The sequence below is a fragment of the Malania oleifera genome, chromosome 10 (assembly GCF_029873635.1).
Source record: "Malania oleifera isolate guangnan ecotype guangnan chromosome 10, ASM2987363v1, whole genome shotgun sequence".
NCBI lineage: Eukaryota > Viridiplantae > Streptophyta > Magnoliopsida > Santalales > Ximeniaceae > Malania > Malania oleifera.
The window spans coordinates 33,164,654-33,741,369 of record NC_080426.1 but is presented as its reverse complement, the minus strand read 5'-3'; the positions used below and the strand labels follow the sequence as shown (position 1 = coordinate 33,741,369).

Sequence of the window (576,716 nt, the reverse complement as noted above, 5' to 3'; positions counted from 1 at the left end):
GTTTTGAATTTTTGAATTTTATTTTTAGATTGGATGAATTTTTTAAATAAAATGTATATAAAATTAGATTCATTTTATTTAAATTTATACAAATCTAAATTCAAAATTCAAAATTTATGCGTCTGGTGGAAAAACAAACGTAAGAGAGGGTATAAGTGTCCCAATAATCAAATATCACAAGAGGTCTATGAGTTCTTTGAAACTTAAAGAGAAGTCCATGTCTTTTGTAGACTTTAAGAGTGAAATATGAAATAGGTTTGCTTCTTTTCCCAAATCTCAAGAAAGGTCAATGCTTTTATTTTATTTTTTTCAATTTATTTAATAATTAAACATAAAAACATGTGTTTCTTCACATTTTCCTCTTCTTTTTTTTAATTTAAAAAAAAAACCTGAGATTTTGAGAGTATCGTACTAGTAGAGTCTTGAGTTTCGTTTTAAAAGAATGACCTGTACTTGAGAGATTATGGAATTTAAGTGCTACCTTTGGATTTGTCTAAATTTAATAATATGTAATATAAAATTGTATTAATTTTTTTTCAAATTCAAATAAAATCAAACTCAAAACTCAAATTTTATGCAACCAAACACTGTATTAGCCAATATATATATGTTATGGCTGTTCTTAATCTTGTCTACATTGCAAAATATCACATACCCAAACAGGATAAAATGACAAAAGGATCAAAACAAGCTGGGCTGGGTCTTAAAAATGAAAAAGCTTGGTCTAGTGGGGTGAGGGCTGACCCTCCAGAGCTGGAGAGTAGGCCCATTGTCCCAGACTCTGCCTAAGATATCATACGCTGAGCCCACAGATCACTGCCAGCCCAAATTGACAGCAGACCAGACTCTGTATCATGGCCCACATATGAAACTGTGGCCCACACATGACCCAGCCCACTAAGGTGAGCCCCTCCACAGTGATCAGTTCTGTGCAGTTTCAAACCAGATGTGATTGAACTGGCCCAACCCCCAGCATGGTTGATGCAAATGGGCTGGCATTTTGTTCTGCTGGGTTGGGCCGAGCATCAAACTCAACCTCCAGACCTTTTTTTCTCATCTGTTAATTAGTTTTCATGGTTTTTAAGGTCCATCCGATGATGAATTTTATTTGGAAAAAAGAAAAAATAATTTTTAATATTTTCTTGTTATATTAAGTACCGTCAAAATTAATTTTTTCAAACATAATTAGAAATTAAGAAAAATATATTATATAGCAAGGCGAGTAAAATGGATAAGCAATTTTAGACGTGTTGTATGATCATAAAATATCTTCAAATTAAAATAAATTTGTTTATGACAACTATACGACCGACTTTGCTGCATAAATTTGAATGTTTAACAATCGAAAAATAATTTTCAAACTAAGAACAAGTGAAGTGGATGAGCAGCATGTTTAAAGATAAATTAAATAATGAATACATTCGTAGTAAGTTGGGATAGTATATCCATGCAAAATAATGTAAAGGAGGGGCAACTTAGGTAGTTTGGGCATTCAATATAAGCCAAATAGTGTACTCATGAGAAGAAATGAGGTTATGATTATTGGCACTAGAAAGCATAGATGTATACTTAGAATAACTTATAATGAGATAGTAAAAATTTAATAGTCTTTGAATCGCCAGATAAATTGTCAATTATCTTACAAATTGATAGAAAGAGAATTCATGTAATCAATCCTACATATTGAGGCTTAAACCTTAATTTGTTGTCATTGCAATTTTTTTTTTTTTTAAATATACACATAAAGGTAAAGGAACATGACCATAGCACTGCACCAAGAAAAAAAAAAAAAAACAATCAATAAAGTATTGATATTGTTGTGTTTTCACTTTCTTTGATAGTAAAATATAAGAAGTATAATTTTTTTTTGTATTTTCCTTAATGTTTTCTCTTTTTTTTTTTTGGTCTTGTTTGAATCTTAAATATATATATATATATATATATATATATAAAGAAATTCACTTTTTCATGTTTGCTTATCAAGAAAGTCAGAAGGGAAATAAAATACATTGCAAATCAATCAGTAATGTATGATTTTACACATGATTTACATTTTAATTAATTTTTCTTAATTTTTGAATAATGGTAAAACAAAATTTTACTATTTTTTAGAAAGAAAACATAACAAAAATTGAATTTTTTCTTATTTTCCTTTTATCAAACAAAAACTTCAATCCAAATAGCATATTGTTGACTAGAAACTCGGTTAAACTTGTCCAATATACAAGCATTAAATGTATTGTGTTATCAAATGAATTAATCATTATTTTTATGAACCAATCATACAAATATAGCTCAACTAAGACAACATAAATGCTTTTGAGAGGCCCTAAGTCACCTATAAAATCTATCTGATGTTCAAGTTTATGACAAAGACACTAATGTAAAGAGTGTACTTGAGCTAACTTAAGATTATTTGAAACCTTGTAATATAAACTAAACAATATTTTCGATTAGGATGGAAAATTAATTTAGCAGTTGTAGACGTAGTAGGAGGAGGAAAGGGTATCCCCAAAGTAGCTTGGATCAAAATATTAAGTGAGATTTTGATAATGTTTTAACTTATTAAGGATATTATCTTTCGTTGCATCAAATTGTAGAAATAATTCATCTAGTTGATCCCGAGTATAAGAAATTTGATGATTTTGGACTATGTATGAGTAGTAGTATTCTTTTATTTTAACATGTAGATATGTGACCTCCTCTTTTTTCATCTTATCATTTAGACATTGATTAGAAAAGAAACCTTACTTTTTATTTTTATTTTTTGATTACATAAGAACTTCAGCCACCAACAAGCCCTTCAGACCCCTTGGTGCGACACCAAACCTACGGATCAGCGTCTTACCCCTAGGTATCGCTGATTAGGTAAAGTACGGAATGTGGACATGACTTCCGTACATTAGTTGGACGTTCGGCCAATCTGACTCCCGGGACACATCTCTATTACCATCTATTGTCCCCGCTAGCTCACAGAAAACTCTCACCATCCACGGTCCCCACTTGCTCACAAAGCAAACTCTTACCATTTATGATCCCAATTGGCTCACAGAGTAAATTCTCACCATCTACAAGTACCACTGGTTCCGTGAGTGTATCTACTTGAAATTAAACCCCTGATGGCCCTTTTTGCATGCTGATGCCTTTCCACCGCACCATACTCGTGGGGGCAGAAAAGAAACCTTACTTGCGAATGTATTTGAATGACAGTGGTATGGACCAATATTTATATAGCTAATATGATAATTTAAGACTTTCTAAAAAAATTTGTTCAGTTGTACTTAAAGATTAGCTATTACTATTGTGATATATATTAATGAATTTGTAGGGTATAAGGTGTCCCTTTCATCATCATCGTAATAATAACGATAATAATAATTTGACAAAATTATAATTTATCACCTTCTATTGTCATTATTTATTATCACTGTAACTAAAATTTATTGGTTCATAATTTAATATCAGACTTTATGCACATGCTTTGAAGATTTAACCCATAATTTTTATTCAATGGAGGTTATATTATAACTGTCTCGACCCTTATGAAAAACATAAATGTATATGATTGAGATATTATTATAAACTAGATTAAATAGACATGATGCTATACAAGACTTATAATTTATGGCATAAAAATTAAATTAAAAATCTTAACACAAATTCTAATGTATGGTAGTATTATTCTCTAAAACAATATGTCCTAAATAAAAATATTTAATATGAAAAATGAAAATTTTTAATAAAAGTAATTTTATTATCATTGTTTCCCTTGTTTGAACAATACTCTTTCCTTTGTTGAATTTTCTTTTATCTTACAAAATATTAAATATCAAAATAACAAAATTTTGGATACAAACAAAATAATTAATATCCTTGCATTTCTATAAAATACACACCATTAGGTAATTTGAAATGCTATAGATAACATCTAATGCATACGTATATAAAGCTTATTACAATAATGTGTTTTAAAAAGCTAAACAAAAATGCAATGTATTATTTTCACATTTTTAAATGATAGATCCCTCATGTTAAAGAAAAAAAAGATTGCTAATAACCTCACTGGGATATCGCTATAATTTGAAGGATTTTATTTGTGAAGATGTAAAAAGGATATTGAGTTATTTGGTAATCAGGCTATAATATTTGTCAAGGGGAAAAAAAAAAAAATTATTATAAAATAGGTTGTTCAAATTGGACCTCTCATTACAGGACGACGCGAACCGACAAAAGAAGCCCGTGACGATCACGGGCTCGCGATCATTTTTTATTTTTATTTTTTGTTTTTCCTTCCCTCCTCTTCCACTTCCCTGACTTGAGAGTTCCGCTACGCTACTCACGGCAGGACGCAAATGCAAAATGTCGCGCTGTTAAAAGTCTCTAACCGACGCTCTCCCTTTTCTTCTCGTTCATTGTCAGAACAATAATACCCAACTACTATCGCTGAGTCCACCGGTTTTGAACTCCAAACTAGATCTCTCTCTCTCTCTCTCTCCCTCTCTCTATGTGTGCCATGGCGGTGGCCTCCCGAAGCGCAGAGAAGATCGAGCCGTCGCAGAGCACCGAGCCCTCCGATGCTGCATCTGAATCATTTGATCGCAATGACTCTTCTAATTCTTCCCCAAACTTCGCCCGAGATTTCGATCTTCAGGTGTAATTCATACTCCATTTATGTTTGAGTCCTTGTTGAGATTTTGTTTTGAGGCAATTGATTGTCGGTCTTGCGCGTTTTGTGAACACTCTCGGTTTAGTTCTCAACAATTCTGTGGCGCTTTGTCGCAGTCTCCGGCGTCTTTGAGGAGTGAAGAGTATCGGCAACTGTTTCGACTTCCTCCCGATGAAGTGAGTGAGTTGAGGCAGTTTATAGTAAATATTTGGAAATCTTGATCATTTATCCGGCTTGCGTGTGGCTGCTTTCCTAACTTCATTTCCAGTATGAAAATGCCCGACTCTAATTTGTGAAGACCTTAAGAGGATCATTTTGTTATAGTATATTTTTAGTATTTTGTTAGGACATTATTAGGACTTTTGTTTGGATGTACTTGAAGTTATTAGGATATAATAATTTTAGATAAGGATCACACTTTTTCAAAATTAAGATTTTAGAGAACTCTATAGGCTGAAGCTCTTTTGAGCAAGAACCAAAAAACAAGGGGCAGAACAAAAAGAAAGTAGTAAAATAGTAAAGGACGCCCAAGGAAATGGGGGTCTGAGCCACAGTCATGCAGAAGAAAAACAACAAACCAGTCAAGTGGATAACACTGTAATCTGAAGAACTGGAGGGAGGTAAATATGCCTTCCTTGCCATGGGTAAATGAGCAAAAAGAAAGAAGGAAATTTAGCTTACTCATTTGCTTTTAACTCTCACACATGATATCTACTTTTAACCAATGAAATCAAAATCAGTTTTTCCCCATTTAAACAAGTTTAATGCTGTGAACCCAAGCATTCATTTTAATTTTACTCATGATTGTGGAAGAATATGCCTTTATAAAGAGATGCATCGTACGACAAGATCACAATCTCTAGTGATGCCTTTAATACCTATTTGCCCTTACGTTGTTTGGGTTGCTGTGTCACAAGCAATCCTTGGACTAAAGGGTAAAACAAAAGAAAAAATATCATAAATCTAAGAGTCTCATTTTGGTCTTTTCAGGATTGAAATAGTGCTATATTTTACCGTTATATAGACGATGTTCTTTGTTTTTCCAAACTTTCTTCAAGAATTGTAAATAAAAATAGATGTTAGGGTCTTAAAGTTTTGTGACCCTGACACATGGTTTTGGTATATGATTCTGAATTGGAGAAAGACCAATTAACTTGGATGCAACCATGCAAATGTTATGGAGATGGTTCCAATATAACGCTATGGCGTTGTGGTTGGTCTAGATAGTACTGATGGTGGTGTTTTCGAATCTAAGATGTATGATCATTAAATCCCTGGTGGTTACTTGTACGTAAATGGGAATACCTTGGAGACTTGTCTTTTAGGGGAACAACAAGTGAGGGACCTACCTCCCTTGGTGTCTTATTGGGTAGTGAGCACCCTGAGTATTGAGGGGTGGGCTCTTGACATCTTCAAGGGGTGTCTTGGGTTTCCATGTGGGATTGGGAGCCCCATGGACAATCCATTTGGGAATAAGATTGCACAGTACTCTTAGCCCGGAGGTTTGATGTCTGTGTTTTGGCTATCCTGTTGGGCGGAGTCATTCTAGATCTGATTGGACTATCGTTGGGTGTAAATCCTTCGTGTGTCTTGCTCAAGTCATGCATGGTCTCACTTCCTCTAGTCCCAGGTAGTGGGTCGCAAGTGATAGGTATGCTGACATGAGGTTGTGCTGTGGGGATGTGAGTTACTCTCAGTGCTGGTGGAATATGAGTTTATCTCCTTTACAGTTCGAGTTTGGGTTCCTCTATCACAATCTCAGTTGGATCAAGGGCTATTGAGCCATAAGACTTGATCACTGGGTTAGACATTTGAGTATTTCCTTGCATAAAGATGAGTGTAGGTGGGATGGACTTGGTGTAGTTTAGCCGCAACACTAGCATGACTCCTTGACACTTTGGCAGATCTTGACAATGGTGATTCCTCTTGGTCATTCAGATCTCCACATCCATGACAAGGTCATATCAGAGTGGATCTCTTGATCTTGAATGAAAATGAGATGGATACTATTGCCATCAACTTGATTGTGGTAATTCGGTTTGCGGGGTAAAGAGCAAGTTATCTTTGAGTAGGTCCTTGTCTCATGCTCACCTTTGGTCATGTGACTTGTTATGGTTAATGAAGCTAAAGTTGGCCTTCATTGAATATATGGTGAACATCAGGATAGTTGATGGGGCCATGTACCCTTGAGAAGGGATGAGGTTTAACTGAGGGGGACTAATATTAGTATACGTTGTGCCGTTGAGGTGAATACGGTAACTACGCTTTGGGAGTTGTCCTATTGTGGTTGGCATTGGAGCTCGGATGGTTGTTCGTTGAGTCTTCATGGTGTCCTCGTTCCACAAATAGGGGTGATACTCTTAGATTTGGTAGAAATGGATGGTTGGAGGAGTTTGCCCATGGGTGTAACTATGGGGAAGAATGAGTTGTGAGCACCCTGGACAGGTAATCCTCGAGCCACTAATGCGACTTTGTGTTGGTCACGGTGGTGATGTTTACCCAATGGATAGGGACTTAAAGGGAACCACGAATGTTGCTCATTGGACTTCATTGGAACCCAAAGATGCTTTTATAATTTGAGTTTCGGTGGGAATGTGGTTGGAGACCTCAATTATGGAATTGACAAGAGTGCTTTTGTGCCACTGGCATTTTGGCCTTGTTGCTGACTCGTGCTAGAAGGATTGGAATAAGTTTTGTCGAAGGACATTTGAGCCATGTTGCCAGCGCGCATGTGACCTGTATTGGCTAGAGGGCCTTCCTATTTTTTGTTGTTGTGTAGGTTCGTGCAACACAATCAAGCTAGAGGACCGCCTTTCAGACGAAAGCTTGAATATGCCAGAGTGCAGTGGTATAAGAATGTTAACCAAGATGGATTGTTGCTGAGATCGGTTTGTTAGAGGAGAGAAGATTAGGAATCTTGAGCTTTGGTTTGGTTTAAGACTTGGATATGGAAGATTGGTAACGATTTTGAAGATTGGCACTTGAGGTGTGACTTGTGATTGTACCTTGAGGACTCAAGTAAGTTCTCGTGGTGATTGTGTGGTTGGATTTGAGCCTATTGGTTAACTTGGAATTGTGGGATGCAGGAACATGTTGGTTACCTTGTGAGGAATTGGGTTGTGAATCTTGGATGTTGAGATTGTTTGTGTTTTAGGAGTTTCCTTTGGTGTGGATTCATCATTGCAGTTGTGTTTCGTGAGACTCTCCAAGAGTGGGGACTCACCTTTGGAACGGTATGCCAGAAATGTGCTTGGTTGTCTTGTTGGGGATGGTAACCCCATGGTTTTGGATTGCTGATATTGGAAGAGACTTCATATGGCAGACTCATCTTTGGAGTTGTCTCTTGTTAGACTCTTAGGTGGGAACTCACTTTGGAAAAGGTATGTTGGTTTTGAGCTTTTGATGTACCACAAAGTGGTTCAGTGGTCAGACTTGGGGAAACCTTCGGGATGGGATATATCCTTTGAAGTATAAGGTTGGTATGGAACCTTGAGCTTGTACTCGAATGTCAAAATCTTTACAAGTTGTGAGAAGTAGAGAGGTCTTCAAATTGATTAGTGGTTAGTTAAGGGTTTCAAAATATGACCCTCCTACTATGAGAAGGGAGTTGTGTTATCTGTTAGAAGATGGTACTAGTACAAAGTATAAAAAATGGGGTTATGAGGACAACCATGACCAGAATAAGACTTTTGTGTTCGTTGCTCCTTAGATTGAATTGAGATGAGTTTCGGCTGGTTTTATATTGAGTTTGGATTTGCGTAGTGTCTTGCCTTAGTGAACATGTGGCGAATGATCTTTTGCACTCGATTAAGACTTTGAGCTTTGAGAGATCAGGTTGCAACATGGATTTGTATCAAAGATTGTGAGTTTGAGTTGTGGGAGAATGTTGCTATCTTCATAATTGTTAGTATGTTGGTTGGTGGTCAGCTTGCAGTTGAGCTACGTATTGAACATGAGAAGTCTTGAATTGAATCAAAGACTTGAGTGTGATTTAGGGGAAGCTACTTTCAGTTTTGAATTTGTGCTAGGTTGAAGACCTCATGTTCAGAAATATGTTCCTTGAGCGTCTTCAAATCAGATTGAGATCAAGGTCATAGTGGGATTTGAGACAAGTTTGGTTGCTGTGAAGAGCTTGGGATAGTAGTTGGTCTGAAGCCTCCTACTTTGTGGTTCTAGCCTCCTGGGAGTGTTAGTGGAAATCCGGTTGTGTATGTTTGTCAAAGAAGATGTTGATTAGATGTCTTAGAGTTTTGTGACCTTGACAAATGGTTATGGATATGACTTGAACTTGGAGCGAAGGTCTAACCTAGATGCACCTATGGATTGTTCCTCTATGTCATTGTGACATTGTGTTTGGTTTGGATAGTATTGATAGTGGTGTTCTCAAATCTAAGACATATGATCATTAGTTCCTTGGTGGTTACTTATACGTAAATGGGAATACTTCAGAGACTTGTATTTTGGGGGAACACCAGCTAAATGGCTTACCTCCCCCGCATACTATTGGGGACTAAGTGAGCACCTTGAGGAATGCTCAGGAGCGGGCTTTATGCTTCCTTGAGAGGTGTCATGGGCTTCTGTGTGGGATTAGGAGCCCTATGGATGATCCATTTGGAAATGAAAAAAAAAATAAAAACAATAGTCACCGAGTAGAGCATTCCCTAATATGACAATTTGAAATTTTGAACTCGATGAAATCTCTTTGTTTTTGCCCAGGATGAAGAGATCAGTCAAAAAAGAACTGAGTTTAGCACTCCCCCTCCTCCCCACCTCCTAGCATGTACTAGTTTAGATACTCGATGGATCTCTATCATTCTACTAATCTTTTAGACATGCTCTTTTTATTTTTTATTTTTATTTTTCCTTGCACGTCCTTAACCAAGATTTTAACTGTGCATTTTGGATGTGCTCGTATATTTCCTTTTTTTCACTTTTCCTTCACAGGTATTTTAGATGTGCTTATTTATTTATTTTTTTTCTATTATCCTTTGCAGGTCCTTGTTCAAGATTTTAACTGTGCATTCCAGGAGAGTATTCTTCTTCAGGTAATAATAATTATCGATTACATTGGTTCCTTGCCAGCATAGTTTTCCTTTGTGAGTTCTTGTTGACTAGGATTTACATGTTTTTTCCCCCTTTCTAATTTCATTTCATTGCTATTTATGGTTGCAGGGGCATATGTATATGTTTGTTCATTATATTTGCTTCTATTCTAACATCTTTGGGTTCGAGACAAAGGTATGATATCCTGAATTATTTAAAACTGGGTTCTACATTGGGAAAAACTGGAATATCCACTTCATTTATTGTCTGAACTCTTATTAACTCCTTGAAGGCAGTTAGAGAAACAAATGAGAGTGATAGCATGCCTTACATGAATTTATCTACATCTCTACAATTTCCCTAATCTTATTCAACATGCGCAGCGACTCACAACAAAGCATTGAATCGGTTCTAGTGGAAATTAGCTCAAACTAGTACTTTAGTTCACTAACCAAAATAGATAGAGAGTACTCTTATAATGCATGTGACTTGCATGCATGAAACTTCCCTAACATATTCACACTCCCCCCACCCAATAAGACAAAGTCTAGAAGCTTGATTTCTTCCGCAATTTCCCATGTGGCATTGGATGGTGAGAGTCTCAGCCAGCGAATTGTGTAGCCAAACTTTCACCTAGATAACTTTACAATACTTACAAGATAGACGATCCCCGTTTCTAGTTAAGAAGAAATCTATTTGACTTTATTATGCCCACTCTTGAAAGTTATTAAGTGTTCTTCTCTTTTAATAAAACAAATATTTAATACAACCAAATCGTAAGACATGGCAAAATCTAAAATTGTATGACCAGCCTCATTTTTATCTCCATATTTGTGACCTCCATGTATCCCCTCATGGCCTATATTATCTTTTCCAATGCGTCCACTCTAATCGGCTCCTATGAATGTCTTTTTAGATGTTGACATCCCTTGTAACATGCTATCCATATCTTCCAAAAATTGTCTTTAAGATATTCTACTAGCCTATTTGGGGAGCATAGATGCTAATGATATTTTTGTCTACAATAATTCCCACAATTTTTATGTTTCTCTTTTCTAGTTTACCGAAGTGTAAATCCTGATTTTTCAATTTCTCAAGTTTTCTCCCCTACCCATTCATCTCTTGAAGGCTAATTAAGTTAATTTTCCTTCTAAATGTTATTTCCACTATTTCCATATGTTTGCCTGTATGAGTCCCTATATTCCAAGTTGCTAATCTAATACTAGTTTCTTGTGCTAACTTCTTGGCCATCTCCCTTCTATATTGATCCAGTCTATTCCCTTGACCTAAGTGGATTTGGTAAGAATTCATGATATAAAGATTTGAAAAAGATTTATGTTGGCTGTCAGATACCTAATACAACCTTGTTCCTTTATCCAGACTTGGGACTGACTGTGTGTACAAAGATAATTTGTATTACATAGGCGAAGTACAAGTTTGATTTTTTTTTTTTTCAAATGCAAATTTATTTCACATAGACAATTTTCTAAATCACTCTTTGCAACTAGTGGAAACCACACAAACAACACCATGAATTTAAAAATTTAAAGTATACAATTTCAGCATGTGAATCCAACCTAGATTAAAATTTAGAAAATTTGATGCTGCAAGCCTGCAAATGCAAATGAAATTTGGCGGAAAATAATTCATGTAGCCAACCCCACCAAGTAGCATTTAAGGATTCTTGTTGTAACGAAAAATCAATTGAAGAATATTAAAGCAATAAGGGATTGCAAGAATTTCTCAATCCAAATTCAAGATTGGCAATGGAGTTGAGTAGTCAATGGCGTCGACATAACCCCTCATTGGACTTACGCCCCCTCACAAATTCAAGAATGGATGTTCTTTTCTGGCACAATCTTGAGATAAAATGTGCAATCTTGCATATTTTCAATCGAAATTCTATTGGCCCAATCCTTTGGAAGAATTCTGAATTTGGCGTTTCAGATTAGACAAGTTGGATGAAGAAGAAAAGAAGAGGAGAGAGAGGCTCCGCAAGATGAAGAAACTCGTACAAGAGACCATTGTATAGAACACCATGACGACGACAAGAGAGGGAAGAGCAACGGAGGGCGGCGAGTGAAGGCCAAGATGTCAATTTCTTTACTACTACTGTGAGTGATGGATGAATCCAAACAAAAACCGGTACAAGAAGATTGGGTGAAGCATCAATTGAAATCAAGAAATTGGAAATTGCTGCTGAAAATAATCATCTCCTTATTTATTTATTTATTTTTATTTTTTATTTTCTGGGTACAAGATGAGATTTCAAGAAACTCATTGCGGACAAAACTTCCCAAGAATTCTTCCTGCTTTGTTCTTTGCTGATAATAAGCTAAAAGGAATTCAACAATAAATGTAGCAGATTTGAAGGCAAACAGGGCTATTTACTTCTTCACTAAACAGTGCCTTTGGTATGCAATGATCCAACTGGCAGGGACTGTCTACCATCAAGCGAGACAAGAATGGGTAACAAAACAAGAATACGACAAAAACTTTGTGGGGGCGCTGGGACTACATTAGTTATTTTTGAACTATCTTAGAACTGTTCAATTTGAAGGCCCATTATGGGGTTATTGAGAAAGAAAATGAAAACAGGGAAATCTTTTTATAGAAATCCTAATGACAGGGAGGCAATAGATCTTGTTTCTTTGCTTGACACACTAGATAGTTGTCACCTTTCTTGGGCTTTGGAGAGAATAATTTGGTCCTTGGATAATTCTGGTATTTTTCCTTATAAACACTTTTCAAATTTTATTTATTCCAAATTTCTAATTGAAATCATTTCTGTTTGTCTGATAATAGTTGCAAGGCTAAAGTAAGGCTTCTGTGTGGCGGTCTCTAATATAATTGAAACCAATGCTTATTGCAGATTCCTAGATCTAATAGGGTTTTATTTCCTGATGTTTTTTTTCTTATTTTTAAGAATGAGATGACTAGCCATCTCTATGGAATATCTGGAATTGTCTTTTTTAGTATTTTTGGGGATCTTTGGGTTTACCTAGGAATCTACAAGGTTATTTTAGGGCTTTAGGATAGAGAAGAATTGTAAGATCTTTTGGAGGTGTGTTTTGATGCTAGTGGGCTGGTGTAATTGGATGGTGGGTAATGCTAGAATTTTAAAAGATTAAAGTCCGGACATGCAATTAATTGGATTGGGAGATGTCTAATTCTCCTCTTTGTAAATTCTTCTCTTATTAATGAAGTCTTGTATTTTGCTATAAAAATAATTTTTTTTTTTTTTGGATAGGGATTAGGGAGGTTTTCTTGGTTTCTCTGTGGTCTTCAGCTTTGGAGCGTTTAGAGGATTTTCTTTTGGCTGATATTCAGAGGGACTGGAAGGCTGTATTGTTTTAGTATCTCTGATGTTTTTTGCTTCTCTCTGTTTTTGTCTCCTCATTTTTCCTCTACTTTTTAGGAGGTTGCCTTGTTCTTCTGTAGAACTTTTCTCTCTTTTCTATTTGCTTCTTGTGTGTGTGTGTGTGTGTTTTATTTTTTTGGAATTATTTACAATTAGAAGTCTCGACAACTTTGTTAGAAAGATTTCTTTCAGTATTTTAATGAGTTTTGGATTTTTCCTCAATCCTGATTTATTGAGTGTTAAAACCATTTGTAGAATAATTTTAGCGGGGTGCCTAATGTGTTTTCTTAGTTGTCATTCTTTGTGTCGATTGTCTTTTGAAAATCTTACCAACTTTATGCTTCAGAAAATAATTCCATTCCATGAAGTTACATGTGTACGAAAAGCGAAAACAGCTGGGATATTCCCTAATGCGATAGAAATTTTGGCCGGTAGTAGAAAGGTACACAGTAAGCTGGATTTTAACTCTTACTATTTTGCACTTTGAGGAAGTGTTTATTTTCCTTTTACTGCTCAGCTTCAATGTGTTATTCCATTGTATTGCAGTACTTTTTTGCATCATTTCTATCTCGTGATGAAGCCTTCAAGCTTATAAATGATGGATTGTTGCAGCATGGTACTATTGCTAAAGCAATCACAGATCAACAGGTGTTTCATGTCTCATGTCATTTTAAAGTAAATTTTTTATTATTGTATTCCTAATTAGCTGTTTAGTTATTACTTTATTTACACCTGGGATATTTGTATATTGGATTATTGAACAATTAAAACATAATACCCATTTCATTGTAGTAGTTTTTATGTTTTTTATTTAATATATATTTCCCATATTCACATTCATGAACTAAAACTTATCTGATGTGAAAATTTCATATATGAAAACTGGAAATTTAATATTTGATGCGTTTGACTGCGGAAGGTGGATGGTAGGCATACTTTTCCCCATTTCTGGAGTGGCTTATTCCTAGATTTGAGCCTGCACAATGTGATATATTTTTGTTTGAAGAACTTTGGTTTTATATTTTAGCTTTCATATATGAAGACTGGGAAATTCAATATTTGATCCGCCTGACTTTATTGACCAGACTTTTTTATCATTAACTGCATAGTTAGTCTGCATGAATGGTTGCTCTGTGTGAGGCTGTTCCTCATAGGACAGTCTTGGGAAGGTGGGTGGTAGGTGTACTTTTCCCGATTTCTGGAGAGGTTGATTCCTAGAGTTAATCCTCTACCATGTGATATATTTTTGTTTGAAGAACATTGGTTTTATTTTTTAGCATTATATTTGTTAGAAGAGCTTATGTGACAGAGAACCACTTACATCTTTATGCTGCCCATTTGGCTCAGGTGTAGATTCAGGAAATTATGTTTGTATTAAACATTTCTTTGCATTGTGTAGTTTCCTGTTTTGTTGGGTTATTTAATGTATATTTGTGCTTTAGTCAGTTGTAGGTACATAAATACCTGGCCTGTAAGTTGTTTGGGATGGTTATAAGATTTGAATCTAGATTTCCCATTCAGTTTCCCTCTCTTTCTCATGCATACTCTCCCTCTCCTTTCTTCGTCCTTCTTCTCCTTCTGTCTCTATTCTGTCCCTTTAACTCTCTTCTTCTCTGTTCTGATCTGTTTTGTTCCCTGCTGTCCAGCTGCCTCTTGCCCTCTCTCTCCTCCTCCTCCTCTCTTCTTCATTCTTTATTTCTCTGTCTCTGTCTCTGTCTCTCTCTGATTTTCTATTTCTTTCCTACATCTATTTGGTATCAAAACCCAACCCTGATCACCATGCCCAAACCACAATTACTTAGGTTACTCCTAAGTATGTATTTTGTTCTTGAATTGCCTAGAACTGCTGGGGATAAAACAACAACAAAACCAAGCCTTAGTCCCACTAAGTGGGGTCGGCTATATGAATCCTTTTCCGCCAATTTATGCGATCATGGACCATTTCTTTTGATAGATTCAAAGATATTAAATCCTTACTCACTATTTCCTCCCAAGTTATTTTAGGTCTACCCCTACCCCTTCTACTGCCCCCCACAGTAACTAAGTCACTCTTCCTCACAGGTGCATTATAAGGCCTACGTTGCAAGTGTCCATACCATCTGAGTCGTCCTTCCCTTATCTTATCTTCTATAGGAGCTACACCTAACTTACCACGAATATTTTCATTCCTTAATTTATCTTTCAATGTTATACCACTCATCCATCTAAGCATCCTCATCTCGCCAACTTTTACTTTTTGGATATTATGTTTCTTCGTTGCCCGACATTCTGATCCATATAGCATAGCTGGTCTTATAACTGTCCTATAAAACTTCCTTAGAACTGCTGGGGATATGATTCCATATTTGTTGTTGTTTGAGTTTTAGGGGATACTAAATCTCAGGCTTAAAGTGCGTTTGTTGGGGGAAGACAGATTTGGATGCTATTTGGTGGCAAATAAAGTAGTAGAAGAGAGCATAGGAGGAAAATGAAGGGGTTCATATTTAAATTGGATTTTGAAAAGGCCTATGATCAGGTTAATTGAAATTTTTTGGACATCTTTGCTAGAAAAAGTTATGGGGAGGGGTGGCATGATGGGATGACGGGGGTGTTTGTGTAGTGCTTTCTACTTCGTCATTATTGAGGGTGAACCTGAGGAGTAGTTTAGGGCTTCAAGAGGGGCTAGGCGAGGAGTCCTCTTTCTTATTTTCTATCTCCTGCTGTTGATACTTTGAGTAGACTAATAGACAGGGAAGGGATAGAGATAATGTAAGAGGATTACAGCCTCTTTTTCAGTTTTGCAGATAATACTATATTTTTATTATATCATCATAGAGAGTGGTTTTTGCATGTTCTCCCAATTCTTCAACCTTTTGAGAAGGTTTCAGGTTTAAACATAATTTTAGGAAAGAGTGGGATTGCTACCTTTAACCTTAGTGATGCTAGATCTTTGGAATTAGCCTCCTTAGTGTGGTATGCTAGAGTGGCCATTAACTTATTCAGTACTCCCTTTTGGGGGGATATCCTAGGTCTGTTGCATTCTGGGATCTAGTGGTGGAGAGGTTGTCTAGGCATTTGAATAATTGAAAGGGTGCTTTGTTTTCTTAGGTGGCCATATCACTCCTATTCAGGCTTGTCTTTCTAGTATCCCTCACTATTATTTGTCCATTTTAAGAATTTCTGTAGGGGTAGCTAGTAAAATGGACAAAGTAATGGGAGATTTTCTTTGGTCGGGGTTTGGGGAGAAGGGGGTTTGGGTCTCTTGTGAAATTGGTCTAAAATCGCTGCCTCATTGAGACAAGGGCTGTGGAGGTTTCCCTTTGAGGAAAGTCTCTTTGGCATGAAGTTATAAAAAGTAAAATTGGTTTGGTTTCAAATGGGTGGATACTAATTTGGGTTTAAGATGTTCTGTTGGGTGATGGTTCTCAGATCCATTTTGCGAAGACACCTGGGTTGGGAAGGGAATTGGCACTTTTCTTATCTTTTCCTTGTTTGTATCGTCTCTCCTTGGTGTATAATAAGGTCATTGCTTCCTTTCTTTCTTCAAATGGGTCTACTACTTTGTATGGTTTCCACTTTTGTAGGCCACTGTACAGAGGTGGAGAAACGCTCTTCATTGTTGGTATTGTTGGAGGGTGGTCATCTCTCAAGTGCGAGAGAGAGTTGGGTTTGGGATTTCATTCTTCTACATCTTTCTTTGAGCATGTGACCAGAACCTTGCAAGTCTTTTCCCCTCCGTCATTTGCGAGCTAAAGTCCCACCTAAGACAAGGGATTTTATTTCATTGGTTGTTGTTAATTGAGTTAACACCAACAATTTGTTGCAGAGTAGGAGGCCTTTGAAGTCGTTATCTCTGGATGTCTGTTTCTACTTTCTAGTGTTTTGATTGCTCAGGATCTGCATCGCAACTACTTTTGCACTGCCCTTTCTCTTAGGGGTTTTGGAGTAATAAGTTGTTTGGCATTTTTGGGAGGGGTTTGTTCAGGTTTGGTGGAGGAGTTATTATATATTCCCTTAATAGGATTTGTGAAGAATCGAGGTGGCTTGTTTTGTGGACTTGTGGGATCTTTGCAGTTTTATGGGGAACTTGGATGGAAAGGATTGCTCATATTTTCTGAGGGAAGAAGAATTCTGGTTGTGATATGGAAAAGGATTTCGTAGCTGGCTTCTTTATGGTCTTCTGTAGTATGCTGTTTGAGAGGGATGCCCTTTTTGGATCTTCAGCGAGATTGGAATGTGGTTTTATTTTGATTGTTTTCTTATCTTTTTTGGTTTCTTTTTCTCTTAGGAGGATGTTTTATTCTCCTCTTTCTACATGCTTTTTTCTATAATGAAATATCTCTTTTTTTTTTCTCTCTATAAAAGAATTGGTGAAATTCATATACCATTTGCCAGTTGGAGTAAATATCCTTTGTTGCTTCCTTGTTTTCCTTATGTGTCAATGGCCCAGGATTCAAAATCTGAGTCTGGTAGCCAAGACAATGGAATAATTGATAATGAACAGGTCAACAGTTCCAGCCCAGTCAATGGATTGGATTCAATTGAAAGGTATTCTCCTGAGTAATGCAACTATACAAATCTCTATCAGTTCTGTACTATTAATATTGAATTAGGGTACTGCTATGTGAATCAGGAATGAGGATACCCCTGTTTTCCAAGATTCTAAGCTTCTACTCAATGGTGAGGATGTTATAGTTTCAGAAACACTTTCAGAAGTGCAAGATTATATAGAAGAGGATACTGAAGCCGCTTTTAATACTGCTACTTTATCTTCATCTTTTGGAAAGACTTTGTGGAAGCAGGAGGATTCTGAAGCCCCCAAGGGTTAGTTAGTTCTTCACTTTCTTTGAACATTTTTGTGTTTCTCTTATATGCTGACTTTTCGCGTGTTCTTTAAACATTTTACTTTTGTATGCCATATAATTTGTTGAGGTTGAGCATGCATGATGAAATAGTGTTTTAATTTGTGGTTTTATTACTGTTAATTTGTTTCTACGTTATAATTCATCCCACTAGCAAATCTAACTTTAGAGACTGAATGCAGTTTCATTTTATCCAGTTCTATGACCCTCTCACTGCTCAAGGTCTAGTTAATATGTTGTTCTACAACCATTCATACAACATAAACATGGGTGTGCACTTGTGCTTTCTTTTGGAGAAAATAAACAATTCTAGTTGAGTTTGAAAAACCTATATTCTATGATGTTATTATCTTTCATGTTTGATTACCTCCTTTTGTACTTCTGTTGCATTCTTATTTTGCAATTTCATCTTTTTTGGTTATGTTGAATTAGCTGTTTCTGATTTGCAGTACCTGAATATTACACAAAGGTTGCAGAGTCAAAGTTCCCGGTAATATTAACATTTTTCTGAATGGTCATCTTGCCTTAATAAATTTAAATTTGTGCACACACGTACACATCTGCTTGTGCACATGTCTTTTTTAATTTTTTGATGTTTATATCTATTTTTTTCTTGAATTCAGTTAGTTTTGGTGTACATGAGAAAATTTGTTGAGTTAAATTTTCAGTTTGTCAACTGCAGATAAAGGCAGAGGAATTTTTTACTCTCTTTTTTTCGGATGATGCTGTTGATTTTGTTGAATCATATCATGGAATATGTGGAGATAAAGGTAGCATCTCTCTATTATTTTTGGAATTGCCATACACCTTCCTTAAAAATTTACCTTTGACTTTATTGCTCAAGTTGTGTTTTATGTAATTCTCAGATTTTAGGTGCACTTCATGGTGCCCTCATGAAAAATTTGGACATGTTCGCGATGTGTCATTTCGACATCCCATTAAAATATATTTTGGTATGCATGTCTTCCTTCCCCCCCCTTTTGCAAAAAAAAAAGCAGATAGGTTTATGAATTTTGAGACTGGTTTATTTTAAATTAAAATCGATGGGTTTCTGTGGTCTTCATAGTACATTCATTTTCTCGGTTTAGGTGCAAGATTTGGCAGCTGTGAGGAGGTTCAGAAATTTCGTGTTTACCGAAACAGGTTGCCGATATGCACTCTTATGGCAATTGTTTAGTAATGCTTATTGTTTTTGTTATTGTTCCAAACTGTTTTGAATAATGTTCATGAGATGATTTTTACTTTCCAATAATTATTTGATACCTTCTTCATGCTGGTGTCCATGAGTTGGCCACCCTTGCCTCCCTCCCTGGTGGGCAGGATGCACAGTGTGCTAGTGAATATTTACACTTGTCCAAAAAAAAATAAATTGGTTGCTTCTTTGTCATTATTGTATTTCATGTCTTGAAGAATTTGAAATTCAATCTAATCAAATTGAAGTTTAAATTCAACTTAATCAGATAAAAATTGGAATACTCTGGATGCTTTTTGTGCAGTGTATTGTTGGTTTCTATCGATACTTTAGATTGTTATTGTTAATATTGTTGTTATTACTTGAAATGTCTTATTCTCCTGGTTGTACATTCTTAATCTATTAATAAAATTCTTCTTTTGCTATAAAAAAAAAATAAATCTTTTTTTACTGATTTACTATTCCTATTCCTGTTCCTATTACTAATACTAGCACTACCAGTTTTGTAGAAATTAAGTTTTACTGACAAATTTGAATTTTTGCAAATATCCCTCAGCCTGTTCTCTTCGGAAGACAACAGTATTTTAAAAATATTATAAATGTGAAACACTATAATTTTCCTACTAAAAGAGATAAATTAGTCTTCCATTGTGTTGGATAGGACTTGGCTTACTTACAGATTAATGGTCTGAAGAATTGCCCACATGAGTTTTGCATAACATGCATAGCGCTGTAGTCCTAAATTCCTTTTTAACACCCATAATTTGCTCTTTGTTCTATAAGACGGCTATAATGCCTGCCATGCATTATGGATTAGAATGTTGGGCAACCATGAAACAACATGTACAGAAAGTAAAGTTGCTGAAATGAGAATTTTAAGGTAGATGAGTGGTATAACATTAAAAGATAAATTATGGAATGGATATATACACAATAAACTAAGCATAACTCTTGTCAAAGACAAGATGAAGGAGGGGCGGCTATTGCTTGAATGGTTTGTGCGTTTGAAATGTAGGCCTAGTAGAACACCTGTGAGGAGTGAGTTACGTATTGTTTTTAGTATTAAAAAGGGTAGGGATAGACCTAAAATAACCTGAAATGACATGCTGATGAAGGATTTAATAGCTCTTAAGTTGGAGGAGGAAAATGCTCTCGATCGTGAATCGGCGGAAAAGGATTCATGTAGTCGACCCCACCTAGTGGGACTTGAGGTTTGTTGTTGTTGTTGTTGTGATATGCTCTTTAGTCGTGTGAATTTTTCCTTCATTTTACGTTTCTCAATTATTGTTTAATTTTTTTGCTCCTTTTCTAAACAAGAACAGACAGAGGGGGGGGGGTCTTAATCAGCAAACCAGATTTCAGGTTGGAACTTTGTGCTCTCTCTCTCTCTCTCTCTCTCTCTCTCTCTCTCTCTCTCTCTCTCTCTCTCTCGTTCCTAAGATGTAGGAATAGAAAAGATAAGGTAAACAAGGGGTGATAATTTATAGCAGCCTCAATGGCACTGTTTAGTTACATAGGTGCAGCAATGACAGCAGTGCTACTGTGCAGTGTTCAGTGACGGATTTGTCATTGTTGTTGTGGTATATGTCCTTGTCATTGTTGTTGTCGTCACTGTCATCATCACCACCACCACCACCACCACCACCATCATCATCATCGTCATCGTCATCATTTTTCTTCTTCTTCTTCTTCTTCTCAATCTAATCCTACTAATTAATCCATGGCATACCATCATTTCCCAACACCTCATACCATCATTCCCCAACACCCCATAATTATCTTCCTGTTCCCTAACTCATACACCTAGTGGGATCTGTCATTTAGAAAAGTGCACAAGCATGGCGTTACTCTTCAGTTGAATCAATGACATTCATTTCTTCTTCAACTTAATCTTGTGAAGATCACGGATTGAACTGGTTCTGATTATGGCTGGCACGTTAAAAGCAGTAATGAGACATTCTTTTTTAATTTATTTTTACAAGAAAAAAATTGGGCAATGACTCGTATTCATTTTATTTGGGCGGGAGATGTTTCCATTTGGTGCAGGGAACTAGGTTTCAGTGGAGGCTGCTAATCTTGCAGAGGCAGCCAGGGTTGCGATAGGGAACGATGAGGTTACGAAGTCTGGGCTTGGATGTCTGGTACTTATCTTGCATTTGGGCCAGGTTTGTGTGAAAAGTGGTTCTTTTTTAACGAAGTTGGGCCATTTAATAGAACAGGCCCAATGTTTTGACAAGAATGCTATGATCCTTTTCTCTGGATTCTAAAGAAGGCTCTTATAAAGAGAGGCTTTCACAGATGGGCCTTGTATCTAAAAAGGCTAGTGCAAGAATATGGGTGATCAGGCCCTTCCCTTGCATGACCCTTTTACTGAAAAAGCCCACTATCCTAGCCAAAATTTACATATGGGAGAGGTGGGTATTCAGCAAGATGTTAATGAAATACATAATCTCTCTACTACTCTCCAAAATAAGCATAGAATGGATCAACATTCAGAGTGTAATCAGGATGATTTTAGTTCAGTTTTGAAAACAGTTCATGATGAAAATGATGATAATAATGTAAGTATCAGATTTGGCTGTTGATTCTGGTTTTTTGCAGAGGGATTAGAGGCTGGTGTCCAAGATTAATAAAAAAGAAGAAGCTGGATAGGGCAGGAAATCTGGTGTTTCAGGATTTAGTTCTGAAAAATCTAAGGGTCCTCAGGTGTATGCTCATCAGAAGGCTGCAACAATGCGTGTGGAGATAAGGAAATTATATGAAGCAAAGAGAGAGCAGTCTGGTGAGATAAGGCCAAAGATTAGAAGGAGAGATCTTGAAGCAGAGTTGAGCATCGTGGAAGATACACTTGCTAAAATGAAGGATTTTGTAAGTGGTGGAGTTAGCAAAGGAAATGAGGCTCAGAAATGAGGAGATTCTTCAGATAATGATAGTGATGACATTGATGAGATTGGCTGTGATGGTGGTTTGCTGTTGGATGAGATTCGGGAACAATATGGATATGTTTCTAATTCTTGTGATGTTCCTGGGGACCTATCATATGTACATCTTGCCCCGATGGAAGGATTGGAGGAGGTTCCTATTTTTGAGAATAATGAGTTGGATAATAAACTGCATTGCAATAATAGAATTTTAGCTACACCAGTGGAGGTGGTTTCCAGGAAGGATTTAGAAGCCCAAGATATAATGGATAAACTGGATTTAAAAATGTGTGATGTGTGTGGAATTGAAGTGCGCTTTGATGGGGGTAAGTACAAAGCTAAGAATGGTCAAAGGGAGCCATCAAATTTAAAGTGCTCTGTGAATTACGATGGAAAGGGATTGAAAAGGGTTTTCCTGGTTAGGTGTACTATTAGTTATTTCAATTTTATTTTTAAATTTTTAATTATTATTTTTTGTTTTGTTTTTTTTTTTGGGGTGGACTTCTTGTCCCCTTAAGTTGTAGCTTCTCTTTCTCAATCTAATATACCTTCTTTTATTATCTAAAAAAAATTTGGGTGGGTGATGTTTTTTGTTTTATTCTTTTTCCTTGTCTCTGTTGTCTTTCCATGCTTCATAATGCTTCCATTTCCTCTTTTATATTAATTGATGGCGATCCTAGTTCTTGGAGTTCTCCTTTTTATAGGAATCTAAATGATTGAGAGTCTAAAGATCACTTATCATGGCTTTCTTTGTTGGACTCTTGTTGTTATTCTTATAATGGGGATGTTCTGGCATTGGGTGTTGATGCATCGGGGGTCTTTTCTTGTCAATTTCATTTTTTTTGGGGAGGATTATTTGATTTGTTCTTCAATATGCTTTCCTCTTTATTGTAGCATTTGGAAGGCAAAAGTTCCCTCTAAGATTAAAGTGTTCATTTGGTTAGTAATTCTTGGTAAACACTTGCAATCAGTTTTCCTCTTCCGTATATCATTAAATGATATAGGGAGATGGGAGAGCTATCCTCTTTTCTAGTCCTGTTGAATAACAGTCGCTTTTCTTTAGAGGAGGATAGGCGGTCTTGGTCTCAGGATCATTCAGGGGTTTCTTCACGCAAATCTTTTTGTGATTTTTTTGAATAGGTTGAATTTTTATTTTCCTCTCTATAGTTCCATTTGGGAGACCACAATACCCTTTAAAATTAAGGTTTTTTATCTGGTTGGTTACGCTTGATAGAATTAATACCAATAACTTGCTGTAGGGTTGGAGATCTTTGAAGTCTATATCTCTAGACGTTTGCGTTCTCTGCTTTAATTGTTCGGAATCATCATCGTATTTGTTCATTGATTGTGATTATGCTTGGAGTGTTTGGAATAAGTTATTTTGTATTTTAGGCGAATGTTGGGTGAGTTCTAAGCAAGTGGAAGATTTTTTGGCAGTTACTTTTGCTAGATTTGGCAGGAAAAAGGATAGGGCAGTGTTTTGGAAATGTGCTTTTAGTTTTTTTCAGTTTTTTGGGGGTCGTGGTTGTGGATGGAGCGTAATGCGCGCATTTTTCTAGGGGAGAAGTCGGCTCAGTTGCTGGTTTGGGAAGAGATACATTATTTGGCTTCTCTTTGGTGTGTGTGGGGCAAGGATATTTAAAGGGGTGAGCTTTTCTGATATTCAGCGTGATTGGTATTATGTGTCGGAGTGTTAGTTCGTGATGGTTTTTTTTGTTCTTCTGTTCTTTAGTCTGTAGGTTGTTCCTATGTGTTTTTTATCCGGACTTTCCAGAATTTGTCAAGGAGATGTCTAATTCTCCTAGCTGTATATTCTTATTCTATTAATGAATGCTTCTTTTATTATAAAAAAAAATTTGCAATCAGTTGCAGAGTAGGTGGTCCTATAAGGCATTAGCTCTGGACATGTGTTCTTTATGTTTCAAGAATTCTGAGATTGATTCCTCTCTTTTTTGGTCCCACAGTTTAGTTGCTTGGGGTTTGTTATATTGTTAGATTGTGTGGCATGAGTTGGATTCGTCCAGAGTTGGTTGAAGATTTTCTGTTTACGACATATATTATTATCACAATAATGTCTTAACAACTACTCCCACAGTTAAGTTGTGGGATAGAGCTGTTTTCTTGGCCTCACTTTGGGCCATTCTTTTGGGTTTTTTAGGGGGTTTCCACTGCCCAGTCTTGTTAGGGATTCGCAGGCAGCACTTATGTAATTATCTTTGGGTATTTCATTTCTTCTTGGGAGGACTTCTTGTTCTCCTTTCATTGTACATTTTTGTTCATTGTTAATAAAATTTGTTTCTCTTGTAAAAAAATGTTGTATATTAAAATCATTCATTTTAAAAAACCATCTTTTTAAATAGTTAAAAAATCAAGTTCATTTTCCACTTCCTTGCCCATATAATTATCCATGTATTAGACCACCTTAGTCAACAATGTTATGATCCTTCCATTGCGGACTTGCAAGTCTGCATAGGTGGTTCACAGTTCACTGACCACATGATTGGACACTGAAGCAAGATGTCTTATGCATCTGCAATGCACCAAACTTTCCCAAAAGGCTAGCTCATCTCCTGCACACATTTGCCCAAACTCAATGAAATTTGTTTAATCTTTGCACTTCCCCCCCTCTCTCTCTTGCAAAAGGAGAGATCCTCTGTGGGGTTCCAATGGAAATGTAATTAAGTTCATGATTTTCACTTAATTTCTGCCAATTCTGTGGCTGTGGTGATGTGGTAATGGACTTAGTGTAAATCCCAATTCTGTACAAAAATCTGAAGCAAACTGAAGTGCAATTGATGGGTCTGGACGAAGCTCACCCCCATTATCCTTTCTTATTCGTCAATGATTTTTCTCTGGAATGATCAAGCACTCATCCCCAGGAAATGGTCATCTTAGGTTTAGGACTCCGATTTGCCATTTGTCGTCAATTATTTACGGAGAGGGCCACTCGATTCGATCTCAACTGTCTGCCTCTGCCGAAGTAGCTGGTTCTGGTGAATTTTTCAGCCCAACTATCATAGATTTGACATTTGTCCTCTGTTGTCAATTCCTCAAGCTGATGATGTAGGAAATTTAAATGGGTTGATATGTCATGAGGGTGAACCCATTTCTACCCCTTTATTTTTTGGGTCTGAGTCACTCATTTATGGCCCATGTAATTATATGGGTTTATCCTAACCCATTTACTTGTAATGGGTGTGGGTGGGGTGATGGGTGTGGGTTATAATTGCCACACTCAGCTACTGACATGTTGATAGTAGCAACATGGGATTGGGATGTAGGGCAGGAACTTAGCAGCATAGGGTCAAGGGTTTGTTGGGTCCTAAACCTAAATTGCCAACATTTTGCTGCTGCTATTGTGGTCATCATCCTTGTTGTATGTCTGCTTCTCTGCAATTAGTCATCTTGTGATCAATCTAATATCTTGTACTTAGGGTGAAAGTTTATGATCCCCTTTCTCCATGATGTACATTAAATATATATGATGTTCTCCATTAAGTTGTATGTGTGGCTAGTTATTTTGATAAAAAGGGAAGATATATTGAGAGAGAAAGAGTATACAAGCAAAAGTGGACAAGGAGTCCTCAAAAAAGAAAACTGAAAATAAAGAAAGTGAGGACAACCACAAAGCATAACTGCCCACCAACCCAAATACCTAACAAGCACTACCGAAGAATGCCCTCTTTTAGGCCTTCCTAGCAATGTAAATGGGGCGGATTTGGAGCAGGAGGGGCAGAACCCAAATCCCCCCTGGCAAGAATTACCTGCCCCATTTGCTGCCCCGAATCCCACCTTGGGGCATTATTTTTATCCCCATCCCCGCCTTATTAGAGGATTTGCCTCCTGCTGGAAGCTAAATCCACCCTGTCAATTGAAAAAAATAAAATAAAATAAAAAGCTCTGAAAAAAAAGTTCATGTCTTTATGGTATTAAAATTACGTGACTTACCATACTTTTAATATAATTATACTAACATAACCTTTTTAGTAGAATAAAATAAAATAAAATAAAAATGATTTAGTTAGAAGCTATAAATAATTTGTTGAAAATACTATATTTACACACACACGCACACATACACGCATATATACTTGTTTATTTATTTTATACTTGTGACAGATTCAGGGCAGCTTTTGGTTAGGGGGGGGGGGGGGGTATTCGGGGTGGGGCAGATTCTGGGCAGGAAAATACATTTCGCACTTATTGCCTTGAAGCTGGCTTGAGTCACGAAATTGATCCCAACTACTGCCTCAAATCCATTTATAAACTACCAAATCTGTGCCTATAGGGGCGGATCGTGGGTGGGATATCCACCAACTCGAATCCATTTACATCCCTAGGCCTTTCCATCATAGTTAATAAAGTACTGCAAATTGCCATTTCCCTTTTGTCCTTTTTAGCCTCACTTTTACCATTGTCCAAATGGACTTCCTTTCCATCTGAATTAGCTTGCCAGAAACCCATTTGATCCTGCAAATGTTGGAAATGAGAGCCAGGATCAGTCTTAGTCTGCTCATCCTCACCTATTCCATCCATCTCTGAACTAGAACCTCCCTCTGAAACTCCAATGAAGATGGAGGCTTGAAGGAAAGTTCACCTGAACCATCAGAAGGATGATTCAGATCCTAGTTGTTCACGAACCTTGTCTATATCCCATCATAGTCAAAGTCGCTATCCAGCTCACCCTCCTTGTCTGAAACATCCTCCTATTTCTTCTATTCAATAGAATTACCCACCTAATGCTTTTTGATTTATCAATTTTTGACGCTGTCAAAGGTTCCTCGATGTAAAAATTGGCATCAGTGTCTTTTTCTAAAACTTTACTTTCCTCACATCTGTAATGTAATATTTCTCGGCTTAGGAATCCCTTCTCTCCGTTCTCTTCCGCCCCTTCGCTATTAAACCTAAGGTATTACTGAATTTTTTATGATTTTAGATCTTGTCTCTTCATCCATCCCCACCTTGTTATCACTTGAACACACACTACCTCGATTCCCAGTATGACCTGCATTCATATTTTCCTCTGTCTGAACATTGGGACCTTTGTCCTCCCTAGAAACCCATCTGGAGGATCTGTCATCTTTCAAAAGTTCCTTTCCTTTGTTCTCTGCCCACCAGAAGATGGTATACGCTTTTTACTCACTCAAACCCCTCCCGCAGGGGAGGATTTTCTTTACTTGTACACTGGGCTTCATTCTGGGACGGCGATATCTCTTGTGTAGTAGAGATCTCAAAAACCTTTTAAAGCTCCCTTAAGAGCCCACAAAATGTAATTGGACTGAATCTCTTTTAAATCCCCTGACTTATTTCTCAGTAATTGGTTCATTTTGATTGTGATGTTAAGGATACTTAGCCCAGCCCATTCGAGGCCCACTCAACCCTCTGATTCCTTTGTGAATGTTCCTTTCCCTTGCAAACCCTAGTTCCCCTGAAAACTCCTGGACCACCATTGGCCAGCATTCTTGGAGGCCTTTTAAGGCTGTTGCAGAGCAGGAGGCCTTTTAAAGCTTTATCTCTGGATGTTTGTTCTTTGTGTTTTGCAAGTTCAGAATCTACTTTGCACCTGTTCCTTTATTGTTCGTTGTCTTGAAGGATTTGGATCAAATTATTTAGAGTATTTGGAGAGAGTAGAGTTTGTCAGGAGTCCGTGGAGGATTTGTTAACTATCTCATTTAAAGGTTTTGGAAGGAGTAGAGATGGTTCCGCTTTGTGGAGGTGCAGGTTTTTGGTCTTGTTGCGTATTTGTTTGGAGATAAATGCTCATATTTTCTTAGCTAAGAGTATGTTTAGTAGCTCTATGCTCTGGGATAGGATTCAGTGTTTGGCATCTTTGTGCACTTTCACAGCTGGTTGTTTTGAAGGGTTGTCTTTTTTCTAATCTTCAGCATGATTGATTGGCAGTTCTGTTTTGATGTTATCTTTGTGTTTTTTTTTTTTGGATTTCATTTCTTCTAAGGAGGTTTTTTAATGCTTGTTTCGTTTTCTCCTCTTCAATAAAATTTATCTTTTTCTATAAAAAATAATAATAATGAACACAAAGGTGCTGCTTTGTCTTACTTTGATGAATGGTAGGAATATTTTTGTTCCACTAGGTTGGATTCTCATGAAAATCCAAATTACCTATGGGAGAGGTGAGTTTTCAAACTCTTGCATTTCTAGTGAATCAAAATTCCTGCCATGCTGGATTCATTGGGTCTGAAACATGGGCATCCAACATTTCTGAAGCACTATTCTCAGGATTCCTTGATGATAACCCAAGCTAAATGCCCCTTGATTGTAAAGAAGGGAATGCAATGTTGTCTTGCATAGAATATGATGAAATAAATAAAAAAGTCTTGAAATTTGTAAATGTTAGAATTTGGTGAATTTTTTTTGACTATTTCTTGAAATTCATTTGAAATATAATTTGTACTAATTCATTTGTAGATGTTATCAATTTCTAAGTATGTAGCACCCAGCCTCTGTGTCTGTTGGAGCTAAACTAGTAACTAATAAGTGGTGGTAGGTCATGATGTATAAAGTTTGAAAGTTGAGAAGCTGTAATGCTTTGTATATGTTTGATTTAGGACAATATCCATTTCGTTTTGCATCTTGCTTTGGTTGATATGGATGAATAATGTGTGGTTTCTTTATCATCTGTTAATTTTGATTAAAAGCTTGGACTCTTATTGTTAATGGTTATTTTGGCGGTTTAGTATTGTTAGTGTGTGCTAGTGTTATGTTAGTAAGTGTGACTTAGTAAAAGTATTATTGTCATTGGTATGTATTTGACCTATATAATAAATAAAGGGAGAGACGTATTTTGGTTATTAGGGCTTCTGTTTTATCAATACTTCAACATGGTATCAGAGCAAGATCTGACTTAAACACTACCAACAAACCAAACCCTAAACATGATTGTTCCTATGCTGATCTGTGATTATAGGAGGATCATCTGTTCCTTTAGAGATCAGTAACAAGTCTAGAGGTCACCGAAAAAACACAGGTTGCCAAAATCTTCATGGACAATGCTGCCCTTTTCAAAATCTTAAAAACCTTCCATATTCTGCAAAACCAACAACATACCCAGCCGCCCAGTCGCGGAACCCTTTGATCTGTAAGTGTGTAAAATTTCATCGCCCAAGGAGGCCCCATGCAACCCCATGCACTGGCCAACTGCTGGCAGGTCTATCTTCATTTCGATCCATTTGATCCATAATGACTTAAATCCTTTCATAGACCATAATATCAAGTTTTTGGTCATGTATTTTGTTCAAAGATCCAACCTTGTTTGATTTTCTGCTCATGGCGATTCATGAGTTGTTCTGTACTATTAACGTCATCTTTTGGTCCTTTTAGGCAGCGGCAGTGCTTGTATGTTAATTTTTTGGGGACGTGGCAGTGTTGTGTCAGGTTGTTAGTGACCCAGTCATGGTTGTTTTAGTGGTTCACTTATTTTTGGTTGTTCTAGTTGTTACGACTGTTCACCTTGTTTGTCATTTGCCTCGTTTGTGAGTGTTGGGATGGAGTCCATGAATCCCAAAAGCATGTTCCATTCATCACTGCCACAGATAATTGCTGAACAATTGGATGGAAAGAATTTATGTTTAACAGCCTAAGGCTATTAAGATCTAATTGACAGGCTTAGGTAAATTTTAACAATTGTTCTAATCCTGGCCCTTTGATGATAGGAAAAAAGTGTGGTTTCAGGAAGATGCATTGTTTATCTCCCTCATGTGGAACCCGATGGAACCCCAGATTGCATGGATGTGCATGCATTTGGATGTATGCAAGGAGATTTTGGATTATGTCAAGCTTCTATATTCATTCTAGGAACGTTACGCGTATACATGTTCTATCCTTGGAGTACTTTTCATTACAACAGGGTGATAGGGGTGTCCTAGAGTACTTTGCAGAGATGAAGTGTATCTATGAGGAACTTATCGTCGTGCAACCCATAACTGCTGATGTTTGTGAGATGCAGAGGCAGAGGGAGCAGATGACACTTTGTTGGATTCTAGCGAGTTTGGAAACCATGCTTTGAGGCAGTTCAATCCTAGATTTGTGATAGTGCATAGTTGCCATCCTTCGCTGATGTTTATTCTCATGTTCTTCATGCTTCCTCCAACACACATTCCCCAGCCCTTGCATCTAGTGTTTCAATTCTCAGTTTTGAGAGAACTGCATTTGTTATACAGAGTGATTTTAGTTTCAACCAAGTAGTCACAAAAGTTCTCAGGGTGGTTCAAATGGTTGCGGTGGAACAAATGGCAAGGTAGAGATCTCTTCCAAGAGCACTCATTGTAAATGAGGAGGTTAATACGATTAAGAAGTGTTGGGATCTTCATTGTAAATCACCTTGCATCGCCAATGCAGCCACCACATATTTCACACTTTTAGGCTCGAGTGGTAGCAAGTACCTATGTTAGAGGAAAAGTATTCCAAATTCTGATAGTATCAAGTATCCAAGTGAGCTTCCCTCCCCATTGCATCTCATGCTTAGACAGGTAACCCTACAACTTGCCTGTCCTCTAGTATTTCTCAGCCTTGTACATGGGTTATAGATTCAGCCTCCATCGATCATATAACAGGTGTACGTAATTTCTTTTCTACTCTCCAATATTTGAAAGCCTACCTCCTGTCGCCCTTGCTGACAATTCCATTACTGTAGATAAGGGAATAAGGACAGTAAAAATCCACTACCTCTATTTCTCTTTATTTTGTTTTCTATATTCCCGAGTTCCCTTTCAATCATATGACAGTTAGCAAGATTACCAAATCAACGAATTGTTCAGTTACATTATTTCTTGATTCTTTGGTCATTTAGGATTTGAAGACAAGGAAGATGATTGGAGGGGGAGATGTTGGTGGAATTTACCACCTTTAGTCACTCTCTTCTTCTATCGCATGATGCATCTACATCACTCCAAATCCACTGTCGCCTTGGTGATTCTTCATTGGAAAAGTCAAAACAATTAGTTCCTACTTTGAGTTTTGTGTCTGGTCTTGAGCGTGAGTCTTGTTAATTTGGAAAGCATCATCATGTTTCATTTGCTTCTCGAGTCAATAAACAGGCAGCAAGCCCTTTTGTGTTAGTCCATAATGATGCTTGGGGTCCTAGTTGGGTTGTGTCCAAGTTGGTTTCCGATATAACTTTTGTTGATAATTATTTAAGGATGACTTGACTTTATTTAATAAAAGGCCGTTTTGAGTTATTTCATATCTTTTTTGCCTTTTGTTTTGAAGTAGGGACTCAATTTGGTTTGCTTGTTTGGATACTTTGGAGTAATAATGCTAAAGAGTACTTCAGTACCTAACTCACTACTTAGATGACTCAGTTTGGTATTGTTCATTTGTGCCCACACTCCATAGCAAAATGGGGTTGAGAGGAAAATATATATATCCTTGAAGTCACTTTTACCTCTCTTGACCAGATGCATGTTTGGAAAGTGTTTCAAAGTGATGCTTTGTTCATTACTATCTACTATTTTGTCAGTAGAATGCCATCTTTTGTTCTTAGGTGGTAAAACTCCCTACTCCGTTCTCTTCCCGAATGTTTCTTGTTCTCTTTACCTCCTTGTCTATTCAAGTGTATGTCCTTTATTCATCAATTAACCCTTGGGGTGGATAAGGTGGATCCCCGTGTTATAAAATGCACTCAAAAGGGAAATCATTGTTATAGACTTTGCACCACTTGTTTTCTTGCTCATGTTACCTTCTTTGAGTCAATACCATACTATTCTTAGTCCTTGAGTTCTTTTGACTTCAGTGTGTCTCTTCTCTGCCTAATCTTCCAAATTCTAGTTTATTATCTTTGCCTAATCATCCACATATGTCTCCTTATAGTTTGAATCTTTCTTGTTGCCTTGGCCATCCTAATTTGCTGGTGTATTCATGATGGTGGCTCGAGGGAGGAGAGCCCCTCCCAGCTTCTATTGCTATGCCTTTGGCTTCCTTGTCTCTAATCCTATTTCCATGATGTTTATCCTCCCATTGTTGCTCAGAAAGGTAAATGCACTTGTACACAACATCGTATCTCTGACTTTGTTTTCTATGACTTTTTTTTTCATTCTTAGTACTTTATCTTCTTTTGCTCTTCCTAAATATGTTTCTGAAGCTTAGCTTACTTTGGATAGGGGGATGCAATGGTTGAAGAGATGCATGTATTATAGGAAAATGATACTTGGGAATTGGAATCTCTTCTTCTTGATAAATGTATGATTGGTTGTCGTTGGGTATTTTCATAGAGGAGGTATGTTCTTGATCTTTTAGATGAGATTGGGCTATTGGAATCCATACTTGTTGATACACGAATAGATCCTAAAAGTAAGTTAGTGCTAGAGGATGGTACGGGAGGCTTCTTGGAAATTTGAATTAGCTCACACTCACTCGACCAAATATATCTATCACAACAAGTGTTGTGGGTCAGATTCTTGATTCGCCAAAACAAGTTGGTGGGATGTAGTAATTTGCATTTTGAGATATCTCAAAGGTGCACTGGGGAGAAGTCTCTTATATTAGGATCCATGTCACACTTATATTCAAGGATATATAATGCATATAGGGTGGGGTGCATGAGTCACCTTAAGGCCCACAATCAAGCACTGTACCTTTGTTGGTGGTAATTTGGTTTCCTAGAAGAGTAAGAAAAAGAGTAAAATACAAATTGTGGTGGCCAAGTCAAGTGCTGAGTTAGAGAATAGGGCCATAGCTCACACTACATGTAAATGGCTTGGTTGAAGAACATATTGGAAGAAATAGGTTTTCCACATTCTTGGTCTATGGAGTTAATGTGTGATAATCAAGTTGCCATACCAATTCGATTTTCCATGAGCAGATAAAACACATTGAAGTTTATTGCCACATTGTTCAGTAGAAACTTGTACAGAAGCTTATTACAACCACTCTTGTGAAGTCTGATTTGCAGCTTGCTGATTTATTCACTAAAATCTTGGGGAATGCCTGTGTTAAATTCATTTGTTACAAGCTAGGAGCATATGTTATCTAAGCTCCAGCTTGAGGGGGATTGTTAATGGTTAGTTTGGTTATTAGCATTGTTAGTGTGAGCTAGTGTTATGTTAGTAAGCATGAGTTAGTATGACATATATTTATATATTATAAATTGAGGGAAAGACCTGTTGTGGTGATTAGATCTTCTGTTTTACACAATAATTCAGCACTTATATTTCTGTGACATACATAAGCTTGGACTATTAGAGTATTAGTCGACATTTTATATCAAGTGGTTCTTTTGTCCTTTATGCATATTTCCAAGTTAATGCACTATTAAAGGATTAAAAAAGTCTTATTTAATGATTTCTAATATTGCTAGTTTTTGCATTCTTTGGTTTTCTACCACCCTACTAAGAAAGTTTCCTATTGTTTATTTGCTTTGTCTTATTTATTGGGTAGACAATTGTTAGGTTTTTTGACATTTTTAAAATTTACTTTTTCCCAGTCATTTGGTTATTGAGACTTCACAAGAAATCAGTGATGCACCTTATAGCGATTATTTCCGTGTTGAGGTACAAAGAATACTTGAGCCTTATTTACATGGTCAGTTTCCAATTAAATTGCATGTGTTTTTTACTGGTACTAATATTCTTGATGTGCCAATTTATTTATTGTATAATCAGGTACAAGTAGAAGAGATGATATATGTGATATATGTCTTTTTGATTCAAAAAGAAGATATTTCATTAAAGAAGAAAAATGTACAAAAAATATATAAGAAATCCTCCTATGAGGGAATGAAAATTTTTGGAGGGAAAACTACTGTAAAAAAGAAATTACTTGCCAATCTCACTTCAGACTTGAAAAATACACACCTTTAAATTAACCAGCTGCAACATACTGACGCAAGCCCATATAATGAATCCTATCCCTAAGCGAAGAATGTCATCTTCCCATAAAGATGTGTGCTATAGGATTTTAGTTTTGTTTTTGAACTTCATGGAATATTGAATTGCTGTGTTATCAAAGGTAGAAAGGAGGTATACCTTGGCCCTTCTAGATTACTATTGAGCTGGTAAGTTAGAAAGAATGGTATAGCCTTATAGCACCATAACATGTTTATATTTTGTTACCCTAAAGGGATATTGCTTTAGATGATAGATTCACCTTACAGATTTGCATGAGGTGTGGATGCTGGCATTGGAGAGTTTTTATTGCACGGACAATAAAAAGCTGTGTGACTCATGTTTGTAGAATATTATGGCAGAAGTGGTTTATATTAAGCTGGAAAGTATAATAAAACACATCTATGTTTTGTTTTCCTGGTGAAAATACTGTTGTGGATAATGTCACCGTTTAGAATTGTATGAGGTTGAAGCTATTATTAATGTTAGGGTGGAGAGTGTTTCTAGAGTAATATGGTGGAGAGTGTTTTTTCCCGCCTAGTACTTCAATTTACAGCGTAACAGTATTTTAATAAGTGAGATGGTTATGATGAATTGCTGCCTGATTTCTTACTTTTCAAATGCGTGAGAAATATGATTGGGTTACACAGAATTGGAGTTAGCTATGGGGACATTCTTGCCATATTAGTGCTGTGGCACTGTTTTCTGCTTTTATGACAGGTGCCCTGTTCGACAAGGATGCCCCTCCTGTTTCACCATGACTTTGATCTTGTCCCCATTAAACAGTGGGGATGCTTGTTTTCAGTTATGTATAGAGTTCTTTGGCTGAGATCAGCATTTAGAAAGGTATTACATGTATGGGATTGTCTCGTAAGTGTTGTCAATGTGGTAGAGAGAGAGGCAGAGGATTGGTTGTATTAACTGGTATGTTAACACTGGAAATGTTATGGGCTTGGAATGGATTGGATAGGGCATTTTAAATATTAATTCGCATATGGGCCAGTTTGGATATTCAGGAAGTTTCTACCATGGACAATAGGCATGCTTCTGTTAGCCCGGGGCATGCAGCCGAAGTACATATGGTTCATTATATCTCATTATAATCAGCTCCAAAATATGAGTATTGTGCTGAATCAAAATCTGTAGACAATTGAAAGATGTAGTCTACCTAGTAGGGTGGCATTTCGAGCTTTGCTGATGAAGGGCAATTCTAATCTTCCTAAAGGGTTGATCTGCAATCGGAGGAGTTGGCTACATCTTCTTTGAATGCTAATGGATCTGTGGGTTTGGTAGGGAGGTTTTGGTAAAGTCAGGAATTGCTCAGGAAACTCTGGGAATTAAGATGATGATTCTGCTTCCTTTGTGGTGATTTTTAGGTTATGTTTGATGTTGTGGGTGTACAAGGTAGTGATGAGCAAGGTCTTAAATTTTGAAGCTCCAAAAATATGGAATTTTCGATGTCAGTTTCAATTTCAATTTGAAAAAAACAATGGAAATTAGTAGTATAACATGGAATTCATTTGTGAAACTTTAGAAATGGTTAATAGACATAATAATGTAAGTTTTAGGACTAATATATTACAAATTAAATGCATCTATGTTGTGTATGTGGTGCAATAGTTGTAATATATTATGTGTTTTAAACATATTCGTTATATAATGTGTATTTTAACATATTCAGCTAATACAAATGAAATTCATGAATCAATATGATTGATTATACAATTAAAGATAATTTAGACATGAATGATTAAATAGAATGTTGTGGCAAGTTTAATTTTTTCATATAAATTCAAAAACCCTTGTAATAATCTTTTGTTCAATGATTATACAAATAAAGATAATTTAGACATGAATGATAAAATAAAATGTTGTGGTAAGTTTAATTTTTTCATTAATTTCAGAAACCCTCATAATAATCTTTTGTTCAACAAAAAAAAGAGAAGAAGATGAATTTACATTGAAGTTTCACTTGGCGTTTAAATCTTACATTTGAATTCTAAGGAAATTTCATTCTATCATTAAAATCTTGGCAAGTTTTGCTAAAATTTTAAGATTTTGATAAAGTTCGGATATTCGTTGAAATTTTGATGGGAATCAACTGTCATTTCGAATTCGATGGTAATGGAATTTCATGGAAATTTTTGAGGGAATCAGCTGTGAAGCAGGGGCAGTTAGGTTTATTCCTGTTGGGCAGCGAGTTCAGCTGGATGTTAATGTCAAAAGAGGGATTTAATGACATGGTTTAAAATTCCACAAGTTGTAAATTTTTGCTTTCCATCATACTTGACACTATCATCTGCATTAAACTCTCTAGCTCTACGATGCACATCTGCAGTAAGCTTATAATCCATATTACTCATAGCAAGTTTTCAGCCAACTGCATGCAATTCATGAATATGATGGACAAAAGAATTAGCAGGCTTAGAAATGTGGGCATCTAGTGGCAAAGGAACATGATCAATGGGTGCATGGGGTTTCTAGTGGAATACACACTCAAAAGGACTCTTCCCCTTAAACCTATTCACATAACTATTATAAGAAAACTCAACAGTTGGTAGCACCAAGTCCCAATTCCCTGTTTTCCTCCCGCAAGGGCCACAGCACACCTAAGTAGGTCACCAAGACTAAGATTCACAACCTCAGTTTGACCATCAATTTGGTGGTGGCATGTGAGTCACACGCATTTTCCAAAGTGTCTTCCTAAAGTAGCTGGTGAACTTGATATCGGTATCAGACACTTTGGAGGTTGGCAACCTATGCAATTTGACATCTCCAAAGAATATTTTAGCCACATGAGACGCATTAGAAGTATTATTACATAGAATGAAATGAGCCATCATGTAGAATCTGGAAATAACAACAAATATGGAATCATGTCCTCATGTTGTTTTGGGGAGTCCAAGAGCAGAATGCATAGTTAGATCTCTCCAACGCATGTGTGGCAATGGTAGGGGGTATAAAAGCTAGTGTTATGTCTCTTGATTTGGCTAATTGATAGGTGCGACACTGAGACACTATCTTAGCAACATCCCTCTTTAAGGAAGGCCAATAAAACCTATGCTTAACTAAGGAAATGGTTTTATCCCTCCCTAGATGATAAGTTAACACTCTGGTTGCAGTTCCCAAACTAAAAGACCCTTAAAGGAAGTACGAGAATGGATAACCTAGTACCTCTAAACAAGTATCCCTCTTGGATGATGAAATCTATAAAATCTCTACAGTGGCTCTCACTCACCTCTCGAAAGATAATCCCAAAATTAGGACAAGTGGAGTACTCGTCCTTTAGACTATCAAACCCAATGGCCTTGGCTCTAAAGATATGGAGAATAACTGCTACCTTACTAAGGCTATCAACCACTTTGTTTTCAACAATGGAACGATGCTTTAGAACAAAAGTGCACTCGTTGGGGAGCTTTGCCCAATCAACATGCTTCGCACTCAACTTCTTTTGCGAGCTCAGATATCACAAAGCAAGGTTGTTAGAGAAGAGTACAAACTTTTGGGGTAACAAGTAGTATGTCCAATGTTGGAGAGATCTCACTACACCATAAAACTCTTTATCATATGTGCTATATATCTACTTAGCATCTGAGAGTTTTTCACTGAAAAATGCTATAGGATGTCCCTCCTGACTAAGGACCCCACATACCTATCCTAGAGGCATCACAAGCCACCTAAAAAAAACTCCAGTAAAAGTTTGGATGCCTAAATACAGGTGCTTCAGTCATCTTTTGTTTGACCTCTCTAAAAGCTATAGTAGCTGATGCTTAGGCCACTCTCTAATGGCTCTAACTTTTTTGAATCAGTGGATATTCCCTATACAGAGATCACAAAACCAAAAAGAGCATTCTAGACTGTAAAAAGCTGCACTTTGAGTTAGCAAATAACTTTGCTTCCCTTAAGGTGGCAAAGGCCTCATGAATAGGGGTGAGCTTAATTTGGTTAAAATCGAATTAATCGAGTAAATTCGGCCGGTTCGGTTCGGTTTGATTAAAAATTTATTTGGTTACGTTTGGTTTTCATTTTTGTTGAATTTTGATTTTCAATTTTTGGTTTGGTAACCAAATAATAAATAATTATATATATTTTATATATTATATATATATATATTATAATTATATATATTTTTATATATTATATATATTATTTACATTTTATGTATATTAAAATATTAAATCGGTTTAAATCGGCTAACTGAAATTTGGTTTGGTCGGTTTTGAGTTTAGTTAATATGGGATTTCGGTTTGGTTCGGTTAATGAGATTTTTTAACTGAAAATTTTCGGTTAATTAACCGAACCGACCAAATGCTCACCCCTACTCATGAAGATGTATCAAGTGCTTTTAGAACTTTCCTTTGAACGGCTGCAGGACATGTGTTATAACCCTCATGAAAGCCCTATGATCAAACAAGTGAATGTTTCTTTGAACTGGGACTTGACGAGCTACCTTGTTCCTCAACTTAGGATCTTTGGGAGTGGGCTTGGTAGGGGTCAATATGATATTCTCATTTTTGTGCCTAAACACATAAGTGTTTTCCCTATCATGATTGGTTACGTCATGATCAAATAACCATGGTTGCCCTAACAAGACATCTACCACATCCATTGGTAGTACATCACAGTAGACCCTATCCTTATAATCTCCCATTTGGATGGGTACAAGACACCTCTTGGTAACTTGTGGATGTGTTATGTTTACCCACTTCACCTTGAAAGGTTAAGGGTTGGCTCTCCTTTAAGTTTCAACCCTCCTAGAGCAGCCTTCGAGATCACTTTCATGCTGCCACCCCCATCAATAACTAGATTACATGTCTTGTCTCTACAACGAAAGAAAGTATGGAAAATAGTTGCCTATTTCCACTTCTCACTGTCCATGGTAGTGGATAAGACACCTAACCAAACTAACATGGCGGTCATCCTTCTCAAAATCATCTACAAACTCATCCTTATCTCCCGAGTATTCAACAATATCTACAACCTGATCCACCATCAGGCACATCATTAGTCTCACGCTCTAGAACTAAGGCTCGTTGGGGACGATAGCCAACAATATGACTTCTAGCGTGGCAACGATGAAATTGCAGATTATGCCTGAGGAATACTAGGTCCACTATAGCAAACAACACAATGTGAGTCATGTGACTCTATTTGCTTCGTAGAACTCTCTCTAGGGGTAGACTGAGGGATGGTCAGCCTAGGTTAAGGAAAGGATTTGAAATGACGTGACTTACTCACTTGAGATGAAGACCTACGAGAGCTCTTGAGGTACTTTTCAATGGCAAGAGCTTTCTGATAAGCTGTCTCTAAATACTCTAGAGAGAATAACTCAACCTCTCGCCTGACATCCTCATTAGGACTATTCACAGACCTAGCCATAGTGTGAGGTGTGACCTCAACAATATCACTCCTAATCATCGGCTCCTTGAATCGATCAATGTAGCTAGCTACAGTAGTGGTTTGTTTATGGTTCAAAAGCTCACTAAACAATTAACTCTAAGAGGAAAAAGGGATGTACTTTTCTTTCAATCGTTGTCTTATGGCTTCCCACCTGGTAACAGGAGGTTCAACCAACCATTCTAGGGTTTGTTGCACAATTCACCAATATTTCTTTGCTGGTCCTACAAGTTTCATCTTGGCAAACTCAACTTTGTCCTCACCCCGTATATAGGAATGCCTAGTCTAAAATGGAGCTGGGGTCTAGTTCCCATCGTAAGCATGCACATCCACCTTGACCTTTTTTGTAACATCTCCATAGTCCTCCCAACCTTGACTAGGGGATGTGGAGCATGCCTAGGGTTAGGTTGGTACCTTACATCATTAAACTCATTAAGATTACCTTCCTCAAACCTAGACTCTTGATTGAATTGAGGCTGGAGGATCTGAATTGGTCTACTGATCTGTTTTGGAGCCTGTTTCATATTGTTAGGTGCTAGAGGAACCCCTAGAGTAGGAAGGATACCCTAGGCTGACCCTACTAAATATGGGGACTTGTTAAGGTGCCTAATGGATGGCTCTATGCCTTCCACAACAGGGTGTTTACCTAACATCTTCAAGACTTGGTCTAATTGTTGTGTGAGGTGCTCAAACTTTTTGGTCCACGGACTCCTAAAATGTGTCTAGTTGGATAGACAAGGATTGGGTGCCATTTGGTGCAAATTTAGTGGGATTGGGGTCAATATTTTTGTTGGTAACCATGGTTAATGCAATATGGTGCAATGATGCTGAGGAAGACTAAACTTGACTATGAATGATATGATTCTAAAATTACTACAACAGACACACATGAAGCTAGAGAACATAATGCATATGAATGGATATGGTCTCACATGACATGGCAACAAGGAATGGCTATGTATGGGTATGAGCAAGGATGCAATGATGAGTTAACTAGGGGAATTTACAAGACAGCAATTTAAAAAAAAAAAAGGGTAATAAGAATCTTGGAATTATGCAATTACAAATTTTCCCTAGTCATACAAATGTTAGTCAAGAAAATGTGAGAATTTGATTACCTCACCAAAGAATTTGAGCACAAATTGAGTTTACCATCGAATTCCAATGTAGTCCAGCAATTTCTCCAAGTCCCTATTCTCAGATCCTCAAGAAATAGCCTTCAAAAAGAGCTGGAACTCAATCTGAATGCTGGCAAGGCTTCAAAACTCTGAAATTTGCTCATGCAGCCCAAGATTAGGCTGTAATATCAGGGTAAAATCCAAATTCTTGGAGCTGGAAGCAATTTCTTGCGAATCTGGGAAAAAGAGGGGAAGACTGGTCACTTACCCACACACGTGGCTGGTGCGTGGAGTGTGTGAGCCACCGTCTGGGGGCCTCCGGCATAATTTTCTGGCTGGAGGCAGATCAGGGGCTGTGTAGTTCAGTGGGGTTGGCGGTGTATCAAGGAAGCTTCAGGAAATTGGGGATTTAAAAGGGGGGGGGGGGTTTCAGCTGGGAAATTTTTAGCTGGAGTGTGAGGCTTCTCTGGTGATCAGACGGTGATGATACTTCAGGTGGGGGTGTTTTGGGGGGTGTCTGATTTTGGTGGTAAGGGAGGTGTTCAGTTTTGGTTGGTGGAAGTTAGGGTTTCATGTTCAGGGGCATGAATGCAATTTTCTGGGAAGTTGCAGATGAACTGTCTTCATTTCTCTGCAATTTTGGATGGCTGCATGGTGATCGTGGTTTGCTTTCTGATGTCAATTTGATGTAGGAAAAATATGGAAATTTATAAATAGAAGAAGAAGAAGAAGAAGAAGAAGAAGTACTAAAAGAAGTCACTAAAAAAGTACACAGGGGTCCTCCATACACCTATTTCTCCTCCATACACATATTTCCTAAACCTTCTTAAGCCTACCACCTAAATACATGTGCTGAATGAGCGGCCCTGCAACTATTGCGCCTCAAACACAACATATATGTAGATAATTTGTAATGTATTAGTCATAAAACTTACATTATTATGTCTATTAACCATTTCTAAAGTTTCATAAAAGAATTCCATGCTTTACTACTAGTTTCCATCGTTTTTCCAATTTAAATATAAATTTCCATCGAAATTTCTGTATTTTTGGAGCTTAGAAATTTTAATAGAAATTGAAATTTAAGACTGGGGGGAGTTATGCAAGACCTTGGCTTCTCTTGGGAGACTTCAACTGCATAATGTCCTCTGAGGAAAAGGAGAATGGTCTGCCAGTTTCTATATATGAAACAAAAGACATCTGCGAATGCTTTTTAACTGCAGGACTCACTGATCTGAATTCCTCAGGTTGTCGTTTAACCTGGACAAATGGAAGAGTGTGGTGTAAACTTGATCAAGTGGTTGTCAATCAAAGATGGCATCAGAATGGGTTTAATGCTCACACTGACTTTCAGTTCCCTGGTAGTATATCTGACCACTCTGTCTGCATTGTATCACTGTTTATGGAGGAACCTTTGGGAAGGAAGCCTTTTAAGTTCTTTAATATGTGGAGTACCCACCATAGATTTCAGGAAGTAATTAAGGAGGGTTGGAATGTGCAGATATGGGGCTGTGCTCAGTTCAATTTTGTGAAGAAACTGAAATTATTAAAGAGGCCATTAAAGACTATGAATGCTACTCACTTCTCGCATATATCTTCCAGAACTGAGAGAGCTGAATCTGATCTGTTGGAGTTGCAGAAGAAACTTCATGACTCTCCCTCAGATAATGATCTTCAAATGGAACTTAAGGACAAGAAACTGGAAGCTCTTAGGCTTGCTGAGGCAAATTGAATGTTTTGTTCTCAGTTGGCAAAGTTTAAATTCCTAAGGGAAGGTGATAGAGGCTCTTCATACTTTCATGGTTTACTGAGAAGGAACTTATGCAGGAACCATATTTCAACTATAACTAAAGGCAATGGGGAACAGACAAATTCCATATCACAGGTGGTTGATGAATTCCTGGAATTTTATACTAAGCTCCTGGGAACTGATTCTGTGAGGTCTGATATTAAAGATGATGTCATTACTTGCGATGCCCTACTGAAGGACTCCCATAAGCAGAATATGATCTCTCCCATATCTGATGAAGAGGTGAAGAGGGGCTCTTTTTGATATTGGAGATGATAAATCACCAGGGCCGGATGGTTAAACTGCAGGTTTCTTTAAGAAGTCATGGAATATTGTCAGCAAAGATTTCATTAATGCAGTGAAGGAATTTTTTGCTACTGGCGAACTACTGAAACAGCTAAACCACACAGTGATTGCATTGATCCCAAAATCCAGTCATGCATCAACTGTTGGGGATTATAGACCCATATCCTGTTGTAATGTTCTGTACAAAGTAATAGCCAAGATTATTGCTTCGAGAATTAAGCCTGGCCTTAATGAGATTATCAGTCCAGCTCAATCAGCATTTGTGGAGAATAGAAGTATGGTTGAAATATATATTTGGTACAAGAGTTAGCGAGGAAGTATGCAAGAAAGAGAGTATCCCCGAGATGTATTTTGAAAGTTGACCTGAAAAAAGCTTATGATTCTATATCATGGAGCTTCTTGAGACAAATGCTGGCGAAGTTAAATTTTCCAGATTTAATGATAAATTGGATCATGGAATGTGTCACCACGACCTCATATTCCATTCATTAAATGGAAGGTTTCATGGGTTCTTCAAAGGTAGAAAGGGTTTGCGTCAGGGTGATCCTCTCTCTCCAATGCTGTTAGTAATCTAGCTAGAATACTTATCAAGGATGTTAAAGAGGTTGGAGACTAACTCAGATTTTAAGTTTCATCCTAGATGTGAAGCCCTCAAAATTACCCACTTGGCCTTTGCTGATGATCTTATCCTTTTCTCATGAGGGGATTGTAAATCAGTAGGGCTGCCTTATGGAGTGTTTAAAGGAAGTCTCGAAATGCTCTGGACTGATTGCTAATTGCCTCAAGTCAAATCTATACCATGCTGGAGTAAAGGAGTTGGAGCTGGAAGGAATTTTGCAGATCACAGGGTTCAGAGTTGGGGACTTTCCACTTCGATACCTGGGAATACCGTTAGCTGCCTCCAGATTGAATTCTAGCCATTATTCCCCTCTGATCAACAGAATTGCAAAATCTGTTTAAGAGTTGGCCTGGGCACACATTATCTTATGCAGGTAAGCTGGAGATCATTAATTCCATTATCCAGGGTAGTGAATGTTTCTGGCTTGCGATACTCCCCATACCAAATAATGTCCTGGAGCACATAGTTAAGATGTGTAGAGCATTCCTTTGGGGTGGTAGAAGAAAACCTTTAGTGGCTTGGAAGGAGTTATGCTTACCAAAAGAGGAAGGTGGCCTAGGGGTCCTTGATCTAAAAGCTTGGAACATGACACTTCTTACTAAAGCCATGTGGAATGTTCAAGCTAAAAAAGATTCCTTATGGCCGAGATGGATCCACCATGTGTATTTGAGAGGTGCTAACTTGTGGGACTCTTCTTCTAATCATGAAGACTCCCCACTCTTTAAGAAAATGATAGTTATCAAGGATCATATCTTGATGAAATGTGGTAATCAGGTTGGTATGGCAGAAAGGATGATAGAAGGATGGGAATTGGAATGCAAAAGCTCGGCACAATGTTGCAATTTCTAGAGTGCTAAAGCAGATAGGGTGCTGTGGTATAATGTGGTGTGGAAAGCTGGAAGTACCCCTAAACACACTTTCACTTTGTGGCTTGGTATTAAAGGAAAGCTTCCCACTTGTGACAACTTAGTGGGGTTCGTTGAACATTGCCACCGCTTTTATCTCCTTACCCTTTTTAAACCCTTAAAAAAGTTAGAGTAAAACTCTTCCATTGTGGAAGGGCAAACCCAATTATCTCCAAGAACTCTAAAACAATTTGTTCCAAAGGGACTAAGAGAAGTGACAATGTAAGAACAAGTGAGAGCAAGTCTCTTCGCTTTTGAAGCAATGTACATGCATGTCATGGAAAGAGTCTTGTAAGGTCTATGTTTCTTGGAGCAAGTTTTTGGTATTTAATTTTTCCAAGATCGTCCACAAAAAGGCCTTAACCTTCAAGGGAGCTTTAGTTTTCCCAAATGAGGGAGCAAGGGGCAAAAGGAGAAGCATTAGGGGCATGCCAAATGATAAAAGAAAGAATTACAAGAAAAAAAACCCCAAAATAATCTTAACCCCAAACTCTTTTGTCACTCCAAGCACATTGATCAAAAAGGGCAAGCTTGTTAATCTCTCTCATTAAGGTTCCTTGCAAAATGAAAATCCTATGGAATTCCACTTTTGCAAGCGGAAGAAAGAAGAGATAGGAGAGCCATTAAAAGACGATAAACAAAACAGATGAGGATACGTGACAGCCAAAGGAGCCTCCCTAATCCAATGATCCTCCTAGAATTGGATTCTCCCCCTATGACCAACATTAAAACAAACATGAAGGAAAAACGAATGGTGAATCTAGGGCACGAACTTCCAAGTACTTAAGTTATGAGTGATATTGACCTCAGTTTTAGCATCCCACCCATTTTGAAGAAGTCCATATTTTTAGTGAATAACCTTATGGCAAAGAGAGAGAGGTTCTAAAGGGAAGCGCCGCAACCACTTCCCCACCACAGAGAAATGTTTTTGGACACCAAGTTACCAAGACCCAGACCTCCTTCCTTTTTGACCTACTCATAGTCCCCCAACTGATAAGATGGTCTCTATGCTCACCTATCCCCAACCACAAGAAGTCTCTCATCAATTTATCTAACCTATTAACCACTCATGGAATCTTGAAAAGAGAAAGGTAATACAAGGGAATGGAGGACAAACAAGCATGAGTAAGAGTGGTGCTCCCCTTCTAGAGTGAAGAAACCACCTTTCCATCCATCCAACCTCTTGAAAACTCTCTCAAAACCAAGTTCCTAAATGATTTTGCAATAGGATTACCACTTATGGGAAGACCTAAGTAGGTGATAAGCCAACTTAGAGTACCACAACTAACTAGCCTAGTGAAGGGACTTGTATTGATCCCAATACCCACGATCCCACTCCTAGAGAAGTTGATTATAAGAACAAACACTTTTTTTTTTGGAAAAATGGTGAATAACATATTGGAAAACCTCCCATATAATTTGAAAGAAAGAGAATATTGTCATGTGGAAATTTCAAATGTGATATAGGTAAGGTCCCACGTTAAATCTTTCGTCCAAGCCTCAATCAAGCCCTCTATCTATCATTCTTCTCAAATTGTCAGCCATGATTGTGAAATTAAAGGGGAGATAGGATTTCCCTGCTTTAGATCGCTATAGGCTTTGAACTATGGTTTAGCCTCCCCTTTCTCTAGAACAGACAAGGCCATAGACACATTTCCGAATCCATGTCCTCCTCCTGGCTCCAAAATCTTTTTGCCCAACATTCTATCCAAGAATGAAGAAACTCAAACTAATATGATCATAGGATTTTTTAAAATCCAATTTCAAAACCAAACCCCTTTCTTTCTTGTCATGGCATCTTTAACAACCTCATTAGCTATCAAATTAGTGCCAAAAATTTGTCTATCCCCAATGAACACACTCGGACTATGGGAAAGAGTATACACCAAGAAACTAGCCAATCTCCTAGATAGCATTTTGGTTACCGAATTGATTGGTCGGAAAGCTTTGACTCTAGGAGCAATATCTTTTTTGGGGACCAAGGTAATAAAAGTGGAATTAATCCTCCTACCACAATCCCATTGTGAAAAAACTCTTTTTTTTTTTTTTTTTTTGAGAAAATCATCCTTCAAAAAGTTCCACCCATCTTGAAAGAAAGCCAAAGTCCCACCATTAGGCCTGGGAGCCCTCCTTCTATCTAGATTGAACACAGCCTGTCTTGTCTCTTCCTCCTCAAAAGGCCTCTATTCACTTAGCTTTCTTATTGGGAATAGGGCACCAATCGAACCCTTCGATCATAGCGCTACCTACATCCTCTATATAAAAAAAAAGAACTTTTGTGAAAATCATTAATCATTCTAGCAATGCAGTCAAGATCCCTTGAAATCATGTCCCTTTCACCTCCAATTCTTTAGTACAATTCCTCCTCCCACTTGCCACTCGATGAAAGAATCTTGTGTTGCAGCCTTTCCTTTTTTTTTTTTTAATGACCAAATATACTTAAATGTTTGATAAGAGGGTTTTTTTTTTTTTTTTGCTGAGCAAAAAGGTGGGTAGGGGGTGACCAACGTTGCAACCCCCCCTAGGCGTTACCATAAGGGCTCCCCCTTGCTATTGAATGTCTATGTTGAGCCATAGCTACCTAGAAAGAAGACTGGGACCATTACCATAGCATCATTGAAGCGCTAGAGGTCTAGAGTCCCTCAGTATGTTCCAAGGTCAAGCTATACTTTCGTAAGTGGTTTCAAATTACGTTTGACTTGAACCCATGACCTTGGAGATGTGGAATATCAGCCTATACCACTAGGCTACCACCTTGGTGGTGGAGAGGAATTCATATCCTACACCATAACACATTTGAAAATGAGAGTTTGAAGATTGAGTACTTGATATTTGTTGTTGCTAGGGAACCCCTTTGGAGGTTAGAGGTACTACCTATGAGGTGTCTCTTGCCATAGGAGATTTGTCCATCTTGGAGGCTGTTCCACACTGGCTTTCTAGTGAGTTACCAGCCATTAATGATATAGCATGCTAGGGATTTGATTCTTGGATCTTGTTACCTAATCTTCCTTATTATAGGTTGAACCCTAAGGAGCGTGATGAGTTGAATAAGGCAGCAGGAGAGCTTTCAGAGATGAGTCATAGCCTTAGTCCTTGTGCTATGCCAACCCTTTTAACCCCCATGAATGATGTATTTTTGAGAAAATGCATAGATTATCATTGAGTGTAGGTTCTAGACCTAGATTTAAGGACATGCTTGATATGTTAGCGGGCGTATTTAATACACCCAGATTGATTTGCACAATGTATACTGCCAAATTACAATTAGGCTAGGGGATGAGTGGAAAATTGCATTTTAGAATTAAGACCTAGGATGGCTTATTTGTGCTATGGGCCCTTTTAACCCCTAAAAAAGATGTGTCTTTGAGAAAACACAAACATTATCATTGAGTATAGGTTCAATACCTTGACTTGAGGACATGCTTGATATGTTAGTAGGTTGTAGTTAGTACTCCATTGATTTATGCAATGCATATTGCCATATTACAATTAGGCTAGGGGATAAGCAGAAAATTGCATTTAAGTCCCAAAATGGTTTATTTGAGTGTTCAAGTCTTGTCCTTTAGAATTTCTAAAGGCCCTAACTCTCTTATTGGTGATATGGCTCATGTATTATGGCCATTGGAATCCACTAGTTGTCTTTTTTGGTTCATATTGATCTATAGTAGAACTAGGGAAGAGCACTTAGTTAATCTCTATTAGGTTTTTGTTACTCTGAGAGAAGCTCAATTGCATGCTTACCCCAAGAAGTGCACCTTTGTGCAACCTAGTCCTTTCTTGGTTTTGTGGGGTTTTATGCAGCTAATCTTGATAAGATTAGAGCCTTTAGGAAGTGGACTGTGCCTAGTACTATTTTGAAGTTTGTGGCTTTCATGGCTTAGGTACTTTTTAAGTTTTTATAGGCAACTCATCAGGGGTTTTGACACCCTTATGGATCCTATCATTGGTTGCCTTATGAAAGAAGAGTTTCAATTGAATGCCAAATGTTTTAGAGAGTTTAAGCAAAAAAATGACTTAAAACATAGTGGTTGGGTACTCTTGACTTAATAAAGTCTTAATTATTTCTATTCATACCTCAAATGTAGGTGTATGTGGAGTTTTGAGTCATGAGGAACACCTTAGAGCATTTTTCAGTGATAATCTATCCAAGGAAAAACAAAAAAATAAAACGTATTGTTAAGATATAGATAAAACAGAATACCTCATCAATCACAATGATAAGTCTCTCCCTCTATTCATAATATATGTAAAGTAAATTCCAATGACTATAATACCCTTACTAACTCATACTTATTAACATAACACTAATACACTAATGATGCTAAATGACTAAAATAACCATTAACACACCCCCTCGAGCTGGAGCGTAGATATCATATGCTCCTAGCTTGTTACAAATGATTTTAACATGAGCACCCTCGAAAGCTTTAGTAAACAAGTCAGCAAACTGAACATCAGACTTCACATAAGTGGTTGTAATGAGCTTCTACGTAAGTTTATCCAAGACAAAGTGACAATGAACTTCAATGTGTTTTGTTTGCTCATGGAAGACTGGGTTGGAGGCAATATGAATAGTAGCTTGATTTCCACACATATACTCCATAGACCAAGAATATGGAAAATATAGTTCTTTCAACATGTTTTTCAACCAAACAAGTTTACATGTAATGTGAGCCATGGCCTTATACTCTAACTCAACGCTTGACTTCGCCACTACACTTTGTTTCTTACTCTTCGAGGAAACCAAATTACCACCAACAAAGATATAGTACCGGATTGTGGATCCTCTGTCTGAAAGTGATTCGACCGAATTTACACCTGGATATCCCTGAAAATAAGTGTGACCTTGATCTCGATATCAGGGACCTCTCTTAGGTGCACCGTTGTGATATCTTGAGATGAAAATTACTGCAGTCCAATGGACTGTCCTTGGAGAATCCAGAAACTAACTCATTACACTTGTTGCAAAGATGTATCCGGTTGAGTGACTTTGAGATAATTCAACTTCCCAACAAGTCTTCGGTACCGTTTTGCATTAGGTAACAAAGCACCCATATTCAACACTTGTTAGGATCCATGGGTGTATCAATATGTTTGGATCCCAACAGTCTAGTCTCATCCAAAAGATTGGGAATATACTTCCTTTTGAAAAAATGGTTCCATTATGAGATTTGGATACTTCTATATCAAGAAGTACTTCAATGGTCCCAAAATATTTTGCTTGAAACTTAGTTTGTAGAAAAAATTATAGGTCTTGAATGCCTTCATCATCATCACCGATAATCACAATATTATCCACATGCACAATAAGTAGAATCCTACCAATGGAGCATAACGATAAAACACTCAGTGATCCATTGGCTTCATTAAGTAAAACTCAAGCACTACAACATTGAATTGACAAATCCATGCTTTAGGAGATTTTGAACCATATAAGGACTTCTTGAGTTGACAAGTTAAACCTGATGACTCTTGAGCAACAAACATAGGTGGTTGCTCCATGTAGACCTCCTCAAGCAGGAAGGCATTCTTCACATCTAACTAATGTAGAGGTCAGTGACAAGTGGTGCCAAGGAGATGAATAAATGTACTAAGGTAAGTTTTGCGACTAAAGAGAATGTGTTTGAATAATCCTACCTGAGTATATCTGCTAGCAACAAGACGTGCCTTTAGAGGAGCCACAAAACCTTTTGGGTTGATTTACACAGTATAGAACCAATGACAACTAACCACATATTTATTAGGAGGAAGACATACCATTTCTTAAGTATCATGTTCCTATAATGCACTCATCTCTTCAACCATTGCATTCCTCCACCCAGAATGGGCTCGGGCTTCACAAATAGGTTTATGAAGAGCAATAGAGGATAAAGTAGTTACAAAATAATAATAGGAGGCGAAAAGAAGTCATACTAAACAAATTTGGAGATGGAATGTTGTGTGTGTGTGCATTTACCTTTTTGGTTAGCAATGGGAGGATCAACATCGTGGGAAATATGATCATTAGCCGAGGAAATCAAAGGCATAGCAATAGAAGTTGGAGGGGATTCTTTTCCTTGGAGCTGTCATCGTGAATACACCTACAAATTAGAACGATCAAGTTGTTGAGGACTCAAACTACATGGTGACACATATGGATGACTGGGTAAAGACGACAAATTAGAATCTTGAAGATTAGATAGAGGAAGAGACTCATTAAGGTTAGAAGCACTCAAGGACTGAGAGTAGTATGGCGTAGACTCAAAGAAGGCAACATTGATGAAGAAAAAAAACCAATGCATAGTAGGACTATAACAATGGTTTCCCTTTTGAATACATGATTAGCTCGGAAAGACACATTTTATAGCATGAGGATCCAATTTATCCACCTCGGGAGTTAGATGATGAATAAAGGACATGCTCATGAGGAGGTAAAGAGAATAGAGGAGCATTAAGAAAGAATGGAATAGGACATTTTACCACCAAGAACAGCAGTCTTCTTTCGTCAAACAGGGAATTTTACCAACCAGCCTTGATATTATGTTATGTTATCATTTTACCTAAAAGCTTAAGCTGTTAGGTTGTGGGACAACAATGTATATCAAACTTTAACACTCTCCAACAAGTGTAGCCCGACAACACGTGGAGAGATAAATGATCAATAAATAACATCCATTAAATTGAATAAAATAATTTTTAAACACCACACAATGAATGTAGGCAACAACTAGAACCCATGACCTCATGGTAACCAACTTTGATACCATGTTAAGATGTTAGGTAAAATGGAAGACCTTATCACAATGATAGGTCTCTCCCTTTATTTATAATCTATGTCAAGTACATTCTAATGACCATAATACCCTTACTAACTCACACTTACTAACATACACTAACACACTGATAAAGCTAAATGACTAAAATAACCATTAATGCATATGACGAAGCATTTTGTGATATGGTGTGATCCCTCCATCGTAGAAATATTACCTTCTTGGGGAATTTGTACTCTATTTTGACTTCCTTTGGATATTTGAATTCATGAAAAAATTGAGCGTTTATTATGTTTGTTGGGTAGAGTTCCATAATAATTACACCTTTGTTCTCAAAAATTGTTTCGATGTTGACAGTAAGGCAGCTGATGGCCCAAGTAAAGTTGTCATTCTTCATTTCGCAAGTGCACATGCTATTCAATTTGAGCGCTTGTAGGATGATGGTTCTACATGTCTTAATTTTGGTCTCATTTTTTATGAGGTGAATGAGGTTAATCATAGAGTATGTTGGTTTTTTACCAACGGGGTTTACCTATTCAAGGGCACACTAAGTTATGCATCCTCGCATTTAAGAATTTCCTAGTTTGTGGGAGTTATATGCAGGTGGATTAGATGGTCACAGGAGCTGATTTTGCCCTTCATTGAAGAGGGATATAGCTAGGTAGTCTCTCATTGACCCCTTAGCTTAGCTAAATAGTCAATCTAGGAATGAGAACACTACCTATGCTGCACATTGGAGATACCTGAATATGGATTTTGTTTTTGGATTCTCTTTGAATCAGTCCGTGGACATGATTCCATCTTTGTTCATTGTTTTTTCAAAATTCTACATTTTGTCTCATGTAGTAATACTTCAGTTGCATCACATGTGGCTAGGTGGTTAACACTTCTTGCTGTTGTCTTCTTGTACTTTTGCATGTTCTGCAGTCCCTAGGTACCACTCATTTCTATGCCACAGAGATGCTAGTCTGTACGATGAGTTTGTTGGTCAACTTGGTCCTTTTCTGATGTTTTTTGGTGCGTTAAATTGAAAAACTTAGCTTTTTCTATAAGTAGAAGAAAAACTTTATTTTGCATGTTTAGTTATTTAGTGGTTAATGTGTACTCTTAGGGTGTATAGATATTGGGTATTGGTGTTGTGGGACTTAAGTTGACTATTTGAAATCAATCCAAACTTCCCTTAAGTGTGTCTTTCTCTCGACTGTCTACATATTCATCTTTTCTTCTTTCCCCTTTATTGTTGTTTCTTCTTCTTCTTCTCCTCTCTCTCTCTCTCTCTCTCCACACACACACACACACACACACACACACACAGCTGTACTGCATCACTAGCTCTTCTAACATATGTTTCAAACAAATCCACTCATGAACATCATGCACTGTGCTTCTTTACTTTGACTAGGGAAGACAATTATCCTTGTTTTCCTTGGTCCACCCTAGGCCCTACTCTGAATGAGGAAATCTTGGGGAATTTAAATGGGGATTGGGGTAGAGATGGGGGACAAAATCCCCACAACCATGAATAGGGCGGTGAAGGTGACAACTCTCCCTTTTTCACCCCTCCACCATGCGCACACAAGCAGGTGCTTTCAGCTAAAAACTGGAAGAAACAGAAAATTAGCAATGTGTTCTCGTCATTATCGCCTATTTATTCACTCCATTGCAATGAAAACAGTAAATACAAAATAATAATAACAATAATTATAATGATAATGATAATAATAATACCAAACCACCCCTTGATTGCTGCAAAGGTGTTTGGTGAACATCCTTATGCTTATCTATTTGGATACAGAACACCCAACAGTTTAGTATTGCATGTGTCATAGACATACTAGAAGCATTTTAAAAAAGGGACGATACATGTTGGATTTTATTTTTTTGATTGTTGAAGAAATATATTAAGAAAGAGAATTGAGAGAAGTACAACCTAGGAGAGGACAAGTGATCCTCGTAGCAGGAAAAAAAAAAAAAAAAGAAAAGAAAGAAAGAGAAAATTTTTTTTTAAAGGGGAAATATAAACAAGATAAAACTAGCAAACTCTAATTAAGAAAACACCTCGTTAAACCCTTCCCTTCGGAATTAACAGAGTTCTTGAATAGTAGTATCATAATGTTTCTCAAATACTTTTGTTTTTGTTCATCTTCCTGTTTTTTTAATCCCTTTTAGGGAAACTGTTCTTTTTACCAGAATGTTGCTCAAGACTGAAACTAAACATGCAGTTTACATTTTCCTTCTTGATATAGGGCCTGTGGGATGTGGAGAAAGATGGAGCAGAATCAACAGACTGCTGCATTTTGAGGGTGTATGTGAATGTGGCATTTTGCAAGAAAACCATCTGGAGAGGTGTGCCTATGCAATTCCTTTTTGTGTTTTGTTTTTTTTTGTGTTTTATCTCGTCACTTGACTCATCTGCTTTCTTTTGGCATCGTGCTTGTATGACATTTTGTTAGATATATTGTGCAATTCATGCAATAGTGTTTGCTTGTGGGATGTTTAAAAAATTGTTGGAAAAAATACTACTGCCTGCCACAATCAGTTCCACCCCTGCCCCCCCCCCGCCCCTTTTTTTTTAAAGAAAAAATTATTGTTCTCGAAGTATCTTTAAAATCATGAACTTTCGCTACTTTTTGATATGCTGCATATGCACTTTGGGTTTAAATAATTAACTTTGTTTATGTTTCTGCTCAAGTCGCAGAAACAGCCTCTTGGGAAAATGCAAAGTGAGGCTGCGTATTATAGGCCCATTGTGGTGTGCCCCCTCCCTGAACCCCACATATGTGAGAGCTTTGTGCACCGAGCTGACTTTTTTTTTTTTTTTTAAGTGTTTCTACTTGAGTGCACTAGAGTTAAATTTGTTAAGAAGTTGAGAAAGATGTTCAGTAATTTTGGATGGATAATGATTCAGATGACAGGGTTTAGATAGGATTATGTTCATGTGCATAATGGCCTGTGAGTCAGATGGTAAGTTTTACTTTTATGAACTGTAAGCGTGGGGAAAATTCTATCTTTTTGAGGCCATTTTTGGTTAGCTCTATCTTTTTAAAAAAACATGTGAAAGTCTTCAGGTGTTTTTTCATAGTTTTCTCAAGAGGATTGTAATTGCATTTATCATATTTATATTGCTTGTGAATTTTGATATCTAGTACTCATATTATATCTGTTAATAGTTATAGATAATATTTTTAGCTTGGCTTATTATTAATCAAATATTATTGTGGTTTCAATTTAAAATTAATAGATAGAACAAGTCAGTGTGTCAAAATACATTGTTTTAAATAACATGTAATCTTGTTATTCTAATTCTGCAAATTCTGCACCAGGCTAGCTTGCTAATTTGTTAACCTAAAACAAATATCAGGTTGGTTTAATTAGCTTTCATGGTATGGCTAATTTGTATGATGACAGGCTACCAGTTTTTTTTTTCATTAAATAAATTGATTGCTTAGTTTATGTAACAGTAGAAGGTTGTCTATTTAAGGCTAGAAGGGTGGCATACATTACATGCATGCACTCCCCCAACCCCCTCTCTGCCCCCCCCCCCCCCCCCCCCCCCACCAAAAAAAAAAAGAAAAAAGAGCGAGAGAGAGAGAGAAATTGGCTGTAACATGTGTGCACTTCACTACATGTTTGTCTCTCCTCTATTCTGTTGTGTTAGTTATTGATTTTTAAAATTCTTGTGAGTGCGGCATGGAGATTAGATAAATTGGTGAGGGACTTCTTTTGGTCAAGAGTTGGTGAAAGGGGTAGTGATATTGTAGGGTAGGAGCTTGTTAGTACTGGGTAGATAGAATATGGGGGGAGGTTTGGTTCTAGGTAATTTGGCATCCAAAAAAATTTCCTTGGTGGAAACCCTTTGCTTTATGAATGGGGACACTTGCTCTTATTTGTTCTTACATTGCCCTTTTTCTTGGAAGCTTTGGACAATTTGCTTGGCATTTTGATGAGAATTGGGTCTGCCCTCATCTCGGAAGATTTTTGTGCTATTGTTTTTAAGGGTTTTGGGAGGGGTAAAGCTTTGTGGGATGCACCGTTCTTGCTACATTTGATGTGTTTGGTTGGAAGGGAATGCCAGAATTTTTAAGTGTATTGTCACATCTCTTAACTTGGTCCAGAGTAGGGTGGTGTTTCTTGCATCGTTTTGGTGCCTAAAGAATGGCTTGTATAGGAGTGTTTCCTGCAGCACTTGTAAGTTGTAACATGATTGATTGGATTTCTTTGTTTCATTAGAGTTGTTTTATTTTTGTTTTTTCCCTTCATTTTATTTTGTCGTTTTCTTTTTGTTACTGGAGATACCTTTTCTCCTAGGTTTGCCAGTTTTTGGAATCCTGTTGTGTAAAGGATTTCTAAGAGATTGGATGAGTGGAAAGGTGCTCTTTTTTCTCTTGGTGGTAGAATTACTCTTATTCAAGCCTGCCTTTCTAGTATCCCTTTATATTTCCTTTCGATTTTTAAGATTCCAGCGGTGATATCTCTCAAGAGTTATTCCCTATATTAAACTCCTGGTGGGTAGAGGTAGTAATATCCACTTTTGGAAAGATCCTTGGTTGGGAATGTAGTTTTCTCCACCTCTTTTCCACGCCTTTCGCCTAAGCTCAGGGCAGGATGAGTCCATCTCTTCTTTTGTTGTTGATTTAGGTGGTCCTTTGCCTTTTTGGGATTTCCCCTTCCACAGTGTTTAATGATAGGGAGATGGGAGAGCTATCCTCTTTGCTAATCTTGTTGAATAACTGTCATTTTTCTTTAGAGGAGGATAGGTGGTGTTGGTCTTTGGATCCTTTGGGGTTTATTCGTGTGAATTTTTTTGATTTTTTGAATAGGTCAAAAATTTCTTTTCCACTCTGTAATTCCATTTGGAAGGCCAAAGTCCCCTTTAGAATTAAGGCTTTTATCTGGTTGGTTGTGCTTGATAGAATTAATACACCAATAAGTTGCTGCAGGTTAGGAGACCTTTGAAGGCTATATCTTCAGACATGTGCGTTCTTTGCTTTAATTGTTCATAATTATCATTGCATTTGTTCATTCATTGTGATTATTCTTGGAGTGTTTGGAATAAGCCATTTGGTATTTTTGGCGAATGTTGGGTGAGTTCTAAGGCAGTGGAGGATTTTTTGGCTGTGACTTTTGCTGGATTTGGCAGGAAAAAAGAAAGGTCAGTGCTTTGGAAATGTGTGTGTGTTTTTGTTTTAGTTTTAGTTTTTTTTTTTTGCAGTTTTTTAGGGATTGTGTATGAAGCGTAATGCACACATTTTTCTAGGGAAGAAGTTGGCTCAGGTGCTGGTTTGGGTAAAGATACATTATTTGGCTTCTTTTTGGTTTGTGGGACAAGAATTTTAAGGGGGTGAACTTTTTTGATATTCAGAGCGATAGGCATTATGTGTTGGAGTGTTAGTTCATGATGGTTTTTTTTTTTTTGTCTTTTGTTCTTATGTCTGTAGGTTTCTTTGTGTTTTTTTTTTTTTCTGGATTTTCCAGACTTTGTTCAGGAGATGTCCTATTCTCCTCGATGTATATTCTTATTCTATTAATGAATTCTTATTTTATTATAAAAAAAAATAAAAGTTGGCTAGTTCAACAAATCCCTTCTCCTGCGAGAATTCCTTCTGCGTTAACTCACTCATCTACGTTCCTACTTCTCCAAAGAAAAAAAAAAGATGTAAAATTGCTATGTCCAATTACTAGAGATGTTTTCACTTCAATTTTAGCCATAGACGTTGAAAAAGCATTTGCAGAAATTTATCCTTTCTTATGGCTAGGCATGGACCACCATATGAAGTGCGCACATTCTAAATTTCTGATTCCTTAAATGGTTAATGAACTAAAGTGCCAATTTAGCATAAGATAATCTTTTAGATGCATTTTTGGCTCAACTTAAATGTATGTGCTCTTTTTTTTTTTTTTTTTTTTAAATTATTTTTGTAAACTCTCTGGGATGTGACCCATGAAAACAATTATCCATTGGTATGTTCTTTTGTTCAAGCTTCAGTATGTAGGCCTCCATTTAGAACAACTTAAAAATTAAGTACTTATTACGAAAAGTACTTAAATTAAGTACTTAACTACTTAAGTCAATAAGTATTGTTTGGTGTACATTAAAATAAGTACTTATTTCAGAAATTACTTTACCAAACTATTTTTTTTTTTTTGGAGGAAAATAAGTACTTTTTGAGAAGTAGTCTAGGTTACTTATTATAAGTACGTTTTCAAATTAGTACTTTGAGAATGTATTTTTTTAGGTAAGTTCTTTTTTCAGAAAAGTACTTAAAAATTGGTTCCAAACGATCCTGAACGTTTGCATTAATGATTTATAAATTATATTTTTTATTGTTTGAATCTCAATTTTATTGTCAATATGCTAATTTTTTAATATTTCAAAAATATTTGCAGCCGATATTTATATTTTTTGATAAAAAATTAATTCAAAAAAAGCTTAAACTAACGCTTTGAGGCTCTTACACCTTGGCTCATTGGAGGAGCAAATGCCTCACCTTGCCCCTATGCCTTTTAAAACATTGTAATATTAAACTATTAAGGCTTGATGTGCTTTGTTGGGGCACAACCTAATAGTTTAAGATGTTACATCGAGTGGTAACTGAAGGACTTGACTGATGCCTTTTGATGTAGCATAATTGTTGGCTTGTTGCAGGGAAGATTGAGCAGGCTACAGCAGAAGAATGTCGAGAGGCTTTTGCCATTTGGATAAACAATGTATATTTTTCTTCTAGTTTTTCTCAGATATGTTGAGTTTACAGTTGATCAGAGCTTTATGGTCTATTCAAGAATTTCTATGCAACTTTCCTTTCAGGCACATGAATTGTTGAAGCAGAGGGAGCTTGAAAAACAGGAAGGTATGGTTGTTGAGATGTCAAGTTTGTGCATTGAGTTATTACAATGCAGAAGCCTTTGTGTTTTGGGCTACAAAGATGACAAAGTTACTAATTTGAATTTATTACATCTTGTCCTTCATGGTAATATGTATAAATCAGAAGAAAGCCCAAAGGCTAACATGATTCAGAATGGTCAAGTTCATGGGGAAATGCAAAGAGAATCAGGGGAACTCTCAGAAAGGTTACCTGAAGCACATGACCATTTAAGAATCCCACAAACTGTATCTGGTTTCAGGGATGCCAACCAAGGAGTAGGCAATTCAACACAAGGAAATTTGATTGAGGCTAATTCCACAGGTTCTTTGTTTAGAAAATTTATGGCAAGACTATGTTCATCTATGAAAACTCAAAACCAAATTTCAGTGGTCTTGGTAATCACCTTCGCCATGATCCTTCTTTTAATGCAGGTAACACACTTTCCCATCTGCTGTTAAAATTTTGACTTGGCAGCTATTGTGCCTGTCAATTAATTTACATTTATGCATACACAATCACGTTCTTCTTTTAGCATTACTTTTGTCTGGAAATATGAGTTGCTATCCATTTTCAATATCCTTCTTCGTGCATTAAGCCTTGTTAATGGTAAAGTGTGTATATATTTGCATTTCTGATGCCAAGTTGATACAAAGTTTCTTTGACCTTATCATCATATAGGCATCATGGACTTTCGAGTGTGTTATCCCATTTTCTTTTTGTCCTTCCTCATGTACTTTTGACCTTTCTTGAGTCTCATTGTTCCTCCTTTGTACAAGTGGCCATTGGCCTTTGTTAAACTTGACCTACCCTACTAAATGGCTTTCTTCATATTGTTCTAAATTGCTGCTTCCTGGACCATCTTATGGAACTTAGGAACACTCAATTTAATTGAGATAAATAACATTGCTTTATGGGCAAAAGATTTCAATTTGAAGTAACAAGATGTCTAGAAGGTGACTATAGAATTCAAAACAAACATAATGTTTAACATTGCATCAAATTCATGAGATATCCAACAAAATATCCCATCCATAAAACATTAAAAAAAAGAGAAGTTAAAGACTCCAAATGTGCCTCTGCCATCATTCTATACCACATATTCTTTCAAGCTTCAAAATCTTGAGTTTTAATATTCTTACAGGTTATATTTTTCACCCAAACATCTATCAACCTCTGATTTGGTTCTTATTTTGTTCTACTCCCTCCACGTGCCAACTAAATTGACTAGCAAATAATAACATTGGGCATTTTAATGGGGCTTGCATTTTGATCTCTTGTTTGGAACTTCATTTTGTGCAACATAATGTTCCCAAAAACAAACAGAAGCATGCTTCACATTCACTGCATTTTCAACTGCCAAGTCAAGGTGATACAAGGAAAAACCTCAACTGACAGAACTTCAATTTCTTGTGAGGATCAACTATCACCACCATGTACAGCAACAAATTACAATTTTTTTTTTTTCATGACTCCAATATTGATCAAACATTTATTTCATACTTGTGGGCACTGTATTCAAGTTAGAATTTTCATTCTTACACAAGTGGAGCATCTCGGGTCGAATTAGAAAAAAAGCTCATCCATAAAGGCATTGAATTGACAGACAATGATCCAAAAAAGATATTAAGTTGCTTTTAAAATTTTTTTAAAAACTTAACAAATAACCAACTTTTTGCCAATCCTCGTCATGTAGTAGATCCAATTGATTATCCTCAATCGTACTAGGATGGAAAATTGAATCTTCTTCTAGTTGCTCAAATGCTTTTTGAAATTTCTCAGCCACATCGAGCGTCAAATAGATTGAGTTCCACCTTGTTGGCACATCTAAATTATAAAGAGCTTTTACATTCAATTTTATTTTCCTCAATTTATTGCTGCTAAAAAATAATACCATCACTTAAGTCCACTGGTGGGTGAGTAACAACCTTGGGGATGAGCGAAGAGTGTATAATTGTCAGCTGAAACATCGTCTCAATCATCACTTGTGACCAGGAACTCGTCAATCAAAAGGACTTTTTCAAACTTGAACATACTCATCAGCTCATCCTCCAACACCTCAAGCCTGCTTGGACATATTCATACATTGGATTGAAGAAATTTGCCTTCATGATACTGTTTTTTTCCTTGAGAATCCTTTAATACATTGAATAAATTTCAGAAAACCCTTCAAACAGGAATCTTGGCTTGGCAAACTCAGAGCTGTTGTTAACAATTTCAGCATCTTTTCCATCTATTGTCTCAATTGCACAATTACAGACAGCGTGCCTCCTCCTCATCAATCTTGTGTTCCTCTTCACTTCTGATGGAGTTTTGATCTCGTCTTCCATATCCTACATCTTTTTGTATTCTTTGCTGCAACTGGCTGTCGCATCTGTTCTTTTTCTCCAAACTGCTCTCTCTGCATTGTGAGCCTAGTTGAAAAGGCTCAAGAGGATTAGAGGACATGGGTTGTACGCATCCAGTAATATGGCCCCTTTTAACTGAACCCTTCTGCACCTATTTTTCCTCAATTGCAGGCTTTGCAGCTTTTCTACAAATCTATTAGGCCCAAAGGATGTATCAATCCTCGGCCAATTATTATTTTTCCCAAACAGATATGAAATTCAAAGTTGGGTGACAACTAATATTCTTGCAGAGCCAAGAATTCTGCCTGTGAATATTTGTTTTTTCTTTCTGTTAACCCATCATCAGTTAGGATTAGGGGTGTAGTCAATTTTATATGGTTCAGTTATAGGCTGAACCAATTACTGATTCTCTAAAATTACAAACCAAAACTGAACCGATAACCGTCGCATAGAAAAATTCCAATTTGTCGGTTACCGTTGGTTTAATGGGCCTGTTCAGTTAATTTAGGGTTCTCAAAATTTTGACTTAAAAAACAACTTGCTGCTGTGCAGCTATAGAAGTAAGCCGCAGCCATGGCCCAAAGTTGCAGCCAGGTATTTATAGGGAAGGGAAGAAGTTCCCTTCTTCTGCTCAGGTGATGTGGGACAAGAGAATGCAAGGAGTGTGCTGCAGGCTACAGCAACAAAGTAAATAAAAGTCAGACTCCTCACTCAGTCCTCCCATGTTAAAATATTGAAGAATAGTGAGGACTCTCCACATCAATAAAACCCCCATCCAGCCATCCTTTTGCTTGAAACGTGGGCTGCACAAGAAATGTTTTAAATTCAAATTAATAATTAAATTGGAATTTTAATGATTAAGGTTTAAGTAAATTATTATAGTGTGAATATACGTAAAAAATTAATATATTGTTATACTTCGTATTATGTATAAAATGAATATATTTTATTATTTTATTTGGTTTTCGGTTATTCCTGCTGTGGAAGTCTCTGAAAGTCACTGACATGCCCTCGATCCTTCTCTCTGACTCCAGCATTTTCCCTAACCCATGCAATGTTGGTCAACTCTTGCTTATAAAAGTTGCAAACCTTCTTATCTTTCTTAAAAGCATGGAGAAACTCCATTTGCACTACTGCTAAATCATCATTCACTGAAATGCCACAACCAAAACTCAATTCCTTTTTATGAATGACCTGCATAATACTAGCTAGTCTTTTGTGTCTCGATAATTTTTTTGTATGTTTTTCTTTGTCCTTTTAACTAAGTGTTCTCCCCTGACCTACCGTGTATGCCAAAAATTAAACTGAATGGAGATTGAGAGCATATGCCATCCATTTTAAGCTTCAAATTACAGTCCTATATATATATATATATATTTTATTGAATAAAATTGAATTTGTATCATAGATTGGATATTTTGTATTCATGATGGGCACAAAAGGTGTATGTAGTCCAATGGTTTTGGCTTAATGATATGTTGATCATTGTAAAATATGCTAGTTTAACATTTGCCGCAGTTTGAACATCTCTGTCAAACTTCTATGTAGGATGATTCTATCTGACTTTTAGGGTCCTAGAAATTACTTGATGTAGTTTTAAATGTTTGGATTATACTGTCTCTTGTCGAAAAAAAGATATGGAAGATTGTGAAGAGGAAGAAAAAGAGAAGGAAACTAGATCTTATTTTAATTTACGCTGTGTTTGGGAGTATGAATTTTGGACCTTGGATTTGGATTTGGGTGGATTTGAACAAAATTTAATACAATTTTGTATTACATCTTATCCAAATCCAAGGTCTCTCCAAACGCTAGTGTTATTCAATTTATGCGAATTTTATTTTATTTGATTCTTGGTAATTGTACCTCGAAATTCACGTAAATATTTTCTTATAGATTTTGGTATTTTGTAGAAGGTAATTTTATGTGATTTTATGCTACTCTGGGTCTTATCATGATTAGGTACTAGGTTAGGAGTCTTTTAGAGTCTTTAGACCTAAGAAATAAATCTAATAAGAACTCATGTCAGGCTGTAATGGGTGATGAATTTTGAAAGAATGAAATTATTGAAGAGCCTTTTGCACTGATTTTCTCTTTTTTTCCTCTGTCTAGTTTGTTTTTCTTGTTATTCTTTGTCTCCTACAGGCAAGGGCTTTTATTCTTGTATCTTTCTTCTGCCCCTTTCAGTGGCACTTCTCCAGCAGTGATTGGCTTTCTCAATTTAGATAAAATGACACCACACCCACTAATCTTAAGAGTTAAAACCCCCCTGCAACTTTGCTAAAAATGAGTAGACATTATTAGTAAATGCCATTTAGCAAAAGAACACTAAAATGGGCATTCATGGTGCTCTGTTCTCCTGTAACACTACTCCATTCATTGTTTTTTTTTTTCTCATTCATTTGTTCTTAGATAAATGTGATCTTTTGAGAGGCAAGCTGATTGTTAGTTTATCAGAGTCCATATATTTGGCATTACTTTCCTGACCTAGTGTTTAGGAACTTGGGGTTCAGAGCTTAGATTTGGATTTGTGTGGATTTTAGCAAAACGTAATACGACATTGAGTTTGCACAAATCCACAGACGATCCAAATCCAGGGCCTGAAATCCAAGCTATAAAACACAACCATGAGTATATTTAGAACTTCCAATAGAACTTCCAAGTATGGTTGATCTGGGTTTCTTGCTGCAGCTGAGCATAGTCGTGTTACTAAGTAGACCGCAGCAAGTCCACGTGATTCAAGCGGATTACATGAGCACCGTAGGCAGTGGAGCAGGAGATAGAGTTCCGGATACAGCGGCCTGGCTGGAGCGGCAGATTCTTCACCTCAAGGATGAGATGCTCATGGTCGAAAGTCGTCTTGAGAAGATGCGGCAGGAGCACTCAATGTTGAAAGCACAACTGAAAGACCTAGAGAAGCTTAGGAAGCAAAGATGGTAACCAACTGTATATTTTTACACGATTCCACCTGGGTAAATATATTCATTTCCATTTCTCTTTTTAAATTTTCTTCTGTTGAAAAATTTTCTCAGCCTGTAAATGGTGTCCAATTTGGTTCCTAAGTGAGTAAAATATAGGGAAAACTTGTTGCCATCCAATAATCACAAAATATGGCAGCATTGAGGTGGTGTTTCCTTTGACCCTATTAAGATGCTTATGGATAAATATATCTGTTAAGAAGCTTCCATTAATTTCCCTACAAATTGTGTAATCTAGCTCTCCATGAACTCTCAAATGCCATTACTTATCCATGTATTCAGTTAAAACACACGAACATTAAAATAAGGACTTTTTCTTTCCCTCCTGCATGTGTGCCACTCAGTCCCCTCGCCCTCGTGGCGACAAATATTTGCCCCGACTCTAATTTTTTAGTTAGCTATCAAGTTTGTTTTTGTTTTAATGGCGCTTGCTGAATTCTGTCTTTAGTTTGCCTTTGTTTTTTTTTTTTTTCCCTCACTACTAAGTAGGTGTGTAGATAGGTTGGGTCTGGGTCTTGTTTATTTTTGAGGGGTAGAGCTGAGAAAGCTGGAATCACTTAATTTCCTCTCATGGAAAAGGATTTGTAAGTCTAATCATAGGAGCAGGGGTTTAATGTGTTAGGCTGCAACGACTATGGGTAGGCATGTAGTATTCTTATTAATAATTTTTAAAGAGTCTGAAGGCCCTTTTCTCTCGCCCACACCAAATTAGGTGCGGTACAGAAAGCAATTCTCAAGGCCAAGTGACGGCGTGCATGAAATCGAATGTTTCTCAATCCAAACACGCACACACACACACACACACACACACACCTCTCTGCCTCCCTCAATTTTGGGTTTTAACATTTCAATTATTTTAATGAAACTTGGGAGTATCTTATAACCAAATTTTGATTTACGAAAGTTGAATCCTTTTTTCGTATTTTTTGGAAAGGTGTGAAATTCAAAATTAAAATTTACTTTTTATTAATTTTTTTTAAAGAAAATTAGTTGTCAGATTTTTAGAGCATAATTTTTTTTAAAAAAATATTTTATTTTTTTTATTTAAAAAATATAATTTATACATTTTTCTAGAAAGTGTTTCTCAAGATATTTGTATTTATTTTAATTTTTAATAAATTTACATAGCCATTTTTTATTTAAAAAATGTACGTGCATAGATTTATAACAGAAATATTTACAATTTCACAATGCTCATTATTTTTAACATTCACGTAATGACAATATATATATATATATATGTATATTACAACTTCCAATTAAAATTTTGAGCCTTATCCACCTTTAGAAAGTTACCATAGAAATCAAATATAAGTTTAGGAGTGAACAAACGGTCAACTTGATCAAATTTAGTTAATTAATCAAATTAATCAAAATTTTCAGATAAACAAGACCCCTAATTGAACCGATCGAACTAACTATGCAAATCAAACTGTATTGATTGAATCAATTTTTTGGGTATTTTGGTTAATTGAATTTAATTGAATAACATTAAAATTAATTATTAAAAACAAAAAAAATGATTGTTGCATGGAGCATGAACTGCAAATTAAAATATTCCATAAAATCTGAAAATCAGTTTAGCCACAGTTCTTGCAATACTTGAGGGACGGAAGGTGGAACCGTGGAAGCCGAAGTCCGAACTCTAAAGGGGAAGATTGGATCTAAAATAAAACTCGTCGAGTTGCCGACTGTCTGCTAAGGGATGAGTCGAAGACTCAAGAACTTGAAGAGCGAAGGGAAGAGGCCAAGCGGGAATGCAGGGAAGATGGAAGAGCCGAAGACTTGATCCGTCACTCACTCAAACTCTGGAAGAAGGAACACGGAAGGGAAGAGCCGAAGAGGCCAAGAGCAAGAGGGAAGAGGTAAAGGGGACTGCCGTGACGCCATGAGCCGTGTGCTGATGCCGAACTGGAACTCCAGTAGTCGAATGCCCGAACAGCTAAGTGCCGAGTGCGAAGACGCTGAATTTGGCCTTTAGAAACCCTAGCCTTCTGCCTTCCTATTTCCTATACACAGGAAAGAGTAAGCAACTAAACATATTACATTAATTTACATATATATAATTTATATTAATATTTAATTATTAATTAGACTTTTGGAGAATTCGGTTAATCGAATTAAAATTTTTCATACTTTAATAAAAAATCGAATATCTGAAAGATTCGTATTTAGAAACTGAACCAATCCATATATTAATTGAACCAAACTGATCAAATTTGATGGATTAATTCAATGAACCCCGTATTATGCTCACCCTTATATAAATTAAGTGTTCAAATTGCATGGTGAACTTGATCTTCTATACTATTTGTGTATTTGGTTTATAGAAGTTAAACATCTCATAAATTAATCATACATTTTCTCTTTAATATTAATAAATATAGAATAATATTTATTATATATTTAATATTTAAAAAATAGAGACGCAGACTTATGGATGAGGACACTTGCTATTGGACAGACACCATGATTCATGACCGTCGTATGCATCACGTCACTCCGTGGTGCGTGGAGGACTGGACTGGAGCGTGTCCCCATCTCATTCTGTGGAGCGATGAAGGTCGGTGCATGTATATCTTTGGGTTAGGTGCTAAACCATGAATGATAATCATTTCATCCGATGCGGAAAGGTGTTCTAATTCAACTGCAAAAACGGCTGTTTATGTGATGGGTCAAAATTCTAATTATGATGGAATGATTAATCCATCAGTGGACACGTGGAAGCATCTATTTTAGCTTTTATATATGGACTACTGGACCCGACCCTACCCACTCGCCCCACAATAAAAAAAGTTCACATTTTTTTTTAGGTAACGTCCAACTAATTTCATGCCAGGAACAACTAGTTCATCATATTTTTAGGTGTAAACGTGGATGTGTATCGTAGTGGTCGGTTTTGAACTCGTGTCCTTACTCGGTTGTAAACTCGTGTCCTTACTTCTTAAGATGCCAACACTAAGATCGCTCTTGCCACGGTAACATATGTCGAAAGCAAAAAAGGAAAAGAAAAAAAGAGGTTACATTTGAGAGAGAGAGAGAGAGAGAGAGGATGGAAGTTGGAATGGGGCGGGTGGGCGCAAAGGGCACAGGAGCAGCCCACACACAAAATGACAAATCTGATCTCTCCGACCAAAGAGAGCATGGTGCCACGTGCGTTTCATGGGGCATTGCAGACCCTTTCAATCAAAACAGATCTTGACAATTCTCCCTCAGTATTTTTTGTCCCATTATATTCTTAAGAAGTTATTTTTCATTAGCATGTTGAATAATTAGTGGAGCTAAGGATTTAATATTTTTAAATTTATCAAAAGAAATGATCTATGATCATATAAATTGACGAAAAAAAGGATTCATATAGTTAACCTCACTTAGTGGGATTAAGGTTTGATTTTGTTATTTTGTTTATATTGAATAATTAATTAAATATTTTTTATAAAAATAGTGCATAATTAAATTATTTAAAAGATAAATATTAAAAAAAACAAATCAGTGATGGCTTGAAATTATTCGCTCATATTTTGAAGATTAAAATTATTCATATCCATCCATTTTTTAATTTTAAGATTTAATTAATAATGTGTAATTGTACAAAAATATCATATACTAACAGAAATGTTTACTTCAAGTTTGAAATTTTAGATGTAGGGTAGTGAATTTTGATAAATTGTATTATGTAATTATTCTAACTTTGGTTAAAATTTCGAAACTCAAATTTAAAGTTTGAAATTCATGTTTTGAAATAAATTTTTGTTCCATATTTTAGAGTTTGAAATTTAAACCTACTAATGAACCTGTGTTAATAAGGATACAATATAATACAAATTATAGCAATTTTTATTCATAGGCAGAAATAATACCACTTATTGTAGGAACCCGAACCAAGAAAAGAAAAAAAAAGGAAAAGAAGAAAAAAAGTTTCGCACAAGACAAAATCGTCAACAGTTTCAGGAGCTCAGGAAAATCATTGACAGTTTCAACAACCAAGAGTTTTTATATAAGAAACCAGGAAAATTGGTTTGGTAAGTGACCAAATCGTCAACGGTTTCTCTCAGGCTGAGCTTAAGTGGGAAGTAAGCTTAAAATTTTATAATTTTCATATTTCTCTCTCTCTCTCTCTCTCTCTCTCTCTCTCTCTCTCTCTCTCTCTCTCTCTCTCTCCAAATTAGGATTTCACTCTCTCACTCTCTCACTCTCTCTCTAGCCCAGGATCTCTCCACACGTACTCTTCGAACCTCTCCCTCTCCTCTCGGCTTACCGGTCCTCGCTCCTCGGCCAGGTTAAGAAGCTAGGATTTTTTCCAAACGTTGTAGGCAGATTTTCAAGAAAAGGTAAGGGGATTAGATTATGTCAGTTATTTTTGAAATGTGAACCGATTAAACTGAGGTATACGGTTATAAGAATACTATGTATGATTTTTTGATTGAAACAAACAAATGAAAATGAGGGTTTTGGTATTATATACATATTTGGGGAAAAGTAAAGTGAGTGGGGTGGTCATTTCCTTTTCTTGAAAAACATACGCATTGAGTTAAACTAAACACTATAGATGATCATACCTTTATTTTCAGTAAAATATATTTTCCCAAGGCAATTTATTATATTATGAAATATCACTCAAATCGTGTGGCATGAGAATGTATATGGTTATTGCATAATTAAACCTGATGGTTTCATGGTATTATACAGTGAAAGATACATTTTTTATACCGAGTTATGATATGATCAGTTTTATACAGAATTATGAATATGACAGTTTTATACCGAGTTATGATATGCCGATTTTTATACCGAGTTATGATATGACAGGTTCTATACAGAATTATGAACATGACAGTTTTATACCGAGATATGACATGACAATTTTATATTGAGTACGATATGACAGGTTTCATACAGATTCATGAACATGACAGTTTTATATAGAGTTATGAAAATGAGATCATGTTACTGTTTTTACTATGTAAATTATATAAATGGTTTATGAACCATGAGGGACTAGATCTTATGGAAGCTTGGTACCATAACTCATGATATTATTAGTGCAACCACATTGTTAAGAGAGTGTTGGTATTAGATAGTCGATTTGGCCTAAGAAGAATAGGACACCCTCCTGGGTTTGGACCAGGTTGAGGTAGACAAATCGTACTTTAGAGCATGTTATGTTGACCTAGCAGTGGTCGGCCGGCCAGATTACTAGGACCAGTATTCGGACCGCACAACTTGATCATGGGGGTTATTCGTGATGTTATATGATGATCCAATATGGAAGGTTCTCTATACATATATGTTATTTACGAAAATGGGCTATATTGAGCCGAAACTATGTTATGAAGGAAAATATATGTATTTTCAATGATACAGGTGTGAGTTCAGTTTTCAAATGCCATTTCATGTTAAAGTTAAATATATGAATGTTTTATGATCACACTAAAACTCATATTAGCCACACACTGATGATAATCTAATATGTCTTATTGAAAAGTGTCTCACCCCAATATCCAACTCATTTTTTAGGTCATATAGGGAATCGAGACTAGCGTGCTACGAGATTGGGTTTAGATTTTGGTAGTTACTGTAAGTGTAAGCGAGACACTTGTATATTATGTTTTAGCTTATTTTGTAATGTAATATATAGAACAAGGAGATAAATATGTGTAATAGGGATGATTTAGAACTCTGGTAAGGTGTCTTGAGGTTTAATTATCTTTCGCTGCATGTTTATATTGAGCTATGGACAAGGGACACCTGGGACCCCTGTTTGAGTTTGGGTCGTTATAATTATGGTATCTAAGATATATGTGTAGGAAATGGCACTTTAGGCCCCACCGGGTTTGGGTTGCTACACTTATGGTATTATTGACTTATAACATATAAGTGGTCCAATAAAGGAGTTTTTAGGTGAGATCACCTTGCATATGTTTGTAACCTTTTATATTATATCATAAGATGTCATTAATGTGTTCACATATTTTGATAATTTGCAAGATCAACAATGAAAAGGCGCTTGTTTTTTTTTTTTAAAATTATTAATGTCTTCAAAACATTCATATATATTTTGTATATGTATATATGTATGCTATGTATATTTTTGTTAGTGTCACTTAATAAATTAATTAAGTGCAATTAACATTGATGGGAAAGTGACTCCTTCATTTTGGCTCAATATTGTTGGCTTTTTGAGTCCGATCTTTGTTTTGATGTTGACAAACACAAGTGTCTCATGTGTGTATCTAGTATTTTGAATAGGTTCATTATTTGGAATGCACACACAAAAGAGGAAGATGAAGGCCAGAAAGGACTTAAAGCTCATATCATCCTAGCTGTTCCATGCAAACCTGAAGAGTAGAAGAAGAAGACATAACAGTTCTATTTGTATTGCATTTAATTTTTATCTTTAGTCTATAGTAATGCATGCATCTGCATGATATGGATTGATTGCTCAGACGACCTTAGATTGACCTTAGGGACCAATACTTTTCACAGAAGAACTTTTTCTTAAATAACTAATTGGTTAGGGTCAAAGATTAGAGTTAAAATGAACGACCGACGCCAGATTTTTAGGCTTAATTAAAAATGTAGGCCATAGTCTGACCTTAGGTTCCCAAACATTTCATGAAAAATTCCTTGAACTAAAATGTCATACCTATATGAGTAAGGGAAATTTTTAGTCAAAATTTGGACCTAAATTTACTTTGAAAGAGCTTCGGGCGACTGAACCTAGGAGGTTATAAGTGCCTTGGTTGACCGAACTAGTAAGAAGTCAATAAGTTGACTAAGACTCGGGCGACCGAACCATATTTGAACCAACCATTCACGGTTTACTGAACCTTAAAGTTAAAATTTCCCACTATCCCAGGGCGAACGAACTTGTAGTTCAAAATAGGCCCGGGCGACTGAATAGTGAAGTTCGACAACCTGAACCATGGACCAGGCGCCTAAAGTCACGAACGAATGGAAAATCACCCTAAGTTCAGCCACCCGAACTTGCATTCAGTCACCCGAACCCAAGAACAAACTTGTGTTTGTTCAGGCAACCGACCCTAAGGACCGGGCGACTGAACCTCTCGGGCTAACTTGTTTTAACAGCGATAATTAGGGTAAAAATTTAATTAAATAATTTCAAAATTCCATAATATGTCCCTAACGGTCATAACTCTCAGAAAATATATAAATATCCCCTCATAACCTCAAATTAGCAACTTTGATTAACTCCCAAATCCTCTCAAATTATTTTGTTAATCAAAGTTTTCTCAAAACATTTTTAATGCAAAATCTTTTTCTTTGGGGCAAAATGCTTTAATCTCTCATACTCTCTTTCACTCTCTATTTTTGAAAAACAATTTTTGAAAGAGAGCACTTATCTTTTTTGGGAATTCATATTGTTAATCCATAACTTTTACTCTCACTTAGGTTTATCTTGAAAATTATTTTTTGAGAGTAGCTTTAAGATTTTTTCTGGTTAATTTTTCTTGATAAACATTTTTGGAAGAAATCCTTTATTGCACAAATATTTTCTTTGAGCCTAAACTCTAAATTATCCAAACATTTTTATTAGCAAAAATTTTTGTTGGAGAACATAATAATCATTTTGATATTTTCATATGTTTATGTGTGCAATAATTATTTAAATCAACACTCTTCCTCTATTGAGCATAAAGCATATCATTAGAGAGTGCATGTATTTGAACTTTTAATGTATACATCTATGCTTGTATTTAGAAGCGTTTTAATATGTAAAAAAAAAACTTTTTATTATACCGGTTGGGTTCATCCCATTAATTGAACTGGGGAGTCTTAGCCCCATAAGTGAGACTGGTTGGGTTCAGACCGAAAATTGAATTGGGGAATATCAGCCCCGTAAGTGAGACAAGTTGGGCTCAGCCTTGTAATTGAGTTGGAATTTACCTTGTCCCGTAAAGAAAGGTTGTAACGGTTTCTGCTCCGCCCATTTAAGTGAGTAGGGATAGTGTAATCTTTGAGGGGTATGCCCAAGGCTGGGGCGTAGGCTGGTTTGGCCGAACCTCGATAACAAATCTTGTATCGCTCTCTCTCTTTCTCATTTAATTACTGTACTTTAATTTCCGCACGTGTATGCTTGTTTATTCATAGTTCTAATTATTTGTATGCACTCCTTTATTTAAATGAGATATGCTGCATGTGTATGTTCACACTTATAACTTAATCATTTTACATATACAAGCATAATTAAAATGGGATATGATATGTGGTGAATCGGCAAAACGTTTAAATTAGCCGAAATATTTTTAAAACCCAATTCACCTCCCCTCTTGGGATCACACAAATTCTAACAATTGGTAACAGAGCGAGGTTGCAATAAGCTTAACTGCTATTCACATAAAGATTGCAACGACTCATTTTTTCGGTGTATTCCATTTTGAGGGTTAACCCTTTGCAAATCCTCCACTGTTTTCATTGTCTAGATTTTACTATTTGATTATTGAAAATTATTTTTGTAAAATCAAATGATTGGAGGATTTGGAAAGAGTTTATCGAAATTTTTCATATCCTATTGAAAATGATTTTAAATGCAAAGTTTCTCAAACCTAAAAAAGATTTGAAAAAGCATGTCACCATTTTAATGCATATCATTTGAGCGCATGTTTTTCTGTGCCTTAGTTACTAATGCTTTACACAATTTATGATCTTTGAGTGCTAAGGATTTTGGGAACCAGTTGAGGTATGAAAAAACCAAGAGAGAGATGAACACAACTCCGAGCTTAAATGACTAAGGAGTAAAATGTATAGGTATATCTATCCTCCTTCTATCCTACTGAATATTTCATACAACGATTCATACTATATATTTTGTGTTATATTTTTTATGAATCATGTGTATTTTGTGTTGATTGCATACCATCTTATGAGAAGTCATAAAGGAATATTTTTTTATACTCATAAGATGCTTGGGTAAAACATATGAGGGGTCATAATACTTTAAACGCTCAAATAGTGTTTGCGCTTGGAATTCTTGAATTTTAGTATACACTATTATTATTCTTTGTTTTTCTGAAAATCTAGCCAATACTAAGTTTTAGTGATCATATCCAATCTTAGCTTAATATATACATATCATTTTGATTGGTGAACATTTGAAGATATTGGCTATCCCCTTTGAATGGACAAAATGTTTTTTAATTGTTATAAGATTCGTGATTGCTATATATGCCTAAATTTTAAAATTCTTAAATATAGCATATTTTCTTCATCATGCTAAGATTTGTGATTTAGGGAATTTATCATAGTACTATATATCATATAACCTTGAACTCATAATGCTTTTCAATGTTTAAATCATATTTAAATTCATTTAGAAGATAAAAAATAAGCAAAATATGTTCATATTCTTAGAAAGAAATTTTTGATCAATTCAGTTAAGTACTATAAAGACAAAGTCATGTTTATTAAACATTTAAAACCCTTGGCTAAAATCTTAATGATTTGGCTACATAATTGAGGGGGAGCAGCCTTGCTTAAAATTCGTCCAATAAACATCTTAAATTTGTGCTTATACTTTTTGGATGATTTATTGTTGAGCTAAATGCAAATATCCATTTGTGCTAAATGAATATACTTTATGATGGATAGATATTTTTGATCTATTTTGAGCTGAATGCCACTATCTATTCTTGCAAAATGATTATATTCTTTGATGGATAGTTTAGTTTTTTTTTTTATAAACTGTTGAATCTACTAAATGCATGCTTTATCTGGAACACCAACTACATGGTTGATGCAGTGATGTGAATTGCATGCTGGTAGTGGATATAGGTTTTCGAATGCTTAAACTGAATAGCACATGCATGATGTAGATTATTGTGAATTACTTGCTTGAATCTATTAGGTTTAGTGCATAAAATTTTGGAAAATGTCCTATTTACAGACGACATGCTGCCGAAATTTCGTTAAACTTTCCCAACATAATCAAAGACCATGAATCATGCACTAAGATCATTGAAATAAAATGCATGCTACGAAATTTTTGAAAGGATGATTGAATCATGAAAGAATAATTAATTCTCATCACTTAGTTGAAAATGAATGCAAAATAACCAAATAGTTTTGTACATGTAAAATCCAAACCACTATATATTTTGAAGACATGCACACATTTTTTTTGTATCTTAGGATGAACTTAGTTCATGGACACCATTGGGTTCAAATCCTTGGGTTATGTACTCTCACTCGGGACCTAAATGGTAAAACATCATCCTTGTAATTAAATGTCTCATATCTTGATGATGGTCCATTGACTAGGGAAAATTGCATGAGTTAGGGGGAGATTTCATATTGCACACACTTATTGTACATTGAGTTGTGTTCTTCTTGAACCCCTATTGCATTTCCTTTGAGTATATCCTTAATTGGCTATCATGTTTTTAAATTGAAATGAAATATGTCATGCATATGTGCTGAACGACTAATATTTGCTGCGTGCTAAAATCTTTTGATAGGATGAATATATAAGGAATGATTTTAAATGACTATCATCTTTGGACTTAATGCAAGTATATATGCACGCAAATATATAGGGGAGTTTAAGCTCCTTCCTTAATACAAATGAATAAGTGCTTAACGCCTATAGTCTCTTGCATACTGAGTTTTGTCATAAAGGATTGAAAGTCAAGGTGTTATCCCAAGGAGGGGGGGGGGGGTGAATTGGGTTTATAAATATTCTTTTAATTTTTTTTTTGAATTTTCAATCTTTTGACAAACTTAAGAAAATACACAAAAATGACTTAATGTTAAATCAATCACAATCTAAACACAAACCAAATACCAATCACAAACCAAACAATAAACAATTACCCAATCACATTAACCAAATTGTGAAAACTTGCAACACTTTCTTATTTTAGCGTTTGCCAATTTTCATTTTGTAACCTTGTATGGATGATTTTTAAGCGCTCCTTTTAATCAAGATTTCCACAAGCGGTTAATCAACGTACTCCCTTTAAGGTTTCAGTAAAATATTAACCAATGTACTTTCTTAGATTAAAAGGTCTTCTCAATCTCAGTTTTTCAGCAATCTTGCACTTTGAAAACACAATTGAATATGCTGGAATTTAAATAGAAAAGGGTAAAGAGAGTGAGACCGAGATTCTTACGAGGTTCGACTTATCCCCAACATACGTCCTCACCCTAGGTAAGACCACCTAAGGATTCCACTAACTCGTTCTTTTTCGGGCAGAACAAAATGTTTAAAACCCACCTTCAGGGTTGAGGCTTCTCTTTAAGCAATACCTCACACTCAGTTACAACGATCCAATCACCTGAACCGTTAAGAAAAAAGAAACAAGAAACAAATTTATTTTGTATAAAGAATGCTCTCAAATAGACCTGGTTAGTACAATTGAAATCGCTGTATACTTCAATAACAAATAAAAAAAGAACTAGAGCTAAAGTTCAGTTACAATTTCATTGGAATACTTCTCTAGATGGAAATCAACAATTCATATTGTAGAGCTCAGAGAAGAATGATTAGCAGTGTAACGACCCGAAAATTCATATCATTTTTTTTTTTATATTTACTATATATGCTATGATATCATATTAATCTGATACCCCTGTAAAAGTCTACTAAAAACATCTCGGTCCCTAAATGGGTACCAAGGAAATTCCTATTCATAAGATAACACACCTATGCAGTGGAAAACATAAAATCATAATACCATAAAATACAATACTAGAATTTCAGTATTTCACCCCAAAATATACATACACATCACTCCAAAGGCTTCCACCAGACCTCCTAAGATCTACTCAAAAATACATCTCCTTGAAACACTTACCCTACAGATAGAACAGTACAAACGTCCCCTCTATCTCCGAGTTTGATCTGCTCGTCTACTTGGGTCACTTGAAATGTGTTAAATTACTGGGATGAGACAACTCTCAGTAAGATGAAATATGCTATTACTAGTGTGTGGCAGCTGAGTTTACATGAATAATATACTGTTAAATAACTGAAACTGAAATAGCATGTAAATAATATACAGTATAACACACACCTATGTAGCTTAAAATACAATTGTTTTTGAACTTTATATTTTAATCATACTTTTAGTAATTATAAATATATCTCCTATTTTTCTGTATATATATACATAATTGTGAAAACTTCCCTAGATGACTGTATGTCATGATTTAACCCCTCATGACAGGGCGGTGCGATCTGTAGGAGGGACTTAACACTAGTTGGCCTACTAGGATAAGTCAACTAAAATCTTTGTCGTCAGGCTGGCCGCCTCAATCTAGACTACTAGGGAGCCAGCAATCTCTCCCAAGGCACGGTCGACTACTCATAAAATCCACACACTATTTGAGATATGTGGTTGCACTTTGATTTGAATAGCTACGGTACCGTGCTCTGAAATCTGAACTGATCCATCAGGATCTGATACTGTATAATACTAATTTATATTTATTTTACCATTTTACCATGATTTTGTTCAACTTTAATAACCATAACATTGTAAAAGCTGATTTGAATAAACTGAAATATCTGAATGTTATGGTTCTATAATCTGCATATCATGGTACACTATAAATGCTGTAAAAAACATCTTTCTATTATATATACTGTAAATCATAATTTTGTAAATTCTAAAGATCATCTTTCTGTATATATATACTGTAAATCATGATACTTTGGAAGCTATGTAAATTTTGTACTGAACTAACATTTCCTCATGCCACACAATTAAATAAATAAGAAGCCTATGAATTATAATCTGCATTTTTTGGTAATAACAGTAATATATTAACTGTAGAGTTTTCTATGATAACACATAATTTCATATCCCAAAATACATATGTTTTAATGATAAAATTTCTAAAATTACTAGCATAGCATATTTCCCTTACCTGACTTATTGGAAGACCTAACTCTGACTCTATCCTCACGCCCACAGCGTACCAAACACAAAATCCTGAATCATATATATATATATATATATATCCAAACTCATCATTCCAAATTCAAAATAATAACTATATTCACCTTTCCTAGGCCAACATATTTCTTTATCCATAAAATTCTAAACTACTAATTATTTATCAATATTACCCGAGTTTTTGAGAAAATACCCGTTGAGATCTTCAGCCCATGCTTGTGGTCTTTGGAAACCCAAACCCCAAAATTGCAACACCCTAGTTTAATTAACTCAAACACCAGTATATTTCCTTCTTATACAAAATCTAAGTTCAGAAAAGGCTGATAATTACAAAAACCCTAAAATGACCTACTTACCTTGATATTGGGATGGAGCCTAAACTTCTCAAACCAAAATTCTGCTCAAGCTAAGTTGTAGAGAATCTCCACGGGATCATCGTGGTAGCTTTTGATTGTCGAATCGGGGAAAAACGAGGTTGGAATCTTAGAGAGAAGTGAGAGAAACCGTAGGTAGAGAGAGAAGTGGTTTTTTTGTCGAAAATGTGATTTTTGCACTTATATAGATGGATAGCCACGTCGCTTCGTCGATGAGACACGTCAACTCGTCGAAGAACCGAAGAAGGTAGTTCGTCGACGAAGGTGAAGAGCTTGTCGATGAACTAATGGGTCTGAATTACCCCCTCTTGGTATCTCTTCATCGACGAGACACTGAAACTTGTCGATGAATACTACATGGGAGTTCGTCGATGAAACCAAGGCATTCGTCGATGAACCCTACTTCGTCCCTTTTAATTTTCCTTTCTTTCTATTATTTAATTATTATAATTTCTAGGTCTCTAGATTCTCCTCTCCTTATAAAATTTCGTCCTCAAAATTTGCTACCTATGTTATGCTCCATCCTTTGAGAAAAACTTGTTACTTATTTAATTAATTACCCTGACTTATGGCGGAGGAATACCGTGGTTACAATTATGATTCTAGGAGATTACAAATATACACATAAAAGAAAAGTTTCCCAAAACCAAAATTAGTACCTATTCTATAATTTAAAGTACAACTTATACATACATTATCCTGCTCTACATATAATAAAACCAAACTATATTTACTTTACCTAAATTATTACCATTCCTATTCTATCTAATGCTAGTTCCCACTAAAAAAATGTGGGTATTTCTACTGTATCTCCTCCTCTAGCTCCCACGAGGCCACCTCCACTACATGATTCCTCCACAGGACTTTTACTAATGGAATTTTCTTGGTGCACAACTCCTGTTCTTTTCTATCCAGAATCTGTATTGGTGTTTCCTCATATGTTAGAGTATCTCTAAACTCTATCTCCTCATAATTGATCACGTGGGAAGGATCTAGGACATACTTCCACAACATAGAGACATGAAATATGTCATGAATCCTGGATAAAGCTGGTGGTAAGGCTAACTTATAGGTGACTGGACCCACTCTCTCAAGTATCTCGAATGGGCCAATAAACTTAGGGCTCAGCTTACCCTTCTTCCCAAACCTCATAGCCCCTATCAGCAGTGCTAATCTCAGAAATACCTGATCTTCCACGTTAAACTACAACTTCCGAAGGCGAGTATCTACGTAGATTTTCTACTGACTCTAAGCTGCACTGATTCTGTCTTTAATTAGTCGGACTTTGTCGTACGCCTGCTGCACTAACTCTGGTCCTAAAACTCACCTCTCACCCATTTCTTCCCAGTATAGTGGAGAACGACACCTCCTACCATATAATGCCTTGTAAGGTGCCATCTCGATATTGGCCTGGTAACTGCTATTATACGTGAACTCTACCAGTGACATATATTGGATCTAACTACCTTCAAAATCTAGCACACATGCTTGAAGCATATCCTCAAGTGTTTGGATCATCCTTTCTGTCTGCTCATCAGTTCGAGGATGGAAAGCTGTGCTAAATGATAATTGAGACCCCAAAGCCTCTTGCAAACTTCTCCAGAATCGCAATGTAAATCATAAGTCTTGGTCTGAAACTATAGATATTGGCACACCATGGGATCGAACTATCTCCTGTATGTATAACTCTACTAATCTATTCATAGAGTAGTTGATTTTAATAGGGAGAAAATGAGCGGTCTTCGTCAATCGATCCACAACCACCCAAATAATGTTCTACCCATGCAACGCCGACGGTAGCCCTGTGACGAAGTCTATAGATATATGATCCCACTTCCACTTCAGGATGTGGAGTGGCTACAACTGTCTCGCCAGTCTCTGGTGCTCAGCCTTTACCTGCTGGCACGTCAAATACTGCTCCACAAATTTTGCTATTTCCCTCTTCATACTACTCCACCAGAAAGATTCTCGGAGGTCCCGATACGTCTTAGTACTTCCTGGATGCACCGTGTAAAGGGATCTATGAGGTTCTTCTAGGATAGTCTTCCTAATCTCAGCATTTGTAGGTACGCACAGTTTGGTATGAAATCTCAGAGCTCCATCATCTGAAATACTAAACTCCTCCTCCTGTCTGTTCTACACTTTATCTATCAATTCTACCAATTTTGTATCATCCCTTTGAGTAGCTTTGATCCTTTCCTGCAAGGTAGGCTATAACACGAGGTTGGCAATAAATGCTTAATGATCATCCTCTACTAGCTCCACACCGAGCCTCTCTAAATCCATCTGAATTGGATGCCGAATCTCCACTGCTGACAATGTTGCTTCCAACGATTTTTGGCTTAAAGCATTAGTTACCATGTTTGTTTTCCCTGGGTGGTAGCCGATGATACAATTATAATTTTTAATGAGTTCTAGCCATCTTCTTTGCCTCATATTTAGTTATTTTCGAGTGAAGAAATATTTCAAACTTTTATTATAAAGACTCAAAAAATTTTGATTATTTAAAATAATAAGAAAGATAACAAAAGGAAAAGGGGAAATAGAAGAAAGGGGAAAAGAAATTTTAAAAGGGTAGCAAGCAGGTGCTTGTCGACAAACTGGATTTTCTCGTCAACGAGCATTCTTTTGAGCCTTGTTGTCGAGTATGCATGTCTCGTCGATGAGAGTTTACCGATAGAGGTTCTCACATTTCTAAATTTCATTGACGAGCTCTCGGTTTCGTCCACGAGCGGTGTTCTTAGGGTCGTCAATGAGTTCAGATGTCTCGTCGATAAGGCCACGCGGCAAGTTGCCTATGAATAGGAAAAAAAATTAGATTTTCAGTGGAAGAATCCATTTTCCCTTTTGTTTCTCTCTCTAAACACGGTTCCTCTACCTTCTCTCTTCGATTACGGGTTGGATTTGATGGTTTGATGATCCGGAACCACCACGAGGTTCATAGGATCGTTCTTTACAAAACTACGGGAGCTGATTGTTGATTTGGGGTTTTGGGGAAACATCCCAAAATCAGGGTAAGTGAGTTATTTTGGAGTTTTCTTAACAAATATTGTTATTTGGAGCTTAGGATGTACTAAATGGGTATTTTTCTAAGATTTGAGTAAGTTGTAATTTTTGGAATATAGGGTCTCGTTTTGTTTGGTTTAGGTAGGAACCTTGAGGAGTAGGTAAGGAAAATATTTTATAACAACATTTTTATTAATTTTAAGCCAGCTAATTTTGGGTATAAATTCTACATATTTAGGTATAATTTTCTGAATCGTGCAGGTATTGTAAATATTGTTTTTAATTATATATTATATTGGAAAAAATCGTGTGGCTTGAAACCATTTTTTCTTATTAAATGATTGTGAGTACTATGGAATGATGAATCATTATGATTGCGAATATTGTTGGGTTGCAAACTCTGTTTGGTTGAAAATACTGTCTGGTTGTGTATACTATGGTAGATGTGTGTTGTGATTGAGTGGTTATTGATTGTGCTGTGGTTCATGTAAATTGCGATATAACATTGACAGTGGTATGAGAAGGTCATTATATCGTACCTGATATAACCATCATATAACATTGGCAGTGGTATGAGGAGGTCGTTATATGGACATTTATATTAGGAGGTAAACATTGACAGTGGTATGAGGAGTTTGTTTACCTATTTACGATGAACATGGTGTTTGTGTTGTAATTTATGTGATAGTTAGTCTTGTGTGGACCATGTAACTCTTGTGTGGTTTGATTAGTCCTGTGTGGACCAGTCCTGTGTGGACATGTATATTGTATGTATGATAGTCCTGTGTAGACCAGTCCTGTGTGGACATGTATTTTCTATATGGATGAGAGTCCTGTGTGGACGTTGTATTCTGTGTGTTTATGGACCCTGTGTGGGTATAATTGAAGACCATGTGGATTATCTTGTGTGGTTTGATTGTGGTATGCATATATGTGTGGAATTCGGTGAAATGATTGGCATTGATTGTAAGTAACTTTAATTAAGTATTTACGGTAAAGTAGATTACTCCACCCAAGGGCTTGTTGAGGAAGGCAAGTCGCAATAACCCGAAAAAATATATTAAAAAATTAATTAATTAGAAAAATTAAAATTAAGAGTAATTATTGATTAGTTAATAAATAAATTAATTAAATAAACAAATAAAAGGAATAAAAAAAATTAAATTAAAATTATTTATCTTAAATCAATTAATTAATTATTATATCTTCTTAAAGTAAGTAAAGGAAAAAAAAGAAAGAAAGAAAGGGATAAAGAAGCTTACCTAAAGCTTCTACAATTGCAGAGAGAGCTTCTACGCTCTCTCTCGTCTTGTTCTCTGTCTCCGTCTCTCTCTCTCCCCTCATTTTTTGATGGATATTCGACTGATCGAGAAGTGAAAGGTGCTATTGGATTCCTAACTCCGCCACCGACATTTCTATTTGAGCGGATTTGTCGTGGGAGCATAAGCACCAATTTTTGGGATAAGGCAATTTTTTCCTAATTTCTTAATTTCTCGTTAAATCTACTGTTAAATCGATGATTAGGCACCACCACGGGGTCCTAGTCGTGATCGTCATCATTTTGACATGAGTAAATTACCAATTGGGGTTTTCTAAGCCCCACTTCAAAGTGAGAGTGGGATTTGAAAAATTTGACAAATTGGTTATATTTGAGGGTATAATTGTTTATTTGGTATTTAAGGGCTTAGGAAATACTAAAATAGTATTTTATTTAGAATTAATTTAATGAAATTAGGATTTTTGATTCAGAGTCTGGGTGAGTGCTGCAGGTATTTTTCGGGGTCCCTGTTGGCGTAGTTCAAGAAATCAGGTTAGGGGAAAAATATATATTAAACCAGATTTTTTATGAATTTAAAGAAAAATAAATTGTGTTATATATACGTGTATATGTTTCGATATGAGTTTAAAATGCCAACTATTTAAATTATGTTTTTCCAAGTTTAGGGTTGTTTATTAGATACGTATATGCGAAAATGAACTGATGAAAGTGGAAAATATTTTCAGGATAATTTTGTAAGAAATGAAAGATATATTTTCAACATATAAACGTTAAATGTAGGTTGACTTATTTTACAAGAAATATATGTATGAATTTTGTTACTAAATTGTGTGGCATGAGCAAAATAGAATTTTTTATGGAACTATGTTATATATATGATTTGCAAGATATACTAGAAAATGAACTAAGTATGAAAATGATATATGAAATATACTGCATGTGAGTGTTAATGCAATCATGGAACTAACCACAGCTGAAAAGATGCCGACCACGGCTGAAAGGATGCTGAAGCTAACCAATCACGACTGAAAAGATGCCGACCATGGCTAAAAGGATGCTGAAGCTAACCAACTATAGCTGAAAATATGCCGACCATGGCTGAAAGGATGCCGAAGCTAACCAACTAAGGCTGAAAAGATGCCGAACAACTACGACTGAAAAGATGCCGAACAACCACGGCTGAAAAGATGCCGAACAACCACGACTAAAAAGATGCCGAGACTAACCAACAATGGCCAAAAAAGTGCCGTGAATGTTATGAAATGAAATGAAAATGAAATGGAAAAGAACGAAATGGAAATGAAATGTGATATATGAACAATGCAAAATGGGAAAAGTCATATAAAGTGAAACGCTATGAAATGTCAAAGCTGAGAACATGAACAGATGTATTATGGTATTATTAGTATTTATACTAGTAGAACATGTTACGTTTGGGCGGGGCGTACTTTTTGCCCGAGGGCTTGTTGAGAAATGTGAGTGCCCTGGTTGTATCAGGTGTAGTAGTAGTCTGCATAAAGTGCTAGGGCAGAGGGAAACTACTTGTATGGGCGGGTAGATTTCCCCATTCTTAGGAGCCTTCGCCGGTAAACTTTTGGTATGAACTGTGTGAGTACGAGATTAATTTATCACCTAAGGGCTTACTGAGTAAGGTGAGTGCCCTGATATGCTTTAGCTGTGACCTTTGGGTTTCCTAATGTATCAGAGCAGAGGGTTGCTACTTGTATGGGTGGGTAATTACCCCTATCCTTAGGTAATCTCGTGTGTAAAATATTTTGCATGTGATTGATTAGGTTCAAAGAATGATTTCAGAAATTATGTTAATGATTTTTAAATGTTAAATAATATGTTGTTATATAAACTCATGTTAGCCACACACTGTTTTAATATATTTTTTCTTCCCTTACTGAGATGTGTCTCACCCGAATATAAATGTATCTTTTTTAGGTCTTCCACGTGATCGAGCTTAGAGAGCTCGAGGTCATTATAACATTTTTTTGAGTTATAGAAATAAAGGGTATAATGTTGATAATATTTTGGGATGTATAAAATTTATATTTTATGTTTTATGTTTTAAGTCTTCTAGATTTTATGAATGGTTGTGAAACATATTGGTGTTGTGAATACTGGAAGTGTAGGTTATGTTTTTGGAGATATGTATATATTTGAATATAAGTGGATGATTAATTTATTATGGTTGGTAGATAGATTTAGTAAACTATGGTATTATATAATTGGAGATTATATTTATGTTTTTCGCTGCGTACATGATATTAGAATGTGGATTATCAGGTAAATGAATGGATTAGTAGCACTCCGGCCCACATAGAGGGTTGGGGCGTTACACGAGTACTCTGGTAAATATTTGTGGATACCAGAGTAGAGGGAAGCCACTTGTATGGGCGGGTGACCTTCCCTATTCTTAGAGACTTTATCTGGGTACATAACCCGAGAGCTTACTGAGAAAGGTGAGTGCTCTAGTGTTAGCACTAGAGCAGGGAGAATCTACTGATATGGGCGGGTAGACTTCCTTATTCTCGGGAATTATCAGTAATAATTATGTATGTGCGTAAGTGATTGGGTGACAGAGAAGTTGACGATGGTGTGTTTATGAATGTAGTTACTTGGATGCTATGTGTAATAACCCGGATAATTATTGGAATTAAATAATAAAAAAAGGGAGGGAAAAAGAAAGTCTTATTAGGCTTGTTGACGGACGCGTGTCTCGTCGAAGAGAGTTTACCGAGGGGCTATTTTCGGGGGCCTGAAATTCGTCGATGAGGGTTAGGTGCTTGTCGACGAACTTTCTTCTTGAACTCGTCGATGAGGTGACGTGGCTCGTCGACGAGGCCATATGGCGAAAGGTCTATAAATAGTATAAAATCGGGTTTTAGTGAGAGAAAATCATTTCTCTCTTTTATTTCTCTCTCTAACTCGGTTCTCTCTCCTTCTCTCTACAATTCTTGCCCCAATTCTCCTCGTTTTGACGATCAGAAACCGTCACGTTGATCCTGGGGAGATTCTCTACAAGTCTACCGGAATAGATTGTTGGTTTGGCCAACTTAGGCACCATCCCAGAATCAAGGAAAGTAGATTATTTGGACATTTTTAGTTTTATTAGACTTATTTGAGTTTAAATTTTAAATAATATGGGAATATACTAGAATTTTGTGAAATAAATCAAGATATTATATTTTCAGGAATATAGTGTTTTGGGACCCAGCAGACATGGGTTGGGGACCTTAGTGAATATTTTCAGGAGTCCAGGTAAATTATAATTCAGAAAATTTATGAGTATGTAGGTTCGGGGAAATATAGTTGATTTATTGGAAATATGCATATGTGTATTATTTCAGGATTTTGGGGATAGTACGTCGTCAGTGTGAGAATTAAGTTGGAGGCGAGCCTCCCAGCCAGTTAGGTAAGGGAAATATGCTATGTTAGGAAATTCAGAAATATTATTAGAAAAATTATAGTATTTGTTTATTAAGGTACAGAGTATAAAATTATAAAGTTTTACAGATTTCAGAACATGAGTTATATTAATTGTGTGGCCTGAGTAGATATTTGCTTGATACAGAATTTATGTAGCTTTTCAAAAAATCATGATTTACAGTGCATATATAGACAAATATATTTACCAGACATATATTTTATAGATATTATACAAACCAATATTTTCAGTAATTACATAATGCCATGCTTTCCAAAACCATAACACTCATATATTACAGATTATTCAGTTAGATATTACAGTCAGATATCACAGTTATTTTAGTCAGATATTATAGTATTTTCAGATCAAATTTATAGTGTTATGATTATTTTGGAATCATGATGAAAACAGTAGGATATATATGGAAATAGTATATATAGTATCAGACTCTAATGAATCAAGTTATGTTCAGTTAGCAGAACATGGTATCGTTGCTATTATCAGATCAGAGTGCAACCACATAACTTAGATAGTATGTGGATTCCGTCACCCATGCCTATGGAGAGATTGCAGTCTCCCCAGTATACTGGGTTAAGGAGGCCGATTTGATGAGGTAGTTATCAGTTCCGAGCTTAGGAGAGGTTGTAGTTTGGCTGGATTGAGGATTGGTAGAGTATAATTGACTTACCTGGTAGGCCAACCAGGATTAAGTCCAGCCTACGGGCCGCACAACCTTGTCATGAGGGGTTAAATCATGATGTACAGTTTTTTAGGGTAAAATCTTAGTTATGTATATGTATACAGATTTACAGAATATCAGCGCTATAGTATGATACTAGAAGTATGAAAAGTAGAAAACTCAGATATTACAGTTATACTTTAAACTACGATAAATGCGAGTTATACTATATATTGATTTACTAGTTTATACAATTTCAGATATTAACATTATTATATTTATGAAACTCAGTCGCCACACACTAGTAATAGCAAATTTCCTCTTATTGAGCATTGTCTCATCCTAGTGGTTTAACATTTTTCAGGTGATCCAGTTAGGCGAGCAGATTAGGCTCGCAAATAGAGAGATCTTTTGTACTGCCCTATTTTATAGGGTAAGTTTATTCAAGGGATTATATTTTTAAGCAAATAATACTGGGGTGATGTGTAATATGTATACATCGTTTAGAAACATTGAATTTTGGTATTGTAAATATGGATGTATGACTTTATGTTTTCCGCTGCATAGGTGTGTCAATTTAAGTACAGGGAATACCTCAGTGCCATTTGGGCCTTGAGATGTTATAACAGGTATTACAGGGGTATCAGAGTAAATTATATTTTATATGAAAAAAAATGGTGTAATTTTTGGGTCGCTACACTATGGATAGTGGAATACAATTGTGTGTATATTTTAATTATATATTAAACACTTTAGCCACACACTGTTGTAAATTATTTCTTCCTTACTGAGAGGTGTCTCATCCCATCGATTTAACAATCTTTTCAGGTCTTCCAGGTGATCGAGCTTAGATAGCTCCAGGGTGGGGTTAGTTTTTGTGAGTAGACATCAAAATGGATATATATTTAGTTTTATGTTTAATATATATTTTGTGAGTAGACATCAAAATGGATATATATTTAGTTTTATGTTTAATATATTTTATTCAGGTTTTGTAATATGGAGAATGTGGTTGTACTTTAAGTGTTTGTTTATGTGAATATAGAATTCTAGTATTTTGTTTGAGGTTATTTAAATTATTTTTGCTGCGTGAATGGTATCAGAGACGCGTGTTGGTCTCATAACACTCCGGGCCCCACGTGGTGGGTCTGGGGTGTTACATTTATGGTTGGTGAAGATCTTATATCCCCCAACATAAAGATAATGCCTCTAGATCTTTAGAGCATATACCACTGTAGCTAACTCTAAATCATGTACTGGATAGTTCTTCCCATACTCTTTAAGCTACCACGAAGCGTAAGCAATAACCTTCCCATGCTGCATCAACACGCACCTGAGTCTCTTCTGGGACGCGTCACTATATATAACAAATCCATCCTCCCCAGATGGAATAGATAATACCGGTGCACTGACCAGCCATTGCTTCAATTCCTAGAAGCTCTGTTCACACTTGTCAGTCCATTCAAATCTCATATTTTTCCTCGTAAGCCGCGTCAGTGGACCCAATAATCTGGAAAAGCCATCCACAAAACGCCTGTAGTATCTTGCTAGACCTAGGAAACTCTTGACCTCCTGAACGTTCCTCGGTCTCCCCCAACTTACCATTGCTTCTATTTTACTCAGATCTACTAATATGCCATCCCTGGAGATTACATGCCCAAGGAAAGTAACCTGCCTCATCCAAAATTCACATTTCTTGAATTTAGCATATAACTTCTTTTCTCTTAATACCTGCAATACTAGCCTCAGATGATCCTTGTGCTCCTCAAAACTCTTCGAGTATACCAGTATATCATCAATAAATACCACAAAAAACTGGTCTGAATACTGATGGAACATCCGATTCATTAGGTCCATAAATACTGTGGGTGCGTTAGTCAGACCGAAAAACATTACCAAGAACTCGTAATGCCAGTATCTGGTTCAAAAAATTGTCTTTGAAACGTCCTCTGCTTTTACTTTCACCTTGTGATATCTCGACTAAAGGTTAATTTTGGAGTAGACCTGGGTCCCCTAGAGCTGATTAAATAAATCATCAAATCTGGGAAGAGGATATTTATTCTTGACTGTCACTTTATTTATCTCTCTATAATCAATGCACATCCTCATAGTCCTGTTTTTCTTCTTTACAAACAGAACTAGTGCTCCCCAAGGCAACACACTAGGCTTGATAAACCCTTTATCGAATAACTCCTGCAACTGGTCTTTCAATTCTTTCAATTCAACTGAAGCATCTTGTAGGGTACTTTAGATATCGGTGTTGACAATGGTAGTAAATCCACGGCAAATTTAATCTCTCAATTTGGGGGTAAACTAGGTAACTCCTCTAGAAAAACATCTAGAAATTCTCTTACTATTGGAATATCACCCCATTTCAATTCTTCCTTTGACATCTCCTTTATATAAGCTATATACCCCTGACAACCACCCTGAAGTAGCCCCCTCACCTAAATGGTCAACACTAACTGTGGCAAGGCGTGTATACGTTTTCCCATGAACCTGAATTCCTGCTCACCTAGGGGTCTGAAAATTACTTCTTTTCGATGGCAATCAATGCTGGCATAATTAGCTGCTAGCCAGTCCATACCCAATATCACATCAAACCCCTGCCTATCTAACACCATGAGATCGGCTGGTAATACCTTCTCTTGAATGCCCATTGGATAATTTTTAAGTACCTTCCTACACCTCACTACTGATCCAGTTGGCCTGGCTACTGGAAATTCAACATCTAATAGTTGTGCCTCAACCCTAGATAATTTAACATATCTCGACAACATAAAAAATGGGTGGCACCTGAATCAAATAAAACATCAGATTTATAAGGTAAAGTAAGAATACTCGTAGCAACGTCTTTGGCAGCCTCAACATCTCCCGACGTCAGCGTATAGACCCTCGTTAGAGCTGTATTCCTTTGCTGGCCTCCACAGGGTGCCTGATAACCTCCCTTGAAAGGTTTGTGAATTGGTGCATGGGTTGGCAATCCCTGACATGATCGTGCCATATGATCGGGTCTCCCACACCGATAGCAGACGTTCTCTCCCATCCTACACTCACCCATATGCCTCCGGCCACATTTGGGACAGATGGGATAAGTCTGCTCACCCTGAAAACCATAGTATCCTGTCATCTGTCTCTGGCCTCCACTTTACCGGTCTCCACTCCCGGAGCCCCGGCTGGGACCCACTTGAAAACCCAGAGGCATGGGCCTATTTCTCTAGATTGGTGCTCTCACATCTCTTTGTTTGCCCTCTTCTGCTACTGTGGCCCTATGAACCAGTTCAGAGAAGTCTTGCATTTTTAAAACTGCTACTTGTTTATAGATTTCTGGCCTCAAGCCCCCTTCAAACATCCTCGCCTTTTTAATCTCATCTGAGATAACATAGGGGGCAAAGCATGATAACTTGATGAAATTCGCCACATACTGCTGAACCATGAGATTTCCCTAAGTCAAATTCAGAAATTCTACCACCTTAGCCTCTCTGACACTGGCGGAAAAATATCTATAAAGAAATACCTCCTTGAATTAGCTCCAGGTCATAGCCATTGGTATGGGCCTTTACTCCTCCAATAACTTAATAGCTGTCCACCATATCTTGGCCTCACCTATTAACTTATGCGTGGCGTAGAGAACCCTTTGCTTATCGGTATAGTGAAGCACCGTCAGTACTTTCTCGATCTTCTACATCCAGTTCTTAGAAACTGCAAGATTAGCTCCTCCTGAAAATGCTGGAGGGTTCATCTTGGTAAACTTCTCTATTTACACCCCTAGGCAGTAGATGGGCCTCCCTGCTCCTTGGAGTTCTGTGAAATCTCAGCCATAACCTGCTGAGCCACGCTGCGCAAAACAATATTTGAATCCCCGCCACCCATACTAGAAGGCTTTGCACCATCATTGTCGCTAGCGTGAGCACTACTACCTCCAGGGTCCATCTTGCAATAATACCGAATTATTCTGAGAATCTAAACCTCGTATTACTATCCTTACATTAATATAACTAAAATATTCTCATACACCTATTACTAATTTAAGGTCTAGTCCTACCATATGGAAATAGAAACCGACGATAGTTTTCTATGGTTTTCCTGAAATCGTCACCCTAAGGAAAACACAGAAACCACCTCGAAATTCCCACTTCCAGACTGCAGAACAGAACCTTAAATTTTCATTCTAATTCCTAACAACTCACTGAAATTCTATTCTATCCCAATTCCTATCCTTATCAAAATTCTATCATATATTCTGATATTGTTTTTTGCTATATTCTGGTATTGTTTTCCATTATACACTAATAGTATTAGTGACGAATTTATAAGTATTAGTGACAGATTTAATTCTTCACTAATACCCTGATTTTTTGTAGTGTGTATATATATATATATATCCAAACTCATCATTCCAAATTCAGAATAATAACTATATTCGCCTTTCCTAGGCCAACATATTTCTTTATCCATAAAATTCTAAACTACTAATTATTTATCAATATTATTTGAGTTTTTGAGAAAACACCCGCTGGAATCTTCAACCCATGTCTGTGGTGTTTAGAAACCCAAACCCTGAAATCGCAACACCCTAATTTAATCAACTCAAACACCAGTATATTTCCTTCTTATACAAAATCTAAGTTCAGAAAAGCTTGATAACTACAAAAACCCTAAAATAACCTACTTACCTTGATTTTGGGATGATTTCTCCGGCTAAGTTGTAGAGAATCTCCCCGAGATCATCGTGGTAGCTTTTGATCATTGAAACGGGGAAAAACGAGGCCAAAATCTTAGAGAGAAGTGAGAGAAACCGTAGATAGAGAGAGGAAGTAGAGAAAGAAGTGGTTTTCTCACTGAAAATGTGATTTTTGCACTTATATAGATGGATGGCCACGTGGCTTCGTCGACGAGACACGTCAACTCGTTGACGAACTGAAGAAGGTAGTTCATCGACGAAGGTGAAGAGCTCGTTGATGAGCCAATGGGTCCAAATTCCCCCCTCTCGGTATCTCTTCATTGATGAGACACTAAAACTTGTCGATGAATACTACATAGGAATTTGTCGACGAAACCAGGGCGTTCGTCGACGAACCCTGCTTCGTCCCTTTTAATTTTCCTTTCTCTCTATTATTTAATTATTATAATTTTTGGGTCTCTACAAGCAGCTCAGAATTTCAGTAATTCTCAGATTGCAAGAGTGAGCAAGAGAGAGCTTTGAGAGAACAAGAAAGCTTTCAACTTAAGAGCAGATTTTCAATTGCTTGGTGTTAGTTTTATTTATGAAAACATGTATTTATAGGCTCAAAAAGGTTAATTTGTGGTTCCCAAGTTTACTTGGAGTATTTCCCAAGTTTTTACAAAATTTGGGGCATAAGAAACTTAATTTTGAATTTTAAAATTTTTTAAAAATATAGCCATTAAAAGTGTTTAGGCGCCTGAAGTTTCGGGGTCAGTCGCCTGAGCTTCTTTAAAATAGTGAAATTTTAACTCAAAATAGGGTCAGACACCTAAGGTGACAAGGGTTAGTTGCTTGAGCCTACACTGCCTCTTCAGAAACTCATTAGGAAAATATTCAGGCGCCTGAGCTTATTCTTCAGTTGCCTAAGGAAAATCTTCAGGCGCTTGAGCTTATACTTCAGTCACTTGAATAGACACAATTTTTGTTTTTTAGTTCAGTTTTCAAAAACACCTAGCTCTCTTGCTTTGTTACTTATAAAAACATTTTCTAGGGTTTTTAAAACTAATGAGCTTCAAATCATTTCAACATGATATTCACTAAGAAGTATTTACATAATTCAACATAAAACCTTGAAAAACTCTAAGCTTGAAGTCTTCATGGTGTCTTTGCTTTGAATCCTCTTAGACTTGAGCTTGAGTTAGCTTTAGGTTTCCACATGCTTTTGATCATTTTGGTTCATTGAGCTTCCTTTGGATCACTTTGAAAATGAGTGTGGCTTTATGGTCCTTGGTGATCTTGAACTTGCATTTCCTTTGATATTTTGAACTTTGTCAATTAAGCATTCTTGAAATTTCATCACTTAACAACACATGTTAAATCAACCTTCATTTGTTATCATCAAAACGAGATTCGAAAGCTATGTTAGGTCAACAATGAACATATGTTAAATGTGCTTAAATGAAAATTCATCCTTGCCTTTAAATGCATTTATGTGTGCTTGAGATTATACTGGGGGAGTTTAAGCCCCATCCTTGAAAAAGGATTAGAATCACCTAACCCATGGACTCACATTATTTCTATTGTTTCTACTTTTTGAGTTCGAAGCCTTTCTAAATACCTTGAACATCATATTGTGTCTCTACTGAATATCTTTAATATGGATTGTTCTGCGTACACATGAACACCATGCTTGACTTATTGTTTGACTTTTAGCGCATGTGTGTTTAGGGACATTTTACTGGTGAGATTTATTGGTCTAATATATATTTAGTAAAATCTGAAAAGAGTACTTATACTGTTTAAACTCTTAAACTTTTAAAATTTGTTTCAGTATAAGTTGCTAACAGATTCTAAACACATATTCAAAATTGATAGGAGGAGCATTTTTTTTTTTTTGTTAAATCTCTATCTTTTGTGCTCACCTAAGCTTCTTACTTAGATCTATTTTGAAGTCATCTTGTGGCATGTGCTTAAATGTAAAAATGTTGTTATTGGAAACCTTAATTTGAAAATTTTTTTTCCACAGGTTCTTTGAGTATGCCATATGATCCCTATCTCTGGATTTATATGGTTGCATTTTTTTGGTCATATATTGTGTTGTGCTTAAATGCTTAGCCAGGAAAATGATACTTGTTTGAACTTTCTATTAAATTCTCTTTTTCAGCAAGCCTTGCCCCCAGTTTTCATTGAAAATCATAAGAGGATATATATTTTATACATATATTTATTTATATACATATTTCAACGCAAGAAATGAACCTTCATAGAATACATCTTGTTTCTTGCTTGTGTGTTTTTAATGCCTTCATGACTTATGCTTTCTTTGTATTAAAATTTTATGTCATGAAATCTTTTAAGGGTGTTGCATTGCATAACTGGTTCATGGATTTTACATGAAATGCATGTGAACTAGTTAGACCAATCCTTTACTCAAACCTTCACTTGCTTTCATATGCCGCATGCTTTGCATTCATATATTTTTTTTTGACAAGTCTTATGAAATGTTTAAATTGCAATCGTTTGTGTATATTTCTGGCCTGACTTTGTTCTTCATGTCATTTTTATTTTGAATGACCAAGTATTGTTTTATGAAAAATAAATGGCAAAAACAAAAAAGGGAGAGTATTTTCTGAACAAATTGAAAATTTTTTCAAAAAGGGGAGTTCTCTTTGCTAAGTATGTTTTAAATACTCAAAATGTTTTCTACTTAACTTAGCCCTTTTGCTTATGACAAAATGGGGAGAATTTTATGAGTAAAATGTTTATGACCAAAAGAGGAAGTTTTTTTTTTAGGGGCAAATCATATAGGGGCAAATATCTGAGCTTGTGCTTGAATGCTAAAATTAAATGCATGATCATTTGCAATATCTTCTTTCATGAATATGCCTGAACTTTACTATTTATATCTTCTATGCATATTGTTGGGGGGGGGGGGGGGGAGCCTTTTCAGGCTGTACCCATTTTACTCTTATGTGTTTATCATCATCAATAGAGGGACATTATTGGCCTTTTGAGTCCGATCTATGTTTTGATGTTGACAAACACAAGTGTCTCATGTGTGTGTCTAGTATTTTGATCAGGTTCATTATTTGGAATGCACACACAAATGAGGAAGATGGAAGTCAGAAAGAATTTAAAACTCACATCATCCTGGCTGTTCCATGCAAACCTGAAGAGTAGAAGAAGAAGACATAACAGTTCTATTTTTATTGCATTTAATTTTTATCTTTGGTCTGTAATAATGCATGCATCTACATGCTATGAATTGATTGCTCAGACGACCTTAGATTGACCCTAGGGACCAACACTTTTCACATAAGAACTTTTTCTTAAATAACTAATTGGTTAGGGTCAAAGATAGAGCTAAAATGAATGATCGATGCTGGATTTTTGGGCTTAATTAAAAAGGCTAGGCCATAGTATGACCTTAGGTTCCTAAGCATTTCATGAAAAATCCCTTGAACTAAAATGCCATACCTATATGAACAAAGGAAACTTTTAATCAAAATCTGGACCTAAATTTACTTTGAAAGAGCTTCGGGTGACCGAACCTAGGAGGTTATAAATGTCTTGGTCAACCAAACTAGTAAGAAGTCAACAAGTTTGTTGAATCAGGTGTAATATCAAGAGGGGGGGGGGTGAATTGGGTATTTAAAAATTCTAAGGCACTTAGTTACCTCTTAAACTCTTCTTATAAATTTGCCAACAATTTCCTATTACTCAATTATGTATGTGTATGGCTATTCAATCTATGCATGCATTGTACACAATTTAAATGCAATACTGAAAATAAGGAGTAAAGGGAAGAGAGAAGACAAACGCAGTTTTACGAGGTTCAGCCGTCTTGGCCTACATCCTCGCCTTGAGCAACCACTCAAGGATTCACTAAAACCCTGCTCCTTAAAGTGGGACAGAGCTTCCCTTACAATCCGTTACTTACAAGAGATACAATTTCCTCCTATTTCACTGCTTACAAGAGGTACAACTTCCTTCTCACACCTGGTTCACAACTCGAACCGTGTTTACAATGAAATTTGAAAATAACACTCAAAACAATGCTTCTAACAAAAGCTTGTGAGTACAATTCAATTTCCTAGCACATTAACATATGATATAACTTGAAGGTCAAGAATGCATGAAAAACGAAACAATCGTTTGATGTATGATATGCTTCAACACACAAATTCTTATTTAATCAAAAACTCCCAAGTAAAGTGATATTTGAAATGCCTTGAAGTCAACTAGGGTTTTTGATTCACTTTGTAAAGATACACAAGTATGTTTGAAGTGAGCTATTTAACAAAACTTTGACTTGAATACAACTCAACAAAAATCACAAAGTTTTCCTTCAAGTTCCAATATTTTAATCAAAGTAGGTTTTTCAATAAGAAGCCTTATGAACAATATATATATATATATATATATATATATATATATGTATTTATATACTTCTTGAATCACAAATCAATCAACCAAGTTAACAAGTTTTTCTTAAGACATGATCTTTTCAAAAATCAGTTTTTATATGTGAATACACACTCAAGATCAAAATCTCTTTCTAATGATAAACACGTAAAGAGATGAGAGGTTCTTGAAAAGTAATAACTTGAAAGATCAAACATTAATACTGGATTGAAGTTTAGTTGGATGAATGAATGCCCTTTGATTTCTGTAAAGATTTGCCTAAAGAAGATGGAAGAAGATTGAAGTGTAGACAATCAGCTCTAGGGTTTTCTCAAATCTTGCAATGAGATGTGTTCTTTTCTTGTTGTGTGTCTTAGCTTACTTCTAGGGTTTATACATTTAGTATATATAGTAAATGACCCTTAGGATTGATCTCAACTATTGGATCAATCAGATGGCTCGCTAGTTCACTTAATAAAAATTTGGTTTTTAGTAGCCCCGCGACTTCAGGCGCCTGAGGGTAAAGGTCCAGGCGACTGAAGTTCCTTAAGCCTTGAAAAATCACATTGGAATACAGGGTCAGGCGACCGAAGTAATGACTTCAGGCTCCTGAAGTGACTTTAGGCGCCTGAGGTTCCAAGGTCAGGAGATCGAAGAGCCTCAGCCAGGTTCTGTCTTCTCCATGCTACTAAACTTAATCTTCAACCAACTGAAGAAATTCTTCAGGTGCCAGAGGTTTGAGTTTAGGCGACCGAAGTCCCCATTTTCTCAAATTTTCATTTCTAATTAAAAATCTGCTTAGCTCCTTTTCTTGAGTCTTTCATAAAACATATTTTTCATGATTTTGAAAACATTTCAAGGTCCATGAGAGTTTCCTAATGATGTACATGAAATGCATGAATCCTAAAACCATTCTAAGTTATAATGAGCCTCAAATTAAATCATACGAAAATGTAAGTACATGAGTTCTAAATACCCTTTCCCAAGATATTCTTGAACTTTGCCGCTTGCATCTTGATTCTCGTACTCTTTGAGTTCCATGGATCTTGCCAAGATTTGTTAACTTTCCGTGCATGCTAAGTGTAAGTCTTGTTCACAAACTCAATGCACAGATCAAATATCAAGTGATTTGTTATTATCAAAACAAGATTGGACTCGTAGAGTCAACAAAGTTGACTTAGGCTTGGGCGACCAAACCATATTTGAACTAACAGTCCATGATCGACCGAACCTTAAAGTTAACTTTTCCCATTATCCCCGAGCGACTAAACTTGTAGTTCAAAATAAGCTCGGGCGACCGAATAGTGAAGTTCAGCAACCCAAACCATGGACTAGGCGCTTGAAGTCATGAATGAATGGAAAATCGCCCTAGGTTCAGTCACTCGAACTTGCATTCAATCACTCGAACCCAAGAACATACTTGTGTCTGTTCGGGCGACCGATCCTAAGGACCAGATGACCGAACCTAAGGACCGGATGACCGAACCTAAGGACCGGATGACCGAACCTCTCGGGTTAACTTGTTTTAGCCATGATAATTAGGGTAAAAGCTTAATTAAATAATTTTAAAAATCCCTAATATGTTCCTAATGGTCATAATTCTCAGAAAATCTATAAATACCCCATCATAACCTCAAATTAGCAACTTTGATTAACTCCTAAATCCTATTAAATTATTTTGTTAATCAAAGTTCTCCCAAACCATTTTTAATGCAAAATCTTTTTCTTTGGGCATTCATATTGTTAATCCATAGCTTTTACTCTAACTTAGGTTTTATCTTGAAAATCATTTTTTGAGAGTAGTTTTAAGATTTCTTCCTGTTATTTTTTCTTGATAAATTTTTTTTGGAAGAAATCCTTTAGTGCACAAATATTTTCTTTGAGCCTAGACTCCAAATTCTCCAAACATTTATATTAGCAAAAATTTTCGTTGGAGAACATAATAATCATTTTGATATTTTCATATGTTTATGTGTGCAATAATTATTTAGATCAACACTCTTCCTCTACTGAGTGCGCGAAAATTGAACTGGAGAGTCTCAGCCCCGTAAATGAGACAAGTTGGGCTTAGCCTTGTAATTGAGCTAGGGTTTGCCTTACCTCGTAAGGAAAGGTTGTAACGACTTCTGCTTCATTTTTTTAAGTGAGCAGGGATAGTATAATCCTTTGGGGGGGGGGGGGTATGCCCAAGGTGGGGACGTAGGTTGGTTTGGCCGAACCTCGATAACAAATCTTGTGTCGCTCTCTCTTAATCTCATTTAATTACTATAATTTAATTTCCACACGTGTATGCTTGTTTATTCATAGTTCCAATTATTTGTATGCACACCTTTATTTAAATGAGATATGCTGCATGTGTATGTTCACAATTATAGCTTAGTCATTTTACATATACAACCATAATTAAAATGAGACATGATCTGTGGTGAATCGGTGAAATGTTTAGATTATTCGAAATATTTTTAAAACCCAATCCCCCCCCCTCTTGGGATCACACAAATTCCAACAAATGTTAATGAGCTTGTCCATTTGCTTTCCTTCTATATGAAATGACAGTAACATGGTTTACAACAAGGCATGACATGATTGACATAACCAAGTGTATTCAATAAAACCATATATATAGCATTTTGTATATGCCAATGATATGTTAATGCCCTAAATAACCCCCACTTAAACCCTAATAAGTTAATTTGTCTCACCACAGTCCAAATTAAAGTGCCTATGTAATGCACGTGTGCAACGACCTGTTTTATCATGCCATTTTTTACTATCTATATATAGCTATAAAATCTCACAGCTCTGATACCTTCTAATATAAACCAATCCATCCTCATAGTCCAGATAGAGCCTGTGGAATCTAGAACTCAATAAACTACCTATGCAGCGAAAATCAGAATACATACAACCATGCCAATATATACAATACCAGAGTTTCAGAATTTTTCCCAAAATATACATACATAACCATTCCTAAAATACCCTCACCTGGACTTAGGGGCTACTAAAAAATGAATTCCCAAAAGCACTCACCCTACAGATAGGGCAGTACTGTAGTCCCCTCTACATGCGAGCCCGATCTGCTCGCCTAGTCGAATCACCTGAAAAATGTTAAATTACTGGGACAAGACAATGCTCAGTAAGACTAAATATGCTATTGCTAGTGTGTGGCAGATGAGTTTACATAATTGTAAAATTTGATTTAGAATTACTACAAATAACTAAGTCTGAGAAAACATATATAAATAATACACAGTATAACTCATACCTATGTTGCTTAAACATAAATTATTTTCTGAATTTTCGATTCATAATACTTCTAATACTCATAGGTATGACTATGTTTTTTGTAAATCTGGATATATATAATAACTGAGAAAACTTCCCTGCATGGATAACTGAAAGTAATGATTTAACCCCTCATGACAATGTTGTACGACCCGTAGGCGGGACCTATCACTGGCTGGCTAACTAGGATAAGTCAACTAAATTCCGATAGTTAGATCGGCCTTCTCAACCCTAACTAACGGGGAGCCTATCCACAACATAGGCACGATCGACTGTTGAAAATCCACATACTATCTAAGTTATATGGTTGCACTCTGAAATAATAATTGCTATGGCACCGTGCTTTGTTGACTGAATCTGGTCCATTAGGGTCTGATACTATATATATAACTGATATTTCTATATTACCGTTTTATCATGATTTTGAAATAAACATAACACTGTAAAACTGATCTGAATAATTTGAAAATCTGAATAATTGACTGAATATTTAATATCTTTATATCTGAATATCAGAGTGTCTGGGTGTTATGGTTATGAAATCATGGTATTTTGGAAATGCCGAAAATATATGTTTCTGTACGTATACTGTAAATCATGGTGTCTTGAAAATACTGTAAATCATGTTTCTGAATATTCTATAAAATTTCTATTTGTACGTATATTGGAATTTCATCATTCTATAGAATATGTATATTTCATGTTATTTTCTACTGATATACTGTAAAACAAGGTATTTGTAAACTATATAAATACTGTACTAATTTGTTACGAGCTCATGCTACACAATTAAATAATTAAATTCACATGCTTTGAAATCTGTATTTTCTGATATACTAATATTTTATGATCTGAATGATAATTTGGTAAAACATATAATTTATACTGATAACCATACTAAATTTCCTAGCATAGCATATTTTTCTTACCTGATAATTTAGGCTCGGCTACCAACGTTCTAATTACACTTCTAGCATTTATAATTCCATAACCCTGAAAATATTATACATATATATCTTGTCAATCAACTAAATACCTAGAATATTCTTCATTTTTTCATCTTCTGAATTATAAACTATTTAGTATTTACCTGGGCTTCTAAAAAGATATCCACTAGGGTCCTCAACTCATTCTTGCAGGGTCCCCAAAACACCCTAACCTTGAGAATATAATACCCTGATTTTACTTCACAAAACTCTAGTATATTCTCATATAATACAAAATTTAGGCTCAAATAAAATTGGTAATAGTAAAAATGCCAAAAAAATCTACTTACCCTGGTTTTGGGATGATTCCCAAACTTCTCAAATCAACATTTCGCTCCGACTATGTTGTAATGAATCTCCCCAGGTTCACCGTGTTAGCTTCTGATTGTCGAACCAGGGAGAGACGAAGTTGGAAACTTAGAGATAAGTGAGAGAAACTCATTTCTAGAGAGAGAAAATGAGAGAGAGAAATTCTTTTGCTAAAAATCCGTTTTGAGGTTTATATAGAAAGCTTGTCCACGTGGACTGGTCGACGAGACACGTTGCCTCGTCGACGAGTCACTTAAGGGATCTCGTCGACGAACACCATCTCTTCGTCGACGAGTTTCAGACCCTATAACAAGCTTCTTGGTATGTTCTCGTCGATGAGACACATGTCCTCATCGACGATCCCAAGAGTCTGCTTGTCGACGAGCACTTCTGCACCCTCTTATAAAATTCTTTTTCTCCACTTTTTTTTAATTACTATAATTCTTTGGGTCTCTACATTCTCCCATCCTTATAAAAATTTCGTTCTCAAAATTTACTATTTGTATTGAATACCATTCTTAACATAAAACATGTTACTTATTTTATTACTAACCCTTACTTATGGCGGAATACTACCGTGGTTACATAAGCAGTTCTGGGAGATTACAAATATACTCATAAAAGAAAATCCTCCCAAAATAAAAACACTACTTGTCCTATATTCTAAATTACAATTATACATTCGTCACTCTGCAATGAATAAAATAAAACTGTCATTATTTGAACTTTACAGATCTTTATTGTACCCCACTAAATAGGTGTGGGTATTTCTGTCTGATTTTTTCCTCAAGCTCCTATGAAACTTCTTCCATGGCATGATTTTTTCACAAAACTTTTACTAACTGAATTTTCTTACTACACAATTCCTGTTCCTTCCTGTCTAAGATTTGTAATGGAGTTTTCTCATAAGTTAGAGCATCATCGAATTCCAATTCTACATAACTGATGACATGGGAAGGATCTGAGACGTATTTCCTTAACATAGAAACGTGAAATACGTCATGTATTCTGAGCAAAGCTGGTGGTAAAGTTAACCGATAGACAACTAACCTAACCTTCTCAAGTATCTCAAATGGGCTAATAAACCTAGGGCTCAGCTTACCCTTCCTCCCAAAGCTCACGACTCCCTTCAATGGTGTTATTTTCAAAAACACATGGTCACCCACTTTAAATTTCAATTCTCGGTGTCGAGTATCTGCGTAGTTTTTCTGCCGACTCTGAGCTGCATTGATTCTATCTCGAATAAGCCAGACTTTATCATATGTCTGTTACACTATTTTTGGCCCCAAAAGTCGTCTCTCACCCAACTCATCCCAGTATAGGGGAGAACGACACATCCTTCCATAAAACGCCTCGTAAGGTGCCATGCCGATGCTAGCTTGATAGCTGTTATTGTAGGCAAATTCAACCAACAGCAAATATTGGGTCCAACTACCCCCGAAATCCAGCACGCATGCTCGAAGCATATCCTCAAGTACCTAGATCCTCCTCTCTGTCTAACCATTTATCTGAGGATGAAAAATAGTGCTGAATGCTAACTGAAACCCCAAAGCCTCCTACAAGCTCTTCCAAAATCGTGATGTAAAGCGTGGGTCTCGGTCCGAGACTATAGATACTAGCACTCCATGGAGTCGAACAATCTCCTAAATATAGATCTCTACCAATATATTCATAGGGCAGCTAACTTTAATAGGTAGAAAGTGAGCTGTTTTCATCTGCCGATCAATAACTACCTCGATGACATTCTGAGCATGCGGTGCCAGCAGTAGTCCAATAATGAAATCCATGGATATGTGGTCCCACTTCCACTCAGGGATGTAAAGTTGTTGCAATTGCTGTGTTGGACTCTGGTGCTTAACCTTAACCTGCTGGCACATCAAGCACTGCTGCACAAATTTGACAATCTCCCTCTTCATGCCACTCCAGTAGAAATACTCTCGCAAATTCCTATACATTTTAGTACTGCTAGGATGAACCATGTATAGAGATCTATGAGCCTCCTCTAAAATCGTTCTCCTAATATCATCATCTATAGGCACACACAATCTGGTGCGAAACCTCAGAGCTCCATCATCTGAAATACTGAACTCCTCTCCCTGACCATCTTGTACTCTGGCTATTACCTTTGCTAATTCTAGGTCTTCTTTTTGAGTAGCTTTAATTCTTTCCTGTAATGTAGGCTACACCATTAAGTTGACAATAAATGCTTGAGGATCACTCTCCATCGACTCTACATCGAGTCTCTCCAGATCCATTAGGATCAGATCCTGAACCTCCATAGCTGCCAATGTTGGTCCACTGATTTCTTGCTTAGAGCATCAGCTACCACGTTTGCTTTCCCTGAGTGGTAACTGATAGTGCAGTCATAATATTTAATAAGATCCAACCACCTCCTCTATTTCATGTTCAGCTCCTTTTGAGTGAAAAAGTACTTCAAACTTTTGTGATTAGAGAATATCTCGCATCTCTCACCGTACAAGTAATGCCTCCAAATCTTTAACACATGTACCACTGCAGCCAATTCCAGATCATGGATAGGGTAGTTCTTTTCATAATCTTTCAACTATTGGGAGGGATAAGCTACAAACTTACCATGCTGCATCAACCTACAACCCAACCTTTTCAAAGATGCGTCATTGTAAATTACATAGCCATCACCTCCAGATGGAATCGTCAGTATTGGTGCAGTGACGAGCCGCTGTTTTGATTTCTGAAAACTTTGCTTGCATTCGTCATCCCATGCAAATATGGTATTCTTCCTGGTCAGTCACGTCAAAGGCCTTGATATCCTGAGAATCCCTCTACAAATTGACGGTAATATTCCACCAGTCCCAAGAAGGTCCTAATATCCTGAGCTTTCCTCGGCCTTTTCCAATTTACCACTGCTTCTATCTTTCTAAGATCCACTAAAACTCCATCCCCTAATATAACATGCCCCAAAAATGCAACTTTCTCTAACTAGAATTCACATTTACTAAACTTGGCATACAATTTCTTTTCCCTGAGCGTCTGAGCTACTAGTCATAAGTGTGCCTTACGCTCCTCAAAACTCCTCGAGTAGACCAGTATATCATCAATGAAAACCACAACGAACTGGTCTAGATATTGATGAAAAATTCTATTCATCAAGTCCATGAATACCGTAGGAGCATTCGTCAGACCAAATGGCATAACTAGAAATTCATAATGTGCATACCTGGTCCTGAAAGCTGTTTTAGAGATGTCTTCTCCTTTAACCTTCACCTGATGATAGCTTGATCTGAGATCAATCTTAGAATAAACCCGTGTACCCTGAAGTTGATCAAATAAGTCATCTATACGGGGTAGAGGATATCTATTCTTAATGGTTACCTTGTTTATCTCCCTGTAATCTATGCATATCCTCACAGACCCGTCTTTCTTCTTTACGAATAACATTGGCGCTCCCTAGGGCAATGCCTTAGGTCTGATAAACCCTTTATTCAATAGATCTTGCAACTGGTCTTTTAATTCTCCTAATTTAGCTGGAGCCATATGGTAAAGAGCCTTAGAAATCGACGCTGTCCTTGGAGGTAAGTCTATAGCAAAATCTACCTCGTGATTAGGAGGCAACCTGGGTAGCTCTTCTGGAAAAACATCTGGAAATTCCTTTACCACAAGTGTACTGTCAAGCTTCGATTCATTTTCTGACACTTCCTTTACAAAAGCCATGAACCCCTGACATCCATCTAAGAGCAGTCTCCTCACTTGCATAGCTGACACAAACTGAGGTGGGGAACACACCTGTGATCCCACAAATTTAAATTCTTGCTTGCCTGGTGGTCTAAATATCACCTCTTTCAGATGACAATCGATACTAGAAAAGTTAGTTTCCAACCAGTCCATACCCAGTATTACATCAAATCCATGCATATCTAGCACAATCAGGTCAGCTAGTAACACCCTCCCCTAAATTTTTATTGGATACCCCCTGAGCACTCTACGACACTTCATCATTAGACCCTGATGGTGTAGCTACAAACATTTCCACATCTAATAACTAGGTCTTGTTTCCAGACAATTTAACATAGGCCGCAGAGACAAACGAATGAGTAGCACCTAAATCAAATAAAACAATAACTTGATATGGTAAAGCTTGTCAACGTGGACTCGTTGATGAGACACGTCGCTTCATCAATGAGTCACTGAAGGGATCTCGTTGATGAACACAGTCTCCTTGTCGACGAGATTTATACCGTAGAACAGGCTTCTCGGTAAGTTCTTGTCAACGTGACGCACGTCCTCGTCGACGATCCTAAGAGTCTGCTGTTTGATGAGCGCTTCTGCACTCGTCGATGAGGCCTTGCTGCACCCTCTTATAAAATTCCCTTTCTCCCCTTTCTTTTATTTTTTAATTAATATAATTATTCGAGTCTCTACATTTTCTCCTTCTTATAAAAATTTTGTCCTTGAAATTTACTACTATCTGTATTGAATACCATTCTTAACATAAAATGGGCTACTTATTTTATTATTAACCCTCACTTATGGCAGAGGAATACTGTGGTTACATAAGCAATTCCGGGAGATTACAAATATACTTATAAAAGAAAATCCTCCCAAAATCAAAACGCTACCTAACCTATATTTTAAATTACAATTATACATTTGTCACTCTGCACTGAATAAAATAAAATTGTCATTATTTGAACTTTACAGATCTTTACTGTACCCCACTAAATAGGTGTGGGTATTCCTGTATGATTTTTTCCTCAAGCTCTCATGAAGCTTCTTCCATGGCATGATATCTCCATAAAACTTTTACGAATTGAATTTTCTTACTACGCAATTCCCATTCTTTCTTGTCTAAGATATGTATTGGAGTTTCCTCATAAGCCTGAGCATCATTGAATTCCAATTCTGCATAACTGATGACATGGGAAGGATCTGAGACGTATTTCCTTAACATAAAAACGTGAAATACGTCATGTATTTTGAGCAAAACTGATGGTAAAACTAGTCGATAGGCAACTGACCTAACCTTCTCAAGTATCTCAAATGGGCCAATAAATCTAGGGTTTATTACATCAAATCCTTGCATATCTAGCACAATCAAGTCATCTAGTAACACCCTCCCCTGAATTTTTATTGGATACCCCCTGAGCACTCTACGATACTTCATCACTGACCCTGATGGTGTAGCTACTAACAATTCCACATCTAATAACTGTGTCTCGTTTCTAGAAAATTTAACATAGGCCGTAGAGACAAAGGAATGAGTAGCACTTGAATCAAATAAAATAATAACTTAATATGGTAAAATAGTAAAGGTACCTATCACTACATCTACGACAGTCTTAGCGTTTCCTAGCGTCAGAGCATAAACCCTCGTCGAGGCTACATTCCTATACTAGCCTCCATGGGGCGCCTGATAACCTCGCCGGTAGAATTAAGGAGCTGGGATTTGGATCGGTGGTCCTAGGCATGCTTGTGCCTTGTGGCCGGGTCTCCCATAATGATAATAGACGTCTTTCCCAGCCCGACACTCTCCCAGATGTCTCCTCCTGCACATCTGACACACAGGGTGGGTCTGCGCACTCTGATTCTCACGAGGTCCCATCATCTGCCTCTAACCTCCCCTATAATGGTCTCCTCTCCATGGGCTCCAACTAGAACCCTCCTAAACACCCTAAGGTGTGAGCCTCTTCCTCTAACTCTGAGCTGCGACGCCTCTCTGCATGCCAGTCTCAATAACCGTAGCCTTATCCACGACCTCTGCGAATGTCTGAGCTTGGAAATCGATAATCTAGTCCAACAAGTTCTGCCTCAGACCCTCTTCAAACTTTCTCGCCCTTTTCTTCTCGTCTGGTGCCAAATATGGGGCAAACTGAAACAACTCAATAAATTGAGTTGGGTACTGTGATACTGTCATCTACCACTGAACTAAGTGCATGAATTCTGCTGCCTTTGCACTCCGAATGATAGTAGAAAAATATCGCTCAAAGAAAAATTCCTTAAATCGACTCCACGTCATTGGCACAGGATCCGGTCTCTATTCCTCAATCAATCTCGCTGATCTCCACCAGCATTTTGCCTCTCCTGTCAGTTTGAACATCGCGAATACTACCTTCTATTCATCTATACATAAAAGCACTGCCAACGTTTCCGCAATGTCTTGGACCTAATTTTCAGCCACAATTGGGCTAGCTCCTCCAGTAAAATATGGGGCTTCATCCGCATAAACTGCTCGATTATGTAGGTACACTCCCTCGAACTCCTGGCCATCTCAACCATCACCTGTTGGGTGACGCTGTGCAATACCGCCTCTGTATTTCCACTTCCCATACTGGAAAGTCTTGCTCTATCACCCCCAGCATTCATACCACTGCTCTTTGGGTCCATCCTAAAAAGACAAAGAACACAATTTAAGGACCCTATCTCTTGTACAAATCTAATTTATTTCATCTAATCAAATTCTTATATTCATGATTAACTATCCTCCTTGATCTTAATTCAAAATCAAATCCTATAACCTAGGCACACAACTAGACAATAATTTGCTATGACTTTCCTAAAATCGTCACTCTAGGAGAGACACAGAAATGACCACGAAAATCCTATACCCAGAATATAGAACAAAACCTCAAATCCTTTCCTATACTCTGGTATTGCTTCTACTGCACTCTAAAGTCTATAAAACCTAGCAATCTAGGCTTTGATACCAAACTGTAACGACCTGATTTATCATGCCACTTTTTTTAATCTATATATAACTGTAAAATCTCACTGCTCTGATACCTTCTAATATAAACCAATCCATCCTCATAGACCATATAGGGCTTGTGGAATCTAGAACTCAATAAACTACGTATACTGCGGAAAGTAGAATACATACAACCATGTCAATACATACAATACGAGAGTTTCAGAATTTTTCTAAAAATATACATACATAACCATTACCTAAATACTCTCATCTGGACCTAGGGACTACTCAAAAATGACTTCCCAAAGACACTCACCCTATAGATAGGGCAGTACTGTAGTCCCCTCTACCTGCGAGCCTGATCTGCTTGCCTAACCGGATCACCTGAAAAATGTTAAATCACTGGGATGAGATAATGCTCAGTAAAACGAAATATGTTATTGCTAGTGTGTGGCAGATAAATTTACATAATTGTAAAATCTGATTTAGAAGTACTGCAAATAACATAGTATGAGAAAACACATATAAATAATACACAGTATAGCTCATACCTATGTTGCTTAAACATAAACTGTTTTATGAATTTCTATTCATAATACTTCTAATACTCATAGGTATGACTATGTTTTCTGTAAATTTTTGATATATATATATATATATATATATATATATATAATAACTGAGAAAACTTCCCTAGATGGATAACTGAAAGTCATGATTTAACCCCTCATGACAGGGTTGTGTGGCCCGTAGGCGGGACCTATCATTGGCTGGCCGACCAGGATAAGTTAACTAAACTCCAAAAGTCAGATCGAACTCCTTAATCCTAACTGACGAGGAGCTTGTCCACAACATAGGCACGATCGACTCTTGAAAATCCACATACTATCTGAGTTATGTGGTTGCACTCTGAACTGATAATAGCTACGGTTTATCATGATTTTGAAATAACGATAACACTATAAAACTGATCTGAATAATCTGAAAATCTGAATTACTGGCTGAATATTTAATATCTGTATATCTGAATATTAGAGTATTTGGGTGTTATGGTTTTGAAATCAGGATATTCTGAAAATGCCAAAAATATATGTTTCTATACGTATATTGTAAATCATGGTGTCTTGAAAATACTGTAAATTATGTTTCTGAATATTCTGTAAAATTTCTATCTGTACGTATACTGGAAATTCATCATTCTATAGAATATGTATATTTCTTGTTATTTTCTGATAATAAACTATAAAACAAGGTATTTGTAAACTGTATAAATATTGCACTAATCTGCTACGAGCTCATGGCACACAATTAAATAATTAAATTCACATGCTCTGAAATCTGTATTTCCTGATATACTAATATTTTATGATCTGAATGATAATCTGGTAAAACATATAATTCATATTGATAACCATACTAAAATTTCCTAACATAACATATTTCCCTTACCCGATAATTTAGGCTTGCCTACCAACGTTCTAAATTACACTTCTGGCATTTATAATTCCATAACCCTATAAATATTATACATATATATCTTGTCAATCAACCAAATACCCAGAATATTCTTCATTTTTCCATCTTTTGAATTATAAACTATTCATTATTTGCCTGGACTTCTTAAAAGATATCTACTAGGGTCCTCAACTCATTCCTGCAGGGTCTCCAAAACACCCTAACCCTGAGAATATAATACTCTGATTTTACTTCACAAAATTTCAGTATATTCTCATATAATACAAAATCTAGGCTCAAATAAACTTGGTAATACTAAAAATGCCAAAAAAATCTACTTATCTTGGTTTTGGGATGGTTCCCAAACTTCTCAAATCAACATTTCGCTCAGGTTATGTTGTAGAGAATCCCCCCAGGATCACCGTGGTAGCTTATGATTGTCGAACCGGGGAGAGACGGAGCCGGAAACTTCGGGAGAAGTGAGAGAAACCTGTTTCTAGAGAGAGAAATTCTTTCGCTGAAAATCCGTTTTAAGGTTTATATAGAAAGCTTGTCCACGTGGAGTCGTTGACGAGACACGTCACCTTGTCGACGAGTCACTGAAGAGATCTCGTCGATGAAAACAGTCTCCTCGTCGGCGAGTTTCAGACCCTAAAATAGGCTTCTAGGTAAGTTCTCGTCGACGAGATGCACGTCCCGGTCGATGATCCAAAGAGTCTGCTCGTCAACAAGCACTTCTACACTCGTCAACGAGGCCCTATTGCACCCTATTATAAAATTCCTTTTCTCCCATTTCTTTTATTATTTAATTACTATAATTCTTTAGGACTCTACAATGTGCCCCCAAAAAATTTAACTTAGATATGTTACATCTGTTGGTTGGTAAAGCGTGCCCGTTCAAGGGAGGAATAATGAGGTATTATGAAATTTTTTTTTTTCACTCCAAGATTGATTGAGTCGATATCGGATGATTGTGTTGTTTTTGTATATCTCATGTCGAGCAGTTGCCCCCACCAAATGTCCCATAACTCATGTTCGAGAATTGCCCTATTATTTCTCTTGGATTGATGTTTGGATATTTGGATTCTTATAAGAATCACATATAGCATCCACTCTTGTATGGACCTTAAGGAACACATTTGATATAGTTATTGTCTCATTTAATATGAAACATTGATTTATTTTATCTAAGTGTGAAAGCTCAATAACATAACCTTATAGTGTAAATGTTTAAGAGATTTTTAAATTAATATGTTACTCTTAAGAAATATTTCAGTGATTAAAATTTAAAATTTTTATATTGAAGGTATTAGACTCAAATTATAAAAAGAAGGAAAAGAGATATGTAGTAGGAGATGACTTACCTATTATAATGTAATCCAAGTTCAGTTTGGACCTCCATTTGATATATATATATATATATATCATATTCGGGTTATTTGGGTTAATACATGAGCTTTTGGATTTTCATGCCAAATGCCATTGACAACTTGCAATAGTAGTTAATGTTATGCAACAATGGACAATAAGCAAATAATAATCATAATAATTTTGGCTCCTATATTTGGAAAAAGTATTGTACAAGAAAGTCCAATATTCAAGTGATGGTAAACAAAATATCTAAGGAAATCAATGGGTTTCTTAAAGCGTTACTTGAGCTATATAAAGGGGGGATGATAATAGATGTGTAACCTATGGTAGATTATAGGAAGTAATGAGAGATAACTCCCATAAATCCTTTTGAGTTAAGACATTTGGTATTAATGTCAAGAGAATTTTACCACTACAAAGGGACTTTAAGAAAAAGGTAAGACATCTAACAACTCTCAACATTATTACCCATTTTTCAAACTTTCTTGATCTTTACTTGAACATCGAGGAAGACCCCTAGAGATCCCTGGGTGTCTACAAATCTTTTGGTTGTAGGTGATTATCACATATTGGGGACAAAAAGATTAGGTTTGATTCTTTTGCATCAACCTATTTGGCTTTATCTATGGAAAATTTTGCTTCCTTTATGATGATTCTTGTGGAGAAAAAAAATAGAGGAAATTAGGGCACCTTAATCAAGCCCCTAAAATCAAAGAACAATTCAACCAAGAGTCCAACTAGGCAAGAAAAAAAAAAGAAAAAAAAAAAGAAGAGTGCCTAAACTCCAAGGCTCGAAGAGATCAATAAAAGCTTATGATTTAGTCCCAACAGGATGAGTTTCACATCACACATGTTTTTTAATTGCCCGAGCATATGATTGTGGAATTATGCATTTTGTTCGAATGGAGCTAGCTAGTTGCAAACTTCAAAAAAGATTTTGATTTTTTGATTATCTTCTATTTTTTGAGATTCCAACTCCACCTCTCCTTGGTCAAGGTGACCTTGAAATTTAAATTTGGTACATCTAGCCCCTTACACTCTTTAACTTGGTAGTTTTGAAATTGCAAATGCATTTTCAATGGTACATTCTATCACTTCACATTTCTTTACTTCAGTTGGTTTATAAATCTAAGATGATTTGCTCATATGAGAATAATAGTTGCTTTAGGATAATCCTATAAAAGTGGAGGAGTACATAACACAACCTTTTCCAATGCAATAAGGACATGTATGTGAATAAATAATTGATCAATACTTAAATAAATATTAGTTATTGTGCCTTTATAAGTGATGTTCATATCATATATTACACCTAAAATATTTTCATCACTATGATTCACATTCCCATCGTTTTGTATCATTTTTAAGATATATGTGCAAGATATAAATTTGAACATATGCTAGCCTCGTGGATGGCTTGGATTAGATGAGGCAGTTCAGCTAACTTTGGATGATTAGTAGCACTCTAATGACTTGAATCATGAGAAACACCGTTTTAATTAATTATCAAGTTGTCTAAAAAAATAGTAAGGGAGAAAAAAAGAATTTAGTATAAAATATGGTAAAAATGTAGAAATATAGAAAACTTTGAAAAGTATACAGGTGCAAGAAAATAAGTAAAAAAAAAGCTATTAGTGAAGCTAAAGACAACTTATGATAATTTATGTGCTAAACTAGACACAAAAGAGACTTTTATAAAATAATCAAAGTTAGAGAAGAAAGTTCGAAGATTTAGGGAATGTAAAATATATAAAGGATGAGAAGGATAAAGTCTTGGTAGAAGAAGAAGACTAAAAGAGAGGTGACAAAAAATGCTTTTATAAGTTATTTAATGAAAACCAAATTGAAAACTTAAACCTAAAATTGACACATTAGGAAAACTAAAAATCTTAGATTTATTTGCAAAATTTGAGTTACTAAAGTTGATATGGCTTTAAAAAAGATGAAAAATGAGAAATCTATACGAATAGATAGCATCCCAACTAAAGTTTGGAAATGCCTAGTGGAGAAAAGAATATTTGGTTAACTAATCTATTCAACACTACTATAAAAACCAAGAAACTGTCAAAGGAATGGAAAAGTAAGTTAATACCTATTTATGAAATATAAAATAATATTCGAAATTGTATAATTATTGCAGAATTAAACTTATGATTCATATGATGAAATATGGGGAAAAAGTTATTAAATAAAGAATAAGAATATAAACAATGATTTCAAAGAATTAATTTAGTTTTATGTTTGGGAATGGAAATTGACAATAGAAGTTATTTACTTACTAAGAAGATTAATGGATAAGCTTAGAGAAAAGCAAAGAGACTTGCATATGATTTTTGTTGACTTAGAGAATGCTTATGATAGAATGTTTAGGGAAAGTCTAGCTATGGTGGGTTTTAAAAAAAAAAAAAAAATGAAGTATGCAATAGATTTACTAATGTTATTAAGGATATGTGTAGAGTACCAACTAGAGTTAGGAATGCAAGAAGAGAGTTTAGAGAATTTTCAATCGCAATAAGTGTACACCAAGGTTCTTCTTTAAACCCTTATTTGCTCTAGTGATTGATGAACTTACTAAAAATATGCAAAATGAGATCTCATCGTATATGCTATTTTTAGATGATATTATTTTAACTGATATATAAAAGTAAAAGGAGATTAAAAATATCTAAGTTAGATCTTTGAAGAATGCTTTAGAGTTTAGAAATGTTAATATAAGTAGAAATAAGATTGAGTATATGAAATGTAATTTTCACCATGTAGGGAGGAATATTGAAGAAAGATTAGACTTAATAATAAACAAATCAATAGCACAAATATATTTTGATGTCTTGGATCTATCATGCAAGTGGGGGGAGAAATTGATGAGAATGTAGTACATAGAATTAAAGTAGCTTTGATTAAATGAAGGAGTGTCATTGTAGCATACCGTTAAAATTTAAAGAAAATTTCTATAGAATAGCTATACATAAGGCCAACCATGCTCCACGGTTTAAAATGTTGCGCAACTAGTAACAACACATTCAAAAAGTAAAAGTAGTTGAACTATGCATATTGTTAAGGTGGATGAATGGTATAACATTATATGATAAATTAAGAAATGAACATATTTGTAATGAGCTAGGCAAATAAGAAAGAATAAATGAGGGATGACTTACATAGTTTGGGCATTTGAAATGTAAACTGTTGACCTTATAGGTCACGCCCGGTTTTGATTATGACAAATACTCATTGTATCTAATGGGTGTTTGAGGTTATGTGTAGGAACTCAAATTGGCAGATCAAGATGCACATAGAGAAAGTGAAGAGTCAAGACCCAATCATTCTTTGTTATAATAATGTTTCTTTGATGTAAAGGGTCTGTAATAGTAATTAGGGCTTTTGACTTGTAATAATCACACAGCCCACATGCATATTTTAATACGTATGCTCAAAATGAAAATGACCTTAGAATGACCTTAGGGTTTAGGTCGACCGACACCGGATTCTTTCGTTGTCTTTATTTTGGACAAAAATGACCCTAGGACACACACCATTGCACCTATGATTGTTAGGCACTTGAATAGGGTTTGTGTGTTTCAAGACGGGACTGAAATGCACACATTGTGCACTTTCGGTCAGCCCCGGTCGATCGAAACAGGTCTGGGTCAATAGTTGACCAAGGTCCTGGTCGGCCGAACCAGAGTAGTTCAAAGTCCCTCGTCGACCGAAACCTCCTGAGGTCAACAAATTGACCATCTAGTCAATCGAGCCAAAAATGAATACCAACTACCTGGTCGACCAAGGGTCCTCGGGAGAAGTCCCAACTGTCTGGTCGACTGAACCATTTAGTTCAAAATGGCCTGGTCGACCGAACCTTGGTAAAATGGAAAATCGCCCACTTTCGGTCGACCGAGTCTTCAGTTCAAAAGTGTCCTGGTCGACCGAATCATATGAACTTTGGTCGACCAAAATGATTCTGGTCGACCGGACCTCTCGGGTTGTCCTGATTTTTACAGCGGTTAAACATTTTTTAAATAGGGTTAAAATATTTGAAATGTTATTAAAATTTCCTAATAATTCCTAATAGGTCCCCAACTGTCATAATTCATGGGGTGTCTATATATACCCATTCATTTGGAAATTAGTAGGATCATTAAGCAAAAAGTGAAAAATATCTCTCAAGCCAAAAATCTCTCTATTGTTCACATATTCTGAGAAACCATTCATTCTTACTTTTTACATCTCTCCAAATCCTTTGTAAGTGTATTGAGTGTTTTGTGCAAAGAGGTTTGCTCTCCCATTCGTGTTTGAGTGATTCATTTTTACGAGAGCAATACCTAAGTTCTCTTAAGGGGGTTTGCTAATAAGCCTATTCTAAGAAGACTTGTATTAAACTTCTGAGTGTTGCATTTTCGTTGCAATAACTTAGGAAGTTCTGTATTTTTTTTTGGGTTGCAAAATTGTTTTCAAAACCTACTCAAATATCTTGTGGTATTCATATTGACATATTTGTGAAAAGATATTTGTGTTTGTTATATTAATCTTTGTGACAATATTTATTTAAGTATGTATCATTTGCAGAATACAAAGATTGCATAACTTTTGCAAACCAAGTATATACACTATATTGGTGATTGACATATTTTGCTATTTGGAATATTTGAAACCTGAGTGATATCTTTGTTTGAGCACCTTGATTTAGAACATATTGAAATACAAAGATTGCTTGCTGACACTCTCACGTATGCATTAGACTGATAGAAAATACCTTTGAGAGTTGAACTATCTAGACCACACTGAACTTACATATTAAATCATATTGTGGTGTATGTAATTGTGCGTATTTAGGTACACATCTGCTTTACATGAAAGCATAATCACCGTACCATTTGATTATAATACACATCTGTTGTATTTTCAGGCACGGGCCTGAAGAGGGAAATTAGTCCTAGAATAGTCCTGGATTGGCTTAAACCCAATTAGGAAAGTTAGGTGCGTCATCCTGTTAAGGCGTGTAGGTTGATGTCAGTCCCGCTAATTGACCTGGTTAAGGTTGAGGTCAGCCCTGTGCTAATTAACCTGATTGTAATCGGTGCCGCTCCACCCTTAAGTGAGCTATTAGTGGAATCCTCGAACTTGCGAGCTTGAGGCGGGGACGTAGGCACAGTTGGTTGAACCCCGATAACATATCGTGTGCCTTGTTTATATTTCTGCACTTTATATTTACCGCACATGTATGTTATGGTGTGAATGATGCGTTTAATTTAATTTACACATCATATTTATCTACACATTTGGAAATTGCATAGACAGACCCTAGGTTATGTATATATTGCTGTTGGATAGATTAACCTAGGAGAAAAGTTTAAATTTCCAATTCACCCTCCTCTTGGGAATACACCAATTCTAACATAGACTAATTAAGTAATGCACCAATAAGAAGAGTGAGCTTTAACCATTATCAAAGTTATTAGAAGAGGAAGAGATAAACCTAAAATAAATTGGAATGAGGTAGTGAGGAAGGATTTAGTAGTTTCTAAGCTAGTCAAAGAAAATGCTCTCGATCATATGAATTTGCGAAAAATGATTCATATAGACAACCTCACATGTGAGACTTAAAACTTGTTATTGTTGTTGTTGCTTGATGTACAATCAGACACCTTGTCTATACAAATATCTAGAACTTCCATCCTCAAGCAGGGGAGCACCATGACTCCAAAACTTGAAGAGGCTAGGTAATCAAGAACCTTGATGTGGTAATATGGTCAACTCTAAAAGATAATATAAAAAGTTATTGATAAATGCACATCAAGTCACTTGATTATAATTTGATGAGAAATTTTTATTTAGTGATATTTGGATGCAGGGAAATATATTTCAAAGAATAGCCTAAAAAGGCTACAAGACTAGTTTAATAGGTCAAATGGGTCTATTCATACCAACAGATGAGCTATGCTCATAGATAGATGAGCACTATTTAGATTGACAAATGAGCCCTACCCATAAACAAATAAGTCCTTCCTGATATCTACAAATGAACACTGCTCATATTGATAGATAAGCGTTGCTCATAGACATACGAGTTGCTCATTAGACAACTAAACTCTACTCATATTGATAGATGAATTATGCTTATAAGACAAATGAGCCCTCACTTATAACATAGATAGGGTTGCAAATGAGTCGAGTTGTTCACAAACTACTCAGTTCTCAACTTGGTAGTAGCTCATTTGAACTCATTCGTTAAGAGAAATGGGCCAAACTCGAGCTTCGGTTTGAACTTAAAAGTAAACGAATCAAGTTTGAGTTAGGTGATACTCGACTCGCTAAGCTCGCAAGCTAACTTATTTAACTGCTCGCAACTTGAATTTTATAAAAACTCAAATAATAGACTTGTTTAATAGGTTTATGAGTTAACTAATAAAGTAAATTCATTGATTTTTAATATATAAAATTAGAAATAGACTTATCTATTTGCTTATTATGAAACTCATTAATTTATATATATTTAATTTAGAGTTTATTTTAAATTGAAATCATCTTGTACAAATATTTTTAAAAGTATTTTCAATTCCATCATCACTAATCACATAGCTTTTATCTTTTGAGATTTTTTTAAAAATGCATGCTACTATGACATTTTCTTCATCACATGTTTCACAAATCTTGAAACTGTGCACAAACTAAAGCCTAGATTGGCTTTATATATATGCCAAGTCCTAACCATCAAAAAGAAAAAAGAGAAGAAAAGGGGAAAGAAAAAAAAGTGGGCCAATCCCAGCAAGATTTTGGGCCAGTAGAACCTGTGAGCCACAGAAATCAAAAGAAAACGAATGGACATGGAATATGATGGAGGGCAGTCACACCACTCACTTATTCCCCTATATATATATATATATATATATATATATCATTAAAGATACATATACATGCCCACTAACTTAAAAAATTCCATATAAAACATTAGAACCTGCTTAGGATTTGTGCACTGTTATTCTGGCGGCTACGTGGTATGTTGCCTGCTTCCTCAATTCCCAGTGCCTCCAAAAGTTCCGAACCTTATGGACTGATGTCAATGATGATGAGGAAGGAAATGGGAATCTGATTTTCCAAGATCTTTTTGATTTCTCGGAAATGTAATTATCTAGCCAGGAGAATAGGATCATGGTTCTGGATTTCAGGAAAATGAAATCTAGCTAGGAAAGCTCCTTTTCCTAGCTAGCTAGTTCCAATTCAATGCCGTGATGGAGAGATATAGTTAATTGGTGGATGGGCACTTGTCAGAAACAATGATTCCTTGTGCATGCAAGATTTTTAGAACATGCAAATATGGGTGGGCTTTGGGTATGCAGAACATGGAACATCTGGAAAAAAAAATTTCCGAGAAAGATTATTCTTGAGAAACTGTGTATGTCATGCATATATGACCCACCATTGGATTGGATGCATGCACTGGCGCTTTGGACGGCTTTGTTTGTTTCCCCCATTCGCACCTTTCTGTTTTCTAGCTAGCTAGCTTTCCAGTGTATGGATATCAGCTGTGTAGCGTGGGAAATTGTTTTCTTCTGAAAGGAAATGGATGGGAAATGTAAGTAGGTCTCCCGTCTCCCATTAAAGTTAAAGTGGGTTAATGTTTGGTGGGGCAAGCCTCTCCTCACCTTTCACTAATATTAATGGTGGGATATATCCTACCAGATTGGTATTTTTAACATTTTAGTCATTTCTTGCATGAGTTAATTTGATCCATACAAAGCGTTTTGTTTGAACTTTGAAGAATATATATAGGATATTGTCAAGGGAATTGATAGATGGTAGGGGTGAGCATTGAGCCTGTTAGGTAGATTTGAAAATACAAAAGAATAACGTTTTTGGTGGGTTTATGAAGATAGATTTTAATTTCATGTTTTTAAAATTAATCTTTACACGTCTAGTTTTAGGTTATCGAGTTAATCCATCTAGAACGTAATAAACTATTGTGTAACACGATAAAACATTGATAAACAATATTTCAATCAATGCATAGGCATATGAACATAAAATTAAATAAGATTTACATAGTATACTAGACACCATCATATCGAATTATATGGAAGTCATTCTTTTAAAGGCTTAAAATTGTGCGTTGGTACACAACGCAGCAAACCAATTCTGCACTCTTCCATGAGTTTTGACTTGATGAGGAACCACAGACCATCACTGGCGAGGGTGAGGGTAGGATCTAGATCTCGTTGTGTTTGTATAGAGTCGCAGACCCTACTAATTATCAAGGATGCATGTACATTCACAAGAGCAACACTAACCTAATGCCATTGGTGCATAAATTCCCAATACCAAATATTATGATCACATATAATCATGAGAAATCACAATGAGGACCAGCTCCCTCCATGTTGTCCATGTGCTAGCTATCTTTTGGATGTGAAACACGTAATAAACAGGTCCCCCTTCTCGTATGTCAAATGCTAAGAAATGTGAAAACCATCATCGTATGTTTTACATCCAAAAGACAAGCACATGAACTGTAAAGACTCGGAAATTTAAAAAGATTAAAATAATTTAGAAAAAAAAAATAAATAAAATAACAAATAAATAAATAAAAGGAATGGTGTGGGAAAAAGAAAAAAAAATTAAAATAAAAAAAATTAAATTAAATTAACATAAATTAAATAATTAAATAAATGTTGTTAAATTAAATTTTATTGAATTGGATTTATAAAAAAAATAATAATTAAAATAATATATATATATATAAAGTACTGATAGAAGAGATAAGAAAGAAGAAGAAAGAAGAAGAAGAAGAAGAAGAAGAAGAAGAGTCAGTAGACGCCCCCCCCTCCGCAATTTCCTGTGTGCGCGCCAGCCGCTTTCGTCTTCGTCTCTCTTCTTCTCTCAATTACTCGGCGAATTGGTAGCGGATCGAAAAACGGAAGGTGCCGTTGGATTCCTGGTTCCGCTGCCGACATTTCTACTGGAATAAATTTTTCATGGGAACGGCTTAGGCACTGCTTCTGGGGAAAGATAGTTTTTCCCTATTTTCTCAATTTCGCCGTTAATATGTGGTTAAATCGACGAACGGACACCACCACGGGGTCCTAGTTGTCATCATCGTCATTTTGACGTATGTAATTTTCCAATTGGGGTTTTCTAGGCCCTATTCTAAAGCGAGAGTGAGATTTGGAAAATTTGGCAATTTGACTAAATTTAAGGGTATATTTATTTATTTATGAATTATGACCCTAGGAAATATTTAAATAATATTTTATTCAAGAATAATTTATTGAAATTAGGAATTTAATTACAGGGTCCGAGTGAGCGCCGCAAGTATTTTTCGGAGTCCCTGTTGGCGTAGTTCAAGAAATCAGGTAAGAGAAAAAATATATATTAAATCAGAATTTTTATGAATTTAATGGAAAAAATAAATTGTGTTATATGTACGTGTATATGTTTCGATATGGGTAAAATGCCAGCCATTTAAATTATATTTTTTTTCCAAGTTTAGAGTTGTTTATTAGATATGTATATGCGAAAATGAACTGATGAAAGTAAGAAATATTTTCAGGATAATTAATTAAGAAATGAAAGGTATTCTTAGTATATAAGCATTAAATGTTGGTTAGCTTATTTTACAGGTAATGTATGAATTTTACTATTAAATTGTGTGGCATGAGATTTTGTGCAAATATATGTTAAATGTATGAGATGCAGGTTAAGTAAGTAAAGCAATGAAAATAAAATATTATATGGACAATGTTGCCTGTGTATGTTAAATGCAACCATGTAAATGTAAGACAACTGAAAGAGAGCCATGTTAGCAGATCTAACACACTTTCTGTATAGACTAACTGATGACAGCTAAAAGGAGCTGTGTTAGTAGATTTAACACATTTCTACGTAGACTAACTGATGATGGCTAAAGACCAGTTGTAGTACGAAGTAATGAAATGAAATGTTATGCAATGAAATGACTGATGAAATGGCAATGAAATGAAATGACAAAGGCAAATGATGTAAATGGAAAAAAGTCACTTAAAGTGAAACAAAATACAAAGTTAAGTTATGAATAGGAATGAATGTGCATGAATGTATAATGACAGAACAGAATGATGTATTATGATATTAGAAGTACGTATGTACGTAGAACATGTTACGATTGGGCAAGGCGTACCTTTCGCTTGAGGGCTTGTTGAGTAAGGTGAGTGCACTAGTAGCTACAGATGTGGTAGTAGCCACATAACGTACTAGGGCAGAGGGAACCTACTTGTATGGGCGGGTAGAATTCCCTATCCTTAGGGCCTTTGCCGATAAACTATTGTTGAATGCGTGAGTACGAGATTAATTTATCACTTGAGGGCTTACTGAGTAAGGTGAGTGCCCTGGTATGCTTAAATTATGACCTTCGGGTTGCCAAATGTATCAGAGTAGAGGGGTGCTACTTGAATGGGTGGGTAATCACCCCTATCCTCAGGAAATCTCGTGGGTTAAACATTCGCATGTGTTTGATTAGGATCAGGGAATGATTTCGAAAATTATGTTAAGGATTTTCAAACATTAAATATTATGTCATTTATAAACTTATGTTGGCCACACACTGCTTTAATATATGGTTTCTTCTTTTACTGAGATGTGTCTCACCTGAATATAAATTTATTTTTTTTTCAGGATTTCATCGAGATCGAGCTTAGAGAGCTCGAGGTTCTATAATATTATTGGGAAATAGTAAAAGAAAAGGGTATATTTTTATGTTAATTCTGATATATATATTTTATGTTTTATATCTTTACGTTTTAACTTAGTTATGAAAGGATAGTTGTGAAACATACTGGTATTAGTGGATAATGTTTTGGAGACATGTATATAATTGAATACTGGTGGATGATTAATTTATTATGGTTGATAGTTAGAATTAGTAAACTCAGGTATTATGTTATATGAAGATTATGATCATGTTTTCCGCTACGTATGTTATGTTAATTATGGATTATTAGGTATAACGTGTCGAACCTCGGGTTTAAGGGTTCGGGGCGTTTCATGAACAACATGGAGAGGTAGGTATTTTTTATACTTTCTCATACCATCATGTTGAGAATTTCATTTGTGAGCTTGTCCCATATTGGAAAACTAGAGTGGATGAATGGTGCTTATATATATGGTTGGGCTCAGGACCCAATAAGCTTAAGCTTTTGGGTCAGTTTTCACCCATGTGTATCAAGCCCACCCATGGGCTCCTCCGCTCCTAACACATCATGACATTTTATTTTAATACTTCGAAAGATTTGCCATTGGTTTTATAAAACTAGGCTAAGCTAGTACATAAAATCACTAACATAGATAATATTCACTAAGATAATAATATTTGAGAGGGATATGATTTTATATGTATTATATTACACAACCTTGTGATAATATATAAATAAGTCCGAAATGATATCATGTTATTCAGTTATGTAAATAATCATATTTGAGAGGAATACTGAAATCCTTAATGTTAAAATACATACAACTTCATGATCATCATACACAATATGAGATGTATCGCAAAATGTAATCAACATGCATGTTTTCCAAAATGATCGAAGTATCAACCCAAAATGCTTAAGATTCAAAGAAGTTCATAGACACTAAGATATAAAATTTTAAAAAAATATCTTCAAGCATAACAAATTAAATAAGAGTGGGCAGGAAAATGTCAATTTATACACAAAAAAATGAATTTTGGTTCAAAATATTTCAATTCAACAGTTTATAATACTGCCATAAACAAATATGACAGTGCATTATACAACATATTACAATAAAATGATCAATCCATAATATTCTGGAAGATAGCATATCATCAAAACAAAGTTGCAACTATAATAATAATAATAATAATAATAATAATAATAATAATAATAATAGATTTCATAAAACTTATACAGGTTACATGTTTTAAAAAAATTTTGTAGTTAAATCGCTTAGGGGATTCACAACCATGTGCTATGTGTGGTGCCATCATCGAGCTCAAATCCTCCACCTTGATAAAGTCTCCACTTGCCTACTACTGAACCACCAAATTTACCTTAACTTGAAACATAAAGAAAACTCATATGACTTATCCTTCTATACTGATATAGAAAATACTATCACCTTTTTCCCTGTAATAATTCAAATAAAATAATAATAATAATAAAAAATAAAATTATATATATAGACACACAGACACACACATAGATATGGATGGGGATGGAGAGTTCAAATTCAATCTGTACTCTTCTTCTCTCCCCCCTTGCAATGCATTTAATGCAAGTCTAAATGCAAGTCCCCCCCGGCATGCATACGTTCCCCCCTTTCAGCATGCAATTACATGTCCCCCTTTGCATGCATCTCACGTGTTCCTGCAAAATTATAATTTCACCCCTCCCAATTGCATATAAATAGGATTAGTTCTCAACCTTCATTTACATAAACAATTTCCAGAAACAATTTCCAGGAGAAAGTGAAGGAAAAGTGTAAAAAAGATTTAGTGGTGAAAAGAGAATTTTTATACATTTAAAATTCTCATTTTCCCACTCTTTTCAAATTTATTTTAAAAATTCATCTTTAACCGTGTTAGAGGAATAGATCAGGGCAAGTAAGTTTGGTTATGTTAGATTTTTATTAAATATACCTGAGTTAAATTAAGTACGTAAATTTGATTATATCAGTTTTTTATTAAATATAGTTGAGTTAAATTAAAGTACGAGGATTTGATTATATCAGCTTTTTATTAAATATACCTGAGTTAAATTAAAGTATAAAGATTTGATTATATAAGCTTTTTATTAATATACTTGAGTTTATTTTGTTAAGAAATATTATAATTTTTCTTGGGTAATTCACAGCATTATAATATTATATTAAAACGCAGATCATGTGGTATGAGCTTATTTTTATTACATATTTTATAAATGAATAATGATGATATTTTTATGATGCTATTTTATTTTGTTGTAAATTGATCAAATATAGGAAGCACGGTGGAATAAGTAAAATGCAACAAGCAATCAAACACAACCAGTATATGAGAAACAACAAGAATAAAAACACAAGAATTTACGTGGTTCAGCAATGCCTAAATCCATGGAAACAATCAGCACAGCAATTTCACTAAGAAATTATAGAGTACACAATACATGTAACGACCCAAATTTTCTAACAATTTTTTTATCGTCAAGCTATATATCATAACTCTGATACCCCGTATATATGTATCTCTCATCATCACGGCCTAGAGTGGATGTCATGGTAACTCGTGCATTTCCATGTATATTACCTATGCAGTGGAAAAACATAAATATCCAAATCATATCCAAAATACACAATACTAGAGTACTACTGATCCACCTATAAATATATACACACATGTACACATTTCCCAAAAATCCCAAAATACTAAGGGCTCTACTACTCAACCCGAGACTCACCCTAAAACTATCCGAGAGTTACGCGGATGTGTGCCATCGGGAGTTGGAATTCGAGGTGGGGGTAAGATATTCCTAAGGATCATTCTCATGAAGGGAGTGCTAAGATTCAATAAGAAGGGCAAGCTGAACTCGCGGTATATCGAACCAATCGAGGTACTGGAGTGAGTGGGTCTGGTAGCCTATAAAATTGCACTACCCCCAGCGCTCTCTTGGATCCACGATGTATTCCACGTATCCATGTTGAGAAGGTACGTGCCGGATCCATCACATGTGATTAGTTATGAATCTTTAGAGATTGGGGATGCTTTGGTGTAAGAGGAGATACCCGTTCAGATTTTAGACCAAAAAGTTCAGAAGCTACGTACCAAGGAGATACCATTAGTGAAAGTGCTGTGGTGGAATCACGTGGTTGAGGAAGCGTCTTGGGAATTAGAGACAAAAATACGCCGAAAATATCCATAACTATTCTGAGGAGTGATGTTTACAAGAACGGTTTGGGTAAGTATGTGATGTATCTGTTAGTTAAAGTAATGTGTGGTTAGTCTCTGGGAGAGTTCTGTGATATTTTGAGCTCTCGAGACACTGTGTATGTAACCACAGTATTCTTTCGCCACAAGTGAGGGTATGATTTATATTTGGGATAGGGCTACTAAGTGGGTGGCCGCCGGCTCTTCCTAGAGTCAGGTATTCGTTTTGGTATATTGATGAGTTAGCGAGCGAGAGAGATTGCAAATTTTGATGATGAAATTTTTGTAAGGAGGGGAGGTTGTAAGAACCCAACCCGAGAAATGTGGATTAAATAAAAAAAAAGGGAGAAGGGAATTAAAAATGGAAAATCAGCAGGGCTCGTCGACGAGGCTCATTCTCTCATCGACAAAGTCTCTTCAGTAAATCATCGACGAAATTCAGAGCTCGTCGACTAAGAAATACCGAGGGATTTTGGGAAATTCTCAAATCTTAGGCTTATCGATGAGGCAACTCCATCGTCAACGAACACCCTTCTTTTGCTCGTCGACGAAGGCGCCGTGTCATCGACGAGGTTGGCTAGGTCAACCAAGTTATAAATGTCCTATTCATTGCTTAATTGCTTAGAAATCAAAGATTCTCTCTCTTTCTCTCTCTCTCTCTAGAATTTGAATGAGGCTCTGTCTCTCTCTCTCTCTCTCTCTCTAAGGTTTCGGGCCGTTTGTTCCCCAAACCTACGATCCGACGTTGCTACGAGGATCAGGAGGAGAATCTCTACAGTTATAGCGGATCAGATCTTCGTTTTGAGGATTTTCGAGTTTTGATCCAAAATCAAGGTAAGGGTCTGAATTCATTTTCGATTCAGTAGATCTATAGTAGGTAGGGTTGTATTAAAGTATTGTTTTTCAATTTTTAGGTTTTGGGAACTCGATTAGCTGTTTTGGAGCCGGTTAGTTCGTGTATAGATTTTCGGGGAAAGGTAAGGGGTTTCTGTTTATACCAGTTATTTTGTAATCTGAATTAGTAAAATTGTGGTTTACGATTATACAGATATTTTGGTTACTTATTTGGAAAAATCTATCGGGTGAAATTATGGGATTTTCGGGTTTACAGTTTTTGGGATAATTAGGGGTTTCGGGTATCATCTCCTTTTTTGTTGGAAAATTATATGTATGATTAAATTGTAATATAGAGATGACCGTACCTTTGATTATGTTAAACTGTATATATTTTCGAAGTATCTGATATGAGATTATTTGTTTACCCAAGTAAGTGTGGAATGAGCCGATGTATTGAACGATGTGTTATGTGAAAAAGCGTGCCGATTAACTACTGTAGGCTGTGAGTTGTTGAAATGAGATATAGGAATAGGAGTTCCAAATTGTTCCAGGTTTTGTGAAAATGCCGAGTCGGAATTAGCCCGAACGTCGAAGATAATCGAAGCGTGCCAGCTTATCCCTAAAGGCTGAGATGTGGAGGCAGGTTGGAATAATACCGTAGGCGGAGAGTGTGAAATATCACTTTCTATACTGATTGATCAACGAAGGGTGTGGGTTCAGCATGTTAGCGCTAGTACAACGCCATGGAAGCTTATGCTATGCCAGGTTACCAGGGGCGCCATGTAATGCTGTCGGTTTAGGCCGAAGAGTGTGACGATACTAAATAAATTGATTGTGTTTGTGAGATATACTAGAACCGTGTTGTGAAAATACTAGAATTGTGAAATGTTTATGTTTTAATGTTGAAATAACACTCATGTATCCACACACTGATATAACCTGTTTCTCCATTACTGAGAGGTGTCTCACCCCTATCATACAATTTTTTTTTCAGGTCCTTCGAGTAGCCGACACTAACGTCCTAACGTTTCAGGAGCGTGGTGGTTGGTTAGCTTGTCTAAGTACTTGTGTAAGTACTGATCTTTGGCTGGGTTGTCATTTTTGGATAATGTAGGCGCTTAGGGGCATGTGTTGTATTATGGGACTAGTTCCTGGTTTTGTAGACTCTGGTATGGCATCATGATTTATTAGGTTGAATTATTTCGCTGCGTATATCGTGTATGTGATTATGGATAAGGTATACGTGAACCTTACAACATCGGACCCTTATATTGTGTAGTATCATGAATGGCTATATGATACAAGAACATGTTAGGTTACTAAATCACACCCTGGGGTCCATTTTTGGGTTCGAGGGGTGACAGAGTGAGACTTTGCCTCACACTTAATAACTGATCACTAGGCCTTTCCACAACCGATGTGGGATAACTCAACAATCTCCCCCTCACACATCGAGGTCTCTTCCAATAGGGCAACCATCGGGGACTCCCCTGGCACGACACACTAGGGAGAGTGTTGGTGAACCAGACTCTGATAACAGTGTTGGGTGGTCTAAGGTCTTCTTAATCCCAAAAGTTAGCTTAAGGGGTGAGGCTTCCCCTTACACTTAATAACTGACCATCAGCCCTGTAGAAACCAGAACCTAGAAAATAAAATAAATAAATAAGAAAAAAAGAAAGGAATTTAAAAAGGGCAAAGTAGTAGAGTTCGTCGACGAATCCCCTATTTTTGTCGACGAATGCCCTTTTGTGTCTCATCGATGAAGAAATCATGAACGATAGAAGTTTCAGGCTTAGGGTTCGTCAACGAACCCCTTTTTTTGTCGATGAATGTCCTTCTGTAATTTGTTGATGAAGGCTCCATTTCATCAACGAATGTGACTGGGTCAACGACCTATAAATTGATTTTTAAGTTACTTCTTCATTAAGAAATCTGATATTTCTCTCTCTCTCTCTCTCTCTCTCTCTCTTTTTAAACTGCACCCCAAAGTTGACGTAAATGTAGAAATGAGCTATTTGTCTAATATATAATTAGTTAAATGGGGTTTATGGGCTTGGGGATGTTTAATGGTTGATAATTTGAGATTTGAGTTGATTAAACTAGGGAAATGTGTTGTCAGGGTTTTGGGCTCTATATCGCCGTAGAGTGGACTTTAGGAGCGTCGTAGGAACTCTCTTAGTATACAGATAAGGGCATTACGTTAAGTCAACTTTTTAATGAGTTTGAACCTATTGAAATGTTTTTTTTATAAGTATATTTATGTTCTCAGTCATTATTACGAAAACCAACTGTTCAATGGATTTTTCAAACCTAAGATATATGATATGGTATTTTGAGTAAAAATGAACGGTGGAAAGTTTGATTTGACCATATAAATTAAATATACTGTGTTTCTTCGTTACTTACGGGTTATGTTTAAAATACTGAAAGCGTGTGGCAGGTGAATGTTATGTTGGGGGTTATTGTATAACCGAGTTTATGAATGTTTGCGAAATACTGGAACTATTTGTGAAAAATATAGGGATTTGATATGATGGCTATAGGCCGAGTTTTATGTGATGGTCTCTGTGAGCCGAGTTTTATATGACGACTGAGGCCGGGATTTGTTTAGCGGCTGTGATCCAAGTTGTATATGATAGCCGAGGGCTGGGTTTTATAATATGACAGGTTTTATACGAAATGAGTTTGAACTACAATTTTTATTACTTAAATTGCTTGATATGCTTTAGGAATCCTGGGGACTAGTTGTATTATGAGTACGGTACCGTTGCTAGAGATTCAATAGTTGACCACATGCGCCCACACTGTTTTGGATAGAAGTGTATGGTGGTTTCAGCCGATTAGCCTCAGTAGAGGGTGTACCTTTCCTGAAAATCAAGACCAAGAAGTGATAAGGCAATCGGACTTGCAACTGGGTTGTGGATGCCTGCAGGTGTGTTAGCAGACGTATGATTTGACTTAGTCTGAGTTGATCCCTCAGGGCTAAGTCCAGCTTTGCACAGCCCATACCATTGGGGAAGTAAATGGTGTTTAGTCTGAGGGAGTGTCTTTTATGCATATCTGTAGATTTATGTAAATGATGTTACTTATTTATTGAACTGTTTATACTATGGAAACGAGATGGGTATTTTCAACTATGTAAAGTGAGTACAATGTAAAATAGTTATTTTTGGTTATATGGAGGATGGATGTTTCCTGTAAACACTAAATGCATGCTAACCATACACTAATGTTAATTTAATCTGCCTTATTGAGAAGTGTCTCACCCCAATATACAAATTATCTTTTTAGGACCATCTCGAGGTCAAGTTTAGCAAACTTCAGGGCGGGGTGATAGTCATTTAGTTTTGTGAGTGTCTGTAAGAATTCTACTGTAATTAAGTTATGTTTGAAGTCCCTGGATGTGTTCTAGGGTTGAATGACAAAGATGATTTTTGTATTATATTATGGCTTGTAATATGGATATTTGGAGACCTTTGTGTATAAAGGTAGTTTAGAACTCTAGTAATGGATTATGGAGAATATTTTATATATTTTCGCTGCAATTATATAATAATTATGGTATCAGGCAAACAGACGTTACTAAACTAGTACTTTGAGCCCACGTGGTGGGTCGGGGCGTTACAAGCCCCTTCCACAACCGATGTGGGATAACCCAATAATAACTTGTACAACTTAAGTGTTTGTGAGTGCACACGAACACAGACTCTTTAAATAATTCTGAAGACCGTGTGCATTGTGACTGTCTACTTCAAAAATCATTCTATGTAGAATCAAAATCAATTTTGAGAATAATAATGTCCCTACGCCTCTATTCCTTTACAACAACATTATAACTAGTTTAATTTAATTATTGTATTATTGAATCTTCATTTCTTACATACCCGAATAACAGAGATCCAAAAAGGTTGCAAAAACCTAGAAGGCCCACATATAAACAAGTGCAAAATAAAACCCTAGGAGGGATAAACCATTGCGGGCTTTGCTGCTCATGGTATCATAGCTGCGCAATTCTGTAGAGGCAATTGTTCCTCTTTTCCTTTTTCTATTTTTTTAATTGGTCTCTCCCAATTTTTGCTCATTGTCTCTATCTACATGAGCACACCAATCAAAATCTTAGGACTTCAATCATGGAGACACAACAATAATTATCCAATTTCTACACCCATTTGTTGAAAGATTTTAGACTTTCAGAAATTTATTTATTTTTTTGACTCATTTATTTAAAATTAAAATTTTTCTATGTTATCGTCATTTTTTATTGAAATTTTTAAACTTTATTTATTTTTGTTTGCCCATTGTACGCTTTGATAAAATTCTAGCATTCAAAAAATAAAAATAAATAATCAAGGTAGTTGTGAGTTCTCTTAATTCTCATATGAGAACTTGGTTTGAATTTCAAAAGGCTTGGGGTTTTGCATCGACTAGTCTCTCAGCCAACAATGTCTTTATAATTTTTTATCCTAGTATGGAAATCACCTCTATTGATAGGTACATAAACTTACTTCTATTTGTCAATAAACTCAACTAGTCATCCTTTACATTAACTAATATAATCTACAAAGTGTCTATAAATTTTTTTCCCTTATATAGTTAATGGAAAGCAATCTTAAGATCTCAATCACACAAAAATAACTTTAACGTAAAAATTCCATAATGAACTCATTTCACAATTAGCCCTAATTCAAAATAACACATCATATCGAATGGGGTGGACCCCCAATGAACCATTGACTTTTCATATTAGGTAAGTTTAATTTGCACAAGGACAAGAGAGCTCAAGTTAAATAGTTTCAATATTTAGACTCGCCCGTCACTAACTCTTAGTCAGCAACTATAGACAACTTAAGACAGCTAAGCTTTTCGAATTGCCTTGGCAAACCTTTCAATGTTTTTGTTTATGCTTTTCTAATGCATTAAAACAAATGTACCAACTTTGGGACCCTTCTGCATATTTTTTCTTCACTCTTTTTGCATGGTCTAACCATATAATGACTTTTTCGAACTATAACAACTAATCATCTTTCATTCATTTTCAGCAGCAATTATTATCTGTCACCGCCGCCACATATTTAGTTTCACAACAATTGTTATCTGTTACCGCTGCCACATATTTAGTTTCACACTGACCCATAAAAGTCTCAATTATTATTATTATTATTATTATTATTATTATTATTATGCATAAAGTTCCTTTTTCAAAATTAAGAAAAGGAGGGTATGGTGTTACTAAAATAAAGTAATCAACTTTTACATTTGTTGCATCTAGTACGAACACGTGGAGCTTGGCTTGGTTGCCCTAGTTCGGCTCCCTCCATCAATATTATATATATTCATTTCCATTAGATTTGCTTTTGGACTTTAACGCCATCATCCAAGCTAGAAATCCAAGTTTGGTAGTGAGTCCCTCTTCAAGTCCATTTAATAAATAAAATTGATGGTGGCAGCCGCAAAATGTCCCTGGTTTCTAGCTGGGAGGCAGCTGTGTTTTGCCTCTGCAAGCCCTGGCTCATTTGACTCAGATCTCCTTTCTACTAATTTCTTTGACTGAGATCTTGCAGCGTGGATCTCATGGATTTGTCTGTCACCTCTGCTAGCTTCTGCGCAAAGCCAGTTAGCTTCGCCTCTGATTCGGCACTTTGGAAGGTCTCCTCAAGGACCACCGACCACATGCCAAATAACACTTTTTAAAAAAAATAACACTTTTAGAATATCATATTATATATATATATATATTTTTTATTTTTTTATAAAAAATTATTAAAAAAAATTCTCTATAGCATAATTTTATTTAAAAAATAAAGCTTTTAATATAAATAAAATTTACTCATAATAAAATAATATTTTAAGGTGACGTTAATTTAATCAATTAAATTTAAAACTTCATTTGTATAATATCTTGAAAATTGTCTAAACAAATCAAAGATCTAATTGATGTTTTAATCAATCTGTCTAGTTGATCGAATTACTTTGAATCAATCAATTGACATCAATATAAAAAACCTCCCTTAGGTCTATTAATCGTAAGTTATGTTTATCCTCATGACTGAATTATGCGGCTTGAAGATTAAACTTAACTAGCTGGTCAGTCAAACTAAACCAATGTATATCATCATTAAGTGATATTTTCCTTATTAAGTCCTGACCCGGAATTAGGTGTGCACTCTGGAGAAATCCACTACCATATATAATCACTCTGTAAACAGTGTTTGTGCACTTTGATCATTTTAAACTTTAAGTTACGGTACTGAGCATTCGTAATTTTCTGTATCCTTTGAGCCATAAGGGGTTTTGAAAACATCTTATTATATAATTTATACAATTAAAATAATATCATGAATATCTTATTTTTACTCATATTTTTGTAAAATACATAACGTAAAAATAAACTCATGTCATCTTTTCTCATATTTTCGTGAAATATGCAACGTAGAAATAAACTCATGCCACATAATTTTCGTGTTAAAAATTTTCTTGAATAGAAATTAATGCTGTAATGTGACGCCCCAATTTTCATACCATTTTTTCCCCTCTTCAATAAATAATAAATATTATTCAAACATCGGCACGTTAAAAACTTTTATACCATTTAAACATAACATGACCCAAAGTTGGGTGCAAGGTAATCAGTTCACCATATACACACATTCCTAACATCGGAAGTCAATATTTACAAACCTTCTAGAATACAAATACATAGAGTTCTATATAACCATACCCATCCCAAAAACCTACAATATACACTAGGAATCATATATCCCAGCTCTCCTCTATCACGAAACTCTATCACTTGGTATGTCATGGTTTCCTGAAATATTAGATATTTGAGTGAGACACATCTCAATAAGACAGAATAAATTATTTACAGTGTGTGGTAGTATGAGTTTCGTTATATCATAATGTACTCATTTCAGTGATAATACAATATGAGAAAATATACAAATTCGTATTCATAGTCATATAGATATAAAACACAATTTTTTATAAGTTTTATTCCATTTCTCAAATTCATGCATATGCAACCCATATTTATCAGTGAAAGTTCCCGAGGATAGGGCAGATTACATGCCCATACATGTAACTCCCCTCTGCTTTGATATCATTTGTAACCTTACCCGAATAGTTCGGGTACGACTACAACTGATACTTATTAGGGCACTCACCTTACTCAGTAAACCCTCAAGTGGAGAGTTTTACTTCGCCTTCATTATTTTATGTAATTAAACGTATACTCTTTCATTTCTCATTTTCATTTCACAATCTAACTCATGAGTGTCCACTATGACCTATCTATGTGTTGTCTATAACTCATGGCTACCTTGAGGATATTCTCCACGCCATGCTTCCCCCCATGGTTAGGGTTGTCCGGCCTGAAGGCTGGATCTAAACCGCGATTAGCCTACCCAGTTAGATTAAAATAAGAAATCCATTAATTCGTCTGTAGTATGATTGGCCTGCCTATCCTTGGTCCGAACCAGGGGCAAAACTACCCTTCTCACTGGCTCAATCGACTGTCACACCATACTTTCCACAAGACCATGTAGTTGCACTTATCATCCCACTAGTAACGGTACCGTACTTTCATAAATACTCCTGTCCATCAGGGTTCTCATTTCCACATTTCCATTTTCACAATTCATTATTCATATTCTGTTATTCACATTGTAGTGTTCATATTACAATATTCACATTTCAGTGTTCACAACTCAGTATTCACATTGCAATATTCACATTGTAGTATTCACATTTCAGTATATATTTCATTTCAAATATTTCAACATTTCTTAATAAAATATATATCATCATTTCATATTTCCTCATTTATCATAGAAAACATTTCTATATTCATATTTCATATTCCATCACTTCTCAGTAAAATACACGTTGATATAACGTAATTCATCATTCTCAATAAAACTATTTTATTTACCACTTTTCATCATTTCCCATATTTCAAATCCCAAAACATCACAATTCAGTATAAATCATATACCACACAATTTTATCTGATATTCGTATCATAATAATTTCAGGAAAAATATCACATTCTCATTTTCACGTATTAATTTAATCAATAGTTCTCAAAATAACTGTGTTGGAATTGGTGTATTCCTAAGAGGGGGGTGAATTGAAATTTTAAAATTCTTCTCCAAGGTTAAATAAGATATCAATATTATTTTGCAACTTAGGGTCTTTTTATGCAATTCCAAATGTGCAGATGTGTATAATATGCGGAAATATAAATCAGTATATATTTCATTTCACATATTTCAACATTTCTCAATAAAATATATATCATCATTTCATATTTCCTCATTTATCATAGAAAACATTTCTATATTCATATTTCATATTCTATCACTTCTCAGTAAAATACACGTTGATATAACATAATTCATCATTTTCAATAAAACTATTTTATTTACCACTTTTTATCATTTCCCATATTTCAAATCCCAAAATATCACAATTCAGTATAAATCATATACCACACAATTTTATCTGATATTCGTATCATAATAATTTCAGGAAAAATATCACATTCTCATTTTCACGTATTAATTCAATCAATAGTTCTCAAAATAACTGTGTTGGAATTGGTGTATTCCTAAAAGGGGGGTGAATTGGAATTTTAAAATTTTTCTCCAAGGTTAAATAAGATATCAATATTATTTTGCAACCTAGGGTCTTTCTATGCAATTCCAAATGCGCAGATGTGTATAATATGCAGAAATATAAATCATGCGCAACATTCACAATGTAACATACACGTGCAGTAAATAAATTGCGGTAATGTAAACTGGACGCACGATATGTTATCGGGGTTCGGCCAATTGTGCCTACGTCCTCGCCTCTAGTTCGCAAGCCCAATGATTCCACTAATGCTCACTTAATGGGTGGAGCAGCACAGTTTACAACTAGGTCAATTAGCGTGAATGAACTCAACCTACACCTTACCAGGATGGTGCACCTAACTATCCTAACCGAATTTAAGCCAATCTGGGACTATTTAACAGGGCTAGCCTTCCTCTTCAGGCCCACGCCTGGAATACAAATGATATGAAAATTTAAGTACAAGTAAAGTGCTTCTTACACTAAGTATATTTGCACCAATATGCTCAATCAAATAATGCACTCACATATGATAGGATATTAAGCTCAAGTGATATTTTGTTAACCAAGTGTTAACTCTCAGTAGGATGTATATCAATATGCGTATGTGAGAGTGAGACTTTTGATGTCAAGCTAATATGCTTCTTGTGTGTACAATCAAATAGTCTCTATAACCCTAAACAAATATCACATAAATATTTCTCAAATATGAAGCACAATAGATAATAGGGTTTTTAAGCTTGATAAAGATGTTGTCGTCAAAGCACAAATTAAGCTTATGATACTTGTAATGAGGATGTAAGATCTTAAGCCACACAAGGGTTTTTCCCAATCAAATATTTATGAAAGAAATATTATGGGAAAAACCTTAGTTAGCTCTTCAAAAATCAACACATAATCAAATAAAAACTAGGGAGCTTTTAGCCTATGCAAATAGTATAAAGAATACTACATTCTTTCAAGATAAATAACTAGATGAGTATAGGAGGTAGATTTTTGCAATAGGATTGAAGAGATATGAAAATATAGAGATTTTGGACAAAAATATTTTTAGAGAAATTTTCCTAATTTCAAATCCTAATCATGCTTAACTTTTGCAAATGGAGGGCTATATATAGAATTTGGAAAAAAATATAGTTGTTGGGGTCACACTGGGTATTTTTGAAAAAGATTAAGTAATTTTAATTAAAGTTAACTCAGTTTAACTCTTGGTAAAAATTCAACAACCTGAGAGGGTCGGTCGACCATACTTAAGGTTCGGTTGAACAAGTGTTCTAGTTCGGTTGACTAGGTAAAAATTAACCTAAGGGAATGATCGACCATTTTGAGATTTGGAAGGCGATTTCCTAAATTCGAGCGATCCAGTCGACCATATCATTTTGAACTAGGAAGTTTAGTCGACCAGACGGTTAGGGCATCTCTCGAGGACGTTCAGTCGACCAAAGCGTTGAAGCTCATTTTGGGTCAGTAAGCCAAAAGGTCAACTTTTGACCCTGGGAGCTTTGGTCGACCAAACAATATTATCTTGGCCAGGTTCGGTCGACCATAGTGTGGTCAAATTGTTGACCATGGACCAGTTCGGTCGACCGAATGCTCCTCATGCATTCTGGTTTGATTGACTGAACATGTATTTTAGGTGCATTTAAGTCCTAATCCCTTTATATATAAACCCTATTCATATGATGATTAAATTTAAGAAGATAAGAGCATATTTTTATATAGTATAGGGGGTCCTATGGTCAGTCTAAGGTATTTGAGAATTAACCCCAAAAATCTAGCGTCGGTCGACCTTCGTGATCTCTAAGGTCCAGCCATGGTCATTGAGTTTATCTATCCTACCATGCAGGTAAGACATTAATTATTACAGACCCTTGAACTTAAATTATTACAAATCATTACAACAAATAAAAGGTCTGGGTCTTTATCTTCTTCAGGCCCATGTGCGTGCACCATATGATACTTCCAATTGATCATGTACACAAACTCATCAACCATTAAATACAAAGAATATTTGTCATTATCAAAACCGAGTATGACCCATAGGGTCAACAAACTGTTATAATTTATCCTCCTTACCTGACTTATTGAGGGGCCTACTAACAACCCTAAATTCACGCCCCACGGCGTTTGAAATTTGAAACCTTAAAATTCACATTTCCTCAATTAAATCAACTACATCCCAGAATTACAATTATTTTAACATTTTCTAGGCACACATACTCTCAATACTAATCAAACTTTAAAAATAATTAATGGATATAATTCCACTATCATATCTCAACCTAGGAGTTATGCCTAGGAAACCCAAATTAAAAATCATGGATTTGCTTTTATAATAATAATAATAATAATAATAATAATAATAATAATAATAATAATAATAAATGTTATATCATTTAATTAATATATTAATATATTACATTAATTAATTAATTAATTAATTAATTTTTTCACTTCCATGTATATTAATTTTCTGGGGCGTTACATGTAAAATACCCGAGGGGTTTAGAACATTTTTTAACTCAAAAATAACGCATACTAAAGATAAAATTGGTATAATTAAATATGCGTAAAAATAAACTCGAGAAAATTTTATAAAAAATAGTTAACATAATCAAAATTTACTTACTCTTACTTAATCTTGTGAGATGGTTACAACGAATATCTTTGAAAATGAGATCGGAAAAAGGGGGTGAGTGAGAATTTTAAGTATAACAAAAATTCTCCTTCCACCACTAATTCTTTCACTCACTAATCATTCTCTTCCTTTAAAAAAGTTTTGTGAAAAATGAAGGTTGAGTGTGATTCCCCGATTTTTTTACAAATTTTTTTTTCAATAATAAATAAATAATCACATGTCATCCATAACATTCACAAATCGGCCACGTCAACAATCCTACTATCATTTGTACGACTTGACCCGCATTGGGTACTGGGTAAAAAGTTATTTTATTATACAACCTAACAGCGGAAGACAATATATACATATAAGTCAGAATACAATACCTAGAGTATCAATATACACATATACACAATACTATCTTATACCTAAAAAAAATACAACCCTAATCCAAACTTACCCTGTATGTCAGGGTTCCAACTCTCTATTATCACGAAGCTCTATCACCCGGTCAGTCTTTATTCCCTGAAAAAATTTTAGATAAATTAGGTGAGACACATCTCAGTAAGAAGGAATAAATTATTTACAGTGTGTGGCCATATGAGTTCAATTATAATACAGTTTACTTTTCAAATCATTGTTTCATCTAAGAAAATATACTGATATACACATTCTCATAATCATATAGATATACAAACTAAGCTTTTATAAGTTTTAAAAATCATTTCTCAAATTCAATAATTTCCAACACATATTTACCGCAAAGTTCTTGAGAATAGGGAAGATTATCCGCCTATACAGGTAGCTTCCCTCTACCCTAACACATGCAACCACGTATGACCATATGTGATACCTATCAAGGCACTTACCTTACTCAGTAAGCCCTCAGGCGGAGAGTTTCACTTCGCCTCAAATATGTATATTATCAACTCACACGGTTCCATTTCTCAATTTTATCATTCTTTATTTCTCAATTTCCATTCTTTCTTCCATCTCTCATTTTAGCCGATTTTTTCATTTTTTTCACTTTCCATTATCATTTTACTTTCTGACTCATGAGTATCCTTGGTATCAAATACCAACATCACGTCTGTAACTCATGGCCACTCTAAGAATCTTTCTATCCACGTCATGCTTCCCCCCATGGTCAAGGTTGTGTGGCCTGAAGGCTGGATCTAACCACTGTTGGCCGAACCGGTTAGATCAAATATCATATCACATATCGCGTTTATAGTACGACTGGCTGGCCTATAACCCTGATCCGAACTCAGGGGGCCCAACAACCCTACACAATGACACAGTCAACTGTCACGCCACACGCTCCAAGAATCCGTGTGGTTGCACTAACACCACTAGCAACGGTACCGTCCTCAATATCATAACCATCCAACAGGATTTACTACCACATACCCGCAATCATTATGCGGTATTGGCCTTTCATTAATCATATTCCAGTATATCATAATTCAGTTTAATATAAATATTCTCATCTTTTTCTGTGCATATTTCATCATCTTGTAATATCATATATCATAATTTCATGTATTTTTCACATTTTTCCAAAATACTCATATCAACAATTTGTACAACTATTTCCAATGCAAATAATTTCCACTCACAAATAAATCTCACATTTCATTATTTTTTAATATCAGAAATTTACAAAATCTCATCTTTTAGGCAAAACATTTCTACTTTCATATAAATACCATATTTCATTATTTTTCACTAATCACATCAATAATTCTCATTTCAATATTTTTTTCTCAAAAATTACTCATCATTATATTTTACACTTCAAAATATCACAATTTAAAATTACTCAAATGCCACACAATTTATCTGATATATATATCATAAAAATTTTCAGACAAAATATCATATGCTCATTTTCACATATTAATTTGAATAATAATTCTACAAATGCTGCTATAATTTATTCCCCTTATCTGACTTACTGAGAGATTCGTTAACACTCAAATTTTACGCCCTTGGCGCTCGAAATTCAACTCCTTAAATTTACATTTTTCACAGATTAATTAATCTATTTCTCCAAAATAATACCCATCTAACCTTCCCTAAGTTCCATATACCTCAAATTAATATTTAAACTAACATTTAACAGTCCCACTTAATTTTTTAAATTTTACCTGCGAGTCCCAAAATTACACCTGCGGCGCTCACCCGGGCCCTAAATTTTAGAAATCTTACTTCAACTCCGAATGCTCAATATTTTAGCATTTCTAAATTAATCCTAATTAATTAAAAATAAGTCCCTTAATAACCCCCTAACCCCAAATTTGGAGTTTTGCCCACGACGACCTTACGAGAATTCCGTCCTGCTAGACTTGTAGAGAATCATCCCTAGATTCTCATGGTGGTGTCTGTTCGTCGATTGAGCTTATATTTTACAAGAAATTAATGAAAAAAAGGAAATTGAGTTACCCCAAGAGATATGTCTACGCCGCTCCTACCACCAATCCGCTCCGGTTGAATTGACAGCAGTAGAGAATGGAGTATTACGGTATCTTCCGATTTTCGATTGGGCGAAAATCCGCCATATAACTAAGGAGAGAGGGAGAGAGAATGAGAGGAGAGAGAGAGAGAGAGAGTGTGTGTGCAAAACTCACAGAGGGATGGCCGCCTGCTTCTCTACAAGATGAAGTTGCAGATGCTTCCTAAAGGAAATCCTTCAGGAAGCTTTGTGGGTTAATATAATATAATATATATTATATTATAATAATCTTATATTATATACTTATATATATTTTAATGTTATAATATAATATAATATTATATTATATTATTTTATTTTAATTAATAATTATTATTTAATTTTATTAATTAATTAATTATTATTTTAAATTTTAATTAATTAATTAATTTTTTCATTTTTCATTTTTTAAAAATTAATTTAATTTTTTTTTTTTGTTAAAAATCATCCCACTAATATTGTATAATCATTTTTGGGGTTATTACATTGAGAGCTTTCTATTTATAAGAAAATTTTGGGGTAGAAAATGAAATTTATAAAAGTGTGGGAAAAGCGGTGAAATTATAATTTTTTTTTAAAAAAAATGAAGGAATGGGCATATGATGAGCTTGGGATGGGCTTGGGATAGGAGGTATGTGATGGGGATGGGGATACACGTGGGGGAAACAAAAAAAAAAAATGGGAGTGCTTGTCAACACTCCCATTTAATTAGTTTTTAATTAATTTACATAATTAATTAATCAATTAGTTAATTAATTATTTTTGAAATCATTACATCATCTGCATTTGTTTTGTTTATCTTATGAAATTTCATTTTGACCAAGTCGACTTCTAGAGAGCGATTGAGTCGCAATGGTCTCTGAGCACTCGCTAAGACAAGATATTTCTTAGGCATCAAATATGGAATTAAGGATCCTACAGAAAAGTACCTCTATATTGATATTAACTTAATGACTATTTTTATTATTATTATTATTATTATTATTATTATTATTATTATTATTATTATTATTATTATTATTATATATACATTTTTTACGCCATCACATCTTTTCCTCATAAAAATTTTGTCCTCAAAAATTGCTAATTTAAGATGAGTATTGTATAATTGGTTGCATTCTTGGTTTGAAATGGTAATTTGATGAAGGGTTTGGCTAAGTCTTATGATAGATTGAGGGTCAATTTGGCGAAATATTTTATTTGGGGAATTGAAATGAAAATCGTTAGTTTATTAGGGGTGGATAAATTCAAAAAATACAAGAAAATCAAACATATATATATATATATATATATATATTATAAATAAATTACAAAAAAATTTGGCCCTTATCCCCTACCTTTAGCGGACAAGTGTGTGCTTAAGTTAGAGCCTTAACTCAACGTCAACATTTATTGAAGTGCTGACGGTGTCACCACTATCTCCCTGGGTTCTTTCTTAGTAGTGTTAAATTCTTGCAATGTCGTCGGCTTGGGTCGGAAGAAGTGAGAGAATGCCTGTATGTTTGGAAAGGGAGGAAGAGCTACCCTCTTCACCTTGTGACCTCAGGTGGGGATGCTCGTAACGGGTCATCGAGTGCCAAAATGTGTTTCTCAACATAAGTAAGACCTACTGGAAATAGGTGTATAGACCATCCTCTTCAAAAATATCCATTATGGTGACTACGATGATGAAATTGTAAGGATTAGGGCCTATTAGAGTGATGACAATGGTAAGCTTTATTGGCAGAGCATTGCCGATGGGGATGAGGGCACGAGTAGTCAAGGTAGTGGTAGGGATACTAGTCGGGGTGATGGTGGTAGGTGAGGGAAAATTGATGGCTGGTGGTGTGACGACCCGTAAATTGTACTATAAAAATACTTTGATACCATAATAATATCAACAAAGTCAACCCAAACCCAAAGTGAGGTACTAGGGATACACCTATCCACAAATACATCCTAACAAAGCAGCGGAAAACATAATGTACCGGAACCTCATATAATATACATATAAATGTAATGACCCAAGAAATTTTAACTATTTAAAATTTTAAGAAGGATAATAGGGAAAAAGAGGAAATAGGAGGAAAGGGAAAAGAAGTTGGAAAAGGAAATAAGCAGGCGCTTGTCGACGGGCTGGTTTTTTCTCATCGACGAGCAGTCTTTAAAGCCTCGTTGTTGATTATGCATGTTTCGTTGATGAGGGTTTACTGAGAGAGGATTTTGAATACCTGAATTTCATCGATGAGATCCCAGTCTAGTCCATAAGTGGTGTATTTGGGCTCCTTGAATTTCATCGACGAGATCCCAGTCTAGTCCATGAGTGGTGTATTTGGGCTCGTTGACGAGCCCACGTGGCAAGTTGCTTATAAATAGGGAGAAATCAGAATTTCAGTAAGAACTTTACTTTTTTCCTTTTATTTCTCTCTCCACCTATAGCCCCTCTACCTTCTCTCTTCGATTTCGGGCCGGATTTAGCTCGGTTCGACGATTGGAAGCTACCACGAGACTCTTGGGAAGATTCTTTGCAATATAGGCAGAGTGGATTTTTGATTTGAGAAGTTTGGGAAAACATCCCAAAATTAGGGTAAGTGAGATAATTTAAGATTTTATTATTATTTTGAGGTATTTGGAGCCTAGGGAGTATTATATGAGTATTTTTTTTTTTTGAGATTTGAGGAAGTTGGGATTTTTGGAATACATGGTCTCGTTTTGTTTGGATTTTGAGCAGAAATCTCGAGGAGAAGGTAAGGGGAAATATTTTATAATAATTTTTTAAAAGTTTTAAATGGCTAATTTCGAGTATAATTTCTACATATTTAGGTATAATTTTCTGAAACATGTTGGTATTGAAAATGCTAATTATATATATATATATATATATATATATATATATATATATATTATATTAGGAAAAATTGTGTGGTTGAAACCATTCTTGTTAATTAAATAATTGTGAGCATTGTGAAATGATGAATCATTGAGATTGCGAGTAATGTTGGCTGTGATTTCTGCCTGGTTGATTACATTGATTGATTGTAGATATTGATGTTGTTGTAGAACTATGGATGTGTTGAATGATTGGTTGTTGTTGACTTGTGTTGTGGTTTATGTAAATTACGATATAGCGTTGGCAGTGGTATGAGGAAGTCGTTATATCGTACCTAGTATAACCGTCATATAACGTTGGTAGTGGTATGAGGAGGTTGTTATATGGGCGTTTATATTGAGAGGTAAACATTGGCAGTGGTATAAGGAGGTTGTTTACCTATTTACCATGAACGAAGTGTTTATTTTGTAACCTGTGTGGTTTGGTTAGTCTTGTGTGGACATGTATGCTGTAATTGATAGTCCTGTGTGGACATGTATGAGGTATGTGTTAGAAGTCCTGTGTGGAAGAATACATATTGTGTGGATGTAGACCCTGTGTGGGTATAATTGAAGACTGTATGATTATCCTGGTTGGAATGTTTGTGATATGCATCTATGTGTGGGGTTATGTGAAACGAATGTTGTTGGCTACGTGTGACTTTAAATAATTAAGTATTTTCAGTAAAGTAGATTACTCCACCCGAGGGCTTGCTGAGGAAGGTGAGTACTCTAGTAATTATTTGTGGATACTAAAGTAGAGGGAAGCCACTTGTATGGGTGGGTGATCTTCCCTATTCTCAGTGACTTTACCTAGATACATAACCCAAGGGCTTATTGAGAAAGGTAAGTGTCCTGATATTAGCACTAGAGTAGGGGGAATCTACTTTTATAGGTGGGTAGACTTTCTTATTCTCAGGAATTATCAATAAAATATTTATGTATGTGGGCATATGATTGGATGACAAAGACATTGACCATAGTGTGCTTATGAGCGTGTTATTTTGGCTACTAGTGGATTGTGAACATTTGTATGGATATTTTAATTATATACTAAACACTTTAGCCACACACTATTATAAATTATTTCTTCCTTACCGAGAGGTGTCTCACCCTATCGATGATTTAATCTTTTCAGGTTATCCAGGTGATCGAGCTTAGATAGCTCCAAGGAGGGGTAATTTGTGAGTGGTACCAGAATGAACATGTTTTTAGTTTTTATGTTATATATATATATTCAGGTTTTGTAAAATGAAGAGTGAGGTTGTAATTATTGTGGATCTGCATGTATAAATATAGAACTTTGGTATATTTTGTTGAGCTTATATCATTATTTCCACTGCGTGAATGGTATCAGAGACACATGTTGGTCTCATAACACTCTGGGCCCCACATGGCAGGTCTGGGGCATTACAGTTGGTATCAGAGTATAACGGTTTTGCGGACTTTAGGAGGATTAATACCAGAGTATAGGTTTGAGTGAATAAGAGTAGGAATGGTTACATTAGGGTGTTGACATAAGTTTGAGTTTGTCTCATAGCTTGGAGGCAGAAATCCCTTGACAGACTTCTGTGATTTTTTGAATCATCGACGGTTTCAAAAAACCACGGTAAATCCATCGACGGTGATGTTTCCTAGTTGTGAGACTAAAATTTGGAATTTGAATTTGAAAGTTAAGATGATTGTGGATAAATGGATGTCAGATATTTAATTGAGGATTTGGATATTAAATTGATCACCTGTTTTGTGATTATGTTAGATATATTAAGATGTGGAGATTATGAATTGCCTCTATTTTATATTTATATTCAAGGATGGATCCTAGAGGCAAAGGCGTGGATGAAGGAGGAGGAAGCGAAATGGGAGCTTCCAACGGGGACGAGATTGACACCTCTTGACTGTTACGAGGGATTGCTCACTAGGTTAGGGAAGAAATGAGATGGGACTTCGGGGGATCATGCTATCCACTAGTGTACCAAGGTTGCACGATTGATAAATTTACTCATCTGAAACCATCGTATTTTGAGGGCGGAACTGACCCGATTAAGGCTGAGACTTGGATACAAGAAATGGAAAAGATACTGGTGGTATTGAACTGCACTGAGGAGCAGAAGGTTCTTTTTGCCACCTTCAACTGGTCAGAGAAGATGAACGGTGGTGGCATGCAATGAAGCCGTTGGAGGAATTGCGAGCAGTACCTATAGCGATGACCCAGGGTCGCTTCAAGTAGGTCTTCTACGACCGATATTTTCCTGCCACCATCAGAAATAAGAAGGCGGAGGAATTTTTCAGCTTGACTCAGGGGTGCCTCACTGTTCAACAGTATGCTGCTAAATTTCTGGAGCTATCTCGTTTTGCTCCTTCTATGGTTCCAGATGAATATCAGAAGGTGAGGTGGTTTGAAAGGGGCCTGAATTAGAGGATTCACGAGCATATGGCATGTTTGTAGATTCAGGATTTCACAGAGCTGGTGGAGAAAGCTAGTGTTGCAAAGACAAGTCTATTGAGAGGTACAGAGGCTTCAGAACAAAGGAAAAGGCCCGCGTCTCCTCATTCCCAAACAAATGTCAGACAAGGGTCATGGAGAGGAGACATAGATGTAGCTGGCCAGGGGTCAGAAAGGAATGGCCAGGGATGACAGGGCAATTCATCATGTCCCCACTGCCTTAGGTGTAATCAGTAGCATTGAGGAGAATACCAGAGTAGGAGTGTCATATGCTATAGATGCGGTAAACAGGGTCACATAGCTCGGGAATGTCGAGAACCGCTGAATAATGCACTAGATCTGAACTAGAACTAGAGAAACAACCTGGTGCCTCGTGACGATGGTGCCCCGGCACGTGTCTATGTGTTGGGTACACCAGAGAAGGGCAACACTAAAGGCCTAGGTAATATGTTTATGTTAGATGTGTGTTAATGTTGTTTGACTTTGCATTATATGATGTTACATATGTTTGAATTGTTTGAAATTCATGAATGTCATTAGTTAGCTTTTTGATGTCTAATGGGTGATTAACAAATTTCAAGGATGAAATTCTTATGAGAAGGGAGAATGTAATGACCTGGAAAATTTTAACTATTTAAAATTTTAAGAAGGATAATAAGGAAAAAAAGGAAATAGGAAGAAAGGGAAAATAAGTTGGAAAAGGAAATAAGCAGGCGCTCCTTGACGGGCTAGTTTTTTCTCATTGACGAGTAGTCTTTAAAGCCTCGTCGTCAAGTATGCATGCCTCGTCGACGAGGGTTTACCGAGAGAGGGTTTTGAATACCTGAATTTCATCGACAAGATCTCGTCTCATCCACAAGTGGTGTATTTGGGCTCATCGACAAGTCTAGATGTCTCGTCGACGAGGCCACGAGGCAAGTTGCTTATAAATAGGGAGAAATTATAATTTTAGAAAGAAATTTATTTTTTCCTTTTGTTTCTCTCTCTTCCTACGCCCCCCCTGCCTTCTCTCTTCGATTCCAGGCCAGATTTAGCTTGGTTCAACGATCAGAATTTGATGAAGTTGATGAAGTTGAGATTTTTGGAATACAGGGTCTTGTTTTGTTTGGATTTTGAGCAGGAATCCCGAGGAGCAAGTAAGGGGAAATATTTTATAATAGCTTTTTAAAAATTTTAACGGCTAATTTCAAGTATAATTTCTACATATTCAGATATAATTTCCCTAAACATACTGGTATTGAAAATACTGACCTTATATATATATATATATATATATATATATATATATATTATATTGAGAAAAATCATGTGGTTGAAACCATTCCACTTAATTAAATAATTGTGAGCATTGTGGATTGATGAATCATTAAGATTGCGAGTAATGTTGGTTGTGATTTCTACCTAGTTGATTACACTGATTGATTGCAGATACTGATGTTGTGTATACTATGTAGAACTGTGGATGTGTTGAATGATTGGTTGCTGTTGACTTGTGTTGTGGTTCATGTAAATTACGATATAGCATTGGCAATGGTATGAGGAGGTTGTTATATCGTACTTGGTATAACTATCATATAGCATTGTTAGTGGTATGAGGAGGTCGTTATATGGGCGTTTATACTGGGAGGTAAACATTGACAGTGGTATGAGGAGGTTGTTTACCTATTTACCATGAACGAAGTATTTTTTTTGTAACCTATGTGGTTTGATTAGTCCTGTGTGGACCAGTCTTGTGTGGACATATAAGTTGTGTGATGGGTTTGTCCTATGTGGACCGTGTAATCTGTGTGATTGGTTAGTACTGTGTGGATCAGTCCTATGTGGACATGTATATTGTAATTGATAGTCCTGTGTGGACCAGTCCTATGTGGACGTGTATGAGGTGTGTGTTAGAAGTCTTGTGTGGATGAATACACATTGTGTGGATGTACACATTGTGTGGGTATGATTGAAGATTGTATGATTATCTGTGTGGATTGTTTGTGATATGCATCTATGTGTGGGGTTATGTGAAACAAATGTTGTTGGCTATGTGACGACCTCAAAATTTACATCATTATATATATGTATTAACTGCTTTGATACCCTTTGCTATGGAACTCGAGCCTCGAAAGGCACCGAGGTAAATCTGAATATAAAATCATACCTATGCAGTGGAAACGTAATCCATACATCCATACACATCATACAATACCACGAATTTGTATTTCTAAATCATAACTATATAATACATCTCTCTCCAAAATATCTATCCCAAAATACAAAACCCTACACAAACGTACCCTCTAAACCAGGATAATCAATATACTCTCTATCCGCGAGCCTAATCTGCTCGCCCAGCTGGCTTACCGGAAAAATGTTAAAGTCATGGGATGAGTCGACGCTCAGTAAGTGGAAATATGCTATTACTAGTGTGTGGCAACTAAGTTAGGAATACTGTTTAAATAATAACTGAACTATAATACAATAGTAAATCTGTAAAGCATATATTTCTTTTCACAATTTAAAATATAACTATATCATTTGTATTTTCTACTTTTCATACTGCTAATATCATTTTATACTCATCATATACTGTAAAATTGTATACATATACATAACTGTACTTTATCCTTAGAACTCTGTATGTCATGATTTGACCCCTCATGATAGGGTTGTGCGGCCCGTAGACGGGACTTAATCTAGTCGGCCCTCCAGATAAGTCAATATACTCTACATTACCTCAGCCCAGTCAAACTGCATACTCTGTCTGTATACTCTGTATGTTATGGTAATAGGAAACATGGTAAACTATAAATACTGTATATACTGTTCTGAATAAAGTTGTAGTATACTGATCTGAATAAAGCTGTAATATACTATTCTAGATAAATATCTGTGATATACTGATCTATAAAAAACTATAACATACTGATCTAAGTAAAACTATAATATACTGTTCTGGATAAATATCTGTAATATACACTCTATATCTGTGTAGTAAGTATAGTATGATATACTGCAAAAACTATATAAGTTCTTCATCACATAAATATCTACTCAGGCCGCCCAAGCATTTAAAACTCATATTCTATAAAACTGGGTAATAAGCTGGTATATACATATGTGTAAAATCTCTGTTAACATTATAAAAATTCCTAGCATAAAATATTTCCCTTACCTTATCTTTGAAAAGCCCTTACTAAATTCTAGCCCTATACCCGCAAGGTTCCTAACTCAACATCCTGAAAACAATATTCCCCAGAACAAAACATCAGTATTTTCTTACCTACAATATTTCTTATAACTATAAGGAAGACATAATTTGAATAAAATACCTTACCCTGGAATTGTGATGAATTCCAAACCAACTTCTCCCACGATAAGCTTCAGCAGACTTGCAGAGAACTTCGCCAGGAGCATCGTGGTGGCCCCAGATCTTCAATTCGGCGAGAAATGGGCTCGAAATCGAAGAAAGAAGGAGGGAGGGGCGTAGAGAGAGAAAGAAGAAAAGATTTGTGCCAAATAATGCTGAAAGATCCGGGTTTTCACTATTTATAGGGTCGTATTCATCGACAAGACACGTCACCTCATCGATGAGTCCTTTAATTATTACGTCGATGAACTTCCTCCCTCGTCAACAAATTTTATACTGTCCCAAAAACCCCTCTCGGTATTTTCTCGTCAACGAAACCTGTCCTCGTCGACGAGCTTCTCTTATATCCTCGTCGATGAATCCCCTGTGTTCGTCGACGAGATGCAAAAAATTCTTCGGGTTATTATAGGCTATGTGTGACTTTAAATAATTAAGTATTTTGGGTAAAGTAGATTACTCCACCCGATGGTTTGTTAAGGATCGCGAGTACTCTGGTAATTATTTGTGGATACCAGAGTAGAGGGAAGCCACTTGTATGGGTGGGTAACATTCCCTATTCTCGGTGACTTTATCTAGATTCATAACCCGAGGGCTTATTGAGAATTGTGAGTGCCCTGGTGTTATCACTAGAGCAGAGGGAATCTACTTGTATAGGCGGGTAGACTTCCCTATTCTCGAGAATTATCAGTAAAATATTTATGTATGTGGGCATGTGATTGGATGACAAAGACATTGACAATGGTGTGCTTATGAGTGTGTTATTTTGGCTACTACTGGATTGTGAACATTTGCATGGATATTTTAATTACATATTAAACACTTCAGCCATACATTGTTATAAATTATTTCTTCCTTAGTGAGAGGTTTCTCACCCTTTCGATGATTTAATCTTTTTAGGTTATCTAGGTGATCGAGTTTAGATAGCTCCAGGGCGGGGTAGTTTGTGAGTGGTACCAAAACAAATATGTTCTTAGTTTTTATGTTTTATATATATTTTATTTAGGTTTTGTAAAATGAAGAGTTAGGTTGTAATTATTGTCGATCTGCATGTATAAATATAGAACTCTGGTATATTTTTTTGAGGTTATATTATTATGTCCGCTACGTGAATGGTATTAGAGACGCGTGTTGGTCTCACAACACTCCAGGCCCCACGTGATGAGTCTGGGGCTTTACATAAACCCCTAAAAATTCTCAAAATATCCCAAGGATTATACAAACATATCCCCAATCCCAAAAGCGCATACCATGAACTACAGTAACTGGGTCTCCTCTACCTTGGAGCTTACTCTGCTCGACTGCCTGGGTTTCCTGAAATGTTTAAAATTCTTGGGGTGAGACACCTCTCAATAAAAAAGAATAAATTATTGTCAGTGTGTGGCAACATGAGTTTTAATGTATCATAACACGTTCATTTATTAAATAATTTAACTGACTAATCATGAAAACTGTACTCATATATATATATATATATATATATATATATATATATATATATACACACACACATTTACAACCATATATTTTTTTCAAAATATGTACGTGCTCAATATGCTTCTCTGGGTTTGAAACCCAACATGTCTGTAAATGTAGATTTATCATGTATATAATGAGGAACCAACCTGAGTGGACATTCATATATCATCGTCATGTAATCACCCCACACGACCGGGTTGTGTGGCCCGAAGGCGAGACTGAGCCATAGTTGGCTTACTAGGTTAAGTCAAAACAATTCTCATCTGCAGTACGATTGGCGCACCACAGCCTGGTTTGGACCCAGGGGCGGTCAACATCTCTATGCAGGCCTAATCGACTTCCAATACCAACACTCTCCCCGAGAAGTGTGGTTGCACTGACTCATTCACCAACAACGGTATCGTGCTCTCATGTACATATTTGGTCCATTAGGATTCTCATTTCCACAATTCCACACTAATCTCAATATCAAAAATATCATGTGTAACACCCCGAACCCGCCAAGTGGGGCTCGAAGGTTACGTGTTTCAACCACTTGTTTCTGATACCATACACCACAATCATGCAGCAGAAATAAAATAAGCAACTTGAAATTAAATACTAGAGTCTATCTATAAACCCTTGAAAATAACAGCATTTATCTGTTTATATTACAACCAAGTATTTAAAAAAACATAAAATATACATAAACTGTTCTTATAGTCACCCCAAAAATTCACAAAAATGAAATACTACCCTGCCTAGAGCTCTAAGCTCGATCTCCTGATGGACTTGAAAATATAATCATCCACTAGGGTGAGACACATTTCAGTAAGGAAGAATAAATCATAGTAGTGTGTAACGACTCGAAAATCTATACCTTTTTTTTTTTTCAATTAAAGTTTACTATATACTGAAACTTAATTTACTATGATACCCTTAGATTATCTACTATAACATCTCAAGCCCTAATGAGTACTGAGGAAACCCTATTCATTTTGCACACTTATGCAGCTGGAAAACATAAAACTATACATCCATATTTACAATATCAGAATTCAATAATTCCCCAAAATATACATACACAAAGTCACATCTCCCAGTAATATCCACAAAAAACCCTAGAAAACTACCCAACAACACATTTCCCTGAAAACACTTACCCCACAACCAGGGCAGTGCAACAACCCCTTTATTGGTGAGCCTGATCTGCTCGTCTAGATGGATCACCAGAAAATTGTTAGATCACTTAGATGAGACAACAATCAGTAAGAGAAAATATGCTATTACTAGTGTGTGGAGACTGAGTTCCATAAATGCTATATTGATAAATATCTGAAACTGTAAAAGTTAGTAAAAAAATATACTATACAACTTGAAATACGTCGTGTATTCTGGATAATGCTGGTGGTAAAGCTAGCCTATAGGCTATTGGACCCACTCTCTCTAATATCTCAAATGGGCCAATGAACCTAGGGCTAAAGTTATCCTTCCTCCTAAATCTCACAGTTCCCTTCAATGGTGTTAATTTAAAAAATACTTGATCTTCAACATCAAACTCCAATTCCTAGCGGTGCATATCATCATAAATTTTCTGCCGACTCTGAGTTGCACTGATTCTATCTTTAATTAGTCAGACTTTATCGTACGCCTGCTGCACTAACTCTAGTTTCAAAACTCGCCTCTCACCCATTTCATCCCAGTGCAAAGGTGAACGAAATCTCCTACGATACAATGCCTTGAAAGGTGCCATGATGTTGGCCTGATAACTATTATTATAGGCAAACTCAACCAGCAGCATATACTGGGTCCAACTACCCCCAAAATCCAGAACGTATGCTCATAGCATATCCTCTAGTAACTAGATCGTTCTCTCTGTCTTCCCATCAGTTTGAGGATGATATGTCATGCTGAATGATAACCGAGACCCCAAAACCTCTTACAAACTCCCTTCAAAACCGTGATATAAAACGTGGGTCACAGTCTGAAACAATGGATACTGGCATTCCATGGGGTCGAACTATCTCTTGAATGTAGATCTTTGCCAGTCTATACATAGGGTAGCTATCTTTAATAGGTAGAAAGTGAGCTGTTTTTTTCAGTTGGTCAACAATCACCCAAATAGCATTCTGACTATGCAGTGCCAGCAGTAATCTAGTGACGAAATCCATGGATATGTGATCCCATTTCTACTCAGGGATGTGGAGTGGCTGCAACTGTCCTGCCGACCTTTGGTGCTTAGCCTTTATCTACTAGCACGTCAAACACTACTGCACAAATTCATCTATCTCCCTTTTCATTCCACTCCACCAAAAAGTTTTTCGAAGATCTCGATACATTTTAGTGCTACTAGGATGAACTGTGTATAGGGACTTGTGAGCCTTCTCTAATAAAGTCCTCTCGATATCAGCATCTGTAGGAACGCATAGTCTAGCACGGAACCTCAGGGCTCCATTCTTTGAAATATTGAACTTCTCTTCTTGTCCATCCCGCACTTTCTCTATCAACTCTGCGTCATTCTTCTATGCAACTTTAATTTTCTCCTGTATGGTAGGCTGTACCACCAAGTTGGTAATGAATGCCTGATGATCACCCTCTATTAGCTCCATGCCTAATCTCTCCAAATCCATCTGGATAGGGCGTTGAATCTTCACTACTGACACCACTACTCCTACTATTTTTCTGCTCAGTGCATCAGCCACCACGTTTGCTTTTCCTGGGTGGTAGCTAATGGTGCAATTATAATCCTTAATGAACTCCAACCATCTTTTTTATCGCATATTCAAATCTTTTTGGGTGAAGAAATACATTAAGCTTTTATGATCAGTGAAGAACTCGCATTTCCCACCATAAAAATAATGCCTCTATATTTTCAGAGCATACACTACCGCAGCTAACTCTAGATCGTGCACAAGGTAGTTCTTTTCATACTCTTTAAGTTGTTTAGATGCGTAGGCGATGACTCTCCCGTGCTGCATCAACACAGACCCGAGTCCCTTCTAAGACGCGTCACTATATATCACAAAACCATCTTCCTCTGATGGGATAGACAATACCGGTGCAGTGACCAGCGTCGCTTCAAATCCTAGAAGCTCTACTCACACTCATTGGTCCAATCAAATTTCAAATTCTTTCTTGTGAGTCATGTTAGTGGATCTGATAATCTGGAGAAGCCATCCACGAAACGCCGATAGTACCCTGCCATACCTAGGAAGCTTCTGACCTCCTGAACATTCACTGGTCTTACCCAACTCACTACTGCCTCTATTTTACTCGAATCAACTGATATACCGTCCTTAGAGATCATATGCCCGAGGAAAGTAACCTGCTTTAACCAGAATTCATATTTCTTGAATTTAGCATACATTTTCTTTTCCTTTAGCACCAGCAAAACCAGTCTCAAATGACCCATGTGCTCCTCAAGACTCTTCGAGTAGACCAGTATATCATCAATCAACACCACAACAAACTGGTCGAAGTACTTATGGAACACCCGATTCATTAAATCCATGAACACCGCTGGTGCGTTTGTCAATTCGAACGGCATTACTAGGAACTCGTAGTGCCCGTACCTGGTTCGGAATGCTGTCTTTAATACGTTCTTTGCTTTGACTTTCCCTAAATTATAAACTATTCATCATCTTACCTGGATTCCTAAAAACACCCTCTAGGTCCCCTAACCTGCCTGCTGTAAAAGCCCTAAAACCCTAAATTCACAACACCCACATAAATCATCCTAAACACCAATATAACAACATCTAATACACAATCTGAGTTTAGAAAAGCCTACTAACCAAATAAACTTTAAATAACTTACTTACCCTGATTTTGGGATGGTTCCCAAACTTCTCAAATCAAAATTCTACTCTGGCTAAGTTGTTGAGAATCTCCCCAAGATCATCGTGGTAGCTTTAGATCATCGAACCGGGGAGAAATGGGGTCGAAAATCTGGAGAGAAATCAAAGAATCTGAAACTAGAGAGAAAAAGGGAAGAAAAACTAATCTTCACGCTGAAATCCCGATTTTGCATATTTATAGGTGTCTTGACACGTGACTTCATTGATGAGGCATGTGGCTTCATTGACGAAGCGAAGAAGGTGGTTCGTTGATGGAAAGTAAAGAACTTGTCGATGAATCAATGGATCTGAAATACACCCTCTCGGTATCTTTTTTTTGACAAAATACTGAACTCGTCCACGAAACCTATAGGGTGTTCGTCGACAAAACTAGGGCATTTGTTGACGAACCCTGTTTGACCCTTTTGAAATTTTCCTTCCTCTCTTTTATTTAATTATTATTATTTTTTGAGTCTATACAAGTGTGTGGCAGAGAATTTATATAAATACAGAATATGTATTCATTTGTAATTCACTATCAATAGCAGCAGAGAAATCCCATCATTATTAACAACTCTGACATCTGATATCAAACACGCATACATTATTATTTTTAGTGATGATCCTCGAGAATAGGGAAGATTATCTACCCATACAAGTAGCTTCCCTCTACTCTAATACTAATATCATGGCACTCACCTTACTCAGTAAGCCCTTGGGCTATGTATATTGGCAAAATTTCCAAGAATAGGGAAGATTACCCGCCCATACAAGTAGCTTCCCTCTACTTTGGTACCAAACTGAAAATTACCAGGGCACTCACCTTTCTCAGTAAGCTCTTAGCAGAAAATTTTACTTTGCCATAAATATACATATAATTAAATTCTCATACCATTTATCTTATTAGATCACATTCCACATAAATTATTCACACAAAAGAACACCGTCCACACAGGACTCACATCCATACAGAATACATGATCCACTCCACACAGGACTCACATCCACACAGGATATATGGTCCACACAGGGTTGGTCCACACAAGACTTACATCCACACAGGATACAGGGTCCACACAATACTGGTCCACACAAGACTTACATCCACACAAGATGCATGGTCCACACAGGACTATCACATAGAATATAGTGTGGCCCACACAGGAACCTCTAACCACCAGCACCAGTCCCCATGAACTACCCGTAGTATATCAGTAGAACAACCTCTTTAGGCCTGCTAATTCTCTACCCCAATATATAATGACAATATATGAACTCCTCAGGCCTGCCAACGTATATCCTGATTACATTTAGGCAATATAATGAACTCCTCAGGCTTGCCAACGTTATATTGTGATACACAGGAATAGCCACACAAAATGACCTATACACACACATCACATTGTTCATCACATAGTAATCTTAAGCAGCCAGTATTCACAACCAATCTTTATTCACAAATAAATTGCACTCACAACTAACCAATGTTCACAATCTGACAGTATATTTCATTATTTAGCACTCACAACAGCCATATAAATTATGAAAGTTGTATTCCTACCATACAATTTTATCCTATATATATATATCAAAAGTCTTCATTTTTCAAAATGCCTAGCCATTCAGATAAATCATACCTAAATATATATATATATATATATATATATTTATTTATTTATTTATTGTATACTCTAATTAACATGTTTATAATTAATAAAAACCTACTATAATTAATTCCCCTTACCTAGTTTCCTGTGTTACGTCCGCAAAGACCCCAAATGATGTCCACGGCACTCACCCGAACCCTAATTCAAAAGCCCAAGTTTATCAACTCAAATATCAATAAAATGCTATTTTATCATTCCCTAGGCCTTGTATACTCCATATTAATAATAAAACTTAAAATACCCTGCTTACCTTGATTTTGGGATGGTACCCCGGAACCCCAACTTGAAAATCAGCTCCTCTTAGGTTGCATAGAATCTTCCCAGGAACCCTGTGGTGGTTCCTAATCGTCAATCCAAGCTTTATCATCGCCGTTTTTCTCTGACCCTCAGAAAACCGTCACCAGTTTTCTGTTTAACCAGCCAAGATTTACCATTTACCCATTATTGACCTGCAGTAAAACCCCAAAAACGTCACCGGTTTTTCTTCCTCTCTAGAAAACTGTTGCTGGTTTTTCTATTAACCAGCTTCCTTCTAAAACCGTCGCCGGTTTTCTGTTCCCTCCACAAAATAGTCGTCGATTTTCTCCCCTTACAGCCAAATCATTTTTATTATTTAATTTTTCCAAGTCTCTACATCATGTCTGTATAAATCACATTTCTCAGTATCTAAAATATCATGTCTGTATCTCAGTATAAAACCAGCATTTCACATATTTCACAAATTCACGGTAATTCCAGCATTTCCATAAAATTAGTACCATTTCACCATTTCACAATATAATACCATAAAAATATTCTAATTCAATTATGCAATAAAACATATTATTCTCATGCCACACGATTTAAATTATAACTTTGGAATACCGTAAACTACTCGGGAAAAATACATTTTTTAACGAAAATCAGGTCTGATCGCCTTTAAAATTTTATTTAACCACAAATATATTTTTTGAAAACAATGACGATCAACCTACACATTTTAGGCTTTTTCCAAATACATTTAATAATAAAAAACACTCATTTCATATGCCTGAATCATACAAAAAATTATATATAACATATACGAGATCATATAGTCAAATTTAATTGGCTTAATTTTCTAAAAATAAAAGCTTGACATAATCTATTCCCTTTACCCTAGTATTTGAGTGGTTGCTTAGGATCTCCAAATGACGATTCCACTCTAGTTAAAATGACGAGGATCAAAGCTAGGACCCCATAGTGGTGTCCGATCGTCGATTTGGCTGAAGATTTGAGAGAAATCAAGGAGACAGAAAGTTAGGCGGAGGGGGCGGGGGAGAGAGAGAGAGAAAGAGAGAGAGAGAGAGAGAGAGAGAGAGAGAGAGAGAGGTGGGGTATGATCCTCGCCTACTCCTACGGTTTAATAATTATTAATTAATTTAAATTTTTTTTTTGGAATCACTATAAGAGGGGTATGATCCTCGCCTATGCCTACAGTTTTCGAACCAAAAGTGTACATTCCTTGGCTCGATTAGACCATACCATCAGAGTCATGCTGCAAACAAGGTAGCCTCCATAAAGGGGAGTTCCCCTTCACTGCTGCGGAAGGCCTCCCCTAGAATCACCAACTGTCCCTTACTGGGTTTCCACCTTTGGATTGGCGATCTGGTGCTACTTTCAGCAACCTAGGAAGTTAGGTGATTTTCCATCATTTTCAATTAACTGGAATGAGTAATGAGGCAACCAAGAGGAAAGTTAGGAAGAGCTAATCTCTGCCGAAATGTGGTTGTTCAAGATGGAAGAAGGTTGTGATGCATGGAATTCGAGGAGGGTAGGCCTTTTTTATAGGGAAAAGTTGCGTGTCATGGAAATCGATAGAGAGCAATGTGTGCAGTGCGTTTTTGCAAAAATCGAGAAAAAGAGAGAAAGAGAGAGAGAGAGAGAGAGAGAGAGAGAGAGATGTGTGTCATGAGAATCAAGAGAGAGAGCGACACGTGCCGCAAGTGACAAGTTTTGCGAAAATCAAGGGATAGCGACGTGTGTCGCGAGAATCGAGGGAGAGTGATGCGTACCATGAGCGACGCATTTTACAAAAATTAGGGGAGAGCGATGTGTGTCATAAAAATCGAGAGAACGTGGCGCATGCCGCGAAAATCGAACGAGCGACGCGTATTGCGAAAATCACAGAATCAAGGTTCTATTCATGTTTCTACATCCGTATTGATGCTTTAACTATAATTAATCTCATCCTTAGGTCACCACTTGGGTGGGTGGCCTAATAGTAGGGGGCTGGTCGTGTCTCCACAAGGTCACGGATTCGAATCTTGGCCCCACCCATTTTGCCCAAGTGGTCTCATGCCCTGGTCTTGCTTTGGGGGTAAGTGAGCTACAACTGATGATTCCCACCCATGAGGCTATATTATTTATTTATTTATTTATTATTAAGTTACTTCGAGCCACCTATGCACATTTTTGTATAATGAGCTCTACTCTAATATATACTACTGTGGACAACTGTAGTAACCCAGAAAAAATAATAATAAAATAAATAAATAAATATTAATTAATTAATTAATTAATTAATTAAACATATTAAGGAAACTAATTAAATTAAGAAATCTGTGAGTTATGTGTGTGTGTCTATATATATATATATATATATATATGCTTAAATACATATAAGGATAAATTATTATTTTATATATATTTATATATATAAGTATAAAATAATATATAAGTATAAAATAAGGGATAAAGGAAAAAATAAGAAAAGGATAAAGAAGCTTAATGTTGAAGCTTCCTGGAAGCAAAAAAAAAATCTCTCTTAGGCTCTCATGCTCTCATGCTCTCCACTCCTTCTCTCTCTACGATTTCGCGGTGGATTCTTGCTTAATTGAAAATCCGAAAATATCACTGGACTCCATTCTCCGCCACCGACATTTCTACTAAAGTGGATTTATCGTAGAAGCAACGTAGGCATATCTCCTGGGATAAGGTAAATTCTCACTCTTACCTCAATTTTTATTAAATTTTAAGCCAAATTGATGATTAGACACTACCACGAGAATCTAGGAATGATTCTCTACAAGTCTAACGGAGCAAATTTCTTGTGGGGTCGTTGTAGACATAGCCCCAAAACTAGGATAAATGAGTTATTTAGATATTAATTGTATTTTTAATTATTGTAAATTAGGAAAGGTTAAAATAATATTTTATTGGGGTTGATTTGATTGAATCAGGGTTCGGGTGAATGTCGCGGGTACAATTTTGGGAACCTTGCAGGTGTGGTTCAGGAAATCAGGTATGAGAGAATAAAATTATATCAGTATTTTATCAAGGTGAACCGGTTATCTATGAGCATATGAAATTTATTATTTATCTATATGGGGGGTTTTTTTTTAGAACAACTTGAGTACTGGAAAATAATGATTTTGTTTAAAATTTATATTTGGGATAATTGCATATGATATTAAATTCGTGTGACATGAGAACAATTTTTCCTAATAAATTGAATATGAATTATTGTGGTATTTGGGTTTGCATGTGAGAATGTTTGGAATAACTATGACATGATGAATGAATTTTTATGTTTGACTCATGTGTGGAAATGTAGTGATTTGTTGGATTACTATGTGGGAATGTATTGATCTGTTGGATACTTATGTGGTAATGCATTGATGCGTCTGTGTGAACTAACTCGTGTGGTTATTCGTATGCATCTCAATATAATGTTGGCATGAAGAGGTTCTTATTTTTCCTAGATAAAAATCATAATATGATGTTGGTAGGTTGAGGAGCTCGTCATATTGTCATTTATATGGGGTAGGACATTGGCAGGTCGAGGAGCTAGTTCTATTGATGTACTACGGGTAAGTCATAGGGATTGGATATTGGTGAATAATGGTACCTATATGGGCCACGTGTCGCGGAAGCTGGAGTGGTGCTTGTGTGGGCCACATTATATCTTGTGTGGATAACGGCGCCTGTGTGGGCCATATTATGTATCATTTGTGGAGGGTAGCGCCTGTGTGGGCCATGTTACATACCTTGTGTGGGTAGTGGTGCCTGTGTGGGCCACGTGTAGATAATAAGTGCGTAAGTGCCTTTGTGGGCCATGTACTGATATGTACTCAATTGCTTTGTGTAGACCACGTACTGAGGATATTGGAAGATGAAGTGTAAGTTGCATGATTCCCGTGTAGATGTGTTGTGCATGTGAATTTAATTAAAACATAATAATAATGGTATAACATATTGTGAATGCATGTGTGTGCATGCGGTGAGGTAAACATACCGCCGAGTGCTTGATGAAAAAGGCGAGTGCTCTGATAAGTAGTTTCTTGGTATCAGTGCAAAAGGATGCTACTTGTATGGGTGTGTAGACATCTCGATTCCCATAAACCTTTGCCTTTAAAATAATAAAAATGTGTATATTGGCGTCGAGGTAATTCTTCACTTGAGGGCTTACTGAGTAAGGTGAGTACTCTGATAGGTGGTTTTTAGTACCAGAGCAGAGGGAAGCTACTTGTATGGGCGGGTAATCTTCCCTATCCTCGGTGCCTTTCTCCTGCATAAAAATTATGTACTTGTGCATATTGGATGTGTGTATGATATCAGATGTCAGAGATGTTATTAATGATACGTTTTCTCAGTTGTTATTGATATTATATGAGAAGTAGTTTATTTTGATATATAAATATTAAAACTCATTTGTCACAGACTATTATAATTTAATCCATCCTTACTGAGAAGTGTCTCACCCTAGTGGATTAACAACTTTTCAGGTTCTTCTGAAGATTGGGTTTGAAGGCCTAGGCTGGGACTGTTTTTGGTGGTTTATTTTTGGGGTATTGTGAGATACTGGTATATATACAGATATATTTGTACTAGGTTATGTTTTAAATGTAGGTTGTGGATACGAATATCTGGATGTTGTAGTATTCGTTTTTGGGTTGTTATATAGAACTCTGATATTTATTTGAGGTTATTTATTTATATTCTACTGCGTGCATGTTAATTATGGTATCAGATACAGGTGATTGGAACACGTGGCATCCGGGCCCCACTTGGCGGGTTTGGGGCGTCACATTGTGGTATCAGAGCATTAGGTTATAGATTTTGCAGACTTTATTATTGATTAATATCAGAGTATAGGTACGAATAAGGACAATGATAGGAATGGGTAGATTAGGATGTTGATACAAGATTTTGAGTTTTGTTTTGTAGCTTAGAGGTAGAAATCCCTTGATGGACTTTTGTGAGTTTTTGAATCAGGTCAATTTCAGAAAACCATGGTAAATCCATTGACAGTGATGTTTCTGAGCTTAGAGACTGGAACTCATAATTAGAACTTGAGGGTTAGGTTGATTTGGGGATAAGCTGGTTGTTTGATGTTTTAATTGAGGATTTAGATTTTAAACTGATTCATTGTTCTATAACTGTACCTAATGTGATATGAGGGTTCTAAATTCGCTTCTGTCTTGTCTACATAAAGGATTCTAGGGGAAAGGACGTTGATGCTAGAGAAGAGAATGATGTAGGAGCTACTAGTGTAGGAGAGATCGATACCTACACTCTACTCTGGGGTTTAGCTTGGCAGGTTTGGGAAGAAATTAGGTGAGACTCTGAAGGACAGAACTGCCCACCCGTAAACCAGGGCTATTCGATTGACCAATTTACTCACCTGAAACCTTCCGCATTTTCGAGCGGTGTTAACCCACTCGTAACAGAGAGCTGGTTGTAAGAAATGGAGAAAATGTTGGCAGTGTTATCTTGCACTAAGGCACAAAAGGTTCTCTTCGCTACCTTTAAGCTAACAAGGGAGGCTGAGCGATGGTGACGAGCAGTGAAGCTGTTAGAGGAATAGCGGGTAGTACCCACGGATATGACCTTGAGTCGATTTAAGGAGCTTTTCTACGATCGGTACTTCCTTGCCACCACCAAGGCTGCAAAGGTAGAGGAATTCTTCCACCTGAATCAAGGGCAACTTACTGTGCAGTAGTATGCTGCGAAGTTCATGGAGCTCTCCTATTTTTCACCTTTTATGGTTCCAGATGAATTCCAGAAGGAAAGGTGGTTTTAGAGGGGATTGAAACCGAGAATTCACGAACAAGTGGCAGTCCTAAAGGTACATAGCTTTTCATAGCTGGTGGATAGAGCCACTGTGGTAGAATTAAGTCTGCAAAGGAGTGTAGAGATGGCAGAGTAGAGGAAGAGGCCTATGCCTCCTAGTTTTTCTGATGATGCTAGACAGGGCTTGTGGAAGAGGGACAGATATGTTGGGGGGCAGAGATCTGATAGAGGTGATCAAGGACGTTAGATCAATTCGTCACCTCCCTATTGTGCTCGTTGTAAGTTGAGGCATTGGGGAGAATGCCTAACTAGGGACATTAAGTGTTATCGGTGCGGCAGATATGACCACATGGCCAGAGATTGTCGAAGACTGTCGAACAACGCACCCGCTATTGATTAGCACCAGAGGAATGAGCCATTGCCTCGGGGTGGTCCAGCGTGCGCATGTGTATACCATGGTTCCAACTGATAAAGATATTACTTGTGGTGCAAGAGCAGGTATGATTTTATATTAAAGATTGATTTGATTTTATATTCATATGCTTGCTTAAAATTGTGGAGTATATTGAATTTGTGGTATAATGATGATTAAGTAATTTTAGAGTTTTGTAAAATGATTGATTCACAAATTTCGAGGACATAATTCTTTTAAAGAGGGGAGAATGTAGTAACCCAGGAAAAATAATTAAAAATAATAAATAAATAAATAAATAAATAAATAAAAATTAATTAATTAAACATTATTAAGGAAACTAATTAAATTAAGAAATTTGTGGGTTATGTGTGTGTGTGTGTGTATATATAAGTATAAAATAAGGGATAAAGGAAAAAAGAAAGAAAGATAAAGAACCATAATGTTGAAGCTTCCTGGAAGCAAAAATAAGAAGAGAAAAAAAGAGAAAAAGAAAAAAACTTTCTTAGGCTCTCATGCTCTCGCGCTCTCCACTCCTTCTCTCTCTACGATTTCGCGGCGGATTCTCGCCCAATTGAAAATCCGAAAATACTATTGGACTTTATTCTCCGCCACCGACATTTCTACCGAAGTAGATTTGTCGTAGGAGTAACGTAGGCATATCTCCTAAGGTAAGGAAAATTCTTACTCTTACCTTAATTTTTCTTAAATTTTACATCAAATTGACGATTAGACACCATCACGAGAATCTAGGGATGATTCTTTACAAGTCTAGCAGAACTGATTTCTCGTGGGTTCATTATAGACATAGCCTCAAAACTAGGATAAATTATTTATTTAGAAATTAATTGTTATTTAATTATTGTAAATTAGGAAAAGTTAAAATAATATTTTATTGAGGTTGATTTGATTGAATCAGGGTTCGGGTGAATGCCACGGGTACAATTTTGGGAACCTTGTAGGCATGGTTCAGTAAATCAGGTAAGGGAGAATAAAATTATATCAATATTTTATCAAAATGAACAGGTTATTTATGAGCATATGAAATTTATTATTTATCTATATGAGTTTTTTTTAGAACAACTTGAGTACTGGAAAATGATGATTTTGTTTAAAATTTATATTTGAGATAATTGCATATGATATTAAATTCGTGTGACATGAGAACAATTTTTCCTAATAAATTGAATATAAATTACTATGGTATTCGAGTTTGCATGTGGGAATGTTTGGAATGATTATGACATGATGAATGAATTGTTATGTTTGACTAATGTATGGAAATGTAGTGATCTGTTGGATTATTGTGTGGGAATTTATTGATCTGTTGGATATTTGTGTGGTAATGCATTGATGCGTCCGTGTGAACTAACTGATGTGGTTATTCGTATGCATCTCAATATAATGTTAGCATGAGCAGGTTATATTGCCTAGATATAAATCATGATATGACGTTGGCAGGTCAAGGAGCTTGTCATATTGTCATTTATATAGGGTAGGACATTGGCAGGTCGAGGAGCTTGTTTTGTTGATGTACTACAGGTAAGTCATGGGGATTGGATACTGGTGAATAGTGGTGCCTATATGGGCTGGTAAATTTCCTTAACTATCTTAGAAGTAGAAGCCTAAAATAATTGAATGATGAACTTGAATTTTTATTCGAATTTAAATATAATATAGTAACGTTTGAATTATATTTAATTCCTCATAAACTAATATAAAATTAAAATTAAAGATTTCGTCAAAATCTATATTCCTAAATCAAGCTTTAATATTTTGATGAGAACTGAATATGTAATGTAAAAATACATATTTATATTCAACTTACACATGCAAAGGAATTTCGGGTAAAATTAGATTTCAGAATAGACCGTTTGTTCATATCTGTTTGTATGTATAGTGCCTCCAAACCTAGAAGGGTCTAAGGTGCTACTTCTTGTAAATATTTTAAATGAAAATAAAATAATAACAACGAAAATAAATAAACCTTGAATATCATTATATTATTATATTTATACATTTTGTTAGATTGCAAATATGAAATTTTAATTTATTGATGTAGCTAATTTAAAAATTAATTATGGATCATCAATATATGTGTACGTGTTTCGACAATAATATATTTAAACTAATTGACGTGTGCCCACAATGTTGAACAAATCGTATTTGATGGATCTAGATCGAATTTGATTGTTGATTAAATGAGAAACTGTAAAACTAGAGAAAGATTCATGGTCAATTCTTAGATCCATAACAATAGGCTAGGGAATTAAATCAAATTTGATGATTATAAAAATATTGGATTTAAGTAAATAACTGTTTAAATATGCATTAGTTTGCATTCAGGTTCAATCAATTTTATATAGCCTTAATCCTAGCCCATGCCATCTTTTAAAATTCCACACCTAGCTTGTCCTTTTCTTCGATTTGACTACATTCATAAGGAAGACATTCCAAGCTATTAGGCAATCATTTATTAAGAAAGATTCCCCAGCTTCACCAGATGGGCATTTTTACTTCCAAATATGATAATAATAATAATAATAATAATAATAATAATAATAATAATCGACTTACAAATAATAAATAAGCTAAAAATATATACCCTATATTATTCTTGCTTTTTTAAATTTAAATATAATATAGTAAAATTAATTTTTATAAATTTAGACAAAATTACAATTAAAAATTTTTTTAAAATTTGTACTCCTAAATCAAGTTTGGATACTTGATGGGAATTGAATATGTAATAAATTCATATTTAATTTGCACATGCTAAGGAATTTTTGGATAGAGTTAGAAATCAGAACAAACCGTTTGTTCATATTTATTTGTATGTGTAGCACCTCCAAACCTAGTAGGGTCTAAGGTGCTACTTCCTGTAAATATTTTAAACGAAAATAAAATAATTACAATGAAAATAAATAAACCTAGAATATTATTATATTATTATATTTATATATTACTAATATGAAAAAAAAATTTGTTGATGTACCTAAGTTAAAAATTAATTATGGATCATCGATATGTGTACGTGTTTCTACAAACATAATATATTTTAACTAATTGATGTATCTTCAATAATACTATCATTTTTTATAGAGAATACAAGATTGTTATCTGTCATTGAGAGTCTTTACGTTAATCTCATTTTCTTCAATGTTACTATTTTTAGGATCCATTCTTAAACATTGATCAAATTTTATTTTAAAATTATAAATTTATTGTTAATGCATAATAATATAATAGACTAAAAGAAATATCTTAAAACTACAAAATCCTACCCAAATCATGTTTTATGCCTAAACTCTGGTAAGAGTTATTTGTTAGAGTCTGCAGAATTTATATTCCAGGCTCTGATACCAATTGTAAGGACTCAAACCCGAGTTGGTTCTTAAATATAAATTTTTTAGTGGAAGCAAATAATTCTAAATTATTTTTATTACTAGAGCACTAATTAAGGTTATTACAAATATATATTTCAATTATTAAAATTAACCTCCTTAAAATTCTAAAATACACAAACATATTCTAAAATTGTATTATACTAAATTTTTATTCTAATATGATCTTTCTATTCTCGCTCATACACTTGCTACGCCAGATTTCTAGTATACTCTTTAGAATTATCTGAATTGTAAAATGATGATTGAGGTGAGACGATACTTAGTAAGTAAATAAGATTATTATTAGTGTGTGGTCAAAATAAATTTTCATAATATTATAATTTTGTAAAATAATATTTAATATTGAAATTTCAAGACTGTATTTAAAATAAATGTAAATTTAAAAATTTTTGTATAAAATTTTTAACATCAACTATAGCAGTAAAATTTTACAACTATACACTGCAACTATTAAATTGAACTTGTTAACTTTAAAACTGTAATTATAATACTTAATTATATATATGTACAAATTTTCTTATACGTTTCCTTCAGATCATCATTTAGGCACAAAAATTGGTCTTGTTCACGTAAACATATACTTTTCCTTTAAATTATCAATAGGTATGTACACGTAATTATATATGTATGTATATATACTGTAAAAACCTCCCTTATGCTTACCCCCATGATTGGGTTGTGCGATCCGAAAAGTAAACTTAGCTAGCTGGTCGGTCAAACTAAACCAATGTACATCATCATTAAGTAAGATTTTCTCTATGAAGTCCTGAACCAGAACCAAGTGTGTACTCAAGAGAAATCAACTACCATATATAATCACTTTGTAAACAGTGTGAGTGCATTTTGATCCGTTTAAACTTTAAACTACGATACCGAGCATTTGTAATTTTCTATATCCTTTGAATCATAAGGGTTTTTGATAACATTTTATTATATAATTTATGCAATTAAAATAATATCATGAAGATCTTATTTTTACTCATATTTTCATGAAATATGTAACGTAAAAATAAACCCTTGTCATCTTTATTCATATTTCTGTGAAATATGCAATATAGAAATAAACTCATGCCACACGATTTTCGTGTTAAAAATATATTATTGAATAGAAATTAACACTGTAAAATACCTGAGAGATTTAGAACATTTTTTAACTCAAAAATAACGCAAGTATATTAAAGATAAAACTGGTATATTTAAATATGTGTAAGAATAAACTTAGAAAATTTTATGAAAAATAGTCAAAATAATAAAAATTTACTTGCTCTTACGTAACCTTGTGAGACGGTCACAACGAATATATATGAAAATGATATCAGAAATAGTGGGTGAGTGAGAATTTTAAATATGACAAAAATTTTCTTTCCACCACTAATTTTTTTCACTCACTAATCATTCTCTTCTTTTGGAAATTTTTTTGTAAAAAATGAAAGTTGAGAGCTTTCTATTTATAAGAAAATTTGGAGAAAAATGAAATTTATAAAAGTGTGGGTAAAGGGGTGAAATTATAATTTTTTTAAAATGAATGAATGAGCATGTGATGGACTTGAGATGCGATGTATGGGATGGGGATGAGGATACATGTGGGGAAAACAAAAAAAAATGGAATGGGTGTGCTTGTAGATACTCTCATTTAATTAGTTTTTAATTAATTTAATTAATTAATTAATTACTTTTTTTCTTTTGAAATCATTACATCCTTTGCATCTATTTTTTTTATCTTAAGAAATTCCATTTTGATCAGACCGACCTCTAGTGAGCGACTGAACCGTAATGGTCTCTGAACACTCGCTAAGATAAAGTATTTTTTAGGTATCAAACATGAAATCAAGGATCCTACGAAAAAACACATCTGTATTGATATTAATTTAATGATCATTTTTATTTTTATTTTATTATTATTATTATTATTATTATGCTCTACTTGTATATACATTTTTGGTGTCATCACACGCTTTATTCAGTCAGTTTGATTAACAGTTCTTATTAACTAAAAATTTTGATTAATTAATCGAATTTGACCGAACTGACCGTTTGCTCACTCGTACTTCTAGGTAGCAAAATTATAATAATCTCTTAACTCTCACAATGAAAAGTTTCAAAAGAATCAAACTGTTCGTGAATAGGTTTATAGTTTTGCTCACAAAAGATTCGTTCACTTCATCTATTTGCATAAATGAACAAACTTGAGCAATTATATTCAAGTTGGTATCGGCCTTGGCCGTTGTTAAAATTCCAATAAATAAGCTTGGGTATAATAAGACTGGAATAGACACTTAATGCATTTGCAGTCCTATATATGAGTGGAAGTCTTGAGAGTTTAATTATGACAAAAATATTTTCGAACATTTTTAAAAGAGAAGGAGAGCTCGCTTATTACGTCATCACAATCGATGACATACTATATTATCATTTGCAAGCATAGTTTGAAATATATAAATCAAGTTCGACCCAACTTATAACAAGTGAAAATCGTGTTTAAATTTGTTATATTCGAGATTTTGAAATTTGAGTCTTAAAAGTTAATATAATTTATTTACCTTGTATTTTTTTTAAAATTTACAAAAATTAAAATCTAATAACAAAATTTGTCCAAATTTCCAAACAAAAGAGTAAATAATATTGTTGTGTGAATAGGTCAACCTCTGTTGCAGCGTGAAGAGCCAAAATTTGGTTGAGCATCGGACAGGAGGGAAGCGCATGCTGTCCGTACAAGGTAGTACGCTCGTGTCATGTATAGGCCGGCCTAGGCTCATGGCCCGTGCGTACGTGCTACTGTTTGACGTCGTATTGATTCAACCTCCGCCCATATGACGTCGTACGGCAATCGACCAATGGGAATAAGTTGGAGTTTTTTCCCGTTTTAACTTTTTTTTAAAAAAATATATAAAATAATACCTCATTCTGGGAAGTATTTCCCAGAATGACTCTGACGTAATCTCGCTAGTCCAAGTAGCGATTTTTAACCAAATCTCGCTACTCCAAGTAGCGAGATTTACACGTGTCACTGGGGTTTATTTTTCGTGCAGAACAAATCTCGCTACTTGGAGTAGCGAGATTTGGTTAAAAATCGCTACTCCAAGTAGCGAGATTACCACGTGTCAGTGCAGAATATTATTTGTAAAAGACAAATCTAATTATGTGTTGTAAAAAAATATTATTTAACATATATATTTTAAAAAATGAAAAAAAAAAAAAAAACTGGCTTCCTTGTACTGTAGTGTTTTTGACTCGTTGAATGGATTGTCTCAGGTGGACAGCCCCAAAAATGATAAATAAAGATGCAGTCATCGATTCTCCCGAGAGGCCGTGAGTAAATATTGATGACAAATGACGCATTTTTTATACTAATACTTGTACTTGCTCTGCTATTCAGCCCAAGCCTGGCTGAGGAAGAGTTACGAGACGTAAAACAAAAAAAATATGCAGATTGGCCCGTGCATACTATATTGAATATAATGATTCAATCATTCATGATAAGATCAATAATAAGATAAATAAGTGTTGGAATATTACTTCAAGAATTGAACAGTTGGAACTGAAATCCAAAGCTACGCAAGTTAAATTAGAAGAAGAGAAGATTAGCTAATTAGTTAGTTTTCTTTATTCTTGATTCTTATATTATATAAATACAAACATATACTCTGTATTTGAAGCAGATTATAAAGAAAAATTTTTCAACTTATGTAAAAACTTCACATCGTATCAGAGCACTTGCTTCCCTTCCGTAATTTTTTTTAATTTTCAAGAAACCACGAAAGCTCTGTTTTTAGCCAGACTGCGCCTCAAAATTCTGAGCAGTACGAATATTCAGAAAAATTCAGACGCTGATCAAGCGAAGCTGATAGATTAGTATTCTGTATCGGCATTATTCTAGTATCAAATTGCAAAGCCTCAAGTGAATTGCTTTTATCTTTGGTCTTTACAAAGAAAAATTCGTTGATCTGCAAATTTTTTATATTTCTTCGATAAATTCCATATATGACTTCTGCTGATAATTCTACCAGTTCTCAAAATTGTCATCGTATGATCAATCTTTCTGATGATTCATCCAGTCCATATTACTTACATCCAAGTGATAATCCTGGTGCATTACTGGTTTCTCAAATTTTTAGTGGTGATAATTACATTGCATGGAGTCGGTCAATCACCATTGCTCTAACAGTTAAAAATAAGGTAGCATTCATTGATGGCTCGATTCTTGCTCCTTCTATAAATCAGTGTTCTCACCATACTACATGGCTACGTGCAAACAATCTAGTTCTTTCATGAATATGTTTTCCATTTCCAAGAAAATAAGAAATAGTCTTCTCTATGTTACATCTGCTGTTGATATTTGGAATGAGCTGAAAACAAGATACTTACGAAGTGATGGTCGCAGAGTTTTTCATCTTGAAAAATCTCTTAGTTGTATTACTCGGGGTTGTTTATCAATTACTGAATATTTTAATTCATTCAAATCATTATGGGATGAATATATTAACTACCGACCATTCCCTACATGTAGCTGTGGTAAAATGGCAACTTGTACCTGCAACCTGTTTGATTTTTTTTTTGTTAGACAGCAATCTGATTATGTGTTGAAATTTTTGATTGGTCTAAATGAATTCTATGCTCCAATTCGAAGTAAATTGCTTATGATTTCGCCATTACCAAGTATGGCGAAAGTATTTTCTTTACTACTTCAAGAGGAAAGTCAAAGACAACTAAATAATGTTGTCAGCAGTGAAACTCATGCTTTGATTGCCAAACAAAAGATTCATCCATCTGGTTTTTTGAACTTCTCAAAGGATAAATAGAAGAGATTTTCTCTATACTGTACACATTTGTTGATACAATGGGCATACAATAGAAAAATGTTTTCATCTTCATGGTTTTCCTCCTAATTAGACTGGACCAAAAGGAAAAAGGAAGCCACCTACTGCACATGCTGCCATGACAACTCCTGAGCTTTCTCTTCAACAGAGTAATGAGGATCCAAAGTTTCTTTTACTTATGAGGAATTCAATAAATTTCTAGCACTTGCAAATTCTACTTCATCTCCAATATCTCATCAAACATCTTCTCCGGCTGTTAACATTGTTACTTCTCAATTTTCTTGTAACCGTTCAAATTTTTGTTATTTAGTTTCTTCATCTCTGCAGAATGTACATTCATGGATTCTAGATACAGGTGCAACAGATCACATGATATGTTCACCTTCATTATATTCTTCTCCACCTACACCAATCAACACTTCCATAAATTTGCCAAATGGAAACTCTTTTCCAGCTTCACATTGGCAGTATTTGCATTTCAAATATACTGTCTTCACATAATGTGTTGTGTGTTCCCAGTTTTTCATTCAATCTGTTGTCTGTTTCTAAACTAACAAAACAATCTAACATTTGTGTTTCTTTCTTTAACTCATATTGCCTTCTACAGTACCAATTAAGAAAGAAGATGATTGGGACCAATTAACTTATATTGCCTTCTATAACTCATATTGAGAAACATAGACTGTACCATTTGTCTCAAGTTCCTTCAAAGGCTTCTACTCACAATCAAGCGAAGTTTCATTCTTCATCTTTGGCTTCAACCATTACCCAAAATCAATTAGATACCTGACACTACAGACTTGGTCATGTTTCCAACTCAAGGTTACCTTATCTTAAACAGCTGGAGTCATCTATATCTTTTAATACCACACATGTTTGTGATGTATGTCATTTAGCAAAACAAATAAAACTCTCATTTCCTGTATCTTAGTCTAGTTCAAAGAACAGATTTGATTTGATCCATTGTGATATATGGGGACCATTCAATGTTGTTTCCTATTCTGGTTTCAAGTGTTTTCTTACTATAGTTGATGATCATACTCGTTGTACTTGGGTATACATGCTCAAGATGAAATCTGAACTTTCTTCTATCGTTAAAAATTTTTGCACAATGGTAGTAACCCAATTCAATGTTCCTGTTAAAATAGTGAGATCAGATAATGATCCTGAATTTCTTTTAACTCAATTCGACCAATGACCATGGCATTATACATCAAAGATGTTGTGTACAAACTCCACAACAAAATGGTGTCGTGAAAAGATAACACCAACATTTGTTCAACACTGTCAGGGCCTTATTGTTTCAAGCAAATCTGCCTTTACCTTTCTCGAGTGACTGTGTCTTAACTGCAGCTCACATTATAAACAGAATTCGAACTCGAATTTGATCAACACTTACAACCCATAGACATAAATCGTATTTGGTTGCCTTTGTTTTGCATCAACACTTACAACCCATAGACATAAATTTGATAAAAGATGTACCAAATGTTTATTCTTGGATTATCCTTCTAACATAAAAGGTTACAAATTAATGGACCTTAATACTAATAAATTTTTCATCTGAAGAAATGTAGTTTTTTCTGAAACTATTTTTCTTTTGAAGGTTTTTTCACCTAATCCTGAATCACATTCTTTGTTATTCCCTCCATCAACTTCTACATCTGATTTTTTTTATTCTTCTAATAAAACTCCTCCATCCTCATCACATTCAACCAACAATCACCTAACATCTTTGAACAATGTTCCCATCCCAGATATTATTTCACCACAACTCAGAAAATCTTAAAGAATTACACGACGACCAAGCTATTTGCATGATTTTTACTGTGGTACAGCTTCCAAGGTTTCACTTGCAACTTCTTCATCTTATATCGCTAATTGTTTTTCTAATAAAGGTATTATATATCCCATCTCTGATTATCTTTATGAAAAACAATTATCTCCTTCTCATAAAACTTTTCTAAAGAACCCATTTCAGCTTCTAAAGAACCCAAAACGTACAAATTAGCTACTCAAATACCTGAATGGCAAGCTGCAATGCAAAATGAATTAAATGGCTTGGAATTAAATAAAACTTGGGAACTTGTAACTCTTCCTCAACATAAATAGACTATTGGTTGTAAGTGGGTATTTCCAATTAAGGCAATGAGCTTTTGGAACTATTGAAAGGTACAAAGCTCGATTAGTAGCTAAAGGTTACACTCAACAAGTAGCCTAATTTTTTTAAAACATTCTTCCAATACAGTTGATACCAGTATGTTCACAACATTACATTCACGAGACTCGTATACATTAAACATATCAAAATAGTATACTAATTTCGGCAGAGTCCTGTTTAAAAATTGAGCATATCCATCCACGCACCTGTGCAAATATAACATTCTTCCAATACAGTTGATACCAGTATGTTCACAACATTACATTCACGAGACTCGTAGACATTAAACATACCAAAATAGTATACTAATTTCGGCAAAGTCCTGTTTAAAAATTGAGCATATCCATCCACGCACCTGTGCAAATATAACATTCTTCCAATACAGTTCATACCAGTATGTTCACAACATTACATTCACGAGACTCGTACACATTAAACATACCAAAATAGTATACTAATTTCGGCAGAGTCCTGTTTAAAAATTGAGCATATCCATCCACGCACCTGTGCAAATATAACATTATTCCAATACAGTTCATACCAGTATGTTCACAACATTACATTCACGAGACTCGTATACATTAAACATACCAAAATAGTATACTAATTTCGGCAGATTCCTGTTTAAAAATTGAGCATATCCATCCACGCACCTGTGCAAATATAACATTATTCCAATACAGTTCATACCAGTATGTTCACAACATTACATTCACGAGACTCGTACACATTAAACATACCAAAATAGTATACTAATTTCGGCAGAGTCCTGTTTAAAAATTGAGCATATCCATCCACGCACCTGTGCAAATATAACATTCTTCCAATACAGTTCATACCAGTATGTTCACAACATTACATTCACGAGACTCGTACACATTAAACATACCGAAATAGTATACTAATTTCGGCAGAGTCCTGTTTAAAAATTGAGCATATCCATCCACGCACCTGTGCAAATATAACATTCTTCCAATACAGTTCATACCAGTATGTTCACAACATTACATTCACGAGACTCGTACACATTAAACATACCGAAATAGTATACTAATTTCGGCAGAGTCCTGTTTAAAAATTGAGCATATCCATCCACGCACCTGTGCAAATATAACATTCTTCCAATACAGTTCATACCAGTATGTTCACAACATTACATTCACAAGACTCGTATACATTAAACATACCAAAATAGTACACTAAATTATACGTGCTTGTCACTTTACCTATTGCTGCTCTATAGATTCAGAATTAAGTAAATTACATTATGTACAAATGATACTCCAAACAATTACATTATGTACAAATAGATGCTGTACAAATGAAGTCATTAGTAAATGAATAATGAATAAATACGTTATATACAAATGAAGCCGTAAACATACATCTGATGTACAAATCAAATTATGAACTAATTCACAACTACATATATCGGCTACTCGGTACCGCATGGAGGTCGTCTCCGGTGTCGGGGTGGCTGCCGTCTGTGTCTGCCCTCACCTGGCTGCTCCTCCGCGTCTGGTGTCCGGTCACGTCGAGCGGCTACATGTCTGTCGTGTCCGCCCACACGTACTGGAGAATCCCTCTCTAGGTGAAGCTGACGAGGAGCTATGTCGTATGTAGTCTCTGGCCGACTCCGACCTGGCAAGCCGGGTGCGTCCACCTCCTCCTCATCGAGAGGGTCGTCCAGTAAGTACGACATCGACGGCGTCGCGGCAGAGTCAGATCGATAATCGGCCGGTCTACTGGAGGGTCCCGCAATATCAGCAGCGGATGGCCCAAACACATACTCCTCATGTACAATGGGTGGTGAGAAGGTCGGACTCGATGGACGGCTGGAGGTAGCTGCTCTACCCCCTCGTACTGGAGCTGCTCTACCCCCTCGTACTGGAGCTGCTCGACCACGCGTCAAATTCTGGTTCGCAGACAGTTACACGCGTCCAAACGTGGCTGACGGAGTGTTGCTTGTCCCAATTAAATCTCGCTACTCCAAGTAGCGAGATTTGCCACGCGTCAAATTCTGGTTCGTAGACAGTTAGACGCGTCCAAACGTGGCTGCCGGAGTGTTGCTTGTCCCAATTAAATCTCACTACTCCAAGTAGCGAGATTTGGTTAAAAATCGCTACTTGAACTAGCGAGATTACGTCAGAGTCATTCTGGGAAATACTTCCCAGAATGAGGTATTATTTTATATATATTTTTTTAAAAAAAGTTAAAACGGGAAAAAACTCGAATAAGTTGAACTCGTCCTTTCACAACCATACAATGCATCCGCATGGTCGACCGTCTACCGAAAATGTCCAAACTTTGCTTTCAATTTGGAGTTTTTTCCAATTTTATTATTATTTTAATAAAAATATTTTAAAATAATTTGGACTAAACTTTTTTTCCAGAATTAAAACTTTTTTTTTCCCGAATTAATGTGTTTCAAAAAAAGATGTCCACATTTATTAAACAAAAATGTTGAATGGGCTACCGTTTTTAAATTTCGATGAATCCCCTATCAGTTGACAAGTGTGTGGTTAAAAAACCAGCAGCATTTTTAAAATTAAACTGCAAACAAGTTATAAATCCTAACAAAAATATTTTCTAGCTTAACCACCAATATACCCTAAACATCAATGTAGGAAAAAATAAGAAGATGAATGTAGATACCCCATTTTGTTCGGGGCCAATATAACAAAATTGTAAATTTCATAAAATGAAGAAAATACAATAAAAATGGAAAAAAAAATGAAAAAAAAAATTACAAGGAGAGGAATTTTACATGGAAAATGAAAAAAAATAGAAAAATAAAATAAAATAAAATAAAGAGGTGGGGCAGTAATCTTCAAGCTTCCAATTTAGACCTGCAAGGAAAAATTAGTAAAATGAAATATGTGAAAAAAATGTACAAAAATCATAGATAAATTCTTATTGAGGAAATTAAGTGATGATTGATTAAATCAGCATTAACCTGATTGAATCTAAAAGCCTATAAATAGAAGGTTCTAAAAGTGAGAATGACACGCAATCATAGAGAGAAAAATTGTGTAAGCTATTGTGAGAATACTGATCGAGGGTGAGATATAGATCGTGAATTGAAGATACCGTGAAGGAGTAGGAGAAATTCAGAAAGTTGTTGAAGGAATCCAAGAGGATAGGGGCAATTGCAGAGTTGGAGGAACCGGAGGTTTGAAGAGGAATTCAGGAGATTTAGGCAAAAAGTTAGCAACAGAGAAGAATTGAGGGTAGACGAGAAGAGTGAAGGAGTTGAAAACTAATGTTAATTTTATTGTATTTTCGTGTTCTATTTTGTTTTAATGCTCAATTTTTAAAATTATACAAATCTAGTTATTTAAAAAAGCAAAAATTTTTGTTTGAAATTGCCCCGTTGGATTGGATCCGACCTGTTGACCCATAACCCATTACCTGTTATTGGGATTTGATCATAAGATTCAAGATCCAAGTCCAATTTGGACCTAAGTTCATTGACCGTTTACTCATGATAATGCAGTCCAATCTCGCTTAGACCCAAAGCTCAACTAAGGTTTAAGGGAGTTCAATCCATAGATTTAAGTTATTGGTAATTGGACTTTGGCACAAACAAAACCTTAATCTTCCAAGAAACTTAATTGGGGAGGAAGGGAAAAACCTCAAAGAATAATATATATATCTTTAGTGGGTGTTTATTTTGATTGGATTGCATGTGTTATTTGGGTTTGTGATCATAGAACTTCCACACGTGAATTACTAAAATCGTCCACCATGAAGTTCATAGTGTTTACATCTTCCATCACTATCTATTACCATCCAACATCCTCCTCCATATTCTAATCCGGCCCATCATCACCTACCATCAACCACCCCCATCGTCATTTATTACCATCCACCACCCTCCTCATCCTTCAATCCCATCATCACCATCATTGCAGCATTCTTGATCATTATCATTACCATCATCAACATTTTATCATCCTCATCATTTTCTTCTTCTTCTTCTTCTTTTTCTTTAAAAACAAATGTCAAAAATATCAAAAATTTAAGAAAAATTGGGAAGAATTTTAAATTCAATTTTTTTTTTCATAAAAATTCAAAAAAAAATGATAAAATTTGTGGAAAATAGTTATAAAAATATTTTAATTCTAGAAAAATCAAAGAAATTATGAAAAAAATTAAGAAATATTCAAAAAAATATTTTTAGCATTGGAAGATATATATATATATATATATTGGTATACTGTGATCTCTTGGCATTCGCTTGTTGCATATTTTAAATTTGTGCATATGTATGCATATGCATGAGTTCTCTCGTGAGGGCAAATTAGGTATCTAAAGTTATGTAACTCATTCAAATGTTGTGGAGTAGATTATTGCATGATATTTTAATTATTTTATCTGCTAAAACACCAATATATAGTTAATCTCGGGATGAAAAATTCAAGAGGGACAATGTTGTCTGTAGAGACCTGAACCCGTAAAATAAGAAAAAGGATAAAAGAGTAATTTTAGCAGGCTTCGTAAACGAAGCCAAGATTCTTGTCGACCTTACTAAGAAGTGTCTCACCCTAATATACAACCTTTCTTTCAGATCCTATAAGACGTCGGTCCTAGTTGTTAGAGTGATTCAGAGGGTCGTTTTGTTTTTAGCTTACGTAAGTGTTTGTATATGTAATAAACTCAGTTTAGAATATCTTTTGGAGATTTTAAGAACATGTTATGTTTTAAGTACGGTCGTATGTATTTGAGGATATAGTTACAGACTCTAGTTTTTGTCTATTAGATTCCATGTAAATGTTTATATTTTCCGCTGTGCAAGAGATTAGATATCAGTATGAAACACATGTATGTCCCTATTAAGGGCAGGTAGTATATGTATGCATATCAGAGATAGGCGTATTATATAGGTATAGTAGCACTCTGGGGCTGTATAACGGGCCGGGGCGTTACAGTTGGTATTAGAGCCTTAACTAGCCGAAAGTGTGATGTGAATTACACTCCCTGGTTATGGAAATGCTCAGAGCTTAAGTTGTTAGGTTTTATAAATTAGACTATACCAGAGTTTAGGATGGGAATAAGATCTTGAGTTTGGCTTTGTATACCTGGATACAAAAATTCATTGACAGACTTCTGTATTTTTCTAGATCAATTGAAAGGTTCAGAAAATCACGGCAATCTATCGACGGTTTTGTTTCCGAGTGGAAGGGCAAAAATTGAGTTAGAATGGGACTGTTAAATAATTGGAGTACGTCAGTATTAGGAATGTGGATTATGGAACTGAGTCTATAATATTTTAGTATTAGATGATACCTAGGTTATTAAGCTTCTAATCGATGCCACAATTGCTTTTGAGGATGGAATCCAAGGACACTACTGCTAACGTGGGAGGTAGTAGTAGTGAGGGTTTCGGCCATGAGGCTGGCAGTGACTCTACGAGTGTATTGCAAGATTTCGCACAGCAGCTTATGGCTAAGGTGGTGCGAACAAATAGAGGGCAGAATCATCCCACAACTGAGATGGGATGCTCCCTCGACCAGTTCACTAGACTGAAGCCTTCGATTTTCATAGGAAGTGCAGATCATATTCAAGTTGAGAATTGGATCTAGGAGATTGAGAAGATCCTGAATGTTCTGAACAACACAGAGAAGCAGAAGGTAACCTTTGCAATATTCAAGTTGTCAGGGGAGGCAGAGAAATTGTGGGTGTCAATAAAGAAAATGGAGGAGCACCGATTGATACTAGTCGTGATGACGTGGGCCCATTTTAGAGAATTATTTTTTGAACGGTAATTTTCGGCCACGGTTTGAAACGCGAAGATGGAGGAATTCATGAGCCTGACATAGGAGTCGCTAACAGTGCAACAGTATGCTGTCAGATTCTAGGAGCTATCTCGATTTGCTCTATTCATGATACCAGATGAGGCAATGAAGACCTGAAAGTTTTAAAGGGGTCTGAAGAAGGAGATCCGGAGGTAGACTGCGATTTTCCAATTGTAGGACTTTGCTACATTGGTAGACAAAGCCACAGTAGTAGAGGAGAGTCTGCTGGAGGACGCAGAGGTCCAAGTTCCGAAGAAGACGTCAATGCCTCCAATTCTTCTTCTGGTGCAAGGCAGGGAAATTGGAAGAAGAAAAATAGTGGTACATCCTAGAGCACCACACCCTATTATGGTTGCCCTATGTGTGGTAAGGGGCACTCTGGGCAATGTTGGAAGATGACAGGGGTTTGTTTACGACGTGGTAAGCAAGGACATCTGGAGAAATATTGTCGCATGAGGGGGAGCAGTGGAGCCCCACAATAGCCATATAAAGAAGATACGCAGGCACAACATGGTGGTTAATAGGGGGGTCCAGCCTAGGCTAGGGTGTATTCGCTGACTCCAGGCGACGTAGAGAATTCTGGTGACGTAGTCATAGGTACCATTTACATACTTTCTCATAAAGCTGTTATATTATTCAATTCCGGGGCAACACATTCCTTTATCTCCCGGAATTCATTAAACTGTGTGGCTTAGAGGTGCAACAGTTAGATTATGAACTGGTAGTGGCTATGCCATCTGGGTCTGTAGTCATATGTAGCAAAGTAGTCCATGATTTCTCAGTAGAAATTCAGGAGAGGTTACTACTAGTCAGCCTTATTGTGTTTGACATGCATGACTTCGATATCATTCTATGGATGAACTAGTTATCTACAAGTTATGCTAGTATCGATTGCTACAAGAGAGAGGTGGTGTTTAGACTTCCAGGAGAGCAGGAGTTAAAGTTCTTAGGATCGTGTGTGCGTTTTGCACCACGGATTCTTTCAGTTATGTAGGCTATGAGATTACTCCTGGAGGGATGCCAAGGGTACCTAGCATTTGTGAAAGACACGCCGGAAGAAGAACGTAGACTGGAATTCCTAGATGTGTTTCTAGAGGACTTTCCAGGATTACCTCTTGATCGCGAGGTGGAGTTTGTTATAGAGTTAGTACCAGGTACGGTGCCAATATCGAAAGCTCCATATCGTATGACTCTAGTAGAATTGAGAGAGTTGAAAGAACAGCTATAGGAGGTTCTAGAGAAGGGGTATATTTGACCAAGTGTTTCGCCCTGGGGAGCACCGGTGTTATTTGTAAATAAGAAGGATGGGTCGATGAGGATGTGCATCGACTACAGAGAGTTTAACAAGGTGACGGTAAAGAACAGATTCTCGCTACCTAAAATTGATGATCTATTTGACCAGCTACAGGACACACAGATTTTCTCTAAAATCGATCTACGATCTAGGTATCACCAGCTGAAGGTGAAAGCGGATGACGTACTAAAGACAACATTTCGAACCTGGTATGGCCATTATGAATTTATGATTATGCCTTTTGGTTTGATGAATGCTCCTACGGCATTTATGGATTTGATGAACAGGGTCTTTCACAAATACTTATACCAGTTTGTCGTAGTATTTATAGATGACATTCTAGTGTATTCTAGGAGTGCTACAAAACAGGAGGTTCATTTGAGATTGGTATTGCAAATGCTCAGGGAAAAGAGGTTATATGCCAAACTAAAGAAATGCAAGTTATGGCTGGAACATATTGGGTTTCTAGGGCATGTAGTGTCCAAGGAAGGGGTATCAGTGGACCCGAGTAAAATAGAAGCGATAGTGGACTGGCCTAGGCCAAAGAATGTTCAGGAGATCAGAAGTTTTTTGGGTCTTGCAAGTTATTACCGACGGTTTGTAGAAAGGTTCTCCAGTTTAGCAACTCCATTGATGCAACTCACAAGAAAGGGCGTGAAGTATGATTGGACGGATGGGTGTGAGCTAAGTTTCCAAGAGCTAGAACAACAGTTGGTTTCTGCTCCAGATTTGACCATTCCATTTGGAGATGGTGGATTAGTTATCTATAGTGACGCCTCTAAGAAAGGTCTTGGGACTGTTCTAATGTAGTAGGAAGGGTGATTGCTTATGCTTCTCGTCAACTCAAGGAGTACGAGAAAAACTACCCGACACATGATATGGAATTAGCAACGGTAGTGTTTGCATTGAAAATCTGGAGGCACTACCTATACGGTGAAAGGTGTGAGATTTTTACCGACCATAAAAGTCTTAAGTACATTTTCACTCAGAAAGAGCTGAATATAAGGCTGCGTAGATGGCTAGAGTTGATAAAATACTATGATTGTACCATTAGCTATCACCCAGGAAAAGCAAATGTGGTAGCTGATGTTGTGAGTCAGAAGTTTGTGGATGCGTCAGTCTCAGCAGTGGAAGTTTAGCATCAGATCTTTATGGACCTGGAAAGGTTGGGCTTAGAGGTTGTCGAAGGAAATCACCAAGCTCTTCTTGCTAGCTTAGTGGTACAGCTGACCTTATAGAAGAGGATCATAACAGCTTAGAAGGAGGATGAAGAGCTGGTAGAGGTTGTAGAAGAGGTTCATAGTGGTTTAAAGCCGGATTTCAATATCTATGATGATGTGATATTAAGACTCCACGGTAGGGTTTGTGTACCGAATGACGCCGAGATTAAACGGGTCATTCTAGAGGAGGCACACCGTTCGCTCTACACCATACATCTAGGAAGTACGAAGATGTATCGAAACCTAAGGGAATCTTTCTAGTGGTCGAACATGAAAAGAGAGATTGTCCGTTTCATAGAGCAGTGTCTGACATGTCAGTGGTTCAAGGCAGAGCACCCAATCTATACCCTTCAACATTGTGGAGGTATCAATATCCTCTTCACAGAAAGTCTCTAAATCATCCCTTCCTTCAGCCTCTGCATCCTCATCCCTAGGATCTATCATGAAAATAGAACAGAAAAGGGATAAGAATTTCATTATCATAATCCTATCAATACAATCATTAATCTAAATTCCAATATACACCCAACTTCTCAATTAAAGTCTTATAGCTCAAAAATGAAATCATCTAAGGTTTACCGTGAATTTTCTGAGGTCGTCGAATGTTTCAGATAAATCACAAGAAATCATCAACGTATTTTTGTCTCCAGGCTACAAAACAAAATCTTATACTTCTCAACACCTAACCTACCCATTTCCTATCATTATTATCACCTATTCCTATACTCTGGTATTAATCATTCTTAACTCTGCAGAATCCCAAAACCTAATGCTCTGATACCAAAATGTAATGCCTCGAACCCAAAACTAGGGTTCTAAGTGTTATTTGAAATACACCTTCGATACCACCTTGTGACGCCCCAAACCTGCCAAGTGGGCGCGGGTGCCACACATTCTATTTACCTGTACCTGGCTCTAAGTCAATTATGTAGCGGATATAATGACAATTCCTCCATAATATACAAGAGTTTCTATATATATACAACGTCAAAAGTATAAACCAACATCCAATATTCACAATCATTCACAACTCTAAAAACATAAATATATTACAACCCCAAAATTTATAAGCAAATTTTATACCCTCTCTTTCTTTCAAAAATGTTATACCAATCCCGAGCTCTCTAAGCTTGATTACGTGAAGATCCTGAAAAAGATAAAGTTCAACTATCAGGTGAGACACATATCTGTAAGGATAAAATACATTAAACCAGTGTGTGACAATCATGAGGTTTAAGTACAACATATATATATTCATTAATTTCAAATGAAACCAAAATTATGAAATCATTCTCTGTTCCTAGTCAAACATATGTAAGGTATTTTACCAATGAGAGTTCTCAAGGATAAGGGTGATTACCCGCCTACACAAGTAGCACCCCTCTGCTCTGATACCTTAAATAACCTACAGTCACAACTGAAGCATATCAGGGCACTTACCTTACTTAGTAAGCCCTCAGGTGGTTAGTTTATCTCGTACTCACGCATTCACGCAAAGGTTTACTGGTAGAAGTGCCCAAGAATAGGGAAGACTACCCGCCGATACAAGTAGCTACCCTTTTCTCTGATACGTTTTGCAACCTAATATAGCTACATCTGATACCTATTAGGGCACTTGCCTTTCTCAGCAAGCCTTCAGGCGAAGTGTATACTTCGCCTCAAATACATGTAATACTACTATATTTAATACTGATAATACTTTACTACATTACACTTCATGTTGTTATCTCCGCGTCATTCATTACGTTAACATTCATATTCTATATTTCTCATTTCTGTATTCATGTCTACTTTCACATATTCTACTTTCATGTCATTTCCGTCTGCTATTCTTATATCCATTGCTTCCATATCTGCTATTTCCATATCCGTTGTTCTCATATTATCCATGGTTAAACTTACAATAAGCATTTAGAACCCTTTATATCGGTGAAAAATCATAGTTCTGCTTCTACCCTATGACGGGTTGTGCGGCCCGAAGGCTGGACTTAACCTTGGTCGGCCCTTCAGAGTTAAATCAACCACATTCTACAGTCTATAGGTTCAATTGGCTGTTTCCACATTGGTTTAGACTACACTACCCTTCCCAGCACAATCGACCATCCCGTCTCCACACTCTATCTAAGAGGTGTGGGTGCACTAGTGCTACCATACATATTCGCAACAGTATTGTGCTCTTTTCTGGTCCACAGGAGTTCTCAAACCATACATTATGATTTAACATTACCAAACAAATGCAACATAAATCATATCATATTTAATTCTCAATATTTTTCCAGTATTTTATGCATCTCATACATATATCATAGTTCAACACGGAAACTTCATTTTACTCATGGCACATGATTTAACACCATATACTCATACATTTACTATAAAATAAGCCAACCCAAATTCATCGTTCATATATTGAAAATATACATTTAATTTCTTATACAATTAACAAGAAAATTTGCCATTTTAACCTTCTATTTCACAAATAATATCTAGTGACACAACCGTAGGCTCAAAAATTTACAATTCAAAAGGTTGGCTTTTCAAAACTCATGTGAAAATCATATACATATATACATAAAGTTTCCATTTTTCTCCAATTATTTTCTCAAAAATCATGATTTAATATATTCCCCTTACCTGGTTTCCTGAACTACCCCAGTAGGAACCCCAAAATAATGTCTGTGGCGCTCACCTGAACCTTGAATCAAAAATCCTAGTTTATTCAAATAAACCCCAAATAACCTACAATTTCAACATTTTATCAACCTATAACCCTCGAATAAACATTTAGAACCCCAAAAACTAAGAATCCTAACCCTTACCTCAAATTTGGAGCGATGCCTGGAAAGCCTAGTTTGGAAATCTGCTCTGCTAGATGTGTAGAGAATCTCCCTTAAAACATCGTAATGGTTCCCATTTGTTGATTTGGGCTGAATCCGGGCTAGAATCTTAGAGAGAGATGCATTTTAAAGAGAAAAAAAATGAAGGAAAAATGAATTCTTCATGGAGAAGCAACCGCAATTCAATTTATACAAGACGTTGCCACATGGCTTCGTCGACGAGAAGACAAGATTCGTCGATGAACCACATAAGGGAATTCGTCGACGAGAGGATGCATTTGTCAACGAAACTTAAAATATGAAATTCACACTCTCGGGATATCTTCATCAACGAGGAACTGAATTTCATCGATGATCCCTAAAAGAACACTCATCGACGAAGACAAGAGATTCGTCGACAAGGTCTGCTGTCTTTCCCCTTAAAATTTTCCCTTTTCCCTCTTATTATTTATTTATATATTCTATTTATTATCTTTCCTAATTATTTTAATAGTTATTTTTTTTCGGGTCTCTACATCTGCATCATTTCTCTGAGCCACTTTAATTCTTTCCTATAGAGTCGGTTGCAACACTAGATTGACAATAAATACTTCATGATCACCCTCTACAAGTTCTATCCTAAGTCTCTCCAAATTCATCTAGATCGGATGCTTAATCACCACTGTAGATACCGATGCACCCACTAATGTCTGGCACAAAGCATTAGCTACCACATTAGCCTTCCCCAGGTGGTAATTGATGCAGTCATAATCCTTTATCAGCTCCAACCACCTCCGATGCCTCATGTTCAATTCTTTGTATGTGAAAAAGTATTTTAAACTCTTATGGTGAGTGAAAAGTTCAAACCTACCCCCATTGAGATAATGCCTCCAAATATTTGGTGTGTATACCACTACTGCTAACTCCAGATCATGGGGGTAGGGTAATTCTTCTCATATTATTTCAACTGTCGTGAGGCGTATGCTATCACTTTCCCCTACTGCATCATAACACAGCCAAGTCCTTTATGTGACGCATCGCTATAAATCACGAAACCCTCTTCGCCTGAAGGAATCATCAACACTGGTTTAGTGATGAGTCGTTGCTTCAACTCTTGGAAGCTCTGCTCACTTTCATTAGTCCACTCGAATTTCACCCCTTTCCTGGTCAATCTTGCCAAAGGACCCGAAAATTTAGAAAAACCATCAACAAACCTACGGTAGTATCCAACCAATACTAGGAAGCTTTTGATTTCCTACACATTCTTTGGTCGCACCCAATATACTACCACCTCAATCTTGCTCGAATCCACTAAAATACCACCCCTGGATATCACGTGTCCAAGGAAGGCAACCTACTCTAGCCAGAACTCGCACTTCTTAAGTTTCGCATACAATCTTCTTTCTCTCAGCACCTGCAGCACTATCCTCAAATGTTCCTCATGCTCTTCTAGGCTCTTTGAATACACTAGTATGTCATCGATAAACACTACCACAAACTGATCTAAATACTGGTGGAATACTCGATTCATCAGATCCATAAACACTGCAGGAGCATTTGTTAGTCCAAACAACATAATCAAGAATTCATAGTGGCCATACTAAGTTCGGAATGCCGTCTTTGAAACATCCCCTGCTTTGACCTTTACCTGATGATATCCAAATCGTAAATCTATCTTTCAGAAAACCTGTGTCCCCTGTAGCAGATCAAACAAATCATCGATGCGGGGAAGCGGTACTTATTCTTGATAGTCACTTTGTTAATTTCCTGGTAATCGATGCACATTCTCATCGATCCATCTTTCTTTTTCACAAATAATACTGATGCTCCTCAGGGTGACACACTGGGTCTAATGAATCCCTTTTCTAATAGTTCCTACCATCAGTCCTTCAATTCTTTCAGCTCTGCCGGTGCCATTTTGTACAGCGCTTTTGAAATCGATGCTATCCTAAGAACTAAATCAATAGTAAACTCTGCCTCATGGTAAGGAGGTAGTCCCAGAAAATCCTCAGGGAAAACATCATAAAAATTCCTCACTATCTGGATATCCTCTTAGCTCAACTCCCCTTCTGACATCTCCTTTAAACAAGCCACATAACCCTGACAACCCTCCAGGAGCATCCGTCTCGCCTGAATGGTGGATAACGACTATGGTGGGGTGTGCACACAAGAGCCCACAAATCTGTACTCATGTCTCCCTAGAGGTCTGAACACCACCTCCCTTTGATAACATTCTATACTAGCATAATGAGCAGCTACTTAATCCATCCCCAGTATCATCTCAAACCCATGCATATCCAAAACCACCAAATCAGCTAATAAAATCCTCCCCTGAATGCATACTGGATAGTTACTAAGTACCTTATCACATATCCCCATAGGCCCTGTCAGCGTTGCAACAACCCGAGATTTTTTTTGCACAGGGTCTCGTCGACGAATACAGGGGATTCGTTGACAAGTGCATAAGGGACTTCGTTGACGAAGCCACATCTCATCGACTATAAAATACCAAGAGAGGCTTTGGGGCAATCTGTATATTGAAGAACTCGTTGACAAGGTCACGTGTCTTGTTGACGAATCTGGGCCTATAAATGGTGAAAAACTTGGATTTTTATCTAATTTCAGTGCTCCTCTCTCTCTCTTATACGGTCTCTTTTACTTCTCTCTTCATTTCCGGGCTCGTTTCTCGCCGGATCAAAGATCTGAAGCTACCACGATGCTCCTGGCGAAGTTCTCAACAAGTCTACCGGAGCTGATCATTGGAAAAGTTGGTTTGGATTTCGTCCCAATCTTAGGGTAAGACATTTTATTTGGTATTTGTTGTTGGCCTTACAAGGCTTAAAATCTTGTTATCTTGTTTTGATGCTAACATACAAGTGAAATTTAATGTATTTGTGTGAGTAATGATATTTCAGGGTTCATATATGTGAAAGTAAGGTCAAAGTGCCCACAAGGATCAGATATGATGGAAGTAAGGTCAAAGTGCTCACAAGGATCAAATGAAGCTTAAATGAGCCAAGACATGAATTACTTGTTGAAGAACATGAGGACATGAATAAGTTGTTGAAAGTCAAGGCATATTAAAGTCAAAAGATCCAAAGAAAGGCAAAGTAAGAAAGCTTAAAGAATATGGAAGCTTGAAGAAAAGATGGATTCAATCCAAGGACAAAGCATGAAGACTCAAGAACTTAGAATGTTAATATTTTAGAAGTCTCATGTAAGTGCTTTAATGTTTAAAATATCGTTTGAAATATTTTGAAGCTCTTAGGTTAACTTCTTAGACCTAGATACTTTTTAAAATACCTGAATAATATTTTTATAAGGTCAAAAATTATTTTAAAAAGGTTAGAATCATTTTTGGAATAAAGAGCACCAAAAAGAGTTTTTCCCAAATGCTGTCAGTTTTTATACAGCTGCATTGAGGTGAATTTTTGTTTATTAAAAACTCATTATTTTAAATAGTGATAAACATAAAAGTTGTATGATTTTCTCTTAGATTTCTTTTGATACCAAGAACACCTAATTTGGAGTTATAAAGAAAAAGTTATGGCCAAAACACTGAAATGGGGTTACTGCTGTCACACATTTAAACACTGTTCAACGGGCAAATTTTTAAAATTCTAATGTTTTAAATTATAGCCGTTTGAACCTTAAATATTCTAATAAATAGGGAAACTCTTTAAGGAAACTTTTTCAAGTTTGAAAGCCTATAAATACATGGTTTTGCAAAACAAAAAAATAACCCAAGAATTGAAAAATCTGTTTTGAGGAGCTGAAAGTACTCTTGTTCTTCCTAAGTTCTCTTGCTCACTCATTGAAAAATTCTTTTGCTGAGAACTCTGAAGTGCTGATCCTTCTTCCTTTGAATTCCTAATGCTAATCCTCTTCTAAGAATGATATTGGTGAATTCTACACTTGAGCTTCATTCTATTTTCTATTGATATTTTACATTGAAGTATATAGTGCTGAAATTGTACTAACTTGCTCTTTGAGAGAGTATACTTGTACGCAGATTTTATCTTGTGTTTCTTGTAGTTCATTGACGTTCAAAGGTGTTTGGATCGTTGGCTAAGCAAGGGGATATTGCTTAGAGAGGCGAACTCTAGCCTACGTAAGGAGTGACCGAATGAGGGAATATCGTTTGGAGAAGGTAGGCTCTAGCCTTAACCAAGGAATGTTGTAATCGGTTTTGTTCCACCTGTCAACGGAATAGGTTTAGTGAATCCTTTGGTGGTTTGCCAAAGGTGAGGACGTAGGCTAGGTATAAGCCGAACCTCGTAAAAATCTCTGTCTCACTCTCTCTTTCCTTATTTTTATTTTCAGTACATATTGAAAATTGTGTGGATGATTTAAATTGAAAATCAAATATACTACGCATATTTGAAAATCAAGTAAACTTAAAGATTAATTTTGATTTGGGTTGTGGAAACCGAAAGGGAGTACGTTGGTGAAACCATATCTTGCGAAAACCATACGGGAGTATGTTTCTTGGTTAAACACTCAAAGATAAATTAACTGAAAGTTTATTTGAATTTTGAATATTTGGAAAGGGTGATTGAATGTTGTATTGAACATCATATTAAGCAAATCCATATATACAGGGCTTGATAAATTTATATCTAGGGTTTACTACAAAAGCTTTATTGTGTTTGTGAAAGGATTGTTGAATATTAAACTACATTCTTCACAAGGTTTTCAAATTCATAATCACGGGGCTTATATAAACAAACAAACAATCTCAAGATTTTATATTACCAAAGTGCTAAAAACTTTATATCTTGGTTTGGTTGTTTGATGTTTAACTTGTATTTGGCAATTAAATTGATTGTTTGGTTTGAAGATTGTGTTTAATTGATTGGTTGTTTAATTGTGTTATTGATTGGACAAAAGAACTAAGTTTTTGTGTGATTGGTGAAATTAAACAAACAAGTTAAAGAATTGGTTAAGTGTTTAAAGAAGTTAAGGATTCTTAAAAGAAGTTAAAAGAAATTTTTAAAAAGCCAATTCACCCCCCCCCTATTGGGAAGCTATTCCTAATTTCATTTGTCTTTCCCTCAGTTATGAGAAATGTTGTAGGTAAGAAAATACTGATATTTTGTTCTGCTGGATTTTGTTTTCAGGATGTTGAGTTTGGAACCCTGTGGGTATAGAGTAAGAATTTTATAGGGGGATTTTCAAAGTTAAGGTAAGGGAAATATGCTATGCTAGAAGTTTAAGAATGATAACGGAGATTTCATAGACACACACACACACACACACACACACATATATATACCAGTTTATTATACTGTTTTTACATAATATGAGTTTAAATACTTGTGTGGTCTGAGTAGATTTTCATGTGATAAAGAACTTATATGGCTTTTATAATATATCATACTATATTGAATACACAGATATAGATAGTATATATAGTTTATATAGTTTTTCCTAGTATATGGAGTTATATAGAATATACAGACATAGATATATATTCACAGAGATTATACAGAGAAATATACATGCATATACAGTTTTTATATGAATAGTTTCATGAAACAGATATATACATATATATATATATATATATATGTACATGTATACAGCTTTACTTAGATCAGTATATGTTATAGTTTTATACAGAACAATATATATATATTTATAGCATGTCATGTTTCCTATTACCATAACATACAAAGTATACAGATAGAGTATATAGACAGAGTACACAGACAGATATACAGAGGTAGCATCAAGATGCTACAGATACAGTATACAGAGATTACAGTATTTACAGTATAGAAAGATAGTGTCATGGTAATTTTGGAAACATGATGAAAATAGTAAAAGAGTATATATGTATATATATGGTATCAGATCCCTGAGGAAAGAATACAGATAGATATAGATAAAGATTACAGAGCACGGTACCGTTGCTAGATATAGATAGAGTGCAACCACATATCTCAGATAGTGTGTGGGTACCGTCAGTCATGCTCAGAGAGTATGCAACTCCCCAGTTTACTAGATGGAGGGGGCCGATTTGACGAGGTAGCAGCTAGTCCCGAGGCTAGGAGTGGATGCAATTTGGCCGGGCTGAGGTAGTGTAGAGTATATTGATTTATCTAGAGGGCCGACCAGATGAAGTCCCGCCTACGAGCCGCACAACCCTGTCATGAGGGGTCAAATCATGACATACAGAGTCCCAGGGATAAAGCACAGTTATGTATATGTATGCAGTTTTACAGTATATGATGAGTATAGTATGATATTAGTAGTATGAAAAGTAGAAAATACAGATGATACATTTATATTTTAAATTGTGAAAAGTAAGATATGCTTTACAGATTGTTGATTGCATTACAGTTCAGTTGCTATTTAAAAAGTATTCTTAACTTAGTTGCCACGCACTAGTAATAGCATATTTCCACTTACTAAGCATCGACTCACCCCATTACTTTAACATTTTTTAGGTGAGCCAGTTAGGCGAGCATATCAGGCTTGCGGATAGAGAGTAGTTTGATTACCCTGGTTATAGGGTGAGTTTTTGACAGAGTTGTATATATTTTTGGGTGAATGATGCTGGAGGGGTTATTTTTGTATGGCTATGGTCTGTATATATTGGATTCTGGTATTGTATAGTATACATGTAAATAGTTGTATAATTTGTGTTTCCGCTGCTTAGGTATGGATGTAGATACATGGATATATATATATATATATATATATATATATAGATTTTTCTTTTAAAAATGGCAAGAGTTTTGAGGATGTTACAAGCATAGCCACTGACAAACTGACACCCAACAGATGTGTTTCTAACCCACAAAATTTAACAAACTCTCAAGCGATAAAAGAATGAGTCACCCCTGAATCAAATAAAGCAGTAGCTATAAATGATAGAATTGAAACTATACCTATCATAACATCTCCCGCTGCCTCTGCATCCCCCAGTGTCAGCGCGTAGACTCGTACTAGGGCAATATTCCTTTTCTATCCGCCTCGAGGTGCCTGATGAGCTCCTCGATATGGTCTAAAAGCATGCGCAGCAACTGGTGGTGCTCGGTAGTCTCTCGCTATATGCCCAGGCTGATAACACCAATAACATATCACCTCCCCGACCTGCATTCTCCCGGGTGTCTCCTATAGCATATGGGACAAGAAGGGGGTGTATGACTGCCCTGTACAACCCGATCTCTCACTACCTATCTTCGTCCTCCCCTGCTATCCTGCCTCCTCCAAGGCCCTCAATTGGACCCTACCTGAATATCTGGAGGCGCGGGCCTCTTTCCCTGACCTTGTGTTGTAGCCCCTCTCTGAAGACCACCCTCAATCACTGCAGCTCTATCCACTACCTTCACAAATGTCTGAGCCCAAAAGCCTATAACTTGCTCAAATAGACCTGTCTCAGACCCTCCTTGAACTTCCTCACTTTCCTTTCCTCATCTGGTACCAAATACGGAGCAAACAGAGACAACTCAATTAATCTGGTCATATACTACTATATTGTCATCAGTCCCTGCGTCAGATACAGAAACTCCGCTGCCTTTGCATTGTGGACAGTAGTGGGAAAATATCTCTCAAAAAAATCTCCCTGAAGCAGCTCCATGTGACGGCTACAAGGCTCGATCTCTGCTCCTCCAACATTTTTACTGATCTCCACCAGTGCTTTTCCTCCTCGGTCAGCTTAAATGTCGCAAATAAAACTTTTTGCCCATATGTACATGAAAGAACTGCCATCATATCCTCTATGTCCTACACCCAGTTCTCAGCCACTAGTGGGTCAACTTCTCTAGAATTTGATGGGGGTCTCATACGCGTAAACTACTCAATCGTGCAGCTCTGCTCCCATGAACCTCTAGCCATATTTGACATCACTTGTTGGGTGACACTACGTAGTACAACATCAAGATCTTTGCCACCTATACTAGAAGGCCCTGTATCATCACCTCCAGCCTGTGCACTACTACTCCCTGGATCCATCCTACAAATAGTATAAAACTGTTTTAGAACCCTATCATCATAGCTCATAACATACCTAGTATACTAAAACCCACAAAATATTCCAATACAAACATTTCTCTTATCATCCTTAATCCCCATTTAAGATTCAGTTCTACCATTTAGAAACACGATTCGGCGATAGTATCTATGGTTTTCTAGAAGTCGTCACCCTAGGAAAAACACAAAAACAACCACGGAACTCCTGCTTTTAGATCGCAAGACAAAAACCTAAATTCTAATCTCATCCTCTAACAACAACAGATTCATATCTTATCAATATCCATTCCTATACTCTGGTATTGTATTCTGTTGTTTACTAAAGTCTACAGAACCTACTAACCTAGGCTCTGATACTAAATTGTGACGCCCAATTTTTCATACCATTTTTTTTATAAATGAAATAAATCAATCACCACAGATCTACCACGTCAACACCTCTGATACTATTCAAACATAACTCGACCCGAAGTGGGTACCGGGTATACAAACATTCTCATGTACACAAACCTAACAGCGAAAGTCATTTCATATATGTTAACCTCATAGGTCATATCCCGTTTTAATTATGACAAATACTTTGATATTTAATGGTTAATGAGTTTGTGTGTAGGACCAATTGGAAGTATCATATGGTGCACACACATGGGCTTAAAGAAGACAAAGACTCAGAATGTTTATTCATTGTAATTTATATTTATCATTTTGGGTCTGTAATAGTGGTCTGTAATAATTAATGTCTTACCTGCATGATAGGATAGATAAGCTCAAGACCATAGATGGACCGGTCCACTGACGCCAAATTTTTAGGGTATATGCTCAAAGACCTAGAATGACCTTAGGTACCACATGCATGCATAAAAAAATGTGTTTATATGAATAGGGTTAATATATAAGGGGATTAGAATAGAAATGCATTTAAAATGCATGTTCAGTCGACCAAACTAGAATGTATAAAAGCATTTGGTCAACCGAACCAGTTAAAGGTCAACAGTTTGATCACAGCTTGGTCGACCGTACCTTACCAAGCTTAGATACCTTGGTTGACCGAACTCCCATTGGGTCAATGCTTGGACTCCTCGGTCGACCAACTAGAAATATATGAGCAACGCCCTAGTCGACCAAACCCCCACGTGGGAGAATCCAACTACCTGGTCGACTGAACTACCTAGTTCAAAATCACCTGGTCGACCAAATCGCGTGGAATTGGAAAAATAGCCCTTGAAACCCTCAGTACGATCGACCAAACTCTCAGTTCATTTTTTGCACAATCGACCAAATTTTGTCACTTGGTCAACCGTACCTCAAGTCCGGTCAACCGATGCTCTCAGGTTGGACAATTATTTTTACCGCGGTTAAATTTTTTAAACAGAGTTAATTGTGCTAGAACGCTTTAAAACAATCCTAATAATACCTTGTTAACCTAGTTAGGCTTACAAACTCTTAGTTTTGATGATAACAAAGTAAAGTTATTTAATGCATTTTCAAGTGATATGACTACTGGAAAAAATGATTTGCTCAAATTACATATACCTTGACATGAAAGCTTACAAGGATTAAGGAACAAGGAGAGTTTCATGAGAATACCAAAGATCCCCAATGAAAGCTCATAGAATACTGAAAGATTGAAGAAACTGCATTGAAAGGACTTGAAGCAAAGAAAGTGTCAAAATAAGCTTAGTACAAAGTCTTTGTAAGTACTTCTAAGTATATTCAAATATGAATCTTTCATTTTGAAGCTCATTAGGCAAAGAGACTTAGAACACATTTTTCAAAGTTAAACAAACTCATATTCCAAGATTAAATGAGCAAAAGAAGAGAGAATTCAAAAATATGTTGAAATGAGGAAAATATGTCTGACAGATGACTAGCAAATTTAGAGTAGTTTAACTGAAGACAGAAGCTTGACAGACAACTGCTAGTGCCAAGTGAGACATCTATAGGTGTTCAACCAAACGTCTACCACCCTACTGAGTTGTAATCAAAACTATATTATTCTAGTGACAAACCACTGCCAATCAAGTGACAGACGACTGCCACCTCTCTGCTTATGATTTTTATAGTTATAATATATGGACACACGATTGCCAAGACTTCATAGTCGTCTGGCTCGCGGCAGTTTTAAAATTTCCAACGGATATATTTTTTGAAATTTAAATTATTTGAAGCTTAAATAATTTTAAAACTTGGAAATAACTCCAAGTACACTTGGGGGAACAAGCAAGGAATTTTTCTATCTCTATAAATACCCTCAAGGACGATTGTTTTACACACCAAGAAATCAATTCAGCTCTCATTCTCTCTCAAAGCCTACTGAAATTCTAAAAGTGTGCTATTGCTCTCATTACTCACGAAATTCTCTGAAAACTTTGCAGAGTTTCTCACTGAGTTTGTGATTCTTTCATCCATTGAAAGATACCTATGGTGATAAGTTTCTACGAGCTTCATTCTGAAATTTATGGTCTGAATTTACTGAAGTACATAGTGCATCAATTTGTACTAATCATCTCATTGAGGAGCAAGTTCTTGTATGCCTTGTTTTATATCTTTGTAACAGGTTGAGTGACGGTTCGAGTGCCGAATCGTTGGACCAAACAAGGGGATATTGTTTGGAGAAGGCAGGCTCTAGCCTTACCCAAGGAGTGTTTGTAATTGGTATTGTTCTACCCGGTAAAGGAACAGTAATAGTGAATCCTTTGGTGGTTTTGCCAAGGGCGAGGACGTAGGTTGTGTTGAAGTCGAACCTTGTAAAAACCCTATGTTCTTCTCTCTCTACCCTACTTTTTATTTTTCAGCAAAATATATAATCTGTGTGATTGCTTTAAAATTCAATTCTGAATGATTGGTTGTTAAATAGACCGGAAGGTAATTTGTTTTGGATTGATCAACATTGATTGCAGAAACCAAAATGGACTACGTTGGTTGATCATCCTTGACTTATTAGTTTGAAAGTTTATTTAAAAGCTGAACATTAGGAAGAAGAATAACTGTGATACAGGGCTTATAACAAGTTCAACAAATTTTCACATTTATACAGGGCTATTGTTACAAAGATTGAGTGATTGATCTTATTGTGTTGATTGTGATTGTGTTTAAGTTTTGATTGTTGTCACAACTCAAAAGAACTAAGACTAAGGGGAATAAAATTTTTAAAACCCAATTCCCCCCCTCTCTTGGGAAGCTATTCCGATTTCATACCCTACATGTCTTGAATGACTATAATTTTGGGGAACTCTATATATACCCCCTCATTAGAAAAAATTAGGGAGAGATTAGAAATTATAATTGGCAAATATCCTCTCATTTTTAAAAAGCCAAATCTCATATTCAGGTCATATACTACTCCTTTTACTCATTCATATTACAAATACTTCTTTGTAAGAGTTTTCTTGTGTTAATCTCACTAAGCTTATGCTCTCTCTTGTTCTTGATTGATTGAGATTATTTTATTAGAGAGCAAAGCTTTAAGTTTCCTTAGGAGACTTTGTTAATAAGTCTTCCTTAGGAATACTTCATTGAACCTTTGAGTTTTGCATTATCATTGCACTACTCAAGGAGTTCACATTGGATTTTGATTGCTAAAATATTTTACAAATCATTTTCAAAATATTTCTTGTGCTTATATTTGAGAAATATATATTTTGAGATATTTGCTTGAGTGCTAAAAGATATTTGTTGTTATACCTTTTGATTGACATTATCATTTCAATACAAAGATCAAATAAATTTTTACAAACCATTTTTGAATTTCTCTTGTGGTTTATTTTGAGAAAAATACTTGTTGAGATATTTGAAGTGTGCTTGTGATATTTGTAGCTGCATTGTGATTGAAGACTATTATTTTGACACAAAGATCTTATCACTTACACTCTTACGTACTGATTGTCATATTTGCATTAAACTTTGAGAGTAGACATTAAGACTACACTTGTGGTGACCTGCTTAATTTCCACATTTTTTTTTCTATATTACAAAATCACAAAACTCAACTCAGCAGATTATAATCCACTTGGACCCATGGGTACTAGGGATACATCAAAACATATAACGGAAGCCTAAGCAGCAGGAAACATACAATCACAATATTATAAATACGAAAACATCCATCACATTACCATAAATACCATAGTCACTATATCCACTGTGTTTCAGTATATACATCCCAAAAACAAGATCTAGGGACATTTCCCACAAAATCCAATTGTCCTTACTAAAACTTACCCTTCAAAGAGGGCAGACAACAACAAAAGATCAGCGGGGCTTTTCCTGCTCTCCTATCTGAGGCTCCTGAAAAGTTTATAAAATTTTTGGGTGAGACACCTCTCAGTAAGGGAAATAAACTAATACTAGTGTGTAGCAACATGAGTATTTCGTGTTATGCATATACCATACAGAACATATTCAGTAACTGTTTTGTCAAATATGGGAAAACATATATATCATCAAACATGACATAATATACTGTATTTTCATAAACATATTTCATCTCATATAATAATAATACAAAAACATTCCTAGTAGGTTAGTTGGCTGTTGTCATGTATTACCCCACATGACTGGGTTGTCCGACCACTGCCAAGTCAAAAGTACAGTCTGTAAGTCTGATAGGTCTGCCAGACCTGGTCCGTACACTAGGGGCGCTCACACACTTCTTAAAAATCACATCGACCATCTAATCTCACACCACTCCGTACAGCGGCATTAACACAAATATCATGATCATGATGACCATGGACACATAGCAGCGGTACCGTGCAAGTGTTAGCCTAGACCAAGCCAACCAGGTTCTAATATTATATAACATATACTGAAACTATGATACATGGATATCTCATATCATTTTGCATATATACGTATATCATGAAAATCATCGACCCGTACGCCAGTATTTCACATTTTACCATAGCTCGGCCTGTACGCCGGCAAATCATAGCACAGCCCCGTACGGTGGCAAATCACATTCATAGCTCGGCCCATATGCCGAAAAATCATATCATAGCACAACCCATACACTGAAAAATCACATCCATAGCACGGCTCGTACGCCAGCAAAATATATCCATAACTCAGCCCATACGTTGACAAACCATACACATCGCACGGCCCGTACGCCGGCAAAACATATAAAAATCTCGACCCGTACGCTGATTTTCCATTATAAAAATTCGTGTCATTAACACATTCCCAGAAAATACTATTTCATAACAATTTCTACTCATGTCACACTAACATGTTTTTCATATATTTAGCCTATCATCACTTTTAATAACATTTTCTCAAATATAAATTATATATAAATATATTTATTTTCCTAAAATTGAATGCTATAACAATATACATATTTTTCATAAAATATTAACTTAGTTTATCCCCTTACCTAATTCTTGAAAAGCCCCTAAGAAAATCTGTCCTGCACTCGTAGGGTTCCTTACTCAACATCCTGAAAACAACATTCCTCAGAACTAAAGTTCAGTATTTCTATGCATATATCACTTCCTACAACATTTAATTAACCAAATACTAAGTAGAAAGCCTTACCCTGGATTTGGGATGGTTTCCAACTCAGCCCCACCGATGATCCGCTCTGGCAGACTTGCAGAGAACTTTCCTAGGAGCGTCGTGGTGGCTTCAGATCATCGAACCGGCGGAAATCCCGTCCAAAATCTTAGTAAGAAGGAGGAGAAACCATGTGAGGAGAGAGAGAGAGAGAGAGAGAGAGAGAGAGAGATTTGGCGTAGGAAAATGAAGTGAAAATCACGTTTAACCCGATTTATACTGCAGGATTCGTCAACGAGTCCTGTAGAAAGTTCATCGACGAACTTCAACCCTCGTCGACGAATTTTAAGCATCCAAAAATCCTCTCTCGGTATCTTCTCGTCGACGAATCCTATCCTTGTCGATGAGTTCCTGTTATACCCTCGTTGACGAGTCCCCTGTATTCGTCGACGAGGAGCTGAAAAATTTCCTCGGGATTATCCTTTCCAAAATGCAACGTCATCAACAAACGCAAAGCATTCGTCGATGAAGTCGACTGCCTCCTTCTGTTTTCAGTTTCCATTTCCCTTTCTTTTATTATTTAAATACCATTATTCTTCGGGTTGTAACATTCTCCCCTCCTTATAAAATTTCGTCCTTGAAATTTTCTGTTCACGTAATTCATCATCCCTTAACAGGAAAAAGGGTCTACTTATTTTATTACTTACCCTCACTTAGGGCGGAGGAATACCGTGGTTACATTCCGAGTCCTGGGAGATTACACATAAATAAAAGAAAATTTCTCCCAAAACTAAAATGCTACACTAATTAAACCATTACATGTACCTGCAAAAGAAATACAACCTAACTACTAACATTTTGCCTATTTAGACTCCTTGGAATAGATGCGGATACTTCTACTTCATCTAATCCTTGAATTTCCAAGAAGCCTCTTTAATTGCATGATTCATCCACAAAACTTTTACCTAAGGAATCTCCTTGTTATGTAATTCCTGTACTTTTCTATCAAGAAACTGTACTGGTATCTCCTCATACACCGATGAATCACTAAACTCTAATTCATCATAATTGATGATATGAGAAGGATCTGGAACACATTTCCTTAACATAGCAACATGGAATACGTCGTGGATCACAAACAACATAGGTGGCAAAGCTAGCCTGTAGGCTACCGATCTCACTTTATTTAAGAATCTCAAATGGACCGATAAACCTAGGACTAAGTTTACATTTCTTCCCAAATCGTATAAGCCCTTTCAACGGAGCTATCTTCAAAAATACACAATCACCCACATTGAACTCCAAATTCCTGCAGCGATTGTCAGCATAACTCTTATGTTGGCTCTGAGTTGCACTGATTTTATCCCTAATAAGTCGACCTTTATCACACGTTTGTTGCACAAGCTCTGGCCCCATTATTTGCCGCTCACCCACGTCATCCCAAAATAAAGGAGAACGACATCTCCTACTGTATAAAGCCTCAAATGGTGCCATGCCAATGTTGGTTTGATAACTTTTATTATACGCAAACTCTACTAGTGGCATGAATTGAGCCCAACTACCCCCAAAATCCAATACGCACGCACGGAGCATATCCTCTAATGTCTGTATCTTTCTCTCAGTCTGCCCATCTGAATGAGGATGGAATGTCATGCTAAATGACAATTGAGACCCTAGTGCTTCCTGTAGACTCTTCCAAAAATGTGACGTAAAACGTGGGTTTCGATCTGCCACAATCGATACTGGGACCCCATGAGAACGAACTTTCTCCTGAATGTAGATTTCTGCTAAATGGTTGAGTGAGTAGCTGATCTTGATAGGTATAAAGTGGGCGGTCTTAGTCAAACGATCAACAATCACTCAGATGACATTCTGGCCATGTAATGTCATCAGCAGTCCTGACACGAAGTCCATAGATATATGATCTCACTTCCACTCTAGGATAAATAATAGCTGCAATTGCCTTGCCAGCCTCTGGTGCTCAGCCTTTACCTGCTAGCACGTTAGACACTGCGCTACGTACACGACAATCTCTCTCTTCATACCACTCCACCAGTACGACTCTCGCAGATCCCTGTACATCTTTGTACTGCCATGATGAACTGTATACAAATATCTGTGAGCCTCCTCTAAAATAGTCTTCCTGATCTCAATATCGATAGGAACACATAATCTGGAACAGAACCGCAAAGCTCCGTCATTTGCAATACTGAATTCCTCCGCCTAACCACTCTATATTCTGTCTATCACCTCTTCTAATTCTGGGTCTTCCTTTGGGCGGCTTTATTTCTCTCATGTAGAATAGACTGCACCACTAAACTAGAATTGTGAGCCTGAGAACCACTCTGAACTAATTCAATGTCAAATCTCTCCAGATCCATTATAATCGGATAGTAGATCTCCATAGTCGCCAACGTTAATTCCGTGGACTTCCTGCTCAACGCATCAGCTACCACATTTGCTTTCCCCGGGTGATAACTGATGGTACAATCAAAATCTTTAATTAACTCTAACCACCTTCTCTGCCTCATATTTAGTTCCTTCTGCATGAAGAAATACTTTAAGCTCTTGTGGTCGGAGAAAATCTCACACTGCTCGTTGTATAGGTAATGCCTCCAAATTTTTAATGCGTGTACCACTGCAGCCAATTCAAGATCATATGTAGGGTAGTTATTTTCATATTCTTTCAACTTCTTGGACGCATACACCACTACCCTACCATGCTGCATCAATATACAACCAAGTCCCTTCAAGGACGCATTACTATAAATGACATACCCCTCACCCCCTGATGGGATAACCAATACTGGTGCTATGACTAATCTTTGCTTCAGTTCTTGAAAACTCTGTTCACAGCTTTCGTCCCACTCAAATCTGACATTCTTCCTCATTAGTCATGTCAAAGGTCCTGACAAAGCTGAGAATCCCTCAAGGAAACGGCGATAATAGCTAGCTAGCCCCAAGAAACTCTTGATCTCTTGGACATTTCTTGGTCTGGCCCAATTCACTACTACCTCAATCTTGCTAGGATCCATAGAAATACCGTTTCCAGATACAACATGCCCCAAGAACATGACCTTCTCAAGCCAGAATTCACATTTACTGAACTTGGCGTACAACTTCTTTTCCCGAAGTGTCTGCAAAATCTACCTCAAGTGCGTCTCATGCTCCTCATAGCTCCTCGAATAGACCAGTACATCATCAATAAAAACAACAACAAACTGGTCTAGGTATTGGTGGAAGACTTTATTCATCAAGTCCATAAATATCGTAGGAGCATTTGTTAAACCAAATGGCATAACAAGAAACTTGTAATGCCTATACCTGGTCCTGAAGTCCATCTTCGAGATGTCTTCTGCTTTCACTTTTACTTGATGGTAGTCGGATCTGAGGTCAATCTTCGAATACACCCGTGTACCCTGGAGTTGGTCAAACAAATCATTGATACGGGGTAGAGGATACTTGTTCTTGATTGTAACTTTATTAATCTCCCTATAGCCTATACGCATCCTCATAGTCCCGTCTTTTTTCTTCACAAATAAAATTGAAGCTTCCCACGGAGATACACTAAGTCGTATAAAGCCCTTATCAAGCAGAACTTGCAACTGATTCTTCAATTCTGCCAATTCTGCTAGCACCATCCGGTAAGGTACTTTAAAAATCGGCGTTGTACCGGAAGGTAGATCAATAAGGAGATCTACCTCACGATCGGGTGGCAAGCCTAGTAATTCATCTAGGAAAACATCTGTAAACTCTTTTACTACAGACTTGCTAGCAAGTTTCAATTCATTCTCTAACGTCTCCTTCACAACAACCACAAACCCCTAACAACCACTCAGCAATAGTCTTCTAGCCTGAATAGCTGAAACTAGCTGAGGCAGGGATTGCACTCGTGACCTTATGAACTTGAATTCTGCTTTCCCTAGAGATTTGAATATCACTTCTCATGCTCGGCAATCTATGCTGGTAAAATTAGCTGCTAGCCAATCCATGCCAAATATAACATCAAATCCATGCATATCTAGCACTATCAGATCAGCAGACAAAGTCTTTCCTTGAATATCATCTGGACAATCTCGGAGCACCCTACTACACCTCACTGCTGACCTAGTCGGTGTAGATACCAACAATTCAACATCTAATGATTGTGTTTCAGCCCCACATAATTTAACACACCCTGAAGACACGAACGAGTGTGTAGCTCCTGAATCAAACAATGCAATAACTTTAAAAGAAAGCACAATAACCATACCTATGACCATATCACCTGCCATCTCAGCCTCACCCAGCGTTAGAGTAAACACCCTGGCTTGAGCCGTATTCCTCTACTGGCCCTCACGTGGCACTTGATAACCTCCCGGGTATGGTCTGGGAGCTAGAACTGCATTTGGTGGGGTAGGGAAGTCTCGCACCATGTGCCTCGATCTACCGCAGCGATAGAACACCACACCACCAACTCGACACTCTCCCTAGTGCCTCCTACCATAGGTCTGACAGACTGGAGGACCCTGTCTTACCTGCACCTCGCGTCCTCCTGTCTCCTGCCTCCGCCCTCTACAATAGTTTCCTCTCCTCCACTGACCCAGTCAATGACCCTGCTAGTAGCCAATAGATGCAGATCTCTTCCTCTATCCCTGCTCCTTTGCATCAGGACGCTCACCAATCTCTACCAAGGCTGCCCTGTCGACTAACTCAGCAAAGTCCTGGATCCACAGCACCACCACCTGCTTGAATATACTCCACCTCAAGCCTCTCTAAAACTTCCTCGCCTTCTTCACTTCATTAGGAACAATGTACGGGGCGAAACGAGAGAGCTCGATGAAATTTGCCGCATACTGCTGGACGGATAGCTGTCCCTGCTTCAAATTCATGAACTCTTCTACTTTAGCCTCCCTGACGATAGTTGGAAAATATCTATCAAGGAACAATTCTTTAAACTGATCCCATGTCATGGCTATCGAAGTCACCCTCTGCTGCTCCCGCAGTCTCACCGCAGTCCACCACCTCTTGGCCTCTCCTATCAATCTATAGGTGGCGAAGAGGACCCTCTGTTCCTCAGTACACTACAACACAGCCAAGACCTTCTCAATCTCCTGCATCCAATTATCGGCTGCAGGATCAACTCCACCTGAGAATGTTAGAGGATTCATCTTCGTAAACTTTTCTATAGTGCACCCATGGCCTGAAGATGGACCACTCTGCTCCCTCGAGCTCATAGCGATCTCAGCCATAACCTGCTTAGCCACGCTACGTAATACCACATCAGAGTCGGTCCCAGCTGCACCCGATAGTCCTGCTCCATCACTGCCACTCGCATGGGCACTACTTCCTCCTTGATCCATCTTGGAAAAAACAAACACAACTTAGAAATTCTATCCTTATAATTTACCCACCTATCCTCGCCACTTATCTCAACATTTCTAACTCATTTCTAATCCCTAGTCCTACATTCTAGGAACACAACCTGACAATAGCTTGCTATGGTTTTCCTGAAATCGTCACCCTAGGAAAAAAAAAGAAACTACCACGGAATTTCTTCCTCTAGACTGTAGGACAAAACCTCAAATCATTTTCTAAACTCTGGTATTGTTTCCGCTGCATTCTAAAGTCTATAGAACCTAACAACCTAGGCTCTAATACCAAACTGTGGCGACCTGCTTAATTTTCACATTTTTTTTCCCATATTACAAAATCACAAAACTCAACTCAGCAAATCATAATCCACTTGGACCCATGGGTACCGGGGATACATCAAAACACATAACGGAAGCCTAAGCAGCAGGAAACATACAATCACAATATTATAAATACGAAAACATCCATCATATTACCATAAATACCATAGTCACTATATCCACTGTATTTCAGTATATACATCCCAAAAACAAGATCTAGGGACATTTCCCACAAAATCCAACTGTCCCTACTAAAACTTACCCTTCAAAGAGGGCAGACAACAACACTAGATCAGCGGGGCTTTTCCTGCTCTCCTATCTGGGGCTCCTAAAAAGTTTATAAAATTTTTGGGTGAGACACCTCTCGGTAAGGGAAATAAACTAATACCAGTGTGTGGCAACATGAGTATTTCGTGTTATACATATACCATATAGAACATATTCAGTAACTGTTTTGTCAAATCTAGGAAAACATATATATCATCAAACATGGCAAAACATACTGCATTTTCATAAACATATTTCATCTTATATAATAATAATACAAAAACATTCTTGGTAGGTTAGCTGGCTGTTGTCATGTATTACCCCCACATGACTGGGTTGTGTGGCCCGAAGGCGGGACCTGACAATGGTTGGCCGATCACTGTCAATTCAAAAGTACAGTTTGTAAGTCTGATGGGTCTGCCAGACTTGGTCCGTACACCAGGGGCGCTCACGTACTTCTTAAAAACCACATAGGCCATCCAATCTCACACCACTCCATACAACGGCGTTAACACAAATATCATGATCATGATGACCATGGACACATAGCAACGGTACCGTGCAAATGCTTGCCTAGACCAAGCCAACCAGGTTCTAATATCATATAACATATACTGAAACTGTGACACATGGATATCTCATATCATTAATTATCAGATCAATCATATCATTTTGTATAAATATGTATATCATGAAAATCATCGGCCCGTACACCGGTATTTCACATTTTACCATAGCTCAACCCGTACGCTGGCAAATCATAGCACAGCCTGTACGCTGGCAAATCACATCCATATCTCGGCCCGTACACCGGCAAATCATATCATAGCACAGCCTATACGCTGGCAAATCACATCCATAGCACAGCTCGTACGCTAGCAAACTATATCCATAGCTCAGCCTGTACGCTGGAAAAATATATCCATAGCTCAGCCTGTACGCTGGCAAATCATACACATAGCACAGGCCGTATGCCAGCAAAACATATAAAAATATCGGCCCGTACGCCGATTTTCCATTATAAAAATCCGTATCATTAACACATTCCCAGAAAACAGTATTTCATAACAATTTCTACTCATGCCACACTAACAGGTTTTTCATATATTTAACATATCATCACTTTCAACAGCATTTTCCCAAATATAAATCATATATAAATATATTTATTTTCTTGAAATCGAATACTATAACAATATACATATTTTTCATAAAATACTAGCTTAATTTATCCCCTTACCTGATTCTTGAAAAGTCCCTAAGAAAATTTGTCCTGCACCCGTAGGGTTCCTTACTCAACACCCTGAAAACAACATTCCCAAAACTAAAGTTCATTATTTCTACGCGTATATCACTTCCTACAGCTATCAATTAACCAAATACTAAGTAGAAAGCCTTAACCTGGATTTGGGATGGTTTCCAACTCAGCCCCACCGACGATCCGCTCCGGCAGACTTGCAGAGAACTTTCCCAGAAGCGTCATGATAGCTTCAGATTGTCGAACCGGCAGAAATCCAACCCAAAATCTTACTGAGAAGGAGGAGAAACCGTGTGAGGAGAGAGAGAGAGAGAGATTCGGTGCAGGAAAATGAAGTGAAAATCATGTTTAACCCTATTTATATTGCGGGATTCATCAACGAGCCACGTCACCTCGTTGATGAGTCCTGTAGAAAGCTCCTTGATGAACTTTAACCCTCGTCGACGAATTTCAGGCTTCCAAAAATCCTCTCTCGGTATCTTCTCGTCGACGAATCCTATCCTCGTCGACGAGCTCTTGTTATACCATCGTCAATGAGTCCCTTGTATTCATCGATGAGGAGCTGAAAAATTTCTCAGGATTATAAGTCGACTGCCTCCTTCTATTTTTGGTTTCCATTTCCCTTTCTTTTATTATTTAAATACTATTATTCTTTGGGTCGTTACAACATTGAGCTTATCAAATCTTATCTTTTGGTAGTGCATTGATTATACTGTGCTTATTGTAGTACATACCTGCTTAGTGTAATAAGCATTTCCTTGTACACAAAATTTTTATATTCGTTGTATTCCAGGCACGGGCTTGAAGAGGGAGACTCGCCCTATTAAATAGTCTCAGATTGGCTGAGACCCGGTTAGGAAAGTTAGGTGCACAATCCTGGTAAGGTGTAGGTTGAGGTCAGCCCCATGAATTGACTTGGTTGTAAATGGTTCCGCTCCACCCGTTAAGTGAGCTTATAGTGTAATCCTTGTGCGGGTGTGCCAAGATGGGGACGTAGGCAGTATTGGCCGAACCCCGATATCATATCTGGTGTTGATTTTATTTTCCGCAATTTACATTCTTCACCTTTATGTTTATGTTTATTATTTGAATATTTGTTTGGGATTGTGAATACGTAGAAAGATCCTAAGTTTGTGAAATACTGCTTGCTGGATTAGCTAAACCTAGGAAGAATTTTTAAATACCAATTCACCCCCCCCCCCTCTTGGGATTACACCAATTCTTACAATATATATATATATAAATCATAATGAATACACATACCAGAGTACTACCATCCATATATTCAAGTCTATCATAAAAACTCTAGGGGAATCAAACCTCCCTAACTCAAAATACTCACTCTGACTACTCAGGTACCAGCTCCCCTCTATCTTAGAGCTCTATCACCAGGTCTATCTCGGTTTCCTAAAATATTTAAATGATTGGGTGAGACACATCTCAGTAAGATGGAATAAATTATCTACAATGTGTGGTAGTATTAATTTCATTATTTCATAACATATATTCATATCAATGATAGTATCTTCTGAGAAAATATACCATTTCCATATTTACAATCATATAGATATACAACACAAGCTTTCTTAAGCTTTTACTTTCATTTTCAAAACCATTCACACGCAACCCATAATTACTAGCAAGCTTCCCGAGAATAAGGGAGCTTACCCGCCTATACATGTAGCTTCCCTCTGCCGTAATATCGTTTGTATCCTAGACCGATTAACTCAGGTTCAGCTACAGCTAGTACTTATCAGAGCACTCACCTTACTTAGTAAGCCCTCAGGCGGAGTGTCATACTTCGCTTTAATTAATTATATAATAATTCACACCATTCCATTTCCCATTTCCATTTCTATTTCCATTTCCATTTTTATTTCCATTTCATATCTAGCTCACGAGTATCCTCGATAACCGATACATTTTTTTCTGTAACTCATGGCTACCCTGAGGATATCTCTCCACGTCATGCTTCCCCCCATGAATAGGGTTATACGGCCCGAAGGTTGGATCTAACTGCGGTTGGCCGACCCGGTTAGATCAAAATATCATCTTATATATCTCATATCTATAGTATGACTGGCCGACCTATAGCCCTGATCTAAACTCAGGGGGTACAACAACTCTACTAAACAGTTCAGTCGACTGTCATGCCACACGCTCCACGAGTACATGTGGTTGCACTGTCTCCAATAGCAACGGTATTGTGTTCAATATCTTAACTCATCATTAGGGTTCCCATATCCATCCATCAGGGTTATCACTACCACATACACGAAATCATTATACGGTATTGGCATTTCATCATTCACATTTCTGTATTCATATTTTAGAATTTCACATTACAATTCTCACAATTCAATATTCATATTTTAGAATTTTACATTGCAATATTTCCCATTCTCGTTTTCTCATATTCATATTTACATACCTGTATTCATATATCATTATTCTCGTTGCAGCATTATCATTGCAATGTTCACATTCTCAGTAATCACAACTCAATTCATCATTTCAATGGTATTTCATCAATTCAATACTCATTTCATCTCATAAATACATATACATATCTCATTTCACATAATTCACATTTCTCAATAAAACATTTCCATATCCCATGTTTCATCATTTCTCAAAAGGTATACTTTTCGGTACATAATCACTTTTCATCATTTCCCCATTTCAAATTTCATATCTCAATTCACATTTCATAATCTCATATTCTCAGAGTAAACCATTTAACTCAAATTTAAACATATCTCAATATAAATCATATTCCACAAAAATTTCATCTGATATTTATATTATAATAAATTTCAGGTAAAAAATCATAATACCATTTTCACATAATAACTCAATTAGTATTTCTCAAATCAACTGTGATAATTTAATCCCCTTACCTGACTTACTGAGAGGTCCGCTAACACCCTAAATCTGACGCTCCTCGACGTTCACAACTCAAAAGCCTAAAAATCACATTTTTTACTAAATCAATCAACTCATTTCCCACAACAATTTTTGTATAATACTTCCCAGATTTCAAATACTTCAAACAACCCATTAAATCCTAAAATCTCTTACTTACCCTGATTTTGGGATGATACCTTGGAACTCCAAATTGAAAATCTACTCCGCTTATATTGCAGAGAATCTTCCTAAGAACCTTGTGGCGGTTCTCGATTGTCAATCTGAGCTTTAACGAAGCCGAAAACGAAGAGAGAAGGAGAGGGAACCGTGGGTCTAGAGAGAGAAAATGTGAGAGAGAGAGAAAGAGAGAGAGGGAGAGAGAGAGAGAGAGAGAGAGAGAGAGAGAATGTTCGCTGAAATTTCGCCGACAAACCTGAAATTTCCTGAAATTCCCATAACTCTTAGTAATCTCTCATTGATGAGACACGTGTACCTCGTCGCCAAAATTTATGGGACATTCGTCGACGAAGACACTGGGTTCGTCAACGAAGCCCTGTTTTCTCCCTTTTATATGGTATCGTTGTATGGTGCAATTGTATATCTGAGGGATATGTTTGGTGATATCAAGGTAGAGGGGGACGGCGATACATAACGCTCTGATCCTCAGGACTTAGCCCGAGGGCTTGCTGGTGGGGGACAGCGATACGTAACGCCTCATGGCGAGTGTCTAGGTATGTACCAGATGTGGTCACCAAAAGATAGAATTGCTTATACGTAAACATAATCGAGGGAATGAGTAGAAAGAAATATTGGTTTATGGGACTGTTTAATTGTTTTATATGTAAACATGATTGTTACAATATTAAATATTATTTATATATATGATATACTAAAACTTATTGGCCACACATTGATAATAATTTATTACTTCTTACTAAGAGGTGTCTCACCCCATGATTATCCAATATTTTTCTAATGTCATATGGAGTATAATAGTGATTAGAGTAGCGAAGTGAAGCATGGGTGGGACTAGATAGAGAGGTTTAGATTAAATGTTAATTTTGTTATTTTGGTTTATCTTGGAATTCCTAAGGATGTATTAAATTGATGTTGGAGATATTGTTGATATTTTATTTATTTTTTAATGAGTTTAGATCTATTATTGTTTTATATATCAGGATAATTTAGTACTTTGGTAATTTATTATGGAGATCTTCCGTTGTGTATTTATTGGTATCATAGATTTATTTAAAATAACACTTTGTACCCCAGTTGCAAGTTTGGGGCGTTACATGTGGTATCAGATCTTAGGTTACAGATTTTGTAGACTCCATGAATGGTTATTACCAGAGTATAGGTTTGAGTTATGAAGAGAATAGGATTGTTCACGAGTTCAGCTTAAGTTTGTTGGATTCATGATTGATGTTGTTGTTCGAAGTCATAATTAACAAATTTCGAGGACGAAATTTTTATAAGGAGGGGAGAATGTAGAAACCCGAACCGAGAAAAATAAATAAATAAAAGGGAAATAAAAGCAAAGAAAAGAAAAGAGATGGTTTAGTACAATACCAAACTGTCAACGATTTCAGGAGCCCACAGAAAAACTGTCGACGGTTTCAGGAGCCCATAGAAAAATTGTTGATGGTTTTAGTCGGGTAGAGGTTTGGTATAAGACCAAACCTATAAATAGGATTTAAGTCATTTTTATTTCATTCTTTCCTCTCCTCCCTTTTTCTCTGCTAGGGTTTTGACCCTTTTGTTGATTTCTCTCTCTTTCATCTCTCTCTCTCTCTCTCTCTCTCTCTCTCTCTCTCTCTCTCTCTCTCTCTCCTAAGGTCTCCCAGGACTCTAGCTAGGTTTCTGATTGGTTCTCCATTCTCGGCTTGTCGGATTTCTCTCCTCGGCAAGTTAAGGAAGCTAGGGTTTTGTTCTTCAAAATTGCAAGCGCCTTTTTCGAAAAGTGATAGGCAGATCTTCAGGATCGGGTAAGGGGAATAAATTATGTCAACTATTTTTAAACATTAACCGATTAGATTAAACATTATAAGTATGTGGAAATTATGTGGGTTTTAACATGAGTATATTATGATATATGATTATATGAATGTTATCAAAGTATGATTTATCATTTAAATGTGTGGCATGAGAATATTTCAGTTTATTGTATATATTGAACCTATTGAGATCATGTGGATTGTTGAAAGTAAAGTAGAAAGATTGTCAGATATATGGTATCGTTGTATGGTGCAATTGTATATCTGAGATATATGTTTGGTGATATCAAGGTAGAGGGGGACGGCGATACGTAACGCTCCGATCCTCGGGACTTAGCCTGAGAGCTTGTTGGTAGGGGACGACAATACGTAACACCTCATAGCGAGTGCCTAGGTATGTACTAGATGTGGTCACCGAAAGATATAATTGCTTATACGTAAACATGATCTAGAGAATGAGGAAAAAGAAATATTGTTTTATGGAACTGTTTAATTTTTTAATATGTAAACATGAATGTTACAGTATTAAATGTTATTTATATATATATGATACACTAAAACTCATTAGTCACACATTGATAATAATTTATTCCTTCTTACTAAAAAGTGTCTCACCCCATGATTATCCAATATTTTTTATATGTCATATGAAGCATTACAATGATCAGAGCAGCACAGTGAAGCGTGGATGAGACTAGATAGAGAGGTTTAGATTAAATGTTAATTTTGTTATTCTGGTTTATTTTGGAATTCCTAAGGATGTAATAAATTGATATTGGAGATATTGTTAATATTTTATTTATGTTTTTTACGAGTTCAGATCTATTATTGTTTTATATATCGGGATAATTTAGTACTTTGGTAATTTGTTATGGAGATTTTTCTGTTGTATATTTATTGGTATCATAGATATATTTAAAATAACACTCTGGACCTCATTTGTGTGTTCAGGGCGTTACAAAATCTCTTAACAATAATACTCTTATTCTAGTATGAACATAAGTCATTATCTTATGCAATTTTTGTGCAATCTTTGCACACTCTTCAAGCTTCAAAAATGTAATATGAAGGCCCAATAATTAGTCACATGGTGCATAGGAAGTCCAATCAAAGTGCATTGGATAAGGCTTTGCCCAACTATAGAGCTAAAAGTGACATTTCTACCACGCATCTATCTATCAGATCACAGACTTTTGGCCAGCTATTGATTGATTCATCGGTACTCATTTTCAAATTTCAAAGAGTTATTTGGTAGTAAAGTATTTAAATTTTAACTTTAAATTTAGGTAAATTTTGATTAATTTTAATATAATTTATATTATATTTCATTTAAATTCAAGATCTTTTCAAATATGATGTAAAAGAAAAAAAAAAAAACTAAAAAAACTAAAACTAAAACTTGAGCTTTAAATAAAAATAGTTTTAAAAATATTTAATTGTTTAACATATATATTATATGTATGGTCTTAAAAAAGTGCATAGTATTAAAGAGAATATAAATTAATTGTAACTTTCATGTATGCGTCGGCTCAAATATTTTGAAATTTTTTGACATGCAAGAAAAATAATATTTTTTAAGAGTTGTTTGGTATGACGGTTGAAAATTATGATTACAAATAAAAATGAAAAACATAAATTTAAAAATGTGAAAAAGTTAAAAAATTGTTTGTCCAACTTCTTTAAATTAGAATAACAATTAAAAGCCTCAACATATGAACTCATGCTCATTAATTTTTGTCCTTGAATTGAATAAGCTCTTTTTTTAATATATATAGATATATATACATATATATATATAATTGGAATAATGTAAACTAACATAAAATAGAAAATACTATAATAAAAATATAAACTATTTTTATTATTTTAAAAATTATTTTCTTTTTAAAATCGTTCATCATCCTCCAATAAAAATACAATTATACTCATATAATTGTTGAAATGATGAAAATATTTTTTGGAATAATTTTATTAATTTCTTAAACTTTTAAAACTTAAGGAATACTTTTTTTTTTCATTACAAAAATTGTATTTAATGATTTAGTTGACAAAAATGGGTTTCAAATATTAAAATATTGTATTAAAAATTTGGCAAAATAATTGATCAAAAGTAGAACACCTAATCTCTACCTTATTGTGGCACCAACTAAAAATCAACAACAATTACAAAAACTAATAATGCGCAAATAGATTATAATTATTTATTTTGAACTATAATATAATGAAATAAAAATTAAAAATAACATCAAATAATGTTTAAATTTTAGAATTAATATAAACAAAATAAAATAAAAATATATAGATCATATCATGTTATATGTTAGATCACATTGATGTAATGAACATTCTATTAAAAAATTTTAAAACTATATACTATGTAAATAATATAATTAGTGCACAACATATATTTTTGAACAACAAAAATTAAGGTGATCGATTCTAATTTAGTTATCGAAAGAATTGAAGCCTTAAGTATTGCTCCATTGGTACACTACGAATTTCTTTACTAATTAATCACGCAATAGGGTTGGAGCATTGTAGTTTGGGAGACGCTGATAGGTCATTGCTTTTTGGACTGTGCACGTGATCTCCCACTTCTCCGGCCAGTTTCCTTAAGTAGCTGCTTAGCTGGCTTAGGGTCAATTGGTCAAATTACTAAATTGAAGCTGGCCGTACGCGTGGGCGGCTCCGCTCCTTCAATCTCCGCCACCATTCCCCATTTATAGTCTCAAGTGAGAAATTTTTATCTAACAAAATTGTTAGGTTGGTAAAAAAAAAAAACAGAGAATAGTACTTTATGATCGAATGTGTGAAATATACATTAAAGGGCTCTTGAATAATATAACGATAAAATAATCGACAGTATAATCTCATTTTCTCATGTATAGAAAAATATATATAAATTAGTTAAATATATATACATGAAAAAATTATATTAGTTTCAATAAACATACTCGATTTATCTAATAATTTCTCATATAAATATATATTTTTTTTCAAATTTACATAAATTTATGTTTAAATTTATACTCACATACTAGTTAATAAAGGGTAAGATTTATAATTAAGTATTTAATGGTCAATCCTTCAATCAAATGTGTGTGTGTATTGTTGAGTTATAAATCATAATTATTACTTGAAATCTATTATAAATAAATTAAAAGGTATCGTGTGGAGGGCGTAGAGACCTATAGACCCTAAGCGAAACTTCCCTTACTATTTAAATCAAGCTCATGGGGTCTTATTAGATTACCACTTTACCTAAAAGTTTAAACTATAAGTTATAAGCCAACAATATATATATATATATATATATATATATATATATATATATATGTATCAAGTTTTAACACTCCCCTACACGTGTTGCCCGACAGTACGTGGAGAAATAAATACATAATAAATTTTTAAATATCATAGAATAAATGTGAGTAACGAGACTAGAATCCAAGACCTTCTGGTTGTTAGATTACCACTTTACCTAAAAGTTTAGCTATTAGGTTGTGGGTCAATAATGTATATCAAGTTTTAACACTTCCCTTTCACGTGCAGTCCGACAGCACGTGGAAAGATAAACATGATAAATAATAGATATGATCGGGAACACTATTTTTTTTTTTAAATACCACAGAATAAACGTGGACGACAAGATTAGAATCCAAGACCTTCTAGTTACCAGTTCTGATACCATGTTAAATTAACGCTTTACTTAAAAATTTAATTATTAGGTTGTAAGCCAACAATATATATCAAACTTTAATACTAGTAACTAACTTTGATACCTTGTTAGATTATCATTTTACCTAAAAGGTTAAGTTATTAAGTTGAAAGTTAACAATGTATAACAAATTTTAACAGATTCATCTATTTACACAATATACAAATTTTAACAGATACAATTTGTTTGAGTTTAGAACAGAATATAATTATTACTTTTTGCATATATTTTATGATTTTTACATGAGACTAGTAAGAATTTTATGATTTTTACATTGGACTAGGATTAATGTTATTGGAAAATTTTCATTTGATGATATATTGAAACTAAAGTAAAAATTTTGTAAACATAAGTATGAGCTATATCAAACCATGTACGCTTGTGATTTCTCTTTTTGTATTGCTGCGTGTACGATAATCTCATGGTGCGCGTGCGTCTGCATATGTATATTGTTGATATTTTTGAAGTAATGAGGTCATTTTGGTCATTGAATAGTGCACCGACCCATATTGTATTATTATTCGACATGGATGGCATCCGGTTAGGTATCTGACATTTCCAGGGTCGGCGTTCTGATGGCAATTAACGTAATTTGTCCCCCTGCGGAGGAATTAAAATTAAATATAATACCGTAATTGCCCTCCCAACAAAACAACACACACGGCGCACGCTAGCCTCCCAGTTAGATTTCATAAAGAGATTCAAAAAAAAAAAAATCACTTGGGCTTCTACTCTGTACACAAAAATGCACCGCGTCCTCCGGTTCCCCGTTATGTACAGTTCGTTTGGTTACACCGTCATTTACTCAGGACGCGCTCTGCAGTAGCTCTGTACGGACACTGGGAGCTTACGAAGCCGTTTACCAAGTGAAGATACGTGCTCAGATCGTGACACGTGGCAACGTTTATACTGCTGAGGTAAGGAGAGTCCCTACTACTGAGTCGGAGCTCCCTCCCCACCTCAGCATACCTCCACTGCGTGTCCTTCACAAGCTTTTGTATCCAGCTCGGCAACCCCAAACGAGCCATGTTGACGTCCCTGTCGGACACCGCCACTTCATCATCTGCATCGATCACGAACCCCGGCACCTTCGTGATCAGATCGTCCGAGTTCACGATGCGCAAAACTTTCGTCCCTTGCTTTTCCAGCTGGCACCGGAAGCTCCGGTTGCCGACGCGCGGCCCGCCGAACGAAATGACGGTGACGAGAGGAGCACGGCGGAAGGCAGTTTTGATGTCATAGGCAGTGAGGGTGGCGAGCGCCGCACCCAGGCTGTGGCCGGTGATCGTCAAGCTGAGTGGCTCGTCACCGTACGATTGGAGCAGTCTTCTGATCTCGTCCCTGACCATGTCACGCAGACTAGGACACGTAGCACTACTCGACGTGTAAAGGCTTAAGAACCCGCTTTCCACCATTGGTCCCGACGGCTCAAATGGACACTGCGTATCAGGAAGTGGAGCAAGGGTGGCGCGTAGATTTTCGAGCCACTCCAAGCACGTGGCCGTGCCACGATACGCGATGACCACGTCACGCCGACCCAACCTGGCAATTTCCTCCTCGTCTTGACACACCGCCACGTAACCGAACCAGCTGGACTGGGCGGCAACCCAACTCGGCGCCTTCTCCATCCAACGCGGCAGATTAATGCCGGACGTCATACGCAGATTCTTCGTCAGCCGGTACCCTGTTTGGGGCAGACCGGAACGGTCCAGCAGCGAGTTTTTGGAGAACCGGCACTTGGCGTAGGAAGGAGAGGAAGGCTCGAACTCGAAGGCCTTGTAGGCCGCGTCGACGAACCGACCGTAACGTAAAATCTCGTGACGTAAGTTATCGTCGAGCGGGTCGAGCAAGCCATCCCAGTTCCGAACACCTTGGTACTCCATCCACCTCTTCCCGAGCCTGATGGGGCGGGCGGCGAATCGAGTCTGGTCGCCGGTGAGTACATTGTCGACCGGGTCGGGTAGGCGCCCCACCCAATCAGTTGAAACCGTGGGTTGGGTCTCCGTCGCGGGTTTCTTGGTGATGAGCCTTGTAGGCTGAGGGACGGCGGTGGTGGTGGCTCCCCTGGCAGCGGACCAGCGCCGGAATTGAACGTGGGTAGTGGATGGGAGTGTGCATGGCGGAATTTTGGGTTTAACGCAGAGAGGCATTCTCTGCGGCAGCTTTATTATTATAATATATATATATTATATAGAAAGTGTGGAAAGCCCCTGTAGGCTCTCACTCGCGGCAGAGAATGTTATGGGAAGTGGGAGCTGCAGGGGTTCAGATGCGTGTTGGCTATTTATAAGTGCAGAAAGTTTAGGCTTGAAGTTTAAACCCCATTAAGAAAATACATAAAAATGAAAGCGTAGACTGAATATAAGCTCAGAAAGTGTACAGAGTGTACAAAATGATTAAAAAAAGTCGCAGGACGAGAGAGAGAGAGAGAGAGAGAGAGAGCGCCAAATGGTTTTAGCAATTAAAAACATTCAAGAAAAAGTAAGGAGAGGAATCGAAGTGTCGATAGTACATAAATATATATATTTTTTTTAAGTTATCATAAACCTATGAGTAGAGAGAGAGAGGGAGTAGATGGATATGGTTGATGGGGACAAGAGTTATAACAGGAAAAACTGCAGAGAGAAAGGCCCACAAAATGGAGATGAAGGGTGGGGATGAGGAGGGGCGTCAATTGGGTCACATCATCGGGCGGTCCGCACCCGATCACGCTGGAGAGCTTTGACTCAGCCGCAATTATAAAGCGAAATAATTGACAACACCAGCTTCGCTACTTTCCGACTGCCTTGACCTCTGCTGACATATCGGGCTGATCATTGGCTTTGGCTCGGCCCCGTACACGCGCCGCGCGGTTTTGATTTAGCCAGTGCCACACCATTTAGTGACATAAATTTGATTTTTTTTCTTTTTTGATTTTTTTTATATTAAAATATTAATAACAGTTAGGTAGAAACTTTATTTCCTTGATGTATACTAAAATTTGCTCAATGTTCCAAAGATTTTATTTTTAAAAAAACTCTTTAGATGATCTAACAAGTTTTAAAGGACGCTGTCCATTGATTGACATGTGGCAGTCAAAACTCGTTGGATGGTCCAATGAATTTTACACTGTTGCCTGCTTTCTTTAAAATGTATTTTTAAAGAAAAAATTTATTTTTATGTTTAACAAATAAAATTAATATCCATTATCATTATTCCCTCTTATTACACAAAATTGGAAAAAATATCAAAATATTTTGAAAAAAAATCATTGAGAATGTGCATATTCCTTTACCTTAATATGTTAAAACAAAAAATACAAATAATTACTTATCAACATATTATTAAAAATTATTGCACTTGAATAACTTTTACATTTTAATTAATACTTTAAATAACTACAATAAATGTTATATTGTATTTCACAACTTTCATCCACATTCACTATACATAAAATTACTGTAAAAATTTCAGCAGAGCTTCCTCTTAATATCGAGTATATTCATCCATGCACCTGATAAAAAAAAAACATTTTTCATCAACAATCAATGCCAATATGTTCACAACCTTCATACACTAATGTTGACATTCACACTACATTGAATTTATATACAAATACCAGCAATCGATAATAGTATTTCAATACATTCATACACAACTTTCATACGCATTCATAGTATATCAAATAACTATAAAAATTTTAACATAGTCTCCTATTAAAATTGAGTATATCCATCTATGCACCTGTTCAAAGATCGAAAACATTTTTCATCGGCAATTGATACTGGTGTGTTCACAACTTTCATTCACATATACATATTAGGGAACAACAAATAAACATCCCCAATTATACAAAAATAATACAATGAGGCTATACAAATGAAATCAAAAAAATCGATGTTATACAAATGAAATCAAAAGAATTAGACTACTTTACAACACAATATAGGGATCAAGTATATATACAACAAATGCCTACTCAAGTGCCACACGGAAGTCGTCTCTAGTCTCAGGGTGGTTGTCGTCTACGATCATCTTCATCTGGTCTCCTGCCCCGTCGTCATCCTATATGTCTATCATCTCCACCCTAAGATACTGCATCATCATATAATGATGCTAGACAAGAACGAGGTGGCATAACTGGTGCATCCACGCTCTCCGCATCTACACTGTCATCCAATAGGAATGACATGGATGGGGTGGTAGCAAAGTCGGACACTTTACTCAAACCTAAAGGCCTAGATGATGAAGGAACTTCTGCAACACATGACCTGCTACTTGTACGTTTCTTCATCTTCTAAATTAACATCATTCGTAATATTCATCCCCTCATCTAGCGCAACATTCGCAATGGCGAAAAACGATCCCATACCTTCAGTGGGAATGTCAGAGCGCCCTCCCAAATCATCCGTGTGATAAACAGGGATTTCATACGTCGACGGCTCAAACAATGATCCCAAACCTTCATTCAAATCCACGGCAAATGTCCCACCAAACTCCGCACTCCTATATTGCTCATCCATACCACACACAGTTTCATAATGATGTATTTGTTGGGTGTCTTCTTCCACTTTAACCATATGTTTAGCAGGCGTCTCTAACTGCCTATCCTCGACGACACCAATTTAAGGAATGGTCTCCACATATAACTGTACAGTTATATGTGTCGTCTTGGAGCTGTGTGCATCCAACAAAATGTGCAGACCATAGTCATCTATTATAGGAATAGTCTCATAGAGGACTGTATCATTTAATCCACGTATAAGGTATCTTGCAATCACCCGCAATGCATATTGGTTTGGATCAATATGCAAATATTTATATATTTTCGTATACAATTTGTTTAATTTAGCCCTATTAATAATTTGAATTGCTCGAATAGGCTTAGTATTATAACTAACACCTTCTACTCCTGCAATAATTCCTCCCCCCCCCCCCTCCCACCTTCCCCCATATACAACAACACAGTCACTAAAACACTGCTTGAGCTTCCGGCCATTTAGACCGACTCTCGGGAAATAGTAAAGACTTTCGGAAATGTATTTATAAGCACATAGCATAACACGAAGTTATTGTCTTTATTTGACACATCATTAATTTTTATTTTTTTATTTTTAATTTTTTTGGACAAAATTTTATATTTCCTAAATTTTATATAAAGAGAAACTATAATAAAATTAATCTCCTTTTTCCTCGAATAAAATTGTTGATCCAAGTAGAATCTTTGTTGATCCAATCTAAAATGTTAATTAAAACTATTTCAACCTACATTTTTTATAAAAAAAAATTTCAACACTTTATTTCTACATAAAATTAAAATTTTATTCATTAACTCATTATACTTTTTATTTCTGCTTTACTTTTCGTAATTACCGAACATCAAAGAGTAAATTTTTTCATATTTTTCTTTCTCTAATGTAATAGAAAGTAGTCCAAGTTTCAAACAAAACTTAATATTATACTTAAAAACGTTATTTCCAATTTCTAAAATTGAATTTATGAGCATTTGAATAAAATTAAATATAAATTTATTTCAAATTTTATCCAAAATCGTCCAAAATTAAATTTAAAATCTAAAATCCAAACTTATAACTAACAGCAAACTACCCAAGAACAATTACACATAAAAATAATGATAAATTCAAATAAGTTAAATAGGAAAATAAAATCAACCCTAACCTCAAAATGGGGGTTTCCGAATGATGCTTCCAAATTGAATGTATCAAATACTAGTTTATAGTACAAACTAACACAATTTTTGAATCAAAATTAAATTCAAATCCGGTTTAAACTGGCAAGTCATAGGTCACCCGTCGTGTTTCAACCCGTTTCCTCGCCCCTAATTTTCGTATCTACAACACATGATAGGAAAAATTTACAAGATTCGGACTTAATTAAAAGTTCTTAACAAATTATTTGCAAAAATATATTTTAAAACACCTCTAAAATTATAGATTTTGAGAAAATAATTTTATGTTATATTTGGAAGAATAAATTTGGCTTTTTAATTTAAATTTATATGAATTTAAATAAAATATAATACTTTTTTTTTTCAATTTCATAAAATCCAAATCTAAACCCTGAGATTTATGCTTCCAACCACTATTTGTATATTTTTCATCTTTTTAAAAATAATATTTTCTTAAAAATTAGGTTTGTGCTAGTCCCTCCCTTTCACCTTGCTGACCAATGAAATTACCTTATTTGAATCAGGCAACTCTCACACATGGAGTTTTTTCCTATTTTATCTTTATTTTTAAATACTATATTAAATAATAACCTATTTGAAAAAATATTTCCCAGAATGATACTCACGTAATCTCGCTGCTTGGTCCAACAAGATTTGCCACGGATAGGGCTTCGGTGGTAACGGGTGGCATTGTCTTCCTGCAAATCTCGCTGGATGAAACAATGAAATTTGCTTCGAAAATAATTCGTGAGCTGACGCGTGGAAAATCTCACTAGACCAAGCAGCGAGATTTGCTTCGGCCCTTCAACAACCCTTTCTCCTTCACTTTTGTGCATGAACAGAGAGCAGCAGACGCTTTGTAACGACCCGGATTTTAAAAGATAAAAGAAAAAGGAAATGGAAGTTGGGAAAGAAGGGAAGCTGCCAAGCTTCATCGATGAACACAGGGTTTCTTCGACGAAGGCTTAAGAGAATTCGTCGACGAACACAGGGCTTCGTCGACGAGAAAATATCAAGAGGGGTTCTGAGGCAGCCTGAATTTCATCGACGAATACAGGGCCTCGTCGACGAAATTTGTGAAGGACTCGTCGACGAAGAACGGGCTCGTCGAAGAAATCCTCTGTTTTATATATATGAAATCCGGATTTTAAAGCTTCTTAAAGAAGCCAACTCTCCCTCTCTCTCCCCTTCGGCTCTCTCTCTCTCTCTCTCTCTCTCTCTCTCTTTCTCTCTCTCTCTCTCATCATTTTTGGGCTATTTTTACACCGGATCGACTATTCGAAGTCACCACGACGCTCCTAGAGGAGTTCTCTTCAAATCTGCTGGAGCGGATCGTGGGAGAAAGCTAATTGGCAATCATCTCAGAGTTGAGGTAAGGCTTTTTAAGCCATATTTGGAGTTTTGACAGTTGAGAAAAGTATTCTACACATGAAAATATTAAAGTTTAATATTAGGAGTTTTTGTTATCAGGGGGTTGATTGGGAACATTGGGAATTATCCCTGAGTTGTGATAAGGCTTTTAAGCCAAATTTGACTTAATGGTAGTTATAAGAAATGTTATACACGTTGAAATACTAAACTCTAATTCTGTGAGTTTTCATTTTCAGGGTGTTGAGTTAGGAACCCTGCGGGGGCGGGGAAAACTTTCTTAAGGGCTTTGCAGGAGTCAGGTAAGGGGATAAATTAAGCTAGTACTGTTTTGGAAAATGCTTATATACATATAGTTATCATCTGATTTATGGGAAATGTATACGTATATATATATATATATATATATATATATATATATATATATATGCTTTATATTTGCAAAATACTATGAAAATGATCGTATGATTGAATATGTGGAAAATTTGTTCAATGTGGCATGAGTATAAAGATGTTGTGAAATACTATTTTCTGGAAATGTGGGTGATATGAATTTTATGATGGAAAACCGGCATATGTGCCGAGATATTTTGTATATTTATGATTTGTCAGCGTACGAGCTGAGCTATGTGATTTGCCGGCGTATGGGCCGAGCTATGTGATTTACTGGCATACGAACCGAGTTATGTGATTTTTCGGCGTACGGGCCGAGCTATGTGATTTGCCAGCGTACGGGTTGTACTATGTGTAGCTGGCGTACGGGCCGAGCTATGATAAATTGTGTAATACCGGCGTACGGGCCGATGATTTTCATGATACACGTATATATGTGAAATGATATGATTGATGTGAAAATGAATGATATGAGATATCTATGTATCACAATTTTAGTATATGTATATGATATCAGAACCTGGTTGGCTTGGTTTGGGCTAGCACTTGCACGGTACCGTTGCTGTGTGTCCATGGTCTTTGTGATCATGATATCTGTGTTAACGCCACTGTACGGAGTGGTGTGAGATTGGATGGTCGATGTGGTTATTTTCAAGAAGTGTGCTATTATCACCCCTAGTGTACGAACCAGTCTAGGTAGACCCATCGGACCTACAGACTAGACTATCGACTTAGCAGTGGTCGGCCAACCATTGTCAGGTCCCACCTTCGGGCCACACAACCCAGTCATGTGGGGGTAATACATGACAACAGCCAGCTAACCTACTAGGATTGTTTTTATGTTATTATTATTATGATATGAGAAGAGATATGTTTATGAAATGCAGTATGTTTTGCCATGTTTTGATATACTTACGTTTTCCCAAATTTAATAAACAGTACTGGATATGATATGTATGATATATGTAGAACACGGTATACTCATGTTGTCACACACTAGTATTAGTTTATTTCCCTTACTAAGAGGTGTCTCATCCCTAAATCTTATATATTTTTCAGGAGCCCCTGATAGGAGAGCAAGAAAGGCCCTGCTGATCTAGAGCAGTGTTTGCCCTCTTTGGAAGGGTGAGTCTTGGTAGGGACGGTAAATTTTTGCGTGAATTGTCCCTAGATTTATTTTTGGGATGTATATACTGAGAGATAGCGTTTGTAGTACTCTGGTATGTGTTATGCACATTATGATGAGATGTATATGATTTTATACTTTCTACTGCGTAGGCTTCTGCTGTATGTTTTGATATATCTCTGGTACCCACAGGTCCAGGTGGATTGTGGCCTACTGAGCTGAAATGTGAGATGTGTGGTATTAATTTTATGATGATATTATTATAAAAAAAATATGAAAAATGAGCAGGTCGTTACAATTGGTATCAGAGCCTAGGTTGCTAGGTTTTGTAGACTTTAGAGTGCATCAGAAACAATACCAGAGTTTAGGAAAGGATTTGAGGTTTTGTTCTACAATCTAGAGGCAGAAATTCTGTGATAGTTTCTGTATTTTTCCTGGGGTGACGATTTCATGAAAACCCCAGTAAGCTATTGTCGGATTGTGTTCCTAGAATGTAGGACTGGGGAGTTGGAGATGTTGAGAAAAGTGGTGAGGATAGGTGGGTAAAATATAAGGATAGGATTTCTGAGTTGTGTTTGTTGTTTCCAGGATGGATTCAGGAAGAGGTAGTGCCCATGCCAGTGGCAGTAAGGGAGCAGGGCCTACGAGTGTAGCTGGGACCGACTCGGATGCGGTATTACGTAGCGTGGCTCAGTAGGTTATGGCTGAGATCGCTAGGAGCTTGAGGGAGCAGAGTGGTCCATCTGTAGACCATGGGTGTACTATAGAGAAGTTTACAAAAATGAATCCTCCAGCGTTCTCAGGTAGAGTTGATCCTGTTGTCGCTGAGAACTGGATGCAGGAGATTGAGAAAATCCTGGCTGTGTTGTAGTGTACCGAAGAGCAGAAGGTCCTCTTTGCCACCTATAGATAGACAGGAGAGGTTGATAGGTGGTGGACTGCAGTAAAACTATTGGAGCAGCAAAGAGTGACTCCGATAGCCATGACATGGGACCGATTTAAAGAGTTGTTCTTTGACAGATATTTTCTAGCTATGGTTAGGGAGGCTAAGGTGGAAAAGTTCCTGAGTTTAAAGCAAGGACAGCTATCCGTCCGGTAGTACGCAGCACGTTTCATCGAGTTCTCTCGTTTTGCCCCATACATTGTTCCTGATGAGGTGAAGAAGGCGAGACAGTTTGAGAGAGGCTTGAGGCGGAATATATTTAGGCAGGTGGTGGTGCTGCGGATTCAGGACTTTGCTGAGTTGGTCGACAAGGTGGCCTTGGCAGAGATTGGTGAGCGTCTCGATGTAGATGAGCAGGGATAGAGGAAGAGATCTGCATCTACGAGCTACCAGCAGGGTCATAGACCAGGCCAGTGGAGGAAAGGAAATCATGGTAGAGGACGGAGACAGGAGACGGGAGGACGTGAGGTGCAGACAGGGCAGGGTCCTCCAGTCTGTCAAACTTGTGGTAGGAGGCACTAGGTGGAGTATCGAGCTGGCGGTATAGTGTGCTACCGCTGTGGTAGATCGGGGCACATAGTGCGAGATTGTCCTACCCCATCAGATGCAGTTCAGGTGTGCTATCGCTGCGGTAGACCGGGGCACATGGTGTGAGACTGTCCCACCCCACCAGATGTAGTTCCAGCTCCCAGACCATACCGTGGAGGTCATTAGGCACCACGTGGGGGCCAGCAGAGGAATACGGCTCTAGCCAGGGTGTTCACTTTGACGCCGGGTGAGACTGAGACGTCAGGAGACATGGTGACAGGTATGGTGATTATGCTTTCTTTTAAAGTTATTGCATTATTTGATTTAGGAGCTACACACTCGTTTGTGTCTTCGGGATGTGCTAAATTATGTGGGGTTGTAACACAGTCATTAGATGTTGAGTTGTTGGTATCTACACCGACTGGGTCGGTAGTGAGGTGTAGTAGGGTGCTCCGAGATTGTCCAGTTGATATCCAGGGAAAGAGTTTGTCTGCTGATCTGATAGTGCTTGACATGCACAGGTTTGATGTTATATTTGGCATAGATTGGCTAGCAGCTAATTTTGCCAGCATAGATTGTAGAGCACGAGAGGTGATATTCAGATCCCCGGGGAAGGCAGAATTCAAGTTCGTAGGATCGCGAGTACAATCCTCGCCTCAGCCAGTTTCAACTATTCAGGCCAGGAGATTACTGCTAAGTGGCTGTCAGGGGTTTGTGGCAATGGTGAATGAGATGTCGAAAAGTGAATTGAAACTTGCTAGTACGTCTGGTGTAAAGGAGTTTACAGATGTTTTTCCAGATGAATTACCAAGCTTGCCACCTGACCGTGAGGTAGATTTCTCCATTGATTTACCTTCCGGTACGGCGCCGATCTCTAAAGTACCTTATCGGATGGCGCCAGTGGAGTTAGCAGAGTTGAAAAGTCAGTTGCAGGATCTACTAGATAAAGGCTTCATACGACCCAGTGTATCTCCGTGGGGAGCTCCAGTTTTATTTGTGAAAAAGAAAGACGGGACTATGAGGATGTGTATAGACTACAGGGAGATTAATAAAGTGACGATCAAGAATAAGTATCCTCTACCCCGCATCGATGATTTGTTTGACCAGCTTCAGGGTACATGGATGTATTCGAAGATTGACCTCAGATTCGGCTACCATCAGGTGAAGGTTAAAGCAGAAGATGTCTCGAGGACGGCCTTTAGGACCCGGTACGGGCATTACGAGTTTCTCGTTATGCCGTTTGGATTGACGAATGCTCTTACGGTATTGATGGACTTGATGAATAGAGTCTTTCACCAATACCTAGACCAGTTTGTTGTTGTGTTTATTGATGATGTACTGGTCTATTCGAGGAGTTATGAGGACCACGAGACGCATCTGAGGGAGGTTTTGTAGACACTTTGGGAAAAGAAGTCGTACACCAAGTTCAGTAAATGTGAATTTTGGCTTAAGAAGGTCGTATTCTTGGGGTATGTTATATCTGGAGACGGTATTTCTGTGAATTCTAGCAAGATTGAGGCTGTAATGAATTGGGTTAGACCCAGGAATGTCCAGGAAATCAAGAGTTTCTTGGGGCTAACTGGCTATTACCTTCGTTTCGTTGAGGGATTCTCAACTTTGTCAGAACCTTTGACACGACTGATGAGGAAGAATGTCAGATTTGTGTGGGATGAAAGTTGTGAGCAGAGTTTTCAGGAGCTGAAGCAAAGATTAGTCACAGCACCAGTATTAGTCATCCCGTATGTGGGTGAGGTGTACGTCATTTACAATGATGCATCCTTGAAGACTCTTGGCTGTGTATTAATGCAGCATGGCAAGGTAGTGGTGTATGCGTCCCGACAGTTGAAAGAATATGAGAAGAACTACCTTACGCATGATTTTGAATTGGCTACAGTGGTACACGCGTTGAAAATTTGGAGGCATTACCTTTACGGCGAGCAGTGTGAGATTTTTTCTGACCACAAGAGTTTGAAGTATTTCTTCACACAGAAAGAACTGACTATGAGGCAGAGGAGGTGGTTAGAGCTAATTAAAGATTTTGATTGTACCATCAGTTATCACCCAGGGAGAGCAAATGTGGTAGCTGATGCGTTGAGTAGGAAATCCAGGGAGCCAGTGTTGGTAGTTATGGGGATCCAGCATCCGATTATGATGGATCTAGAGAGACTCGGCGTAGAGTTAGTGGAAAGTGATCTCCCAGTATGTATTGCTAGTCTAGTGGTGCAACCTACTCTGCAGGAGAGAATTAAAGCTGCCTAGAAGAAAGATCCAGAGCTAGTAGATGTGATAAACAGAGTATAGAGAGGGTAGGGGGAGGAGTTTAGTATCGCAGATGACAGAGCTTTGCGGTTCCGTTCCAGATTATGTGTTCCTGCAGATACTGAGATCAAGAAGACCATTATAAAGGGGGCTCACAGATCTTTGTATTCAGTTCATCTCGGCAGTACGAAGATGTACAGAGATCTATGAGAGTAGTACTGGTGGAGTGGTATGAAGAGGGAGATTGCTGAGTATGTAGCCCAGTGTTTGACGTGTCAACAGGTAAAGGCTGAGCACCAGAGGCCGGCAGGGCAGTTGCAGCCGTTATTTATCCTAGAGTGGAAGTGGGATCACATATTTATGGACTTTGTGTCAAGACTGCCGACGGCATTGCATGGCCAGAATGCCATCTGGGTGATTGTTGATCGATTGACGAAGACCGCCCACTTTATTCCTATCAAGATCAGCTACTCCCTCAGCCGTTTAGCGGAGATCTACATTAAGGAGATAGTTCATTCTCATGGGGTGCCAGTATCGATTGTGTCGGAATAGAGACCCGCGATTTACATCACGATTTCGGAGGAGTTTGCAGGAGGCTATGGGGTCTCAGCTATCGTTTAGCACGGCATTCCATCCGCAGTCAGATGGGCAGAATGAGAGGACGATACAGATACTTAAGGACATGCTCCGTGCGTGTGTATTGGACTTTGGGGGTAGCTGGACTCAGTTTATGCCATTGGTAGAGTTTGCGTATAATAATAGTTATCAGTCTAGCATTGGCATGGTACCATTTGAGGCTTTATACGGTAGGAGATGTCGATCTCCTTTATTTTGGGATGAAGTGGGTGAGCGGCGAGTAGTGGGGCCTGAGCTTGTGCAGCAAGTACGTGATAAGGTTCGACTTATCAGGGACAGGATCAGTGCAGCTCAGAGCCAACAAAAGAGTTATGCCGACCATCGCCACAGGAATTTAGAGTTTGATGTGGGTGACCACGTATTTTTTAAGATAGCTCCGATGAAAGGGGTTATGTGCTTTGGGAAGAAGGGTAAACTTAGTCCTAGGTTTATCGGTCCATTTGAGATTCTAGATAAAGTGGGACCAATAGCCTACATACTGGCTTTGCCACTTGTATTATCCAGAATCCATGACGTATTCCACGTTGCTATGTTGAGGAAATACGTCCCAGACCCTGCTCATATCATCAGCTATGATGAGTTGGAGCTTAGTGATTCACTAGAGTATAAGGAGGTACCAGTGCAAATTCTGGATAGGAAAGTGTAGGAGCTACGTAACAGGACGATTCCTCAGGTAAAAGTCTTGTGGAGGAATCATGCAGTAGAAGAGGCTTCTTGGGAGTCCGAGGAGCAGATGAAGCAGAGGTATCCGCATTTATTTCAAGAGGTCTGAGTGGATAAATGTAAATATTTAAGTAGTTTTCTGATGTAGGTACATGTAATGGTTGAATAGTGTAGTATTTTAGTCTTGGGAGAGATTTTCTTTTATATATGCAATCTCCCAATACTCGGAATTTAACCATAGTATTCCTCCGCCACAAGTGAGGGTAGGTAATGAAATAAGTAGACCATTTTGTCTTATAAGGGATGACAAGTTATGAGAACGATAAATTTCAAGGACGAAATTTTTATAAGGAGGGGAGGATGTAACGACCCGGATTTTAAATGAAATTTAAATGATAAAAGAAAAGGGAAATGGAAGTTGGGAAAGAAGGGAAGCTGTTTCGTCGACGAAGGATTAAGAGAATTCGTCGACGAACACAGGACTTCGTCGATGAGAAAATACCGAGAGGGGTTCTGAGGCAGCCTGAATTTCATCGACGAATACAGGGCCTCGTCAATGAAATTTTTGAAGGACTCGTCGATGAAGAACGGGTTCGTCGACGAAATCCTCTGTTTTATATATATGAAATCCGGATTTTAAAGCTTATTAAAGAAGCCAACTCTCCCTCTCTCTCTCCCCTTTGGCTCTCTCTCTCTCTCTCTGTCATCATTTTTGGGCTATTTTTACGCCAGATCAACGATCCGAAGTCACCACGACGCTCCTGGTAGTGTTCTTTTCAAATCTGCTGGAGCGAATCGTGGGAGAAAGCTAGTTGGCAATCATCCCAGAGTTGAGGTAAGGCTTTTTAAGCCATATTTGGAGTTTTGACAGTTGAGAAAAATATTCTATGCATGAAAATGTGAAAGTTTAATATTAGGAGTTTTTGTTATTAGGGGGTTGATTGGGAACATTGGGAATCATCCCTGAGTTGTGATAAGGCTTTTAAGCCAAATTTGACTTAATGGTAGTTATAAGAAATGTTATACACGTTGAAATACTAAAGTCTAATTTTTTGAGTTTTCATTTTCAGGCTATTGAGTTAGGAACCCTGCGGGGGCGGGGAAGGCTTACTTAAGGGCTTTACAGGAGTCAGGTAAGGGGATAAACTAAACTAGTACTGTTTTGGAAAATGCTTATATACATATAGTTATCATATGATTTATGGAAAATGTATACGTATATATATATATATATATATATATATATATATATATATATGCTTTATATTTGCAAAATATTGTGAAAATGATCGTATGATTGAATATGTGGAAAATTTGTTCAGTGTGGCATGAGTATAAAAATGTTGTGAAATACTGTTTTCTGGGAATGTGGGTGATATGAATTTTATGATGGAAAACCGGCGTATGGACCGAGATATTTTGTATATTTATGTTTTGCCAGCGTACAGGCTGAGTTATGTGATTTGCCGGCATACGAGCCGAATTATGTGATTTGCCGGTGTATGGGCCGAGCTATGTGATTTGCCGGCATACGGGCCGAGCTATGTGATTTGCTAGCGTACGATCCGAGCTATGTGATTTGCCAGCGTACAAGCTGTGCTATGAGTAGCTGGCATACGGGCCGAGCTATGATAAATTGTGTAATGCCGGCGTACGGGCCGATGATTTTCATGATACACGTATATATGTGAAATGATATGATTGATGTGAAAATGAATGATATGAGATATCTATGTATCACAATTTTAGTATATGTATATGATATCAGAACCTGGTTGGCTTGGTTTAGGCTAGCACTTGCACGGTATCGTTGTTGTGTGTCCATGGTCTTCGTGATCATGATATCTGTGTTAACGCCGCTGTACAGAGTGGTGTGAGATTGGATGGTCAATGTGGTTATTTTCAAGAACTGTGCTATTATCACCCCTGGTGTACGGACCAGTCTGGGTAAACCCATCGGACCTACAGACTAGACTATCGACTTGGCAGTGGTCGGCCAACCATTGTCAGGTCCCACCTTCGGGCCACACAACCCAGTCATGTGGGGGTAATACATGACAACAGCCAGCTAACCTACCAGAATTTTTTTTATGTTATTATTATTATGATATGAGAAGAGATATGTTTATGAAATGCAGTATGTTTTGCCATGTTTTGATATACTTACGTTTTCCTAGATTTAATAAACAGTACTGGATATGATATGTATGATATATGTAGAACACGGTATACTCATGTTGCCACACACTAGTATTAGTTTATTTCCCTTACTGAGAGGTGTCTCACCCCTAAATCTTATACATTTTTCAGGAGCCCCTGATAGGAGAGCGGGAAAGGCCCCATTGATCTAGAGCAATGTTTGCCCTCTTTGGAAGGGTGAGTCTTGGTAGGGACGGTAGATTTTTGTGTGAATTGTCCCTAGATTTATTTTTGGGATGTATATACTGAGAGATAGCGTTTGTAGTACTCTGGTATGTGTTATGCACATTATGATGAGATGTATATGATTTTATACTTTCTACTGCGTAGGTTTCTGCTGTATGTTTTGATATATCCCTGGTACCCACGGGTCAAGGTGGATTGTGGCTTGCTGAGCTGAAATGTGAGATGTGTGGTATTAATTTTATGATGATATTATTATATAAAAAAAATGTGAAAAATGAGCAGGTCGTTACAGGCTACGCAGACATAGGGTTGCTGAGGGCTACAGATGAACGTTGTTGAGGGCAGATTACTGAGGTCGGACGTGTGCCAGGTGACCGTTGCTTGCAGAATGGGCGCCATGAACGTTGAGCAGTACCTATATAAACAGAAGAGATGGGGTAAGTTACATATACCATTTGCTCATTTATTTTGAAATTGAAATTCATATTTTTTTTATTGAAGATTTTGTTAGTTTGATTGATCAAATTGTTAAGAGTGTCTTATAAATTACTACATAACTCCTTCAATTTTCTGATTGAAGGCTTCATTTGGAAATGCCCAAATATTACAGGTTAGGGTTTTTCCTGGTTCATTTCATTTGTTATATGTTATGTGAAATTTAATTTTTAGTATGTTGTAATGTAGTTTAATTGATCAAATTGTTAGTTTAATTATGTTTGCTACAAAATTAATTTGTTGTAAATATCAATAGAAGAAATTATTAACAAAATTTCGAAATTGTGCATACAAACTATTTAAAAGGAATGTGAAATTCTTTTTATAAAAAATTAAATTTAATTATAAGAAATAAGATTAATAAAATCATTTCGAACAGTAATCTTAACTAAAATTAGATATATTAATAAGATATCAATTTCTTAATAAGACTTCCTTCAAATTAAATCCAAAATTATAAAGTCTTGATTTGAAAATTTATAGACGTCAAAAATAGTTTTAATACATTACGTGTTAATATTTAGATGAGAACGTATTTTTTGCAATATTTAATTTTGTTTGCATACTTTTTAAAATATATATACATATCACCTAACGTGAAAACTCAAAATATTTAAAAGAAATTTATTTAGAACATCTCAAGAACTTATACATTTAAGTTTAAAATAATAAGAAAATTTTCTCAAATTTATTATGACTATCTTTTCATTTGCAGAACCAATACTGATGAACTTGTGATAATTGTTGTTTAATCTAATAAATTGAGGGATTTGATAATTGACATTTATGTGCCAGATATCTTCTCTCTAGACTTGCTATAGTACATGGTATCCTACCAACAAGCTTATGTGTGCACTACAAAAGTCCTCTTAGGCCCAATTTGAGTTATTTTAATGCATGGCATGAGTAAACACATATGTATACTTGTTAGAATTTTTTTAAGAAAAAATTTGAAAAATATATTTTTATAATTTTAGTGAGCGTCTTAGGTCTTAGGTTGAAATTTTCAACTTAATAATATTTTGAGAACTGAAAATTATATTATCTGAAAAATAGTAAAACACTTAAGGTACATAAAAATAGAGTAGAATCAAACAAAATCAAGTCAAATCTATATTTCAATTTGTTTACATTTTTTATCAAAATTTTTATTCCATTAGAATCTAAACCCATTCCATCTTGTAAAACAAACATAACACAACAATAAAGTCACCTACTAACCCCCATTAACTTTAAAAATTAAAAGACAAGCAACCTTACCTGGATTAATTGCACAAACAAAAGTAACTTGCAAATTTCAACAGTCTCCTCCAAGAACTTGAGAAAGATTGGCAATCATCTCAGTTTGAATCCAACTTGAAATCTAGAAAGGTCTCCTCTCTTTCTCCCAAAGAGAACCCCTAGCCTCCACCTCTTCTCTCGAAAGCTTTGAGAAACAAAAAGAGGGATAAGCTTTGAGAAACAAAAATAGGGATAAGGCCTTTTATAGTAGTCACCAACTTCCCATACAAGGCCTTTTATAGTAGTTCCCAACTTCCCATCATCAACATCATCTAGGGTTTTGCAAAGCTAGTGAAATGACAAAAATACCCTTTGTTTTATGCCTTTATTTCAAATCATGGAAGATTTACTTCTTATCTTTTATTATTGTTTTTTTCCTTCTTCAATCTATGCGGTATTTTTGCCTCGATCCTAGCCGATTTTCACAGTTGTTTGAAATTTAAACTCGCCTAACCTTTTGCGATAGGAATTAGGGAGTGTAGATCTGCTTTAATGGGATCCTCATCTTAATTTCTAGATTCATTCACATATTTTCTCAATCTTGAGGCTCTACGCCTCTAGCTGCTAGCATTGAACTTTAAATATAAATAAAATTTATTTGCATATGTATGTATGACAAAAAAAAAAAAATTTTTGTGAATTGCATGTCGTATAAACTCGTAAGATATCTGGCGCATGGTTTGTCATATGCAGGATCGGAAAATGTCCTGTTTGTAGACGGCATGCTGCTGAATTGTTGATAAGAATTTTTCCAAAATAATCAAAGTGTATAAACCATGTGTCGAATGATTAAAAAATGTTGTATAAATGAACAAATGTCTTATGCGATGTGCTTATATATACAATTTTATTTTTTTTAGGTCTTTACTATATTCTGAGGATCGATCTAAATGGCAGGAAACTCAAGCAATGTTCCGGTGACAGTGTTGCTATATATGGGGGAAATTATCACCGGAGTAGAAGGTGTTAGTTATAATACTAAGCCGGTTCGGCCAATTCAAATTGGTCATAGGTGTAAATTAAATAAATTAAATACGAAGATATACAAATATTTGCATATTGATCCAAATCAATATGCATTGCGGGTGACTGCAAGATACCCTATGCGAGGGTTCAATGATACAGTCATCTATGAGGTTGTTCCCATATCTGATGATTATGGTCTGCGCGCATTATCTTGGATGCACAATGCGTAGGTCCGACATATTTAACTATGTAGTTATATGTTGAAACCATTCCTCAAATAGGTGTCGCCGTGGATAGGCAGTCGGGAGCACCTGTCGAGCATTTGGCAGAAGTAGACGAAGACACCCAACCAACATGACATATTGATATGAGTGTGGAGGTTAGTGGTATGCCTACAGTGGATTTCAACGAATGTCTGGGATCATCGTTCGAGCCACCGATGGATGAAACACTTGTTCTTGACACGGATGATTGGGGAGGTTGCGAAGAAGTTCCGATAGTCATTGTTTGCCATTACGAACGACGCATTAGACAAGGGGATGAACATTATGAACAATGTTAATCTTCAAGATGAAGACACCTACGAGCAAGAAATGGGTGAAGGGTTAAATGAGTTCCCCAATGATGTGAACCCACCCCTCGGTGAAACGAATGATGCCACATATGACGCCCAATTTATGGATGAACCTCCGATGTGCGGTCATATTAACGTAGATGCTACAAATTTAATTGCAGAAAAGAGCTTCCGATATGGGCAACTTGTTAAGATCAATTCTCTTAGCTGAGTAAGGGGATGCTATTCGGGTTGAAGGATCAGTTGATAGCAGCAGTGCGAATGTATCACGCTCGAACCCACCATGACTTCCATGTTGTGCGATCTACCCCAGTGTTTTGGGTTGCTAGGTGTAAGGAGTTCGATTATGGATGGAGAGTGCGTGCAATGTATCGGATGAAACATCGATTATTCGAAATTACAAAATATAGTGGTCCGCACATGTGTTTGAACGAACTTCTCTTGCAGGACCATGACCAAATCTCATCGTCCCTCATTGCTAAGGTGATGGTAAATATGATAAGGGGAGATGCGTCGACATCAATCGCCACATTGAAAGAGTTCATAAATTGTCGCTTCGGCTATTTGATCTCGTATAAGAACGTTTGGTTGGGCATAAAAAATAAAATTTTCCAAGTATTCGATGATTAGGAGATGTCCTATCAAATGATGCCGAAGTGGATGGAAGCGATGTGCGCTTACAATCCTAGAACTATAGTCAAGTGGAGATGGACTCCTATTCCAAGATGCAAAAACATTGCAACATTTGTTTCCATATTTTGGTTGTTTGCAGCATCTATTCAGGGTTTTTGTCATTGCCCTCTGGTTATATGTGTGGACAGGACACACTTGTACGGTAAGTATAAGGGTAAACTCCTAATTCCGACGTGCTCGGATGCAAATAGGAAAATATTTGCTTTTGCATTTGCTATTGTCCAAAAGGAAAGCCTGGACATATGGAATTGGTTTCTATTGCCTTCATTCCATTACCGATAGGGACGACATTTTCCTTATATCAGATTAGCATCCAGGAATTCTCACTGCAGTGTAACGTAATCCTGATTGGCAACCACCATGTGCCCACCACCGATTCTGCCTTCGTAACGTGGTCAACAACTCTAATACGAAAGTACGGAGTTTAAATCTTAAGCATATGGCTAAGCGAGTGGGAAGGGAGCATCAAGTAAGAAAATTTGGCAAGTGGATGGAGAACCAGTAAAGTCATTTTTCGATCAGATCCCTTCTCATATCACTCAGTGCCACGACAATGGAAGAAGGTATGGGAACATGACCACTAACCTTATGAAATGTTTCAACACCGTCCTAAAAAGCACTCCTAGCCTCCTAATAATGGCTCTTATGCAACTAACATTTTATCGCGTTGCACATTATTTCAATATCCGACGAGAGGCTGCTCGTAACATAATATTTGGAGGAAATGCATTCACTCTGCATATCTTGCTAGAGATGGAAAGAAGGAAGCTGAAGGTGATTGGACATTGAGTCACGAATTTCAATCGGTCTAGGGGTAGTTTTAGCATCACAACTGTGCAATTGAGGCCACATAAAGGAAACAACGTCCAAAATTTGAGCATTCAGGGTAGACTCGAATGCTCATGTGGGAAGTGGAAAACTTTACACTTTCCCTGCTCCCACCTTCTCGCTACATGTGTAGAGACACAACTGAATGTTGTCGAGTATGTTGAGTCATGTTGGAGCACTGCTGGGCACTATGCAACATATGCCGTGAATTTTCATCCGATTATGCACAAGGCGTATTGGCCAGCATTCTCGTTGCCGACTTTGAAGGCAAATCTTGCATATGTTCGACATAAAGGTTGGCCTAGAAGCTCACGTATACACAATGAGATGGATGCAAGGGAAGGTAGGAAGAATATCACGTGCAACATATGTCATCAAGAAGGATATAACCGCACAAGGTTTTCGAGAAGGACACAACCTGGGGATGCAGTTGTGCCTTCACACTGACTTATCACTTATAGGTGTTCATGTAGATGTCATATTATTATTATATTGACTATATTTCACTAGTACCATTTACAGGATCGATCTAGGGCCATCTAATGCCAATGTCCTGATGATGGACGATCAGCACCTGTCCAGTTGAGTGTGGGCTGATTCTCACGCTGACCCCTTATACTGCCGAGGGGGCCACGCAATTAGTCCATCATTGGATAGATGCAGACGCTCGCACCGTTAGATGGATATGAGATGCGGGCTTCTATGGGATATATCAGATTGTCCATCTTCAGTTGGATTGGCATCTAGTGGCTGCTTTTGTGGAGCGATGGAGACCACAGACGCACACGTTCCACCTACCGCACAGGGAGGTGACTATCACCCTCCAGGGTGTTGCAGTTTTATTTGGGCTATCGATTAATGGGAGGCCCATCACTGGTCGTGCTGCTAGACCAATAAAGGAGGAGGCAATCAGCCAAGGAGGAGCACTGCACTGTATGTACAAGTGATTGTTAGGGGTGGTCCACCTGCTAGTGAGTTGGTTGGTGCTCGCATGCGCATGCATTTTCTTGAGGGGGATATGTTTCACCAGCTCCTAGGATATGCAAATGCACAAACTATAGCATGCCACGCACGAGCCCACCTGTTGTCCACAAGGACAGTTGACAAATCCCTAAACAGCGACCTGCCCTCCTGCACAAGGAGGTCAACTAATTCTAATACGAGGAGGTCAAGCAACTTTGTCCGGTCATCCATTGAGTCTGGCCTTCTCACCGCCGATTGTATAGGAGGAGTACGTATTTGGCCCATCCACACCGTATGCACCTTTGACAGGGGATGATATTGTGGGTCCATCTCGTAGATAGGGAGACACCCCATCTAACTCTGTTGTCACCCCTTGGATGTCATACCTATTAGGCAACCTTCTCGATGCAAAGGAGGTGGATGCACCTGCTATGCCACCTCAGTCTCTTACAGAGCCTTCATATGCGTTATCTCCCCATCCACATCGCATGGATGTAGATGTTGCAGTACCTATTGGCGGAGATGCTGTATATACAACACATCAACGAGACAGGACACCAGACGTAGAGGAGCAGCCAGGAGAGGGCAGACGCAGACAGCAGCCACCCCGAAACTGAAGACAACTTCCGTGCGGCACAAAGTAGTAGGATCAATTATTTTTATTTCATTTGTACAACATCTTCTTCTTCTTCTTTTTTTCATTTGTATAGCATTGTTGTATTATTTATGTATAATTAGGAATATTTATTCATTTTCCACAATGTGTATTTGTGAATGAAAGTTGTATATAATAGGTGTGAATGAAATTTGTAAACGAATGTTGTGACCATTCCCACCTTCCCGATTAAAATTATTTTCTTTTAGTAGTTGCATGGATTTGAACAGGTACTCTTATGTATTGTTTCCCATGGACTTATACATGAAAATTGTGAATGACATTTGTGAACATATTGGTATCGATTGTCTAGGAAAAATGTTTTCTTTGAACAAGTGCATGGATGGGATATAGTCATTTTTTAAAAGGAGACTCTGCCGAAATTTTTACAGTAATTTGATACGTTGAATGTATAAGAAAGTTGTGAACGAAATTTGTGAACATACTAGTATCGATTGTCTAGGAAAAATGTTTTCTGTGCATGGATGGGATATGGTCATTTTTTAAAAGAAGACTCTGTCGAAATTTTTATAGTAATTTGATATGTTGAATGGATATGAAAGTTGTGAATGAAATTTATGAACATACTGGTATCGATTGTCTAGAAAAAATGTTATCTTTGAATAGGTGCATGGATGGGATATGGTCATTTTTTAAAAGGAGACTCTATCGAAATTTTTACAGTAATGATTCTTTATATAATTGGACGCCCACACCACACTAAATGATATTGTTCATATTATAGAATATTGGCTCAACAACAAATAAAAAATATAATTTAAGTTTTGTAATAACAAATGATAAATTTATAATTTTATTTTTGTACATTAATGATAAATTAATTATATTTTAAGAATTAGTTAACCAGAACATGAGTTTGTAAGTTGTAAAGTGGATATACATATCAAATTTTGAGCTCCAATACTTACTTGATATTATTCATATTATAGAATATTGGTTCAACAACAAATAAACAACTCAAAGCGCATGGCTGAATATGGGCAATGGAAGTCACTAATCAACAATATAACAGTCAAACGTTATAAATATACACTAATAACAAGATTATTTTTAATAAAACTATTCAATAACCATCATTTCAATAGCTACAATGGCCCGAATCTACTTACACATATGATAGAGAATGAACAAGATCCTGCAGGTCATCTGCAAAAAAACCAACCTCATCTAACAACACATGGTAATGTGTGGGCATTGTGGTCCCCTACAAATTAAAGCGAGCAGTAAAATTATTACAATTGGCATATATGGTTGCAAGGCGTAAATAAATCTAATTATCCCACCTAAGATATATGTGAAAATATAATTGGGATTTTGGATCGTTAAATAGTTAGTTTAAGAATTTTTTTTTATCTCCCAACCCACAAGACCCCAGAAGACAGAAGAAGAAAGAAATAGCGATGTTTTAGCTAGGCACTAGTTCATATTTGAAAACATGGTATCTACAACTACAACATTCCTTTAGACTATAGCAGAGTCCTTCTGAGTACATCTCATGTGGAGACAACCTAGTTGATCTCACAGATAAAACATGGAAGGCATTAAGATGCATTGATTTTTGTATTAATTAGAACCAATCCAACCAGTAGGTCAATATGAGAGGGGAAGATAAATGAAAACTGGCGAGATAGAACCAATCCATTCCAGCATGTGCACTTACTAGGAGGAACATTGTTTGGACACCCACTAGCTTGGAAGAACTTAGTGTGATGATTCTTCTGAGCAACAATTACGACAAATTTGGGACACCACTTCTCATCAAGGAACTTACATGCCTATATATATGAAACATTGTTAAAAAAATTTATGATCACATATCTATTTCAAATTAATCCAAGGAAACAATGAGGGTAACAAGTGTTAAAAAAAAAAAAAAGGACTTGGATAAGCACAAACACTTCTATAATTTGATCTAGCTCAATGTTAAAACCTGGTTGAACTGGGATTCACTAACCCCATCCCTAAATCAAACAGTTAATTAACTAATGAGTGAAGATTGATCTAAGATAAATGAAGAAAATAATTGATAAGCAAATCATCCTTTTAATACTTGATAACATTAATACTTTGGATCCAAAGGAAATGGATATTGATGTTATCAAGTATTAACAGCCATATTTTTGTTTCTATTTAGGCGAATGATTCAAGCAACAAAAGGAATTTTTTTTTGGGGGGGGGGGGGGGGTTTAAACATGCTAGTAAGGCCAAAAGATTATCTTTGCACAATGCTGCAACTTCTCTAATATCTGCAAGATAGATAATGAACCGTACAAGCCAAAGAGAAAATAAACAAATCTCATACACACATGGCGTACAAATCTAGAAGACCACATCAAATGAGAGATGTAGTTTCAGGACTTCCAAAATGCATAGTCTGAAGGTAGGTTAAAGCTTTCAGCTTTTCTAAGCTGAATGTAATTACCTGAACAAGACGGATCAAGCACCCAGAAAATGCTTTGATCAAAGACACTGTTGATGATAGAAGAAGCATATAATGACTGCTACATGGCTCATTCCTATTGAAGGTTGGTCATTGTACTTGAAGGATCAACCAATGCAAAATATATTAAAGCAAAAGAATCCATCCATCTGTTGCCTCCTATTGTTACAGGCTCACATTTTCGAAATTTTATTAAGACATTATTTGACAAATAAATAATGCTTGCATGAAAGCATTTAAGCCCTGAAATTTTACTTAAACAAACATGTTAAGTACCCTTGATTTTTTATCATCAAAACAAGATTCTAAGTCTTGTTTGGCCAATAGGAAGAAATTCATACCATAGATTTAAATTAAGATCAAGACATGTGAATAAGTTTTTCAATTACTGCAAGAAGAATTGGCACATCAAAGTTGACTATTGCAAGCTTAAGAACAATAATAAAGAGAAAAAACAAAGAAAAAAAATCAAAGAAATAATGAGAAAAATTTCAAAGCAAATGTTGTCGATAAAGAATATGAAGCTACTAAATTTGTTCTTTCCTTTACTAGTGATGCATGCTTTAAAAATCATTAAGTGATGGTTAGCATCCTCGTTTCACATGTTTCCCAATAGAGATTTGTTGACCTAATGGGTCATACCCTGTTTTGATTATGACAAATACTCAGGTATTTAACGTCTACCGAGTTGATGTGCAGGTTTATCTTGGTAATATCATATGATGGCACTCGGAGACTTGGAGGAAAATGAAGACCCTAGTTGAATATTCATTGTTGTAATTTATATTAAGTTTAATTTGAATCTGTAATATTTAAGTAGGAATGGTCTGTAATAATTGGTGCATATCATGCATGTAATAACTTATAAGATCAAGACCATAGAAAGACCTTAGGGATCACGGTCGACCAACGCCGGATTTTTTCGGGGTCCTCAAAAAGACCTTAGACTGACCTTAGGACCCCCTATACTACATAAAAATATTCCCTATCTTCCTAAATTTAATCATCATATAAATAGGATTTATATACAAAGGGATTAGGACTGAAATGCACCTAAAATGCATGTTCGGTCGACTAAACCAGAATGCATGAGGAGCATTCGGTCGACTAAACTGGTCTGTGGTCAACAGTTTGACCACACTACGGTCGACTGAACCTGACCAAGATTATATTTCCTGGTTGACCAAACCTCATCGGGTCAACAAGTTGATTGCTCGGTCCATTAACCAAAAAATGAACTTCAACGCTCTGGTTGACCAAACATCCTAGGGAGAAACCCCAACCGCCCGGTCGACCGAATCACCTAGTTCAAATTGATCCGGTCAACTGAACCACGCGGAATTGGAAAATCGCCTTTGACCATGCAAGTCCGGTCGACCATCCCTTCAGTTCAAATTTCTCCCAATCGACTGAATTAAGCCAATCGGTCAATTAAACATTAAGTTTGGTCAACCAGTGCTCTCGGGTTGGCGGGAATTACCGAGGTGAAAAACGCTGTTAAATTTTATTAACCTCACTTAAACTTTTTTCAAAATGACCAATATGTCCCCAATGGCTATAATTCTTCTCATTTTTATATATAGTCATTCATTTGCAAAATTAAGGGGTGATTAGGGTTTTAGATTAGCAAAAAATTCTCTAAAAATTTTATTGGCCAAAATCTTCCCTACTTCCATATTCTTCATACTCAAAGTCATATACTCTTCCATTGATCATTCTATTGCAAAATCCTTTTGAGAAAGAGTATCTTGAGTTATTCAATATAGTTCCTACATGCTCATACTCTCATATAAGTGTATTGATTTTTTATTTTAGTTAGAGTACGCCTAGAGGTCTTCCCAGTGATTTAATTCATAAATTCATTTGTGGGAAACCTTCTTAATCTTATGAGTCTTTACATTCTAATTATAAGACTCAAAAGCTTGTCTTGTGTGGTGAAGAAAAATATTTTTGACAAAGCTTTTTTTTCAAAAATATCTGTTGTGGTTGAACTTTTGAAAATCTTGTTTGAGATACTTGATTAAGCTATTGAAATCTTTGAAACTATATTTGTGGTTGAAATTATTATATGTATAGTGTTTCAAAGATAGATTGCCAACACATACACTCTCACACTTTGATTGTATGTTGACATAATACTGAGAGTAGATACACATATCTGCACTGAACTTAAAGTTCTTATTGTGTTTGAGGTGCATTTATTATTGCTTGTGCATAACGATACAAATATGTTTGTATTAGAAGCATATTTGGTTGTAAGCAAAAATTTGTATTTCATCATTGTATTCCAGGAAAGGGCCTAAAGAGGGAGACTAGCCCTGGTAAATAGCCCCAGATTGGTTTAAACCCGATTAGGAAAGTTAGGTGCACCATCTTAGTAAGGTGTAGGTTGAGGTCAGCCGCATCAATTGACCTGGTTGTAACTGGTGTCCCTCCACCCGTTAAGTGAACATTAGTGGAATCCTCGGGCTTGCGAGGTAGAGGCGGGGACGTAGGCAGTATTGGTCGAACCTTGATAACATATCGTGTGTGCATTTTATTTTTCCGTAATTTATGTTATATTATGAATGCCGCACATGATTTAATTTTGCACGTTTTATTTATCTGCGCATTTGGAACTGTATAGACAGACCCTAAGTTGAAAATATACTACCATTAGATTAGCTAAACTTATGAATGAATTTTAAAATTCCAATTCACCCCACTCTTGGGAATACACCAAAGCTAACAAGATTGGTTTCCTCATATAAATCAAGCTTTAGTGGGATTGTTGGGATTGGAATGGTACGAATAAAATTGCATGATGGTGTTGTGAGAACTCTCACCACAGTATAACACATTCCATATTTGAAGAAGAATCTTATTTTATCTTGGAGTCTCTGAATCCAAAGGTACAAGTACTCTACTAAAGGTGGAGTTATGAAGGTCAGCAAAGGTGTCCTTATTATTCTAAAAGCAAAGAAATTACCTCCTATTTTATAAGTGACATTTGATTGTATTTAAATAAGTGTTATTATTAGTTTTAAATATAATTTAAATTAGAATTATTAAGATTTTTAGTTAACAATTTCAATAATAATTATTTTTAATTAAAAATAATTTTTTTATTAGTACACATTTATAATGTATGATTGTTATATTAATTTATAATAAAAATAATATTTTAATTAAATTTAAAATTTTAATTTATTCTATGTGAAAATTTAAATTAATAAATGATTCTTCGCTCTAAAATTTTAATTTATTATTATAATAATAAATAAATAAATAAATAAGGAGAACACAAAAAATTGAAACAATCTATGTTACAAATTGTAGTTAAAAATATTTTTGAAAATGACATACTTTGGATTATTAATAATAAAAAATTGAATGCACAAAAAATCTAGATGCTTGGTCCAACAAGATTTAAACAAATCTCGCTAGACCAAGCAGCGAGATTTAACTGGTAGCCTTATAGAGTGTTGATGCGTGGCAACCAAATCTTGTTACTTGGTCCAGTAAGATTTGTTTAGGAAAAAAGTTAGTCTTGACACATGTCAAATCTCGTTGCTTGGTCCAACGAGATTTGTTTAAATCTCGCTAGACCAAGCAGTAAGATTATATGAGCGTCATTCTAGAAAATATTTTTCCGAATAGGGTATTATTTAATGTATTATTTAAAAATAAAGATAAAATGGGAAAAAAACTCCTCGTGCATGCATGTGGGCCCAAACATCATGGACCGAATTGATTAATAAACAAGATGAATAATAAAATAAATAAAATGAGATATATAACATTTTTTAAGAATAATAATGGTAGTAATAATAATATCAACAAATTGTTAATTGAATTAACCTTAACCAAATGCATTTTCAATATTTTCATTTTCAAAAATAATTTTGAACATAGAAGACCGAACACATTTTTAAGTATAGCAAATGCAAATACAATCTCCTATTTTTACTTTCAAAGATGACAACACGATAACTTGTTTTTAAATTCTCACCTAAATAGACCCTTATGTACACTAGTAACAATATCGACATGGTGTTATTATGTGTCGAAAAATTGGGTTACAAATAAACATTAACATCCAATGCAGCCAAAATAAGTAAGTCTCCTTTTTGATACATAAACACATGGAATAATGTAATTAATTATGATACACCAATTAGCATGTTACCTGATGTTTATGTACCTAGCTAGTATTTTCTCCTCATAAGTCATAACCATACATTTTCTAATTATAATCCCTCATGTAGTTTGTGTTCTGTTGTAGGATAAAAATGGTGATGACATGCAACGTTGCTCTCCGACTTCTGATGACCTGAAAAGGATGAAAACAAAACAAGCTTGGAGGACCCGGGGTGTACTCCAAGGGAACACTCTAATGCCTAAGTAAGGGAACACTTCGAAGAGGTTGAATGCAACAACAAGATTGGGTTAAGAGTGAGTTACCTATGCTTAATCCCTTCTTTATAGTGGCGAGGTTTGACTCTTGGGAATCCATCAATATGACGTGGGGGTGGGGATCGCTTTGGAGGTTTAAGGTGCCGGCGTGGATCTCTCCCTTCATTATTAGGTTAGAGTTTGAAATTATGAATAGCTTCCCAAGAAGGGGGTGAATTGGATTTTAAAATTTTCTTTTAACTCTTTTTAAGAATTCTTAACTTCTTTTAATTCTTTAACCAATTCTTTAACTTGTTTGTTTAGTTTGTTAATCACACAACAACTTAATCTCTTTGTATAATCAACAAGACAATTAATATAATCAACAACACAATTAATAAAATAACCAAGTAACCAATACAATCAATTTTTCAATCAACCACACTATCCAAACCAATCAAACACATTCAATCAAGATATTCATTGAAATTCTCAGCTTTTTCAACTTGTGTGCAGCCCTGTTGTAAATGCAATCACTTTTGACAATAATTTAGCTTTCTCAATCCACATAATATTCACACTCTTTCCAAACTTCAGAACTCAAATAAACTCTTGATAAATTTATCTTTGGGTGTTTAACCAAGTAACGTACTCTCGTAAGGTTTCTGTAAAGAATGGTTTAACCAACGTACTCCCTTTCGGTTTCCGCAATCCCAAATCAAAATTAAACTTTGAGTTTGGTTGATTTCCAAGTTTACGTAGTATATATAATTTCAAATTTAAACCATCCTCGCTATTAAAATATGTACTAAAAATAAAAAGTAAGAGAAAGAGAGAGTGAGACCAGGATTTTTATAAGGTTCGGCTTCAACATAGCCTACGTCCTCACCTTTGGCAAAACCACCAAAGGATTCACTAAACCTGTTCCATTAACAGGTGGAACAAACCTTTATGCACTCTTTTGTTAAGGTTAGAGCCCGCCTTCTCCAAGCGATATTCCCTCACTCGATCACTCCTTCAAATAGGCTAGAGCCCGCCTCTCCAAGCTATATACCCTCACTCGGTCACTCCTTAACTAGGCTAGAACCCGCCTCTCCAAGCAATACCCCCTTGCTTAGCCAACGATCCGAACACCTCGAACCATCCAAGAACTACACAAAAATATGAAGAAAATACTGCATACAAAGCACTCTCAAAACAAAGTAGATTAGTACAATTTCAGCTCTAGGTACTTCAATGATTTAAATACCAAAAAGAAATAAAATTGAAGTTCACGAGTAGAATTCACCAAGGTTTCCTTTGTGCTTTGAAAAAATTCAGTATGAGAACCTTTGGTAGATATTTCAGCAACAATTCAGATGTTCTCTTTCCAACAAGAGTTTGAGCAATTCAGAACTTTGAAAGAGGTTGGGCGATATGATGCAAGTATGCTTGTGTGATTTCTTGTTGTATAATTCTTGGGTTTAAAGAGGTATTTATAGGCATTCTAGGATTAGTTTCCTTATTCCCCAAGTCACATTCAGTGTTTCCAAAGTTTTTACAATGTTCATATTTTGAAAAACCAAATTTGAAATTCGCCCGTTGGAGTTAAAAAAAATAAAACCCGTGGAGTCAGTCGGCTGGACAGGCGACTCAATAGTTCAAAAATCACAGGGTCAGTCGGCTGGACAAGCGGCTGACACCATTCTGTCTCCCAAAATTTAGTTCAAGAAATTGTCAGTCGGCTGGCGAGACACAGTTCATTTTGAGTCAGTCGACTGGGTAATTTTGCCTTTACTAAGTTGATCGGCTGGACAGACAAAAGACTTGTTTTTCTTTTTGATTTTTCCATTTCAGCTTTACACTTATGATTTGATTTTTCATAAAATATTTTAGGGATTTAAAAATGAGTTTCTTAAGTTCATATTTGTCCCTTAAAAAGCTTTAACAATATTCCAAAGGATATTTAAATATTAAAGCACTTACAAAAAGACTTCTAAGCTTTTTGCCATTCTTGAACACTTCAAGTCTTCATGCTTTTGTTCTTCAAGCTTTGAGATACTGAGATTTTCATTGAGTTTCTCTTTATCTTCAAGCTTTAGTCTTTTGATACTTGATTTATTTGAGAAGCTTTCTCTTGATGTGGTTTTGATTTATAGCTTCTTTCTCTTGTGTTGAGATATGTATATCTGAAACAAAATCACTCAACAACACATGTTAAACCATCTAGATTTGTTATCATCAAAACAAGATTGAAAAACCTAGTTAGGCCAACAGAGCTAATTACCCCTGCCAGAACATTTAACTTGGGCAATGATTGCTGGGTTTTGACTTCCTTTTATAAGCTGATATATTTAGGGCATATTAGTTATCCCCTCTAGTTTTGAATTTTCGTAACTTGTTCTTGAAATTTCGAGCTGGTGTTGTAAAGACCCAAAAAATTATAATGATTAAATAATTAGGAAGATAATAAATGGAATAGATAAATAAAGAATAAGAAAAAAGGGGGAATTTTAAAAGAGGAAGAATAGCAGACCTCGTCGACGAATATCCTGTCTTCATCGACAAGTGTTCTTCTAGAGACTATCGACGAAGTTCAGTCCCTCATTGACAAAGAGATCCCGAGTGAGTGAATTTTGGATTTTAAGTTTCATTGACGAACACACCCTCTTGTCTACGAATTTCCTTCTGTGACTCGTTGAAAAATCTAGTCTTCTCTTTGATGAATCCAGGTGGCAACATCATGTATAAAATATTGGAGGGAGCTTCTCTGCGAAGAAATCATATTTTTCTTCATTTTCTCTCTCTAGAAAGTGTTTCCTTTGCCTTCTCTCTAAATTTTCGGCTCGAATTCAGCCCGAATCAACAAACAAAGACCGCTACTATGTTCTAGGGGTGATTCTCTACACATCTAGTGGAGCAGATTTCTAAACTGGACTTTTCAGGAAACACTCCAAAGTTGAGGTAAGGGTTAGGATTCCTAGTTTTTCGGGTTTTAAAGGTTTATTTGAGATTTGTGGATTGAGAAAATGCTGAAATAGTAGGTTATTTAGCGTTTGTCTGATTAAATTAGGGTTTTTGATCCAGGGTTTAGGTGAGCGCCATAGGCATCATTTTGGGGTTCCTATTGGCCTAGTTCAAGAAAGCAGGTAAAGGGAATATATTAAATGAAGAATTTTTTGAAAATAACCGGTAAAAAATGGAAAATTTATGTATATATATATATATATATATGTATATGATTTTCATGTGAGTTCTGAAAAGTCAACCGTTTAAATGGTAAATTTCTGAGCCTAGGGCTGTGTACTAGTTATATTTGCAAAATAAGAAAGACAAAATGGTAGATTTTCTAGATAATTGTGTAAGAAATTAAATGTATATTTTTAGTGTATTAATAATGATTATGGTTGGCTTATTTTCAGTAAATGTATGATTATATGATGCTAAATTGTGTGGCATGAGTAAAAGAAAATTTCTATGCTAAACTATGATATATGTATGAGATGCAGGAAATAATGGAAATGTATTGATAATCAAAATGGGATATGGTTTATTATGCATGTGTTTGGGATTGTTAAATGGCAATGTATGGTTTGAGAACTCTGGTAAACTGAAAACTAGTAAACTGGAAAATGGGGCATAGTACAGTTGCAGATATATTTGGCAGAGCTAGTACACCCACACGTCTTAGATAGAGTGTGGAGATGGGATGGTCGATTGTGCTGGGAAGGGTAGTGTCCCCCTGGAGTCTAGACTAGTGTGGGAGCATCCAATCAAACCTACAAAATGTAGAATGTGATTGATTTAGCTCTGGTAGGCCAACCAAAGTTAAGTCTAGCCTTCGGGCCGCACAACTCGTCATGGGGTGGAAACATGACTATGATCTTCGATCGGTATAGAGAGTTCTAAACGCATAATTGTTATTTTAACCATGGTTAATATGGAAAATAGCAGGTATGAGAGCGACGAATATGGAAATTGGAAAATGGAAATGATAGGGACAAAAATGATATGGAAACAGATTATAAGAATATGGAACATGAATATGAATGTAATGAACGATACGGATTTAACAGATATTGAGTAAAGAAAGAAATGTATTCTATATGGTATTATTATATGTATTTGGGGCGGGATATACTCTTCTCATGAGGGCTTGCTAAGAAAGGTGAGTGCCCTAATAGGTATCAGATGTAGCTATGGGCTATATAACGTATTAGGGCAGAGGGAAGTTACTTGTACGGGTGGGTAATCTTCCCTATTCTCGGGAACTTCTGCCAGTAAAATTTTGTGTGAATGTATGAGTACGAGATAAACTATTCACCTGAGGGCTTATTAAGTAAGGTAAGTGCCCTAGTATGCTTTAGTTATAACCATAGATTGCTTAAAGTGTCAAAGCATAGGGGTACTACTTGTATGGGCGGTTAATCAACCCAATCCTTGGGAACTCTCGTTGCTAAAATACTTTGCATGTGTTTGATTAGGAGCAGAGAATGGTTTTATAAATATGGTTTTATTTGAAGAAAATGAATATGTATGTAAATTGTACACAAATCTCATGTTGGTCACGCACTGCTTTAATGTATTTCTTCTTTACTGAGATGTGTCTCATCCGATAGTTGAATTTCATCTTTTTAGGACCTCTATAGGATCGAACTTAAAAAGCTCGGGGCTGTTGTAGCATTTTTGATAGAGAAAGAGGGTATAAACTTTGATTATGTTTTTGGGTTGTAATATGTTTATGTTTTCAGAAATGTATATGGATGTTTGTGAATACTAGATGTTGGGTTATGTTTTGAGATGTATATAGGTATAGAAACTCTGGTATATTTTACTGAGGATATATTATTATTTTTGTTGTGTAATTGATATAGGGTCTAGGATTATGATATCACATACAGGTATGATATATCAGAGATATATTTCGTATAACACTCCAAATCCTATTTTCGAGTTTGGGGCGTTAGAGGTGTCCTGTCTTCCTCTTTTTTTTTTTTTAGGTCAGCTAGTCCGAGCCGATTAGATTCCCATTCGGCTCCGTCAAGCCGATTCGTGTGCCAGGTTGCATTTTTTTGAGCCAATGCTACGGGGGGATTCAGCTGAGTTAGTTTTTCTGAGCCAATGTCAGGGGGGTTTGGCTGAGTTAGTTTTTTCGATCCAATGCTAACATTTTCCCAAGCTGTAGAGCTGTCTTTGCCGAGTTGTCTTTGTTGTGCTACTCTTGCCAAGCTATTCTTCGTGGCATTTCTTGTCGAGTTGTTTCTGCCGAGCTGCTCTTCATGGCATTTCTTGTCAAGTTGTTTCTGCCGAGCTACTTGTCGTGGCATTTCTTGTCGAGCTGTTCTTCGTGGCATTTCTTGCCAAACTATTTCTACCGAGCTACTTTTCGTGGCATTTCTTACCGAATTGTTTCTATTGAGCTGCTCGTCATGGCATTTATTGTCGAGCTATTTCTGTTGAGCTGCTCTTTGTGGCATTTCTTGTCGAGTTGTTTTTTTTTAGCTGCCCATCGTGGCATTTCTTGCCGAATTGTTCCTGCCGAGCTGCTCGTCGTGGCATTTCTTGCCAAGCCGTTTCTTTCGAGCTACTCTTTGCGGCATTTCTTGCCGAGTTGTTTTGGCCGAACTGCTCATTGTGACATTTCTTACCGAGCTATTTCTATCAAGCTGCTCTTTACGGCATTTCTTGCCGAGTGTTCCTACCGAGCTGCTCTTCACGCCATTTCTTGATGAACTATTCCTACCGACCTACTCGTTGTGGCATTTCTTGTTGAGTTGTTTCTACTGAGCTGCTCTTCGTGGCATTTCTTGCCGAGCTACTCATCGTGGCATTTCTTGTCGAGCTATTTCTACTGAACTGCTCGTTAGTTGGGTCTTCTTTGCCTAATAAGATGTGCTCATTTGTTGGGTGGTTGCATGGCCTCACGAGCTATGCTCATCCATTGGGCCTTCTTTGCCTAATGAGTTGTGCTCATTTGTTGGCCATTCTTCTAGCCTCATGAGTGGTGCTTGTCAGTTGGGCCTATTCTTCTTTGCCTAATGAGCTGTGCTCATTTGTTGAGCAGTTGCATGGCCTCATGAGAGGTACTCATTAGTTGGGCCTTTTCTTCTTTGCCTAATGAGTTGTGCACGTTTATTAGGCAACCTTATGGCATTGCAAGTTGTGCTCGCTAGTTGGGCAGCTCTAATGTGACGTTGGTGTCTATTCATTACATCCGCCACCCCTACAAAATTTAAGAGTCTCTTATTAATTGTGTCATACCTTTGGAGAATTGAGATTCATTGGAATTGGCGCCATGTCAGCATCTGCACATGGATTTGATCTTTTTTCCTCGAGATGCACACACGGATTGATGAGTTCCCGCCTTCCCAAGATGCTAACTTTTTGGGGGATTCGTGTGGGCTTCTCTATAAAGGATATGAGCTCGCTCATTTGTTCCTTGTCTCAACCAAGGGATCCCTTCCCTCTGCTAGGTACACTCTCCTTCCGCTCTTGCCTTTGTTTCTTTATTTTGTTTGTGTTTGGCATTGTATGTTTGTTTTTGCTTTGTTTTTCATGTTCTTTAATGTTCTTTTGAAAAATTTGCCCTATTGATCCAATTTGTATAGTAGTGCAAGTTGTTTATCTTGTTTGTCTTGCTCTTGATTTTCTTATGGAGTCTTTGGTGCCTCAGGCCAAGCCTCCAATTACTGTGAGGAGTGCACGGTGTGATCTTTCTCCCTAGGATATGCAAAATGTCCATCATTTTTTTACTATCCCTTATGACATTAACATTAGATTACTTGCCAGCTCTTAGTGCACTCTCGACCCTGGTCCCAATGGAATCTGTTTATATACTAACTTTCTCGACTCAAAACTTAGGCTACCTTTTAGTCCCTTTTTTTCTACTGTGTTATGATTTTATAATACAGCACCCTCACAACTTGTTCCCAACTCCTACCTATTGTTAGTTTCTTTTTCTATCCTCCTCCTCCAACGAGGTCATCAACCCATGGTGCCTCTCTTTTGGAGCTGCTTCTAGATGAGGACGCACTCTGTAGAGAAGGAGTTGTACTACTTCAACTCTATTTTCGGCTATAAGCTCTTTTCCCCTGGTAGATTTTCCATTCACAATTGGAAGTCCTAGTACTTTTTTTCATCCGGGGATTTAAACTATCAAAGGACTTGCGTTTGGTCAACTCCTCTCTACAGTGATATTCTTTCCTTCCTCCTTTACTTATTGTGTATGCATGACCTATGTGTAAGTGCATGTCGCTTACCTCTTCCTTCTTTTTCTTTTAGCCCGGCTGCGTCACATATCTTCAACACTGTCTCCCTCCGAGCAGGCTATCCTTAAAGACCTGCGAGCTATTGGTCGACAGGGGATTGTCTCTCACGAAGAGCTACTCAAGAAGCGCGTCCTTGCGCAGTGTGGGCTTAGCCGTGTTTCCCCAAGTCTCATCCTTGCCTCGATTTCATGGTGTGTATACTTATATTTCTCAGTAGCGATTTTTACCCTTATCCGTCTTTTCTTTTTGTAGATATGGACTTTAGCAAGTATAAGGCCCTGATGGTCAATGCCAAGAAACAGAGGTCGAGCAAAAGAAAAAAGAAGAAGAGGGAATTTCATGGGGATTCTTCCCAGAGGGACGAAGCTCTTGTAGCCGAGAACGAGCCCCCTCCAGCAGCAAATCCACCTGGTTCAACTATTTTAAGAGAGACCATCTTTCATGAGCCAACCCTTTCCAGTCCTGCGTTGCCTCCGGTGGTGCATATGGAGGAGATTCCTTCTGTTACTATTGATGTCGCTAAGGTCGCGGTATCAGAGTACAAAGATTCTGAACAGTTCATCTTTGACACCGCCAAGACCTACCATGAAGGCTTTAGGAGGTACCGAGAGCAGGTCAGGATGATGCACCCTGACCTTTCCTTTACTAGTGTGTGTTCGTATGGCTATAGCAAAGAGAGCCCTATATTAGGGAGGAGATGGACAAAGAGGATGAGTCTAGGGAAGAAGATTTTGTAGAAGGAAGCAAAGCTGATGATTGAATAGACCAGCTTGTGGTTTTATTAATATTGATACTGTACTTTTGAAATTCTTGTCGTACAACTTTCTAAGTAATGGAATTTCAAGTCTATTGCACACCTTTTTTAGCAATGAAATTTCAAGAATAGTACTTTTTTAACATATCATAGTTCCATGTGTTTTTTATCTCCCTTTCCCCTAAGTCCTCTAAGGTGTATGTCCCCGCCTTGTTTTCTGATGCCACTCAGTATGATCCCTCCCAATTCACACCTTCCTGAGGACTAGTTCACTTGAGTGGAATGTTTGCACTCTAACACGAGTGTTGTAGTACCTGGCCACCTTTTGTTGGTACGCGGGAATTCTCATATGTGTTTGTTCTTGTCTCTCCTCTAGGAGGTCTAACTCCGCCCTTAATTCTTCACTATTGTTCCTTTCATCAAATTGTTGCCTCCGTCAGGAAGGGATTCCGAACTTAGCTAGAATGACTGCCTCTACTCTGAAAGCGAGTATGAATGGGGTTTCTCCTATTGCTACTCGTTGGGTCGTGTGGTAAGCCTAGATTATGGACGAGAGCTCTTCCACTCATCTGCCTTGTGAAGTTTCGAGCTGCGTTCTCAGACTATGTAGTATTGTACGGTTCATGTTTTCCACCTGGCCATTGCTCTGTGGATGAGCAACTGGTGCAAATAGGAGTTTTATGGATAGGTAGGTGCAAATTTTCTTGAAGCACTCGTTGTCAATTTGTCTCCCATGGTCTATGACTATGGTCCACGGGATTCCAAACCTACAAACAACTGAAGCCCACACGAATCGAGTGATGTTGTGTTCTGTTATATGAGCCAGGGCTTCTACTTCTACCCACTTGGTGAAGTAGTCAATTGCCACCAACAAAAAATTCCTTTATCTCGTCCCTTGAGGTAGCGGTCCTAAGATATCCATTCCCCATTAGGTGAAGGGACAAAGGGAAAGCTGGACGGCATGTGTGGTATTCCCGTGCACTGTTGGCACCTATCACACCATTTAAAAATTTCAGTTGCATCTTTCCTCATTGTGAGCCAATAGAACCCTTGTTGTAGGACCTTGTGGGTTAAGGATTTTTTGGTCAGGTGATTTTTGCATATTACTTCGTGAATTTCCCTTAACACTTATTCTCCCTCTTCGGTGCTTAGGTGCCATAGGTATGGCAATGTTAGGGATCGCCTATACAACTCTTTGTCTATGAGCATGTACTTTTTCGCCCTCCTCCTTAGCTCTATAGACTGCTTCTTATCATCTTGTAAGGATCTGTCGTGAAGATACTGCATCAAAGGGGTTCTCCAATCCCCTTCGTTAACTTCAACTACCATCAGACTAACACCGACCTCCTAGTAAGAGGGTTTTTCAACCAGCTACAAATAGAGTGCGTTCTTCCAGTCTAGATTTGTAGCAGAGGCTAATCTTTCCAGCGCATCAGCCTTTGTGTTCTCCATTCATAGCACGTGCTCTATATCAAACTAATCGAACGCTTCGATGTGTTCTTGGGCTTTGGCTAGGTATTTCTTCATTTTCTGATCCTTATCCTTAAACTCTTCCTTCACCTATTCCACCACTAATTTGGAATCGCTCGCAACACGAATTCGTGCTACCCTAAGTCCCTCTGCCAAGCACAGCCCTGCTAGCAGGGCTTCATATTCAGCATCATTTTTGGTCGTCGCGAACTCTAACTTTAGTGCGTATAATGTCTCTGAACCATCTGGTGTCATAAGGATTAGTTCTGATCCCCCTCCGGCTATATTAGATAACATGTCCACATGTAAGGTCCACACCTTTGAGTTCTTTGTTGTTTTGTAGGATTGTTCTGCCATGAAATCATCCAGTACCTGAGCTTTGATGGTAGGCTTTGGCTGGTATTGTATGTTGAACTCCCTTAGCTCAATTGACCACTTCATCATTCTCTCTGAGCTCTCTAGCCGCTGGAGGATCTATCTCAGCGATAAGTTTGTCAGTACGATTATCTTGTGCGCCTGAAAGTATGGTCTTAACTTTCGAGCTGCACAGATAATGGAAAAGGTTGCTTTTTTCGATGTGCTGAAATTCATCTCAGCTCTACTCAGCACATTGCTGGTGTAGTAAATGGGTTTGTGTTTTGCTTTCTTCTTCTCTAACCAAAATTGATTTGACCGCATGTGGAGTTGATGCCACATATAGGTAGAAGTTTTCCCCTACTTTTTCCTTTGTTAGTAATGGGGGGGCCCAAGGTACTACTTGAGCTGATCGAAGACCTTACTTTGCTCCTTCCCCCATTCAAATCCTCCTTTTTTTTCACAATGCCTTGAAGAAAGGTTGACCTTTATCTCCCAAAAAAGAGACAAACCTGCCGAGGGAAGCGATCCTTCATGTCAAGACCTAGATCTCCTTCTTTGTTTGAGGGGCTTTCATCTCCAGCAATGCCCTTATCTTGTCAGGGCTGGCTTCTATCCCCCTGTGCGTTACCATGAAGCCTAAGAACTTCTCTTCAAAGACTCCAAACAAGCATTTGGAAAATTTCATTTGATACCTGCGCAGCAGTTTGAATGTTTCCTTCATATCCTTGTAATGCTCCCCTGCTTTCAGGCTTTTCACCAGCATGTCATCTACATACGCCTCCATCACCTTTTCGAGCTAGTCTTTGAATATCTTATTCACCAGCCTCTAATATGTTGCCCCCATTCTTCATCTTGAAGGGCATCACTTGGTAACAATGGAGTCCTTTTTCTATGATGAATGATGTTTTATTCTCGTCCCCTTGGTGCATTGGGATTTGGTTTTATCCCGAATACGCATCCATAAAACTCAGGAGCTCATGTATAAATGTCGAGTCTACTAGCTAATCGATTCGGGGAAGGGGGAAGCTATCTTTTGGACACGCCTTGATCAAGTCCATGAAATCAATACACGTCACTTTCCATTCAATTTCTTTACCAGAACCACATTGCTTAGCCATTTTGGATAGTTGACCTCCTTGACGAATTTGGCTTGCACTAGTTTCGTCACTTCCTCATCTATCACCTTGATCTGCTCTAATGCGAAGCTCCTCTTCTTCTGCTTTACGGGCTTATGGTTGGGGTCCACCTAAAACCTGTCTTCCATGATTGCAAGATCAATCCTTGGCATATCTTCGGCTGACCAGGAAAAGACATCCGTGAACTCGTTTAGTTGTTTACTCAGTTCTATTTTCGAAAGGTCAGGTAAGCGACTCCCAAGATGTACACACTTCTCCTAATTACCATTTATGGGTATGCATGTAAGGTCATCATCCAGTGTGCTAGTTTGGGGGAATTCTCCCCTCACCTCCAGGTCTTCAATGGTCAAGGTTTCCCTTGCTTCACTCTTACCTTTTAATGCCATCACATAGCAATTCTAAACTACAGCTTTATCTCTGTTGATCATCCCTGTCCCGTGTAGGGTAGGGAATTTTATCTTGAGGTGATAAATGGACGTTATGGCTGGGGCCGCATTGAGCGATGGATGGCCCAGTATAATGTTGTATACTGATGGTCGATCAACCACCAGGAAATCTTTCAATGAGGTGATTTGTTGTGGGGTTGTCCCAATTGTCACCGAGAGTGCAAGCATTCCCACGGGATGTACTATGTCTCCCCCAAATCCAACCAATGGGGTGGATATTGATTTAAGGAGTTCCTTACTGATCTTCATTCCTTGGAGCACCGACCAGAATATTATGTTGATCGAGCTCCTGTTGTTTATCAGCATGCGCCTTACTTTGTAGTTGACCACTAGAAGGGATACCACTAGGGCGCCATCATGGGGTTGTTGTGTTCCTTCTTCATCTTCACTATTGAAGGTGATAGTGTCTTCTTGCTTTTGTCTTTTTCCATTTGGCTCCCTTTTCTCCTTTAAGAGCACCTTCTTGGTATACCTCTTTCGAGCGCCTCTGCTGTCTCCGCCACTGGTGAGTCCACCAAAGATCACGACAATTTCTCCAACGATTTGTTCCTCTTTATCATCTCCGTTTGGCTTTTTTTGCTCATAAGCTTCCCCTCGACGATCCCCTTTCTTTACGAACCTCGACAAATGACCTCTTTTTATCAAGGCCTCAATTTCATTTTTTTTAGTTGAACACACTCCTCGGTATCGTGCCGTGATCCCTATGGAATTGACAGAACTTTGACATGTTCTGTTTATATAAGGGTGTTCGCATAGGTTCAAGCCACGAAACATACTCCTTCTTTCTTGTGTGCATCAACACATCGGTTCACGGTGCGTTTAAAGGAGTATAAGTTTGAAACTTACTGGTGTGCCCCATCGCCTTAGAGCTGGCATGTAGCTTGTTGTTCTCCTGTCTCTTCCCGGCTCTAGAAGATTCGCCAACCTCTATGTTACCCTTTCTTTTCAACTCGATCCAATTTCTTCTTGTATCCATCATCTCCTTCGGGTTGACATATTTCTGTGCTCTGCCCATCAGTTCTCCCATATCAACTGGTGGCTTCTTCCCCAAGGAGTATAGGAAACTCCGCAGCTTAAGAGTCATTGTCAAGGCTGCTAATGCCACTCCAATGTATAAATTTTGGATCTCTAGGGTCGTGATGACGAAGCGGTGTATGAATTTTTTCCACGTCTCCCATTCTCCTTGGACCAAGCTCATCAGATGAGCCGAAGTTTTGATGATTCTTCAGCTGCTGATGAAATGGCTGGTAAACAGCTATTCCATCTCAGAGAAGGAGTCAATTGAGCTAGACCATAGGGTTCGGTACCAATCCCTAGCACTACCTTTAAGGGTGGCTGCAAATGCCCAACACATGATGGCATCAAGTGCACCTTGCAATTGCTTCAACACCTTGAAGGTGTCCAGATGGTCGACCGGGTCAGTCAAACCCTCGTTTCTTTCAAAAGTCGACATTTTAAACTAGTTAGGCGACGGGACTTCCATCACTTCTTTGGTAAATGGCGGCTTCGAGGATTTTAAAGAGGTTTCCTAGTAAGAGGGGTTGGTTCGACCCTCCTTCGTCATTTTCTCTATTTGATCTATCTTTTTTATCCTCTCCTCTAACTCATTTGATCTTTGCTCATTGACTCCTACATTATTCGTGTTTTCCACCTTTTTAGTGAGGTTAGTTTTTCCCTCACTCTCCTTTGGGTTCTCTGCTTTCTTAGATGAGTCGGGGCTAACCTATTGTTGGTGGAGGATATGTTCTTCCTGAACCTTTTTCGAGTGAGTTGAACATATCCTCCATCTTCTTCTGGGAGGCTTCCATTCTCCTTTGGAAGGTGAGACATTCCTCCCTAGTGACCCCCGAACGATCTCTGGGTGTGGAGTGAACGGACTAGGGTGATTCTTTACTAGCAGCAGGGCTGAAGCTTGAGTTGTGGGTTGTTGTCATTATTCAATAATCGGAGTTCAGAAACAAGATGGGCACCTCTTAGAAGCGGTTCTCAAAGATGGCACCAACTGTTGCAGAATAAAAATGGTGATGACCTGCGACGTTGCTCTCCGAATTCCAATGACCTGAAAAGGATGAAAAAAAAATAGGCTTAGAGGACCCAAGGTGTACTATGGGGGATCACTCTGATGCCTAAGTAAGGGAACGCTTCGAAGAGGTTGAATGCAATAGTAATATTGGGTTAATAGTGAGTTACCTAGGCTTGTTTGCATTACCCTTCTTTATTGTGGTGAGATTTGACACTTGGGGTGATCCATGATAAGGGGGCGTGGATCGATTGAGAGGTTTAAGGCACCAGTGTGGATCCCTCCTTTCATTATTAGGTTAGAGCTAATCGCTCCTGCCTGAACATTTGACTTGGGTAATGATTGCTGAGTTTTGACTTCCTTTTATAAGCTGATAGGGTATATCATGTTCCATATTCATCTCATGCTTGAATTGTGCATTTGTGCTTCATCTCATGGACATTTGAATGAATAATGTTTACAAATTATACTATATATAATAATAAAAATTATTCATAGCTAAATTTGTCATATTTCAGATTTTTGACCCATGTTCAAGTTGCATTTGAGAGCATAAATTTTGAATTTTGAATTTAAATTTATATAAATTTAAATAAAATCTAATATAAATTTATACTATATTTTATTCAAATAAGATATAAAGTTTAATTATGAATAAATCTCATAGATAAATATTCCAATTTTTTTTTTGTTATTTTTAGCTATTGCCTCAAGAAAATGCACTTGTCTTCCTTGCCCCCCTCCCCTTATGGGCATGCTTGCTTGCGAGCCTACAAAGGTTCCCTATTTCAAAGCCTTGGTAATGAGCTTAGGTGAAGTTGCAAAATATTGATCTTTTATGCTTAATAAAGTAATTGTAAATTGGTTTGGTTTCAATTCAATTCAATTTTTGGTTTACCCTAAAATCGAATTGAAGTGAACCAATTACACTCCAACCAACAAATGAGTTGATCTCAAGCCAAAAATTTAAATTTTGAGTCAAGCTCAAGCCTAAATATTTTACCTCAAGCCAAGTTGTGTTTTTCCTCTATTAAGCCGAGCTTTAACATGCTGAAGTTCAGTTCAATTCATCTCATTTACAACCCTAGTCTTGAAGTAACTACAACTATTCCAACCTTATGTATAGAGCAAGATCCTCTAAGGAAAAATAAATCGCTCAACCTCTAATTAGAGCTTTAACCTCTTCCTTTTTCAAATATATACTTAAGCTAGGTTGATGATTCTTCTATATATATAGCACTACCTTCAATCAATTTATTTGTTTTCCAACTTTTTGCAAGAGAATCCTTGGTGTTACCTTATTAACAATAAAATTTGTATTGACATATTCAAATTGTCTATAGAAAACAAAATAGGTAAGCATAAAACTTTTTCTTGCTAAAGAAAAGCTTTAGAAGAATTTTATAGAAGTATATATAAGTCCTAAATGTACACTACTAAACCACATAAACTGAGCACCGATCAAAGATAATTCTATGCTCCAAAATACTGCACTATATAAAATTTGAGACTAGTCGTTACATTGCAAGATTAATACTAGTAATTGAGCTTCTCTAGTGAGAAAATTTTCCAACTAGCCAACTTAAACTCACCACTTAAACATTGAGGATCCAACCATTTTTCTCTGAATCGAGTTGAGTTATTTTCATATACACTCTATTCATCAACCTATTCTTATATGCTTAATTAATTCAACTAATCTAATCAGCCAACTCAAGCCATTAGTCCTTTCATTACATCAAAGGATCAATCTTTAGTATGAATATTCTTATCGAAAAACTTGAATTTTTTTGAATATTGCCTCTTCTTCAAAGGTGGAGGTTAGAGTATCATCTACTTTTTATTTTTTTTCAAAACCTATTTAAATAAGAGATCTCATGAAATTAACTTTTTCAAAACATGTTTGCAACAAATGAATGCCCAAACACATTTTGATGATGTGAATGTTGGTGATTGATTATGGATCATGTGATTATGGAATGGGACCATTATACTAGCCTCTATCATAGGTTTTGGAATAGTGATATATTCCTCAAAGGGTACCTTATGGAATAATTAGAATTATAAGTTAAGAATCATAGAATCCTAGAATATCGTAGAAAGAAGGGAGGAAGTGAATAGACTTAAATTTGAAGCAAGAGGAAAGAAATAGAGAATCGAAGACTAAAAGCATAGGAGTGTGTGTTTGTGTTTGTGTGTGTGTGTGTGTGTGTGTGTGTGTGTGTGTGTGTGTGAGAGAGAGAGAGAGAGAGAGAGAGAGAGAGAGGGTTAAAAAGTGGTGCTGGAATGTCAATACTATGTTAGTTGTATTGATAAGTTGAATTGGTCGAAAGCCCTATTATAATCGACATTGCACATATTTATACCTCTTTTAGGTCAAACATGCTGACATTTTGAGTGATTATCTCCAAGTTATTGCACCTCTGCCCAAACTCCACGATTGTCTCCTTCTTTTTTTCTTTTTTCTTTTTTTGTTTCCTTTGTTATTAGTTGTACATAATAGACTAGGATCTCTGTGATTATTAGTTTGTATCTTGGTATTTATTGCTTTCCTAGATTAGCTTTATACAGTGATTATTTATACCATTTATTATAAGAGAAGAGTGTACTTTTCATAACCTTTTTTTAAAACTTGGTATCATAGCCTTATATTCTTTGCACCATTTCTAATGACAAACATGAATCAACCTCAACATCAATTATCCATGTTCAAACAGAAAACTCTAGTTTCATAACCAGCGTCATTCTTACTGAAGTAAGCTATGATGTATGGTCCCAAATTAGGGAGTTACATATTGCAGGACGTGAGAAGCTTGAGTATATTATGGGCAAAACATCCCTTCCACACACTAATGATGCTTCCTATGCGAAGTGGTATGTTGGAAATCAAAAGGTCAAGGGTTGGTTTCTTACTTCTATGTTGCCAGAGGTTATGAAGCACTATATTCGATTACGCGCTCTTTCCAAATCTTTATAATATGGGTTAGATGAATTGCAGCTCTTTGCACTAAATCAGCAAGCTTTTTCAGCCAAGCATGTCAGTCACCCTTTATTAATCTATTGTGGTGATCTTGTAGAAATCTTCCAAGAACTGGATCATCGTGTTAGGATTGTAATGAAAGATCATGATGATGTTATCACTTATATAAAATTAGTTGAATGATTGCATATACACATTTTCCTAAATGGACTGGATGCAGAATTTGACCAAATTTGAGGTGAGATTCTCACAAAGGATCCTATACTGGATCTTGAAGAAGCCTATGCATATGTACGTTGTGACTCCATTCGTAGAGCTACACTAAATAGTGAACTTGATCGTGCTGAGTCAACTGCTATGGTGGCTCGCCAGGCTAAGCCTAAACTAGATCGAGTATCTGGTCTCATCATTGACCAAAATCGGTCATCTAGATCACAAAATCATAGCTATGAAATTGGAACAGCAAGATCAAAACGTATTTGTACTCATTGTGGTGAAATTGGACATACTATGTAACGACCCAAAGAATAATGGTATTTAAATAATAAAAAGAAAGGGAATTGGAAACAAGGATAGAAGGAGGCAGTCGACTTCGTCGACGAACGCTTCACGTTCATCAACGACGTTGCATTTTGGATGGGTTAATCCCAAGAAATTTTCCAAGTCTCGTCAACGAACACAGGGGTTTCGTTGATGAGGGTTCTTCAAGATCTCGTTAATGAAGTTCTGTATCGTCGATGAGAAGATACCGAGAGAGGATTTTTGGAAGCCGTAAATTCATCGACGAGGGTTGAAATTTATCGACGAACTTTCTACAGGACTCGTCGATGAGGTGACCTAGCTCGTTGATGAATCTCGCAAGATAAATAGGGTTAAACATGATTTTTCAGCTCATTTCCTGCGCAGAACCTTCCTCTCTCACACCCTTTGGTTCCCTACCCTTCTCTCTTCGATATCGAGCTGGATTTCTACCGGTTCGAGGATCTGAAGCCATCACGACGCTCCTAGGAAAGTTCTCTTCAAATCTGCCGAAACGGATCGTCGGTGGGGCTAAGGTGGAAACCATCCCAAATCCAGGGTAAGGCTTTCTACTTAGTATTTCCCTATTTGACAGTTGTAGAAAGCGTAGTATGCGTAGAAATACTGAACTTTAGTTCTAGGGAATGTTGTTTTCAGGGTGTTGAACAGGAAATCCTGCGGGTGCGGAGTGTTTGTTTTAGGGGCTTTTCAAGAATCAGGTAAAGGTATAAACTAAGTTAGATGTTTTTATGAAAATGATAAGTATGATTTTATAACATTTGATTTCAGAGAAATATATATATATATATATATATATATATATGTATATATATGCATTATGTTGGGAAATACTGTTGAAAATGATACTATGTTCTGATTATACAAAATACCCAATTCGTGTGGCATAAGTAGAAATTGTAATGAAAATTTGTTTTCTGGGAATGTGTTAATGATACGGATTTTTATAATGAAAAACTGGCATACGGGCCGAGATTTTGATATGTTTGTCGGCGTACGGGCCGAGCTATGTGTATGATTTGCCGGTGTACGGGATGTGCTATGTGTATGATTTGCCAGCGTACAGGCTGATCTATGGATATATTTTTCTAGCGTACGGACCGTGCTATGTATATGATTTTCCAGCGTACGGGCCAAGCTATGGATATGATTTGTCAGCGTACGAGCTAAGCTATAGATATGATTTGCCGATGTACGGGCCGAGCTACGGTAAAATGTGAAATACCGGCAAACGGGCCGATGATTTTCATGATATACGTATATATGCAAAATGATATGATTGATTTGATAATTAATGATATGAAATATCCATGTATCACAGTTTCAGTATATGTTATATGATATCAGAACCTCATTGGCTTGGTCTAGGCTAGCACTTGTACGGTACCATTGCTATATGTCCATGGATATCATGATCATGATATTTGTGTTAACGCTGCTATACAGAGTGGTGTGAGATTGGATGGTCGATGTGGTTTTTAAGAAGTGTGTGAGCGCCCCTAGTGTATGGACCAGGTCTAGCAGACTCATCAGATTTACAGACTATACTTTTGACTTGGCAGTGGTCAGCCAACCATTGTTAAGCCCCACCTTCGGGCCACACAACCCAGTCATGTAGGGGTAATACATGACAACAATCAGCTAACCTACCAGGATTGTTTTCATATTATGTTATACAAGATGAATTATATTTATGAAAATTATGTATGTTTTGCAATGATTTGAAAATATATGTTTCCCAGATATGATACAAACAGTTATACTGATATGTTTATGTATGATTTTATATGGAACACGGAAATACTCATGTTGCCACACACTAGTGTTAGTTTATTTCCCTTACTAAGAGGTATTTCACCTCGAATTTTATAAACATTTCAGGAGCCCTTGATAGGAGGGCGGGTAAAGCCCCGCTAATCTAGTACGATTGGTCTACCCTTCTAGAAGGGTAAGTGTTTTGATAGGGTCGGATGTATTTTGTGGGATGGCGCTAGATACCTTTTGGGTTGTGTATTGTGTACATATACATACAATGATTGTAGTAACTCTGGTATTGTGATGTATGGTATAATAAGGTGTTTATGATTTATGTTTCCAATTGCATAGGCTTCCGTGATATGTTTCTGATGTATCCCTGGTACCCACGGGTCCAGGTGGATTATGTTCTGCTGAGTTTTGTGATATTGATTTAATTATATTATGAAAAAAAAATGAGGAAATTAAGCAAGTCGTCATAGTTTGGTATCAGAGCCTAGGTTGCTAGGTTCTGTAGACTTTAGAATGCAGCAGAAAACAGTACTAGAGTATAGGAAATGATTTAAGGTTTTGTTCTACATTCTAAAGACAGGACTTCCATGGTAGTTCCTGTATTTTTCCTGGGTTGACAATTTCAAGAAAACCATAGTAAGCTATTATCGTGTTATGTTCCTAGAATATAGGACTGGGGATTAGAAATGAGTTGAGAGTATTGAGATAAGAGGCTAGGTTAAGCTAGTAAATTATAAGGATAGAATTACTAAGTTGCAATTGTTATTTTCCAGGATGGATCCAGGAGGAAGTAGTGCCCATGCGAGTGGCAGTGATGGAGCAAGGCCATCGGTGCAGCTGGGGCCGACTCTGATGCGGTATTACGTAGTGCGGCTCAGTAGGTTATGGCTGAGATCGCTAGGAGCTCGAGGGAGCAGGGTGGTCCGTCAGTTGGCCATAGGTGCACCATCGAGAAGTTTATGAAGATGAATCCTATGGAATTCTCAGGTGCAGTTGATCCTACAGCCTCTGAGAATTGGATGCAGAAGACTAAGAAAGTTTTGGCGGTGCTACAGCGTACGGAAGAACAGAAGGTCCTCTTCGCTATTTATAGACTGACAGGAGAGGCCGAGAGGTGGTGGATTGCAGTGAGACTGCTGGAGCAGCAGAGGGCGACTCTGATAGCCATGACATGGGATCGGTTTAAAGAGTTGTTCTTTGATAGATATTTTTCAGTTACTGTCAGGGAGGCTAAAGTAGAAGAGTTCCTGAGTCTAAAGCAGGGACAGCTATCCATCCAGAAGTATGCAGCGCGTTTCATCGAGCTCTCTCTTTTTGCCCCGTATATTATTCCTAATGAAGTGAAGAAGGCGAGGAAGTTTGAGAGAGGCTTGAGGCAGAGTATATTCAAGTAGGTGGTGGTAATGTGGATCCAAGACTTTGCTGAGTTAATCGATAGGGCAACCTTGGCAGAGATTGGTGAGCGTCTCGATGCAGAGGAGCAGGGACAGAGGAAGAGATCCGAATCTACGAGCTACCAGCAGGGTCCCAGACAGAATCAGTGGAGGAGAGTTAATCATGGCAGAGGGCGGAAGCAGGCGAGGGGAGGACGCGAGGTACAGGTAGGGCAGGGTCCTCCAGTCTGTCAGACTTATGGTAGGAGGCACTAGGGAGAGTGTCGAGCTGGTGGTGTGGTCTTCTATCACTATGGTAGATTGGGGCACATGGTGCGAGACTGCCTTACCCCACCAGATGCAGTTTCATCTCCCAGACCATACTGGGGACGTTATCAGGAGCCACGTGGGGGCCAGCAGAGGAATACAGCTCCAGCCAGGGTGTTTACTCTGACGTCAGGTGAGGCTGAGATGACAAGTGACGTGGTGTTAGGTATGGTTATTATGTTTTCTTTCAAAGTTATTGCATTGTTTGATTCAGGAGCTACGCACTCGTTCATGTCTTCGAGGCGTGTTAAATTATGTAGGGCTGAAACACAACCATTAGATGTTGAATTATTAGTAGCTACACCGACTGGGTTAGTGGTGAGATGAAGTAGGGTACTCTATCGTTGTCTAGCTGATGTTCATAGGAGGATTCTATTTGCTGATTTGGTAGTGCTCGACATGCATGGGTTTGATATTATTTTCAGCATGGATTGGCTAGCAGCTAATTTTTCTAGTATAGACTGCCATGTGAGAGAAGTAATTTTTAGACTGCCAGGAAGACCAGAATTCAAATTTACAGGGTCACGAGTGCAATTTCTATCTCGGATGATTTCAACTGTTCAAGCGAGGAGACTGCTCTTGAGTGGTTGCTAAGGATTCGTGGCCTTCGTGAAGGAAACAACAGGGAATGAAGTGAGGCTCACCAGTACGCTAGTAGTAAAGGAGTTTACTGATGTGTTCCAAAATGAATTGCCAGGTTTGCCACCTGATCGTGGGTGGATTTTCCCATTGATCTACTTCCAAGTAGAACACCGATCTATAAAGCACCGTACCAAATGGCGCCAGCAAAGTTGGCAAAACTAAAAGATCAGTTGCAAGATTTGCTTGATAAGGGTTTCATACGACCTAGTGTATTACCATGGGGATCTCCACTACTGTTCGTGAAGAAGAAAAATGGGTCTATGAGGATGTGCATAAACTACATAGAGATTAATAAAGTGACCATCAAGAACAAGTATCCTCTACCCCGTATCGATGATTTGTTTGACCAGCTCCAGGATACATGGGTGTATTCCAAGATCGATCTCAAGTCAGGCTACCATCACGTAAAGGTGAGAGCAGAAGATATATCGAAGACGACTTTTATGACCAGAAACAGGCATTACGAATTTCTTGTTATGCCGTTTGGTTTGACGAATGCTCCTGCAGTATTTATGGACTTGATGAACAGAGTCTTCCACCAATACCTAGACCAATTTGTTGTTGTTTTCATTGACGATGTACTGGTCTATTCGAGGGGCTATGAGGAGCATGAGATGCACTTGAGGCAGGTTTTACAGATGCTACAGGAAAGGAAGTTGTATGCCAAGTTTAGTAAATGTGACTTCTGGCTCCAGAAAGTTGTGTTTTTGGCGCACCTTATCTCAGGAGACGAAATTTCTATGGATCCAAGTAAGATTTAGGCGGTAGTGAATTGGGCTAGACCGAGGAACGTTCAGGAGATTAGGGATTTCTTAGGGTTAGCTGGATATTACCGTCGTTTTTTTGAGGGATTCTCAGCTTTATCAAGGCCTCTGACACGACTGACTAGGAAGAATGCCAGATTTGAATGGAACGACAGCTATGAGCAGAGTTTTCAGGAATTGAAGTAGAGGCTAGTCACAGCGCCAGTACTAACCATCCCATCTGGGGGTGAGGGTTACACTATCTACAGTGATGCATCCGTGAAAGGACTTGACTGTGTATTGATGCAGCATGGCAGGGTGGTGGCGTATGCGTCTAGCCAGTTGAAAGAATATGAAAAGAACTACCTTACACATGATCTTGAATTGGCAGCAGTAGTACATGCCTTGAAGATTTTGAGGCATTATCTGTACGGTGAGCGGTGTGAGATTTTCTCCGACCATAAAAGTTTGAAATACTTTTTCTCTCAAAAGGAACTGAATATGAGGCAGAGAAGGTGGTTGCAGCTAATTAAGGATTTTGATTGTACCATCAGTTATCACCCAGGGAAAGAAATCGTGGTAGCTGATGCGTTGAGCAGGAAGTTCAAGGAATCAGTATTGGCGACTATGGAGATCCAATATCCGATCATGATGGATCTAGAGAGACTCGGTATAGAGTTGGTAAGGAGTGATCCTCCAGTGTGTATTGCCAGCCTAGTAATACAGCCTACTCTGCAAGAATGAATTAAAGCCGCTCAGAAGGAAGACCCAGAATTAGCAGAAGTGATAGACAGAGAACAAAGTGCTCAGGGGGAGGAATTCAGTATTGCAGATGATGGAGCTTAGCGATTCCGTACCAGATTATGTATTCCTACCGATGTGGATATCAGAAGGACTATTCTAGAGGAGGCTCACAGATCTTTGTGTACAGTTCATCCCAATAGTACAAAGATGTACAGGGATCTACGAGAGTCGTACTGGTGGAGTGGTATGAAGAGAGAGATTGTCGAGTATGTAGCGCAGTGTTTGACGTGCCAGTAGGTAAAAGCTGAGCACCAGAGGCTGGCAAGTCAATTATAGCCGTTATTTATCCAAGAGTGGAAGTCGGATCATATATCTATGGACTTCATGTCAAGACTGCCGATGATGTTGCATGGTCAGAATGCCATCTGGGTGATTGTAGACCCTTTGACTAAGACTGCCCACTTTTTACCTATCAAGATCAACTACTCCCTTAACCGTTTGGCGGAGATTTAGATTCAAGAGATAGTTCATTCTCATGGGGTGCCAGTATCGATTGTATCATATCGAGACCCGCATTTTACATCATGTTTTTGGAGGAGCTTGCAAGAAGCACTAGGATCTCAGTTATCGTTTAGCACGACATTCCATCCTTAGTCAGATGGGCAAACTGAGAGGACAATTCAGACATTAGAGGATATGCTATGAGCGTGCGTATTGGATTTTGGGGGTAGTTGGACTCAGTTCATGCCATTGGTAGAGTTTACGTATAATAACAGTTATCATACCAGTATTGGCATGGCACCATTCGAGGCTCTATATGGTAGGAGATGTCGTTCTCCTTTGTTTTGGGATGAGATGGGTGAGCGGTGAGTTGTGTGGGGCCAGAGCTTGTGCAGCAAGCATGTGATAAGGTTCAGCTTATCAGAGATAGGATTAGTGCAGCTCAAAGCTGACATAAAAGTTATGCTGATAATCGCCGCAAGAATCTGGAATTTGATGTGGGTAATCATGTGTTTTTTAAGATAGCTCCGTTGAAAGGGGTTATGAGATTTAGGAAGAAGGGTAAACTTAGTCCTAGGTTTATCGGTCCATTTGAGATTCTAGATAAAGTGGGACCGGTAGCCTACAGGCTAACTTTTCCACCTGTGTTGTCCAGGATCCACGATGTATTCCATGTTGCTATGTTGGGGAAATACGTCCCAAATCCTTCTCATATCATCAATTATGATGAATTAGAGCTCAGTGATTTACTGGTTTATGAGGAGGTACTAGTACAGATTCTTGATAGGAAAGTGCAGGAGTTACGTAACAAGGAGATTCCTTAGGTAAAAGTTTTGTGGAGGAATCATACGATAGAAGAGGCTTCTTAGGAGTCTGAGGAGTAGATGAAGTAGAAGTACCCACAACTATTTCAAGAACTTAAGTAGTTAGGTAATATTTCTTTTGGAAGTACATGTAATGGTTTAATTAGTGTAGCATTTTAGTTTTGGGAGAATTTTTATTTTGTATATGTAATCTCTCAGGACTCGAAATGTAACCACGGTATTCCTCCGCCATAAGTAAGGATAAGTAATAAAATAAGTAGACCCTTTTCTTGTTAAAGGATGATGAGTTACGTGAATAGTAAATTTCGAGGACTAAATTTTATAAGGAGGAGAGAATGTAACGACCCGAAGAATATTGATATTTAAATAATAAAAACAAAGGGAATTGGAAATAGAGACAGAAGGAGGCAGTTGACGACGTTGCATTTCGGATGGGTTGATCCTAAGAAATTTTCCAGGCCTCGTCGATGAACACAGGGGTTTCGTCCACGTGCGTTCTTCAGGATCTCGTCAACGAAGTTCCGTCTCGTCGATGAGAAGATACCAAGAGAGGATTTTTGGAAGCCTGAAATTCATCAACGAGGGTTGAAGTTCGTCAACAAACTTTCTACAGGACTCATCGACGAGGTGACGTGGCTCGTTGACGAATCCCGCAGGATAAATAGGGTTAAACGTGAGTTTTCAGCTCATTTCCTGTGCAGAACCTCCCTCTCTCTCACCCTTCGGTTCCCTACCCTTCTCTCTTCTATTTCGGGCTGAATTTCCATCAATTCGAGGATTTGACGCCACCACAATGCTCCTGGGAAAGTTCTCTGCAAATCTGCCGGAGCGGATCGTCGTTGGGGCTGAGGTGGAAACCATCCCAAATCTAGGGTAAGGCTTTCTACTCAGTATTTTCCTATTTTAAAGTTGTAGAAAGCGTAGTACACGTAAAAATATTGAACTTTAGTTCTGGGGAATGTTGTTTTCAGGGTGTTGAATAGGAAACCCTGCGGGTGCTGGAGTGTTTGTTTTAGGGGCTTTTCAAGAATCAGGTAAGGGGATAAACTAAGCTAGATGTTTTTATGAAAATGATAAGTATGATTTTATAGCATTTTATTTCAAAGAAATATAAATATATATATATATATATATATGTATATATATGCATTATGTTGGGAAATACTATTGAAAATGATATTATGTTCTGATTATACAAAATACCCAATTCGTGTGGCATGAGTAGAAATTGTAATGAAAAACTGTTTTCTGGGAATGTGTTAATGATACGAATTTTTATAATGAAAAACCGGCATACGGGCCGAGATTTTGATATGTTTGCCAGCATACGGGCCGAACTATGTGTATGATTTGCCAGCGTACAGGTCGTGCTATGTGTATGATTTGCCAACATATGAGCTGAGCTACGGATATATTTTGCCAGCATACGGGCCGAGCTATGTATATGATTTTTCGGCGTATGGTCCAAGCTATGGATATAATTTGCCAGTGTACGGGCTGAGCTATGGATATGATGGCGTACGGGCCGAGCTATGGTAAAATGTGAAATACTGGCGTATACGTATATATGCAAAACGATATAATTGATTTGATAACTAATGATATGAAATATCCATGTATCACAGTTTCAGTATATGTTATATGATATCAGAATCTAGTTGGCTTGGTTTAGGTTAGCACTTGCACGGTACCGTTGCTATATGTCAACCAATTCAAGATCATGGGTAGGGTAGTTCTTTTCATATTCTTTCTATTGTCTAAAAACATACGCCACCACCCTGCCATGCTGCATCAATACACAGCCCAGTCCTTTCAAGGACGCGTCACTGTAAATGACATAACCCTCACCCCCTAACGGGATGATCAACACTGGTAGGGGTAAGCAAATGGTCGATTCGTCCAAATTCAGCTAATTAACCAAATTAACTGAAAAATTTGGTTAAATAATGCTGTTAACCGAACCGACCGAATTGACGAATCCCACCAAATCGAACTCGATTGAATTGCCAATTCGGGTAATTCGGTTAACTAATTTTAACCGAATTTAATTTTAATTTTGTTAAGTTCAACTTAATCTCAAAATTTTAATTTTGTTAAGATGAACTTAATCTCAAAATTTTGGTAAGCATGGGCCTCCTAGAATCTGTTAGCATTTATTTGAATTGGCCCAAATAGAGGCCCATTGAATTCCTTGCCCACCAAAAGCAGAGCGCTCAAACCAAGCACATTGTTGGTCCGCTGGACTCAAAGAATGAGCCCAAATGCCCAATGGCGCTATAGAAATTTACTTCAGCCGAGTACTGAGTCAGAAGCTGGTGCCCACCAAGGAACCCAACTAGCTCCGGCGAGGCTACCGCCTACCGCAACCTCTAGTACTTCGTGGAGGACAACTGGAAGCATCAAGTGCATGTGGGTGATCAGGATCCTGCTGTGGCTCTCCGTCTGCGACTCTGCGCTGCCCTCTTCACCTGGAAGTTCATCCAGTACAAGCACCGAGTGGTGTTCGACGTCATGGGCTACTGCATCACCACTGCCAAGGGCGCCGCCGAGACTCTCAAGTTCAACATGGCCCTCATCCTCCTCAGTCCTCCCCGTCTACCGGAACACCATCACTTTTCTCCGCAGCCGGACCAAGCTCAACATCGTCCTCCCCTTCGTCATTGTCCGCTTCATAATTTATACTTAAAAATTTAATTAATTAATAAATCCGGTTAATTGGTTAACTAATTATTTTTTTCTGTTAACCGAACCGAAAGCGAATAACCGAAATTATTATAAATCCCAATCAAACCAACCGAATCGCATTTTTTACCCGAATTGAACCGGCCAATTTCGGCCGGTTAATTCGGTTTTCACCGAATTATGCTCACCCCTAAACACTGGCACCATGACAAGCCTCTGATTTAACTCTTGAAAACTCTGCTTACAGCTGTCATCCCACTCAAACCTAACATTCTTCCTAGTCAGTCGTGTCAAAGGCCCTAACAATGCTAAGAATCCCTCAACAAAACAACGGTAATACCCAGCTAACCCTGAGAAACTCATGATCTCTTGGACGTTCCTCGGTCTAGCCCAATTCACTACGGCCTTAACCTTACTAGGATCCACAAAAATACCATTTCTAGAAATAACATGCCCCAAAAACGCGACCTTCTCAAGCTAGAATTCACATTTATTGAACTTAGCATACAACTTCTTTTCCCGAAGCGTCTGCAGAACCTACCTCAAGTGCGCCTCATACTCCTCATAGCTCCTCAAATGGACCAGTACATCATCAATAAACACAACAACAAACTGATTTAAATATGGATGAAAAATCCTATTCATTAAATCCATAAATATAGTAGGAGCATTCATCAGACCAAATGGCATAACAAGGAACTCGTAATGCTCGTACCTAGTCCTGAAAGCCATCTTTGAGACGTCCTCTACTTTCACTTTCACTTGATGATAGTCGGATCTAAGGTCAATCTTCAAATAAACTCGTGTACCCTGGAGTTGGTCAAACAAATCATCTATACGAGGTAGAGGATATTTGTTCTTGATTGTCACTTTATTAATCTTCCTATAATCTATACACATCCTCATAGACCCGTTTTTTTTTTCACAAATAGAATTAGAGCTCCCCACGGAGATAGACAAGGTCATATAAAGCTCTTATCAAGCAAATCTTGCAGCTGATTCTTCAATTCTGTCAACTCTGCTGGCGCCATATGATAAGGTACTTTAGAAATTGGCGTTGTACCTAGAAGTAGATCAATAGGAAAATCTACCTTATGATCAAATGACAACCCCGGTAATTCATCTAGAAAAACATCTATGAACTCCTTTACCACAGGTGTGCTAGCAAGTTTCAATTCATTCCCTATTATAACTCCTTTACCACAGGTGTGCTAGCGAGTTTCAATTCATTCCCTATTATTTCCTTTAAAAATTCCATGAACCCTTGACAACCACTCAACAGTAGTCTCATTTCCTGAACAGATGAAACTAACTGGGGTGAAGATTGCACTTGCGACCCTACGAACCTGAATTCTGCTCTTCCTGGAGGTCTGAATAATACTTCTCATGAATGGCAATCTATACCAGCAAAATTAGCTAGTAACCAATCTATACCAAATATTACATCAAACCCATGCATATCTAACACTATCAAATCAGCAGGCAAAATCTTCCCCTGGATATCAACTGTACAACTCCGGAGTACCCTACTACACCTTACTACTGACCCGGTTGGTGTAGATACCATCAATTCAACATCTAATGATTGTGTGTATGCCCCACATAATTTAAAGCATCCCAAAGACACAAACGAGTGTGTGGCTCCTGAATCAAACAATGCAATAACTTTAAAGGAAAGCATACTAACCATACCTATCACCATGTCATCAGTTGTCTCAACATCACCCGGCGTCAAAGTGAACACTCTAGTTGGAGCCATATTCCTCTACTGGCCCCCACATGGCACCTAGTAGCCTCCTCGATACAGTCTGGGAGCAGGAGCTGCATCTGGTGGTGTGGGTAGTCTCGCACCATATGTCTCGGTCTACCACCGCGATAACAAACAGCTCCGCCTGCTCGACACTCTCCCCAATGTCTCCTCCCACAAGTCTGATAGATAGGAGGACCCTACACTGCCTAAACGTCACATCCTTCAGTATCCTACCCCTGTCCTCTGCCATGGTTTCCTCTCCTCCACTGATTCTGTCTAGGACCCTGCTAGTAGCTCAAAGATGCAGATCTCTTCCTCTTTCCCTACTCCTTTGCATCCAAATGCTCACCAACCTCTGCCAAGGCTGCTCTATCGACTAACTCAGTAAAATCCTAGATTTGTAACACTACCACCTGCTTAAATATGCTTCTCCTCAAGCTTCTTTCAAACTGTCTCGCTTTCTTCACCTCATCAGCTCAATAAAATGTGTCACATACTGTTGGACTGATAATTGTCCCTACTTTTGACTCAGGACTCTTCCACTTTAACCTCCCTGACAATAGCTAAAAAATATCTATCAAAGAACAATTCCTTAAACTGATCCCAAGTCATGGCTATCGATGTAGTCCTCTTCTGCTCCAGAAGCCTCACAGTAGCCCACGACCTCTCAGCCTACCCTGTTAGTCTATAGGTGGTGAAGAGCACCCTCTGTTCTTCAGTACACTGCAGCATAGCCAAGACTTTCTCGGTCTCCTGCATCTAGTTCTCAACGACTGCAGGATCGACTCCTCCTGAGAATTCCGGAGGATTCATCTTAGTAAACTTTTCTATGGGGCACCCATAGCCTGCAGACAGACCACCCTATTCCTTGGAACTCCTAGCGATCTCAGCCATAACCTGCTGAGCCACGCTACGTAAAACTACGTTAGAATCGGTCCTTACTGCACTCGAGGGCCTTGCTCCATCACTACCACTCGCATGGGCGCTATCTCCTCCTGGATCCATCCTGGAAAACAACAAATATAACTTAGAAATTCTATCCTTATAATTTACCCGCCAAATCTAACCTCTTATCTTAACATCCTCAACTTATTCGTAGCCCTAGTCCTACATTCTAGGAACATAACCCGACAATAGTTTATTATGGTTTTCCTGAAATTGTCACCTCAGGAAAAACACAGAAACCACCATGGAAGTTCTGCCTCTAAACTATAGAACAACACCTTAAATCATTTTCCTATACTCTGGTATCATTTTCGCTACACTCTAAAGTCTACAGAACCTAGCAACCTAAGCTCTGATACCAAACTATGACGACTTGCTTAATTTTCATACATTTTTTTTCCTTTTATAATAAAATCAATATAGTAAATTCAGTAGATCATAATCAACCTGAACCTGTGGGTACCAGGGATACATCAAAAAATAGCACGGAAGCCTAAGCACCAGGAAACATACAATCATACACATCATGTAATACCATGTACCCAACATCACTCATCACAATACCAAAGTTACTACATCCATTGTATTTATATATACACAATACACAACCCAAAAGATGTCCTAGGGTCACTTCTCAAAAGTCTATCTGACCCTATCAAAGTACTTACCCTTTAGAAAGGGCAGATCAGTAATAACTACCTCAGCGAAGCTTTATCTGCTCTCCTATCAGGGGCTCTTGAAATGATCATATAATTTGGGGTGAGACACCTCTCAGTAGGGGAAATAAACTAATATTAGTACGTGGCAACATGAGTTTTCTTTGTTATACATAAACCATATATAAACATATTTAGTAAACTGTTATATCATATATGGGAAAACATATATCATCATAGCATGGCAGAACATACAACATTTTCATAAACATAATTCATCTCATATAAAAATAATACAAAAACAACTTTGGTAGGTTAACTAGTTGTTGTCATATACTACCCCCACATGACTGGGTTGTGTGGCCCAAAGGTAGGACCTGACAATGGTTGGCCGACCACTGCCAAGTCAAGAGTACAGTCTATAAGTTCGATGGGTCTGCCAGACCTGGTCCGTACACTAGGGGCGTCCACACTTCTTAAAACCACATCGAATATCTGTCCTCACACTAACCCCATATGACAACGTTAACACAATATCATGATGATTATGAACACATAACAGCGGTACCGTGCAAGTGCTAGTCCAAACCAAGCCAACCAGGTTCTGATAACATATAGCATATAATCAAACTGTGATACATGGATATTTTATACTAATATTTGCCAAGTTAATATCATCACATCATTTTGCATATATATATATACATCATGCAAATCATCAGCCCGTACGTCGCCATTTCATATTTTTATCATAGCTCGACCCGTACGCCGGCAAATCATATCCATAGCTCAGCCCGTACGCTGGCAAAACATATCCATAGCTCGGCCCGTACGCCAAAAAAACATATCCATAGCTCGGCCTGTACGCCAAAAAATCATATCCACAGCTCGACCCATACGCTGGCAAAACATATATAAAATTCTCGACCCATTCGCCGGTTTTCTTTTATAAAAATCCATATCATTATCATATTCCTAGAAAATAGTAATTCATCATAAATTCTACTCATGCCACACCAAATGGGTATTATGTATATTCAGAACAAATCGTCATTTTCAGCAGTATTTCCCAACATAATACACACACACACACACACACACACACACACACACACACATATATATATATATATATATTTCTGAAATCAAATGCTATAAAATTTCAGTTATAATTTTCATAAAACAACTAGCTTAGTTTATCCCCTTACCTGATTCCTGTGAAGCCTCTAAAATAAACAGTCCCGCACCCGCAGGGTTCCCCATTCAAAACCCTAAAAATGATATTCCCAGAACTAAAATTTAGTATTTCTACATGTCTGTAGCGTAAGTGGATGAGCTAGGGTCAGATGAATCTAATTTATGACCCTAGGATGCTTTTTGGTATTTTGGGATGTACGTATATGTATATGACAAACTTATTAGAACTCTGGTATGGTTTCTGGTGTTTTATGGCATATATGTAATTTTATATTTTTCGCAACTTAGGTATCAGAGTTGTATGATGGATATATCCCTGGTACCTATGGATCCAAGTTGATCACGACTATGACATCTTAGCAGGATTATTATGTATGTTATTATGTGGAAAAGGGAAAAAAATATATGGAAAAATAGGCAGGTCGTTACAGTTTGGTATCAGAGCCTATGTTGCTAGGTTCTGTAGACTTTAGAGTGCTTCTAAAACAATACCAGAGTATAGGAAAAGGATTTGAGGTTTTGTTCTGCAATCTAGAGGCAAGACTTCCGTGATGATTTCTGTGTTTTTCTTGGATGACGATTTCAGAAAAGCCATAATAAACTATTTTCAGGTTGTGTTTTTAAAGTGTAGGAATGGATCTTGAATTAAGATAAGGATGTCAATATAGAAGGGATACTAGAGTTTTGGTTAGATACATAAATTATAGGGATAGGGTCCCTAAATCATGTTTATTGTATTTTCAAGATGGACCCTGGTGGTGGCAATGCTCATGTGAATGGTAGCGAGGGTGCAAGGCCCTTAGGTGCAAGTGGGGCTGATTTAGATGCGGTACTACATAGTGTAGCTCAGCAGGTCATGACTGAGATCGCACGAAGCTCCATAGAGAAGGGAGGCCCACTTGCAAACCCTGGGTGTACGATAGAAAAATTTACCAAGATGAATCCTCCTGCATTTCCAAGAGGAGTAGAACCTACAGTCGCCAAAAACTGGATGTAGGAAATAGAGAAAGTATTGGTGGTACTGTAGTGCACAAAAGAGTAGAGGGTCTTATTTGCCACCTATAAATTGACAAGAGAGGCCGAGAGATGATGGACTGCGGTGAAACTATTGGAGGAACAGAGGGCGGTGCCTATAGCTATGACCTAGTTTCGTTTTAAAGATTTTTTCTTTGACGGATACGTTCTAGCCACTACTGGAGAGGGCAAAGTGGAGGAGTTCCTAAATCTGAAGCAGGGACAGCAGTCAGCCCAGTAGTATGCTGCGAGGTTCATAGAAGTATCCCACTTCGCCCCGTATATTGTTCCCAATGAAGTAAAGAAAGCGAGATAGTTTGAAAGAGGTCTGAGGCGAGAATTTATAAGCAAGTAGCAGTGTTGAAAGTGTAGGACTTTGCCAAGTTGGTGGATAAAGCAGTTGTGGCTGAGGCTAGTGAGCGGATGGGTACGTAGGAGCAGGGGAAGAAGAAAAGGTCCATGCCTTCAGGTTTACAGGCAAGCTCCAATCGGAGCCAGTGGAGGAGAGGTAATTATGGCAGGGGACATAGGTAGGAGATGAGAGGTCATGAGACTCAGGGTATCCATATCTACTCAGCTTGTCAAACATGTGGAAAGAAGCATCTGGGAGAGTGTCGAGCAGGGAGAGGCGTCTACTATCGCTGCGGTGTACTGAGACATTTAGTACAAGATTGCCCTACACCACCTAGTACCGTACCTGCTCCCAGACCACACCAAAGAGGCTATCAAGTGCCTCGTGGAGGCCAGTAGAGGAATGTGGCCCCAGCGAGGGTTTATGATTTGATGCCGGGAGACGCAAAGGCCGCAGATGATGTCATGATAGGTACCTTTACTGCTTTATCATATCAAGCTATTGTTTTATTTGATACAAGTGGCACCCACTCTTTTGTGTCTGCAGGATATATTAAATTTTCAGGTGTTGAGACATAGTTATTAGATGTTGAATTGTCAGTTGCAACACTGACAGGGTCGGTGGTGAGGTATCATAGGGTGGTTAGGGGTTACCTAGTAGAAATTCAGGGGAGAGTATTACCAGCTGACCTAATTGTGATAGATTTGCATAGATTCGATGTAATACTGGGTATGGACTGGCTGGCTACTAACCATGCTAGTATCGACTATCATTTGAAAGAGGTGATTTTTAGACCACCGAGAAAGCCAAAATTTAGATTTGTGGGGTTGCGGGTGCATTCCCCACCTTAGTTAGTGTCAGCCATGCAAGTGAGAAGACTACTTCTGGATGGATGTTAAGGGTTTATGGCTTATGTAAAGAAGGTGATAGAAAATGAATTGAATCTTGTTAGTACACCAGTGGTTGAGTTTCCAGACTTTTTTCTAAGGGAATTACCAAGGTTGCCTCTCAACCGCGAGATAGATTTTGCTATTGACTTACTTTCAGGGACGGCACCGATTTCTAAAACTCCTTACTGAATGGCTCCAGTATAATTGGGAGAATTAAAGGATCAGTTGTAAGATTTATTGAATAAAGGGTTCATCGGACCTAGTGTATCACCCTGGGGAGCTCCAATGTTATTCATGAAAAAGAATGATGCATCTATAAGGATGTGCATAGATTACAGGAAAATAAACAAAGAAACAATTAAGAACAGGTATCCTCTACCCCGTATAGATGATTTATTTGATCAAATTCAGGGTACATAGGTTTATTCTAAGATCGACCTCAGGTCAAGTTATCATCAGGTGAAAGTTAAAACTAAAGATATTTCAAAGACAGCTTTCAGGACTGGGTATGGCCATTATGAATTTCTAGTTATGTCATTTCGTCTAACAAATGCTTCTGCTGTGTTCATGGATTTAATGAATAGAATCTTTCACCAGTATTTAGACCAATTCGTTGTGGTTTTCATTGATGACATACTGGTCTACTTGAGGAGTTTTGAGGAGCATGAGACACACCTAAGGCTAGTACTTCAGATGCTTAGGGAAAAGAAATTGTATGTCAGGTTTAGCAAATGTGAATTATGGTTAGAGAAAGTTGCGTTTTGGGGGCATGTTATATCAGGAGATGGAATTTCTGTTAATCCCAAAAAAATAGAGGCAGTGGTGAATTGGGCCAAGCCGAGGAATGTACAAAAAATTAGGAGTTTCTTGAGACTGGCAGGTTATTACCGTTGGTTTGTAAAAGGATTCTCAACATTATTAGGGCCTTTGACACAACTGACTAGAAAGAATGCTAGGTTTGAATGGGACGACAGTTGTGAGCAAAGCTTCTAGGAATTGAAGCAGAGGTTCGTCACTGCACCAGTATTGGTCATTCTATCAGGAGGTGATGGTTACGTAATCTATTGTAATGCATCTTTAAGGGGACTCGAAAGTGTATTGATACAGCAGGGTAGTGTAGTAGCATATGCCTCTAAAAAATTGAAAGAATATGAAAAGAATTATCCCACTCATGATCTAGAATTGGCTGCAGTGGTTCATGCATTGAAGATTTGGAGGAATTATCTGTACGAAGAGAGATGTGAAATATTTTCAAACCATAAAAGTTTAAAGTACTTCTTCACACAGAAGGAGTTAAATATGCGGCAAAGAAAATGGTTAGAGCTCATCAAGGATTATGACTGCACCATCAGTTACCATCCATGTAAAACTAAAGTGGTGGCTGATGCGCTAAGCAGAAAGTCTATGATAGCAGCATTGTCAGCAGCAGAGATTCAACGTCTGATCTAGATGGACTTGGAGAGGCATGGCATGGAGTTAGTAGAAGTACTCACCTGGTATTTATTGCCAACCTGGTGGTGCAGCCCTATGCTATATGAAAATATTAAAGTAGCCCAGAAGAATGATGCAAAGTTGATGGAGTTGATAGAGAAGGTACAAGATGGACAAGGGGAGGAGTTTAGTATATCAGATGATTAAGCTCTGTGGTTCCATACCAAATTGTGCATGCCTACAGATGAGGAGATCAAAAATACAATCCTTAAGGAGGCTCATAGATCCTTTTACACGGTTCATCCAGGTAGCACTAAAATGTATAGGGATCTGTGAGAGTATTTCTGGTGGAGCAGCATGAAGAGAGAGATTGCTGAATTTGTGCAGCAGTGTTTGATGTGCCAGCAGGTAAAGGCTAAGCACCAGAGGTTGGCTGGCCAACTACAACCACTTTACATCTCGGAGTAGAAATGGGATCACATTTATATGGACTTTGTGATGGGTTTAACAACGGTACTACAGGGGCAGAATGCTATTCGGGTGATCATAGATCGACTGATGAAGACCGCTCACTTTATTCCTATCAAAATCAACTACTCCCTAGAAAGGCTGGCAAAAATATATATTGAAGAGATTGTACGATCACATGGTGTTCTAGTGTCTATAGTATCGTACCGAGACCCACGTTTCATGTCACGATTTTGGAGGAGCTTCCAGGAGGCTCTGGGATCTCAATTATCATTCAACGCGGGATTTCATCCTTAGACGGATGAGCAATCAAAAAGGATGATTCAAATATTAAAGGATATGCTATGGTCATGTGTGCTAGATTTTGGGGATAGTTGGACCCAATATCTGCCGCTAGTAGAGTTTGCATACAATAACAGCTATTAGACTAGCATCGGCATGGCACCTTGTAAGGCATTATATGGTAGGAGATGTCATTCTCCTCTATACTGGGATAAAGTATGTAAGAGGCAAGTTTTGGGATCAGAAACAGTGCAGCAGGCATACAATAAAATCCAGCTTATTAGAGAAAGAATCAATGCAGCTCAGAGTCCGTAGAAAATCTATGCAACTAATCGCCGCCAAAAACTAGAATTTGAAGTAGGAGACCATGTATTTCTAAAAAAATAGCGCCATTGAAAGGTATTATGAGGTTTTGGAGGAAGAGTAAGCTGAGCCCTAGGTTTATTGGCCCTTTCGAGATACTTCAGAGAGTGGGGTCAGTTGCCTACCGGCTAACTTTACCACCAATTTTATCCAGAATACATGACGTGTTTCATGTTTCTATGTTGAATAAATACGTCCCAAATCCCTCCCATGTGGTCAGTTATGCAGGAAAAGAATTCAGAGAATCACTGGCTTATGAGGAGATACCAGTGCAGATCTTAGACAGAAAAGAACAAGAACTGCCATTAGTAAAATTCCTATGGAGGAATCATGCGGTGAAAGAAGCTTCATGGGAGCTTGAGGAAGAAATACCCACATCTATTTAGTGGAGATCAGCAATAATCAGGAAAAATGAAGGTAAGTATGTTAAATTTCTTTTGTGCAGGTTAGTTAGTACATGTAATAATTTTCTGTTAGTAGGTAGTATTTTGGTTTGGGAGAATTTTTCTTTTATGTATTTGTAATCTCCCAAAACCCTGAATGTAACCACGATATTCCTCCGCCACAAGTGAGGGTAACTAATAAAATAAGTAGCCCATTTTCCTCAAAATATGGCATTCAATACAGATAGTAAATTTCAAGGGTGAAATTTATGAGGGGAGAATGTAGAGACCCGAATATTTATATAAATTACGAAAATAAAAGAAAGAAGAGAAGAATTTTTCAAAAGGGGTTTCAATAGGATCTCGTCGATGAGTGCAAATTGCTCGTCAACGAACAGGTTTCTTGGGCTCATCGACGTGGACTCATGTCTCATCGACGAGAACTTACCGAGAGGGGGTTTGATGGAGCTTGAAGTTCATCTGCGAGGGTTACTAGTTCATCGACGAATTCTCTTCACGTTCTCATCGACGAGGTGACGTGTCTTGTCGACGAATCTGCATTTTATAAATATATAAACTTCGGGATTTCAATGAAATTTCATGCAACAAGTTTCTCTGTGTGTGTGTGTGTGTGTGTGTGTGTGTGTGTGTGTGTAAGTTTCATCTCCCCCTCCTTCTCTCTTCATTTTTAGATTCAATTCTCGTCAGTTCGACGATTGAAAACCGCCACACTACTCCTGGGAAGATTCTCTTCAAGTCTGCTGGAGTAGTTCGTTGGTTAAGCCAACTTGGGCACCATCCCAAAATCTAGGTAAGTTGGGTATTTTGAGTTTTATAAGGTATTTGGTGTTTCTGGACTAAGTAAAATGCTTTAGATTGTATAATATTGAAGTTTTGTTGGGGAAAATGTAATTTCAGGGTGTTGTGCTAGGGAACACACGGGTGTATGTTTGGTTTAAATTGTGGGCTTCTTAGTAAGTCAAGTAAGAAGATAAATTAAGTCAGCCTTTTTCTTGAAATTATTTATTATTATACAGCTTTTATTTTTAGGAAAATATGTATGATATAGAACTATGTTTGGAAATACTGTTGTTCGACAGAGAAATGATTTTTACACATTTTATATGGAAATATGATCTCAAAATAAATTATGAGTTTATAAGGCTATGTGCATTTGTGTGGCATGAGTATAAAATTTCCATGAAAATTATGTTATATTGAAATATTATGATTTTTCCAGGATAAGCATGCTATAGCAATTTTCAGGAAAACCCAAAAAATAGTATAGGAATTATGGTTTTGAGATTATGTTAAATAGTGCAAGAATTTACGTTTATTATGTTATGAATTATGTCGGCATAAATGCCGTGATTTTTACGCTGTGAATTATGTCGGTGTAAATGTTGTGATTTTTACATTATGAATTATGCCGGCATAAATGCCGTGATTTTTACATTATGAATTATGTCGGCGTAAATGCTGTGATTTCTACGTTATGGATATTGCGGCGTTGATGTCATGATTATGTATCATATGTAAGAAATCATTAAATATGTTTTTGTCAAATATTACTTTGAATTATGAAACAACTATGTTTTAATATAGAATGTATTATATGTTATTAGAACCCACATAACTTAGTTCAGTTTTATGAAGCACAATATCGTAGTTGTATGTTCACAATAATGTTTATGCTAATGCTACCACACACCTTATGTAGAGTGTGGGAGATGGCAGTTGATGTGGCTTTATGGGAGTGTCGTAGTTTCCCTGGTTGTCTGGCAAAGGTGGAACAGGTCCATCGTACATACACACTGTTGGCCTAACAAGGCTTACAATTCTTATTTTTATGATAACAAATCATGATGTGTTTAATATGTTTTAAGTGAAATTTTTTTAGAAGAAAGGCAAAGCTTAAAGGTAGTAACAAAGCTCAAAAGGATGATAAAGTTTATGGATAAAAAAAAAGGTCTTGAAGAGCAAGAGGATTAAAGATAATTTGATGAAAGTTCAAAAAAAAGATCATAAACTCAAAGATGATGGAAGAATAAGGACTTCCTTGAAGATTAAAGGAATAAAGTTTTAAGGATGTTTGTATGTAAGTACTTCAAGTTAATTTCAAGTATAAACTAAATTGAAGTTGTTGGCCTTACAAGGCTTAAAATCTTGATATCTTATTTTGATGCTAACAAACAAGTGAAATTTAATGTATTTGTGTGAGTAGTGATATTTCAGGGTTCATATATGTGAAAGTAAGGTCAAAGTGTCCACAAGGATCAAATATGATGGAAGCAAGGTCAAAGTGCTCACAAGGATCAAATGAAACTTAAATGAGCCAAGACATGAATTACTTGTTGAAGAACATGAGGACATGAATAAGTTGTTGAAAGCCAAGGCATATTAAAGTCAAAAGATCCAAAGAAAGGCAAAGTAAGAAATCTTAAATAATATGGAAGCTTGAAGAAAAGATGGATTCAATCCAAGGACAAAGCATGAAGACTCAAGAACTTAGAATGTTAATATTTTAGAAGTCTCATGTAAGTGCTTTAATGTTTAAAATATCGTTTGAAATATTTTGAAACTCTTAGGTTAACTTCTTAGACCTAGATACTTTTTAAAATACCTGAATAATATTTTTATAAGGTCAAAAATTATTTTAAAAAGATTAGAATCATTTTTTGAATTAAGAGCACCAAAAAAAGTTTTTCCCAAATGCTGTCAGTTTTTATACAGCTGCATTGAGGTGAATTTTTCTCTATCAAACACTCATTATTTTAAATAGTGGTAAACATTAAAGTTGTATGATTTTCTCTTAGATTTCTTTTGACACCAATAACACCTAATTTGGAGTTATATAGAAAAAGTTATGGCCAAAACACTGAAACGGGGTCACTGTTGTCAAACATTTAAACACTATTCAACGGGCAAATTTTTAAAATTCTAATATTTTAAATATAGCCGTTTGAACCTTAAATATTCTAATAAACAAGGAAATTCTTTAAGAAAACTTTTGCAAGTTTGAAAGCCTATAAATACATGGTTTTGCAAAACAAAATAAACCCAAGAATTGAAAAATCTGTTTTGAGGAGCTGAAAGTACTCTTGTTCTTCCTAAGTTCTCTTGCTCACTCATTGAAAAATTATTTTGCTGAGAACTCTAAAGTGCTGATCCTTCTTCTTTTGAATTCCTACTGCTAATCCTCTTCTAAGAAGGATATTGGTGAATTCTACACTTGAGCTTCATTCTATTTCCTATTGATATTTTACATTGAAGTATATAGTGCTGAAATTGTACTAACTTGCTCTTTGAGAGAGTATACTTGTACGCAGATTTTATCTTGTGTTTCTTGTAGTTCATTGACGTTCCAAGGTGTTTGGATCGTTGGCTAAGCAAGGGGATATTGCTTAGAGAGGCGGACTCTAGCCTATGTAAGGAGTGACCGAACGAGGGAATATCATTTGGAGAAGGCAAGCTCTAGCCTTAACCAAGGAATGTTGTTATCGGTTTTGTTCCACCTATCAACGGAACAGGTTTAGTGAATCCTTTGGTGGTTTTCCAAAGGCGAGAATGTAGGCTGGGTATAAGCCGAACCTCGTAAAAATCTCCGTCTCACTCTCTCTTTCCCTATTCTTTATTTTCAGTTCATATACAACTGCGTGAATGATTTAAATATCTAAATTATACATACTACACATATTTGGAAATCAAGTAAACTTAAAATCCAATTTTGATTTGGGTTGCGAAAACCGAAAGGGAGTACGTTGGTTGCACCATATCTTGCGAAAACCATATGGGAGTATGTTACTTGGTTAACACCCCAAAGATAAATTTGCCAAGAGTTTATTTAAATTCTAAATATTTGGAAAGAGTGATTGGATTTATTTATACAGGGCTTTACTTCAGTAAGCGTAAATTATAATTCATAATCACAGGGCTTATATAAACAAACAAACTATCTCAAGATCTTATATTACCAAAGTGCTGAATACATTATATCTTGGTTTGGTTATTTGTTGTTTAACTTGTACTTGGCAAATAAATTGATTGTTTGGTTTGAAGATTGTGTTTAATTGATTGGAAAAAATAACTAAGTTCTTGATTGATTAAGGAATTAAAAAAACAAGTCAATAATTGGTTAAAAGAAATAAAAGAAGTTTAAGGTATTTTAAAAGGAATTAAAAGAAATTTTTAGAATCCAATCACCCCCCCCCCTCTTGGGAAGCTATTCCTAATTTCAGAAGCTCTCATAAAATCAAAAGAAACTTAGAAATATATTTTTAGAAAAACCCTAAAGTATGTTTTTCAAATCAAAGAAAAGAAGAGGTTTAAAAAGAAAAGTTTTTTTTTTTGTAAAACAGAAGGGCCAGGCGACTGCTCAAATTAAATGAAATATTGTCAAAGAGGCGGTAGGGTGCCAAGCAACTGCCTAAACATAGTTAGGTGCCTGGGTGGTCATGTCAGGCGACTGCTTGGGTTCTGGCAGGTGACTGCCAGTGTTCTGTGTTTTAAGTTTTTTCTATGACAGGCGACTGTCACTCGAACGTTGGCTTAAAAACTTCCAACGGGAAGATTTTTTAAGTGAATTTTTTTGGCACTACTATTTTGAAAAACTTGGGGATTACTTCAAGGAAACTTGGGGGACAAGGAATTACTCTTAAACTTCTATAAATAGCCCCAAACTTCAAAGATTTTATACACCAAGAAATTTCCAGCAATCAAAGTTCTCTAAAAAGCTCTCAAACTCTCTTGTGTTCATTCAACTTCAAATACTGAATTGCTACTGATTCAAACTCCGAAGTGAAGCCTTCAAAGTCTGAATCTTTCAATATTTAGAAGATATTTGGTGATCTAAAATCAGTATTGAGCTTCAATCCTTTTATATTTGATTTACTTTGAAGTATACTTGTGCTGAATGTTGTACTAACCTACTCTGTTATGAGAGTATTTTCTTGTACACAAACTCTTCTCTATCTTGGTTCTTGTTTATAGACGATTCAAGACTGTAGAATCATTGGACCAAATGAGGGAATTTCGTTTGGAGAGGCAGGCTCTAACCAAAAGGAAGGAGTGATTGTAATCGGTATTGTTCCACCCGTTAACGGAACTGAACTAGTGAATCCTTTGGTGGTTTGCCAAAGGCGAGGACGTAGGCTGGGTATAAGCCGAACCTCGTAAAACCTTGTTTCTCTCTTTTCTTCCTTACTCTTTATTTTTTAGCAATACTTACAACCTACGTGTATGTTTTAAATTGTTAATTCTGAGTGTATGGTTGTTAAATAGACTGGAGGATAATTTGTTTTGGTTTGATCAGCATTGATTGCAGAAATCGAAAGGGACCACGTTGGTTTAATCTGAAAGTTTGTTTAAAAACTAAACACTAAGAAGAATTGTGAGTTTGGAATAAACACAGGGCTTACATAAATTCAGTGTGCTTTACAATTTATTATAGGGCTATTAATCTAAAGACCAAGATTTTGATTATTTTGTTGATTGGTTGTGATTGAATTGACTTTGTATTTACTTTTTGTGATTGTTGAAAAACAAAGTATTAAAATTAAAATATTTTTAAAAAATTCAATTCACCCCCCCCCCCTCTTGAGAAGCTATCCTAATTTCAATTAGTATCAGAGCCAAGTTATAGCAAATTCCTTACAAGAAACTATAAAAAGATCTAAATGGCTAACATAGGAGTAACTCCTTTTGGAAAGGGCCAATCCTCAACTCGTCCACCAATCTTTTGTGGACACAACTACGCCTTTTGGAAAAAAGAGAATGCAAATCTACCTCCAACACATGGATTGGAAAGCATGGGGAGTAGTTATGGATGGAGACCATATTCCCACCAAGATAATACATAGAAAACATATTCCAAAAGAGAAAAAGGATATGATCGATTCAGATTATAAAATGCTTCAAATAAACTCAAGTGCTATAAATGCTTTGTATTGTGCTTTAGACACTAACGAATTTAATAGGATCATGGCTTGTAAAATAGCTAAAGAAATATGGGACAAATTAGAAGTTACATATGAGGGAACTATTGATGTTAGGGACAATAGGATAGACATGTTAACAAGCGAATATGAAGCATTCAAGATGAATTCAAATGAATCCATATCAAGTATGTACTCAAAATTCACCCACATAATTAATTCCTTAAGTGCCTGAGGAAAAACTTATACCACCTACGAAATGATTAGGAAAATTTTGAGAGGCCTTCCCTCCATATGGGAACCTAAGGCTACAGCAATTACCGAAGGAAGAAACCTTAATACCACCTCCTTAGATGAACTCATAGGTTCACTCCTTGCCTATGAAATGGCTCTAAAAGAAAGAAATCCTGAACCAAAGCATAAGAAATCTATTGCACTAAAAGCATCAAACCACAGCTCAAGTGAAGAAGAAAGTGAAACAAGTGACTTAGATCAAGATGAATTAGCATTCATCGCTAAGAGACTAGGAAAGTTTTATAGAAGGAATAAAAGATTTCCTTAGAAGTTCAACAAAAGGAAAACTGAAAAAAGAGAATCAAATAGAAAATAAAATAAAAGTAAAAGTGAACCTCCTATATGCTATCATTATAAGAAACCAGGACATATCAAACCGGACTGCCCATTGCTCAAGAAAGACAAGAAGAAAAAGAAGGAAGATATGAAGGCTACTTGGGATGACTCAAGCTCCAGCGAAACGGAAAACGAATCAAGTGATAAGAGATGGCAAACGTATGCTTCATAGCGAATGATGAAGAGGTAAATTCCTACTACTCTTCAACAGAATCTTGCAATGAATCTTGTGACGAGTCATGTGATAGTATGCCCTCATGCAAAGAATTACAAGCTGAATTATTTTCCTTACATAAAAGATTCATAAAAATTTTTAAAATAAATATAACCTTGAAGGATCAAAATAAAGAACTATTGAAGCAACTTGAATCATTCAAAACCATTGAAAAAGAAAAAGATTCTTGTATTGAGAAGTTAGAGGAGGAAGTAAGTAAAGTAACTCAAGAATTAGGCAAAACTCATAAAGAAAACTTTAATAGAAAGGATCTAGAAATAAATGAACTAAAGAAATTAGTAGAAGATAAAGAAAAAATTATATATAATTTTGCAAAAGGTAAAAATAATTTTGAAAAAATGATTGGACAGCAAAGGCTACATGGGAATAAAGAATGAATAGGTTACAATGGTAAAACAAACAAAAAGAATAAGAAATTATACATGGGATACTTTATCAAGGAAGCCAAGCACTATGCTAGCACTTCCTCAAACAACAAACATGAACACACTACTTGCTATATGTGCAAGACTAAAGGTCACGTAATGCTTGATTGCCCACTAAAAAGGAAGTATGTTAAAGTACAAGGAGAATGGAAAGTTAATAATGGAACTAACAAAAAAACAAAGAAAGTTAAAAGGATTTGGGTTCCAAAGACTAACACAATGAATCCTTCATTGTAGGTATGTTTTAGGACAACATCATCAACGGACAAGTGGAACTTGGACAGCAGGTGTTCAAGACACATGACCGGTGATAAGACCAAGTTTTCCTCTCTAAAACAAAAAGATGGAGGATATGTCACCTTCGACAATAATTTCAAAGGTAAGATCATTGGCATCAGGAGAATAAGTAGAGAACCTTCTATTACTATTGATAATGTATTATTAGTAGAAGGTTTAAAACACAATCTTTTAAGCATTAGCCAATTTAGTGACAAAGGGTTTAAAATAACCTTTAAGAGAGAAAAATGTGTTATTCAAAATCCCAAAGAAAATAAAATCTTGTTTATAGCTCTTAGGATAAATAATGTTTATTGTATAAACCTTAAGAATCTAATGAATCAAAACGTAACTTGTTTGGCAGCCATGAATGAAATAAGTTGGCTATGGCATAGGAAGTTAGGAAATGCTAGCATGGACTTATTATCCAAATTATCAAAGAAAAATCTTGTAAAAGGATTACCAAACACCAAATTCATAAAAGACAAGATGTGTGACACATGCCAAAAAGGAAAGCAAGTTAAAACAAGCTTTAAAAAGAAAAAGTATTATCTACTAAAAGACCCCTAGAACTATTACACCTAGACTTATTCGGTCCAACTAGAACCTTAAGCCTTGGAGGAAAATAATATGCTTTTGTAATAGTAGATGATTATTCAAGATTCACTTGGGTATTATTCCTAACAAATAAAGATGAAGCTTGTGACATGCTAATCTCCTTATGTAAGAAATTACAAAATGAAAAGGGCTATAATGTAACAAGTTTTAGAAGTGATCAAGGTAGGGAGTTTAGAAGCAAAGAGGTTGATAAATTCTGTAATGAATATGGAATAAACCATAATTTCTCAGCACCAAGAACTCCACAACAAAATGGAGTTGTAGAAAAAAAAAATAGAACCCTACAAGAGATGGCAAGTGTAATAACCCGAGAAAAAAAAATTTTAAATAAAAAAAAATAATTAATTAATTGGTTAAACACTATTAAATTAATGTATTAAATAAACAAATAAAAATAAATAGTATAAAAAAAATAATTAATTAATGAATTAATTAATTAAATGTTATTAAATTAAATAAATTAATAGTAAAAAAAATGGAATAAAGATATATATATATATATATATATATATATATATATATGTTAAGTAAAGTTAAAGTTTTAATACATATATATTGGTTAAGTTAAAAGGAAGTTAAAAAAAAAAAAAAAGGAAGCCAGAGGCTTCCTGCGAATGCAGAAGCTTTCTGCTTCTTCTTCTCTCAGCTTCTCTCACTGTCTCCCTTTCACTCATCCGTCCTCCTCCTCTCTCTTCTCAATTTTGTTTGCTTAACGAGCATCGATCGGAAAATGAAAGGTGCCGTTGGATTTCTGACTCCGCCATCGACATTTCTACTGGAGCAGATTTGTCGTGGGAACGGCTTAAACACTGCTCCTGGGGAAAGGTAATTTTTCCTCAATTTCTCAATTTCTGGTAAAATCTATTGTTAAATCGACGATCAGGCACCACCATCGGGTCCTAATCGTCATTGTCGTTATTTTGGTGTAGGTAATTTTTTAATTGGGGTTTTCTAGGCCTTACTCCAAAGCGAAAGTGGGATTTGGGAAATTTGACAATTTGACTAAATTTAAGGGTATATTTATTTATTTAGGAATTATAGGCCTAGGAAATATTTAAATAATATTTTATTCAAGAATAATTTATTGGAGTTAGGAATTTTTTTATTCAAGGTCCTGGTGAGCGCCGCAAGTATTTTTCGGAGTCCCTATTGGCGTAATTCAAGAAATCAGGTAAGGGAAAAAATATATATTAAATCAGAATTTTTATGAATTTAATGGAAAAATAAATTGTGTTATATGTACGTGTATATGTTTCAGTATGGGTAAAATGCCAACTGTTTAAATTATATTTTTTTGAGTTTAGGGCTGTTTATTAGATATGTATATGTAAAAATGAACTGATAAAAGTGGGAAATATTTTCAGGATAATTAAGTAAGATATGAAAGGTATTTTCAGTATATAAATGTTAAATGTTGGTTGGCTTATTTTACAAGCAATGTATGAATTTTATGGATAAATTGTGTGGCATGAGATTCTGTGCAAATATATATTAAATGTATGAGATGCAGGCTAAGTAAGTAAAGCAATGAAAATAAAATATGATATAGACAATGTTGCCTGTGTATGTTAAATGCAACCATGTAAATGTAAGACAATTGAAAGACAGCCATGTTACCAAATTTAGCACACTTCTGTGTAGACTAACTGATGACAGCTAAAAGGAGTTGTGTTAGCAGATCTAGCACGTTTCTACGTAGACTAACTGATGATGGCTAAAGACCAGCTGTAGTACGAAGTAATGAAATGAAATGTTATGCAATGAAATGACGATGAAATGGCAATGAAATGAAATGAAATGTTATGCAATGAAATGACGATAAAATGGCAATGAAATGAAATGACAAATGTAAATGATGTAAATGGGAAAGAGCCACTTAAAGTGAAACGAAATGCAAAGTTAAGTTATGAACAGGAATGAATGTGCATGAATGTATAATGACAGAAAAGAATGATGTATTATGATAATAGAAGTATGTATGTACGTAGAACATGTTACGATTGGGCGAGGCGTACCTTTCGCCTGAGGGCTTACTGAGTAAGGCGAGTGCACTAGTAGCTTCAGATGTGACAGTAGTTACATAACGCACTAGGGCAGAGGGAACCTACTTGTATGGGCGGGTAGAATTCCCAATCCTTAGGGCCTTTGCCGGTAAACTATTGTTGAATGCGTGAGTATGAGATCAATCTAACACTTGAGGGCTTACTGAGTAACGTGAGTGCTCTGGTATGCTTAAATTGTGACCTTCGAGTTGTTAAATGTATCAGAGCATAAGGGTGCAACTTGTATAGGCGGGTAATCACCCCTATCCTCGGGCAATCTCGTTGATTAAACATTTGCATGTGTTTGTTTAGGATTAGAAAATGACTTTCAGTATTATGTTAATGATTTGCAAATATTATAAAATGATATGTATAATCTCATGATGACCACACGCTGAGTTTAATATATTGTTTCTTCCCTTACTGAGATGTGTCTCACCCGAATATGAATTCTTTTTTTTTTTTTTTCAGGATTTCTCAGGATCAAGCTTGAGAGCTCAAGATTTTATAACATTTTTGGAAGATATAAGAAAAATGGTATATCTTTATGTTAATTTTGATATGTATATTTTATGTTTTATAATATATGTTTTAAGTTTTATAAGATATGGATAGTTGTGAAACATACTGGTATTAGTGGATAATGTTTTGGAGACATGTATATATTTGAATACTGGTGGATGATTAATTTATTATGGTTGGTAGTTAGAATTAGTAAACTCTGGTATTATGTTATGTGGAGACTGTGGTTATGTTTTCCGCTGTGTATATTATGGATTATGGATTATCAGTGATTTTATCAGGTATAACGCGCCGGACCCGGGTTTAAGGGTCGGGGCGTTACAGCAAGAACAATGATAAACGAAAATAACCTACCTAAATACTTTTGGGCTGAAACTGTAAATACAGCATGTTATATTGTAAATAGGGTATCTATAAGATCAAGTATAGACAAAACACCATATGAATTATGGAAAGGAAGAAAACCTAATATCTCTTACTTTCATGTATTTGGATGCAAATATTTTATCCTTAAGACTAAAGATGATTTAGGAAAGTTTGATGCAAAATCTGATGAAGGTATCTTTTTAGGCTACTCTACAAATAGCAAAGCCTATAGGATTTATAATAGGAGAACTCTTACTATCATTGAATCAATACACATAACATTTGATGAATCAAACAATTATAAAAATAAAATTAAGAAAGATGAAAAAGAAGATATTCCACAAAAAGAAGAAGATCTTGAAATAAATTAAGAAAATAATAATGAGACTTCAAATGAAAACATTATAGAAAATCTAAAACTACCTAAAGAATGGAGATATGCTAAAAGTCATCCAAAAGAACAAATACTTGGAGAAACTTCAAAAGGAATAACCACTCGAGCCTCATTGAAAAATATTTGCAACCATTATGCCTTTTTATCTCAAGATGAACCCAAGAATATTGAAGAAGCCTTAAAAGATGACTAGTGGATTATAGCTATGCAAGAGGAACTAAATCAATTTGAAAGAAGCCAAGTGTGGGATCTTATACCTAAACCCAAAGACAAATCAATCATAGGACTGGGTGTTTAGAAATAAAAAGGATGAAAATGGAGTTGTTGTAAGAAATAAAGCTAGGCTAGTAGCACAAGGTTATAATCAAGAAGAAGGTATTGATTACTATGAAACCTTTGCCCCCGTAGCAAGAATGGAAGCAATTAGGATGCTCTTAGCTTATCCAGCCTATAAGGACTTCAAATTATATCAAATGGATGTAAAAAGTGCTTTCTTAAATAGATATATAAATGAAGAAGTATATGTAAAACAACCTCCAGGTTTTGAAAATTCAAAAAATCCAGATCATATATTTAAGTTAACTTCAGTTTTATATGGATTGAAACAAGCACCTAGAGGTTGGTATGAAAGGCTAAGCAAGTTCCTAATTCAAAACAATTTTTCAAGAGGAAAGATAGATAGTACTTTATTTATAAAAACCAAAAATAAAGACATGCTTATAGTACAAATTTATGTTGATGATATTATTTTTGGAGCAACTCATGAGGATTTGTGTAATGAATTTGCTAAGTTTATGCAAAGAGAGTTTGAGATGAGTATGATGGGAGAGTTAAATTACTTTCTAGGATTACAAATCAGAAAAAGCAAAAAATGGAACTTTCATAAATCAAACTAAATATATTAAAGACATGTAAAGAATTTTGATATGGAAGAAAGTAAACTCATAGGAACTCCCATGAGCACTTCAACTAGTCTTGACAAGGATGAAAAAGGGAAACAGGTAAATACTAAGCATTACCGAGGCATGATAGGAAGCTTACTTTACTTAACAGCAAGTAGACCGGATATTATGTTTAGCGTATGTATGTGTGCTAGGTTCCAATCAGCTCCTAAGGAATCACACCAATCAGCGGTTAAAAGAATCCTTAAATATCTACTAGGCACACTTGAACTAGGTTTATGGTATCCAAAGGAAACTGAATTTGAAATGATAAGCTATTCCAATGCAAACTTTGCTAGATGCAAGATAGATAGAAAAAGCACAAGTGGAACGTGTCATTTTCTAGGACACTCTTTAGTCTCATGGTCTTCAAAGAAACAAAACTCTGTAGCATTATCCACAGCAAAAGCAGAATACATAGCAGCAGGGAGTTGTTGTGCCCAAACATTGTATATGAAACAACGACTAAAAGATTTCAAAATTCAATATCAAACTATTCCAATAAAATGTGATAACACAACTGCCATAAATATTTCAAAAAATCTGGTATCTCACTCAAGAACAAAACATATTGACATAAGACATCATTTCTTGAGAGATCAGTGAAGACATAATGCCAGAATTTGTAAATACTAATGACCAATTAGCAGATATATTCACAAAACCACTTTCTGAAGAGTGATTCATATTCATTAGAAGAGAATTGGGAATGATGCATATTCGAGAAGTAAACTAAAAATTTTTCTACTTGGTAGGCGACTACCACCAAGGTGCCAGGTGACTATCAGGCTACTGACTTTCAAGTTTTTCTATTGACAGGCAACTGCCTCGCGGTAGGTAGGGTTTAAAACCCTATTTTATGTCTTTTTAACTTCCATCAGGCACCTGTTCCTTCTTGTCTCTCTCCAAAAATCTTCTTTCCTACTCTTTTCCACACAGACTCGTCTTCCAAATCATCCTAAAACCAAGCATCAAACCTGCCCTCCACATCAAATCGCGAATACAACCTAGGGTTTATCAGCCTTCCTCTTCAATACAAACATGCCACGGATAAAATCAATTGGTAACAAGGGTTATTCCTCTTTGACAAGGATCACCAATGATGAAGTAGAGAAATGGTTAGTAACTCCACATGCTAAGCAACTCTTTAAGAATCAAATTACTTCAGTCGAACCCATTCTAGGTAAAGTTCTTGATGTTACTTTCTTCAATTCATATTTTCCTGAAATTATGGAATTTTTTATGGAAATTGGGTGGGATCGGTTTATTACTTATCAAGTAAAAGGATACTATCCAAACATGGTTCGGATTTTCTATGCAAATATGGAACGGTTTGAAAATGGGATCAAAACAAATCTTCTAGGGTAAAATATTCATCTTACCCCCATATCTTTGGGAAAAATTCTTCGAGTCAAACCAGGAGATTTTGAGGTCCACATTGTTGAGAAACAATGGATAATGTCCCAAGGATTTACTCCAAAAGAATTTTTACCCCTAGTCATAACTGATACACCTATCTTCTTTGGGCATCCACCTCTTTAAAAACAGCTCAATCTACAAGCTCTAATTCTGCACAAACTTATTACATATAATATCCTATCACGTTCCGGTTCTCATGATCATATTTCATTCTTAGATTGTTTTGTTATGTGGTGTATTCTTAAAGGAAAAAAGTTGGATCTTCCAAGTTTACTTATCAAATGGATTATTATGAAAGTTGATGCCCCTCATGTCATTTTACCATATGCTAGGATGTTAAATATGGTATTTGCTCATTTTAATGTTCTTACACCATCATTTAACTTCACTAGAAAAACCCATTACGATATCTTTTCTAATACTATTCTTAAGCGTATGGGATATAAGAACTCTCCTCAAGGGTGGTTTCATAAGGGACATCGTCATGTATCATCTGTAACACCGCCTCAGTCTTCCATACCAGCCTCTTCAGTTCAACTTGACCCAGAAACTCCTTCTTGGTTAGTTCCATTTTTTAATCACTATATGACCTTCAGTGATGGAATACAATCTGGACTTGGTACACTAAGGGAGAAGGTTTCTACTATGGAAACTCATTGTTCCAGCCTTGTTCAGCGTGTTGACAAGATTGAGAAACATTTGGCTAGTTCTTCTATAGGTAAATCTTATATGGATATCAGCTCTGCTCCATCGAGTGATGATGAATCTGCTGAAAAATATGGTGAACAAGAAGAAGAAGAAGATGAAAGTGGGCCTATGGAAGCCTCCGATTGATGTGTCTCATCTATGTGCTATTTACCACTTTTATGTATTAGTGCTTCACCGGATAGTATGTTCTTTATTTTTATAAGATCTATAAGTACTATGTATTGCAGCATTTCACTATGTTTTTTTTTTTATTACTCTTTTCTCCTTTTTGATTGATGTCCAAATGGGGAGATGTTTAAGCAAAGAAAGTGCAAAAATGAAAAATGCTTATATGCAATGGTTTGTAAAACTATGAATTATCTTGTATGGATCTTGTATGGATGGATATATATGGGTATGATAATTTTGCAAGTAATATGAATTCATTACTTAAGTGACTATGACTATAAATATATCATGCTTGTTGAAAGGGGGAGTCATGAGTATTATCTCTTATTATTTGTGCTCTCGATTTGTCATCATCAAAAAGGGGGAGATTGTTGGCCTAACAAGGCTTACAATTCTTATTTTGATGATAACAAATCATGATGTGTTTAATATGATTTAAGTGAAAGTTTTTTAGGAAAAAGGCAAAGCTTAAAGGTAGTGACAAAGTTCAAAAGGATGATAAAGTTTATGGATCGAAAAAAAGGTCTTGAAGAGCATGAGGATTAAAGATAATTTGATGAAAGCTCAAAGAAAAGATCAGAAACTCAAAGATGATGGAAGAACAAGGACTTACTTGAAAATCAAAGGAATAAAGTTTTAAGGATGTTTGTATGTAAGTACTTCAAGTTAATTTCAAGTATAAACTGAATTGAAGCTCTCATAAAATCAAAAGAAACTTAGAAATATATTTTTAGAAAAACCCTAAAGTATGTTTTTCAAATCAAAGAAAAGAATGGTTTTAAAAAAGAAAAGTTTTTTTTTTTTGTAAAATAGAAGGGTCAGGCAACTGTCTTCATGTGGCAGGCGACTACACAAATTAAATGAAGAATTCTCAAAGAGGCTATAGGGTGCCAGGCGACTGCCTGAACATAGTCAGGCGCCTGGGTGGTCATGCCAGGCGACTGTCAGTGTTCTCTATTTTAAGTTTCTTCTATGACAGGCGACTGCCACTCGAACGTTGGCTTAAAAACTTCCAACGGGAAGATTTTTTAAATGGATTTTTTTTAGCACTACTATTTTGAAAAACTTAGGAATTACTTCAAGGAAACTTGGGGGACAAGGAATTACTCTTAAACTTCTATAAATAGCCCCAAACTTCAAAGATTTTATACACCAAGAAATTTCCAACAATCAAAGTTCTCTAAAAAGCTCTCAAACTCTCTTGTATTCATCAAACTTCAAATACTGAATTGCAACTGATTCAAACTCCGAAGTAAAGCCTTAAAAGTCTGAATCTTTCAATAATTAGAAGATAGTTGGTGATCTAAAATCAGTATTGAGCTTCAATCCTTTTATATTTGATTTACTTTGAAGTATACTTATGTTGAATGTTGTACTAACCTACTCTGTTGTGAGAGTATTTTCTTGTACACAAACTCTTCTCTATCTTGGTTCTTGTTTATAGACGATTCAAGGCTATAGAATCGTTGGACCAAACGAGGGAATTTCATTTGGAGAGGCAGGCTCTAGCCTAAAGGAAGGAGTAATTGTAATCAGTATTGTTCCACCTGTCAACGAAACTGAACTAGTGAATCCTTTGGTGGTTTGCCAAAGGCGAGGACATAGGCTGGGTATAAGCCGAACCTCGTAAAACCTTGTTTCTCTCTTTTCTTCCTTACTCTTTATTTTTTTGCAATACTTACAACCTGCGTGTATGTTTTAAATTGTTAATTCTGAGTGTATGGTTGTTAAATAAACTGGAGGATAATTTGTTTTGGCTTAATCAGTATTGATTGCGAAAACCGAAAGGGACTACGTTGGTTGATCATTCTAAACTTATTAATCTAAAAGTTTGTTTAAAAACTAAACACTAAGAAGAATTGTGAGTTTGGAATAAACACAAGGCTTACATAAATTCAGTGTGCTTTACAATTTATTACAGGGCTATTGATCCAAAGATCAAGATTTTGATTATCTTGTTGATTGGTTATGATTAAATTGATTTTGTATTTACTTGTTGTGACTATTGAAAAACAAAGTATTAAAATTAAAATATATTTAAAAAATCCAATTCACCCCCCTCTTGAGAAGCTATCCTAATTTCACACACCTATGTTTGACTTTACTTGGTCGGCCAGCCATTGCAAGGTCCCACCTTCGGACCGCACAACCCAGTCATGTGGGGGGTAAGACATGACAATAGCTAACTATCTATCCTAGATAATAATTCAAGTATGATATGGTTATATAAGATGATTTTGCAGTACAGAAATTTAGTACGTTAAACTATGTTATGTTAAATCATGTTTTATTCAGATATGATACAATTGTTTATACCAGATATAAATAATGTCCTATTTATATGTATATCATAAAAAATACTCATGTTGCCACACACTGATATTAGTTTATCTCTCTTACTACTAAAAGGTGTCTCACCCCAGCATTACAAAGGTTTTAGGAAATCCAGGTAGGAGAGCAGATAGAGCCCCGCAGTAGTAGAAGGGACTGAGCTACCCTATCTGTAGGGTTAGTGGATGAGCTAGGGTCAGATGAATTATGGGTTATGACCCTAGGATACTTTTTGGTCTTTTGGTATGTATGTATATGTATATGATAGATTTATTAGAACTCTGGTATGGTTTTTGGTGTTTTATGGCAAGTATGTAATTTATATTTTTCACTGCTTAGGTATCACATTTGTATGATAGATATATCCCTGGTACCTATGGGTCCAGGTTGATCACGACTATGACAGCTTAGCAGGATTATTATATATGTTATTATGTGGAAAAGGAAAAAAAATATACGGAAAAATAGGCAGGTCATTACATATTTCTCATACCCAGTTAGGAAAGCACCAGATTGGTTGAGAACTGGTTAGGAGAACTAGGTGCACTAGCTTGTAAGGTGTTATAAACAGTGTCATTCCACCCGTGATGTGAGCAACTAGTGGAATCCTCTTACTTGTAAGTTTGAGGCAGGGACGTAGACAGTATTGGCAGAACCCCGATATCATATCGTGTGTTCCTTTATTTTTCGCACTTTAAAATTCCATACATGTGTGTTATTATTTATTGTTTTGATTATTTTACATACATGCTTTGAATGATTGAGAAATACTGAGTCAAATATAACTGTTTTATTTATCTACTTAGTTTATTGTGTTGGGTAATTGGCATATGTTTAGAAAGACCCTAGGTAGCGGTATATTGCTGTTGGATTAGTTATACCTAGGAAAAAAAATTTTAATACCCATTTCACCCCCTATTGGGAATACAAGAACTCCAACAGCATCGTTCCCCATTAGAATAAAACCAAAATTCACCAATCTAAAAGTGGTGAACCATTCTTTGTTAAATGCCTTATGATATGCGCACACCGATTCTAAGATCCAAGAATCAGTGAGACCGTCTGAACCTGATAAAATCAAGAGCATGTCACCATCACCGCTCCCAGAGTCTCCTTCTTGGCTGTGTTTGATGAACCTTCTTTACTTTCAGCATTCCCCTTCTTGCTCTCCAAACAATCGGGTTTTATGTATCCCTTTTTTCCACACTTAAAACACCACACATCCTTCCTCTTTCTGGAATTGGACCGAGGCCTATTGTTACACAGTCCACCCCAGAACTTGATCCGCCCACAATCATGGTTCCCCTTTGCCATGAGCCTTTCACCTTGTGAACCCTCATCCCTGGCCTTCTTCCTTTAATGGAAACTCAGTAATGCACTCGTGATATCTTCCAACTCCAAGGTTTCTTTCTCCCATGTCAAAGTCATAACCAGATTCTCGTACGTAGGAGACATAGGTAGGGAATTCAGCAGCATCAATGCTTTGTCTTCATCCTCGAACTTCACATCAACCTGCTTCAGATCGCTAATGATCTAATTGAATACGTTGATATGTTGATTCAAATCCAAACCCTCTGCCAACTTAAGCCCATTAAATTTCTACTTAAGATACAACTTGTTCGTCAAAGACTTGGACATATACCGACTCTCCAGTTTCAGCCAAACTGCTACCGGTGATTCCTCATCGATGACGTGATACATCATGTCATCATCCAAACAAAGCCTAATAGTAGCCATAACTTTCGCTTCCAAATCCTTTCAACTCATGTTGTCCTTATCTTCTGGCTTCCTTTCGTATAGTGCATTCGCCATACCTTGCTCCACCAACACGTCCTTAACCCTTCTTTGCCAAAGTATGAAATTTTTCGTTCCATCAAAATTACCAAAGTATGAAATTTTTCGTTCCATCAAAATTAACAACATCGAACTTCACAAAAAAAATCACATCCATTGCAACCAATAGCTTTAATACCAATTTGTTGTGCAAAGTGGCCTAAATGTCAATGTGTAGCGGAAACCAAAAAATCAAATCCAGAACAAGCGATGCAAGCAACCAACAGTGAATATATGGAAATAAACAATCACAAAGAGAATAAAATAAAGCAATAAAAACATAGCACACAAGAAATTACGTGGTTCGGCAATGTGCCTACATCCACGAGAGCAAGTGACTGATTTTCCTTATCAATTCTTCTAGCTTACATCAAGGATTACAAAATATTATTTATATTCTAACCCTATGCGTATAGAACCACTACAAGAAAACTAGTTTTTAGTGAACTTTTAGTGACGAAATTCCATCCTTCACTAATACCTCTGTCACTAAAAACCAATTTCCCCAGCTCAAACAAGCACGGGAAACCACTTTTCGCGCAAAAACTATCCCGGGAAAATGTTAGCGACGATTCTTGAGGTATTAGTGACATTTTCAATGTGTCAGTAAAAGGAACTCATTAGTGATGGTAAATAAACCGTCACTATTATTATTGTATTAATAAATAAATAAAAATTTCAAAGTATTAGCGACGGTTCTACACATTCGTTACTATTAGTGCATTATTAGTGACAATTTAGGAAACCGTCACTAATAGTTCTTTTATTCAAAAAAATTTTAAAAATTTATTTCAGAATATTAGTGACGAATTTGAAGATTCGTCACTATTAGCCTATTATTAGTGACGGATTTGGGAACTTGAAGATTCGTCACTATTATCGCCTTATTAGTGATGAATTTGGGAACCATCAGTAATACTTATTTTATTTTAAAAAAAAATAAAAAAATTTATTAAATACTATTAGTGACAAACTTTAAGATTCGTCACTATTATTCCCTTATTAGTGACAGATTTGGAACCATTAGTAATACTTTTTTTATTTAAACAAAATAAAAAAAAATCTATTTCACAATATTAGTAACGAATTTGAAGATTCGTCATTATTATCCCCTTATTAGTGACGGATTTGGGAGCCGTCACTAATACTTCTTTTATTTAAAAAAAATTATTAAACACTGTTACTGACGAACTTGAAGATTCGTCACTATTATTCCCTTATTAGTGACAGATCTGGGAACCGTCAATAATACTTCTTTTATTTAAACAAAATAAAAAAAAAATCATTTCACAATATTAGTGACGAATTTGAAGATTTGTCACTATTATCCCCTTATTGGTGACGGATTTGGAAACTGTCACTAATATTGCTTTTATTTTTTAAAAAATTAAAAAAATTCCATTTCACAATATTAGTGACGAATCTTCAATTTTGTCACTATTAGCTCCTTATTAATGATGGATTTGGGAATCGTCACTCATACTTCTTTTATTTAAAAAAAAATAGAAATAATTTATTAAAGAATATTAGTGACAGTTTTGAAACCGCCACTACTACTTAAAACCCTAAATCCCTTAACCCCGACATATTTTCCCAAACTCCCCCCAAATTCCCTTCTTCCTCTCCCGCGTCATGCTCTTGCCATCTCCTCCCTCCTTCTCCCTCCTGTTCCTTGCTCATCCTCCCTGCGCGCAGCGGCGTCCTCCCACCACTGAGTCTCGAGCCACCGCCTACCACATCGCCGCTCATTTCCACTATCTTCCACTCCTACCACCACCGCCTGTGCCGCTCTTAGGTAAAAATTCTTCCTCCTCCTCTTCTTCTTCTTCTTCTTATACAAAGGACTATATGTGTGTGTGTGCGTGTGTGCATATGGTTGTGTGTGTGTGTGTGTGTGTGACAATGTGTGTGTGTGTGTGTGTGTGACAGTGTGCGTGTGTGTGTGTGTGTGTGTGTGTGTGACAATGTGTGCGTGTGTGTGTGTGTGTGACTATGTATGTGTGTGTATGATTTGGTATTTTTTTTAAATTATTTTTGGAGTATAGAGATTAGAATTAAGCTTCTATTACTTGCTTTACTTTGTCTAATATATTTTTCGTCTTTAATTTGGTCTTTGAAATGTGTAATTCTAGTTTGTTTTCTTGAAATTGATTTGTTTTCAGTTGTAGCTGAATTTGAAGTGTTATATATTATTTTTGTGATGTTGGAGTAGTGTTTTTATTTATTGAGAATATATTGTTGTCTTAACAAATCCTTTTTTCCATTGAAAATAAAGATTATTGTGAGAAGTATATGGATAATATTGGCTTTTTGAGTCCGATCTCTGTTTTGATGCTGACAAGCACAAGTGTTTCTTATGTACGTGTTTTAGTGCATGAATGGGTATTATTCAGGCTACACATAAGATCAAGAAAACATGGAAGCCAAGGGAGATCTTAAAGCTCAAATATAGCGTATTCCATGGAGTCAAAGAGCAAAGAAGGAAAAAGAAGACATATTTCAGTTGTATATGCATTTATTTTTCTATATAGTCTGTAATATATTGCATATACATGCATGATATGTTTGGATGCTCAGTAATGTCGTAGACAGACCATAAGTTAATCAAATGACCTTAGGGCTAATTTTGGTCGACTAGCACCAGGTTTTTTAGGGTAAATTAATATGCCTAGACCTTAGATAGATCCTAGGTCCCTGCACTTAATTTTTAATTGAAACGGGGCTTAGGCTTTAGTTTGTGAGGTTTCAGGCGACCAAACCCAGGCAAGTCAAATTGTCTCAGCCGACCAAATGGTTGACTATTCAACAAGTTTGACTTGGTTCAGGCGACCGAACCAAATTGAACTAAGTGTCCTCAGGCGACCGAACCTTAGAGCGGTCACTTTTCACCTTCCTCGGACGCCTGAACTTCACATTCAAATCACCCTCAGACAACCGAACATGTGAGTTCAATAAACCTAACTCAAGACCAGGTGACCGAACCTCGGACTTTTGGAAAATCGCCTTAACTTCAGACAACCGAACTTACCCTCGGGCACCCGAACTTAAAACTTACCTTTTCTCTTTGTGAGTGTTCGAGCGACCGAAACACTCGGGTTGTAAATTTTTTACCAGGGTAATTAAGGTTAAAACTTAATTAAAACATTTCTTAAATTCCCGATAGGTCCTCCACGGTCATAATTTTTAAAAAAACTATAAATATCCCTTCATTTGTCAAAATTAGCAACTTTGATTAGCAATGTTTTCTCTCAAATCTTTTAGTTAATCAAAGTTCCCCCAACATTTTCATTTCAAAAATCATTTTGGGGCAAATATTTTTACTCTCCCATGACTCTCTTTTACTTATTTCTTGAAAATCATTTTTACAAGAGAGTGTTTATTTGGGCATTTTGTTTTCATTCAAAGCTCTATACTCTCATTTGCTCTTCACTTTGAAAATCATCTTAAGAGTAAACTTTGAGATTTCTCCACATATTTTCATGGTAAATATGTTGTTGGAGAAATATAGTTTTGCATTCATGCTTTCATTAAAAAATCTATATAGTGCAAAATCATTTTGAGAAACACACTCGTTCTCTACTGGGCATTATTTCATATCTTTAGAGAATGCATATTTTATGAGCTTTATTGTGTACATTTCTGCTTGTATGTTTTAGAAGCATTTTCAAGTACAAAAACGTTTTCCATGTACTAGTTGGGTCTAGCCCATTAATTAAACTGAGGAGTCCTAGCCCCATAAGTGACACCGGTTCGGTTTAGGCCGAAAATTGAACTGGGGAGTCTGAACCCTATAAGTGAGACTAGTTTGGCTCAGCCTAGTAATTGAGCTGGGGTTTTCCTTACCCCGTAAGGAGAGGATGTAAATGACTTCTGCTCCGCCCGTTTAAGTGAGCAGGAATAGTGGAGTCCTTGGGGGGGTATACCCAAGGCGGGGACGTAGGCTGGTTTGGCCGAACCTCGATAACAAATATCATGTGTCACTCTCTCTCTCTCTCTCTCTCTCTCTCTCTCTCTCTCTCTCACATTTAATTTCCGTACTTTAATTTCCATATGTGTATGTCTTTTCATTTACAGCTATAATCATTTGCATGCACATTTATTTTAAATGAGATACGCGTGTATGTCTGCACTGATAACTTAATTTTTTTACATACACGCTTTCAATATTGAATGAGATATGAACTATGGTGAATCGACGAAATATTTTAAATTAGCTGAAAAGTTTTAATGTCCAATTCACCCCTCCCCCCTCTTGGGATCACACCAAAGTCAATAGATAATAGCTTTTAAACTTTTGAAATTTTAAATAAAATTTAAATTTGAGATGTTAGACACAACATTTTATTGGACGTCTTATGTCTAAATTAATTGTAGTTGTATAATGACTAATGCTCAATTGATTTATGAATTTCATTTATATTAATTGAATATGAATATTGAATATGACTAGTATATTATAGTAAAACCTTGGTTTTGTAAAAAATCATGAAGCCATATTAAATTATCAACATTCAAACTTGAGCACACACCAAAGATTGTATAGACTCGAAGACAATACGAAACACTAGAGAAATTCTTGAGTAAATGGGTGAATATTTTCTCGTAATGTTATTATTAAGTATGCCCCTCTGAAAAAAATTTTGTTCTCAACCTAAATCTTAGGCTTTCTTCTTTCCTGGCCAATGCCTCCGCAAACGAAGCCTCGGGCTGCCTCAAAGCATGGCCACTCGCCACAACCCGCTGCCAAACGGCAAAGGGTCCAAGACCCACCAAAGGGAGAGTCTTCTTCCAAGGGTCAAGCGGCCTTGAGTGAGCATGAACGAATTTCGGATAAGACGAGAGCACCAAGGGTGTAACACCCCGGACCCGCCAAGTAGGGCCCGAAGGTCACGTGTCACATTCACCTGTTTCTGGCACCATATACCACAATCATGCAACGGAAGTAAAATAAGTAACCTCAATTTAAATACTAGAGTCTATCTATAAATCCCAAAATATTTACAACAGCTATTTATATTACATTAAAAAACTTAAAAGAAAAACATAACTTTATACTAACTACCATTACAAGCACTCTGAAGTTTACCACAAAATACTTGTAACGCCCCGAACCCTTAAACTCGGGTCCGATGCGTTATACTTGATATAATCCTGATAATCCATAAATCAATATATATGCAATGAAAAACATAAACATAATCTGCATAAATATAATACCAGAGTTTACAATTTCTATCTATAATCCAAATTATCCATTCATCCATATGTATTCACAAATCTACATACCTCCAAAAACTCAATCCACAAAACCAGTATTCACAATCATTTCTTTCTCAAAAGACTTAAAAAAAAAAAAAACATAAAATTAAACTTTATACAACCCAACAGTATTATCAAAATATACCCTTTCTCGTTATAATCGTCAAAAAGCTATGAACCCTCGATCTCTCTAAGCCCGACCTCAAGGATGTCCTGAAAAAGAAATATTTATATTCGGGTGAGACACATCTCAGTAAGGGAAGAAACAATATATTAAAACAGCATGTGGCTAACATGAGGTTTAAAAATATCATTTTAATAACATTTGCAAAATGTTATCATAAACACTGAAACCATTCTTTGAACCTAATCAATCACATGCAAAAGATTTAACCCATGAGATTACCTAAGGATAGGGGTGATTACCCACCCATACATGTAGCACCCCTCTGCTCTGATACTTTGGCAACTCTAGGATCGCTGCTGAAGCATACTAGGGCACTCACCTTACTCAGTAAGCCCTCAAGTATTAGATTGATCTTGTACTCACACAGTTCAAACAAAGGTTTACCAGTGAAGGTCCCAAGGATAGGGAAATCTACCCACCCATACAAGTAGGTTCCCTCTGCCCTAGTATGTTATGCAATTACTGTCACATTTGAAGTTACTAGTGCACTCGCCTTTCTCAGCAAGCCCTCAAGCGAAGAGTACGCCTCGCCCAATCATAACATGTTCTACGAGCATAGATACTTCTAATATCATAATACATTATTCTTTCTATCACTATTCAACCATTCACATATGTTCATGTTCATAGCATAAACATTGCATTGAACTTCACTTTAAGTGACTCTTTCCCATTTGCATCATTCACATTTCACATTTCATTCCATTTTCATTTCATTCATTCATACTTTAACCGTTATTTAGCCATCATCAGTTAGTCCACATAAAAATGAGTTAGAATCTGCTAACACAGCTCTTTTTAGCCACCATCAGTTAGTCCACGTAGAAATGAACTAGAATCTGCTAACACAGCTTTCAACTTTTTTACATTTACATGGTTGCATTAACATACACAAGCAACATAATTCATTTCATATTTTGATTCTCAATGCATTACTTACTTGGCCTGCATCTCATACATATAACGTACATTTGCACAGAACTTACATTTACTCATGTCACACAATTTTGCAATAAAATTCATACATATTCCTTTTAAAATAAGTCAACCCACATTTAGCATTTAAAAAATAAAAATATAATTTCCATTTCTTACATAATTTCCCAGAAAATGCCTTTCACTTTCATCAGTTCATTTTCACATATACATAACTAAATAAGCAGTCCTAAGCTCAGAAAACATAATTTACATGGTTGGCATTTTAAAACCTATACCAAAACATATACATAAATATAACATAATTTATTACCTTTAATTTTATAAAATCTAATTTAATATACGATTTCCCCTTACCTGACTTCCGAACTACGCCAGCAGGATCCCTGAATCGATACCCACAGCATTCACCTGGACCCTAATCAAAAACCCTAATTTAATTAATAAACCCCAACTAACTCAAATTTTAGGGAAAAAAACTTATTTAATACTTCCTAGGTTCCAAATAATAATATTCGTTAAGAAAATTCCCAAAATAACTCACCCTGATTTTGGAATGTTTCCCAAATCTCTCAAACCAACGATCAGCTCCTACAACCTTACAGAGAATGATCCTACGAACCTCGTGGTGGTTCTGGATCGTCAAACCGGGTCAAATCCAGCTCAAAATTGAAGAGAGAAGGTTAGGGATCCGTTTTTTAGAGAAAGTGAGAGAGAGAGAGAGAGAGAGAGAGAGAGAGAGAGAGAGAGAGAGAGAGAGAGAGAGTAAGTGAAATCCCGAAGTTTCTCACTGAAAATGAAAGAAACTCTATTTATAGGCAGGGCTTCATCAACGAGACACGTTGGCTCGTCGATGAACTACTGAGGAGACTTCGTCGATGAGAAGATACATTCATCGATGAAATTCAAAGTTTGAAATTACTCTCTCCGGATTCCTTCATCGACGAGGAACTGGACTTCGTTGATGATCCCTAGAAGGACACTCGTCAACGAAGACAAAACATTCGTCAACGAGGCCTACTATTCCTTCCTCTAAAATCTTTCCTTTTTCCTTATTATCCATTAATCCATTTCATTTATTATACTTCCTAATTATTTTAATAGTTTTAATTTTTGGGTCATTAAAATACTACCCTGCCCTAGAGCCCTAAGCTCAACCTCCTGATGGACCTAAAAATATAATCATCCACTAAGGTGAGACACATCTCAGTAAGGAAGAACAAATCATAGTAGTGTGTGGCAAAGTGTTTAAATATTACAAAATATACTATCATTTTCCAATCATCACCAACCCCTGCTGAGAAAACACATCATTAATATCAGCATAAATCTCTGAATTCATACTCACATCTAAAATGCATAAATACTGACTTTTGATTTCACACTCACATTCATAATTATTTTTAAAAATATTACCTAAGCATAAGGAAGATTACCTGCCCATACAAGTAGCTTCCCTCTGCTCTAATATCAGCATTAGGGCACTCACCTTACTCAGTAAGCCGTCGGGCTATGTATATAGACAAAGTCTCCAAGAATAGGGAAGGTTACCTACCTATACAAATAGCTTCCCTCTCTTGTAGCATCAACTGAAAATACTAGGGCACTCACCTTTCTCAACAAGCTCTTGGTAGAAAGTTTTACTTTGCCATTTGTATATACATATAATTAAATTAATGTATATCATTCCTCTTATCATATCACATTCCACATAAACAATACACGGTCCATGCAAGACAAACATCAGCACATGGTCCACACAGGACTGGTCCATATAGGACAAACATCATCAAATGGTCCACACAGGACAAACATCATCACATGGTCCACACAGGACAAACATCTACACATGAACACAACGTGGCCCACTCAGGCACCACTAACCACCAGTACAAATCCCTATGACCTACCCGTAGTATATCAATAGAACAACCTCCTCAGGCTTACCAATGCTCTGCCCCAATATATAATGAAAATATACGAACTCCTTAGGTCTGCCAACGTATATTGTGATTACATCTAGGCAATATAAAGAACTTCTCAGGCCTACCAATGTTATATTGTGATACACACGAATAACCACACAAAAATCCACACACATATATCACAATATTTGTCATGTAGAAAACTCAAGCAACAATATTCACAACATACCAGAATTCACAATTAACCATTGTTCTCGATCCAACAATATATTCCATCATCCTGTACTTACAATAGCTAATTAAATAGTAAAAAGTTGTATTCCTACCACACAATTTCTTTTCCATATAAATATATATATATATATATATATATATATCAGAAGTTAATATTTTCCCAAATGTTCAATTGTTCAAATAAATCATACTTAAAAATATATAATTTATATTCTCAAAGTAACCAGTTTAAACTTTAATAAAAATCCTACTATAATAAATTCCCCTTACCTTTTCTTCTAAATTATGCCTGTGAAAACCCCGAAACAACGCCAACAGCACTTACTCAGACCCTAATTCAAAAACCCAAGTTTATCAACCCAAACTTCAACAAAATGCTATTTTATTACTCCCTATGCCCTATACATTCCATATTAACAATATACCTTAAAATATCTTACTTACTTTGATTTTGGGATGATTCTCAAACTCCTCAAACTGAAATTCTGTTTCGGCTAAGTTGTAGAGAATCTCCCCCGGATCAACATGGTAGCTTCTGATCATCAAATTGGGGAGAAACAAAACCAGAACCATAGAGAGAAGGTATAGGGGCCAAATTTTAGAGAGAGAAACAAAAAAGAAAAGTATTCTTCACTGAAATTCTAATTTTTTCCTATTTATAGGCAACTTGCCACGTGGCCTCGTCGACAAGACATCTGGACTCTTCAACGAGCTCAAGAACACTGTTCGTGGATGAATCTGGGAGCTCGTCGATGAAATTCAGAAATATGAAAATCTCTCTTGGTAAGTCCTCGTCGATGAGACATGCATACTCGGTGACGAAGCTCAAAAGATTGCTCGTCGACGAGAAAATCAAGTTCGTCAACGAGTGCCTACTTATTTCTTTTTAAAAATTTCTTTTCTCTTTCTTCTATTTCCCCCTTTACCTTTTATTTTCTTTCTTATTATTTTAAATAGTTAAAATTTTTTGAGTCATTATAAAAGGTAACTCTTGAGGATATGCAGTTGCCCCCGGCACCATTTGTTGCGCCGCCCATTAGAGAGCAGTCCCCGAATGTTACCCCGGGGCTTATAGAGGACATGCTCGCTCATCCGATGTTGTTCCATACAATTAGGCCGACCATGCCACATGATTTTGCTGTGGGGCCTCCGACGGGCATTCCTAATGAGCTAATGATGCACCGTAACCTCAGGCCACACGGACCACCACCCTCCCCTCTTACCCCCTAACTTGCGTCATTTTTTGGAGGAAATGGCATGGGATTGAGATGACTCTAGAGTAGTAGCCGCCTCGTCATGCTCGGCCAGATCTGATTTTGATTCTAACTCTAATTAAGATAGACTAGATGCTTAGGATCTTTTGATGCGCTTTCTCTTTTGCTTTTGCTTTTATTTTATTTTCTTTTCTTTTATTTGTTTTTTCTTGTATTCTATTTTACCACGCTTTTGAATGGTTGTACGCGTGCTTCTATGTTTTTATATACATTGTATTGTGTCTGAAATTAATTAAAATACATGGTGCTTTGGTTTCTACCTGTATTTTGTGCTTCACTATATCATTACGTTTTTCTGGCTATAGTGTGTTTTCTTGGACTGGTGGGAAACGCAAATGTTTTAGATTGTGCACAGTTATAAAATGTTCAGAACAACAATGTATAAAATGCAATGGAAGACCAAGAACTAAATGCCAAATGAAATAAACTACCAAATTAATTACTGTCATTTCTTGTGTTCATTGAAGCCTAGACCCGTTCAAGAATGGTTACTATACATTCATGCCTCATCATACATGTGAGACAAAACAATTATTGAAATTCAATTGATTATTAGTCATACTATGTTGACTAATAATCAATTGAACATGTTAATTATTTGTTTCACTTACGATTAGTAATGCTTGTATTTCAACCATTCTTGGATTGTCTAATGTGGACAGTTGAGGAAGTTGTATTTACATTGTTATCATCGTTCACCTTTTGTTCATTGTCATTATATATTTCGATTGCGTCTCTACTTGTGTTCTCTGGGTGCATAATGGGGTGTTGTGACAATATGTTAGTGATGGAAAACTAGCAACATGTTCACTTCCCCTATCTCGTGTACTTGGAGAGCCATGCGGAGATGCTACCAAAATTTTTAATGACTATGATGAAGGAATTTGAACGATTGATTGCAATGTAAATGCAACATACCTGAATAGGATAGAATACGTACCCTTTAGTAGGAGGGTTGTTGATTTTAGAATTCACGATGCATGTGTCATAAACATAATGAAAATTTAATCAACACCATTTACTTGAACATGTTATAGGATAATTAATTAACATGGATAAGAGTTGGATGAACACTCGAGGTAGGTTTTTTTCCAGAATACATGAAAGGGGTACATGATTTCATTGAGTTCGCATATCCTCGTGCAGACAAAGCCAGTAGAATAAGGTGTGTCCTTGTAAGAAATTCCAAAACATAACATTCAAACACATTGACCTAGTCCACTCACATTTATTAGATTTTGGAATGGAGAAAATGTCCACAACATGAGTGTTCCACGATGACGATTACCCAGTTCAAAGCGATGATGATGACGATGAAGATGAGGGGACAAATATAATAGGTGGTGATACATGTTCAAAAGGGTTAATCGAAATGTTAGGTGACTTACAAAGGGGGATTACAGTGGACACAGGCGATGTTGGTGTGGAGTGTACTGGTGATGGATCTACTTCAGAAGGTACCATACCTTGTGATCCTAGTATGTTAAATTGACTAGGTAAACTATTTGCTAATCTCGTAAGGGATGCACAGGTGCCCCTATATCCAAACTATACAAAGTTCTCAAAATTAGAGCTTCTAATAAAGTTGCTTCATGCAAAGACAATGCATGGGTTATCTCAGAGCGCATTCAACATACATTTAAGCCTTATTAAGGTGGCACTGCCTGATGGTGAAACACTTCGGAGGTCTTTTTATGAGACGAAGGCATACATGCGTGAATTAGGTCTCGGTTACACTCCAATACATGCATGTAGGTATGATTGTGCACTCTTTTATGGTGAACATGAAAATGCGAACGAGTGCCCAGAATATGGTGAACCGAGGTATCAAACTAATCATAAGAAGGGTAAAAATATCCCCCAAAAAATTTTTCAATATTATCCATTAATACCGCGTCTGCAATGATTGTACATGTGCAAAAATACTGCTGCACATATGAGATGGCATCAAGAGAAATGTCTTCAAGATGGAAACACCCTTAGCCATCCAACGGATTCGAAAGCTTGGGCCAATTTTGATAAAATGCATTTTTGGTTTACTAGTGATCCTCGCAACATCAGACTTGGCCTTGCTTCAAATGGGTTCAATCCTTTCAGTAACATGAACAACCCGTATGGCATGTGACCAGTTATGATGATGTCATACAATATGCCACCATGGCGATGTATAAAAGAACCCTTTATTTATATGTCTCTGCTTATTCCTGAATCACGGGCATCTGGTGATACTGATGTTTACCTACGTCTGTTAATTGACGAGTTGAAAGAACTATGAGAAAAAGGAGTGGAGACATTCGATGTGAAAATCGAAACAACATTTCGGATGCATGTTGCAATGTTGTGGACAATTAATGATTTTCCCTGTTGGCCTTATAAGACTTAAAATCTTGTTTTTATGATAACAAACAAGAGAAACTTAACATATTTTGTTAAGTGATGATATTTCAGGATTCAAGTGTGTGAACACAAAGTCAAATGCTCATAAGGATGATTCAAAGCTTATATTTCAAAGAAAAATGATCAAATGAAGCTTAAAGAATTAAAAGCATGGATTCCAAGATGATATTTTAAAACTTGAAGATCATAAGAGAATGGATGTTAAAGAGGACTTGCTAAAAGCTTAAAGTATTTTAAAGCTTGAAGACAAGATAAAGCTCAAAGAAAGAAAAGCATGAAGACTTAAGAGTTTAAAATGTAAAAATGTCATAATAAGTCTTTATGTAAGTACTTCGCATTTAAATATCTCTTGAAATATTTTTGAAGCTCTTCTAGGGTTAATTATGGACTTAGAGACCTTATTTCAAAATCCCAAAAAATGTTTTATAAATACTCAAAGCAAGAGAACAAAGAAACTTTTGAAAACTAAAGTGGAAAACTGGATTTTAGTCTGCCCAGACGTCTGAGGCGTACCCTCATAATACTGAATATGCACCTTCAGAAGCCTGAAGTTTTACTTCAGACGTCTGATGCATTTCCTCTTAACACTGAATATTTAGTTCATTCGTCTAAAGATTTATCTATTGAAACACAGAACAGGCAAAACACCCTCAAAAGACTGAACCTTCAGTTCAATCGTCTGAGTTGGGACTTCAGAAGACTTCACCTGAAGTTCAGTCATCTGATCTTGTGTCCAGACTAAATTTTTCAAAGCATTAAGGAACATCAAAAGACTAAACCCCAAAGTTCAGTCGTCTGAATACTGTTAACGGTAAAAAAATTTAAATGTTTTAAATTTCAAATAAAGGTTTCTTGAGCCCCAAAATTAATGAAAACTTAGAAGATACTCCAAGTAAACTTGGGCATCATGAAAACACTTTTAGAAGCCTATAAATACATGGTTTTGCAAATTAAAATATACCAAGAACAAAAGAGTTGAAAAATCTATTTTTTCTGAATGTTATCTTGCTGCTCTCTCTTGCTCACTCAATAGCAAAATCTGAAATTCTGAGTTGCTGATCCATCCTACTCTTAGTTCCTACTGGTGATATTCATCTAAAGAAGGAATTGGTGAATTCTAACTTAAGCTTCAATTCTATTTCATATTGATATTTGAATATTGAAGTGCATAGTGTTTGAATTTGTACTAATTTTCTCTTTGAGAGAGTGTTCTTGTATGCAACGATTATCTTGTATTTTTGCAGTGTTCTTGGACGATTCCAGGTTGTTAGATCATTGACCATGCGTGGGGTATCGCTTGGAAAGGTGATTACTCTAGCCTATAGAAGGAGTGTTTGAGCATGGGGTATCGCTTGTAACGGTTTTGTTCCACCCAAAAAGGAACAGGTATAGTGCAATCCTTAATTGGTTTGCCTAAGGCGAGGACGTAGACTGAGAATAAGTCGAACCTCGTGAAAACCTTGGTCTCCTTCTCTTTCCCTTACCCTCTTTATTTTTCAGCATACCTATAAACAGGGTGGATGATTTAATTTCTTGATCATAAATACTACGTAGTTTGGAAATTAAATAAACTTAAGTTTAATTTATTTTTGGGATTATGGAAACCGAAATGGAGTACATTGGTTAATCAATAACTTTCGGAAACCATAAGGGAGTACGTTGATTGGTTAACACTCAAAGACTATTTAACTAAAAGTTTATTTAAAGTCTAAGCTTTTGGAAAGAGTGTTGAAGTTTAAATTATGCATCATATTGAGAAAGCAATTTCATTATCTGCAGGGCTTGAATCAAATCCATTAATATAAGGATTGAATCGAATTCATATACACAAGACTGCAAACAAACAAATTCTTTGAATTCTTGTAAAAGCTAAGAATTACCATAGAGTTGCATATTATATCTTGAGTTGGTATCTTTGGTTGTTTACTTTAAAGTTGTTGGTGGATTGTTTGAGCCTTGGTTTACTTATGTTAAGTATTGGTTTTTGGATTGAATAAGTAAATAAAACTTTGCTTTATAATTGTTAAATCAAAGAGGGGTTAAGAATTCTTGCTAAGAATTAAAAGAAAAGTTTTAAAACCCAATTCACCACCCACCCCTCTTGGGACTACACCTCAACTTTCATCCCTGCTTACAGCAACCTATCTGGTTGGAGCATAAAAAGTTACTTAGCATGCCCAGTCTATAATAAGGATGCTGGTTCCTTATCCTTGAAGCATGAACGCAAGTTATGCTTTATGTGTTATCGTCATTTTCTATGACTTAGACATCCTTGGAGGACTCGTGGTGTCAAAAGCTTTAATGGAAAACCTAAATGAAGGTTGCAGCCAAACCGACTAAGTGGGGAAGATATATTAAACCAGCTCAGGTTGATCGGAGATGTGAAATTTGGGAAACCACCGACCAGTAGAAAAAGAAAACGTGTTGAGTGGGAGTTTAATTGGACTAAGAGAAGCATCTTCTTCGAGTTTCCATACTGAAAAAGATCTTCCACTACGCCACAACTTGGATGTCATGCACATCAAAAAGAACATTTTTGAGAATGTCATTTGTACATTACTAGATATAAATGGGAAGACAAAGGACACCGAAAATGCTCGCCAGGATATAGAAAACATGGGAATACGGCATGAGTTGCATCTAATTTGTGATAGGGACAAACTTCTCTTGCCATCAGTCTATTACACATTTTTGAAGGATGAGAAGAATAATTTCTTTGAATTGTTGAAATCAGTGAAGTTCCCTGATGGATATGCATCAAACATAGCTCGATGCATAAACATGAAGGAAGGGAAGATTGTAGGAATGAAAATTCATGATTGTCACGTCCTTCTGCAACGGGTCTACCCATTTTCCTTTGTGAACACTTGACTGATGATGTTCGCTCAGTGCTAATTGAGCTAGGGATCTTCTTCTGACAGTTGTGCTCCAAGAAATTGAGCATAAACGTACTTGAACGGTTAGAGGAGGACATCGTGATCCTACTATGCAAGCTCGAGAAAATATTTCTGCCAGCATTCTTCGATGTGATGGTCCACCTAGCTGTCCTTTACCAAAGGAAGTCATTATTGGAGGACTGGTGCAATATCGTTGGATGTATCCTATTGAGAGGTAAATTATAAAGTCCTTCTACAATGTTCACGTGATTTCCTCACTCTCTTTGTACGTAGAAGTCACTAATCCTATGTAAAATGCACAGGTTCTTGTCCACTTTGAAGAGCTATGTGAGCAATAAGGCACGGCCGAAAGGTTCAATCATTGAGGAATACATTGACAGTGAATGTCTTGCATTTTGCTCAATGTATCTATATGATATTGAGACAAGGCTCACTTGTGATGAGAAAAATGCAGACGTTCATGCTATTAATGTCGAAGATGAAGAACCTAACATCTCTATATTTCAAGGAAATGTTCGGCCGTTCGGTGCACGGATTTACAATTTCATTGATATGAACGACCTACGGAAGGCGCATTTTTACGTCCTCAATAATTGTGATGAAATTGTTTCATATATCGAGTACGTAGTTCCAAACTCCTTACTTTGCATTGTATTTACATATACATATATATATATATATATATATGTATATATGAAATTGTTTCATATATCGAGTACGTAGTTCCAAACTCCTTACTTTGCATTGTATTTACATACACACACACACACACACACACACACATATATATATATGCAATTATATATACTTAGTTGACATTAACATGTAATATTATTGCATATAACGAACATAAAACTGAACTTCTGACCCAAAATGAAAGGAATGTTGACAAAAGACATAAGAAGGAATTTGTCAATTGGTTTGGGAGCCATGTAAGTAACAAATTTTATGTGATTTGTAAGCAATGTATATTTTCAATACTAATGGTTTACTCATCTAAACTTATTTCTAATTAATAGATGAAAGTCATGTATTATAATAAAGAGCCAATGGAGAGTAAATATTTGTACGCGTTGGCATGTGGCCCTGATCAACAAGTGAACCGCTACAGCGGTTGTATTGTCAACAGCTTACGATTTTATACAAAATCTCTCGAACTGCATTGAAGAACCCAAAATTGTGGGTAGTGCTAGGCACAGAAGGAGATGAAGAAATTGACTACTTTGGTGTCTTGGATAACATTATAGAGCTTCAGTATGGAGCTAACAGAGTTGTCCACATGTTCAAGTGTACATGGTGGGACATTAACAATAAAAAGAGTGGGATAAACACAAAGGCCTACTTTACTAGTATCAATTTTAGCAAAACATGGTATCAAAATGACCCTTTTGTGCTAACAACACAGGCAGAACAAGTGTTCTACCTTAAGGACACGAAATTGAAGGGTGAATGGCATGTGACCCAAAAAATTCCTCCTCGAAGTTCATATGATATTAAAGAAGTTGCAGATGGGGAGAAAAGTGCCGGCGATGAGGCTTACCAAGAAGAGCAATCATCTATTAGTGTAGCAACGTAATTTGCTTTCAATGTTGCCAAGGAAGAAGTCGATCCTATACCATTGAATAGGGTTAGTGCTACGGCATAACACATAGGGACTGCTGACATTAGAATTGAACAATCTGAACACGTTGACTTTATCGACAATGATGAAACTAATGGGGAAGATGAAACTGTGGTCAAGTACTGTAGTGAAGAGAAAAACACTCTAAAAAGTGAGGATGATACCGATATTGAGGGCGTATAGGTTTAGGTATGTGTTACGTTGTCACCATGTATCTAACATGTGTATTCAACTAAAAATATATTTATTATGGACCTATATAATATCCAATCTTCTTATATTTACTTGTGTAATATTTTGCAGACATGGCGCCAGGAGATTGTCGAGGCCGACTGGACTAACTTTCTACTACATCATCGTCGACAGATGTTTCGACATCCTTGGGACCGATGGAGGATCAAACATGGATCCATCAGCTGGCGATCAGACCCCAGGTGAATTGCACACCATATATAGTGAGCAGCGTTGGTGAGGTTACGAGTAATTAAGTTAGGATAAATCAAACTATTGATGGACTTCTCTCAGCATCAATCTCTACAGCACAAATAGTGAGGTCAGGCCATGGTGTAGCAAAGAACGCCGAGTTACAAAAACACCTACACGGGACTGGGGAGAGGATACGAATCAACATTCCTCTAGGCTTCACGGCCCCGCATGGTGGAATTTGGTGCAAAGCTTGGACTCGGGAGCTTGGCATTATATGCCTACAATATCTCAAAAATGAAATTAGAACTGATTTTGTTAAAACTATTTTCAAAAGGATGAGTGAAATTCCTCTATAGAATGTTGCATGCTTGTAATGAAATACTTGCTATACACCTCTTATTCTAACATATTGTTTTATTGTTTTACTTTTGAACTTCATCTCTAATGAACTGATACTTAAGAACTCATTATATTGCATGCTTGTCAAACATGCATGTGTCCTGAACTGCTTGCAGATATTCCATATAGCTTCAAATATGATATTTGGTCACTTGGTATGTGTTTTATGTGGCGTATCTATGATAGTTACAATCATTTGAGTTTTCATTTTAATTTGTTTCTTATTTTCCAAACTTCTATATTTATGAGATGGCCGCTCATCGCCCTGCATTTAAAGTTTTTGTAAGTTCTCTTGATTGTTTCATTCTTTTAGTTAACTCTTTCGATTTGAAACTATATAATTCGAGCATTGTCCTGTGTCCCAGGAATTTTCTTGATGACATCAGCATGACAACATGCTACAATCGGATGCAGCTTCTGAATTTTTTTGTATTTTTTTTTATCCGAATAGATGGAATTTATATATTTGAATTTAAATTTGTATAATGTATTTGAATATGAATTTGGATTATTTATAAATTTGAATGATATATGAATTTTTTAGTAATTGTGGTTTAATGTTATGTATAGGAAAATGTAATTACAGATTTATGCGAGAATTATTTATTTTTAAAAAATTTAATAGTAGACTAATAGTGACGAATTTAAAAACCGTCACTACTAGTAGAGTATTACTGAATGATTCAAAACCTTCATTAATAGTACAATATTAGTGACGAATTTCAAAACCGTCACTAAAACCAAAGTATTAGTGAAAATTCTAAATTTGTCACTACTACTCTTCTATTAGTGACGGTTTTAAAACTTTCACTAATTGTAGACTAATAGTGACGAATTTAAAAACCATTAGTACTAGTAGAGTAGTAGTCACAAATTTAAAATCTTCACTAATAGTGTAGTATTAGTGACGAATTTCAAAACCGTCACTAAAGCCCAAGTATTAGAAAAGGTTTAAATTCGTCACTACTACTCCACTATTAGTGACGATTTTCAAGCCTTCACTAATACTAAACTTTTAGTGACGGTTTTCAAATTCGCCACTATTAGTCTATTATTAGTGACGAATTTAAACCGAGCTTATGTATAATTTATAGAGACTGTATTAGGGTTTTAGTGACGGTGATAATCTGTCACTAATACTCTAGTATTAGTGATGCTTTTAAAATTCCTCACTAATAATTATTAGTAATGGTAGTTATGGGGACTATTTCAAAACCGTCACTAATACTATTAGTGATGGTTTTTTTATTAACAGTGACGGTTTTGATCCTTCACTAATAACCTCATTTTTTTAGGGAAGATTTAGACTATATCTAAAACTCTCCTATAGCAATCTTCGAAGGAAAATTCTCTGAAATCTCTCAATCTACTAATATTCTAATTCAAAATTTATATATGTGCCGAACAAAACCGTCGACAGTTTCAGCAAACCGTCGACGATTTAATACCGAGAGCTATTTTGTGCAGGCTGAAAACAAACATGAGGAACTTCAATAATGTTGGAGATGTGGCTCATATTGAGTGGAACGCATGCGTCGAGAAAGCATGATAAAGCAAAGAACAAGGAAGTTGGTTGCTGGAAGAAACCGTCGACAGTTTCTTCAAGCAACCAGCTTCCTTGTTCTTTGCTTTATCATGCTTTCTCGATGCATGCGTTCCACTCAATATGAGCCACATATCCAACATTATTGAAGTTCCTCATGTTTGTTCTCAAGACCAACTTGCTGATGTGCTAACCAAGGCAGTGTCCAACCAAGCATTTAACAGTTGTCTCAACAAGTTGGGCATGAGTGATATCTATGCACCAACTTGAGGGGGAGTGCTGATATTTTGAGTGATTATCTCCAAGTTGTTGCACCTCTATCCATACTCCATGATTGTCTACCTCTTTCCTTTTTTGTTTCCTTTGTTGTTAGTTGTGCATAATAGACTAGGATCTCTATGATTATTAATTTGTATCTTTGTAGTTATTGCTTTCCAAGATTAGCCTTATACAATGCCTATTTATACCATTGATTAGAAGAGAAGATTGCGCTTTTCAAAACCTTCTTTTTAACTAAACCTACATCAATTTTATGGTTATAAAACATAAATTCAAGACATTAGTACTCATCATAAAAATATTAATCGTAATCACAAATTTGGAAAGTCTCTAAAGGTTAGAAAGGCTAACTATTATGATTGAGTTCTCACCTCTAGTCTCGCCTGGGTGCCCATTATAATTCCTCGATCATACGGTTGGGCATTAAGTGATTTGCCTTGCCTAGGCCTAGGCAACTACCCTTATAACTATTCAAATGGTTAGGCAACAAGTGATTCGCCTGCCTAGGCAACCTTCCTTTTTAGGCCCTAAGGGCGATTAGGTGATTGATAAGTGATTCTCCTTACTTGATTGCAATTGCTTTATGCCTTAGGTGAGGTCAAACACACCTTACTCAAATGATCATATTCATCTCCAAAGACACAACCGAATCTTTATGAGTGACTTCCAAAATTTTGCATAACCTTTTCGTGTCACGCTTTATATATGTGAACAAAAATTGCACGAACAAAACCTATAACAATAGGAAGTCATATGAAACTTTCTTCCAAACTTCATGTTGTTTATGGTGTGGCTCTTATACTTGGCTTCATAAACAAGGGAAGGAAGAAGAACATGGAGGGGTTGCATAACACGCCCTCATCGACGAGTGCCTTAAGCTCATCGACGAGTAGATACCAAGAGTTAGAATTTCTCAGAATTGAAGACTCGTTGACGAGAGTATGGACACATCGATGAGTGTTCTTCTTCATATCATCAACAAATCCTTGTACTCACCGACAAGTGTTGCCTGGGCCGTGAAGAGAAATTCAAATTTTGAATTTGGATGTTATGGTAGTTGGGTATTTGGAGGGAAACCTCCAAGAAACTTCTATTTATGCATTTCTGAATGTATTTTGTTTATAGAGAACTTTGTAAGACTAGTGAATTATTGTTCTTTACATTATAATGAATATTGAGTGTCATTTGCTTTATTCTTATGTGATAAATTGTTGTTTCTCATCCATATTAGTTGTGTGTTGTTGAGGCTTGGTGATTTGTTGCAAGTTTACATCTTCCACTGAGTGTGTGTGTATCCTATACTCAATTAATATCACAACAAATTGGTATTAGAGCGATTTTTGTTATGGCATCGGGATCGTCTTCTGCAAGATTTGACGTTGTCAAGTTTGATGGAATCGGAAACTTTGGTTTGTGGCATAGGAGAGTAAAGGATATTCTTGTGCAATAGGGAATGACTAAGGCTCTACGTGGTGTTCAACCGGTTGGAATGGATAAGGCAACATGGAGAGAATTGGAAGCAAAGGCCATTTCTACAATACGCTTGTATTTGGCCAAAGAAGTTTTCTATCATGTGATGGAAGAGGATTATCCAGCAGCTGTGTGGCGAAAGCTTGACAGCCGGTATATGTCTAAATCTTTGTCGAACAAACTTTTTTTTAAGCAAAGATTGTATTGGCTTAAGATGGTTGAGGGTTCGGATTTGAACCAACATATCAACATTTTTAATCAAATTGTGAGTGATTTCACACGTGTTGATGTAAGGTTCGAGGAGGAAGATAAAGCATTAATGCTATTAAATTCCCTTCCTACATCTCAAACTTATGAAATTTTGGTTACAACTCTTACATGGGGCAAAGATAATCTAAATTTGGAAGAAGTGACAAGTGCATTGCTTGGTTTTCATCAAAGAATGGTGATTAGTAATGAAGCTTCACATGGTGAAGGACTTGTTCTAAAAGGTAATCAAGAACATGGGAGACGTAAGTCCTAAGGAAAATCTCAGTTGTAGTCTGGGAAGAAGAAGAAGAAGAAGAAGGACATGAAATGCTTTAAGTGCAGTGAAATCGGGCACATAAGGCCGAAATGTCGGGAGTGGAAGAAAGGGAATTCTGAAAATCAGCAAGTTGAAAGAGATTCAGAATGCAATGATGGAGATATGCTGTGTATTTCATCTAGTGCGGAGTGCCTCCCAAAATATTCTTGGATTCTAGATACCAGATGCTCTTATCATATGACAGCAAACAGAAAATGGTTTGACACCTATAGGTCAATCAATACTGGTTGTGTTTTGATGGAAAATAGTATTTCATGAAAATACTTGGTATTGGAGATGTAAAAATAAAAATGTATGATGGTGTTGTAAGATCTATACATGATCTAAGGCATGTGGAGGGTCTAGGAAAGAGTGTTATTTCATTGGGTATTTTAGACTATAACGAGTATAGTTACGAGTTTGAAAAAGGAGAAATGAAGGTGTGTGAAGGCGATTCAATAGTGATGAAAGGAGAAAAGATAGAGGGAAATATCTATGTACTGCAGGGTGTTACGGTTGTAGGTGGAGATGCAGCCATTGAATCTGAATCAGCTACTTCGTGGTATATGCAGTTGAAGCATATGGGTGACTACATATATTCAGATGTTTGGGAACTGATGATGATAGCATCAAAGGAGAGACATATGTATTTTATGAGTTTATCATGAAGGGTCGTGGTGTACTTCATGCAATGGCTGAGGTGGAGAACCAGACCGAGAGAGAAATCTTTATGTTAGACATTGGGGACTGAATATGTTGGTTTTGTTCAAGAAGTTTTGTGATCAGGGCAGGTTATATGCAGAGCTTGCAGGATATTTCTTGATGAAGTCAGTGAGTATAGTGCGTTTCTCGTATGATCGATCGTCAAAAGTATCACTAGATGGGAAAGTTACAAGTGAATTGTGGGCATGTTTTTGTGGTAGACTACTCAGTTGTGAGTGAATGTCCACTAGTGCACTATTATAGTGATGGAGGATCTAGGCTTGGTGTTTTGTCCGAACAATACCTCTTTCTTTATTCACTAAGAAAGGAGGGTGCAAGTTGGGTGATTTTATGGCAAACAAAGGGGTGATCGAGGACATGACTTTTTGTTGATGAAGTTATGGGGCAGCGTACTCAGGTAAAGGAAGAGAAATAGAAATGCCAGAAAACTACAGTAGCAGCAATTATGTTATTCAGGTGGAGTTAGGGACTCAAGACAGAAATGCGGGGAGTTCTAACTCAGGTTAACAATATCACGGATTAAATGGGCTTGTGTTGCAAGTGGAGCAACAGACTAAGGGCAGAGATGTCATTGGTCATATTGTAGGGAGTTTCAGCTCGGGAGACCCACAGAATTACGGTAAGCTCATGTGCACTATCAGACCACCACTCAAGTGTGTGAGGTAGTGAGGCTTTCAATATGGAAGAGGGTGATAAGATGCAGTGGAGTGATATGTCCGTTGTATATGAATGACATGTTATTGGCTGAAAATGCTTTAACTGAAGCTTTAATCAGTTGGAAACTTTGTTGGAACGTTTTGACATGAATGTGTTTGGGTACAACCAAGATGAGTCTTGGTTTGTTAATTCACATGGACAAAGCTACAGGGAGATTGGTATTATGTCATGGTGACTTTGTGGACAGAACCGTAAAGAGACTTCATTTGCCATCTCAAGGGGATTCTATGGAGAATCGTTGTGAAATGTCTATCGCTTGGTACAAAAAGACGGGCTATGATGTCCAAGATATGTCAAAGGTCCTCCATTATTGTGTAAATGGGGTGTTTTAGCAGACAACAGAATGGACCGTCAATTGTGAGATTTTTTGAAGACTATGTAGGGGGCTTTGGTGATATAAGGCTTACAGCAGTGTTTGTTTACTATTGTTGAAAGGCTTTGTTGGAAGCCTAGGGTGAATTCTTTGGGTGATGAATCTACAATTACATCGAGGTTGATGGTAGAAGCTGAAGCTGCCATCGATAAGTCCAAGCGGTATTGCTTGTACTTGGTATTTGTCTCCAAATGTTAGAAGGGAGACATAACCCAACTAAGCGTTTCAAGTTCAAGGTGGAGCAGTTCATATGTTTTTCAGTATTCCCCTAAGGGGGCATATAATCGTCAAGGTGGAGATAATTATTTATGGTGTGACTCTTATACTTGGAGTTTCATAAACAAGGGAAGGAAGAAGAACATCGAGGAGCTGCACAACAGGCACTCGTCAACGAGTGCCCTGAGCTAGTCGACAAGTTGATACCGAGAGTCAGAATTTCTCAGAATTGAAGACTCATCAACGAGAGTATGAACACGGCGACGAGTGGTCTTCTTCGTATCGTCGACGAATTCTTGTACTCATCAACGAGTGTCGCCTGGGCCTCAAAGAGAAATTCAAAATTTGAATTTGGACGTTATGGTAGTTGGGTATTTGGAGGGAAACCTCTGAGAAAATTCTATTTATGTATTTCTGAATGTATTTTGTTTATAGAGAATTTTGTAAGACTAGTGTATTGTTGTTCTCACATTATAGTAAATATTGAGTGACATTTACTTTATTCTTATGTGATAAATTGTTGTTTCTCATCCATATTGGTTGTGTTGTTGAGGCTTGATGATTTGTTGTTAGTTTACATCTTCCGCTAAACGTGTGTGTATCATACTAAATTAATATCACAACACTTCACATTCTCGCCCATCCAAGACGTGACAAAATACGTGCATGGCAAGTAGAGATCATAAAGCTATGGATACATGCCTCTTCACCAATTAATTAATTATTCTCGTCTCTCATAAATTCTGCAAAAATGTTCCTTGCAATGTCGACCCTTTGATTGATATGGCGCTCCACTTTTTGATGACTAGTGGTTGATGGTAACAAGAGCCCATGCTGAGATTGCTTTCAAGGCCGAGCTCTTTGGAAATGGTGATAATAGCTAAATTTCCATCAATAAATTTTCTCTTGGGAAGAAGGTGGGGTTCTTTAAGCCATGTAGGGTCTGGTCCCTATAATAATTGAAGAAGGGTGCATTATACTTTACCCAGAAAATTAATTAATAATATATATATCCTGCTGTATAATATATATATATATACGTTAATTTGAGAATGAGGGTAATTTCTTTTCTCTCTTCCCAAACAAAGGGGTTTGGAGTGTTTCACAAAACCTGCAAAGCCAAGATGATTCAAACATTAGATGTCGAGCTCAGTTTTGTTACCATCTGTGCTGTTTTTTCTTTTTTATAGACATATGGACAACTGGACAAGAAGAACCATAAAGTTTGAACCGCAAGGAGGATGAGCAAGCTTGAGCCACTTCTTTCTCTCCATAAATATTCAATCATTTGTCGATTTCACCATATGCAATTTTTTGGAGACTTTCTCTTCTGCTCCTGCTCTGGACCGAGTTTCCGCTTGTATTGTCTTAAAATATAAGTATTTATTATAAAAAATATATATTTAAATTAAATATTTATATCAATTTACACTTAAATAAATAAAGTATTTTTGCAAAGAAAATATATTTTTTTTAAAACTGTATTTATCTGAAAATGTATTTATATATAATAAATAATTTTGAACTTTTCTATGAAATGTTTTTTAAAAAAATAAACAATTTTCATAAAAATATATATATTTTTCACAAGTGATTGGAAACAAACAGTTTGCCTCATCATATATTAACTGCTGCATTAGATTTGATTATACAGTTTTGAAAAATGGCTATGCATTTATGATGCTGTCTCACTTTAGAATTGCACGAGTGGTGTATCTGTGAAGATCAGAGACAGCTTGGATGTGAAGTGGGTGAGGAGAAATTTAATTAGTCTGCATGGATGGATGGATATATGCTTCGGTATATGAACTGGATCACTTTAATTTATGTGTCCATATGCAATATTGACTGCATGACTAGCTACCTAGCCATGCATCACTTTGTCTGCGTATATATATATATATATATCAGTACGTAGAGACGTTGGAGAACTACAACTAGCTACCCCTGTATAATTGAATATATATTTGAGCTTTCAGGAGATGGGCAGGGACCAGTTGATTAATTATTATGGATTTAGTTTGGTCCCTATCGTGAATTCTATTTGAGATAATTAATTTCTGATGTTCATACCACCACAATTGAAAAGATGTGAATAGCTAGGGTTCCCGAAACAATAGATGATAGATGGGAAGAGATATGGAATGGAACATAAGGGAAGTCAATTCCTAGTTGTATGTGTCGCTCAAGTGAAAAACAAAAATAACTATTTATCAAAATAATAAATGACTTACTAAAGCTGCCTGTTTTGATTACTATATATATATATATATATATATATATGAATAGACTCTAAGTGGTAGTTTGGTCAAAAGACTTTCAAATGGACCGAAATCACTTTCTAGATTTAAAACAATATGGGACTTCAGACTCAATATTGTTTTAAGTGATTTTTTATCACTCTTTGATTTACTCAGCCAAAGTTTAAGGATTAGGATACTAAAAAAATTTGAAGTTGTGATTCCTATTGTATAGAAGTTTAAATTAATCTCTTACGCATGCTTAAAATTAGGCATAGATTATTATACTACAGCCTTTGTGATCAGATTAATTATGGCTTTATTTCTATAAGTGTTAATCACTGGGCATATTTAATAAGTGTGTTGGGTCACTAACCCATGTGCAGATAGCTAATTAATAAACATTTATGTGACGCAAATTGCAAGATATACTAATTAGGTGTACTTAGTTATAGTTTGATCCTCGACAAACTAACTAATCAATATATTTATGTTGGCCAGTTTCACTTGCCCTCGATTTGTAGATAGCTTGGGCCATGCTTGTACCATTCATGAAGATTTTTCACACGTGTGTGTATACACACGTGTGATAAAATTAAACAGAGGCTAAAATTTCCATGAGAGAAGAATGAATTGCATGCAAATTCCTTTCCCATGCAAAGACTAGCGATGCAATCCTGCCTCTGCTTCTTGAGCCCTGTAATCTGGGATTTTTCACGTTACAATATTCAGCCAATCACATCCCTTATATATACATATATATATATATATATATATATATATATATATATACATCTCCTTCAATGAACCCTTCTCTATATATGTGCTCTCCACATGTGATTACAAGTGGGGATCGAAGATATATATATATATAAATAGAGAAAAGGGCTAGCTTTTTTTTTTCATGCCGCCCACGTGCATTGCTTATATGTTAATTTTAGCTACTTAATTAAATTCTAGCCATCCCTCTTGTTTTGCCAATACAATTAATTAATTAATTAAAAACAATATATATCTTTTTTATGATAAAAAAGTTTATTCAAACATACAAGAGGTATACAAGAACTAACAAAAAATGTAATATATTAATGTCCGTCCAATCTCACATCGTCTCTGTGAGCAATTCTAAGGCCAATATAAGATCATCTTAACTCTCTCTCCTTAACACCTAAGTTTTGAGGATGACATCTCTAACATGGTATCAGAGTTGGGCATTGGGCTGTTTGACTCCTCCGTAGGTTAGACTTCTCCTCGCTGCTTAGCTCCTCCATGGGTTGGATTTCTCCTCGCCTCATTTCCCCTCATGGGCTCGAGGGGGAGTATTAATGTCCGTCTAGTCTCACATTGTCTCTGTGAGCACTTCCAAGGCCAGTATATGATCCTCTTAACTCTCTCTCGTTAACACCTAGGTTTTGAGGATGAGCTCTCTAACATAATACATACATATGAGGAAATGGGAGTATGGATTTCGAATCTTGAATTTAAATTTGGACAAATTTCAATACAATTTTGTATTACATGCAACACCAAATCCAAGATGAGTATGTTTTTTGAAATTTTAATATCAAAAGTAACTCAAAAAGATATAGAGTATACATAGATCATAGATGGAGGCTCAAATTTTCGAGATATTTAGGAATTAAAACTGTGAGAAGCCTAGCAATCTCCATGTGTTGGAAGGAAAAGCAAGAGCATCAAGCGTGCACACGCAGGATGAGTGTAAATATGAGGCCATGGCACTGGGATAAACAAGCATGTGCACAACCACAAAACCCCCACATGCATCGTCGCTCTATTCTTTTTCTAGCAATGAGAAACCAAGTTTTAGCAATCGCAAATGTCGTTGGTTCTTGAAATGTATTTCTCCATGTGAATTAAGTTGGTGCTATATGGAAATTACAGGCATGAAATAATCGTGCGTTAAATATATGGAGCATCTTTGGTGTCCAGTGACTTTTTTAACGATATTTTGCTTATGAAAGATTAAAAAAATTCACATTCCCATGCTTCAAGGGCTTTGCAGCTCCCTCATTAATTCTCACCATCTATGGGAAATCAGACAATGACAAGGGACGCAGTCAATTTCCATCAAGCCATAGCATTTTTCTTTTTCTTATATAGTTTAAAACAATTAATCGGTCACTTTTTAGCCTCAAAATCCAAAATTAACCTTACTCCGAGTTTGAAAGTTTGGATTTTAAATGAAAGTCGTGTAGACTTGTACAAAATACAATATAAATTGTGTTAATTTTATACAAATTTTCAAAAATTCAAATTCAAGACCTGAAATTTGTGTCCCTAAACATGATCATAGTGTCTTCATTTTTAAAGAAGACTTAAGAGGGATCCTTCCTTCACATGAGATCTTTAATTCAAGTCACGCCCCACTATAAGAGAATTTAAAAATTATATATGAAACTATGAACTTCGACAATAACTAAATCACAAATCCAAATTTATGCTCCGGTCATCCCTTCTACATATTTCTCAAAATAAAAGTGTAAAATAGAAGCTGGTTTAGCACTAACTTCATATTCTATAACTTGGCCTAACCTTTGGTTTTGATACCATTTGATACAGTGCTAAATTCAAATTGAACATCCGGATTGGAGAAGGCAGAGAATGTTATCTTTAACTTTAAACCATCTTTAGAGAATGAAAAATATAAAATGAAAGCAAGATCTAATTAATGAAGTAATTAAATAGCATATGCACATGAGAAGTTGTCTTGGCATGGAGTGGGGATATATATTATTTTTGGGGGAGGTGATGGGTTGTATGGCGGGAAATGGCAATCTTGGGAGCATTTCCTGTTTTGGTTGATCAAGCAGTTCGCTTCCCAAATTCATTATGTAGTTTTGACGTCTTTTGTGCGTAGCATGTACGCTGTGGTTTGAAGTGGCAATGGGGCCAACCAGTGGGCATAAAATTAATAATTGAATCCTGGGACCCTTTGGATCAATGGGGTACCCCAGAGGATGGGAAAAGAAGAGTCCTGTGTACTGGGCTCTTACCCCGTTTGGAAAATATTTTTTAAAAAATGGACTATGATGATCAAGTTCTTTCTTTTTTATGTTTAATTATCAGAGAAAAAACAAAAAAGAATATGAATAAACTTGAACTTTATAAATCATTAACATTTGATTTTGTAAAAGTTTTAACCCTATGTGAACAAATTTGTACATGTATATTAGGATTCGTAAAGAGAAAATTCAATATTAAAAATGAATTTCTTTTTTTATTTTCTTTTTTGAGAAAAATTCTTTATCTAAAGATAATCTTAATTTTCAAGTGTTAGAAATTTTAATTTATCGAACAAAGAGAACGAAAGATAAATAGTTAAAAGGGGTAATTTCATTGCAATTTAGTGATAGCAAACAGTGATCAAAGATCTTAATTTAGTTTGTAAATGAAGTTTTCAAATAAAAGAATCATCAAATTCAATCGTAACACTTGTATGTCCGATTTGTTGAATGGCTTAATTTAGTTTGTAAATGAAGTTTTCAAATAAAAGAATCATCAAATTCAATCGTAACACTCGTATGTCCGATATGTTGTTGAATGGGTTAGCTCACCATGTTAAAAGAGACTGCTCAACACTAAGTATGTGTGCATTCGCAATTGGGTGTTGAACTTGTAAACGAAAGGTTTGGGTGCATAACGACCGTAGGAACTGTCATATCAATTTTTATACTGCAAAGAGCATAATTTAGTCGCATTTTGGTAGGTATCAATATGTATATTACTAATGTTGTAATTATTTCAGCAGCAAACCAATCACTAGCCTCGCACCACACTCATAGCAAACAACATCAAATGCATCAAATGATAAAGCATCCGCTATGCAAACTAGTGTCTTCTTGTTACCCACATGGGCCATGTGAATCAATTTTAAATATTGAGTTACCAAACCCTTGACCTCAAATTCTAGGTATAAGTCATTCTCCTACAAGTGGCCACTGTGAATCTTCCATCCAATGATTTAATCATCTGACTTCCCATAATCAATGAGGTCTCCACCTTTCAGCGGCTGCCTCAGTGTCATGTCTTTGGAGAATGTATGTTTTTTTCAATTATGAGGTTTATTATTTGCAAGTCATAGCAAGGAGGCAAACATGATGCATGTTTCAAATAATGTTAGGTCTCGTGCATATAGCAATGAAAAGGCACTCAAAGTTAATAATCACACAAGATTTAGTTACTACAAAGAAAGAATCAAATTTTGCAAGACAAAGTTGTCTATGCAAAATTTGCATCCGCCATAAGAAAACAGCAAGGTAGGCAGAGCCCTTGAAGCAGAACTGCATAAACAACTTAAAGAGGAATCGAGATTCATTGGTGGCCAAAGCCAAGTGTACAAATGGTAACAACAAATTTTTCCATCTATAAAATAATGGTCGGAAGAAGAATTCAATCTGACTCTTCAAAAAATGGTAACTAGATCATGAATACCGTTTACAGAAGAAGTTCTGGAAATTTTTGAAAAGCTCTTTCAATCCAAGGGTCCAAACTCTCATAACCAATTATCAATGACCGTCTTGAGTGATCCCAAGCCAAGAAGAGACTAAAAAGAACTTGTTCCAGATGTGCTAAAAGCCTCAGGAATGGATGGTATGCCTATGATCCATTTTGCAACCTATTAGCACAAGTTGGATGGTTGGGAGGCTTCTCACTCTACCTAATTGCAATTTTGAGATCATGACAAATAAATTGAGACCTCTCTGATAACTTGATTAGCCACTAGCAATCTATTTTTCATCCAAGAGGGAGAGACATTACAACCCTAACCCGAGAAATCGTTCAAAGAAATCAAATATAGGAGGCAACCCTTTGCCTAGCTAATTCTAAGGGTATGATGGGTAATCCTAAGAAAGAAGGAATCAAACAAGATGAAGAGCTCATCCAAAAAGATTGAAAATTCAAGGATCAAAACTACTTTGAATAGCAGTGTCAAGACAATGAAACTCAACTATCAATCATCACGACATTTTCAAAGCATCCAAAGCATTGACAGCATATAGTCCAAACATATTTCAGCAAAAGACCCATCTAAACGCCAGCAGTATCATGTCATCACAGAATGCTCAACTGGTGCTGTTAAATGGAAACCAAAACTTGAACAAAAACCTGTGCTACTAAATTGAAAAAGTAATATCAATATTTTATCAGTTTTCTTCCCCTTACGTCACATTTTATTGTTCAACGTGTTTATCAGACGCTATGCATCACAAAGTAATTACCAACCGGGTATAGTTTGCAGCAGTTAATTACAGTTGCAAATAGTACCCGGGAGAGTAGATAGAAAGACCATGTTTTGATTGGAACTTTGAATATTATACCTGAATACCCAATGGCTTTACATATTATTCACAGCAGAGGGGCATCAAATATCCCCTGCATAAGCCAAATCCCGACAACTACAAAGCAAACTCAGAATAGAAACACGTAAAATTATGCTTTTCTTTTCTTTTTGATATTTTCCATTTGGACAGCATTTTCATTCAAAAATAAACTACTTGGTATCAAAAACTCCAACCAGCAGTTTATCAGGCTTAATCTTCTGTACCATTTTGTTTCCTGATCCACTGTCTAGCTGGTTTTCTTGAATATCGCGCTCTATGCTTTCTAGCGCCTGAGTTCCTATGCTCACTGGTGCCAGCCATATGTGAGGAACCATGCAAATTTGTTTCTGAGCTAACTGTTGGGCCTCTGTGTTGCTGCTCATGATTCTCTCCAGTCAACGTGGTAACAGGTACTGTATTTGACTCTGGAAGAAACATACCTGGCCTTAGGACTTCATTTCTCTTTGGTTCAATCAAGCCACTGTTTTCTTGCTGTAATCTTAATATGGTCTCAAATTTGTGTCTTCTGAAAACCTCAGAATCAGACTGAAGGAGCTTCTCATCATCACTGACTTCATTTCCTGAGGAACTCTAAATAAAAACAACAACAACAAAGCAATTGTTAGTTTCACTTCACAAAACAAGAACAAATTCTGAATTATGAGATATCTAGAACTTAACAAAAGGTATACAACTAAGCAAACTTGGTTTGCATGACAAGCATAAATCACAAAGCTAACCAAAATTATATTTTTCAATTTAGATGCTTTGAGGATGAAGTTTGTGCAGTAGAGGTCAAACAAGCAAACATAAACAAATATGCTAGATCAATAATTAGAGTCATGAGTTTGAAGACCATACCATTTTGGAGGCACAAGTACCAACCAACTCAAGCACATGTTCAATATCCTTGGTTACAAAAACCTTACGACAGACAGGACAGTTCCCCACATTCTCTTCCATAATTCCAGGGACGTCTAAGAAACCAATCAGCCAACAAATTCTTTGTAAGTGTCACTAGAAACCATTAGAGCAAGCAAGAACAGTAAGCACTCTCCATGTCTCTCTCAAACAAACACACAGACCTATATAAATATATATCAATACAATTATGCAAGATCATATGCATGAAGTGTTGCAGGTGCAACACATGTTATTCTATATATGCCTGGAAACATGAGGTAAGCAGTCATTTTTCACTCATTGGAGGGGACAAAAATAAATAAATGAATAAAAAGGGGGTGTGAGTGGGAGTATGTGGCCCACAGTGCAAGGAAATTTCTATGAGATCATTAAAATATTATTTATTCTGTTCACTGTCAACATGGCAGACCAAAGAACATTTTAATTCCAAAACTTTACGTGTTTTCAGTTGAATGAAATACAGTGATTATCAAATCAGAATAAAATCCCTTAGTTTGATGGAATCTATATTCTTATCATGAAGATGTTAGGATTTGGTGTTAGGATACTCCTGCATTTTTTTCTTGCAAAAACCTCTTATTCTCATCTAAACTGATTTTATCATTCTTTTCTTCTTGCCATTTGTTTGCAGTTTATCAGAGGTAAAGGACTTTGGGTGGGGCCTTCTTAATAGAGTTGGCCCAACAATCTGCCGTAAATTATATGACTCTCTCCTGATGTGCATCATGTCAGTAGTGAGGATCATGCTCATCACTTTCTTCATTGCTCTGTGGCATGGTGTTCATGGAACAAACTTCTTGGTTTGTTTGGACTCAGTCGGGTTTGTCCTCATTCTTTAGAGGCGTTTTTGCTGATTGGTTATAGAGCTTTGGGAGGCAAAAGAATCCAAGAATTTGACAAGGGTGTGTGCACAATATTTGCTGCTTTGAGTACTTTAGCCGGAGAGGAATGCCCATATTTTCCTATGGATTTAATTTTTTTTATTTCTTCCTTACTATATTCACTTCTTTCTGACCATTACCACACCTTATCTTGATTTTTTTAATTACTTGTTAATTTACAGATAAAATATTTTCACATAAGAGAGGATGCCATGTAAGTATTTATGGTTTTCTAATTATTTTACGTCATTGATCGAATGATGACGAACCCAAGTTCCAGCGTCTCGAATGATGAAAAACCCTAGTCCCGGCAACCCTTCCTCCCAGCATCAAGTTGCCGAACACTTCTGTCTCATCAACACTAGAACCGAAGCCTTCAGAACAGCCTTTGTCCCACCATTGCGATTCTCACAACTTGTTCTCTTTTGTGACAATGACCCATACACCATCATGACTCTTCTTCTTCGCAGCAGATCAGCTGTAGTCAATGTACCCCTCTGTTCGCGACTTGTTCCCTCTCACAACGACAACTACTGCCCCACTGCAACTCCTTTCCCTCACCGCATATCAGAATAGAAGCTCTCCCTTTCGAAGCAGCCCTATTTTGCTGAAAGCAGGACTTAAGTTCCAGCTTCTGGTAATCTGTTCTAGCGCTTTCTTCTGCTTATTTGAACTCCTTAAGCGTCCAAGGGTTGAGAAAGAAGGAATTGGTATTACCGTACTAATGTTGTATGTTTCAAATTAAAAAAAAAAATATCTGTTTAATAAATATTATATAACAGTCATTGGTTTTAGTTAACTAATATACGTTAAATTTAAAATTTTAGTTTTAACTTTTTGGAATATTAACTACTACTTTAACGGTTTCATATTTATGATGCTAGAAGTTATACTTACCTATATAAATGGTGATCCAGCTTCTTTCCAGGATACGGGTTTTCTTCTTTGAAATAACTTTATCTTCTACTCTTTATTGAGATTTATATTCTATTGAGTAACTAAATGATACCACATCTCCTATAGCTCTAGTATTTGTGAGTGCACACAACCGAGCCAGCTGAGTAATCCTAAAGGTTATGCATGCAGTGACTATATGCATCAAGAAATGTTTCCGTAGATGCAAATTTGGCTTTAAGGACAGTGGTCCTTCCACACCTCAATTTCGGATGAGTATTTATATTTTTATTTAATATTAATTTTATTAGTAAATATTTTCCCTTCTATTATATTTCCAATAGAAGGTACAAGCAAGCATGGGAGACCCATGATGCCAAAATCCATCTCAATAGATAGAAAAGCTATTCTTTTTTTAACAGATTCCGGCTTTGGGAGCCCTTCAAATCTTGAAGAAGGCAGGAAAGAAGACATCTTGCTGTGTTTTGCTTAATAAAGAGGTATGCTGGTTCCAGGAACAGATGTCAGAGTTCTGGGGGCAGAATGCTAAATTCACTTGGATTAAGAAGATGAAATTCCCAGGAGGTTTGCTGATCATCCGTTTTATGTCAAACAAATTCAGAAGAATGATAAGAATTGAGAAATTATTGTACTCAGGGGGGAAGATTTTCCCTGATAATTCCAGACGGCAGGGAAGCCTCAGTTTGGTGGAGTTTTTGCAGATCGTTGAAATGGGATGAAGAATGCTAGAAAAGGAACCACAGAAAATTCCTGGGCATGGCTTGTAGACAGTGCAGTTCAACCGGATATAGAGCAGCGAAAAGGAATGGCCAGGACACTGAAGGGATTACCCAATGAGCTAAGTTATGCTCAGGTCATAAAGAATAAAGCTAAGAATGAGCTGATAAGGAATTATTCCAGCGAATCCTGCCAGACAACTGCAAAAGGTAAGATTCTGATTTTGGAAAGAGAAAATTAGGGGAGAAAGGTGATAGCACTCCACCTAAAATAATTGGTTCGATAGAAGGCTGAAAATTGTGAAAGTGAACAAACAGCTTTACGTCACTCGCTGTGGGCCAGGACGTCTTGTTTTGAAGCCTGTTTTCCCAGCAAGCCCAAAAAATTCTAAGTGGGCTGGATCTGTGGGCCTAGGGTAGGTGGAGAAGGAAAAATCTAGTTCAAGGAAGAATCCAGGAGGTAAACATGATTCTAACTTGCTGAAGGCACCAGCGATTGGCAAGTTGGAACCATGGTCTTAAATTTCCACGAAATTGTCAAAATTTCCAATTTCCGTTACCCTCAAAATCAAAATGGCAGTCGATTTCCGTCTTGCATAATTTCCGTCGAAATCTCAACGAATCATCTGAAATTTATCAAAACTTAGAAATTTTAGTGAAATTTGTCTAAATTTTAACTTTGAAATGAAATTTCGTCGAAATTCAAACGAGAGATTCAAAAGAGAAGTGAAATTTCTCTTTTAATTTATTTTATTTATTTTATTGAAACAAAAGGTTATCACAAGTGCTTTTGAAATTATATCAAAAAATAAACTTGTAGTAATATTTTATTTGACCATTCATGTCTAAATTATTAATATTTGTATAATATATAATATTTAAATGATTTATGAATTTCATTTACATTAACCAAATATGTTTAATGTACATTATCTTATAAACATCTTTGATACACATACTATTTTACAACTTTTTCACCTCATACAAAACATAGATGTATTTAATTTGTAATATATTAGCCTTAAAACTTATATTATTATGTTTGTTAACCATTTCTAAAGTATATTTTATTTAACCATTCACGTCTAAATTATCAATATTTGTATAATAAATAATATTTAAATGATTTATGAATTTCATTTACATTAACCGAATATGTTTAATGTACATTATCTTATAAACATCTTTGATACACATACTATTTTACAACTTTTCCACCTCATACAAAACATAGATGTATTTAATTTGTAATATATTAGTCTTAAAACTTATATTATGTTTGGTAACCATTTCTAAAGTTTCACAAAGAATTTCATGCTTTACTACTAGTTTTCGTTATTTTTTCAAATCAAAATCAAATTTTCCGTCGAAATTTTCGTACTTTTGGAGCTTCGAAATTTGAGTCGAAATCGAAATTTAAGACCTTGGTTGGAACATTGCAGCCATTCGCCTATCATGGGGTATTCTCATATAGCATCGAAAGAAAAAGTAAAACCTGCTGTTGACCTCTCACTTCAAGGAGAAAGAATAGCAGAAAATAATGTAAAATCTTCAGATATAGAGGAAGCAGTTAAAAAACAGAATCCTTCAAAAAGTTGTGGAGAATACAATACAACTTTGTGAGGCCAAACAGAGGTGTATTTTGCAGGGCTTCAATATTGAATTGGAAGACTGGTTAAGAGAATAATTTGCTTATGGAACAGATTGGGGAATTTGAGATGTGTCCATGGGCTCTTCTCAGTTGAAAACTTTGGATAAATCAGAGATTCCTGGTCGCTAGGAAAGGAGCGGTTGCAAAATCATGCAGCAAGAGGGTACCCATCAGGAAACAGAGAATAATATTTATCTATTCAGATCAATCGGAAAGTTATAGTAAAGAAAACAAGGGAAAGAGTTGGCTATGTGTGTCAAGTCGGTAATGATATCACAGCAGTTGAACAAAAATTGCCTTCAACCACCTTCTGAAAACATTCAAGCAGGTATAAATCTCATTAATTACAACTTTGATTATTTGAAAGTTTTAAACGTTGAGGGGCCTGCGCTTTCTAATACTGGCCTTGAGATCATTTTTTCTCCTATAGATAATTCTACTAATCCTTCTTCTGTTGCTGGGGGGGTTCTTTTGGGAATGGTGATCTTCCTTTGGAGTACCCTGGCTTGTCTAGAATTAGCAAAGGTGTTCTACCTATTCCTACCCAACCCATTCTTTCTTTGGGAAATTTATGCTTTAACAAGGACTCTAATAGGAGGAAGGGTTCTGGGTTTAGTTGTGAGGGTGGTGGGAGAGACAATATAGACCCACTTAAACTCCTCGAGGATCTAGGATTGGAGCTTTTAGATCATGCTGGGAAAACGGTGAAGGTGGGCCTCAGTCCTAGGATTTATGAAAGAAGGAAAAAGAAGGTTTAGAAAGAGCTTAAAAATCTGATTTCTTCTATTAATTACAAGTGCATTATTTGAAAGTTTTAAACGTTGAGGGGCCTGTGCTTTCTAATACTAGCCCTGAGATCATTTTTTCTCCTATAGATAATTCTACTAATCCTTCTTCTGTTGCTGGGGGGATTCTTTTGGGAATGGTGATCTTCCTTTGGAGTACCCTGGCTTGTCTAGAATTAGCAAAGGTGTTCTACCTATTCCTACCCAGCCCATTCTTTCTTTGGGAAATTTATGCCTTAACGAGGACTCTAATAGGAGGAAGGGTTCTGGGTTTAGTTGTGAGGGTGGTGAGAGAGACAATATAGACCCGCTTAAACTCCTCAAGGATCTAGGATTGGAGCTTTTAGATCATGCTGGGAAAATGGTGAAGGTGGGCCTCAGTCCTAGGATTTATGAAAGAAGGAAAAAGAGGGTTTAGAAAGAGCTTAAAAATCTGGTTTCTTCTATTAATTATGAGTTCAGTGAAGGGGTTGGCAAGGGGGGTAAGCAAGTTAAACTATGTAGCTTGTTAGTTGGAATGTAAAAGGTCTAGGGATATTTAGGAAGAGGAGTTTGATAAAGAAAGTCCTGAACAAATACTCTGCAGATATTGTCCTTCTCCAAGAGACTATAAATTGGAAGAGGTTGATGGTAGGGTTGTTTGGAGTTTATGGGGGCACCGTGGTATGGAGTGGGAGTTCTTACCCTTGCATCGTGCTTCTGGTGGCTTCCTAGTCATGTGGAATTCTCAAAATATTTCCAAGTTGGACACTGTCCGGTTTTTTCTCCCTATCCGTGTTATTAAAAGCACGAGGGAGGGGTCAATGGTGGGTTTCGTCTGTGTATGGGCCTACTAGACCAACTATTAGGAGTTCTTTTTGGGAGGAGTTGTATTATGTTTTTGGATTCTGCTCACCTAGGTGGATCGTGGGAGGTGATTTTAATATAATGAGATTCCCCAGTGAGAAGAAAGCGGGTGGTAGAATAACAGCTAGTATGCAGAATTTTGATTTGCTTATCAGGGATTGTGGTTTAACTATTTAAGAGATATTACCTTGGGGAACGCTCCGTTTACTTGGTCTGTAGGAAGGGGCTAGAGCAGTGGCTAGTAAACTTGATAGGTTTTTGTTTTGAAATGAATGGGAGGATGAATTTCCAAACCTTTCTCATTGTGTTCTTCCTAGGACTACATCTGACCATTTTCCAATCCTGTTGGAATCTAGTAAGGTGTCCTGAGGTCCTGTGCCTTTTAGATTTGAGATATGTGGCTGGATTATGCTACCTTCAAGCCTTTGGTTAGGGACTCTTGGGGAGAGGATTTGGAAAGGGGTTGGGGTGGTTTCCGTTTCATGAGAAAATTGAAACGCCTGAAGTAAAAGTAAAAATTTGACATTAGATTTTCTATCTTAAGCGAGTTAACTTCAATGGACAGGAAGGAACAGGATTGTAACCTTATAGATAATGAGGAGATTAGGGGAGTTCCCCTGAAAAACGAACTAAAAGAGGTGATATTTCAAGAAATGAGGAGTTGAAGACAAAAGACCAAATTCAAATGGGTTAAGGAAGGTGACTGCAATCTTCTTTCTTTCATAGGACTAGCTAATGGGAAAAGAAGTAAGAATTTGATTAGGGAGTTAGATGTGGGGGGCGAGATAGTTTCTAATAATCAAGGTCTTATTGCTTCTGTTATCACCAATTTGTTTCAGAACTTGTATTCGGAGGAGGACCATTGTAGGCAGATGATAGAGGGATTAGATTGGAATCCTATTTCTGCTGATCAAATGTGTTGGTCAGAGAGACCTTTATATTAGAAGGAAGTCAGAAGGGAGGTTTTTTGGAATGGACAAGGATAAGGCTCCAGGCCGGATGGTTTTAATATTTGCTTTCTTTCAAGATTGTTGGGATACAGTAAAGGAGGACTTGTTGAAAGTTTTTACCGAGTTCTTTGACAACAGAGTCCTTAGCAACAGTATTAATTCCCACTTCATTGCCTTGGTTCCAAAGAAACCTAATTCTATTAAAGTGGAGGATTTTAGACCTATTAGTCTTGTTTCTAGTGTGTATAAGATTAGGGTAAAATCCAACAACACCCCCTAAGTTTTCTAAAAATGACACTCCACCCCCTATGTTTTTAAAAACTACCAAAAAAACCCTAGGTTTAAATTTAGTGATAAGATAAACCTTCCGCTACTTGACCATTAGTCAACCGTTAAGTATATATGAAAGAAATGAATAAAATGATAATTTTGTCATTTTTTAATTCACTTGTGATTATATAGCTTAAAAAATTGACCTTAATTTAACAAATAAGGTTAAAAAAATTATTCAGTTAAGTATAATATGTTTTGAAAATTGAACTCGTAAATAAATTGGACCCCAAGTTTTCAAGTTAACCAGCCCGATTGGTTCGAGTCAACCAGTTGACATTAGTATAAGAATAATCAAATTATTATTTTAAAAAATTAAACATATATGTAAAATAAATTATTTAATAATTTATAAAAAATACTTAAATAATTTTATTGTTCCAAAAATTGTTATATACAATTTACATGCAAATTAAATAACTAAATGTACCTTTAAAATTAAAATATAGTTTAAAATTCAACTCGTTTCCTGAGTCTAGTTGAATCCATATTTAATAACATAGCAAACTGGTTAAAATTTAAAAATATTGGTGAAATGGTTAGATCAACGGTTAACCAATTAATATAAATTTAAATGTTCTTTATCTAGTTAGCACTCATATTTTATACAAAGAACAACTAACATTCAACTTTTTAATTTTAATTTATAAAGTTCAAATTTTGAAATTTTAGTTTATGTTTTTTTAGCATTGTGGTTGATACGTTACTTGAATTTAAAAATCTTTGTTTTAAGATGTGTTTAGTCATTATTTTTTTATGAAATTACATCTAAGAAGCATTTTGTAATATTATAATTACTAGGCATTTTTATGATTTATTAGTATTTTTTTTTTTAAAAAAAATTAAAATAATAATAAAATTATTTTATCAAACTTATGTCAATTGATTGATCCAAAATGATCGGACCGCCAAACTATTCAATTTGAGAATCAGGTAGGTTTCCAATTTGTTTATTCAGTTTTCAAGACATTATACTAACCAATTTTTTTAATTTAATTTATTTAATTCGATATCATTTTATTTTATTTTTTATATATTTTTAAACAATTACCTAGATCAAGGGAATAAACCGGGTCAGTATAAAAGGGAGAGGGTTAATAAGTTAGTACAAGAAACTAAAATAAGATTAGCAACTTGGGATATAGAAACTTTTACGGGAATAAGTATGGGAATAGTGGAAATAATGTTTCGAGGGAAAATTAATGTAGTTTACCTTTAAGAGAAGAAATGGATAGGAGAGAAAGGTAGAGAAATTGAAAAATCAGGATTCAAATTTTGATACACTGGCAAAGAGAAACATAAAAACAAAGTGGATATTATTGAAGATAGAGACCTAAAAGATAATGTAGTAGATGTTAAAAGAATAAGGGATAGGATCATTACAATCAAATTAGTTTTGGGCTTCAGAGATAATGAACGTCATTAGTGCATATGCTCCCCAAATAGGCTTAGAAGAAAATTTGAAAAGACAATTTTGGGAAGATTAGTACAGTATTTTACAAGGGATTCCAACGTATGAAAAGACATTCATAGGAACTCATTTGAAGGTTCACATTGGAAAGGATAATATGGTATGAGAGAATAAATGGAGGCCGTGGATATGGAGATAAAAATGAGTCCGATGACACAATATTAGATTTTGTCATGTCATATGATTTGGTTATATCGAATACTTGCTTTATGAAAATAGAACACTCAATAACTTTCAAAAGTGGGTACAATAAGAGCCAAATAAATTTCTTTTTAACTAGGAACAGGAACCGTCTATCTTGTAAGAATTGTAAAGTTATACTAGGTGAAAGTTTGGCTACACAACATAGTGTTATAGCATTAGATATACATATTAAAGAATGGAAGAGGAGGAGTAGCATAAATCAATACAATAGGACTAGATGGTGGAACTTGAAGGGTAATACTACAGTAAAATTTAAAGATAAAATGAGCAAAGAGTGTGATTGGACAATAGGGGATAAGGTTGATGCAAATACTTTTTGGAATAAAATGGCAAATTCTATCGTAAGGTTAGCAAAATAGATTTTAGGCGAGTCCAAAGGAAGATATTTGGATGGTAAAGAAAGTTGGTGGTGGGATCAAGAAGTCTAAAAAGTTGTTAAGACAAAAAGAAATTAACATAAGACATGGCAAAATTGTAGAAATTTAGAAAATTTTGAAAAATATAAAGAGAAAAAAAATGCAAAAAAGACTATCAATGAAGCTAAACATAGAGCTTATGATACTTTCTATACTAAGCTAGATACAAAAGAAGGAGAAAAAGAAATTTATAGACTTGCTAAAGCTAGAGATGGAAAATGCAAAGATTTAGGTTTTGTAAAATGTATAAAGGACGAGAATGATAATGTCCTAATTAGAGAAGAAGACATAAAAGAAAGATGGCAGAGATACTTGGATAAGTTGTTCAATGAAAACCAAAATGAAAGATTGAGCTTGGAAGTGACAAATGAAGAGAAGATTAAAAATAGGAAATTTATTCGTAAAATTAGAGTCCTTGAAGTTAAGATGGCATTAAACAAGATGAAAAGTGAGAAATCTATAAGACCAGATAAAATACCAATAGATGTTTGGAAATTGTTTAACGAATAAAGGAATTATTTGGCTAACTAATCTATTTAATAATAATATAAAAGCCAAGAAAATGTCAGAAGAATGGAGGAAGAGTATGTTAGTACCTCTGTATAAAAACAAATGCGACATTCAAAATTGTAATAACTACCGTGGAATTAAGATTATGAGTCATACGATGAAATTATGGGAAAGGTTTATTGAACATAGAATAAGATTAGAAACAAAGATTTCAGAAAATCAATTTGATTTTATGCCTAGGAGATCAACAATAGAAGTTATTTATCTTTTAAGAAGTTTAATGGAAAAGTTTATGGAAAAAAAGGACTTGCATACGGTTTTTATTGATATAGAGAAAGCTTATAATAGAGTACCTAGGCAAGTGCTTTGGTGGGTATTAGAAAAGAATGGAGTTTGCAGCAGATATACAAAGGTCATTAAGGATATGAATGATAGAGTATTGACTAGCGTTAGGACTGTAGGAGGGGAGTCTAGAGAGTTCCCAATCTCAATAGGTGTTCATCAAGGTTCTACTTTGAGTCTTTATCTTTTTACTTTAGTAATTGATGAAATTACTAGGAATATCCAAGATGAGATCCCTTGGTGTATGTTGTTTGCAGATGATATCATGTTGATTGATTGATGATAGTAGGAGCAGAGTGGAATCTAAGCTAAAACTTTGGAAAGCAGCAATAGAGTCTAAAGGGTTTAGGATAAGTAGTAATAAGACTGAATATATGAAATATAATTTCAGTAATGTAAGAAATAGCAACAAAAAGAAGTTAAAACTGGATAATTAAGAGATTAATAGCACTGATAGATTTAGATATCTTGAATCTATTATGCAAGGTGAAGGGGAAATTGAAAAAGATGTAGTACATAGAATTAAGACAAGTTGGGTAAAGTGGAGGAGTGTGTCGAGTGTTTTGTGTGAATTGTGATCGTAGAATACTCTTAAAATTAAAAGGAAATTTTTATAAGATGACTATAAGGCAGGCTACACTATATGGTTCAGAATGTTGGGAAACTAAGGAACAACATATACAAAGAATGAAAGTTGCTGAGATGTGTATGCCAAGGTGGATGGGCGGTTTAACATTAAAAAATAAAGTAAGAAATAAACATATACGCAAAAATTTAGCCATAGCACTTATTGAAAACAAGATAAGGGAAGGGCAACTTAGATGGCTTAGGCATTTAAAACGCAGGCCTTGTAGAGCACCAGTGAGAAGGAGTGAGTTAGTTATGGTTTCTAACATGAAAATGGATAGAGGTAGGCCTAAAATTCCTTGGAATGAGGTAGGAGTAAGGATTTAATAACCCTTAATCTAATAGAGGGAAAATGCTCTAGATCAGATGAATTGGCGAAAAATGATTCAGGTAGCCGACCTCACCTAGTGGGACTTAAGGCTTTCTGTTGTTGTTGTTTGTTGTTGTATATATTTTTTAAAAATTATAAAATAATAATAAAATTATTTTGTCATTTTATGTCAATTGATTGATCAAAAGCAATTGGACCGGTAGGTCATTCAATTTAAGAATAGATTAAGTTTTCAATTTATTTATTTAGTTTTCAAGGCATTAAATTGACCAATTTTTTCAATTTAATTAATTTAAGTCAATATCACTTTAAAATATTATTTTATTAAGAGTAAAAATTCATTTTTTTTTTTACATATACTTAACGATTGACTAACGGCCAACTAGCAGAAGGTTTGTATTGTCAATACATTTAAATCTCAAGGGCTTTTTAGTAGTTTTCAAAAACACAAGGAGTGGAGTGTCATATTTGAAAAACTCAGAGGGTGTTGTTGGATTTTACCCATAATAAAATTTTAGCTAATAAGTTGAGTGCGGTGCTTAATGATACCAACTCTAGTGCTCAAAGCGCGCTTGTTGGGGGAAGGCAGATTATGGATGCTATTTTATATGCCAATGAGGTGGTGGAGGATATTCGTAGGAATAAGACGAGAGGGTTTGTCTTTAAACTATATTTTGAGAAAGCTTACAATAGAGTAAGTTGGAGTTTTTTGGATAAGGTTTTTACGAGAAAGGGTTTCTGTGTGCATTGGCATCATTGGATCAGGGATTGTTTGTCTAATGTGTGGTTTTCAGTAATTGTGAATGGTAAGCCTAAATCTAGGTTTGATGCTTCGAGGGGCTTAAGACAAGGAAACCCTTTATCCCCTTTTCTGTTTGTCCTTGTAGCATATGTTTTGAGTAGGATGGTGGATAGGGCGGAGGAAAGGGATTGGGTTAGAGGCCTAGAAGTGGGAAGAGAAGCGGTGGTGGTCTCGCATCTCCAGTTCACTGATGATACCATTTTCTTTGTAGATGGTCATAGTTTCTCTTTTAGGTGTATTTTGGGTATTCTTGACATTTTCGAGAGGGTGTCTGGGCTCAAAATCAATATGGGGAAGAGTGGTTTGGCGGCTATGAATGTGCCAGTCAAGCATGTCAGGGAGCAGGCTAACGAAGTGGGGTGTGGTATTTTGATTGTACTTTGACATACTTAGGTGTCCCTTTGGGGGGTAACTTAGAGCTACAGATTTTTGGAACTCGGTAGTGGAAAGGGTGACGAAGAGATTAGATGGTTGGAAGGGAGTCCTCTTTTCTCTTAGGGGTAGAATTACTCTGATTCAAACTTGTCTTGCTAGCATCCTATTATATTTTTTGTCTGTCTTCAAGATTCTGGTGGGGATTGCTAGCAAGCTCGATATGAGAGAGTTTTTGTGGTCCGGCAGGGGGATTCATTGGGACCATTTAGTGAGTTGGAAACTTGGAATAATATAAATCTAAAAAAGGGGGATTTGGTTCTTGGCAAGTTGGTGTCTAAAAACACTGCTCTTCTAGCTAAATGGCTATGGCATTTCCCTCTAGAAGAATTGTCCCTCTGGCATAAAGTAATAAGTTTGGGTTGGATGAGAATGGATGGGATACCAATGCTAATTTAAGATGCACTCTAGGGAGTCCGCGGAGATCCATTTCTCATATATATCCTTCTTTCATCCCTCACACTAAACTTGAGGTGGGGAGGGGTTCTCATATTCATTTTCGAAAAGACCTTTGGCTAGGAAATGCACCATTTTCTACTTCTTTCCCTCATCTAATTCATCTTAGTTATGAACAAAATAAAGCCATTTCTTTCTTTGTTGGCGAATTGAGTAGTGCTTTGGTTCTTGGAATCTTTATTTTAGGAGAGCTCTGAACGATAAGGAGATGGTGGAATTGTCATCTTTGTTATTTTCATTGAGCGACAATAATCTATCTTCGGGGAGGGATGTTCTTTCTTGGTCTTTTGACCAATCAGGTGTGTTTTCTTGCAAATCCTTTTTTGAATTTTTGACTTGTTCCAACTCTTCTTTCTTGCTATACTCCACTACTTGGAAGGCTAAGGCACCCCCTAAAATAAAGGTTTACACCTGTTTGGTTGTGCTTAATAAGATAAATACCAATAACTTGTTGCAAATTAGGAGACTTATGAAGGCTCTCTCTTTCGATGTATGTGTGCTTTGTTACAAGAACTCTGAGACAACTCCTCACCTTCTTTTGCAATGTGAATTTGCTTGGATATTTGGAATATGCTTTTTGGCGTTATGGGAGAAAGCTAGTTTTGTCCTCCTTGTTAGAAGACCTTTTAGATATATCCTTTGCAAGTTTTAGCAAAAGAAAGGACGAGGCAACTTTATGGAAGTGTGGCTTTTTCTCAATATTATGGGGTTTATGTGTGGAACATAATTCTCGAATATTTTCTGCACAAAAATTAAATAGATGTTGGTTTGGGAAAAAATAAAACAATTGGCCTCTTTGTGGTGTGTCGGGTATAGATTTTTTAAAGAGGCAAGTTTTCAGGAACTGCAAAGAGATTGGAGGAACACATTGACAGGATGATTTTTTCTTGGGCATTTCTTATGTTTGATGTTGTTTGTTTAGTATCAGAGAGTTTCATTTTGTCCCAAGAGAATTCTCATTCTCCCTCTTGTAAATTCTCTTTCCACTAATGATATCTTCTTTTGTTATCAAATATATATATATATATATATACATATTCACTTCTTTCTTTTTTTATTTCTCCCTTTGATTGTCTTTAGGATTTCAAAGAAGAGCCTAGGTGCAACAATAAAGTTGTTACCATGTGACTTGGAGGTCACAGGTTTGAGGCATGGAAACAGCCTCTTGTAAAAATGCAAGGCAAGGTTGCTTACAAAAGATCCATCATGGTCCACCCCTTCCCCGAACCACGCATATGTGGGAGCTTTGTGCACTAGGCTGCCCTTTTTCTATTGTCATGAGGATTTCGATTCCTCTGCGTATTCTTTAATAATTTTATTTTTCTTTAAAAAAAAAAACAAAAACAAAAACACATGCTTAAAAATTAGAAAATATTCTGAGCAAATGATGCATTATCCCTTTCAGAAAGAGAAATAAATATAACTACTAAAAGACATTACTTCAGAAAACAAAGAAATTGTTTCACGAACCAATAGGCAAAAACATTTCTCTATTACTGACAGTGTGGTGTCCAAAACTTACTGAATAACTAAAATCAAACCAAAATGAAAAACTGGTGCTTTTTCTTTTAGTTCAGTTCTAATTTCAAGTAAAACTAAACTGAAAAACCAAAACCAAGTTCAGCCCTACGCCCCTACCTACACATAAAAGTAGATGGCAAGGAAACAATGGTGCAGGTACTAGTTCTGATGAAATCAGGATTGACATCAGAGATGAACAGACTTTGTCATACTGATAATTAGTGCGCTGGTCACTGCTGTGCAGGTGGCTGTATCAACAACAGCAACAAAGGTGGAGATTGCATGCCTACAGTGACATGGAACTGTCAAGAAGGGGTAATAGCAAGAGGCGCTAAGTGGAAAAAATGGAAGTAGCAGCATTGCCAAGGGAAGGCAAAGCCACCAGTGAGCATATGGGTGGAAAAGCCATCGATGTGGAGGCTGTGATGAATGAAGCGATGGTGGTTGCATCACCATTGACAAGTTGAACTTTTGGATAGTGAGCAAAAGATAGGTTTTCCTCTTCATTACAAGTAATGTCCATTCCACATAACTGACAATTTTTTCCAGATCATGCTAAAAAGAGAATTAGTGGTGGGCCAAGATTTCCAAAAAATCTGTGAAGGGAAAAAAAAATAAGTTGATTTAAAGCATCACAAAAATGTATATACGTTTGAAAAAATATAGAGGCAACAAAAGATGCAAAAAAAGGCCATTAGAGAACCTAAACATGGAGGCATATATTAATTTACATACTAGACTAGAGACAGAAGAAGGGGAAAGAGACATCTAAACTTGCTATAGAGCTAGAGAAAGAAAGAGCAAAGACATAGGCAATATAAAACAAATTCATAAAAAATGAGCATGACACAATGCCTTGGTTAAAGAAGAAAATATAAAAGAAAGATGGCGAAGTTACTTTAATAAACTATTTATTGGAAACCAAGTAGGTTTAAACTTGAAATTGACAAGCAAAAACTTGAGATTTATTCGCAAAATTAGGGTTGATGAAGTTAAATTTGCATTTTAAAAAAATGAAAAATCGGAAAGCTGTAGGACCGGATCACAATCCAATTGATTGGAAATGCATGGGCAATAACAAAATTATTTGGTTAACTAATTTTAATACAATAATAAGAACAAAGAAAATACTAGATGAAAAATGGAGGAAAAGCATTTTAATACATATATATGAAAATTAAGAAGATATTCAAAATTGTAATAACTAGCATAGAATTAAACTTATGAGTCATACAATGAAACTATGAGAAGGGTTTTTCAACAAAGGCTTAAGTTTGGAACAAGGTTTCCAGAAAATCAGTTTGGTTTGATTGTCGAGAAATCGACTAGAGAAGCTATGTATCTTTTAAGAAGATTAGTGGAAAAGTTCAGGAAAAAGAAAGGGATTTGCACATGGTTTTAATTGACTTAGAGATAAGACTATGATAAGGCACCTAGGGAAGTTCTATCATAGGTTCTAAAGCCCGGGGGGGTGTGGGTGGGAAGAGAGAGAGAGATGAGTATGTAATAGGTATATCAATGTCATTAAGGATATGTAGCATAGCGTAATGACTAGCATAGGTGGAGAGTCTAGCGAATTTTCAATCACAAGTGTACAACTGTACATCAAGAATCTGATTAAGCCCTTATCTTTTTGCATTAGTGGTGGATGAACTTACTAGGATTATCCAAAATGAGGTTATATTGTAAGTTGCTCGCAGATTGTCTAGATTCATGAAACCAGGGGTAAAGTAGATTCTAGTTATAATTACAAAGAAAAGCTTTAAAATCTATAAGTTTCAAAATAAGTAGAAATAAGACAAAATATATAAATGTAATTTCAATCATGTATGAGGATTATTGGAGAAAAAATCAAATGGACAAGAAAATATAAGCATCTAATACATTTAGATATAATGGATCTATTATGAATCAAGAAGATATAATACAAACTTACAAAGAATTAAAGCAGGTTGGGTAAGATGGAGAAGTGTTTTGGGCGTGTTGTATGATCATAGAATATCCCTAAAATTAAACTGAAAGCTTTATAAGACAGTTAGAAGGCCAGCTATGCTATGAGAGTGCTATATGAGCGGTATAATGTTAAAGGCGTGTGATAAGGTAGGCACAGCACATAGAGAATATAAAGGAATGAGGGCCGAGATGGTTTGCAGCACTTGCAACATGGGCCAAATATTTCGTCACAAAGGAATGAGCTAGTTATTGTTAATGGCATTAAAAGCGGTAGAGGTGTAAATGACTTGGAATGAGAAAGTGAGAAAAGATTTAATAGTCCCCAAATTGTCAAAGGATATTGTCCAAGATAGTGCAAATTGGTAGAAAATGATTCATGTAAATGGTTTTACTAGCGATAGCAGGTCGCATAAAGTAACGGTAACAGATATAGTGGGAAGCGTAACAGGCATGGTGGGAAGCACTAGTAACAAATGTTACATAATGGGAAACAAGTGTGATGGTTGTGACTTTTTTTCAAGTGCACATAATCTTATTTGTATTGGTATATTTGTGTGTTTTAAACTCTTTTAACTCTTCTTAAAAAGAGTGTTTGAATATTTTAGTTCAACTTACTAACATTGTTTAGTAAGGGCACAAATTTCAAATTTATTTTAAACTTCTATTGAAAGAAAAACTATCTACCTATACACACACACACACATATATATAAATATGCATATATACATATATATTTACTTTTTCATCATTCAAATGTTTGACAAATTAATTAATAGAACAAAATTCATTATACACTCCACTAATCTATAACACACATAAGATATACAAATAAATGAAATAAGACAATAAATTAACAAATTCTATAATTTTATTTGTTAAAGCAATGAAAATATAACAAATTTATACCGACAAGTTATGTTTTATAACCTAAGCTTTAAAACTCGTTTAAGGGTTAGGTGTTTGATAAGTCCTCAGTTTACACTGCATGCTGCCTCCATCCATCACAACTGTAATCTGCTAGTGAGATCTTCTCCTCTTGGTCTGTTTTCCCTTCTTGATTCCTCCTGTTGCACTCAAATATCTCATGATCTAAACTCTCTCTTGTATTTCCTCTCACTATATGTGGATCTAGAAGATGATTTGTGGACAGGGTTTCTAGGCTAGTATATTAGGTTTTTGATTTTTATTTATAGGCTTAACTTCTGCATTAAACTTTTCATTTGAATCTACATTATCTTTCAAAAATAATTTTGGCACAAGTCATGATTTTACCCTTGCTTTGTAACACACATCAAACTTACATGCTTTATTTTTTCAATTTCATTGGCATGCATCCATTTTAATATTCAACTGGGGAGGTCTGTATAAGAAAGGTGCTAAGTTTAGGTCTCTGATGTTTGATGTGTGTGTGTGTGTGTGGAATCTAGATCTAGCACCAAGGTGTTTGTTCGATATTTGTGAAGTAGGCGCAGTTTAAGGAACAAGTAAATTACTTAAGCTATGTTTGAGGGATTCCCACTTTTCATACATTAAATTTGAAAATTGACGGCATCAACCACTTACTGACTTTCAAAAGGATAACATGCATTGATTATATTGAAATTCAAAACAACTTGCCAAACAAACATCCTATTCTCAAGAATATTATAATTTCTAGATAAAAAAATAAAAAAAGACGTACCCAGTGCACAAGGGTCCCACTTTGAGTGGGATCTAGGAGAGGTGGATGTCGGCAAGCCTTACCCCCATTTTTGGAGAGGCCGCTCCCAAGTCTCGAACCCGAGACCACCCATACCGAGGCAGAGGCACTTGCCATCGCACCAAGGCACGACCTCTAATTTCTAGATAAACATATGCACTTTAACAACATCCTATTTTCAAGAACTTATACTCATTCTGATTTCAAGTCAACACTTTTGGTATTTCCAATTCATGCACTAATCTTTTCTCCACCCCAAATTTTTGAAAACAGAAGTATATGCCTACATGCTTTTATAATTTTCAATACAAAGCTAGCAAATATTTACAAAATTTTCTCAATCAAAAACCATTAGATACATGCACTTTGCCTGTGTAGCATTAAATCTCTAACCACAGCGAGTCCCAAGACTGAAAAAAGGGAATAGGGTTGTGTTAGGTAGTTGATAGCCAAGGTGAAACTTGAAAGATCTATATAGCATGAATCTTTACCAAATATTCACTAAGGCGTCCCCTACAAGACACATGTTGCACTTATACCAGCACAAGAGTAGCAAAAATGGACAAGGGTCGACTAGGCTGAGCATTCAAAACAAGAGGGTAAAGTACAGAAAACTAGGATTAGAACCGCAACTTGAAATATAGGGGCACTTACAAGAAAAAGCATGGAGATAGTGGACACAATGATCAAAAGAAAAATTAACGCTATATGCCTTCAAGAGACTAAGTAGTGGAGAAATCTAGAGAAATTAAAAATTCAGGATTTAAATACGCTGGAAAGGGAAAACATAAAAACGGGGTAGGATTCATTTAAATAAATGCCTAAAAAATAATGCAGTATAATTTTAAAATAATAAGGATAGGATTATAAAAATATAGTTCTAGGCTTAGAAATAATAAATGTCATTAGTGTGTATGCACCCCAAGTAGGAATAGCAAAAAATGTTAAAAGACAATTCTGGGAGAATATGGATAGAGTTATACAAGGGAGACCAAGGTATGAAAAAAGTAAAAAACATTCATAGGAGCTGATTTGAATGGACACATTGGAAGGGACAATAAAGGCAATGAAGGAATAAATGGAGGCCTTGGATATGGAGAGAAAAATGAGTTTGGTGATATGATTATAGATTTGTCATGTCTTATGATTTGGTTACATTGAATATCTACTTAAGAAAAGAGAAGAACACTTAATAACCTTCAAGAAAAGAGAAGAACACTTAATAACCTTCAAGAGTGGACAAAATAAAATTCGATTAGATTTTTTCTTAACTAGGAGGGGGGATCTTTTATCATGTAAAGAGTGTGAAGTTATCCCAGGTGAAAGTTCAATCACACAACATATAGTTCTCGTAATAGATACAAATACATTAGAAAATGGAAGAGAAAGAACAAAATAACAAGAGACTAGGTGGTGGAGCTTGAATGGAGAAAATATAGTAAAATTTAAGGATAAAAATAATCAAAGAGGGTGATTGGACAATAAGGGGCAAGGGAGATGCTAACACTTTATGGAATAGGATGGCCAGCTCTACTAAAAAGACAGCAAAAGAGATCTTAGGTGAATTCAAAGGACAATTCTCTTTCTCAGGCAGTAGAGAAAGTTGGCGGTGGAATCACGATGTCCAAAAAGTTGTAAAGACAAAAAGAATTTGGTATAGAACATAGCAAATTTGCAGAAACATAAAGACCTTTGAAGTATAAAGAGGCAAGAAAATATGCAAAAAAGTTCATTAGTAAAGCTAAACATGGAATTTATGATAACTTATACACTAGGCTAAACACAAAGAAAGGGGAAAGAGAAGTACATAAACTGGCTAGAACTAGAGAAAGAATGAGCAGCAATTTAGGCAATGTTAAATTTATAAAGGATGAGAACGATAATGCCTTGGTTAAAGAAGAGGACATAAAAGAAGGTAGCAAAGATACTTTAATAAGTTGTTTAATGAAAACCAAATTGAAAGCTTGAACTTAGAAGTGACAAATGAGGAAAAAACTAAAAATGAGATTATTCGCAAAATTAGAGTAAATGAAGCAAAGATGGATTTAAAAAAATGAAAAGTGGGAAATCTATAGGACCAAATAGCGTCCCAGTTGAAGTTTGGAAATGTTTAAGGGATATTGGAAGTATATGGTTAACAAATCTATTCAACACTATTATAAAAACCAAGGAAATGTCAGAGGATTGGAGGAAAAACATGTTAATACCTATATATAAAAATAAAGGTGATATTCAAAATTGTAATAACCATCGTAGAATCAAACTTATGAGTCATATGATGAAATTATGGGAAAGGGTAATGAACAAAGAATAAGATTAGAAGCGAGGGTATCAAAGAATCACTTCGGTTTTATGCTTGGGAGATCGACAATAAAAGCTACTCATATTTTAAGATGGTTAATGGAAAAATTTAAGGAAAAACAAAGGGGGCTTGCATATGGTTCTTGTTAACCTAGAGAAAACATATGATTGAGTACCAAAAAAAGTTATTTGGTGGGTTTTAGAAAGAAAAGGAGTAAACACTAGATATATTGACGTCATTAAGGGTATATATGATAGATTAACGACCAGCGTTAGGACTACATGAGGAGAGTCTAGAGAATTTCCAATCATAATAAATATACACCAAGGTTCTACTTTGAGCTCGTATCTTTTCGCTTTAATGATCGATGAACTCGCTAAGAATATCCAAAATGAGATCCCATGGTGCACGTTGTTTGTAGATGATATTATTTTGATTGAGGAAAGTAAGCATAGAGTAGAATATAAGTTAGAACTATGGAAAACAACTTTAGAGTATAGAGGCTTTAGGATAAGTAGAAATGAAACAAAATATACGAAAAGTAACTTCAGCCATGTAAGGTGGAATATTGGAGATAAGATTAAACTTGATAAAATTAATAGCACTAGTAGATTTCCAAACTTTGAATCTATCATGCAAGCGAAAGGAGATATTGAAAGAGGATCTAATTCTAGAAGTGGAGAAAAATTGAAATAGTATTTCCTATAATTTTAAAATAAGGTACAATCTGAATGTATTATAGACTACAAGGATAATCTAAAAGGAAAGAATAACAAAAGGAAAGAATGACAATTGCTAACAAATCTCCTAGAATATCTCCTAAGAATATATCCTAGAATATCTCCTAAGAATATTTAGATAATTACAGAAATTTCTCCTATAATCAAGGACAGTTAACTGGATAAATTTGGAAACTTTCCAACACTCCCCCTCAAGCTGGTTTGAAGATGTCTTCCATAGCCAGCTTGCTGATCAAATTTTCAAATTGCTTCTTTGGTAGTCCTTTTGTAAGTATATCTGCTACTTGTTCAATAGTAGAGATATAGGGTAAACAAATCAGTCCACTTTCCAGCTTCTCCATTATAAAATGCTTGTCGACCTCAACATGTTTTGTTCTATCTAGAAGCACTGGATTGTGAGCAATGGCTATGGTAGATTTGTTATCGCAATACAGTCTCAAAGATAGTGGATTTGTGACTTTCAATTCTTCCAATAATTTTTTAATCCACAACACTTCACAAATTCCATGAGCAACTGCTCTAAATTCTGCCCCTGCACAACTCCTAGCTACCACATTTTGTTTTTCGCTTCGCCACGTAGCCAAATTTCCACCAACAAAGGCACAATAACTAGAAGTTGATCTTCTATCACTTATACTCCCAGCCCAATCTGTATCAGTGTATACCTCAACTTGTAGATTTCTATGGTCTTCAAACAATAGATCTTTTCCTGAAGTTCCCTTTAAATATCTCAGGATTCTATAAACTGCATCAAAGTGGTCAAGCACTAGTGAGTGCATGAATTGGCTTACCATACTGACAGCAAAGGCTATGTCAGGACATGTATGTGAGAGATAAAGTAGCCTTCCAACCAATATTTGGTACTGGTCTCTATTGGTTACTTCTTCAGGCTTGGCAGGTTGTTGTTTAGGATTCGGCTCTATAGGTGTCTCAGCTACTTTACACCCTAGTAAACTTGCTTCTCCAAGAAAGTCAAGCACAAATTTTCTTTGTGAAACAAAAATACCTTTTCTTGACCTTGCAAATTCCATACAGAGAAAATACTTCAAGTCACCCAAGTCTTTAATCTCAAATTCATTAGCAAGCATCTGTTTTAATTTCTCAAGTTCCTTGCTGTCATTACCTGTCAAAATAATATCGTCAACATAGACAATTAGAATAGCAACCTTCCCTTCACTTGAGTGCATATAGGACATGGTGTGATAAGCTTGACCTTGGCTGTAACCATGACCCTTTACAGCCTTCCCAAAGCATTCAAACCAAGCTCTCGGAGATTGCTTGAGCCCATACAATGATTTTTTCAATTTACACACCTTATCTCTGCCAAGGTTACCTTCAAAACCTGGTGGCAATTCCATAAACACTTCATCCTCTAGATCTCCATTTAAAAAAGCATTCTTCACATCCAACTGGTGTAAGGGCTAGTTAGAATGTACAGCTAAGGAGAGTAATACTCGGATTGAGTTTATCTTGGCCACTGGAGCAAATGTTTCTTGATAGTCAATTCCGTATGCTTGTGTAAACCCTTTTGCAACCAGTCTCACCTTATATCACTCTATATTGCCATCAGCCTTGCATTCAACTGTAAACACCTACTTGCAACCTATAGTTTTATTTTCCTTGGGTAAATCAAAAATTTCCTAAGTACTGTTTTTCCATAGTGCATTCATCTCTTCAAGTACTGCTAACTTCCAATCCGGATGATCCATAGCTTCCTGAATGATCCTTGGAACAAATAGGTGAGAAATATTGGATGTAAAGGCCTTAGGATTATGAGAGAGTCCATGGTATGATAAATATTTGGCAATGGGGTGTGTGGTACAGGTTCTAACTCCTTTCCTAATGGCTATAGGTATATCAAGGTCAGTGGATTGATCAACTAGAAGTGTAGTAGAAGGATTACCTGGGATTTCCAAATGACTAGTTTTTGGAGGTGATGATTGATTCTACTTTGAAATTGTGGGATGATCCTTAGTATTAGAACGATACCTGCTAGTATAAACACGAAGCTGAGAAGAGGGATTTTCTGTAGCAATTCTCCCCGTGTTTGTGATTCCCTTATGCTTTGTACAGGCAGATTGGGATTTCCATTGATTTTCACTATTAAAAATTTCAGTTCCTTGAATGTTTTGTAGAGGGCTGTCAATGTCAAGGAAAACATTAGGCATTGGTATAGAAATTTGCCAAAACTGATCTTCACTACTCTCTTTCTCCCCCTAAAGATAAGTTTGGTTAAAGTAAGATTGATTTTCAACAAAAATGTCATCCATACTGATGTGAAAACATTTGTACCCACTCTTATTGGGAGCATATCCAAGAAACACACATTTTTCAGCCCTAGGATCAAGTTTAGATCTAAGATGTGCTGGAATATGAACAAAAACAGCGCATCCAAATACTTTTAGAGGCAGATTAGAAATTATCCTATTATCAAGAAAGAATTTTTTTAGGCATGCCAAAGGAGTGATATACTACAGCACATGGGTGGGCATTCCATTAATAAGGTAACAAGCAGTTAGAATAGCATCCCCCCACAAATATTTTGGAATATGCATAGAAAACATTATAGTCCGTGCAACCTCAAGTAAATGAAGATTTTTTCTTTCGGCGACGCCATTTTGTTGTGGGGTGTCACGACACGTGAATTGATATTGAATCCCTCTTTCTTTCAAAAAATTTCCCAAAACTTGGTTGAAATATTCTGTACCATTATCCGTACGAAGTATGCTTATTTTTGTGTGAAATTGATTTTCGATCATACTATAAAAATTATTGAATAATATTTCAACTTCAAATTTCCCATTCATCAAATATACCCAACAAATCCGAGTATGATCATCTAAAAAAGCCACAAACCATTTTTTGGAATAAGGTAATAACCTTAGAGGGACCACAAATATCACTATGAAGCAAATAAAAAGGTCTTGATGCATAGTAGCCTTTTGAATTATAAGGAACTCGATGACTTTTTAATAAGTGACAAACTTCGCAATGAAGAGAAGTACAATCCAAATTTTTAAACAAACTAGGCAACAAATACTTTAAATAAGAAAAACTAGGATGCCCTAATCTAAGATGCCAAAACATTAATTTGATCACGCATAGGGATTGAACAAGTACTACCACTCAAGCCCTGAGCTTGTTTATTGCTGATAAGTGCATAAAAGTGCACTCTGAACATTACTTTTTCTTGTTTATTTGCTAATTTATAAGGAAAATTTGAATATGTTAGTGGTAAGTTTCTGACTTGATCTTTATTTTATAAAGTTTTTAATTCTAATTAATTTTCTATGATTTTTATCATAGAAATGAAGTTAAGAAGATTTGGAAGTCAACCCTTAGCATAAACGAAGAAGATCAGTCACCTAAATTGGAGGAAAGAATATTGGATATAATATAATCCCATTTTAGAAGAGTCTCCGCACTGTTCAATATTTCCATCATAACTATCTCATTCATGGTTGGTTTTAGGCGATTCAAGTTGGGTTGAAAATTTTACATAATGAACTACAATTTATCTTGAAATAGCCTTTTGCTAACTCGGACTTTTACTAGGTCAAAAGTGGGCCGCAATCCAAGTCCGAAATTCACTATGAGACAGCCTGGACGTTTTTCGGCATTTTAATCATAACTCTCTCATCTGATATCGGATTGGTGTGATTCAAGTGGCGTTGGAAAGCTTACAAAAAGATCTACAATTCATTGTGAGATTGTATTTTGCTAATCCGGACATTTACTAGGTCAAAAGTGGGCCGCAATCCAAGCCCGAAAACCAGAGGATATTTTTTTAGTGTTTTTCTTTTTATATTATTCCATTTTTAGCGTTTTGAGGAGACAACTATATAAACAAAAACTCTTATTTTGAGGTGGTGGCTGGGTTTTGTGAAGATTCTCTTTAGAGTTTATTTTTCTTTCATCTTATCATAAGGAACAAATTCCCTAACCTTGGCTAGGGATGAACTTGATCTAATAAAGGTATTTCAATTTGTTTTTAATTCATATTGTTGTTCTTCAATGTTTTTATATTTTCTATTTATTGTTCATTAATAATTATTTGTTTTATTTCGCGCCTAAATATTCATATATCTGAATCTCTTCATGGATTCAGTCATACTTTTTCCATAGAATTGTAAGGATCCATGAATATGTTCAAGACAAACTAGCAATTTTGTTACATTACTCCTCTGCTGTGATATTGTCTCCGAATAAATTGTCGTCATTAGATTTTGTAAACAAAGTTAATAGCTTTTGAGTTTTTGACGAGATGAATAATATTTAGAAAATTTACTTTTGAATTTATCAAAGATTTATAATTCTATATTTTCCAATTGGGGATTTGGGATGTGAAATCTCCAGTTGAAAAAACCAATGGATTAAAAATAGATTGATTATTTGATATGTGAGAGGGATTCTTGATGCCTTGGTTCTTGCAAACTTGATTTTTCATCCATAAAAATAATCTTAGTTTTAAATCTTTCTAAAAAGAAGTCGGTTGTCTTTTTCTTTAAAAATCATTACTATTCTTTTTATTTTTATTTGCCCATTTGTGTTCCTTTTTCCATCTCCCTATGGAATTGACACTCCAAAGTTGTGCTACAACTACCGCATTATTCTATGGGCGTAATCAATTGCTGAATAGGGTATCATCAAAATAATAAAGGCCATCAATCATCCTAGCACTGCCAATCATCGCCCCCGAAATCTGGTCCTGAAATTCACAGTGAGAATCAAAGAATATGATACGACAGTTAGAATCACAGGATAATTTACTAACAAACAGAAGATTGCAAGTATTTTAGGAACATGAAGGGCAGAGTTTAATTCTATTTTCCCGAAAAATCTAATTGAACCTACTCCTGCAATGGATGAAAGACTCCCATCTGCAATCCTCACCTTTTTATTACCCGGACAAGGATAATAAGATTGAAACAATTGAGATATACTGGTCATATGGTCGGATGCACCTGAATCAATAACCCATGGTGCAAAGGCTAAAGAACTAGAATAGGCACTCAGCATATTACCTGTTTGGGCCAAGGAACCAATGGAAGTACCAGATATCGGATTGGATTTTAGTAGTTGAAGAAGTTGATCCATCTGCTCTGAACTTAGAACATTGGTCTGGGCTTCATTTGCTCTAGGAATCACTTGGTTGTTTCAAGGTCCAAGTTTGCTGCTCTTCCAATTTGCTAGCTTTCCATGTAGTTTCCAGCAGGTTTCTCGGGTATGTCGTGGCTTATTACAATAGTCACACCATACTCAATATTTTTGATTGGGATATGACCGTTGTGCAAAGGCATTAGAAGCAGTCAAAACAATAGGATTAGCAGCAACCAAAGACGATTTCTCCACTGCTCCATCAGCCCACTTTTTCTGTAGCATAACATTTCGACAACAATCTTCACGTCTCACTTCAGAAAATACCTCTCCAATTGGAAGCAGAGGTTGTCTACCAAGAATCCTCCCCATGACCTCATCAAACTCAACATTGAGTCCAGCCAAGAATTTTAAAATTTTTGCATTTTCCACCATATTCTTGTTGTAGTTGCAATCATCAGGGCTCATCCATTCATAATCATTGAATAAATCCAAGCCCTACCACAGTCCCTTAAGGACATTAAAATACTTAGTCACACTGTCTTCCCCTTGTTAGGTCTTGCCAATTTTTTGCTGCAATTCATAAATCTATGAATAATTTCCAAGGTCAGAATACATCTTACTAACATTATCCTAGAGTTCTTTTACAATAGGATAGCACATGTATTTAACACTAATATCCTCATCCATTGCATTCACAAGCCAAGCCATAATCATGGAATTTTTAGCATCCCATATAGCATATGATGGGTCTGCTCTGTCAGGGGCCTTGGTTTCACCAGTAAGGTACCCAATCTTACCTCTCCCGCGGATATACATTCGAACTGATTGAGACCATCTCAAGAAGTTGGCTTCATTGAGACGGATATTTGTGATTTGGACTGAATGGGGTTCGGTATGGGCTACTTTGGTTTCAGTTTTGGTGTTGACCACAGGTTCAGGTGTGGCCAGGGTGGAAGTTTCGAAAATTTCAGACATAATGGAGGCTAAACAGGGTTAAGGCAATAAGGCCTAGGTTTTAAAGGCTATGATCGTTGAAAGGAAAAGAAAACCAAACTCTGATACCATCTATAAGTGGAGAATAATTGAAATAGTATTTCTTCTTATTTTAAAATAAGGTACAATCTGAATGTCTTATAGACTACAAGGATAATCTAAAAGGAAAGAATAATAAAATAAAGAATAACAAAAGGAAAGAATGACAATTGCTAATAAATCTCTTAGAATATATCCTAAGAATATATCCTAGAATATCTCCTAATAATATTTACATAATTACAGAAATTTCTCCTATAATCAAGGAGAGTTGACTGGATAAATTTGGAAACTTTCCAACAGTAATACATAGAGTTAATGTTATCAAAAACAAAATACATAGAAAAAGTAGGCTGGGTAAATGGAGGAGTGCTCCAGACATGCTATGTGATCATATGTGATTGTAGAATTCCCTTAAAATTAAAAGGAAGGTTCTATAGTACAGTTATAAGACCAGCTATGCTATTTGGATTAGAATATTGGACAACTAAGAAACAACATTTCAAAAAAGTTTTAAGTTGTCGAAGTATGAATGCTAAGGTGCATGCACTAGTGAGGAAGAGTGTGTTATTGTTATTGGTAGAAGATGGGGTAAAGGATTCTTCTTCTTCTTTTTTAAATAAAAAGGAAAGAAAAAAAAAAACTAGAAAAGAAAGAAAGTTGAAGTTAAAAGAGATAAGAGAAGAAAAATTAAATAACTAATATTATCAAAACAAATATTTGCTTTAACAAAATAGTATTCATATCAACTTGTAAATATTAAAAAAAAAACTAAATAATTTTGTATCATTGTCATCCTCATTATAATCTCCCAAACCCCCACCCCCCCCAGTCACATAACTTATCAAGAATGATTTATGAAAGGGGGAAAAAAATAAAAAATGAGAAGAAAAGGTTAAAAGATAAAAATATGTATTTTTGTTGTAACAGTCGTGTGGGGTTACATAACTATAGCAGCTGTTATGCAACAATAGCACAGCTCATAATGGCATGGCCAATACGACTACAATTTTTCTTCCAACCAATCTAGTGGTGTGTAACAGTACCGAGAACCTGAAAAACCATTACAGCATTACATAACAATTGCAACCGCTATTTAAAACCATGTTCATGTAGCCAGCCCCACATAGTGGGACTTAAGGCTTGGATTTTCAGTGTTGTTGATGCTAGAAGGCTTTATCTACTTTCTATGAAATAACTGGAAACACAATACAAGTAATTTAACCATATATCATTAGGCCAGACCTGTGGAAATGCTCAATGAAATACTAGATCCGAAACTATCCTAGAGCTCATTTTTCCATGGGGTCATTCTTCTCAAATCATGCTAGAGGAAAGCCAACACATTTTTTTCAGCATATACTCAAATTTAGAACATAATTGAACTTTTGAAATGACCAACATCACCCTAATCCTCTAACTTCATGTTTGGTTCACATAATGGAATGGGTAGGAAAGAAATAAAATGAAAATTAGAAGATGAAATCAAGTGATAAATTTGATTGTATTGCCCCAGATTTCACCCTATTCCTACATACAAATGTGTCGATAGCAGTGGAAAAATTGGTAAATCAAGTGTGTTACAAATGACATTTGAGAATTATCAGCGCCAAATGAATTAGTTTCTCGATATCTTAAACCACATTAATCTCAGACAAGAATTATGAAGTACATTTTCAGAAATATTTTCAAAAAAATTGTTGGCATTACAAGGCTTAAAATCTTCTTATCTTGTTTTGATGCTAACAAACAAGTAGAATTTAACATATTCGTGTGAGTAATGTTATTTCAGGGCTCATATATGAGAAAGTAAGGTGAAGGTGCTCACAAGGATCAAATGAAGCTTAAATGAGTCAAAGCATGGATTTAAAGATGATATATTAAACCTTGAAGATTATGAGGACATGAATGATATGTTGAAAGCCAAGGAATATTAAAGTCAAAAGAGTCAAAGAAAGGCAAAGTGAGAAAGCTCAAAGAATATGGAAGTTTGAAGAAAAGATGGACTCAATCCAAGGACAAAGCATGAAAACTCAAGAACCTAGAATGTTAATGTTGTAGAAGTCTCATGTAAGTGCTTTAATGTCTAAAATATCATTTGAAATATTTTGAAGCTCTTAGGTTAACTTCTTCGACCTAGATACCTTTTAACATACTTGGACATACTTGGAAAATATTTTTATAAGGTCAAAAATTATTTTAAAAAGGTGAGAATCATTTTTGGAAGGAAAAGCACCAAAAAGAGTTTTTCCAAATACTGTCAGTTTTTATACAGCCGCATTTAGGCGAATTTTTCTCTATCAAAATCGCCTTATTTTAAAATGTGTTCAACATGAAAGTTATAGGATTTTCTCTTAGCTTTCTTTTGACACCAAGAACACTTAATTTTGAGTTATACAGAAAAAGTTATGACCAAAACACTGAAGCGGGGTCACAGCTGTTAGACATCTGAACATTGTTCACGGGAGGGACTTCAGCTGTCTGAACAGCACATAGAACCACTTTAGACGTCTAAACTCGATACTTCAGACGTCTGAAGATTTTTCGGGACAAAAATAAAGAAGGCAGTAGCTGTTCAGACATCTGAACCCGGCACTTCAGACATCTGAACTTGGCACCTCAGACGTCCGAACCCTCACTTCAGACATCTGACCCTGTGTCCAATTTATTTTTTAAAGGGTTTCAAGAACTTCAGATGACTGAATTCGAATCTTCAGACATCTGAACACTGTTCAACGGGCAAATTTTTAAATTCTAATATTTTAAAATATAGCCGTTTTGAACTCCAATTTTTCTAACAACTTGGGAAACTCTCTAAGGAAACTTTTGCAACATGGAAATAAGTTTGAAAGCCTATAAATACATGGTTTTGCAAATCAAAATACATCCAAGAATTGAAAAATCTGTTTTGAGAAGCTGAAAGCACTCTTGTTCTTCTAAAGTTCTCTTACTCACTCATTGCAAATCTCTTTTGCTGAGATATTCTGAAGTGCTAATCCTTCCTTCTCTGAATTCCTACTGCTAAACCTCATCTAAGAAGGATATTGGTGAATTCTACACTTAAGCTTCATTGTATTTCATATTGATATTTTATATTCAAGTATATAGTGCTGAAATTGTACTAACTTGCTCTTTGAGAGAGTATACTTGTACACAGATTATATCTTGTTTTCTTGTAGTTCTTTGACGTTCCAAGTATTGTTTGGATCGTTGGCTAAGCAAGGGGACATTGCTTAGAGAGGTGGGCTCTAGCCTAAAGGAGTGACTGAACGATCGTTTGGAGAGGCGGGCTCTAGCCTAGTGAAGGAGTGTTTGAGCGTGGGGTATCGCTTGTAAAGGTTTTGTTCCACCCGTCAACGGAACAGGTTTAGTAAATCCTTTGGTGATTTGCCAAGGGTGAGGACGTAGGCTGGGTATAAGCCGAACCTCGTAAAAATCTCCGTCTCACTCTTTCTTTCCCTATTCTTTATTTTCAGTGCATATTTAAATTGCGTGGATGGTTTAAATTTGAAAATCATATAAACTACGTATATTTGGAAATCAAGTAAACTTTAAGTTTGATTTTGATTTGGATTGCAGAAACCGAAAGGGAGTACGTTGGTTGAACCATTCTTTGCGGAAACCATACGGGAGTACGTTACTTGGTTAAACACCCAAAGATAGATTAACAGAAAGTTTATTTGAATTCTAAGTATTTGGGAAGAGTATGAATGTGTTGTTGAAAAACATGTTAAAGAAGCAAATCTATATCAGCGAAGTATAAATTATAATTCAACTACAGGGCTTACAATTTCATATCCAGGGCTGACAACAAAAGATATATTGTGATTGAATGGTATAAAGCTTGAGATTAATTGGATAGTGTTTGTATTCCAAGAGTGCTAAATCTTGAATGATTTCATCAATCTAATAATGCTGCAGTGAACTTATATTTGATAAATAAATTGTGGTTGTGTTGGTTTGGAGATTGTGATTAATTGTTTGAATGTTTTATTAAGCTGTGTGGTTGATTAAAGAAATTAAGTTGTTGTGTGATTGGTGAAATTAAACAAACAAGTTAAAGAATTGGTTAAGTGTTTAAAAAAGTTAAGGATTCTTAAAAGAAGTTAAAAGAAAGTTTTAAAAGTCCATTCACCCCCCCTCTTGGGAAGCTATTCCTAATTTCAAAAATGATTCATAATCCCACAAAAAAAAAAATGTAACAATCAATAATGCAACCAGCATCCAATCTGCAGTGACTTAAACATACCTTGTGAATTTTTTCTCTCTCTCGAAGGATGTATAGTTGCAGGACTTGAATTTCTAAAGTCAGTAACTTTTTCCATTTGCAGCCATTGCCACCACCTAATAATGCACTCACTGCCATAATTTTGAAAATAGAACACAACAAGGAAAAAATTGAATCAATAAGTTGTACACCTCTTATCAGATGGCATAGGAATTTTAAAATATACACATGGGAGTGGACTATACCTATGAAAGCAATGAAAACAAGACATCAACTTCATAAATGGCAAGATGTTATCCTCATCATCATCCAAAACTAAATGATGCAAGCACAATGGACAATTTCCATCAGGATGATTCATAAGAGAGAGCCTCTCCACTGCTTCCTGACAATAAATTTAAACCGATCAAGAATTTCAAATTACATAGAAATCAATATTTACAATTGAGTTTGATATTCAGGATTATACAACAATGAAGTAATATCCAGTATACATTGAACCCTCCAAGAAGGGATCCTCAACCCTACCAATTAGAGAACTGCCAAAGATAGCATCAAAAAAAACCTCAAAATGAAACAAAGGATAAAAATCATGCACTCACAAAAATCTCCTAGTCATTTCCAGCTTCAAATGGACTAACAGCACTGAGGTTTATCCTCAGAAGTCCAAAAACAGGTTCTATAAAATATGATTGTGCAAAAGTTACCTCACAAAGTGCTATAAGCATTGAACAGGAGGAGAGTTCAATCGCTTTATCTTGTATGCAAGTTAAAAGTTGCCTTTGTCTTTCTTCGTCAAGACCCTTAGATTCTATAATACAAATACAGGGTGTTTCCTTGGGATACTGCCACAGGCAAAAGATACTCTTCAGCGCACAAACTGATTAACAAATGTCAATTACACTGCAACTGTAAATTGACAATGAGATTCAACATACCACATTTCAAAACTACGCTACATTTTATGCAAGTAGAAGTAAAGGGATACAACACATAAAAAAGAAAAAATAACTGTGCACGAAACAACGCCCCCTGCCCCACCACAACCCCTGCTTAAAAAAAAAAAAGCCTGGCATTGAATAATTTGTCTTGGTACATAAAGTATAAATTTTTGCATTTTGAAATTTTCAATGCATTGAAATATTGCATGAAATTCTTAAGACAAAAAGGTCGGCCAGTGCACAGACCTCACTTATGTCAAGGTCCAGAAAAGTGCGTAGCAGGTTTCCTCGATTGCTGCTAGAATAACATTGTTTAAATGAATATGAGGTGAATTCATTTTGTTACCCACTAATCAATTCAATGAACTTGGAAACATGCAAAGATTCAACCACAAAAATATATAACATGGCTGAACCATCAAACAAAAGCATCAAGGGGGAGAACAAAGTTAGCTATTACCTTGCACAATACATTACAAATCTCTATTGCCAATACTTTATAATCCATAATATATAATCCAACACCATTTACAAAATTTGTGCAGCATAAATTTTCAAATAAAAGTCTAGCACAATTCAGTTATGAAGTTTTTCATGTTCTATTTTTGACTAAATGTGATCATTTCTACGCATTATCAGCCACTGAACAGAAACATAGTATGCATGTGACTTTATGTTAATTCACCTTCACATGACGAACAAGCTTTGTTGATTATAAAACACATTAGTGTTCCAGCAAGCATCACAACACTTGTTACACAACAGCTCCTTAGGAGTGTTTGGTTCCTAAATCAAAAATATTACCATGGAATGACATCTCACAAATTTTATTCCTGGGAATGGGATGCCGGCCTAAAGGAAATATTTTTGTTAGGTTTGAGTTCTAAGATTCCTAGTGTGCTTAAATATTGAAGTCTTGACGTGCAATCAAAAAGATTACCATTATACCTTTAACCTATGCAGGATCAATATACAGAAAATAATCACATTTTTAGCACAAAAACTATTCAGAATATCTACCAAATTAAATCCACATCTTAAAATTTTCAACCATCATAAATAAAAAATTTCAGCACACTTAATAATCCAGTAAGCCAAAATAACGGAGAACAATATGATTTCAAATTTTCAAATATTATGCTCTATAATTATAGCATAATTGAGAAAGCTATAGATTGAAAAATCAAGATTTAAACTTTGGTACTCTGGTAAAGAGAAACATAAAAATGGAGTGGGAATTATTGTACACAAAGACCTAAAATATTTGAGGATAGGACCATTAAAATCAGGATAGCTTTAGGCCTGGAGATAGTGAACGTAATTAGTGCGTATGCTCCCCAAAGAGGCTTAGCAGAAAATCTTAAAAGACAATTTTGGGAAGATATGGATAGCATTTTACAAGGGATGCCAACATCTGAAAACATCCATAAGAGCTGATTTGAATGAAGACATTAGAAAGAATAATATAGGCTATGCGAGGATACATGAAAGCCAAGGATATGGATATAAAAATGAGGCTGGTGATTCAATCTTAGAATTTGCCATGTCTTACGATTTAGTTATATTGAGTACTTGCTTTATAAAAAGAGAAGAACAACTTTCAAGAGTAGTATAATAAAAGCCAAATAGTTCTCGACTAGGAACAAGGATCGTCTATCTTGTAAGGATTGTAAAATTATCCTAGGTGAAAGTTTGGCTACACAACATAGAGTCCTAGTATTAGATATACATATTAAAAAATGGAAAAGAAAGAGAAACATAAATCAACACAAGAGGAGTAGACGATGGAGCTTGAAGGGAGATAATATAGTAAAATTCAAAAATAAAATGATCAAAGAGTGTGATTGGACAGTAGGGGGTAAGGTAGATGTGAATACTATTTGCAATAAAATAGCTAATTCTATCATAAGGATAGTAAAATAGTTTTTAGTTGATTTCAAAGGAAGATATTCAAGTAATAAAGAAAGTTGGTGGTGGGATCAAGAAGTCCAAAAAAATGTTAAAACAAAAAGAAATTGGGATAAAATATGGCAAAATTGAAAATCTTGAAAAATAGAAAAAATGCAAAAAAGATTATTAGCGAAGCTAACATAGAGCTTATGATACTTTATATACTAGACTATACAAAAGAAGGTAAAAAAGACATTTATAAACTTGGTGGAGCTAGAGAAAGAAAATGAAAAGATTTAGGTGATATAAAATGTATAAAGGACGAGAATGATAACATCTTAATTAAAGAAGAAGACATAAAAAAGAAGTAACGAAGATGCTTTGATAAGTTGTTTAATGAAAACCAAAATAAAAGATTGAACTTGGAAGTGACCAATGAGGAGAAGACTAGCCCCAATTTGGGAGCACTTAAAAAAAAAAAGGCGCCTTGTCACTTAAAATAAACACTTTAAAAGAAAAAAAAAAGTGGTGTTTAGCTTGTACTACAACACCTAAAGACAAAAAGTGCTTTTCTAGAACCATCTTTTTGAGAACTATTTAAGTGAATTTTGAGAAGCAATCTAAGATAGCTTTTGGTCACTTATAAGTGGCACTATTCATAGGCGGGGTCAAATTTGTAAATATTAGAAAATTTAGTGGCTATTTCATAACTTAAAAATACATTAGAAAAAAATCATATACTATTATATTATGCAATATAATAAATTAATAATCAATGAAACATAATTAAATTTTGGAATGAAGAAGAAGAACCATCTATTAATTTGAAATAATATCAAAAATTAAAAATACTAATTTAATCAATAATATTATTTTAACATAAATTAATATGATATTCACATGTTATAAATATAAATTAAGAACAATATTATTTTTAATCAAAAAATAATATTATATTACTTTCACGTAATAAAAGTATTCAAATATTAATTAAAATAACAGTTAACGTAATTATTAATTAAATTTTTAATTATAAATTAATCATACATTATTTTACTATGCATTATAACCTATTAATTATTAATAAAATATAATTAAATTATTGGAATGAATAAAAAACCATTTTTAAATTTAAATTAACAATAAGTAAACAAAAAATTATAATTTAATTATTATTACTATCTTTAACATAAATTAATGTTATAATCATATATTATATATATACATTACTATCTTTAACATAAATTAATGTGATAATCATATATTATATATATACATTAATAAAAATATAATTTTTAATTAATAAATAATAGTATCTTATTTTAGTTAATAGAAAAAATTTAAATTTTAATTATAAAATTAATTATAAAATTAATTATAAAATTAATATAATTATCATTTAAATTTTTAATTATAAAAATATTAATACATTTATTTAAAATATATTTAAAATAACTATATATTATTAGTTATTATAATTCAATGCTGGATTGAATAAGAACTATTTATTAATTTAAATTGATATTAAATAAATTAAAATTTTGAATTTAACTAGTAATATAATTTCTATCATAATTTTATATGATAACAATATGTAATAAATATACATTAATAACAAGATTATTGTTAATTAAAAACCATAATTTAAATTTTAATTATAAATAATTAAAATAATTATTAATGAAATTGTTAATTAAAAATATTAATATTTGTAATCTAAAATATGTTTAAAAATAATTTATAATAAAAGTAAGGATCCAAATACCACTTATTTTAACCACAACCAAACACCACTTATAACTTTCAACACTTTTCCAATCCAGCACTTGTTATCAAAATTTATTAATTCCGCATTTTTTTATGAAGAACACTTCTACATAAGTAGTTCCAAACGATCCCTAAAAATCGGAGATTTATTTGCAAAATTAGAGTCATTGAAGTTAGGATGGCACTATAAAAGATGAAAAGTGAAAAATCTATAAGACCAAATAAAATACCAATTGAAGTTTGGAAATGTTTAAGGGATAAAAGTTATATTTGCTTAACTAATTTATTCAACACTATTATAAAAACCAAGAAAATGTCAGAAGAATGGAGGAAACATACGTTAGTACCTTTATACGAAAACAAAGACGATATTCAAAACTGTAATAACTATCGTGGAATGAAGATTATAAGTCATACAATGAAATTATATGAAAAGGTAACTAAACATAGAATAAGGCTAAAAATGATGATTTTAGAAAATCAATTTGGTTTTATGTTTTGAAGATCAACAACAGAAGTTATCTATCTTTTATGAAGTTTAATGAAAAAGTTTAGGGAAAAGAAGAAGGACTTGCATATGGTTTTTATTGACCTAGAGAAAGCATATGATAGAATAACTAGGGAAGTTCTTTGGTGAGTTTTAGAAAAGAATGAGGTATGCAGCAGATATATTGAGGTCATTAAGGACATGTATGATAGAGTAGTGACTAATGTTAGAACAGTGAATCTAAGATTTTTCAATCACAATAGTTGTACATCAAGGTTTTACTCTTAGTTCTATTCTCTTTACTTTATTAATTGATGAACTTACTAGGAGTATCTAAAATGAGATCCCTTGGTGTATGTTGGTTAAAGATGAAATCATGTTAATTGATGATGGCAAGAGTGGAGTGGAATCTAAGCTAAAACTTTGAAGAGTCATTAGAGTCTAAAGGGTTTAGGATAAGTAAGAATAAGAAAGAATATATGACATGTAATTTCAATAACGTAAGAAGAAGCAGGGGAGAGAAAATTAAACTTAATAATCAAGAGATTAATCGAACTAACAGATTTAGATATCTTAGATCTATTATGCAAGCGGAAGGAGAAATTGAAGATGTAACACATAGAATTAAAACAGGTTGGGTAAAATGGAGAAGTGCGTCAGGTATGTTGTGTGGCCATAGAAATACCCTTAAAATTAAAAAGAAAGTTTTAAGGTCGACTATGCTTTATGGTTCAGAATGTTAGGCAACTAAGAAACAACATATACAAAAAGTAAAAGTTGCTGAAATGCAAATGTTAAGGTGGATGTGTGGTATAGTTTTAAGGCCAGCCATGCTTTACGGTTCAAAATGTTGGGCAACTAAGAAACAACATATACAAGAAGTTAAAGTTGCTAAAATGCGAATGTTAAGGTGGATGTGTGGTATAACATTTAAAGATTAAGTAAGAAACGAGCATATACGCAATAATTTAGGCATAACACCAGTTGAAGACAAAATAAGGGAGGGGTGGCTTAAATGGTTTAGACATTTGAAACGTAGGCCTAGTAGAACAACTATGAGAAAGAGTGAGTTAATTATTGTTTCTAACATGAAAAGAGGTAGGATAGACCTAAAATAACTTGGAATGAGGTAGCCCGGAAGGATTTAATAACCCTTAATCTAATAGAGGAAAATGCTCTCAGTTGCGTGAATTGACGGAAAAAGATTCATGAAGCCAACCCCACCTAGTGGGACTTAAGACTTGTTGTTGTTGTTGTTGTTGTTGTTTTTCTATTTTTACTCTAATAATTAATTATTATGAATATAACTATAACATATAATAATATTATCATATCATGGAAGCATTATTGTCCATTAGCTAGGGCAATTTAGTCCAAAAAATAAAACTCCCATGGAAATGAGATTCCCTATATGGAAGGAAGGGAATGGGGTTCCCATGTTTTATGGGAATCCTTCATCCCCAAAAAATTTTAGATTTCTGCCACATCACATTTCAGCCTCGAGACAAGCATGGGAACGATGCCATGAACATCACTTCCCCAGAATGCTAAAATATTTCACAAACCAAGCATCCCCGAGAAAGATTTGAGCAAGAGAAGCAATAGATAGGAGAAATGGATATTTGGCCTCTAGAAGGATTTGGTGTTGATCATATTTTAGATGCATAATTTAAAAACTAATGACTTAGGGCTTGTTGAGAAGTACTTAGTATGAACTAAATCGCTCTAGACTGTCTAGAGTAGTTCAGAAGTTCAGCTCAATAAAAGCTCGCTCAAGCTTGTTCATTATATAAATGAGTTATTCCCAAGCCTAATTTTGAGAAGGTGAACAAGATCAGCTAAGTTATAAGATTGGTTGGGCTCATTTAATATGCTTGGATTAGGCTCGTTTAATAGTGTCAAATTAAGCTCAATCGAATGTACTGGGCTCATCGTTACCTAGATAGCAATGTGTTTTGAATTGTGGCATGGGTATGAGTATGGGAACGGGGCATGCTACTTAAGAGGTATGCAGTTCTTAGGGGTTTGGTCTCAGTCAATATGCCATTTCGGATCATGGTATGCACGAACCACATATTTGGGCCCCGCTATGTTGATTTGTGGTGTGGTTTGAGTTATTTACTTACCATGGAATATAGAATATAGAAAAACATAATTGCATCACAGTTCATAGTTCACAAATGTGCTGCGCCTTGACTTTGCATTTTTTATTCTAAAAAAAAAAATCAACATAATTGTTTCAACAGATTGAAAGGATAATTTACATACAAAATTAATATCTTTGAATATCATTTTAAAATCAACATATAAAAAAATATTATCATTAATTTTCATATCTATGCAAATATATATTGTATTAAACTAACAAAAAAAAATTATAAATTTCATTCTTTCAAAAAAAAAATCAATGAGATAAATATGACTACATTACTATTATTCATACTCAATTAAAATATATGATAGATTACCACTTTACCTAAAAGCTTAAGCTATTAGGTTACAGGTCAACAATGTATATCAAGCTTTAACACTCCCTCGCGCGTGCAGCCCGATGACACGTCGAGAGATAAACACATAATAGATAACACCTATAGGGAATATAATAATTTTTTAAACACCACACAGCAAATGTGAGCAGCAAGACTAGAACCCAGGACCTCCTAGCAACCAGCTTTGACACCACGTTAGATTACTACTGTACCTAAAAGCTAAGTTGTTAGGTTGTGGGCCAACAATGTATATCACAATGTATATCAAGCTTTAACAACATATAAATTATAAATGAAAAAAAAAAACAATTAATTAGTTTATTTCTTTTATATGTTACTGTGTTAATGTTGATCTGCAAAATTGTTACAATCTTTAAATAAACAAGCTAATATACAAAAAATTAAAATTCATACCAACCGAACACAAATAACATTTCTCTGCTACTCAAAACAAGTCTCTCTCTCGGTCAAACATCCCTCATTCCGTCTGTTCAAATCCATCCACCATTACAGCAATAGGAAGCCCTCTTCTCTCTCTCCATCACAGGCATTGCAATAGCAAGAAGTCTCCTCTCTCTCATCACAGGCTTCACAACAGCAGGAAGCTCTCTTTTCTATATAATCACAGGCTTCACAGGAGGAAGCCCTCGTCTCTCTCTCATCACAGGCTTCACAGCCACAGGAAGCCCTCTTCTATCCCTCCCCGTGCTATGCTTCGCAATGATGAATGTTTTCGTATGATTCCAAAATTTATGGATTTTCGCATGATTTTTTGTTTGAAAATGATTAACAAATCTGGGCTGCCTCTTTCAGGGATTTGGATCCCAACCAGCATCAATTTAGGATGCTATTGACCCACAAATTGGTACACTTGAAGAACGGTTCAAGGGGGCAGTGACCCAAATAACTATGAGTGGGCTTATTTAACCTACAAGTAGGGGTTTTGTTGGCATGGGCTTGTTCAGCCCCAAATAACACCCTGAATTCAGTAATAAGGCCAAGGCTCAAAGCTAATACGCACAGTAAGGGACAAAGAAACCCCAAGGCAGTATTAGTGAGAGCACATTTTCCCATTTTCAACAAAAACCTAAGAGCTTCTCACCTCTCAAAGATAGAGGTTCCAAAAGAACCAAGCCATTCATAGGCAGCTCAGCAACTCAACTCAGTAAGGGCTGGTTCAGCTCGTGCATTTGCACAAATAGCAAGCTTGAGCAAGTATAATCAAGCTCAGTTTAAACTCAACTCCAGCTCAAGCTTGGTTAAAATTTTAATAAACAGCTTGAGCATGATAAGTAAAGCTCGGTTCAGCACTGCTCATTTGTAGCCCTACTTAGTACTATGAACATTAGAGGAATTACATCTAACCATAAAGATGCTTCAGAATCCAGATTATTTCAGTTGCTTCTTAAATAACAACGATATTTGGCTTTGGAACTGTTCATTTCCTTGTTCTAATAGGAACCTCCATAGCAATAGGAAGGAAGTTTAATAAGAATGAATATCTATAGTCTTTTTTCCATGATCAATTGGTATGGTAAAAATATCAAGTTATCGACAACTCTGATCTAGATCAGTTTCTCCCCAACAAATATGTGTTTGGGCCAATAAAATCCCTAATTAGTAGAAGCATAGTTTAAGAGGTGACAAAACCTCATACCATTCACTACAAAAGGAAACTATAAAAACATATATTATTTTGGGAAAGAATTTTTGGAACAAGACTCATTACATGGAGAGTGAACAGTACTTCTCTAACAAATGTTTAGAATAGTGAGGTCAAATAGAGATTCTGCCAACACTAATGTTACAAAGTGTAAAACATGCAACAAAGTAAGTGGAGTCCAAGCAATTCCCGATCAAAAGAGAAGAAAGTTGAATCATTGAAGAAAAAAGAGAGTCAGATGCACAAAGGTTGAGATCATGGCTTGAAATTGGTTATAAAATAGAAATCAACACTTCATTATTTCAGTTTGTCCCCTCTTGGAAAACTAGAAATTAAATCATACAGGGGGAAATAAAACTGCTTGAACATATCAATCCCCATTATTAAGAAAATAGACACTAGGCAGCTTTAAGGGGACGGTGGTCAACCTCAACCCCCACCCCCAAGAGGCAGAGTAAGTACAAGTGTACAAAATTTATTTTATCTCCTTTTTTTTTCTTAGATCCTGCAAACTTTACTTTTGATAGAGATATAAAGTACAGCATTTCCACCCCCCACCCTAAAAAAAAAAAATCCAAGAAGTTCATGCAGACAGAAATCAACAAGCACTCAAACCACACTACTTCAATAAATACCACACTCAAATCACCGCAATAAAACAGGAGAGAAAATGGAAGGAGAAGATGAAGAAGGGAGAGCCAGAGAGGGACATCCCAGTAAGCAATCCCACCACCTCTTCTGTTTTCATTTTGAAGTAATCTTTTGACTAGCAAATCAAAAAAAAAAAGTAACTTTAAAACAATATTTTTTAGCATTGTAACAGTTGTGCTTTTGCAGATGCCAAACTCATTAACAATGTGACAGCATCATAGCTACTTCTATTCAGAACAACTGAATTATGACCAACCCATCCCCAAAAAAACAAAAACAAAAAAAAATATAAAAACAAAAAGCAAAAAGAGAAAGGAAAAAAATAGGTATGTGCAATAAAAAGAAATGCTCATCCAAAAACTTAAAATGTGTTGGAGGCTCTCTGATATATGAAACTAATAAGTACCTGAGGACCTGCTTGTATCCCAAGAGTTGCTTCCACAAACTGCATTGGATGATAAAAAGTTATAAGCATAAAATTTGCCACCTCCAAATAAAATTCTAAAAAATAAAAAACTGAAAATCAAATTCTGAACATTGAACACCAAACTGATTAAGCTTTTGGTAACAACTAAAAAATAATAAAAGAATGACCACCTTTTCCAAAAATCCAAAGAGGATTTTTTTTTTTCGGATATTTGCAGAATATATATTTACAGGTACAATCAACTGTAAAACTGAAAATACAACCCCAAATTTCTTGTTGGCAGAGTGGACTCATGGAACTTGCATGACTAAGGCAAAGAGATTGGAAATGGTACAAAAAATGAAATGGAACACTTTGTTTTCTTGCCATGACAAGCATTCGGTGGCCCTGCAAAATGTGTGATTTTTTGTAGGTGAGATTTTGGGGTTTTGGGAAGACCAGAAGAGGAAGGAATTTGTGGACTTGTGCAGTGTATGCCATTTTGTCGATTCTATGGCTTGAGAGTAACACAAGAATTTTCAAATATCATATGACTTACCAAATTTTGCTTTGGGATAAAGTTAGTTACTTGCTTCTTTTTTAGGAACACTCTTTTTGAATTTGGGTGGGATTGTCGCTGTCTAATCTTCAAGGGATTGGAAGGAGCGCTGTTGTAATTATTTTTGGTCTTTAAAGAGGATGCCTTGTCCTCCATATCTTGTACTTCTTTAATCTTTAATTGAATTGATGGTGCACTTCAGAGGTTTGAGGAGGAGAAAGAAAGGAGTGACCTTATGGAGATGTGCTGTCTTTGCCCCTTTTGGACTCTATGGACTGAAAGGAACACTAGAAGTTTTAACAGCAGAAAACCAAGCTTAGCTTGCTTTGGGATAGAGTTGTTATCCTGGCTTGTTTTTAAACTCACTTGTGGCTTTTGAGGGGAATGTTATTGTTAGATATTCAGAGGAATTGGAGGAAGGCTATATGGTAGTCTTTTTTAAGTTCTATTAGTAGGATTTCTTATCCTCTTCCCATTGTAAATTCTTCTCCCTTTTCATAAGAAATTTCTTTTTTCTAACACAAAAAAACTTTAATTGAACTGTTTTGTTATCAAAACAAAGACGAAAGAAAATGATATAGCTTAAAGACCACCTTCACCCTCACTCTTCACAATGCTATTCCAGTCCACGTACCACGAATAACTAAAGCAACCCATCCTACACAATGATGAAGGTGAACCTCCCAAACATATATTACAAATAGAACAGGATTTTCAGCATCCAGTTTTTATTTCCCAAAATATCCATATATAAATATTGATAGGCTATAAAACATACCAACAATTTGAAAAACATATATTAGGCATACCATTACTAATCCATGACTACCTGTAACAAATGCATAAAAACCCACAACTCTAGCAAACCAATAACTTTCAGTAACTCTGTATACGGCATTTACTTTTAAACATCATAAAATATCTCGCTACAAATTCCAATATCAATAAAAAACACACTATTACTTGAACATATTTGCTCAAAAACTTGCAACAATTTATAGTGGGCTAAAGATTATTATAAAAAGGACAAAAAAAATACAAAGAATTAATTGATTAGAATTATTAAATAAAACAAATTGCATGTCCGATGGCTGGACAGAAAAAAATAGGGTGAATCTGCTCCCACCCACACACCCACCCCCACCCCCACACCCACCCCCTCCTTCTCCTTTTTAAAGTAAAAGTTGTGCATAACACATTTGGCAAATGGTTCACCTCTTAAAAAGGCAAACTTTAGATTTTTCGGGGAATTTTCAGAAGTTATGGATTTGAAACTTAAAATCCGACCTTCATTTGGACCTTAATTCTTAAAAAGATCAACACAAATGATATGCTACAAATAAGGAGGCCATGCAAAGCCCGATATTTGTACGTTGTGCAATGAATAATGAGACTATTAGTCATTTGTTCATTCATTGTAAGGTAGCAAGATGCATGTGGAACAATTTGTATTCATGCTCTGACGAGGTCTTGGGGGCTCCAACTACAATTCAAGTTTTTTTGAGAAGGTGAAGTTTTGGAGTTCCATGAAGGAGAGAGAAAGGATGTTTTGGGACTACGTTGTTTTTACAATCTTGCGGACATTGTTTTTACAATCTTGTGGCCGCTTTTGCTGAAAGGAATGCAATAGTTTAAAGATCAAAAGACTTCTCCAAGATTGCTTTGGGAGAAAGTTAATTTTTCTTGCTTCTTTTTGGGCTCATTCTTATGGGGTTTTGGGGGGTCTTTTGTTGTCTGATATTCAAAAGGATTGGAAGGCAGCTTTGATGTGATTGGTTAGATTTTCCTTTTTTCGTTTTTTTGCATTTTTTATTGGGGAATTTCTTATTCACATTTTATTGTAATTATGTTTCTCTTGAATAGACTTGTTTTATTATCTAAAAAAAATTTATAAAACTAAAAGCTAATTTTTTGCAACAAATTACTTTTTTTTCATTATTGTCCTTAGTTTTTTTCAAGTATGACAAAATTATCAATATATTTTTTTGATAGCAAAAGATATTCATTAGATAGACTAAGAATGTACTATCAGGAGAAGAGACTTCTCCTTAACGAAGTCTAGAAACCACAGGGAAAACAAAAGAAAAAAACCAAAATATTTCAAATAACAACCTAAGGTAACCAGCACAGCGTAAGAAGTCAACAGAGAATGTCAATTCCACTGAATATCAAAAAATCATATCCCCTTGAAAGCAGGAAATGAATCTTCTCCCATACCAACAGAAATGCTAATTTCTTCCTTGAAAATATAGCAAGTTTCATTCCTTCCACAAACCCCAAAATACTGCAAATAAAGCACTCATCCATAGCTCTTTTCCTTTCTTCTACCTATCAAACCCAATAAAAGATACTGCCAAAAACTCCTCCACTGTCCCTAGACGAACCCAACTTTCTCCAAAATAATTGAATAACTTGTTCCAAACCTTCCATGCAAATAAGATGCAAGAAAAGATGCTGAGCAGATTCTGAGCAGTTAAAACAAAGCACGCACATATCTAGAGAGAGAGCCTTTAAAGGCCTCCTAATTTGCAGCAAGTTGTTAGTATTTATCATATTAAGCACAATCAACTAAATAAATGCTTTGATTTTAGGGCGGAATTTTAGCCTTCCAAATAGTTTTGCAGAGTGGAAAGGAAAATTCGGTGCAAACCAAAAATTCACAAAATGATTTGCAAGAATACCCCTAAGGGATCCAACAAACAAGATCAACTATTAGCTCAACAAGTTTCCCTATCGTTCAAGGATCTCCTAAAATGAAAATTCCAAGAAGGTAAAGGACCATCCGGATCAACAAGGAAAAGAGGAAATGGGATAATTTGGTCCTAAGTTCAGCTAAAATAGGCAAGGAAAAGAGGTGGACAAGACAATATTCCCCAACCATAGGTCTTTCCAAAAAAAAATATTACACCCCTAAACAAATTAAGTATGGGAAATAAAAGAAAGGGTAAATCTAAGAAATAGCTTTCCACAAACTTTCCAAAGAACATCTAGAACCCAAATTGGTATCCGACCCATTCCCGTCAAGTCCAAACTTGTTTTTAATAACTTTATAGCACAAAGAAGAATCCTCTAGAAGGAACCGCCATAGCCATTTGGCCAAGAGACCTGTGTTTTTAAACACCAAATTTCTAAGACCCAAACCACCCTCTTATTTAAACTTACAAACTACCTCCCAACTCACCAAATGATCCCTAAAATCCTCTACCCTTGACCATGGAAAATCTCTCATAATTCTCTTGATCTTACTAGAAACACCCATTGGAATTTTAAAAATAGAAAGAAAATAAAATGGGATACTAGAAAGACAAGCCTGAACTGCAGTAATCCAGCCTCCCAAGGAAAAAAGAGCTCCCTTCCACCCATATGGATGCTTGGGGACTCTCTCAACCACAGGGTCCGAAAAGCTAACTGACCTCGGATTACCCCCAAAGGAACCCCTATATAGGACAATGGTCACTCCAACTCTGCGCATCCTACCTCCAAAGATAACTCTCTAAGACGCTCTACAGGCACAGTAATTGTCGTGATACCACTCTTCCCCATATTAATCTTAATCCCTGAAATCCTTTCAAAAATATGGCAATGTATTCAAAAAGAAGGCCCATGATCCTCCAAGAGGGCGGCCGAAGGGGTGTCACGGTTGCAACCAGATGTTCGTGTTTGATCCATCGCCAATCAAATGAATGATACATAGTATCGTCAACAAACTGAAGGTGTGATTATGAGACTGTAATCTCCTTCCTCCCCACTCCCAAACGTTTCCCTAAACCTCTATCGACCACCCTATCAACCAGCCTACTCAAAACATCCGCCACTAAAACAACAAACATGGGGATAAAAGATCCCCTTGGGCCTTGTATAATCCCCCTCATAACCCTAAGTCAAGATATAGGCTTGCCATTCACTATCACCGAGTAAAACACATTAGACATACAGCCATTAATTGCATTTCTTAAAAATACATATCCATTTTATTCATTTTAAATATTTAGAGGCACCTCACAGCTTTTTTTACCAATCACTCAGAATTAGCTTTTCTATTTAAATCATTTTTTTTCGCAGAGAGATACCAAATGCTTTTTAAAACAATCTCAAAGAGTTTCCTTTAAAAACTTCCTTTTCAAATGCATAAAGGTGCCATAATAAGCCACGTGAGATACTCTCTATAGGTCACCCCATTGGCATATACAAAGACATCAAACTGAACTACTACGCGTGTTAGGTATTACAATGGATAAACCGAAAATTGCAGATAAAATTCACATTAACAACAAAAAAATAGAAGTCCTATTGGCAAGCAAATAAAACCCAGAAAAATAAAAACACTTCTTAAATTAAATTAAATTAAAATTTAATTAAATAAAACTAAAACCGAAATAATTTTTTCTATTTAATTATATTTCCTCTCGTTTCCTAATCTTTCTGAATATAGATACATACATGTACAAGGAGAGAGAGAGAGAGAGAGATAGAGGACCTGCTGAGAGGAGACGTCGGCAGTTCGAGGCTTAATGTGGACATGAAGATGGGGAGGGAATTGATGGAGAACGAGACAATCGTCGCCGTAGACTGCTTGGACCGCTTCCACTTCAATCAGAACTTCGTTTTCGGCCATTGATCGCTTGCTTCCGCACAGGTGGCCGGAGACGAGGGAGAAGCAAGAAGAGGTGCACGTATCCAATCCTTTGTTATTGGTTCCGGGGAAAGTCGGTGATCGGTTTGGCTGCGTAGGAGCACTACAGAATCTGGATAGCGTATCAATAACTACACGTCACGGCAGCACAATGTGAGGGTAAATTTGGACACCAAAACTAATTAATTTATATACTATTTTTTAAGGGATAAAACAGGAAATTTTTATCTAACTTTGGTCACCAAATTTAATTTCATAATAAAAACTTATAAATTTTCTTTATATTTTATAATAAAAAATAATCCATTAAAATATTTATATATCTATAATTTATAAATACGTAAAGCGAAAATAACTTATAAATTAAGTGTATTCTTAGGCTTGGTTTGGGCTCCCATGATTTTTTAAATGGATATTTTAAAAAATAAGTTGATTAAAAGAAGCTTTTTAATATTATTTTAAAAATTATGTCCTTCTCCAATAAAAAAAAAATGAGCTGTTAAAATAAAAAATAACTTTGAGTATTTGATAAAAAAGTTGTTAGGTATCTATAAATATTTAAAATAACTAAAATATGTATTTATGTATATATGCTTAGGAAATATAATTAATGCATTGATAGTTTTGTAATATACTCACCAAAAAAAGTTAAATACTAACTTTTAAAAGTTGAAAAGATGTTTACCAAACATGTTCGACCAACTTTTACTTTCCATATAGAAAAGTTGAGGCAAAAAAAGAAGGGTCAAAGAAAGATGAGAAAAAAAAAATTAAAAATCAACTAGCATTTTTTAATAATTAATAATAGATATATGCTATTCTAGTCGATATTATTCAATGTATAACTAATAAAATACAATCTTAATATCTCAGTTGGTAAATTTATAATTTTTTATATCTCGCTCGATGTCTTTTTCCTTTTTACCAACTACCAGAGTAAGATATATTGGTTATTTTATTTGAAATCTAGTACCGTGATACTTTTGAAGAATTTTTTAACTCTTTACAATCATAAGAACTAATGAATAAAACTAACTAGAATGCAAGAATAGCTTCTCGTAAATTTTAAAAGAAGGTTGATGCATAGTAAATATAACAATGAAAAAATATAAATGCATAATATAATCCATATTAGTAACCAATTTGAAATTAGAACTAAAGTTAGGTGATCATTTATTAAATTACCTATGACTATGGACCAGGGTAAAAAAATATGTTGTACTATTATATAACAATATTTGTTTATTTTTCTTGCAAATATTTTAAGTATGTTTAGCTACTGAAGTATTCCTAAACAATTATAAAAATATTATCTTATTTTTAAAATTTTCAACAATCATATAATATTTTAAATATATCTTTATTGTTTTGTAAATATTAAAAACTATAAATAACGTGACAGTTTGGCAAATATTCAATAACATATATAAATAGGAACTTTTTCACTTGTAGAAAAGTACTCTAATTTTTATTTTTATTTTTCAATATATTTAAAAATAATAATACTTTGCTTTCTAATTTTCCAATGATTGTATTTAGAAAATATGGAAAACAACAGAGGATGTTTGATTGTGAAGATAATTTAGTTTTTTACTCTCAATTAAACTACTACTAAGAAATAAAATCATTTTTTTATGGTACTTGTTTTGTAACAAGTTTCGTAATAACAATAACATTCATACAAAAACATTCCTTTAAAATTTAATCCCTATTGTAAACAATCACTTTAGTTTGTAGCTCTTCTTCCCTTATGATGCATCAAGATTTAATCTGCCTAACTCATTTTTTCACCCTTTTAACTTTGCAATCACTTTCTTCAATTCATAACCTTTCATTCTCATTAAATACTTTCCATTTCAAAAACTCCAAAATGTCGAAATATCCAACGCAATGTGTAGCCAAATTATTTTCATGTGTTTTTTGGAAATCTAGAGCTTTGGGTACATGATAGCAAGATGTGTTATCATTTTGATATTTTAATATTATTAATATTATTTTATAGATATCAAAGAGATATGCATAAAGGTTGTAGCATGGACTATGAAGAAGCTTAAAGTTTCCATGAATTTGTTTCTCTATTTTTTTTTAGTCATTTGTTTTGTTTTTTGTGTGTTGTCTTTAAAATAAAATAAAATGAATCCACGAACTTACAAGATCCAATCTAACCAAACGACAAATAGTCTACTTGCCATTTGTTTTTGTTGTGTAAAACGGATTGCATAGTGGAATAACGTGATCTTACAACGCAACACTCAACAGTGAATAATACAAAACAACACAATCACGCAGATTATATAAAAGCAATAACAAATACACAACGGATTACATGGTTCGGCAATGCCTACATCCACGGGAGCAATCGGCAGTTTCTTTTACTATCTTGTGTCAAAGACACAAACTCTGTTACAAATACATCATATACAATGTATATATAAAGTTCCCAGAGACTTTCCCTCCAAAACCCCAACCAACTTAACGTCCCTATTCAAAATTTGAAAATTTGCACTAGGTTCTCGAGCCAAATTGTCGAAGTAACAAAACCAAAACAGTCGATGGTTTCATAGCATCTTGGCCAAACTGTTAACGGTTTGCTCCCGTAAACCCCTACAAACTTCAGCTTCTATTTTGTACCATGTTTTCTCTTTGTGCATGTCTTCCACTCAATATATGAGTCACATATCATAACAATCTCCACTTTGGTGAATATATATCCCTTTGGAGAAAATTGAAAACATAAACCCACTACTCCACCTTGACCTTGGGACATTAGGTTGGGACCGTCTCCCTTCTAGCATTTGGAGGCAAAAACCAAGTCCAAGTAATGCTTGAACTTGCTCGTGGCTGCTTCGGCTTCTGTCATGAACCCTGACTCAGTTGTAGATGTTACAACCAAATACTACACCCTAGACTTCCAACAAGGTCTTTCCACAACAGTAAACACATACCTCGTTGTAGACCTCCTGTCATAAAAGCCCTCTGCATAGTATGCATACATAAATCTCACAAGTGACAGATTGCTTTGTTGCCTGTTGAAACACCTCATTGCACCAGCATAGGGGACCTTTGACATATCCTGAACATCATCGTACGTCCTTGGGTACCGAACAATAGACAATTTATATTGATTCTCCACACAAGAGACGACAAACAAAATCTCTCTATAGTTTTGTCCACAAAGCCATCATGAGATAACCTCAATCTCCCTGCAGCTCTGTCTTTATGAATCTCCAAACCAAAACTTTTCTTGACCATACCCAAAACATTAATATCAAAACTTTTTCTCAATAGAATTCCTAACTGATCAACCTCAGTAAAAGTCTTTTCAGCAAATAACATGTTATCCACCAACAACAAAAACATCACCCCCTTGCATCCTATCACCCTCTTCCCTACTGGAAGCTCCACCAACTCCCACATCCAATACTTATGCAATAACTTCATGTCTTTCACCATAATACCCATCCATTTGTTTTCCCCTTTTATGTGCACTACAACTTGAAAAGTAGTAGAAATCATGTTGATAGTAGTGAATGCATAAAATACCAGAACATAAAATTTATACCTAAGTGGTGGTCTGATAGTGCATCTAGACCCGTTGTTTTCTTACTGGTCTCCCTAATTAAAACTCCCTGCAATATGAACCATGTCACCTCTGCCCTGAGTTTGTAACTCCACTTGAATCACATGTTCATTGCTACTGTTGTTTTCTTGCATCTGCTTCTCTTCCTTTACCTGTACACAATGCACCATGGCTTTCTCACAAAAAATCATGTCTCCGCTAATCATAACCTTGTTTGTCATTTGATCACCCAACTTGAACCTACGTTTCTTATACCCAAGAAATATGTACTGCCCAAACTTTATACCAATTCTATATCTCACCTCACTAGAAACGTGCACCTTGGACATCCAAGCACTCTCACACCATAGTGGTCTACGCAATACCTGTTCACACTTCTCCTATAACTTTCCCATCTAGTGATACTGTTAGCCCTGTCAGCTACACTATCTTGGTTTATATGTTTTGATTATATTAACCTATTTGTTGTTTCTAGTATTTTCCATCCTTGCAGATCTTATCTAGTATAGGTACAAAGTGTTAGATATACAGAGGTACCAAATCAGAAGCAAAGATCAGACCTAGTAGACATCAAATAGAAAAGATTGGAAGGACATTGACTCAGAAGCACCAAAGCACATCCCGGAGTTTTTATTGTGTATAAATTAATTGTAATAAGGGTTGTGTGAGTAAGTGCGTATTATAACTCTTGCGGTGTGTGTATTGCATGATTTATGAGTAAGAGTTGAGCCATTACATAAGCATACTAGGACACATGAGCATATAAGATCTGCACAAACGTAACAGACTCACAATTCATAGTTTTCAAAGTAAAAACAAAGAGGTTGTCAAAATAATCCTATACTCAATTAAGTTTTCAAAATGGGACAGGTGTTAAGTAATATATAAGTTATAAACATTTTCAAAACTTGGTCCCGATTTTACAAAACTAACTCTATATCCTAAATTCCTAAAAGTCAAGCATATTTTCAATAAATGACATACTAAGCATATAAGATATCGAAACGAGTTTTCAAATATGTTTTCATAAAACAAGATATCTTATATTTATGGGGAAACTCACTTGAACAAGTTTTAATCTTCATTAGACTCAATATATTTCATATACTTTTTTCAAATAATGTTTTAAGTCATTAAAACGCTTTTTAACAAGGAAAAACAAAGCAAATCGTTACTACCGTAGTGCAGCCTTGAGCCCTGAACACTCTTCGGTATTTTGGGCATATCTTTTGCTAGAAAATTTCAAATGGGACAATCTTGGTATCCCTGGAAAGCTAAGACAAAATTCCACAACTTTCATGTTGATTACTTTTTCTGATTTAGTGACCTATTTGATGAACACAGGGGATTTGTCGACAAGGCGCAGTGTATGGTTAGTCGATGAGTGCAGGGCCTAGTCGACGAATTCAACGGGCAATACCGCTCCAACGGGCGAAAAATAGCTAGTTTAGCAAATAAAATAGTTTTTCTTCCCCCCCAACGGCTAGTTAACGGCTCCTTTGGCTCTTGGGCTATTAATACAAGCTACTAGACTTGTATTAATATGGTTTTGAAGGTCTTTGATCATTGTTAGTAAAAAACATCATTTTATACAAAACTGAGCACATTGCATATTAGTTCTTCATTACATGTGCTCGTTTTCTCTTGCTCACTTATTGTGTTTGATTCAATTCTTAAGAGAATAGTGTGAGGTTTGGGTTGTAAATCATATTTGCTCATTGTAAGGAGCATTCTTTGTAATATTCCATCTTCTTGTGAAAGGTTCTTTGTGAACCAAGTTGTAAGGTTCTTTGTGAACCGAATCGGTAAAGACTCTTTGTGAGTGGTAGGGATTTGTTCCCGAGTTTGTAAGGCTTGCTCTGCTGCTGAAAGAGCGATTATAGTGGATTGTAGAATCCTTGGCTTGGTGTTAAGGCGTGAACGTAGGCTTGGTGCCGAACCACGTAAAAATACCGGTGTTGTTCTTTCTCTCCCTTACACTCTTTATTTTATATCTTGTACATGATTTATATTTATATTGCGATATAATTTATTGTATCTTGCCAAGAGTTTTTATTTTGTAGAAAAATACGTATTCCACGAAAAGAGTCTATTCACCCCACTCTAGACTATATACTCCGGGCTGGGACTCCCAACAGATACCTTTGGCGATTAGTTAAATGAGAAACCCGCCATACTCACAGACTTTACCAAAAAGTTCCTTGCAAACTTTGCATATAACCTGCAATGCTAACAAAACTCCTTGAACAGAACCAGCGTACTCAAAACCAATGTCTAACCTGAGGATCTCCCTCCCGTTCTCATTTTCCACCTCAGCCACAAGTTAAACCTGGCAAACACCCATGACTTGTGTTGCATGAGATACATCAAGACCTTTCATGTAAACCCACAAAATACATATGTCCACCCAGTGATGTTATCCTCAATGGTTCCCAAACATCTAAATAAATGTAGTCACTCATATACCCTAACCGCATATGCCACATAACATCTGACTCAGATTTTGCAGCTGCAGCTCCACCTACAGCTCAGATACCAATGCATCACTCAACAATGAATAATATAGAACAACACAATTATGCATATTATATGAAAGCAATATTAAAGACACAAAGGATTGCGTTTGGCAATGCCTACATCCACATGAGCAATCGACAGTGTTTTCTTACTATCTTGTGTCAAAAACACGTACTCTGTTACAAATACATCATATACAATGTATATATAAAGTTCCTAGAGGCTTTCCCTCCAAAACCCCAACCAACTCAATGTCCCTATTCAAATTTTTAAAATTTGCGCTGGGTTATCGAGCCAAACCGTTGACGGTTTAATACCAAGACCCAACCGACAATTTCATAGCATCCTTCTGCAAACTTCAGCTGTTGTTTTCTACCATGTTTTCTCTTTGTACATGTCTTACACTCAATATATAAGCCACGTATCACAACAATTTTTTATTTTGGAATGCATGAGAAGTTTTAAACCCTTTATTTGAGAAGTCAACAAAGTTGTTTTTATTAGAGGGGCACTCCCTCCTAAAAGAGATGTGCACTAATGAAGAAAAGGTTTTTAAAGCAATTGAAGATGTTGCCAACATTAAACCATTTCTATGGTACTTATGACAATAATGTTGATAACAAGAAGTTATAATTCATGCACTTGGTTATGTTATTGCGTTACATGCGCATTGGCAAGTGGTATTGGGTGGATAAATACTTCTTGGCAATGTCGCAATATTGTTCGTTTTGAATTGTGCATTTATATTTATCATGAAATCGAGATATCAAATTATTGTTCTAACTCGTTTTCTTTCATTTGTTACATCCTTGTTGGCATGGATAGATTGGTCTTCGTTTATTTATATATTTGTAATTTTTAAATTTGTAAGTCATGTATGTGTAGGGAAATTATCATGAAATTCCCAAAAAATTTGTGAGAAACAAAATAGAGAAAAACACACGCAAAAAGAAAAATAATCACATGCACAAGACAGTATTTACGTGATTCGGTAATTTTTGCCTACATCCACAGAGTTGTAGAGATTTCACTACTATCAGGAAAAAAAATACAGAGTGCGGCCATACAGTTTTACCTCTCCCTAAAAAACTGGGTCAGAAAAAACCCTCATCACCAAGAACAACAATTTCTATATATATCCTACGCACAGGATTAACAATGGGTTATAAAACGGGCCAAAAAAATTTTTCAGCCCAAGCCATAGCGCTCATGGACTAAGCCTCAATAAAAAATCTCCTATTAAAAAACCATGTAACATTATTTCAGGTCAGGTCATCATCCGAATCAAACACAACTAGGCTCCACAAAGCCCAACAATATGGCATGAGGGTATATATGGTCTTAAAATCTAGTCCTTAAATTGTTGACATTTATTTTTTTTTCTCTTCATGCCATTCTAAATGGCTATTTATGAATTTGCTTAGATGAAGCTCAAAGCGATCATTTCTAATTAAATTTGAATTTTAATTATTTATCACAAGTATTCCAAAAGGCTTGGATGGCTACATGGCATGCAACTAGAGGCAATCATACATTAGTGGTTATAGTAGGAAACAATTTTTTGAAGCATGTTAGTTTTTGTGACTGCTATAATGCTCCCTCCATAAGAACCTAATTTTAAATTTCTATTTTGTTTTGGTGAGTTGGAGCACCTTTAAGGGTGATAAATATAACACACACAAAAATAATATTGAATTGTTTAGGCCCGAAAATTGCATTAATCCTTATTAAGTAGGACAATCAAGATGTTCATTTTTCTTAAATAAAGATATCTTTGGAAAAAAAAAAGTTGAAAATTAGACCTTTCATGGTGATTGCGTCCATCAATTAATAAAAAAGGGTGAGAACTAGAAGTTAGAACCCGATTCAAAAAAGCATAACAGTAAATGCAATTCTAGCCAAACTAAGATGAGCAGGGCTTTCTTATAAGCCTTAGGGAGACAAAAGGCAAAGTTGCTCGTGATATGATATAAATGAATGAGAAGAAGGTAATCTTTAAGTGTGAGGGCACTAGGTTTAGCAAAAGGACCTCTAACTCCATTGAGAAAAGTTATTCAATGTTAAGCAGGGTGTCGGCTTCATCAACAATCTCCAAAAAAAAACCTTGAAGATGGGAGTGTTCTCCAAACTTCATTTTAAGGAACCCTCAAAGTGGAGTGTACCGCCTTTTTTTCCACACAATTGGAATAGATCCCCTAGGTGAGAAACATCAAATGTAGAGGGGATGAAAAAAAATGATAAAAGGAATACGAGGAGAATACTGAGGAATCCTTGACCATGGGACTTGTAATGTGATATATAAATGAATGAACAAATAAGGCACACAATAAGCATAATCCACGACTTAAATGAGGGAATAAACACCCCCCCCCCCCCCAAAAATTGGTTTGTGGAAGCAAACTTTAAATATAATCAAATTTCAAGATTAGACTCACATTCCTACATTTGTTTGTGGAATCAATGACAAATTTTTTTATTTATTTGGAATATTAATTCCAACATTAGGGGGGATTGTGATTATTTCACAAACAAACTATAATTGTTTATCATTCTATGGAATCAAATAGATTTCTCATAATATCCTTCCATCTCTAGTTATTCTTTTGTCCTTTCCTCTCTTTATCTTTCCCCGTCACCATTACCGCCACAATGAGTCCTCATTGTCGCTATGAACCTTCTCATCATAAGCCCCTTTCTAATGATGTCTTGTTGTTTCTTTTTTTTTTTTTTTCTTTCTATAAGAGAATAAACCAAAGCCTCTTTCCCATTTTCCCCTGTTTAACTAACAACAAAACACTATAAAACAAAGAATAGGAAATCTTATTTTGTTTTGCTCGGTGTCATCATACTGCTATGTCTATTCTATTTGGCCAACAAGAAAAACCTTTAGTGTAAAATTATGACCCACATGAAATGGAAGGCCAATGGACATTTTGGATTAATGGATTAACGTGGCTTTTGGCTTTCAAAATGCTATGAGAGTTAACGCGGAAGTGGAAGGGTTTTTTCCTATATATATGTTGTTTTGGGAGTAGCTAATATATAGTAATCTAATGGAATGAAAAGAAAGGGATATATAGAAATTGTCCTCTCTCTACCTTTGCTCTATTATCATCAGCTGTAAAGACCTGAAAAATTAAAATGATTGAAAATATATAAATATATATATATATATAATAGATAAAATAACAAATAAATAATAAAAGGAATGGTGTGGGAAAAAGAAGAAAAAAAATTAAAATTAAAGAAATTAAATTAAATTAAGATAAATTAAATAATTAGTTATTAAATTAAGCATTTTTACATTGGATTTAAAAAAAACTAATTGAAATAAGAGAAATATATATATACATATATAGGTAAGTTATTATAATATATAAATAAATATATATATATATATATATATATATATATATATATATAAATAAATATATATATATATATATATATACTGAAGAAAGAAGAAAGAAGAAGAAGAACAGAAGACACCGCACCACCCTGAAATTTCTTCTGGCTCGCTCCGTCTCCGTCTCTCTCTCTCTCTCTCTCTCTCTCTCTCTCAATTTCTCGGCAGATTTGCAGCTTGGATTTATTGGACTGTTATATTATGATTCTAAATCTTCATCACCTCTGTAGTGATATATTGTGCTAATTAAGTATCTAAGGAAAAATTTCATCTAGGAGAGTGGGACTTAAGTGGTCCATTGTGACCCCCCACTTACCTGGAAAATTACCTGGTATAATTTAGCACAATCATCACTGGGCCCACTGTTATATCATCAACGCCACCTCAGCAAACAACATTATAGCAATCGGGGAATATTTCGTTATGCATGCTTTATTGTTTGAGTTTAGTATGGACTCACTTACGTCGGGTTAATAAATGTATTTATGCATGCAAGGGCTGAAATGTTATGGGCCAAATTTTATATATTTTTTATGATGAAAATCTTATTCTAGGATTTTATTTATTTGCTGTGAGCTTGGACAATTTTTGCTGAGTAAGGTATCAATCAATGTTTATTTTATGGTTAACATGTTATCACCAAAGTGATATTGCTAAGAAAAGTTATAAACATTGAATTGAAACATGATTTTGCAAAAAATTATTACATAATGGTTATTTGATTATTATGGTTGACCCAAAGGTGCACCAACTTTCAAGTAATCAATAAATTAGTTAGGATAATTGAAAGAATGGTAGTGAGATTGAGATGGATGCCCAAAGGTGATAGACCAATCGAACTTTAAAGGGTTATCAATTATTTTTGGGTGGGTGGAAATCACCAGTAAATGTAAATGTTAGTATATTTCACAAGTTAATCCAAAGATTGAACGTGATCTACTAATGAAAGTGTTTTTCTCAAAGCATTAATGTTATGATCATTTTATAGTAGTGTTTGTTCTCGTTTCACTACATTCACTAGCTTCTTCTGTCCCGATCTTTAATGGGACAAATTTCTCTAACTAGAATGAATAGATTTAGTTTCACCTTGGTGTTTTGGATCTAGACTTAGCTTTGCGAATAGATAAATTGGCTACTGTTACCAAAATAAGTAGTTTGGAGCAGCGAGCTTTGTATAGGTCATGGGAAAGGTCGAACAAATTAAGTATTGTGTTCATGCGGATGTGTATAAGCAAGTAATATTAAATCAACACTTCTTCAACTTGAAAATGCAAATGAATGTCTTAAGGTTGTGGAAGATCGGTTTCGTTCAGCAAACAAGTCCCTTGTAGGGAGATTAATGGCTGAACTTACCAGCATGAAGTTTGATGGTAGCAGAGGAATGAACAAACATGGCCTTGATATGACTAATCTAGTTGTCAAACTGAACGAACTGGAATGAATGTTAATGACTAAACTCCTATTTCTTGTGGCATAAAAAACTGGGTCATATATCCAGAGAGAGAATGGAGAGATTAGTAAAATATGAGATTCTTACAAACCTTGATTTTATCGATTTCTATGTATGTGTTGATTGCACTAACAGAAAGCAAATCAAACATACAAAGAAAGGGGCCATGCGGAGTGGAAATCTTATGGAGATTGTTCATACTGATGTATGTGGACCTTTTGACTTACCGTCTATTGGCAGAGAAAAGTATGTTATCACCTTTATTGATGATTTTTCACGTTATGATTATATCTATTTGTTGCATGAAATGTCTCAAGCAATAGATGCTTTCGAAACATATATTGCTAAAGTTTAGCAACAATTGAATAGAAAGGTGAAAATCATTCGATCTGATAGAGGTGGTGAGTATTATGATAGGTATGATGGAATTAGACAATGTCCATGACCATTTTCTATAAGAGCATGGTATTTATGCACAATACACAATGCCTGGTATGCCTTGGTAGAATGGTGTGGCTGAAAGGTGTAATCGTACTCTTATGGAAATGGTTAGGAGTATGTTAAGTAACTCCTCAGTACCCATTTCATTGTGGATGAAGGCTCTTAAGGTGGTCGTTTATTTGCTTAACCGGGTTCCTAATAAGGTAGTTCAAAATACTCATTTTGAATTGTGGGCGGGAAGGAAACCGAGTTTAGGACACTTTCATATTTGGTGTTGTCCAGTAGAAGTTAGGATCTATAATCCACATGAAAAGAAATTGGACTCTATAATTGTAAGCGGGTACTTTATTGGTTACCCAGAGAAGTCCAAAGGGTATATGTTTTACTATCCTAATCATAGTACGAGAATTATTGAAATTGGACAATGTCAGATTCCTTGAGAATGATGAAATTAGTAGGAGTGATGTATCACGTAATGTGGTCATTGAATAAGTTCAGGTGCCTATCCTGATGCCCATAACTTCAACATAAATTGTTGTTTCTCCAGTTATCGAACAGTATGATAACATTGAACAATAATCTAGTGATCAGTCACTCCATAGTGAGAATGTCACCAATGAACTAGCTGCAGAACAATCACAAGGAATAGCATTAAGGAGATCTCAAAGAGAAAGGAGATCAGCTATTTTAGATGATTTTTTGGTATATCTGCAAGAATTTGATTATGATTTAGGGACAACTAAAGATCTGGTTTCATTTTTGCAAGCCATTGAAAGTAATGATTTTGAAAAATAGACCAATGTTATAAATGATGAGTTGAAATCAATAGAACAAAATAAAGTCTGGGACATCGTTGATTTGCCTGAAGGTTTTAAAACATTTGGGTGTAAGTGGGTCTTTAGGACCAAACACGACTGTAATGGCAATATTGAACGATATAAAGTTAGACTTGTAGCAAAGGGTTTCACTCAAAATGAAGGTGTTGATTACAAAGAGACGTTCTCTCCTGTATCTAAAAAGGACTCTCTTAGAATCATAATGGATTTGGTGGCTCATTTTGATTTAGAGTTACACTAAATTGATGTGAAAACTACTTTTCTAAATGGGAATTTAGACGAAGAGGTGTATATGGACCTTCCAAAAGGTTTAATGATTAAAGGAAAGGAGCATATGATTTACAAATTAAAGAAATCAATTTATGGACTTAAACAAGTTTTCAGACAATGGTATTTTAAATTTCATGATACCATCACGTCCTTTGGATTTAAGGAAAATATCGTTGATTGATGTATATATCTAAAGGTCAGTGGGAGTAAGATTATCTTCTTGATTTTATATGTTGACGATATATTACTTGCCAGTATTGATCTTGGTTTACTAAATGATGCCAGGAGATTTCTTTCTATGAACTTTGAAATGAAAGATATGGGTGAGGCAACTTACGTGATAGGAATTGAAATATTTCGTAATAGATCACTTGGAGTGTTAGGGTTGTCTCAGAAGGGATACATCAATAAAGTTATAGAAGGATTTCATATGGGAATGTGCAACCACTCCTACTCCTATTTGTAAAGGGGACAAGTTAAGTGAAAAAGATTGTCCACATAATGCATTAGAAAAGAAAATAATGGAAAATATTCCTTATGCATCTGTTATTGGAAGCTTGATGTATGCTCAAACCTGTACGATACCGGACATTAGTTTTGCAATTGGAATGCTCGGGAGATACCAAAGTAATCTCGGGATGGAGCATTGGAAAGCTGCAAAGAAGGTTTTAAGATACCTGAAAGGAACAAGACACTATATGCTCACATATCGAAAATCTGACCAGTTGGAGGTGATTGGTTACTCTGACTCAAATTCTGCTTGTTGTGTTGATAGTCTGAAGTCAACTTTTGGTTACTTGTTCCTATTAGCTGGAGGAGCAATATCATAGAAAAGTGCCAAACAGACTATTATAGCAGCTTTTACTATGAAAGTTGAATTTGTCGCATGCTTTGAGGCCACAGTTCATGGTTTATAGTTGCGGAATTTTATTTCGAGACTTGAAATTGTCGACAGTATTGTCAGGTCGCTGAGAATATATAGTGATAACTCTGCAACAGTTTTTTTTCTCCAATAATGACAAATATTTTAATGGCCCTAAGCATATGAAGCTCAAATATTTGGCCGTTAAGGAGGAAGTTCGGAAACATACAGTGCTTATAGAATATATTAGGACTGAGCTCATGATAGCATATCCTTTAATTAAGGGATTGGCACCAAAGACATTTAAGGAGCATGTTGATCACATGGGTATTTGTTGCAATCCCTGATGTATGATAGTAGATTTTTATGTTTTGTTCTATAGCATGTATAATGATGTCACTAATGGTGTTTCTGAACAGTATTCCTATTTACCATCAATTACGTAATTATGGAGATGGATTATTGTTAACAAGAATGGTCTTTGACAAACACATTACAGGGACATTATGGTTACTTCCTATTATGGGTTATAATTAAGTAATTTGCTAACATTGTAGTACATGGAAGGGAAGATGTCGCCTTATTGATATTTACCGCCATGACTCATGTTGGTAAGTTATTTAATTATGATATTATTGTAATCTCACTAAAGTATAAATAAGCTAATGTTGTGTGCATATTATGGTTATCTTGTTAATCCAAATAAATGTCGTTCATATGGGCCAAGTGGGAGAATGTAGAGTTATGATTCACATGAAATGGAAGGCCAATGGACATTTTGGATTAATGGATTAAGGTGGCTATTGGCTTTCAAAATGCTGTGAGAGTTAATGAGGGAGTGGAAGGGTTTTTTCCTAGTAATGCCTACTTTATGGGGAGTGAAATAATAGCTATATATATAGGGTTGGATATTGTCCTCTTGCCACCAATCTTTTTCTCAACAGTTTACCCATATGATCTAGTGAAGAATAGAGATAGAAAGAAGGCTAGGCGAGAGAAATGATTTCTACAAGTCTTCTTCAAAGACTAGTTTACATCATGACTGATCCAGGTATGTTTGTTTATGAATTCTTTAGTTCTCAACATAAAGGAAATATATGTGAAGATCATTATAATTAAACATCCTATAATTTTAGCAAAATAACAGAATAAATTCTTACATTTAGTGCCATTACGCTGCTTTATTTGGCCATCTAGAAAAATACCAGAAATTGGTTAATTTTGTAGTTATAGTGGTGCTTCATATGGTGCAATGATCATGACAGTCATATATGGCGTAGCAATGATGCTGCAGAAGCTATCGCAACATGGTAAGGGAAATTACAAGGAAGGAGGTTAACTTGGGGTCCCTTCGTATATGAAATGAGGGTTCAAGAATGAAGAGAGTGAGCCATTAAGTAGCATCATTGTGGTGGTAAGGCATTGGCTAAGTGGCGGTGTGATGAACATAGAGTAGATGCGCGACATGGGGTTTATATGTTATCTTTATTATTTGGAGAAAAAATTGACATTATTTTTTATTCCTCATTTATAATCGTTTTGTAGTAACTCAGGAAAAAATATTATTTAATTTGTGAAATAATTATTATTATTAATTAAATGATATAATATAATATTATATATATATATACTGTTAGAATTGGTGTATTCCCAAGAGATGGGTGAATTGGAATTTTAAAACTTCTTCCTAGGTTAAACTAGATATCAGTAATACACAACCTAGGGTATTTCTAAGCATATACCAATTGCGTAGATAAAAATAATATGCGTAAATTAAATCATGCGTAGCATTCACAATATATCAAATATAACATACATGTGCAGGAATATAAAATGCGGAAATTGAAAAGTGTGCACAAGATATGATATCGAGGTTCGATCAATACTCCCTGTGTCCCCGCCTTGAGCCACAGCTCAAGGATTCCACTAGTTGCTCACTTCACGGGTAGAGCAACACCGTTTACAACGCCTTACTAGGATAGTGCACCTAGTTCTCTTAACCGGGTCTGAACCAGTCCGGGACTATTCACAGGGCTAGTCTCCCTTTTTCGACCATACATCGGGAATACAACAAATAATCAAATAATATTTGTGTATAAGGAAATGCTTCTACTACAAGCAGATGTGTACAACAATAAGCACAAATACACTCATGTATACTATGCAAATAAGCTTAATGTGAGAATGTCATTTTCACAAAAATAATCTTTGAATAAATATGTGAATGATGAGTGCTCAAAGATTTTATGCCCAAATAAGAAATTTCTCCAAAAATATTTTTCTAAATTAGGTGTAGGAGAATCTAGGGTTTATGGCTCAAAAATATTTTCGCAAGTACAAGCAAATGCGCTTTTGAATCTTGCAGTGGATGTGCAAGATTCACAAGCAAATAATATTAACTCCCAAGAATTATTATCAAATGAAATATGTGGGAGAAACTAAGATAATACTCTCAAAATAAGATATGAAAAATATATACAAGACGAGAGTAAAAACGATTTTGATTTGTAAAACAAATGCCCAAATAATGTTTAAGCCAATGCTCTCTTGAAAGATTTAACAAAATAAATAATAAAGAGAGCATACATTGAGTATAAAATTTGAGAAACTTTTTAGGCTAATCAACTTGCTAATTTTGAGTAATGAGGGGGTATATATAGAGTTGGGTAAAAATAAACATGTTGGGGACACGTTGGGTGTAACGACTCGAAAAATTTTAACTATTTAAAATAATAAGGAAGATAATAAAAGGAAAAGGGGAAATTGAAGAAAGGGAAAAGAAATTTTAAAAGGTTAATAAGCAGGCGTTCGTTGACGAGCAATCTTCTGAGCCTCGTCGCCGAGTATGCATGTCTCGTCAACGAGGATTTACCAAAAGAGGTTCTCATATTTATGAATTTTGTCGACGAGCTTCCGATTTCGTCCACGAGCAGTGTTCTTGGATTCGTCGACGAGTCCACGTGTCTCATCGATAAGGCCTTGCCTATAAATAGAGTTTGCTTTCATTTTCAGCAACTTGGGGTTTTTTATTTTCTCTCTCTGGAAAACGGTCCCTCTGCCTTCTCTCTTCGATTCCGGGCTAGATTTGACCCGGTTTGACGATCCGAAACCACCACGAGGTTCATAGGATCGTTCTTTGCAAAGCTGCGGGAGCTGATTGTTGATTTGGGGTTTTGGGACACTATCTTAAAATCAGGGTAAGTGAGATATTTTGGAGTATTCTTGTTAAATATAATTATTTGAAGTCTAGGAAGTATTCTATATGAGGATTTCAGGTAGTAAAAGTCTTGTGGGGAAATCATGCTATGGAAGAAGTTTCATGGGAGCTTGAGGAAGAAATTAGACAGAAATACCTACACCCGTTTAGTGGGGTACAATAGTGATCTGTATAGTTCAAATAATGACCATTTTATTTTATTCAATACAAAGTGATGAATGTATAATTGTAATTTAGAATATAGGATAGGTGGTGTTTTGGTTTTGGGAGAATTTTTTTTATGAGTATATTTGTAATCTCCTAGAACTGCTTGTGTAACCACAGTATTCCTCCACCATGAGGGTTAGTAATAAAATAAATAGCCCGTTTTATGCTAAGAATGGTGTTCAATATAAATAGTAAATTTCGAGGATGAAATTTTTATAAGGAGGGAAAAATGTAGAGACCCAGAGAATTATAGTAATTAAAATAATAAAATAAATGAGAGAAAGAATTTTGAAAAGGGATTTCAACTCGGACTCATCAACAAGTGTAGAAGTGCTCGTCGACGAGCAAGGCTCTTGGACTCGTCGACAAGGACGTGTGTCTCGTTGATGAGAAGTTACTAAGAGGGCTGTTTTCAGGGTCTGAATCTTGTCGACAAGGAGCAGACGTTCGTCGACGAAACTATTGCTTGGACTCATCGACGAGGCCATGTGGACAACACTTTATATATAGCGCAAAATCAATTTCAGCGGAGGAATTTCATTTTTATCAATTTCTCTCTCTCTCTACATGGTTCCTCTCACTTCTCTCTAGGTTTTTGACTCCGTCTCTTCCCGGTTCGACGATCAGAAGCTACCACGGTGATCTTGGGGAGATTCTCTACAACATAGCCAGAGCAAAATGTAGATTTGAGAAAATTGGGAACCATCCCAAAATCAGGGTAAGTTGATTATTTGGGTATTGTTAGTATTACCAAGTTTATTTGAACCTAGATTTCGTATTATATAAGAACATACTGGTGTTTTGTGGAATAAAATTATGGTGTAATATTTTCAGGGTTAGGGTGTTTTTTGGGACCCTGCAAGCATGGGGTGAGGACCCCAGAGAATATTTCCAAGAGCCTAGGTAAATTATAATTCAGTAAATTACGAGTATGTAGGTTTAGGGAATTATAGTTGATTTATTGGAAATATGTATTATTTCAGGATTTTGGAAATAACACACTGTGAGCGTGAGGATAAGTGGGAGGCAAACCTCCCAGCTAGTTAGGTAGGGGAAATATGCTATACTAGCAAAATCAAGAGTTTTTATCAGTATGAGTTATAATATTTGAATATGAGTACAATGTGTGATTTTGAATATGTCATAAAATAGATTTATACAGATTTTATTATATGTGTTTTAATCAGCGTGTGACATGAGTTTGTGATTATTTAGTACAGAATTTATACAATTTTCATAGTATCATGAAACATACATGTTTTGTAGAATTACGAATTCCCAGTTTACATACAAATAAACATTTTTCAGAATATTCAGAAACATGATTTTTAGTATTCTATAACCATAACACTCAGATATTCAGATAATTAGTTAGATATTCAGATACAGATATTTAGATATTCAGTTAGTTATTCAGATATTTAGATTATTTAGATCAGTTTTACAGTATTATAGTTATTTCAAAATCATGGCAAATCAATAAGATAATTATAAATATCAGTATTATATAGTATCAAACCCTGATGAACTATTCAGTTAGTATCAGTCAGCAGAGCACGATACCATAGCTATTTTCAGTTCAGAGTGCAACCACATAACTCATATAGTATGTGGATTTTCAGCAGTCGATTGTGCCTATGTTGTGGACAGGCTCCCCGTCAGTTAGGATTGAGGAGGTCGATCTAACTTTCGAAGTTCAGTTGCCTTATCCTGGTCAGCCAGCCAGTGATAGGTCCCACCTGCGGGCCGCACAACCTTTGTCATAAAGAGTTAAATCATGACTTTTAGTTATTTATCCAGGAAATTTTTCTCAGTTAATATATATGTATCCCGACTTACAGAAACTGTAGACATACCTATGAATATTAGAAGTATTATGGATAGAATATTCAGAAAAATAGTTTATGTTAAGCAACTTAGATATGAGCTATATTGTGTATTATTTATACGTGTTTCCTCAGAATCAATTATTTATAGTACTTTTAAATCAGATTTTACAATTATGTAAACTCATTTGCCACACACTAGCAATAACATATTTCATCTTACTGAGCGTTGTCTCATCCCAGTGATTTAATATTTTTTAGGTGATCTATCTAGGCGAGTAGATCAGGCTCGCAGATAGAGGAGACTACGGTACTGCCCTGTCTGTAGGGTAAGTATTTTTGGGAAGTCACTTTTTGAGTAGTCCCTAGGTATAGGTGAGGGCATTTTGGGAATGACTATGTATGCATATTCTGGAAAATTCTGACACTACGGTATTGTATATATTGACGTGGTTGTATGTTTTATGCTTTCCACTGCATAGGTAGTTTATTGAGTTATAGATTCCATGGTCTCTATCTGGTCTGTGATGATGGTTTGGTTTGTATTAGAAGGTATCAGAGCAAAGAAATTTTACGGTTTATATATGTGAACAAAAAAATGGCATGTAAAATCACGCCGTTACATCTGGTATATTATTGAGGATGTTTATTTATTTTTTTGCTGCATGATTGAGGTTATAGTATCAGACACAGGTAATTGGATCACATCACACCCCGGGCCCCACTTGCCAGGTTTGGGGCGTGACACATTTTGTATGAGTATCCAAACATGGTAATCACATCCCAAGTACAATTTTCTTATTGCCTTTTTTTCCCATTCAAACGTTGTATTCGTTCCACGAACCAAATAAGGATGATAAGAAAACTTAACTAAAATAAATATTAGCAACTGAGATAATGACATATAGCTATTAAAAAAAAAAGTGGGGGTATGGAGATGGAAGTAACAAAAGAAGCTTGTAAAAAGAATAGTTAAGTTAGGAGAAGAATAGCACGAGAATAACTACAAAAAAAAGGTTTGTGGAAGGGGCACTAAAGGGTTGTGGGACTATAAATATCCATCTACCTCATGTGGAAAGGCGAAAAAAAAAAAAAAACACACACACACACATACACATACACACATCAATCCTTTTGATTGGATCATAACATGCCTTAAGGGGAATCATTTAAGATTTTAAAAATGGTTGCACGATGTTTTCCAAAAATAGTGTTTAATGCCACTAATTGTACACTTATATAATCATAATGAGAAAGTTTTGGAGTTCTCACCACGAACACATGGAAGTCCAACAAAAATTCATATAATAATGCAACAAATCCCCGAAGCTTAAGCATAGACTACAAACTTTGAAGACATGCAATGAGGATTCAAAACAAAATTTCTAGCTTGGATCATGTTTCAACCTAAGAGTTGAGGGGACAACGGATGTTAGGGGTAAAATGTCAATGACACATTGAATTCCAATTAGATAACACTATCAATTTGTACAATAGTGCAAAAGACAATTACAAAGCCATGATCTTAGACAATTCTTGTAAGGTATGTTTGGTTTGCTAGCTAAGTAAGGCTAAAGACCTTTAGCCTATATTTAGTGTAACACGTACAAAGAATGGGATTGGCTAAGAAAAGGAAGCTTGGTCCATTTATATGGGATATAGTTGGTCGATTCGTCCCGATTGGCCAAATCCACGCTAGGTGATAATCTGTCCAAATTTGACATCCCCCCTAGTCCTAACACACTGACACCTCAATAGCCAATTCCTCCCCACATATCTTGTTTGTCCACTACCCCAAAAAAGTTCCTCACACATGTCATTTGTGGCTCATGCTTGTCTTCTTTGATAAGGCAGACTCCCTTTGATCTCATCCTATCTTTACTACTAAATCTGGCAATGACTTGTGCTCATTTTTGGGCACGAATGACTAATTTGTGATGTTTAATGGAGATTTTTTTTCTTTCTTCTTCAGATTGAAGATCCATGTCATAAAACCAATTAACAACTATAACATCCATATCAACACCTTTTGTGTGTGACAACTTGAACATCAACAAAATCAAAATAATTGCCTTGGATCACAACCCCAACAAGATGACATCCAGATTGGAGCTTTTACTTGCATTAAGATTTCCCAATTGGAGATCAACACTAACAATGACTACATTGCCATTCTTCCTACCATACTAAACATCCTGGTTTTAAAGGTTGTTTGTGGGTCCGAACATGATATCGATGTGGGAAGCTTGGAGAAATACAACAACGAAAAATATATTAAAGTAAGGATGGAAAGATGCACTTCAGTTGGAACCGGTAAATACATTCACTATCTATTGCTTTTTTAGGGGCAAAAAAAAAAAGAAAAAAAGAAACAAAAATGGCATCTTTTGTTTTTGTTTAGGTTTTCTATCTTTTGGGTTTAGTGTCTATTGTTTTTTTGGTTTGTTGCCATGCAGACGAATCTTTGGAAGGTGCATATAAGGATATATACATAAGCGGTGGAAGAAAGAAAAAGATGGTACTTTGTTGAGTATTTTGTTTTTTTTTTTTTTTCCATTTGAGACATTAATAAAAATATTTATCAACCTAATGACAAATCAAACACAAGATAGGATACTTCTAGTTTAGTTTAGTCCAATATAGACAAATACTATTAACCATAGCTAACAAACCATTCTCATCCATACTTGTAAAAGAAAAGGACAAACCACTATCGAAGTATATGATTTCCATTGAAACAATCTCCACTTTTTATCAAACTATATACTCACACATTGGAAGGTTATTATTGCAATAAGCATCCCAACCGTTGGGAGACAATGAGATAGAGGAAGGAGAAACCTATTAATTATCATGGCAGCCCAATCACTTTTACCAACATAAATTGAAAGCTTTAACACTGTTGCATCAAGAAACTTGCATCTAGCACGACGTTGTTAGATTTTGCGCTACCCTTAAAAAAAAATCTAATTCATTGTAAAGGAATGAAATTCCCAATCAGAGTAAAGTTACTATTAGCTATCTCATTCCACCTATTTGTATACATATGTGCACAAATAAACTTAATCTATGCAACCATAAATCTATGGGCAGATTGTCTCTGTTCAACCTTAACCACCTGAAGGACCATCTCAACCATCCGTATCTTGGCCAAAAAATACCATTGACATGTATTCCATGCATATTGACCCAAATTAGGGGGGGGAGGGAGTTGTGTATGTCATGGCAAAAAAGGAAGAGATTAAAAGAAGGAATGAATAAAAACATTGAATAAGGGCGTATATGAGGTCAATAAAACAAGCATATGTATAAACATTGTCATTTTTATATTTACTAATAGAAAGACATGTGCATTGCTTATGCTACGCACCTTGCATTATTAAAAAAAAAAAATTGTATGATGAAAGGAAGAGGCAAGAAGAAAGTATTCTTTGACCTTACTTTAAAAAGTCCTCATAGTAGATGATCTAAACCTTTCCACCCTATTGGAGGAGACCTCCAGAGTGGGAAAACCTCCAATATGGAGGAGATCATAAACAAAAAAAAAGAAAAAAAGGAGAAGGACGAGGAGGAGAAAAATGAATCCATGGCTATATGACTTAGAATACAATACAAAATTAAGAATTAACATAATTTGTAATAAGCACAACCAATGTGACAACATTAAGTGCAACCCATGTTTTAGAAAGGAAACTAAACACTAAAAATAATCTACATGTAAGAGGTGACAACGTGTGAGATGACGACATAGGAATGCAAGCAAAAAGGGGTTTGTAGAGAAGGAGTCATAGAAGAAGCACCTTGAGAATAAGGTTTGCAAAAGGAGAAGAATTGTGTGAGAACAATTGCAAATAGAATGTGCATGAAAGGGGCATGAGAGAGTCAAAATGCCTACATGCATATATGTATTAAACCCATCCTATTGGATCATAACACACGTCACAATAAGTAATTTGAGATTACAAAATAGAGAGCATGGCCTTTATTACACCTCCATTACTATAATGGGAATCATTTAAATTTCCTATGAAAACAACCAAAAATTTTAGAAGACTCCATAGAAGAACACAACAAGCTTTGGTCCAATGTCATCTCCAAAGACAAAACAAAGCCTAAGTGTGGACCATGGATCCATAAACATCCACCAAAGTTTGAGACAATGTTTCAATACAGAGAACTAGATGCAGGGTGAATTGTCCCTCACACATGTAGGTTTAGTTAGGTAACATTAGAAATTTTGTCTACTACGAGTAAGAAGGATGATATAAAGCCACAAACTTGAGCATAAACTTATGAAAACTACCTCTCATCCAAAGCCTACAAGGAAAAAAGATAAGCCATTGCCAAGGCAAGTGAAATCCATGGAAAAAAAATCCCACTTCCAACACATTAAATTAAACATTGAATAGTTATCAGAAATCCAAACTCTAGTAATTTGACAAATTTTTTTCTTTTATTCAGTATTTTGAACCTTGAAATTTGAACTTTAATTTTGAATTTTGATAAATAAAATTGTGAAATTTATTCATTTTCAATAATACTCTTAGTCAAATTTTTTTGGATAATTATTATTGCACAATGCTATAGTGTAATAATTTTATCCCTATTTTTATAATATGTTGGGAAGTTATTTGTAGTAATCCAACAGTGGCCTGCCATTTCATCACAAAGAAGCAACTCTAGCATTCCCCTCCAGATGTCAAGCAAATCATAGTCAAATTAATTAGACACTAATTAAAACAAATTAAACTTCAGCAACTAATTGAAAAACTTGGTCGAAGTCAAAGCTGTTTGGGTGCCCGCACTAACCGGCATTATGCTCCGGAGGAGAATTGAACTAGAACTTGCGTTGCGTCCCTCCATTTTGAAATAGTAGTCCGAGGAGTCTTCGTACGGATAGACCCAAGGCTCCCAACAGGCTAAGGTTGGTTCTGTGCTCTTCGGAACTCAGCCATGGCAATGCTCGTTCTTCCCTTGGCCGTCCATGTCCTCAAATCCCACGCTTCTCACCTCTTCTTCCTCCCGCGAAACCCTAGTTCCCTCTGCAGATCGGTCAGCCGCCTCCATTCGCGCCTTTTCTTCTCCAGAACGACCATCTCCGCCATAGCTACTTCCTCTACTGCAGAAAATGTTTATGCAGACCATGCTTCCGTCCTTACGTTTCAGCAAGCCATTCAGCGTCTCCAGGTCCAACTGCTCCCATAATTTATTCTTATCTGCTCCCAGGAAGTGCACTGATTGGATACAGGATAGTTCTGCCATTTGTTTATACCTTTGCATTTTTGTTTTTTGTTTTTTTTTCCAGTGCTTTCATATTCACGCACTGTAATTTTGTTACTTGTATTAACAATCGTGGATTTAAGCTCCGTATCCTCTTCTGCTATCAATGTCTCCTCTTTTGCTTCAACTATGATCTCTATTTGTTGGCTCAAGGCTTTTCCTCTTATATATCCATTCTTTCATTGTTCAGAAGGTTTGGCCAGTGAAGTATAAAGCGAAATAGGATCTCATGTAATGTGAATAGTTTGTGGTGGAACTTGGCTCTGGGACACCAAGTTGAGGTTCGGAAACACTATTTTTTGTAGGAAAAATTTCATTAAAGAAAATGAGACAGAATCGGAGAACAACAGCGATCAGCTGAAAGCAATTGCAGGAGTGCAGCTTTCCAATCTCTCTGTAGATTAGACAGTAAAATCCCCCAAAAAAACCCAAAAAAATGTGCCCAAAAAGAAGTGAGAGAAACAGCTCTATCCCATAACAACTGGGAATATGTTTTGGCATTGAATATCCTTGTATATCTTTCATGCCAAAAGCTATGAAAGATAGAATGCACCACACAAGTCTATAAATCTATCCTTTGGACATTAGACAACTAAATCCTCCAAAAGATACCCTAAGAATGTGCCCAAAATGAAGTGAGAAAAACAATTCTATCCCGTAAAGCCATGACAAGTGGGAAGATGTTGTTTGGCATTGAAAATCCTCTTATTCCTCTCATGCATGAAACAAAATCCAAATAACAACATGCATCACACAAGTCCATCCCTTTTTTGCTTCTCCCAAACCTAGAACTATACTAGCATGAAGTCATCTGCATTTAGTGATACTGCCCATGCTTCACCAAAAATAGAGAAAAAGGTAATCCAAACATGTTAGCACTATAGTGTAGAAAGATATGCACATTAGTCTCACCAGACTCTAGGCATCTCATGCCAATATCTAGGCAGTGTAAAAAGTCATTTGTATTAATCCGTTTAATTGTCAAAGTCCAAATTAATACCTTGATTTTAAAAGGAGCCTCAGCCTTCCAAATGACATTATTTGAAGGAAAAGAACGAAAATTTGAAAGTTCCAATAAAGGAAGGAAGAAAAACTTGAAAGAAAAATTACTTAAAGTGTCTCCTAGCCAAGCCTTTGAGTCGCACATCATCTGGGGAACAAAAGAATCCAGAACTCTCAGCAAAGTAGCATGCTGACTATGCTCATCAACCTCTATTTCATTAAGATTGTTAAAGAAATGGAGTCTTAAGAAAGAGATCCCCCTTTCGAAGAAAAAAAGATGTGATTGGATCATTATGAATGGATGATAAGAAGTTGAGAAACACTACTACACTATCCAATACATTCTACAACCTATTTATACGAGAGGCTATGGCTTAGGAAAGATGATGACTTTAGAGTTCATAGTTTTAAAAAATGGCGGCGTCTATAACGTTTGCAACCATTGTGGACGTTACTTGATACGCCATGGACGCTGCATCTGTGAATTCATTTTTTGCATTAGCAACCTTGTTAAAAGAATATGTAGATTCACATGTTTTTATCCCAAATCAAACATTCTAATGCTTTTAATGATTTATAGTAAGGTTTAATCAATCTAACACATGCTACAAGTATTGGATGTTACCATGCTTTCTTTAGTTGCTATTGGTGAGAAGAAGCATCCATTTGCTACGTTTCATTTTCTTTATTGATTATAACTTATAAGTGAAGTTTAAACTAAGAAATCTTAACAACACAACGAAAACAGCAACAACAAAACCGAGCCTTAAATTCCACCTAGTGGGGTTGGCTGCAAGAATCCTTTTCTGCCAATTCACATGATTTGGGTAATTTCCTATGACGATTTGAGGGAAACAAAGAAATCATAAATATAACAAAATATAAAATATTGAATGTTCATATTTCAAGCAAGAACATCAATTCTTAGCAATAGAACATGTTTTGGATCATTCAGGGGTTTATTCTTGTAAATCATTTAATGAGTTATCGACCAATTCCAATTGCTATTTTCCTCTCTATTATATTATTTGGAAGGCCAAAGTACCCCCCAAAATGGAGGCTTTTTATTTGGTTGGTCATGCTCAATAGAATCAAAACCAATAACTTGTTGCAGATTAGGAGACCTTTGAAGGTACTTCCTCTAGATGTTTGTGTGCTTCACTATAATAATTTAGAGATGGCATCTCATTTTTTTAGCTTTGTGATTTTTCTTGGAGGGTATGGAATAAATTTTTTAGTGTTTTGGGAGAAAGTTGGGTTTGTCCAAAATCGGTAGAGAAACTTTGGGCTATTTCATTAGTGTGTTTTGGGAGGAGGAAGGATAGGGCAGTGTTATAGAAATGTGGTTTCTTTGCAGTGTTGTGGGGTTTATGGTTGGAGCATAATGCATGGATCTTTTCGAGGAAGAAGGTGAATTCATTGCTGGTTTGGGAAAAATTCATTATATGGCCTTGCTGTGGTGTGTTGGGCTTGGATATTTCATGGGAGTGAGCTTTTTGGAAGTTCAGCGAGATTGGAGTAATCCGATGGCTTGACTTTTCCTTTTCTTTAATGTGCTGTTTTCAAGTTTTTTTTTTTAATTTTTCCTTCTGGTTTGTTTCAGATTCTATTGGGAGATGTCTTATTCTCCTTTATGCAAATTCTTCACCTATTAATGAAATGTTTTCTTTTGCTGTAAAAAATGTTATTTGAATGAGAAAAAAAGTAAGGTTTTTTTTTTTTTTTTAAATGCTAATTGTTAAAGAAAAATGGGTACTAAATATCAAAGTAAATAAAAATACAATTGAAAAAAGAAAAGAAAAATAGACTAACTTAAAATTGAGTTTTTAATGATTCACAGCCAGGCTACAGCCAGTACAATTGTAAATTGAGGGACCTCTAAGATATCATCCCATAACAGTCTTGGAAGTTGGAAGCCACCGATCATTATGTAATGGATGATATGACCGTTAGTTGAGCAGGATTGAAAAGGTTTAATTTTGATGGTTATGTGGTAAAAATAAAAAATAACATTGCTGAAATCTTGTTTATGGAGTTGTTAGGACGTAGGATTGACTGGTTGAGGCTTGATGCTGGGGAAAGGTTACGCTTGTTAAAAATGGGGTTTTAGGTTCAGAAATTTTTTTAACAAAAGGTTGGTTGTGGTTTTAAAAGCAATACAGCCGTAATGCAAATTCAGTTGAAAAAGAAGGAGAAGATTTGTTGGCCCTACACCTAGAGTCATTGGCATCATGCCATGGTTAGAATTGCATCGTATATTTCTTGAAGGGCTTAATTGCTGAATAATTTCTTTATGACCTTTTTTTGATGTTCATTGATGTGTAACGAGTTCAATGAGAGTGAATTATACTTTTATACCTTCTGCTGTGGCCAGAGGATTCACAGTGGTCTCTTTTGCTTGTTTCATGTGGATTGGGTTATGCCCCATGACAGTGTGGACTTGTTGCAATGCCAGAAGGGGGAGGTCAAGAAGCTTTTGCACTTTGCTTCTTTATATGTGTGGTGATTTTGTAGGGAACATAAGATGAGGGTGTTTGATAGGATAGAGTCTTTTGTGCACAGGATCCAGAGCTTTGTGATTTTTCTTTTGTATTTCTAGAGTACAAATCTTGTCTACTATCGATGTTTGGGTAGACCTTTTAATTTCTCTTTATTTGTAGATATTACCTAGCTTTTGCGTACTTAGCATGTACTTGTGTTGCACCCCTTTTGCCTTGGGAAAACTTAGAGAGCACTAATGTAAGACGTCTAATTCCAAATAGGTCAGGACTTTATAAAAATAAGACCCCTGACTTGTTAACATGACCACTTACTGGTGAAGATCATACATGAAGGTCCAAAAACTACATATATGTGTGTGCACGCGCATGCGCTGATGAGCAGAGATCCCTAATCAGCTGTAGTTCACTGTTACAAATTCTGGATTCCTCAGCCTTTAAGTTTTTCCATTTTTTGGTTGAGCTGTTTATGGTCTCCATTGATTCTATCAATTGTTTGTTTAAGATGCTGTTGCAATCTAAAATAGACTTCTTTGAGAGTTCCTGATTATTCCATTTTTACTATTTGTTTTGAAACACTAGGAATATTGGGCTTCTGTTGGATGTTCTGTGATGCAATGCAGCAACACAGAGGTATTATTTTATTACCATCAATTTTCTATTCTTGAGCTCCTCATGTTTTGCCTTTATTTACTTCTTGCCGTTGCCATACTTATTTTCTATTAGTCAGTTTGGCTTAGTGAGGATTTTATCTTTATTCTCCAGGTTGGAGCTGGGACCATGAACCCTCTGACATTCTTAAGGGTTCTTGGTCCAGAACCGTGGAACGTTGCGTAAGTATTGCTTTTGCCCGTAAAATTTCATGCAAAGTGATATCCTCATCAATCTTTCTTGAAAGGAAGTTAGTTATCACTTCTAATCCATGGCTTTCTACCAGTTGAGATTGCAATCATGTTTTTCCTTTTTCCTGTTTTTCTTTTTCATTTTTCACCAAGTAAAAGACATATTGGCAATGATTATTTTGTGTGGCAGCTACATGTTTGGCCTCTCTGGGTTAATTTGGGGACAAAAGTACCATTTTGAGAAGTGGATTTTTTTTGGTTTTGCATCTCTGTTTGATGTTAGTGATGCCCTTGTTCTATAGATTGCATGTTGAGGCCCTTGTTATTGGCAGCCTTTTCTTTCATTCAAGTCTCGTTAGCTCATATTGTCTTTTCATATGTCATTTGCTGAGGTTGACATTCATGGTTTCTTTGTGGCATAATAGAAAATGTGGATGTGCATGATTATGGAGAATGGTGATCTTGGTGTCATTATTGTTGGACTAGAAATAAGATTTGAAAAGTAGATTGAAATATTGGTGGAAATGTGGTCGTCCTAATGAAAATTAAGTGGAATTTCTATAAAAGCTAAAAATGCAGCACGTGACTCGATATTACTAGAAGTTTATTCCAAAAAAAGACTCCACATTATTTATGCACAAGGTTGCAGATAACTACTTTTATTGTGTAAGAATGCTTCTTGAGAGATTGCTTACTATGCAGGTTGTTGCTTAAAGTGTTTCAAATTTAAATGTTGCACCACTTGACATTTAAATACATGATGCAAACCTGTCTTCTACAAGGGGGCATTTGTTTGCACTTAATACCAATAGCCTCTACATGGAGGTTAGATTCTTAATTGTCTAATATTAAGCGAACCAATATTGTTTAACCTCTAAAAAATGGGTGCTGAGAACCCTCTGAAGGAACTAGCATATGGTCCCTTGCTAATTAGGTCAGCACCAACCTTTACCCCATATTTGACACATTTGCCCCCTAAAAAGCCCAATTTACATAAAAAAATCCCCAGCATTTCAGAATCCAAAGCTCTCTGCATGCTATTCTGCTGCTCCAGAGCACAGATTTTGAGCTTCAGGTCTGATATTTCCAAGAGGAGCACTGCGCCCTGAGTTCCACCGCTGTTCTTTGCATAGCCATTGTTACTCCTCCTCAAGCTAATGCTGCTCCTTGTGGAGCTGCCGCTGCTCTTTCTTATTGAAATTGGCACAAAAGAGGCCATGGCAGTCCCCATTCCAACAAGCGCAAGCATTGACCAGAGCTGGGCAGTCCAAACGGTGTCATTGATGCATCGTTCATTTGTGATAGCTTGAACAATTTTTGGACTGCTGCTTCATTGTTTTATTCATTGCCGGAGCCTCAGCCCTGGAAGAGCAGAGCCCATAAAGGCCAGCATTGTCTGCACATCATCAATCATGTGTGGGCAGACTAGTTCCTCAATCTTTCTCTTTCTTTCTCTCTCTTCATGGACCAAGTAGTCTCTGCATTTTTAAAAATTCACGTTTTCTCTTTATAAAAAAGGGCGTCCCCGGGTCATAAGGCTCCCTGCTTTGTGAGGGTAAGGGGAGGGTTGTCACAGTGTACGCAGCCTTACCCCTACTTTAATGTAGAGAGGCTGTTTCCTTGGACTTGAACCCATGACCAACCGGTCACAAAGGAGCAGCTTTCATGTTTTCTTTTTATGTGCAAGTTAAATTGCCTGCCATCATATCTCTTGGTTGTTAGTTTCCCCAATCTCCATGTGGGATGAGTATGTGAATTGGAAGTTGAGATGGGGAAGTGGACAAGAACTCTGAATGAGATGGAGCGATCGGGAGGGAGATGAGAGAGTGAAAAGTAATTTGTCACTATGCTATTTTCTATGATTTATTTATTATTAAATAATGTATTTATTTTTAACTTTTTGTACTAGAAACATATTTTTAACTAATACTTTACATTTTGTAGTTAAAATACGTTAATTTTGCGATAATTAAAAGAAATCATTTTCCTGAAAATGCTTCTTTTTTTTAAGAAAAGTTTTGCTCGACAATTAATAAGGTTGAAACAAGAAAAACACTTATATTCAGAGGTTAGTTTCAAGTGGCTGCAGTTATTCGGCATTCAGATTCAAAGACTTTTTCTAGTTGCATTTAGAGCCCGATTCACAAATTCAGCACTGCATTCTGTATTGAGCACTTAATAGTTAATTTTGTCAGACGCCCCCATGTGCATGAACATGCTTTGTAAGCTTATGTATTTTATCCCTTAAATCATTGATTTAAATTCTTTTAACCTCTTTTTCTTTTGTGTTAGAATTTTGTTCTTCAACTATGCTCTTCAATTAGAAGTGTGATAATGGGTGTGGGAGTGGTTTTGAGAACCACAGGTCGCCGCTTCTAATTATTTGAACATGTGTATGCCCCCACCATTTGGTGCACTGTTTACTCTGTCACTTTTGATCATTGCATGGCTTGAACTGTCCTTAATTTGTTAGGAAAAAAAATCTTTAGCTTTTGAAAGCTGCTAATATGTTGAAATATTAAATATATTTTTCAGTTAAGGCGATGTGAAGTGAAGATATTGAATGTATTTGTCGCTTGTAGATATTTGTTTAGGAATTGTCTTGGAACAGAAATGGTTAACAACACCATAGAACAAACCTCATGTCTTTATATTAGTGTACGAATATGTTTTTCAATAGATAACCTCATTATTCAAATTGCAAAAATGCCAAAGCAGAACTTTATATGCCTCACATATGAATTGACATTTATTCATCAATTAAAAAAATTACAAATTGCAAAATTCTAATATAATTAGCAAACATTTGTAGCTCCAAAAAATTTATGATTAAAATTGACGTATTCAGTTTGATATTTGATCCCTTTGTATATTTTCTTTCTTTGTTTAAGATCACGGTAGGAATGGCTAGTGAACTTGTCAGGATTATGCGGAAATTCTTTGTTCAAAGGTGGTGCGGAAAGGTATCATCTTGTGAGCTCAAAGTTGTTTTGTAGGTTTGGGGAGGAGGGAGGTTTGGGTATCGACGATTTGATGTCTAAAACACTGCTATGGTGGGTAAATGGCTGTGGTAGTTTCCTTTGGAAACTAATTCTCTTCTACATTGGGTTATTGAAAGTAAATTTGGTTCACATGAGAATGGGTGGGTTGCCAATAATGTAGCTAGAGATTCGCATGTAAGCCCATGGAGATTCATCTTGCTGGTAACATCTTTGTTCTTCCCTTGTACAAAGTATAATTTGAGGGATGGGTGTAGGATTTGGTTTTGGTAGCACATTTGGATGGGGGATTTTTGCTTTTATGAGTCCTGATGCACTTATTTCGTCCTTGTTATGGATGGCTATGAGGTTTCTAGGGATTATATGTTTCATGTATGTGTTATATGTTATGGTAGTAATGAGGACCTTACACACATAGTCTTGCATTGGCCTGTAGTTTGGTGTTTATGGAACACACTTTGGTTTGTTTAGAGAGTATTGGCCTGTTGAGTGTGCCTTTTCTTTGAAAGCTTTCTTGATGGTTGATTTAGAGGTTTCAGAAGGCGTCAAAATATCAGGACCTTGTGACAGTGTTCTATTTTTGTTGTTATTGGGCTATTTGGTTGGAGAGAAATGCCCGGACTTTTTGAGATTGTGGGTTTTCTGTGGATTTTTGATTTGGGTTCGGATCATGCTTTTAGTGTCCATGTGGGTGTTCAGTACAAGGTGTTTTGGCAGTACAATTTTTGCTGATATTCATCGCAATTGGCTGGCTCTTTTGACCTAGTCTGAATTTCTTCATGTATTAGTGTTAGAAAAGAATATGTTACTTTAGTAATAATGTGGTGTGATTCTGGGTATTTTTGTCTTTCGTATCTTTTTGTTATTAACATGTGGAAGGGTAGACCTGGAGCTGTACTTTTGCTGCAGGAAACTGCCGCCTGTTTTTTCTCCTCTTCTTCTCTTCTTTCCTTTTCCATCTCTACCACAAACTGTTGTATTTTCTTCATTGAATCTTCAATTTATCTCATATTTACTACATGGTATCAGAGCATTGATCTCCTCCAAATCTGATTTATCTGAGTTGATTATGGACACCCCTTTGCTTTTTCTTCTTATCTTTCCCTAGTTGGTTCTCAAATCTGATTGTTTGTTTGATTTGAGAGTCGTTCTGGGACACTCTTTCTCTCAGTTAGGCTGTGCAGCATCCTTGATTTGATGCTATGGTTGTTTGTGGTGGTTTGCTGATGTGAAGTCACTTCCATATTGTGTCTGGTATACTGCTGTTATTGTTTTGATGTTCCACTGGTTGTTATGGCATGATGATGCTGTTTTCATGCTGTTTGTGTTCGTGATTGATTGCTTGTAGTCTTGTATGAGATGCTGGTTGGGTTTGATTGGTGTTCATGAATCTATTTCCTGTGCTTGCCTGCACACACTTCTAGTTACTGTCAGCCGTAATGCTTATAGTTGCTGTGCTGCTGTGTTGTTTATTAAGTGCCTGTGGTGCTTTGTTATGGGTTGCTTTGTTTTGTGTGGTCAAGTGATTCCTCCTTGGATACTGTAACTTTAGTTCTGTGATCGCAGCTGCATCTTGAAGCTCTAGACCTTTGAAAGTCTAATTGTTGTTTTGTGCTAGTTTGTGCTGCCTGATTTTGCATTGTTGTTGTGGTTTTCATTTCTGATGTTGGTGTGTTCTGATTGTAGTGTATTGTGAGTGGTTGTGACAACTTCAGCTCATACTGTTAAGGTACATGTGATAACCATCAAATTGGTGGATCCTCCAACTACTTGTATCAGAGGCATGTGTATTAGTGCAAAAATAAAAAATAAAAAATTCCAAGTATCTGCTGCATTCTCTTCAGTCTGGACTCCAAATATTATAAAGATTGGATGAAAAAAAGAATGTTATGTACCTTATGTGGTTGTGTAATAGCATGGAGCCATGGAGTTGTTGCAAAATGTGATGATTCATAGAAAATCCAAGGCCATATAGGATGATCTTTGTATAAGCTTTCTGAAAAGATAAAAACCAAACTTGTGTTTTTCACATGCATGTGAAGTTTTTCAAATTTGACCAAGAAGGTAGGTCCATCGATGTGTATTATAGCACTTTAATGGGTATGTGGGAAAGACTTAATATCTATCAACTAGTTAGTTCCAACAGCTAGAATATTATGAAACAATAGGTGCAGGTCTTGGTTGCCAAGCTTTTGTCTTGATTAAGTCTTTCAGATTCTTGCCAATGAATTCATACCATCCATGAATGAAGCATATTGTCGACAAATGGATCACCAAAGATTGCTCTCAATCTTCTTCTCAAGCTTCTTCCCACGTGATCGTCGGCCATGGTTAGCATGGACTTTAACCATTATAGGGAAAGTTATGGAGGATGAGGAGTTCATTGTGGCAATTCCAGCATTTACAGTTTACACACATTGTGGCAAGGATAGTTATATTGTTGATCGTGTTTGTTTCTTTATGGAAATTGACTTGGGCTAATAAATTTCTTGTTGATGTTGACACTCAGATTGCTCCTAGCTATTCCACTAGAGAGTTGAGTACATCATCTATCATGTCGTAGGTGGAGTATAACATACTTGTTTGAATGGTTTAACAATTCAAAAATCAGTCTTCCACATCTTGTGCTATTGCGCCCATGTACGACGGGGCTTTTTTCTTCTTTGTCCTCCTCCCTGATTAATTGGTTTTGGTGCCATTTTCCCATGCAACATAGTCATAATTTATTTTAGTCCTTGAAACCCACTACTTTCCCCTAAGGCTACTCATGTTGATGTTCTAATTGCACAAGTTTCTCGTTGTAGCAATACTCTTTCCTTTTACTTCTATTTCTGTTTTGTTTGTGCTATTGGAGACAAAGTTAAACTTGATGATGAAAAAATCAATAACACTAGTTGGTTTTGATACCTTGAATATATATGCAAGCTGAAGGAGAAATTGAAGTAAATTTAATGCATAGAGTTAAAGCAAGTTGGGTAAAGTGGAGAAGTGCTTCAAGTGTGCTGTGTGATTATAGAATACCCTTAAAATTAAAAGGGAAGTTTTGTAGGACAACTGTAAGACCAGCTATGCTATATGGATCAGAATGTTGGACGACTAAGAAACAACATATCCAAAAAGTAGAAGTTGCCGAGATGAGAATGCTAAGATGGATGAGTGGTATAATGTTAAAAAATAAATTAAGAAATGAATATATTTGGGTAAGTTATGTGTAGCTCCTGTAGAAGATAAGATAAGGGAGGGATGACTTAGATGGTTTGGGCACTTGCAATGTAGGCCACATAGTGTGCTAATGAAGAAGATTGAGTTTGTTATTGTGAGGGGAAGTAGAAAGTGAAGGGGGTAGACCTAAAATAATTTGGAATGAGATAGTGAATAAGGATTTAATACTCCTGAATTTCTCGAAGGAAATTGTTCATGATCACTTAAATTGGCGGAAAAGGATTCATGTAGCTGACCTCACCTAGTGGGACTTAAGGCTTAGTTTTTGTTGTTGTTGTTGTTTGTTGTCATTATTGCTTTGTGACCTTCTTTCCTTCTCATTGTGTTGTTCAAGATCTCTGGACAAAGAAGAGGATAGGAGGAGGGCTTGAGAAGGATAGCCTGTATTTCTTGTTTGGGTGTTTTGCATGTCAAGATAACATATTTTGACATCTTTTCCATCTAGAGTTGAGTCTCATGGTACATTATTGCTTTCTCTTCTTCATTCAAATATTTGGGGTCTATGTAGAGCCAAGAATTTGGTTGGTCATCAATATTTTGTTTCCTTTGTGGATGATTTTTTGCGTATGAGCTGGATTTAGCTTTTAAAAGATAGATATGAATTTCTCAACGCATTACTCAATGCTACCAATAAATAGAAACTTAGTTTGGCATTGGTATTCAAATATTTTTTAATCTAATAATGCCCTTGAATTTGTTCAAAATGAGCGTCAATTTTTTTGCTTGGCCAAAGGGATTATTCATTAAGCATTATGTGCATAGTTTCCAAAATGGAGTAGCTAAATGGAAAATTTGACATTTACTTGACTTAGTATGATCTCTACTCTTTAATATGCATGTCCCTAAAACCCTTTGGATTGATGCTCTTCTTATAGCCTATTTTATGCTTAACAAGATCCCTCTAGTGTTCTAGAGGGGGACAAAGTCCTCTCTCCATTATGTACCCCAAAACATCCATGTCCTTTGTTTTGCCTTGCAGTCTTTGGATGCACATGGTTTTTTTTTTTTCATGTTTTCCCCCCTCATGTTAGTACAATTCCTCTTCTCATGCTGTTTAGTGTGTCTTTTACCTTGTGTATTTCCTCTGTTCTATCCCTTCCTCTCCATGTATCCTCTCGCAACCTATATTGTCCTTTACAAAGTGTCCATTCAAATAAGCTCCTTGAATGTTTTTTTAGACCTTGGTATCTCTTGTATAACACCATCCATATCTTCCCAAAATTGTCTTATGAGGTTTTCTATTAAGTCTTGTTGTCGAGCATATGCAATAATGACATTTATTATCTCTAAGCCTAGAGCTATCTTGATTTTTATGATCCTATCCCTTGTTCTGTTAACATCTACTACATTATTTTTTAGGTCTTTGTCTACAATGATTCCCAACTTGTTTTTTGTGTTTCTCTTTTCTAGTGTATCAAAGTTTAAATATATTTTTTCAATTTCTCTAGCTTTCTCCCCTACCCATTCTGCTGCTTGGAGGCAGATTAAGTCAATTTCTCTTCTGATGATTATATCCACTATCTCCATGATTCTTCCCATAAGAGTCCCTATATTCCCAAGTTGCTAATCTGATCTTCGTAACCAGTGCGGCTGTGCTAACTTCTTAACCCTCTCCCATCTACTGCATTATCTTTAGTTCTTTGTCTACAATGATTCCCACCCCCTCTTTATGTTTTTTCTTTCCAATGTAGCAAAGTTTAAGTCCCAATTTTTCAATTTCTCTAGCTTTTTCCCCTACCTACTTCGTCTCTTGAAGACATATAGCATTAATTTTCCTTCTAATCATTGTGTCCACTATCTTTATGCTTTTGCTCGTAAGTGTCCCTATATTCCAAGTTGCAGTTCTAATCCTAGTTTTCCTACTGTACCCTTTCTTGTTTGGAATCCTCAGCCTAGCCCACCATTGTCCATTTTTGGTACTTCCAAGTGGTATAAGTGCAACTTCACTCGTAGGGGATGCCCCAGTGAATATTGGTAAGGATTCTTGTTATAAAGATTTGACAAGTTTTACATTTGTTGTCAGCTACCTAATGCAACCCTACTCCTTTCCCGGCTTGGGGCGGGCTGTGTGTAAAAGATCTAGGGCAATTAGTGCAACACAGGTGGAGTGCAAGTGCAAGTATCAATTGTTTTTTTTAATGACAAAAAAAAAGGGGGTTAAATGGACGATGCGAACTGTTTAAAAAAAGTTAGTGAAATGAGATTTTGATACCAAAACTTGTCCATGCTATCACCTTTTACACAAAAAGGATATGCTTTCTTGAAGAATGAAAGTTGTTTGAATACAAAGATTTACCTGAAAATAAAAAAAAATTCTTGAAATAAAATATGTTCAATTTACAAGTTCTCTCCCCCCCCCCCCCCCAAGTTTCAAGTTTCAACAAAAAAGATTTGTGATTTATTTTGAAAGTCAAAAAGTGGATGATGCAAACTGTTTTCAAGTTCAATGCATGGAAGCCTAGAATCTCAAAAATCCTAACCTAAGCAAAACAACTCCTCTCTAACCTGCATCCACTTCACAATCATCTAGCAAACATCCTATGACCAGATCAAGATTCCACACACACATTGCCAAACACCAGAGACCTGAACTAAGCACCTATTATATCCTATACCCCCACCAGACCAAAAGCCTTCAAACTCAGACATGCAAATCAAGAACTTGGGAAGCTGTTTACCAGTTCAAAAACATAAAAACAATATTACCTAACAGAAACCAGCACCTTACCACAAAGTCTAAACACGCGTGTATGTAAAATCTTAGATTTAAGAAAAAAACAGAGGAAAATCTAAGCTGAGGTGGATGTAAGAAAGAACAGAAATAGAGAACTAGACCTAAACAAATCAAGGTAAAGGAGAAAGCTAGTAGCGATCTGAGTCCAATCTAGTAAATCTACACAATGGGCAGAGAGTTGAAGGAGCCTTTAACAAGCATACCAGAAATCATGAAGAAATTTTGGGAGAGAGAGTGAAACAAAGAGAGCTCTATTTATGAAATCTCTTCTTTTGCTATAAAATAAAACATTATAATCTGATGAGCAAATGTTTGAAAAAGAAGAGTTAATTGAAAATATTGACAAATTCTGTGGAGTCTTGAGTGAAAAAATAACCAAAAAAAAAAGAAAAAGAAAATAAAAGAAAGGTGGCCATAATCATCTTTTTCTCAATTGTTAGTCACATGGGCAATTTTATAAAGGAATATCTCTTGCTGGAAGTTGTTGGCTCTCTCCTTCAGTAAGTTCCTGTTGTCACTGAAATTGTTGTCCTCACTTTTCATTTTATTCACCACTATTGCGTTGAATAGTCACTGATTCACTATTTCTCAGTAATTTGCAGACTATTGGAGGCGTGACCAATACATGTAAGGATGTGTGTGTATATATATATGAGAATAAAAAAATATGAGATGAATGGACACATGCATCAAAATTTGGGGTGAGAGACACATTTGAACTTTGGAATATGAAGAGATATCCATAAACTGAGAAATACATATTGGAACATGGAGAGACGCATTGAAATATGGAAGGGATAAAACCAAAGGACCTGCGCATTATGCGCTGAACAAGAAACTACAATTGTAGAGAAGCACTGAAGGTTATTAATAATAGCTTTTTTTTTTTGAAATAAAATATGAATAAGAATAAGAAAAGAAGTATGATATGAAATGTAGCCCATGATAGGACAAATCACCTTAACCTTCCAAAATTATATTAATATTATATTAGTTGCTATGTTGCAATGACCATAATTTTTTCTTTGATGGGGCCAACTGGAACCACTACATAGATATACAAGAATATTGTAGGCCTAAGTACAATTTTGCTAAGTGTGGTCAAGGTACAATATTTTACTTTTGTGTATTTTTTTTTTTTTTTTGAGGTTTGATTTTTGTTTTTTTTAGAGAAGGGATTAGGGTTTTGTGTTATAAATATAAAAAAAATTGTGAAGCCTGTGTGAATTTTCAAAGGCAGGGGGACCATTGACATGTGCTGCCTCTCTCTTTCAGTTCAGTTTCTAATTTTGCTCTTTCTGTTTTTGATACTTCTTAGTTGTTACTGCAAGTGCATTGAGGCTTTTTAAAATTTTTACTAATGTAACTTCTAATGCGGAGTTTCTGATTGAAGGTATGTGGAGCCAAGTATCAGGCCAGATGACAGTCGGTATGGGGAAAACCCAAATAGGCTTCAACGCCACACTCAATTCCAGGTTAGTTTGATGTGAACTCTTTGATGGAATGATGCAATTTTAAATGTTTATGGAATTTTCCTCAAATTTTATTTGCCATTGGACGACATCTTGCTGTTCAATTCTTGTATTTTCTTCTTCTTTCTCTATAATTATCTCTTTTGGTCTAAAAAATAAATGCTATGGACTTCTTTTTGAAGTCCAGTGACTTTTTACACCTTTCAGTTTGGATTTTTACATTTAATTTGGATTTGATCCCAGGTAATACTGAAGCCGGATCCTGGAAATGCACAAGACCTCTTTATTAGAAGCCTATCAGCTCTAGGTAGTGCCTGGAACTTTCCTTTCTCTTTAAATAATTTGACACACAAAATTTTGTTCACATGAAAAGTTGCCTGTGTTATAGCTTCCAGAACTGCAGAAAAAACCCTTGGTGTTAGTCATGTTGATCTATCATCCAAGCAAATATTTATACTGATCGATGCATTCTAATACATATATTTGATTTGGGAAACTCTGGCAATTGGGCTTTAGACCTTTTTAGAATTTAGGAAAGCAGGCCAACCCTCTTATTGTGCTCAGGGCAGAATGATTCTGTTTCCTCTCTTATTGTTGATTAGGGTGGTCCTTAACCTTCTTGGAATTTTCATTTTCGGATGTCCCTAAATGATAGAGAGACGGAAGAGTTATCCTCTTTGCTAGGCTTGTTAAATAATTGCCAGGTCTCTTCAGAAGCAGATAGTCTGTCTCAGTCTTTGGATTCCTTGGAGATTTATTCTTGCAAGTCTTTTTCTGATTTTTTGACTAGTGCTGATTCTTCCTTTCCTTTTTATAAAGCTATTTGGTGGGCCAAAGTTCGCCCCAAGATCAAGGCTTTTGTCTGGTTGGTCGCTCTTAGTAGAATTAACACCAATAATTTGTCGCATATTAGGGAGACCTTTGAAGGCTATCTTCCCAGATGTGTGTTATGTTTTAACATTTCTGAAACTGATTTGCATTTTTTTATGCATTGCGATTTTTACTGGAAGGTTTGGAACAAGCTATTTGATTATTTCGGGGAACGCTGGTTTGTTCAGAGACAGTGCTGGATTTTTTGACAGGTTTTTGTGTGTGTGTGTGTGTGTGTGTTTTAGTAGGAGAAAGGAAGAGCTGCATTATGGGAGTGTGCCCTTTTTGCAGTTTTTGGTGTCTCTGGCTGGTACATAATACATGTATTTTCTATGGGAAGAAAGTGTTGTATTTGCTGGTTTGGGAGAAGATTTATTATTTGGGTTCTCTTTGGTGTGTAGGTCAAGGGCACAATAAGGGGGGAGGGGGGGGGGGGTGAGCTTTTCAGATATTCTGTGTGATTGGCATTTTTTGCAGAATTGTGCTGGTTTTCTGACTTGTCTTCTTTGTGTTTTGTCTTTCTTTGTTTTTGCTTGGATCATCCCAGATTTTGTTAAGGGGTTGTCTTAACTCCTGTTTGTATATTCTTGATCTATCAGTTAATTTTTCTTTTGCTATAAAAAAATAGAGAAAGTGGCCAACCCAAAGATATGTAGATACAAGGCAATGTTATGGAAGATGAAGATTGTACATTTTTGTTGTCCTTTCGGGTGAAGAGTAAGTGGGTTGCTAGGGTGTTGAACGGAGAAGTTTCTTGGCCTAAGGAGTGCCTGTCACTCTACTACATGTTAAAGGATATTTTATTCTTTTGATTGATGTTTTTGAGTGTCATGTTAGGGCTTTAATTGTTATTCTTCTTCTTGGTTTTCTAGTTCTTTGGTGGAGGATGGAATGGAAAGCTCTTTCTTGTAAATGATTTTTAATTTGAATAAAGAAGTTTTTTATGGGGTTTTTAGGGGTGGGGGGGGAGAAGAAAAGCAGGAGAAAATTGATTTTCATGAATAGATACTGATGAGAGTGGGGGTTTTTGTGAAATGTTTGATTAGGTAATGAGTAAAACAAAAAAAGGGCAGCCTGGTGCACAGAGCTTTCGCATATGTGGGGTCTGTGGGGGAGGCTGACCAGGACTTTGTCTTAAATATATTGACAATCAATGACTTTGTCTCTGTTGAGATTTTTGATTAAATGAATGAGCTAACACAATGATAGGTCTCTCCCTCTATTTATAGTACATATCAAATCTAGTCTAATGACCATAATACCCTCAGTAACTCTCACTTTTTAACATAACACACTAATAATAGTAGAAGACTAAAATAACCATTAACACTCACCCTCAAGCTGGAGTGTGGATATTATATGCTCCTAGCTTGTTACAAATAAATTTTAACATGAGCATGCCCCAAAGCTTTCATAAACAAATCAATGAGCTGCATATTATACTTCATGTAAGTGGTGGAAATGAGTTTCTGCACAAGTTTCTCCAAAAGAAAGTGGCAATTAACTTCAATGTGTATTGTTGGCTCATGGAAGACCAAGTTGGAGCAATATAAAGAGCAACTTGATTATCACACATCGACTCCATAGGCTGAGAATGTAGAAAGCCCAGTTTTTCCAACATGCTTTTCAGCCAAACAAGCTCACATTTAGTGTGAGCCATGGCCCCATACAACTTAGCACTTGACCTAGCCACTATAGTTTATTTCTTACTCTTGCAGGAAACCAAATTACCACCAACAAAGAAATGGTACCCGGTTATGGATCTTTTGTCTGAAAGTGATCTGACCCAATCTGCATCAGTATATCCCTTATAAGCGTGACAATCTCAACATAAGAGACCTCTCTTGGGTGCTCCTTTGAGATATCTCAAGATGTGAGTTACTGCATCCAATGATTTGTCCTTGGAGAATCCAGAAATTGACTCAACACTTTCTACAAAAGATATGTTCGACTGAGTGACAATCAGATAATCCAACCTTCCAACAAGTGGTGTCGTCTAGGATTAGGTAAAAAATCACCCATATTTGACACTAACTTGTTGTCAGGATCCATGGGTGTATCAACCAGTTTGAATGCCAACAACCTAGTCTCATCCAAAAGATCAAGAGCATACTTCCTTTATGACTGAACATTTTTTATACGAGAACTGGGTATTTCTATACCCAAGAAGTATTTCAATGGTTCCAAATCTTTGGTTTGAAACTTAGTTTGTAGAAAGTGTTTTAGGCTTCGAATACCTTGATCATCATCACCTGTAATTACAATATCATCCACAAACAATAAGAAGGATCCTACTTGATGAATTATGACGATAAAGCACAGAGTGATACTATTGGAACTTGGAATACTCTTCCTCTGACATAGGTACAGTACGTTGCTCTCCACTTGGCCCAAAATGTCTGGAGTCAGTGGTGGCTGCGTTGTCAATGCGTGAAGTTTTACTATGGAGATCCCAACACTATTCAATAGTATGAGTCGTATGACCACCTCATCTAGAATGAGTGCACTTGTGAGGAATGCCTCTACCACGTCCATCTCTTCCACCACCGACCGCTTGAACCACCTCGATAACTTGTGCAGCTGCTTGGTTGAAAACTAGAATCACTGTGCATGGCAAAAGCTGTCCTCTTAGAGCCAGATGTAAGAGCAAGAGAATGTGTGTTGAAGGAAGCACGAATGATGCGAGAATAAACATTGGAAAATGATGGCAACTCTACACTACTAAGTATTTGGGACTAGACTTCCTCAAACTCGGTTTCAAACTTGTTAGAACCTGAAGAACTATCATATGCTCCCTCTACTTCTACATCTCACGAACATCAACAATTATAGATTGCACGATGTTAAGCTCCCTATGAATATGTTTCGTCTTTCCAAAATACTCTATAACACCCCTATGTCGCTATTGTAGCTTACAGTACTCTTGGAATACTCTATAAGCTCCCTATGAATGTGTAGCATTAGTATTTCAAACATATTTCTTTGTATCTTTGTCGCCTTTGTTGAAAAGGAACTTTTTTCATTGTTTTTTTTTTTGATGTATTTTGCTTTTCGGAAATTGAAGGATGCATGTAATGCTTGGGTGAGTTGGTGTTTGCATTATGTATATTCCAGTTGTACATGGAGCATGGAGCAATACGACACGTGAAATGTGAATGGAAAGCATTGTGTTGTGCATAATGTATATCCCTGTAGGAGTGGGTTTTTTTTTTTTTTTTTTTTGCGGATGGATTGAATTTTATAAGCTAGTTATTAGTGAGTTCCATTACATGCTACTTGACACCATTGTCACCGACATAATTTTAGCTAATGTATAAAATGTTTTTCACATTCTTTTTACCTGTTTGATATTTTTAAAATTTTTCTGACTACTTGGTTAATGCTAATATTTCCTTTCCATTTCATAGAATTATTGGGGGAAGGCCAAAGTTCCCTCAAAGATCAAGGCTTTTATTTGGTTAGTTGTTTTTATTAGAGCTAATACCAACAATCTTTTCTAATGTGTCCATTAGAATCAGCTCCTATGAATGTCTTTTGGCCTTGGTATCCCTTATATAATGCTAGGAAGGGGGATCATCTTTCTTGTAAGGATTGTAAAGTTATCCTAGGTGAAAGTTTGACTACACAACAGTGCCCTAGTATTAGATATATATGCTAAAAAATGGAGGATAAACAGACATAAATCAATGCAAGAGGATTAGGTAATGGAGCTTGAAGAGAGAAAATATAGTAAAATTCAAAGATGAAATGATAATAGAATGTGATTGGATGATAGGAGATAAGGTAGATGCGAACATTGCATGGAATATAATGGTTTACTCTATCATAAAGATAGCAAAAGAAATTGTAGGTGAATCCATAGGAAGATACTTGGATAGTAAAGAAAGTTGGTGGGATGAAGATGTCTAAGACTAGAAGAGACTAGTATAAAGCATGGGAACATTGTAGGAACCTTGGGAAGTATAAGGGGGGCAAGGGAAAATGCAAGAAAGGTCATTAGTGAAGCTAAACATGGAGCTTATGATACTTTATGTGCTACACCAGATACAGAAGAAGGAGAAAGAGACATTTATAAACTTGCTAGAGTTAGAGGGAAAAATGCAAGGATTTAGGTAATGTAAAATGTAGAAAGGATGAGAATGATAATGTCTTAAGTAAAGAAGAAGACATAAAAGAGAGGTGGCGGAGATACTTTAATAAAAACAAAATTGAAAGCTTGAACTTAGAAGTGACAAATGAGGAAAGAGCTAATAGAAGATCCATTCGTAAAAATAGAGTCACTGAAGTTAAGATTGTAGTGAAAAATCTATAGAACTGAAGAACATACCAATTGAAGTTTGGAAATGTTCAGGGGATAAAGGAAGTATATAGTTAACTAATCTATTCAACACTACTATAAAAGCTAAGAAAATGGTAGAGGAATGGAGGAAAAGCATGTTGATACCTTTATACAAAAACAAAGACAATATTCGAAATTGCAATAGCTATCGCGAAATTAAGATTATGAGTCATACGATGACACTGTGGGTAAGGGTAATTGAGCAAATAATAAGATTGGAAACGAGGGTTTCAGATAGTCAATTTGGCTTTTTGCCTAGGAGGGTGGCCATAGAAGCTATATATCTTTTAGGAAGATTAATGGAAAATTTTAAGGAAAGGAAGAGACTTGCATATCATTTTTATTGACCTAGAGAAAACATATGATAAGAGTACTTAGGAAAGTCCTTTGGTGGGTTTTAGAAAAGAAGGGAGTAAGTAGTAATTATACAGAAGTCATTAAGGATATGTATGATAGAGTAATGACTAGCGTTAGGTCTGTAGAGGGGAATCTAAGTAATTTCCTATCACAATAGTTGTACATCAAAGTTCTAATCTAAGCCCTTATCTTTTTGTTTTAATGACGGATGTGCTCACTAGGAATATCCAAAACAAGATCCCTTGCTGTATGTTATTTGTAGATCATGTTGTCCTAATTGATGAAAGTAGGAGTCTAGTGGAATCTAAGTTAGATCTTTGGAGAATGGGTTTAGAGTCTAAAGTTTTTAGGATAAGTTGAAAAAGACAGAATATATGAAATGTAATTTCAGTAATGTAAGGAGGTGTATTGGGGATAAGGTTAAACTTGGTAGTCAAGAAATTATGATCTACTATGCAAGGGGAAAGATAAATTGAGTAGGATATAATACATAGAGTTAAAGTAGGATGGGTAAAATGGAAGAGTGCGTTAGGCATGTGGTGTGATTGTAGAATACTCGTAAAATCAAAAGGAAAGTTTTACAAGACAGCTATAAAAGCAGCCATGCTTTATGGATGAGAATGTTGGACAACTAAGAAACAACATATACAAAAAGTAAAAGTTGCCGAAATATGTATGTTAAGGTGGATGAGTGGAGTAACATTAAAAGATAAATGAAGGAACTAACATATACGCAAAAAACTAGGCATAACACCGGTCGAAGACAAGACAATGGAGGGCCGGCTTATATGGTTTGGACATTTGAAATGTATGCCAAGCAGTGCGTATGTGAGGAAGAGAGAGTTAGTTATTGTTTTTGGCATTAAAAGACTTAGTACTCTTAAGCTGGCAGACGATATTGGCCTCGATCAGATGAATTGGCAGAAAAGGATTCATATAGCCAACCCGACCTAGTGGGACTCCAGGCTTGTTATTGTTGTTGTTGCTGTTGTTGTATGTTGTGTGTTTGAGCTGCAACAACTATTAGGTCTAGAATATAATCCAAAAGGACAAAAATTAGACACGCAGTTGTTAGACTGGCAACTAACATGTGAAAGTCTCATTGTTGGACATCTACTGTTCATTTAGTAGTTTAATACTTTAATCTAGTTCAGACTGCGGTGTTTGATATCTCAATAGCCTCAATTTTCATAATTTTTTCCCTTTATTTCAACCAGATGCATTTGAAGCTTATCTCTTGAACAGGTATTGATGTAAAAGAACATGACATACGCTTTGTGGAGGACAACTGGGAAAGCCCTGTAAGTTATTTCCTTTCCAATTCTGGATTATGGATGTTTCGTACTTATTTAGTTAATTGCAATGTGAATTTTCGTCAATCTGCTGATATGTGATCCATATCGATCTATTGATATACAGTCCACTATTTTGGTTAAAGTACGTTGGTAGTGATTATTATAAACCTCTGCTTTTCCCCCTCAAATGACAAGCCTATTGTGTTTGCATTGTATCATTTATCAAAGTTTGACTTGAAAATTCACTCAGGTACTTGGTGCTTGGGGATTAGGCTGGGAAATCTGGATGGATGGGATGGAGATCACACAATTCACCTATTTCCAGCAGGTTTTTGTTTTACACATATAATCATTAAATTTCTCAGTATTTTGGATGTAACTGCTTTTGATATTTGTGCTTGGTCATATTTGTTGGTTGAGTTATAAATGCTTTTGCATCATCTCTTCAAAACGGTTATAAGGTGTTTTGTTTGCTCTGCATGTGCATTGCGCGTGTGTAGGCTGGAAGTCTTCAATTGCTACCAGTATCTGTTGAAATCACTTACGGTCTTGAGCGTATCCTCATGTTGCTTCAGGTTAGCTTAATTTCATTGTTTTCTTTATACTATGTCTTATTTTCTTTGCTTTGACTTGTGTATCTGTTGCCTGAAGTTGCCTCAAAACTAATTAACAGGGCGTTGATCATTTCAAGAAAATTCAATATGCCAAAGGAATTACATATGGAGAACTGTTCTTGGAGAATGAGTACGCAAACTACTTAAATTATTGAGTGCTTCTTTTGCTTTCTAGAAGGATGATTTATCCTTGTCTGTCTCCCTAGTCCCTTCTCTTAATTAAATTATCTTTTATCTAGATGATGATGATGATGATGGTTGTTATTATTATTTATGGACCAAATAATTTTTTTCTTTACCAGGAGAATAGATTGACAATAATATAAAGACTATAAAGTTATTTGAGAACTAGGTAGAGGAACCTAAAGGGGGAAAACATTGCATCCACTAATAATCAACAAAAACCCAGGAAAACTCATGCTCCATTAAAAAAATATTCGCTTTCACATTTGCTCTCACTGTCACCGACTCCTCTAGGTTCTATGGTCGTTTTTGATGGATTTGTTCAAATCTAGGTATGGATGAGAACTTTCACAAATTGGTGCAGATTGAAAGAAAAACTTTCAGTCTGCAATTGGAAAAGGTTATGTTAGGGGGCTTTGTTCGACCGGAGGAGAAATCTCAGAATTGCAACTGGTTGATAGAGAGTCACCTCATCAGTTGCTGGGTGGGTATGCAAGTGTTTTCCCTCATTTTTTTCCGAGATTGGAGCAGGTCACTGGTCACTCTTTACAGGTATTTGGCAACATACAATTTTAGGTGGCGATAAAATCAAATCAGGATGGCTTTTCCTGGAGCTGGGTCTACAATCTAATGGCAAGGGTTATTCAATCTTCATTCCTGGAGGGATGGGAGGGGAATGTTGGCAAAGATTTTTGCCAGAGCTGCAGGCAATTGTAGGATTGGAGGAGACAAGCAAAGTCATGACTCAACTGCTGGAGCTAGGAGGTTTTTTCCAGTAGTTCAGAGGCAGTGAAGGGTGGATGGCGATGCAGGAACTGTGTAATTCCCCAATTCTGGGTATTGTAGCCGCAGCATCTGGTAATGAATTCTTTGACCCTCCACACCCACAGATTATACTAGAATCCTAAAACGTCAGATCTTACATATATTTCTTGAACTCCAGAAAAACAAGAATGGTATCCCAACTTAAAATCTTTAAGAGAAAATGTACAATTGGATGGTCTCATGACTTGGTTACTGTTAGATTTAACATGCTATTTGAGTAATGTTCTTAGCTATGGTTGTTAATGGCTTAATGAAGTACTTGACGGAGGATATCAATTATTGGTGTTGGTTGCTTGAACAGTAGTTCTGGGAGGATACTCAGGGCACTGCATTTCTACCGAAACTCTTAGCTTTTTTTGGGCTATTTGTGTGTTACAACTGCTATGTTAAAAATTCTCATGATTAGTTCCTTCTGAGATTAAGGCTTTTGTTTGCCTGGTGGTTCTTAATAGAGTTAACACCAACAATTTCCTTCATGGTAGGAGACATTTTAAAGCTTTGTCGCTGGACATGTTGTTATGTGTGGCAATCTCAGAGGTTGTGTCTCATTTGTTTATTCATTGTTCTTATGCTTCTAAATTGTTAACTCTCTTTTTGGGGTGTTCAGTGGTTCTTTTGTCCCTTTTTTCTGGTTTTGGGAAAAGTAAGGATGCTTAAAGGCTGTGGAGATGCACTCTTGGTGCTGTTTGGTTGGAAAGAAATGCTAGAGTTTTTACTGGGAAGAGATTATTAGTGGGGTTTATTTGGTTCAAAATACGATACTTGGCTTCTTTTTGGGCTTATAGTGCTGGCTGTTTTAAGAGGTGTAAAAAGGAATGACATGATTTTATTTTTCTTTCATCATTATATTTGTACTCTTAATGGTAATCCTTTGTCAACCCTATTCTTCTATTTGGAAGGGTGTAGTCCCTTCAAAGATAAAGGCTTTTACTTTACTGTGATCTTTAAGAAAATGAATAGTAATGATTTACATGAAGTGAAGGCCTAATGAGGCCCTGTCCCGAGATGTTTGTGTCCTTTGCTTTATGAATGCAGAGGTTTGTTCCATTTGTTTTTACACTGCCCTTTCGCTTGGATGCTTGGAATAGTTTCTGTGGTATTCTTGGTGAGAGTTGGGTCTGCTCCTCATCTTTGGAAGATTCCTGTGCTATCACTTTAGGGGTTTTGGAATGGGGAAGGAGTGGAAAGCTTTGTGACGATGGACCTCCTCACAATCATTTGGTGTATTTGGTTGGAGAGGAATGCCTGAATTTTTAAGAGTGCTGCCACATCTTATGGTTTGGTTTAGAGTAGTATTTCTTGCATCCCTTTTGTGCTTGGCGAATGGATTGTTTTGGAATGTTTCTCTAGTAGACTTGCAGTGTTATTGGGTTTCTTTGCTTCATTATAGTTGTTTCATATTTTCCTTTACTTTATTGTTTTCCTTTTGTCACTGGAGGCAACTCAGGCAAGGATTAAAATTTTTTATTTTGATGAAAGTTTCGGTTTTGATTTAAAGAAATATTGGAAACTTATAATATATTGTGGAAATTATGAGTGAAACTTTGGAAAACATTAGATAGATTGTGAATAATTTAGAAATAAAATAAAATGACCCAAATATTGTTGCTTTTTCTTCGGATTTTATTTTAAATTCTAGAAATTTTCGGCTGACATAACTGAAATTTTGCACCCCCCAAAAAAAAACCTCAATTTTGTTTCAACTCCTTCCACAATCTGAAATTTCAATTGAAATTTAAGACCAATGACCAGAGGACAACTTGTTCTCCTCATGATATACTCCGCTTTCTATTTTAAATACAGTTCTTTGTTTATCATTTAAAAGTAAAAATCTTCAAAGCTTATCTGCCTCTTATCACTGTGTTGACAACTTCTTTCTCTCTTTTCCATTGTATTCATATTTAATTAGTGATGAATTTGTAGTAATTGAGCAATTACTTACTTTTCTCTATGAAGGTTTCAGTTGGCACACCCTTCACTTGAATCTGGTGAAATACTATGATCCACAACATTGATTTTGATGTTTGTGTGACTCAAGGAGCTGGATATGTGTCTATATGTTCAATTCTTAGTTGTTGATTTATTTTCGAATGACACATATCTTATGATTATCCATTCTCTTTATTGATTATCTTCAGTTTTGAATGTGTCAAAATTTTCAGCATTGAGCATATTTTCTTACTATTTGAAACAGAGGAAGTCAAGTGATGAACTTTATTGTTCAACTGCAGGAAGGAAATGAGTGCATATTATCTAGAACATGCTAGTGTTCTTCATATTCAAAAGCACTTTGATTTTTTTGAGGAAGAGGCTCGCTCATTACTTGCTTCAGGCCTTGCTATCCCTGCGTATATTTTATAACTTTCATCTCTTTTCCCTTCTTTAGTGTATTTGTAATTTTATTTTTCTCTCTGCTTTTCTTCAACATTTGCTTTGCATCTTGCTAGGTATGACCAGCTTTTAAAGACATCTCATGCTTTTAATATCTTAGATTCTAGAGGCTTTGTTGGGGTAACTGAACGTGCTCGCTATTTTGGTCGGATGCGTAGGTATGATTACTTTGTCAACAATTGTTCAATCCTAGTGTGAAAATATGAAAATGCAAGAAGCAATTGATACCTCATATAATATTTTTGTAAACTTGAGGATGGAGGCACATATTCCTTTGAAGTATTGAGGCATGAACTTAGCAAAACGTGAGCAATTGATATGTTATGGTGGGATTATTTTTAAGTTTTGATGTAGCTTCTATGTGTTATGTGATTATCTGTGAAAGCAATTGTTGACCAGACTTGTTCATATGTCTTATTAATTTAACATTAAATTCAATTCCAGTATTTTTTAAACAGTTAAATGTTTGCTTTTATTTAACTTTTTGTACTGTCAGTATGGATTTAACAGTTTGCTTAGTAGGAAGGAAAGGCCTATGAATCTTGTTCTTTTATAATTTCAGCAAAGGTTTCACTGGATTACATGTCAAGGAGATTGAAGATTATTGCATATTTTGTTGGGGTGTGTAGTAAAAACATGACGCCTATTTTGACAGAGAAGAAATAGAATGATTTCAGAACATAATGACTGAAGAAGCCCATCGGAAATCAGTCCAGATAAGAAGCGAGTCCTTCGATCTGAGATTTTGGAGAATGTTGGTTGTGGCAACATTTAATTCTTGTTGAAGTGAAATCCTCGTGTTCATCAATGGATTAGGGTTTTTTTACTGGCTGCTCGTTGGTTTACTGAGTGCATTTTGTCGCTTTTTGTGTGTTTGAAGAGATTTTATTGTTGGAAGAGGTTTGGGAATCATTTGTATTTGGTGGAGCTTCAATCGAATACAGGCATTAAGTTCTTGGATATAGGGCAGAGTTCTAGGGAAAAGGATCATTCCATCTTCATAACTGGGGTTTGGAGGGTTTCCTATGGAGAAGTTTTGTGATGGTGTTAAAGTAAATAGTCGATCCAGTAAAGGGCAGGATTTGTGCGCGGATTTTGGCATTATGACATAGGATAAATCGAAGTCTCATCGGAACAAGGTGTTTAAAGGTGTTAATAAGCCATCAGTTATGAAACATTGGGATTTTTATGTTTATTCTGGTAATATGATGTTGGCACAGGGAAAGAATCAGGTGGCTTTGGTAGTCTAGGGTTTCGAGGAGCATCATCACTGTGTGAAGATGACTTGGTTGGTCCTGGGCTTGAAGCTAAGATATCTTGGAGTAAGCCATGTGTTGTATTTTAAATTAAATTTGAGCCAGCTGTTAAAACCTTTTACTGAAGCCCATATTTTAAATGTGGAAAAAGATTTTGCAGTGTCTTCTTTAATGCCCGGTACACATCGCGCTCTGTGCAAGAAGTGAGGTGGCCCATTTAAGGAACGGGGAATTATTAATGAGCAGACCTACAAATTAGATCTGGAAGCAGAAGGGTCATTGTGTCTTGCCAATAGGGCTGTTCTGCAGGTGGGGAAGAGGAGCTTTCATGGTTGAGCTGCTTCTACTTCTAAGGCTGAAGCTCTCTCTCCAAAAGGAATTCTACAAACTCATTCGATGGGTTCAAGCAGAGTTAGAGCCCAGCAATCTTTGCAGATGAGCCACCTTCCAAGGCTGTCAGATTTGGTTACTTTTCTGCTTTGGCTAACAATTCTGATCTACAATGTGCTGTGGAGGTCCAATAATTATCTTTCATTGGTTTTTCGTCATGTGAACTTAAGCAAGGAACAAGCAAGTCAGAATCTTAATGACAAGTGTATGTATGAGATGTTAAAGGAACAATTGTTGATGTGGAGCAGAAAGTAGGGAATTATATTGTGGGAAATAATGGTGGTGATAGGTCTTTGGATTGTAGAAAGAAAGCTGATAGCGCTGAGTCTGCTAAAGTTTATACTGGTCAGGTGGCAATGCAGGTGGGGCTTGAAACAAGGAATTCTCTTGATGATATTCAAATGCTTCTGATGGCTAGTAGAATTTTTAGAAAAGGAATACTGATGGTAGCTTTAGCATTGAGAAAGCTACAAATATTGTGGAGGTGGAATCAAGTGAGATGATTAATGAGGAAGGTAGTTTAAAATGAAAAAAGAAATGGGCAATGAGTCTGATAATGAGATTGGTTTTGATAGTGAGCTTTCTTGTTATGAGGTTTATTATTGGGTGAGTTTTGTGAGTAATATGGGTATGTTTTAGATTCCCTTGATTTAGTTGGTGATATTTCTCATGTGCCAGCGACTCCACTTGAAGCTTTAGAGGGTGTTCCTGTTTTTGAGGATGATAGTGTGTGTAAAGAGCAGAGAGTGAATGATCATATTAGGGTTGGCATTCTGCCTAGTCCTTTCTCTCCTTTGATGCAGATTAATGGGAAGGATCTTGAAGCTCAACAACTTGCGGACAAGATGGACTTGTGGTTGTCTCATCCTTTGGGACAAGAAGTTCGATCTGATTGGGGTAAGACTTAAGAGTAAGGTGGAGAAAGGTCAGCATGAGCTAGCAAAAAACTTGAAGTATTCAATTAAGTATGATGGGAGGGGTTTCAAGAGGGTTTTCTCATTTAGTTATTTGTTAGATTCTCTTTGTTTTTTTGTTTGTTTGTTTGTTGGTTTTTTATTTTTTTGAGGACCTCTTGTTCTCTATTAGTTTGTAATTTATTTTTTTTCCATCTTAATGCATTTCTTTTAATATCATTAGTTTTTTGAAGTTTCATCTCTTGTTTTCAAATTCACCTCTGTTCTTGTTACTCTTTAGATTTTACATGCACTTAATTGTTTCTGTTTTCATGAGAATTTTGAGTTTAAAAGATGTTCTTCTGAATATTTGTCTTCTCCCATTGATTCTCTTGTGTTTGCCAATTGTTGTTTTATCAGTTTAGCTCGTCAATGTGCACAACTTTGGTTAACAACTAGGGAATCACTTGGATATCCACTGGGCATTGTATCTGAACCTGATCATGTTAGTTCCCCCAAAGAGGTCTTGGAAGTGGCAGTCAAAAAGGTTAGTTTCCATGCAAGTTATTTAAATTTCATTCCTGATCTAGTGTTAACTAGCAGTTTTCTTCACCCATAAATGCTAGTTGGTGGTTTTTATTCTATATATACATATATGTATATTTATGTATTCCTCTCCATTTAATAATTACTTTTTGATGTTGCTAGTTTCCTTGGACTATTACTTTGTGTTCGCAAGAATAAGGGAAAAAAAGAGAGTAAAGTAATAATTAGTTTTTGTTGCCAGTTTTTTTGATGTATTTGGTGATGAAGGGAGAGATTTTATTGAAGGTAGGTGCTTTAGTTAGGTTATAGGAAGAGGATCCTCTCTTAGAAAATTAGGTTGCTAGAATATTTCATTTGTTAAATGAGTTTAAAGAGGTTTTGATGAGAGAGGAGGCTGCTTGGAGGAAGAAACATGCTTTAAAATAACAGGAATAGTCGGCAAAATTGTAATGGTTGCACCCATTGAGGATGTTGTAATGGGTAACCATTACCGCATTCATGAATTTGTTTTTTGCATTAGCAAACTTGTATAGAGCACACATATTTACATGTTTTGACCCCTAATAAAATTTGAAGTCTGTTTGGTTTCATTTGTTATTTCTATTTCTGGTTATTATGACAATGTGTATGTTTACATTGCCAGTTTTCTATTTCTTTTTCCAGATTTCATTTGTTCTAGAAAAAATTGAAAGCTTGATTTTATGATTTTTAGTTGTTTTTCGCAACCTCTTGCAAGAATACTTTAATATGAAGAATTAAATATTGTGAATTAAATTATTCATTTTATAAATATCGATGAAATTTTTAAAAAATTTAAAAATAATAAGTCATTTAAATTTTTTTTTTGCTATTTTTCAGTTTTCATGCACAATAAGATAATTCTTGTAGCATAGAACCGTGAGTTTTGAAATCTAATTGTTGAAGCATTGAATAAAATGATGTCCTTATCACAATGATGGGTAGGGGTGTGCATTCGGCTGGTTTGGCCAATTCGATCAATTAACCGAATTAACCAAAAAAAAATCGGCTAACAATATGCCATAACCGACCCGACCAAATTAACCTTATTACCCGAACCTTACCCAATCGAACCGAATTTTTGGTTAATTAGGTTAATCAAACCAAATTACAATTAATTATGGGAAAAAGAAAACATGCTTTGTATGCTTTCAAAATTCAACTTATTGATTTTCAAAAAACAATTCTATTGCATCCATGTTATCTTTTTATAGAATTTATATTTGCTTTTATTATATCAATCAATTATGAATACATGGTAACCACTGTAAGATACTAAGATGCAACTCATGTAAGTCTTTAACATTTCACAAAATCAACCAAAATTCAGTCAAATTCAAAATCTCCTTGGCAAAAAAATCATCAAACACTCAAATTCACTTTGAACAAAATTCGTTGAGTTGCTTGTTTGCCACTTGCTTGAGTTTGACCATATAAATATCAATTATATAATAAATCCATATTCCTAGTTCTAGCATTGTCAGCATAAATCCATAAAATTCCCTTGACTCTCGAGGGTTCGGAGTCCATATTGTGCTCGACTCTCGAGAGTCTAAAGTCCCTACTGTTATATTATAGACCAAACATCAAATTTAAATTGTTTGTGCAAAATTAAAACAAAAGGCAACATGAAATTTAAACTATTTGTGCAAAATTAAAACAAAAATTGGAAGAAAAATTGAAATGGCTTCATATATCAGCTACCACTTCATGGCTTCTTATCTCACAAACTCCCACTCCTCAACTCTTGTGCTGTAAATATTTGAAAATGAAAAGCCATTAGAATTCCAAGTTTTCAACAATAAGCCAAAATAATAAATTATATATTGTCGATAATGATTGATAGGATGTGATCTCTATGACAAAACTCGTACTTAAGCATAATCTTAATGTGAAACTAACACTTTGTCTTTCTTTGTCAATGCTTATTCACCCATTTTGGACTCCAATGCAACCTTTGACAACTCTAAAAAATTGTATATAAGCACTTGCAAGTTAAAATAACTAATCATTCAATGAACAAATGAATTTTTTTTTCAATATATATATATATATATGTATATAAATATAATATTACCTTTTTCTAGATTTTCAAGGTCATCTAAGTCTTCTTCAACCTTAATTGGAGTAGATTAACCCTGAATCCAATCTTGCGTACATATAAGAGCTTTTAGGACTTAAAGAACTCCTAAAGGCATCAAGAACACATCTCTCGGTGCTAAAAGCAGACTTTGAAGGAACTGTGGAGATGGGTACTGCTAAAAAATGTCACGAGCCATATGTGAAAGGATGGGAAACCTTGTACTATTTAACTTCCATCACTCCAAAATATCAGAGCCCTCTACGTCCTTTTCACAATCCTCACCCAAGTACCTATCCAAGTCTGATCTGTTATCTCAACCTCCAATTCGAATCTTGAATTTTTGATACGAAACTTTGAACTTTTGTTGTGCTTCCCCTTGACCAGTGGAGCTTGAAGTTTCCTTAACCTTTTCCCCATCAATAAACCTTTGTCACCTTCATACATTGTAGAAAGAGCATATTGCACAAATTCCAACTTATGTCGAGGGTCAAGAACGGATGCAACAAAAATAAACATATTCATTTTCTCAATGTTTCCCCAATACTTCTTGTATTTTTTCCTTCATTTTCATACTCATTAAACTTAATTCCAAGTCATCACTACTTTCCCACTCTTTTAGAAGACAATTAATCCCACTAATTTCATCAAAAAAGGTATTACTTGTAACATACAAAGAACTTGAAACTCATAAAGTGAGGCCATAGAAGTGTTCCAAAATCATCACAAACTTTCAAACTTTTTCTCAATCAAGCCTACTTGGTGTGTCATCCCTAGCCTCAAGCTCAGTTCTAAAAAAAGGAGGATCTTCATCTCTAAACCTATCAAAAGCTATTTCATATCTTTGAGCTGTGTCTAGCATCATATAAGTTGAATTCCATCGAGTGTTAACATCTAGGCACATCATCTTTTTGCATTGGGAAAAAGTTAGAAAGTTTGTGATGGTTCTACTTCATCTAGGCGTAGTGGTATTAATAGGGAGGGAGCTCTCTCTGTTTCTAAATGAATCTGAAGATACTTTCATGGAATGTTAGAGGATTGAATGAGATTGAGAAGAGGCTTCAGATTCTTAATTTGTTGCGTACATGGAAACCTGATATTGTATGTTTGCAAGAGACTAAACTTGAATGGATTACTAGAGGAATTGTCCGAAGCATATGGAGTCGTCCATATGTAGACTGGTTGTACTTGTTGGAACAGAAGAATAGAAAAACAGAAAAAAACAGAGAGGAAAAATACTGAAAAATGCCTCCTTAATTTACTGACTTGATGAAAAAATTACATATATAAAAAGCTACAGTGCTGCAGCACTTTTTGCTGGATTCTTGAGATTCTTTTCTATTTTTTCACTACTTCAAATGACTGGAATAAGGCCACTATTTATAGGGCAGAGTACATGGGGAATAGATGGGAAATTTTAATATTCTAGGAACTTAACAACTCATTAAATAAACCTAGAAACAAGGCAAAGAATATGACAAGTTCCGAGACTAAATAACTCACTCCTGTGCTATTAATGGATGACAGCTGTATTCCACTTTGAAAAACTGAACAGAATTTTGAATTAGAATCACACTGGCTGCAACTTGCTGACTGAATAATTTTATTGCTGAATGTTCTGCTGACTTAATAATCGAGTTGTCTGCTGACTTTTCAACTAAATAACTGAATTAACTAACTTCAGTAGGTTTACGGCTTTCTCACAAATTCCCCTCTAAAGCCTCGAGTCCAAACATGTCTCTGAACTTCAAAAAACTTCTCAGTAGTAATAGGTTTTGTGAGCATGTCTGCTGGTTATTCATTAGTGCTGATGAATTCTAGCTGAATTTCGTCTTTCTACACAAGGTCACGAATAAAGTGATGTCTGACCTCAATATGCTTTGTCCTGGCATGAAAATCTGGGTTCTTAGTTAGAGCTATTGCTGACATATTATCACAATAAATGGTTGTAGGACCCTCTTGCTTCAGTCCTAAATCACTAAGTAATTTCCTCAGCCATACTCCTTCACAAGCAGCCTCTGTTGCTGAAATATATTCTGCTTCTGCAGATAACAAGCCAACAGTGTTTTGCTTTCTTGAACACCATGAAATGGTGCCATTTCCAAGGCATAAAACATATGCCGATGTGCTTTTTCAATCATCAACTGATCTAGCCCAATCACTGTCAGTGAAACCAGTCAAAACAAACTCAGAATCTTTGTTGTACTTCAGTCCAAGTTTTAGTGTGCCTTTAAGGTATCTTAATACCCTTTTTGCTGCTGCATAATGAAGTACACTTGGGCTGTGCATGAACCTAGATAACATACTAACAACTTGTGTAATATCAGGCCTAGTATGAGTCAAGTAAATAAGGGATCCAACTAAACTCCTATACTGATTTTCATCGAATTTCTTAGCTCCATCATCAGAATTTAATTTTTTATTTAGAGCCATAGGAGTACTTATAGCCTTACAGTCCTTCATATGAAATTTCTTCAAGATATCAGCTGCATACTTTTCTTGGGAAATGAAAATTTCTCTTCTTCCTTGCTTAACTTGCATCTGAGGAAGTACTTCATGATCCCTAAGTCTGTCATCCCAAAATCTTTTTGTTGATGATTTTATTAGAATGATATGATTGTATTTTATTTAGCAAAAATAAGATGCCTTCTCAATATTTCTGGAGTTCAAAGCCCTTGTTGAAAGGCAAAGTGGGCTGAAAATGAAGACCTTAAGAACTGATGGCGAAGGTGAATTCATATATCACCCGTTCATGAATTATTGCAAGAAGGAAGGCATTCAAAGGCAACTAACAGTGAGTAGAAGCCCTCAGCAGAACGGAGTTGCTGAAAGAAAGAACCAGACCATTGTTGAAATGGTTCGGAGCATGTTAAAAGGTAAAGGACTTCCTAATTCTCTTTGGGCTGAAGTTGTACATACCACTGCTTATATCTTAAACAGGTCTCCAACAAAATCAGTGAAGAATAGAACTCCCTATGAGGCTTGGAGTGGGAGAAAACTAGATGTTAGCCATATGAAAGTGGTTGGTGGTTTAGTCTACTCACTCAACAAAGCTCCTAATAAGGACAAGTTTGATAAGAAGGGAGAAAAGCTTTTGTTTATTAGGTACAACGATGAATCAATGGGCTACCGGCTACTGAATCCTGTTAATCATAAGTTGACAGTGGCAAGAGATGTCATCTTTGACGAAAGGGGAGCATGGCATTTGTCTTCCAGTGGCCAGAACTCAATAAATATTCCAGATTTTGTACCAGCTGAAGCAACAAGACCTAAATCAGCTACTCTCCGCACCAATATTGAAAAGCTCACTCTTTTAGAAGAGATTAATTGGAGGCAGAAGTCTAGGGTGCTACATTTGAAGGAGGGGATGCAAATACCAAATTTTTCCATAGAATGGCTAATTCTAATAGAAGAAATAATGGTACTGAGAGCCTTGTGGTTGATGGTGCCTTGTCTTCCGATCAAGGTATGATTGCTGATTACATCACTCAATTTTTCATGAATTTATACTCTGAGCAACAAGTTAGTCGATCATTCCCTGAAGTCTTAATATTTCCAAGAATATCCGGTGATAATGCAGATTGGCTAGACAGGCCATATGAGGAGGCGGAAATTTTTGATGTCATACAAAATTTTAATGGTGATAAATGGCCTAGACCAGATGGATTTACAATGGCTTTCTTCCAAGCTTGCTGGGGGGTTCTCAAACCTGATCTTATGGGTGTGTTCCATCATTTTTTTGCTAAAGGCCAGTTTGAGAAAAGCCTGAATGCTACTTTCATCACTCTCATTCCTTAAAAAAAAATGAAGCAATTGAAGTAGAGGATTTTCGCCCTATTAGTCTTGTTTGGGTGGGGGGGGGGGGGGGGTTAGAAGATCATTGCTAGGGTCTTAGCCACCAGACTTCACATGGTTATGGAAGATATAATTTCAACTTCACAGAATGCTTTTGTGAGGAACAGGTAGATTCTTGACCCTGTACTTATTGCTAATGAATGCCTTGATAGTAGATTGAAACTGGGGTGCCAGGGCTACTTTGCAAATTAGATGTTCAGAAGGCTTTTGATCATGTAAATTGGGGTTTTCTTATGCAGTTGCTAGAACGGGGTGGGTTCTCTGCCAAATGGAGGCGGTGGATTTTCTTTTGTATATCTACAGGTTCGTTTCTCCATTATGATAAATGGCACTCTTTGTGGGTTTTTTTAGAGTTCTAGGGGGTTGAGACAAGGTGACCCATTGTCTCCTTTGTTGTTTGTCTTGGTTATGGAAGCCTTGGGGAGAATGTTGGATAAAGTTGTCCATGATGGTCACATGTTAGGCTTTGGTGTGGGGTGTATAGAGGGAAGAGCTTTGGTGGTGTCTCATCTTCTCTTATTGGACGATACTCTAATTTTTTGTGACGCTGATCTGGATCAGATTTTGTTTCTCCGTGTGATACTTATGTGGTTTGAGGCGGTCTCTGGTTTAAAGATAAATTTGGGCAAGTCAGAGTTGGATCCTGTTGGTACGATGTTTAATTTTGACCTATTCTTGCACGTCCTTGGCTGTAAACAAGGTAGTCTTCCTACAAAATTTTTGGGTCTTCCTTTGGGAGCCAAATTCAAGGATAAGACAATATGGAACCCAATTTTGGAGAAGATAGAATAGAGGTTAGCAGGGTGGAAACGTTTGTACTTATCTAAGGGAGGTAGAGTCATGTTAATTAAAAGCACTCTATCTAATTTACCCACTTACTTTCTATCTTTATTTCCTTTTCCTACAGCTGTGGCTAACCGTATTGAGAAACTTCAAAGGAATTTTTTATGGGGTGGCATTGGTGATGAACCAAAATTCCATTTGGTTAAATGGGATACTGTTTGCTCTCTCATTTCTTCGGGTGGTTTGGGGGTAAGGAAGGTAAGATAGTTTAATGAAGCTTTTCTTGGGAAGTGGTTATGGAGATTTGGGATGGAGAAGGCTGCTCTCAAAGGCAAGTGATAGAGGTGAAATACGGCTGTGAATGGGTTGGTTGGTGTACTAGGCCTGTTAATGGTCCATGTCGCGACGTCCCAGACCCTGCCTAGAGAACCACTCTCTGGCGTAAATGGGGTACGACTGTGAATTGGGAAAAATGGATGTGTATTTTGAAAATGTGATTTTTTGTGGAAAAACAATGTGTGATGGAGTCGCCACTAACCTTTTGAAGTGCGGTTAGAACACTTGATTACTACCTCATTAGGGGTAGAATCGGTTTGCGTCACTAGAGTCGGGCTCGGGAGTACGGTTACGCGAGTGGAAGGTATTAGCACCCCCTACGCGTTCGTTCTTACGAATGGTACCAGATTAGTAAAAATTATCCCTAAAATAAATCTAATAAGCCTGTCAAAATTACTTCCTTTCAAAAATCAAAAGAATGAAAATACCATTCAGAACCAAGGTAATCTAATACTCCGAAGAGTCCATGCCCTTGGTTGCAATCATTGGAATGGAAAATCAAGAAAATAGAGTACGAAATACGCTCCCGGGGATTTTGAAATCTGTTGGTTTTTCTAAGTAGGAAAATATTATTTCGGGAGATTTTTGAAGTTCGTTTGAGATGAAAATGATTTTCTGGGCTTAAAACATTTTTTGTGATTTTTGTAAGTGTGAAAACATTTTTTGTGATTTTTGGTGATTTTTCAATATTTTTCCCGAATTTCGAAATAGCAGAAATAAAAAAAATGGAAATCAAAGTATGAAAATATTTTTTAGATTTTCTGATTTTTTGTAAATTTTCTGGATATCTAAATAATAATATACAATTAAAATAGAGAAAACCGGCGTGAACCGGTTTCGGGAATGATGAACCGGTCAAACGTTGACCGGTCTGGGGGAGAAACCAGTTTAAGGTCTTGGTCGAGACCATCAAGCCAACATGTGGTCATTTTTGTGAGAGTGCGTGAGAGCGAGTGTATCGGAATGACAAGGTATCGGGGACGGTCTTCATGTTCTGAAACATTTTTTTCTTTTTTCAATTTTTATCTTTTGTAATTTTTGTAGTTTTCTGCATCTCCTTAATTTGAAGTAATGAAAAGACAGTTAAAAAAAAAAAAGGAAAGTCAAGATAGATTTATATATATATATATATATATATATAGAATTTTCTCCTAATTTTCCCCCTTTTATAATTTTTTTTATATATATTTATGAATGTGAAATAATCATATATATATATATATATACATATATATATATATAATAATATTATGATAAAAGATGGAATGAGGTAAAATAGGATATAGTGCATGTGTGTGACGTGCATGCATGGAGTGTCGTGAGTGTGGGTGTAGATTAGTGGTGCGTGAAATGTGTGTGCAAATGTGTAGTGAGTGTGTGTAACAGCAGGTGTGAGCTTCTGGGTGTGTAACAGTAGGGAAGCTCATTGTGGCCGTGAAGGGGTAGGGCTCGGGTGTTCCTGCGCGGCTTCCAGCAGTCTGTGAACAAGGATAGAAGCTGCTGTCTGCGAATAGCAAAAGCTTGGGCAACTACTCTCTCCTGGGGGCAATCTGCAAACTAGGGAAGCTTCTGTCTGTGAACTAGGGAAGCTGCGAACAAGAAGAGTTGTGTGCTGCGATCAGAAAAGGGCAGCTGCTATCTTTAAACAGAAGAGGGACTCGGGTGCTGCTGAAACTTGAATCCAATCCTCCCGTACGGCGGCACCATCCATGCGAGCCACAGATTGTCGGCGAGATCCTACAACAAGGACTACTTGTAAAACGAACACTGAACCCACACCGGGACGGAAACGATCTGATCGCACTTTGCTGCTGACGAGGACAACAGCTCAAAACTCTGGTTAACGAGGTGGCGAAAACCATGAAGGATGTGGCTACGGCGATGGGCAGAGGTCTGGTAAAGGGGGGCAGAGCCGACGTCGGAGGTCAAGGTGCTAGCGAGGTGGGGACGGTGATGTACAGAAGGTTGGTGAAGATGATGATAAGGAGAGAGACGGGTGCAGTACCTATTTTAAGTGGTGATGGAGCAGAAGATGGTGACAATGAGGAGGAGCGGAGGGTGTCGTGGAGATGGTGGAGAGGGAAGAGCTGTCGGAGAACGGACGTGGTTGCAACAGCGGCTTCAGCAACTCACAGAGGATCGTGGATCCGTGACTTGGGAGGCGACCATGGTTTTAAATAAAGGCCGCGACCGTTACGTAACGCCGTTACATAAAGGTTTTTTGGGTTACCGATACCGTTACACACTGCGAAATCGGTGGGAAGAAAAATCACGGCCGTAGTGGCCGTTACAGACCGCGACCGTTACGTAAAGGCCGCTACGGCCATTACGTAACCGCTACAGGATTGTTACACCAAAAAAATATTTTATTTTTTTACTTTTTCTTCTCACTTTTTCTCTCTCTTTCATATATCATTCTCAATACACCAAGTTGCAAGAGGGGGAAAAGATTATAATGAGGATGACAATGATGCAAAATTTACTATTTCTTTAAATACTCACAATAGATGCATTAATTAACAATTTCAAAATACTAACTTGTTAGGAAATTTTTTTTTTAATAATATTAGTAATGTGATATTTATGTTCTTTATTTTTCAACTTCAACCTTCTTTCTTTTCTAGCTATTTTATAATTATATTATTCGTATGTCTTATGTGTCTAATAGATTAATGGAGTGTATAATATATTTTATTTTATTAATTCATTTAGCACACATAAGAATTTATCATAGATAAGAACAATGAGAAGTATAAATACGCGCATACACGTAATTTTCTATCAATGATGGTTTAAAACAAATGTAAACTTGTTGCCCTTACCAAATAACTTAGTTACTCGAACTAAAGGGTCCAAAATACACTAAAACCCTTTCTAAGAATGGCTAAAAGTTTAAAACATGCAAGTACGCTAATATGCACAAGGTTGTGTGTGCTTCAAAAAAATTCATGGCCGTTACACCCGCTTCCTGTTATGTAACATCCGCTACTCCTGCTTCCCATTACACCCGTTACCGTTACGTTACGCTACCCACTACCGCGATTTAAAACCATGGAGGCGACTGCCGAAGTATGTGTGGTTGTAGGAAGGCCAGCGAGTGTGTGTCAGTTCGGTGGGGGAGCAGGTGGCCGTGAGGATGGCTGTGTGCAAAAACAGTGAGAGTGAGTGGGTGTTAATGGGGGAATTAGTGTGTGAGCAGTTTGTGAGTCAGTGTAAAGGTGTACATGTTGTGTGCACTGTTGTGGGTACGTGTGTGTATGTGAAATAGTGGGTGCTTGAGTGAGTGTAACAGTGTGTAAATGAACCCTCGCGGTTTGCGCTGGTTCCTATAGGGTGATAACAGGAGGACTGATGTTCTAATAGGCTCTTTACGAACCTCCCAATCCCGGCCACGATCAAACACCCAAATCAAATCCATAACAGTTTACACAGCCTACTCATTAACAAAGACGGGCATTCAAACATCTCAATTCAACTGAAACACAGATTCAAAAACTCTGTCAAGCGAGTTCCTGCAAAGTGGCTTTCGCAATTTTCTTCTTTCCTTTTTCTAAAAACGCCCAACAATATCATTTAAAAATCCAATTATATATCAGGAATCCAAATATATTCATTCCAGCAATTCCCTATGCACATGACATTGATTATAAGCATTGCAGAAAGAATCAATGAATCTGTTTAGTGAATAAAAGCTAGCCTGGAAATCAAATGTCAGATGAGTAGCCAGGTTTGGGAGGGTATGATGCCGGTTTTCCCCTTTTTTTATTTTTTTAGAGATGGTCGTGTATTCTCTGCAGCTGGGTGCTTGCTCCTTCTCAGGCCTTGATCTATTCTTAAGAATGGGAGAACAGAAAGTAGACAAAAAACAGGAAACAGGAAGAACTGTAATGGGGAAAGGGCAAACCAACCTGCAGAGTAATATGGAGAGGATGAGATCTGGTGGCTGTCGGCTGTGAGGTTCTCCCTGTACCGCATCTTCTCTCTTTTTTTTTTCATTTGCTAAGTCGTCTTGCCTTCCCCAGTCGTGCGTGTGGTTGGCCGGAAATGGGCGAGGGCTGCTGGCCGTGGGAGGCTAATGTGTGGCCAGAGTTCGTGAGCAAAGACAGAGAACTGGAGACAGTGACGGGTGCTCCAACGACTGTGTGTGTGGCTGTGCCTCTGGCTGTGTTCGGCCGCCTTGGTCAGTGGTGAATGCTGGAATGGTGGGGCAAGGCCGTGAGGTTTATATGGTAATGCTGGTCATGGGAGTTGGTTCGGGGCTATGGCTGTGCTGGCATGGGGTAGAGAGAGAGAGAGAGAGCTGCTGTTGGTGAGTGGATGATGCGGAGTCACAGAAGGAAGAGAGGGAGAGAGCTGCGAGAGGGAGTGAGGGTGACGGTGAACAGTGAATCAATGAAAGCCCTCCTGAATTCCCCACCCCACTTTTGTACCTGTGCGAGAGGCTCTTTATAAGAGTCTGCAGGTGGAGAAATTTGGCGCCAGGTGGAGAAATTTGGTGGAAATTTTATTCCCTCCTTCCAGCTTGCTCCTTTATTCCCGCGAGGGAATATACGACCACTTGCGCACATGCCAATTTTGTTGAAGGCTCTGCGGTATGAGGCATGTGACTCCAGTTTTTGATTTTTATTTATTTGCCTTTTTATTTGTTTTCTGCTTGGTATTTTTTATTTTTTTATTTTTTATTTTTTATTTTTGTCTTTTATGTATTTCTCTTTTTCAAGTGTTTAAGAAAACTTGATTTTTGAACACCGGGGGACCTGAACCCAATGCAAAAATACCGGGACTCTGTTAAAATGCCGATACTCGATTAAAATTTGTTGGGATACAATTAAAATGCCGGAATTCAATTGAAACACCATGATTCAATTAAAAACACCGGTACTCGATTAAAACACTAGGATTCGGTCAAAATTCCTTGGGACTTCAAGATTCACCGGGTCTCAGTTATAATTCCAGGGCTCGATTAAAATTCAACAGGACTCAAAAATTCACCGGGATTCTAGAGTTCATCAGGATTCAATCAGATCCTCCCATTCAGGATTCAAGTCAATTTTTAATACGTCAGGTCTCCTCAAGGTAGCCTGGTTAAAATTGGGGTGTCGACAGTCCACATGATGTTGGCTTGTGGAAAAATATTAGTCGGGGATGGCCTTCTTTTTCTTGCCACAATCTATGTGATAATGGAAATGGGTCTAAGGTGAAATTTTGGCAAGACCATTGGTGTGGTGAGACGTCTCTTGCAGTCAGCTATCCTGATTTGTATAGATTTTTCCGAGATAAAGACGCTAGCGTGGCTGAGCTTATGAAGTTTGATAATGGAGTCTTCTTTTGGGATGTAAGTTTCTTTAGGGGTATGCATCTTCGGGAGTTAGAGGCCTTGACTGGTTTTATGGATACCATATATGGTGCATTGGTGAAGGGGTTCGGTGAGGATAAGATGTGCTGGAAACATGATAGAGAGAAGGGCTTCTTGGTTAAAGGTTATTATGGTATTTTAATAGGCTCCAAAGATTGTGGCTTGCCTTGGAAAAGTATTTGGAAACAGAAACTTCCATCTAGAGTAGCTTTTTCCGTTTGGATTGCTGCTTTAGGGAAATGCTTAATGATTGACAATTTACGAAAAAGAAAGGTTTGGATATTGGATTGGTGCTACATGTGCAAGTGTAATAATGAGACGGTTGATCATCTTTTTATTCATTGTCCGGTTGCAATGGACTTGTGGGTTATGGTGTTGAGTTTGTTTGGAGTGAGCTGGGTTATGCCACAATCTGTAGTGGGACTTCTAGCATGTTGGCAAGGCAGATTTGGTCGTTATTGAAATGGGTTTATTTGGTTGATAGTTCCTCATTGTTTATTGTGGTGTCTTTGGAGGGATAGAAATAGTAGGTGTTTTGAAGATAAGGAAAGATCGATTTCGGACCTGAAGCTATTTTTCTTTACAACTTTGATGGATTGGTTGGCTGCTTTGCGAAACCAATAATTTTCTTCTCTTTTTGATTTACTAGATTCTTGTAATTTCTTTTTTTGATTTGTTTAGCCCATGTACACTCCTTGTGTACTTGGTGTTCATTTTTGATATCAATAAACTTATTACTTATAAAAAACAAAAAAAAAAAAACTTTTTGCATTTGACTTTTTCTATTTCTGCACAATGCTTGAAATTTTTCAACCTAGTTGGTGAATATCTAACATATTTGACTGCATCCCTAACATGAGCAAATGAATCCCCCATTTCTTTCAAACCATCTTGCACAACTACGTTAATTATATGTGCAGTGCATCTCATGTGAATGAATTTACCCCCTAGAATGTCCTTTCTCCAATTTGAAAATTTTCAATTTATGTAGGCAACTGCACCGTCATTATCTATTGTTAAAGTAAACACAATGTCAACTCCCCACTCAAGTAAACACCTCTCAATAGCCATACCTATCTCCTCACCTCTATGACTAGAAATCAGACAAAAGTTAAGGATCCTTTTGTTTAATTTCTAGTCATCATCTATGAAGAGTGCGGTCAAACACATGTAATTCAACTTTTGCAAGGAAGTCCACGTGTCAGTTGTGAAACTAACCCTTTGAGAGGAGGTTTTCAAAATTTCTTTCAACTTTAATCTCTCTTCCATGTAAAGGTCATAACAATCGCTAAAAATTGTCCATCTTGATGGAATTCGAAAACAAGGGCATGCAACTTTCATAAGATGTTTGAACCCCATTTTCTCTACAAATTTAAATGGCAATTCATCAACACTAACCATATAAGGTAATGCCTTTCATATTGCTTCTTGGTCAAACTTCCAATTTGTAAGAGCTGCCTCTGAGTCTTCTACATTTATTGAGGCTGGTTGATAATTTAAGTGTGTCTGTTTTGTTTCTTCAAAATATGGATTTTGAGGACATCTAACGACATGATATCTAAGTGTGCTATTCTTTTTAGGGTCAGCATAGTAATCAATATGACAATAATGACACTTACCCTTAGTTTCACCGGACTCGGTCACAAATTTAGTGAAGTGATCCCACACTTCAGATCTTGATCTCATTCTCTTCTTCGTTTTTTGATTAGATTCAATGTGATGATTGGTACCACTCTCACTTGTCATGCTTGGATTTGAAGGTTGAGGTTGGGAAGCCCCTTGCGTAGTGTTTGCATCACACCTCCACCTACATAGGCAAGTCATTACTCATTTTTTTTTTTAATATCTGGAAAAAAAAAAACAAAATAAAGTGCAATCATAAATAAGAACTCTCAAATGGGTTAAAAAACAAATTCAAACTCAAATTGACTCAGCTGCACCAAGTCTAATGACAAAGAAAAGTGCAAAGTACATTCACTATGGATGCTATATAATATTATCTTTAACAAACAGCCATGCTGCAAACAAAATTCGTTTGCCTTTACATCAAATTTGTGACTTGAATAGTTGAATTTTTTTTGCCTTGAATTACTAAAGTTGCATTTCATAAGATTTCTTATTAAGTTATTTCCACTTATTTCAAATCCTCTAGGTTCCAATTTCCAAAGTTTCAATCCAAGATTCCATCTTGAATTCCAACCCATATCAAGTTTCATCTATCATCACAGTATCATCCCCAAACAACACACACCAAACTGCATTTTTGATATGCTTATTGAACTCATCCATGACTACACAAAAAATAGAAGAATTTAAAACAAACCCTTGATGTACAACCTTTTTCGGAAATTCTCTAGATTATCCCTGAAACCAACATCTAGTGTTCACACAAAACACTACTAAAAGGACAGTGTGTAGTTAAAATGTACTTGAAAATTTTCACCCAACCAGCATAACAAATATTAAAGCATCTAGAAACAAAAATCATCACTATATTCACAACTAGTGAGGTTGTCTTTAATAAATTACGTGAACAAAAGAAATCTCAACATAATGGGCCTTAAATAAAAAACTCAAAAGTGGCATAAATCTCAAATCTCAAATCTCAAATGACTTAGTAACAACCTGAGAGGCGATGACTAGGGTGACGACCACGTTGAGGGCTAGGGCAACGACACAGTAAGGGCTAGGGTGACGACATGGCACAGGTGAATCGCCTCAAGCAACAAGGCGAGGGCTTGGGAGAGGGCAAGTGCCAAGGGCAGGCGACTTAAACTCTCGAAGTCTTAACTCTTGATCTCGAAGCCAATTAGTTGAATGGTGGGATGGAAGTTTGGATTTGGAGTAGAGGTGAGCACAACGGAGTGCACACTGTGAAGTGCAAAACCTGGTCCTAGAGGCCGGAGGTTGGCTGGTCGGCATGGTCACTGACTCGCTGGAGGGCGGAGGCTAGCTAGTTGGAGTTGTCGCCGACTTATTGGATGGTTGGAGGGTGGAGGCTCGAAGTCTCGAACTGGAATGTGGAAAATGTAAAGGAATGGTCGGGGACCTAAAATGGGAACCCTAAAATCCCAAAGAGATATCAGTTAACAACTTAACATTATATATTATTTATATTTCATTATTAATTATTATATAATTCGGTTAAATCAGTTAACCGAAATTAAATTTACCCATAACTGAATTGAAAACAGAAAATCGATTTTACCCAAAATTAGAACCGAGCCGAACCGAATTAAAAGTTAAACCAAACCGAACCGATTGAATTGGGTTGGTTAATTCGGGTAATTCGGTTTTCACCGAATTGTGCTCACCCCTAATGATGAGTCTCTTCCTCTATTTATAATATATGCTAAGTACATAACAATGACCATACTACTACTAATGCTTACTAACACAACAATAGCACACACTAATAATGCCAAATGATCAAAATAACCATTAACACTCCCTTGCAAGTTGGAGCATACAAATAAATTTAACATGAGCACCCCAAGGCTTTAGTGAATAAATTAACAAGTTGCAAATCATACTTTACATTACGGTTGTGATGAGCTTCTGCCCAAGTTTCTTTGGACAAAGTGGCAACGAACTTCACTGTGTTTTGTCCGCTCATGGAAGACCGGGTCAAAGGCAATATGAATGGTAGCTTGATTATCACATATCAACTTTGTAGTTTGAGAATGTGGAACATCCATTTCTTCCAACATGTTCTTCAACCAAACAAGTTCACACGTAGTGCGAGCCATGACCCTATACTCTGACTGAGCCCTTTACTTGGCCACCACAATTTGTTTTTTACTCTTATAGGGAGCCAAATTACCACCAACAATGATATAGTACCCAGTGGCAACTGAATCTATAACCTAGGGACTAGGGCTCGAAATAATGCATGACAGGCAAGCTGTAGGGTTACTTATCTAGGCAAGAAATGCTACGGGAAGGGAAGTTTGCTAGGGTGCTTGATACTGTTGGAATTTGGTATATTGTTCCCCTAATTTACCAATCTCCTTCTTGGATCCAAATTCAATGATAAAGGAGTTTAGGATCCCATGAGAAGTATGACTAGAATTTGGCAGGTTGAAAAAGGAATTTTCTATCTAAAGGTGGGAGACTTACGCTCATCAAGAACACCTTGACTAATCTGCAGGTCTATTATATGTCTCCCTTTCCTCGTTTTTTTTTTTTCTACATTGTCGAAAAGCTTGAAGGAATTCAGAGGAGATTTCTTTGGGGCAGCTTGGGAGGGGGGGGGGGGAGGGAGAGTAGTTAAACAACCCATTAGTTTGGGAGGTGTGTGGCTGAAATTCCTTGCTACTTTCAACAAGGCCCTCCTAGAGAAAAAATGGCTTCGGAGACTCGTAATGAAAAAAGTTCAACTCTGGAGCGGAGTATGGGTTCTAGAACGTGATTGGATGACTGATATCGAGAGAGGATCTTACAAAGTTGGAGTTTGGAAATTCATTAGGAAAGGTTGGGCTGACTTTTTTTCCTTCATTACCCATCAAGTGGGGAATGGGGACAATGTGCTTTTGGCATGATGTTTGGTGTGGCCAAACACCTGCCAGCAAAAAAATTGTCCCATTTTCAGTGGGACGTGCAATAAGGAAGCCTTTATCAGCTAACATCTTCAGAATACATAATAGATGACCTTTTGGAACATCCCCTTGGTTAGAAACATCCTGATTTGAAAATGGATCGCCTTACTGAATTTTATAGTAGTTTGTACAAGTTTCAGTGCCAAAACATTATCAATGAACCAAAATCATCATCAGATCTTTTTACAGGAAACTCTCCTTGCTGGGGACAAAATGCAGTGATTCCCTTGGAAACTCATCTAGAAAACCGCAGCCCCTACGAAGGCTGCATTTTCTTGTGGGAGGCAATGCATGGGAAGATTTTAACACTTGATGACCTTTACAAAAGGGGGGCTGCCCCTTGTCAGCAGGTCCTTTTTACGTTTGGATAATGTGGAATCCATTAACCACATTTGCCTGCACCCTGGACCAGAAACTTTTGGAATGTGGCCTTTTCTTTGACCAGGCAACAGTGACTGCCAGTTCTATGAAGAAAATTTATTGGCCTGGAAAGGCATTCAAGCCACTAAAGAGAAGAGGAAAGTTTTATACTTTATTACCATGGCCATATTTTGGAGTGTTTGGTAGGAAAGAAATAAGGGAGCCTTCAAAGGATCGGCTATGCCCTTACAGATAATCGGTGGATTACTAACATTATAAGTTGATGCAGGGAACTAATATTGAAGGATCCTCCTATAATTCTTGACTTTCATGATACCCCGTAGTTTGGGTGATTTTTTTATGTATGTTGTTCTTGGGCGGCATCCCCTCGAGGCCCTTTAATTAGATTTTTCTTTGCTCATCAAAAATAGATCTTTGGAATTCGCCTCTTTAACTTGGTGGGATAGTTTAGAATGGCATTTGATTTACTTGGGGGCTGCTTTGGGGGTAATCCTAGTTCTGTTGGTTTTTGGGCTCTTGTGGCGGAGAAGGTGTCAGAGCAGCTAGATAGGTGGAAGGTGCTCTTTTTTCTCTACCTCATTCAGGCTGGCGTCTTTATCCCTTCCCCCCCTCTCCTTTTTCTGTGCAATCTTAGAGTCCTTGTAGGGGTAATTGAGACTCCTCTTAGAAGTGAAAGATTTCCTTTGGTCTATGGTTGGGGAGAAGAAGGATGTAGTTACCTGGAGTGCGGTGCGTTTTTGGTTGTGGTACGGGTATGCAATGGGGTATGCTGCTTATTAGGTACGCAGTTCTTGGGGGGGTAGGCTTAGTCGGTTCGACATTTCGTATTGTGGTGTGCATGAAACACTTATCTGAGTTTATTAATCAATATATCATGTTGGATTGCAATGTCTTGAATTATTTACTTAGGATGGAATAATTGCCATCGTCAAATAAAATTCTTAGTTAGTACGCCATCTCGGATCATGGTACGCATTAACCACTTATTTGGGTCGATTAGTCGATATGCTATGTTGGATCGCAGTATGTTTTGAATTATTTACTTGTGGAATAATTACCAGACTCAAATAAAATTCTTAGTTGGTACGGCACTTCAGATTGCGGTACTGAACCACTTAGGTGGGTTGATTAGTCAATATGTTATATTGGACCACAGTATATTTTGAATTACTTAGGATGGAATATTACCAGCTCTACTCAAATAAAATTCTCGGTCACTCAATTCTCTCTATCTGTCTTTCTCTCTCCATCCTTTTGAATCCATCCACCATTGCAGCAGGAAAAAGCCCTCTTTTCTGTCTCTGTCGCAGGCTCTGCAGCAGCATGAAGATCTCTTCTTTCTCTCATTGCAAGCTTCACAGGAAGGCCTCTTTCTCTCTTTCGTCACTGGCATCGTAGCTCCAAGATGCTACCTTCTCTCTTTCCTTGGTGGGCTTAGCAGCAGCAGTGAATATTTTTGCATGATTTTTGAAAAAAAAATGTGCTTATTTTTGTATGATTTTTTATTTGAAAATGGTTAACAAATCTGGATTGCCACTTTTTGGGAATGGATCCGACTCCCATTGATTTGTGTTGCTGTTGACCCATGTATTAGTACATGTGATCTGGATCGTCGTTTGGCGGGGTGGGTGGGTGGAAGCGACACAGGTAACTGTGGAAGGAGCATTTGGTTAGCCTAAATGGCTATGGTGATTTCCCTTGGACGAGACGCTCCTTTGGCACAAATTTATTAAAAGTAAATTTTGCATGCGGGAGAATGGGTGCGTTGCAAATATGGGGATAAGGTGTTCTTTTGAGAGTCTTTGGATGTGTCTTTCACATCTTTATTCTCCTTTGCATCTCTTACTAGATTTGTTGTTGGGAATGGGTCTCCTATTCATTTTGTGGAAGAGATTTAGGTGGGTAATTTTGTGCTTTCCATTTCTTTTCCTTTTCTCCATCGCCTATCTTTGTTGCACATTGGGATTATCTCTTCTTTTTTGAACAGTAATGGCAATAACATTTCTCAAAATTTCATTTTCATATGTGTATTAATGATATGGAGGTGGAGAAACTCTCAGCCTTGTTGCGTTTGTTTGTTTTTCTTGTAAATATTTCTTTATAAGATTTAGGTAAACGTGCCCTTTGAGATTCAAGGTAGTATATGGAAGGCCAAAATCACCTCGAAATTAAGGGGCCATTTCGTATCACAGTCAAAAATTATGAAAATGAAAACCAGCAATGGAAACTAATAACTAAAAGCTGAAGCTAAACTAAAAGCGAACAACCTGTTTGGTCAGTATTTTTAAAACTAAATTAAAACAACCTGTTTGGCTATTTCTTTTGAGGGTTTTGGAAGGAGGAAGGATAAGGCTGCTCTTTGGAAATGCGGTATATTTGCAGTGTTTTGGGAATTATGGTTGGAGCATAATGCACAGATTTTTTCAGGGAAAGAATTGAATTGGCTGCTGGTTTGGGAGAAGATTCAAAACTTGGCCCTTTTATGGTGATTTGGCTTTGGATGCTTTAAGAGAGTTGGCTTTTTGGATGTTCAGCAAGAATGGAGGAATTTTTTTCTTTGATATTTCATAGTATTTGTTAGTTTTTTTAGTTTTTTTCTGTTTTTTATTTTTATTTTTTTTATTTTTCAGAATTTTGGCAGGAGATGTCCTATTCTACTTTTTGTAATGTCTTATTCTACTTTTTGTAAATTCTTCCCTTATTAATGAAAAATCTCTTCTTTTGCTATTAAAAAAATAGTTCAAAACTGGAACAAATTAGTAATCCCATTTCCCCAAGTACTCATTTTTGTGGGGTATTTGGTTGGAGAGGATGTACGTATTTTTACAGGGAAGAAGTTATCTTCGCTTTTATGATTGAGTATTTGCCCTTGGTATGGGCTTTTGCCGCAGGGTGCTTAAAGGGGTGTATATTTCGGATTTAAAGCATGAGCGGAAGGCTGTGTAATTTTGATCATAGTTTTTTATTCTTTGTTCAATTTATTTCTTAGGAGGATTTCTTATACTCCTTTTTGTACGTTCTTTATCTTTAGTGATACTTCTGTCTTTTTTCTATCAAAAATACACACACACACACACACGTATGTGTGTGTGTGTGTGTGTTTGTTTGTGTGTATGTATATAGATTAGGCTTCTTTTAATAAACTTTTTTTTTTTTGTAATTCTTTTGTCCTGTCTGGCTACTGGTTCAACTGAAGTTTTGTATTTGTTGCATTTGGTCACCCTGTTGAATAGAAATGTACAGTTTTACACCAATTTCTTCATGGTGTTCAATTTATTGTTGATACCTTGGCTCTGCGATTTAGGTAAAGTGGAATGTGAGTAGCTTTTATCCTGTGACAATGTTTGGCACTCAAAAGTCAACAGAGTAATAGTAAATAAAGTGTAGCGACTGAACAATTATTGTCTACACATCATTCGACTTGTGTTATTTTTTTAGTTTATTTTTATTTTGTATTTTTTAAACTCGTGGTACAGGTGGGTGAGGTTCCGAGATTGTTTGTTCTTGAAATTGGGACAGAGGAGGTGCCGCCTCAAGATGTAGTTAATGCAAGCCAACAAGTATATTTTCTAAATTTTCTTTCTGAAATTTTTAAGCTTGTCATCTTTGCATTAAAATTACTAGTGATGCTAATGTCTTTGGATATCATTTCCATCCAAAGCTTTTTTTATATATGTCCCAAGTTAAATGCAGCTTTTATATTATTTATTCCTGTCCACTGACTATGCTCTGTTGGTCATTGCAGCTTAAAAATTTAATAATGCTGTCGCTAAAAAAACAAAGATTGAAACATGGTGAAGTTTTCGCATTCGGCACACCTCGCAGATTAGTGGTAAAACTATGTATCTTACATTCCTTTGTTGACAATTTCTCGATTTATGTATGGCTCTATACAATGTTTGCACGTGAAAAAGAAAAATGTTTGCCTGTCACTGTAATTGGCTTGACATTGGATGCAATCACTCGTTGATTAGATTGGCCAGACATATGTGATTATGAAAAGAAACGTGAATAATTTATTTATTTTATCTTATTAAGTTAAAAAAATCTTTCTATCTTCTTGACTTTTTAAATTTTCAATCCCTTATTGTTGAGTGTTCTGGCCTGGAAGCTATTTAATAATGATTGAAATAAACAAGCATAGAAGAGTGTGTCTGAATTGGGTCCTTGGAATGTTGCTTTGTTCTATTTGGACTGAGTTTACAATTACAATGAAAAAGGAAGAGAAGGAAATCTTGGATTGAGCTTTATTTGAATTTGTTCTGTACTTCCTTAAAAAAAGATAAAAAATACAAAGTTTCAGTGAAGCTTGTGCTTTATATGTTCAGCTGCCCCAATGAAAGGCTTTTTCCAGTAGGTTGGTCAGGCACACACTAGTTCACTTGCTTGTACTTTCTCATTAGCCTAAGCCAAAAAGCCCCATGTGAACTGTAGAGAAATGTCTGAGTATAAATGTCTTTTCAGAAATTTCTTTATCTGGAGTGGTGAAATTCCATTTTTAACCTTCAGCTTCATTATAACCATCATCCTCAAAAATGTTAAGTCCATCTAAACCTTCTAGAGGAGGAGGTGGCCCATAAGATAAATCTCTTGAGGCAATAAGAAGAATAGTCGGAAGAAAATTTTTTTGATTCTGAATTTGATCCAAAAGCAAACCCTTGTCATATTCAAAATCACTATTGCCTATACTATCGTCCTCTAGAACATCCCCCTTCTCTTACTATCCTTACTCATATTAGCCCTCTCCACTGAATGGCTCCTCCACTAGACTTAAAACACCTCTAGAATCTTTCTTAAGAATTTTTTTTGTTTTCTTTGTTTTTGTTTTTGTTTTTGTTTTTCTTACTAGATGAATCTTGAATCTCGCTTACCTTCAAAATATTTCCTCCTTTTAGAACCCTTTTGCACTTCCTTATGGCAAAGGTAAACCTTTCAACTCCTCAAAATATCCGAATTGGCTTACCAGCTGATTTCTCATCCGAACCAATAATGAAATCCTGATTTTCAGCCTCACAAGAATTAAAATTCTTAGAACTTGGCCTACTCTCATTCTTCTTCTAAATAGGAGAAACATCACCCTCTTGAAAATTAGTAGAATTTTTTAGAGACCCACCTTTTTGGTTTTGCCTCCTCTTTTATGTTTTTGGAACAACTGCTTCTATTCTAAAGAGAGATTAATTCCCATAGCCTCACAAGTTTTAAAAGAAAGGCCTTCATTTTGATTAGGAACCTGACTAGGCTTCTGCGCTTGCCCATTCGATTGGCCCAACTGGGATTTACCTTAGTGAATATTTTACTCACTAATCAAGCTCAGTATAGACTCAAAAGTCTTCTCTTGGGCCTCCTTAGCCAATAGTCCCATAAGAAGCTTTAAAATGTCTTTATTGTTTTTAAACAACTGGTTCAGGTTTAGAGTAATTCTTAAAGACCCAAGCCTAGGCCGCCCTACCTTCGTCATCCCATTGTCCATGCAGAGAACCCTAGTCGCCTCTGTTGTCAACTCCTTATCCAAAGCCTTTGCCCTTAGCTACGTTGATTATTTGTGCAAGGCAAACCAAAGGATCACATCTTGCTTCTTCCCTCCACAGCGAACACACACTGCCTTGTCACTCACATCCTTTGGAGTCAAGTGAGCTCCACCAGCATAAGTTTTTACTGACACTACCTCACTCCAAGAGTGATTCTCATCAATCTTTTTGCTACCAACTCCATCAGTGATTGACTGAAGAGTGCTCAATAGAGCAACAAACTCTTCCCCAAATTGAGACTAACCGTTGCTTTTAGAGCCTTTTGGGACAAAAGTAGAGTATCGTTTGCCTTTCTATTTGTGCCCATAATGCTAGGAACTTTGCTGCCCTCATCATCTAAATCCCCATCCAATAATCAACATAATCCACAGGAAAGCTATGAAAATCCTTGCTTAAACTTCCAACAAGAGATGACAACCTTGGTGGGAACCATGTTGCTACAACTGAAGAGAATCAAACCCACCACTTGCGCTATTGGTTCTTCTCAAGAACGAGTAGAGCTCCAAACTTACATGCTTTGTCAATTCTCAGGTCAAAGGATTTGAACGAATCCCAATCCTCAATAACTAACAACACCATGGTAATGAGCAATTGAGAATTCTACGTGAGATGACCGATGAAAGTTCTTTGCGCTAGAGTGAATACCATAGGTACTGTGTGTTTAGAGGGTGGCTAAAAACGTTTACAATAGCTAGTGAGTTTTACAATGATTGATGAACACTCACCTCCCCAAAAGAGATTTCTATGCTATTTTGGCTCTGGCGGTAGGAAATGTCAAACTGACCAATGAATAAAACTCCCTTTTTATTAACTACTCAAAGAATAAAACCTACACTACTATTTATATGATGGTTATCCATATCCATGCACATAAGACAAGTGGTTATAGGCAAGCATAGTGCCCTGAGCAAGCTTGGTTTATGACATCGAGGGAGTGAAAGCTTCAGGATGAGTGCCTTTCCTTCTTGCTTTGAAGTAAATAGCTATTGTCAGCGGCGGGATAAATTTAGGTGGTTGGTGAGGGAGGGTGAGTGCCTCTTGAGAGGCTTTCTTCGGCTGTATTGTGTGTGGTACGTCAATGTGCTGAGGAATTTTCCGGCGAAAAAGATGAATTCTGTCTAGAAGATTTTCGTCTAGAAATGTGAGATTCAATGGATTTTCTTCCAAATTAAGTTTCTTCTTCCACACAATTTGAAAGGAAAAGATATCCCATTTTAAAATTTAAGAATAACGGTGTTACTAAAGGTCCTTTTAATAATTCACCTTTGGTTAATGGGCCTATTCAGAAACGGGCTGTGTTTAGATGGCTCTAGAAGAAAGGTCCAAGTAAACCCATTGAGACAAAATATGGTCTGATTTTGGATATGCTTATTGAGAGGGGTCTGAACAGGCCCAATGGTGATGGTATTAAAATAGGCGAGGCTGATTTGGAAGAATTGGGGGCTAGTGATAACATTGAAGAGCAATGCAGGTTGCGTTTTGTTATGAACATATGAAAGATGGGTGTTCATTATCCACCTAGGGAAGTGAACGATAATAACCAAGTGAAGCAACTCAATTATGATGTGCTTTTATCTATTCAATAAGATCTATCCTCTCTGCTGTCTGCTTAAGGGGTGTGTTGCAATCTTCTGATGATTCTGGGTGAGATTGAAGCTTGTACCTCAATTCAGAAGACGAAATGGGTGGTATGTGCGAATCTGAGGAAGGTTTGTTGTTAGATCATGGTAGAAAATGGCTTCGAAGGGGAGGATATTTTGTTACAAACCCATGTTTTGGTAGTCCTACACTTTTTTTTTATTTATCAAAATTTTGTTTCCTAGCAGAAAAAGGCTCAATGCAAACCAAAATCTCCAATTAGAAACCTAAAATCTAACTTTAATGAATTGCTAGGAAATGTTTGCTTAATATCTATTGTTCTTCATTGGCATGATGAGAAATGTAATAATTCAATGTATTTCAGTTCAGCAAATCTTTTGAATTTGCATTTCCATTGAGCACCTACTTTTTGTTTAACAAAAAAAATAAAATAGAGAGCATATTTTCACTGTGAATGGTGCTGGTTTGTAGGTTTGTGTTGAAAATCTTTGCACTAAGCAAGCTGGGAATGAAGTTGATGTTCGAGGACCTCCAGTTTCTAAGGCATTTGATTCTGAAGGGAATCCTACTAAGGTCTTGCCTTCCATCAATTTTTTTATTCTTGATATTTTTAATTAAGAAGAGTTATTTTTTGTTTAATGATTTAGGTTTGAGATTTATATAGCACTAGTACTAGATGGGTGTAGTAAAATTTCAAACCCTGTGATTCAATTGCATTATTGTAGTTATAAGTTCGTGTATTTTTCCTTTTGATGGATTTGATATCTGACAGATGTAAGTTGTGTAACCTTGGACTGTGCTTATATTGCTGTGATTTTTAATTTTCTTGTTTCGTATCAGGCTGCTGAGGGTTTTTGCCGCAGATACTGTGTACCTCTGGAATCCTTATATAAAAAGGCTGATGGTAAGTACAGATTTACTACGTTATATGTTCAAAGTTTGGTTGATTTTTTCTTCCCATGAAATTTCTTTGGCGATGGTTTATTTTCCTCCACAAATTTTGCTTTGTGAATCCTTTAATGATTTTTTTCTAGTGAGATATTAAATTAGTAAAGGAATATGTTTTTTTTTTTCTTTTTATTTTCCCCTAATGACTGTTAACAGATATTCATTTGTTATAAAAATAGAGGAATATGGTTGTTCTTGCAATTAATGAGTTTAGAAAAAAAAATCAGGCTCAATGCATTTATAACTAGGCTGAAAACTTGTGGATGGAAAATTAATTGGGTATCCTTCGTGCACATTATTGTGATGGCTTGGAATTTTTAGGATTGTGGCAGGTTAAACAGATGCGATAACTGATTACTACCTTTATGCCCTTTGAGAACCCAAAAAAAGGGGCAGCCTGGTGCATGAAAGCTCCTGCATTATGCAGGTTCTGGTGATGTGGGGGACCCTGATGGGTCTATAGTATGCAGCCTTACCTTGCATTTTTGCATCATTTGAGTACGCTGTTGTTAAAACGGTTATTTTTAGTATTGCTGCACTTGAAGTTGCTTATGCTCACCAGCCTAATTGTGCTTAATGTTGAACCGTTTTTGTATGGTTCTCATTTTTTATTCCTGATACCATGGCACTTTTCATGCCTTTTACATCCCCAAATTTTTATCTAAATACACTGTAGGGCATCCAGCTGAACTTAAAAACCTTAGGCCACCAGTAGAGGAACCCAAGGTTTATACTTCCAGTTAACAGTCCCCAAAAATCTGGTAGATTTTGGTTCTCTGTTCATTCATAGCACTGCTAAGATACTGGATTCCTTGTTCTAGATAAGATCTATCCAAAATTTCCTTGTTGAGACTTGCAGTTAATATTACTACACAGTTTTACCACATAGTTTAGTTAATCTGTTGGCAGAAACATAATATCTGCCCATGCTGCTACATTCTTTTGTTGCTTGGATGGTAACTGACTTGAAATGGGCAATGTTTTTGTTGCATAGAAAAGGTCCATTATGCATCTCAATAGTCTTTTTACTTTATAATGACATACTGCCCTAACTTTCTGCTCCTAGCCGCTTGTCATCACTTAACTTGTGGCGGTGTTACCCATGAAGCAACTCTTGAGAGTGTCGTATTAATACCCAGACCAGTGACCAACCTGGTGTAGCCATTGGGTTGGTTGGACCCATGGCTTGAAATGGTGGTTGGACCGGTGATGTCAACATGACATGATAATATGTTACTTACATGTATGTATATATCTATATTGCAAGACTGGTATTAGACGTATTCCTATTTGTCCATGTTTATTTAGTCATTTAGCATTATTATTATGTGTTAAGAGTTTTTTTAGTAATAAGTGTGAGTTAGTAAGGGTATTATGGTCATTGGTATTGTACTTGACATATATTATAAATAGAGGGAGACCTATCATTGAAGCTAGGTCTTCAGTTTGACCCAATTTTTCAACATGGTATCAGAGCATGATTCTGAAACCTAGACCATAATTGTTACCACCACCATCAAAACCGAAGCCTAAACCTCTAAATCTGCTGCATGTCTACCATCATAGAAGAATTTCCAGCAACATTATAGCCCTAGAAAACAGCCAACGGCTGCCAGAAGTCAGACTAATCTCTGGAAATTTCCTGGGCGACATCAGGAAGTGTTCCACACACCCTCACGCGCCAGTCGAATGCTGCCATGGCCGACCCTACGTGCTGGTGCGTGAAGCTACTTTCAGGCATGTTTTTGACCTGAAATCATCCAGCAGTGACCACATCCCTCTATTAACATGTTGATGGAGTTTTTCGTGATGTTTTTGGTCCAAAGATCTCACCTTTTTTAATTGCTCATGTGTGGCACCCAAGGACTGGTTGTATGATGCTTCGTGAAGCTGTTTATCAATGGTAATTGAGTTTATTGGGTCTGAAACAGGGGGATTTGCTGTGTTTTTAATTCAATGTTCTAATTCCTTCCATCTACCAAAATATCAAGCTGCTGGGCTTGTGTTTTGCTCAAAGAACCAGTATTTGTTTTGACCATGCTCTTGCGGTAATTCGTTAGTTGTCGTTCAGTGTTACTAAAAGTCATGGTGTGTCTCTTGGAGCAGTGGTAGTGTTCATAAGCTGTTTTTTGTGAGGCTGTGGCAGTGTTAGATAAGTTTGTTAGTGATTTGTCCATGGTAGTTTCAGTGGTTCACCTCTCCAATTGTTTCAGTGCTGGGTGTTGGTTTCTTGGGGCTGCGTCCGAGTTTCTTGGTGCTGTGGCAGCTTTGTGCTAATTTATTTGTGACTTTTCATGGTGGCTCACCTTGTTCGTGGTTGTTTTGATTGTTCTAGCAATTAATCTTGTTATCACTGGTCTGAATTTTTGAGTGTTGGGATGGAGTTTTCAAATCCCAAATGTATGGTTCCCTCACTAGTGAGTTGTTTGAGTGAACTGCGTACTGTGACTATATCAGAGGAGGAGTATTCAAGGTTTCTACAGTATCAATCATCTCAACAAGCATCTTATCAAAAGTATGGTTCCCTCGCTAGTGAGTTGTTTGAGTGAACCACGTACTGTGACTATATCAGAGGAGGAGTATTCAAGGTTTCTACAGTATTAATTGTCTCAACAAGCATCTTATCACATTGCATCTTTTGCCCAAAAAGGTAGTCCTACAATCTGTATGTCATCTAGTGTCTTTCCCACTAGTCTTTGGGTTATCAGTTTTGCTACCACTGACCATATAATATGTGCAACCAACTTCTTTTCTGACCTACAGTATCCCAAAAATCTACCTCAAGTTACCCTTGCTAATGGGTCCACTATTGCTGTTAAAGAGATAAGAACAGTAAATCCTACTCCTTCCATCTCTCTCTATTTTGCTTTATACATTCTTGAATCCCCTTTCAATCTTATACCGGTTAGTAAGCTTACAAAGTCGCTAAATTGTTTTGTTACTTTCTTCTAGATTCTGTGGTTATTCAGGATCTGAAGACAAGGAAGACAATTGGCACAGGACGTGAGGCTTGTGGACTTCACTACTTTGAGTCGCATTTTCCTCCCATTGCCTGCATAGTCGCAGCTACACCACTTCAAATCCATTGTCATCTTGGTCATCTATCCTTGGACAAGTTGAAACAACAAGTTCCAACATCGAGTTTTGTGTCTAATCTTGTGTGTGAGTCTTGTTAATTAAAAAAAAACGTCATGGTGTTCACTTTGCTTCCCAAGTCGACAAACGGCTGGTTAGTCCTTTCATGCTAGTCCATTTCAATATTTGGGGTCCTAATTGTGTCACGTCGAAGTTGGGGTTTCGGTATTTTGTTACATTTTGTTGATGACTACTCCAGGATGACTTGATTATATTTAATGAAAGATCGTTCTGAGTTTAATATCTTTTGTGCTTTGTGTTCTCAAATAAAGACTTAATTTGATATGCCAGTCAGGATACTTTGTAGTGATAATGCTAAGGAGTACTTTAGTACCCAATTCACTACCTATATGAGTAATTTTGGTATGATCCAACAGTTCTCTTGTGCCCACACTCCACAACAAAATGGGGTTGCAAAGTGGAAAAATAGACATATTCTTGATGTCACTCATATCCTATTGTATCAAATGAATGTCCCCAAAGTTTTTTGGAGTGATGTTGTGCTCAGAACTTGCTCCCTCATCAATAAAATGCCATTTTTTGTCCTTGGTGGTAAAATAGCATATTTAGTTATCTTTTCTAAGGCTCCTTTGTTTTCCCTTCCTCCTTGTATATTCAGCTGTCTGTTGTCCATCAGTTAACTCTAGGAATTGATAAGTTGGATCCATATGCTATCAGATGTTATTTTCTGGTTTATTCCTATACTTAAAACGGATATTGATATTATAGTCCTACATTGCATTGATTCTCTGTCTCTGCTGATGTTACCTTTTTGAGTCTACACTATACTACTCTAATTCCTTGAGTTTTGTTGACATTAATGAGTTCCTTTCTCTGCCTTGCCTTTTAGGTTCAAACCTATTATCTGTGCCTAATCTTCCTACATCTTCACCCAGTTTGAGTCCTTCTCGTCACTTGGTTCAAGGGACTCAAGGGAGGAGAGCCTCCTCCAGCTTCTACTATTGTGCCTCTAGTTCCCTTATTAGATGATCTTATTTCCCATGATGTTGATATTCCTATAGTTGTTTGGATAGGTAAATGCACTTGTACCCAACATCCAATCTCTGATTTGTTAGTTATGATTTTTTGTCACCCCTATATTACTGTTTTGTTAGCATTTTGTCTTTTGTTGCTCTTCCAAAATCTATTTTGAAAGCCCTATCCCATTTTGGGTGGAGGACTACAATGGTTGAAGAGATGTGTGCACTGCATGATAATGATACTTGGGCTTTGGTACCTCTTCCTCTTGATAAGTCTGTGGTTGGTTGTCATTGGGAGTACAATGTGAAAGTCAATTTTGATGGTTCTGTGGCTCGTTTGAAGACCTACCTTGTTGCTAAGGGATATACTTAGATGTATGGTTTGGATTATTCTAACACATTCTCTCCGGTCACTAAACTTGCCTTAGTACATTTGTTCATCTCTTTGGCCACCACTTGTCATTGGCCTCTACATTAGTTAGATGTGAAAAATACTTTCTTACATGGTGTTCTTCATGAGGAGGTATATATGGAGCAACGACCTAGGTTATTGCTCAGGGGGAGTCAAGCTTAGTATGTTGACTTAGGAAATCATTATATGGATTAAAACAATCTCCAAGAGCATGGTTTGGCCGTTTTAGTGGTTTAGTACTTGCGTTTGGCCTTCAATGGTGTGCATTGAATCACTCTATATTTTATCTTCATACTCCATCTAGTAGTATTTTTCGTATTGTATATGTGGATGACATTGTGATCGCTAGTGCTGATGATTGAGGGCTAGGACCTCAAGCTTTTCCTATAGAGTAAGTTTTAGACCAAAGACTTAGGATCCTTGAAATACTCCTTGGGTATCTCGTACGGGAATTGGCTTGTCATAGAGGAAGTACTAAGACACCCATGGATCCCAATAGTAAGTATTTGATTTGGGTGATTTGTCACGTAACCTAAGTCGGTATCGGAGACTTGTTGGAAAGTTGAATTATCTCACAGTCACAGAGTCACTTGACCAAATATATCCTTTGCAGCAAGTGTTATGAGTTAGCTTATCGATTCCATATTTCCATGAGAACAAGTCACTGAGATGCAGTAATTCGCATTTTGAGATATCTTAAAGGTGCACTAGGGAGGGGTCTCTTATATCAGGATCGGGGTCATACTCATATTTAGGGATATACAGATGCAGATTGGGCTGGGTCATTGTCCGACTGAAGATCCACAGTCGGGTATTGTATCTTTATCGGTGGAAATTTGGTGTCTTGGAAAAGTAAGAAACAAATTGTGGTGGTGAGGTAAAGTGCTGAGTCAAAGTATAGGGCTACGACACACACTACATGTGAACTTGTTTGGTTGAAGGGCATATAGGAAGAACCACGGTTTCCACATTCTTAACCTTTGAAGCTGATGTTTGCTTTTCATATTGCCTTCAACCCAGTCTTCCATGAGCGGACAAAGCACATTGAAGTTGATTGCCACTTTATTAAGGAGAAACTTGTGCTGAAGCTCATTACGACCACTCATGTGAAGTCTGAGTTTTAGCTTGCTGATTTGTTCACTGAGGCCTTGGGAGGTGCTTGCGTGAATTTCATTTGTAACAAGCTAGGAGCATATTATATATATGGTCCAGCTTGAGGGGGAGTGTTAATGGTTATTTAGTCATTTAGCATTATTATTAAGTATTAAGAGTTTTGCTAGTAATAAGTGTGAGCTAGTAAGGGTATTATGATCATTGGTATTATACTTGAAATATATTATAAATAGCGGGAGAGACCTATTATTGAAGTCAGATATTCCATTTTACCCAACTATTCAACACTATCTAAATTTGACAAATGATATTGATTTAAATCACATATATTAGCATTAAAGTCAAAAAGCATCATTAACAATCATCTAAATAAAATTTGGACTATTTTTCTTATTTTTCCTAAATATTTTTTATTTTTTAAATATTATGTTTAGTCGAAACAAAATTGAAACCTTACTGCCTTTTTCCTTTATGAGTAATTAAAACTAATCCCTTATAAAATATTTTTAAAGAATAAGAGATGAAAAGAGGATTTAGGAAATACTGAAATAGTAGTGCTCAGATGTCATGTCTCCATTTTGGAATGTGATCATCTGTGGCTGCATCTAACATTCGACGGAAGCACTCGGGCTCTGCAAGAATTTGTTTTGCAAAACCATCATTTGAAAGCAAGTTAGAAGCCAATTAAGAGTGAATATTTGTTAAAACACAAGATATGTACATATATTTCGTAAAGCAACCGAAAATAAAGTTTTATTTTCATTGACAAGCTCTTTACATTGGCTGTACATTGTATACAAAATTTTTCACACTCCCTAGACTAAATATGAATCACCAACAGAATACATGTTTAGTATCTCCAATATCTTCCTGCCATCTTGTAGTACATGTCAAAATGACAATCTCTTGGAAAACTTAATAAGTGGGGCTCTCTTTCCTCTTAACTTGAAATTGTCAAGGAGTAGGGCGAGCAACCATGTGCCTAGTAGACATTCGTAATTCACCCCTATTCAACTAAGGATTTCAATACTTTAAGATATGATTTTCCTATATGCACGCATAATCATAAGATGCACGAACACACTATTCTAAGCAAAATGCATTAATGCACTCTTTATTATGAATAATATCTTTATCTAAAATTACTGTTGCAAACATTTAAATAGCATGCATTTCAGCATTTATTTCAACATAGCAGTGCTGTCGCACTCAAGTGCAATTTTTATCTCAAACCTATGCCAATATCCAGCTTGGCCCACCACCACTTAATGTGGAACTAGCTCTATAGGTTTAGGGCCTTTCACCCGAGGGAAACACAATCCTTGCTTGCTCGAATCCCACAATATCACACCCACAAACAGCTCAAGGTGCCAGCTATTTCACATGATAACAATTCAATATGTGCACACAAGCTATGCCATTACAAGTAAAACCATCATCCGTACAAGATATATATATATATATATCACATAAAAATTTCCCAACCAAACAAAATATGCAGCTAGGGTAACGAAGGAGAACATACATGCAGGCTATGCAACCATATTAAGTAATTAGAGACAACATGCATATAGTAACCAAGGATGAAGGTGGGGAAGTTCTTGGAGCTAGGGTTAGGTTGGAATCATAGGAGATTTTCTATGTTCATTTCTGGCAGTGCAAAAGGTGAGGGATGGAGAAGCTTCTCGAGTGTTTTCTGCTACTTGGCAAAGGAGTTACAAAAAGATTCGGGGGGTTACGGTTGCAGATGGTCATCCACGTTTAAGATCATAGAGGCAGGTCATGCTGGAAGGTAATATAGATGGAGGTGAGGGTTTCAATCATCAAGCTCTCTCTGGAGATTGAGTTATGGTGGCCGTTAAAGAGGATAGGTACTATAGCTGTGGCGGTGTAGTTCAGATGAACAAGGTTTAGCTTCTGAACTCGGCAGCAGTCTCCGTTAATCTGCCCGAACCAACCATAGCCAACCAGTTGTCCCACAGGCAGCAACCTTCAAAGGCTGCAATCTTCGTCAACCAGTTGGATTTGCCTGAGAAGGTAGCTAGGGTTTCGACGGAGGAGTCTAGGTAGCTAGGGTTTCGATGGAGGAGTCTTTGTTTCAGAGGTTTCCAGGGCTCTATTTTGGTGTAGGAAGCAAATAGATATGGGCCAGGAGGTATGATTCTTGTTTTGGTCCTTGCCTAACTAATTGATAAGATGTGTATTTCTTTTTTATATAAACAGGGCCATTTACTTGAGCAAGCCCAAGACCTAGGTTTATCTAAGTTGGGCTCGAATGAAGAGTCTAGGGGAGTTCTTCCTCATTCCTTGGGTTCTATTCAGAAGGTAAATGGCGAAGGTCAGGATGCTGGACAGGGATATGGGAATTAGTCAAGTCAGAGCTGGATTTCAAGAATGGGAAGGACCAGATTTCAGTCCTTAGAGCTCAGGAAACGAGCAGCGGGAAGGAGAAGGTTAAACTTCATGTTCAGAGTCCAGCAATGCAAAGTTCAAGTCAGGCTGATCAAACTCTGGTACATAGCTAGATTATTAATAGTTCGGAGCTAGAATCAGACTGTGGTATTAAAAATGTAACAAGGCTGGAAGAGTTCAAAAAATGGGGAGGTAATATGTAAAAATCCAGGAGCAATTATTGGGGACGTTGATGATATCTTGTGTTTGAATTTTGATAGATTTGAGGGTAGTAAGGTGTATGCTAGCCAAAAGCTAGCTCGTATGGGCGTTAAGATGAGGAAGGTGTTCGATGTGAAGAGAGAAAATTCTGGTGCGACAAGGACAAAGCTTTTAAGGAGAGACTCTATAGGAGAGCTTAGCATGGTGGAAGACTCTCTTACAAAGAAGGAGGTTGGGCACAGCAGTAGGGGAAGGAAAGAAAAGAAGTTTAAGAAATGGGGGGATATTTCGGATTTAGAAAAGTGATGGTTGCTTCTGATTCGCGTGATGAAGTAGGGGATTTATCTTATGTTCATCCTCCCTTGTTGGAAGGTTTGGAGAGAGTCTATTTTTGAAAATGATGGTTTAGTCAACAATTCACAGTGTGGGGATGGAATATTGCCTACCCTTGTGGAAGAAATTCCCGAGGAGGATTTTGAAACTCAAGATCTTTTGGATAAGTTGGATTTAAAGTTAAGTGATATTGGTGGAAATGAGGTTTGCTTGGATGGTGGCGGAAGTCATAAATTTAAGTCATTGAGAATTAGCAAATTTGGAGAGTTTGGTAAATTATGATGGAGAGGGTCTGAAAAAGGGGTTTTCCTGGTTAATTTGATCTAGTTTTAAGGTGTTCGTTTTTTTGTTTTTTATTTTTTTTTCTTTCTTTTCCCTCTTTTAGTGAACTTCTTGTCCCTGCACATTGTACCTGCTTTTTTCCCTATGTAATATCCTTTATCATATTATCAAAGGAAAAAAAGCTTACATCTTCCTTATTAGGATTTGACTCCATGTGAGTTTCTACCCTTATTCCCTTCGAATGCCCAAAATCCTTAGATGAATAAATTAAACTTAAGAATACCTACATTGATTTTCAACTTCTCCAAATTATTTGAAGTTTCCTCTGAATTTTCTGTATTTCATTTTCCTCCGGATATCCCTGAATTTCCCCAACTTCCTGCAGAGTTTTCTTTCTTTTCCTGCCTCTCTCTCTCTCTCTCTCTATATATATATATATATATACACATTTATATAGGGTTTACAGCTGGAATTCATGGTATGCTTATTGCTTACTATATAAAAAAAATGGTATGCTTATTGCTGGAAACAGATTAGAACAGGAGCCACTGCAGTGTCACTAGCTGTGTGCCAGGCGTCTGCTGCTGGTGTGCAGTGCTGCCAGGTTTCTGCTGCTGGTCTACAGTGCCTGCCAGGTGTTTGCTACTGGTCTGAGGTGCTGCCAGGTGGCTTTTGCTGGTCTGCAGTGCTGCCAGGTGTCAACCTGTTTTCAGCATTCCCCTATTTTTGTTTTTTTTTTCCCCTTTTCTGCCCCCTACACTTGTGTTATTTATGTTTCAGCATGGACCTCATAATTTGCTTTCATCTAAGCCTCTTCTGCCACTAATAGATTGAATCATTGAACGGGATTTTTATTACTTAATTAGTGAGCAACATGGCTAGTATGAACTTGTTCAATACGAAAAAAGCAAATTATGAAAATTTATCAAAGTAATTTAAATTTACTGTGGCCTAAGGGTATGTTTATCACATCGGAGGCATGGAGGTTTCCACAATATGAGTGCGCAGTTGCTGGTATAGAAGCTTGACAAGCTGTTTTTTCTAAAGGCCAGACTCCCATCTCTTAAACTGCCCCTCTTCTAAATCCTTACCCTTCCCTTCCCCCAACTTCCATCTCTCTCTCTCTCTCTCTCTCCACAAAAGACAAACTAAGCTCTGATCTGCCATTTTCTCAAGCCATTGAAACCATCCATGGTGGAAGAAACCCAAAAAACGTACTGCCCCTGAAGCACCACCAGTTACAGAAGAAGGTGGTGGTGATGGAGAAACACACTGGAGAGAAAGTCACCACTGCCACCTGTCCTGGAGCCAAAGAATCGTTAGGAATGTGCCTCCAAAGTAGATTTTTCTAAAGCAAGGGGGCCAGGTTGACCTATTTCTGAAGCCGGTTCCAATTGGTTCACTCCGGTTCAGACTGGTCCGGCCGAGTCAATGTCTGTTTGTGTCAAACCTGGTTCTGAGATGTTGACCGGATCAGCCCAGTGATTGGTTCCGGTTGAACCAATCCAGTTAGTGTTTAAAACCATGCTTGGGAGGATGGCTCTGCCTCTGAGTATCTTAAGCTTTAATTGTTCCGTATGTTGTAAGCTCAACAATATTATCTATGGTTATGTTAATTTTGTGCAAAATTCTTAAATGTTGACATGTTATCTGAGTAAATTACAGCAGCATGTCAAAATGAAAATGGCCTGTGCCATTGTGCATCACTGCTTAAATGGTAGACATGGAAGAATGGTATGTCTTCTTATTGTGCTTTTCAAGCCTTCACATCAGCCACCCCTAGAAAAAAAAATCTGACCTTCAAAGCTGTGTATCTTTCAGACTGTAAGGCAATAGAAATGGCCACAGCAATGTGGTACAGTTCATCTTTCCAGGTTAGCAGGGTAAAAAATATTGCCACTTCTTTAACGAATACCATTAGAACAGAATGATCTCTTGGTCTTGCCCTCTTTCTCTCCTGCGCGTGCCTTTGGTGCAGATCGAAGGCAGGACTTTCTATCTACATTTGAAAAATATTGGGGAAGGGGGCTTTGTTCATTTAGAGGAGAGATTCCGAGTTAGGAATTGGTGGATCAGGATCACCCGTTCAGGCGCAAGGTGGGTCTGTGATTTGTCTCCCTTTTACTGCTTGGAGTGTTTCTCTCATCACCAAACATTTGTTTGATTGCTTTTCTGGGTGTTGAGTAGATTGAATTGTGAAGGTAAATTCTTGGAATTTGGAGTGCAGAGGAACAACAAAAAAAATGCTCTTTTCATTCCAGGGTGTTGAAAGGGGAAATCAGCATCGCTGCGCTGAAGCCTTGGATTCAGTGGGAGGTAAGCAGAAAATCCCTACTCCCAAGGGAGAGGATGGGAAGGAGTCTTCGCAACCAGTCACCGGAGTTGTAAGGGTGCCTTAATGGTAGAATCATTGCCAAAGTTGCAGGAGGGTGGGTGGCGTTGCCGCTGCTGTGGAGGTACAGTGCAATCGCCAGTGAGAATGGTGGTGGCAGATGGTCCGGCGGACATAACTTCAGCTAGGGTCTGTTGATGTGGAGAGGAGAATAAAGGAGTGCCTTTGAGTTGGGTGGGCCAGGGATTATATACGTTACTTCGAATTTGGATCAGCTGTTGAGTGCTATTGGGCTTAACCCAAATGTATTAAAGGGCAGCCACTCCAGCTAACTTATTTTCTCAGGAGCAGGCATAAGACATATCTTTGCAAGGTCCTTTTGCATTGGAGAATTTTATTAAGCAGCCCCCAGTTTCAGGTAAATCCCCTTGTAACCAGGCCCAGAGTTTGGAAAAGGCAACTGCAGAGATGTCTGGCAACACAGATGGGCACGATGGACTTGGTTTTGGGCAGAGCGAGGAGGTGGGGGAGAAACAATGTCATGATACCTCTTCTATGATAGGGGGAGACACTGTGAATTAGCAACACAAGATGTTAATCGGCTGGCAGGCGGACGGGGGAAGGGGTTTATTGAAGATAGATAAGTTAAGCAGTGGTGTTCCTAGAAGGATGGGTGTAAGGAAGTTCTTATCGTGACTGTGGGAAATGAGAATCAAGTTGATGCAAGCTTCATTAACGACAAGGCGGGATGGATGGGGCAAATGAGCCTCAGGTTGCTGATAAGGCAGCAGCATTAAAGGTTTATGCTTGTGGGAGGCAATAGAGCAAGGAAATTAGGGATGACTCAATTGGGAAGAGTCTCATTGCAGGGGGGCCAGTAAGTTCCTCATAAAACATAGTGATGGTATTTTTTCAATGAAGACTCTAATGGATTGAAAAGAGTCTTAAATAGAGAAGTTAATGGGGAAACTTCATTGGAGAAGAAGTGAGGAGGCATATTAGATGAGGCGGGTGATATGGTTAGGGATTTTGATTGTGGTGAAGGGCTATTCATGGATGAGGCATGAACAATTTGGTTATTTATCAGATGATCCTGATTTTATGGGGCCTCTTTCATCTCCAATAGATGATCTAGAGGGAGTTTTTGGTTTGAAGAATTATGAATTAGAAGAGGTAGAAGATAAGATTGAACATAATGATATCAATACTGATTTGTTGCTAGTGGACTCAGAAGGAAAGGCAGTTTGCTTGGATGGAGGCATAATCAAGGCTAGGAAGGGGCAACGGAAATTGGCTAATTTGCAGTATTCCATCAATTACGATGGGGGTTCTGAGAATAGGTTCTCTTGGTTTAGGCTTAGGTAAGGTCTTGGGTGGAGGGTAATAATGGTTTGGATTGTGGGCAGTTTTGGTTGGGGTTATCATTAAGTTTTTTTTTTTTTTTAATTTTAATTTTAATTTTCTTTGAGGATTACTTATCCTCTCTACTGCTTTTATCTTCTTTCTCTCTTAATATATAGAAATAAATATTTGAGGATCATACATGATGCATGCCGTCGGCAATTGCTATACAAATATGAAGTATGACTTTCTGTTTCAGGGAAAACGGAGTATGTTTATGTTCGTGTAAAGGAGTCTGCTCAACTTTCTGTTGAGGTTCGTGCTATTAATGTATTGTATGCTATTATTTTGGTCTATTTTTAGATAAACTTAATGATTTATTTTCTCAGTACGAAAATGTTCTGTAATTCTGTAGAAATATTGCTCGCCTTGTTTCATGCAATTTTTGTGTATATGTACATATAAGTGGAGAGAGGGGCATTGGGAGGGGGAAAGGGTTGGGGCAGTAATTGCACTTGGAGTAGCTTTGCTAGCAGCAGCAAAATTGTATTCTATTATAGTTCTTTACCATCTGTCATTGCTGATATATTTGATTTGTTTGCTGGATTATGGAAATGTAAACAAAAAGCGAAGATATGAACACCATTGCTATAGCCTGAATGTGGTTTGTAGGATCTGTTTGTCTTTGGCTATTCATATCTGCTCAGATAGTGTTAATCTCTTCTATGGTCTATATCTACCACAGCTTATTCAAGAAGATTTATCAATATATGGAGCATTAGAATGACTTGTCTGTCATCTCATCAATTTATTTATTTGTATGCGTGCATGTATTTTATGGTTTTATCGCTTTCATTATATTAGCCATCCTTTATATAGGAGTAGAAAAAGTAGTTCTTGTAGTTGTCACCTTATTTGTGTGTATAGTGGGTGATAGCTTTATTGTCAGAGACTTTCACTGTCAGGACCTCTCGTAACTGAAAATTGACTATTAAGGGTCCCTTTGGTCATATTTTTTGGTAGGACACTCTTTTTTTCCATGTGATATATTGGGGTAATGTTTTGTTTTTCGGAATGCCTATTACTCTTTCAGAAGCAATTTAATACTGAGTTAATAGGAAGAGGTGTGAATCACTTGGGGGTGAAGTGTTTAGATGGCTGGAGGGGGCTCCTTTTTCTCTTGAGGGTAGAATCACTCTTAATTAGGACTGTCTGTCTTGTATCCCGTTGTATCATTTGTCTATTTTTAAGATCCCAGTGGGGATTGCTAGTAAGATTGGGAGAATTATTAGAGACTTCTTGTGGTCCTTCTTGTGGACTGGAGTCGGGGTCATAGGGATCATTTAGTAAGTTTGGAAGAGGTTTGCAGCTCTAAAATGGGGGAGGGTTGGGTCTTGGAAAGTTGGTGTCCAAAAACATTGCTCTCTTAGCTAAATGGTCATGGCATTTCCCCTTAGAAGATTCTTCCCTTTGGCATAGAGTTATTTGAAGTAAGTTTGGGTTTAGTGAGAATGGTTAGGATACTAGTGTTAGTTTAAGATGTTCGTCATAGAGTCCATGGAAATCTATCTCTTGGATTCATTCCTTATTCACCCTGCACGCTGAATTTGTGGTGAGGAGGGGTTGGTTGGGGAATGATGTCATATTCACATTTTTTCCTTGTCTATTCTGATTAGCTCAGGGCAAAATAGTGTGATTTCCATCTTTGCAATTGATTCGGTTAGCGCTTTGGTCCCTTGGAATTTCATTTTAGGAGATCTCCTAATGATAGAGAGCTGGTGGGGTTATCTTCCTTGCTGTCGTATTGAATAATTGTCATTTTCTTCAAATGGGGATGGTTGGTCCTAGCCTTTGGATCATTTGTGGATTTACTCTTGCCAAACATTTTATGAATTCTTGATTCCAATTCTTTTTCCCCTCTATATTCATTTATTTGGAAGGCCAAAGTACCCCCCAAAAAAAATTATGACTTTTATTTAGTTGGTTTTGCTTAATAAAATCAATGCTAATTGTTGAATAATTGGGTAAAATGGAAGGCCTAACCTCAATGATAGGTCTCTCCCTTTATTTATAATGTGTGTCAAGTACATAATACCCTTACTAACTTACACTTACTAGCATAACTCATGCATAATAATAATGCTAAATGACTAAATAACCATTAACACTTCCCTTCAAGCTGGAGCATATATATCATATGTTCCTAGCTTGTTACAAATGAATTTCACATGAGCATCTCTCTAGGCTTAGTGAACAAATAAGCAAGTTGAAACTCTGACTTCACATGAGTGGTTGTAATAAGCTTCTCTACAAGTTTCTCCCAAATAAAGTGGCAATCATTCAATATGCTTCGTTTGCTTATGGAAGTGTCGGAAAAAATATGAATAGCAGCTTGATTATCATACATCAACTCCATAGGCTGAGAATGTGGAAAACATAGTTCTTTCAACATGTTCTTCAACCAAACAAATTCACATCTAGTGTGCGCCATAGCGCTATACTCTGACTCAACACTTGACCTGACCACCATAGTTTGTTTCTGACTTTTCTAAGACACCAAATTACCATTGACAAGGATACAATGCTTGGTTGTAAATCTTTGGTCGAAAGGTGACTCGACCCAATTTGCATTTATATATCCCTGAATATGAGTGTGGCCCTTATCTTAATATAAAAGACCTCTTTTAGTGCACCTTTAAGATATATCAAAATGCGAATTACTGCATCCTAGTGATTTGTTCTCGGGGAATTGAGAAACTGACTCACAACACTTGGTGCAAAGGATATATCTGGTCAAATGGCTGTAAGATAAATCATCTTTCGAACAAGTCTTCAACTGTTCTGGGTTAGGCAACAATTCACTCATATCTGGCACCAACTTACTATTAGGATCCATGGGTGTATCAATAGGTTTGGATCCGAACAGCTCCATCCCTCGTTTAATAGATCAAGAACTTACTTTATCTGTGACAAGACAATTCTTGTATGAGATCTCAATACTTTATACCCAAGAAGTACTTCAAAGATCCCAAGCTCTTGGTTTGAAACTTACTTTGTAGGAAACACTTTAGGTCCTCAATGCCTCGATTATCATCATTAGTGATTACAATGTCATCCACATACACAATAAGCAAAATTCTGTAAGATGGAGTTTGACACTAAAATACAGATTGATCTACGACACACTATGGGAAGCCAAACTCAAGTACTACAACATTAAATCAGCCAAACCATTCATTGGGAGATTGTTTTAATCCATATAATGATTTCTTAAGCCGAGACACTGACCCCGACTCCACCTGAGCAACAAACTCAGGTGGTTGCTCCGTATATACCTCCTTATGAAGATCACCATGTAGGAAAGCATTCTTCACATCTAACTAATGTAGAGGTTAATGACAAGTAGTGGCCAAAGAGATGAACAAACGTACTAAGGCAAGTTTTGTGATCGAAGCAAATATGTCTAAATAATCTGAACCATACACTTGAGTATATCTCTTAGCAGCAGGGCGGGCCTTCAAACGAGTTAGAGAACCATTAGAATTGACTTTCACATTGTACTCCCAACGACGACCAACCACAGACTTATCAAGAGGAAGAGGTACCAAAAGCCCAAGTATCATTATCATGCAGTGCACACATCTCTTGAACCATTGTAGTCCTCCATCCAAAATGGGATAGGGCTTTAAAAATAGATTTGGGAAGAGCAAAAAAGGACAAAATGCTAACAAAATAGTAATATAGGGGTGACAAGAAATCATAACTAACAAATTAGAGATTGGATGTTGGGTATAAGTGTGTTTTCCTTTCCAAACAACTATAGGAATATCAACATCATGGGAAAATAGACAAAATGCTAATAAAACAGTAGTATAGGGGTGCCAAGAAATCATAACTAACAAATTAGAGATTGGGTGTTGGGTACAAGTGTGTTTGCCTTTCCAAACAACTATAGGAATATCAACATCATGGGAAATAAGATCATCTAATGAGGGAACTAAAGGCACAATAGTAGAGGCTGGAGGAGGCTCTCCTCTATTGAGTCGCCGTGTGTATACTTGCAAATTGGGATGATCCAAGCAACAAGGACTCAAATTGGATGATGTAGGAGGATTGGGCACTAATAATAGGTTTGGATCTGAAAGGCAAGGCAGTGGAAGGGACTCACTAAGGTCAACATAACTCATGGAATCATATTAGTATGGCGTGGACTCAAAAATGGGGACATCAGCAAAGACAAAGAATCAATGTAAAATAGAGCTAATACATCGATATCCCTTTTGAGTATTGCAATAGCCGAGAAAAATACATTTGATGGCACGTGGATTGAACATCATGGGAAATAAGATCATCTAAAGGCGTATTGGTAGAAGCTGGAGGAGGCTCTTCTCCTTTGAGCCGCCATGTGTATACCTACAAGTTGAGATGATCCAAGTGACAAGGACTCAAATTGGATGAAGCTGTAGGAGAATTTGGCATAAAGAGGTTGGGGTCTAGAAGACAAGGTAGAGTAACGGACTCATCAAGGTCTACAAAATTCAAGGAATCAGAGTAGTATGGTGTAAATTGAAAAAAAGTGACATCAGCTGAGACAAAGAATTGATGTAGTAGGCTATGACACTGACATCCCTTTTTAGTATAGGAATAGCCTAGAAAAATACATTTGATAGCCCTAGGATCCAACTTTTCCTTTTCTGGATTTAATTGATGGACAAAGGACACACAATTGAATATACAAGGAGGAAGGGAGAACAAAGGAGCCTTAGGGAAGATAAATGAATACGGGATTTTGTCAAAGTATTGTGTGAATGGCTGAATGGTTTGGCCTTGAGTTTTGTGTATTATATATAGACTTTACAAGAATGCTATACATGGAAAGTAAATAAGTTCTAGCATGATTCTAGCCCTATACATGTAAACTATAATCTATCAGGCCCTATACTTGTAAACTAAATATATGCTAACTGTACAAAATAATGAATTGAGAAATAAGGAAATAATTGTGGGCCAAAGGAAAGAAATCTTTTGCTTTGCTGTTTGCTGTTCCGTTGACATTGCCCCACTAAAATTGATGTGGGTTGATCAACAAGCATCAATTTGCTACATAGGATTCGAGAACTGGTTTAAAATGAGAACTGACTTGATGAGGATCCAAGAACTACTCCTCAAATGAGGGGAGAATCATAGTAGAAGAGGAGGGTATAGAGGAAAAAGGAAAAAAAATTTGTTTTTCAAAGAAAATAACATTCCTAGAAATGTGTGTACGATGTAATGTATGATCCTAGCAAACAAATCCCTTTTGACACACATTATATCCCAAGAATGCACATCGAACAGATTGAGCAGATAATTTATGTTGCTCATGAGGAGGTAAATGAACAAAACATACTCAACCAAAGGTACAGAGGTTATCGTAACTAGGTTGCTTAGCAAATAAGCGGAAATAGGGAGACTCCATGAGTAGGACTTGAGAAGGTAAATGATTAATCAAGTAGCAGTTTTCAGAGCCTCAACCCATAACAAGGATGGAACAGAGGATTCCAACAAGAGAGTATGTACCACATCTAGGAGATGACGATTTTTCTATTAGGCTACTCCATTTGGTTGGGGAGTAGCTGGACATGAACGTTGATGAATAATACCTTTAGAAGCCAAAAATACTTGATAGTCAGTAGACACATATACATCACCAGAATTTGTGCGTAATGTCTTAATAGAAGCAGAAAATTGATTGTCAACATACGCTAAAAACTTAGTGAAAGAACGAAAAACCTTAGATTTAGAGCGAAGAAAGTAGACCCAAGAAAACCTGCTATGATCATCAATGAAAGTCAGATAGTATTTAAATTTTTCATGTGAACTAACCGGGAAGGTCCCTAAACATCACTATGGATAAGATCAAAGCACTGAGAAGCTCTACTAGCATGCAAAGGGAAGGTAAGAGTTTTGCTTTTACCAAGTTTGCAAGATGCACACTCAAGAGATAAAAAGGAATGTTCTTTATTACCAAGTAAACCAGAGTTCAATACATGAGATAAGATTTGAGTATTGGGATGACCTAAACAACGATGCCACACCACTAAGATCTGAAACATTATTACAAGAAAAAAGACTTAATAGAAGAAATTTGAAAACGTGCTGGAACAAGCAAAAGTAGTGGAAACAAATGCACCACTTTAGGTCGCTTTGCGATCAGCTCCCCCATTATCTGGTCCTGCACAACACAACCATTACCAGAAAAATTAACAACACAATTGTTATCAACTAATTGACCAACATAAATAAGATTCGTGGAAAGCCGAGGAGCAAGAAACACATCAGTGAACTTAGAAGAGGCATCTCCGACTACAGGATTACTCGTCATGTGATTAGAGGCACTTGAGTCCATATACCAGAGTTTAGTAGAATGGTTACCTTGGAGCCACAATGCTGATTATGCCGAAATTAGCATCTGTTGCACCATTTCGAGTGTGCAGTAATTCACTGTAGGAGGTGTAGGAACAGAGGAGTCACCTGAAGAAGAGCCAGGGGCCGCAAAAGTCACTGTGTGGGGTACAATAATAGAAGTCTGTAATGCCTGGGCCTGAGAATTCTTCGGGCGGATACGATAGTCATTGATAATGTGATCCTTCTACTTGCAATAAGACTAGAATTTCTTGGAACAATTAGTAGCTATATGCCCAAATTCTTTACAGCAAAAACACTGCAAGGTGCTAGAATGCGCAGGCGGTTGTCGTCATTGTGTAGCATAAGCCCCAGGGACAGATCTTGAACTACCATGAGATTGTGCCAGAGTAACTTGAGTACTAAGTCGTTGTTCTTCACGAAGTAGCTCACCAAACAAACATCAAGAGAAGGAACAAGAGAGCGATGCAGCAGAGACGAGCGAACAGATTCATACTAGGGGTGGAGTTTCATAAGAAACTGATCACGACGACTAGTCTCGTGAAGACGTTGAATAATAGGAAGAGAGGCAAGAGGAACATCCGCAATAATTAGATTAGAATATTCGTTCCAAAGAGTCAGAAACCCCAAATAATAGTCTTGGATGGAACGAATGTTATGTTGAAACATGGCAATTGCATGCTCTAACTGAAAACGATGGGCACCGTTATCTTGATGATGTACTGTTTTTAAATAAATCCACATGGATTGAGTGGTGTGATAAGGTCGCAAGTTGGGGACAATATGTGGCTCAACCAAGCCAAGAAGCCAAGACATAATCTGAGCATCAAGCACATCCCATGAAGGACAAGCCGCTGAATCCTTGGTAACAAGCACAGCCCATGAAGGACAAGCCGCTGACTCCTTAAATTTATCAGGATTGGGTGCACAATCTGTGCCATCAATATGATCCCAAAGATCTTTTCCCTTTAGGAAAAGTTCAATTTGAAAAGCCCATGTAGAATAATTGTTGCCCATAAACTTCGCACACACAGGTGCGGAATCCATGCCAAATAAAGGAGAAAATCGAGAAGCCCAAAAAAAAACAGACTGTTCCGAAAGAAAAAGACACCAGAAAATCTAGAAGCCCAAAAAATAAATCAACGCAGGTACAAAGAAAACCAAAAACAACCTTCCTGCACTAAAAAATAAATCTTGAAGCAAAAAACCTGCTGTGCCGAGAATCACGAGGACAGAGAAGCACCAGAAACAGCAACAGAGAGAATCAAGACCAACCTTCCTGCACTAAAAATTAAATTTTGAACCAAGAAACCTGCTGTGCCGAGAATCACAAGGACAGAAACCTGCTGTTCCAAGACAGAGAAGCACCAGAAACGGCAACAGAAAGCTGTTGCCTGCACTAAAATAAATTGCAAACCAGAAAACCTCCGAAACCGAGAAGACAAAAAAAAATTCGAAGGGGAAACCTGCTGTGCGAAGAATCACAAGGACAGAAACCTGCTGTGCCAAGACAGAGAAGCACCAGAAAGAGCAACAGAAAGCTGTTGCCTGCACTAAAATAAATGGCAAACCAGAAAACCTGCTGTGCCGACAGCCACTCAGCCACAGAAATACCGAAAGAACAGAGAACAAATAAAATTCCAGAAGAGAAAAAAAGCCACAACAGCCACAGAAATGAGAAACACCTACGAAACCGAGAAGAAAAAAAAATTCGAAGGGAAAAAACTTAGCAGTTGGCTGGCTCTGATACCATGTCAAAGTATTGTGTGAATGGCCGAATGGTTTTGCCTTGAGTTCTGTATATTATATACAGACTTTACAAGAATGCTATACATGGAAAGTAAATAAGTTCTAGCATGATTCTAGCCCTATACATGTAAACTATAATCTGTCAAGCCCTATACATGTAAACTAAATATAATGCTAACTGTACAAAATAATGAATTGAGAAATAAGGAAATATTTGTGGGCTGAAGTAAGGAAAGAAATATATTGCTTTGCTGTTGGCTGTTCCGTTGACAGATTTTACCACCAAGGACAGTGGATGACGTTTTATTGATGAGAGAGCAAGCTGTGAGCACAGCATCACTCCAAAGAACTTTGGGGACATTTGCTTGATACAATAGGGTACGAATGACTTCAAGAATATGTTTGTTTTTACGCTCTGCAACCCCATTTTGTTGTGGAGTGTGGGCACAAGAGAACTGATGGATCATACCAGAATTTGTCATATACATAGTGAATTGGGTACTGGCGTACTCCTTAGCATTATCACTATGAAGTATCCTGATTGGCATCTCAAGTTGAGTCTTTCTTTGAGAACAGAAGGCACAAAAGATACAAAAGATATTACACAACTAAGAAAGAGTTTTCATTAAATATAACCAATACATCCTAGAGTAGTCATCAACAAATGTAACAAAGTATCAAAACCTCAACTTCAATTTGACATGATTAGGACCCAAAATATACGAATGGACTACTATGAAAGGACTGACCACCTGTTTGTTGACTAGGGAAGCAATGGGAACACAGCGATATTTTCCCAATTGGCTAGACTCACACTCAGGATTAGATACAAGGCTCAGTGCAGGAACTAACTGTTTCAATTTGTCCAAGGACGGATGACCATGACGACATGACGACAATGGATTTGAAGTGGTGTAGCTGTGGCTGTGCAGGAAATGGGAGGAGAAAGCAAGTCAAAGTAGTAAAGCCCACAAGCTGCACATCCTGTGCAATTGTTTTCCTTGTGTTTAGATCTTGAATAACCATAAAATCAGGAAAGAAAATGACAAAACAATTTATTGACTTTGTAAGCTTACTTACTGACATGAGATTGAAAGGGGATTTAGGAATGTATAAAGCAAAAGAGAGAGATGGAAGGAGGCTGCCACAGCACCAAGAAACTCAGATACAGCCCCAAGACACCAGCACACAGCGCTGGAACAATTGGAGAGGTGAAGCACCGAAACTACCACGGGCAAATCACCAACAAACTTACATAACACTGCCACCGCGTAAGAAAAACCGCTTATGAATTCTTCCACTGCTCCAAGAGACTCACGAATGGCTTTTACTAACACTGAACAAGAACTAACGAATTACCACGAGTCCATCATCAAAACAAAGATTGGATCTTTGAGCAAAACACATACCTAATAGCTTGATATTTGGGTCTATGGAAGGAATTAGAAAATTGAATAAAAAAAAAACGCAGCAAATCCCGTTGTTTCATACCCAATAAACTCAATAACAATTGACAAACAGCTTCAAAAAGCATCAAACAACCATTTCTCGGGTGCCACACATGAGCAATTAAAATAGGTGAGATCTTTGGACAAAAAAACATCATGACAAACTCCATATACTGTTTCTTGAAGATCAAGCACTGCATGGCTCAATAGGACCAAAAATGCTGTGGTGGTGAAAGTGGCTTAATGCGCCGGCACGTGGGTTCAGCCCTGGCAGCCTTCAATTGGTGAGCGAGGGTGCGTGGGGCACTGCCTGGAGATGAGATTTAAGTGGGGGGGGGGGGGGGCAGACCGGCAGTGTCTGTGGGTGATTATGGTGTTGTTTTTGTAAAATCTATAGCCGATTTTGTGTTCTGAGCTGGCAGTCTCGCCCAGGAAATTTCCAGCGATTGGTCTGACTTCCGGCAGCTGTTGGCTTTTTTCTAGGGCTATAATGTTGCAGGAAATTCTTCTATGATGGTAGACATGCAGCGGATTTAGGGTTTTAGGCTTCGGTTTTTGTGGTGGTTGTAACAGTTAGGGTTTAGGTTTTAGGTTTTAGGTTTTAGAATCATGCTCTAATACCAAGTTGAATAATTGGGTAAAATGGAAGATCTAACCTTGATGATAGGTCTCTCCCTCTATTTATAATATATGTCAAGTACAATGCAAATGACCATAATACCCTCACTAACATAACTCTTAACACATAATAAGCATTAACAGCAATAACTTCTTGTATAGAAGACCTTTGAAGGCTCTATCTCCAGATGTTTGTGTGCTCTGCTGTTAGAATTCTGAGATAGCATCTTGTCTTCTTTTACACTGTGATTTTGCTTGGAGGGTCTGGAATAAGTTAGAGTGGTATCTCACTTATGGATTGGGCCCCTCCAGAAGGAGGCCTTCTTGGCCCTTTGCTGGTTTTGGGAGAAAATTGAGTTTGTCCTGTTTCGGTGAAAGGATTGTTGGCTACTTCATTTGAGGATTTTGGACAGATAAAGGATAGGGCTGTGTTATGGAAATGTGGCATTTTTGCTGTGTTGTGGGGGCTATGGTTGGAGTAGAGCTGAGCATTATTTGGTAGAAATTGAATTAACCAACCATAACTGAGCAATTGGTTGGTTCGGTTTGGTTAAAATTTTGGAAATAGTCGGTTTGGTAAAATTTGGAGCTCTTTGGTAATTTGGTTTCTGTTTGGTATGGGCTAAAATTTTTTTGGTTACAAGACTAACCCAATTATATCTATTATATTTATTTATATTTTAAACTGATTTTTATGGGTTATACTTTTAATTGTTTTTCCATTCTCATTCCCTTTCTACCTTCGAAGTTCAAACAGTCCCTTGTGGCTCCCATTCCCCATTCGCCAGTTCGTCCCTCCCTTTCCCTGTTCCCTCATTCTTCAGCTCGTCACTTCGCCCCTTCTGGCTTCCCTCCTCATCTCCTCCTTTGCCAATCATCCTTCTTGGTTCCAAGCGAATCCCTATTTTGAAACCTACCTACTCCTTACTTGTCAGCGCCATCGTCCATCTGTCTGTAAACCCATCAAGGAGCTCTTCCAAATATGTCCAATCTTCCAAGTCACAGCTTGAAGACAGGAGATGAACAGTAGCGAAGAGTTGAAGAGAGGAGCTCTTCAAGATCTGTCCCATCTGCTAATCTGATTTTTATTGAATTTTCATTGAATATTGAAGCAGGTAAATCCACAGTATTTAATTTGGTTAAAATTGGTTAACCAATTTAGCAAATAAGTATTCGGCTTGGTAGGGAGTCAGGCATGAGTGGTAATTTGGTTCCGTTAGGTTTTTGTATGCAAAAATTTATTCATTGAAAATTTTCGGTTATTTCTGTAAATGAACCTTACTAGCTGAATGCATGGTCCTAGGTTGAAGCTGATGGACCGATCTTTTTTGGAGAAAAAAATTGAATTGGCAGCTGTGTGGGAAAAGATTCACTACTTGGCCTCTTTGTGGTGCATTGTGTTTGGGTTTTTTAAGGGAGTTAGCTTTCCGGAAGTTGACCAAGATTGGAAGGATCTTTTGACTTGATTTTTCCTGTTCTTTCATTGTTGTTTTCAGTTTTTCCTTCAAATTTGTTCCAGAATTTTTTCAATAGACGTCTTATTCTCCATTTTGTGTATTCTTCTCCTATTAATGAAATCTCTTCTTTTTCTGTCCAAAAAAAAAAAAAAAAATTGAGGGAAGAATGATTTTAGGCATTTTAGTTGTTACTAAAATTGTTGCCCCAAAGATGAGGCTCTATTCCCTTGAGTTGCCATCGTGTGTATACTGGTTGCCCCAATGATCCAAGCAATTGTATCTCTGACTTGACATGAAAAATATGGTAATAGTGAGAGGGTTTTTTATTTCCTCTTTGGGTTCGTGACGTGTCTTGTTCGGTTTCTGCTCTGTGTTTTATTGGGGCTTTTAATAATTTTCTTCATTGGAATTTTTTGACTCAATTTAAAAAATGTGGAAATTTTTTTTGAAGCCTATCCCAAGTAACTAGGCCGGGATTTTGTGTTTTGAGTGTGTTCAAATGTTTATGGTTAAGATGCTATGCCATCTAGCATAATCAATTGCCTATATGTCAATCTCGGCAATTGAATCTTTTTGCTGGTTACCCAAATGTTTTGTAGAGTTGCCTTAGTATGTTGGTATGTCTATGTCCTATGCTGACTTATGCTTTTATTCATGACATTGCAAATAACACTCAAACTAGCGGTTTAGAATGCCAAATACTTGCTTTTGATGAAGCTTGCATTGTCATTTTTAGCGTTTCCATTTTTGCATCCTAAATCAATGTTTATTTTTTTGAATCTCTCTTTACAATGAATTTTGTTTGTTACCATGGTTAGGTTCTTTCCAATGATTTGCCTGGTACAATAGCTAAATTATCATTTCCAAAGTCAATGCGTTGGAACTCTCAGGTATTTGGACCTTTAACCCCATTTTTTGATTTTGTTGAAATTTTGGGCACTTGATTTCCATTCATGTTTAATTTACTTGTTTGATTATTTTTAATTTTTCTTAGCTTTTACATTGAAATATTGAATGAGTCAAAGTAACTTTTTAAGTGAAGATCTTGCTTTAAAATCTTGTAAATGCTTTGTTGCTTTTGCTTCCAAGGAACTTCTGTCCTCCCCCATGCTGTGGCTCAAAAAATGGTTCTCATATTTTGTCTGTTCCAATTTCCTAGTACTATTGCTGTATGGTGATGCACTTGGAGTTTTGATGCCCTAACCTTTAATTAGTCAAAATAACTAAGATTTAGTATTTCCTTTGTGCCATCATGCATCTGGGCATTGGAATTTGGGAAGCTTGTGCAGTTGTTCTTAAGTTGTAATACATATTTGATGCTATGTTTGCTATGTATCCCGTATTGCTCATTGTGAGCTTTATTAACTGGTGTTGCATATAATGTTCCACTCCATATTTGGTGCAATGCTTGCAATCACCCTTGAATTGAGGTGTTGAATATAACTATTAATTGCATTTGTATTTTTCCACTTTTAATCTTTCATCTATGCGTGCACCTAGAGGTGGAGAACATGTTTTGTTTCTGTGTTTCTTTTCAATTATTTTTGAAAATTCTTTTTGCATATTATATCTATGCTTGGTACACCTATCTAGGACCATTGAGAAGTGTGCTTGGTTTCACATTGTCCTTTGTCCTTGTCGACGTTTTGAATTTTTTTCATTTAGTATCTTTGGAATGTTTCTTATAACTTTCCCCTAAATCTCCTCCAAAAGGCCCTTCTCTAAACTACCAAAACCCTCCCTTTTTTAAAGAAAAGAATAGAGAAAAAGGAGAACAAAAAAAAAAAAAAAAAACAACTGAAAGCCAAAAGAAAAGAGGCCTTTTAGTATGCTGTGGTTAAACCTTTGAACAAGTGGCAAGCAAGGTTGCAGATTCATATGTAACACATGCCCGTGCTTGCATAGATTTCCAAGATATGTGCCGTGATTGCATGCATGTCCGTAAAATATTTTATAAATCTATTTACATTTAGTATTGGTCATGTAACTGTCCAGCAATGCTCATATCAGTATGTTTGTAATGAGTGTGAGGTCCTTAGAAAGTTCCTCTCATTCCAAACAACCTTCCTCAAACTTCTGCTCTTGATAGGAGTTAAGGCATGATAAATTTGCAATTTCAGGTTTGTTTGCTTGGTGATATTAGCTTAGTCCTTATCATTTTGCATTATTAATGGACGAACTTAGTGGGAGTGTCCAAAATTAGGTTCTGTAGTGTATGTTAATTGTAGATGACATTATCTTGATTGATGAAACTAGATGTGAAGTAGTAGAATCATGAAGAGAAGTTTTAAATTCTAGTGGTTTTAAGATAAGTAGAAATAAGACAGAGTATATGAAATGTAATTTTAGTCATGGCAGGAGGAATTATGGAGAAAAGATTAAGCTTGATGGTTAAAAAATTAATAGCACTAGTTGATTTTGATACCTTGGTTCTATTTGGCAAGTTGAGGAGAAACTAAAGAAGATTCAATACATAAAGTTAAAAAAAGTAACAACAAGAAGAAAAATTCTCTTCCTATTAATGAAATATTCTTTTTCTATAAAAGATTATAATTAATATTAATATTATTGTTGTTGTTATTGTTGCTATTTTGCATTTTAGTATTAAGCTTGGAATGGCTTGTCTACACATGCATGTATGGATGTATGTCGAAATGTAATTCCTATATGTTTCCTTGTGATTATTATGCAGGTCATGTTTAGCAGACCGATTCGTTGGATTTTGGCCCTTCACGGGGATGCAGTTGTGCCATTTTCGTTTGCTGGAGTTTTGAGGTAATTATGATGGCCAGCGTGCTTGTCTGTGTGTATTTGTGTTTTTATTTATAACCTATTATTTTGTTGATTGTACTGGCTTCATATTGTTTGAATTGTACCAATCATAACACCATTTTAAAGGTAGTAAATAATATCGGAGATGTTTATCAATGAAGTTAGTTTATAAAAACCATCCAATCATTAGCGTAGCCTGGTAACAATGTTCTGTCTGCTGTTATCATGACGTGTGCATATTGATCTCTATTCGGAAATTTTTGTTCTTTTGTGTTTGTGTGCTTGTAGTAACAGTTAACTATTTTATGGGTTATTGATAAGTACAATCATTAGTTTTCTTTCTTGAGCAATGTTAAAAATGTGACTTTTTTTTGGGGTTCATTTATTTGGTCTTCATCAGTAATGAAGTCTAAGAATGTTTGCTTTTGGTCTTCGCTTCAATTGAAACTACATTCTCATTCTTATTTGAGAAGAACATCTGACTATCATTTCTGGCTGGCTTTTGAGTTGATGTATATATTCTTGAGTTTATGAGATCTGCCGTTGTTTTTTCTTTTCATTTAGTAGTTGAAACCTCTACCACCTTTGGTAGAACTTGGAATTTATGCAACTGATTTTAATGATTAAAGTCACAGTTGACGTTCTAGAATGGGCGATATATTGACATTGCTAAGCAATTCTAAAGGGGTGCAATGTTGCAAATACTTAAAAAATTGACATTTCCATAAAATGTGAAGCTTAATGTCCTTCTCATTTTTAGTTCAAACCTTGGTTCTGACACTTGGAGTCTTAGACAGTGTGCTGAGATGTGTACTGCAAATATCAGTCATGTTCTAGTTTTTGTGTTTGTTTTTGTTTTTTGAAATCGAAATTTATTGAGAAGACAAAAGAATTATAGATAGGAGGGCAACTTATCCTCTAGGGATTTTACATGGAAAGAAAAAAAATATAAATCAGAGGAAGCAAAATAGGAAACACTAAGCCATCAATGCAACAGCACCACCCAAGTTTGGAAGTCCAAGAAGGCAGTCCCTCTTGAACAACATGCTAAGAAAGCCTCAAGAAAAGCTAAAGAAAGAAAAAAAAAATGGAAAGAAGTAATCCTCTCCTGAAGGATTGACAAAGTCCTTCTCAGGAGAGTTACATGTATTCACTTTAAACCCACCATCTGAAAGCCTATAGTCATATGGAGTTGGAGCTGGAGGGGACTATCTTTTCATGAAGACGATTCACGAAATCCTTTTCATTATAGTCCTCCTTAGATTCTATGCCATCATTAGAGGCGGCAGGATCTTGCACTATTTTCTGGGTCAAAGGATCAATCTTCTTTCTAAATCTTCAATCATATTTACTATCGATGGTAGATCTGGTGTAACATTGTAATTAGGTCGAATGGCTGGTGTGTGAAGTGGATTTATTCTTTTGGGTGCATCTTATAAGCCCTAGAAAGAAATCTTTAAATTCCCCACTTAAATCCGCTGGGCCAATTCTGCTGTGGTACCAACTGATGCAAATCATGTATGAGAGCAAAGTGAAACAGGAAAATAAGAAGATAAGAATGACAACAAGAAAACCGCTATCTCAATCCGTAGGAGAAAAAGAGAGGAAAAAGCTGCTGTAGCAGCTGTGAATTAATGATAATCCATCCAGAGAACTGCGGAATGTGAGTTGGAGAGCCCTTTCTAAAGGTTCTAGTTGGCTAGCGAAGAAACCATTTAGTCTCTTATTTAGAATCAATTTACGGCTGTAACACATAAAATTACTAAATCACTGTTAAAGAATCACGACTTACTGTAAAGTCACTGACTTTTAAAATAAATGCCTAGGGACAAAAATACTGCTAAAAGTATGGCCTAAATGACTTGAATGAAGTAGAGTAAGTAAACAGAAAGATTAAGCAAAGCGCATGACAAAAAGGTGACAAAACTCATCAAATTGAAGATTGCATAATTGGATCAGATCTGGATCCCAAATCCTCCAAAAGCGGTTAACAAAAAAACACTCAAAGAGTCTGTGCAAACCATGGTTTTACCAAAATAAGAAACCAGCTTGTTTCATAAAGTCTGAGCCACATAATAATTATACAAGAGATGAGAATGCATCTCATTTAGACCCAAATACATTGCGGACCATAAAACCGAAGATAAGCTTATATATGACCTACTTGCTACAAACTTGTTGGTGTTTGATTAAGTCGGCAAACCAAAACAAACAACGGTCTTGACTTGGAAAAGGCCGAGCCTCTAAATAACAAACTGCCAGAATGGGAGTAGAAGACTGGATGCTTGCATCTTCATGATTGCAGTTATGTCTTATTATTTTTAATTTTTATTCATAAATAGTGTTCTCTTACAATTTTCCATTTTGTTTTGTTATGTAGTGGTAATCTGTCTCATGGGCTTCGCAATACTCCTTCAGCTAATGTACTGGTATGTGCACAAAATTATGCCTCTTGTTTATAGAATTCCTCTTTGTGATCCCTGTTACTATAATTGTTAAAAAGGGTGACTCAGTCAAGCACCAAGGCCTGTACCAATGGGTTTCCTTCTGCTGAGTTTGACTTTGGCATTACTGCATTCGCAGCATTTGCCATGTATGCAAATATCACTGCGTGTAGTTTATCTTTTCCCTTCTTTTTCAAAACTGAAGCAACTAGCGTATACTCCTGTTTCCTCCAACAATGAGCAGCTTATTGCTTATGGAAGAAATGTGCCTGGTGCATATTTTTTCTCCAACAGAATCAGTAGTTTATATCCTATTTCCCACATAATGAGCAGCCTTTTCACGTGTAAAATTATTCAACAAACTTCAGTTATGTAAAGTATTTTTTAATATAAATAAGGATATACCCCCAATTTGAATTCATTAAAAACTCTTGAAACGTAAAATTTTATTAAATAAAAAGGCAACACTGCTTTTAAGTTTTAACAACAAATTTTAAAATTCAGTGCTGTTTAGATCCCTCAACTTGAAGATTGAAGACATCTGATGAAAAAACGGCATTAGAAAAATTAAATTTCCCTTAAAAACCAATTAGAAATAAAAAAGCTGCTAAAAATTATTCTAAAAATGCTTCATGTGTTCTTGGTCAAGATGTGGTCAAAACTTGAGCAAAGCTACCTTGTCTTGCTGTATATGCTGAAAGAAGTCATTTGCTGAATCCCACAGCAATGCAAGAAACACCATCTAATCAGAAGCAAGGTTGGAGGGTATCCAAAGTCTTAAAAATTCTGGCATTTCTCTCCAACCACATACACCCAAACATAGCTATAATCCAACTCTATCACAAGACTTTTCTCTCCTTCTTCTTTCTGAAACCCTTAAACATCAAAGAGCAAAGCTTCTCGAACGAAGAAGGGAAAACACAATTCTCTCCCAAGGGACCAAGAGAGTGGCAATGTAAGAACAAGAGGGAACAAATCTATTCACTCTTAAAGAAAAGGACAGAAACATCAGGTGATAGAGACTTGTAAGGTCTACGTTTCCGAATCAAGTCATTGAAGCTAATCATTAATATTTATTTTTCCAAGATTTCTGTCGACAAAAGGCCTTAACCTTGGAGGAAGCTTTAGATTGTAGATGAAGAAGTAAGGGCAAAAGGAGACAAGCAATTACGGTGCAACACCGTCATAAAATGATAAAAGGCAAGGATTACAAGACATTTCAGAGTTTGTTAAATCTTAATAACTATTAGGCAATTTGATTTTGTATGATTCAAATTGATCCCACACCAAATTGATTCAAATCTTGTTAGTGAAACCAAAAACAACTAAATTGTTGCCGAATCTATCAGTTCACCTTTTGAATCTAACAAATTGATTTGAATCTATTGATTCACACAATATGGGACCTATCATATCCTGACAAACTTGAATAGGTTAAAACCCCAAAACAACATTTTTTATTTATTTATTGCCTTTATTTTTACACAATTACCTTCCATTCCTTGTCTACATTAGTTTTATGCTAAAAACAAGGGAAAACAGAACCCTAGTTCTTATGTTATCTTCACTAAACGTTTCTTTACTCTTGGAGGTGTATAGTATTCTACCATTGAGAAGAAGGGGTAGAACACTCGTTGGGTAAGGTTGTATTCATATTTCGTCAAAGGTTGGTTTGGTAGTAGTTTTGCTAAATTATTATCATTATTTTAGGTTTTTTTTTTTTATAAATTCGAGAAAGAATATACATGATATATATATATATATATATATTTTAAATTTTTGACAAACTAAAGAACATCAAGTTCATTTTTTATTCTTATTTCTTCACTTGTTCCCCTACTTTTCATTTGTTTAGGGAAAGCATACACATGAAATATGATTTTTTATCATCTAAATTTGGATGTATTTTACTATTTGGCATCTTGTTTCTGTCCCAATATTTGCAAGTCATTTAGAATTGATTTTTGAAATTAGTATTGAATCTTACGATTCGATTTGATTCTTGATTTTTAATTTGAAAATTGGAATTTTAATTCAAGATTCAAAACTCGATTTGACAACTATGCAAGAGATAAACCCAAAAGTATCTACCTCAAACCCTTTTGTCACTCCTCAATTGGAATTGAAAAAGAATGGAGCACATTGATTTAAAAGGTAAGCTCATTGGTCTCTCTTATAAAGGTTCCTCGCAGAGATAGGGGTTTAATTGAGAGAAGATAAGAAGGAGATGCATGGTTTGAAATTGCGGTCGCGAGTAACGTCACGTAATGGTCGCGGGTGTCGCGGAACGCAGTTGTTACGTAACAGGAAGCGGGCGTAATGGTTGTGAATTTGTTTCACGCATGCACAACCATGCCAAAATTGAACAATAAGCATGAAATCCATTAATACATGATTCTTAATGAATTTTGACTACTTTTATTCATCCTACAAATGCTCTTTAATAGGCATTATGATTTTTATATTAATTTTAGTGTGCTGTTTAAAACAAAAGTCATTTTTTTAATAGTTTGCACTACTTTAATGGGTAAAAAATGTAGAAATGTAATTAAAATGAAGAATCAATTAATTAGAGACATAAAATTACTAAAAATGAGTCAAATACTCAAGATACACTAATACACATACATGAATTTTAAAAAAATGATTGGTACCAATAGTCGAATACATAAGTACAATATTACAATATAGCACGTCTCACCACCAAAAATAATGACGTGGAGGGTCTTCATAATCTTCATTTCTATCTTGAGATTGGGATTGTGAATTATCTCCCCACCTTTGTGGAAATATAGCAAAATAAACCCATGTTCACGTTATCTCATTGTTGCTCTTGAAAATCTACTGGTGGTGAAAATCCAACTAATAGGAGGTGCATAATCTCCTCCTTGACCATATTCTGAATAATATCCATAAGTTGGGGTTGGGGCTGGTGTAACGCCCGGGCCCTCTAGGTGGCCCCGGAGTGCTACTAACATACATAACATGTGTATCTCTGATAAGAAACATAAACTACCCGCCCTAATAAGGGACATATGGGTGTATCATACTGATCTGTATTCTTATGCACAACGGAAAACATAAAAGTTCATACATCTTCTGATAAACTACTAGAGTATCTAACTGTTTCTTATATACATTCATACATACTAAAACATAATTTGCTATTACAATCCCCTAAAGACATCCTGGCCAAAAATGCAGTACATATACAAAACTTACATAAACTAAAACAATCTACGCTCCAAAGTCCCTCTAGAAATCTAGGACCTGTTTCCTGTAGGATTTGAAACAAAGGTTGTATATTGGTGTGAGACACATCTCAGTAAGGTAGATCATATTACTTTAGTGTGTGACAACATGAGTTTATTTCAGTAGAAGTAGTTAAACATTTAAAACATTCTCAATCCTATAATATAGGATATATATATAATTCCTGCAATAGATAATTCAACATCGTTACAAGCGAGAGTTTCCGAGGTTAGGGTAGGGTACAAGCCCATACACTATACAATCCCTCCGCTCGGTACTCAACCCTGTGACTTTGTCCATTTTAGTTTTTAAATCATGTATTTGTTTATAGAACTCATCCTAGCTTTGAAACATCATTACTAAGCCATCTACTGCTCCCATGACGAGGGTTGTGCGATAATAAAGCTCTGATCTAGCCCTATTCGTGCAGGCATTGTTAGGCATCATCTTCTCTCCAGTCCGATTTGACCATCACCACCTTGGCCCTTAAGTCGACCAGTGACCCTTCGTACTAATTGACTATCTTGATACCCACACTAAAGCGCCGTCATGTGGTTGTACTGTACCTTATATTCTAGCGACGGTACTGTACTTACTGATAATAACGAGCTTTTTAAGGCTCTCTGATAATAGGCTTATCTAAAACTTTATTAGTAACAAGCTTTCTAAGGCGGTTCCAACATCATATATACAATTTATAATACAAGCATATTAACTTGTTTCATTCCATAAATCATCTAAGCAATTCCAGTATTTTTCACAAACTCATTCATACATTCTTTCATACTTCGTACATTCATTCTATGGTATAAACTGAAACACGCACTGTCGGTTTAACCTCTACATACATAGCGCTCGGTATCTAATCAGCATCTCTTTTCTGTATTTTTTGATAATCATTTGGAACTCTAGTTCCCATATTTCGTAAACATGCTTTTCATTTCAATACATTCCTATTTCATATCATATGCCACACTCATTTGGTTAAGTATACAATACATAGTAAAATGGTTCGTAAATAATCATTTAAACTACAAACAAGGGTTTCAAGCATCTCCTACTTTAAGTTTAATGCAAATAAAGGAGTTTTGAGAAGTTTGGAGATTATACGCCAAAACCCTAGTTTTTACCAAAACCATAAAATCGTAAAAACAACCATTTTACCTGGTAGATTTTTCCAAATGAACAGTCATAACGTACATATAAACATAAGCTACTGTTATGACGGTTTAGTTTTCTAAAAGAACTGATGTAAATAAATCCCCTTACCTATTTCTTGAAAAACGACCTGAAATGGACTAAAATTTGAAACCCTAGCTTTTTGAACCGGTTGAACAACGAGATCCTACGAGCTAGGAGAAGGGAGAGAGAACTGAGGAGCACTAGCGGAGAGTTCCTGCGGTTAGAGAGTGAGAGAAAATCGAATCTCAAATTTTAGAGAGAGAGGAAGAGAGAGAGAGAGTTGAGAGTTATATATAAAAAAATACATAACTTAGCTCTTAAGTAACTCAAAATATCTCCTTCAAGATATTTATTATATAAATATCTAAAAATATCTCCTCCAAGATATTTATTATATTTATTTATTATTATTATTTTTTTTCCGGGTTCAGGTTCCTACAGCTAGGGCTGGGGTTGACTCTGGGTAGTGTGTAGAAGAAGACTCACTGGATCCTGACTGAGTAGGATATGGATGAGATGCATAATATGGATTATAGTGTTGAGGTGGTGGATATGCTTGATGAGATCCATATGATTGTAATGATGAATCATTTAAATCAAAGTCTCCAAAACTATGAACAACATAATATGAATCTTCAGCAGAATCACGCTCTCGATGTTGGTGACTTCTTCTACTTTGTGTCATAATTTTTGGGAATATCATGTACTCCATAACAACTAGGAGGATATGTATCCCCTAAAAGTGATGTCTCTGTGTCATACCCATAATCATAATCTGCACCGCCACCACCACCATTAGCCCCAACCCCAGTCCCAGCACCACTAGGTCCACTACCACCACCATCACTTAGTGGGCTCAAACCAAGATTATCATCACTTTGTGTACGCGCAGGACTTGAACTTGAATCTTGCACATTTATTGGTGGTTGATTACCTCTTTTTACAGTACCACCAACCTCGTCATCTAACCAATTTGAGTTGTCCTGATCGCCGAGTAGTGGTGTCTCTCTCCTATAACCATGTACTCAAAGGATCATCTTTTTCGAAAATATGGTCTAAATTGATAGGGTTAAAACTATCTTCAATGTCATTTTGGCTTCTTCTCATTGTATGTCTTAAGTTCAACTTCATGTTGTAATGCACGAAAACAAGTTTTTGTAGTCTCATGTACTTTAGTTTATTTCTTGTTTTCGTATGGGTGAGGCTAAAGGTGTTCCAATTACGCTCACAATTCGAAGCTGACGTGGTTTGGTTAAGAACTCTGATTGCTATTTTTTGTAGCTTAGGAGCACACATACCATAATGAATCCACCGTTTGGTTGCATAAATAGTTGAAGAAAAACATATGTCAATATAGTGTATTTTTGAAAAGTCAAATTTGAACATAAAAATTACAAAATAGATCCATTAACCCATTATTTAGCTACATTTACGACGATTTGTTCGTTTCATTGCCCTTTGAGCCAACAGAGTTCCAATTGTCTCATGCCTATCCCGATATAGCAACAACTAAAAAACGAGGATTGTGAAGTATAATTAATTAATTAGATATATATTATAGAATGTATGAAAGAATACTAAAATAATTCATTATTCAACAGATACAATACTTGATTAATGGCCTGACTTTGAGTGTCTATATCGGGTACCAGTTTGGTTATCACTTTTTTAACCTCATCCATAACTTCTCTAGCAACTTCAGAAGAGGGTAGGGCACCATGAAGAAATTGGGGGTTCAAAAAAATATCCTAAAGTTAAATTTACATATATATTAGTCAATAAAAGTGTTTTAATTTTTAATGCAACTACACATGATTTGAAAGTTGAAATAATAAAAAATTGTATTTTATTTACACTTACCAGCTGCATGTAAGTCTTGGTGCAATTGAAAACTCCACCAATTATCAATAATTTTCCAATAAATTTGTAGAATCGGCGCTCATTCTGAATTTGCCAATTTTGCCCAATCAACTGCCTCATATATGAAACCTATAGTTGATTTTTCATCACCATCAACCAAATTCAGAACTTTCACTAAGGGTTCCGGTAATTTAATTATATTGGAGGCCTTTGGCCAAAACTTTTTCCCTAAGATAATCTTCTTCGCATCACATATGTTGGGCCAGATTTTGCCATCACAAACCATGAGTTTTTCCAAGCATCAGATGTGAACATTTCTCTTAATGCCTGTTTATGCCTAACAATGGTCTCCAAGGCAATAAAGTTGGTGGAAAATTGAGTAATGGCAGGATGAAGCAATTATCTATTATTTGTGAAAATTTTCACAAAATTCACTGTCCACGTGTGGTTGTAGATAAAAGAGGTTTTTTTTTTTTTTTTTGCATTTTCTAAGACCTTATTCACATTACTTTTCTTACCAATGTTTTCAAGAATAAAGTCTATGCAATAAGCTGCACATGCTATCCTGTAGAGATTGGGCCTATTTTGGATTAATAATTTCCCTCACGCCTTCATTGCAGCTTCATTATTAGTTACTACTTTGACAACATTTTCCTCTCCAACTTCTTCAACCACCTCGTCCATTAATCTGAAATGAAATTACAGTTTTAACAATTACTACCACTGAATTAAAAATATACAAGTCATCAAGTGGCCCAAGTCAATCAAAATTAGAAAATTACCTGAAGTAATATTCAGCTGTTTGGCTCGGCACATTAGAGGCATCAACTGACTTGTGGAAAATAGTGTCTCTATTGCAATAAACTAAAAAGTTTATTATGTGTTTTCTTGTGGGCCTTGACCAACCATCACACAATGGTTATACCTCTCCCCTTCCAAATGCCAGCAAAAGAAGATATATAATTTTTCATTTCCTTATACTTTTGCTCTAAATATGTTTCAGAGACCTCATAGGGTGATGGGCTCTTCACCCCCTTTCCAACCTCTGTAGCAATATCAAGCATCGATTGTATAAATGGAGAGTCAGTTACATTCGCTGGAATTCGATTATAAAGGGGTTGCATCAAGGTTTTGCAGCCATGGAGAGTTTAGAAGAAATTGAAGAGAAAGGAAGGGAAGGGGAGGAGAGAGGAGATACAAAGGGGATTCACATTCACTTCTCAAATTCAAATTCAACAATAACTGCTCACAACATGTATTTTACACATAATTTATAAGAAAGCCTCTACATATGAAATTACACATATATGCCTAAAACAACATGAATTACAAACAAACCCCTATTTACACAAATATTACAAACAAGCCCTTAAAATAAACATAATACTCTACTAATTAAACTAAAAATATAAACTACTAACTAAACGCAACGATTCCTCGACCCTACTCTTCTAAATTATTCTTTAGCAAGGATTTTCCTAAAGTCTTGCTTCTTGTCCTACATCAACTTTCTCCCTATTAGGAAACATTCAGCCTCAAATTTTGAAATGCTGGAGGATCAAAAGTAAGAAGCAAACTTGGACTCTTCAAAAGCCAGCATTTAAGCCACGTTCCATTGACAGAACCACAAACTTGAATGGAGAATTGGCATCAATGAATACATCGGGAATGACAAACTCAACAATAGGAATGTTTGAGACTTTGGATGTCTTCAAACGCATTCATTTCCTTGCTCGTAGTGTCTACGATTTGAGTAAGTTTAGTAATTGTGACTGATTCTTGGTCTTGGTTGACTGGTAGAGTTGAATTTAAAATTATTCTCTCCCCATTATAGTGGAAGACATATGTGTTCCCACGTCCTTGAGTCACACTCAAGTCATTTGACCAAGGAAAACGAAGGAGTACATGGCCAGTATTTGAGGTATAATATCACATCAAACACGATCAAAGTATTCACCATTTGGATGGGAACCAAGCCATCTTTCATAAAAATGTAGGGTTGTGGTATCAATCCAAGACATCTCATAAGGCTCTAGGTGAGGTTTTGGATAAAGTTGTATATGAGTGACTCCATTTGTAGAAACCATATTTATAGTGCATCGTCCATCAATGATGATTTTGCAAACATTTCCTTCATACTTGAGAAAAGGTGTGGAAAAGCTTGAAATTGTGCCCATATTGCTGGATTTGTGCATATATCGGCTGCAACTATATATTCGAAGTCCTTAACACAATTTGACCACAATTCTCAATCTTTTCATTATAAAATTACAAGTTTGGCTCTCAAGTTTCAAGAACTATCTTCAAGTCGCCTTTAATATCGTGTCTCATGCTGAAATGAAACAAATTTCACTTAGAAAATGCACAAGATGCAGCGACTGAACCAGACTTTTGATGCTGGTAGCAAAAATTTCATGCTTTTCATTGCAAGTTATCAAGCTTGCTTGCAATATATTGTGCCTACAGTCAAATATCTTGTTGTGGGTCAAAATATTTCTGAGGAAACCCAAGATATTGTGGCTGGGAAATTTCACTGGAAACAGGAGGAGGAGAGTCCGGCAGGCTCACTTGGAGCATGTGAGCCGCTGGCAAATGTCCTATGGTGAGGAAAGTTGGGGTGAGGGGAGATCAAGGGATGGGGATTGTAGTGGTGGTGTTGGTGTGGTAAGGAAAGCACGAGAGGTTAGGGTTGTTGAAGGGCCGATGGTTGGGTAACCTAGTGGTGGCGCGTGGGCCCACACATATGGTCAGATGGTGATGAAAAATTGAGGGTAAAGGTTTCAAGGGGTTCTGATTCCCATGGGATGGGTGGTGTTTCACAATGGTATTTGAAAAAATGGGGAAATGGCTGGAATTTCAGAATAATTCAGAACTGTTTTCTTGTTTTTATATATTTTTTTTCTGAAATTTTAAGGCAGAGAAGAATCAGAGAGAGAATGAAGGAAGAGAAACAAAGAGAGAAGATAATAAGAAGGAAGAATATGGGAGAAGAAGAGGAGGAGGAGGAGGAGGAGGAGGAGGAAGAGGAGCAGGAAGAGGAGGAGAAGGAAGAAAAAGAAGCAACAGAGAGGGATATTATGGAACAGTTGGGAGAAGGAAGAAGAGAAGAAGAGTGGAAAGGATAAGAGTGAAAGGGAAGGATGAGGGAATTGAAATAGAAGAAAGAGGTCGTGGTTGGGCTCAGATACCAAATGATGCAGGCGCGGCATCAAGGTTCTGCAGCCATGGTGAGATTAGAAAAAATTGAAGAGAAAGGGGAAGGGAGGAGAGAGGAGTTACAAGTGGGAATCCACGTTCACTTCTCAAATTTGAATTCAACAATAACTGCTTACGACATGGTTTTCACACACTATTTATAAGAAACCCTCTGCGCATGAAATTACATATATTTCCATAAAGCAACATGAATTACAAACAACCCCTACTTTACACAAATATAACAAACAAGCCCCCTAATACACTAATACTTTACTAATTAAACTACATAATGAACTACTAACTAAACCCAACAATTCCTTTACCCAACTCTTCTTAATCATTCTCCAGCAAGAATCTTCCCAAAGGTTTGCTTCTTGCCCTACATTGAGTACACATTTTAGGATTTATGCATTTTAAAATATGCCCCGGTGCTTTTTGGCCCAAAAATGCTTGAGGCATGCCTTCAGAAACAGAGTCAGAACTGGTTTTTTCTCTAATTGGATCCTATGCTGTAACCTGCTGATGTTCGAGTTGACTTAAACTGCTGTTTACTCTCACCAAATTGACATCTCATGGCGAGTTTGGGGAACTCACCAGTGTGATGTCTTTACTTCATTCCCATCCTGAGAAGGGAACCCTCAGATTATACTTCCCACTATTAGCAGGCATTAGGTTTTGAATCTTCACCTCTTTCATTTTCCAGCTCATTACTGGTCTCTTTAAGTGATTCTTATTCTGGGGCTTCATGTCTTTCCACCGTACTGGCATAACCATGATTGAGGAACATGAGTGAAATGAGTCCCCTGCTGATTCTTAAGGCCAGCTTAAGCTCTTAGGTGAAGTGATAATATAACAATTTTTCTAAGGGTTGCAGTTGTGAAAGCCTTAATTTAGAGGGAATTAGTTTTCCAAAATCATTAAGGAACACGAGTCAAATGGGCCCACTAGGACTATAACCAATGATTTGAACTCTTTTAACTTTCCTATCAATGTTTCACATGTTCTCCCTGACTGGTATGTCTTGTTTCTTTTTCTCTTCTAGTTATTTATTTGTTTATGCATTTCTCATAACCTCTTCAAGTGATGTGTTGCTTTCTCTTGTCAATTTTTATTTTATTTTATGCTATTCAAATCACATATTAAATTTGTGTGCATGGCTCCTGTGTGCATTACAAAACTTTTGGCTTTGTCAGAGCAATATGTGGATATGCTAATATTTGTTTCTGCCTTTATTTTTTTTATATGTACAAAATACTTACATTCCGTCCACTGAAAAAAAAAACTTCCGCAGATTCGAAATGCAGAATCTTATGTAGACTTTATGAGGACTGCTGGAGTATTAGTTGAAATTGAGGTTTGCACAAAAAACTTTTGGATAATTTCATTGCATTTATAGTTCCGTAATTTTATTTTTATCTTTTTTTAAAGTTTGGCTGATTGAATGATTCTCTCTTTCAATATATTTCTTAGTTATCTAAATAGAAAAAAATACTGGGCACAGGAGTGGAGAAATTTATTCTCTGTTGAAAAATTTTCATTTTCAGGAACGTAAGAAAACAATTATACAGCATATCAATGCATTAGCAAAAGGTGTTAATGGACATGTTATTCTCCAGGGCAGCCTACTGGATGAGGTAAGATATATAAATGAGTGTTATTATTGTCTTCAGGTGAATTTTATTGTCATTGAGTGCAACTTATATTGCTGTCTGCATAAAATTAGGTGGTAAATCTTGTTGAGGCACCTGTTCCGGTACTTGGGAAGTTTAAAGACTCCTTCTTAGAGCTTCCAAAGGATTTATTAATTATGGTGAGCTTTTCAATTTTGATGAACTTAATTATATTTTTGTGTATCCATATATAGCAGTCTTCTGTTATTTTGTTCAAGCTGTGTTTGGTAGCATGGATTTGGGATCTTGGATTTGGATTTGAACCAAACTAAATTCAATTTTGTCTTACATTTTGTCCAACTCCACACACAAACAAATCTAAAGCCTCTCCCAAACATAGGGTAGGAGTGTTTTTGTTGTGCATCTTTTTAGGCAGCATGCCTTGATAACAGACTGAAGGGTGTTGGAGGAGACATTGAATTTCATGTATTTATGGAGTTTTGCCTCCTCACAGGCATTATTTTGTGAGGAGTTATTTGATACTGAGCCCTTTTTTTTCGAACCATGTTCTTACACAGTTGCACTCACTAGATTAGCTTTTATTACAGTTTAAATAGGCTGAAAGAGATCATCAATATCACTTTGACTGCCTTTAGGTATATCTATTTTGGAAAGATAAAATGGTCTGTAACTTGCTGATGTAATATTTAGGAGCTAAAGAACATCTATGAAAATGCTAGCATTCTGACCAAGATGGCTTACGCTTGTCATCACTCTGAAACCTCTCCCTGTTCCTCCCTACGCTTTTTGGTTTTCGTTTTTTTGTTCCTGGTGGGGCTAAAGAAGATGGATGACCACACGGTTTGTGCTAGAATTTCATGCGTTGGCTAAGGAATTTCATGCCATGGCCAAGGATTCTTGTAAAGGCTGTCAGCAAGGGAGTGCAGAGCAATGCTTGATTGTGGAGCAAGGTTGTGATTGGTCTGGGGGTGTGATGCTGTTTGTGACGCCTGCTCATGCCTCGTTTGATCCTCAGCATTGTGGGGATGACAATTGTTCCAGAGGCAGTAATGGTTTCTATGGAGAATGGCTGTGGGAAGATGGAGTGAAATGGGCCAGGCTTTGAGAAAAATGGGGTGTGTGAGTCTAGGCGAATGGTGTGGGCTTAGAATGAGTACAGCCGGGTCTTATTAATATCACATTGTATTTGGGCCAGATTTTAGGTATTCAAAATGATTCTGTTATCAATAATGGGCAGGCCTTCAGTTAGCGCAGCGCATACAGGCCTGAAGTACACATGGCCCATTCTATCCAAATGCATTCAGGCCCAAAATATGAGTATGATGGTGAACCAAAATATGCTTGTGAATGAAAGATCTAGTCCCTCTAGTAGGGTGGCTCCTTCAGCTTTGCAGATGAATGGCAGATCAATCTTCCTAAAAGGGTTGCTCTGCAATTGGAGAACATCACGGCTACATCTTCACAAATGAGGGTTAATGGATATGTGGGTCTTGGTAAGGAGGTTTTGGTAAAAGTGGAATGGCTCAGGTAATCTGGGAATTCCACTGATGTTTTTGCTTCCTTAGTGGGTGTAAAATGTGGGCATGATGAGACAGCAGCCAATATGCATCCGATGGCATTTTTTGAAGGGGGTAGACTTTGGAAGTTTGTGGGGGACGGATTGTGTTCAGCTTATGCTTGGAGCTGTGGAGGAACAGAGCGGAGATGAGGGAATTGGCTGTGATAAGGTTAGGGGCAGTAAAGTTTATTCTTGTTTGGCAGCGGTGCTGGTGGATGTTAGTGGTCAAAAGAGGGTTTTGAATGAAATGGATAGTAAGGGTAAGGAGAAAAAGCAATGGAGAGATATGTTGGAGGATGAGTGTGATGCCCGTGAGTTTGCATGCGATGATGGTTTTTAATTGGATGAGTTTTGGAGTACAGATATACATCTGAGTCATCTGATTTACTCTGGAACTTATCGCATGTGTCACCATCTCTGATGGAGGGTTTGGAGGGAATTCTTATCTGAGGAAGAGACTGGGTAAGAGCAGCAATATATGGATTGGATTTTGCCTATTGCTATGGAGCAATTAATGGGATGGATATAGAAGCTCAACAACTAATGGATAAGATGGGGCTATGGTTGTCCGGTCCTCAAGGAAAAGTTCAGCTGGATGGTGGCACTAAAGAAGTGAATAAAGGCCAGCTAGAGTTAGCAAACTTGTAGCATTACTGTTCATAAGATGTGGGGGGGGGGGTAAAAAGGGTTTTCTTTATTATGTTTTGCTAGTTCTTTTTCTTCTGCTTTGCATTATTTTTCTTTCTTTTGGCTGTCTTCTATTTTTGAGGATTTCTTGCTCTCTCTAAGGTTGTAATCTCCCTTTTCTTCTTGACATGTATTCTTTTTTTTTTTTTTAATGTAGAAAGAGGGGTGAATCATTAAAAGATAAAGTTTGAGTTGATCTCATAGATTTCCTCCTTATTGTTGTTGTTATTCATGTTTTATATCTATATCTTCCTTCTTCTTATTTACTATGTGCTTGGATTGAGATAGTACAGCCCTCAAATTGCCAGTGGAAATTGGCCAATATCATGTAAATTGGCAGTAAAGGATTCATGTAGCCAACCCCACCTAGTGGGTCTTAAGGGTTAGCTTGTTCTTGTTGTTTATGCATTGGCTGTCATGGAAGACATGTCCCATCCCAACACATGCACATACTAATATGGTAAAGCAGGAACATAATCATTAAACTCCTTACTGTAGTCCATTGCAAGATCAAGCATGTATCAGGATTCTTGGATAAAGCGTATAAACTTGATCACTGGTTTTGGCTCTGCCCTTTATAGCGGTGATGCTCTTCCACTTTTGACTATGGTGCTGTGCTTGTTGTATCCTTGTTATTGACAAGGGAGTTTCACACTTTTTGATTGTTAAAAATGCTCCACGAATTTAATTTTTTGAAAAACATTGTGAATTTTGCTGTGAATTTATGTAATTTCAGAATTTTTTTATTGCTTTTTTTATTATATAAAAATAAAAAAATTTATTCAAGAAGGAAAAATACAACAAGGATCATAAGAAAACCTACTCAAAAGAGGAGAGAAAGAGTCAAAAACAAAAACTAGTGAAAACATCAAAACAGCACTGCCATGATGCCATTCAATCATGCTGAAGATTAGAAAACGACTACCTTTATTTTTTTGATAACAAAAGAAAGTATATTCGATAGAAAGAAGAGGAGGTACAACCATGGTATTAAATAACGGTCGTTACGTAGCGTAACGGCCGTTACGTAACGGGAAAATAGGTCTCCACGTAACGGCTGTTACGTAACAGAAAAACAGGTCTCCGATATCGTTTCGGGCCGCATTAGCGGCGAGCCAAAAATTCACATGGGTAACGGCTGTTAAGGAAACGTAACGGCCCGTAACGGCCATTACACTAACGTTATGGAACGTAACGTCCGTTATGCAGCTTCGAGCCTTCGAACTGTCGTCCGCAAGCTGAGTTCAGTTCCCTCTTCACCTGAATCACTCTTCAATTCTTCGTCTCCTTCATACGTACAGCTTCGATCTACTGATCTAAAGCTTCGAAATCCCTAAAACCCCCAAAATTTGCTTCGTACAGCTTCGTCTCCCTCAGTCTGTCATTCGTCTCCTTCGTCCAAGAACCCAAAAATCAGCAAGCCTTCGATTCCTCCATTCGAAGCCTTCGATTCCTCCAAAATTTGGAGGCTTGCAGGTTGCAGCTGCAGCAGGCCAGCAGCTCTCTCGCAGTCGCAGGCTCGCAGCTTCTGTGGGAGTCGGAGCCGGGAGTGGGTATCGGGTAAGTGGTAACTGGGTAGTGGGTGGTGGCTAGTGGGTATGTAATATGTATGTTGTTTTATTATTTCAATTTTTGCTTTATTGCTTAATAATTTATTCTGTTTTATTATTTCAATTTATGCTTTATTGCTTTATATAAATTGTAAATTTCAGTTTGTTTTAAATTTCAGTTTATATAATTAGTATATAAACTGTAAATTTCAGTTCATTTAATTAGTATATAAATTGTAAATTTCAGTTTTAAATTTAGTTTGTTTTATAATTTCAATTTATAGTTTATATAAATTATAAATTTCAGTTTATTTAATTACTAATTAGTATATAAGTTGTAAATTTTGTTATATAATTTCAGTTTATAAATATAATTAGTATATAAATTTAGTTTATTTATTATTTAATTAGAATACAAATTAACAATTATAATTTATTAATGATTGTATAAGTAGAATTTATTAATTAAAATAAAAAAATTAGTATAAAGTTTTTAAAATATTAAATTTATAGAGTTACTTTGACTCTTAGAGAGTTAGAACCTAGAACTTAGAACTTAGAAACTTAAGATTTAGTAAAAAATTATTAACTAACATTCTACATATTTATTTTTTAAAATACCTTGAGGTCCTTGACAATTAATAATTTAATATTAGATCTACAATTTATAATAAATTCTAATTTGTACACAATTAGTCAAGTCTCAACTCTTAAGTGACTCAAGTTCAAGTCTACTACCATTTAAATAATTAAATTGTAAGATTTACAATTTCATATTTATTTTGTTAAATTGTAAATTTTAAAGTAATGTAAATTATTAAAAATAATGTTTTTTTTTTTTTTGTAAACAGCGCACTAAAATTAATATAAAAATCATAATGCCTATTAAAAAACATTTGTAGGTTGAATGAAGACCTTTAAAATTCATTAAAAATCATGTATTAATGGATTTCATGCTTATTTTTCGATTTTGGTATGGTTGTGCATGCGTGAAAAAAATTCATGACTGTTACGCCCGCTTCCCGTTACGTAACACCCGCGTCTCCCGCGACACCTGCCACCGTTACGCGATGTTACCCGCGACCGCGATTTCGAACCATGGGTACAACATGTTGGGACAAGGAATCCACCATATAAAAAGAAAACAAAAGAAGAAAAAAAGAAACAACAAAAACACAAGATCAAAAAATAGAACTAAATGAAATTCACCAAGAAACCCCTTTTTTAAACCCTTTCCACCATAATTTATTGAACTCTTCAAATTCGCTAATTCCCTTTGCCTTCACCTTTCAAATTTTGCCACCATCCATGTGCACTTCATTTCCTCCAATTTCACTCAGCTTTAAATCCATTTTATCCATAAGAAATGAGCTTCTAACTCCTCCTTTGGAATCTCCTCTACTGGTGTGGGCAAAATGTTGGAAAATATAATAGAAGGAAAGATGTTCACCAATAAAATTAATGTTTAAAAAACACAAATACTTATCAGAAGTTAAGGCGTGAAAGAACCACTATCCTTAAAGCCAATTGTGTGCCTACGGAGAACATTTCTCAGTGCATACAATCATTGTGTGCACGACCTCTAGGATTACTTAGTTGGCTCAGTTTTGTGTGCACTCACAAACACTAGAGCTATAGGAGATAGGGTCTTTTAGTTACCCAACAAATATAAATCTTAGGAAAGAGTAAAAAATAAAGTTATTTGAAATCGTTAAAGTAGTATAACTTCCAGCATCATAAATATGAAACCGTTAAAAGTATGACTTTCAGCATCATAAATATAAAACTGCTAAATTAGTAGTTAATATCCTAAAAACGTTAAAAACTAATATATTAAATTTAACGTATATTTAATTAAAATAAAAACTGATGACTGTTACATAATATTTATTAAATAGATATTTTTTAAAATTTGAAACATCCAGCATTAATATGGTAATACGAATGCAAAATTCTATCTCTATGTTGGAGATTATTACCCAACCCATCATTATTAAAAATAGGAACTCCCTTTAGACCTTGCAACGTGGGTGGATGAACATAAGATAAATCCCCTATGTCATCACAGGAGTCAGAAACGTACCCATATTGTTCTCAAATCTCATCCAACAACAAACCCCCACCACAATCAAATCACTATTATCATCACCTTCTAAATTTGAAAAATCCCCCAATTTCTTTACCTCTCCTTCCCTTTTCTACTCTTGTTCGAACCTCTTGACATTCTTCTCAATTTGAGGAACTTCCACAAAAATGAACTCTACTTTAGAATCTCACCTTAGTAACTTTGTCGTAGACTAACCAAAATTTTCTCTCTAATCTTCGAGTATCTTCTTCGTTCCAGCTATAACGCCCCGGTCCCAACTTACGGCCCGGGTGTTACTGTAGTGACGTCTGTGTACCTAATATACTTCTCAACAGATATATATGTAGCGGAAAACATAAACATCCATCAAACTATTACCAGAGTTCTAACTGCTTGATAGATAGATACAGCTATTCCAACATCCATATACAATACTATATGATACTCGACGCATCCTCGAGTCTTACAACATTTTACAAGTTTTGAAAACCTATAACATAACCTACAAAACAAGCTCGTGGAGATGCTCACTCAAAAACGGATCGCTATCCTGCCCCAGTCCTGGCTTATCTCAACCTCGATAAGGACCTGAAAAGACAGTTTGTATGATAGGGTGAGACACCTCCCAGTAAGGGACGATTAAGCTAATAATAGTGTGTGGCCAGCATGCTTTATGTGTTTAACAAAAATATAAACATATATAATCATCGTTTCCATAATTGTAAAATACGTAGCCCATATTCATCATATGAACAGTTTCATAGTATATAACAACAATTACATAAATGTATAGATATGCAGGATAGGACACGCCCTCAAACTCTATACCATGTATAAATCCCCACAATCGGGGTTGACCGCCCCTACTGTCTCAATACAACTTGGGTACATGATCAAGAGGCAAACTCACACTAAGACCGCCCCTATTGACTATATACAATCTGGGTTCATATAGATCAAAAGTATGCTGCCCTCACTGGCAACGGATCCGTGCCTACACTATTAGTCCCCAGGGTTCCTATAGCATATCGTGCAATTTAAGCAATTTAAACACTCTTTTGAAATCATTTCACAAAACACATTATTACGTGAAATCCGGCCCGTAGCCGTCAAATAAACTTCCTGCATTTTCACAACAATTCCAGCATTTCACAACATCAACACCTGCCACACAGTTTTCCACATTTGAAAACAACCCGAAAGTAAATATAAACAGTTAATATCACCAATGGGTTTTAAACAACGAAAACAACATTTCCAACCGATGAAAAGGTTTGGAATGACAAGCACAATATTCTAAAAATATAACATTTGAATTTGACCGGTTGGTTTTGAAAATAAAGCCAGTTTACTGAATCGAGGCCCGGAAACCCTAAAACCGCCGTAACTCGATATCTAAAAGTTATTTCAACATTTCAATCGATTCATATTGTATAAATCATTGTATTAACATAATCCCCTTACATGCGTGTGAATCGGAGTCCAAAACGACTCGGAACTCAAGCCCTAGCTTTCCGAACCCCGAACCTAAGCGGTTCAAAACAACGGCATGAAAACCCCGAAACCTAATACTCGAAGAACAACACTGCTTCTGTTTTACTGTTTTTCACACCACCTTATAAATTTATAATACAACTTTGGGGCTAGACGCAATTTTATCACCACAATCTGGAAACGAATCTGGTTTTCTAGCATCCTGAGCTTCCTGTGACTCTTGATCAGCTCGATTCATATTCTTAGTAACAAAAGGCTGAATGATATTTCTATTAACTGGAGGCTGAATAAAAATTCCATTGCCAGCAGGTATATCTTTCTCATTTCCAGTACTCGCCTTCTGAGAAGTAGCCAAGTAGGAGCAATATTTTGGGCCTGTCCATTATCTGGAACAGACCTAGCTGTACTAGGGTCCTTAAATTCTGAATCATAGGTCTGTTTATCACCGAAACCCTTTTGAGGAGGGCCTCCCATCTCAACATTTCCCTAACATTGGACCTTTTCAAATAAATGGCCCAATTTAGTTAAAAGGGAAATACTCCCGTTTTCAATTAGTTGAGCCAGCTCCAAAATCAGAAGTATGCATCCCGACCCAATTCTCTTCACTGCCTCATTCTCAAAAACAACCCTAGCCACCTCTTTGATCCTCTCTGCTCCATCTGAAGCCCGAGCTTCCTTCTTGCTCTTGTTGATTAAGCCCGATTGATTTGCAATCACCCTAGGTTCATTTAGCAGCTCGTGTCCACACTGACGACACAGCTCTTTTTTCCCAACCTTCAGACCCTGCTTTACAGAATGGACTTGACTATCACAGTCATCACCTTCACGATTTTTGCCTTCCAGCACCACCTGACTCCATGATCTGTGTCATGTAGAGTAATCTGCGCTTACACTGCCAGTTTCTTAATGCAAATCCTTTGCTTTCTCACATAAAACACTTGTGAAGCTTCGCCACCCATCACCTTTTTGTCCCTGAGGAATTAAAATTGAAAATTCCCAAACCTAACTCTAAATACTTTCTCACCTTTGTCTATTTAATCAGCGTCCAGAGCTTCGTGATACCCAATCGAACAGATCGAAACCCCCTTTGCATATGATTGAAAGTAGATATGTGGCATATGCCATCAGCGAACCAAGACACAACCTTGCTGGAAAACCTAATCCACCTGTTACGAGAGACATTGTTCTTGACCCCAAGCAAGGACATGATCCCTCCAACCTTATCTAATTGCAGATCAAAAGATTTACCTTCAATCTGGATTGATAATTTCAGCATCGACCACCAGTAGAACTTCCATGGAAAAAACACATGAAGGGGAGAGAGGAATAGTTTGCTAGAGGGAGGGTGGGAGGGTGTTTTAAATATGACTCTTTAAAACACCAGCTGCGAATTGTTGAGGGAGGGATGGAGGGTGTTTTAAAGACAACCTTTTAAAACGCCAACTGCGAATGCCCACAATGAATCCATATTCTGAATTTTATCACACAGCATAAGCAAGACATATTCTTTCCGAGGAAAATATGAGCATTCCTCTCCAACCAAATACCCCACAAGACAGAAAAAATCTGCAACTCCATGGTGTGGAACCATGGCTCTTCCTTCCAAAACCTTGGAAAGAAATAGCTAACAAATCCTGCACGGACTCCAGACAGACCCAACTGTCTCCAAATACTCCAAGTAATATTTCCAAACCCTTCAAGAAAAGGAACAATGAAGTGGAAAAACAGATTTTCTTGGATCAAAATCTCAAAAAAAGAAAAAAGAAAAAAGAAAAAAAGAGAGCCTGCAAGAGTACTCCTCCTCAAAGAATGAAGAATGTATGACCGATAGTCCGTTCTCATGGAAGGACGGCTACCTTCCAATAAAAACAACAAAGAAGAAGGCTCTGACACCTCCCTATCATTAATGGATCTGTGAAAATGAAAGTACCCAGAAAATTCATCCCCTGTGGAATACAAAAGGAAGAAAAAATTCCATTATGCAACGAGGACAGCCTATACAAACAAGGAAAGGAATTGCAAAGCGCAGCATCATCCACTCAATTTTTTTATATTAAAAGAAGAGACATTTCAATAAAGAGAAAAGTAACCAGAAAAAAAAAATAAAAAAAGAAAACTGGAAAATAATCAAAATGAAACTTCCTTCCAATCTTGCTGAAGATCTGAAAATGGTATCCCTTTAAAATAGCCTGCTGCAGAAGCCCATAAAAATTTCCCTATACAAAGAACTAGAATTCTTCTTCCCTAAAAAATTCGAGCATTCCTTTCTAGCTAAATTCCCTATAATATTGCAAAGATCCCACAAGTCTACAAAACCTAACCATCTCCATTTTTCCCAAATCTTATAAAGAGATGTAATTATTCCCCCATGAGAAAGAGCGGTGCAAAAATTGGCGCAAAGCAGATTCTAGGCTTTCTAAACACAAGAAACAAACCTTTGGAGATAAAAGTCTTCAATGGCTTCCCACCCTGCAATAGAATGTTGATGTTAACTCTATTACAAATAACCAACCAAATAATGGCATTTACCTTAGATGGGACTTTAGCTTTCCAAATAAATTTTCTGCCAAATAAAAGCCTTCAGCCTTCTATCCTTGTACAGGAAACTCTGTCCTTTTGAGTCTAACAGTTAGTTTTACTTGTACTCAAATTTGGAAGGCTGCCCCCACAAAAGTTGCTGTCCTTGCTTGGGAGGCAACTCAGGGGGCTATCCATCGTCAATAGATACCCTTTGTATGGCAGATGCTGAATCAGTTGAGCATAGCCTCCTCCATTGCCCTTGAACTAGGAATCTGTCGAATTTGGCTCTGAATTTGATCAGACAACAGCGGGTCATCACTCTGTTTGTCTCTCATTCCCCTTGCAATTTTCAAGTTCGTTTGGAAAGAGTGAAACAAGAGAATGTTTAATAATTCAACCTCAGCGCTTCGGACAAGCAAAAAGTAGAGGTTAGGCAGTTACTAGCTGGCATAGTGGAAACATTGTGTTTCATTTTAATGTAATCTTTGATCTTTGTGATGCCCTTGAGGGTGGTTGATTTTTTGTTACTCATGCCGGCGTCCCCGTGATGCCTTTTCAATAAATTCTCTTCATTTATATTTTAAAAAAAAATCATCTTATAAGGTATTTTGCATCCCGCCCATTGCCCTATATGCCAAGTTTGCTTGTAAATAACTTTATGCAAAAGGGAATTCCTCTAAAAGAAATCACCAAAGCCATTTACCTACTAGAGCAATGTGTGTAGACACCAACTTCCCAAGGCCCAAACCCCATTCCCTTTTCAACCTATAAGCAATCCCTTTTCTTCCCCTTCCCAGACACAAAGGCTTTTATGAGTCTCGTAATATTTCTTGCGACCCCACAAGAATTTTAAAAACAGACAAGAAACATAAAGGGATGCTAGAAAGACAAACCTAAATAGGGGTGCTCCTCCCACCTCGATAGAGCAGATTTCCAATTATCTAACCTCTTAAGACATCTTCTTCGCTGTAGGATCCCAACTAGGTTTACTACCCAAAGGAACTCCTAGATAAGTTAGAAGTCAATCTAAAATGCCACAACCAGCTAATAAAGATATCCCAGGTCTTGAATCACTCAAATTAATACAGGCTAACCTACTCTTACCCAAATTAACTTTTAAACAAAAAGCCCTCTCAAGAAATAGTAAAATAGCTATAGCACATGTACAAGAGACTCCTTTTGATCTTCTAGGAAAAAGATACTGTTGTCTGCAAGAGACGAGACACCACAACCCCGGTTTCTCCCCATCCCAATCCCTCTCACTAGCCGGCCCTCTATCTACCCTCTATCTACAATCCTATGAACTAACCTACTCAAGAAATCCACCACAAGACCAAACAAAAAGGAGAAAGTGGATCCCGTTGCCTACCCATCTTGAAGCCCTAAACCACGACTTAAGGAATTAGAGAAACACGCTCATCCAACACTACGACCTCTATCCAAACCCCTTCCTTATGGATGTTCTTGTAGGAAATTCCAACTAACTTGACCATAATCCTTTTCAAAAGCCATTTCAAACACAGCCTCATCTCTCTTTCCTCCAACATCCTTAACTACATGAGCTACCAAAATAGCTTCCCCAATTTGTTAACCTCCCCCAAAAGCACTTTGAGCCACAGAAGTAGTGTCACTATCATTGAACTCAACCTATGTGCTAGAACCTTAGCTATAATAGGCCAAAAAAAAACAATGCAACTTTGATACATCCGTCCTTCTTAAGTACCAAAGTGATGAAAGCAAAGTTTATACTTCTACACCAAAATCCCATTAAAATAGAACTCATTAAAAATCTTCATTGAGTCTGCTCAAATCACTTCCCAAGAATCTTGAAAGAATGTCACAGCAAACCCATTCAGACCCCACGCTGAATCCTCCTTATCCATGCCAAGGGCAAATGTGTTCACCTCACTCTCCTCAAAAGGCCTCTCCAACCATGTTTCTTAATTTCTAGAAAGGGGACTCCACTCTAAATGTAGGCCTACTACATCCTCATTTGCAAACAAATTAGCAATAAAAGAATTTGTCATCCCATTCACTAACACAAGATTTAGAAGTAATCTCAACCCCCTCCACCCCATAACTTCTCTCTTGCCATTGGCCAACCTATGGAAGAATTAAGAATAATTTAGAATTACAATCACCCTCCCTAACCCATTTAAATGTATGTTTTTGTCTGCAACTCCTTATTTCCTTAAAGATCACCTCCTTAAGCTCACTTTTCAACGACATCCTCTTAGACTTACCATGCTTGACAAGACCCTCTTCTTCTTCCTTCCTATCCAACATATCAAGCTCATGAAGAATGCTATTCTTTACCCAAACATCCACAAAAACTTCAATATTCTACTTTCTAACACTTCTTTAAGATGCTTGAGTTTCTTCATAAGCCTAAAACCTTCCCAACTCTTCACAACATCCTCAGTCCAAGTGCTTTTAACCAGAGTTTGAAAAGACTTATAACCAAATCACATATTTTTGGACTTAAACAGAGAGGGGCCTCACTTAACTTTGCCAGGCTCCAACAAAATAGGGAAATGGTCCCGCACTTTTCTACTCAGAGCCATCTAAGATTGATTAGAGAACTCATCCCACTCACTGCAAAACAAGAACTTGTCATAACCTATTGCGAGACTAGCAACAAATGTCCTCCCCATACTAACCAAGAAAATAAAGCATTAGCTAAAGGAAGATCCCTCAACCCACATAACATATCAAAGTTTTGCATGCTCACTATAATGTTAACCTAACAAGTCTAACTCCAGTTCAGTCTTATCTTTTGAATTCTCTCTTGTAAAATAAATCCAGAGCTTAAAGGTTGCATTAGAGGGTCTTACACTCTGTTATTACTTTTTGATCTCTCTTCCTCCCTCTCTCTCTCTCTCTCTGCCTTTCTTTTCCCTTCTTTTTCTTTTCTTCCCTTCTTCTCACTTCTTCAAAGGATTTCTTGTAAAATTTGAAAATTTGTGGGAGGAGTTTGTTAAACACTCCTAAGTTATGGATACAGCCTTGTCTCATTGAAGAGTTGTCAGCAAGGTTAAAGAATTTGTAGTTTCTAACATTTTCTACCTTTTAGATTACCATTTCACCTAAAAGCTTAAATTGTTAGGTTGTGGACCAGCAATGTATATGTTAAAGCCCCCAAACATGCAGCCCAGTCACACGTGGAGGGATAAACAAATGGTAAATTACATCCATTACAAGGAATACCATAATTTTTAAACACCACATGGTAAATGCAGGCAATAAGACTAGAACCCAGGACCTCTTGGCAATCATAGCTCTAATACCATGTTAGGTTACCACTTCACCCAAAAGCTTAAGTTGTTATGTCATGGGCCAACAATGTATATCAAGCTCTAACCCTAGCTTCAAACTTTCAAATTTGCAAATGTATGTCTGGGTGTCCTGTTTAGTGCATCTGCCATGATGTTTGTCTCACATGGATGATAATGGAGTTCAAAGTCATAATCTTTCAAATACTCTACTTACTGCCTTTGCCTTAAATTCAATTCCTCTTGAGTAAAGAGATATTTAACCTTTATGATATGAGTACACTTTAAATTAGTTTCCATACAAGAACAAATACTATAGGTTTAGAACAAACCCAGCAGCAGCAAACAACACAGCGGCTAATTCCAATTTATGGGTTAAATAATTGTGTTCAAGAGCCTTTAATTATCGTGACCCACACGCAATCACCTTTTCCATTTGCATCAGCACAAATCCTAACCCATTTAAAGAAGCATATATGTATACACCACATAAAGATCCTCATGATTAGGAAGATCTAGTATTGGAGCTATTGTTGAACCAATCACATTCTTCACCGCACACGATTTTTTTGCCTTGTTAACTCAGTTAATGACATGGCTAGTTTTGGAAAGTTTTGCTCCGACCTGGAATTATATCATGTTAAACCTGAGAAACTGTGAATTTTGTCCACTTTTCTAGGGATTTCCCATCCTAATATTGTCTCAATTTCAGTAGTATCAACAGATATATCAGAATATCATCAATGAATCCTATAATAAACTGATCATGTAATCAAATTTTTCCTCATTTTATAAATTCTGTTCATAAATCATGCAGGTTATGCAGAAGCACCAGAAGTATTTTGCCTTGACTGATGATAATGGAAGGCTATTGCCATATTTCATTGCTGTGAGACATGCTTGCTAATAATTTGTTATGGTTCTTAATGTGGTTTGGCCAAACAATTCCCAAGTCATCTGTCAACACTCTGGTTTTTGTTTAGGTTGCAAATGGAACGATCAATGAAATGGTGGTAAGGAAAGGAAATGAAGCAGTCCTAAGGTTTGGCATAGACCTTAATCTTCAAATTTTGTTTTTAGTTGCATTTAATGGACAATCTTGCAGTCCTTATTAAGTAGTATCCTAATCTGAAACCAGCTTTAAAATTTGTTTGGAGGTGTTTTTAATGGATAATTTAGAAGTGAGGTTATACATGTATTCTGCAGCTGTTTAATTCCACTTCTTTTTTTCTCCTTCAGTTTGATCCAACTGGCTATTGCTCATACTTTCTCTGTGATGTCATCTTTGATATTGATATTCTTTCATTGAACTTCTACTGTGCTCAAATAAATCATTTCTCACTGCAGAGCTCGCTATGAAGACGCAAAGTTTTTCTATGAGATGGACACAAGTAAAAAGTTTTCGGAATTTCGAAATCAACTGAAAGGAATTCTTTTTCACGTAAGCATTTCATCATGCTACATGCATCATGTATATGATCCAATATTAACTTTTAGGGTAAGTTTTGGGAGTCTTAGTTTTGGATGTGTTTATTGTCTTTTCCACTTCTCTTGTATTCTCGGGGAAAACACAGAGGGTATAGTTGGTAGAAATTAATGAATTAAAATCATTTGAAAATATCCAATTGTTTGAAGCATGAATAATCAATTGTAAATATAATATATATTTTGTATTATTTGTTTGTGTAGGGAAATAGATATTTGCATGATTATAGTTCCTTGCACGAAATTCTAAAATTTAAGTTATTATCTTTTGAAAGTTTCAGTACAGTTCAAAGTTTTTGAGGTAAATGATGTAATTGTAATCATTAGATATCACTTGATGTCTGATGGCTATTGTATTCTTAATCTAAATAAAACAGGAGAAACTGGGAACAATGCTGGACAAGATGCTGCGCATCCGGAATATGGTTACACAACTAAGCTTGGACATAGGAACTAATGAAGATAAGCTCCAAATTGTCCAGGATGCTGCATCACTGGCTATGTCAGATCTTGCTACAGCTGTGGTCACTGAATTTACTTCCCTATCAGGAATAATGGCACGCCATTACGCTCTCAAGGATGGCTACTCAGAGGAGGTCTAAATTCTTTTATTTATGCATTTGTTGTTGGATTTAGTCAGGCTTTAAAATATTTTAAAGTAGGCACTTTTTGTTTAGCATTTTGGTGGTCTGCACTGTTCATTTTGCTTCCTTTTTTTTTTTCTTTAATTTAAAAAAAAGTAATATCATTAAGGGAGAAGAGATGTACCTTGGGAAGGCTTGAAATACAACAACGAGACGAAATAATAAAGAAAACAGAAAAACTTCATATCAGTGAAGCCATTGAATCTCCTTGAAAATCAAAAAATTTATTCCCTGTTCAGTGGCCAGATGAAAAAGCCCAAAGAGAGACACGAAAACCCAATTTTATCCAAAGCATAGGTAAAAGCATCTGGTCCTCCATTGAAGACGCGGGCATTTGTTTCCAACCAAATACCCAAAGATTTTAAAAAAGAGAGCAAAAATGACAGTATGCCCTTACTTTCTTCAAAGCCTTGTACAAGAAGTGATAAAGAAGCCATCTAGTGAATCCAGGAAAACCCAGCTCCCATAAGGGAAACCAAATAGTCTATTCCACAAACTCCAGGCTACTGAGCAATAAAAAAAATGTCTCAGCACTATCAAAACAGACACCACCACCATTGGGGATAAAGCCTTGGCATTGGAAGGAAGCTTCCCTTGCCAAATATGATTTGCAAGAGGAAAGTATAAGGAGGAATGAATCAAATGGTAAGAATTTACTGGCAGATATACCAGAACATCCAGAATCCTCACTGATGCTGTGGAAGCATCAAGGATCTGCAACCATGGGAGAAAATGAAGAAATTGAAGAGAAGAAAGAAGGGGAAGAAAGGAGATAGGAAATAAAGGGGGAAACTTACTTTCACTTCAATTCAATTTCAACAACTGCCTACAACATGGCTTTCACACACAATTTATAAGAAAGCCTCTTCGTATGAAATTACACATAAACCCCTAAAGCTACATTACATTATAAACATGCCCCTAGAATACAAAAATACTACAAACAAGGCCCCAAATACACATAATACTATAATAATGAAACCAAACACAAAATAAACTAATAACTAAACCCAACAATCCCGTAACCCAGATTTTCTTAATTATTTTCCAACATGGATCTTCCCAAGGTCTTGCTTCTTGTCCTACATTAAATCTCCCCCAGTTAGAAAAAATTCAGCCTCAAATTTTGAGATACTTGTGGATCAAAAGTAAGAAACAAACTTGGACTCTTCAAAAGCCAGCACTTGAGTGATACAAGAAACCACACTCTATTGGCATCAATTAACATACTGGGGATGACAAACTGAACCAATGTTTTAAAAGGCATAGGTGTAAGGCGATGCGTTCTAACCCTTAAGGTGTAAGCCTTAAGGCATTGTGGCGTAAGCCTTTTGAGAATTTAATTTTTAAGATAACAATTTGTTAAATAAATTAAATATATTTAAAATAAAGTAAAAATAAATAAAATGACAAATATAATGTAAAAAAAAAAAATAGATGTACTACGCAAAATACTTGTTGGCCATTCAAAAATTGGTGACTTGAATACATGACATAAATCATGACAAGAGATAGCTATACCATTACAAAGTTCAAACTAATTTCAAAACTTAATATACAAGTCTAGTTATTTTGGAAAGGTTGAGGTTCAAGAGTTTTAGAAATAAACTCATATTATGACATTCCTTTTGTACAAACATGTAGTTAAAATTTTCTAGCCAATTCTAACTTGAGAATCACACACCCAAAATGCATAAGCGTCAACTAAAAAGGCACAAAAGGAATGTTTTTTTTGCAAAAATGTGTAAGCCTCAGCATGTAATACGTTAGCCTTTTTGGAATTTGGTATTTTAGATTGAGCCTCAAGGCTTTTTAAGCATGCCTTGCCTTGAGGCGGGCCTCAATTGAGCCTTTTAAAACAGTGAACTGAACAATAGAAATGTTTGAGGGACTTTGAATGTCTTCAAACACATGCATTTCCATGCTCATAGTGTCTTCAAGTTGAGTAATTGCAACTGATTATTTTTCTTGTTGGTTGGTAGTGTGGGCTTCAAGATGGTCTTCTTAACATTATAGTGGAAGACATATGTTCTCTTATATCCTTGAGTCACACCCAAATCATCCAACCAAGGAGTACATGGTCAAACATTATCAAAATAAGCACCCATTTGGTTAGGAGCCAAACATCATTCATAAACATGTAAGGTAGTGTTATCAATCTATGGCATCTCATTAGGCTCTGGATGAGGTTTTGGATGAAGTTGTATACGAGTGACTCCATTTGTAAAAACCATATTCATAGGGCATCGTCCTTCAATGATGATTTTGCAAACATTTCCTCCACACTTGAGAAAGTGTTGGAAAAGCTTGAAATTGTGCTCAATATATGATAAATGGCATCCTTTTGTACAATAATTGTCTCATATTGCTGGATTTATACATATATATATACTGCAAGTCTGCAATTGTATATATCACCAAAACCTCTTTACACAATTTGCAAGCAAGCTTGACTCCAAATTTCTCGAGAACCATCTTCAATTCACAAATAGTCTTGAGTGCATGCAGAAATTAAACAAATCCACATAGAAAACACACAAATGCAACAATGCGACTTGACTTTTATTGCTGGCAGTAACAAATCAATGCTGATGGCAACCTGATAGTCCAATTTAGAGCCTTTCCTCTCAAAGGATAACACTTGACCACAAAATATTTTGTCTGGAACCAAATCTCACACAGAAAATCAAAATATCAGGAGAAAACACCAAATTATCATGTGTGAAGCCAATTTCTCACAATTCTGGCAATTACACGGTATATTGGAATTTTTCTCGTGCGCATTGCCGGTGCTTAAGGAACATGAGTCGCGGGCGGTGACTTCTGGCAATGAAGTTTGGAGCGAAGGGAGATAAGCAGATAGGAATTGCATTGGTGGTGGTGGTGTGATGAGAAAAGAGCCAGAAGTTAATATTTTAAAAGGTGGCCAGCACATGGAGGCATTTCAGGTGGTCGGACGGAGACAAAATTATAGGGAAGGGGTTTTGAGGGTTCTAGTTTTGATGGTGTTAGATTACCACTTTACCTAAAGCGTAAGCTCTTAGGTTGTGGGCCAACAATGTATATCAAGCTTTAACACCCCCCCCCCCCCCCCGGGGCACATGCAGCCCGACAGCATGTGGAGAGATGAAGACACGATAATGTTATTTTTTAAATACCACACAATAAACACGGGCAACAAGATTAGAACCCAGGACCTCCTGGTAACCAGCTCTAAGACCATGCTAGATTATCACTTTACCTAAAAGTTTAAGCTGTTAGATTTTGGGCCAACTATGTATATCAAGCTTTAACAGATGGTGTGGGAGGTCTTGTTAGAATATTCTAGGAATGGGGTCTTTGAAGTATTGGGGACATAACTGGAATTTTTTCAAATGGTTCAGACCTGTTTTTTTTTTTTGACTAAAATTTCAGAACAGAGATGATGGTTGATGGTGCTTTTTGTATATGGTGTTGCAAAACATCAGAGAGGAGAAAATTGAGCACCTGAAATGGAAGAATGGATATCGATATTGGGCTCTGATACCAAATGATGCAGAGGCAACATCAAAGATCTGCAGCAATGGGAGAAAGATGAAGAAATTGAAGAGAAGAAGGGGAAGAGAGGGGAGAGGAGATAAAGGGGAAAACTCACATTTACTTCGATTCAAATTCAACTACTGCCTACAACATGGTTGCATATAATTTATAAGAAAGCCTTGTCAGATGAAACTACACATAAACCCCTAAAACTTCATTATATTACAAACATAGCCCTAGAATACATAAATACGACAAAAAAAACCCCAAATACACATAATGCTATACTAATTACACTAAACACATAATAAACTATTGACTAAACCCAACAATCCATTAACCTAGATCTTCTTAATTATTCTCCAACATGGATCTTCCCAAGGTCTTGTTTCTTGTCCAAAAACAACCCTTCCCCTCCCCACCCCCCCACACCCCAAAAAAAAAAAAAAACGGTGCACTGAAACAAGGATAGTTTTATTTAGAAAATTGAGCACTTCCAATCATTGAGATTTCTACAAAAATTAAATTTCCAAGAGGTAAGAGTCCCTCTCAATCCATAAAAAAGAAGAGATGGGTGAGTTTGGCAGCAAAGAAAGGCAACTGATATGAAGAAAAGGAAGCTTCCCCCACCATAAATCCTCCCAAAACTAAACATTGAGAGCCATCACCAACTTTATTTTTTATTAACGGGAAGAACAGGGAAGAGTCCTGTGAAATGAATCTCCAAGGACTCTGGTGGGTGAGTCTAATGCCAATGTTAGCATCTCAACCATCTCCTTTTTTCTTGGAGGAGAGTGCTGTAAGTGTCCTGGCATTTGTTCATTGAAATATGGAGAGTAGGAGTCCTTTGAAAGCACTTTCTCCTGATGCATGCTTATTATGTTTTGACAGTTCAGAAACAGCTTCTCACCTGTTTTTGCACTGTGCCTTTGCTTGGAAGTTGTGGAATAAGCTCTTTGGTCTATTGGGAGAAAATTGGGTTTTTCCAGAATTGATTGAGGGTTTGTTGGTCATTTCTTTTTCTGCTTTGGTAGAAGCAAGGATGCAGATGCTTTGTGGAGATGTGCGGTTTTCACAGGGCTGTGGGGATTATGGCTGGAACAAAAAGCATGTATATTTACTGGGAAAAAGTTGAATACCTTATTGGTATGGGATAAGATCCAATATTTAGCATCATTTTGGTGTGCTGGTTGCTTCAAAGGAGTGAGGTTTTCTAACACCCTAAGGAATTAGCTAGCTTTGTTAGTTTGATTTTTGTTTTCTCTTTTCTGTTTCTTTCCTTATTGTATTTTTCTTTTTGTTTAGTAGGATTTCTTATTCTGCTTTTTGTACATTCTTCCTATTCTAGTGAATTCATCTTCTTTTGTTATAAAAGAAAAAATATGAATAATGACTTCTATATTAGGTGTACCTTAGTTATTTTATTTATGCTCTACATTGACCAGATTGCTGAGGCCTTGTTCGAGATCACACTTCCAAGATATTCTGGTGATGTACTTCCTGAAACTGATGCAGGGATTGTCTTGGCAATTGCTGACAGGTTAAGTAAACACCACAAACTTATTCATTTGCTTGTTTTAGAATGATAATAAAGACCTTTATTTATGAAGAATTATCTGATTGTTGTGGTTTTAGATCTGCAAAACAATTGGTTTGTTGAATGTGCCCAGGTCTCAACTCAGCTCAGTTTGTTAACTGATCCAAACTGATTTAACTCAGTTCCCCATTTACTGAACGAAACCCAGCCAGAAACTGTACAAAAATGTAGCAAGCAAATTTTATATGGTTTGGATTGGTTTCAGATCGGTTTTCCAGTTTTTGTCATAGATGGCTATTCTATATATATATCCAATAAGCAGAGTTAATTGTCATATAATGCTCAAAGAAGACAAGAAGAGGGGCAAATTCTATTTGTGAATCAGTTTGGTTTTATACTTGGGAGACCAAACTAATGAGATCAACCACAAAATCTATACGTTTGTTAAGAAGATTAATCGAAAAGTTTAGGGGAAAAAAAGAGGGCACATGGTTTTCATTGACCTAGCAAAAGCCTATGATGCGGTATTTAGGGAAGTTCTGTGGTCAGTTGAGGGTTCTAGAATTTAAATGAAAAAAAAAAAAGGGAAGCATGTAGTAGGTATATAGATGTCATTAAGATATATATATGATAATGGCTAGTCTTAGGACTATAGGTGGAGACTCTAGGGAATTCCTAATCACAATAGGTGTATACCTAGGAAAGGGTCTGCTTTGAGTCCTTATTCAATATAACCAAATCGTAAGATATGGCAAAATCGAAGATTGTATCACTGACCTTTTTCATCTCCATATCCATGTCCTCTCATATCCTATATTATCTTTTCCAATGTGACCATTCAAATTAGCTCCTATGAATGTCTTTATTTACATTGGTATCCTTTGTAAAATATTGTCCATATCTTTCCAAAATTGTCGTTTAAAATATTTTGCTAAGCCTATTTAGGGAGCATACATACTAATAACGTTCACTCTCTCCATGCCTAAAGCTATCCTAATTTTAGTGATCATATACCCACCCCATTTTTATGTTTCTCTTTACTAGTGCACCAAAGTTTCATTCCTGGTTTTTCAATTTTTGTAGCTTTCTCTCCTACCCATTTCGTCTCTTGAAGGCAAACTTAGTTAATTTTCCGTCTAAACATTATTTCCACTATTTTTCCATACTTTTTCCTGTAAGGGTCTTTATATTTCACATTGCTAATCTAATCTTAGTTTCTTGTGCTAACTTATTAACTGCCTTCCTTTTATACTGACCTAGTCTATTCTTTTACCCTAGGTGAACTTGGTAAGAATTCATGATAATAAGATCTGGCAAAGTTTTACGCTGGCTATCAGGTACCTAACACAACCCTACTCCCTTATCTGAGCTTGGTACTGAGTGTGTGTATAAAGAGTTTGTGCTACACAGGCAAAGTACACGCTTACATTTTTTTCTTTCACATAGACAATTTTTGAATTCACAACCTACAACTAGTAGAAACCACAAACACAATACGAATGCATTAAAAAAAAAATTGAGCATACAATTTTAGGTATGAATCCAAGCTAGACTGCAATTAAAAAAAAAACATGCAATAGTACTTTTTGAAAAATGCTCTATATTCCAAAACTTGCAAAGGAAAAACACAAAATGCATATACTAATCCTACAAATCATAAACACAAAACCTCCACTCCTAACCCACTATTGGAAAAATTATTAATAATAGTAGTAAGAAAAAAAAATAACAAGAGAGGAGAAGATCTCACCAGTGATTGAAGCTAAAAAGAAAATAGCAACCACTTGAAAAAATATTACAGTAAGTACCCTTTGCTGCAAGAAATTTGATGCTGCTATTGAAAATCAGTTGAAGAATATAAAAGCAACGAGGGGTTGCCAGAATTCTTCAATCCATAAAATCTTTATTGCTTCCTCATGATTTTAGGATTGAAGAAACAAGAAGCCTTGGATTTGTTTGGGTCTTTGGGAGGAAAAGAAAAAGGAAAAGAAAAGAAAGAAAGGAAGTTCAGAGAGGGGATCTGTTTGGTTGGTGAGAAAACAAAACCAAAATGAGAGAACAGAATAAAGGAAAATGAAAGAAAAGAAACCATTTGAAGTAGAAGTAAAAGAAAGAAAAAGAAGAGGAATTTGAATCAAAGTAAAGGTGGACTAAAATCTAAGTTAGAATTATGGACAAAATTTAGAATCTAGCGGTTTTAAGATTAGTAAAAATGAGACTGAATATATGAAGTGTAATTAGTCATGTTAGGAGGAATATTGGAGAAAATATTAAGCTTGATTTTCAATAAATTAATTGCACATATGGATTTCAATACCTTAGATCTATTTTGTGAGTTGAAGGAAAAATTTAAGATGTAAAGCGTAGAGTTGAAGCACACTAGGTAAAATGGAGAAGTGTTTCAAGCATGTTTTATGGGATGGAAATCAGCAAGCTATGCTATATGGATCAATATGCTTGGGTACTAAGAAACAATAAATTCAAAAATAAAAGTTGCAGAAATGGGAATGTGAAGGTGGATGAGTAGTATAACTCTAAGAGATAAATTTTGAAATGAACACATTCATTCGTAAGTAAAGATAAGACAAGGAAAGGATGGTTGTGGTGGTTTGAGCACATGCAACATATGCCAAGTGACGAGTCATGTGCCAAGCTTGTTCAAGGCATTATGCTTTCCCGTGACCTCTTGTCTTGTGTGCTTGGGATGGGTTACCATCATATATATACTAGTGTAAGTTTAATTTTTAAAAACAGTTTTGTCCTAAGCTAAAAATAGGAGTATGATTCCTCAAACAAATTGATGTTTCCTAGTGGCAAAGTGAGATTTGCATAGAGTGCTCTTTAGGGGAGGGTGGTTGTTCATCAATTTGTAAAACTCACTAGTCATTGTAAACGTGTTTAGCCTACTTGCCTCCCTCGCTAGACACACATTGTTAACAAAGGTGTTTCTTTAATGAATTACGTTGCTTTGATGTTCACCGCTTGCTTGCCATTGCTTTCATGCATTGTTTAATGTTTCCACTTACATTTCTTTCAATGAAAATGATAGTGTTCTGCTAGTACCGAAACCCAGAACACATGGGGATGCTTGTGATGCCAAGGAGTTGGAGAACTTGTTTGGTGTGGAGTAGTTCTTTCGCGCTATGAGGATGGACTCAAAACAGTGAATATTGCAACTCTGTCCTTGGTTGGTGACACTAAACTATGGCAGTGTACTAAGTACAATGAAATTGAGAATGGATGTTGCGTCATTGATTGTTGGGTAGACTTGTAGAGAGAACTTAAGACCCAATTCTTCCTTGAGAACGTTCAGTATAATGCTAGAAGAAAGCTAAGAGACCTCAAGCTCAGTGGGTCAATAAGGGAATATGTGAAACAATTTTCTACTTTGATGTTGGATATCCATGACATGTTAGAGAAAGACAAGTTCTATTTTCTTTAGGCGTTGAAACTATGGGCAATAATAGAACTTCATAGACAAAGATTTCAAGACTTGTGTACTGCACAAGCTGTCATAGAACGGTTGATTGACTATGGTGGAGATAATTCCAGTTTGTCCGAAGAGAGTGGCGTGGGTGGAAACAATGGAAAATATTTCAATAAAGGCAAACACAAAATTGGTGGAGCCGATTGTAAGGTGTTAACTTCAAAGGAAGCTTTGTCATCTCAAGCATACAACACGCTCAATGGTAAGGATAAGATTACATGCTTCTTATCTCAAGGCCCTCACAGAGTTGCTAAATGCCCTCACAAGTCATCATTTAATGCCTTACAAGCTTCCATCATGAGTGGGCACTAGAGAATGATGAGGATGAGGAAGATACCTTGAGGATGGGTGCAATGCGGCTAGTGAAAGTGTTGGAAAAGAAGGCCAAAGAACCGAAAGTTACACTAGCGAAAGGGTTGATGTTGTGAACTTAAGGATCAACGGGAAAAGCACCTATGCTATGGTTGATACAGGGGTTACCCATAACTTCATTTAATGGGTGGAAGCAAAAAGACTTGAACTTATCCTTGGAAAAGGATTCACGACGCATGAAAGTGGCTAACTTTGAAGCCCAGCCTACTCTTGGAGCAGCCAAGAAAATCACTCTAAAGCTTCGGCAATGGGTAGGACATGCAAATTTCACAATTGTGTTGTTAGATGGTTTCGAAGTCATTCTTGGAATGGAATTCATTTAGGAGACTAAGGCAGTGTCGATGCCTTTTGTTGGTTCCCTTTGTCTGATTGGAGACCGCCCTTGCATGGTGCAAGTTGTATGAGAAGTTCCTTTCTGCCATGCAACTCAAGAAAAGATTGAGGAAGGGTGAACAAACGTATCTAGCCATGTTGGTAGTTAGATGAAGAAGTATGCAAGAGTTGATGCCTACGACCATCCAAGTTGTGTTGGATGAGTAAAACAAGGTGATGTCGGATAAGCTACCTCACAGCTTTTCTCCACGACAAGGTGTGGAGCATGAGATCAAGTTGTTCCTAGGAGTGAAGCAACTTGCTATGGGGCCACATAGGATGGCACCTCCAGAGCTAGTAGAGCTAAGTAAACAACTTGATGAACTATTGGCAATGGGATTTATTTGTCCTTCCAAAATGTTGTTCGAAGCACTGGTGTTGTTTCAGTGGAAACATGATGGGAGCATGAGGATGTGTGTCGATTACTGCGTGCTCAACAAGGTGAAGTGCAACAAGTATCATGTTCCATTGATTGCCGATTTGTTTGATCAGTTGAGTCATGCAAAGTACTTCACCAAACTTGACTTGAGATTAGGTTACTATCAAGTGAGGTTAGCAGATGGGGATGTATCGAAGACAAATTGTGTGACACGATCGTTAGAATTGGTGCAATCCAAAGAGGGGGGGTGAACTAGGTGTTTTAAAATTTTACTCAAATATTTAAACAATTATCAATTCAATTTATGCTCGTGTTCTAATTATGTAATGGCAATCTCAAAATGTACAATAGTAAAAGTGCGGAAATAAAAGAGTATGGGGAAAGAGAGAGCAAAACCAGGATTTTACAAGGTTCGGCTATACCCGCCTACGTCCTTGCCTCAAGAAAACCACTTGAGGATTTCACTATCCACTCCTTTAACAAGCGGAGCCACCTCTCTCCTTCACTCAGTGGAGACGCCTTTATAATCCCTCATTTACCTAAGCAGAGATGCCTTTACAATCCCTCCTTACCAGGCGGAGATGCCTTTGCGATCCCTCCTTAACTAGGCGGAGATGCCTTTACAATCCCTCCTTAACTAGGTGGAGATGCCTCTTCAAGCAATATACTCTTGTGTGACACGATTCACACCCAAACCATCGTTGTAGAATGAAGAATCAAATGATATACAAAGAGTGCTCCTCAATAGAGCTGATGAGTACAATTGAAATACAAATCTAGTACACTCCCAAATGAATATGAATGAAGCTCAAAGGAGAATCTAGAAGGTGAGCACTTGAAAGATAACCAAAGAATTTGCAAAGTGCTTAAAAATTTTTTTCAAATAAAGCTAAAAAACTTTGGATGTGTGTAACAGATGTATATCCCTTTCCTTTTCTTGCTAAAACATGTTGCAAACCTTGTATCTATAGGCAAGGTGGTCTACTAGCCGTTTTATGACCATTGGGCTTTGAAAATAAATGATTATTTTGAAAAATAGCCGTTTTATGGCCCTTACGATGCTCATCCTGCGATTTCCGGTCGCCTGAATTTCTCGGCAATTAATTTGGTTGCTCGGATATCTGGACAATTTCACCTGCGAACACCCTTCAGTATTTGGGGCATGACTTTTGTTAGAGAACTCCAAATAGGATGATTCTTGTATCAAAATAAAGCTAAGAAAATTTCCCACAACTTTCGTGGTGAACATTTTTGAAGATGGGAAGTTTTTGATAGAGAAAATTGCACAACAATGTGGCGGCAGAAAAATGAAGGGGATTTGGAAAATCTTGTTTTGGGGTTTTTCATTCCAAAAATGATTTTAACACTTTGAAATAATTTTTGCACATTTATAAAATGATTTTCAATGAAATATAGAGTGCCTAGGGTCCAACTAAGGTCACCTAGGAGCTTCTTCACATAATCAATGATAGTGTACTTGCATAGGTCCTATTTGCAAAATACATGAAATAAATTCTTTAAATTCTTCAAGCTTGGACTTCATGAATTCCATAAATATCTTCATAGTCTTCAAGCTTGGTCTTAATATGCTCCATGTTTATAGCCAAATATCATCGTCTTGTATGCTCTTGGCTTTCCAAAATTGCATCTGTTATTGTGCTTAATACCTTAATGCCTGTAAACATACTCAGTAGCACAATTAGATGCCCTGGTTTGTCATTATCAAAACGGGAAGAAACCTAGAAAAGCCAACAACGATATAGGGCATATAAGTTCTTGGTGATGCCATTCAAGCTAACGAATGCATCTGCGACATTTTTGTACCTCGATGAACCGGGTATTTTGTGAGTACCTCGACAAGTTTGTCGTGCTATACCTAGATGATATAGTTGTCTATAGTTCCTCTCTAGAGGAACATAAATAACATCTACGGAAGGTGTTCAATAGGTTGAAGGAGAACAATCTGTATGTGAAGAAAGAGAAGTGCTCTTTCCTTCGCAGAGCATAAAATTCCTTGGTCATTTGATTGAACAAGGTCATATCAGAGTGGATATGGAGAAAAGGTAAGAGTCATTCAAGAATGGAAGATCCCGACGAAAATGAAGGAGCTATGTTCCTTTTTTGGTCTTGCCAATTATTACAAAAAAATTTGTACAAGGTACTCAAGGAGAACTGCTCCTTTAACTAAGGAGAGTCATAAGCTTAGTGAAGTTGAACAGAAGTACACAGCTCGGGAGAAAGAGATGCTAACGGTGATCCCATTATCTCTGCATGTGGTGACATTACCTACTTGGGTCAAGGTTCGTGATGAAAACGAATAACTCAGGTGTTAACCACTTCTTTACACAACTATTATTATATCCCAATCAGGGCCGATGATAGGAATTCTTGGCAGAATTTAATTTCTCATTTGAGCATAAGGCAGGGCGGATAAACCGAGTTGAAGATGCACTGAGCAAGAAGGCCAAGCTGGGGGCCTTACAAATGGTAACACACTTGACGTCTGTGAATTACCATGACGATGGAAGAGCGCATCAAAGAGAACTTGGCCAAAGATCCAATTGCCCACACTATTGTGAGAATGTCATAATACCATGTGGGTCGGATGTCCAAGATGGCAGCACACTTTGGCGTTCCTAAAGCAAAGGTATTATTGGTCGCACGTGCGCGATGATGTGGTTGATTATACCCAAACTTGTCTCACTTGCCAACAAGACAAGGTGGAGCAGAAGAAGATTGCAAGCTATTGGAGCCCCTATAAGTACCAACCTGACTGTGGGGGTGTCTCACTGGACTTCATCACCAACTTGCGCAGAATGAGAGATGCAAGGTCTATACTCTTGCTCATAGATTGGTTTTCGAAGTATGGTACCTTCATAGCCGCACCAAAATACTATTAGGCAAAGGAGACAACACAACCATTCTTTAAGCATATTTTGAAGTATTAGGTATTCCCCAAGACATTATTAGTGATCTAGTCTCTTCATTGGTAACTTAAAACTTTGCAGAATCCTTGGTTCACAACTTGACATCTCTTCGAGTTATCATCCACAAACAGACAGACGGACGAAGAGATTCAATGGGCTACTAGAAGAGTACTTACACCATTTCATCAATGCCAATCAAAAGAATTGGGTGCAACTACTTGATGTGGTTTAGTTATGTTTCAACGCCCAAAAGAGCTGAACCAGAGTCATTTTGAACTTGTTTCAAGCCAACAGTCATTGTTACCTCACAAAGTGGATGAGCCATATAAAGGAAAGAGTCCCAAAGCATTCATATTCACCAAAGAATGGAGACAGAATGCAGAGATTGCCTTAGCTTACCTGGAGAAAGCTTCAAAGCAAATGAAGAAGTGGGCAAATAAGGGGAGAAGACTGTTGCACTTCAACATGGGTGACTTGGTACTTGTTAAGCTCAATCTTGAACAAAGTAGGTCACTAAGAGGGCGAAATAGGAGACTACTTCGTAAATATAAAGGACCAATCCCCATCTTGGCAAGAGTCGGAAAGGCCTCTTACAAGATTGACTCTCTGGCTTGGATGTAAGTGCATCGCATGTTTCACACTAGCTACCTCAAGCTATTCAATGCCGACATCGAAGATCCAAGCAGAAGTTAGTCAACCAAAGCATTAGCGAGGATAGTGCAACCTGAGAGACGAGTAGCTGAAATGATCCTTGTAGACGGGGAGTTCACATCCTCAAGGAAGAAGTGGCATGAGTTCTCAGTAAAGTGGAAAGGCCTTAGCGACGAAGAAATCAGCCATATTTCTGCAGAAGATATGCGACCGTTTGTAGACAAAGTTGAAGAGTACCTAGCGTCAAAATCTAAGAGGATGTTGACCGCACAAGTGGGGGAGCCTCACGATCCAAGCTTGTTCGAGGCATTATGCTTGCCTGTGACTGCTTGTCTCATGTGCTTGGAGTGGGTTACCATCATATATATACTAGTGTAGGTTTAATTTTTGAAGATAGTTTTTTCCTAGGCTAAAAATGGGAGTATTACTCATTGGACAAATTGATGTTTCATAGTGCCAGAGTGAGATTTTCATAGAAAGCTCTTTAGGGGAGGGTGAGTGTTTGTCAGTCTGTAAAACTCATTAGTCATTGTAAACATGTTTAGCCTACTTGCCTCCCTCGCTAGACATACATTGCTAACAGAGGTCTTCTTTTAATGAATTACGTTGCTTCCATGTTCACCGCTTGTTTGCCATTGCTTTCATGAAGTACTTAATGCTTCCACTTACATTTCTTTCAATAATTGGTATGCTAATTGAATGATTTTTTAGAAGAAGAATAACCATTCTTATTGAATTTCAAGAGACACGATTACAAGATAAATAGTAGAGGAAGGCCACCAAATTAGGAAGACCACAAAATCAGAAAATCAAATCAGCTGATCTCTAGGCTAGAAAACAGGAAACTGAAACTGCTAGAAACTGAAATAGTAATTTCAGATTTTAAAAAACTACTAGAAACTTCAAGAATATGCCTATTTTTTCTCTCTACAACTCCATTTTGTTGTAGAGTGTGGGCACAAGATGACTGATGGATCATGCCAAAGTTTGTCATATAGGTAATGAATTGAATATTGAAGTACTCTTTAGCATTATCGCCTCGAAGTATTAGGACTGGCATATCAAATTGAGTTCTTATTTGAGAACAAAAGGCACAAAAGATATTAAACAACTCTGAGTGATCTTTCATCAAATACAACCAAGTCATTTTGGAATAGTCATCGACAAAAGTGACAAAGTATCGAACCCCCAACTTTGACATGACATGACTAGGACCCCAAACATCAGAATGGACTAACATAAAAGGGCTAACGACTCTTTTATTGGCTCAAGAGGCAAAGGGAACACGATGATGCTTTCCTAATTGACAAGACTCACAATTGAGGGTAGACACAGAACTCAAAGTAGGAACTAGTTGTTTTAATTTGTTCAATGATGGATGACCAAGGCGACAATGGATTTGATGTTGTGTGACAGCAGCACTACAGGCACTAGAGAGCGACTCAAAGTAGTAAAGTCCATCAGCCTCACCTCCCATGCCAGTTGTCTTCCTCTTCTTCAAATCCTAAATAAGAACAGAATTAGGAAAGAAGGTTACAGAGCAATTTAGTAACTTTGTAATTTTACTAACAGACATAAGATCAAAGGGAGATTTAGGAATGTACAGATCAGAAGAAAGAGAGATGGAGAGAGTAGGATTTACTGTTCCTATTCCTTCAGCTGCAGTAGTGGACCCCTCAGCAAGGGTAACTTGAGGTAGATTTGTAGAATACTGGAGAGTAGAAAATAAGTTGGTGACACCTATCATATGGTCAGTAGCAGCAGAGTCGATAATTTAGGGACTGGTGGGAGACGGTATGGTTACTTTTCTGAGTAAAAGATGCAATGTGATGAGATGCTTGTTGGGATGCCTGATACTGCAGTAACTTTAAATACTCTTCCTCTGAAACACCTATAGTACGCTGTTCACTCAAACAAGTAACTGACGAGGGAGAAACACTTTTGGGATTTGGGAAGTCCATCTCAACACAAATACAACCTTGATAGAGCAGAAAATAAAAAACGAACAGTAGGCACCATGTTTTTCAAATTCACCAACTCAATCCCAACATAAACAACCTTCGACAACTGATGCAAACCACAAGCCCACAACATACCAATCAAAAAACACAGCAAATACCTCTTTCAGGCTCAGTAAACTCAATAAACATTGACGAACAACTTTGAGAAGCACCAAACAATCATTTCTCGGATGTCGTAAATGAGCAACTAAAAATGGTAGTATCTTTGAACAAAAAACATCACGAAAAACTTCAACAATATGTTTATAGAGGGGTTCGAGCCCTGCTGGAAGAATTCAGATCAGAAACATGCTTGAAATTGGCTTCACAGGCCGGTGCATGAAGTTGGCCCTGACGGCCTTCAAACAGCGCATGAGGGTGCTTGGGGAAGCTGCTGGAGATGAGATTTCAGTAGGCGGCACATTGGCAGTGTCTGTGGCTGACTATGGTGTTTTTATTTTTTTGCAAAATCTATTGTAGATCTTGTGTTCATGAACTGGCAGTGTCACCCAGGAATTTTCCTGCGACTTCTCTGGCTTCCGGCAGCTTCTGGCCTTTTTTATTTTAGGGCTATAGTGTTGCTCAAACTTCTTCTACAATGGTAGACATGCAGCATATTTAGGGTTTGGGTTTCCATTTGATGATGCCTGTGACAAATAGGGTTTAGGTCTCAAAATCTTGCTCTGATACCATGTTGAATAATTGGGTGAAAAGGAAGACCTAAACTCAATGATAGGTCTCTCCCTCTATTTATAATATATGTCGAGTACAATGACTATAATAGTAACAAAACTCCAACACATGACAATAGTATTAAATGATTAAATAACCATTAACAAATTCAAAAGGTTCTAAGAAAATGCATATGAAATAGCAAAGACCACTCTATTAACTGTCTATTGTTTCATTCAATTACTCCGTTCTGCCGAGGGCTATCTACAAATGATGTTTGATGGATTATTCTTTTGGCCAAGCAAAAAACTAAAACTCATTTTGAACAAGTTCAAGTGCGTTATCCGATTGAAAATGTTGAGTGCTAATGCCAAAGTGAGTTCTTATTTCATGGGAGCATTGAGTAAATACATTAAAAAATTCAAACATATCTGTTAACAAATAGATCCAGGTCATTAGTGAAAAATCATTCTTCCACAAAATATTGATGACAAATCAAATTGTTGACTCTATACAGACCCCAAATATATAAATAAGAGAAAACAATGGTTTACTATGATATTCAACTGTATAAGGAAAAGGTGTCTTAGTATGCTTTCTTAACTGACAGCTGAACACTCAAGATGAGAAATAGATGCATGCCACTCATCAAGAGAAATACAATGAGTAGAAATCAACAGAGCCATATGACAGGAAATGGATTGACCGCCACCACAATTGAAGTAGTAGAGGTCATCCTTCTTAAATCCTCACAAATCCTCTTCTTTGGGGAGATCGTGAATAACGCAATGAGAAGGGAAAGAAGGTTACGAAACAATTATGAGATTTAGTCAATGACTAACAGGTTTATGGGAGGAGGAACTAGAATCAAAAACTCAAGGTGAGGAGGATGAAGTAGCCGCCCAGCTATACCTAGATGGATCATAGTAGTACTAGATATAAAATACTGAGTTTGAAGTTGTTGAACCAACAAGATCGTTATACTCCTCTTGAGGCTCAGTAAATGTACTCAACTCCCTAGGAGTGCTGAGGTGCACTTAAGTGTCAAATAGAATCACTCTCAGCAAGAGACTTATTGGCTCGAATCAATTTCCCATGAAGATCCCAACAGCAATCAGCAGTATGATTGTCCCTGTCATAATTTGTGCAAATTCATGAATTGCTGCAATAAACTCCTTGTCCTGATGCACTACCTCTGCCACGACCATTATCCAATCCCATCCTCATTTTCCATCAGTTCCCTTATGACAGAGGCAGTGACCATAGCTGAAGTAGCACAAGAAGAAGATTGATAAGAAGACTAGGAGTCATCTTTGGTGATATATTGTATTCTAGAACATGCTTCTTTCGTAGATGGTATGTATTCACTGGCAAGAATTTGATAATAGATTGATTGGAGCTCAGGACTCAACCCAGAAAAGAAATTGACCCTTCTTGTTGCCTCTTAATCATCTTAACTTTGGGGCTAACTGGTTGTAGATATTTTCCTCCCATACCCTCTAGAGTGCAAAAACACGGGTTTGATTTTATCTTGTGTGAAGCTTCCACAGAGATCATCCCCATACAGAACATCATGTTTGTGGCAATTCGTGGCTCCATGCTATTCCACAGCCACATAAGCATTATGTCATTCCCTTTCATCCAATCTTCATAATCCTTGGAGTTTGGACATGAAGGGGAATGCAATAGATACTTAAGACTTCCTTGTTGCATTAGTTTACACATGCACTGCCTAAGACCAAAACAAGTATTTGGAGGATCCAACCAATTTGATGGCTATGATCTGTAGTTACAGTATCAGCTAGATATCTCTACAAAGTTCATCAAAACCACCTAGCACACAGGAATGAACAACACACAGCTACAAAGCAGATTCAGGCAGCACACACCAGCACAAAACAGCACTCCAGAACTTCAAAGGTCTAGAGCTTCAAGAGGCAGCTACGACCATAGAATGGAAGTTACAGAGACATATATAGTCCCTCACTTATCCTGTCAAAGTTGGCTTGGACCAAATAGAACAGAGCAGGCTGCACTTTGACCACACCTAACAGGGCAGACCACAATGAAGCACAACAAGCACTTAACAGCAGGGCGGACACTCAATACCCAACCTGGCAGCATCTAGAAGCATAGGCAGGCATAAAAACAGCAAGAACAACATCCTAACAGTATAATCACTCAGCAGTTAGAAGAAACATGAAAACAGCAACAGCAGTCCACTGGAAACAGTTGGGTGCTGTCTTTACTTGAGCAGACTACCATGAGCCGCACAACACTCGCAAGAGCAGCTCATGCTGAGAGTAGAAGGACAAGAAGCCCTAAACAACTCTCAGACCAGAGAAACAATCTCTACTTCAAGAGCCGATTACAAAGAGGAAAGGAGAGGAGAGAAGGTAACTGTGTCAGATTAATCAGGTTAAGAGAATTTTATTGCTCTGATACCATGTAAATCTGAAATAAATTGAAGATTCAAATGAAGAAAGTACAGCGCTTAGGGTTAGGGATGGGGAAGAGAAGAAAGATAGAAAGCCCAGTTAGCAGTTTTTCTAGAGCATATGTACAGCTCTAGGTCTGCCCACTTATATTAATAATGAAAGATACATGAAAGACAAAAATACACCCACTCCCCCCATCTCATTTACTAAACATTCTCAGCATGGTGTTGGAGGATGATCCTGAGACCTAAACCCTGCCAGCCAAGCCCTAATCATCATAACCCTATGCATGTCTGCCTTTGTAGGTGGTTGTGCATGCAACCGTTGGCTTGAAACAGCCCCAGTAGTAGCTGGCAAACACAGCAATCATTAGAAAAATCCTAGACAACTCTGCCAGTTCAGAACCACAAGAACCGCATGAGATTTTGCCTGCCTGGCAATAATCCACAGGCATCACTGATCTGTAGCGCCTGAAATCTTAATGCTGGAGGTCCACCCAGGCATCCTCCGAAAGCTGACTGCTCCAACTCACTACCGCTGGCATCACCACTGCTGGTGAAACATTTTAGAATAGCATGAATGCCAAAGGTCTTTAAATAGACAAGGTGGTTAGACCTTGTTTATAAGCTTATTTTGAAAGGAAATGAATTGTGTGAAGAAAAGAAAAAAAACTTAAATAATGTTTTCTGGTACATTGAATTATATTAGCAATTCAGAAACTGTAAAAAAAATCAACAAATTTTACGATAATATAATAAAAAACTTAAGTATAGCTAGTTCATTTATTAGACAAAACTAATCTGGTTCAAAATTGTCTATTCAAAATTGCAAACACTAGTTTACCTTCATTGTTACATGCATGCGTGCATGCATACATTCAAAATTGGGAACTCTAATTTTACCTTAATTACTAATGACATATTTGAACATTATTATGATCATTTCAGGCTGTCCGGACTTCCAAATAGGCATTCACTAGGAATTCTTTTTATCTTTCCGTTGATCTTGAATCATGAAGACTATGAAAAAGTGTCAGGTTTAACTGGGTTGAGAGGATTCTGGGAGTTTAATCTTGCAATCCATATTTGATTTTGGTGATCATCTTAAAATATCTTATGATGATTTAGAGAAGAATGAAAGAAGATACGAGGAAGATGTGACATGTCCTCCTGTTCGACATGAAAAAGAGAAGAGCTAAAAAGACTGCACTACATCAAATGTATCTCCATGTTCTTTATGCTTTCTTTTAATCTTGAATATGACTTCAATAAGAGAAGGATTCCTCTGAACAGCATGCCTCTATTCCACATGTACACATGCATTTGCCCCCACAAGTATACAATTTTCTTTGCTTTTTTCTATTATTGGCACTTTGCAACCAGACTCTTACTCAACGAAGTTTTTGTGTTTTTCTTTTATTTATGAGTTTTTTATTTTCATTTTTGTAATGAAGATGGCACCAGAGTATGTTCTCACATGATCCCATATGCTCTACAGATTAGATAGCCTTGTTGGCTTATTCAGTGCTGGTTGTCAGTCAAGTTCTACAAATGACCCATTTGGTCTACGAAGAATCTCTTATGGTCTTGTGAGTTCTATAATCATTGGAACATTTTGAGGATCATCTGATTATGTCAAAATAATTATCCTCTTGTTTGAATTAAAATTTTTTGTAGGTCCAGTTATTGGTGGAGAAAGCTACAAATTTGAATTTAAGACGTGCATTGGATCTTGCTGCTGATGTCCAACCTGTTGAAGTAGATGACGGTATAATTGAAGATGTAAGAGTAATTTCTTTCCTAGTGATTTGTAAAGTCTTGCATTGTTCCTGTGCCCCTTCCAAGTCCAACTTTTTTAAGCACAAGGGTTTCAAATACATAGTACTGAGGCTCTCCAGCTCTAAACTGTCTAGAGCTGCTTAATTAGAAACTTTACGTGGTAGACTTTACTAAATGTCATACAAAGCCTTTTCTGAACCTTTTTTATCTTTTTCTCTTTTTGGATTCTCCATGCATTTTCTACGAAATGAAATAAATAAAAAATTGTAAGAAAAAAAGAGAAAAGTAACAAATGAGGACAGTATGTCCTAGCTGGAAACAAGAGAAAACAACTAAACAAATGAGAACAGACAAGCTTTATTAATTCCAATCCTGCTTCACATTTTCTAAGGAGAAGCTTCGGGAGACTCCAAAAGCAAAGCGCCATGATGAAGCTAAAAAAATACCCCTGTGACCCAAAGCTGTTGCCTATTGGTCAGGCATGTTTTGATCCTTAAAACTTCTGGCATCCACATAAACCAAGTCACCAAAAACATCGCATATCTGCATAAAACCTTATCCTCCTTTTTCCTCCCAAATACCTAAGAACTAGTCGATGAAAATTCTCCAAGGTTTGTGGGCAAATCCATTGATTGTCAAAGCTTCCAAAAGGACAGTTGTAAATGCCTTTTTGAAGCTGATAATACAGAAACAATTTCCTGCAAGTCTTGTAATTATTATAACACAAACCTCTGCAACCAAGGTGCTTCTCAAATACTTTATAGGCATAATGAATTCTTCTATGTGCTCTTCCTTGCAATCACGTGGGACTTGTTAGCTTACACTTTAATGTTTTTTTCTAAGCCATTATTGGCATCAAATAATTTGTGTCTTTTCTTTCAGGTACACCAGTTTGTAACAAGGAGATTGGAGCAATTTCTTGTAAGTATAGACTCCATCTGAAGGAATTGTTGGTTCATTATACTAAATTTACTTCTTTGAATGTGTTTGCATGTTATAAATTATAATGTTAAAATAATACATTTCATAAAGAACAAACAATGATGCAGGGTAACATTGTTATGTAGCCACCGTGTGACTAATTTTAAATTTCATGTATTAGGATCTTGAGATCTTCTGAACTCAATTAAGTAAATTTATGTTTTTAGGATTCGAAACAAAGAGATGTCTCATGAACAGCTCCTGTTAACAGGAATTGGCAATTGGAGATGTTTTTCTGTTTTAAAAATTTTCCAATTTCCCAAAAATTTTATGATATCCTTGGGACATTTAAAAATTCATTTTAATGGTAGGGTGGAGGTTATTAGCATGAAGATTTTTGAATTTGAGTTTGTTGGGAATGTCAGTGCTTTCCTTTGGTTCTCACAAGGGTTGGTTCAATTTTCTTCAGCTGCAGCAGAATGTTTCTCACAGGGGTTCTCATCTCTTTCTGGAAGTTTAAGCAAGGGATTTCGTAGTTCTCAGGTGGGTTTTGTTGATTATTGGATAGTGATTCATGCAACGAGGGCAGGGAAATTCCTAGGGTTAGAGCACAGAGGGAGAGGGAAAAGATATTCTATATTTGTCCCTGAACAATCCAAAGGCAATGATGGGTGGCCTTAGTTTGGGAAAGAGTTTGATGCTTTGATGAGCTCTTGTTTGTTAGACATTGATGGACTTGATAGTCAAAAGAGTAATGAAGTTGATCTTGGAGTCAAACGGTATCAGCAAAAACTGATGCTGATGGAGTTTGTTTGATTCCTAAGGTTGGTGCTTGCTCGATTTTCCTAATGATGGAGTCTGCTCGATTCTTAAGGATGGATTTCGCTCGATCCCCAAGGATGTGCTAGAGGTGGTGTGTGTTTAATATGGGGGGAACATGCAAGAGGAGATCCTGCCGACAGCTCTGCATGATCAATTGACATCAATAAGGGAGAAGGTTCCCACAGAGGAGGCTAGATCAGAGGCAGCTAGGGTGTTCTGCTTGGGCGGTGGGATGAAGAAAGTCAGGTGGGTTGGGCCTGGGGTCTTTGATGATTAATATAGACATGGACCTGCTGTTTGAGAGCAGTAAAGGCCTTTTAAAATTTCTTATGGGCCTGTTGGGCCCAAGAGCAGAATTTAATTCTATATTGGACCAGTGTAAAGAGGAGAAAATTCAGCAGGGTAAATTGTAGTTGGGCCATCTAATGGGCAGGCCCAAATGCTTAGTCAGGTTTCCAGTCGAAAAGAATACCTTTGTATGAAAACTTGCGAGGCTATGGGAATTAATCTCTCCTCAGAGCAGAAGAAGACGTGTGATTCAGCACTTCAATTGTGTTCTAACAAAATATATGGTGGTCATAAGGGGAGAAGCAGTTTCTCTGAAAACAAAAAAGAAAATGAAGCGGAATAAGATAGGTGGGTTGCTAAAAATTCTACTATTTTTCTAGGGAGTTGTGCATCTCCTATTCTAAAGAAGAATGATAGTAGGCCTGGTTCTAGGATTGAATTTGTGGGAGCATCATAAGACTCATAACTGAGAGGTCTTTTGATTCTTCAATTGCTGCAACTGCATGATCAAATTTTGGTAGTAAACTTCTGAGAATTTTTTCAACAATCTTTTTTTCTTCTATCCGATCACCATAAGCTCTGATTTGGTTGACTATTTCAGCAACCTTGGAGAAAAAATCTTTGATGCTTTCAGAATCTTTCATTGCCAAGCAATCAAAGTCCTTCCAAAGAGATTGTAGTTGGATTGAGAAAATTTTATTGTTTCCTTGAAATTTCTTCCACAGTGTTTCCCATGCATCTTTAGCCTTTTGAATGCCAAAGATGCGGGGATAGATGGTCTATCTGATCCCTTGATGAAGATAACTCAAAGCAAGAGCATTATTTTTTATTTTTTCTTTGTTCTGGGCAGATCTCTGAGATGAGGTTGCTCTGCTTGTGTTTGTAGAGGATGAATCATCATTTGCTGAAGTTGAATCATCATACCCTTCTTCAATAATCTCCCATAAGTCTCGTGCAATGAAGAAAATTTTCATTTGATCAGCCCAGTACCCATAATTTTCTCCTTCGAAGATGGGTACTTGGTTTTGAGAATAATTGAACATAGTTCCAGCAGAGGAAGAGTTGCTGGACGACATGGCTCTAATACCAAATTTTGTTGGAACAGATGAATAGAAAAACAGAAAAAACAGAGAAGAAAAATACTGAAAAATGCCTCTTTAATTTATAGACTTAATGAAGAAATTACATATTTAAAAAGTTACAGTGCTGCAGCACTTTTTGCTGGATTTTTGAGATTCTTTTCTATTTTTTCACTACTTAAAATGACTGGGATAAGGCCACTATTTATAGGGCAGAGTACATGGGGAATAGATGGGAAATTTTAATATTCTAGGAACTTAACAACTCATTAAATAAACCTAGAATCAAGGCAAAGAATATGACAAGTTCCAAGACTAAATAACTCACTCCTGTGCTATTAATGGATGACAGTTGTATTCCACTTTGAAAAACTGAACAGAACTTTGAATAAGAATCACACTGGCTGCAACTTGCTGTCTGAATTATTTTATTGCTGAATGTTCTGCTGACTGAATATTTGAGTTGTCTGCTGACTTTTCAACTAAATAACTGAATTAACTAACTTCAGTAGGTTCACAGCTTTCTCACAGATTCTAAAGGTGTTTGAAGTATAGTGGAGGAGCCAATTGTTGAGAGGATTAATACAAGTAATGATAGTAATAAATGGGGGTTTGGAGGATGATAGTGTAGATAATAGTGATTTTGAATGTGACTAAGGTTAACTTTTGGATCAAATTCGGGAGCAGCAAGGATTGTTTTCCAAGTCTTGTTCTGATTGTCTTGAGGATTTATCCTATGTGTTGCCTCCTCTAGAAGGTTTAGATGGCATTAATATTTTTGAGGATGATGTTTCTAAAGAAGAACTTAAGGTAAAAGGATGGAATTTTGTCCAATTGAGTTCTAGAATCTACTAAGAAAGACATTCAAACTCAGAATTTGTTGGATAGCTTTGGCTTCATGTTGTTTGATCATGGAGGAAATGAAGTTGGGTTGGATGATGGTAAATCTAAGGCAAAGAAGGGTCAAAGGGACTTCGAGAATTTGATGTGTTCAGTGAACTATGATGGAAAGGGATTAAAGAGGAGCTTTCTTGGATAATTTCAGATTTTTATTTTTATTTTTATTTTTATTTATTTTTTTCTTTGATTTTGTTTTCCCTTTTCTTGGATGATGGCTTGTATTACAGATGGAGAAATTTGGGCTCAAAAGGGATATTAATCGATTCAATGTTGAAGAAAGAATGAATATCTATTGATCCAATTAGTATTTCGGTTTCCCACTAGTTGCTTTAACTATAACTTCAATTCTATTTATTGGTCTGAGCAAGATACAACTTATTTGAAATGAGCAATAAATTCCTTGGATTAAGACTTTTTATCTTCAATTCATATATTGCAGCTGCATTTTTAGGTCAATATGCAAGGTCTTTGGTCTTTCAAAAAATCTCACAATGGGCCATTCAACAAAAAATTATAATTCCAAGCAGGAGAGTGGTAGATGTTGGAGACTTATTTAAGGCTCTCTTGAATTTGTTCTTCGGGGAGGAATTTTTCTGGATTACAGCAACTTATTTGATAGTCCAAGTTCTAATCAAGTGCAGGGGATTGTGGGTCACATAACTTTCGATAGAGTTAGGGACCTGAATAATACAGCTCAAGATAAGGTAGAGTGCTTTTGGTAGGTGGGAAAGGCTAGAGAGACCCCCTTTTGGTGATCTCTCAAGGATAATGGTAAGTTGGTGTGACAATAGAGGCTTTCTAACCAATTGATTGGAATTGTTTGTGTTATCCTAAAAGCAACCCAATAAGGGGGGTGAATCGGGTTACTTAAAAAATTATCTTTAATTGCAAAAGATGAATGTACACAAACAATTAATGCATAAACACAAATTAAATGATATTGGGAGAAGAAAATGCAAACTCTTTACAGTGGTTTGGCTTCCTCAAGCCTACGACACTAGAAGATCTAAACGCATACGATGCATTGTGCCAAAGTCAAGGCCATTTGGAATAGCACTAGAATAGGCAACCTCACATACCCCACGAAACAAAAAATTCGAGTACGAAGCATGCCATAAGACAAGCAGTGAACTATACCAGAAGAGGGCTTGAGACACTCAATCATATATTTGAGTATGATATGGCCCAAATTTAAATGAATGTCGTGGACAATAGTTGAAAGAATTTCTGCTTGGAAACTAGTCAAGGCATGAAAGTAACTCCTCCAGGGAATTACATTATCGACTATGATTTTGGCGATCACTCAGTCTTTTGCTTCCAACGGGGAGTTCTTAGGATGGAATACACATAAACCTCGTTGCGAGTAGGGATATGGCTGGCGAAATCGCCATGGGATGAATGGTAATATAGCTGGCCAAAATTATCAATGTTAGGAAGTTCGCAAATGACCTACTTCCAAGGCCGGTCAACTGCATACCCTAGGTCGGTCGATTACGCCCTCTGCAATTTGAAATTTCACCAAAAACAAAGCCAAGAAAGAAGAGGGATTCCATATTAGGCGCATGCAGTAAATAAAATCCTAGCAGGCTTACATCAAATAGCCAAGAATAACTTGCATCAAAAGAATTTCAATCAATCAAGGGTACACAATCCAAGCTCTCTCCTAATTGTGCAAAATCTATATTTACTAAGGGTTTTTGTAAAAATATCCGCTAGTTGATTTTCAGTGGTGTCCAATATCCTCTTTTTTGCACATGGTCTCTTATGAAATGAAATTATGTCTGCATTCAATGCGTTCGGTTCTAGAGTATTGAATTTGATTTTTAGTCAAGTTAATTACTCTAGTGTTATCACACATGATAGGAACACACTCAAATTTCAAACCAAAATGAAGTAGTTTTTGTTTCATCCTAAGTGTTTGTGCTACACTACTACTGGCTACTATGTACTCAGCTTCCGTCATGGAAAGTGCAACTGAGTTTGGTTTCTTACTAAACCAAGCTACAAGTGAGTGTTCTAGGAAGTGACGAATCTCACTAGTACTCTTACTGTCCATTTAGCAACCAGCAAAATCAGCTTCCGAATAACTCAAAAGTTCAAAAGATGTACATTTTGGATAACAAAGTCCTAAGTTTTGAGTGTCGACAAGACATCGAGAAATACACTTTACAGCAACTAAGTGTGATTCCTTAGGATTAGCTTGCAATCTAGCACATATGCAAGTGCTAAACATGATATTCGGCCTACTTGCGGTTAAATAAAGAAGACTACCAATCATACGTATATTGCTTGACATCTACGCTAATAACTTGCTTACCATGTCAAGTTTGGTCAAGGTACTCATGGGAGTGCCTAGCTCTTTTGCTTCATCTATGCCAAACCTCTTGAGTAATTCTTTGATGTATTTGTTTTGATTGATGAAGATTCCATCTTTCCTTTGCTTTATTTGGAGTCCAAGGAAGAAGGTGAGCTCTCCCATCATGCTCATCTCAAATTCATGTTGGATTTCTTTTGCAAATTCCTTGCACAAAAGCTCATTGCTAGTAGCAAAGATAATATCATCCACATAAAATTGCACAAGAAGCATGTCATTATCGTTAGTCCTAATGAAAAAAATTCATCCTGGATTTCTTTTGAAAATTTCTTGCACAAAAGCTCATTAGTAGCACCAAGGATAATATCATCCACATAAATTTGCTCAAGAAGTGTGTCATTATCATTAGTTTTAGTAAGCAATGTTGTATCAACCTTCCCCATTTTAAAACCTTTTTCAATGAGAAATTTACAAAACCTTTCATACCATGTTCTAGGAGCTTGCTTTAAACCATATAAAGCTTTTGAGAGTTTGAAAAAATGATTTGGAAAATTTTTCATTTTCAAAACTAGGAGGTTCCTCAACATATACCTCTTCCTCAAAAAAATCCAAAAGCACTCTCAACATCCATTTGACATAAATTGAAATTCTTATAACTAGCAAATACAAGCAAGATACGAGTAGCTTCTAGTCTAGCAATTGGAGCAAAAGTCTCATCATAGTCAATTCCTTCTTCTTGATTGAAACCTTGAACAATAACTCTTGACTTTCTTTCTTATTACAATTCTGGATTCATCAAGCTTGTTTCCGTAAACCCATTTTGTTCCAATCACCAGATAATCATTAGGTCTTTCAACAAAATTCCAAACTTTGTTTCTTTCAAATAATTTAATTCCTCTTGTATAGCCATTACACAACTTTCATCAATTATTGCATCATTTATGTTTTTGGGTTCAATTTGAGATAGAAAAAGCATGTTATTCACAAAGTTATGCAAACTTGATCTAGTTTTAATCCCCAATAACAGATCTCTAATTATTTGACCTTTAAGTTGATTTTAAGGCATATTTCCTAACTTTAGAAAATCACTTTTAAGTTAAAGCTTCATTAGATGGTTCATTGATATTCTTTGAAGGTTCATTAGAAGTTGCTTGTTCTCTTTCAATTTCCTCTTCATCATCAAATCTAGTCAAAATAGTGGGCAAATTTTCATCAATGTCAACATGTGTCAATTCCTCAACCATTAAGGTTCTTTTGTTGAACACTCTATATGCTTTATTAGTTTATGAATACCCTAAGAAGATTCTTTCGTCCGATTTTGCATCAGATTTATCAAGATTATCTTTTGTATTTAAAATAAAACATTAGCATTCAAAGACATTATGAAGTATTTTATGGTTGGTTTTGTATCATGCCAAATTTCATAAGATGTTTTCTTGATGATTGGTCTAATTAGCACAAGATGTGTTAATGGCTTCGACCCAAAAATATTGAGATAAATTATATTCATTAACCATTCTTCTAACCATTTCTTGAAGTATTCCATTTTTCCTTTCCACTACTCCATTTTATTGAAGTGTTTTAGGTGCCAAAAAATTATGCGTATACCCATTTTCATTGCAAAAATCTTCAAACTCAACATTATCAAATTCACCTTCATGATTACCTCTTATATTACTAATTTGAAAACCTTTTTCATTTTGAACAAATTTACAAAATTTCTTGAAGATAAACAAAGCATCATTCTTATTTGCAAGGAAAAGCACCCAAGTAAAGCAAGAATAATCATCAACAATCACAAAGGCATATGATTTACCACCTAAACTAGCAATTCTAGAGGGTCCAAGCAAATTCATATGCAAAAGTTGTAAATGCCTACAAGTATGCACAACATTATTTTGCTCAAAACTTGTTTTAACTTGTTTTCCCTTTTGACATAGTTCACACAAGTTATTTTTTTCAAATTTAAGATTAGGTATTCCATTGACTAAATATTTTCTTAAAAGCTTAAATAGAGTATATGCATGCTACAATAACCTAGTCTAGGATGCCATAACCAAGAATTGTTATTTACGACGGAAAGACATCTAACATTTTGATCAAGAAATTCTTTTAAATTTTAAATCAAACACATACATTTTCTTCCTTTTTTGCCATAAATATGGTTTGATTATTCAATATTCAAAATTTTACAAAAAAAAAAATCCGAATCAAAGACAACAAGATAGCCTTTATCACACAATTGACTAATACTCAGCAAGTTATGCTTTAATCCTTTAATAAGAACATAATCAATAACAAATGAGTCATTCTTACCAATTGTACCAATGCCAACAATGGTTCCTTAGCTCCATAAGTAACACTTCATCCTTCTTTATGAGGAGGAGAAATTTAGTGTGGTCTTTGGTTATGTGTCTTGAACATCCACTATCCAAGAACTATTTGCTTAAGCTTGATTTTGACTTCAAGCGAACCTACACATCACCATCAACCATGACTCTTGGTACCCAACTTTTCTTGGGTTCATGAATATTAATGTGGCTTTGTTTAGGAGTCCAAACCCTTGAAGTATGGTTTTTAATGGGTTTGGTTCCCTTAGGCACCCAAATTTTCTTCACACCATGAGTTTGATTTTTCTTAATTGAGCAAGAATAATAATAGTGACCCTTTTTCCCATAAAAATTACATTTAATAAAAGGGCTTGTTTATCAGTTTGATTGAACAAAATAGTTTTTTTGTAGTTTTTCTATTCATTTTTGTGCTCAATCCTAGCTTTGTCAAAAACACATTTCGGCTACCCAAAATCTTATCTAGGTTCTCCTTTCCTTGAGTGAATTTTGCAAGAATTAGGTTTTGATCTTCAACCTTCTTTTTCAAGCTTTCATTTTCCTCTTTCAAATCACTTGTAGGAGTGCTAGATGAAATTTTAACCTTCAAATCCTCATTTTCTTTTTAAGGTTTTCTTTTCATCAAACAAAAAAGGTCTATTTTCTCTTAAGCTCCTTATATTTGGTGCCTAGGGCCTTTAAATCATCATGCATTTCATTTAGAGCTCCTAATAGTTTATCATATGAAGGTTGATCAATTGAAAGAGAATTACCTCCTCTTTGTTCTCAATGGCGATGAGACAAAAGTTTCTAACTTTCGAGTCGGAACCCAAATTGGATTCATTGTCCTCCTATATTGGGTTGAAGGCCTTTTTCTTGAACTTTCTTTTTTGTCTCTTTTGAGAGCTGAGCAACCATGTCGAATATGACCTGGTTTCTTGCACTTGTAGCAAGTGATTTGATCCTTCTTGCTTGCTTTCCCCATCCTTTCATCCTTCTTCTTGATGAATCTCTTGAACTTCCTAGTGATGATTGTAGTCTCTTCATCACTATCATCATCTTCCTCTTTGCTTTGTGTAGAGGCAAGTGCAAGTGTCTTCCTCGTGTCCTTGACATCCATTGTCCTCTTAGTCTCCATCTCATGTGTGAAGACTGTTGAGAGACCCAAGCAGCTCTTCGATGGAAGTGCTTCTAAGTTTCTTGATTCTTGGATGACCGTCTTCATGGCCTCCCATTCCTTTGGTAAACAGTTAAGAACCCTTTGCACAAGCTCAAAGCCAGTGTAACTCTTACCAAGAGATATCATGGCATTTATGATAGTTGTAAACCTAGTAAACATATCATTGATCTTCTCCTCATGTTTCATTTCAAATTTTTCATATTCATTTTACAAGCATATTAATTCTAGATAACTTTACTCTTGTTCATTCATATGTTGCAAGGAAAAAACAACAACAACAACAAAACCAAGCCTTAAGTCCCACTAGGTGGGGTCGGCTATATGAATCATTTTCCGCCAATTTATGCGATCATGGTCCATTTCTTTTGACAAATTCAGGGATATTAAATCCTTACTCACTATCTCCTCCCAAGTTATTTTAGGTCTATCCCTACCCTTTCTACTGCCTCCCACGGTAACTAACTCACTCTTCCTCACTGGTGCACTATGTGACCTACGTTGCAAGTGTCCATACCATCTAAGCCGTCCCTCCCTTATCTTATTTTCTATAGGAGCTAAACCTAACTTACTGCGAATATGTTCATTCCTTAACTTATCTTTCAATGTTATACCACTCATCCATCTAAGCTTTCTCGTCTCGGCAACTTTTACTTTTTGGATATTATGTTTCTTCGTTGCCCAACATTCCGATCCATAAAGCATAGCTGGTCTTATAGCTATCCAATAAAACTTTCCTTTCAATTTTAAGGGTATTCTACGATCACAAAGCACGCTTGAAGCACTTCTCTATTTTACCCAACCTACTTTAACTCAATACATTACATCATCTTCAATTGCTCCTTCAGCTTGCATAATAGATCCAAGGTATCGGAATCTACGAGTGTTATTTATTTCTTCATCATCAAGTTTAATTTTGTTTCTAATATTCCTCCTATCATTACTAAAATTACATTTCCTTTATTATGTCTTATTTCTACTTATCCTAAAGTCTTTAGATTCCAAAGTTTCTCTCCATAATTCTAACTCAGTCTCTACTCCATCCCTAGTTTCATCAATTAATACAATATCATTTGCAAACAACATACACCATGAAACCTCCTTTTGAATACTCTTAATCAATTGGTCCATCACTAAAGCAAAAAAGATAAAAACTCAAAGCAAATCCTTGATGTACACCTATGGTGATTGGAAATTCTCTAGTTTCTTCATCTATAGTCCTTACACTAGTCATTACTCCATCGTACATATCCTTAATGATATCAGTATACCTACTACATATACCCATTTTTTTTAAAACCCACCATAGAACTTCCCTAGGTATCCTATCATATGCTTTCTCAAGGTTAATAAATATCATATGCAAGTCCCCCTTCTTCTTCCTAAACTTTTCCATTAATTTTCTTAATAGATATATAGCTTCTATGGTAGATCTCCGAGGCATAAAACCAAATTGATTTTCTGAGACCTTCGTTTCTAACCTTAATCTTTGTTCGACTACCCTTTCGCATAGTTTCATCGTATGACTCATAAGCATGGTTTTAAATAAAGGCCGCGACCGTTACGTAACGCCGTTACGTAGAGGTTTTTTGGGTTACCGATACCGTTACACACCGCGAAATCGGTGAGAAGAAAAATCACGGCCGTAGCGGCCGTTACGGACCGCGACCGTTACGTAAAGGCCACTACGGCCATTACGTAACCGCTACAGGACTGTTACACCAAAAAAAATTTTATTTTTTACTTTTTCTTCTCACTTTTTCTCTCTCTTTCATATATCATTCTCAATATACCAAGTGGCAAGAGGGGGAAAAGATTATAATAAGGATGACAATAATAGAAAGTTTACTTTTTCTTTAAATACTCACAATAGATGCATTAATTAACAATTTCAAAATACTAACTTGTTAGGAATTTTTTTTTTTTTAATAATATTAGTAATGTGATATTTATGTATTTATTTTTCAACTTCAACCTTCTTTCTTTTCTAGCTATTTTATATTTATATTATTGTCTTATGTGTCTAATAGATTAATGGAGTGTATAATGTATTTTATTTTATTAATTCATTTAGCACACATAAGAATTTATCACAGATAAGAACAATGAGAAGTATAAATACGCGCACCCACGTAATTTTCTATCAATGATGGTTTAAAACAAATGTAAACTCGTTGCCCTAACCAAATAACTTAGTTACTCGAACTAAAGGGTCCAAAATACACTAAAACCCTTTCTATGAATGACCAAAAGCTTAAAACATGCAAGTACACTAATATGCACAAGGTTGTGCGTGCTTCAAAAAAATTCACGGCCGTTACACCCGCTTCCCGTTATGTAACATCCGCTACTCCTGCTTCCCGTTACACCTGTTACCGTTACGTTACGCTACCCGCTACCGCAATTTAAAACCATGCTCATAAGTTTAATTCCACTATAGTTATTACAATTTTGAATCTCCTTTATTTTGTATATAGGTATCAAAGTGTTTTTCCTCCATTCATATGGCATTTTCTTACTTTTTATAATTGTATTAAATAAATTAGTTAAACATATAATTCTATTATCACGTACGCATTTCCAAACTTCAATTGGGATGTTATCTGGTCCCATAGTTTTCACATTTTTCATCCTTTTTAGTGCAAACTTAACTTCGTTAACTCTAATTTTGCAAATAAATCTCATATTTTTAGTCTTTTCCTCATTTGACAATTCTAAGTTTAAGCCTTCTATTTGGTTTTCATTAAGCAACTTATTAAAGTAACTTCGTCATCCATATGTTACAATGAATGAGTGCCAAATTTGTTTTGAGGAAGTCCATCCTATAATGCGATTGAATTCACCATGATCAAGTGCACAATACTGCATGTTCATGGCTTTGGAATTTATTTGATGTATGCGTTTCTCATCTTCATCCAACCTACTTTCTAGGTTCTGGTTTGACTTGTCCATTCTCTACAATGATTGAGGAAATGTATCCCTCTTGGTTAACATCCTACTTCGAATTCAAGGGAGTTTAGAGAATCCCTCATTCTATTTTTCCAACAAGCAAAATCGGTTCCATTGAAACATGGTGGTTGTACTAGAGAACCCCTCAATACCAACATTAACGGTTTTCATGGATTAACTCTAAGACAGTTAAGTCCACAATAATAGAACCCTTGCTCTGATACCAATTGTCGTCCCAAAGGCAAGCCAAAAGGGGGGGTGAATTGGGTTACTTAAAAAATTATCTTTAATTACAAAAGATGAATGTACACAAACAATTAGTGCAAAAACACAAAAGTAAATGACATAAGGAGAAGAAAATGCAAATTCTTTATAGTGGTTCGACTTCCTCAAGCCTACGTCTACACTCTCAAGGACCAACCTGCCTTGAGGTTCCACTAAATTCAAATCCTTTACAAACCTCTTGCTTCACCTAGTGGAAAGGACACCAAATACAATGTAATAGCATGGAAGAGAAGAGAATTCCTCACTAGAAAACATACAAATGTTAGCACAAATAGAAAACTCTCAAGAAATAAGTGAGCTTATGGCGCAAAAGATAAAATTAGGGCATGATTGAATTCTTGGTAAACGTTCATTTGGATTTTGAAGGATATATATTTGAGTGATGTTATGGCACAAAAGAGAAAATTAGGGCACAATTGGATTCTTGGTAAACATTCATTTGGGTTTTGAAGGATATATATATATATGAAAACATGAAAAACTAGCCGTTTTATGCCCGTTAAGATCTATTACAGGTTAGGTCAATCGACTACTTATAGAGGCCGGTAGACCTGGTACTATCCGTTAAAGTAAAAATTAATCATTGAAACCAAAACTTTTTTTTTTTTTTGGGGGGGGGGGGGGGGGTGGTTGTCAATCGCCTACTAGGGCCAGCCGACCTTCCACTGCTGCTGCCTAGAACAGTCTCCTTTACCTTTCTTTTTCCTGTTTTAGTTACTTTATGGCATGATCATTCAATTTCTTTAGATATTAAATACAATTACAAGAAAGAAAAAATATTGAATGTTGTTCGAAGTCCTTACTAATGCCTTTAAGCTCGAATTCTCTTATAACTTGTTTATCACAATCTTAAAGTAGTTAGATCTTAAGTAGTTCAATTATCATCAAAATTAGGCCATGAAACCTAGGGGCTAACAATTTGTGGGGAAAGCTAGGTGGTTCCTAATTTGGGAAGGACATTAGGTGCTACTTTTGGCTCAAACATAGTATCAACTCTAATTTTCATCATTTTTTGAATTTGAATAATGATGGGCCAAATAAGAGGTGGGTCAGTGCAGGTCAGAACTAATATCCGGCCAAATGCCTTAATAATTAGGCACATTACTCATGATTGAAGTGATCATAAGGAGGTTGAGCTCGGGACAAGTCGGTTATATTCTATATAAGTTTGGGTCCAGATCTAGATAGAGTCGGATCCTTCTGATAAGATCAGAGTTGCTGAGAAATCTGCTCAAAGCAGGCAGTCAGTGAAGTGATAAGATGGAGGAATCAAACCACTTTCCTACTTCAGAATACTTAGACTGCAAAAAATGTGCTTGTATGATTGTATCTTACGGATTCCATAATTGTGCATCCATTTGTGTGATGTAATGTGTATGCACATGAAACGCTATAAAAATATGATGCGTGTGAGTGATATGAATTGTTTCATGTAAATGTACTATAATGCATGTATAACAAGATACTACCAACTATGCTTATTACAATTGAGTATTTTGGTCCCGATCTAGAGTCAGATCCTTCTGATAAGCTCAGAGTTTCTGGGAAATCTGCCCAAAGCAGGCATTCACTGAAGTGGTAAAGATGGAGAAATCAATAACTTTCCTATTGCATAACTCTTAGTAAACTGCAAAACTACTAATGTGCTTGTATCTTATGGACTTCATAATTGTGCATCTATTTGTGTGATGCAATGTTTATGCTCATGAAACGCTATAAAGTTATGATGTGTGTGTTATATGCATTGTCCCATGTAAATGTACCATAAAGCATGTATAACGAGATACCGACAACTACACTTATTACAATTAAATAATAATTTTTTTGAATATGCATAATTGTGCTTGTCGATGTGTAATATTTTCTGATAGGAGGATGGGGTGTTTTTCTTCTTGGTCTCAGGTTGATAGGGGAATAAGTCCAGAAGTGGTCCGTTCCATCCTTATGGAGCGTGCAGACTGGCCTTCTTTGGCAACAAAATCAGCGTATAAAGTAAGTTTTACAAATTCCTACTCGTTTTAGGTATTCATCTGCCAATGCTTATTTCCATAAGCCGCAGCTAACTCTTCCAAAAGAAAACCCCTCAATGGAGGACAATTAGGCCCATAAACCAAAGTTAAACCACCAGACCTCTACCCTTGACATCCAAAAAGAAAGTGATACAGAAAAGAAAACTATGAAATTATCCAATTTACAAGTGAATTTAGTTTCCTAAATACCCACAATGCCCCCTGAAATAGCCAGTGGAAGGTAATTAAGGGTCCCAAAGTCTTTCCTGCTCTTCATAGTGCTTCCTTTTTACTCTTAAGAATGTTCCTGTACTCATAGAAACAAGTCCTGCCAAAAGCAAGAACCTTGAGCTGCAACAAAGTTGCAGAAGAAAACAAGGAAACTGCACTTAACAAAACAAAAATAATTGACTGCTCTAAGAGGGCCTCCTGGCTGCCAGACTGCAATGCACAGAATCCATGGATCCAGTCAGCTAGTTATGCTGTTCTTGCTAGTTTTCAAAAAAATCCTCCAAATTATTTAGAAATACAAGACCTATTTTCCTGCTGGAAAAGAAGAAAGAGAGATATCGGAGATACTGTTTTCTTTCTTAGTTGATACATATGCTTTTGTATCAAATTTTGATGGTGTTACTAATGAGTTGTAGATGGAAGCCTTGTCAAGAGGTGATCTTCTACCAAAGGTTATTGAAGCATATTCTCGTCCAACAAGAATTGTTCGGGGAAAGGATATGGATACTGAATTGGAGGTAATTGTGAACCATTATTTCTTTAAATGAAAATGAAATGCACTTGTTTGTTGTATCCTGAAAATTATCTGATTTATATGTTTTTCTTTGACCTGAACTTTGAGCTCTAACTTGCCTTATGTTCATCCTTGTTTTGTGGATAATTGGCTATGCAAACCAAATTACAGTATAGAAGGATAGGTACCAAAATTAGAAGTCAGCACTTCTTTAACTGTAATTTTTTGGAGCTGGAGTCTCATTCATCATCAGAAATCGAGGCACACTTTTTTCCCTGGCTTTTTTCCAAACTGCACAAGAATGCAAATACTTTAATGAACTGTCCTATTTGATCTTTTTTTTGCAATAAACTGTCCTATTTGATGTTCTTCTTCCTTAAAGCTGCTTGGTTAGAGAGAAGTGGAGAAAAGAGAAGAGAAAAGAAATGAAGGAGCATTTGGTTTGCAGAATCAAAAATATTCTCATGGATTGACATTCTTGGGACTGGGATTGGGATGCCTACCTCATGGGAATATTTTTGTGTCATTCTTGTTGTAAGATTTCCAGGAATGTAGGCAGGATGCCAATGTGAGTGTTTGGTTGGGGATCGTATTTCTAAAAGATGGTCGTTACACTCTTGGCATGTGTATAAACAACATATAATTATGAAGAATAATCATATTTTCTGCTCATAAACCTACTAAGAATATGTACCAAATCAAATCCATATCCTAAAAATTTGAACCATCATAATTTATTTTTTTTTTAAAATCAGTATAAACAACATATAATTATGAAGAATAATCATATTTTCGGCTCACAAACCTACTAAGAATATGTACCAAATCAAATCCATGCCCTAAAAATTTCAGCCATCGTAATTTTTTTTTTTTTAAATCATCACTTAATCTAATTAACCAAAATAATTGGGGGTAATATGGTTGCAAAATTTCAACTATTGTATTATATTATTATTATTTTAACATAATAATAATACTATTATTTTCATTTTTTATTGATTTATATTTTTATTATAGTAATTTATTAATTTAAATATAATATAATGTGTAATAATACTATATTATGGGGGGAATTAGTTTCCAACCAGCCAAAATAGTGAGAACAATTTGGTCCCAAAAATGAGATTCCCTTGAAACTTACCCATGGTGCAGGATGAGAGTGGGATTCCCTTGTTTTGTGGGAATCTTTCATTCCTAGGGAATGTGAGATTATCATGGGAAATGAGCCAATATTGTCTGAACAGGAACCAAAAAAATATTATTATACAGAATGCAGGTGTTTTGCTTTGGAAAACCATTAAAATGATCGGGCATTACATTGGTGACATGGTCATTCAAGATACATGAAGACTTTGCCAAGTTACAATATAAAGATTATCAGAAGTGTGGTGGAGAATCTCCATGATCTTCAAGGCTTGGTGAACCTGCTAAAAAGCATGGGAATTATGTTCGATGACATGGTGTTGGCATTGCTGCCACTTACCTCTCTCCCAAACAGTTGGGAGATTCTTTTTGAATCATTAACAGCTCCACTCCAAGGCACACAATGGAAATTGCGATTTGTGATTTATAGCATATTGAATGAAGACAGAAGGAGAGATCTTAAGTATTCCTCACATTCGGAGCCAAATGTTGTTTAGAATCATGGGAAAATAAAAAATAGAAATGATGACGACTCCAAAATTTTGATTTTAGCTCCAAGAATCATGGGAGAGATCTTAGCTCTTCATTTTATCTTACTTCACAAGGCGATTTTTCTCATCCTACATGAGTGGTTATTTTGGCCATGTCAGGAGAGGAAATGATGCCTCCTCCAAAATTGTCAACATTGGAGATGTTTGATTGGATAATAACACTGGAAGAAGACTTGTGCTCAAAGATGTCAAATATGTTATAGAAGTCTGGCTTAATTTGATATATGTTGCAAAGCTTGATTGTGAAGATTGTGCAAACCAATTCTATAACATATTTGACCTCTTTGAGCAAGTCTGGTTTAATTTGTCATATGTTGCAAATCTTGATTGTGAAGGTTATGCAAAAACCATTGAACTTACGTAATGCAACCAAGCTAATTTGAAGAGAAGTAATGCTATTAAGAATGACTCCTCCACGAGCTGTGGCATTACTGATTTACTGCGTAGCGCCTTAGATACGTAAGTGGAAAGGCTTTGCAGATATTTGCCAGAAAAACAGCTCCTCCCAGGTGTTAAGGGCAATCCCTTAAAACCTTGTATTGATTGTTTGAACGGTGAGCTCTTTTCATGGAGGAAATCTTATCGTCCTTTTCTGGTAGTAATTTTTTTATTAATTGACCTTTTTTATTATCTTAAAAAAAATGTTTCATATGGCAAGCGCCATCATGTGGCATTTCATTATTCCCTCCATCTAGAAGAAAGCATGATTTAAGCTTGTTCATGCCAACGCCTGCTCCTTGACTGATAAATTATTGCGCAATATTTTGTTACAATTTTTTGATGATTTGTCTTAAAAAGTGTGGAATTTTGAGGCATAGGAAGATACATATGAAGATAATGAAAATGGTGATGTTCTTGGTAGTGGTTTAGGAAGATCAGACGTTTCCTGCATTTGAAACCCAGAATCTGCTAGTAATCGGTGTAGGCAGAAAAGGGGCATAACAGGTATGTTGTCTTCCAAGGAGATTCCGGGTACAAACCATACCTTGCAATGTTCAGTTGCAAAGCATATTCTTGATGGCCATTAGGGTTTGCCATATTCATCAGAAAGAATGTACAGTTCTGAAAGGGTTAAAGAGGGAGAGGCGACTAAGGAAAGTCTTTCAAACAATTCTGGAGTTTTGGTCGATGATTGTGTTCTGGAGCAAGAAGATGCTGCAGCAAAGGTTTACAGAGGTGATGGTATTTTGGGTAGGATATCTGATGCCTCAGACCTTAAGGCAAAGGAATCTAAGGGTCCCAAGGTTTATACTCGTTAAAAGATTGTGCAGATAGTTGCGGATGTGAAAAAATTGCTTGAAGAAAAAAAGAGAGCACTCTGCTGAGGTACTGCCAAAGATTTTAAAGAGGAATTTATAAGGAGAGTTAGCTGTTATGGAAGACATAAATGGTAAGAAAAAGACGGGCAATTCTTGTGATGGTGTTAGCAAAGGAAAGGAAGGAATGAAATGGGGGATTTATCAAATTATGAAAGCAATGGTCTTAGTGAGTTTGATAATGGTAGAGGTTTACTATTGTATGAAATTAGGGAACAATATGGATATGTTTCTGAACTCCAGTGATGGACCTGATGGTTTAGGGGACTTAGCATTTATACTCTCATCCCCTTTGGAAGGATTGGAGGAGGTCTCTATATTTGAAAATGATTATTTGGTTAATGAGCAGCACGAGGACCGTAATTTACCAACACTTGTGGAGGAGATTTAAAGGAAGGATTTTGAAGTTCAAGATCTCATGGATAAACTGGATTTAAAGTTTTGCGATCCCGAGGGAAATTAAGGGTGTCTTGATAGGTGTAGAAATAGAGGTAGAAAGGATTAAAGGGAGTTAGCTAACTTGAAGAATTCGGTGAACTATGAAGGAAAAAGATTTTGTAATTTCTCTCTCTATCTAATATACCTTTTTTATTATTAAAAAAAATGTTCTTGGTGATGGTGATATAGAGCCTCCTGAACAACAAATTGAAAACCCCTCCACTCTGAGTTAATGATTCTTCTAGGTTTACCATACCATTGGTGCCTTTTGCATTGATATGTTCTTGATTTATCTCTTGCATGGTTTTAAATTGCAGTAGTAGGTAGTATAACAAAATGGTAACGAGTGTAAAGGGTAGCAGGAGTAGCGGATGTTACATGACGGGAAGCGGGTGTAACAGCCGTGAATTTTTTTCAAGCACGCACAACCTTGTGCATATTAGTGTATTTGAATGTTTTAAGCTTTTAACCCTTCTTAGAAAGAGTTTGTGTATTTTAGATCCTTTAGTTCAACTAAGTTGTTTAGTAAGGGCAAGAAATTTACATTTATTTTAAACCACCATTGACAAAAAAATTATGTGTGTGTATTTATACTTTCTCATTATTCTTATACGTGATAAATTCTTATGTGTAAATAAATTAATTAAAAAAAATACGTTATATACTCCATTAATCTATTAGACACATAAGACATACGACCTGTAAATATACAATAACTAGAAAGAAAAGAAGATTGAAGTTGAAAAATATAGAGCATAATATCAAATTGCTAATATCAAAATAAAATACTTTCCTAACAAGTTAGTATTTTAAAATTGTTAATTAATGCATCCCTTATGAGTATTTTAAAAAATAGTAAATTTTGTATCATTATCATCCTTATTATAATTTTTCCCCCGCTCGCCATATATTGAGAATGATTTATGAAAGGGGGGAAACAAATGTGAGGAGAAAAAGTAAAAAAAAAATTGTTAGGTGTAATAGTCCTGTAGCAGTTACATAACGGCCATAGCAGCCTTTACGTAACAGTTGTGGTCTATAACAGCCACTACAACCGTGATTTTTCTTCTCACCGATTTCACAGTGTGTAATGGTATTGGGAACCCAAAAAACCCTTATGTAACAATGTTATGTGATGGTTGTGGTTATTTAAAACCATGATCTCTTGTCCCACATTTCTTGTTTTGCCTCCGTTTGATTGCCTTATATATAGGAACGGTGATTAGGCCTGGTGAATGTTTAAGCACCAAAGTTCCCCATCCGTGCACAAGCATAGCACAACCCATTAATTTCAAGGAAGCCTCATTCTGAAACATGTTAACCAAACATAATGAATGGTATCAACAAGCGCAAAGGGGTCCAGGTCCCTTATTTGGGACTCCACCCATTTTACTATTTTGACTATAGCACCTTTTAAAATATTTTTTTCTCCTTCACTTATTGCTCAAGTATTTTCCATCTTGATTTGCTCCCATTGTTCAGAGATTACTCAAACATTATATCCTTCTTTCATGCTATTTGTCACGACGTCCCGGACCCAACCATGTGGGTTTGGCTTGCGAACAGGGGAAAAATGGAATGTGTGATTTTGAAAATGTATTTTTCGTGAAAAACAATGTATATGAAGTCGCCACTAACCTTTTAAAGTGCGGTTAGAACACTTGATTGCTACCCCATTAGGGGTAGAATCGGTCTGCGTTACCAAAGTCGGGTTCGGGAGTACGGTTACGCTAGGAGAAGGTATTAGCACCCCCTACACGCCCGTTCTTACAAACGGTACCAGATTAATCAAAAATTATCCCTGAAATAAATCTAATAAGCCTTTACAAATTACTCCATTTCAAAAATCAAAAAATGAAAATACTATATAGGTATTCCCTCATAACCGGGGCAATCCGATACTCCGAAGAGTTTGTGCCCTTTGTTGCAATCATCGGGAAGGAAAATCGAAAATAGAGTACAAAATACTCTCCCGGGGGTTTTCGAAATCTGTAAGTATGAAAATAATATTCCGAGAGGTTTTCGAAATTTGTTCAAGATGGAAATGATTTTTATGCCTAAAAAGATATTTTTGTGATTTTTCTAAAGTGTGAAAACATTTTTGTGATTTTTCAATATTTTTCCCGAACTTTTGAAATAACACAAATAAAAACCATGAAAATCAAAGTATGAAAATGTTTTTTGGATTTTTGAGAATTTTGTGATTTTTGTGAATTTTCTGGAGATAATAATAGTATACAGGTGAAATGGAGAAAGCTAGGGCGAACCGGTTCGGGGGATGACGAACCGGTCAAACGTCGACCAGTCCGAGGGGAAAAACTAGTTTAAGGTCTTGGTCGAGACCAATGATTTTTGGGATTTTTCCAACATTTTTCCGAAGTAGAGTTAAAAATAAATAAAAACAAAAATCCGCAAAAATTAAAAAGAAGGATGAGAAATAAAGTGGAAGACTAAACTGGTTTCATACCGGTTTACAAGACCCAACTAGTTCGGTGAGAAACCGGTCCAAGGAGGGTCGACCCGTTTTAGGCCCGGTCAAGGCCAAGTCAACCTATGGTGCCTATGTGGCACATGTGTGTGTGTAAAAAAAAAGGGTGTATGCGTGAGTGGGTGTTTTAGTGTATGAGTGTCCTACTGTGTGTAGGAAGGTGTAAGAGTGTATTTTTATTTGTGTAATGTGTGTGTAAGTGGGTGGTGTGCATGCATGTGTGTGTGTGCTTTATGGTGTGTAATAATGTGTGTTCCGGTGGGTGTAGCAGTGTGTGGGAGAGAGTTAGTGGAGGGATATTATATAGGCATGAAAAAGTGAGTGGAGGAATATTATATTTATAGATACATGAAAGTGTGGGTTTTCTGCTGCAGCAAGGAGAGAACCACTAGACTCCAGCTTAGCACTAGGTTTGCCCAAATTAATAGCTGTAGTAGCAACTTGACCATTTTGGGTGGTCTGAACTTCCACAGGGACTGGCAAGGTTAGTCCAGACGCAGAACTTTTATCCAAAGCTAGCGAGTCCTCTGAAATAATTCCATTAGTATCGTCCACAGTTGATAAAACAATTCCGATTGTATCATCTACAGTTGATAAAATTTCATCTTCCCCACATTCTTGAATCATAGCATCACCAGCAATCCAACCATTTCCATTTGTAGGTACCACCTCCAACAAATCACCTCCTTCGCCACTCCCACTATCATTGTCAGCCACCGGCACGATCACTGTATCGTCTCCAGATTACAGCATTTTCCACTCCCACCAGAACAGGATCTGCTGGCAGTACGGTTGCAGGGTCCAATAACTAGCTCAACGTGTCCGTAATCAGCTTCAGGCGTGTGGTTTCCACTTGGGTTGGAATTCCAGAGCTTTCACAGACAGAATTACCTAAACTAAGTGTCACTGCAACCGCCGAAGACATCCCTTCCATCAAACCCTCTCTCTGAACTCTTAACCTTTACCTCTCGAACTCCCCACACCTGTATAATCCACCACTTTTGTGCACTTTCATCTCCTTTGTGCCTGCAGGCTTCAGCAACACCCCTCCTCCTATAGCCCCGAACACTAAATGATTCACCAATATTTCACAGCAATGGAAACTGCAAACAAACAGAAAAGTACAGCACCACCTCTCCCAAGAACAAAAGTACCCTACTGGAAAGAACTAAAGGGCGTCTGAAGAGCAAATAACCTAAGTCAAGATATGCCAATTAGATCTGGTAGGGTCCGTAGGGAACAACGGATCTAGAATTCAAAGCTTGCAAAGAAAATTCAAGTTCCTCCGAAATCTAGAATGTAGCAAATTCTTCACGGCTGGGCAGTAACCAACCATAGACTTATCTAAATCATATCCTCCACCACCAACCTTTAAATAAAATCACAGATTGACTCATAAACAGTCAAAGATGAAGCGATGAAGCTCAACATAATTTGCATACCTCTTGAAGCTTGGAGCTGAAGTTCTTCCGTCTATGGATCTGCGACGCGTCGGAGAAGACAGGGGTGCCAGAGAAGACAATCGCTGTTGCTATTGAAGACACACCGCTGCTGCGTGATGGTGAGGATGGTGGAAGATGGGAGAAAAATTGTGGGAGAAAGTGTTGAACAGTGAGGGTGACGGGTGAATAGTGCCCGTGTGCGAGTGGTAAGGGTGATGCGTGAATAGTAGAAAAATGAGACTCCCCACCTTGCATGTGCCAGTGCACTGTTCCCTCTGCCCTTTTGCTCTGCGCACAGCCCTTTATAGAGACCCTGTAGCAACGGAAAGAATCCCTTCTCTGCGTTCCGTTCCTTTATTCCCACAGGGGAATATGCTAACAGATTGGGACACGTGACTCTCGTTTTTTTTTCTTTGCCTTTTATTTATTTTTTGCTTGGCATTTTTTATTTTCCAAAAGAAGACCCGGATTTGAAAATTAAAACCCGGTTCCCGTAGACTGAAAGGACCCAGACTCGGAAAGATGGCTCAGTAAAATTCATTTTGAAAATTAAACGACTCGACTCCTAAAAATTTGAAGATTTTGGAAATACTTACTTTAAAAATTGAAAATGCTCAAATCAAAAGATTCAATTTTAAAACAAAAAGAGACTTATGTTTTTTGAAAATACCGGGACTCGATGTTAAAACAGAACTCCAATTAAAAATACTGGGACTCAAAAAAAAAAAAACGGGACTCTATCAACAGAACTCGATTAAAGACACCAGGACTTGATTTAAAACATCGGGACTCAATTAAGAATACCAATACTCGATTAAAACACCGGGACTCAAATGAAAATATCGGGACTCAAATGAAAATACCGGGCTTTTCAAAAGGGATCCTCCAATTTCTGGGATTCGAAGTCAACTTTTACCACACCGTGCCTGCTCGAAAATGGCTTGGTTAAAATTGGGGTGTCAACACTATTAATTAACCTTATCAATTCCTTTGTTCTTGTGAGCAGTGTATCTACATAGAGCCTCCAAACTTTCTGCACTAGATGAGGGGTGAAATTTGCCCCAAGGGCAGTGCACTGATTACCTTGCGATAAGTGCCGTTGTTTCTTTATTTGCTTTGTTATTTGCATTCATATTCCCTGTATTTACGTCAGTCTCCACATGTTGAACTAACTCCTTACAAACCTCATTTTTTGTTTTCAAGATTATTAGTTCTTGGCTTCTTGCAATTTGGGACAAAAACATTAAAAGATTAAATTATCATTGGGGATTATTATGATCTTTTTCACCAAAAAATATGTTTAATGATTGATAAATGGTTCACTCTGGTTCAAACACCAACAAATGAATTAGACTTGGGTATGGCTGTCAGAAAGATTTTTTAGGGTAAATTCAACTTCAGTTATACAGCTAGCCGCTTCAATCTGTTTGTGGAGAAGAATGGTATGTAGTGTGAAGGCTTGTTGAATTGTTTCATTTGTTCCTTTAGGAATTTTCATTGTATGCTCTTTTGCTTGGGAGTGATGCTTCCTTCAATAGATTGATAACAGTGGAGCAGTGAACAAAATTAGTATTCAAATATTTTGTGGTTCTGTTGTAATTTTCACATGGATCTATGAGTAGATTGTTTCAGAGGCGTTCTTATCAATTAAAGAGAACTAGAAGATGGCAACTAAAGCTCCAAATCTTTGGTTATTTATAAATTTGCGAAGGCTTGTGATGCTAGGCATGTCAGAAGATTGTGGTAAAATCTAATTTAAAGTTGGTATTGGTATTTTTTTTATAAAGAATTCTATTGAGTGAAGTAGCCTAACAAGACATCAGGTCGCACCCTGTTTATAATATGTCATATCTTATGTACATCAAAATGATTATAATACCCTCACTGACATATTTTAACAAGTAACGCAACACATGGCAGCCTGTAATAGTCCCCCTCAAGCTGGAGCATATATATCACATGCTTCTTGCTTGTTACAAATGACTTTAACCCAAGCACCCCCAAAAGTCATAATGACAAATCAGCAAGTCTATACTAGGACTTCACATGAGTGGTAACAAATGAGCCATTGAGTTGTTGCAATTAGCTTATGCACTAGTTTTTCCCTGATATAATGACAATCAACTTCAATGTGTTTCATTCTCTGATGAAAACTTGATTGGAAGCAATGTGAATAGTAGCTTGATTATCACCCATTGACTCCATAGGCTGTGAATGCAGAAAACTGAGGTCTTCCAAGGCATTCTTTATCCAAACAAGCTCACTGGTAGTACTGTCCATGTTTCTATACCCGGATTCTGCACTCGATCATGCAACCACAATCTGCTTCTTACTCTTCCAAGACACCAAGTTGCACCAACCAACACAGTAACCTGTCATGGATCTGTGTTGAAGAATGACCCAGCCTAATCTGCATCTATGTGTCCTTGAACATGAGTAAAACCATGATTTTTATACAAGATACCTTTCCCGCATGCACCTTTAAGGTATCACAGGGTACAAATAAGAGCATCTTAGTGACTAGTTTGGAGAGAATCAACTCCCAACTCATTGTAAAAGATATGTCTGCCTTAAGTTATGCTGGCGGTAAAGGTGATAGTGACTCAAATGGTAAATTCCTTCATCTTCATGTTTGTTGCTGGTTATTTTGATTATTACTGGTTATTTGGTCTTTTAGCACATGTTATTGCTATATTAGCTGGCATGAGTTACTGACCATATTGTGGTCATGTTATGTACTTGATAAAGGCCTATTATTGTTTTTAGGTTTTAAATTCGCCACATACTTCAACATGGTATCTCAGACCTAGATTTGACCTAAACCCTAAGCGCATAGCCACCACCAAAAATGTATCCTAAACCTCAAATCCACTACCAAAACCAAACCCTAAACCTCAAACCTGCTGCTGTAGAAGGATCATCCACACCACCAAAGACCGAAAGAAGGTACAGGAGTTTCTAGGAAACACCAAAATTTCCAAAAAATATCTTGGACTCGAACACTTCATATTTTGCAAAAATAACCACATGACCAATTTTACTTTCTACGATTCTAAGTTCTCACGCGCTTCTGACCTCGATGAGTCCCTCACTCCCTTCCCCTACCTAACTTTCCTAATTTTAGCGTACTTTCTCTACCTCATCATCTGCCTACATCTTCATCTAGTTTGAGTCCTTCTCGTTGTCTCGACCATCCTAATTGTCAAGTCTATACATGCCAACGGCTCAAGAGAGGAAAGCTTCTTCCAGCTTCGACTACTACGCCTTTCGTTTCCTCATCTAACGATTCTATTTCCCAAGATCTTCCTATTTCTTTGTGGCAAAGTAAACGCACCTATGCACAACATCACATTTCTAATTTCATTTGCTATGATTTTTTTATCACCCTTATATTATTGTTTTGGTAGTATACTTTCTTTTGTTACTATCCCTAAGTCTGTTTGTAAAGCCTTAGCTCATTCTGGATGGAGGACTGCAATGATGGAAGAGTTGTGCGCATACAGGAGAGCTATACTTGGGCATTGGTACCTCTTCCTCCTAATAGTCTATGGTACCTCTCCCATATGCACCTTTGAGGTATCTCAAGAATGCGAATTATAGCATTCTGGTGACTTGTTCTTGAAGAATCAAGAAATTGGCTCACAGTGCTAGTCACGAAATATATATTTGGTTGAATAATTGTGAGGTAGTTCAACTTTCTAACAAGTCTCTAATACCATCTAGGGTCATTCTTGATTCTTCAAGAACAAGTCACCAGAATGCTATAATTCACATCTTGAGATACCTCAGAGGTGCATATGGGAGAGGTCTCTTATATCAGGATCATGGTCACACTTATATTCAAGGATATACAAAAATGCAACTGGGCGACCTTCCAACAAACATCTACAACCAGGTGTTGTATTTTTGTTAGCGGTGACTTGGTATCCTGAAACAGTAAGATACAGACTGTGGTAGCCAGTTCAAGTGCTGAATCAGAGTATCATGCTGGCTCACACTACATATGAAGTTTGGTTAAAGATCATGTTGGAAGAACATGGTTTTTCACATTCTCGATCTATGGACCTGACATGCTATAATCAAGCGGCTATTCATATTGCTTCCAACCCAGTTTTCCATGAGCACACAAAACATATTAAAGTTGATTGTCACTTTGTTTGAGAAAAACTTGCACAAAAGCTCCTCACAACCACTCATGCTAATTCTGAATTGCAGCTTGCAAATTTATTTACAAAAGATTTGGGGAGTTCTTGTGTAATTTCATTTGTAAAATATGATATCTTTGCTCTAGCTTAAGGGGGGAGTGTTAATGGTTATTATAGTCTTTTTAGCATATGTTATTGCTATGTTAGTAGGCATGAGTTAGTGAGGCTATTGTAGTCATTGTTATGTACTTGATAAATATTATAAATAGATGGAGAGATCTATTACTGTTTTTTGATCTTTCAATTCACCAAATGCTTCGACAATGTCCTCTGTCAACTGTCTTCTTTGTCTTCAAATCTTAAATAACAACAGATTTGGTTAAGAATTTGATAAAATAGCTCAATGATTTTGTAATCTTGCTAACAAATATAAAACTAAAAGAAAATGTAGGAATGCATAGAACAGAAGATAAGGAGACAAAGAAGGTAGGATTTACTGCCTCTGCCCCTAATTGTGGTAGCAGATCCATTGGTAAGGAAACATAAGGTAAGTCATCACTATTATTGTTGAAAATAAATACCCAAGGTCTTAATTCCAATTTCGCCTAAAATTTTGAGTATACAAAAATATAGAAGTTTAGATGGAAATTTCAGTATCGTTTTGATTTTTAAAAAAGATGGAAATTGCTAGAAAAGCATGGAATTCTTTTATAGAACTATAGAAATTGTTAATAAACATAATTATGCAAGACTCAGAACTAAAATATCATAAATAAAGCACAGCAGTGTCACATATGTTGTGTATAAGGTGCAATAATTGTAATATAAAAATCAGATTGAACACATTCAATTAATATAAATGAAATCATAGATTAGTTAAATATTATTTGTTATACGCTTATACCTAGATATGAATATTTGACTTCAATTTTTCATACAATTTGAAATTTCTGAAGGCTATCATTGATATCATTATGAGAAATTTCTATTCACATCTCAAATTTTAATTTCAAGAAAATTTTATTTATAGTTAAATTTTTTACATATTCAGTGGATTTTCTGAGATTTTGGTAAATTTCGGATGATTCATAGAAATTTAGACAGAAATTTGTAGGATGTAAATTGATGCCTTCTCAATTTTGAGGTTGGAAGAAAGTGGAAATTTTGATGAAAATTTTGACAATTTCTGGAAATTTAAGACATGGTGGTACACTCAAGGTCTAGAGGAGAAGGTTCTGGACAAGCTATGGGGTTTGCCCTTTTTCAGCCAAGAGATGCAATAGGGAGAGATGTTTGTTATGATGCTCAAACTTCAAATACTCTTCCACTACAGACAAAGGGCAGTATAGGCAGAATCTGTGATTACAGCATTAGCAACACAAGGGGCCCTGCCATGGAGATCCCAATATTGGTCCATTGTATGACCTTTTGCTAAATACATTGTTGGCCCACAATCTAACAGCTGAAGCTTTTAGGTAAACTGTTTATCTAATATGGTATCAGAGCTGGTTACAAGAGGTCCTAGGTTCTAGTCTTGTTGCCCATGTTTATTGTGTGGTGTTTAAAAATTATTTTATTCCTTGTTATGGGTTTATTTATCATTTTTTTATCTCTCCACATGCTATCGGGCCGCATGTGCAGGGGAGACTACGCTTCATCTTAGGAAAGTACTAGTGACACTCCTATCCCTCTGTTGTAAGTTGTAACTTAAAATACCCCAGGGAGAGACCAGATATGCGAATCTTAAAGTACTGGAAAATAAGAGTTTACATTGGTCCTAGATCTCCTGACAAATATTAAAGTGCATATACACCCACACAGTTTGTGGTTCTATCGAATTCTGCACCAGCGAGACAATTAAACTGAACTCATACCTCTTTATGCTTGTCATCCCTCATCACTAGGTCTAAACTGAAAGAGATTTTCAGAATTGCCTAAGCCTGTCAAATAAATCTCAGCAGCCCAGATCACTGCAAGTAATTACTTCTGTTCAATTTCTTTGTGGTAATTTGTAGCAAGAAGGGAATCAAACTTCTGGGATTCATAGACTCCATAACAGCAGCAGAAGATGAGACAAACAAACACTAATGGCACTGTCCATGACAGTTGGATGTAACAAGATGAACAACACACCAACAGCCCTACTAGGAGGCATACACACCAGACAATCATTGGCAATGGTGCTGCTCATATCAGATCGGACTCTGGACAAGCGACTAAAACTGGATCAGAATCACAAGCAAACAACTACAGTATTTTAATATAACATGGTAACTAAACCAGTGTCATCTCTTACAGGAGGATTTGAGTAATGACGAGCCAAATTGGAGCAAAAGAAGATTGGCCTGCAATCAGTGTGTGTGACAGCTTCTGGGGACAAACTTTCAGGGGTGGATAGGTCGATGGTGTCTGAGAATGGTCTTGATATTGGTTTATCGAAAGACTGATGAGATGTTGTCAAACTAGACTGACAGTGCCGTCAGGAATTTTTCCAGCAATTCTGATGGTGATTCTGGCTTTGCAAGATGGAAACAGTACTCCTAGGATGATGAGAAGGCAATGAGGCATAGAGCTAGGGAACTTGGGCTTTGTTTTCACAGTGGTGACATTTCTATAAGGTTTTAGGTCTTTAGGACCATGGCTTGATACCATGTTAAAGAATTGTATTAACTGAAGAACCTAAAAAAAATGTTAGGTCTCTCAATCTATCTAAAGTATATCGCCCACTCCATTAAAATATATATCTCATATACCCCAAAATGACTATTATACCCTTACTAACAGATGGTAAAAAGTAAAATAACATGAAGATGATATATCTTAAAGAAGGATTTTTAATTTTGAGCCAATCAGCAACATTCTACTAGTGTGTTGGGTGCTACTGGTGGTAATATTTGGCATCGGGTAATGCATGCATACAGGAAGGCTGAATCCTGCATGGACTTGTTTGCCACCTGTTGCCTTCGTTCACTCCCTCTTTTCATTTTCTTCATGGACTTGGGACCAATTTTATCGAGAGATTTCACTGAAGTTGCTATTAATCACCATTGCTGGTTACTGGACTTGAGCCCCCATATCATGAGAAATCAGTTAATTGGTGCCGTTAATCTTTCTTAGGATTTTCCTATTTGTCACTCTTCTATGATTATTGTATAAGGCTTATTTTTAAGTTTAATTTGGAACTTCTGTATAATAGAAATGTTGCTTTCTGTTTTCTGTAATTTATGTTGATCCATTTATTTCTATTTTATTACGTCCTGCTGCTTGAAATAATCTTGTCAGGTGGAAGAGGCTGTATTTGAGACAAATGAAGAGAGAGTTTTATGGAGGACTTTCTTATCGGTGAAAAATACTATTCATCCTGGTAATTTTTTCTTCATTAACCATCCTCCAATGCCCTGGAGTTCTATGGTTGCAGGGCATGCTGCTCTAAATTCTTAAACAATAAATTAACTGAATTTTGAAGCGTATTTTGCTTATATTTTTGTTAATTTAACTGGGTTATTAACTATTCTTCCCCTTCTCCAGGAATTGAGGTTGATGACTTTGTTGAAACATCTTCACAACTACTCCAACCACTTGACGATTTCTTTAATCGTGTTTTCGTAATGGTGGTATGTGACTTCACATCCATTTATATGATTATTTATGGCAAAAAAATATTGCACTATACTATATCATGTTAGGGTAGGGCTGCAAACAAACCGAGCTGAGCTAACCTTCAACATGTTCAGGCTTGCCTCACTAGACTGGTAAGCTCGGCTTGGGTCCATCCTGGTGGTTGGATTGCAGGTGTAGGCTTCGCTCATTTGCTTGCTTGGGCTCAGGCTCATCTCATGATCTCCCAAGCTGATCTTTCAATTTCTTTTCTTCTTGTTCTTGTTATCTTTCTAGTTCTTCATTTTGCCATAGATTTCTGTGTTTACACCATTTAAAACAATTTTTTATGTTGGGCATTTTGTGATTACTGTGTTTATTTGACATACAAGAAAAAAACTCAAGTTAAGTTGTCTTCTGAAAAGTCTGAGAACAGCCTAAGAAGAAGAAGAAGAAGACTCTGAGAACGCATCCATCCAATGCACTTTCCACACACACACACACGCATGAAGGTACAGAGAGAAGGTGGTCCACACACACATACGCACAAAGAGACAGAGAAGGGGGGGAGGGGGATAAGGCAGAATTGGTGGATTTTCAAGATGTTAGTGGTGCTGGTTACTTTAGTTATTTAGCATTATTGCTGTGTTAGTAAGCATGAGTTAGTGCATGATTTTGTAAGGGTATTTTAGTCATTTTCTTTGTACTTGGTGTATCCATAAGTAGAGGGAGAAACCTATCATTGTGTATGCATGATTAGGTCTTCCAATTTACGCAATACTTTTAACATGGTATCAGGGCATGATCCCAAGACCTAAACCTTAAGGTTCCAGTCACTGTCAAAATTCTCTGCATGACTACCATTGTAAGAGAAATACTAGCACCACCGTAAGCCTGAAAACAAGCCAGCAGTAACTGCTGGAAGACAGCAGTCACCTAAAATTCCTTCGATGATTCTGGAACACCAAAACCACTTTAAATCTTTCAAAACCAACACCATAGCCACGGACACTGCTGATCTGCCAACCCCTGAAATACCATTGCCTGAGCTGCCCTCACCTGCCTATCAAAGGTGGTAGTGTTGACTCAACATGCCGACGCATGAAGCTGCGTACAGCTATGTTTCTAGTCCTAAATTGATTCTATGTTGTTTGACTTTTTTTTGATGAATTTTGTCCAAAGATGTCACCTTTTAGTTGTTCATGCTCCAGGATTGATTGTCTGGTACTGCCAAAGGCTGTTTATCGATGTTTACTGAGTTTATTGGGGCCTGAAACAGTGTTATGGTGGTGTTTTGTGATTTGTTCCATTGTTTATCTTTTTTTCTGTGTGTTTGAAATTTGCTCCGGTGGTCAAGTTTGTCTGTGTCAGGATGGAATCTATGAATCCAAAAAGTATGTCTCTCATCAGTCACTAGTTTCGCCATTGATGAACAGCATACTATAACTGTCTCAGAGGAAGAGGATTTGGGGTTCTTACAGTCTTCGACATCCCAACAAGCATCTCATCACATTGCATCTTTTGCTCAAAAAGATAATCCTACAGCCTGCATATCATATAGTATCTCTCCCACTAGTCCCTAGGTCATCAATTCTGCCGCCACTGACCATATTACAGGGTTGTAGCCGACTTTTTTTTTTCTGTCCTTCAGTATTTTGAAAACCTGCCTCAAGTTACCCTTGTGATGGGTCCCACTTAGTTAAGGGGATGAGTAGTAGCTGACTTTTTTTCTATCCTTCAGTATTTTGAAAACCTACCTCAAGTTGCCCTTGCAACAATGGGTCCACTTAGTTAAGGGGATGGGAATAGTAAATCCTACTCCTTTGATCTCTCTTTCTTCCACTTTGTGTACTTCTTAATCGCCCTTCAATCTCGGGTCAGTAAGATGATGAGGTCAGTAATTCACATGTAACTTTCCTAATTATGTTGTGAATCAGGATTTGAAGACAAGAAAGAGGATTGGCAGAGAATCCGAGGCTGGTAGGCTTTGACTCACTCTATCCTCCTATTGCTTGTACCATTGTTGCTACACTACTTAAAATCCACTATCACCTTGATCATTCTTCATTAGGCAAGTTAAAATGGATAGTTCCTACTTTGAGTTATGTGTCAGATCATGAGTAGTTCCTACTTTGAGTTATTTGTCTAATCTTGAGTGTGAGTCTTGCCAAGAAAGCATGATCATGTTCCCTTTGCTTCCCGAGGCAATAGTCGCATGGTCAACCCTTTCATGTTATTTCATTCTAACGTTTAGAGTCCTAGTTGTGTCACATCAAAGTTGGTGTCTAATATTTTTTTATGTTTGTCGATGACTGCTTAGGATGACTTGGCTTTAAATGAAATATTGTTGTATGTTGTTTAATATCTTGTATGCCTTCTATTCTCAAATATGGACTCAATTTGATGTACTTTGTCGTGATAACAATAATTAGTACTTCAGTACCCAATTCACTACCCATATGATTTACTCTGGTATAATCAATCAAGTCATCTTGTGCTCACACTCTACAACAAAATGGAACCGCAGAGAGGAAGAACAGACATATTATTGAAGTCACTATACCCTATTGCGTCGAATGAATGTTCCTAAAGGTTTTTGAAGTGATGTCATGCTCAACACTTGCTCACTCATTAATGAAATGCCGCCACTGTCCTTGGTGATAAAATACACTATTCAGTTCTCTCCCAAAGGCACCCACTGTGCTAGTGGATCTGTAAGGACTATGTGAACGGGAAAAGGTTCTGCAGTGTGCTCTTAAGGGCAGAGTGGCAGATGGAAAAATTGGGACTCAGTATTATTCGGCTTGATTGTACCCATAAGTTCTTTGCACTCCTCTGGAGAAGGCCCCTTCAATTGCTGTTGAAGGAATCTCCCCCTTTGGAAACTCGAGTACGAATTTAACTTTAAAGGCACTGGGGCTAGTTGCTATGGACCTCAATGAAATGGGCCTCAAGATAAAAGTTTTATAAAAAACAAAAATAGGCCAAAATTTTGCCAAAACATATTTGACCCAAAAAAATTCACCTCTGCCAGTAGGTCGTTAAAAAAACAACCACAACTAGGCTTGACTTGAAGGAAAAGGACAAGGGTCCTTCTCTTACTAATATGGAAAACGTAGCCCAGCCAAATAGGCCTGGAGAAGCTATCCCTAATCCCAACTCTACCCTGGCCAGAAAAGATGTAGGGGAACAGGGAGAGATGAAAAGGGGGATGTAGAGTCGAAGCCAACCTGCAGAAAACTAGAGGAGCTCCTGAAGTGAGAGGTGGGAGTAATCAGGGGTCTAGCAGTGAAGAGAGTAAACTTGTAGGGATTCTAAGGCTTCTCCAAATCAGCATGGGGCTCAAGCTCTGAGGAGCTGACAGAGGATGGGAGTTGGATGTGGATGAGAATGCGTCTGATCCTCAACAAGAGGATGACCTTTCCAAACCTAGTCTGATTCTGAACAGCTTTGTAAGGAAGAATGCCACTAGCTGGTGGAAGAGATTCAAGAACATGAGGACATATATTTGCAAATGCCTCTTCTGGAGGACTTGTATGATTCAGATATATCAAGAAACCTGTGAAACCGCATTTGGGGTTGGGAAGTCTAAGCAAAAGACTGCATATCCGAGGACCAAGACTTTTCAATCTTTCCTCTGTATTATTGGGCAACATGGTAGGAATCCACAGAGGAGCCTACTTTGGCTTTCAGTATCCTCTCAGAAAGCTCTGATTTCATCAATATTCCAAATTATCAAAGCGAACTATCAAAGTTGTCTTCATCAAGGCACAGAAAAAGCAGCTTAAAAAAAAATGCATCTCATTTGTTAATTTGAAAGGTAGCTCATAACAGCTCAAATCTCTTCAGCAATGGGAAATTAAAAAGAAAACAAAAATAAATAGAAAAATAAGCAAAACAAAAGCAGCTGCTCAATTATGTGAGACAGTGAGAGACTGACAATTCATGGTGAACCATTACAATAGGGTTAAAACTCCCCAGGAATGGGGAATTTAAAATATAAAAGTAAATAATGCTAGGATGCGTTGTTGACCAGAGGAAGAAACCAAATTCAAGTCTGTTGGGGAGAGAGAGAGATCCCTGTTGTCTCAGAGGACAATCAAGCATGATTGTTAGCAAAGTTTTCATTTGTTAGAAGGTCAAGAGAGGAGCAAATGAATGAAAATACTTAATCTATCCTTTAATATTTTATATTTTTTACTAAAAACATAGTTGAAAGTGGCCTCTTATGTTCACACCCGGTTTGGCACACAGAAATCATGCATGCACAACTCCCAGAAAGCACCTTTTTCCACTTGGCGATGCACAGAAGGCACAAATTGTCTCTTGGGCATACCCCTGATAAAAAGAAAAATAAAAAATAAAAAAGGCATGTGCCTTTGGGGAGGGAGTTGTGCTTTTAAAAGGGCACATCATTAGATTTTATGCCAAAAAAGCAGTGAAGTGCACCTCAAAAACGCCTTTAGAAATGTTGTTGTAAACAATAGAACACACATTGACATGCAAGTTCTATTGAATTCAGTCAAAATATGTGCTCATGGAAACCAGTGGTAAAGTTTAGGAACCCTTTGGGACCAAAAAACCATTGGAACTCAGGCACCATAACTCAAGTCTCATTTACTAGGATGGATGAAACAAAGCTCATTGGCTTAGAAATACAAGGGTAAGGAAGAAGAATGCAAAGTCAGTGGAGATATCGAGGTTCAATTTTCAAAACTCCTTCTGTTTCAAATTGTTATCTTATGTTGATTAAAAAGACTCTTGTTTCGGAACACAACAGATCTTTGAACAAGGTATTAGTTTTATTTTGGGGTAGTGAAGAGAGCCTAAAGAGATAGGGTTCATGGCTTTGGTGTATTTGTTTGCATGCTTTTGTCTTCATGTGAATCAACTGTTGATAATGTATTCAGGCATCCAATGTTTGACTGGGCTGTTAACGCATTTTGCTTTGCTTGATAGAAGATTGCATACTCTGGTTTTGCCTGGTGCAGGAAGACGAAAGAATTAGAAAGAACAGACTAGCACTCCTCAAGAAAATTTCAGATCTTCCAAGAGGGATTGCAGATCTCTCAGTTTTGCCAGGATTTTGAGTTTTAACATCTGCTTATTATTCCAGGGAATTGTATTTATTCTAGGAAAGAAATGGAAAAAGGGTGTGGGCAACCTATTCTGAGGGATCATCACATAGGCTAGTGAAATAGCAATATTATTTGTCTAGATGAGGCCTGTAAAAATTTTGTAGCGGTTGTTGTCAAGCATATAATTTATTTGTAACATTTTTTTAGCCACTGATACATTTGATCCAATAATTTGCTTAGTAAAAATTGTTATTGTACCAAAAGGATATAGGAATGCTTTGATATTTCTTTAAATAGAAATGCAATGAAGTGCACACCCAAAGAATGTTTAAGATCATGGTTTTGAAGTTTGATGAATTTATGAAGAATTTATGAAATTCTGGTTTCCAACTCATCTCAAGACAAAACATAGTCAAAAAATTGCTTCGGTTGTAACTCTGGAGTCTTTTTTTTCGGTTTGGTCGGTTGGTTTGCAGGAAACAGCTGCTCTTTTTTACTTTTTTTTTTTTTCATATTAATTTGGTTCAGAAAAGGTAAATTAAACTACTCATCGCGTAATTTCATTTTTATCGAGGATTTTGCGATGCTTTGGGTGGTTGTAAACTTGATACTTGTTTTGTTCTAATTAACTTCTAAACGATTGGAGATACAGCCATTTACAATGTTATATACATTACTATTAATCCTGATTACCAAACTGTACAGTGGCGAGAGCATAGGGGTGCTCCAACCAATTCAAGCCGAACCCATCCAAAAAATTGATTTCAAATGGTTTATGGGGGAGATGATTTGGGTGGAGGCAAATCTCATTAGGGTTGAGAAAAATTAGAAATCAAACCAAACTGAATCAAAAAATAGTTAACCATTTGGTTTGGTTACAGTTTGAAATTTTTAATTTTTTTGGATGTCGCTTTGGTTCCGATTCAATATGTTCATAACCACTATTAACCGAACCCATTTATTTTATATATATATATATATATATATATATATATAATATTTTAATAATTTAAATTAAAAATAGAATTGTATTGCGATTAATACTTAAATTTCAAAGATAAATAATTTAAATTTACATGCTAATTATTATGAAAGAAAATATTATTTTTGATGACTTTAAAAGTTAAAATTATACATACCAATTCAGTTTCGATTCACATTTTCGAACAATCGAAATTTTGATTCGATTGATGGCTCCCGCTCCTAAATCAATCACAGGGGGAGAGAGAGGGTGGGGTGAGGCAAAAATTAAAGCAAAAATGTGGGATTTACTTGCATGGAATATGGTGCATTAATTCCAATGCTTGATGACAAATAGAAAGAAGTTTGAAAACAGAAAAGGAAGGGGCCACAAGGCCCAATTGCAGGGAGAAGGGTGCGTTCCATGAGAGAGAGAGAGAGAGAGAGAGAGAGAGGGGGGGGGCAAGGAGAAAAGAAAAGAGAACATAAAACCCAATGGCCACAAGTGTTTTGCTGAGGTTTAAAATTAATATATGATATGTGCTATGAAAAATATGTAAGTCATCATATCTTCCATCACTTTGATTTTTACCTCAATAAATGTTTAAATATTCATATTACTCTAGGCAACATCCCCTTCTCTTTTGATAGTTCCATATAAGTAAATATATAATGAGGGTAAGAGAAAATGAGAGATAAAGTAAAAAAAGACATTTTGTACAAGGGATAAAGAGAGAAGTGATATTTTGTACAAGAGTCAGTTCCTAATCATATTGTAATTCCTTTCGAAATAGTAAAGTTTTGATTTCATCTGCCCGTGGAGTAAATATATCCAAATCACGTAAAATCTCTGCCTTGTCTCTATTTATTTATTTTTATTTAGTTTTCTGCATCTTTTATGATACGTTATCAGTACGAGGCTCTAACCAAGTGACTTAGTTTTTTAATTTTTATTTAATTTATTTATTTCTCATAATTTTTACCCTACAAGAATATAATATTCTCTAGAAGAGAATATGTTTTATTTTTTTAATTTAAAGAGTATTAATATCCAGAAGAGATGGTAAGATAGTCTTCTTGAAGAGGCTATATATTCAAATTTCCTGAGGAGATAGTCCTCCTTAAGAGGATATACATTTAAATCTTTCATATATATATTTAATCTTTGAAAGAGATAGACCTCCTGAAGAGACAATATATTTAATCTCTCGTCTACATATTTAACCTCCCAAAGAGATGTTCAAACCGATCTCTTAAAGAGGTGAAACGTTTATCTTCCAGATGAGATAGTATATTTAATCTTTAGAAGATGTAGTAAATTATTACCTAATTTAATATTATAAGTTGGAATCATACTCCTGAAGAGTATAAATTGAGAAAAATAATATAACATTCCTGAAGAAACATATTTAAATATCCTAGAATGGTGGAAATTGTAACGACCCAAAATTCATACCATTTTTTTTTACTGTGTAAAGAAAATCATAATACTCTGATATCCCTAATTTAAGCTACTATATCATACCTATGCAGCAGAAAACATAAAATCACATAACCTTAATTACAATACCAGAATTCAGTATTTTCCCAAAACATTTATACATACATATCTCCCCAAAAATCCTCAACCGGATCTCCTAAAAACTACTGATAAATACATTTTCCCAAAAACACTTACCTTTCTGACAGAGCAGTAAAAATATCTCCTCTACCTTTGGGCTTGATCAGCTCATCTAATTGGATCACCTGAAATATGTTAAATTACTGGGATGAGACAACTTTCGGTAAGAAGAAATATGCTATTACCAGTGTGTGGCAACTGAGTTTATATAAATAATATACTGATAAATAACTTAAACTGAGATAGCAGGTAAAATAATATACAATATAACTCACACCTATGCGGCTTAAAATACATCTATTTCTGAACTTTCTATTTGATCATACTTTTAGTTTCTATAGATATATATGTTGTTTTTTGTAAATCTATAAATAAATATATATCTGCGAAAACTTCCCTAAATGGTTGTATGTTATAATTTAACCCCTCATGACAGGGTTGTGCAACCCGTAGGCGAGACTTAACATTAGTTGGCTTACCAAGATAAGTCAACTGAAACCTCTGTCGTCAGACCAGCCGCCTCAACCCAGACTACTAGGGAATCTGCAATCTCTCCCAAGGCACAGTCGACTACTCAAAATCCACACACTATCTGAAATATGTGATTGCACTCTAATCTAAAATAGCTATGGTACCGTGCTCTATAATCTGAACTATCCCATCAGGGTCTGGTAATATACAATACTGTTTAATATATATTTTACTGTTTTACCATGATTCTGTTTCAACTATAATAACCATAACACTATAAAGGCTGATCTGAATAAACTGTAATATCTTATCTGAGTAAATTGTAATATCTGAACGTTATGGTTCTGTAATCTGTATATCATGGTATTCTGAAAAATGCTATAAAATATCTTTCTGTGTATATACTGTGAATCATAATTCTGTAAATTATTTGTAACGTCCTACTAAACTAATTGAGATTTCTTTTTTTCTTATAATAATTACTTTGAAATTCCACTGCTCTGATCCCTTCATGTATAAAACTAATCATCCACCTAAGCAGCAGGAAGCTAAAATCACATAACCACTGCCATATATAAATTATGTACAATACCAGAGTGCCAGAATACACCCAAAATATACATATAAAGTTGTATCTCCACAATCTCTCGTGACCAACTAGAACTACACTAAGAAAACCTTTCCCAAAAAAACAAATACTCGCCCTATCAACAGGCAGCAATGAAACCCCTCTAACGGCGAGCCTGATCTGCTCGCCTCGCTGGATCACCTGAAAAATTTAAGTTAAATGGGATAAGGCGACACTCAATAAGAAGAAATATGTTATTGCTAGTGTGTAGCAAATGAGCTACATGCATGCAAAGTCTGATTTAGAAAAATACCATAAATAACATAACTGAATGAAACATATATACCTACTGCAAAATACATCATACCTATGTTGCTTAACATAAACTGAGTTTTCTGAATATTTATTCATACTACTGCTAATAACTATAAGTATGTCTATTTTCTATAAATCTGCTCATAAATATATAAAATAATTGAGAAAATTCCTTGGATGGATAACTGAAGTCATGAATTAACCCCTTATGATAGGGTTGTGCGGCCCGAATACGGGACCTAACCTGACTGGCCGACCAGGGTAAGTCAACTAAACTCCGACAATCAGATCATGCCCCCTCAACCCATATCCGATGGAGAGCCTGTCCACAACATAGGCACAACCGACTTCTGAATACCACCTATTATTTGAATAGGGGTTGCACTCTGAACTAAATATAGCTACGGTACCGTGCTCTGCTACTGAATATGGTCCATCAAGGTCTGATACTATATACATAACTGATATTTCTAAAATACTGTTTTTACCATGATTTTGCAATAGCCGAAACAACCATAACACAATAAATATTGAGTTGAATCAACTGTAATAACTGGATAGCTGATATGTCTGCATAACTGAATACCTGAATTTTATGTTTAACTGTATAAACTAAATGTTTTGGCTTTTGAAATGGCTATATCATAATATTCTAAGAAATACTGTAAAATACGAGTTCCTGTGCATGTGCTGAAAAATCATGGTATTCTGAAAATTATGGAAACCTTGTACTGGGCTAATAATAAACTCATGCCACACAATTAAACATTAATATTTTTCAAGTTCTGAAATCACACAAATAATCTGAATAATAATTTGCTAAAAAACATATAATTTATACCAAGTCAAAACAAGTTTACCTAGCATAGCATATTTCCCTTACCTGATTCTGGCTAAAACCCCCTACTGTATCGGGTCCTACACCCGTAGGGGTCCCTACTCAACACCCTAAAAATCATATATCTCAAAACAAAATATTACTATTTTTATGTCTACTGCATTTCCTACAACTGTTAGAAAGCCAAATTTCAACAAAAAAGGCTTACCCTAAATCTAGGATGAAATCCAACTTCGTCCCACCGACGATCTGCTCCAGCAGACTTAGGGAGAACTTCCCCAAAAGCGTCGTGGTGGCCTCAAATTGTCGATCTGGTGGTAGACAAGGCCGAAATCAAGGAGAGAGGAGGGAGAGACTGTAGAGAGAGGTAAGAAAGAGTGTCTGTGAATTTTCTTGTATAAAAACTGAGTTTAGCCCTATTTATACTGCGGGATTCGTTGACGAAGTCTGCGACCTTCTTCTGTTTCTGTTTCCATTTCCCTCCCTCTTTATTATTTAAATATCATTATTCTTCAAGTTGTTACATTATGTATAACATATTTCTGTACATATAAACTGTAAATCATGATACTATGCAAACTGTGCAAATTCTGTATTGAATTGTTATTTACTCATGCCACACAATTAAATAAGTAAAACCCATGTACTATAATTTGTAAAACTATATAATATTTATTCTAGAAAATCCCTATTCTACTACTATATTTCACTGGTAAAAATCTCTAATTTAGCTGGCATAACATATTTCCCTTGCCTGACTGATTGGGAGGCCTGACCTCAACTTTATCCTCACGCCTGCGGCGTACCAAACTCAAAACCCTAAAATGATGTACATTTCCTAATTCAATCAATCCAAACTTTGAATAATAACTATACTCTCCTTTTTCCCCAGGCTCACATGTATCTTTATCCATAAAATTCTAAACTGTTAGTTATTTATCAGCATTACTTGAGTTCATGAGAAAACACCCACTAGGATCCTCAACCCATACCTGTGGTGTTTGGAAACCCACACCCTGAAATCACAACACCCTAATTTAATCAACTCAAAGTTCAATATATTGTCATCTAACACAAGATCTAGGTTCAAAAAAGCCTTCTAACCATATAAACCCAAAAATAACCTACTTACTCTGATTTTGGGATGGTGCCTAAACTTCTCAAACCAAAATTCTGCTCTGGCTAAGTTGTAGAGAATCTCCCTGAGATCATCGTGGTAACTTCTGATCGTTGAATTGGGGAAAAACGAGGCCAAAAACTTAGAGAAAAGGTGGAGAAATCAAATTCTAGAGAGAGAGAGAATATGAACTGATTTCTTCGCCAAAGATCTGATTTTTGCACTTATATAGATGGCTGGCCACGTGGCTTCGTCAACGAGACATGTGGACTCGTCGACGAACCAAAGAAGAGAGTTCTTCGATGAAGGTGAAGAGCTCGTCGATGAACCAATGGATCTGAATTATCCCCTCTCGGTATCTCTTTGTCAACAAGACACTGAAAACCAGGGCGTTCGTCGACGAACCTTACTTTGTCCCTTTTTAATTTTCCTTTCTCTCTATTATTTAATTATTATAATTTTCGGATCTCTATAGAAATAATATTATATTATTATCTCAGTTTTATTTGAGTTTTTAAATTTTGTTTTCTAAATTGCCTTATTATTGTTAATTTATTCAGATGTCGAATCTAAGCAAAGTTGAATTTGTTCCCCTTGATATCAAAGACAACAATTATTTATCATAGATTATTGATGTTGATATCCATCTAAATACAACGAACTTGGGAAACACTATTTTAGATGGAAATACTGCATCCCTGTAAGATCGCACAAAAGTTATGATCTTCCTCCATTATCATTTAGATGAAGAATTAAAAATTGAATACCTCGCTGTTAAAGAACCACTTATCCTATGGAAAAATTTAAAGGATAGATTTGACCACCAAAAAATTGTGATTTTACCAAAAGCTCGATATGAATAGTTGTACCTAAGGTTGCAAGATTTTAAAACAGTCAACGAATATAATTCAGCTCTACATAAGATTAGATCGAAACTAAAATTATGTGGTGAAAATATTACTAATGAAGACATGCTAGAAAACTTTTACTACTTTTCATCTTACTAATGTGCTCCTGCAGTAACAATATAAGGAGAGGAAATTTATTAAATTTTTTGAACTTATATCATGTCTTCTTGTTGCTGAGTAAAATAACGATTTTTTGATGAAAAATCACCAAACTCGTCCAACTGGTTCGATCTCATTCCCTGAAGTGAATATGAATACATCTCGTGGTCGAGGACAAGGTTGCAGGCATGGTCCTGGGCATAGTCGTGGTCGTGGTCGAAATAATCACTGGCATCAATGAGAGGCTGCAATCCCCCATAAAAGGGATAGCCCCCAAAAGGGGGATGGTCCCCAGAAGCGAGTTAATGATCAAAATCATTGACCCAGACAGCATGACACTAAATGTTATGGATGCAGAGGAAAAGGTTATTGGTCGCGTACCTGTCGTACACCCAGGCACTTGGTAGATCTATACCAAGCCTCTATAAAAGAAAGGGAAAAGATTAAAGAAGTTGAAACAAATTTTGCTAATAATATTGTTCCAATAGATCTTAATGTTGTACCATCCAACTCTGTTTATCTTGATATTGCTGATTTCCTTGTAAATCAAGATGAAAATAATGATGTAATATTTTAAGATATATTGTAAGCAATATTGTATTTTGATTTTAATAAATAAATTATCGTATTTATTGTTGCTATGATCAATTATAATGATGAGCTTTTAAAATATGTGTTGTAGTGTCAATTATCTTAAAGTTTTGATCGATTCTAAGATGTCTTTGGAAGAAGTTTGTTTAATTGACAGTGTTACAACACACAAAATTCTTCAAGATAGGAAATATTTCCATTACTTGAATATATCTTCAACAAATGTTAATACAATATCTGATTCTACAAATTTGATTGAAGGCTTCGGAAGAGCTAATATAAAGCTACCTAATGGTACTTTATTACAAATTGATAAAACTTTATATTCTAACAGATCCATAAGAAATCTATTAAGCTTTCAAGATTTAAGACTCAATGGATATCACATTGAAACTACAAATGAAGGTAGTAAAGAATTTCTTTATATTACTTCTATTATTTTTTAGAAGAAACAAATTTTATAAAAAGTATTATACAAATATTAAAACAATTGAATCATATAATGTCTTACACCAGAAGTGCAATAATCCAAAGTTATTTATACTTTGACATGATTGTAACGATCCCAAAAATAGTTATACTTGATTAAAGTTATGATCCTAAAAATAAATAAATAAATAAATAAAATTAAGTAAATTAAATTAAATTAAATTAAAATTAAAATTAAATAATTAAATAATTATTATTAATTATATAATATAATATAATATAATAATATATTAATATAATATAATATAATATTATTATAATATATATATTATAACATAACCTTTCCTGAAGAATCAAGAAAGGTTAAGGAGATCCTGAGAAGACCCCCCCCAGGCGTGAATTTCATCTCTCTCCTCAACTCACTTCCTCTCTCCTCAATTTTTTCGGCAATACATGCTCTAATTGGAGAACGAAAAATATCCCTAGGATCCAAATTCGTCCACCAACATTTTAACCGGAGTGGATTTGTCGTAAGAACGTCATAGGCACTCCTGGGGTGAGATAAGGGGAATAAATTATGTTAGGAATTTTATAATTAAACCGATTAAATTGTAATCTGAGATTGCAAGAATTATACATACGTTTTTCTGAATATTTTGGGCAAATGGAGATGCGATTTTTGATTATTATATTTATTATGAATTAATTAAATTGGTGTTTGTGAACCTATGGATTTTATAATAATTATTATTTTAAAGTTGAATCAATATAATTAAAGTATTTGATTTCTGGATGATTATATCGGATTTTCTGAATAAATTAAACGAATGAAATTAATGGTCTTGGATTATTAACGTATGATTTATTATTTATAGGCAGTTTAGTAAAGTATAGTTAAATACATAAATCGTGTGGCATGAGATTAATATTTTATTATAATAAACCGGTTGTGATTGTTGTGGTGTGAGTACTTATATGTTTGTATGATTTAATGTCCTTCATGCATATCGCAATATAACATTGGCAGGAAAATGAGGAGTTCGTTATATTGTCCATGATATAAGTTGCGATATAACATTAGCAAGATTATGAGGAGTTCGTTATATTGTCATTTATATAAATTAGGCAAAAACTTTGGCAGAATGGATGAGGAGTTTGTTCTTGTCGATGTGCTATGAATGGTGTTGTGTATATTGTAATTGTAAAAGTCCATGTCTGAACCACGTATTGAGATCTACTCGGTACGCAGTGAGAATGATAAATACTGAAGTACTTGTACATTAACCTTGGTGGGTGTGAGTATGAAAAGGTGAATTGAATATATTATGATTTTGGATATACTGTGTTATTATGAAAAGTATGCGGATTATGTGGTATGATTGATGCTGAATGTGTGTGAGTACATATATGTGAATTAAAATGCATAAACAAATTACGTTGAGGTAAAACTCTCCGCCCAAGGGCTTACTGAGTAAAGTGAGTGCTTTGATAAGTATCAATTGTAACCTCACCCAACTAAAAGGGTAAAGTTACAAACGGTATCAGAGCAAAGGGGCGTTACATGTATGGGCGTGTAAACTCCCCTATTCTCGAGAACTCTCGCTTATAAATGTTTATGTATGTGTGTGTGTGTGTGAGTACAGTCTGCATGTGTTTTCTTAGTTGATACCGATTAACAAATAGCTATATTTTGTATATACTAAAACTCATTTGTCATACACTGATAATAATTTATTCCATCCTTACTGAGAAGTGTCTCACCCCATCATTATCAAATACTTTTCAGATGTCCTGTGGAGAGAGACGGGAATCATAGTAACGCAGCAGAAGCGTGGGTGGGATTACAAATAGTAGTTTAGATTAATAATTAAATTTGTCATTTATGGTTTATCTTAGAATTTCTAAAAATGTATTTCAATTTGTTATTGGAGATATTCTCGTAATAAAAGGTTTTTAGTACTCTGGTATATAAATATTGAGGTCTTCCGTTGTATAATTATTTGGTATTAGAGATTTATTTTTTTTTTAAATAACACTCTGAACCCCAGTTTTGGGTTCGGGGTGTTACAATGATCGTCTTGGACATCCTAGAGATATTATGTAATGATCCCAAAAAAAATAAAAATAAATAATCAATTAATTATTAGTTAAATAATATAATATATACATTATAATATAATAATATATTAATATAATATAATATTATATTATATATATATATATAACTAATAGCATCCGGAGAAGCTGAGAGCCTCCAGCGCTCGCCATCTCTCTCTCTCTCTCTCCTCGATTTCCTCAGTCAAACGTGTGCCAATCGAAGAACGGAAAATACCACTAGGTTCCTAACTTCGCCACCGACATTTTAACCAGAGTGGATTTGTCATGAGAGCGTTGTAGGTACCACTCCTGGAATAAGGTAAACTCTCTCTTTCTCTCTCCTTAATTTCTCTCAAATCTTTAGTCAAATCGATGATTGGACACCACTACGGGGTCCTAACTTTGATTCTTGTCATTTTAAAGATTTTTAATTTGGATTTCCTAGGCACCACTCTAAGGCTAGGGTGAGGATAACAAAATTATATCCATTAATTATTTTTAAAGTTTAATTAGCTATTGGAGTGTGTGGGCCTAGGAAATATTAAAATAATTATTATTCTGGGGTTGAGTTGATTGAACTGGGGAAAAATGATTTCAGGGGTTTGAATTCCGAACGCCACGGGTGTAGAATTAGGGATTTTAGCAAGTCTCTCAGTAAGCAGGTAAGGGGAATTCAATTATGCCAGAAGTTTTTAAAAATTAAAAGATTAAATTAAAGTATGATATGAAAATAATATATATGAATTTTCTAACTTATCGAGTATATATATGTGAAATAGTAGTTTTGGAAATATCCAATGTTTTACTGGATAATTATGATATGGTTAAATATTATTGGAAATTTGTGTGGCATGAGAAATAATTTTGATTGCTGAAAATAAATCAGTAAATATTTTATATGAAGGAATGGGGTTTATGTGGGAATATAAACAGATATGATGATATGAGTAATATATTGATATGTTTGAGACAGATTTGCTGAAATGTGATTTATACAAACATGTTTTTATCAGACATGATATGATAATATGTGATATACACAGTTAAGATAGTTTTATACTGATAGATATGATGAACAGTCATGAGTTACAGACGAGATGTGTTGCATGCACACGGATACTCATGAGCTTAAGCGCTGTGAGTTATAGATAAGATGTGTTACACATGGATACTCATGTGCTTAGGCATGTTTATGAGAAATGAAAGCTTTTGGGAAAATAGATTTTTATGTAAAATGAGTGATGAAAATGAGAACCTGATTGATTAATGATATGATAGTACGGTACCGTTGCTAGAGATTGAATTAGTGCAACCACACAGCTCGGGGAGCGTGTAGGTATTGGAAGTCGATTGGGCCTTTTGAGAGATGTTGACTGCCCCTGGGTCGATACCGGGCTGTGGTGGGCCAATCGTACTACAGACGAAGTATTTGACTTAACCTGATAGGCCAAATAGGGTTAAGTCCTGCCTTTGGCCCGCACAACCCAGTCATGTGGGGTTATTACATGACAATGATATGAATGGGTCTCCTCATTACAAATGCGATACACTTATATGATTGTACTTTGACAAATATGATACTTTGTATATAAAAATATTTATTGAGCATGATTATATTTCTGAGAAAAGTATATGGTTACAAATATACATATATGTTTGTGGACATGAGTACAGATTCCTATGATACCTCAGTTAAATTAATATTTTTATAAACATGATATGATACACTGAAACTTATTGACACACACTGATAATAATTTATTCCCACTTACTGAGAGGTGTCTCACCCCATAGATCTTAAACATTTCAAGAAATTCGGGGCGTCAGGCGGACCGAGCTCCGTGATAAAGGAGGAGTAGATCTCCATTAGTCAGGGTATGTTTTTATTTTGGGACTGGATATATGTTTGTATAGACTTTGGGGGTCTGATGACTTTCGGGAGTTGGTCTATATATTTTTGGGAGAATGTAGTACACTGTTATTGTACATAGAACTTAGATGTGTTATGTAGAGACCCAGGAAATTTTAAATAATAAGAAAAATAAGAAAAGGAGGAAATTCGGTTTGGGAAGCCAAACCGTCGACAGTTTCGTGAGAGCCACAGAAAACCGTCGACGGTTTTCTTTTTACCGCAAGCTGGTAATAGGTAAAACAGTGAAAAAGGGTGGGTTAAAGCCCAAACCGTTGATGGTTTTGTGAACAGTGAAGAAAATCGTCGACGGCTTTCTCTGCAATAGGCATGATGAAAAGATCCCACGAGCCTCATTTACCATTAAACAAAAATTACACACACACACACTCTCTCTCTCTCTCTTTCTCTCTCTCTCTCTCTCCCCCAAACCCACGACTCTCTCTCCCTTCTCTCTACGATTCCGCTCTGATTATAGTCTGAATCAATGATTTAGAACCACCACAAGGTTTTTGAGAAGATTCTCTACAACTTAGGTGGAGTAAATTTTTAGTTTTGGGTTCCAAGGCATCACTCCAAATCGGAGGTAAAGGTATTAAATGTTAGTTTTAATTGTTAAATTGAAGTGTTTGGGGCCTAGGAAATATTGAACCTTTGACAGATGATTTGTTTAAAGCATGGTTTCAAGATTGTCATTTTGATGAAGCAAGTATTCCCTACATTAGGGGGAGCAAAATCAGTGCTTAAAGCACAACATGAAATCACATGAAATGCCATGAGTTTATCTTATTTAGATTCTCGCACAAATCAAAGTGAACTTGAAGTTTAGAAGATTATACATTTGCATGGAGTTGCAAATCAATTACTAGATTCTTTTGCAGATACCAAGGCCTTATTAAAATCTCATATACCTGGTGCAAAAAATTCAAAAAACTCCCAAAAGGAGAAAATTGAAATCTATAAACACTCCAAAAAAGGTTACAAAGGTGGATAATTCATTCGACATTCACAAACCCATTTCTTTTGAAAATGAATCCCCTATTGTGGAACCTCCTGAAGAGGAACCTCCTAAAAAGAAAACTCCTGAAGAGACATCTCTTGAAAAGGGACAGGTACCTTGAAATAATAATGAAATCTCAATTCATTACATAGGTGAAATGTGGGATGGAAATAAAGTCGTTGTCAACAACACATTTACATATGCAATAGCTGCTAACATTACCAGAGGTAATGAGGATCCTAAACCTAAATTTATTAATAAATGTCGATATAGAAGTGATTAGCCAAAATGAAAAGAGGCTATCACATCAGAATTAAACTCTCTGTCAAAAAGAGAATTTTTAGACCTGTAGTTCAGACACTAGAAGATATCCAACCCATTGGATACAAATGGGTATTTGTGCACAAGCAATGAAATTACCAGATATAAAGCAAGGCTTGTGGTATAAGGTTTCTCGCAAAAACCCAGAATTGATTATGAGGAGACATATTCTCTCGTTATGAATGGAATCATTTTTAGACTCTTAATCAGGCTCGCAATCACTAAATGACTGAGCATGTGTCTTATGAATGTAGCAACAACATACCTATATGGATCGTTGGATAATGAAATATATATGAAAATCCCTGAAGGATTTAAATTGCCTGAAGCAAAACCCAAAAATTTATATTCAATCGATTATGTGAGTACCTTGTGAAAGAAGGTTTCATAAATGATCCAATTTGTCCATGCATTTTTATTAAAAGATCATAACCTAGATTTGCTATAATTGTTGTTAATGTTGATGATTTAAATTTAGTTAGGACTCTTGAAGAGCTCACTAAAGTTGCTAATTATTTAATAGCGGAATTTGAGATGAAAGATTTAGGAAATATAAAATATTGTCTTGGCCTACAGATTGAACATGTAAATGACGGAATTCTTGTTCATCAATCTAAATATACCGAAAAGGTATTAATGCAATTTTATATGGATAAAGTTCATCCTTTGGGATCTCCAATGATGGTGCGATTACTTGATGTTAAGAAGGATTCATTTCAACCTCATGATGAGGGGGAGGAATTGTTTGGTCCTAAAGTACCATATTTAAGTGATATCGGCTCTTTAATGTATCTGGCCAATTGCACAAGATCCGACATTACACTTGCTATAAATCTACTAGCAAGATATAGCTTATTTCTACTCGATGAAACTAGAATGAAATTAAGCACAATCTGCGCTATTTGAGAGGTACATCTAATTTGGGTCTATTCTCTTCATTTGATTCCAAATTTCAACTAGTAGTGTAGAAACCCGAACCCGAAAAAAATAAATAAATAAGAATAGAAGAAAGGAAAATTTAAAAGAGCAAAGCAGCAAGACTCGTTGACGAATCCCCTATTTTCGTCGACGAGTTCCCTTTTGTGACTCGTCGACAATGTTCAAGCATCATCGACAAAGAAATCTCGAGTGACAGGAAATTTCAGGCTTAAGGTTCGTCGACGAACTCCTCTTTCATCAAAGAATGTTCTTCTATAATTCGTCAACGGATGCTCCATTACGTCGACGAATCCGTCCAAGTCA

General features: G+C 36.3%; 6 protein-coding genes across 12 annotated transcripts; 3 read left to right on the top strand and 3 right to left on the bottom strand.

The window, feature by feature from the left end:
• Positions 1 to 4,317: 4,317 nt before the first annotated feature.
• Positions 4,318 to 63,143, top strand: LOC131166983 (protein VASCULAR ASSOCIATED DEATH 1, chloroplastic). 4 transcript variants are annotated; one of them, XM_058125691.1, is made up of 18 exons: positions 4,318 to 4,651; positions 4,783 to 4,842; positions 9,661 to 9,711; positions 9,839 to 9,904; positions 13,417 to 13,512; positions 13,617 to 13,718; positions 17,500 to 17,597; positions 17,683 to 17,873; positions 18,361 to 18,401; positions 18,594 to 18,681; positions 18,778 to 18,864; positions 19,000 to 19,054; positions 33,462 to 33,528; positions 52,994 to 53,093; positions 57,394 to 57,455; positions 57,553 to 57,595; positions 57,734 to 58,041; positions 62,644 to 63,143. In XM_058125691.1, exons 1-18 carry the CDS (start codon positions 4,505 to 4,507, stop codon positions 62,890 to 62,892), a joined length of 1,911 nt encoding a protein of 636 aa, XP_057981674.1. In that variant the 5' UTR covers positions 4,318 to 4,504; the 3' UTR covers positions 62,893 to 63,143. The 4 variants fall into 4 exon arrangements, with proteins under 4 accessions (XP_057981674.1, XP_057981676.1, XP_057981673.1 ...); XM_058125693.1 differs by having other exon boundaries at positions 4,327 to 4,651; positions 57,737 to 58,041; XM_058125690.1 differs by lacking the exons at positions 4,318 to 4,651; positions 4,783 to 4,842; positions 9,661 to 9,711; positions 9,839 to 9,904 and having other exon boundaries at positions 11,522 to 13,512; positions 57,737 to 58,041.
• A 146,729-nt stretch (positions 63,144 to 209,872) lies between these two features.
• LOC131166243 (phospholipase A(1) DAD1, chloroplastic) lies at positions 209,873 to 211,225 on the bottom strand. Its single transcript, XM_058124594.1, has one exon. It carries the CDS (start codon positions 211,223 to 211,225, stop codon positions 209,873 to 209,875), a length of 1,353 nt encoding a protein of 450 aa, XP_057980577.1.
• A 38,471-nt stretch (positions 211,226 to 249,696) lies between these two features.
• LOC131166602 (uncharacterized) lies at positions 249,697 to 250,828 on the bottom strand. Its single transcript, XM_058125189.1, has 2 exons — positions 250,591 to 250,828; positions 249,697 to 250,445 (listed from the first exon to the last, which is right to left on the bottom strand). Exons 1-2 carry the CDS (start codon positions 250,826 to 250,828, stop codon positions 249,697 to 249,699), a joined length of 987 nt encoding a protein of 328 aa, XP_057981172.1.
• A 73,621-nt stretch (positions 250,829 to 324,449) lies between these two features.
• Positions 324,450 to 372,290, bottom strand: LOC131166427 (uncharacterized). 3 transcript variants are annotated; one of them, XM_058124963.1, is made up of 8 exons: positions 371,974 to 372,290; positions 366,938 to 366,976; positions 357,831 to 357,879; positions 357,351 to 357,488; positions 356,889 to 357,028; positions 356,665 to 356,774; positions 325,341 to 325,456; positions 324,450 to 325,070 (listed from the first exon to the last, which is right to left on the bottom strand). In XM_058124963.1, the coding sequence occupies exons 1-8, from the start codon at positions 372,015 to 372,017 to the stop codon at positions 324,690 to 324,692; spliced, it is 1,017 nt and encodes a 338-aa protein (XP_057980946.1). In that variant the 5' UTR covers positions 372,018 to 372,290; the 3' UTR covers positions 324,450 to 324,689. The 3 variants fall into 3 exon arrangements, with proteins under 3 accessions (XP_057980946.1, XP_057980945.1, XP_057980947.1); XM_058124962.1 differs by lacking the exon at positions 357,831 to 357,879; XM_058124964.1 differs by lacking the exons at positions 357,351 to 357,488; positions 357,831 to 357,879 and having other exon boundaries at positions 371,974 to 372,288.
• A 12,860-nt stretch (positions 372,291 to 385,150) lies between these two features.
• Positions 385,151 to 385,459, top strand: LOC131166601 (secreted RxLR effector protein 161-like). The gene has a single exon (XM_058125188.1). It carries the CDS (start codon positions 385,151 to 385,153, stop codon positions 385,457 to 385,459), a length of 309 nt encoding a protein of 102 aa, XP_057981171.1.
• Positions 385,460 to 395,514: 10,055 nt separating this feature from the next.
• On the top strand, positions 395,515 to 562,607 carry LOC131166852 (glycine--tRNA ligase, chloroplastic/mitochondrial 2). 2 transcript variants are annotated; one of them, XM_058125452.1, is made up of 36 exons: positions 395,515 to 395,928; positions 400,104 to 400,154; positions 400,287 to 400,354; positions 410,712 to 410,793; positions 411,034 to 411,097; positions 417,602 to 417,657; positions 417,902 to 417,979; positions 418,152 to 418,226; positions 418,325 to 418,395; positions 421,505 to 421,621; positions 421,721 to 421,822; positions 424,624 to 424,750; positions 445,633 to 445,716; positions 445,902 to 445,988; positions 449,755 to 449,856; positions 450,124 to 450,187; positions 463,032 to 463,087; positions 475,268 to 475,339; positions 477,142 to 477,224; positions 479,602 to 479,650; positions 490,449 to 490,511; positions 490,702 to 490,791; positions 490,881 to 490,967; positions 504,773 to 504,844; positions 504,939 to 504,997; positions 505,303 to 505,396; positions 505,818 to 506,036; positions 511,049 to 511,143; positions 525,936 to 526,026; positions 526,115 to 526,219; positions 527,099 to 527,137; positions 541,181 to 541,270; positions 541,935 to 542,036; positions 556,838 to 556,919; positions 557,084 to 557,169; positions 562,144 to 562,607. In XM_058125452.1, exons 1-36 carry the CDS (start codon positions 395,695 to 395,697, stop codon positions 562,240 to 562,242), a joined length of 3,195 nt encoding a protein of 1,064 aa, XP_057981435.1. In that variant the 5' UTR covers positions 395,515 to 395,694; the 3' UTR covers positions 562,243 to 562,607. The 2 variants fall into 2 exon arrangements, with proteins under 2 accessions (XP_057981435.1, XP_057981436.1); XM_058125453.1 differs by having other exon boundaries at positions 395,583 to 395,928; positions 562,115 to 562,607.
• Positions 562,608 to 576,716: the final 14,109 nt, after the last annotated feature.

Bases quoted from the DNA above. Each gene is read 5' to 3' on its own strand.
- LOC131166983 (XM_058125689.1), top strand. From the start codon at position 13,075: ATGTTTTTTGCTTCTCTCTGTTTTTGTCTCCTCATTTTTCCTCTACTT. The intron at 13,513-13,616 runs GTACACAGTAAG...ATTGTATTGCAG, and splicing joins TTTTGGCCGGTAGTAGAAAG to TACTTTTTTGCATCATTTCT. The intron at 33,529-52,993 runs GTACAAAGAATA...TTCTTGATATAG, and splicing joins GCGATTATTTCCGTGTTGAG to GGCCTGTGGGATGTGGAGAA.
- LOC131166243 (XM_058124594.1), bottom strand. From the start codon at position 211,225: ATGCCTCTCTGCGTTAAACCCAAAATTCCGCCATGCACACTCCCATCC.
- LOC131166602 (XM_058125189.1), bottom strand. From the start codon at position 250,828: ATGACTCTTAAGCTGCGGAGTTTCCTATACTCCTTGGGGAAGAAGCCA. The intron at 250,446-250,590 runs GTAAGTTTCAAA...TCAATTCCATAG, and splicing joins TAAGGCGATGGGGCACACCA to GGATCACGGCACGATACCGA.
- LOC131166427 (XM_058124962.1), bottom strand. From the start codon at position 372,111: ATGGCCGAAAACGAAGTTCTGATTGAAGTGGAAGCGGTCCAAGCAGTC. The intron at 356,775-356,888 runs GTATAGTCCACT...AAATTATGGCAG, and splicing joins TGTTTTCATTGCTTTCATAG to TGAGTGCATTATTAGGTGGT. The intron at 325,071-325,340 runs GTATGGTCTTCA...GTTTTTATTTAG, and splicing joins GTACTTGTGCCTCCAAAATG to AGTTCCTCAGGAAATGAAGT.
- LOC131166601 (XM_058125188.1), top strand. From the start codon at position 385,151: ATGGAAAATATTCCTTATGCATCTGTTATTGGAAGCTTGATGTATGCT.
- LOC131166852 (XM_058125452.1), top strand. From the start codon at position 395,695: ATGGCAATGCTCGTTCTTCCCTTGGCCGTCCATGTCCTCAAATCCCAC. The intron at 417,658-417,901 runs GTAAGTTATTTC...AAATTCACTCAG, and splicing joins AGGACAACTGGGAAAGCCCT to GTACTTGGTGCTTGGGGATT. The intron at 526,027-526,114 runs GTGAGTTCTATA...AATTTTTTGTAG, and splicing joins GAAGAATCTCTTATGGTCTT to GTCCAGTTATTGGTGGAGAA.